The 576,716-nt window shown below is 43.6% G+C and overlaps 2 protein-coding genes, 1 non-coding gene and 1 pseudogene across 4 annotated transcripts; 2 read left to right on the top strand and 2 right to left on the bottom strand.

The window, feature by feature from the left end:
- Positions 1 to 70,735: 70,735 nt before the first annotated feature.
- Positions 70,736 to 209,938, bottom strand: BRINP2 (BMP/retinoic acid inducible neural specific 2). Its single transcript, XM_043924413.1, has 8 exons — positions 209,817 to 209,938; positions 131,870 to 132,219; positions 101,866 to 102,056; positions 100,135 to 100,343; positions 80,704 to 80,809; positions 77,742 to 77,978; positions 74,821 to 75,043; positions 70,736 to 72,768 (listed from the first exon to the last, which is right to left on the bottom strand). The coding sequence occupies exons 2-8, from the start codon at positions 132,139 to 132,141 to the stop codon at positions 71,652 to 71,654; spliced, it is 2,355 nt and encodes a 784-aa protein (XP_043780348.1). The 5' UTR covers positions 132,142 to 132,219; positions 209,817 to 209,938; the 3' UTR covers positions 70,736 to 71,651.
- A 7,463-nt stretch (positions 209,939 to 217,401) lies between these two features.
- On the top strand, positions 217,402 to 560,598 carry ASTN1 (astrotactin 1). Of its 2 annotated transcripts, none has more exons than XM_043924291.1 (23): positions 217,402 to 217,981; positions 341,115 to 341,302; positions 374,653 to 375,046; positions 377,031 to 377,177; positions 378,404 to 378,511; positions 383,169 to 383,318; positions 384,645 to 384,812; positions 394,614 to 394,698; positions 450,143 to 450,217; positions 456,505 to 456,642; positions 457,153 to 457,303; positions 465,896 to 466,062; positions 469,320 to 469,514; positions 470,858 to 470,985; positions 478,390 to 478,494; positions 481,073 to 481,261; positions 521,978 to 522,246; positions 530,212 to 530,345; positions 534,060 to 534,211; positions 535,862 to 535,997; positions 542,461 to 542,561; positions 552,324 to 552,507; positions 559,600 to 560,598. In XM_043924291.1, the coding sequence occupies exons 1-23, from the start codon at positions 217,699 to 217,701 to the stop codon at positions 559,835 to 559,837; spliced, it is 3,885 nt and encodes a 1,294-aa protein (XP_043780226.1). In that variant the 5' UTR covers positions 217,402 to 217,698; the 3' UTR covers positions 559,838 to 560,598. The 2 variants fall into 2 exon arrangements, with proteins under 2 accessions (XP_043780226.1, XP_043780224.1); XM_043924289.1 differs by having other exon boundaries at positions 217,434 to 217,981; positions 384,645 to 384,836.
- Positions 258,192 to 258,298, bottom strand: LOC122708433. Its single transcript, XR_006345205.1, has one exon. It is a non-coding gene; the product is annotated as a U6 spliceosomal RNA (small nuclear RNA).
- LOC122708022 lies at positions 266,956 to 293,708 on the top strand (annotated as a pseudogene).
- Positions 560,599 to 576,716: the final 16,118 nt, after the last annotated feature.

Below are 576,716 nucleotides of genomic sequence, written 5' to 3'. Positions count from 1 at the left end.
CATGCTCTCACACATACCAAGGTCCCTATGATAGAACCTCACCGATATTGTGCAGCTTATAATGGGCCCTTGAAGAAGGGCCCCGGGACAGTGATATCCCAGAACCAGCCATCTGTCAGCTTTTCCTTCCTTGGGCTCTCATTTGGGGGTACAGTAACTTAAGGGCAGGTCTTGGGTCACAGGTCAGTTTTCATGATGCACCTGAAGCTCCTTCTGCTCACTCTACTCTGCATGAATTCTGGTCTGTGACATTACCACGTTACCATTTCTCACCTACGGCTACCTGCCTCCTCTGAGTTCCCTGTATGCATCCCTTTTCCCGGGAGAATAACTCATGTTGTGGAGAACTCTCACACCTGTGATGCATAGGGGAGCCTCCACCACGGCCCTGGGAAGACTTCCGAGCACGACTCTGCTCTCTGATGCAGGAACAGCTCTATTCTCTTAGAGTGGAACTCTCATTTCTGGGCTATGCCCCCACCTGCCAAGAGGGCAAGGACTTTTCTGATCTGACCAAGTGACCCTGCCTGGTATTATCTAGTGAAATTTCACTTCATTGGAGACATTATCGTCCGGTCAAGGAAGAAATGAAATTACTCTGAAGTTAGAAATTGAATTAATTAAAACAATTATCACTATCATCCCTGGGAGTGAGATGGAGCTGATTGGTAAGATTGTGGTTGTTTTTTTTTTCTTCCTCTCTCTGGATGAAAGAAGAATCTTCTCTTTTCCTTTTCATTTTGAGCCTCCATAAGTAGAAAAGTAGTGGCACATTTCTGAAGAGGGCTGGAAAATGAAAAAAGAATGATAATTCATTATTCAGTAATCAACTTCTCTGGCAAAAGCGGCAGATTCTGCAGAGAACACAGGGCTGTGTGGCGGGGGGGAGGCAAACTTAGACTCTGCCCGGCTCACACCTCTGGGGCAGATGCTCTCCACAGAGACCTTATTAAGAGGAGAAAGACAGGGAACCAGCATGGGGTACCGCTCTTCACAGCCTCTCTACCTCTGTACAGCACATTAATATGCAGAGTCATTGTTTTATGGGCCAGCACTCCCTCCTCCCCAAATCCCACTCTCAGATTAAGAAGCCACTGTATAATCATATGCCTCAAGGTTCCAGAATGGATTCCTCTCCACTGGGACCTCTGAGTACGGAGAAAGGGAGAGTCTTTGTAAGAGGACACACCTATGAAGCAGCTTCTGTTCGTCAGTCTGTTCTATGCTCTCCTGCTGGGCAGGATTCCAAGATGGTCTCCAAGATCCCCATCCTCTCCCACATATTCAGGCAAGCACTGATCCAGGTGTTTGAAGGAATTGTGTTTGAAGCGTGTTGTGAAGGGATCTTACAGACATCATTAAGATCCAAAATCAATTGACTTAAAAGAGTATGCTGGGGAAATCTGACCTAATCAGAGGAACTCTTAAGAGGCACTGGGCTGTTCCTAAAGAGTTTGAAGTGTGAGAGGGATTTAACAGCAGGGAGGCTCTCCATCACTGGCTTTGAAAACGGAGGGGCCAGGGAATGAGAATTATGGGTGACCTCTAGGAGCTGTGAGGAGCCTGTGGCTGATAGTCAACAAGGACCCTGGGGTCTTAGTCAGTGCTGAGACCTCAAGAAACTGAATTCTGCCGCAACTCCGTGAGCTTAGAAAAGGCCCCTGAGCTTCAGGTGAGATCGCAGCCTGGCTGGTTCCTTGATTTTAGCCTGAGGGGCCTGTGCCGAGAGCCCACCCACACTGTGCTGGGACCTCTGACATACGGGACTGGGAGCTAATGAGTGAGCTTTTAAAACCATCAAGACCGGTTGAGATGGTTGGGTGGCATCACCGACTCGATGGACATGAGTTTGAGCAAGCTCTGGGAGTTGGTGATGGACAGGGAAGCCTGGCGTGCTGCAGTCCATGGGGTCGCAAAGAGTCGGACTCGACTGAGCAACTGAACTGAACTGAAGACTGTGGTTGTTTGCTATGAAGCCACAGTCAACTGATACAGCCCTCATGGAACCCCACAGCAGCCTGCCAGCAGAGCCAGACCGCGGACGCAGGCCACTCTCTGCAGTGTTTCTGGGTGGGCACTTGTGCCCTGCTCTCATGGGTTTGTTGTTTTTCAGTTGATAAGCCATGTCTCTTTGCAGCTTCTTGATCTGCAGCGTGCCAAGCTTTCCTGTCCTTCACCATCTTCTAGAGTTTGCTCAAACTCATGTCAATTGAGTCAGTGATGCCATCCAACCATCTCATCCTCTGTCATCGCCTTCTCCTCCCATCTTCATTCTTTCCCAGCATCAGAATCTTTTCCAGTGAGTCGGCTCTTCACGTCAGGCATCCAAAGAATTGGAGCTTCAGCTTCAGCATCTATCCTTCCACTGAATATTCAGGGTTGATTTCTTTTAGGATTGATTGGTTTGATCTCCTTGCTGTCCAAGGGACTCTCAAGAGTTTTCTCCAGCATCACTGTTCAAAAGCATCAATTCTTTGGCACTCAGCCTACTTTATGGTCCAACTCTCACATCCATATGTGACTACTGGAAAAACCGTAGCTTTGACAATGTGGACTTTTGTCAGCAAAGTGGTGTCTCTGCTTTTTAATATGCTGTCTAGGTTTGTCATAGCTTTGAAGCCCCTCAAAGTTGGGGACTATGAATGTCTCACCTAAGGGGGGATTGTGGGGTGGTTATGAACACTAAAGTCAAGCATTTTATCTGAATAGCTCATCCTATTCTATCAGCTACCTCAGGCTAATTCATCCCCTGAATTTTAGGTTTGTTATTTTTAAGATAAAGTGAATAACAACTGCCTCTCATGATCACTGTAAGGATTAAATGAAATAATCATAGGAAACTAAATGCTAGAATGAAATAAATTATAAATAGGTATATTGATTATTATATATAATATATAAAAGCAAGCAATTATTACTTGCTTTTAACTCATAAGCATGTATTAAGCAATTACTCTATGCCCAGTGAGGATCTATGCTAGGTGCTAGGGTAGGATGACAAATAACACCAAGACCTAGCCTTCAGGTATTTACAATCAATCCAGTCTCCCACCAGAGAAGGCAATGGCAACCCACTCCAGTATTCTTGCGGGGAGAATCCCAGGGACGGCGGAGCCTGGTGGGCTGCCGTCTACGGGATCGCACCGAGTCAGACACTACTAAAGCGACTTAGCAGTAGCAGAAGCAGTCTCCCACAGTGCCTGGGGTAGTGTTCTGTCCAAAGAAGGGACTCGGTGTCTTGGAGTGACTAGTACTGGGCAGTGGGCTATGGCCACACCCAGGCCTTACCTAGAGTCCTCCAGAAGGTACAACAGAAGAATCTAGGTGCTTTTATGCATGATCCCAAGCATATTTCAGAAAATCATAGAGTCACTGTGAAGATTAATTCTCCAACTTGTTTGAGAATATGAATCACCTAAAGGGCCTTATTAAAATATTGACTCCGGGCACCACCCAAGACAGAGGAAGCTCCTGAGGTGCATTTCATTAGCACTGCACACTGGTCCTATTCCAGTTCTCTCTTACTGTGTGACAGACTCCCCCAAAACATAGAGGGTCTATACAACAGTCATGTTATTACATGTACGGGTTTAGTGGGCCACGAATTTAGGCAAGACTTGACTAGCTAGATCTTCTGTTCCATGTGATGCTGACCAAGGATCCTTGGTGGTGGGCAGGTAGCAGATGAGCCAGTCTGGAGGGCCCAGGCGGCTTCACTTCATACACACAGATGTCTCCTTTCTGGGAATTTCAGGCTCCCAGAAAGGGTGTCCCAAGAAACAGAAAGAGGAACCTGCCAGTTTCTCAAGGCCTTGGTCCCAACACTGACTTAGTACATGTCCTCAGTGTCTTATTGGAGTCACAGATCCCACCCAGAGCCAACAGGCAGAGACACAGACCAATGGGAAGAATGTAAAAAAATTATGACCATATTTAATCTGCCACATAACCTAAGAAAAGTTAGGAAATAACTGTTTTGCAAGAACATTAAATAGCTAAAGCCTCCAATATGGACAGTTTCTTGGTATTCTAGAGCAGAGATCAGCAATGTGTAAAGGGCCAAATAGTAAATATATTAGGCTTTGTGAGCCACATATAGTCTCTGTCACATATTCTTTTTTGTTTTATTTTCAATTTTTTATTTTTTTTTTAATTTTTTTTATTTTTTTATTTTTTTTTTTTTGACATGAAATGTAATGAATTTATTTGAATAAATTCAAAATATAAGTTGACACTGTCAACAAGATATCAGAAGCTCACAGGATCACTTGGGAATTGGCTGTGATTAATAAGAGATTATTTAAGGAAATACTGCAGAGACCCAAATTAGGGGAAGTGTGTGGGTGGCAACGCAGATGATGTTAAGAATTAAAAGTATTCAAAATACAATAAATCACAGATAGAAAAAGGAAGCTCCTTTACAATGTTCTTTCAGTCAGACAATCTCAGCTTGTCGTAAACTCCAATGCTTGCTGATGTCTGCTGACTTTCCCTTTTAAAAAAGAAATGGCAACCTCAGGCTAATTGCTTTCAATAGGTAGAAGTATCCAGTGTTGATTTTGAACATGATTTTGGTTTTGGTTTATTTATTTATTTTCATGGTTTTCTATTTGTATGAAATGATATGAGTTTTCTACTTATGATTGAAAATATAACATTTCCCCTTAATTTTTTTTTTTTTTAATTTTTTTATTAGTTGGAGGCTAATTACTTCACAACATTTCAGTGGGTTTTGTCATACATTGATATGAATCAGCCATAGATTTACACTTATTCCCCATCCCGATCCCCCCTCCCACCTCCCTCTTCACCCGACTCCTCTGGGTCTTCCCAGTGCACCAGGCCCGAGCACTTGTCTCATGCATCCCACCTGGGCTGGTGATCTGTTTCACCATAGATAGTATACATGCTGTTCTTTTGAAACATCCCACCCTCACATTCTCCGACAGAGTTCAAAAGTCTGTTCTGTATTTCTGTGTCTCTTTTTCTGTTTTGCATATAGGGTTATCATGAAGAAACAGACAAAGGATTAATCTCAAAAATATACAAGCAACTCCTGAAGCTCAATTCCAGAAAAATAAATGACCCAATCAAAAAATGGGCCAAAGAACTAAACAGACATTTCTCCAAAGAAGACATACAGATGGCTAACAAACACATGAAAAGGTGCTCAACATCACTCATTATTAGAGAAATGCAAATCAAAACCACAATGAGGTACCATTACACGCCAGTCAGGATGGCTGCTATCCAAAAGACTACAAGCAATAAATGCTGGAGAGGGTGTGGAGAAAAGGGAACCCTCTTACACTGTTGGTGGGAATGCAAACTAGTACAGCCACTATGGAAAACAGTGTGGAGATTCCTTAAAAAACTGGAAATAGAACTGCCATATGACCCAGCAATCCCACTTTTGGGCATACACACTGAGGAAACCAGATCTGAAAGAGACACGTGCACCCCAATGTTCATTGCAGCACTGTTTATAATAGCCAGGACATGGAAGCAACCTAGATGCCCATCAGCAGATGAATGGATAAGGAAGCTGTGGTACATATACACCATGGAATATTACTCAGCTGTCAAAAAGAATTCATTTGAATCAGTCCTAATGAGATGGATGAAACTGGAGCCCATTATACAGAGTGAAGTAAGCCAGAGAGATAAAGAACATTACAGCATACTAACACATATATATGGAATTTAGAAAGATGGTAATGATAACCCTATATGCAAAACAGAAAAAGAGACACAGAAATATTTTCAATTTTTTAAAAAAAATGTTCTAACCATTTTCAGACTGTGGACTGTACCAAAACAGACTGCAGACCAGGTATGATCCATGGGCTGTAGTTTGCCAGCCCCTGTTCTAGAATAATCTTTCATGACATAGAGTCTGGCTGAACTGTGTGTTTAGTGACAACCTCTACCCATTGTATTCCATGAGTAATAGTAACTCAGAATCTTGGAGCTAGAAAGGACCATGAGAGTGACCTATGCCAATCCATCCATTCTACAGATGTGGAAACCAAGGTCCAGAGAGGTTAAGAGTTACAAGGCAGAAAAATGATGCTAATTAATGGTAGACCCACAGATATCCCTGGACCTCCTCACTTCTAATCCACTGCTCTTCCCAATGCATCAGACTGTTCTAAAAATGCTGCTTTCCTAGTCAACAGAAATATCAGGTTTCTAGGGGTAAGGGTTAGATGTAACAGTTGGTAAATATGCTTGGACCCCAGGCCCTCAGGGAGAAGGCGATGGCACCCCACTCCAGTACTCTTGCCTGGAAAATCCCATGGATGGAGGAGCCTGGTGGGCTGCAGTCCATGGGGTCGTGAAGAGTCAGACACGACTGAGCGACTTCACTTTCACTTTTCACTTGCATGCGTTGGAGAAGGAAATGGCAACCCACTCTAGTATTCTTGCCTGGAGAATCCCAGGGATGGGGGAGCCTGGTGGGCTGCCGTCTCTGCGGTTGCACAGAGTCAGACACGACTGAAGCAACTTGAACAGGCTCTCGGAGCATGTTTTCCCGTGGCTGTGGTCAAAGTTGTGAGTGTGGGGCAAGTTTGTGGCAGCACTGCTTGGCCTGTGGCTGCCTCAGTTCAGATCAGCTGCTCAGTTGTATCTGACTCTTTGTGACCCCATGGACTGCAGCATGCCAGGCATTCCTGTTCATCACCAACTCCCAGAACTTACTCAAACTTATGTCCATCAAGTCAGTGATGCCATCCAACCATATCATCCTCTGTCGTCCCCTTCTTCTCCTGCCTTCAATCTTTCCCAGCATCAGTGTCTTTTCCAATGGGTCAGTTCTTCACATCAGGTAGCCAAAATATTGGAGCTTCAGCATCAGTCCTTCCAATGAATGTTCAGGACTAATTTCCTTTAGGATAGGCTGGTTTGATCTCCTTATAGGACTCTCAAGAGTCTTCTCCAACACCACAGTTCAAAAGCATCAATTCTTCAATGCTCAGCTTTTTTTATGGTCCAACTCCCACATCCATACAAGACTACTGGGAAAACCATAGCCTTGACTAGACAGACCTTTGTCAGCAAAGTAATGTCTCTGCTTTTTAATATGCTATCTAGGTTTGTCATAGCTTTTCTTCCAGGGAGCAAACATCTTTTAATTTCATGGCTGCAATCATCATATGCAATGATTTGGGGACCCAAAAAATAAAGTCTGTCACTGTTTCCATTGTTTCCCCATCTATTTGTCATGAAGTGATGGGACCAAATGCCATGATCTTAATTTTCTGAATGTTGAGTTTTAAGCCAACTTTTTCACTCTCCTCTTTCACTTTCTTCAAGAGGCTCTTTAGTTTTTCTTCACTTTCTGCCATAAGGGTGGTATCATCTGCCTATCTGAGGTTATTGATATTTCTCCTGGCAATCTTGATTCCAGCTTGTGCTTCATCCAACCTGGCATTTCGCATGACATACTCTACATATAAGTTAAATAAGCAGGGTGGTGATATACAGCCTTGACATACTCCTTTCCCAATTTGGAACCAGTCCATTGTTCCATGTCTGGTTCTAACTGTTGCTTCTTGACCGGCATACTGATTTCTCAGGAGGCAGGTAAGGTGGTCTGGTATTCCCATCTCTTAAGAGTTTTCCACAATTTTTGTAGTCCACACAGTCAAAGGCTTTGACATAGTCAATAAAGCAGAGGTGTATTTTTTTTTTTTTTGAACTGTTGCTTTTTTTTGATCCAACAGATGTTGGCAATTTGATCTCTGGTTCTTCTGCCTTTTCTAAATCCAGCTTGAACATCTGGAAATTCACAGTTCACATACTATTGAAACCTGGTTTGGAGAATTTTGAGCATTACTTTGCTAGCATGTGAGATGAGTTCAATTGTGCAGTAGTTTGAACATTCTTTGGCATTGCCTTTCTTTGGAGTTGGAATGAAAATTAACTTTTTCCAGTCCTGTGGCCACTGCTGAGTTTTCCAAATTTGCTGGCATATTGAGTGCAGCACTTACAGAGCATCATCTTTTAGGATTTGAAATAGCTTGATTATCTCTGCCTACTGGCTGAAAAACAGCATGCAATCTAATGCTTCTACCAGGACAGATCATCACCAGCTAGGGGAGCAGAACAGGTATGGAAACAGGGTATGGAGAGCTTACTCATGGATCTGCAAGAGGCCAACTGAGATATCCATGCCTCCCACTGGAGAAAAGTAGTCAGGGTTTGAAGAATCACTTATGTCCTTCCCAGGTGGCTCAATGGTAAAGAATCCACCTGCCAGTGCAGGAGACACAGGTTCGATCCCTGAGCTAGAAAGTTCTCCTGGAGGAGGAAACGGAAACCCACTCCAGTATTCTTGCCTAGGAAATCTCATGAACAGAGGAACCTCATGGGCCCCAATCATGGGATTGCAAAAGAGTCAGACACAACTTAGAGACTAAACAACAACAAATGTCCTTAGAGGGAAGAATCATATAGGGGAGATTCTCACTTTGCTAAGTTCCTCCAGGAGCCTCTGATCTACTATTAACTGCTTGTATACACCATGCTCTTATGTCACCGTGCCTTTGTGTGTGTGGTCTCTTCTGTCTGGGATACAGCCTGCATGCCTTTTTGGAAAACAAGTAGTATCTCCTCTAAGAAGCCTTCCCTGACCTTCCTAGGAAGATTAAGGCACTTACCCTAGACTCTCATACCTTTTAAATTTTACATAAATAATATAAATAATCTGTCCCTAAGTCACTTGCTGAGCTTAACACTAATGATAGCTATTTCCGTTTCATGCCTTTTTTTGTAGATATTATCTAATTGTGTTGTACTGTAATTGTTTATTTTCATGTCAGCTTCCATATTAGACTGTAAGCTAATTGATGGCAGAGACAAGAGTTTTTGTTCATGTCAACATCTTTTCATTGCTGGCTTTGTAATCAATTGAAATGTTCCCATGAGGAATTTATTAAGTATAGTTAACCCTTGAACCACGTGACTTTGAACTGCGTGGGTTCACTTACAAGTGAATTTTTTTTTTTTGTACTAAATGCATACTACACAATCTGAGGTTGACTGAATATGTAGATGCAGAACCACAGATGCCCAGAGCAGACTGTAACTCAGATTTTCTCTGCATGGAAAATGGAGGGGTGGGGTTCCACGTTGTCCAAAAGTAAACTGCATTCTCATTTGGGTCTTAAATGTTAGAACCATTTCTTTAAAGAGGTGCTTAGGCATAATTCTGCTCCACTGGCCTTGCAGGTCTTATCTTTTAAGTTGTGATTTGGGCATACCCATATCTCCTCCTCCATGTCCTAAATATCGAGCCTCTGAACTAATCATATAATACATTCTGGTTCTTTCAAAGGAAAGCACACACGGTCAACAGTTGGCTTTTGATAGCTTGTTTCATGAAATATTTGAGGATATTTGCTTAACATATAACTCACACTGTAGAGGAATATCATTACAAACTCCTGCTGGGGTCTTCTCGGATGTATCTTGACAATCCTAGCTGCTCTTCACAGGACCATGTGCTTTGATTCAGAGTAACTATACACTGGCCAATCATTACCCCTTTCTACATATCAGTTTTGTTTCTTCCTGCCTTTTGCTCACATGATGCGAGCTTTGATTAAATCCACCTTGACCTCTTGCAATTGCAATGCAGAGTAGCAAGACACTTTTGTTTTTCCAACAGTTTGAGTAGATGACCAGTTGGTTAATACCGATATGGATTCTAGGCCCTTGGAGAGATGAGTTCTCATTCAAAAGAAGAATGCTTTGCTTGTCTGCTTGCAGGCAGAGGGGAGGTTTGGCGGTTGGTACAGCACTTCCCGGCTGCCCATCCCTACAGCTATGCTGCTGTTATTTTGCTGTTGTTAAAAATAACTAGTTGGAGGGAGAGTGTGGGCTTGCAGTGGTATCAGACTATGTAGAGAGATTTAAAATGCTGTGAACGTGTTCAGACTTTCCCCAGCTCTCAGGAACCTCCCATTGCTTATTGGCTTCTCACAGGCAAGTATCATGAACCAGATAACATAGATCACAGGGGAAGGACAGCACCAGAGTAGGGACGAAGACTTTTTGTTTACAGCATGTACTTGTCTTTAGTTCAGTGATTTTGCTTGTTTTAGATCTAGTCGAATTTCTCCCATTCCCAGAACCTGGGGGTGGAAGAGGGGATGCTCCGTGTATGACGTTAATTGACCTCGTGCCATTGCGTTTTGGCAAATGTCATGACTGTAGAAATGCTAGAGTGCTCCCAGTTGACAAATAAAGTAACAGAGACCAAGGACTGGTGATAGAGAGAAGTCTTTGTGATTTTCTACAGCAGCTGTATCTCACGTTGTGACTGTGGACATTTTAACTTCCTGACTTTGAACCTCAGTGTCCCTCTTTGCAAATTGGGGGCAATTTAGCACTTTGCTTGGCTCCTCACATATCATTTAGCTCATTATAGCCTATAGAGGTCAGGGTTGGTCTGAGGCAAAAGTGTACCCCATGCAAAGTTCACATGCATATTGCTTGGAGGTCCACTTCCAATGTCAATTCTGTGCTTCTGGATGAGAACTCAGAGACAAGACACAGTGAGCCTCTGAATGTCTCCACTTTACCTCCAGCTCTCCGGTGCAGAATGAATGTCAACTTGGATTCCAGAGATCCCCCAGCAGGGAATTGGCATGGGACATGGTTTGATACGGTTTGAGGATTGGTAAGACTGGTATGGGGAGCAGCTGCCCACATGGCGGTGCAGTAAAGAGCCCACCTGCCAATGCAGGAGAAGCAGTTTCAATCTCTGGATTGGAAAGATCCACTGGAGGAGGAAATGGCAACCCACTCCAGTACTCTTGCCTAAAAAATTCCATGGACAGAGAGCCTGCCAGGCTACAGTCCATGGGGTCGCAAGGAGTTGGACATAACTGAGCGACTAAGCACACACATGTGGGTGATAGTACCTATGCTTCGTGAGTCCCTATTCAGGGGCCCAAATGACTGACCAGGTCTCCATCCTTCTCCACCACTTCCTGAAGGGCTGGCTGTGTTGTCTGGTAGGAACATGTAGAGAAACATGGCTGATGCTCAGACAGAAGATATGTGAAGGCTTTTGCTCCCTCCCTACTCCTAAACAGGAGTAAAAGTTCCCATTCTCTGGAGGTGAGAAGAAGAAGCTTCTCTGAGAAGGGTGTCTAGAAAGGCATCTCTTCAGTGTTATTTTTCCCCTAGAAGAAATAACAGAAATCCCCACTCTTTGGAAATAGAAAAGAGAAAAGACAGAAAAGGATTCCATAGATACAGTATCTGGCATATCAGGATGACCTTGATAACTTTTGGAGGTGAAACAGGCAGAAGCTGGAGGTGGAGAAAGAAAAGAGAGAGAAGTAGAGAGGGGTGAGAGAAGAGGACAGGGCAGGGAGGGAGTTAGAGAGTCAGTAAACGTCTGCAGTAAAACACTTGAAATCAGAGTCAGCAACCGCAGCTCATGAGCCAAATCCAGCCCACCACCTGTTTTTCCACAGCCCATGAGCTACAAATCGTTTCTGCATATTTAAATAAAAAAAAAATCAACTGAGGAATAATATTTGGCGCCATGTGAAAATTATATGAAATCCAAATATCAGTGTCCATAAAAAAGTTCTCTTGGAGTGGGGCTCTACCCATTGATTATTGACTACCATCACCTTTGCGTCTCAGCGGCAGAGTTGAGCAGGTGTGACAGAGGCCATATGGCCCCCAAATCAACAAAATTTACTATCTGCCCCTTTCCTGGCGGATTTGCTATCTGCTGACCCCTGCACTAGATAGCATCTTAAACGTTGGCCTGTCGATTGAATTTAGTAGTCTCAATTTCCCACAACAAGAAGTGCTTAGCAGTTCTTTGTTATTGTGTATCTTTTCTAGAAAATTGAGGGGGCCAGTGCTGCAAAGACCCAAACAGAAAGGCCTTTCCATTCTCTCTCTGGCTCTGCCCTGCCCCTCAGCCACCTGCCTTCCTCATAGGTACATCTCACACTGCTCTTTTTGGAAGCCAGCCTGCTTCCAATGTACGCGAGATTTTTGTTTGAGCAGTCCCATGGGGACAATATCCAACTTCTTGAAATATCACAGAAAAATAAAGTTATATATGGAAATATGTGTGAAACGTGTTACAATGATTTCCATTTCTTACAAAGAAACTATAAGCGCAGCACAGCCATATTTGAATAATCGAATGTATATTAATCACAGTGTGATATGTCATGTTATTAAACTTCATCATAATAGTGACTGTCTGATAGCATATGGTATAGATCGTCTCTGGCTAATTAATCACACTTGTGGTATATGTTTTTTATTGCTGAAGTGAATACTGCTATATTTGAACAGTTGCTGTACCTCGGAAAGCACATATTAGGTATTCAAAGATGCCTGTTCTCCCCAGTGGCATTTTTCATCCTGTTAACGCTTGCAAAATGGCTGTTGGATAAGAAACGAACATTCTCCAACCTAGTACTGTCTTGATTCCCACTACTTTCCACCAACTAGATCTCTCTCTAATTAGGTTCCTGTGTAAACTAGCCACTTTTTTTTTTAATAGTTTTTTTTTTTTTTTTTTGGCAGTTCGCTTTACTTTTGACTGGCTGAATCTTCATGTATTCCCCGAGGAACTTGTTACATAATCCAAAGGCAGGTTTTTTAACTCAGGGGAATCTAGTTCAGTTGGAAGGACAGGAATATATTGAGAGAGAGAGAGAGAGAGAGGGAGCAATAAAATAGTTATAAGACTGCCTCGCATAGAAGCTTCTTCTGAGCTCCAGGAGGCGAGTGGGCAGGTGCTGAGTTGGCCGCTGAGAGGTGGAGGGAAATCAGAGCCATGGTGGAGGGTTGGGTTAGGGAAGGAAGGGAGGCAGAGCTGTTTTTCTGAACGACTGTGTATGAAAAGAAGATGGAAGCAGGTTCAAGGTCAGGGAGATGAAATGGCAAATGAATGTGTGCTGTGTGCTCAGTCGTGTTTGACTCTTTGCAACCCCATGGCCTGTAGCTCACCTGGCTCATCTGTCCATGGAATTTTCCAGACAAGAATACTGGAGTGGGCTGCCATTTCCTTTTCCGGGGGATCTTCCCAACCCAGGGATCGAATCCGTGTCCGTGTCTCTTCTGTCTCCTGCATTGGTAGGCAGTTCTTTACTGCTGCACCAGAATGTGTTTAGACGAAGGTGTGGATGGAAGAGAAGGAAGAGTCTGTGGGTCTAGATGTGATCTGAGATGGAGAGGTCCACGTGTGAATATGGTGTTTCCTGCAAGATGTGCTCCGAGAGAACCACTGTGCAAGGAGGTTAGGTGTGCCAGAGAAAGAGCTTGTCAGAGAGTGTTTAAGGCCAGGGATGGAGTTGGGTTTGTGAGCACGCATTGTGTGGGCGTTGGGAAGGAGAGAAAATAGAAGGAAAGGGGCTGTGGGGAAAGGCATTAATTGCTTCCCGCCTGTTCTGTAACCTGACCATAAGCACAGTTTCCCCATCAGGCTTTTTAATGGACCGTTGAGGTGGATGCGAGGCTCTGTGCCCTGTCAGGAGTGATGGTATTGAGGTGGACAGCCCTGGGGCTCTGCCTCCCCCCTGCAGTTCATCATGTCTGAATTAAAAAGGGAATTGTTTGGACAAGCCTGCTAAGTGAATGTTTTTCCAGCGTTAGTGGGAGAGCATAAGGAGCTCCCATTGGATAGAAACAGCATCTAACCACCTCAGGCTGTGCCGGGAGAGAAAATTTATATAACATCATTCACATAGCATCTTTTCTCTGCTTCCCTGGTTTCCTGCATCTCAGATTGGTCTAAAGCATCTGTCCAAAACTGCCCAGGGTTGAACTTACCCTGCATCCATCTCCTAAATTGTCTAAAACCATCAGTCCTGTTTAGACACTCTGATTTGGTCCTGTTCCAGCAAGATTGTGAGTGACCATGTTTTCATTTGAACATGTGTGTGTGTGTGTGTGTGTGTGTATACACATGTGTGCTGACACAACATGTGTGCACGTTCAGTTGCTCAGTCACGTCCAACTCTTTGTGACCCCCTGGACTGTAACCCACCAGGCTTCTCTCTCCAAGCAAGAATGCTGGAGTCGGTTGCCATTTCTTACTCCAGGGAATCTGCTTGACCCAGGGATTGAACCCGTGTCTCTAGCGACTTCTGCATTGGCAGGCAGATTCTTTACCACTATGCCACCTGGGAAGCCACACACACACACACACTCACACACACACACACACACACAAATGTGTAGTGCTGAAGAGAGAGGAACCCTGGTTGCAGAGACTCTCCAAAGATTCAATTCCTATAGGAAAATGTTCAAGCAAAATTATCTGCATGAGTTTTTTTTGCTTCTCTGTAAAAGCTACATTGAGCCACAGGAATCCCAGCTCCAGGGATATCTGTAGTTATTCCATCCCCAGTCTGTATTCCAGCAGAATTTACTGAGGAAGCCAAATAAAAGTAAGCAGAATTGTCCGAGGTTGTGCTATGCAGAACAAAGTCCAGTGAATAGTTTCGGGTCTGTACATTTGGAAGGGGAAGTGGAAGCCACTGGGGAAGGGTGAGACCAGCAGCTCATCTCAGGGGAGAGGTGCTGGGATTCTTGTGTGTCTTGGAGCAGGTCTCTCTGAGGCTGCCTAGCGGGTGGAGAGGGAGGTCAGGGTGGGGACTGCACACCTCAGCAGCAGAGAGGCCTGGAAGGAGAAGCTGACATGGGCCTGGAGAGAAACCTTCTCTGCCAGTAGAGAGGGTGGGGCCAAGGAGGAGAGAAATTGTTGTCGTGGCCAAAAGTGTTCCTCAGTTCTGCTTGCTCCATTAACTCTGCGGAAGGAGGGCCTCGGTCCCAGCCAGTGCAGGTGTGAACGCTCAAGTCATCAGTTGGAAAATTGGGCCCTGGAGGCGGGAGCCGCCAGCTGCTCCGTGATGGGCTCTAATGCCTTCCAAGTCGAGGCTGAGCCCAGTATCCCTACCCTGGCGCCCCTTTCCCAGCAGTGTACTTGGCCCCCCACTGCCATCCTCCTCCCTCCAACCCTTTGCAGCTTCCCATGTAATTTGCTTGTAACAAGCCTCATAAAGTTTGATCGTGCTTGCTAGGCTAGGACTGCAGACAGACCGGTGGAGTGAGCTCGTGTGTCTGGCGGTGGAGCACGAGGGTTAATGCGAGTCCCAGAGGGAGCTGCCTGCCTGGGCTTTTTCAGGAATGGAAGGCAATTTAACAAACTTCAGGCTTTCAGAGTGCCAGGAAAGTAAAACCTGACCTGCTCTTGGTGGGCTATACAGACACGTTCTTTGAATTCTTATGGTTTTTCAGCTCCTTTGACAAGTCCCCTCCTCTCTTCTCTGCGCTCATCTCCTGGGGCTTCAAATCATCATAAAGCCAAATCTTTATTGTCATCTTATTGCCTGGAACCATTGGCCCAGCCAGCGTTTCACTGTCTCTTCCATCACTCTCCATCCTCCCAACCTGTCTTAATTCCTTCTTGGTATGCTGTCATACCCTCCTCTTCCTCCTTTACCAAAATCCTCACCTCCTACTACCCACCACCCCCCCAACTCCTGTCTTCTCCCTCCTTTCCTCTCCCTCCCCCCCTCTCTCTAGCTTTTCCATATACTCTGTACTTTCCTGGACATCTGCCATAGGCTTATTGGCTTGGCATCTCAGTGGTACATGGACAGATGGACAGAGACCAGAGCAATGAAGCAGATAATTTCCCAAGGTGAACTAAAAGGCTTTACTCTTGATTCTTCCAATCCACCCAAGGCACTTCTCAATTTAGCAAACATGTGTGGTATATCATTATGAATAGCCACCACGTTAAACTCCAGGCCTTAACTCTACTGTTTACCTTGGAATCTGAATCATCACAACCTTTACTACTGATATTATCATTAAACCACCTTTTGCAAATAGTACTGTTATTAATTTGTAAGCTTATTAAATAACTCTTCCAATATTATCCATTCAAATAAGTGCATCTTTATTGGGTACCTTCTGTGCGGCAGTCATTACGCTAATCATTGGAGACATAAAGTGCTCTTCATGGGACTTACAAAAATCTTTGGAATAGTCAGGCCCCAGAATTATCATTGGCTAGTCCAAGATTCGGAGAAGGCAATGGCACCCCACTCCAGTACTCTTGCCTGGAAAATCCCATAGATGGAGGAGCATGGTAGGCTGCAGTCTATGGGGTCACAAAGAGTCAGACATGACTGAGCGACTTCACTTTCACTTTTCACTTTCATGCATTGGAGAAGGAAATGGCAACCCACTCCAGTGTTCTTGCCTAGAGAATCCCAGGGACAGCGGAGCCTGGTGGGCTGCCGTCTATGGGGTCGCACAGAGTCGGACACGACTGAAGCGACTTAGCAGCAGTCCAAGATTACAGAGCTAATGAATGTACAGCTTGGATTTTTTTCCGTTAGAGCTAGTTTTCAGTTAGAGTATGGTTTCTCAAACTTGGTTGTACAACACTGGAATCACTTGGGCAACTAAAATATACTGATGTCTGGGTTCCACTCCCAGAGATTCTGATTTCACCTCGATGGGGTATGGCCTAGGCTCAAGATTTTTAAAAGTTCCCCCAACTAGTTCTAATATGCAACAAAGAACCACCATCTACAGCACTTTGTGAACTGTACCGTCGCAAACTGTTTCTGTTTTTCTAGTGTTTGCTTACACAGGAATGAGCCCTGTTCCCTCTGTGAGGTTAGAAACTTAGGCACATACCTATGTCTCCTATATTTTCTATATGACCCATAAGGTTTAGCACAATGCTTAATGTGCCAGAAAGAGGCAGCGCTACTTGTTGGATGACTACAAGTAGTATAACAAGTTGGAGGGTGGGGTTTGGTGGCAGGAAAGATTAGCAAATAAGTTCCCACCCCCCAGCTGATGGCAGTAGACCTGAGCCATCTGACAACTCAAAAACACCTCACGGGTGTGGAGAAAAGGGAACCCTCTTACACTGTTGGTGGGAATGCAAACTAGTACAGCCACTATGGAGAACAGTGTGGAGATTTCTTAAAAAACTGGAAATAGAACTGCCATATGACCCAGCAATACCACTTCTGGGCATACACACTGAGGAAACCAGATCTGAAAGAGACACGTGCACCCCAGTGTTCATCGCAGCACTGTTTATAATAGCCAGGTCATGGAAGCAACCTAGATGCCCATCAGCAGATGAATGGATAAGGAAGCTGTGGTACATATACACCATGGAATATTACTCAGCCATTAAAAAGAATTCATTTGAATCAGTCCTAATGAGATGGATGAAACTGGAGCCCCTTATACAGAGTGAAGTAAGCCAGAAAGATAAAGAACATTACAGCATACTAACATATATATATGGAATTTAGAAAGATGGTAACAATAACCCTATATGCAAAACAGAAAAAGAGACACAGAAATACAGAACAGACTTTTGAACTCTGTGGGAGAAGGTGAGGGTGGGATGTTTCGAAAGAACAGCATGTATATTATCTATGGTGAAACAGATCACCAGCCCAGGTAGGATGCATGAGACAAGTTCTCGGGCCTGGTGCACTGGGAAGACCCAGAGGAATCGGGTGGAGAGGGAGGTGGGAGGGGGGATCGGGATGGGGAATAAGTGTAAATCTATGGCTGATTCATGTCAATGTATGACAAAACCCACTGAAATGTTGTGAAGTAATTAGCCTCCAACTAATAAAAAAAAAAAAAAAACACCACACAACAAAATGGTTCCATGTTTTATTTATTTGTTTGTTTGTTTGTTTTTGGCTGCACTGGGTCTTTATTGCTGTGTGCAGTCTTTTTCTAGTTGTGGTGCACAGGCTTCTCATTGTGGTAGGTTCTCTTATTGCGGAGCGTGGGTTCTAGGGCCCATGGGCTTCAGTAGTTGTGGTGCATGGATTTAGTTGCCCCACAGCATGTGGGATCTTCCCTGACCAGGAACTGAACTCATGTCCTCTACCTTAGCAGGTGGATTCTTAACCACTGGACTACTAGGGAAGTCCCTGGCTCTCCTTTAGAGTTCATTCCTTTACTTGCCCCCTCTCTCAATTTTCCCCACTTTTATCTCTTGCAGGATTCCCCAGGAATTCTCTTTTTCCATTTAGAATTTTCTATTTTCCAGACTGTAAACCAATGCCAAGTTGGCTTTCTAGAACATTATCCCCCTATCAAAGCTAGCACCTGGAAGCCAGGCTTTGCGTCCAGCACAAGGAGGATCCAGTCCCTCTGCTTTTCCATTCTTGCCCATGCTACGCAAGGGCCTCCATGCAGAGGAGCCATAGATGTGAGCGGATCTCAAAGCCTTCAAGGAACATGGCCAAGCTCTTCGTTCCCACACTGTCTGAGCCCGTATCAGAATACTTTTAACTCTCCTTTCTTGGTAATATGGGCTCTTTCCAGCATGCACCTCAAGACTCTTCCAATTCCTGCTCTCTACCCAGTTCCACATCCATGTTGTGAGGTATTTGTTACAGCAGTACCCCACGATCAATACCAATTTCTGTCTTAGTCTGCTGAGGCTGCTATAACAAAATACCACAGACCGGGCGGCTTATACAACAGGAATTTATTTCTCACAGTTCTGGAGGCTGGGAAATCTGAGATCGAGTTGCTATCATAGTTGGTTCTGTTTGGGGAGGGCTCCCTTGCAGATAGCTGTCTTCTTGTTGTACCTCACATGGCAGACAAAGATCGCATGTCTCTTCCTTTTCCTATAAGGGGAGTAGTCCCATCATGAGATCCTCTCATAACCTCATGTGACTCTAATGCCTCTCCCAAAGGCCTCTTCTCTGAATGCCAGTGCAATGGGGATTAGGGCTTCAACGCATGAATTTTTGAGGGGACACAAATATTTACTCTATACTCATAGGTAAGGGCTTCCCAAGTGGCTCAGTGGTAAAGAATCCACATACCAATGCAGGAGATTCAGGAGATGCAAATTCAATCCCTGGATCAGGAACATCCCCTGGAGGAGGAAATGGCAACTTACTCCAGTACTCTTGCCTAAAAAAATCCCATGGACAGGGGAGCCTGGCGGGCTACAGTCCATGGGGTCACAAAGAGTTGAATGCAAATAAGCACACATGCACACAGATAAGTTCTATACCTGTGGTTGGGTAGTGGGATTAGAATCTTTATCTCACAAGAACTCAAAGGACCATTTGTCAGCAAATCCTTACCACTCAAAACTTCTTGGTTCTAGGACAAAGTACCATAGTTCCATCTTTCAAAATGTAGAGTTGTGAGAGACAGAGGCAGGGAAGGGTCGGATTTTTGCTTTTAAGGAGTTGCTGGAAATGATTCACTCATTTATTCATTCATTTGGTGAGGGGGACAGTGAGTTGTGGAAGAGGATAAGTAAAGGACACGTTAGAGAGGAGAGCCTGTGGCATATCAGGAAAGCCCTTAGGTGTCGCACTGGAGAGTCTGGGCTTCTTGTCACACCCCTAGACTCAGGGAAGTGACCAGCCAGCCTCTGCCACAGGATCTCTTCTGCCACTAAGCATTTGGGATACAAGGGTGGCTTCAAAAACAACTTCTCAGGTGCCCAATTGATTGTCAGATGGCAATGCCACCTCCACCTATGAAGACACTCTCAGTTCAAAGCTTCAAGGACATTTCTCCCATCATGTTGAGCTTGTCTGCAATAAAAGAAAAGAGTAGGCGATCTCTGGTTGGGTATTATACTCTCTTTGAGGACTGCAGTTATATCACTAACCTATTTTAAACAAGGACTCACCCACCCCACTGCCAAAAAAAAGAAAACTTATGTTTCCAGAGGCACCTGCTGTATCTATTCTCTGTTGATGCCAGAGATTTTTAGGAATGAAGTGTTCCATATCGGTAATTTTTTAAATCCCACCTAAAACATGGTTTCATTGTTCTTCTGTCTGACAATACAGCTTCTATTTTCTCCCATAAGTCCCTTCTTAACAGAAAAAGGGCAAGAATCATTCCAGAGCTGAGGCCAGAAAAGACCTCACTGAATATATGTCTGCTTTTTAAACATCATTACAGGAACCTCTAGAAATTCCATGTGTCCTGTTTGCTGAAGAGCCTTGAGTTCTCAGTGAAGTTGAGTTTGCAGAAGCTCCAAGGGAATTTTATGTCCCTCACCACACACCCAGGGACAGGCACCACTGACTCTTTCCTCAATACGTGTGTGTGTATATATACATATGTGTGTGTGTGTGTTGCTCAGTCGTGTCCAACTCTTTGTGACCCCCATGGACTATAGCCCTCCAGGCTTCTCCATCCATGGGATTTGCCAGGCAAGACTACTGGAGTGAGTTGCCATTTCCTTCTCAAAAGGAATATATATATATATATATATATATATATATATATATGTATATATATATATAGCTTTTGGAAAAAGTAAAACACTTATTTCTGTTAATTCTGGGCAATTTTCTGTTAACTTTAACTTTTTTCCAGTCCAATTTTGCCATTCAGTCTCTGCCACAAGACAGTCACATTCAAAAGTAGAAGAAGGAACTATCGAAAGAGAAGGAAAGGATTTGTGGGTGAGAAAACTCAGACTGCTATGAAGGGTAGCAAGAACTTTACAGATTTTATCCTCATGACAACCAGGGTGGGGGGTGGGCAAGGAAAAGCATCTCCATTTCACGAATGAGGTTACAGAAACTCAGAAAATTTGAATAATTTCCCTGAGATCACAAAGGTGGAAAGTAGCAGACTGGGTTCTACAGGTGTGCACACAGGGCAGACTCCTAATTAGTATCTGTGGATTTGAAATCCCATGTATCATAGTAGCTGGGGGAAGAGATGGCTTTCTCTGATTAATTTGGGAGAGTGATTAATGAGGGATGTAAAATTTGATAAAAAGAATATGCCATCAGATTTCTAAAGTGCTTTTCTACCTTAGAAAACCTTCTTCAGCTCTTTTCTCATAGGACAGAAGGACCAAATGAAGTATGGATGTTCCAGGCAAAGAAACTGCTACTTGTCAGGATCATTTAATGAATTAGGGACAGACTAGGGGACAAACCCAGGCTCCTGGCACCTAAGTCAGAGACTTCAGCACTGCATCTGTGCTTCACAAGTTTTGTCATTCTTCAAAAGCAGTATAGATTTCCAGAGACCACCCCACACCCACTGTATCACTGTTTCTGGGACTGGGGATGCTTTGTCCTGGCACCAAGTTTGTGAACATTTGCACTATTTTCTTGTTTCTTTGGTTGCTTAGACATGTCCCTTCCATGCACTGAGATGAAACCCCTAAGCCTCCTCTGAGACACTGGTGTCTTTAATCCATACACTGACTGTTCAAGAAGGGAAACAGGAACCCGTTGTTGGCTCATTTTTCACAAACCTCACTGTTAACTCATTCTTCCTTATGTCTAGCTATAGCTTTTCTTTATTCAAGTGTTTTTTTTAATTCATTTTCTCATCATTAGGAATAGAGAACCTATGATCGCCATCTTTCTTACAATAGCAGTCCCTGTAATTGAAAGCACCTCTTTTTTCTTCAGAATCTTCTACCTCAGACTGAATTCTTGCCCTTGTAGCATCAGAGTTATGAAGTATTTTTAGACTAAGGCAATTCTGAGTTGTGGACCCTGAGGGGAACTTCATAGAGACGTCCCGAAGATATACTTTTTTTTATGTGATAAATTTTGATTAATATTATTAAAGATTCACACTGATTTCACTTAAGAAAAAAAATATACATTTCAATTTCCTTTTCTTGCCCTATATTTCATTTTTTAAAAACCTAACCTAAAGTTATAAAGCATATAAAATTGAAAACAATTTTAAAAATCATTGATCACAATGATATACTACAAAAATCACTGAAAGTGACCGACTTCTTTTACCCATCGCTCAATCCAGATTTACAGCTGCCCAATACCTGGAGGGAAGGGTGGGTCAGACAAGCTCATATTTTTTCACTTTTCTGTAACCTTTTTCCCCTCTTACAAGAAAGAAAGTGTCAAGTAAAAAGTGAGAAAACACCCGCTCTCCCTACCCCCATCCAAAATAACCCAAACTATTTATTTTACCAAACCCCTAGGAGATAATTGTAGTTTGGACTTAAAAAGAATGTTCTTGTGTATATTTCCTCATCTCATAAAAGATCACGGTAATGCCCTGGGTCGGGGCAGGACGCATCTTTGGGAGCCATGAAAAGGTTAACAGGAAGGAGCAGAGATCTCCATCCACAGTCAAGTCACCTTGACCACATGTTCCTCCTCTTATTTAGTCACTAGGTTGTGTCCAACTCTTTTATGACCCCATGGCCTGTGGCCCCTCTGGCCATGGATTCTCCAGGCAAGAATGCTAGAGTGGGTTGCCATTTCCTTCTCCAAGGGATCTTCCCTACCCAGGGATTGAACCCACGTCTCCTTCACTGGCAGGCGGATTCTTTACCACTGCACCACCTGGGAAGCCCACTCCTCTTCCAGCACTTGGATGATATTTGTGTTCACTTAGTCAGAGACCCCTCTGGTACCTCTAGGGGCTTGGGACTTTCTTGTCTCTATTGTTGTATTCTAAAAAGTTTATTAAATGTATGCATTAGCACCAGATTCAATACCCAGTCAAATTCTAAGTTCTGAATCCAGCAAAAAAATTATAATAATGTGTAGTTAACTGCTGTTTATTTCTTTTTTTCTACCTTTTCCTGCTGCATGTTAGAAAATTTTAAATATTTGGAAATAGCCAACTAAAAAAATAAACTCATTGGAGAAGGTGTTCATGTCAGCACAGTTTTCCTTCCCAGTTCTACCAACAGAAGCTCCACAGGCAGAATTATTCAGCAAAGAAGCCTGGAAGCCCCATGGAGGAGGAAGTAGTGACATTAACACATGGGATTGGCACACGGAGTAAGTGCCTGTCGGCAGGAAATATGTACAGACATGGTGCTTTATGACCTGAAGATGCCACTCTTCCCATCACCAGCCAACTTTATCTGGAAAGACCATTCTGCCTGATGTCCTAAATGTCACAGACAAAAAAAAAGCTTTTTTGTCTTGTTCCTAAAGAATCATTTCCTTACTCAAGGCTTTGGGCTGTCAATGCATAAAATCTACAAAAAAAAAAAAAAAACCTACCTGGGAAAGACATCAATGGCAACACCTTCCTCTAGCTCAGGGGATCAGAGCTGTAAAGAAAGACACGACAGACATAGCCAACCCCTTTCCATCACGGCCAAAAAACAAATGTGCCTTGCAGATGCCTTGGACAGCAATGGACATTTGGCTCGGGACTGCCTACATTTGTTTCACAGACAACCTCACACATACCCTGACAGGAGCAATCAAATAGTCTCTCTTCTGAGCATATACACACTCAACTGAGCAGATCGGATGTTCCACTATCCACCCTAGGAAACTTCAGGAAGGGAAAATGCACAAACATCCCTTCCACCCAATAAGTCTTCTTTGAGAACCATGGTTATAATGGCTTTACAGAAAGAGATGGATGATTGAAAAGCAGTTTCTTCAAATTAAGACATCACTATTCTGTTGCAGCTTAGAATGCCAATCAGATTAAGACAACACAAGCAAACTCCTTGACTCCTTAGACTATGAATTGATGAGATACTATCTGGTGTCTCCTGCTGGAGAAAATGTCTTGAATCTCCACATGCCCTTGTCATCACAGAAATATACTCAAGAGACATCCCCAAAGGTTGGCCTAATGACACACAGTTTCTGATGGCTTTCTCCCTTCCTTTTTTGGCATTCCTACTTTCCTGCCTTCCCACCTTCTGTGTTGTTGTCCAAGAATGACTCCCTCTTTAGACGTGACCTTTTGTTCCTTCCTAAGGTGATTCCCATGGGGATCTAACTTTCTGCTTGCTTTCTACCAGCCTAATTGGAATTGAGTTAACCATGGCTGGCTGTTTCATGTCTCAAGTTTTTGTGATAGTATCATTCCCAGGTGACGTTTATCCTTTAAAAACTTTTGTTGATTTTGCAATCTGAAGAAATGACAATTGTGGCTGTGACAACAGAGAGTTAGGCCCATAGTCGCCTACATGCAAATGATCAGGAGTTCTCATTTCTACAAAGACTCCTGAATTCTAAAGCTCTTTCTCCAAAAGATGATCCCTGTATGCAATTCTTCTTTTCGATCTAATCCAGCAAATATGTTGCTGGTAGTAACAGAATTGTGTTCCGGTACATCACTGACCCAGGTACTGCAGAGGAATGAAAGAGGTATGTCTTGTTTTCTTCAAGGCACCTGTTGGTGCAGATGAGATGTGACAACACATGAAACAGCCACAGAGCAGTAGGATAAAACTCAAAATCAGGCACTAAATTCTGCTGCAGAGATGACAATACCACGCAAGTTCAAAGCGGGATCAGTCAATGTGAATGGCTATTCTGGAGGGTGAGTGGGTTAGCAGTTGGCAGGCAGAAGGGGCAAGCCATTCAATGTATGGAAAATGTGCTCACTATAGTAGGGACCAGAGCTAACCCAAAGCTGATGCTCTGAGCTGTCTCTAAGCACTAAGTGAGAGGCTGCCCCTTTTGAATTGTATTTTGTACCTTCAGATGGCTCCCAAGGTGAAGGTGAGACAAGAAGCCATTTGCCCACGAGCAGGCCATCAACACAGTCTGTGCTGGTGATCTCAAAGCCTGGTCCTCCAGGCACAGCATGAGCAAATAGCTGCCCCAAATAGGAAGTGAAATATTTCCAAATGATCAAGTGCCCAAGGTCAAGTGTTCAATCCTGGGGGGGCCAGTTAGCTTTGCCTGTTTCACAACATAAGTTTGTGCTTCCTAACATCAGGTCAACTGTTCCATGTTAGTTATAAGAAGCCTAGAGGGAGAAAAAAAAACAAAGAAGCCTAGAGAAGAACATGAGTTGTGAAGAATCTGCCACCACCGTTAAAATATCCACAGTTTTACACTGGCTGTTTACCCATGTTGTTTTGGCAATCTCAAAGCTTCTTTTTATCTGTTTGTTTTTGTTTCTATAGAGCACATCATTAAAACATACTCATAATAGCAGTCTAGCATAGTGGCTGAGTGTAGGCAACCCACATTGCTGGGTTAAAATCCTAGCTCTTCTCCTTAGGGGAATGACTTTAGACAAGCTACTTGATGCAATTGTGCCTGAGCTTCTGTCAATTTGAAAAATAGGGATGATGATAATATTTTAATAAGATTATTTGGGGGAATAAGTGAGATAGTACATGTGCAAGGGTTAGAAGACTGCCCTGGTATGTTGGGCATGCAATAAATAGCAAGTCATCACTAGGATGATGGTCATTATTCATCCAGAAGGGATCTTACAGAGCGTCTAGTTAAATAATACCATTTTTACAAATAAGGAAACTCAGTGCTCCAAAGAGAAAGTGACTTTCTGAGGAGCATTAGTTAAGCAGGTACTAGTACCCTTGGCTCCTGACTTGTTAAAAATACAATGTACGTGCATGCATTCTCTCATTCATTAACAAAACACATTCACATATATTATTCCCCAAACTCTCCCTGTTACATCATGTTGTCTCTCCTAAACTGAATGATGAAACATTTTTCAGACACCCAAGTATCAGAGTTCCACAAGCTTTCCGGTTCTCAGTGAGATCCGGAAAGAGGTACTTGTGTAGTGAGATGAGGGAAGGGCGTGGAGAGGCCATGTCCCAAGAGGGCAGCAGACAAATGTTAGGCCTTTGGTGCTGTGGCAAAGTTATGTTCAATTATTAATTTGCTGCTGTGTTAATTTGGTCATTTTTATGAGCAGCAGAGAGCTTTCTTTAAGAGGGAGCTGCATGAGATATGCCGTGAGCCCAACTGTCCCAACAGGCTGTCAAGACAGTGCCTGTTTCTCTTTGATGATTAGGAGCCATGGCTACAATGACACCAGGTTTGCTGCATTTTTTTTTTCTTTATTTTAAAAAAGTATTTATTTAGCTGCCCCGGGTCTTATTGTGGCACGTGGGATCTTTAATTGCAGCTTGTGAATTCTGAGTTGAGGCTGTGGCATATAGTTCCCTGACCAGGGGTTGAACCTGGGCCCCTGCTTTTGGAGTGCAGTCTTAGCCACTGAACCACCAAGGAAGCCCTATTTCTTCTTTCTTAAAGAACTTAATCCGGCCTTCATGAAACAATATCAGCTTGTCTTTGGTCACTTGAAGTCCGCCTCTTCCTCCGCCCTGTCCCTTGCCTGAATCATCCCACCTCCACCAATGACTAACAAGCTGTGTCATAGTCATCCATTTAGGGGTGTCCTTTTGATGGAGTGTAGCTGTCTTGTACAGGCCTCAAACTCCTCGAACACTTCTATTTTTCTTCAAGCAAAAGGAGAAACTATGTTTTACCAGAACTTCTTCAAGGGAGACCATTGTGCGTTTGACGAATCACTTAGGTTGGTGAGATGAGACTTCAAATTTATGTTATATTACATAACAATAACTGGTGAAGTATTCAAATTAGGGGCAGAATTACGTGGGACATTAGAGGGAAAAAGGGATGACTCCAGGTGTGGGAATTCTGTATGAGGCCCACAGTGGAAGTATAAGAGAGTTATAACTGGTAAGAAGACTTGAGGTACTTTGCTATGGGGCAGGGGGTGACATATAAACTCTGCTTTCTGTTGTTCTTATGGTTCTTCAATAAAATCTACTCACAAACACGAACAGGATTTCTTTGGAAAAACAATGAAGAAGCTGATATTGACATACAATGTGGTAAAGAAAAGACAAAGACATTCTGCCCAGTTGATGGAAACCAGAGGGCAGGAGAGAAGTTGAATAAAAAGTGAGCTGAACTACCCACTGACAATGTAAACAGTGTAAAAGAAGAACTCTTCTTTCTACCAATAATTAGCTAATCCTTAGTAGGAATGACTGTCCTAATTTTGGAAACATTTTTCTTCTCTTTGTTCACAAGATATACATTATAGATTGAACTGTGTCGTTCCAAAGTGCGTAAGTTGAAACTTTGATCTCCAATGTGACAGAAAGTGAGGTTACCTCACTTTGGTGAGATAATGAGTTCAATGAGGTTGTAAGAGTGGGGCCCTAATCAGATAAGATTGGTGTCCTTATAAGCAGAAGAAGAGAAACCAGAGTTCTGTCTCTTTGCACACACAAAGGGAAGCCTATGAGAGGACACAATGAGAAGGCAGCTGTATATAAGCCAGAAAGAGGAGCCTCTTCCTAAAACCAGCCTTGACAGCAACTTGACCTTGGACTTCCAGCCTCCACAACTGTGAGAAAAGACACTTCTATTGGTTGAACCACTATGGCATTTTGTTATGGCAACCTGAACAGACTAATACAATGTGTTGTTCCATTTAAAGAACATGCTCTCTGTCACTGTTGGATATGAATTTATATTAATTTTTCCCACTTATTCTTAGAATACTGTTCCAGTCAGTGTCCTCTCCGCTCCTGTCATCTTAACTCTGTCTATATGCCTATTTAGCTGGTGGACAGGAATGGTTGAAAGTTCAGTAGTTCTGTAGTTCAGTAGTTCTACTGTCTCTCAGTGTTTGTATCAGGGTGCCACCAGAGGAGCATGTGTATGTAGCTGTGTATATCTATGTATGTTTGTGTGTATTAATCATATATATATATGATTAGTTACAAGATATAGGCTTATGCACTATAGGAGCTGGCTTCATAATCCTGAAGTCCACAGGGCAGGCAATCAGGAAGGAAGAGAGCAATTGTAGCTCCAGCTGCTGCTTCATGTCAATGAGGTGAGTTGGCAGATCTGCAACAATGATGTGAGTGTAGAAATCTCAGAATGTGGTGATATTTTACTGTTTACTTTCTCTACTGCCTGGAATCTTTGCTATTCAAGGAGGGCTTAGTCTTCAAAAGGCTTCCACCTAGTTCAGTCAGGCCCATCCACAATACTCTTGCTTTTCATTGGTTCAAAATCAACTGATTTGGGGATTCAATTGCATCTGAAAAACCCCTTCACTGTAGCATCTAAGATATGTTTGGTTAAATAACTGGGAGCGGATGTTTGTATGTAACAAAATGGCTACTGTCTCCCTTTGACACTCCAGTTCTCCTGAAAGAATCTCCTTTGTAGCCCACCATGGCCAGAAGCATACTAGAAAAGGAATTCTAGGGTATGTAGTTTAGTTTAGCCAACTCGATATGTTATAAAATCATCATAATGTTCAACACTTACATATGTTCTGCACGCTCATGTTTTTAATCCCACAGCAGAGGTAGGACTTGTCTATTAAGAAGAAATTCTTCCCTAAATTCCATGGACAGGACCATTAACCTTTAGAAAGACACATTCTCTTCTGTTCTTCCTTTAGTTGTCCTTCTTGGGTGTGAATCCTGTCTGGTTTCACCATGTAGGTTTTTGACTCTGCTGGAATGTCCTAGAAAGGAATGACCAATCCTCTTATCTTTGTGGTTTGCTTTGCTGTAGTCCTTCCAGGTATGAACTGGGCTTGAATAATAGCTTTTCCACTTACAAGCTGTAAAGTTGGGCCGATCCCTTACATCCCCAGGGCTCAAAGAATAATCCCCGCTTAGGGTTGCTCTGTAGCTCAAGTGACAAAATAGAGGTAAAACACTGTGCTGCCTACACACTAATCACCATCTCAAAGCTTTTTAATTTTCTTTAAGTCTTTAAGGACAACCGTAGAATAAGTTCTTTACCCAAAGCCAGAGCTCAGAATTTACATCAGCTGGTTTTCTCCTCACACCACCAAGAGTTATCTCCAGTTTCTAGTTACTTGAAGAGCTCTAGATATCAGCCCTTCATCATTTTCTCTGAAATATTGCCTACAGCACCAGCAGAGGCAGTGATAAATATAATAATGATAATTTCACAAAGCCTCAGTATGTGCTAAAGGATCCAATGACAATCTGAACAGCAGGAGAGAAAGTTTCTTCCTACCAATTAATGGGAAGCCAAGTCTAATTTGCCACCTGCACAGCACTTTTGAACCTGTCAGGGAAAAAGGAAACCAGTGAACCTTCATCTTGTCACTAGTCTTCTTGGGGACTGCTCTCTAACACAAATGAAAATAGCATTCATTAGAGTAAAAAATAGAAAGCCTGTGTCAGCTCCCTCTATTCTCTTCTTGGCTTGAAGTAAAGTCCATCCTTGTCAGTGAGGAGGTGGTTCCGAAAGCCCACTGGACCCATATGCTCATCTCCTGATGCTAGAGAATGAATATTGCCTTAAACTCCTTAGAAAAGTTTAGAGTGTTATTAGTTCTCCTATGACTTATGAGTCAAGGGATATTATAAGAAAGAGTTCCACTGTTTCAGACTTCTAAACATGAGAAAATGCTCCAGAAGCCAAGATAAATTCCAAGTAAATAAGGTAGGACTTCGGAGATAATTTTTTCTTTTGGCTCTCCTGATCATTTAGAATAATAATACAAACCTTTATACAACTTATCATTAGTATGTACTTAGTCACTCAGTCGTGTCTGACTCTTTGTGACCCCATGGACTGTAGCCTGCCAGGCTTCTTTGTCCATGGGATTTCCCAGGCAAGAATACTGGAGTGGGTTGCCATTTCCTTCTCCCAGGGATCTTCCCCAAGGATCAAACACGAGTCTCCTGTGTCTCCTGCGTTGCAGAGATTCTTTACCCACTGAGCCATTGGGGAAACCATTGTTAGTATATTTCTTGTTAAACACAAACAAAAATAAAACAAACCCACAAACCCCTTGCCAGTATTATTTGCTAATACTTCAATGTTATTACATTTCTTCGCATCTGGCACTTTGTTTACTTTGCTTACAATTAATGAAGCAGTCAGTAGTTTCTTAGGCTACCTGGACCTCATTAGGTATATCATTTAGGCCTGTTTGTGTATTGAATCAGAACATTCCATATGATCACTTGTTTAAGCCTCTGGGCTACTCGTGGTCATAAAACCATGAGGTTAAAAATACAGATTAAATCTTATTCATTTAGCAAGTCATTAATTCAGTGGATATTTAGTAAACCTACCATGTGCCTGGAACATTGCCAGGCAAAATTACTTACATCCTAGAAATTTTTCCTTACATGAAAGTAATCATATACTTATGGCAATAATATAGAAACTTTATACTATCAATTTCTAATTTATTGATGATGCATCTAATCAGAAAGAACAGGCTCTTAGGGAACATTTCTCACAAATTATGATAATCTAATTCTCATCTTATCCTCATACCTTGATTAAAATTGCCTCCTTCCTTTGTAATGAACTCTGAATCCCATTACGGTGCCATTCTTCGGAACTGGCATATTACTTTGGAATCTTTTTGCAACAGCAACCCCTCAAGGGCTGGGACTCCCAGAGATCCAGGGATGTCTTTTCATTTGCCCCCTTTATTATTGGTCTCTTCACCCTGTCTGCAGTTTAGAGCTAGATGCTCGGCTCAGGAGTAACCAGATGTCTTCTCGACCAGCTTCTCCCCTGGCTCACCCCATTCCATAGTGAAGAAGGGGTGATGTGATATAATCGACCCAAGTCAAGGAATTTATAGAGCTGTGGTCTGAGTCTACTCATCTCTTTGGGGATCTTTCTTCTGCGGTCCCCTTTTTCATAGGATGTCGGTTAGAGCATGAACTGCTCTGAGCAGGCCTGAAGCGTGTGGCTTACACCACTTCTAGTGTTAGGCACTGGGGGTTCTTGGATCTCACTCCTCAGGAATGGCACAGGGCACAGTGGTTGAGGAAAGACAGAACCCTGAGTTCTGATTGTGTCTCTAGCTCTTTATTACCAGCAACCCGACTTCTTTTAAATTAGAGGGACGAACTTCGCTTGTCTTTTAAATCTGTGTCTCATGTTCTTCCTGACACCTGTGTCTTCTCTCCCATAGGCTAGGCTGACATAGAAAGGGTGAGAAAAGCCACATAACAGAGCCTCAAGACCACTTCCTCTGAAATGACAACGACATATATATTCTCCACCCTACCCTGGGAAGTCCTTCAAGTTTCTGTCTTTCTGATCAGTACTTTATTTGCGATCAGTGACTCAGGTTGCCTCTAGCAACAGTTTTAACTTAAGCATATCATCAGGCATACCTTCTCCTTTTAAGATTTGTTTTCCGTAAGCTGGTATCTCTTACCACAGAACATTTTCCAACATGTATAAATAGGAAACAATGAATCTTAATAAATGAGAGACGAAGTATCTTTTTTTTTGTCAGATATCTTTTTTTTTGTCAGATCAAATTGCCATGATAGGGACATTTTATTGGACTCAAATATTTATTTTAGGATTATCCCTCAATTTGTGTGTATATATGTACATGTTATATATATATATATATACACACATATGTATGTGTATGTGTGCTCAGTAGCTAAGTCATGTCTGACTCTTCGCAACCTCCTCTTTGTAGCCCACCAGGCTCCTCTGTCCATGGGATTTTATATAATATTACATAAGACAATGTAGATATTGCTTTTGCCTGTCTATAATATTAGACACAGCATGGACAAAATATAAATAGACTCAGTTCACAAGCTTTAGAAGCTATTTATTATTAAAAATAAAAATTAAGGTAAAATAGGAAAAGCTAAGTGAATACATTTATCTTGCTACATGTTCTCTTCATGTGTAGAGCATGAACCCAGCCAGTAGTTTTCTTAGGCTACCTAGACATCATTAGGTATAGCATTTAGGCCCATTTGTGTATTAAATCAGAATATTCCATACTATCATCTGTTTAAGACTCTGGGCTGCCCAGGTCCAAGGAAATTCAGGATAAAAAGGATAAGAATTTTCTGAAATTCAAAAAAGTCTACTGTGACAGCAGTCTGTCCCTAGACCTCTCCTCTCAGGAAGGAGAGATGAAAGAAAACACTCCAAATTCAGAATACTCTAATTTGGAACACCACTTGCAATTGGAGATATAATTTTCAAATGCCATTTACAGCTCTGCCTTAAATAAGTCTCATATATGACCATATATATTTTATGATTCATATATATATATGATTATATATAAATATGATTCACAGGCAGAATGCTTTTAAGGCAATGAGTCACAATGGGTAAAACCTTTATAAACTTTACATCTCAAACTAGGGAAGTCTAAGAATGACTGAACTACTTAAGAGCCTTACAGGTCAAGTATAGTTGGGCTAAACTCAAACTCTCATGAGAACAAAACCTCCTATGATTGGTTTTGTCCCTTGTCTTCGTCCTGGCAGGCCCATCTAAGACAGATGGTCATAGATCTTTCTAGATCCAGAGGTGGCCCTTTAACCTCAGTTGTATCCTCTAGCTGCAGTTTTACTCATGAACTCTATAAGACATAGCATAGACTCTTCCTAGAACTGTGGTTAAAAATTCCAGAGAATCCACCTAGACTGTGGATGAGGATTATTTCTATCAAAATATAAAAAGTTTTAAAGGTATATGGATATTAATTTTTAAATGCAGAGTGCCATGAGGCCTTGAGGGAGAAATCCCAAGGAAGAAATGATCTCTAAATTGAAGGAAGAGTTGAGAAGGGAGCGTTACTGCTTCCTTTTGGACAGAGAGACAGTAACAAAAGCAAACTTGAATGTGAAAGGAGTGAAGAAACAAAAGATAGATTTGAATACAATGACATGGCAAATAATAACTGAAATGGTGCCTGGATTGTGTAGAAGCTCAATACAGTCTGCGTGAGAACTCATGTCACAGGTTGAAGAAAGGCAACAGATAAGTCAAAATGTCCCTGGTAAGAACCAGGTTCACATGCTAGTCTGGGAAGCCCCACTGCGATCAACATCCCGTTGATCAGGAGCTGACTGGTGATTTAATGAAGCGCAGAGGGAAAGAGATCTCTGGAGGAGTGTTATTTGTTGAGCTATTGACCAATATTAGGAAACAGAGCTATTCCATGATTTAATACCTAAAGGTGTAAAAAAAAAATTCTTTTATAGAAAACAGTAACTTCATTAATTGATTCAACAGATACTTACTAAGGACTTGCTATATGCAAGTAGGTGCTAGAAACAATAAAGAATAAGATAAAGCCCCTGCCCCACAGAGTTTTCATCATACAGGGCAGATTTAACACAATACATCAATAAATATGTAAGGATATATGCTATCATTAGCACCATAAGGACAACACACAGAGAGCCATGATTAAGAAAAATGAGCAGAGATAGGTTTACGAGATAGAGTGGTTTGGAAAGACCTCCCTGGGAGAACTGAAAAGTAAGGAATCAGTCACAAAAACAGTTGTGAGGAGGGAGTTCCAAACCATGAGGGCAAAGGAGACAGCAGGCACAGTGGCCCAGAGGGTGAGACAGCTTGCTATATTCTAGAAACTAGCAGCAGGCAGCCTGGTGGGAGATATGTGATACTCTTGAAGGATGAGGGAACGGTAGGCAGTTGGAGATAAAAATGGAAGCGTTATTGCTAAAAAAAAAGGCAGATTAGAGGGTATGGCCTGGCTTTCTGGGTAAGGGGCTTGCTAATACACCTCAGAATTAAAAACTTGCCTACCCAAGCCTGGTTTAAAGATACCAGCATCCCACTGGAATGTGTGTGCGTGCTAAGCCATTTCTGTCATGTCTGACTCTTTGTGACCCTATGAACGGTAACCTACCAGACTCCTCTGTTCATGGGATTCTCCAGGAATGAATACTAGAGAGGGTTGCCATGCCCTCCTCCAGGGGATCTTCCCCACCCAGGGATCAAACTCATCTCTTATGTCTCCTGCATTGGCAGGCAAGTTCTTTACCACTAGTACCACCTGGGAAGCCCTCCTGGACCTGGATCTGCAATTTATCCCACGGAGAAACAGAGGATGAGTCTTGCCATTGAGTAGGCTGCTAACCCCAAAAAAGAGGAAAAAAAGACTAGACCATATACATAGCTCAGTTCCTTCTCCCAAACCCACCAAACAAAGAGATCATTCTTCCTGAAAGCAGAGGCCAGGAGGCTTACACATTTGGTAATTTATGCATTACCAAATGAGGTCCCTTCATTTGGAAACTTGAAACCAAATAAGGTGTTTCCTCCACAACAGCTCCTTGGATTAGTACCTCACTGTGTGTTTGGTCTAGAGAAGGCAGAAAGGAAGAAATAAGATGCTGCAATGAAATGGAAAAAGACTGTGGCTTTTGATGGGTGAAATCCCTCACAATCTTCACCAATATTTTTCCTTTTGGATGGTGCCAACCAAAGGCACCCACCAGAGATCATAGCAGAGATGGATAAGGTAGAGCTCTGTTTCAGTTTTAATCCAGTTATGGCTAAACCAGATGTGCCAGGGGAAATGCTGTCCTTCAGGATTTAAGTTAAATGTCTTAGATGATTCCTATGCCTCTGGTCACCCTACTGTGGTTATATGCATGCAGTGATGTGCCTGGCCCATGTGCATTCCCTGTCCCTCCATTAGGGTGTAAACCTCATTGGCTGCTTTTATATCTGTCCATAGTGTCTCATTCCATTATAGAAATTCCATCTTTGCTGTTTGACCTACTGATTAATAAGGTTAAGAACAGAGCTGGTCCACCTTGTTGGGCTCAGGCCAATGAGAAAAGTAACCTGTTCCCTATTTCATTCAAACCCTTAATCCTCCTTCCTTAGTATTGTGGTTGCTTGAAACAACCTGCCTTGAAAGGGAAAAAAAATCCTAGTTAGAGTGAAAAGAACCCTTTATCCTTTGGGAAAGCAGGCCAGGCTCGCTCTGATTCACACACAGTGAAATCCTGCTTATCCCAGTGTTTCCTGTTGCGTCCCCCAGGATCCATTAGCAGTGAATTTCTTGGCATTTGTGGCTGGCAGAAATGAGATTACCCAGGCCCAGCAAGCTCCAGTCCACGGAGGGTTGAATTTCAGCACAGAGAAGCTCCCTGGTAACTAGTTGGAAGCAGTGCTCTCACAAAAGAAACTGTAGTAGTCCAGTCAAAATGACTCTTTAGTGTCCATTGGATACTGCCCTCAATAAGACAATTATTGTTCTTTTTTTTTTTTAATTAATTTTAACAAGATGTGCACGATTCAGAAAGCTCACATAGTTCTGTGAGGTTTAGAATAGAACCCTCACTGCCCTGCCCCAGCTCCAAATTCTTACTCCCCAGAGACAATTTTTGCTTTCAATTATTTAATCCTTCCTTTGGTAGTTACCTCAGTAATTTTAAATAACATGCTTACACTGCTAGTTTTTCAAAGGTATGCATAATCTACTGATTTTACTAGTACTAAAAATTGAAATTTAACTCTCTGATGCATACATATACATATGCACACATGTGCTCACATGCATGCGTGTGCATACACACACACACACCCCTCTTCCCTTCATTATCCTACTACAGTTATGACTTTTTTTTAATTGGCAGGTAATTACTTTACAATATTGTGCTGGTTTTTGCCATACATCACCATGAATCAGTCATAGGCTTACATTTGTCCCCTCCCTCCAGAACCACCCCCGCACCTCCCTCCTCACCTCATCCCTCCAGGTTGTCAGAATCCCAGCTTTGGGTGCCCCGCATCATATATCAAACTCCCACTGGCTGTCTATTTTACATATGGTAGTATTTATGTTTCAATACTATTCTCTCAAATCATCCCACCCTCTCCTTCTTCCCATTGAATGGATAAGGAAGTTGTAGTATATATACACAATGGAATATTACTCAGCTATAAAAAGGAATGCATTTGAGTCAGTTCTAATGGGGTGGATGAACCTAGAGCCTATTATACCGAATGAAATAAGTCAGAAATAGAAAAACAAATATTGTATGTTACTATATATATGTGTATGTGTATATATATATATGGAATCTAGAAACATGGTACCGACAGTCCTACATGCAGGGCAGCAAAGGAGACACAGACATAAAAGAACAGACTTTTGGATTCAGTGGAAGAAGGACAGTGTGGGATGATTTGAAAGAATATCATGACTTTTCATAGGATCAGTACACATTGTTTACTTACTGTGAAGTTATAAATAAGATGCTTATACTGCTGAGTCATATAGAACACTAGGATTTTTTTTTCTTATAGTTTTTTCCCTGAGGTGAGTATTTTGACTAGGTTATCCTTTCAATCAGTTATATAGGCAACTGCCTTTAATTCATCTCCCAACTAGATCCCCTCTCAAATGTTTCAAAACACATGGGGTATAATCTCTCCTTGTCACTCCTTTTTTTGGGGGGAAGCATCCTTCCTGGAGCCTGCATCCTCTCCTGCCATTAGACAGTTGCTCTCTGGACCTGCTTCCAGCTGTCCTCCTGACAGCATCTTTAACTTACAGTTGCACACAGGAATGACACTTTCCTCTGTGCTGGGGTCCCTGATTCCCTAGATCCCTTTTGTCCCCTCTTTCTCAGTTTACTCTCAAATCTACACAGTAGTTTTCCAAAAAGTGTACAAGAATTGAAGATAAATTTTAGATAACATGTATGTCTGAAAAAAATCATTATTTTATTCTAATAGATTGAGTGCAATCTATTTGAAATAGTTTTTCCTCAAGAACTTGAACTCATCTATCCATTGTCTTCTAGTTGCCTATGTGACTATCAAAAAAATCTCAGATTGTTTTTAATCCCAATTTTTAACATTTAATCTATTTTTTTTCTTTTTGAAAAGCATTTAAGATCTTATCACTTTCCCAGAAACCCTGGCATTTCGTAAGAGAGTGTCTCTATGTCCTTTTTCATTCGAGTAGGTACTTTCATTCTAGAAACTCAGGTCTTTGAGTTCTGGAAAATTTTCTCAAATTACTTCTCTAATAATTTCTTCCTCTCACTTTCTCTTTTCTTTTTTTGGAGCATTAGTTGTTTGTTTTATTTCCCCTTTTTCTTCAGATGGGGTTGCTGGGTTGATCCTATAGATTTAGGGGCAGGGAAGTGAGTTATTTTGTTTGTTCTTACATATTCCCTCCTATTGTTTCTCATTCTATATCTCTGTGTTTTGCTTTCCGGAAGATTTCCTTGACTTTATTTTTCAGTAATGAATGTTTCATTTCTGCAATTGTAGTTTTAATTCCCAGTAACTCTTCTTTGTTCTCTGAATGTTCCTTTTTATGGCCTCTTAGAGCAGCATAGTTTGCATGATGGTTGAACTCATAAACTGAACAAGCAGATTGCCCGGGTGAAAACTGCAGCTCAACTGCTTAACCAGCTGTGTTAACATTTGACAACATACACCCTCTGTGTCTCAGTTTTCTCAACTGTAAAATAGGGATAGTAACAGCATCCACTTCATGCAGGGTTAGTGTGAGGACTCAGTAAGTTACTTTGAGAGTACTTGCCCAGCATATAGTAAGTGCTCAGTACATGTCAGCTCTTATTATTATGTATGTTATCTCTTCTTTCATCTTTATGCAAATATTAATAACAGAGGCTTTTTTCCTTAAAAATTCCTTTATGCCTCCTGCTTTGTCTCTGCTTTTATTATTTGTTTGTTTTGGTCTCTCTCTTTTTTTTTTCATGAGGCTTTTACTCCAACATTTCAGGATCTTGTAACAGTGAGAAATTCACATGATGATTTGATACTCTGGCGTTTACACTTGCCTTGTGCATAGGTGGGCTTCACCGTGGGTAATCTGGACATTTCGTTGTAGAGCCCCTGAGGGGTATAGGTCTTAGGCTGCTTAATCTCTTGCCTGAGCTGTAGGGGTCTAAACCTGATAGCCAGAGTCCTTGACCCTGAGCTGGGTAAGGGCCCAGATGCTCCAGGGCACTCTGCTGGCTCTCCTACAGCCCTCTGTGTTCCACACGTTGGCTCTGCTGAGCCTCGTATTCCTTAGCTAGAAGCACCTCTTCACAGATTACCCATCTGACCACATCTGGGTTGGGGTTAGCAGTTGCCTAGTTTTGTAGAGTAAGAGAGGGGCTCTGGAACTTATCTGCTTCTTCCATAGTCATTTAACAAATGCTTGTTTTTTCTTTTAGCCCTGCCTGTACTCCCACTTCTGAAAGTATCACTGCTTGCTATTGCTGGGCTTTTCTAGGCTTCAGGGGTACAGACCTGCTTGCTTCTGAACTTTTTCATGGCAAGCTCTGTTTTTGCCCTTCTCTGACATGCTAAGTTTATTACCACTTGTTCATCTACACCCTCTAGAGCTAAAGTTTCGTGGCCTTTTTCCGCACTTTATTTTTCTTGACTCTTATGACCAAATGTCGCCTTTAAAAAAATCAACCTATTTGTGGATTTTCAGGGAGATACAGGGATATGCAAGTGTGTTTGTCTGCCACTCTTCACAGTTATACTTCTCAATGCATTTCTCATGATTCTGGGTTCTGCCTTTTTGGGCTATAAATAATGAGGGCTGCCATCCAGATAGTTAATAAATGGGTTACCTTAGCCTATGAAGCTGCTGCTGCAAGTCATTGGTGAGGGATTTGAGCTACGAGCCTTGAGAAGGAATTTTTCTGATCGGCCGACAGGGTCTCGGTGTGTGATGAGCAGTTCACACGTGTAAACTGGTTAGCAAGGCTCAGGGGAACAGTGTGTTTTCCCATGATGGTGATTCATGTCTGTGTGACCTTGGACAATTAAAACATCTGATATCAGTTCTTTCCCTTGTGAAGAAAACACACCTCTGCTTCCATGTTTTGTGTTAGGCTTAGAAATTGTAAACCGTAATTGAAACTGAAAGTGTTAGCCGTGTCCGATTCTGTGTGACCCATGGACTATAGCCTGGCAGGGTGCTCTACCCATGAAACTCTCCAAGCAAGAATACTGGAGTGGGTTGCCATGTCCTTCTCCAGGGGATCTTCCCAACCCAGAAATCAAACCCAGACCTCCTGCATTGCAGGCAGATTCTTTACCCACTGAGCCACCAGGTAAAGCTCTGTATAATTGATGCGAAACATTATATTTTCATTACTCCCCTTTCTTGGCTCCCAAACATATCAATCTGTGCACATTTATTTATTTATTTTACAACACAAACCACACTAGAGTAAAATGTCTATTTTTCTGTCCTTCTCCTATGTTAAGACTGAGTGGCTTCTGGGCAGGCATGTTGGTCATGATTTACTTAGCTTGGTATCATCAGGTTCTAGCCCTGGGCATGGTATATAATAGTTGTTCACTAAAATGTTAACTGAATACAGAGGAAACAAAGCTATCTGACACCAAGATTGAACCCATAACCTTGACCTCCTTAGTTGGAACTTCTAACCATCTACATACAGCCTTAAGAGAACCCACTTCCATGACAGAAAAGAGCCATTCTTCGCTGGCTCTGAGCAGTGGTAAGCTGCTTCACACTGCCTGACTTGAATACCTGGGGGGCAGACCTGAAAAATGATCCTCCTGCTAAGCCTGACTCCACATCCTATTACCCATCCCTTGAGCCATATGTTTAGCAACTTATATTTAATAAATACAGCAGCAGAATCCGATTAGAGTGAGCCCAGTGATAGTTAAACTCGATTGCCAGGGAAATCGAGTTAGAATCCTTAATTGTTTTTATGTATTGCAATGGGCAACTGGAATGCCTGCTCCATATGGCGCAGACTCTGTCTGCGGATTGCACAGCCCATTCCCTGTCAGATGGTCCCATTTGGGGTCAGTGACGATGGCAGGAAACAGTGTGTAGAGGCAGGTGATCCCCAGGGGGGTCCATTAGATTTCAATTGTCTTCCCTCCATCGCTGGCCCACTGCAGACCCATGGACTTTGGCACAGTTGTGCTTGCATCCTTACATTTCTAATTGGCATGTTGGTATTTATGACACTGGCTCCATCCAGGGCTTCAGAAAGGCAGAGACAATGATGGGGAGAGAACAAATGCCTCATATAAAGCTTAGTGGAGAGTGTCTCCACGTTTCCAGAGGCAGGGTGGGTTCTTTTATCTGCACCAATCCACCTGTTTCCAGCTGTCACCATTCTGAGGCGCATCCAAAAGCTGCCAAGTGCTCAGCCAGAGAGGGAGGGGTTGCCTGCTGCTCGACCTCCAGAGTGATATTTTTTCCTTCTCTCACCACCCTCCCCGCCCCTAGAATGTACTCTCCTTCCTTCTTGAGGCTGCCTGGAGAGTTTGCCCTCCTTTACCCTGGCAGGAGGAAGTGGCTTCCTCTCCCATCATTGAATGGAAATTATAGAAACTTCTTTAAAGATGTACCCCTTGGGCTGACCTGTTCAGATTTATTAATAAAGCAATTCTGTAGCTTCTGGGGGTGAAATGGCCTTCCAGGAGCCCGAGGTCACTCTTTGAAAAAAGGATTCCATTCAGATCTCAAGAAGGGATGCACAGGCCTCTCAGTGCCCCTTGCTAAGGCTTTTGTGAATGCTTTTAGAGTCTATTACTAGGAGGCTGGCTTCTGCACATTACAAATATCAATTGAGTTCACATAGCCATTCTCCCTATCATAAAGGAGCATTCATAGAATATTCAGCAGCTTGGTGGAGACAATAAGTCTGTTCCCCTCCCTGGGCCCTTTCTCTTCCTTGTCAAGAGGAATCAGCTCAGTGAAGAGCGTGGGCAGCCTAGCTTTAAGTAATTGTTCTGAAACCTGGCCCCTTGAGCCCTGCAGCCTCTTTTCTTCTGTGTCTGTCACATGTCCTTTGTGGGTCCCTTCTTCTGTAAACATTCTTCCATCTTGAAGTCATCTTGCTCTGTTCCTTGCTTTCTTTCCAAATGTTTTCCTAAGAATCCATAGCCAGGAGAACTCATATAGCGGCTGCTGGAGAGTCATGCTCAGTGACTCAGTGGCCAGGACACCAAGTCCTTCGTCCTTCACAAAAAGGCCAGACACCTTCCAGCTGGAGTGTACAAATGTCTTGAAGTCATAGCACACTCTTATTTAAAAATAAAGTTAGGCCTCCTTGCTTGAGTGGGAAAGTCTTAATGGCCTACATAAGGCAAATGGCCATAACGCAAGACGAGTGCTGCTTTATAGCCAACCATTCATGTGAAAGAGGTGTATAAAATAATGCTAATAGTCATAACAACAAGTAGATATTAGAGAAGGAAGGCTGGAAATGGGGGCTATAATAAAACACATCTTTCTCATTATTGCAATTCTGTATGTAACTCCTACAAAACCAGAGGGAGGCATTTCCTTCCTGGGCTGGGGGATGACCACACTGACCTTATGCCTTGTGTTTTGACTTGGTCCTTGATTATGCACAGATGCATGGTGGGGATGAGGGTGTCATCTGGAATTAGATGAAAGGAAGAAGTGGGTTGCATTACTTTCTGCCATGTTTATCTCTTGCACTACTACCAAAGATACCCCACCATAGTTGGACACAGTTATTATGTGAGACCCAACAACCACTGAATAAGTCTTGCTTATTGCAGAAGAGCCAACTCAGACAGACTCTTTTTTAAAAAATTCATTTTATTGAAGTATAGTTGATTTACAATGTCATGTTTCTAGTGTACAGCAAAGTGATTCAGTTATATACATATATATGTATTCTTTTTCATAGTCTTTTCATTATGTCTCTTTCTTTATTTTTAATTGAAGGGTAACTACAATATTATGTTGGTTTCCGCCATACCTCAACATGGATCAGCTGTAGGTATACATATGTCCGCTCCCTCCCATCTCCCACCCCATGCCATCCATTTTTATTTATTACAGGATACTGAATATATCAATAGCTCCCTGTGCTATAGAGTAGGACCTTTTTTTTTTTTTGAGTATAATTGCTTTACAGTGTTAGTTTCCACTGTACAACAAACTGAATCAGCCATATATATCCTTTCCCCCTTGGACCTCCCTCCCTCTCCCCTCCCACCCCACCATCTAGGTCAGCACAGAGCATCTCTTTCTTTACACGTGGGTTTTTCTCTCTAGAGCAAAGCCTAGAGGCATTTCAAGATGCTCTAGGGTATTGGGTTTATATTTGCAGCCCTATGCCATTGGTGAGAAGCTAAGCAAGACAATATCCCATCAGGGAACCCTGATGGACCCTCCCTGCAAGGTTCTTTGGCAGCATCATCATCTAGTTTTATGTTTATAGCCCTCTTGGCATTCCCCTTTTGTTGTCCCCAGCCTTCAGAAAGTCTTGTTTAAATACTCCCCCTGGTTTTAGCTGTGCTTTAGAGTTGGCAGGACAGTATCCTGGCTCATGTTTGGTCAGAAAATGAAGTAGGAGCATCTCTGTCCCCAGATGAGCAGCGGTGGCCCTGGTAATTAACAAAAGATTTCCCTTAGGCAGTGTTTTCCAAAGTGGGTTGCATATAATGTGAGTTCCGTTTAGATATTAATAAGCCTTGTAGGGAAAAAGAGCGCCATGGCTAACCAGGTTTGGGGAATGCTGGGTAAAGCATTTTAAATGAGTTGACTCCTAGCAAGACTCCTTAAAGGCTTTTTCACTAGTTTCTTGTAGCTCCTATAACTAATTGCTTACACCTGGTGACTTTCATTCTCATAGTTCTGGAGCTCAGAAGTCTAAAGTCAGTATAACTGACCTGAAATCAAGGTATTGGCAGGGCTGTGTCCTCGCTACAAGCTCTAAGCGAGAATCTTTTCCTTGCCTGTTTCAGCTCTGGTAGGTGTCCATATTTTTTGACTTATGTCCACATCATTCCAATCTTCAACAATAGCATCTTCAAATCTCCCTCTTCTCCATCTTCACAGCATCTTCTGTGTGTGTGTGTGTGTGTGTGTGTGTGTGTGTATTTAACCTCCGTTTGCTTCCCTTTTATGAGGATACATGTGATTGCATTTAGAGCCCACCTAGGATAAACTACTCCTCTCTAGATCCTTAATTTAAAATCATCTTAAATGTCAACCCACTCAAGTATTCTTGCCTGGAAAATCCCATGGACGGAGGAGCCTGGTAGGCCATAGTCAGTCCATGGGGTTGCAAAGAGTCAGACACGACTGAGCAACTTCACTTCACTTCACTGCCATATTAAGTAATATTCACAGGCACCAGGGGTTTGGAAGTGAATATATCTTTTCACAGGGTCACCATTTAACACACTAAAGCCCAGACTACATTATAAGCAGTGTGCATCTCTAGGATGAGGTAAGTGTTGTGAAGTGTTTCTTAAACCTCTATGATAAAACAACCCTCTTTTCAGGAAATTTTTGTAGGATCAGTGTTCTGAAGAACACACTTTAAGAAATTTTACCAAGGGAAGATGAATCTTGGGGAAAAATGAAGGCCAATCCGTCCTGCTGCCCTTCGCCTTGTAGATATAGGTTTTATTTTACTGAGGAAGATGGCACTTTCCTTGCCTTAGGAGATGATATTATTGCACAGATAAAATATGAAAAAAATATTGGCAATTTCACAGGGACATCTAAGCCAAACTCCACAGATGAAGTGTCTCTAGGGAATAGTTAAAATAGCATTGTATTTGGAGTTTCAAAACCTGGATTGGATTCCTGGTCCTCCTACATAAGAGCTAAATGATGCTGGGGAAGTAATTAAACTTTTCTAAGCCTTGGTTTTCTCATATATGAAATTGGGATAATAACCATAGCTGCCTCGTTGTAACATGTAACTGCTGTGTGTAAAAGCACTTTATTAAATGTGAAAATTTATATAATCTAACCAATTATTTCTATTCTCTGAGACACAAAGTTGAAAAAAAAAAAAATCCTGTCCTATTGGTTGATGATAATGATGGTGGTGGGAGTAGATTTCTCCTGGTCTTCTCTGGAGGTCAGGTTGTTTTTACTCAGCGAGAGACCATAGAAACCTGATTATACTTTCTTATCTACTGTTATATTTCCAATACTTAGCATCTAGTGTGTGCTCATGAATGAACTCTCTTGCGTGAATCACTACCCCCAGTGTCAGTTTGACACAATTGTGGAATCCTTGGTTTGGAAAAGCCCTTGAGATGTCATCCAGAACAGTAGTTCCCCGGTGCTGATCTGGGAACTGTTAATGGATGGCTGCATGAGAACCAGCTGGAAGCATATTAAATACACTTGCCAGGCACCACTCTGAGGATTCTGATTCAGTAGATCCAAGGTGGCACCCGGGAACCTGCACTTTTATTAAGTTCCCTGGGAGATGTGATACAGCTTGTCCATACACTAATCAAGCCTTCCCACTATCTTCCTATGGAACAATTCCTAAAGCATCACACTAAATAGTCTATTTCTTTTTAAAGATCCCCATGGAATTTTTGCAACTTCCTTTACTAGAGATGCTCTTTTTATCAAGTAGTCATATGAGTCAGCCACAGCTCAGCGCATCTTCATGATTCATGTATTCATTCATTTGTCCATTCATACAGACATGTATTTTGTACCTACGATGTGCCTGGCACAGTGCTAATTTATTCCACTGTATTCCTTTTCAGAAGCTCCTTAGTCAACATGAAGCCCATGATTTAAAGCCTTTGATTTCTTCTTTTTTGACTTGAATAAGTAGAGACATAAGACGACTTGTCTTTCTGCTTCACTGTTTGCTTTTCTCTTTCCAGGGATTATCTTTAATGTAAGAAGGAAGCTTTTCTTCCCTTCGGTGGTGAAATCTTGAATGCCTCGGATTCATGGATCAGACAGTTGGGAGGGGCCTCAAGAGACCCAGTCCTCAAAAAGGTAAGGGAACATCAGCCTCATTTCCCCATTCACAAATAAACTAAATAGAAGTCAGGAGCCCTAAATGATTTTCCCAGCATCAGAATCAAGAAATGTAGGGCTTAGATCTCTCCCTTTTATTTCTTAAAATAATGTTTATTCAGAACTTTTTATTCTAAAATAAAGTATGTGGAAGCAATATTCTCCCATTTAAAAAATAGTTCCTTTCATATATTCATCTAGCTGGCTTAGGGAACAGGCCTTCTTCAGGGTTCATAATTACTTATTGACACCTTCTGATATTCTCCCTGTTGGCTTATAAATAAATATCACATTCTCCCAAACTGAGCCAGCCAATGTCTATTACATGGTGGATGAGTGAAATGTTAGCTGAACTTTATTTTCCTGGGCTACAACAGGGCTTCAGATGTTTTTCAGAGAGTCTCTCTAGCCCTAGAGGATGACAGGGCTTCCCCCAGCTCTGCTCCTCCTGTCTTTACTGTGTCTCTGTTCCAAGGATGCTCTGCTCACCTGTCACCAGCAGTCACCAACGGTGATGGGGAAGCAGGTCTCCAGGCAGTTCTAGAAGCTGTCAGGGGCTCTGCTGGAATGGGGCTGCAGCAGCTGGGAGCCCTGCTGTCCCTGTTTCTCTGGGTCCTTGATGGGAACTTCACAGGGTCGAATGATGCTGCCCTCTTGTGGCAAATCATCCCCTTTGGGGAGCAAGGGAGTGGACCCATATCTCTGACCTGTGTGTCAGGGGACTGAGCTAATCAGTGAATTGATATTTCTCAGTTTAAACAAAGTCTACCACATCTCATTGTGTTCTTGTTAAAAAGAGTTTCTAGACAGAGTAGATTCTGTAACCTGCCCTCCTTTGCTTACATCCATCCAGAAGTCAACAGAGGGGTGTGTAAGCACCGAAGGCCTCGGGGCCATCAACTATGGACTCAAATCCTGGGATAGCTTATTGGAACAGGATTGTAATGGTCTTTGTAAGGGCAGCGAGAACTTTGAGATTTGCTGCATTGTCTGAGCCAAATATAATTAGATGCCTGTTGGCCCCAGGAAAAGGCAAGATACCCTACTTTGTGTGTGTGTGTGTGTGTGTGTGTGTGTGCACCTAGCTAGCATATGGAAGAGACTCTTGATTAGATGAGGGTGGCATTCCTTTTTTCTTTTTCTTTCAACCTTTCTTTTAAATTATTGATATTTGTATATACCATTAGTATCATGAATTTTCACTCCATTTTCTGGAAATCTAATCATTAAGAATCTACCTGCAATTCAGTAGCCACAGGAGATACAGGTTTGATCCCTGGGTTGGGAAGATCTCCTGGAGGAGGAAATGGCAACCCACTCCAGTATTCTTGCCTGGAAAATCCCATGAACAGAGGAGACTGGTGAGCTACAGTCCACGGGGTCACAAAGAGTTGGACATGACTGAAGCAACTTAATATGCATGCAGTCATTCAAAATAGCCCCTTCATGCTGTTAGCAGTGAAATCTAAAGTTCAGAGAATCTAAAGAAATTAACTGAATGTCAACAAATAGTGCCATTTATGAAACATATAAAATTCCCATCTTTTCTCTCTCTCTCCTACTCTCTCACTTCACCCAGTTTGTCCAAATCACTTGAAAGGGGATAAACCGTTTTGTGTACAAATATACAAAGCCTTCCTTTTCTTCCCTGACCCCAGCCCACTGTCACCTCCCACCACCTCCCTGATCCCAAGAGAGCCTAGATTAAGCAACTTTTGGCTCTATTTGTAAATCTGTGAATTTGGGACCAGCCCAGCAGCAGACTAGTCCCTTGGTGTTTGTCTCCCAGAGTGTTCACAGAGCTATTTTCATATGTCCCAAGGGAGACATCCTAGGAAGCCACCAGGGTCAGCGACCATGGCCACCCTTCTAGGATAACTGGAGTGGAAGGACATGTCTCATGGAGTCTCAGCTTTGGATTTATTCTGATACCAGGAAATAGGGGGTGGAAGGCGAAAGTATAGGGCAGAAGGAAGACAGATGAATGGTTAATGGGGGCTGAAGTGGCAGATTGAGAGAGAGCACAAACACAATAGACAGAAGGATGGATTGATGGATTGGACCCGGAGATGTAAATAGGATAGTTTATCTAAGCTGTTTAGAGTCTCTCCTTCTTATCTATCCATCTATTTATCTATCTGTCGTAAGCACAGACCAATAGGGGAACAGACAGGTAACATGAGTAGGATGGATTAGTGGCAGGCACGGGTGCCTCTTGGCATCCCAGACTTCAGGAGAGGGAAGGGGATTGGGGACCTGAAGGACAGATTCCAGACACTTCCCTGGAGGACTCCCACCCCTCCTGTACCCCGAATAAAAAGACAACTAGCACCCAGACAGAGAGGGTTACTCAGGCATCTCAGTGACCGCTCACCTCCTTCGTGCTGCAGACCTTTCCTCTAACAATCTGCAGGCGTTCTGTTCTCAGACCCGGAAAGTGGGCAGCTGTCAATCTGAGAGGGGGAGGCTGGGAGAGCAAGGCTTGGTGCTAGCATACATTTTTATCCCAAAGCCTTGCTTTAAATTCCAGTCAGGCTTCCAGTCTTGCAACAACACCAGGGGAAGGGAAGAGCAGGAAAAAAAAAAAAAAAGAGAAGGAACGCTAACTGGGCTCCGGCTGCTCCGGAAATCTGTCAGCCGTCAGGGCTGCTTAACTGACAGCCAGAGCCCTGGGATCCCAGCCCCGGGAGAGGACAGGGCTGGCTGCCAACACGTGGGCAGTGAGGCCGGGGTGTGTCCTGCGGTCTGTGGTCAGCCAGGGGAAGCAGGGGGCTCAGGGTATAAAGGGAGCTGTGTGTGGGGGAGTCAGGACCTCTGCGGACACCCTCTCTTTGCTGAAATAGGACAGGTGCCTCAGAACTAGGGAGGGTGGAAGTGAAGCAGGCAGGGGTGCAGAGGAAGCTGAGAGATTTCCAGAGCTCACTCCAGGCACACAGGGGCAGGGACCCCACCTTTGACCCCTGTCACCTCAGGACTGAGTAACAGCCTTCGGGTTAGCTGGCAGTCACTACAGGGATGAGCTGGCCTTTCCCTTTTCTCATCTACACACACCAGCTTCCAGGATCCCTCTATCTTTCTCCTCCCTTTCTTTCTGCGGGACCCAAATTCCTAGGTTTGAAATTACAGCAAGATCAGCTTTCGACAGCAGACTCTTGTGTCAATTGGGAAGACCTAGCTGGGCTCTGTTGCAGTTCCCACCACATAATGACTCTATGAACTTGATCCTAGTCCCCACTGCTTATTATGGGACCTTCATCCTAGTCCCCAGTTTATTCACTGCGACCTTGATCCCAGTCTCCACCACTGATTTTGTGACCTTGGTCTCATTCCCCACTACTGACTGTGTGACCTTCATCCTAGTTCCCACTACCTACTTATGTGTGATTTTGAGCAAATAAGCCTTATCTCTAAGAGGGAGATAATCCTTAATCCACTGAGCAAACAAAATACACATACAGAGACACTTTATAAACTATAGGAGTCTTATATAAGACATTATTCTTCCCTGATTTATCTCTGTTTTTCCCTGACAGCCTCTGGCACAAAGACTTACACAGAGTAGGCACTCAATAATAGTCAAATGAGCAAATAAATAAGTGGATGAAGGGATGTAGGAGAGAAATGTTTCTCTAAATTTGATTATGGAACATCTGAACTCACAGCAAACCTAGACTTGGAAACTCTGGAATGGGACCTGGGAATCTGTATGTCAGCTGGTTTCACGGGTAGTCAGTGTTTCAAACCTGGGAAATCTCTCCGCCAAATGGGAAAGTGGAGGATGTATAACAAGATTTTGTGATTTTGTTGTTATTGCTGTTAAAGGGCATGGAACATCATTGTTGAATCCCCAGCACACAGCACAGCGCCTGAAAAACAACAGATTGACATTCAGGACAAAATTTTATTTTATGAGTGTTACAATGTTTTGGTGGAAAGCAGGTTTCTGGAGTTTCAGTAATGATTAATGCAAAAAACTCAGCCTCTGTGTACCAGTGCTAAATTGAATTTTGGAGACAGAGTTTTGGGCAATGCAGAAAAGAATAACTATTGCTTTGCCAGGCAAAGAGGGACATAGTGGGCTTGTGCCCTCAAAATTGTGCAAGCCAACCCGAGAGGTTTTGGTGAGGAGTTTTATAGCAGTGGGTCAAGGGCAGGACAGGTTTGCTGATAAAGGTCAGGTTTGGTGCCGGGCATGAACTCCTTTATCTAGCCTCAGGTGGTCTCCAGATGAGCTTCTGTGGTTCTCAAGGATATCACACTATACCATCTCTCTGGAATGAAATGTTTCATCAAGTATTAACATCTTCTGTTTGTTGGGGGTATTAGTTCTCCAGTCAGTTCAGTTCAGTCAATGAGTCGTGTCCGACTCTTTGTGAACTCTTGGACTGCAGCACGCCAGGCTTCCCTGTCCATCACCAACTCCTGGAACCTGCTCAAACTCATGTCCATCAAGTTGGTGATGCCATACAACCATCTCATCCTCTGTCATCTGCTTCTCCTCCTGCCTTAAATCTTTCCCAGCATCAGGGTCTTTTCCAATGAGTCAGCTCTTCGCATCAGGTGGCCAAAGTATTGGAGCTTCAGCTTCAGCATCAGTCCTTCAAATGAATATTCAGGACTGATTTCCTTTAGGATTGACTGATTTGATCTCCTTGCAGTCCAAGGAACTTTCAAGTGTCTTCTCCAACACCACAGTTCAAAAGCATCAATTCTTCAGTGCTCAGCTTTCTTTGTAGTCCAACTCTCATATCCATACATGACTACTGGAAACACCATAGCTTTGACCAGAGGACCTTTGTTGGCAAAGTAATGTCTCTGCTTTTTAATATGCTGTCTAGGTTTGTCATAGCTTTTCTTCCAAGGTGCAAACGTCTTTTAATTTCATGGCTATAGTCACCATCTGCAGTGATTTTGGAGCCCAAGAAAATAAAGTTTCTCACTGTTCCCACTGTTTCCCCATCTATCTGCCATGAAGTGATGGGACCAGATGTCACAATCTTCATTTTTTGAACATTGAGTTTTAAAACAACTTTTTCACTCTCCTCTTTTACTTTCGTCAAGAGACTCTTTAGTTCCTCTTCACTTTCTGCCATAAGGGTGGTGTCATCTGCATATCTGAGGTTATTGATATTTCTCTTGGCAATCTTGATTCCAGCTTGTGTTTCATCCAGCCTGGCATTTCTCATGATGTATTCTGCATATAAGTTAAATAAGCAGGGTGGCAATATACAGCCTTGATGTACTCCTTTCCCAATTTGGAACCAGTCTGTTCTTCCATGTCCATTTCTAACTGTTGCTTCTTAACCTGCATATAGATTTCTCAGGAGGCAGGTAAGATGGTCTGGTATTCCCATCTCTTGAAGAATTTTCCACAGTTTGTTGTGATTGAAACAGTCAAAGGCTTTGATATAGTCAATAAAGCAGAAGTAGATGTTTTTCTGGAATTCTTTTGCTTTTTCTATGATCCGATGGATGCTCGCAATTTGATCTCTGGTTCCTCTGCTTTTTCTAAATCCAGCTTGAACATCTGGAAGTTCCTGGTTCACATAGTGTTGAAGCCTAGCTTGGGGAATTGTGAGCATTACTTTGCTGGCATGTGAGATGAGGGCAATTGTGCAGTAGTTTGAATATTCTTTGACATTGCCTTTCTTTGGGATTGGCATGAAAACTGACCTTTTCCAGTCCTGTGGCCACTGCTGAGTTTTCCAAATTTGCTGACATATTGAATGCAGCACTTTCACAGCATCATCTTTTAGGATTTGAAATAGCTTAGCAGGAATTCCATCACCTTCACTAGGTTTGTTCGTAGTGATGATTCCTAAGGCCCACTTGACTTCACATTCCAGGATGTCTGGCTCTAGGTAAGTGATCACACCATCATGATTATCTGGGTCATGAAGATCTTTTCTTGTGTAGTTCTTCTGTGTATTCTTGCCACCTCTTTTTAATATCTTCTGTTTCTGTTAGGTCCATACCATTTCTGTCCTTTATTGTGGTTATCTTTGCATTAAATGTTCCCTTGGTATCTCTAATTTTCTTGAAGAGATCCCTAGTCTTTCCCATTCTATTGTTTTCCTCTATTTCTTTGCACTGATCAGTGAGGAAGTCTTTCTTATCTCTCCTTGCTATTCTTTGGAACTCTGCATTCAGATGGGTATATCTTACCTTTTCTCTTTTGCCTTTTGCTTCTCTTTTCTAAGCTATTTGTAAGGCCTCCTCAGACAACCATTTTGGCTTTTTGAATTTCTTTTTCCTGGCGATAGTTTTGATCACTGCCTCCTGTATAGTGTCACAAACCCCCATCCATAGTTCTTCAGGCACTCTGTCTATCAGATCTAATCCCTTGAATCTGTTTGTCACTTCCACTGTATAATAGTAAGGGATTTGATTTAGGTCATACCTGCATGGTCTAGTGGTTTTCCCTACTTTCTTCTATGTACATCTGAGTTTGGCAATAAGGAGCTCATGATCTGAGCCACAGTCAGCTTCTGGTCTTGTTTTTGCTGACTGTATAGAACTTCTCCATCTTTGACTGCAAAGAATATGATCAATCTGATTTCTCTGAGTTCTTCAGAAAAGCTCAGATAGTGTTCTGTGTATCCCTTGAGGTGGAACTAGGACCCTGCCCCAAGGCTGCACTATTGTTTCTTGGCTACTCCTCCCTTGTCTCTGCATCGCCTCCTTTTCCTGATTAACAACTGTTTGAATCTGCCCTTTGGAACTCAGGAAAGGTCTTGGAGGCTGGAGTCTATTCCCTGCTACAAAAGATGGGAAACACAGAAAGAATTCTGTTTTCAGGATCCTGTGTCACATTGAAAGATGATTTTAAGACACTGCTACAGTGCAGCCAAAGACTTACATAGGGACGTTACTCCAAGAGGGAGAATATCCAAGATGGTGCAGGGCTGGTGAGGCTGTGGCCAGCTGGGTATCTGGAGCAACAGGGTTAAGGAGGCGCTCTTCTTAGATTTGTAGAAGAACCCTTTTAAATTTTGTGCTATAGGGGCCCTGGCTCCCTTACCCTAGGTCTGGCCCTGAGATAAGGAGAAGGGTTAGAGAAGGTTTCTGGAAGGAGTCATTAAGTCTGAAAAAATGAACAGGAAGTAGTCTTGCAGGGGTCTCTTAGGGAGAAAGTTATTTCAGGCAGAATGAAGAAGATAAACAAAGCAGGGGTGCTAGAAACATTTCGATGTGAGTGAAGAATGACCCCCCTCGTTGAGGTAGCAGAAGCATAAAATTAAAGGTGGAGGGTGAGGAGACATGAGACAGGTAAGACACAGAATATGGTGGGGTCTTGTCAGTCTTGGTAATGACCTTGGGATTTATGCCACTGGCTGTGGAAGCAGGAGAGTAACATGTTCTGTTTGTGCTTCAAACAGAACACTCTGGTCAACTTCTGTGTCATCCAATTCATAGATATTATACATCACAAATGCAAGCCATGTGTATAAACTTAAATTTGGTAGTGGCCACATTTAAAAAGGGAGAGAAAAAGGAGAAACTACTTTGAATATTTTACTTGACTTGACATATTCAAATATAATCATTATAACTATTTCAGCACGTAATCAATACTAAACATTATTAATGAGATATTTTATATGCCTTTTTTATTGTATCAAGACCTCAAAATCCAGTGTGTAATTTATGCTTATAGTACATCTCAATTCTGAAGAACCACATTTCCAGTGCTCGGTAGCTGGCTAGTGGATACAAGGCTACAATATTGAATAATGCATGTCTCAAGGATGGACTCCAGATGCTGAAAATCTGAAGCAAGCTTTTACAAGGTTTGGGGGAAGATGATAGGTTTCTAATCCAGTGTGTTGCTAATGGAAATGGAGAGAAGGTGATAGATTGTCCAGTGACTTAGCTTCTCCTAGCTTCTTCTTTTTTTTTTTTTTTTTGTGAAATCAGGATATAGCATTTACCTTCCTGGATGATGCAAAGAATCTTTAAGATGATGTATATAAAGCACCGAGCTTCCCAGGGGGCACTAGTGGTAAAGAATCTGCCTACTAATACAGAAGATTCAAGAGAGGCAGTTTCCATCCCTGGGCTGGAAAGATCCCCTGGAGGAGGAAATGGCAACCCACTCTAGTATTCTTGCCTGCAAAATTCCATGGGCAGCGGAACCTGGTGGACTACAGTCTCTGAGGCCGCAGAGAGTCAGACAGGACTGAGCAGCTGAGCACATATAAAGCACCAGCCCAGGCGGACAGGGAAAGTAGGTTCAGCCATCATTCTCCCACAACCCAAGCTGTGTGCTCTCTCAGAAATAAGAATTGACATCTGACTTGAATAAGGTGGGGTTTTAAAGCACCGGAATGGTGCAGTAACGTGCATAGACTGTGGTCCCTAAAATAAATGATGGCACAGTAACCCCACTGCACCGTCAAAGGTGTCTCCCTTGATATCACCCAAGTGCAGGGAGGTTTGTTCCTGACTGTCATGGGAACGCTGGAAGAGTACATGAAGCCAATCCAGGACAGGCAGAAAAGTGGAATTGCTGACATTCTGGGCAGCAGACACTCTAACTATCAGCAGCCAGCAGTTGGCAGCAGCTCCAGATGATTGAGAACTGAACAGCTTAATTGGAAAAGTACGAACGCTGTGGAGTGTCAGCCTGGCATGGCTAAGTGCAAGAGTGTTTCCCTGCAGTCCACTTTCTTTGCCTTAGGTTGATAAACGTGTATTTTCTTGGGGAATACCCCCAGCCAAAACCCTGTGAACGGATCTATGTTCCTTGGAATTATTAAAAAAAAAAAAAAAAAAAAACTTTCTGGGTAGATGCAAGATACAGCCTTCCAGACAGAGTTGATTATATTGAAGAAAGGGGTGGGGAGTAGGATGGAGAGAAGATAGGTCATTCCATGCTCCATGAGAACTCCATCTGCTTGCGCGGTGTCCAAAGAGTAAGACAGGGGCTACACATAAATCTCAGCTGCCTTAAGACCCTTCTCATCACAAGAAAGTCCAACTTACCTCATCTTTCCACCAGGGTAACTTTCAGATGAATCTTTGTTCATTTCCAAAGTGATTATTTTGATCAGCTGAAGTCACTGGGTAGGTGCTGAGGATTTTTAAAAGTGACGAAGTAATAAACACCTAGAGCTGCAGAGAAGTACAGCTCAGGTTTCCTTGGGTTCCCTCTGATTCACCTGAATTTGCTTATCTCTGTATTAGTCAGTGTAAGCCAACTGTTGTAACAAGCAACCCCCAAATTCCACTGGGATATAGCATAACAAATGATTGTGTCACAGTTTGATTTAGAGGAGCAGTTTCCCTGGACAACTTTCTTCCAAGGTGACCTTACATGTCATAACTCTAACCTTCAGCCCTCAGAACAATTTCCTGCCTTCTCATAGGAGAGGAAAGAAAAAAGAGAAATACATTTGTGGAGTGTCCATGGGGCAGTCATGGGAGGAGGTGCATCATCTCTGCCCAATTCCTTTGTCCACAATTCAGGCACATGGGTGCACTTAACTTGAGGAGGCTGGCAAAATATATAGACTATGTGTGAAGGAGAAATAGGAAAAGGTTTGCTAATATCTAGTCGGTCTTTGTCACTCTTTCTTTCTCTCTCTTTCTCTGATGAGAATAAAATGGACAGTTTCAGGCTCTGACTTGACCCTGGAGGTTTGAGGGTCAGAAGACTGCAGGAGAGGGGCAACTTTAATTAGAGGGCAATGCTCTATAGTTTCAAGGTGATTATTAATCAGCAAAATGTCATGGTCAAGAAGTTGAAATACCAATTTATATTTTTTTCTCTGTAGTCCAGACCTATTTTGTCAGTTTCTGAGCCAAAGAAAGGAAAGGAAATGCTGCCACCAGCATGCCGACAGAGTGGTGGGCTGATCTAGTCTTCCATCACTAACTGGCACTATGTTGTCAGCTAGGGTTCTAGGTACTTTTGCCATAGGCATCTTTGCGGCAAACATTGTCACCACATAATTAATTGGCCATAAGGCAATTTTGCTGTAGAAGATAACTGGTTGACGGGTTTTGGCTTGACAGTTTGGTTTCAACTGATGGAAATGAGTTAGTATTTCTTCCAGTTAGCAGCTTTATTGATGGCTTTATCCAGCTGTCAAGTGACAATGAATCACCCCCAAGTTCAGTTCAGTTCAGTTCAGTTGCTCAGTCATGTCCGACTCTTTGCGATCCCATGGACTACAGCACGCCAGGCCTCCCTGTCTATCACCAACTCCTGGAGTTTACTCAAACTCATGTCCATTGAGTCAGTGATGTCATTCAATCATCTCATCCTCTGTTGTCCCCTTCTCCTCCCACCTCCAGTTTTTCCCAGCATCGGGGTCTTTTCAAATGAGTCAGTTCTTCACATCAGGTGGCCAAAGTACTGGAGTTTCAGCTTCAGCATCAGTCCTTCCAATGAATATTCAGGACTGATTTCCTTTAGGATGGACTGGTTGGATCTCCTTGCAGTCCAAGGGACTCTCAAGAGTCTTCTCCAACACCACAGTTCAAACTGCTTTCTTATTTTGAAACTCACTACGTTGGAGGAGAGAGAAACCCAGGGCCCCGAAGACACAGGGTTGAATCTACATTTCCCATAGAACTTTGAAGAGTCTATGAAGTTCCCTTCATTGACAAGATGTTAAGGACAAACAACAGTTCAGAGGCTTTCACAACACAATAAAAAGCTGGTTACAAACATTCATCCTAGTATTGGAAAACTGGCACATCTTCTTAATGAAGGAAGAAATTTAAGCAAAAAAGAAAAAGTGCAATGCTGAATGAGGAGACAAATCAATGAGCAAAAAATAAATGTTTATATATATATATACATATATATATATATATACACACACACACAAAATACACAAACACATATATAAAAACTAGGAACAAAAGACTTAGAAGACAACCCACAAAATGAAATCAGTTATTTACACAATCTTGCCATGAATCTTTACCCATTTAAAATATATTCAAATACTCTGTATTTTGTAAAATGTCTTTTTAATTTTGTTACTCATTTTTAATGTTTCATTATGATCTTCTTTTATGTTTTATTATTTTATTTTTTTACAACTAAATCACTTTATGTCCAATTAGTTGTGGTGAAAATATTTGTGTCAGAAACGCTTACAGTAAAAATGCTTCTGGCAAAAATACCTGTAATGATCACACCCAGGACCCCTATTGCCAGCCAAGTATCTTTTGGATCCAGCCAAGTGGATCTTTTGTGATGGTACTATAGCAGCAGAGTATTTTCTTTTTACTTTAAAAACCTATCCTGGGGGAAAAGCAAGCACTCTGAATGTCTAGAATAAGCAACTATAGCTGCAAGGCTGTGGAGATGCCAGTCTAGTAAGATACTGTGAAATGCAGGCAGTGGTCCTGATTGGTTGATAATAGAGATGTCATTGTAACAGATGCTGTGATGTGCCACGGAGTTTCCCTCTTCAGGGTTGATGATGTATCCCCTTGCTTCTTGCAGTACTAACTACTAGCTGCTCACAGATCACACTTATGCCTCTCACTGGGAATTGCCTTGACCAAAGTTATGCCTCCTCCCATGCATAGCTCCTTCTGGGTAACCTGTGGTTAATGACTGTCTACCTAGAGATTTAAAGGCCTGGCTGTCTTACCTCAATTTGGGATAGCTCTGAAAGGCCATTCAAGCTCCAAAACTCCTCATAGAGTCTGCTTAGGTCTCAGTTGAAAAGTGAAAGTGTTAGTTGCTCAGTCCTATCTGACTCTTTGTGACCCCATGAACTGTAGCCTGCCAGGCTCCTCTGTCCATGGAATTCTCCAGCCAAGAATACTGGAGTGGGTAGCCATTCCCTTCTCCAGGGGATCCTCCCAATGCAGGGATCGAGCCCAGGTCTCCCCCACGGCAGGCAGAGTCTTTACCGTCTGAGCCATCAGGGGCACTCTCATCATGTCATCTGCTGCTTCTGCTCAAACTTTCCGTCTCCACTTGCTTATATATGTATCCCTCTAGAACTGCTCCCATTAAAGCTTCTGCATGCAGCTTCTAATCTAGAAATTCATTGTTACAAAGAGCAGTTGTAGGAAACTGACTTTCAAAATGGGTTTTGGAGATAGGTCTGTCATTGGATCTCTGGCAAGGAAAAACCCATCACTGGTAGTAGATAGAGTTGAATTTACCCCTGAGATGCTGTGGCAGTACAGTTGTTAGAATCAGGGAAATTTCTGTGCAATTGTTAAGATGATCACCACCAGTAGAATGATATGGGCTATCCATAGAAGGGAATACATGCCCTGGTGCAGTGTTTCTCATGATTGAAGGGATAAGGGAAATGTAATTATAAGGACCATGGAATTGGGTGGCTGTTGCTGAGCACCATTGATTTTTGAAAGATAAATAATGACAGGCTCAAATGATTAATCACCATTTCAAGACAAAACATGAAAGCTAGAGGGCCTTCTTAGCGGCACTTAGAGAAATTCTGGTCTCTTACAACCAGAGTACGTAGCAAGAGAATAAAAACCTAGGCTCAGGACTTGATCATTAAAGTAGAAGAGATTCAGATTGGATTGAATTCTCAGCCTCAGTAAGTCTCTGTGCCAAATACAGGGCCTAATGGGGAAGGATGCTGAGACTTGAAATGGGCTAAGTAGATACAGTAAAGACCTTGACTTGCTGGGCCTTCAGAAGTCCCCTCCTCCCCTCTGCCTTGTTAGAAGACAGTATCCCTGTCTTTGCTTGAAGATGTTGCAGAGATCTCAAATGAGACATGCACTTTATAAGGCAATGCTTGCCTGCCTCAGGATTATTCCCAGCACCCCTCTTGGCAACCAATCCAATAAGGAAGATTGAATCTCAGTAAACCAGACTAGAGATGTGCTAAGCCTGCTATAAGAAGAGAAAGGGCATATTCCAAAGGATCTGTAAGGTATGGCTAATGGGTACTTGTAGTAGCTGATACCAAATGCATGGGATTGAACCCTGGAGTCCTAGATCTAGAAGGACAGAACATAAGATTAGATAATCAAAGCTTGTCAATACAGGAACAGTCTTCTTTTTACATGATTTGACACCCTTGTAAAGACCTAAGAGATTATCGTTACATAGACTTTGGGACTCTGGGAGAAGGCGAGGGTGGGATGTTCTGAGAGAACAGCATTGAAACAAGTATACTATCAAGGGTGAAACAGATCACCAGCCCAGGTTGGATGCATGAGACAAGTGCTCAGGGCTGGTGCACTGGGAAGACCCAGAGGGATCGGGTGGAGAGGGAGGTGGGAGGGGGGATCGGGATGGGGAATACATGTAAATCCATGGCTGATTCATGTCAATGTATGGCAAAAACCACTACAATATTATAAAGTAATTAGCCTCCAACTAATAAAAATAAATGAAAAAAAAAAAAAGACTTAAGAGATGTTACCAACCTATTGCTAGAAGGACTTTCAGTTCAGTTCAGTTCAGTTCAGTCACTCAGTCATGTCCAACTCTTTGAGACCCCATGAATCGCAGCATGCCAGGCCTCCCTGTCCATCACCAACTCCCAGAGTTTACTCAAACTCATGCCCATCGAGTCAGTGATGCCATCCAGCCATCTCATCCTCTGTCGTCCCCTTATCCTCCTGCCCCCAATCTCTCCCAGCATCAGGGTCTATTCCAATGAGTCAGCTCTTCACATCAGGTGGCCAAAGTATTGGAGTTTCAGCTTTAGCATCAGTCCTTCCAGTGAACACCCAGGACTGATCTCCTCTAGGATGGACTGGTTGGATCTCCTTGCAGTCCAAGGGACTCTCAAGAGTCTTCTCCAGCATCACAGTTCAAAAGCATCAATTCTTCGGTGCTCAGTTTTCTTCACAGTCCAACTCTCACATCCATACATGACCACTGAAAAAGCCATAGCCTTGACTAGACGGACCTTTGTTGGCAAAGTAATGTCTCTGCTTTTTAATATGCTGTCTAGGTTGGTCACTAAAGAAGGACTTTAGGATCTGGAAAATTGCTAGGCACGTGTATTGTGAAGTAGAAATGCTAAAATTTCCATGGAGTATGTTGAAAGAATAGATCAAAAGTTTCAAGGAAGTTGGCACATGAGACTTCATATACTATATAAGGTTGGAAGCCCACCTGTTGAATATGTTCCATGAGAGGGCCTGAATGATACTCCAAGTGTCATACCAATAAGGAATACACTGGTGAAAGTTGTATCAGCTTAGTGATGACAGTTCTCTATAGATCAAGGCTGATGATATGAGAGACTACTGTAGAGCTGGACTTCCTAATAGCCTAACTAGACCCCCAAACAATAAAGGTTCACTCAAACCCTCTGAAGCAAGGTAGTTGCAATTATTGTAATGACGAAAGATGCCCATAGATACCACATTATGTGGCAAAATCCAAGGGCCTTTGGATTGGGCTGGAGAGGGAATTTAACTTCCAAAGAGCTATGGAAATATTAATGGGAACTTGATGTTTTCAGAAGAAAGCTAGGGGATAATTAGATAAAGGGGATATTTCTTAGTTAACATATACAAAAGGTATCTAGGATGGATGATAGGAAGGATGCAGGCAACTTCTCAAATTAAAATTCTTGTTTATTTTGTCATTTCCAAACTTTTTTTTTTTTTGGTTGTGCTGGGTCTTTGGTGCCATGTGCAGGCTTTCTCTAGTTGTGGCAAGTGGTGGCTACTCTTCATTGCTGTGCACGGGCTTCTCATTGCAGTGACTTCTCTTGTTGCAGAGCACAGGCTTTAGGTGCATGAGCTTCAGTAGATGCAGCACACAGGCTCAGTAGTTGTGGCTTGTGGGTCCTAGAGCATGTGGGTTTCAGTAGTTGTGATGTGCAGGCTCAGTAGTTGAAGCAGCTGGTGGGCTCTAGAGTGTGGGTTCAGTAGTTAAGTTATATAGGTTTAGTTACTCTGCAGGATGTGGAATCTTCCTGAGTCCAGAGATCAAGTCCATGTCCACTGCACTGGCAGGTGGATTTTTATCCACTGTACTACCAGAGAAGTCCTCAAGTTTCCAAACTGGAGTCAGTTCTCAGAACTAGAACACCAAAGGCAGAAAGAGACACTGGATCCCTGTGAAAAGGAATCATGCAATTGTGTTCAGTTGAAACCTCCTCTAGTCCTTCTCTCAGGGACCATAGCTGTTTTACTTGTTGACATGCATTTGGTAGAAGAAAATACCCAAAGTCTTCAACATGGCAAAAGAGCCTTTCTGTTAGAGTTGAATTCAGAGGTCAATTTGAGGATTCGGTATGTGCCAGAGAATAAATGAAATTCTGGAATCCTTGGTCTGGCTCACAGTGGGTCTACAGGATTTAAAGATATACCTGATGGTCATCTGCTGGTATAATTGAAATTAGCATGCTTGGCATTTGTCAGAAATCCTTGGATTTGGCATTCATTCTTTAATCCATAGAGTAAAATATATAGGGAAAAGAGAGAAGGCAGGAGGAGAAGGGGATGACACAGTACGAGATGGCTGGATAGCATCACCGACTCAATGGATATGAGTTTGAACAAGCTCCAGGAGATGGTGAAGGACAGGGAAGCCTGGCATGCTGCAGTCCATGGGGTCGCAAAGAGTCAGACACAACTGAGTGAGTGAACAACAACAATGAAATATAGTAGTAAAAACTGGATGGAAGTCTCTGCAACTTCTAGTCAAGCCAAGATAGTAAATAAAACAATGATATTGCAACCTGGGGAGAATAGTAAACATTAGTGTTATCTTAAAAGAGGTAAGGAATACAAGGGTGACGGTCTGTGACAAATCCCCATTTAATTCAATAGAATGTCCCACACAAAAAGAGAATGAATTGCAACTGAATGATGCAGATCAAGTAGTGGCTCCAATTGCAGCTGCTGCCCCAGATGTGATTTTAGTAAAGCAGATTAATATAGCCTCCAACACATACTAAGTGGCCATTGATCTGATGAGTGCATTCTTTTCTATCCCTATAGAAATAGGACCAGATACAGCTCATATTTATGTGAGATGGTCAGAAGTATACAGTTATGGTCTTGTGTCAGTTTATATTAACACATTGATTCTCTGTGTTATAATATTGCTGGTAGGGATATGAAGTGTCTGACATTCTACAGGATATCATGTTGGCCCATTATATTGACAGTGCCATGCTAATCAGACTAGATGAGCAAGAAATAGCAGGTATGTTGGAAGCCTTGGCAAATCAGATGTGTGCTGGAGGGTGGAGATTAAAACTTCAGAACCCCAGCACATTAATGAACTATTTAGGGATCCAAAAGTTTGGATCTGAAGAAAGCGAGACCATCCTCTCCAAATTAAACAACAAGATACTATATCTCCCACTACTAAGAGAGCATAAATGCTAGTAGCCTTTTCAGGTTCTAGAGGGAGCATATTCCATCCCTGGCAGGACTGCTGCCCTGTTTACTGAGTGACATTAGAATAGTGTCTCAGTCAGGAAAACTCATCAGAAGGGCCAGGCCGTGTACATTGGTCTTGACACTTGAGCCATATGACCCAGAAGACCCTATAAGACTAACAGCATCTATGGTGGGTGAAGATAGTGTGTAGAGTTTATAGAAAACCTAAATAGAAGAATCACAATATGGACCTCTAGGGTTCTGAAGAGAGTCCCTACAGCAGAGGACTGTCAGCCTTAGGAAGCAGTTTCTGGTGTGCTAATTGACTTTAGCAAGTACAGAGCTTCTCACTATGAGATCCCAAAGACACTGTGACCAGAGTATCCATCATGAGCTGGATTCAGTCAGAGCTGCCTACTCCCACAGGAGTCCACTCTAACGTGGATGCGGTACATCCAAGATTGGGAACAAGCAAAATTAAGAGAGTGCAAGTAAGCCAATTGAGTAGGTGTCCAGAGCCAAGTGGCATCCACCAGTGTTGCACTAGTCTACCTCCCATAGCTCACCTCTGTGGCCTAATGCAAGGCCTTTATGACCAGATAACAGAGAAATTAAAAGGCCAACCTTAATTTGTAGGGTGGTGGTGATAGATCATCGTGGGGGCAAATCCTCTTAGAAGAATTTTGATGTCAGGTGTAGTCAATAGGTCATCAACTTTTGGTACAAAGAGAAGTGGTCTGAGATGAAAATATAGAGAAACTCATGGATAGTCATGAATGGCATGGTTGGTTGGTCATGGTCCTAGAAGGAGAAAGATAGAAAGATCAGAGACAAAGAAGTCTAGAAAACAGGTGTGTGGATGGATCTGTAGAAGTGAACAGGAAGTGTGAAGGTTTTTGAACTATGTATTAATGCTCAGCAGAGAGCTTCTACTATGGAAGAGATACTAAACATTTAGACATATGAATTGGTCAGCTGGTCAAAGCCAATATCTGTCATTTGTCACTCTAGCGCTGGCAGAATGGCTGCATGAACTAAATAGTCATGGGAGTAAGTATGGAGGCTGTGTGTGTGGTTTCCCATGCTGATCTGGTCACTGCTGCTGTTGAATGGTTCTTGGAGGCAGCTGAGAACTTTGGAGATGGGCTAAGAGCATCGATTATTCTCACTCTTTCATCATGTTAGCTTTTGGATGCATTTGTGTAGGTGTTCTCAGTTGCTCAGTTGTGTCTGACTCTTTGTGACCTCACAGACTGAAGCCCACCAGGCTCCTCTGTCCATAGGATTCTCCAGACAAGGATACTGGTGTGGGTTGCCATTTCCTCCTCCAAGGGATCTTCCTGACCCAGGGATTGAACTTCATCTCCCATTGGCAGGCAGATTCTTTACCTCTGAGCCACCTGGGAAGCCCTTTGGATGCATTTGTTTGCTCACAAATAGTGCTAAGAGTGATATATTTTTCTATAGACCAATCTGACTCTGCAGTAAAACAATTTTCTCAGGTGCTCCCAGTAGGATCATAAAGAAAAAATTATTTTGCCTTCACAGGAGGCAACAAGAACAAGAATGCATCTTGACAGCAAAAGCAAGAATGCATTGGCTGAAGAAGAGTCATTAAAAATAAGGGGCATAGTAAGAGTACGTTTGAAGATGATATGCCTTTGTAAATAGAAAATTCTGAAGAACCCACAAAAAATTAGTTAACTTATTAGTTCAGCAAGGTTTCAGGTTGTAAGATCAATGTATGGAAATCTATTTTAGTTCTATATATGGTACAAACACTGAACAATCCAAAAACAAAATTAAGGAAGCAAACCCATTTATAATAGCATCAAAAAGGATAAAATATTTAGGAATAAATTTAGCAGAAGTGTGAGAATTTAAGACCAAAACTATAAAATATCATTAAATTAAAAATTTAAATGGAAAGACGTTCCATATTTATAGACCAGAAGATTTAATGTTGTTAAGATGGCAATACTGGGCAAATTGATTTACAGATTCACCACAATTCCTATCAAATTTCAGCTGTATTTTTTATAGAAAATGACAAGGTGAACTTCAAAAAAACCCAGAATAGTCATAATATATTGACAAAGAAAAAGTTGGAGGTCACACATTTCCTGATTTCCAAACTCAGTACAAAGTTACAGTAATGAATGCAGTGTGGTACTGGCATTAAGATAGACATAGAGATCAATCAAATAGAATTGAGATATACATATACGGTCAATAAATAAATTTTTAGCACACGTGCTAAGACAATTCCATGGGGGGAAAAGTCTTTTCAACAAATTTTGGGACAACTGGATATACACATATAAAAGTATAAAGTTGGACTCCCATCTCAAACTATATACAAACATTAACTCAAAATGGATCAGAAGTCTAAATGTAATAGCTATAAGAGTCTTAAAAGAAAACACAAGTATAAATCTATATGACCTTAGATTAGGCAGTAGAGTTTTAGTACGACACCAAAGCAACAAAAGAAAAATCAAATTGGACTTCATCAAAATTTTAAAGTGTGTGCTTCAAAGGTTTCTCTCAAGCAAGTGAAAAGAAAATCATACATATTATATGATTCCATTTATACGAAATGTTCAAAATAGGCAAATCCACTGAAACAGAAGAGAGATTAGTCGTTGTCAAGGGCTGAGGGTCAGGGAGGAATGCAGAGTCACTGCTGATAGTTACATGATTTCTTTCTTGGGTCAGGTGAATGTTCTGGAATTAGAGAGTGGTGCTTGATGCACAAATTTTTGAATAAGAGCTACTGAATTGTACACTTTAGAGAGGTGAAATTTATAGTATGTGAATTATATCTCAATAAAGCTAGCATTTTATTTTAATATTTATTTATTTGGCTGTGCCAGGTCTTAGTTGCAGCATACGGGACCTTTGATCTTCATTGCATGATGCAGGATCTTCTAGTCGTGGCATGTGAGATCTATCTAGTTCCCCAACCAGGAAACAAACCTAGGCCTCCGGCACTGGGAGCATAGAGTCTTAGCCACTGAACCACCAGGGAAGTCCCAGAACTGGTGTTTTTAAAAAAAAGAATGGAGAGCAGGAGGATGGGTCTGGAATGTGAACATCAGGCTGACTTGTCACTGTGTCAGGAATACGTGCCTAGGCTCATGGCGCTACCGCTTCTTGGTACCACTTTCCCCACCTTTCTGTCTATCCGCATATGTCTTCTACTTCTAGCGTAACTGGAGGAGACACTCTGCCTCCCTCATGTCTGTATCTAAAAATATTATGGTAGTACTATATTCTGGTTTTCCATCACGGAATTCAACTAGGAATTGCCTGCAATCCGGTACTTGCTAAAAGTGCACTTAAGATGTACTCTTTGAAAGAGACGGTCTAATGGGAATGTTAACTAGCCATTCTCTCTGATGCTTCAAGCTCTATCATTCTAATAATTTATATCATCAGAAACAAGGTACCTGAGCCATGTAACCTAGTCAGCACGGGCATTTTGGTGATAAGTGATGTTATAATATTATATTCTCTGCTTTTTTTAGAGGATTTATCTAAGAAATATCTGTTTGAATGACTTATCTATGTCTGCCACAAAACTGTCATTGAAGACCTTTCTATTATATTAGCCAGTGACCCTGATGTAAGGGCCCCAGATGATAAATTTCTCTGTTTCGAGGACAAAGTTTGTCTGTGAGTAGTATGAATATTTCTTTTACCTTTCCTTTGCTTCCCTTTCCTTTTCTTTCCTCTAAACATGGAAACTGTCTAATGCAATATGTGTTGTGAGCTTGGGCTTCCCTGATGGCTCAGCAGGTAAAGAATCCATCTGCAATGCAGAATATACAGGAGACATAGGTTCGATCCCTGGGTTAGGAAGATACCCTGGAGGAGGAAATGGCAATCCACTCCAGTATTCTTGCCTGAAAAATGTCATGGACAGAGGAGCCTGGGGGGCTATGGTCCATGGAGTTGCAAAGAGTAGGACATGACTTAGCAACTAAATGATAATGCACATCTAATGCAATTTGTGCTGTGAGCTTACTCTACCCTTTATAGAATTTACACACTTATTTGACCATCACAACATCCTATGATATACAGTTATCGCCCCTCTTTTACAGATGTGCAGACTGAGGCTAAAACAGATGAAATGACATATTCCACCCTTCACAATTGTAAATAACAGGGATGGGATTTGAACCAAAGCAGCCTGACTGCCGAAAGCGTGCTAAGTCCAGCTTCTGCTTTCACTTAGCTGTATAGCCTCTCCCACATTTCATTCTATAATTCATCTGCAAAATTTTTGAATTAAGGGAATGTACATACTAAATACATGGGTGTTTTTAACTCCCCACTTCTCCTATCTGAAAATGCTCAATAAATAACACTGATTTATGCATTCCTCCAAGTTTGAGATCCTTGGAAGAATGACCCTGCATAAATCCTGGTGGCTGTTTTTATTAATGATGCAAGGGCAGTAATCACACAGACTGGAGGAGAGGAGGACAGAATTGAAAAGCAGAAATAATTCATTTTATTTCTTAGATTAGGTGCCTGGAGGTGGCATGGCACCTTAGCAGTCTAACGTCTGGGGCCTCTGGGTGCTTGCACATTGCTGCTGCAGATTTAATCATCTCATCTGATGTATGTTTCTGTAGAGTGACAGGTACTCCCTATCCCACTTCTGAACAGATTTACTCTGATAGGCTTGGGGGGAAAAGCCTTTTACTCAGCCAGCATGATTCAGCCAGTCTGTGAGGCTGCTTACCTGTAAATACATTCACAAGCAGGCTAGCTCTCAGCCCACAGGATTTTGATTTAGTTATGTTTCCTTTCTCCTTTCTCTCTTCTTTTTTTTTTCCTTAGACTACCAGTATATATAGGTCAGGCATCTGCCTCCTAACCAGTTGAGAGATTAAAGGCTAAGGCAGCTCCAAGATTTTCATAAGCAAGGTCATCACATCATTGACCCTTTGCCTCCTTAGCCCCTGTTCTTTCTTGGAGGCTCTTTTTTTTTTTTTTTCCTTGAGTCCTGAGCATTGCACGAGGATGACAGACATCCTTTCTAAAAGAGTGCTCCTCCAAGGGTGATCTTCAGCTCAGCAGCAGCACCTGGGAGCGTCTTAGAAGCACAGAATCTGGGCGCTTACAGACCAGCTGAGTTCAAATTACAGGTGAATCATACACACATTAAAGTCGGGGAGCCTTGATTTTAGAACTCTTCACCCTCCAGGGGAGGAGGCATCTCCTCTACCAAAAAGATCTCCCAGGGCAGTGCTGTGAGTGTCTTGGAGTGCATAACAAGCTGCTGACATGGGGCTCAGGAGCTGCAAATAAGGGCAGCAGCCAGATGAAGTGTGAGCCTCCAGTGAGGCTCTGCTTCTGTCGTTGCTCTTCTCTGCCCTCTGAGAGGGGAGGTACACGTTAGGTGCTCAGTCTTTGCCTCATAACTATGTAGATCATCCGGAGACCTGGAGTATTGCTTCCATAGTTATAAGAAGGTTCATAACAGATGTCACCCATGTGTCATCCAGGAAGGGATTTGCTCCCTTCCTGTGCTCCATCAAGACTGCACGTCTCTACTAGGGAACGCACCACTGTGATTGATTTATGCATCCCCATCCCTCACTTTATATTGTGTGATCCTTCATGACCCAGATGAATATATAAGAGGAGGAGGAAAGGAAAAAAGGAGAGAGGGAGAGAAGTAATGGACTTGAGTTTTAGAGAACTGAAGGTACACAAATATCCTGGATGTTGGAGAGTATGGAATGAAAGTATGCTGAGAAGTGAGTGTTCAGAAAGAGAAAAAAAAACACAAAAACTTAGGGAGGTAGGGATGAAGCTGTTGGGTTACAGATAAGGGAGTAAACTAAGAATTAAGGTCACTTAAATATAAGTGTGGAGCCAACATGGGAATCCAGGTCTGTCTGATGGATGGCTTACGTGTCTTCTGTATCACCCTGCTTTGAATGCCGTAAAAGGATAGCCCTAGAAGTTTTCCCCAGTACCCGCAGAGCACACCCAACTCCCTCATCCACAGGGACACAAACTCCCAGAGAGGTGGAGTGACTTGTCCACAGTTACAGAATTGGCTGGTGGCAGAACCAGAAGAAAGGTATGTGTCTTCAGCCTAGTCATACCACCTGAATTTCCCCATCTTATCTTCCCAGATCTGGAGTGCAGGCCTTAGTTTTGTGTCTTGGATGGCTCCTTCGGTCCACAGTCTCTTGCTCTTCCTCTGCAAGAAGCAAGGACTCTTAGTGCACAGCAGAGTGTTGCCATGGTGATTATATAGTTTAAGGCCTTTGGAGGTTAGTGGTACCCAGATGCCTTTAACCTTTACATGGAAGAGGTTTTGCAGAAACTATCAAATTTGTAAAGATATTCAAAGTCTAATTAGTGACAGGATGCTGTAATTAAAAACCACTGAGCTGATAGAGTCATCAGGAAACTAGAAAGTTCATCCCTCCATCTCAGATGGAAACGTGTCTACCCTGTGTTTAGAGCTTCCCAGGGGAGAAACTTCAGTCTTTTCTCTTTCACTTGTTATAGCTACTGATTATTTTTGCTAGAAACAATCCCAGGGAAAGATGTAAGGATTCTTTCACCTATTTACTTATTTTGTCTGTGCTGGGTCTTCATTGCAGTGTACAGGGGTTTCTCTAGTTGCAGTGCATGGGCTTAGTAGCCCTGTGGCATGTGGGACCTTAGTTTCCTGACCAGGGATCAAACCCGCGTTCCATGCATTACAAGACAAATTCTTAACCACTGGGCCACCAGGGAAGTCCCATTCTTGCCTCTTCAGTAGTCCACTTCTGCTTTCTGGAAAATGGTCTTTGCTTCTCCACCCTCATACTTCCAAGCCCTGAACTGGGTCCTTGTCATCTCCCAAGATGCAGATGTCATTTACTGGCAGAGAGGGAGGTAGAGAAAGCAGATTCGACTGCTATTCCTAGTTCTGTTAATAGATACAACCTTGGGAAAGTTCCGTCACCTCTTCCTCATGTCAGAAATCAATAGACTGGATGACCTCTAAAAAACTTCCAGTTCCAAAAATCTAACCCTCTAGTTTGCCATTGAGCTAAACTTGACTATTTCTTCCTCAGCGTATTTTATTTTTAAACAAAATGTAATAGCAAAAAGGTCTCTTTTGTATGTAAGAGAATAAACTTACATGATGAAATTACAGATATTAGAAGTGCTATTTTGGGGCAAGACACCATGTAGGCAATGTCTTCTGGCCACTCAAGGCAGTTCTGCCCATCATGATCACGGTTTTCATATTTAGCGAAATTTAGAAAAATTTCACTATTTTCATATTTCATATCAGGAACCAGATCTGAACTATATCTGATACCCAGTATTAGAAGCAATCTTCATTTCTGTTTTTTGGCTATGGATGCATGAGTATGCATTATATTATCAGCAGAAGATGTTAAATATATAATTTAGTATTAGTGGTATTAGTCTCAAGTATTAGGCCAGATTAGCATTTGATGTATTAGTTCTTCAGGGGTTACAATTAACACTTGAATTTCCAATTGCTATATCCACTAACTGAATTGTGATTTGACTTTTAATCCCACAATGAGGTCACCAGCATTGACAACCTAGTACTGATTAATTAATGACAATTCTTTATTTGCAACTGTGTCTGAGATTAGGTAAGTCACATCCTCTGATTATTGTAGACTCTTCAGGCAAACATTTGGGGATGGCCTTTCCTTATTATGGCATTTTTCAGCCTAGCTGTCTGAGAAACATATACTGAATTCAAGCCTTTAAAAGCCTCGTAAGAAAACCTACACATCCTTTACTCTCCCTCTTCTTCCCACCTGCCTTCTAGAAGCTGAGTCTTTGGTCTGCTGCTTTGATTCAAGCTCTCTACACAAGGTACCCCATCACTGTCTCAGAACAGAGGCGTCAGGCATCCATCACAGATAACAGGTGAGTAGGTCAAATATAAAATTGTCTACTACTATAATTAGTAATGTCTTTTAGGCCTTCTATCAATATGATGCTTACTTCTTGGCTCAGATGGACATTCCTAAATACTTACCAACCTGTAATAGTACTTTTGGGCTTCCCTGGCTCAGCGGTAAAGAGTATGCCTCCCAATGCAGGAGATGCATGTTCAATCCCTGGGTCGGGAAGATCTCCTGGAGGAGGAAATAGCAATCCACTGTAGTATTCTTGCCTGGTAAATCCCATGGACAGTGGAACCTGGTGGGCTACAGTCCATGGGGTTGCATAAGAGTCAAACACAACTTAGCAACCAAACAACTAAAACAAATACTACTTTTAGATGGAGTTGATACACTCAGCTTCAAGGTTTAAACCTTGAAGCAGGCAAGATGTGGAAATTTTTGTAACTGAATGCATGTATTTTTAAAACCATGTCACACCAGAATCTTCCCAGAGCTTTCCTAAGACAAGGAGTCTGAGATAAGGAGATGTAGCATCCTTCCTAATAACCCTGTAGGTGGGCTCTTCCCTGGTCTGCTCTCCAATTCAGAGACTGAGAGCTGAAGTCTCCCCCACCCTCAGCTGGGACACTGGCTCAGGTGGGACACGAGCCCTCCTGTACTGACTCAGTTTCCACTGGGACAATGACCTTCATGCTACTGAGGATCCAACTGCTAATTTTGTGCACAACACTTCCTTGATTGCTGTCCTCCACACTCTGAACATTGCTATCCACGATGTGCCTTTCATTTGTGGGCGAAACCCTCTGCCCACCCATTTCTATGGCATGTAGACAACCAGACTCTCCTATCTGCCTTACACTTCTCAAACCCCATCCAGGAAAGCTATCAAAGCCTTACCACCAGTTGCAATCCCTTTCTCAACAAAAGCACACTGCTCTGGCACATCAACACTCCCACTGATGAAAATGACATCTGCTGGTTCCATGTTCCACAGAAGAGGAACTTGATACAAACTCCCTGAAGCAAATCAGTGATTGAAGCATTAACAGGCACCCAATACCTGCGTTTGTCCCCATATCATTCCAGCACTCCAGATTTCTACACTAAAAGCCTTTAGGGGAGTTGTAAAGAAAGAAATGCCCTAGGCTGCTTATGTCTACCAAGGATTTCAGGTCTTCTTGGATTGATGGTACAGTAATAGAATGCTGAATTCTTCTCTCTATACAACAATAAATGTAGACGGCTCTGGGCAGAGAGACATGACCATCCTTTCTGTCTCCCAGTTCATTTTGTACCAACCGAGATGTACCAGAGGTAGGGAATGAGGTACTTAGTATGTACCTGGTGACTTTTGCCTGAATAAAATGGGGGTTGTCATGCCTACGCATTGTACTTGGATCATGTGGAGAATAGACAGGGAATTGGTTCTCCAAAAGATTTGCTATGAAATGCTTCTCATACCACCTGAGGGAGGCACTAAGGGAGAATGATGAATTATTCTGTGTGGCTTATGTCAAACCTGCTTTTTAGGCTGGGGAAGTAGTCATCAGACAGAAGGGAGAAAACCAAGGCCATAGCTGCATGGTTCCTGATTTTAGCAAAGGGAGATCCCAGACCGTAAGATGCAGAGTATGGAAAATTCTCCTGATGTCCGCAGCATGGTGGGCAAAGGGGAGCTCCCCCGCCCCCAGCAGGCATCTACCCTAGACCAATGGCTGCAGTTTTCCTGAAAAGTAAGAGCTTTCATACTCTTCTCCTGACAGTGGGTGGTCTTGGTTCCAGGACCTGTGTCAGCCCTCGAACCTGGGATAAAAGGTGTGGGATGAGCCAGATAATTCTCTGGAAGAGTTCTGCCTCACTCCATCCTTTATCGAATCTCCATCGCAACCTCTCTCTGTCTCTCTCTCACACACACAGTCAAGCCAGACATGCCTTCACCTGTGTGTTCACTAATCACCCAGCCTCCTACGCAGCAATATCCTCCATCCATGGGACACCCACATGTCACACACAGAGCGCTTTTTAACAATCCAAGCAGCCCAGGAAACTATCCTTTTCTTCTTTTCGCTCTCATTTTCCCCCTAAAAAAGGTCTTTTTAAAAAAATATATGTATTAAACCAGGTCAGTTTTACCTCATAGGTTCATGTGGCTGGAGCTGATTGACAAGAAAAACAATCACAAAATAAATATTTTTGTTGTTTTTTCTTTTTTCTTAAAAAAAAAAAAAAACATTTCCCTATACATGGTCTCTAACTTGACAGAGCTGCTTTCTTGGACAAAACAGATGCTGTTGGAAGAGGCGCTCTGGCTGGACCATGAGCGGAACATGGAGGCAGCCAGGCCCTGAAACTGGGGAGGTTGAGGAAGCAGAGGAGCTAAGGGAGCAGGTGGGAACACGGCTGCCTGCCTGCCCTGAGCGGTCCTCTGGGTGTTCCCTGTTTCCCAAGGGAGCCCGCTGGAGGAGCAGTCCGTGTCTGGCGAGCTCAGTGGAGGCAGCATACAAAAAGGAAAGAACCAACGTGGGGGAATCATGAAACAGCGCCATTTTAAGAAATCTGGTTAAAAAGAATACAAAAGTGACCCCACAGAGGGGGAGGCAGTGTTCCTACCCCTCCCGTTGTTGTTCCGTCTTGCTCTCTTAAATGATAAGAATCACTTTCAAGGATTTGTGTGTTGCTGGGTTTGGCTGGTTCTCTTACTGAATCTCTCCCTTGGCTCCTCTCCTTCAGCTGCATTCATTTGAGAAAGCACCGACTTTACAGCTTCAGGGCTGCTGAGTGGTCGCCTCCTGGTGCGAGTGTGTGTGTGTGTGTGTGTGTGTGTGTGTGTGGGCACGTGCGTTGTGCACATGTGCAGTGGCTGTTTCTCTCTCTCCCGCCTGCTTCAGTCCAAGCCCCGAGGTCCCATCTGCTGGGTGCTGACGGTCTTCAGGGAGCACCTGTTGGCACTAAGGTGAGGGCTTGGATGATCTCCGCACCCTGGATTCGTGGGTCCCTTCCCTGCCCGGCGCTGGAGTGGGTCCCCCATTAGCTACAGAGTTTGCCGGTCTCATATTCCACAGGGTTTGGCAGCTTGGAGTTGAAAGCCCTCAGAGAAGACTGGATCCTGCCCACCTCATTGTTGGCCAGCTTGAGCCGATGCCGGAGCAAGCAGGAGAAGAGGTCAAGCCGGACCTTGCCAGGTGGAGAAAGCTGGTTGACCCGGTCCCTAAGCTCGATGAGCTGCAAGAGGGCAGAGTCCTGGGAACCTTGCGTGTATGGGTAGTCTAACTGGAGAATTAAGTCCCGGATGGCATCCGGGTCAAAGGGCAGGCTGTAACCAAAGACCTGCAAGGTGTTGATTTTCATGTAGCCCAAGTTCTTGGAGGGATCGGTCATCTCCAGGGGCTCGTAGTAGATTGTCTCGTTGGAGTTGTCGTCCAGGGACTTGATTCGGCTCCGTAGGTAAACGTGGACCGTCTCAAAGAAGGTCTTCCACCTGTTGCCCAAGGTGATAGTCCAGTTTTGGCACTGGGCGGCTGCATCCACGTTAGTCCTCTCCCAGTCGGGGAAGCTGCCCTCACTCACGGGCATGAACCAGCTCTCAGAGTGGCTGCCCCCGAAGGGGTTGACGTAGATGGCCATGACAGGCTCCAAGGTGCTGTTCTTGGTGAGGCAGATCTGCAGGGACAGGGCCAGCATCACGTGCACCAGCCCAGGCTTGTACTTGTTGCTCTTGAGGGTGAGCAGCATGCGCTTCCTCCAGGAGGGGTCGAACCAGCTGCCCAGACGCATGTCGTTGCTGATGAAGATGGAGTGCACCTCGATGCGGCTGTCCCGCTTCTGCAGCAGGTACTTCAGCTCCAGGTCCTGCAGGTCCGTCTCCAGCCCCAGAAAGTTCTCCAGGGACTCAGCCACCTTGGGGCGGCACAACCCCTGGGCGAGCACGTAGCCTGGGTTGCAGCTCCCACAGCGGGTGCTGTTGTCCGGGGCGCAGTGGGCACAGGCAGGCCCTTCGCCCAAGGCACAGGGGATGGGACCCTGGCAGGAAGACTGGTCGTAGGGGCAGGTGCAGCTGTGGCTCTGTTCCAGGAAGGTGCCGGGGAAGGTGCTCTCCCCACAGTAGAGGAGGGACTGGATACGGTTCCACCAGTAGGGCAAGGACCTGTGGGAGGGGAGACAGAAATGAAATGAGAGTCACAGGAAGCCACACACTGCTGCTTCCCTGAGGGTGCCAGGAGGCTGACTAATAGGGAAGTTGATGAGGCAGATAAAAGCCCCAGGTTCTCTGAATGATGGAAACCCTACTGTACCACTTTGGGATGACCAGCAAGGCCTGGAGCTGGGTGTCTGATCTTTCAGCATCAGAAAGGTCTGACATCAAATTTGCACTCATCCCTCCCAAGTACCACCTCATTCCCTCATTCAAAAGCCTACAGAAGCACTCAGCGTCTTCCATATCCAATCTAGTCTTCAGCCTCTTAACGAAGATCTTCCAACAACTGGCTCTCCAAACCTCCCAATGATGTGCCCACCTCTTTCCCTCTTCACAATGTAGATCTGTCCTTTCTAGAACTCTCCCATCAAGGACAGGACTTCTCTATGGTTGGCTCCCTCTCTTAAGATTTAGATTTCAGTTCTTATGATACCTCCTCAAAGAGGTCTTCCGTGACTCCCCTCAAAAGCACCACCCAGCCCCTCTCTGTCATATCATGCTGCTTTGATGTGATCCACAGCCACGATCAGTATCAAAATGGATTCTGTTTGTTTACCGTTGACTTGTTCAGAGACGGCTCCCCTGCAAATGCCATGAGAGCAGGGACACTGCATTCTTCACCAACACATCTTCAGAAACTAGGATTGTTCCTGGCGCCTGGTAAGCATTTCCTAACTATTTCTTGGGGGGAAAAAGAACCTTTCTCAAAAGCCCTTGCTGGTCTGTCCTTTCCACTCATGTGTCCCTTGTCTCCTGTGCCTCAGTTAGAGGTGCACCTCTGGGTTCCTGTGAGGGCAGCACCCTCTCCTGGAACGCTCTGGCTCACAAGCACCAGACCACTTTCATCTCCTCCTGGACAATCTGGTCAAGACAACCTTCTCCCAGGTGGCTTTTCTCTTGGACCTTTGATATTATTAGGACATGTCTTTGATTTATGTTTTTCCCTTATGGCTCAGCTGATAAAGAATCTGCCTGCAGTGTGGGTGACCTGGGTTCGATCCCTGGGTTGGGAAGATCCCCTAGAGAAGGAAAAGGCTACCCACTCCAGTATTCTGGCCTGGAGAATATTCTGGCCTGGAGAATTCCACGGACTGTATAGTCTATGGGGTCACAAAGAGTTGGACACAACTGAGCGACTTTCACTATCACTAACATGAATCTGGGCTTCCCAGGTGGTGCTAGTGGTAAAGAACCTGCCTGCTAATGGAAGAGACGTAAGAGATGCTGGTTTGATACCTGGGTCAGGAAGATCCCCTGAAAGAGGGCATGACAACTCACTCCAGTATTCTTGCCTGGAGAATCCCCATGGACAGAGGAGCCTGGCAGGCTACAGTCCATGGGGTCACAAGAGTCGGATATAACTGAGCGACTGAGCACACAACATGAATTTACATAGCTGCTGCATAGTAATAATTTTTAGTTTTGATGTTCCTATATATTTATTATGTCTTTCCAATTAACAAGTACCCTCACTGCTTAATCTTAGGCCATACAAGGTAGACTCAACAAAGGCTTGTTGAATGCATGTGTGAATGAGCGATGGATGCTTAAAGGCCAGTGATAACCCAGCCCTGTCTGTTCCTAAAGGCACAGGGCCTCAGCTCCCTTCGCTCTTGTGACTCAGAGTAGAGCTGCTGTTGGAAATGATCTACCGTGTGTTTCTCATCACACATAATCAGCGTGTGAGCTTTAACTCCACCCTTTACTTTCCTCAAAGACTTATTAAAATGGAAATGAGTGAGTGAGAATGAGAGTATTATTAGAGTAACATTCGAATCGACTATAATTTATATAAAAGTAAAATTAGCTTCTCTTTTTTTTTTCACTTCAGACACATCTCATAATTGAGAATGAAGCGCAAGTAGGTCAAGATAACAGGAGCCTCTGAAAGACCACATGTGGGTCAGCACGCCCAGCCCTGCCGCGTTGGGCAGGGGCCCTCCAGGGCCTCAGCCATTGTCATGGGCGGTGTGTCTCTGGCTCAGACACAGGGGTGCTCACCTCTCCTTGGGCAGACGGAAGCGGGGCTGCCGGTGACAGCGCTTGCAGAGGTTGAAGAGCCGACGGACAATGCGATGGGTCTTTTTGAACAGCACTCGCAAGCTGGCTCCCAGCTGCTGGTAGCGGTGCTGGAGGCTGGTGTCCACTGCCCAGAACTGGGAGATGGCTGTGGAGTTCAGGAATCTGTCATCTGGCAGTCGCTTCAGCAGGGCCTGGAATTCCTCTGTGGGTAAGGACACACAGGCTGAGCTGAGGGGGTGCCCTTCAGACCCTGGGTGGACAAGAGCCCCCCCTGCCCCCAAGACCCAGCTTGCCCATCCATCACTGTATGAGGCAGGAGGCTTCACACCATTCTCCCAGGACTTTTGATTTCTTTCTTTTTAAACAGCTTTATTGAGAAATGATTGACATACCATAAGATAAGGCTCCAGGATTCTTCCCCCTCCATCCTATCTCTAATATGCTTCTGAATTTCAAAACACATCTCTGTCACCACCCATGTGGCCAGTGACCTTGGGGCGCATCTCTTTTGCCATTAATACCTCCTTATAAATTATGCACAACCTTCTTGGATCACACCACAGCCCCCTTAGGGAAGGTGTGAGGCACTGGTTAAGGTGAGGGTGGGCAAGACTGGCCAATGCGGGCACAGAAGACGGAACACCCACCTCAGAAGCCTTAGAAGGCTTTCAGTTTCTGAGACCAGCCTCTTCCCCCAACATCCTTCTCTCTGACTCTAGCACATCCTTCCTGTCTTTTGAGATTCACCCCTTGACCAGATTAAGGACTTCCTGTAGCTCAAACAGTAAAGAATCTGTGTGTAGTGCAGGAGACCAGCGTTCGATCCCTGGGTCGGGAAGATCCTCTGGAGAAGGGAATGGCAAGCCATCCAGTATTCCTGCCTGGAGAATCCCATGGACAGAGGAGCCTGTCGGGCTATAGTCTGTGGGGCTGCAAAGAGTTGGGCACGACCGAGCGACTCACACACACACCTTGGCTAGATATGCATACGTTTTTGAAGTTAGTCCAGAAGCAGAGTGCTTTCTGGTTCTTAGCTCTTACAAGTCTGAGTTCTCCTCAGAGCTTCCTGGGAACAATGTGTTTTCTGAAGTCATGCTCAGATCTTTGTCCACAAATCTGCTTTTACTTAGGACCTGCAGCCATCAGGTCTCCTGTTAGGGGTCCGAATAGCCCTCCTTCACTCATTAGAAGTAATTCATAATGCTGAAAGCCCTAAGTCCTTGCCTACATACTCAAGCATCCCACTACCATCTTAACTACCTACCCATACTACCACCCTGATGCCACCACCACTGGTCCAATGCAGCCAGGGTTGCTATTCTCCTTAGCTACTGAATACCTTGTCTAAGACTTGAGCTGGCAGTGCCTGGGTCCTCCACTCATTCTGATTTCTCCAGCCCCTGGTTCTTCATCCCCCACCCAGATGACTGGAAACATCACACCTAGTAATGACATTAACAAGTAGTATGTGCATAGTTCTGCTTATAAAACACTTAAGTATACAAAACGGCACAGAGAATAACAAAATGAACTCCCACAAGTCCACCACCTAGATCTTGCCATCTTGCTATATTGAATTCAGCTTTTTTGGAAGAAATAGGCAAAGCAAATATACTTGAAGGCCCTAAACTTCCCCTCTGTCTTTATCTAGATGTAACTACTCTCTTGAATGTTTTATCATTATCATATATTTTTTAACATTTTCTATGAATACATTTATCCATGAAAATATTAAGTATTGGCTAGTATGGTTTCAAACATCAAGTAAATAGTACTAAATATGCATTATGTTAATAATTTATATTATATTATTATTATATAAGTATTACATAAATATAAATATGTATGTAACACATAGCCTTTTTCATTTGCCTTGTTTTATCCAATATTGTTTTCTGAGACATATCCACATAACTACTATTCACGTAGTAGTGAAATGTATATCATGCAGAGTTCTTCATAATTTTATCCACATTGTTCCATATGAGTCATCCATCCACTGATTACTATCATTTTCCTACATTTACAGATGAAGAAATGGAGGCACTGAGTGGCTGCATGGCTAAATCAAAGTCATACAAAGGGTCAGTAATAGAGAGTACTAGGTCTGCCCAAGATGCTACAGCAAAATACAACAGAATGGATGGCTTATAAACAACCAAAATGTATTTCCAGGGGCTGGAAGTCCAAGGTCAAGAGGCTGCGGCCAGGTTCTGGTGAAGGTCCTCTCCTGGGCTGAAAATGTCCAAATTCCTGCTGGGTCCTCACGTGGTGGAAGAGGTAAGGGATCTCTCTGGGAACCCTTTTATGTGAGAGTGCCAGTCCCATTCATGAAGAGTCTGCTCTCATGACCTAATCACCTCCCCAGGCCCTCACCTCCTAATACCATCACCTTGGGCATTAGATTTTCAACATATGAATTGGGGGCGGAGACACAAACATTCAATCCTTATCACAGAATAAGAAGTCAAAACCCAGTCCTCTGAATCTAAGTCTCAAGGTGACACTGATATCAGTTATACTTGCACTAAGCAATCACCGGCATGAACTAGTGACTCCTAGAAACATGCTATGCACCTCACTCATTCAACAAATATTCACTGTGCACCTAACGTGCAGGCACTGTGGAATCTGTGGCAAATAAGATAGATGAGGTCTAAGGCCTTGATTATATTTACCTTGGCTTATTAGGTCCTTGAAATGCATCTCTTTGGTAGGTATTAGGTCTATTTGCATATACAACAAAAGAAAACGACTGAGACTTGGGGCAGTGATATAACCTGCTGGAGGTCACAGACCAGTGACGTGGCTGAGTCAGGAACCAAGCTGAGTGTCCCGTGGAGTACCTCATGGGCTCCTCCCATTCATAGGGAGGAAATCTGGGCCAACCCACTGCTCACCTGACTCCTCGAACTGCCGGTTGTGAGTCGCCCAGGAGTCCTGGATCTGCAGCAGGCTGTCCTCCATGGCCTGGATGTCGGCGTCAGGACAGTTGCATTCTGGAAAGGTAGGGCTGCACTTGCACCAACAGTCATTCCCCTTGCAGATGAGCTCACCCTCGGAGCTGCAAGTGATGTAGCTGAGCGCAGCAGCCACGAAGCGCTCACGCAGGTACTCGGGCAGCAGCACCTGCAGGCCTAAGGAAAAGATGTATCAGGGAAAACTGCCGGGCGGGACCAGTGGGTACTCGCTTTCCCACACCCGAGTCCGCAGAGTCCCCAGCTGGAGTTCTGCTGACTTGAGCATCCTGGGTTCAAGGATGGGCACCCCAGGCCTGATCCTGCTAAGCTGGTTGGGATAGAGGGTTACTGCTACCCCTGTGACAGATGGGGTACATCAAAGCTCAGGGCTTAGTTGAACCCTCACATCAGCCAAATTGAGAACGTGCCTATCATATGAACGGGCTTCTTGGCTACATGTCAGCATTTCTAGGATAGAAATGCGATGGTGTTTCAGATAAAGGAAGAGCTAGAGTCCTCATGGGGGAAAATCATCAAGGCTTGTTGGACTTTTTGCTCTGCCTCCAAGAGCCATTCTATCTCTAACTTCTCTGAGATGAGCAGCGGGCCTCCTAGGATATTACTAAATGCTGACCCTCCTGGGCCTCCCACCTTAACCCTGAAGACCAAGGAGGCTGCCCTGCTTAGGAGGTAGGGACAGGTGTTGTGGGTATGTAGTGGCCAGGTATGACACCAAGTAATACTTCCCATATATGACTGCAGGTAACACTTGTGGTCATACCGAGGCTGTTACAGGTGAGGAAGTCCAATCCTCATGAGCACAGTGGTCTGCCCAGGGCACAGTGCTAGTAAAGCCAGCTTATGCCCTTGTCCCCTTGGGTCCTACCGCACAACTGGGACTGGCTGCCCATCTCAGGCTTTCACTCTTGAGGAGATTTGAAAGCAAGGTGGTGGTAGATGCCCCAAGTTAGATATGAATGCCTCTCAGCTCTCTTTTCTAATTAGCTTCCTCTGGTCTTGAATATAATCCACTCAGTTACTCCAAGATTCAGTTTTCCTACCCATCTGTGGTGCCTGCTTGCGGAGTCACTTCAGTCATGTCTGACTCTTTGCAATCCTATGGACTATAGCCCACCAGGCCCCTCCGTCCATAGGATTTCCCAGGCATGAATGCTGGAGAGGGTTGCCATGCCCTTCTCCCAATCCAGAGATTGAACCCATGTCTCTTGTGTCTCCTGCATTGGCAGGCGGGTTCTTTACCACTAGCACCACTGGAATGGTGGATATTGGTTTATCAGCAGCAGGATAGACTCCTAGTTGGCTTCTAGCCAGACAGAGTGGCTGTTGGAAGCCTATGAAGAGGTGAATGAATCATAGGCACACCTTGGGATGCAAGCTGGCCAGGTTCGATATCAGACCCACAGGCGGCTCCCTGAATAGGGACCCTAGGAGACACTGTGCCAGGAGAGTGAGGGACAGGAGGACTTCTGGATGGGATGGGCTCCCCTTTCATCAAATATCTGCCGGCTCTTAATCATCACACCCTTGACCTTGGCAGGAAATCAGAGAGTCCAAAGGATGTATCCCGGTGTCAGCAGACCTTAAAATAAAACTTAGAATTGCAGCTGCAGTAGATGTTTGTTGCTCTTGTTTGAGATCTACTCCTGTCCAGAACTGCTCCTACGTTTTCCTTTCTTGGTGTCCCTGCAGTGGCACTTGAGCAGCCCTCCCCATGTACCCTGTCCACATGTGCTTGCTTCCCACACTCACCCCTCTCCAAGCCCTTTCTTTTCACCTCCCCCATTAGCTCCCTCCTCCTCCCCATAACATTTCCTATTGCTATAAAATAAGTGCCCTGAGCAATGTCTGCATGAGTGATGGGCTATAAAATTAAATGGCATAAACCATTCCAAATGAACCACCAGACACTCTGAACTTCACTCATCGCTAATTTCCAGAAACAAACCCAGCCCATCCAGGGACCTAGGAAAAGAGGGATGCTAATTGCGTTGCATTGCGAGGCTTTAAAGAAAGGAGGCTTTTCCTCCTTTTTTATTATGTTTCTTGATGCCTAAAGCATTCAGGGGTTGCGTCTAACTCAGGTTGGCTGGAATTTGTCATCATAGATCCTAGGTGAGGGCTATTGATTTTATAATACCAAGACAATCATATCTTAAACAGAGTACAATTCAGTTAGGCCTTAAGAAGAATGAACATTCCCCACTGCCAAACAGCTCTGACTCCATCTACATAGCTCTGCCCCGGGGATGCTTGGGGGACACCTGGGTGCATCCCCTTATCTCCCAGCCTCCAGACCTAGTGTCATTCCTGTTCCTTTTGCTTTTCTGTTTCTGCTTGTTCTGTCCCCAGTTGAGGCTCCCATTCCTTTCAAACTCTTCTCCTGGCTTTGATCTCCCATGGAAGGATGCAGACTAGTAACAAAAGGTAGGGACCATTCTCAGGATAACCAGTAGTCCCACATTTTGTGTAGCTCTTAGTCGAGCTAGAGACGATGTCCCATGATCACTCTGCAAAGATCAGCTGTTCTGCAGAGGATTCTTTGGACAACAAGGGAGACTGCCCAGCTAGATCAAGGCACAGAAGGATGGGAGTGCTCTTGCTATAGGATAGTGACAGAGATCTGGGGCAGGACTAGGAGGCAGGAGGATTCGGGTGTCGAGTGGTTTGAGCAATGGTTGAGGTGTAAAGTAAACCATATCAGAAGTTTTCTCCAAAGAGTGACGGAAAGTTGTTAATTACAGGTCCCAGAACTAGGGGTAGTTTTTGTCTTTGGAAGGGTCTAGCCAAATGAGGCAGATGGGACCTTTTCCTTTGGGTGATCTAAACCTTTTTTTTTTTTTAACCAGCTATGGAAAGTGAAAATCATCACAGGGTACCTTACCGAGTAACTGCACCTTGTTCTCCGGACTCTGTACCAGGACAGAGCTGACTGAGTCCAGGTTGTCGTAGTTGCTGCAGCCCAGGGGGCCGGTCCGGGTCTCCGTGACCTAGAGAAGGAAGGATGGGTTTAGACAACAAGCAGAGACTTTCCTTTTGCACTTCCCTCTTCTGGTCAGCCATTCTCAGGCTCTGTGTCCTGTCCTGGCCTGGCCCAAGGAAGGTCATGGCTCTTCCTACCCTGGGAGCAGGAAGCCACTTTTCCCCTTGTTTTGAGACAGGGAATATCAGTGGTGTGGGGCTGGTGGCAGCAGCTGTCCGGAAGTGGAAGCCTTTCAGAGGACCCAGGGGGACTTTGTGTCTGAAAAAAAGAAATTCAGGGTAGGAAGAGGAAGCTGAGCCTCCACGCTGGAGTTCTCCCATCTCCTCCCCCAGAGGGAGACCGGAGGCCAGATGCCGATACTGTCAGCCCACTGGCCAGCCCAGCTGTAGCCACTTAATGTGGTGCTCACAGGCTTTAGGGATCCTGAAGATGAAATGCACTAGAGAAATATGAGTTATGAGTATTATTATTAATATTAAACATTTAAGTCCCACCTCGGCACTGAGACGTCCTTAGAGAAAATCAGCCATGGGCTTACTGCATATTTTAATAAGTACATTAAATATACATAATCTCTTATAGCTATGTAATATTCCAAAACACCACAGAGTCATTTTAAAATATTATAAAGTTGGACTATCGGTTTTTCCCTGATGTTTAAAGTATAAGATGAAAAATGGGGAGCTTTAAATGCACTGAAATAATTATGTAATAAGACTGATGGGGACCTGAGGCCCTTTCTTTTCAGGATCTCTGGAGGCTCTGCCAACAATCAATCAACCAATCAACTGGTATTTATTGGGTAGCCACTGTTCAATTCCCTGCAATTTATCAAACCTTCATAGAGTGCCTTTCTCAGAGTTCTTCAAGGAAGTCGGCTCTGATACCTCTGACCTTCTCTCCTAGCTCCAGGCACCTCTGCTCTGCAGCAAGCAGACGACTTGGAGTTTTCCATCCTTTCCTCCAAGTATTTAAAGCCTGAGTCCTCCACACATGAAAGGCTCCACAGAGGTAAGCTCATAGTTATTTTGCTCATGAGGTTGTTAACAGCAATTAACACAGTGGCTGGCACCTAATATGTACTCAATAAATTAGAGTGTGTGTAATAGGTTTTGGGCTTTGAGGGGTGGAGAGGTGGGCACAAAGATGTACAGGGTATATTGTGTGTCCTCCAGGAGGTTACAACCTGTGGGAAGACAGGTACATATCCAGCTGATTGATACACCTCCTGGTGGAGAAGAGGTAACATGTCGTAATGAGCCCCGAGGAAAGTGCAGTTCTAAGCAAGGGAAGGAGTTTCAGAGGAGAGAGCAACTGATTTGTTTCTTCAAGATGAGTAAAACATGGACAGGAAGAGAATGGAGGGGAAGTACTCTCAGAAAAAGAAGGGGCGGCATGATCTACAACATATGGGCTTGATAAGTGTGAGATGTAATGTGTCTGCCACTCTGCCAGTTATCACAGTGAATTCCAAAGTATAAGTGACATCGTTAAAGAGAACTTAGTATAGTTAGTCCTGAAAACTACACATGGAACAGAGTAAATGAGAGATGGTGTGATACTAATACAGTGAAGAGAGAGAAGGGAAAAAATGTTGTTGCTTAAAGTAGTATGAGAAGGCTTCATGGAGGAGGTGATCCATAAATTGGTCTTAAAGGATAAGAGGGAAGAGAAAGACTATAGGGCAAGCAACAGACCCTGTGCATGAGAAGCAGCAAGACCCAGCCTGGATGGAATAGGATCAAGGCTATGACAGAGGCAAGAAACCCCTCTATAGTTTCCAAGCTCATCCTCCAAGATCATCCCATTTAACCTTCACACTAACTCTGAGACAGATCGCATTACTATCATGTTTCAGGGAAAGATACAAGGTTTAGGAAGATACTGGGCCCAAAGACTCAGAGCTATTGAGTAGATGAGATAGGATTTTGACTTCGGAATCCTCAGTGTCTCCTGTGGCCCCAGTGTCTCCTCTGAGGGCATATCAAAGGGCTGCAGACAATGGAGTTAAACCCGTGTAGATGACATCACTCTAAAAAACAAGTGTCAACAGACCAGCTCATCCAAAACATTTTAGTGATCTACCCTCTCTGCAGAAGGTGAACATGGCATAAGACAAATGGTATAGACTTTATTTTTTATTGGGATATATTTGCTTCACAGTGTTAATTTCTACTGTACAGCAAAGTAAATCTGCTATACATATACACATATCCCCTCTTTTTTGGGTTTCCTTTCCCATTTAAGTCACCGCAGAGCATTGGATAGAGTTCCCTGTGCTATATAGTAGGTTCTCACGAGTTATCTATTTTATGCATTGTATCAGAAGACTTTAGATATTGTGATTACAGATGAGGAAATCAAGACCAGATAGGTTACGTGATTTCTTCAAGGTCACACAGTCAGCTGCAGGGCTATGATTCATTTGACTCATTCATTCACTCATTTATTCATTTATGAAATATTCCAGGAGAATCCAAAACTCACAGTGAGCCAGTCACTACCATAAGGAGTTTACAGACAAGTGGAAACATGTTATACTGACATAATCCCCGTGTTACACACGAGCCTGCCTCCCTCCATAGGTGGACAGTTGGTGCTGAATAATGTCTCTGTATTGAGTGAGCTTGTGACTGGCTACTGCAGTGGGAAGGAAGAACCAGGACTATTTCAAGGTAAAGCTTTCTTTATCTATATGGTGCAAAAATTCCTATAGGAGCTGTGGCCAAGGACTAGCCCAGCTATTCGGGGAAGCCTGTCTCTCTTGGAACGGAGTAGGCTGAAAGAGTGGCATGGGGGTGTGTGGTATTTGGGAGGTTTGCCTGTCCCCGCCTCCAGGTAAGCAGGCCACCACACTGTCACTGAGTTCTGCACTGGCTTTTCTGTCCACCCACTCTCGAGTTGAACACTCACCAGCATCAGGTCCATGCAGGGAGAAAGCTACATGCCTTATGCAGAAGTAGGACAACTCCTGAGAGGGTGAACAGAGCACCGCAACTTTCCGCTCTTTCATTCCACCCCTGTCCCTCCCTCTCTACCACCAATTCATCTGCCCCCTCCCGAACCCCACCACCATCTTGTTAAACATTCTGGGGCGGGCTCCCATGCAATTTTCTGACCTTTACTTGCCCATTTCCAAAGGTCAGTTCTAAAGAGAACAATCAATTAGGTGAGTCATTGAAAGGGTGTGCGTAGCTCTACTTTGTTAATTGCAGCACAGGGATGGGAAGGAGGAAGATACAGAAACTGCAGTTCCCCCCGTTCATTTCTTGTTAGAGGGAATGATTCAAGCCAGATAACCAGCAGTGAGGAAGGCTCACTCAGGTTTTACCAGATCCCAGAGTCACTGCCCTTTCTATGGCTCCTCTGCCCTGAGCCACCTCTGACCTCCCAGAGAAGCAAGGAGGTGGGAAGCAGGAGGGGAGTTGCAGACGGTCCTCTTGCAGATGGCGCCTAAGCACTGACTTGACAAGCGGGATGAGTCGAGGACCCCCAAACCTGCGGAGTGATGAAAGTCCCAGAGTCCCTGGCAGGTTGGTCCAGGAAACCCTGTGTCTCTCCCTGTAGAAGAGGCAGACAGCTTTGGTGGATTATAAAGAGGGCCGGCGGAGGTAATGGAAAGTGCAGCTCAAAGAGAGCCTCAGATAAGCTTTCAGAAAGAGAAAATAATTGTGTGCTAATTGGTCTGTTGACAGAAACCGTCCTGCCTTCAGAAAGCCCTGATGGATCTCAGGTTCATTAGCACATCCAATTTTCCATAAATGCCGGATTGTGCAAACCCTCATTCGGGTGAGCCTGCTCTCCTCCCCTTGCCCTTCACTCCCTGGCTGCTCTCATCCTACCTGGTTTGGGGGGGCGGGGGGAGCTGGCTTGCTGCACAGCTAAGCTCCAGTAAAATGGGCTTCTAATTGTGAGCGATAGGGCTGGCCAGAGAAGCACGGCTGAGAGTGTGTGGGATTCAAAGAGCTGCAAATTGAACCCCAGGCTGCTGCAGGCAGGAATCTGGACAAGTCACTTTAAGGATGCTTATGAGAACCGCTCCCTCTTGCCATCCTGAGGTCCATGCAAGTTTGTGTGGGGGCTCTTTTCAGGCAGCTCATGAGCCTCTCAGACTCCCCACCAAGCCCTTCCTCAGCCTTCAATTAAGTAGAGGGTGAGTTACAACTGGGGTTTCCCAGGTGGTGCTAGTGACAAAAAGAACCTGCCTGCTAATGCAGGAGATAGAAGAGGTACACGTTCAATTCCTGGATGGGGAAGATCCCCTGGAGGAGGACCTGGCAACCAACTCCAGTATTCTTGCCTGAAGAATCTCTAGGACACAGGAGCCTGGAAGGTTATAGTCCATAGGGTCTGCAAAGAGTTGGACACAACTATAGTGACTTAGCACGCACAAACGAGCTACAACTACAAAATATGCCCCTGCCCTTTTCTGGGCTCCTATCGCTTCCCAGGAATTACGGATAGGATGAATCTGTATTCAGCCCTTTCCAGTTTGCAAAGTGTTTTCATGTGAGCCATATCATCTGGTGTTACCCGATCGTACAGTAGAGTAAGGGGTGATATTCACAATGCTATCCACAGTGTGCATCAGCAGGGAAGACAGGAGTGTGCTCACTAATCAGAAGAGGTGTCAGCTATAGGGCCATTGTGAGGTGCAATGATCCCAACGTGCATCAGTCCTCTGGTTACTATTTGGGGAGATCCTGGGGCTCCAGGGGAGGGATAAAGGAGTTAGAGTGGTACATTGCAGACCAGGTGAAGGTGACTCACCACTCTGTATGGAAGTATTTAATATTTTAATAACCGATGTGGCCTAATCAGCTGAATCTTCGTCCTGCACAGGTGAGTCAAATAGTTGATAAATCCAAGTCATGGAGTTAAATAACTAAAGTCTCAAGGTCACAGGAATAGTAAATATCAAGATTGAAATCCAGTCCCTGGTCTTCGCACTTGAGGAAGTTCATCTCCTATTAAACCAGGTAGCCTGCCATCCCCTATCAGGAATTTTTAGTAAGTGTCTCACCACACACCCAACCCTGTGAAGAGACTTGGAACTGTACGCGTATGACAGTCCCTGCTGCCTAAGCCCCGAAGCTGTGTGTGGGGAGGTGGAGACAGGTGTGGGAGGTGGAGACAGGCGTAGAAACAGCCGCAGTCTAATGTGACACCTCCTGTAACAGAGGTACGTACTGCCCAGGGCAAACCGTGCCCCAGACGGGGGTGTTCAGTGGGGTCTCAGTCATGCGCTGGATGAACAAAAGGGGGTAGGGTGCCTCTTTCTTGCCGTTAGTGAAAAGAAGTTGCTGACAAAGGGCAGAAAGTAAGAGTGCCTCTGCTTAGAGAAACAAGAAACCGGCAGATTTACTCAAGGGTTTTTTGTGGGCAGACCCCCTCACCCCCACCTACCTCCACCCAGAATGACCGCGCTGGAAGCCAGCTCATCCCCTGTAAAGGAGCCTTCAGGAGAGGAAGCAGATGGCAGGGGCTACAGCACCAGCAGCAGAGTTTGAGCTCCAAAGGGTGTGCGACTGTGGGGGGGCGGGTGTGTGGCATGGGGTGGGGGGTGCTGTCTGGATTTGCAAGTGCTGTGTGTTAAAGCAAAGAGGTGTCTCTGGTGGGACACCATCACTATCAGGATGGACTGGCCAAGTCAATCATATGGAGGGAGTGGAGCCATGGGATGGGATGCCAACACCTCCCTTTGCTCCCTAGTCTAGGGTATGCCCTTTAGCAAGGACTGTGGGTTATAGTGAGAGGTGGAATAAGACACTAAATGCCTTGTTTTTCGTGGCTCTCTGAACTATATACCCCATGGGGAGCACCCATGGTGCTCCCAAACGGAAATAACTCCAGGTCAAGTAGCCCAGTGGAAGCTGCACAGTCATCTTCCCACCTGTCACTGCGGAATTCCAAGAATAGGCTTCTGAGGATGGTGGCCCTCTTTGGAGGAGATGGACAGCAACTCTAGTTCTAGGATGTGCATCTATAGGCGCTATAACAGACAGGATTTGAGTGCCTGCCCACCTCTCACACTGTCACCCACAGACCTTGCTAAAGAGGTGAGTCCAGGGAGCCATGGCTGAGATTACATAACCCCCACCCTTTGTGCTGGACTAAGGTGGATCCTGACCCAGGTCCTTTCTCTGGGGAATTCAGAACTATGATACTGGGCGGTGGAGGGGAAACTTACGGGGTGATTATGGAGACTTAGGAAATTCAGAGTAACTAAAGCACCTACTATGTAACAGGAACTGAGACTGGTACAATGAACGAGAGATGGGTCTTTGTCCTGCTGGCGCTCGCTAAGACAAACAGAAAGGTAACATTCAGCCAGGGCCAGCTTCAGAGTAAGACAAAGCCAAATGCAGGCCGAAGTCCCTGGCATACAGAAAGTCTAGAATAAACAGAGGAAAGAACTTGAACTAGAGAAGCAGGAAGATGAAGCAGGTAGAGATGAAAATGTAGAGATGTGTTACAACAAGAATCAGAGCATCTTGGAGTGTTACTGTCCTTTTACTATGCCCATGGGTCTACACTGGATCCAGCATCTTGTTCTTAATAGCTCTGTGGTATCCTTCACTAGCATCCTCTTAACAAACAATCCTGACATTCAAGCCACCTCTTCCTTTCAACTGAACATGCTTACATGCAGTTGCACACACACTGAGAAGAGCCTAACCTTTGTGAAAAGTGGGGTCAGTAACTCATTCACCCAACGAAGCTTGACTCATGACCCACAATGCGGCAAGCTCTGTACTCCTACTGGGAACCAAAGATGCCTAAGACCCAGTCCTTCCCATAAGGACCTCAGAATCTCAGAGGTCCTCTTGCTAACTAACACTCAATTCAAATGACAATCCCTATAAAGTAGGCATGCTTGAAATACCAGCTACCTTGGGAGTCAGGAATGGCTTCACAAAAGGGTTACCTTTTTGAGTCAAACAAAGAAGGGATAGGAAGAGCCACGCAGGTAGACAGACAATCACTGCAAGCAAAAAAGAGCAAGCCCTGGGGAAGGGAGACACAGAGAATGGTATAAATGCTAATGAAGGGTTGTGGCAGGGGAAGGGGGAAGCAAGGGTTGAGAAGAGTGTAAAAGGATTGCTTGAAGCTAAAACTAAGAAGACAACAGGCATAGTAGGTCTTCAATTGCCTTCCCATCTTGTGAAGCAGAAGAATTATTCCTTTTCAAGGTCCAGTTGCTCATGCTTTCTATATATTTTCTTGCTAGATCTTCCCAGAAATCCTTCACAGTAGAAATTATTCTAATTGTTCAACAATTTCAGAAGGAACTAACTGAGGCTCAGAGAAGTTTGGTAAGTTGTTCAAAGCCTTGCCATGAGCTGAGCTCAGGCTCTTGGGTTCTTTCCCATGCATGACACCACCTCCCTGGATGGGAGATGGTGGTTTTGAGCCATACCCCATGTATAGTCAGGAAACACGGAAGGATTTTAAGCAGTGGAATGATATGATTTGTACTCATGCAAGCAGCATAGATGATGAATCAGGGAGCAGAGCGGAGAATGTGGATGGGAAGACTAATTACGCAAGAAGATCAGGTAAGAGTTGATGACGTTCTGAATGGCCATGAGCATGGAGAGGAGGCAATGAGTGAGCTGAAGATATTACATGCAAGGGAGTGATTCTAGTGATGGATCTAGAGATCTAAGATGGGCAACAAGGCCCTGGAGGAATGATTTCGAAAGAGAAAAGTTGGTCAGGTCAAAGGTTAGAAAGGGCCATTAATGGGACCATGGAGTTATTCATCCAGGCCTACCTTTCATGAGTGGATAAGACCAATTCTTCTTCAACTTTAACACAGCCCACTAGAGGGCTGAAGAGAGAGGGGGCTTCTACATAGTTCTGTCTTCTTAGTAAAATCCACTCTGTGCTACTACAGTCCTTCTTTCATCAATTTAAGCTAAGATACCAGCCTCCAAAATGTACCCTAAGTCTGCCTGAACATCCATCTTCCTCCTCTCTCAGACTCTCACTCCAGACCTTGGACATCCCCTAACCTGACCCCTCCTCTCTACTTATGCTCCATCATGCCCTCAGAATCTCATGATCAGTCCTCAGCAAGAACATCTATAACCTCTATCTCTTCTCAAGAGTCCACCTCACCTTTTTGTTCCAAGCAGAACTTAGCAGCTTCTGAGGACGTGTCTTCCCCTGCAGTCTTCTCTAGGACCAATGGTCCTCCTTCCTCTCTAACCTTCTCTGGCCCCTCTGAAGTCAGACCCGTCAGGACTATCATTCACTACCCCTCCATGGCACGGTCTATTTTTCTCATTACTCCCTCTCCCTCACTAAGGATTTTCAGAATTTAGCTTGCTTACCACCATCTTTCTTACCACAAACAGATCTGAATCATTCCTAATGACTTCAGCATCCACGTAGGTGATCCTTTAATACCCTGGTCTCCACCTCCTCATCTTGTCCTCCAGTGAACCCCATCTTAGCCTCCCACACCTATGGTCATGCCCCAGAACCCGACCCTCTGTAACTGCAATATTAAACATCACACACTTGTACCTCCTCTAGTCTCTTCCCTGTAACAAGTCATCAAACCTACTTAGACTTCCAATCTTTTGACCTGGTCAACTTTTCACTTTCTATCATCCCCTAATGGTTTCAAATCCCTTGATCCATCACTGTAATCACTCTTTTCTTTTTTTTTTTTTTAATTTTTTTATTAGTTGGAGGCTAATTACTTCACAACATTTCAGTGGGTTTTGTCATACATTGATATGAATCAGCCATAGATTTACACTTATTCCCCATCCCGATCCCCCCTCCCACCTCCCTCTCCACCCGATTCCTCTGGGTCTTCCCAGTGCACCAGGCCCGAGCACTTGTCTCATGCATCCCACCTGGGCTGGTGATCTGTTTCACCATAGATAGTATACATGCTGTTCTTTTGAAACATCCCACCCTCACCTTCTCCCACAGAGTTCAAAAGTCTGTTCTGTATCTCTGTGTCTCTTTTTCTGTTTCGCATATATTCTGTCACCATCTTTCTAAATTCCACATATATGCGTTAGTATGCTATAATGTTCTTTATCTTTCTGGCTTACTTCACTCTGTATAAGGGGCTCCAGTTTCATCCATCTCATTAGGACTGGTTCAAATGAATTCTTTTTGACGGCTGAGTAATATTCCATGGTGTATATGTACCACAGCTTCCTTATCCATTCATCTGCTGATGGGCATCTAGGTTGCTTCCATGTCCTGGCTATTATAAACAGTGCTGCGATGAACATTGGGGTGCACGTGTCTCTTTCAGATCTGGTTTCCTCAGTGTGTATGCCCAGAAGTGGTATTGCTGGGTCATATGGCAGTTCTATTTCCAGGTTTTTAAGGAATCTCCACACTGTTTTCCATAGTGGCTGTACTAGTTTGCATTCCCACCAACAGTGTAAGAGGGTTCCCTTTTCTCCACACCCTCTCCAGCATTTATTGCTTGTAGACTTTTGGATAGCAGCCATTCTGACTGGTGTGTAATGGTACCTCATTGTGGTTTTGATTTGCATTTCTCTAATAATGAGTGATGTTGAGCACCTTTTCACGTGTTTGTTAGCCATCTGTATGTCTTCTTTGGAGAAATGTCTGTTTAGTTCTCTGGCCCATTTTTTGATTGGGTCATTTATTTTTCTGGAATTGAGCTGCAGGAGTTGCTTGTATATTTTTGAGATTAATCCTTTGTCTGTTTCTTCATTTGCTATTATTTTCTCCCAATCTGAGGGCTGTCTTTTCACCTTGCTTATAGTTTCCTTTGTTGTGCAAAAGCTTTTAAGTTTCATTAGATCCCATTTGTTTAGTTTTGCTTTTATTTCCAATACTCTGGGAGGTGGGTCATAGAGGATCTTGCTGTGATTTATGTCGGAGAGTGTTTTGCCTATGTTCTCCTCTAGGAGTTTTATAGTTTCTGGTCTTACATTTAGATCTTTAATCCATTTTGAGTTTATTTTTGTGTATGGTGTTAGAAAGTGTTCTAGTTTCATTCTTTTACAAGTGGTTGACCAGTTTTCCCAGCACCACTTGTTAAAGAGGTTGTCTTTTTTCCATTGTATATCCTTGCCTCCTTTGTCAAAGATAAGGTGTCCATAGGTTCGTGGATTTATCTCTGGGCTTTCTATTCTGTTCCATTGATCTATATTTCTGTCTTTGTGCCAGTACCACACTGTCTTGATGACTGTGGCTTTGTAGTAGAGCCTGAAGTCAGACAGGCTGATTCCTCCAGTTCCATTCTTCTTTCTCAAGATTACTTTGGCTATTCGAGGTTTTTTGTATTTCCATACAAATTGTGAAATTCTTTGGTCTAGTTCTGTGAAAAATACTGTTGGTAGCTTGATAGGGATTGCATTGAATCTATAGATTGCTTTGGGTAGAATAGCCATTTTGACAATATTGATTCTTCCAATCCATGAACACGGTATGTTTCTCCATCTGTTTGTGTCCTCTTTGATTTCTTTCATCAGTGTTTTATAGTTTTCTATGTATAGGTCTTTTGTTTCTTTAGGTAGATATACTCCTAAGTATTTTATTCTTTTTGTTGCAATGGTGAATGGTATTGTTTCCTTAATTTCTCTTTCTGTTTTTTCATTGTTAGTATATAGGAATGCAAGGGATTTCTGTGTGTTAATTTTATATCCTGCAACTTTACTATATTCATTGATTAGTTCTAGTAATTTTCTGGTAGAGTCTTTAGGGTTTTCTATGTAGAGGATCATGTCATCTGCAAACAGAGTTTCACTTCTTCTTTTCCTATCTGGATTCCTTTTACTTCTTTTTCTGCTCTGATTGCTGTGGCCAAAACTTCCAACACTATGTTGAACAGTAGTGGTGAGAGTGGGCACCCTTGTCTTGTTCCTGATTTCAGGGGAAATGCTTTCAATTTTTCACCATTGAGGGTGATGCTTGCTGTGGGTTTGTCATATATAGCTTTTATTATGTTGAGGTATGTTCCTTCTATTCCTGCTTTTTGGAGAGTTTTAATCATAAATGGGTATTGAATTTTGTCAAAGGCTTTCTCTGCATCTATTGAGAGAATCATATGGTTTTTATCTTTCAATTTGTTAATGTGGTGTATTACATTGATTGATTTGTGGATATTGAAGAATCCTTGCATTCCTGGGATAAAGCCCACTTGGTCGTGGTGTATGATTTTTTTAATATGTTGTTGGATTCTGTTTGCTAGAATTTTGTTAAGGATTTTTGCATCTATGTTCATCAGTGATATTGGCCTGTAGTTTTCTTTTTTTGTGGCATCTTTGTCTGATTTTGGAATTAGGGTGATGGTGGCCTCATAGAATGAGTTTGGAAGTTTACCTTCTTCTGCAATTTTCTGGAAGAGTTTGAGTAAGGTAGGTGTTAGCTCTTCTCTAAATTTTTGGTAGAATTCAGCTGTGAAGCCATCTGGTCCTGGGCTTTTGTTTGCTGGAAGATTTTTGATTACAGTTTCGATTTCCTTACCTGTGATGGGTCTGTTAAGATCTTCTATTTCTTCCTGGTTCAGTTTTGGAAAGTTATACTTTTCTAAGAATCTGTCCATTTCATCCAAGTTGTCCATTTTATTGGCATAGAGCTGCTGGTAGTAGTCTCTTATGATCCTTTGTATTTCAGTGTTGTCTGTTGTGATCTCTCCATTTTCATTTCTAATTTTGTTAATTTGGTTCTTCTCTCTTTGTTTCTTAATGAGTCTTGCTAATGGTTTGTCAATTTTGTTTATTTTTTCAAAAAACCAGCTTTTAGCTTTGTTGATTTTTCCTATGGTCTCTTTAGTTTCTATTGCATTTATTTCTGCCTTAATTTTTAAGATTTCTTTCCTTCTGCTAACCCTGGGGTTCTTCATTTCTTCCTTCTCTAATTGCTTTAGGTGTAGAGTTAGGTTATTTATTTGGCTTTTTTCTTGTTTCTTGATGTAAGCCTGTAATGCTATGAACCTTCCCCTTAGCACTGCTTTTACAGTGTCCCATAGGTTTTGGGTTGTTGTGTTTTCGTTTTCATTCATTTCTATACATATTTTGATTTCTTTTTTGATTTCTTCTATGATTTGTTGGTTATTCAGAAGCGTGTTATTTAGCCTCCAGGTGTTTGAATTTTTAACAATTTTTTTCCTGTAATTGAGATCTAATCTTACTGCACTGTGGTCAGAAAAGATGACTGGAATGATTTTAATTTTTTTGAATTTTCCAAGACTAGATTTATGGCCCAGGATGTGATCTATTCTGGAGAAGGTTCCGTGTGCACTTGAGAAAAAGGTGAAGTTGATTGTTTTGGGGTGAAATGTCCTATAGATATCAATTAGGTCTAGCTGGTCCATTGTGTCATTTAAAGTTTGTGTTTCCTTGTTAATTTTCTGTTTAGCTGATCTATCCATAGTTGTGAGTGGGGTATTAAAGTCTCCCAGTATTATTGTGTTACTATTAATTTCCTCTTTCATACTCGTTAGTGTTTGCCGTACATATTGCGGTGCTCCTATGTTGGGTGCATATATATTTATAATTGTTATATCTTCTTCTTGGATTGATCCTTTGATCATTATGTAGTGTCCTTCTTTGTCTCTTTTCACAGCTTTTATTTGAAAGTCTATTTTATCTGATATGAGTATTGCGACTCCTGCTTTCTTTTGGTCTCCATTTGCATGAAATATTTTTTTCCAGCCCTTCACTTTTAGTCTGTATGTGTCTCTTGTTTTGAGGTGGGTCTCTTGTAGACAGCATATATGGGGGTCTTGTTTTTGTATCCATTCAGCCAATCTTTGTCTTTTGGTTGGGGCATTCAACCCGTTTACATTTAAGGTAATTATTGATAGGTGTGGTCCCGTTGCCATTTACTTTGTTGTTTTGGGTTCACGTTTATACAACCTTTCTGCATTTCCTGTCTAGAGAAGATCCTTTAGCATTTGTTGAAGAGCTGGTTTGGTGGTGCTGAATTCTCTCAGCTTTTGCTTATCTGTAAAGCTTTTGAGTTCTCCTTCATATCTGAATGAGATCCTTGCTGGATACAGTAATCTAGGTTGTAGGTTATTCTCTTTCATTACTTTCAGGACGTCCTGCCATTCCCTTCTGGCCTGGAGGGTTTCTACTGATAGATCAGCTGTTATCCTTATGGGAATCCCTTTGTGTGTTATTTGTTGTTTTTCCCTTGCTGCTTTTAATATTTGTTCTTTGTGTTTGATCTTTGTTAGTTTGATTAATATGTGTCTTGGGGTGTTTCGCCTTGGGTTTATCCTGTTTGGGAGTCTCTGGGTTTCTTGGACTTGGGTGGCTATTTCCTTCCCCATTTTAGGGAAGTTTTCAGCTATTATCTCCTCGAGTATTTTCTCATAGCCTTTCTTTTTGTCTTCTTCTTCTGGGACTCCTATGATTTGAATGTTGGGGCGTTTCACATTGTCCCAGAGGTCCCTGAGGTTGTCCTCATTTCTTTTGATCCTTTTTTCTTTTTTCCTCTCTGCTTCATTTATTTCCACCATTTTATCTTCTACCTCACTTATCCTATCTTCTGCCTCCGTTATTCTACTCTTGGTTCCCTCCAAAGTGTTTTTGATCTCATTCATTGCATTGTTCATTTTTAATTGACTCTTTTTTATTTCTTCTAGGTCTTTATTAAACAATTCTTGTATCTTTTCAATCTTTGTCTCCAGGCTATTTATCTGTAACTCCATTTTGTTTTCAAGATTTTGGATCATTTTTATTATCATTATTCTAAATTCTTTTTCAGGTAGATTCCCTATCTCCTCCTCTTTTGTTTGACTTGGTGGGCATTTTTCATGTTCCTTTACCTGTTGGGTATTTCTTTGCCTTTTCATCTTGTTTAGATTGCTGTGTCTGGAGTGGACTTTCTGTATTCTGGAGGTCTGTGGTTCCTTTTTATTGTGGAGGATTTACCCAGTGGGTGGGGTTAGACGATTGGCTTGTCAAGGTTTCCTGGTCAGGGAAGCTTGAGTCAGTGTTCTGGTGCGTGGAACTTGATTTCTTCTCTTTGGAGAGCAATGGAGTGCCCAGTAATGGGTTTTGAGATGGGTCTATGTGTTAGGTGTGACCTTGGGCAGCCTGTATGTTGACATTCGGGGCTATGTTCCTGTGTTGCTGGAGAATTTGCGTGGTATGTCTTGCTCTAAAACTTATTGGCTCTTGGGTGGTGGTTGGTTTCAGTGTAGCTATGGAGGCTTTTGGATGGTCACTTATTACTTAAAGTTCCATGTAGTCAGGAGTTTTCTGGTGTTCTCAGGTTTTGGGCTTAAGTTTCCTGCCTCTGGATTTCAGTTTTATTCTTCCTGTAGTCTCAGGACTTCTCCAACTATACAGCACTGATAATTAAACTCCTAGGTTAATGGCGAAAAGATTCTCCCCCGTTAGGGACACCCAGAGAGGTTCACAGAGTTACATGAACAGGAGAAAAGGGAGGAGGGAGATAGAGATGAGCAGGAGGAGAAAAAGGGGGACTCAAGAGGAGAGAGACAGATCTACGCAGCTGTCTGTTCCCAGAGTGTTCTCCGTATCTCAGACACCTACAAGGATTCACAGAATTGGATTGGGAAGAGAAGGGGAAAGGAGGAAATAGAGGTGTTCTGAGGTAGAAAACAGAGATTCAAGATTGGGAGAGAATAATCTTCGGTTTAAAGATAGGGCTTCTCTTTTTTTTTTTTTTTGGTAAGGTTATAGTGTAGTGAAAATGAAAATGGAGAGTAGTAGAGGAGTACTAGAGGACTTTAAAAGAAATAAGAGAAAAAGAAAAATAGAAAATAAAAGAGAAAACACAAAGAAAAAGAAAGAAGAAAAAAGAAAAAAAAGAAAAAGAAAAAAAAGAAAAAAAAAAACAAAAAAAAAAGAAAGAAAGAAAAAAAAAAAATTTTTTTTCCCCTAATTAAAAAAATCGTAAAAATCTCTGAAAATGAAAGTTAAGGAGTAATGGGGGAGTAATAGGGAATTTTAAAGGAAAATAAAAGAGAAAAAATAAAAAAGAAAAAATATAAAAAGAAAAAAAATTTTTTTTTTTTTCCTTACTTAGAAAAAAAAAAGTAAAAATATATCTAGGAATTTCTCTGGAGCTGTTGCGGTCAGCGTGGGTTCGGCTCAGTTTCAGATAGCTCCTCATTCCAGCTTACACTTCTCGATATCTTCCGGTGAAGTCGGTGTTTTCTACAGGGATTTTAATCTGTTGCAGCAGTCCCTTCTGAAGCGGTTCCCTTTGTTTATTTGGCTTCTGTTTGCCAGTCTCTTCAGAGCCTCATTTCCGCCCTGACACAGGCGGGCGGAGGTGGACTCTTATTCAGGTAGCTAGTTCCGTTGCGCTGCTGGGAGGGGCTGGCCCTGCGGGGGCGGGGCTGACGCTGCGGGAGGGGCTGGCCCTGCGGGGGCGGGCTGGCGCTGCCGGGAGGGGCTGACGCTTCTTTCTCCGTCTGCGCTGCTCAGGCTCCCGGCTGTTCTATATGGAGCGCGCCCCGCGCTGCGCTAGGTTCCAGCCCTCGGGTGTTACACAAAAGCGCGGAAGGAAAAGCTGCGCCTGCTCTCTGTGCCTTCCCCGTCAGAGCGGTCCAGGCAGCGAGGGGCTTGATGGGCGCACTATCCCCAGGTGTGGCGCACTCACTCCCTTCCGCGGACCCAGTCTCAGTTTCCGCTGGCGCCAGTTGGGTGCGCGCACCTTCCGCCCTCTACGTCCCCAGCCCCAGTCCCCGCCCGCGCAGGTCGGGTGCCTGCGGCCCTGTGTCTCGCCGCGACCTTCCCCTCCCCCCTGCCTCCTGCCTCCGGCGGGGCTGGGCGGGTCCGCAGCCTGCGACCTCTTCTTGGGACTTTCTCCGTCCCTTTGTTCTGCGAACGGCCGGCAGTGTGTTCGGGCCGGTTAATTTTCTCTCTCTCTTTTGGTCTCCCACAGTTCAAGTTGGCACCTCACAGAAGCTCCCTCCGATTGTCCTCAGGGCACTCAGGCCCGGACCCTAGCCCAAGCAAGGCCGCCTAAGACTCCCTTCCCGGGACAGGTCTCCGCCCTTAGCTCTTTTGTCTCACTTTTTATCTTTTATATTCCTACCTCCTTTCGAAGACAATGGTCTGCTTTTCTGGGCGCCTGATGACCTCAGCTAGCGATCAGAAGTTGTTTTGTGAAGTTTGCTCTGCATTCAGTTATTCTTTTGATGAATTTGTAGGAGAGAACGTGGTCTCCCCGTCCTACTCCTCCGCCATCTTGGCTCCTCCCTCACTCTTTTCTATATACTCTCAACTCTCTTGCCTATTTTTTTCTTTCATCTTGTACACATAAACACACAAACACATATCTTGGTTTAATTCAACTCTCCATCTATCCCATGCTTGTCTGAACATGAAGGGCTGAATATAGCTGATAAAACTCACAACTCTGCTGACTGGCCTCATGTAATAATTATGACCATGGGCCTCAAATGGGCCGTCTGTGCCCCTCAACAATTGACTGCATTTATCTAGTCAATTGATAACCTTAACTCTCTGAAAAACCACTTCATACAATTCTTTTCTCAGCAATTCCTTCTTCCATTTAGCCACGGACTTTGCTTGTCTCATCAAGGAAATGGAATAAGTCAGAAGAGAATATCTGTATCCTCCCACCATCACATCTGTCATCTCACTGCATGTGTGCTGTGTGCTCTGTACTGCCTTGTGCTACAAAGGATGAAGTGTCTGTACTCCTGTGTGAGACCTGCCACACCACTCATGCCTGGAATAACCACCTCTCTCACCTCCTCAATTGCTTCTACAATCATCTCCTGTCTCTCTTGCACCATGACTTCCCCCCTCTCTACTGAGTCATTTTTATTAACTACCAATATCTTGGAATAGCTCCCATTTTAAAAACAAAAACACAAGCTCCTTTGATCCCACATCACTCTCCGGCTATCACCTATTTTTCTATTTGCCTTTATAGCAAAACCTTCCAAGGATTGTCTCCATGATTCTAATGCCCACTCCACTCTCTCTATTGAACCTTCTCTACTCAGCCTTTTATACCTTTCATGCCACTGAAACTACTCTTATCTAGGTTACTAGTTACCTCCACATTGCCAAGTTGAAGGTCACATTCACAATCTGACTGCTCCAGTTGCCTGCTCCTTCTTTTGTAAAGCCCTTTCTTCATATGGCTTTGTAATCCAAGTTTGGTTCTCTTCTTACCTTTATGCTCTGTCTTAGCTTCCTTTGTTGAATCCTCCTTGTTTGGCCCTTTGCTGAAAACTGATGTGCTTCATGATCCAAAGCCCTAGGTCCAGTTTATCAGCAGCATTCAGTCCTCAAGTGATATCACTTCATCCTTTACTATAGTTTTAAATACCAACTACACTTGTGGATATATTTGCATGCCAAACTTACATCTCCAATATCGACCTTTCTCTTGAAATCCTAGTGTGTATAGCCAATTGCCTGTTAGATATCTAATAGGAATGTCAAATCCAATATGTCTAAAACTGAACTCTTGATTTATTTCTTTCAGGTCGGCACCTCGCCCTAGTGTTATCTCAGTTAATGAAACCACTGTTTATCATGTTACTCAGGCCAAAAATCGTGTGATATAATCTTGACTCCTTTCTTCCAGTTTCTTAGTTTCTTAACCCTGGATAGGCTCTACCATCAAGTATAACCTGAACCTGGGAACTTCACACCAGCACTATTGCACCAACTTCATCCAAGTCACTGTTGGTCATCTTGGCCAGTGCAGTAATGGGTACACTGGGCTCCAGGACCCCCTTCTCTCATCAGCAATGCCCTCATGATCTGGCACCTGCAACCACTGGTGCCTCATCTGCCTCTTCACTCCTCTGATTCCACTCCAGCTACACTACTGGTGCTCCTGGATCATACCAAGCACTCTCCCACTTCAGGGCAGTTGCACGCCCTCCCTGCGCTGTCTTGAATGCAGTCACTCAAGATACCCTTGTGACTCACGCCCTCACTCACTCATATCTCCGATCTGGTCTTCCCTAAAGTACCATGTTTCCATCACCCCTCTATACTCTTCCCAGACTTTGTGTCTTTCTACCAATAATCCCACCTGACATTATCTATGTCTTTAATTATGTCTCCACCACTAGAATTTCAGCTTCATGAGGGGAGGGACCTTATATGTCATAACTCTCTTTTGGAATCTCAGTGTACCCAGAAGAGTGCCTGACACATAACAGGTGTTTGATAAGGTTGAGATTGGCATATGCACATTGCTGTATGTAAAACAGATAGCCAAAGAGGACCAACTGTACAGCCCAAGGAGCTCTACTCAATACTCTGTAATAATTTATATGGGAAAAGGATCTGAAAAAAGAATAGATATATGAATGTGTATAACTAAATCACTTCGCTGTACACCTAAAACTAACAGAACATTGTGAATCAGCTATACTCTAATATAAAATTTAAAAAATTTTAAAATACTTATTGAATAAATGAACAAAACTTCCTTGTGAGTCTTGGGTGGGATAAAAGCAGAATATAAGATTGATTCTCAACAGCCTCACTTTATATTTAGAAGTAGAATCTCCAGTGATCTCAAGTATCATCACTACTCTTCTCTTCCCTTATACAACATGAACTGCCCTAGAAGTCTTCTAGAGAACATGGGATGGATGTTATAGTTATTGAAATCATAGAAGTATTGAGGTTTTCAAACATACATGAAATCACAACACTCCTCTGCTTGTTTTCTACTGCACTTTGATCTATATTAAAAGTCTTAGCACAGCCATGTGATCCGGCTCCAGCCTACCTCTGAACGTCATCGTGTACCAGCATCTTTCTTGCTCACCTCTCTGCAGTCACAGCAGTCCTGGGTTTCACCATGGCACCACACTGGTTCCTGCCTCAGCGCCTTAGCACTTACCATTCCCCCCGCCTGAACACCCTTCCCTCAGATCTACACACAGCTGGCTTCTAGGGATTCAGACCTCAGTCTAAACCCCAAGTGCCCTCCCCCTTGACCAGTCTGGCTAATACCATCTGTGCCCCTCTTGCCTCAGGAAATCTATACCTATGACTCAGTTTTCCCCTTATATCATAACCTGGAATGACTTTGCTGATTTTTCCAAGTTTATTATCTTCATTCCCCCACTACAATGTGAGCTCTGGAAAGCAGTGGCCTCGGTTGCCTTTCACTGAGGTTCCCTCAGCTGGAGCTTGCCTTAGGGAAGAAGCCATGTGGCTGTTTGCTGCAGAAGGAAGCCCCTGCCCAGGCTTCAGGGCTGTGCCCACATCAGAAAGCTGCTTCCCACTACCCTCAGTCAGGCCTGGCTGGCGTGGAGCTGCCGAAGACCCAGGCCTCCGCCCGGTGTCTCTGCCGGGCTGCCCTCCCTCCCAGGAGCTCTCAGGCCCTTACCTTGATGGCCCCCGTGGCTATCTGGATGTGGTGCAGCCGCCGCAGGGTGCTCTCCCTGTCGATGAAGTAGGAGGCCGCCAGCTGGTGCAGGGTCTCCAGGGACACGGCGGAGCTGTTCCCACTGCCCCCGATCCCAGAGGCACTTCCTGCCGTCTCTGATTTCCGGCTCAGTTTCCGCTTGTCCACAAAAATGGTCAGGGACTCTTCTCCTACAGCAAGCAACATGGGTGTCCTGGTGAGGCCTTCAGCTTCCCGAGCCCCTGCCCATCAGAACGTGAAACCCTCCTCCAGCAGAGACTGAGCTAAGAGGGCGCCTGGGGCCCCTGCTGACAGCCTGTTCCCATCCCTACCACAACGCTCTCATCAGACTGCACCACAGGATAAGGGCACCACTGCCTGAGAGGCCAGCCTCCTCCTCCCCACTTCTGTAATCGCCCAAAGCTCATCCCCCGCCCAGCCAGCTTATCCATTTAACATCCTCTATTGATCTCTGTCTCAGGCAATCTACCTCCATGGGGAAGATAAAATTCTCTCTCTCAAGTTGTTTATAAAGAATCACCGTGGATATTTCTGCTCCCTAAGAAAGGGCAAAAGCCTTGAAGCTCAACCTCCCTTCTCCCCTTCAAACGCTCAACACCTACGACATGTCAGCAGCTGGCCTGAACCCTTGGAGTGTTCCTTTGTAGTCCATAAGACAGTGAGCTAAATGTCATAATAAATCCTCCTTTCCTCTTTCCAGGACAGAGAGAACTCTGCCTCTTTCCAGCTCTCAATTCTGCTCTGGGTCCTAGCCAGAGGTTGTACCACCCCACCTTTGCCTCCATCCAGTCCAGAATCATTGGACTCTGTTTGGCTGGTTACCGATCTCTACAGAGTGGAAGCAGAGAGATCAGGGACTTAACGAACATTTACTTCTTTGCCTATGTGTCTGGGCTTCCCTGGTGGCTCAGATGGTAAAGAGTCCGCCTGCAATGCAGGAGTGCGTGTGTGCTACGTCGCTTCAGTCATGTCCAACTCTGTGTGACCCTGTGGACAGTAGCCAGCTAGGCTCCTCTGTCCCTGGACAAGAATACTGGAGTGGGTTGCCATTTCCTCCTCCAGCGGATCTTCCTGACCCAGGGATTGAACCTGGGTCTCTTATGTCTCCTGCATTGGCAGGCTGGTTTTTTACCACTAGTGCCACCTGGGCTGCCAGCAGGAGATGCGGGTTCAATTCCTGGGTTGGGAAGATCCCCTGGAGGAGGAAATGGCTACTCATTCCAGTATTCTTGCCTGGAGAATCCCATGGACAGAGGAGCTTGGCAGGCTACAGTCCATGGAGTCACAAAGCGTTGGACACGACTGAGCACACGTACTGACTGCTGTAGCCACAGCCAATATTAGGATATGGAGAAACTTCAGGGGTAGATGGCTCAGTCAAAAGAAAACTGGGAGCGCCCCCTGCTGGCAAGTGCTTAGTAGACGTCTGTCCCCCAACCTCCTTACCCCACAACCTCCTCCCCAGGAGGATGCTTATAAGCAAAGCAATGTTCTGGCAATGAAATTGGATGTCAAGAGATTACACTGTTGACAAATGCACCAGAATGAGAACATTTCCCAGTCAAAACAATGACAGGAAGAATAAAAGATCTAGGAAAAGTATCGAAGCTGTAGTCAACAGGTGTTAGAAAGCTATTTCCAATGGCCTGGCAACCAGCGAGTGTAGGATGGTAGGATGAAGATACTGCTTACCTCCGAGGGTGGCAGAAAGTAGGAAGTGAGTGCCATACTTTTTGATCAGGTTTTCGGTGACCTGTTGCACGTTGGGTCTCCTTCCCAGGAGGCGTATGTTCCGGATAAACTCTGGGGCAAGAGGCAGTGGCAAACTAAAGAAGTCCTTCCTTTCCAGAGCCAGGTTGTTCACTTTCCAACGTGCAAACTCCCTGGAGGGAAAGACAAGGACAAGCTCAATTGTATTCTGGGACAAGAGGAATAAAATTGGGAGCAGGTGTGTTTCTCCCTTCACTAGCACCGCCTCATCTCCTCTCAGCACACATCTCTGCAGATGGAGACACCGCTGCCTGAAAGAGGCCCTCTGGCCTCTCGTTCCCAGGTGATAAGAAAGCCCTACCCCAGCTGACCTCCCAGAATATGCTTCCACTCAGCTTTCTCATTGGAGAGTGGCTTCCCTTCTCCCGAAGGCAGTCATGGTAGTAGTGTGTAGGAGGGGAAAAACAAACGATGAAAATATTGAAAGTGGTTTGCAGAAATAGGAAAATGAAAGAAAGTGCAGTCATTTGGTCATGTCCGACTCTTTGCCACCCCATGGACTGTAGCCCACCAGGCTCCTCTGTCCATGTGGTTCTCCAGGCAAAAATACTGGGATGGGTTACCATTCCCTTCTCCAGGGGATCTTCCCAACCCAGGGATCACACCTGGGTCTCCTGCACTGCAGGCAGATTCTTTACCATCTGAGCCACGAGGGAAGCAGAAATAAGACCTAGTCACAATTGCAAATCAGTGGATGAGTCACCTCACGGCCTCTGTCACCCATTTGTAAAGTCAGAAGATTGGTTGAGAACAACAGTTCTTAAACTTTTCGGTCTCAGGATACCACCACACTCTTAAAAATGAAGAGCCCCCTGTATTTATGTGGTTTATATCTAATGATAATTACCACTTTAGAAATTGAAACTGAGAAATTTAAATCCATTTTTTTCATTATAAAATAACAGAAATAAAGCCATTACAAGTAATATAAATAACATATTTGTATGACAATCACTGTATGTTCTGAAGCAAAACAGATTTAGTAAGAAGAATGGCATTTTCTTTGCCTTTTGGCAAATCTCTTGAGTTTCTGGCTTAGCAGAAGAGAGCTGCATCTTGTATTCTGTGTTCAATCTGTTGTGATAATTGTGAATATTCTTCTTTGGGACCACACTACACTCAACAAACATACTTTCTTAAAGGTTAATTACAGTGTGGACTCTGAAACTATACCAATAAACTTTTCATTCTCAGTCACATTAAAATCCAGTGTTCTATATTGCACTGTGAATGCATCTTTTTACTCTGTGATTTTGAAACATCATATACTGGTCATCCATCTGCAAAATATAGGACCATTGAGTTATTCAGATCTTCCATATTTTGACATATTTTATTATATAATATCAAAACATTTGTTAATATCGCCACAAATCTCATCTCATCAAAGAAGTCCTTAAATATTGGAAAGCTGTCAAGCTTATGATGACAAATACAAGTTTTCCAAAATTCTAATTTTCACTTGAAAGCTTACATTTTATCACTGGTAATAAATACTGTCAGTTGTTTCCCTTAAAGAAGCAGGCTTGTTTCATTCTTTTATTTATTTATTTTTGAGAAAATGTCTGTCAAACACTACAATCTGCATAACCATAGATTGTCTCTTGGTTGTTCAAGAAAAATTCAGTCATCCCATGAAAAAAATGGCTAGTTCAACTCAATCAGAAAAGTATTTTTCTCTGAGACCACCATTCAGTAACCTCAAACATGCTTTTATGTGTACTTTTCACTTTATCATACAAAATATTAAAAAGACATGAACTCATGGTCAAGATCCAATAAAAATAGATTTTACTGCTTCAGGGGCATTTGTGAAGCTAACATGCATGTATGTGTGTGTGCATTTCGGTTCAAGTATGTAATGATGAATATATGACTACCAGTGTCATTGAGTGAGACTGCCCTTATTAAATTTAAGATACCAGCAGTTTCATTCACGATAGCTTTTGCACATTTACTGCAATGTCAACATGGACATCTTGAAAGGAACTAAGGGGATATGAATTTTAAGAACCTTTATACTAGATGATGGCAAAGTTCCTTTCTAGTCCCATCTGGAATGTTAATATTCATGCTTTTATCCTCACCAAAATATTTGTATTTTAAAGGATGAAATTTAAATGAATATATCCACTAGTAAAAAGAAAAAGAAAAAAAAAAGGAGTTCTTATCCACTGCCTCCCAAATTATAGTAGAAAGGATCGGCTCCACTGCCTTAGAAAACCACAACATGAAAAGTCTTAACATTCTCACTCATCTGCTCTTTATAACAGTGCCAAACCTTGGTCTAACCTTCCCTCCAAATCTATGAAGCAAAAATGACAAGGCCACAGAAAAAAATAATTCAGAATAAATAAATAAAGAGCATGTCCATTGGAGGCTATAGAATCTTCCTATCTAATTCCAGAAACTACTAAAGAGAGGGGGAATTTTACAAACATTACCAGAGAAATAAAGGAAAAGGGATGACTAATAATTCATGGGTTCCCACAAAACCTTTTAAAATTCCCACTGTGTGGCTTTATTTATCTAAGCAGACAAGTTCATAATAGTGCATTATCATTTATTTCCTTTGTGCGGGAAATGCTAAACTTTAATTAAAGTAGGGTATTTGTGAAAAGTATTTTCTATCTCAAATCCCACTGCAGCATAATGAACAGTTGCTTGATTTCACTTCTTATTGGCTGGACAGCAAATCAAACACATAAAGGAGCTTACTAAAAAAAAAAACAAAACAAGACCCAACCATATTCTGTATACAAGGCTCACTTGAGCTTTAAAGACACATATATTGAAAGTGGGGTTTCCCTGATGGCTCAGACAGTAAAGAATCTTCCTGCAATGCAGGAGATCTGGGCTCAATCCCTGAGTGGGGAAGATCCACTGAAGAAGGAAACGGCAATCTACTCCAGTATTCTTGCCTGGAGAATCCCATGCACGGAGGAGCCTGGCAGGCTGCAGTCCATGGGGTCGCAGAGTCAGACATGACTACATACACACAGGGACTATACTGAAAGTGAAGGGATGGACAAAGATATCCCATGCAAATGGAAACTAAAAGAAAGCTGGGGTAGCTTATTTAAAACAAAACAGGTGTAAAGTCAAAGACTATAATAAGAGACAAAGAAAGTCATTACATAATGCTAAAGAGATCAATTCATCAAGAAAATATAACATTTATAAATATTTATGTACCCAACATAGGAGCATCTAAATATGGAAAGCAAATATTAACAGATCTGAAAGGAAAAATAGATAGCAATGCAATAATAGAAGACAACTTCAGTACCCCACTTTCAAAATGGAAAGATCATCCAGACAGAAATCAGCAAATAAACACACTGGATTTAAACTACATATTAGACTAGATGGACATAACAGATATTTATTTATAGAACATCCCATTCAGCAGCAGAATACATTTCTCAAACACACATGGATCATTCTCCAGGATAGAGCATATATTAGGCCACTAAACAAACCTTCATAAATTGAATAAGACTAAAATCATATCACACATCTTTTCTGACCACAATGGTATGAACCTAGAAATCAATTACCAAAAGAAAACTGGCAAATTCACCAATGCATGGAGATTAAACAGCAGGCTCCTGAACAACCAATGGATCAAAGCATATAAAAAAAAAAATCTTGAGAAAAATGAAAGTGGAAACACAAATACAAAAACCTGTGGGAAGTAGTAAGAGCAGTTCTAAGAGGAAAATTTATAGCAATAAATACCTACATTAAGAAAAAATAAAGACCTTAAATAAACAACCTAACTTTATACCACAAGGCACCAGAAAAAAAGAACAAATTAAGCCCAAAGTTAGAAGATCAGAGTGGAAATGAATGACATAGTGACTAAGAAGACAACAGAAAAGACCAATGAAACTAAAGACTGTTTTTTGAAAGGTTAAATAGACAAATTGTTAACTAAATGAAGGGGGAACAAAAAAAGGACTCAAATTAGAAATGAAAGAAGAGACATTACAAATGATACCACACAAAGGATAAGAGACTACTATGAACAATTATACACAAATTAGGCAACCTAGAGGGGATAGATAAACCTACCAAGACAGAATCATTAAGAAATAGAAAATCTTAACAGTCAAATTACTAGTAAAACCAAAAACAAAATCTCCAGTGCACAGAAGTACAGGACCAGATGGCTTCAATGGCAAACTCTACCAAACATTTAAAGAAGAATTAACCTGATCCTTCTCAAATTCTTTCAAAAAAAGAGGAGGGAAACTTTCATACTCATTTTATTAGGCCACCTTTATCCTGATACCAAAACCAGGCAATGACATTATAAGAAAAGAAAATAGCAGGCCAATATCCCCAGTAAACATAGATGCAAAAAATCCGCAACAAAATATTAGCAAACTAAATTCAATAGTACATTAAAAGGATAAAACACCTTAATCAAATGGGATTTATTCCAAAGATGCAAGGATCAATGTGGTATACTGTATTAACAAAATAAAGGATAAAAATCATATGATTATCTCAATAGATGTAGAAAAAGCATGTGGAAAAATTCAACATTCATTTATGATAAAAATTCTCAACAAAGTGGGTACAGAGGGAACAAGTGCAAGCCTGCATGCTTAGTTACTCAGTCATGTCTGACTCTTCATGACCCCACAGACTTTAGCCCACCAAACTCGTCTGTCCACAGGATTCTCCAGACAATAATACTGGAGTGGGTTGCCATTTCCTCCTCCAGGGGATCTCCCCAGCCCAGGGATAAATCCAGGTCTCCTGCTTTGCAGGTGGATTCTTTACCATCTGAGCCACCAGGAAAGCCTCAACATTAAAATGGCCATCAATGACAAGCCCACAGATGATATCACATTGAATGGTAGAAAGCTGAAAGCTTTTTCTCTAGCATCAGAAATAATACAACATTGTCCATTCTCATCACTTTTATCCAAGATAGTACTGTAAGCACTATCAAGAAATATCAGGCAAGAAATAAAAGTCACTCAAATCAGAAAGAAATAAGTAAAATTGTCTCTATTGGTAGGTGGCATAATATTATAAATAGAAAACCCTAAAGACTTTACCCAAAACTGTTAGAACTAATAAATTCAATAAAGATGGAGGATACAAAAATATACAAATACAGTTGCATTTCTATAAACTAATGGTGAAATGTCAGAAAGAGAAATTAAAGAAACAATCCTCATTTACATTTGCACTAAAAAGAATAAAATACCTAGGAATAAATTAAACAAAGGAAGTAAAATATTCAAACACTGCAAACTGTAAGTCACTGATGAAAGAAGTTAAGAAGACACAAATAAGTAGGAAAATATTCCATGTTCATGCATTGGAAAAATCAGTATTGTTAAAATGCCCATATGACCCAAAGCAACCTACAGATTCATTGCAATCCCTATGAAAATTCCAATGGCATTTTTTACTACTTTCTACCAGAGTAGAAAAAATAATCCCAAAATTAGTATGGAACCCCCAAATACTATGACCAGCCACAGCAACCCTGAGAAAGAAGAACAAAACTAGAACTATCACACTTCTTGTTTCAAATTATACTACAAAGCTATAGTAATCAAAACAGTATGATACTGACATTTAAAAATAGACACATTGGTTGAAGGTACAAAAGAGAGAGCCTAGAAATAAACCTACACATGTAAGGAGCCAAAAATATTCAGTGGAGAAAAGATAGTCTTCTTTGAGATAATGGGAATGATAATTGGAAAACTGGATAACTATATGCTAACAAATTAAACTGGACCCCTAAATTACATCATACATAAAATCAATTCAAAATGGATTACAGAATTGAACTTAAAACTTGATACTACAAAACTCTTAGAAGAAAACATAGGCAATAAACTCCTTGACATGAATCTTGGTGATGTTGTTTGTTTCTGGCACCAAACAATTGTCCCTGATTTGTTAAAGACTACACATAGATGTTATTAAATAACAAAGAATTTCTATCCTATCAATTTCTATTCTATTAAGTTGTTGTTAAGGGTGAAAACCACAAGGACTCTTCTATTTTCCACAGTTCCTTACAATGGTGAAATACCCTCACTGAAAGGTAAAACCATCTTTAAAAAGAGGTGGCTCCCACTTTAATTAAATCTAGTAAATAAAAGCTGGTGGTCACATTGCTTGCTCAGTGCACTTCATTCAGGACTGCTGACTAGTATCTCCTTCAGGAAATTTGCCCTGACTATCCCATTCAAAAGGGCACCCCCATCACTCACTCTCTGTCTCTATGCTTTATAAATCTTTTTAGCACTTATCACTAGCTGAAACAATATATATTTTTAATTCTCTTTCTCTCCTGCTAGAACATAAACTCAGTGAGGGCAAGAATGATTCTATCTTATCCAGCAGCAATAAAATAATGTTAGATGTTCCAAAACAGAACAACAGTAAATATTCAATAGATGTTGTTGATTGATTCTCTCATTTATTTTGTTTACTTAAAATAAACAATCATTTCTTATATGTCACAGCTCTCCTAATCCTCTAGTTGTTTGCAAATTATTGACAACTTGATATAAGAATTTACAGGATGAGAATACATAGAAGCAAAAAGCAATCAGTGATTGATGTGACATAAAAGTAAAGCATTCTAAATGTGTATGCTTATCAATGGGAAAATTAAATTTGATATATAAAAATATAACTTATGGGCATACTTCTGTGACTTCTTACAGATAAATCAAGGCACTGATATTTTCTTATGCTTTGGTAAACTGAGTCTGGGTCCTCTTCCATTGTTGTCAGTGGACATGGACAACTTCTGATGACTGTCCACAGTCCACACACTCAAGTCCAGTGAGTACAGAGCGCCCATTCAGACTCTGCTGTGCTTTATACTCAATGTTAATGATCACAAGCTCCAACCCTCTACACTATGTCTAACAACAATTTTTGCCATACTCATAGAGTTAAAGATCCCCAAAGAGGCAATGATCCTGAAGTTTTGTACTTTTCCTTAGTCTTAATCTTTTGTCCAACATGAGACTTGATGTATTTTATTGTATCACATATTTTATCCAAACCAAACCAAAGATCTGATTGTATCTCATGTAAGTTGAATATAGTGAAATTCAGAAAACTTGGTAAGTTGCCTGATGTCACAGGACTATCAAGAGGGAAACTGGGACTGTTAGAAGAAACATTTGGATACTATTTGCCAATCTTTTTCATGTCATTGTGTACACTAAAAATTCTCTGTATGTTTTGAACTGGGATTAATGAGTGAGGCTTTTCAGGCCTGCAGAGGCAAGCATAGGTAGTCCTGCTACCCCAGACCCCGCCCAATTGCCCAAGGGCTGAGGGCATCAATACACGGACACACCTGTCCATGATGCTTTTGTAGCAGCACCACATGCCAGCCTGCACAGAAGTGGAGACCATCTCTTCCATTCCTCTTACATCATAAGAAAACCATGAAGCAGAATTAGTTGCTCTAAAGCAATATAACCATTTGGCATTAGAACCAGAACAAAATCTAGTGTCCTAACCCTCTCTTGGTGCTATTAACAGCAACTATGATTATGATGACAATCATAACATGAGACCCAGAGAAGTTAATAACTTGCAAAAAGTCACACAGTAAGTGGCAGAGCTGAGATCAAAACCCAGGTCAATACCATACTGCTGTTTCTATAACACTGTTTTCCTTTGTGTCCTTTCAATTAAGTGTATTTTACTTTATTCTAATTTTTTTCAAGTGTTTACTATCTTTTAACAAAGATATTTTCATTGCCCAGAACACTTAACTTCCTTTTATTACCTACACTAAACAGGGATGTACTATATATCCAAAGCATCGTGCAAGGCAAAACCTTTTTTGGACAAAGGTAGTTTCAATACATGCATTTGTGGGAGGGAAAATTGAGACCCAGAAAAAAAAAATCAAGTCTATACACAGGGTACCATGCAAGGAGTCAGAGACAAAGGCCTGAATCTAGTTTCTGTGACTGCTCTGGATATCATAACACAGAATAACAAACGACTTAGAAAATGAATGATACTGTCTTAGGAAGCTTTTTATGAGCCAATAATAAAAAAAACAATGGTTAACATTTAATGAATTCTTAGCATGTGCCAGGCATTCCAAGTATCTTGCAAGTATTAACCAATATAATATTCAAAAGACCCCTATAAGTGATAAAATATAATTATCCTCATTTTACAGACAAGGAAATCAAGGCACAGATAATTTGCCCAGTAGGTAATACCCAATGTCAGGAATTAAACACAGGCTGCCTGGCCGCAAGATCCACAGTATTCACCAAGAGGTTATACCACCTCCCCTCTGAAATTCACAGGGGCAGTTGTGATTTTGTGAGTGGAAGCACATGTGTGCAGGCAGGTGTGTGTGTGTGTGTTGTGTGTGTTGTGTGTGTGTGTGTGTGTGTAAGTGGTAGGAGAATTTCACTGGAGAAAAATGCTCTCCCCAAACAAACAAAAACCTCTTCCATAAACTGGTAGGATGTTGAATCAGAAGTAAGCATCAGGCTTCTGCTGGCTGCAGGGAGGCTCAGGCTGCGAGGGCGCCCAGTGGTCCTCTCTCCTACCTCACTGAGTTCCCTGCCTGCCCTTTGGGGCCCTTCACTGAATCAAAATAATGGAGGAAACATCTGTGAATAGAGTTTGAGCCAAAGTGGTAAAAATTGTGCTTACAGAACTTATTAACCTGGTTCTTTCCAGCATCTGAAAACCTCAGAAGGCAATACTGGAAGGCAGCTTGAGCTATTCAAAGAGTAAATGTTCATTTCCAATTTTTCATTTAGTAGTGGGTTTTTTTTTCCCATAATAAAATAATCAAGGCTCTTTTTTTCCCTAGGAAAAGGATGTTTTCTATATATCAATTACATTAACACATACTACTTCAATTAAGCCATCATCTTTGTTTCAATTAAGACATCAAGTAAATTTCCATTTCAATTTAGCCATTTCTCCTAAAATCTTCTCCTACTGTGTCTGTTTCACAGTCAACAGTATGAGAAAGCAAACATTTTAAGCACTAGGGAAGCCCATATGGAAAGGACCCTTAAAGCAGCAAAGGCAGCTACACAAAGGGCAAAATCAGGGTGACCAGAGCTCTCCAGTGTGGACTCTGCCTGCAAAGGTGTTCATCCAGTACTTCCAAAAGGTGCTGGAATTAACAGAAGTTTAGGCCATTGCTATTGCATTTTAAATTAGCCTAGAGTGAATCACACATATTTATGTCAAAGGGTTTAGCACACCCATACAATAATTAATAACCAAAACAAAGTTTAGGGAAGATATGATCCAGATTGGGCTTCCAAGGTGGTATTAGGGGTAAAGAGAGTGTAAAGTTGCTCAGTCCTGTCCTACTCTTTGCAACTTCATTGACTGTAGCCCACCAGGTTCCTCTGTCCGTGGAATTTTTCAGGCAAGAATACTGGAGTGGGTTGCCATTTCCTTCTCCCAAAGTGGTAAAGAACCTGCCTGCCAGTGCAGGAGACATAAGAGACTCAGGTTCCACCCCTGGGTTGGGAAGATCCCCTGGAGGAGGTCATGGCAATCACTCCAGTATTCTTGCCTGGAGAATCCCACAGACAGAGGAGCCTGGCGGGGTATAGTCCATAGGATTGCACAGTCGGACACAACTGAAGTGACCTAGCAGAAGTGATTGTAGTTATTGTAGTTATCTTTGTCTCAAACTGCTTAACACATTGGTCCAGATTGCCAATACATGATGCTTCTGGTTGTACATGAGTTTAGGGATTTTCTGGGAGCCAAAGGGGCCCCTGACAGGAGAGCTAAACCGGCAGCTAAGTGCCAAGCCTCAGGTGATAGGAGCTTCAGCAGGGCTTGGGGAGCAGGCCAGCTATGGATTTGAAGAAAAAGGGCCTCCTATTTGAATACTAAATGGGTATAAGGTGTTCCCAGTTTGAAAACTGTAAATGAAAAGGGATGCCCCCCAGTATACTACCCAAAGCAATCTATAGATTCAATGCAATCCCTATCAAGCTACCAAGGTATTCTTCACAGAACTAGAACAAATAATTTCACAATTTGTATGGAAATACAAAAAACCTCAAATAGCCAAAGCAATCTTGAGAAAGAAGAATGGAACTGGAGGAATCAGCCTGTCTGACTTCAGGCTCTACTACAAAGCCACAGTCATCAAGACAGTATGGTACTGGCACAAAGACAGAAATATAGATCAATGGAACAGAATAGAAAGCCCAGAGATAAATCCACGTACCTATGGACACCTTATCTTCGACAAAGGCGGCAAGAATGTACAATGGAAAAAAGACAACCTCTTTAACAAGTGGTGCTGGGAAAACTGGTCAACCACTTGCAAAAGAATGAAACTAGAACACTTTCTAACACCATACACAAAAATAAACTCAAAATGGATTAAAGATCTAAATGTAAGACCAGAAACTATAAAACTCCCAGAGGAGAACATAGGCAAAACACTCTCCAACATAAATCACAGCAAGATCCTCTATGTCCCACCTCCCGGAATATTGGAAATAAAAGCAAAAATAAGCAAATGAGACCTAGTTCAATGTAAAAGCTTTTGCACAACAAAGGAAACTATAAGCAAGGTGAAAAGACAGCCCTCAGACTGGGAGAAAATAATAGCAAATGAAGAAACAGACAAAGGATTAATCTCAAAAATATACAAGCAACTCCTGCAGCTCAATTCCAGAAAAATAAATGACCCAATCAAAAAATGGGCCAAAGATCTAAACAGACATTTCTCCAAAGAAGACATACAGATGGCTAACAAACACATGAAAAGATGCTCAACATCACTCATTATTAGAGAAATGCAAATCAAAACCTCAATGAGGTACCATTACACGCCAGTCAGGATGGCTGCTATCCAAAAGTCTACAAGCAATAAATGCTGGAGAGGGTGTGGAGAAAAGGGAACCCTCTTACCTACTGTTGGTGGGAATGCAAACTAGTACAGCCACTATGGAGAACAGTGTGGAGATTTCTTTAAAAACTGGAAATAGAACTGCCATATGACCCAGCAATCCCACTCCTAGGCATACACACTGAGGAAACTAGAACTGAAAGAGACACGTGTACCCCACTGTTCATCACAGCACTGTTTATAATAGCCAGGACATGAAAGCAACCTAGATGCCCATCAGCAGATGAATGGATAAGGAAGCTGTGGTACATATACACAATGGAATATTACTCAGCCATTAAAAAGAATTCATTTGAATCAGTTCTAATGAGATGGATAAAACTGGAGCCCATTATACAGAGGAAGTAAGCCAGAAAGATAAACACCAATATAGTATGCTAATGCATATATATGGAATTTAGAAAGATGGTAATGATAATCCTATATGCAAGACAGAAAAAGAGACACAGATGTATAGAACATAGTTTTGGACTCTATGGGAGAAGGCGAGGGTGGGATGATCTGAGAGAACAGCATCGAAACATATATATTATCAAGTGTGAAACAGATCGCCAGTCCTGGTTGGATGCATGAGACAAGTGCTCAGGGCTGGTGCACTGGGATGACCCAGAGGGATGGGATGGGGAGGGACGTGGGAGGGGGGTTCAGGATGGGGAACACATGTAAATCCATGGCTGATTCATGTCAATGTATGGCAAAAACCACTACAATATTGTAAAGTAATTAGCCTCCAACTAATAAAAATAAATGAAAAAAAAAAAAGGAAAGCGATGCCCCCAGATCACAGCTACTGACGTGCCTGTCACCAACCTCTCCCTCCCCTGAAGTACTGTGGCCCTCTGTCACACACAAGGTCAACAAGAACTGCTAGCAAGAGTCCCCCACCCTGCAGAGTCCTGAACTCTTAGCCATGAAAGAGGGAAAGGGCACAGCTGGTGGCTTCCATCCAGGTGAGATTTCCAGCAGCAATGTGCTGAAGAACCACTTTCTGGGCTTGTAAACTGAGAATCTGAGAATCTCTTATAAATTGAGAATATCAATCCAGCCCCCTTGAAGAGTCATGGCCCATGAGCTTCCCTCCCTATGAAACCTTAAGGGAGAAAGTATTTTTTTAAAAATCCATAGTTTAATCAGAAAGAGTTAAAGATGTAGAAAATAAACTAATGGTTACCAGGGGTCAGTTGTTCAGTCACCCAGTAGTATTCAACTCTTTGTGGTCCCACAGACTGTAGCATGCCAGGCTCCCCTGTCCCTCGCCTTCTCCTTAAATTTGCCCAAGTTCATGTCCATTATATCAGTAATGCCATCCTGCCATCTAATCCTCTGATGCCCTCTTCTCCTTCTGCCCTCAATCTTTCCCAGCATCAGGGATTTTTCCAATTTTTCTGACTGGCTGTTCGTATCAGGTGACCAAAATACTGGAGCTTCAGCTTCAGCATCAGTCCTTCCAATGAATATTCAGGGTTAATTTCCCTTAAGATTGACTGGTTGGATCTCCTTGCAGTCCAAGGGACTCTCAGGAGTCTTCTCCAACAGCACAGTTCGAAGGCATCAGTTTTTTGGTGCTCTGCCTTCTTTACAGTAAAGCTCTCTCACAACTGTATGTGACCACTGGGAAGACCATAGCCTTACCTATTTCTACCCCCACTATACCAGGGGATAGTGGGGCTAGGAATAAATCAGAAGATTGCGATTGACATATACACACTACTATATAAAAAAAGATAACTAATGAGGACCTACTGTATAGCACAGGCAACTCTACTCAATACTCTGTAATGACCTATATTGGAAAAGAATCCAAAAAAGAATGAATATATGCATATGTGAGCTTCCCTTGTGGCTCAGCTGGTAAAGAATTCACCTGCAATTCTGGCGGGGTTCGATTCCTGGGTTGGGAAGATTCCCTGAAGAAGAGAAAGGCTACTCACTCCAGTATTCTGGCCTGGAGAATTCCATGGACTGTATAATCCCTGGGGTCACAAAGAGTTGGACACGACTGAGCAACTCTCACTGTCACTTTCATAACTGATTTAATTTGCTATACAGCAGAAACTAACACAACACTGTAAGCCAACTATACTCCAATATTTTTTTAATCCATAGTTTAAAAACAAAAACAAAACTATACCTCAATGAGGCTGAAAGTTAGTAACGAACACCGCAACCTACAATATGGGTGGTGGTACTTCGACCTCATGTTAAGAGCCAATTATTATTACCAATTTTCCACAGACATGTCTTTTCATCTCTGCGAGGAAAGCACAATTAGGCTCATTTCCAAGCCCACCAATATGGCTGCCATTTGGAAAATCACATTTCCTGTATCCTGAGAGAGTGGCTCAGCCCAGCCCCCTCTGCTGTGGCACCCCTGCCGACTTGTTCCATCCTGTCCCAGTGTCAGTGTGCCCCTGAGTGCCCAGAGCCCATTTGTTCCCCCTAAATTAGAATCCAGCCTGGTTTTACCAGGGAGGGATTCAATGCTGTTTCCATTGATCACCACCTGCTCACTCAGGCAGCAGTTCTAGGAAGAGGCTCTGGTACTACCTGAGAGGCTGGAAGAGGCCTTAAGGTCACCCATAAGTCCAGGATGCCCAACTCCAGCTCCATTTTGAGCACAATGGCAGAAACAGTAGCCTGGTGTGGTCAGCAATGTCTCCCTTTTCTAGTCCTTATCCCTCCTTATCCATTTCCAACAACTGCTTTTTGGGGGGTAACCACCTCCAACCTTTAGTATTCAAAGGGGCTGCAGTGCTAACAGGGACTGAACTATCATCCTCTAAAAGGCTGTTTTGATATGAACCATACTTGTAAGAAAAAATACATAACTGATTTTCCTTGAAAAATGAAGGAAGACACAGGACAGGTCATTAAATAAAATAGTTAAGAACTTTGGAGAGAAAAAGATGGATTGGCCTTAAGCCAAGTACAAAAATAGATTTCCTGTCATTTTTCCTGTGACTTGACATTGTCTATGGAAGCTGTCAACCAATGACTATGGGAAAATTTCTTACACACCACCCAGTTCTAGATGAATGCAAATATCTTTGTTCTCAGAGCCCACCTATCTCCTGGAGAGTTGCCTTTCTCCAACTAGCTTGATACTGGAAAATATGACATGAGTCAACACTGAGTGTTGGACAGTTGATTTTCCTAAGGATTCTAGGAAAGAAGCCTTCTCTTTCTTCATCTTTCCACCAATATACTTTGTATTTCAGGCTATTGCTCTCTTCATAGAACTCAGTCCATCAATCTAAGACATCACCGTGTTTTCTTTTTCATAGGACTCATATTCTTTGACTTAGAAAATTCACAGGAAAAAGAACAACCAAAGCCAACATATACATTGAAGAATGCCTGTTATTTACCTCAGTGACTCAGTTAAGGTGGTTTCATGCTCTTAAGGTGGATATTTTAGAGACTGAGGGATATATCATGCTTTGGCTCCTGTACAGAAGGCAGTATTTCTAAACACATCACATCATCAAGAGATTTCCATCTCAACAACAGATCACTATAATGTACTTGGCTATTAGAGTCTTTACTGCTATAATGAATAAGACATGATTAATCTGAACTATAAAAAGAAATTATAATAAAACCATACCCTCTTGTATTGGTGTACAGCTTTCCCTTAGTTTTGTAAAAAAGGAAAATTGTACACAATTTTTATACAAGTTCAACAATTTTAGAAATGCAAAGACTTCAAAAAAGAGGAAGTGGATTTAACACTACTTGACTTTTTATGAACTTTTTAGAGGTTAACAAATGAAGAGACAGAAGTTGAGACAAAGGACCAAGTCTCCGTTGATCACTGGCAGAGTTTGGTGAGAACCCACATCACTGCACAAGTGGTTTTCTACCTTTGTCTATGACCTGTGTTCAAGTTCAAAGACCACTGCCCATCTTTGTCATGTTGATACTTCCCAGGAAATTCTTTTGTCCCGTTTACCATGGCGGTGGCTGGGAGAAATCCCCAGGCAGAAAAACTCCAGTCCAGGAGCCTTTGGTTAAATAATGTCTCAGCCCCTGCAACTCTAGGAGGCACGGAAGCAGAAAGCAGGCCAGCCTGCCCTGCATGCTCCCGTGCCCCCGGTCCACCCACTGGAAGAATTCAAGAAGCCTGGCATGGAGGTAATTTAGCAGCCTGCTGTGTTCTCAAACAACGGCCCGTAAACAATGATTGGCCAATTTCATTCTAATCTTCCCAATTTTGCTCTAATTAAAATCAAGCTGTAGCTTTCAAACAGTTTAATTAAGGCTGATTGGGAGAAATGGGGAGGGGAGACTCAAGCTTAAAGGAGGAGGACGGGATCCCTGGTGAACCTCACACTGCACGGTCCGGGCTCAGGGGTGTGGAGAGGGTGCTGAGAGTGGTTATGCTTGCAGAATCAACAGGATATACAGCAGACACGTTGAAATGAAGGACCAGTGAATCTATGAGACTAGAAGGAACTGAAAAGGGAGCTAAGACCTGTGTTTTCCAAGGCACAGAAAACCCAGCTCTGCCCTGACCTCTAAACCTGCTCCCCACAGCTCATCTTCTTAACTGAGGAGAAAATAGTTTTGTTCACTACTCTTCACCTCCTGTTGTGCTCATCTTTGCTCAGCAAGCTGACAGTCCATGCCAGGCTTCTCCCCAGCAAACATCCATGGGCTTCCCATCATCTATTTAACCCCAAGAGAAATCCTCCTGACTGGCAGTTCCTTCTGTTATTTGACAAGTTTATTCCTGTTGCAATGAGAAAGCCCTTCTGGTATTTGGGTGCATTTGCTTTTTATACAGGCCACTCGTCTTTGGATTAGCTATTTTTAGTTCCTTCAATACAGCTTCCAGATCCCTAGGCTGTCTAGTCAAAGCTATGGTTTTTCCAGTAATCATGTATGGATGTGAGAGTTGGACCATAAAGAAGGTTGAGTGCTGAAGAATTGATGCTTTCAAACTGTGGTGCTGGAGAAGACTCTTGAGGGCCCCTTGGACAGCAAAGAGATAAAACCAGTCAATCCTAAAGGAAATTAACCCTGAATATTCACTGGAAAGGCTGATGCTGAAGCTCTAATACTTTGGCCACCTGATGCAAAGAGCTGACTCACTGGAAAAGAAGCTGATGCTAGGAAAGATTGAAGGCAGGAGGAGAGGGGAATGACAGAGGATGAGATGGTTGGATAGCATCACCGACTCAAAGGACATGAGTTTGAGCAAACTTTGGGATATAGTGAAGGAGAGGGAAGCCAGGTGTGCTGCAGTCCATGGGGTCATAAAGAATTGGACACAACTCAGCAACTAAACAGCAACAAAAACCCACAACATATTTCCCACTTTTCTTGTAGAATTGATGCTTCAGGTCCTGAATAGAGTTACCACATTTTCTGACGTGCGCCATGACCTACATCACTAATTTTCAAGAACTGCACAGAATACAAGAAGTTAAAGAAAATCTGTGCAGAGGAAAAGTGCTTGGTCTGAGAAACTCCAGAATGGTGAACTGATACTGATCTGTGACAAAAGTCTTGAGCACTTTGAAAGGTGACTAAGCAAGCAAGCTCTCCAGGAACCAGAAAAAAAACCTTAGGTTGACATCAATTTCTTGTTTATTATCTCTTTCCTTATTTACCAGGACCCAGAAAAGAACTCAGAGGCCCAAGGTGATGACAGAGTGATGGGATATGAGTCTTAGTCCTGAATGAGATCATGAAGGTCCAAGATGGAAAAGAGAGAATTGAGAGAAAAGAAACAAGGACAAGAAGCAAGTTTGAGAGACATAATATGAAAGAAGGGGAAAGAGAGAGAAAAGAACTTCTGGAGGGAAGTCTCAGTATGCTAGTAAGTCAAAGAAGCACAGAGAATAATAACTGTTTTCAAGCATCTGGAGACCTTTTTGTGAAGAAGAGGCATTTTCACTTATTCTAGATAAACAGGAGAAAGCAGACTCAGAACCAGCAAGTAGAATTATGGGGAAAAAAAACAACTGAGATTCCATTTTATAAAGATCTGTAGAGTGTTTGGGGCTATTGGATGGAAATTGGCTTCAGAACACACTCAGGACTGGACTTGCCTGAGCCAAGGCTGGTTGATCACTTTCCCGGGGATTTGTGAAGTGGTTGTCTGCCTTGGCTAGGAAATAAATGATTTTAAAGTTTGCTTATGGAACTCTATTCTACTGTTGGTGGGAATGTAAATTGGTACACCCACTATGTATGACAGTACGGAGGTTCCTTAAAAAAAAAACAATAGAATTACCATATGATTCAACAATCCCACCCCTGGGATAAAAAAGCCCTAATTCAAAAAGATACATGCACTCCAACATTCACAGCAGCACTAGTTACAATAGCCAAGGCATGGAAACAACGTAAGTATCCATCAACAGAGGACTGGATATGGAAGACGTGGTACATATGCACAGTGGAGTATTACTTGGCCCAGAAAAATGAACAAAATAATGCCATTTGCAGCAATGTGGATGAACCTAGAAACTATCATGCTTAGTAAAGTCAGAAGAGAAAGACAAAACCATATGACAACACTTACATGTAGACTTTAAAAAGTGATACAAATGAACTTATTTACAAAACAGAAACAGACTCATAGACATAGGCAACAAACATATGGCTACCAAAGGAGTATGACAAGGCTGTATATGTCACCCTGCTTCTTTAAATTATGCACGCAAAATCCTTCAAACTCGGCTTCAACAGTCTGTGAACTGAGAACTTCCGGATGGACAGCTGGACTTAGAAAATGGAGAGGAACCAGAGATCAAATTGCCCAAATCTGTTGGATCCTAGGAAAAGCAAAGGAATTTCATAAAAACATCTACTTCTGCTTCATTGACTACACTAGAGCCTTTGACTGTGTGGATCACAACACACTCTAGGAAATTCTTAAAGAGATGGGAATATAAGACCACCTTACCTCCTCCTGATAAACCTATATGCAGGTCAAGAAGCAACAGTTAGAACTGGACATGGAGCAACAAGCTGGGAAAATTGGGAAAGGAGTACATCAAGGCTGTATAATGTCACCCTGCTTATTTAACTTACATGCAGAGTACATCATGCAAAATGCTGGGCTGGATCAAGCTGGAATCAAGATTGCCAGGAGAAATATCAATAATCTCAGATATGCAGATGACACCACCCTAATTTCAGAAAGTGAAGAGGAACTAAAGAACCTCTTGGAGAAGGTGAAAGAGGAGAGTTTAAAAGCTGGCTTAAAACTCAAAATTCAAAAACTAAGATCATGCATCTGGTCCCATCACTACATGGTAAATAGATGGGGGAAAAATGGAAACAGTGACAGACTTTATTTTGGGGGGCTCCAAAATCACTGTGGACAGTGACTGCAGCCATGAAATTAAAACACTTGCTCCTTAGAAGAAAATCTATGACAAACCTAGACAGCATATTAACAAGCAGAGACATCACTTTGTCAACAAAAGTCTGTAAAGTCAAAGCTATGGTTACTCCAGTAGTCATGTACAGATGTCAGAGTTGGACCATAAAGAAGGCTGAGGGCCGAAGAATTGATGCTTTCGAACTGTGGTGCTGGAGAAGACTCCCGAGAGTCTCTTGAACTGCAAGGAGGTCAAACCAGTCAATCCTAAAGGAAATCAACCCTGAATATTCATTGGAATGACTGATGCTGAAGCGCCAATACTTTGCCCACCTGATGCAAAGAGCCAACTCAATGGGAAAAAACCCTCATGCTGGGAAAGATTGAAGGAAAAAGGAGAAGGAGGCAGCAGAGAATGAGATGGTTAGATAGCATCACTGACTCAATGGACATGAATTTGAGCAAACTCAGATATAGTGAAGGATAGGGGAGCCTGGCATACTGCAGTCCACGCCTTAGGGACTGAACAACGACAATGTGTGGAGTGTGTGTGTGTGTATGTGTGTGTGTGTGTATAACTGAATCACTGTGCTATACACTTGAAACTAACACAATATTGTAAATCAACTAAACTTTAATAAAAAAAAAATAAACTTTCCTTCTAATTCACATTTCTGGGCACCTTGGCTCCATTCTGCCATCCCATGTTGCCAGGCTGCCCCACATCCTCAGACACTGTTTCTGCAGCTCTGGGCTCTTACTCTAGACCAACCACTAAATCTGTGGTTCTTTGATTTAGTCTCCAGGCCTGCAGGCACCAGAATGGACATCGCCCTACTTGGTGAAAACGGAAGGCAGAAGAATGTATTATCAGCCTCTAGAGCCACATTTCCTCTATGGAGTCCCATTTGAGCATCAGTTTTCTGATGACTGAAGCTGACCTTCAAGGACTTGACAGTCTCCTTTCCTCTGCATGTGGTCTTTATCAGACTCACCCTTTAGGACATAAACCGAACACAGCTAAGCAAAGCCTGGCTCATCACACTGAAGTTTACCTCCGTTACTAACAAACCAACTATGTGACCCCCGTCTAGGGATCATTAGGTATTTACATGCCTCTGTGGGTCCAGAGAGACTCCCCAAAGAGTCTTCCTTCCTCTTCCTCCTCCGTCACTAGCATGTCCCCAGTGAGGCGCAGCCACTGCCAGCACGCACGGAAGATGAGAATTCTCCCAGGGACCATGGCTGGTAATGAAGGGCTTGGTGCAAAGCTAGTTCTGGCTACCTCATTTTAATCCCTCTAGGGCCTCCTGCCTGGCCAGTGGGACTTTGTGTTCATTCTGACGTCCACAGCTTGTTTGCTTTTTGCAAGGGGAAGGGAGAAAGAGGCACATTTCTGGGCTCAGGGGAGAGCCTGGCATGGTGGCAGAACTAGGGCACATTAAACAAGCACAGAGGGAAACACGCAGCATTGAGACGGAGCTCTGCCAGATTCCGGCATCCTCTCTAAGCCACGGTCTAGGCGGCTAATCTGCTCACCCTATTCCTACAAATTCTAAAGCTGACTCGGGAGTCCCAGCCTCTAGGTTTCTTCCACGGCTTCATCTGATTCCATGATGCGCTGTGGACACAAAGGCTAAGTGGGAATGACCCAGAGCATATACCAATCTTGTCTTTACATGAAACTCCACATTTACAAAGTGGCCCAATAAGCAGAGGTTATATCCATCATCCATGGTTTCTTCTGGCTGGATGAAAATATCCCTTGAAATATAAGACATTTCCAAGTGGATAGCATGTGTTTATGAATCAGTAGCTACTGGATCCTAAAGTCAGGGGCTAGAGATTGGCTTAGCACTGGATTTTTATAAGCCACTGCCAGGAAAAAAAAATAAGATACTGCATTTTGGAAATGGCATTAAGTGTTCCTCCAGTAGAGGATTTGATTTGCAGAAATTCGATTTACACCGCACCCTTAGAGAAATACACCACAGTGCAAAGCCAACACATACAAAATTCTCTGTGGGTGAGCTGCTCCAGGAAGGCTCATCTGTAGCTTCCTCCCACTAAGGGTTCCCCAGAGCCCAAGTACAGATGGAGCGCTCAGGTGGAAACACAGAACTACAGGGTCTTTGAGTGGGATGAGACACCTTCTAGCCCCCTGAGACCCATCTTCTCCATCCCAAAGATCTGCCAGAATGCCAGAAGGAAGAGTAGGAGGGGCAGAGAGCACAGGTAGTTATAAAAGAAGGCACCATTTCTCTTGGAGCATTAAGAATCCAGGTTCAGATTGTGTATTTGATCCAATAATAATCATACAATGGTCAGATCCTCTATTGTATTGAGTGCTAGTTCTTCCTCTTACCAGTTGCATTAACACCCTCTAAAACTCAGTGTCTTCATCTGTAAAACATGTACACCAAGAGTATCTCCCTGGTACATTTCTCATAATGATAATTTTAACATATATGAGACTCTTAATCTCAGGGTTGTGGGTTTGAGCCCCACATTGGGTGCATGCTTTAGGGCTTCCTAGGTGGCACAGTGGTAAGGAACCTGCCTGCCAATGCAGGATACACAGGTGAACCAGGTTCGATCCCAGAGTGGGAAAGATCCCCTGGAGCAGGAAATGGCAACACACTCCAGTATTCTTGCCTGGAAAATTCCATGGACAGAGCAGTCTGGTGGCCTACAGTCCACGGGTCACAAACAGCTGGACACTATTGAGCACTCACATGCACAATTACATATTATTATGCACTTAGTAAGATGCTAGGAACATTGTGAATATTCAATATATATAGTCAGTGTTTATTATTGTTATTACTATGTCACAATATAGAGAGAATACTTTCTTATAATTTATGCATTTTCCCTTTCAAAACAATCTTCCTTCTTTGCCCCCTTACTCCTCTCATCCCATGAAGAAACGAAACGGGAGGTTGGTGACAGCCTGCTGCCCTGTGGCCCACACTTTAATACTGTGTAGTCTACACCTTTCTCAGGAGGTCTGGTATTCCCATCTCCTTAAGAGTTTTCAACAATTTGTTATGATCCACACAGTCAAAGGTTTTAGCATAATCAATGAAACAGTTCAGTCACTGAGTCGTGTCTGACTCTTTGTGATACCATGGACTGCAGCACACCAGGCTTCCCTGTCCATCACCGTCTTGTGGAGCTTGCTCAAACTCATGTTCATTGAGTTGGGGATGCCATCCAACCACCTCATCCTCTGTCATCCCCTTCTCCTCCTGCCCTCACTTTCCCAGCATCAGGGTCTTTTCCAATGAGTCGGCTCTTCTCATCAGGTGTCCAAAGTACTGGAGCTTCAACTTCAGCATCAGTCCTTCCAATGAATATTCAGGATTGATATCCTTTAGGATTGACTGGTTTGATCTCCTTGCAGTCCAAGGAACTCTCAAGAGTCTTCTCCAGCACCACAGTTCAGAAGCATCAATTCTTCGGTGCTCAGCTTTCTTTATGGTACAACTCTTACACCCATACATGACTACTAAAAAACCATAGCTTTGACTAGATGGACATTTGTCAGCTATACAGCTATATATAGCTTGTTGGCTATATATAGCTTTGACTATGCGGACCTTTGAAAGAGGTAGATGTTTTTTCTGGAATTCCCTTGCTTTCTCTATGATCCAGTGAATGCTGGCAATTTGATCTCTGGTTCTGCGGATGATACCAGTCTAATGACAGAAAGTGAAAGAGGAACTAAAGAGCCTCTTGATGAGGGTAAAGGAGGAGAGTGAAAAGGCCGGCTTAAAGCTCAATATTAAAAAAAATCCAAGATCATGGCATCTGGCCCCATCACTTCATGGCAAATAGAAGGGGAAAATGTAGAAGCAGTGACAGAGTTCCTCTTCTTGGGTTTTTAAATCACTGCGGATGGTGACTGCAGTCATGAAATTAGAAGATGACTGCTTCTTGGCAGGAAATCTATGACAAACCTAGACAGTGTGTTAAAAAGCAAAGACATCACTTTGCTGACAAAGGTCTGTATAGTCAAAGCTATGGTTTTTCCAGCAGTCATGTACGGATGTGAGAACTGCACAATAAAGAAGGCAGAATGTCGAAGAACTGATGCTTTACTGTGGTGTTGGAGAAGACCTTTGAGAGTCCCTTGGACAGCAAGGAGATCAAACCAGTCAATCTTAAAGGAAAGCAACCCTGAATACTCTTTGGAAGACTGACAGTGAAGCTGAAGCTCCAATACTTTGGCCATCTGACGCTAACAGCTGACTTATTGGATAGACCCTGATGCTAGGAAAGATTGAAGTCAGGAGAAGAAAGAGATAGATGATGAGATGGTTGGATAGCATCACTGATTCAATGGACATGGACTCAGATAAACTCCAGGAGATGGTGAGGGACAGGGAAGCCTGGCATGCTGCCGTCCATGAGCTGGCAGAGTTGGACACGACTTGGTGACTAAACAGCAACAAGAACAGTCAATGCTCTGAGATCCCTGTACACAGAAAGCTTCTGTCTCTTGTACACCCACACGCTCCAGTCAGCAATCCCTTCTAGGGCTTTCTCCTGCTCAGCTGGTAGAGCTCCACCTGAGGTCACCTGCCCAGCCCATCTGCAGTATCCAATGATGCCTTCTCTGGTTGCTTCATGTAGGAATGGGCAAATCAGTCTGAAAGACCAGAAGGCTGTCTTTGAGTCAGGAGAGATTGTGAGAAGAGGAATTCACACAACTGTCTCAGACTCGGGTCCAAACCTTCATCTCCAGCCCTGCTTCATGGTGATAAATCTGTCCCACTGGCTTTGAGCACCTCACGAGCACGCTCACCTGTTTCAAATCCCAGAGGAGAAAATGGATAACTGGCATTGGGAACCAAATTCACACCCAGTGCTTTGGTCACCCGCATAGACCTCAGCCCACTTCCAACCACTTGCTCCTGTGGGTCTGCCTTCCTGGAAGGCAGAGCTCCCTGAGGCCTGGGCCGCATCTCATTCACAGCTGTGCCCCCCGCCCTGGGGGAATGGCCAGCACACAGAGATAATAAGCATGCATTGAGTGAATAAATGCCCCACCACATGCCACTCACTGTTCTAAACAACATGGACTGACATAATTTTCTTGTAGGAGATGTGAGAAGCCCTTAGGTGGGATAAATGTGACAGAAGCTGAATAGCGAGGGAAAAAAATGGAGAATCCCTGACCCAGAAAAAGCTCTTGAAGGAAAAAAAAAAAAAATGAAAATACCACGTGGCTAGCCAGCGTCCCTGTCTGTCTGCATCTGTGTCGCGACTGTTTCTAGATGAAGCCTACCTCATTCCTTTCTACATCTATGCGCCTCTAAGTAGCAATTCATTCATGAATAAAATTAATTATTTCTCAAAGCAAAAATTAATCCTCTTTTTCTCTGCCTGACTGACTCAAGATCTTTCCACTAAATCTCATCTGAAAACAAAACTGAACTGGCTTTCTCCCCCTGGCCTTCCTGGCTTTTTCCCTGCCTTTTTTGCAAGAGTGTTTTGTTTTTTTTTTTTTAACATTTTCTATTCACAGACCACCTGTGCAATCCTATTTCAATCCCACATGAATGACCCGGATATAGTCCCCCAGAAGACATGAGAAAATTTGGGGCAAGAGTCATTTTGTCCTTGGGGAACATGGGACTGATATCCTGAGAATTTATTCTGATACGGCATTCATGGACCAAATCTATCCATCACTCACTGAGAATGTGCTAAATATCTTCTTCTCCCCAGAGCCTGGGATGCTACATTCTAATGTGCTTTTCCCGTGAGTGTGCTGTCACTCAAACTGGACAGCTGAACTCCCGGAAATCAGTAGAATCCTGTTTTCTTTTTCACAGCCTGCTATGGTGCCCAGAATAATGCTTTCCACAAGGTAGATGTTCCATAAATGCTTGCAAGAGGACCAAGTGAGCAAACACACAGTGTGGGAAGCTTACTCTAAATTCAATTTTTAAAGCATGGGTGACCCTGGATTTTCAGTTGAACAGGTGGCTTTATAAGATCTCAAAGCACGGCATACCATTTTCTCGCCAGATGCATGTTCAAAGTCCATTTTTTCCCAGGTAGAAACACAAGGAATTGCCTTTGGTCCTACCTTCTCCAGATATATAATTACTTCTACTTCATTTTACTCATCGCTAATACAGGAAAATGACATGCCACTTCAGGAAAGAGGCTTTTTAAAACTGCACCCTGAAAGAAATCAATGTCTAGGAGACTCTTTTGGCATTTTGGAGGGACAAGATATGGCAGAAATAAAGCAGTGGGGCAGAACAGGTGGAGGAGGGACAGTCACATGCTTCTCTGCATTTACACTGGATGCCTGGAGCTGGCTGCTCAGTGTCTAAAGCACACCTGGTGCTCCCACACCTCTGGTTTTACCACTTCTGTGTCCACGGCACCGTTTCCCAAGCTCTCCACCCGGAGAGCTCCCACTCAGCCATCAGAGTCCAGCCAAGGCATTACTTCATTGCAGCTTTCCTCAACCTTGCTGTGCTGAGCCATCTAGCACCTTCTCCAAATGCACTGGTCTTGTGAGTTCCACCAGATCAAGAGCTGTGTCTTCCCTGTTCATGATTTATCATCAGAATCTTGTAGAAGGATAAGCACAGAGTTGGCCTTCAATAAAACAGGTTGAAGGGATATTGCTCTTCTCACGCTCTTGAATCGCCTTTGTCTGTTTATGTGTTTTCTCCTTTCTCCAAGTGGGCAGTACACCTCCTCCTTCACATAGGTCTGCTCCACTGGTCCCAGATGTTGCCATGTTAAGATGGAGAGGAGATGCTGTCCAAGGATGAGGGTCTGCAAGGCCTGATTCCAGGGCCTATATGCCCTTGTAGGGCTCGACCTCCAGACACTTCTGGAAGAAAATTCCTTGGGTGAAGTCCTTGGGCTGGGTCTACAGCCTAGATTAGATAGTCTATGTCAGATACTGGGCTGTACATTTAGCCAGCAGTGAACTCCTGAGGAAAGTAGATTCTAGACACTTCATTCTGTTCCCCTCCCACCTCCTCACCTCTATGGACCAAGAAAGAGTACCTGTGATGAGTCTCTAGGCTCATCGCTCTGCAATGCCTCTGGTTTTGCTTTGTTTTGCTCTAGTTTTTGTACTATTTCTTCCTCTTCTTCTATCTCAAGAAACTCCCTCGCCAAAATAGAAACCCAGTAAGAAGGGCAGAGATCAACTAGTTGGCTCAGGTGATGGTAGTGTTTCTGGCAGAACTCACCTCCTTCCCTGCCTGTCCCATCCACCTGAGAACCAGGGCTTCCCTTGTGGTGCCCTGCAGCTGCGTGATAACACAACCTTTCTCTACCTCTGCAGCCGTAATGAACACCTAGGAAATCACTGGGATTTACCCAGGCAGACTGAGGTTGCCATTTATTTATGTGGATTGTGATCTCTTAATTGGAAATGGTGCCTCTCCCAGGGTTCGCTGTTTATTCAAATCAGTGTTTGTTAGTCCGTGAGATGTGGTCTGGATGATAAATCAGCTCTGGTGCTCCCTGTCTGATGGCTTCCACAGCTGCTCTCTGCTTCCCCACCTCTCCATCCCCCACAAGGCACCCACAGGCTGGTTCTAGGCCCTCCAGCCTTTTCTGCTTTTAAACATCTTTTCCCCCAGCTGCTTGCATCTATTCTTATGAGTTTATGTGCCTTGGCACTAATAATCCCTAAATTCAATTTCCCATGACTACTACTCTATTTGTAGCATCTCCTGTAAATATTCTCACTGCCTCAAGTGCATCATGGAGGATGCTGCCTTACCATGAAGCCTTCTGTCCTTCCCCACCCTGGCCACTCCGCTCTCCTCTCCATCTCCCAAGCACTTAGTCTAATCAAGCTTTAATGCTATACGGTTCATGTGGGGCTCTTGCTAAAATGCATATTCTGATTTTGTAGGTTGGGACAAGGCTTCAGGTTCTGCAATTTTCACAAGCTCTCAGGTAATGCCAATGCTATTGGTCCACAGACCACGCAAGGAGCAGCATGGACAAAATATTTGGTTTTGCCTGTGTCTCACTTCCTTCTCAGGTAAGCTATTGCCAACCCTTGTTTTCCATCCTAATGAATCATAAACAGATTATCTTTCCTTATGATAACTGCTCTGGTGCCTGTGGAAAGGTTCTTTTAATGGACCTCATTCAACATACCATCTGATTCTATTCCAGTTTGTCCTACTGGATGTTTCCAGATGCACCTGCTAAAACACATTTCTGTTTCTACACTGCCTACCTTTGAATACCACTCCAACCTCTTTGTTTTAAGCTTTGTTCTACTTTGGTTCTCAAAATTTGCAAACTCTGCCCAGAATATGATAAAAATATAAAGGTCTTTTTTAAAATAAAGATATCTATTAATTTTTGATTTGTTGTCCTCTCAAAAGACTTCTAACACATCCCCAGACCCTTCTTTTCTAAAAGAGAGACAGAAATGGAGGCATTAATGACTAAGGTCAATAATTTGGAATTATACCTGGCCTTGCTTTTTTCTTCCAACCACCATATCACACCCACTGTTCTATACTATTTCTAACTTTGTCTCTTCATTTTAATTTATTCTTTCCGAGTTATAAGTGTTTCATCATAGCGGTTTGGATTTTTTCCAATCCCATGATTATCTCTCTATTAAAGCCTTAATACAAAAAGAAATTAAAAAAAAAAAACCAGACTGCTCATTACTTTGATTTGTAGCAAAGAGAGAATGGAACATTACCGCTAGAGTGTTTCAAGAAACCATATTTACATTTGCATCAGCTCAATTTAGGTGCCTGATTAGGTTGCGCATTATGAAGAAGATGCATTTACCAGTCAAAAGGAAGTGGCGTGGTCTAGAGTTATGAGCAGGAGACTTCAAGTCAGGAGCCCTGAGTGTTACTTCTGGCTATGACTGGCTAGCTCTCTGACCTTGAACAAGTCCAACTCACTGCTTTGAACCCTAAGAGTCCCCACCTGCCTCACAGGGCTGGTGTGAGAGGCAGATCACTTAAATGTTTATTGTACTGAGGGCTAAAGAGTGGTGCAAATGTGGGCATTCAGGGGTCACAAATGGAATTAGAGACAGGATCTCTGCTCTCACAGCTCTTATCACTAGCCTGTTAAGAGACAGTGTCTGAGAAGTGGGCTGATTGCTCAGATCTTGGTCTGACAGGTCTTGAGGAGCTGCTGAGAGGTCGGCTAATGGAATTTAAAAGCTGACCAAAAATTGAGTAAGATGGCCAAGCCCCATCCTGCTATTTAGAAAGTTTTCACAAGGATGTATATAGTCTCTTTTCTCCTAATGGTGCCATCCTGAGACTGTTCATGTTAGCCCTGGGACCAGGGAGCTGGCAGGGACCACTGACTCCCTTCTGTAGGATACCTCAAGGCAGGCCTGCTCGGTTGGCTTTCCCTGACTTTAGATGAAAGGTCATTCTCTGTGGTGACTCTAAAACAGGCTGGAAATAAGCTGGTTCCTTCTGGTAGTCATAAGACCAGTAAGAGTGTGCCCCAGAGAAGATTCATTCATTCTCCAGTTGAGAGAGAGAGAAGGAATTAAGGTTAATGCACTTTAAAAAAGAAAGCAAGAGGGACTTCCCTGGTGATTCCATTCCTTGGGACTCTGTGCTTGTGATGGAGTGGGCAGAGGTTTGATCCCTGGTTAGGGAAGTTCTGCATGCTGTGGGGTAGGGCTACAAATAAATTAATTAGTTAAAAAAATAGAGAAGCATGAAACACTTCTCTATTTATTAAAAAAAACAAAAAACAGGAGAACATTTTTTTCTCCTTCTAATGTAAGTTGTCAAATGCTAAGTCCTCAGCAGATGTTATCGCAAAGAGAGTACCCATGGCTCTCATCTCATTATAACTTTTTCCATTGGTTAATACTTATTGAGTGATACTCTAATAATAGGTAGTATTTATTAAGCACTATTCTAAGTGTTTTACATCAATCAACTCTTTTAATTTTCACATCAGTCCATTAGAGGTGGACACTATAATTGTCCCAATTTTACAAATAAAGAAAGTGGGGAACAAAGAAATTAAATAATTATCCCAACATTATAAAACTAGTAAGCTGCAGCTCCAGGATTAGAGTTCAGGTCATTTGGCTCCAGAATCTTCACTTTGAAGCACCTGTGCCTACATGAATACAAACCTAAATGGAGAGAGCAATAATCTCTGGGGACCCATGGTTAGACAGGCCAGAGCTATTTTAGAACAACCAGTCATCTCCTCCAAGTGAGAGAACACTCTGATTTCCAAATAAGAATGGAAAAATGAAAAGAGGAGGTAGGATTTGGAGTTTAATGTTAGAACCTGGTTGTGTAATTGTTATGATATGCTCACAAACAGCTAGAAGAGAAGGGCCTCTCTTCTGCTGTGGGAGAGAGCTTTGTGAAATTCTACACCAAGTACTCTAACCCCACTGGAAAGTCTTATTCTTCTCCCATTACAGTTCACCTCCTTTCTTATATGGAAAGCACATGCAGATACCATACGATCTCCATTTACCAGCCGTGTGCCCCTGGACAATTTCCTTAACTTCTCTGGACCTCAGTTTTCTCATCTGTATAACAGGGAGAATAATTGTTCTTCCCACAGAGGATTGTTAGAAAGATTAAGTGAGTTCATGTGCATAAGGCATGTAGATGTAAACTGCTAGATCCAGAGAGAGGGTGAAACCTTTAGCATGTTCATAAGACTAAGAATGCATACACTCAGGTTACAGAGAGCAACCTCTACCTGGCAAAAGAATAGGTGATTTTCTGATTCTGTTTCTCTTTGTGTTTTTTCATATTTCATCTCCACTCCTTTCATTCGGAACTAATCTGTAACTGAAAAGTAAATGTCTTTAATTAAAAAAAAAAAATTCTAGCAAAGCTCCTAGAGTTATCTGAAGACTACGGTTAATGTGAAGAGGAAAAGGGGTTGAACTAAGGGAGAGACTGAGCCCAGTGATGAAGGGCAAAGTTGAATCCAGGGATACACTCCAGGGAGCGCTGAGGTTCACTGAGTCACCCAAGGTGAGGGTTTCGAGGAGCCTTGTGCTTTTGAAGTGCTGCTCCAGCAGCCGGGAATTTGTGCCTAGTCAGATGGACCAGGTAGGTCACGTGTTTGACTTTCAGCTCTGATGCTCCTGAGGGACATTCAGACAGAGGGCAGGAAGACACAGCCCCTTTCCTTGCACAAGGCCAGCTGAGGCTGTGGTGTTGAGGAGGGTGAGCGCAGGCCCCTCCCTGCCTCTGTGGGGCTCCCCCCACTTCTAAGGCAGGAACTGGAGCTGCCCTGCCTTCGTTTGCAAGTCGAGGTAATTACAACTCATAAACTATCTCACCCATTAGTTAAAACCCATCCCCAGCATTTGACTCTGACCTCCCGCAGCAGCACGGGCCACATGCTGACTCCATGCCGCCTGATTTGTCCTCAATTTATAAGCAGCACAACCTATAAATAGAAACCCTTTTGCTAAGTTCCCCAGGAGGCATCAGCAGGTTTTCCAGCTTGTATGTGTTTTCTTCTTGCTTAAAAAAAAAAAAAAAAACATGGCAAGCTTGTTCCCCTTGCCTGCCACTCCTCCAGCTCTCTCCTAGTGCAATCTGCGGTCTGCCAGCTGGCTTCGCGGTTGGCACCCGTGCAGGCCCAGGCTGGCTTCGGAGGGGAGCCCCACTCACCTGTAGATCCGGTACCTGGTGGTGAAACCCTGGCGGTAGCGCTCCACGAAGTCCGTGTACTCCTGCGCGCGGTGGAAGGGGCCCCGATCGGTGAGAAGCCAGTCCAGGGGCGGCTGACCGGCCGTGGAGGCATGATGCTCGGGGACCACAGCGGCCGCCGTGGCCGAGACAGCCAGCACCCAACCGGGGAGGCCTAGTGCCAGCAGAGCTGCCCATGGGGCCGCCGCCACCGGCCGAAGCCCTCTAAGCCGAGCGCTGCACTGCCACCTCATGCTTCTCCCGGGCGGTTGGTGTCTTCATTCTCTCGCCACACTCTCCCACTTGGCGCCGCTCCTCCAGGGCTCCTGGAACTGGAAAAGGGCCACATGGAGATGTCAGTCGCACACCATGGTCTGACCCCCTGGGCCTGGGAACATCAACCCTCCCTGGGCAGGGACCCTTCTAGAAACCCTTCATCCTAGTGATACACCTTCATTCTAGGCCTTGAGCCAAGCGTCCATGTACATTTCATGTAATTCTTAAAACAATCCAATGGGCAACACCATCATGTTCATTTTGCAGATAAGAAGATAAGGTATAGTGAAATGAAGAAAGCTGCTTAAGATTATGCAGCTTTTAAGTGAAGAAACCAGAATTTTGACCTCAGGTGGTCTAACTCTTACACTGTGTTGCTTCTTTGTTTTCTATGTAAACTTGACACCATCCACATTTGTCTTCCTCTCTCAAAAATGTGAATGTTCACTGTGTTCCAGTGATAGACTCATAGACTGTGTGCTGCCTCTAAAGGCTTGATGTAAAGAAAAGAGAAATCCCACTTTTCTGATGATGAATTGTGGGCAGAATAGTGAAGTCCCATCACTGTTACAAAGCTGGATTAACTTGAGCAAATTACCACCTTTCTCTAAGTTTGGTTATCTCTTAAAGAAAATAAAGAGGCTTACTAGGGAGAACAGTATGGAGGTTCCTTATAAAACAAAAAATAGAGTTACCATATCATCCACCAATCCTACTCCTGGGCATATATCCAGAGAAAACCATAATTTGAAAAGAAACAGTCACCCCAGTATTCACAAAAGCACTATTAAGAAGAACCAAGACATGGAAGCAACCTAAATGTCCACTGACAGGTAAATGGATAAAGATGTGGTATATGTACATAGTGGAATATTACTCCATCATAAAAAAGAATGAAATCATGACATTAGCAGAAATGTGGATGGACGTGGGTATTATCATACAAAGTGAAGTAAGTCAGAGAAAGACAAATATATCACTTATATATAAAAAATAAAATATATAAAATTATATATAAAATATATAAAAAATAAACACAAATTAACTTATTTACAAAACAGAAATAGACCCACAGACATAGAAAACAAACTTATGGTTACCAAATGGGGAGGGTAGAGGGATAGATGAGGAGTTTGGGATTAACATATACACACAACTATATGTAAAGTAGATGAGCAGTAAGGACCTACTGTATATCACAGGGAACTGTACTCAATATTTTGTAACAACTTATAAGAGAAAAGAATCTGAAAAATTATATATATACATATATATACACACACACGTATATATCAAATAGCTGAGCTATTTCAAATCCTAAAAGATGATGCTATGAAAGTGCTGCACTCAATATGCCAGCAAATTTGGAAAACTCAGCAGTGGCCACAGGACTGGCCAAGGTCAGTTTTCATTCCAATCCCAAAGAAAGGCAATGCCAAAGAATGCTCAATCTACTGCACAATTGCACTCATTTCACACGCTAGCAAGGTAATGCTCATCCTTCAGATGAGGCTTCAACAGTATGTGAACCAAGAATTTCCAGATGTACCAACTGGATTTAGAAAAGGCAGAGGAATCAGAGATCAAATTGCCAACATCTGGTGGATCATAGAAAAAAGCAAAGTAATTCCAGAAAAACATCTACTTTTGCTTCATTGACTACGCTAGAGCCTTTGACTGTATGGATCACAACAAGCTGTGGAAAATTCTTAAAGAGACAGAAATACCAGACCACCTTATTGGCCTCCTGAGAAACCTGTATGTGGGCCAAGAAGCAACAGTTAGAACTGGACATGGAACAACAAACTGGTTCAAAATTGGGAAAGAAGTACATCAAGGCTGTATATTGTCACTCTGCTTATTTAACTTATATGAGAGTACATCATGCAAAATGCCAGGATGGATGAAGCTCAAGCTGGAATTAAGATTGCCGGGAGAAATATCAGTAACCTCAGAAATACAGATGACACCAACTTAATGGCAGAAAGTGAAGAGGAACCTCTTGATGAAAGTGAAAGAGGAGAGTGAGAAAGCTGGCTTAAAACTCAACATTCAAAAAACTAGGTCATGGCATCTGGCCCCCACACTTCATGGCAAATAGATGGGGAAAAAATGGAAAGTGACAGACTTTGTTTTCTTGGACTCCAAAATCACTGTGGATAGTGACTGTGGCCTTGAAATTAAAAGATGGTTGCACCTTGGAAGAAAAACTATGACAAACCTAGACAGCATGTTTAAAAGCAGAGACATCACTTTGCCGACAAAGGTCCCTATAGTCAAAGCTATGGTTTTTCCAGTAGTCATGTACAGATGTGAGAGCTGGACCATAAAGAAGGCTAAGCACTGAAGAATTGATGCTTTTGAACTGTGATACTAGAGAAGATTTTTGAGAGTCCCTTGGACAGTAAGGAGATCAAAGCAGTTAATCGTAAAGGAAATCAAACCTGAATATTCACTGAAGGACTGATGCTGAAGCTCCAAAACTTTGGCCACCTGATGGGAACAGATGACTCATTGGAAAAGACACTGCTTCTGGGAGAGATTGAGGGCATAAAGAGAAGGGGACAACAGAGGATGAGATGGTTGGATGGCACCATCAGCTCAATGGACATGAGTTTGAGCAAACCTTGGGAGATAGCAAAGGACAGGGAAGCCTGATGTGCTGCAGTCCATGGGGTCACAAAGAGTTGTGGACTCTTAGGGACATGACTGAGTGACTGATCAACAGCAAATATATATATGGCTTCCCTGGTGGTTCAGAGAGTGAAGAATCTGTCTGCAATGCAGGAGACCTGGGTTCGATCCCTGAGTCAGGAATATCCTCTGAAGAAGGGAATGACAACCTACTTCAGTATTCTTGCCTGGAAAATTCCATGGACAGAGGAGCCTGGTGGGCTACAGTCCATGGGGTCGCAAAGAGTTCGACATGACTGAGTGGCTAACACACACACATATACACACTTTATAAGTACTTGATAGATAGATAGATAGATAGATAACTGAATCCTGTGCCATACACCCAAAACTAACACAACATTGTAAATCAACCATACTTCAATTAATAAAAATGTAGGATTAAATTATATTTTTTATTAAAAAAAAGAGGAGAAGAGAAAAAGGCTTGACTAGACAATAGTCCAGCTTTTGACTTCTAGCTGTGAACATCTGATCTGTTCTTTCACAGAAGGCCATGCAGGGATAAGCTAGAGTGGGAAATCAAACTGCCTCATTGGCATCATCAGGGAGCAAATCCAGAAACACGAGGATGGCCGTCATGCTTTTTCTCCTCACTGTGTTGTATGAAAACTCTCTGAGGTCATAGCTGTCTATCCTCCTATCCTAGTTCCTGAGAGCACATAGCAGGCCTTCAGGGATGCTTCTTGAAGATATGAAAGAGTGTATTCCTGTCTGACCCTCTCTGAGTTGGAGGGAAAGTTCCAGGAAAGAAGTAAGGTTTTGGCCTTCAAAACTCCTGGGTCCCTATGACTCACCCCAGGCCTTTGCTTTCCAGTGCCTGTACTTGTCTAAGGATAACTAGTCACCTTTATAAACCTCTCGGCAAGTGCATAGGACTAACTCAGTACTGTGGGGGCTCTTGCAATCCAATTCATGTCTTCCACCTTCAAAGTCTAACACATGCTGTCAGAGTCTCGCCCATCTCCCCTCACCAGTACCACCTGTCTGTGCTAGAATGACTTCCCATCCCCAACACCTGTAATTTGTGGACTGAAGCCTTTCTCTGGCTGCCAATCTAGAGATGGGCTCCCTGGGGATGAAGCAAAGGGTGTTAATTCCCCGGCATTTCCTTTAAGGTTAGGTAAAGTGGATTTCAGCACTTTACTCACACCCACTTCCCAGGCGCCCAGATCACTCTGAAATGGCTCCAGTTCGGCACAACCACCAGACTTCCCTTGGACCAAATCAAACCCTGAAGAGGCTGCCCAGAGGCTGGGCCAAGTCTTAATCCTGGATACTCTAAGCCTAAAAGCTGGCTTGAGGCTGACAGATCCAAGCCTCAGCATTTGTACAAAAGGTTTTCAAAAGATTTGCCATGTCTGCTGATAAGGATGAAGGGACAGAAGCAAAGGTGCCTGGGCCTTCAGAGTCACTCCTCCACTCCAGATGGTAGGTATTGACCATCTACTATGTACTGGATGATTCTTAGATGTTATTCCAGTTCATTACAACAATAAGTTTCTACTCTAAACATTTCACTGCCAGTTTACATATCCCTGCAGTTGAGAGGCATTGAGCTAGGAAGCTGGAAAGGTAGACTATGAACCTAAATCTGGTTCCATGTCCAGACTTTGCCAAAGAATGCTTTGTTCTCAAAAGTACTAGAGTGGGCAGAAAGATAGACCTGTGTTTAATGAACTGGTGGAGAGAGGGGCTGAAGAAGGAATAGTGGGGCAATACCTGTCCTACCAGACCTTAAAACATATAATAAAATTCCAATAACTAGGTGATACTGACATACAAAGTGGGTGGGCACATCAATGAAACAGAACAGCTAGCTCAGAAATACACCTTATTATACATAAGAACTTAGTGTATATGCATATATATATACATATATATATATAGAAACATCACGGATTAAATGGGTAGGGGATGGATTATTTTATACATAATATTTGGAAATTAGTTCCAGATGGATTAAAAAAGTTAAATATAAAAAATAAAACCATAGAAAGAAGAAACATCTCCAAGAGTGTTTTTATAATAAGCAAGCATTACTTTTTAAACCAGGGGGTGGGGAAAGAGCTATAAACTAAAAGGAGGAATCAGCCTTGCACGTGGGGGGTTAGGCATTTATTTTTATGGGATGTAATCTGATGAGGATGCCCAAAATATTTCTCATTTAATCATCCATGCATTCATTGCATGAGAAACAGAAATTGAGGACTCCTAAGTGCCAGACACTCTGCTGAGTCCTGACAACATGAAAACAAGTACTCGTTACATTGTCTGAAACACTGCCTACCATCAGTGATTAGTTCCTCTTATAAAACACTGTTCTCTATCTAAAGGCATAGTGGTGGAGGCACATTCTGGGGGGCTGGGACTGCTTGATTCAGCAGGCCAAGGCAGCAAACACAGTACGGTGGACAAGCACTGACATGGGTAGGATACTGCAGAATGCCAGTTTCTGAAATGGTCCCCAACATTCCTGAGTCCTTCTGTTTATGTCTCATATCATCCCCTCCTGTTGAGTACAGGCAAGCCCTGTGAATATGATGAGACACTCTTCCCATGATCAGGTTACTAATCAGTTGACTTTGAGTTAATCAAAAGGAAAAGTATCTTGGGTGGGCCTGGCTTAATCAGATGAACCTCCAAAAGAAAGTGAAGTGTCTGAGAGACTGGCTCCTGCTGGCCTGGAAGAAAGCAAGCAACTATGCTATGTATGGTCTATGGGGCTTATGCTGCAAGGGATTGTGGGTAGCCTCTAGGAACTGAATACAATCCCCAGTCAATAGCCAGTAAGAATATGGGAACCACAGTGGAACCACCTCAAGAAATCCAGTTTGGCCAACAATCTCATGAGCCTGGAAGAGACCTCTGAGTCCAACAGAACTGCTGCCCTGACTGATGCTTTGATTTCAGTCTTGTGACACCCTGAGCAGAGAACCCAGTTAACCTATACCTGCACTCCTAACCCACAGAAACTATGGCACAGTGAATTCATATTGCTTTATGTCACTAAGGTTGTGGTAATTTCTAACACAGCAATTGAAAAACAATACACACATAAAAGACAATGAGGGACTTCTGTGGTGGTCCAGTGGCTAAGACTCTGCAATCCCACTGCAGGGGGCCAGGGTTCAATCCCTGGTCAGAGAACTAGATCCCACATGCCGCAACTAAGAGTTTGCATGCCACCACTGGAAAGAAAAAGAAAAAAGATCCCACATGCCACAACTAAAGATCTCCCCTGTGATAATGAAGATTCCACATACCACAACTAAGACACAGCACAGCCAAAAAAAAGACAATGATACCTCTCTCCCATTCTGCATGCCTGTGAGGGTTCTTGGTGCTTTCTGGAGAAGACTAGTGGTTATTCTCAGCATGAGAAGAAGGTAGCATGGCAATTTCTTGAGTGCAGTGATGATGATCATTTCCTCTACATCTGATCATCTCCACTGAGCCATACAACATCACCCCTCATCAGGTTAAAGACCTCTCAAGGTCAGGGCCGGGTCTTTGTTTTTATAAAAAAAACTCTAGCACTTACACAGTCTTTAAAAACACAGGATGAATCAATTCCATGCATTTCATAGAGACAGCAATTTGAGCTGGTGACAACATGTGGCCCTGGCCCAGCCACTGAGCCTCTTGGTGGCCTCTGCTATAACACGGGAGGTGGCGGCCACCCCCTCCTCTGCTAATCAAGGGTTTCTAAGGACAGGTGTGAGCATGTGTGTGAAAAGCTGTGTGCTCTTTGAAAGAATCGAGCTATATTAAGTCAACGTGTGCTTCTTGTCAGTCAGTGTTTGTAATTATGCTTTTTTCAGGGCTCACAATGTGCTGGAACCTGCCTGGTTATAGGAGTATCAGCTTTAGAATCAAATAGTTTTGATTGCCGGGCTGGGTCTGCTGAGCACAGCAAGAACGCCTGAATTCAGTGCTGACGGCGCTTCTGAAAAACCTGGCCTCAGAATCATATGGTTTCCATTTCACTGGTTTTTCTCAGGATCTGAAGACATTTTGACAAAAAAAAAAAAATCCTTTTTTAAGAAAGAAAAGTTTTAAACATGTTTAAAGATTTTCCTTTAAAAAAAGAATACCTAGAATATGGCCCTTCACCTTAAAAAAAGAAGACGACAAAATAATTGCTGCATTGACAACTGTGTAAAAATAGGGCTTCTCAAAGAGAATAGCTTTTGGCCATTTCCTGTTTATGCCCACAAATAACATTACTAGAAACTTTGTAATAGCAACCTGTCAAGCAAATTTTAAATATCTAGATTCTCATGTCTTGTGCTGGTACGGCTAATATTCAGTAAGTTAAAACAATCTGCACCTTCCTCATGATGCTTCATTGTATCCATTTTGTCCTAAAACTGGCTGTGACAGTAAAACTCCATGTTAGATGTGAGTATATCAAAGTCACAGCTAAGCCAGCTTCTTGACGAAAAAAATAGAAATTTACTTGTGAAAGCCAAATAATTTCATTTACTTAGATCCTAACTCAGGACAGCAAGGAGATCAAACCAGTCAATCCTAAAGGAAATAAAGCCTGAATGTTCATTGGAAGGACTGATGCTGAAGCTGAAGCTCCAATACTTTGGCCAACTAATGTGAAGAGCTGACTCATTGGAAAAGACCCTGATGCTGGGAAAGGTAGAAGGCAGGAGGACAATAGGATGACAGAGGATGAGATGGTTGGATGGTATCACTGACTCAATAGACAAGAGTTTGAGCAAACCCCGGGAGACAGTGAAGGACAGGGAAGCCTGTTGTGCTGCTATCCAATTGGACACAACTGAGTGACTTAAACAACTTGTACTGTGGTTACAAGATGGTGGAGTAGAAGGACGTGTGCTCACCTTCTTCTGCGAGGACTCCAAAACTGCAACAAGCTGCTGAACAACCATCAACAGGAGAATGTTGGATCCCACCAAAAAAAGATACCCCGCATCCAAAGGCAAAGGAGAAGCCCCAACAAAATGGTAGGAGGAGCAAAATTATGTTTAGAATTAAATCTCTTCCCACCAGAGACACCCAGAGGGCACAAACAAAGTCTTGTGCACAATAGGACCCAGGGATCCCACAAGAGACTGAGTCAGACCTGCCTTTGAGTGTCTGAGTGTTGCCTAAAGAGGCACAGGTAAGCAGTGACCTGCTGCGGGGACAGGGGCTCTGGCTGCAGCAGATCTGGGAGGCACTACATGTGGTGTAAGCCCTCTTGGAGGAGGTCGCCATAGTCCCATCACAGAGCCGTGGGGCAGATGACCCACAAACTGCAGAACAACTTGCTGGATCCCCAACCTAGGGATCTGGCAAAGGGGCTGAGAACCCCCAGGGAATATGACTTTGAAGGCCAGTGGGACTTGATTATAGAACTTCCACAGGACTGGGGAAACAGACTCTTGGAGGGCACAAACAAAACCTGTCCACACCAGGACCCAGGAGAAAGGAGCAGTGACCCCACAACAAACTGAGCCACACTTGCCTGTGAGTGTCTGGGAGTCTCCTGCAGAGCCGTGGGTTGACAGTGGCCTGCCACAGGGTCAGGGCCACTGATTACAACAGTCCTGGGAGCCATGGCATGCTGGCATAAGTCCCTTTGAAGGTCACCATTACCCCTACCACAGTCAGGGAGGGAATACAGCCCCACACATCAGTGGAAGGTTGCATTAATGATTTACTGAGCATGGCCCACCCATCAGAGCAAGACTCAGTTTGCCCCAAAGCCAGTACCTCCCATAAGGAAGCTTCTGTAAGCCTCTTATCCTTACACATCAGAGGCCAGAAAGAATGGAAACCACAATCACAGAAAACTAACCAAACTGATCATGTGGACCACAGCCTTGTCTAACTCAATGAAACTATGAGCCATGCTGTGTAGGGCCACCCAAGAAGGACAGGTCATGGTGGAGAGTTCTGACAAAACGTGGTCCAGTGGAGAAGGAATGGCAGACCACTTCAGCACTCTTGCCTTGAGTACCCCATGCTGCTGCTGCTGCTGCTGCTAAGTTGCTTCAGTCGTGTCCGACTCTGTGTGACCCCATAGACGGCAGCCCACCAAGCTCCCCCATCCCTGGAATTCTCCAGGCAAGAACACTGGAGTGGGTTGCCATTTCCTTCTCCAATGCATGAAAGTGAAAAGTCAGAGTGAAGTTGCTCAGTCATGTCCGACTCTTAGCGACCCCATGGATTGCAGCCTACCAGGCTCCTCCATCCATGGGATTTTTCCAGGGGAGAGTACTGGAGTGGGTTGCCATTGCCTTCTCCTGTTGAGAACCCCATGAACAGCATGAAAAGGCAAAAAAACAAAAAAAAAAAAAAAGAAAGATTAACTTCCCAGGCCAATAGGTGCCTAATACGCTACTGGAGAAGAGTAGAGAAATAGCTCCAGAAGAAATGAAGAGGCTGAGCCAAAGTGGAAACAATGCCCAGTTGTGGGTATGTCTGGTGGTGAAAGTAAAGTCCAATGCTGTAAAGAAAAATATTGCATAGGAACTTGGAATGTTAGGTTCATTAATCAAGATAAATTGGAAATGGTCAAACAGAAGATGGCAATAGTGAACATTGACATTTTAGGAAATGGTGAACTAAAATGGACCGGAATGGGCAAATTTAATTCAGATGACCATTATATCTACTACTGTGGGCAAGAAATCTTTAGAAGGAATGGAGTAGCCCTCATAGTCAACAAAGAGAGGATGAAATGCAGTATTTGGGTGCAATTTCAAAAATGACAGAATGATCTCTGTTCATTTCCAAGGCAAATTATTCAGCATCACAGTAATCCAAGTCTATGCCCCAAACACTAATGCCAAAGAAGCTGAAGTTGATGGGTTCTATGAAGATCTACAAGACCTTCTAGAACTAACACACACAAAAAAGATGCCCTTTTTTTTCTTAGGGGACTGGAATGCAAAAGTAGAAAGTCAAGAGATACCTGGAGTAATTGGCAAGTTTGGTCTTTGAGTACAAAATGAAGCAGGACACAGGTTAATAAAGTTTTTCCAAGAGAACACACTGGTCATAGAAAACACCCTCTTCCAACAACATAAGAGACAACTCTATACATGGACATCACCAGATGGTCAATACCGAAATCAGATTGATTATATTCTTTGCAGTCAAAGATGGAGAAGCTCTATATAGTCAGCAAAAACAAGACTGGGAGCTGACTGTGGCTCAGATCGTGAACTCCTTATTGCAAAATTCAGACTTAAATTAAAGAAAGTATGGAAAACCACTAGGCCATTTAGGCAGGACCTAAATCGAATCCCTTATGACTATACAGTGGAAGTGAGAAATAGATTCAAGGGATTAGACCTGATACAGTGCCAGAAAGAACTATAGGCGGAGGTTTGTAACATTGTACAGGAGGCGGTGACCAGAACTATCCCCAAGAAAAAGAAATGCAAAAAGGCAAAATGGTTGTCTGAGGAGGCCTTACAAATCGGGTGGAGAGGGAGGTGGGAGGGGGGATCGGGATGGGGAATACATGTAACTCCATGGCTGATTCATGTCAATGTATGACAAAACCCACTGCAATGTTGTGAAGTAATTAGCCTCCAACTAATAAAAATAAATGAAAACAAACAAACAAATAGCTGAGAAAAAAAGAGAAGTGAAAGGCAAAAGATATAAGGAAAGATATACCCATCAGAATGCAGAGTTCCAAACTATAGCAAGGAGAGATAAGAAAGCCTTCCTAAGTGATCAATACAAAGAGACAGAGGGAAATAATAGAATGGCAAAGTCTAGAGATCTCTTCAAGAAAATTAGAGATACTAAGGGAATATTTCATGAAAAGATGGGCCCAATAAAGGACAGAAATGGTATGAACCTAGCAGGAGCAGAACATATCAGGAAGAGGTGGCAAGAATACACAGAAGAATTGTACCAAAAAGATCTTAGTGACCCAAATAACCACGATGATGTGATCACTCACCTAGAGTCAGAGATCTTGGAGTGCAAAGTTAAATAGGCCTTAGGAAGCATCATTACAAACAAAGTCAGTGGAGGTGATGGAATTCCAGCTGACCTATTTCAAATCCTAAAAGATGGTGCTGTAAAAGTGCTACACTCAATATACCAGCAAATTTGGAAAACTCAGCAATGGCCACAGGACTGGAAAAGGTCAGTTTTCATGCCAGTCCTAAAGAAAGGCAATGCCAAAGAATGCTCAGACTACCACACAATTGCCCTCATCTCACATGCCAGCAAAGTAATGCTCAAAATTCTCCAAGCTAGGCTTCAACACTATGTGAACCGAGAATTTCCAGATGTTCAAGCTAGATTTAGAAAAGGCAGAGGAGCCAGAGATCAAATTGCCAACACGATGAGTCATAGAAAAAGCAACAGAATTCCAGAAAAACATCTACCCCCACCTTATCAACTATGCTAAAACCTTTGACTGTGTGGATCACAACAAACTGTGGACAATTGTTAAAGAGATGGGACTACCAGACCATCTTACCTGCCCCCTGAGAAATCTGTATGCAGGTCAAGAAGCAACCATTAGAACCAGACATGGAACAACAAACTGGTTCAAAATTGGGAAAGAAGTACATCAAGGCTGTATATTGTCACCCTGTTTATTTAGCTTATATTAAGAGTATAACGTGCAAAATGCCAGGCTGGATGAAGCGCAAGCTGGAATCAAAATTTCCAGGAGAAATATCAATAATCACAGATATGCAGATGACACCACCATTATATGGCAGAAAGTGAAGAGGAACTAAAGAACCTCTTGATGAAAGTGAAAGTGGAGAGTGAAAAAGCTGACTTAAAACTCAATATTCAAAAAACAAAGATCAAGGCATCCAGTCCCATTACTTCATGGCAAATAGATGGGGAAACAATGGAAACAGTGACAGACTTTATTTTCTTGGGCTCCAAACTCACTGCAGATGGTGACTGCAGTCATGAAGTTAAAAGACACTTGCTCCTTGGAAGAAAAGCTATGACTGAACTAGACAGCATATTAAAAAGCAGAGAGATTACTTTGCCAACAAAGGTCCTTCTAGTCAAAGCTATGGTTTTTCCAGTAGTCAGATATGGATGTGAGAGTTGGACGATAAAGATGGCTGAGCACTGAAGAACTGATGCTTTTGAACTGGGGTGTTGGAGAAGACTCTTGAGAGTCCCTTGGACTACAAGGAGATCAAACCAGTCAATCCTAAAGGAAATCAATCCTAAATATTCATTAAAAGGACTGATGCTGAAACTGAAGCTCCAAAACTTTCACCACCTGATGCGAAGAGCTGACTCATTAGAAAAGACCCTGATGCTGGGAAAGATTGAGGGCAGGAGGAGAAGAGGATGACAGAGGACGAGATGGTTGAATGGCACCACAGACTCAATGGACATGAGTTTGTGCAAGCTCCGGAAGATGGTGAAGGACAGGGAAGCCTGGTGTGCTGCAGTCCGTGGGGTCACAGATTCAGACATGAATGAGCAACTGAACAACAAAAACAACAACAACTGAAGACAGAGTTTTACACCGACACAAATGGAAAGGTCTTAGCCCAAAGGTACGAGTAGAATCAGGCATGACTCTTCCTTTGTATTCTAGCTCAGATATGTCCACTAAGCCATGATTTCAATGGGTTCCAGTTTTGTCAACTGAGAAAATAAGATGCAGATGAAATCCCATGACAAGTGGACAGTGTGGCCTCCAGGGAGAGCTTATAAGGATCACATCTCCACAAAGATGTCACCCAGCTGAAGACTTACGGGGACTCTCTTCTCTCCTCCTGCTGGTCTCCATCTTCATGCATGCTAGGTGTGTCTACAGAACAATTAGAATTTGGGACATTAGCTGTTCAGGTACTAAATCTTGGCAAGGGAGCTAGAGTTGACTCTTTGAACAATACTGTGCAGGGGACAGGTTACACGTTAGAGGAGTTAAGGATATGGCTAAGCCCAGGTGGTTCAGAGGTAAAGAATCTGCCTGCCAATGTAGGAGATGCAGGCTTCATCCCTGTGTCAGGAGATTCCCTGGAAAAGGAAATGGCAACCCACTCCAGGATTCTTGCCTGGAGAATCCCATGGACAGAGGAGCCTGCCTGGCTATAGTCCATGGGGTCACAAAATAGACAAGATTTAGCAACTAAACAACAACAACAAGCTATTGCTAGTTAAGGATATGGCTAAACTATTGCTATTTTATTATAAGTAACAAAATAGTTAACTTGTTAATAATTATCCCTAACACCAGCAGACATGATTTTCTATTTCTGTAGAAAATAGAGTACACAAATAGTTATTGCTTAAGAATCAAAACATAATAAAATGATGCTTAAACTTTGTTTCACAAATTTTAGGCCCCCCTTTTAACAGATGAGAACACTGAGCCTAGGAATAGATAAGCGAGTTGCACAAGATCATGTATGTTGGTGGCAGATTTGGGTCTACCTGTTCTGGGTCCTCTAGTATTTTCACTTCGTGCACCACTTAAATGATTTACAGCTATAAAAATACACAGGCTTTTCCACTTACAAGTTTGTTCCCTTGGGAGCAAGTCACTTCTCTCTGGGAGCCTCCCTTTGGTCATCCGTGAAATAATCCCTCTGGTCCTGCCCAATGCTGAAATCCCTTAATTCTAAGCAGATAAAAGGAGGACAAATATAAGGGATGAGGTTCTGAGATTTGAGTCTTCTTTGGGAGGAGGCTCTTTGTTTTAGAAAGGGAGTGAAGCATAAGAGAAGTGAGGGATAAAGCAGAGATTCTTGCCTGTTGGAGCAGTGACATTTAATAAAGTGATTAGGCAGTGACATTAAATAAGTTTTCAAGTCATTTGAGTGGTTAATTGGCCAACTCTATTGAAGAGATGTTTTCTTGAATAAATCTGAGGGCATCTGTGGTACAAACTCACAGAAAATGTTATTCTTTTCATCCACAGCATCTTGATGTAAAACCTCTTTTAAAACCTCCTGTTTTGACTAGAAAGGGAGGGGAGACCAGAAAAATGACAGAACATCCTGGACTGGAGGTTCTCAAAGGGGAGGATGGATGGGAGTGCTATCAGTTAGATTAATGACTTGCATTCTCCTCTCTTGTTGGGATGATCTGCCAGCCTCGATGGACCCTAACCATGGTGTTTTTACCCTTATAACACACTCCTGGTAGCACGTCAGAGAGCTTCAACAGTGCCCATCATTCCCCATGTGCACCCAGGGAAGATGTCACACCCCAGCGGCCACTGTCCCCTCCAGGCTCTGGATGTGACCTTCAGTGTCACCAGCCCCACCCCCAAAGTGGCATGGAACTGGCAGGGAACACTTTTTGCATTTTCCCACTGCTAAACTTAGGATAAGTGAAGCATAGGGATAGCCTCCCTGCATAGAATCACGTTAACAGTATTAAGGATGATGTGTGCAAAGGTAACTGCTAATCATGATGACTATTAGGCTGGCCAAAAAGTTCACTGGAGCTTTTCATCAGAGGTTACAGAAAAACCGAAACAAACTTTCTGGCCAGCCCAATAATTACTAAATGGCCTTGTATTCACAGGAGACCTTTAAGAGGAGAGACTGTGAGAGGTGAAGGGACTTGATGGAGACCATTCCACAAGAAAGCAGAAGTCAAACTCACATATTCGACTCTAAAACCTATCACTCAGCTCTCCTCACCTTCCCTCACCTCCGTCCATGGAATAGACAATCAGTTAATAAGCAGTTTCTATGTACAAGGACTATACTGGATGACGGTACAAGATAGACCCAATACTTGCCTTCAGGGAGCAACAAAAAATATAGAACTTGAAGATCCTGTAATGAGCTTAAAAGAATAATGATCTCTCCCCCTCCCTCTTTCTCTCACACACACATACTCACACAGAACTTTCCTGACATTAGACCTCATAGGCTCCATCCCCTCAGGGCCCCCAGTTTACAAGTTTTTGCTGTGTGATAAGCAGCCCTTCACTCACCAAAGACGGATTCATCTGTCAGTGGCAGAGGCTCCTGACTTGCCTGCCAGGTGTCCTTGGCACTTTCCTTGGGGAGACAAGGTAACTGACAGACTCACCCAGAGCCTCATGTGGTAAAGCCTGGGTCACCGTGTGCAGACCTGGGTGGCCACTCTGGCCCAGAACTTCCCTTGAGGTCACGGGGTTCTCCAGAAAAGAGAGAGAAGGCAATGCAGACCAAACAGAATCTCTAAGTGAAAAGCTGCATATTTCAAAGCCTTTGAAACCTGATCTCCATGCAGATTAACCTTCCTCAAAACCACTTCCATTACACTCCTTCCTCATGACACCCCAGTAGCTCCTTGCGGCCTGAGAACAAACCTGTCTTCCTTCCTCCCCCGGGCACCGAGCCCCCATCAGCTCCACCTCTCTTGGTTCAGCTTCCTCAACTGTTTAAAAAAAGAAAGAAAAGAACAATAATAATAGTGCCTCCTCATAGGGTTGTGGGCATTGAACGCAATAACATTTGTAAAACCCCTAAAAAGTGCCTGGTCCCTGGTGAGTGCTGTGTGTGTGTTCACTGTTGTTTCTTCCAAGGCATCAACATAGGTTTTTGAAGCCCAGAAGAGTCCAGAGTCACCACCGCATTCAATGAGCCACCACCGCATTCAATGTGGGCACATTGTTTACAGGTAAGAAGCCTGGGAAGATAGACTCTTCACTAAAAATGTGTCCTCATTAGCCCTCCGGGGTCTCTACAGGTCACTCCAGTGGCCTAACTGGTCCTCTTCCCCCAACAGTCTCTAGTTAATGACAGCAGAGGTGGACAGTCCTTTTGCCTTTATCTGTGGCCTCTGTCACTTGACCTCTGATAGTCCGACCATGGGCTTCACCATACACTCACTCCTGTCTTCCTTTTTTCTCTGTGAGTCTATATCTAGCACATCTTTGAGACTCATGTTCTCCAAAAAGCCTGTCAATACTAGCCTCTGTGTTGATTCCTTGCTTCCTTTGCCTTCCTACAGCCTTTGGTCTCTGATTAATTTCCACCTGATCAGATCATGGAACTAGAGGCAAGGAGTGAGATCCTAGAGATTACCTGGCCCCGGTGTTCTCAGCGGCCTGGAGTGTGTGTGTGGTACGTGTGCTGGAGGAAGAAGGAGTGGGATGGAGACAAGGAAGGAGGAGAAGAGAGGAATAACTGATATCTTGGGTTGGGGTGTATTTCTATATTTTATAATATTTGGAAAACCCCCAAGAAGATTTTGATGTAACTCTCCAGTACGAGCCACTGGTGGAACCCCCTTCACATTGTTTGATTAATAAGAAAATGTAGGGCCATAGAAGTTCAGTGAGTTGTAGTGCATTATTCAAGATTTGGGGGCAAAAACAGGACATGAACCTAGGTTTCTTAATGCTAAGCCTAGGGCACATTTTGTCTTTATCTTACTCATGTCAGAAGCTAATTGAAATTTTCAGAAGCTGAAATCCATGAATTCCAGAGCTACCATCATCATCATTGACAATTATATTTTGATACCAGTTATTTTGTGCCAGACATTGATCTAAAAACTTTCCATTCATTGGCTCACTTAATTCTTAAAATATTTTATGAGGTTGATGTTGCCGTTATGCCCATTTTTACAGAGGAGGAAACTCAAGAACAGAGAAGTCAGTGATGGTATCCCAAAAAAGTCCTTTGGACAGTCTAAACCACCTATTGACCTAAGATCCATAGATGTTAATCTGATAAGGGAACTGTGGTCACAGAAGTTTATCCTAAATTCCTTTTGGTCACCCTCACTTAAAAAATTTCTACGGATTGTTGACAAGCCTAAAAATCTTAGAGAACAAAAGCAACATTCACCTAAAATCCATTTCTTGGCTTGGACAAGGATGCTTAAACCTTCTGCTTTAGGGGAAGTTTTGTGGCTCCCATTCAGATGGTCTGTAAGCATGGGCCTTATAAGAAGGTAGCTATATATCCCTTGTGCTATCTTAAAAAACCATAAGGTCAGGTGTGTTTCCCCAACCTGGGCCCTGATGGACAACCTACAACTGCTAGTATCCTGCATGCCCTGAGTTACAGTGCTCTTTCCTTAGACTCCCCCCAAACCCAACTGTTGTTGATGTTCAGTTGCTAAATCCTGTCCTGTCCAACTCTTTGCAACCCCATGGACTACAACACACCAGGCTTCCCTGTCCTTCACTATCTCCTGGAATTTGCTCACACTCATGTCCACTGATCAGTGATGCCATCCAACCACCTCATCCTCTGTTGACCCCTTCTCCTCCTGCCCTCGGTCTTTGCCAATGAAAGCATCTGGGTCTTTTCCAATGAGTCAGCTCTTCTCATCAGGTGGCCAAAGTATTGGAGCTTCAGCTTTAGTCCTTTCAATGAATATTCAGGACTAATTTCCTTTAGGATCGTCTAGTATGATCTCCTTGCTGTCCAACAAACTCTCAAGAGTCTTCTCCAGCACCACAGTTCAAAAGCATCAATCCTTTAGCGCTCAGCCTTCTTTATGGTCCAACTCTCACATCTGTATATGACTACTGGAAAAACCATAGCTTTGACTAGATGGACCTTTGTCAGCAAAGCGATGTCTCTGCTTTTTAATACTCTGTTATTTCTGACTCCTGCACCCCTTGCTCTGCTCAGGAGACAGATGTCCAAGAATTACCTGTCCCTTTGCCTAATTCGGAATTGTCCCACCAGCTCTTGATATAGCCCTCTTTATATATTCTGTTACCAAGACTGCCTGAGTCATGCCACTTGGCGCCTGCCCCTGGCTATGGCCAGCCACTCTCCCTGGTCCAGCTACTGAAGCCGACTTCATCATCCCCACCACATCCCTGGCAGGCAGCTTCCTCCAGAGAGGAAGACTTTTATGTTCCTGCCTCCTTCCCTATGGTCTGGCTTCCATTGTCGAAGCCCCAGCTCACTTCCCAGAGGAGCCAGCCTCTGTCTACATAGGGGAGTTTAAGTGTTTCTCTCAGGACTGAGAAGCTGAAAGAAGTCAAGGCCAATGACATAGAAATTGGCCACCACTGTGCAGGCTGCAGCACTGAGGTGGGCTGATGAGGAACTCCATCGTGATCCACAGCCCTCACAGTGACTCTCGCTCTTGGCTTTCTGCCACACCTGTCACGGAATCTGAACTTTTAGCCCCAGCTCTGCCCTACTGGGGCCTTGGCACAGACCAGAATGTAAAGTGATAATGCCCTGAGCTCTGCCAAACAGCACAGAGCTCCGGAGATGTTACAGATGCAGCTGTGACCAGCAAACAACATTGTTTCCGGGATTGTGTTTGTAAATACATGAGTTGCCCGACAGCTTGTGGAATTAAATATAGATGCTACATCACAAACTCTAGCTAAAATAAACTATATGCTGCTCAATGAATGTCAATAAGTACACTGAGAAAGAATCATTATCCCTTTCTGTAGCAGGGTCCAAGAAACCCATCTCTAAGTGGTTTTTCAGTTGTCTTTTGATGAAGGCAAATTTTTCCTCCCTCGGGCCTTGGACTGGCACTGCAGGCAGCTGGGGGAGGGTGGCATGAAGAGACAAAGTGGATGCCATCACTAAGTCGGGTGGGTTGGGAGCAGTGTGTATGGTATGGTGGCAGGAGCCAGCTGGGAGGTTGCCAGGTAGACGAAGAAATCACTAGTCAGGTTTTTGGGGACTTATAACCAAGGGGCACCATTTATAAAAGTATGGTGTGAGGCCAGTGATGGTTTGGAAAGATTGTCTCAGGAAAACATGCTTACCCCATCACTATGAGTCTGCTCTGTAGTTCTCAAACTAAATTATTTGCCTTCTTTTGCTAGGATTACTACAGGTGGCTCATATATTACCAACATCTTGCATTAATAATGGCAGGTTATCAGAAGCGGGTATTCCCACACTAAAATCAGCATTCTGCGAGAGTTTACTGAGCACTCTCTCTCCATCTGGCTTAAGCTGACATGGCTTATTGCCATGCAATCCTTTGTGCTGATGCAAAGCTTGCTCTGCTCTACCCAGATCACCAAAACCTCCACTCTGGGAGCTGGTACAGAAGGAGGGGTGCTTTAAATCTAGGGTCTCTTCAGTATCATCCTGAGGAGTTAAGGTGTTTACTTGTGTTGATCGTGTCATGTAACTGCTGATTTTATTTGTTTGTTTGCTTGTTTATGGTGTTCCTTTGCTTCCCTGGTGGCTCAGATGGTGAAGAATCTGCCTGCAATGAAGGAGACCCAGGTTGGATCCCTGGGCGGGAAAGATCCCCTGGAGAAGGGAACGGCAACCCACTCTGGTATTCTTGCCTGGAGAATTCCATGGACAGAGGAGCCTGGTGGGCTATAGTCCATGGGGTGGCAAAGACTCGGATACAACTGAGTGACTAATACTTTCACTCCATTCTTTAACAGCAAGTTCTATCTCCACTGAAAGGAGAAGCTATAGACTTAGACTGTAGCAATTCTGGTACTGTCTGAAGATCCTTGTGCAAAAAGCTTTCAGAGACTTCAGTGGAAGAAGTAGAGCAAAGCTTTTAAAGTCTTAATTCACAATTCATTCTGGCTCACACTGCTACTGACTACCTAAACTATTTTTGACAAATTAAGCCCTTTGTAAAATGTGGTAACAAGTTTCCCACTTCCTTCCTTTTAGGAAAGTTAATAAATATCTGCACATTATTCCAACTAATATTTATTGGACAAAGAAAATTCCATTTAGCTAGAATGTAAAATGCATGTGGGGACTGTGGGAGAAAAGACTAGAAGGCAGTCCTTGGATTTCTTTGAAAGCAAGGTGAATGTGAATCTTTGTTACAATTTTCTTATGACAAGCCTTCTTAGCCAAAGTCACATTGGGAAGACTCTACGCTAAAAAGAATTTGCATATGTCCACAACTCAGGGGTAACTGAGGCTTGAATCAGCAACTTCCAAATCAAAACTGAGATAAAGTTATTTTCAGCCCAATTTTTAATTGTGCTATTGTCAGTCTAAATCTTTGGAAAACTACTGTGAGAACATAAAATCACAACTAGCTGTTGAACAACCATCAACAGGAGGATGCTGGAACCAACGGAAAAAAAAAAGCCTCTTGGCCTCCTCCATCAGAGGGCAGACAGAAAAAGCAAAAAGAACCATAGTTCCACAGCAACTAAAACAAAAACCACATTATAGAAAGTTAATCAGCATGAAAAAGCAGAAAATCATGTTCCACATGAAGGGACAAGATAAAACACCAGAAAAACACCTAAACAAAGTGGAGATAGGCATCTTTCCAGAAGAATTCGGAATAATGATAGTGAAGATGATTCAGGATCTCGGAAAAAGCATGGAGGCAAAGATTAAAAAGATGCAAGAAATGTTTACCACAGACCTAGAAGAATTAAAGAACAAACAAACAGGTGAGTAATACACGAGAAGGAATCAATAGCAGAATAACTGAGGCAGAAGAACAGATAAATGACCTGGAGGACAGAATGGTGGAAATCACTGCTGCAGAACAGATTATAGAAAAAAAGAACAAAAAGAAATGAAGACAACTTAAGAGACCTCTGGGACTCAGTCAGTTTAGTCGCTCAGTTGTGTCCAACTCTTTGCAACCCCAAGAACTGAAGCCTGCCAGACCTCCCTGTCCATCACCAACTACTGGAGTTTACCCAAACTCATGTCCATTAAGTCAGTGATGCCATCCAACCATCTCATCCTCTGTCGTCCCCTTCTCCTCCCACCTTCAATCTTTCCCAGCATCAGGGGCTTTTCAAATGAGTCAGTTCTTCACATCAGGTGGCCAAAGTATTGGAGTTTCAGCTTCAACATCAGTCCTTCCAATGAACACCCAGGACTGATCTCCTTTAGGGTGGGCTGGTTGGATCTCCTTGCAGTCCAAGGGACTCTCAAGAGTCTTCTCCAACACCACAGTTCAAAAGCATCAATTCTTTGGTACTCAGCTTTCTTTATAATCCAGCTCTCACATCCATACATGACCACTGGAAAAACCATAGCCTTGACTAGACAGGCCTTTGTTGGCAAAGTAATGTATCTGCTTTTTAATATACTGTCTAGGTTGGTCATAACTTTCAAGGAGTAAGTGTCTTTTAATTTCATGGCTGCAATCACCATCTGCTGTGATTCTGGAGCCAAAAAAAAGAAAGTCTCTCACTGTTTCCACTGTTTCTCCATCTAATTGCCATGAATCAATGGGACCGGATGCCATGATCTTTGTTTTCTAATAGTTGAGTTTTAAGCCAACTTTTTCACTCTCCTCTTTCACTTTCATTAAGAAGCTCTTTAGTTCTTCTTCGCTTTCTGCCATAATGGTGGTGTCATCTGCATATCTGAGGTTATTGATGTTTCTCCTGACAATCTTGATTCCAGCTTGTGCTTCCTCCAGCCCAGCGTTTCTCATGATGTACTCTGCATAGAAGTTAAATAAGCAGGGTGTCAATATACAGGCTTGACATACTCCTTTTCCTATTTGGAACCAACCTGCTGTTCCATGTCAAGTTCTAACTGTTGCTTCCTGACCTGCATACTGATTTCTCAAGAGGCAGGTCAGGTGGTCTGGTATTCCTATCTCTTCCAGAATTTTCCACACAGTCAAAGGCTTTGGCATAGTCAATAAAACAGAAATAGATGTTTTTCTGGAACTCTCTTGCTTTTTTGATGATCCAGCAGATGTTGGCAATTTGATCTCTGGTTCCTCTGCCTTTTTTAAAACCAGCTTGAACATCTGGAAGTTCACAGTTCACGTATTGTTGAAGCCTGGCTTGGAGAATTTTGAGCATTACTTTATTAGCATGTGAGATGAGTACAATTGTGTGGTAGTTTGAGAATTCTTTGGCATTGGCTTTCTTAGGGATTGGAATGAAAAGTAATCTTTTCCAGTCCTGTGGCCACTGCTGAGTTTTCCAAATTTGCTGGCATATTGAGTGCAGCACTTCAACAGCATCATCTTTTAGGATTTGAAATAGCTCAACTGGAATTCCATCACCTTTACTAGCTTTGTTCATAGTGATGCTTCCTAAGGCCCACTTGACTTCACATTCCAGGATGTCTGGCTCTAGGTGAGTGATCACACCATCATGATTATCTGGGCCGTGAAGATCTTTTTTGTATAGTTCTTCTGTGTATTCTTGTCATCTGTTCTTAATATCTTCTGCTTCTATTAGGTCCATACCATTTCTGTCCTTTATTGAGTCCATGTTTTCATGAAATGTTCCCTTGGTGTGTCTAATTTTCTTGAAGAGATCTCTAGTCTTTCCCATTCTATTGTCTTCCTCTATTTCTTTGCATTGATCACTGAGGAAGGCTTTCTTATCTCTCCTTGCTATTCTTTGGAACTCTGCATTCAAATGGGTATATCTTTCCTTTTCTCCTTTGCTTTTTTGCTTTTCTTCTTTTAAATGCACAACATTTGCATTATTGGGGTACCAGAAAGAGAAAAGAGAAAAGATCTGAGAAAATACTTAAAGAAATAATAGCTGAAAACTTCCCTAACATAGGAAAGAAAAGAGTCAGCCAAGTCCAGGAAACGGAGAGTCCCAGGCAGGATAAACCCAAGAAGGAACACACCAAGACACATAGTAATCTAACTGACAAAAATTAAATACAGAGCTAAAATATTAAAAGCAACAAGGGAAAATTGGCAAATAACACACAAAGGAACTCCCATCAGCCTATCAGCTGATTTCTCAACAGAAACTCTACAAGCCAGAAGGGAATAGCATGATATATTTAAAGTGATGAAAGGCAACAACCTACAACCAAGGATATTCTACCCAGCAAGTCTCCTTCAGATTTGATGGAGAAATCAAAAGCTTTCCAGACAAGCAAAGTTAAGACAATTCAGCACTACCAAACCAACTTTACAACAAATGCTTAAGGAACTTTCTAGGCAGGAAACAAGAGAAGGAAAAGATCTACCTACAGAAAATAAACCCAAAACAATTAAGAAAACAGTTATAGGATCATACATATTGATAATTACCTTAAATGTAAATGGATAAATGGATTAAATGCACCAACCAAAAGACATAGACAGACTAAGCATATGAAAATGTGTGCATGTACACACTTCCACTTGCCACATCACACTGCTTGACCCCCCAAATTGTATGTAATTATTTTATATTGTTAAGTTAATCATGGTACAACGTCTTATTTACTGAGTGCTTATTTTCTACTGGAGGCTGTGCTAAGCACTTTACTTGCAACAAGGTGGGTATTATTGGTCCCTGAGCACTTAATAGAAGGAAAATGAGATTCTAAGAGATTAAGAAACTTTCCCAACTTCCTGCCTTCCTTCTTCCTTTCCTAATTCAGTCAAAAAGTCAATAGGCCTATATGATAGGGGTGACATAATAAGGGTCTTAAATCATGTGAGATAAGTGGTTGAAAGGAGCAACAACTAGTGGAGGAAGAAAACTGGTTACATACAGGTTCATCTAGGGGCTTTCCAGGTGGCTCAGTCGTAAAGAATCTGCCTGCCAATGCAGGAGATGTGGGCACAATCTCTGGATCAGGAAGATCCCCTGGAGTAGGAAATGGCAACCCACTCCAGTATTCTTGCCTGGAAAATTTCATACACAGAGGGACCTGGCAGGCTACAGTCCATGAGGTCATAAAGAGTCAGACATGACTGACAGGCTGAGCAGGCACACAAAGGGGGTCTAGCCAATAAGTGAGTATATTGAGGATAATAATAGCTAAGTTTCTCACAGTTAAGAAAGTTATAAATATGGGAAATACAAAAGCTAGGATAAAGCCTGTGGCATGGCCTTGGGATTAGAGGTATAAATGTGTAGTTCTAAACATAGGTAGAGAAATAGAGGATTATAGAGATAAAGAGATGGAAAGATTTGGGACTTGGATTTCTTTGAAAGGAATAGATGGATAGAATAAAAGTATGTGTTTGTGTGTATACATTTTAAATGCAATACATTCTGGATAGAATTCTGGAACAGAAAATGATACTAGTGGAAAAACTGATGAAATCTAAGTAGTTTGAGTCTAGTTAATAGTACTCCACCAATTTTAATTTTGTTTTGACGTATATTCCTCAGTTACATAAGATATTAAAATTAAAGAAAGCTACATGGAACTAGAGATCAATCACAGAAAGAGAAATGAGGGAAAAAAATAATTATATGGAGACTAAACAACATGCTGGGTTTCCCAGGTGGTTCAGTGGTAAAGAATCTGCCTGCCAATGCAAGAGATGCAGGTTTGATCCCTGGGTTGGGAAGATTCCCTGGAGAAGGAAATGACAACCCACTCTAGTATTCTTGCCTGGGAAATCCCATGGACAGAGGAGCCTGGCAGTCTACAGTCTATGGGGTCATAAAGAATCACACATAACTCGGCAACTAAAAAACAATAACAACAAAACAATATACTACTAAAAAACCATGGGTAAAAGATGAGATCAAAGGAAATTTAACAAATACATTGAGGCAAATGACAATGAAAACACAACTATACAAAATCTATTGTATGCAGCTTAAGTGGTTCTTAGAGGGAACTTCATAACAATTCAGGCCTTTCTCAAAAAAAAAAAAAAAAAGAAAAAAAAAGAAAAATCTCAAATAAACAGCCTACCTACCATTTAAAATAATCAGAAAAAGAAGAAAAAATAAAACTTAAGGTCAGCAGAAGGAAGGAAATAAATAAAATAGAGATTCAAAAAACAATACGAAAAATCAATAAAACCAAAAGCTGGATCCTTGAAAGGGTAGACAAAACTGATAAATCTCTGGCCAGGCTCAACAAGAAGAAAAGAGAGAGAACCTAAATAAACAATATATGAAATGAAAAAGGAGATAAAACAACTGATATAGAAGTACAAAAGAACATAAGAGAATACTATGAACAATAATATGCCAACAAATTCAACAACCTAGAAGAAATGGGCAAGTTTCTAGAAACATAGAGTTCACCAAAACTGAATGAAGAAGAAATTTAATAATTTGAACAGACCAATCACTAGAAGTAAAATATAATCTGTAATTTTAAAATGTCCCTACAAATTTGCTGTATGCCTCAGGGAACTCAAACAGGGGCTCTGTACCAACCTATGGGGGTTGGATGGGGAGGGAGATGGGAGGGAGGTTCAAGATGGAGGGGACATATGTATACCTATGGCTGATTCATGTGGGGTTTGACAAAAAACAAAATTCTGTAAGGCAATTATCCTTCAATTTAACAAAATTAATTAATTAAAAAAAAAACTTCCCTACAAACAAAAGTCCAGGACTAGATGGCTTCACAGACAAGTTCAGTCAAATATACAAGAAGAACTTATACCAATCCTTCTTGAACTCTTCAAAAAATTGAAGGGAACACTCTCAACGATACTCTATGAAGCCACCATCACCCTGATACCAAAACCAGAAAAGATTACCACCAAAACAGGAAATCACAGGCCAATATCTCTAATGAATATAGATGCAAAAATTCTCAAGAAAATGTTAGCAAACTGACTCCAACACATGAAAAGATCATGCACCACAACCAGGTGGGATGCATCCCAAGCTCATAAGGACTGTTCAACACATGCAAAATCAATGTGATATACCACATCAACAAAACAAACAATGAAAAACGCAGGATCATCTCAATTGATTCAGAAAAAGCATTTGACAAAACTCAATATCTATTAATGATAAAAACTCTTACCAAAGTGGGTATAAAGGGAATGTATCTCAACATAATAAATGCTACTTATGACAAATTCACAGCCAATATTATATTCAACTGTGAAAAGCTGAAAACCTTCCTGCTAAAATCTGGAACAAAATAAGGATACTCTCACCTCTTCTATTCATCATAGTATTGGAAGTCTCAGCCACAACAGTCAAACATGAAAACAAAAAAATAAAAGCATCCAAATTGGAAGGAAAGAGTAAAAACTGTCAATATATGCACATGACATGGTACTATATATAGAAAACCCTAAGGACTTCACACAGAAACTACTAGAACTGATAAACAAATTCAGCAAGGGAGCGGGATACAAGATTAACAGACAGAAATCAGTTGTATTTCTTTACACTGACAATGAAACATCAGAAATGGACTGTAAAAAGCATGGCTGATTCATGTCAATGTATGACAAAACCCACTACAATACTGTAAAGTAATTAGCCTCCAACTAATAAAAATGAAAAAAAAAAAGCAATACCTTTTAAAATCACACCACCCCAAAATTAAAATATTTAAAAACAAACCTGATCAAGGAGGTGAAAAACTTATACAATGAGAACAATAAGACTTTACCAGGAAAACTGAAGATGATTCAAAGAAACAAAAAGATATCCCATGTTTTTGGATTGGAAGAATTAATATTGTTAAAATGGCCTTACTACCCAAAAGCATTCTAGGAATTTAGTGTGATTCCTATCAAATTATCCATGACATTTCTGACAAAACGACAACAGATATTCCTAAAATTTATATGGAATTATAAAACACCCAGAATTGCCAAAACAATCCTGAAGAAAAGAACAAAGCAAAAGGCATAACCCTCCCAGACTTCAGACAATACTACAAAGCTACAGTAATCAAAACAGCATGACACACAAAAACAGACATATGGGTAAGTGAAACAGAAAAGAGTCTAGAGATAAACCACATACCTATGGTCAATTAATCTTCAACAAAGGGGATAAGAATAAACAATAGAAAAAAGACAGTCTCTTCAGCAAGTAGTACTGTGAAAGTTGGACAGCCACAAGTAAATTAATGAAGTTAGAACACACTCTCATGCCATACACAAAAATAAATTCAAAATGGCTTAAAGCCTTAAACATAAAGACATGACACCATAAAACTCCTAGAAGAGATTATAGACAAAACATTCTTAGATATAAATCACACCAATGTTGTTTTAGGTCAGTCTCCCAAGGCAATAGAAATAAAAACAAAAATAAACAAATTTGACCTAATCAAACATGCAAGCTTTTGCAAAGCAATGGAAACAGTGAACAAAACAAAAAGATAACCTACAGAATGGGAGAAAATATTTGCAAATGATGCAACCTACAAGAGCTTAATTTCCAAAACATACAAATAGCTCATATAACTCAACAACAACAACAACAAAACCCAATTGAAGAATGGGTAGAAGACCTAAATAGACATTTCTCCAAAAAGGAAATATACATGGCAAATAGGCACATAAAAAGATGTTCAATATAGCTAATTATTAGAGAAATGCAAATCAAAACTACAATGAGGTACCACCTCACACAAGTTAGAATAGCCATCATTAAAAAGTCCACAAGAAAGAAATACCAGAGTGGATATGGAGAAAAGGAACCCTCCTACACTATTTATGGGAATGTATTTTGGTGCAGCCACTATGGAAAACAGTATGGACGTTCCTCAAAAAACTAAAAATGGAATTACTGTATGATCCAGCAATCTCCCTCCTGGCATACACCCAAATGAAACTGTAATTCAAAAAGACACGTGTGCCCCTATATTCATGGAAGCACTATTCACAATAGTCAAAATATGGAAACAATCTAATGCCTGTCAACAGATGAATGGATAAAAAGGATGTGGTATCTATACATAATGGAATACTACTCAGCCATAAAAAAGAATGAAATAATGCTATTTGCAGCAACATGAATGCAACTACGAATTATTAAACTAAGTGAAGGCAAAAAGAGAAAGACAAATAACATATGATATCACTTATATGTGGAATCTAAAATATACAGAAATGAACCTATGTACGGAACAGAAACAGACTCACAGACTTAGAGAACAAACTTGTTGACAGGGTCAGGGAGGGATGAGAGGGAAGTTGGGGTTAGCAGATGTAAGCTAGTATATATAGAATGGATAAACTACTGCCCTACAGTATAGCACAGAGAAATGTATTCAATATCTTGTGATAAACCACAATGAAAATAATATTGAAAAGAATGTATGTGGGTGTATATGTGTATGTGCGCGCGTGTGTGTGTATGTGCGCGCGTGTGTGTGTGTGTGTGTGTGTGTGTGTGTGTGTGTGTGTGTGTGTGTGTGTGTGTGTGTATGTGCGCGCGTGTGTGTGTGTGTGTGTGTGTGTGTGTGTGTGTGTGTGTGTGTGTGTGTATGTGCGCGCGCGTGTGTGTGTGTGTGTGTGTGTGTGTGTGTGTGTGTGTGTGTGTGTGTGTGTGTGTGTGTGTGTGTGTGTGTGTGTGTGTGTGTGTGTGTGTGTGTAGCTAAATTAGGGGCTTCCTAGGTAGCCCAACTGGTAAACAATCCACCTGCAATGCAGGAGACACTGGTTCTATTCTTGGGCTGGGAAGCTCCCCTGGAGAAGGGATAAGCTACCCACTCCAGTATTCTTGGGTTCCCCGGTGGCTCAGACAGTAAAGAATCTGCCTGCAATGTGGGAGACCTGGGTTCAATTCCTGGGTTGGGAAGACCCCCTGGAGGAAGGCATGGAGACGTACTCCAGTATTTTTGCCAGAATACCCATGGACAGAGGAGCCTGGTGGGCTACAGTCCCTGGGGTCATAGAGTCAGACACAACTGAGTGACTAAGCACAGCACACATAACTGAATCACTTTACTGTACAGCAGAAATAACACAACATTGTAAACCAACTATACTGCAATCAAAAAAATAAAATTCGAGGAAGCTAGGTAACGATACACAGGAATACTGCACTCTAACTTTTCTGCAAGTCTAAAATTACTCCAAAATAAAATGTTTATATAAAATTAGAGTGTATACATGCATATAGGTAAATGATACATATGTTTCCCAGCATGTATGTACACATACATATACACACAAAGCAATCTTTCCCAGTTCATTCCACCCAAGTACATCCTGTAGAATTCACTAGCTTCAGGATCTTGGCTTCTAAGTCCTGTCCTCCACTAAAAGGAATCAAAGATTCTTGGAGAAATGGATGATTATAGGTCTGTTGCAGTTAAGGTATAAAATGAGTCTGGAACATTTTTTTGTGTCAGAAACTTTTTGTGTGCTGGCAAATTTTTAATAATTAGATCTTTGGAGGGAAAAGTTCTGGTTGCAGATTTTGCCAGTTTCTATGAAGTAAGTAAATACGCCCAACGTGCTTGATTCTAAGCTACTAACTTGATGTTAGCTGTGCGGTTTGAGGTGTCAGTTGTGTCTGACTCTTTGCAACCCCATGGACTCTGGCCTGCCAGGTTCCTCTGTCCATGGAATTCTCCAGGCAAGAATACTGGAGTGGGTTGTTGTTTCCTTCTCCAGGAGATCTTCCTGACCCAGGGATTGAACCCGCATCTCTTATGTCTCCTGCATTGGCAGGCAGGTTCTTTAACACAAGCACCACCGATGCTAGTTAGTACTCGCAAATTTCCTGAGAAATTTAGAATGGGCTCTTACAAAGCAGTTTAAGCCAGTTCTTGCAAACCACTGGATTAAAAGTACCCAAAAAATGATGAGAGCATGTCAAAAGGACCCAGAGCTGCCTTGAAAGACTTCCCCTCATGAATCTTGGGACAATTTGACACAACAATAGTAATGGATTATATTCCTTTGAACAAAACAGGAATCCAAGAAGCCATATTATATTTACACAATACATGTGGGAAAAAGTAAATAATATTTTCTAAATGATTGTACAATTAGGCAAAAATTTAGAGTATAATTTCTAGTAAATGTAGAAAAACTGAATTTTAAAGTCATCATTTATATAGAGAGAAAAATAATTATAGAAAAATAATCATAATTTATAACTGAGAATGTGTGTGCTCACTCAGTTGTGTCCAGCTCTTTGCCACCCTTTGGACTGTAGTCTGCCAGGGTCTCTAGCATTTTTTAGGCAAAAATACTGGAGTGGGTTGCCATTTCCTCCTCCAGGGGTTCTTTCCAACCCAAGGATCAAACCTGCATCTCCTGTGTCTCTTGCATTGCAGGCAGATTCTTTACCCTCTGAACCCATCGGGGAAGCCCATAATTTAGTATATAATAAATTAATTAATAATTTATAATACAGATAGAAAAATTATGGAATTAGAAAATCATACTTTAGTAATTGTCATGGTTATAATCCACTCTGGCAAGAATACAAATCAGTATAAACTAGGAGGTAAAATTTGGTGAAGAACAGGGTATTTCATAGTCTCAAAATATCTTCTTTGAAGTGTTTATCATTTATACAGAGGAAAAATAATGTTACAGTGAACAAAACTGGCAGCCACCATCTTATTCAAGTGATCAAAGTCAACGTCACTGGAAATTGGACAAATACAAATCACGTCCACTAAATAGGATCCAATGGGATCACAACATCACTTCCATGACATTCTGACCAAAAATTCATAACTTGAATTCAACATGAGGAAATTGTCAGACAAACCTAAATTTAGGGACATCCCACAAATAGGGTTTCCCCGGTGGCTCAGCTGGTAAAGAATCTGCCTGCAATGCAGGAGACCTGGGTTCGATCCCTAGGTGGGGTAGATCCCCTGGAGAAGGGAAAGGCTACCCACTCCAGTATTCTGGCCTGGAGAATTCCATGGACTATACAGTCCATGGAGTTGCAAGATTTGGACACGACTGAGCTACTTTCACTTTACAAATAACAAGACTGTAATCTTCAAAAGTATTAAGATTATGAAGGTCTGAAAAGATCTGAGGAACTAATCATTCTGATAGAAGGGCACTGGAATGACAAGGTAACTCTATGCCATGCACAGTCTGGGTTGGATCTTCTGTTGTAAGAGACATTATTGGGTCAGCTGCAACATTCAAAAGGGGTGGATGGAGAAAAGGCATATGAGAGCCCCTTGTACTCCTGCATACCTTTCCTATAAGATTGAAATTTTTATAATGTACAATTAACAGACACTTGCTCCTTGGAAGAAATGCTATGACAAACCCAGACAGCATATTAAAAATCAGAGACATCACTTTGCTGTCAAGGTTTCATATCATCAAAGCAATGGCTTTTCTAGTAGTCACGTACAGATGTGAAAGTTAGACCATAAAGAAGGCTGAGAGCCAAAGAATTGATGCTTTCGAACTGTGGTGTTGGAGAAGACTCTGAGAGTCCCTTGGATGGCAAGGAGACCAAACCAGTCAATCCTAAAGGAAATCAACCCTGAAGATTCATTGGAAGTACTGATGCTAAAGCTGAAGCTCCAATGCTTTGGCCACCTGATGCAAAGAGCCAACTCACTGGGAAAGACCCTGGTGCTGGAAAAGATTGAGGGTAGGAGGAAAAGGGGACAAGAGGATTAGATGGTTGAATAGCATCACCAACTCAATGGACATGAGTTTGAGCAAACTCTGGGAGATAGTGAAAGACAGGGAAGCCTGGCCTGCTGCAGTCCATGAGGTTGCAAAGAGTCAGACAGACTCACCTTAGTGAGTGAACAACAACAAAGGAAAAAATGAAAAATAAAGGCATATGTTGTTACACAGTTCATGCAGCCCACACTGAACCTCCCGTTGTTTTACTTTGACACCTATGTCATCTACCAACCCATGATTCTAAAATATGTTTGTCTATTGAACTCAAGGAGAGATGTTTAACACATAGTTTAAAAAAGACCTTCACTGCTCATCGCTTAGAAGATACAACTGGGGACTTGCTACAGGTGGCTGTGTCCAGTGTCATCCAATCAAAATATAATGCAAACTACATAAAAATTTTCAATGGATTAGCAGCTATATTAAAAAGATAAAATTGATGCAGTTAATTTTAATAGTATATTTAACCTAATGAGTCCAAAATATTTTCATTGGAACATGTAATTAATATAAGAAAATCATTATCAAGACATTTTACATTATTTCACACCAAGTTTGAAATCTGGGGTGTACTTTACACCTAAAGCACATCTCAAAGTAGAGACTAATTTTTCATCATAAATACTTGATTCTGTATTTAGCTTTGAATAATCTACAACTGAGAAAAATTCACATGCACAAGTTATTTCAAGCATACTTAAATTTTTTTCTAATAATTGAAGCATGATTTTAACATTTAATTAAAATTAAATCTGAAAACAGTTTCTTATTTGCAAGAATCAATGCAGCTAGGGGCTACCATATTGGACAACACACGGCTGCATAGGGGTATATAGGTCATCTGCTCCATTATACCCCTGTGAACGCATGTTGCTTATACTATTCCCATGAAGATTTTGAGTGAAGCATGGTTTCACACAAGTGAAGGGATCAGAAGTCCTGGCTCCCAGTTATCTACCTCCAACTACTATTGAGTGAGTGAGTAAGTGAATGAAAGTTGCTCAGTCATGTCTGACTCTTTGCAACCCCATGGACTACACAGTTCATGGAACTCTCCAGGCCAAAATACTGGAGTGGGTAGCCTTTCCCTTCTCCAGGGGATCTTCCCAACCCAGGGATCAAACTTGGCTCTCCTGCATTGAAGGCAGATTCTTTAACAGCTGAGCCACAAGGGAAGCCCTTTAAATCATGGCTGCAGCTGCCTAAAAGCTAGAATATAGGTGAATAAGTATGGAAGATACATAGCAGAATGGTGCTGCAACAGAAAGTTCTTTCCAACTGAAATGTACTAGAAAAATACTAATTGTTCAGGTCATTTTTATTATTAGAAGCCAGAACCAGTGGACAGACGCCATTGCCATCACAAAGACTTTGAACAAGTCAGTGAATTTACTATTTGACTTCCCCAGAATAATAAAAAAAAAAAAAAAGGAAGCACTACCCACTTCCAACCAAGCCTAACACACCTGCACTGCAGAAAGAATTAGAAAGTATTCCCAACATGCCTTACTCTCCTGAGAGGAAAAAAATGTTGCAAGTGACTTTATATTGATAACTGTTGCCAAGTGATGCAATTATGGGTACATCTTATTGTCTTTGTTATGATTTTCTGTTTTTCCAAAGTTTCTACAAAACAATGCATGAGTTGTACAATTAGGAAAAAAAAAAGCTTTCTAATTAGAAAAATTGAGTACAAGGCATCTAGAGAACGTCTGTCTCCATTTTTCTCATCACATATCTAAGGGAGACCCAAGTCTTGGCTGTTCTGACTTGAGAGCTTCAACCACCAATTAGAACAGCTGGCCCTACAAACCTTCCATTTCCAACCATCTCAGCTCCTCACACTCGGTTGCTCCACTAATGTGAGGCGGAGCTGGGGTTTAGTGGAAACAAACAGAAACAATTCATCACCCTCATTCACAAATGTCGCTCCTTCAGCTCTTAACTGGCTCCACCACCCTTGACATTTTGCCAACTCCCCAGCCTCGTCAGGCTTGTTCAGTCCTCGGCCAGACAGCCTGTGGGGATGGCCTTGGCAGCTCCTGGAACTCGGGTTGGTGATTCAGCAGTTCAGGGCTTTCTATCTCAGTCAATCCATCCCCATGCCCTGCCCTAATGAGCTGTCCAAAGGCTGAAACTGCCCTCCTGACATCGCAGCTGGCATGGAAGGCCTGGGGAGCAATTACCCATATGCTTTCTGTGCTCACTGTCCCCTGAAGTTTCAATTAAAGATGCTCCCAGTTCCTGGGTTTTGGTTCTTTTTTTTTCATCCTGATGTAGAACCCTCCTCACCCCAATGAGACCACCCCATACTATAGTCAGACTGACCTTGTACCATACCAAGACACAGCATGCACGCCATGGTCTAAGCGAATGGCATCCTGCATTGTTGGATGGAACACAACATGTGTGGTCAGGTCTTTCCCGGTCCTATGTTTTCCCTTCGCCTTCAGAATGACAATTAAGCCTCCCTCTCCGTGACATGGCACAGTTGTGCATAAGTAGGGACCATATACAAGAAAACTCAAAGGGCAAAGGAAAAGATACATACATTTGTCTGAGCATGAAGGACATTGCTGAGTACCATCTATACACCCCAAGAGCAGAGTCCCCTGAGCTTGCCAGGGTTAAAACATCTGAAACTATGGTGCAAATATAGAACACGGTGGAGGAGGGCCCAGCGAGTCGCTCACGTAGTTTATAGATTCAGTACTTCTCTGGAGGGCAGTTAGTGGGTCATACTTGCTACCACACTGCGGAGAGGGGATGGCAAGCACATTTCTTAAAATACTCATCTTCCCACTTTAGTTTGTTCACTTTGTTTCAGAGACACAGAATTATCACTCCTTAAATTGTCGGCACACAGTTCTCGAACCTACACACAAACAGCCCTGTGCCCCAGCTCACGGACATCATTAAGTTTGACTTCTGCCAACCTGCCCCAACTTTGCAATCTCCAAACTGGAGAGACTTTTTAGTACCTGTGGCAACTACTTATTGAGTAATAACTGGGTGCCAGATGTTGTGCTCATTGCTTTACAGACACTGTCTCATTTGATGTGCAGGACAATAAATAGCATTGTGTTCTGTTATTTCCCTTTTATGGATGAAGAAATTAGGAGCTAGAGATATTAAGTAATTTCTCACGGTGTCAGCGTCTCATGGCCAGGGTGGGCTGTCTAGCACCAGAGGACAGGTTGTAACCCCTCAGCCCATCGCTCCCTCATGTCCCTTTGCCGCCACTATGAGCACTGCCTGCCCCTCCGCCTGATTTCTCTGTCCCCCTGTGCCTGTATTTCTGCCTCCCCTAGTTTTTCCTGCCTCTTCCTCCAAATCCAGCTTCCTGATCCCCTCACTTTCTGTCATCCTCCAACCACTCAGTGAAAAAAAAGTGAAAGTGTTAGTCACTCAGTCGTGCTGACTCTGTGACCCCGTGGACTAAAGCCCACTAGGATCCTCCCTCCATGGAGTTCTCCAGGCAAGAATACTGGAGTGGGTTGCCATTTCCTTCTCCAGGGGATCTTCCCAACCCAGGGATTGAAACAGGGTCTTCTGTATTACAGGCAGATTCTTTACCATCTGAGCCACCAGGACGCATTCTAATTCTCAGCCCTGAAAATCAGCTTTCTTTAGGGAGTGGCAAAAAGGAACCGACAGGAAAAACAAAACAAAAAACTAAATGATACAGGTAGAGAAAAATCCCAGGAAGATGACTACCACATTAGCAACTGATATTTGGAATTCTAATTTTAATGTGCTGCCAAAGTGAGCACTGGAATTCCAGACTTGACGAAAGGCCCTTTGTTTCAGAGAGGAACACCAGAGTCCAGGGTGTGGTTACAAGGAGTCGGCTTATGTGGCCTGTTGGGGGGGAGATCTGAGATTAGAATTAAGGCAGGCCTTTGCCACTCAGCCCAGGGACCCTTCACTGAACCCCACCCTTATGACAAGCCCATGGTTCCAACAAAACCCCAGGGACCCCATTATCCACACAGGACTTCCACATGCCTGTCCTTAGGTATTTGGATCCTAGCATAACCCTTATCTCAGCAGCCTCACTCTTCCCTGCCAAAGCCTTTTCCTGCCCTGCATTTCTCCCCTCCTTTTCTCTCAGGTGCTGAGTTTTCTCAGACTCTATCTTCTATCTACCTGCGATTTGGGTTTTTCCAGGCTGTTAGCCTCTCTAGGCTCTAGGTAACATCTTTCTTCTTCTACATGGCTGTTTTCAGCAGGATGTAAAGGCCATTAGTAAATCAATAAGGCTTTATTTAGAAAAGGGGGAGGGAAGAACCTGGAGTTTTTAATTCAGATCTAGCAACTCCTGGGGCATTATCAAGAGTATTCTAAAATTAGGCCTTTGAAAAGCATGAGGCTGCTACCGTTGGAACTTTATAGCTTCCTGCCCATAAACAGGAGCAGCTTGCTATGGGTGGGATCATTAGCTGAAAGCTCCCTCTCCCTGTGGTAGTTATGTCTTCCTCTAACTCGAACACCATATGTGTTATCTATTGCTGTGGGGCTCTTTGTTTCTTTTATTCTTGCCTCCTCTCTCTTCTCTCCACGCATCCCTTTCCTGGGCTCTGCATCTGTCCTTTTTCTTCTTTCCAGGAATTCTGCATTTCCATCTAACACTCCAAATACTTCTGTCAGTGCATCAATTCTCATTTTTCACTGTTGCCACACTGAGCATACATAAACAGATATCTTTCTGATATATTCACAAAGGTAATCCTCCAAAAGTCAGCACATGCCCTAGGACCCCTCATACTTCCTATAAACCTTTTGGGGACTCCTATCATTGTTCTGTCCTTCCTCCTGTTCCCATCCCAATCTCTCCACGCAGAAAACAAAGATACAGTCCTGTGGGCAGGTGTGCAAAGGGGAGCAGAGTAGTAATGGCATGACCACACACTTTTAGGCCAATGCCATGTCGTCTAAAACAACACATTTAAGATTTAACCATATAACACTGGAATTCTGCATTGCCTTTCGTCTAGCAAGTCTATATCGAGACAGTTAATTCAAAGATATGCAGAAAGATTCAGCTACAAAGATATTTATTGGTTGGCAATCAAAAGAGAAAAAGAGCCATTTATGTTTCCAAAGAATATTAATGATCTATTACTGTGTAGCAAATTATCAAAAAAACTTAATGGCTGAAAACAATTTTAAAAATGTACTATCTCATGCAATGTTTGTGGGTCAGGAATTTGGGTGGTTCTGGCTCTGGGTCTCTCGGGAGGCAGCAGTCATGGTATCAGCTAAGGCTACAGGCGTCTGAAGGTTTGACTGGGGACAGAGGCCCCGTGCCTATGCAGTGTCATTTTCAAGGCTGGCAGCTTGGTTGATGTGGAGGCCTCTGTTCCTTCTGATACAGACCTCTCCACACGGAGACTGAGGATCCTCACAACATGGGAGCCAGCTCTCCTCAGAGTGAGTGATCCAAAAGAGAGCAAGGCAAAAGTGGTAATGCCTTTTATGAGCTAGCCTTGCAAGCCACACCCCATCATTTCTGCCGTGTTTATTGCTCGTGGAGACCAAGCCCGATACCCTGTGGGAGGAGGTTACACAAAGAGGGGGTGGACACCAGAAATGAGAATCACTGAAGGCCATCTTGAAAGCTGGCTATCGCATATGGGGAAGACTTCAACAAGAGAAGTACCCCCCAGGGATCGTTTGTACTGTGATTTTGAGAGAACAGCGCTGCTCTGGCCCTGTTAGTTCTCAACTTTCTGTTTGCCTGCAGGGAATGTGCATTATGCCTGTTCCATCCCAGGTGGCACTAGTGGTAAAGAATCTGTCTGCCAGTGCCGGAGACACCAGAGACATAGGTTCGATCCCTGAGTCGGGAGGATTCCCTGGAGTAGGAAATGGCAACCCACTCCAGGATTTGTGCCTGGAAAATTCCATGGACAGAGGAACCTCGTGGGCTACAGTCCATGGGGTTGCAAAGAGTGGGACATGACTGAGGGACTGAGCACATCTTCCAATAAGTTAGCAAGAGCGGGTGCTGCTTCTGCGGCGTGGTGGTCAATTTGGAGAGGTTGCGATGGGAAGGCTTCTGTTGTCTATTCCTGATTTGGTTCCAGATCTAGGCCACATTCTCTATGCATTTCTTTCAGAAATAAAGCTGCTCTTTACCTGTGTCTTACTCCTAAATTAGACCCCAAGTCTCTAGTGATTTTGTGACCCCTTATATTCACAATTATGTCTTTTATTTTATACTGTCATCTTTATAATAGTGGAAAACTCAAAACAATCTAAATGTCGAACAATAAATATGCTTAAACAAATTATGGCATGTACATACAATTGAGTAAACTGTGATCATTTAACAGTGTACTCTGTAAGAATATTTAATGATATGGAAAATTGCACAGGATATATTAAGTGACAAACATAGGTTATAAGTCAGTATGCAGATTATTATTCTGTTAAAAAAATAATGTGTACCTGTTTTAAAAAGAACTCCAAAGAGATAGATATATACCAAATATAGTTATTGGTTGGTAGGTTTCAGTTAAGTTCACTCAGTTGTGTCCAACTCTTTGCAGCCCCATGGACTGCAGCACACCAGGCTTCCCTGTCCATCACCAACTCCTGGAGCTTACTCAAACTCATGTCCATTGAGTTGGTGATGCCATCCAACCATCTCATCTTCTGTTATCCCCTTCTTCTGCCTTCAGTCTTTCCCAGCATCAGGATCTTGTCAAATGAATCAGTTCTTCACATCAGGTGGCCAAAGTATTACAGCTTCAGCATCAGTCCTTCCAATGAATATTCAGGACTGATTTCCTTTAGGATTGAGTGGTTTGATCTCCTTGCAGTCCAAAGGACTCTCAAGAGTCTTCTCCTACACCACAGTTCAAAAGCATCAATTCTTCAGCACTCAGCTTTCTTTATAGTCCAACTCTCACATCCATACATGACTACTGGAAAAACCATAGCTTTGACTAGATGGACTTTTCTTGGTAAAGTAATATCTCTGCTTTTTAATAAGCTGTCTAGGTTAGTCATAGCTTTTCTTGCAAGGAGCAAGCATCTTTTAATTTCATGGTTGCAGTCACTATCTGCAGTGATTTTGGAGCCTGTAAAAATAAAGTCTGTCAGTTTTTCCACTGTTTCCCCAGCTATTTGCCATGAAGTGATGGGACCGGATGCCTGATCTTAATTTTCTGAATGCTGAGTTTTAAGCCAACTTTTTCAGGCTCCTCTTTCACTTTCATCAAGAGGCTCTTTAGCTCTTCTTTGCTTTCTGCCATAAGGGCAGTGTCATCTGCATATCTGAGGTTATTGATATTTCTCTCAGCAATCTTGATTCCAGCTTGTGCTTCATCCAGCCCAACATTTCTCATGATGTACTCTGCATATAAGTTAAATAAACAGGGTGACAATATACAGCCTTGACGTACTCCTTTCCCTATTTTAGAACCAGGCTGTTGTTCCATGTTCAGTTCTAACTGTTGCTTCTTGATCGGCATAAAGATTTCTCAGGAGGCAGGTCAGGTGGTCTGGTATTCCCACATCTTAAAGAATTCTCCACAGTTTGTTGTGATACACACAGTCAAAGGCTTTGGCATAGTCAATAAAACAGAAGTAGATATTTTTCTGGAACTGTCTTGCTTTTTCGATGATCCAGTGGATGTTGGCAATTTGATCTCTGGTTCCGCTGCCTTTTCTAAATCCAGCTTGAACATCTGGAAGATCATGGTTCACATCCTATTGAAGCCTGGCTTGGAGAATTTTGAGCATTACTTTGCTAGCATGTGAGATGAGTGCAATTGTGTGGTAGTTTAAGCATTCTTTGGGTTTGGAATGAAAACTGACTTTTTCCAGTCCTGTGGCCACTGCTAGGTTTTCCAAATGTGCTGGCATATTGAGTGCAGCACTTTCACAGCATCATCTTTTAGGATTTGAAATAGCTCAACTGGAATTTCATCACCTCCACAAGCTTTGTTCATAGTGATGCTTCCTAAGGCCCACTTGACTTTGCATTCCAGGATGTCTGGCTCTAGGTGAATGATCACACCATCGAGATTATCTGAGTTGTGAAAATCTTTTTTGTATAATCCTTCTGTGTATTCTTGCCACCTTTTCATAATGTCTTTTGCTTTTGTTAGGTGCATACTGTTTCTGTCCTTTATTGTGCCCATCTTTGCATGAAATGTTCCCTTGGTATCTCTCATTTTCTTGAAGAGAGCTCTAGTCTTTCCCATTCTATTGTTTTCCTCTATTTCTTTGCATTAATCACTGAAGAAGGCTTTCTTTTCTCTCCTTGCTATTCTTTGGAACTCAAATCTGAACATTTGTCACTCTTTTTCCTTCCAGTGATGGACACACCCTAAGGTGGCCCTCGAGGAGTCATACCCTCATGTTGCTCCCTCCCCTTGAGTACAGGGAGGATCTGTAATTTATTTCTAACCAGTAGAATGCAGCAAAGGGGAGAGGCTGTCATTCTTGTGATTACAGTATGTTATGTAAGACTCCACATTAGCAGAGAGAGGAGATTCTCCTTCAGCCTTGAAGAAGCAAACAGCCATATCGTGAACTGCTTCTGCAGGGCCATGGGGCAGGGATCTGAGGACAGCTTCCAGCTGACAGCCAGCAAGAAACTAGGGTCCTCAGACCTGCAACTGCCAGGAAATATATTCTGTCATCACACTGAAAGTGCTTGGAAGTGGATTCTTTCCTACCTGAGCTTCTAGGTGAAAATGCAGCCGGGTTAACAACACCCTGACTGTAGACTTGCGAGACCCTAAGCAGAGAATCTGGCTAAGTCATGCTCAGATTCCCAAAGTGTGCAAACTATAGAATTATTAATGTGAGTTTGTTTAAGTCACTAGATTTGTGGTAATTTGTTATGCAGCTCCTTACTCTCAACCCCCAAACATATCAATCATTCCATGGCTTCCCATCACTCTTTAGATATATGTTTAAGAAATTATTAAAATAACCTGTGAAGCTATGAATGACCTGGCCTTGCCCACATCTCCAGCTTCATATGTTCTACCCTGCTCTGTACATCCACCATGCAGACCTTCTTAAGGACCCCAGACCCATCTAATATCCTTCAACCAGGGGGCATTTGTGCCTCACATTGACTCTACCTCGAGGGCTCTGTTCTAATTCTCCTTTAGTCAATTCACTTCCTTAAGGAAGCCTTCCTTAAATCTCCCTATCAGGATCAAATTTCTGATTATAGCCACCTGCAGCATCATGTCTCTTTTGCTCATAGCACTTACCAGCTATGACTTTACACAACTGGTTGCATCATTGTTTAACCAGACCCCAGTTAGTCTGTAAGTTCCGTGAAGGCTAGTGTGACTCCTTTGGGCTCATCATTTTTCTCTAGTACTTAGCATATTAACTAATACATAATAGGCACTTAAATGTTCCCTGAATGAATGGACATAAATTGGATGTGACTTTTGTTTAGAGCACTGGCTCTAATTTCATCTCAATGCATCCTGAGTAGATCGAAGTTTACAAGACTGACCTTCATTCCAGATTCAAGCATGGGAGTTCCAGACATGCCATAGGCTTTAGGAAAAACCAACTACAACCAGACAAATAGCCAATAATTTTTACTCTTCAGGCAAACTATTTTTAATGACAACCAACTGCACATAAGGTAATGTGTTAGTTATCACGGGGGCTGCCAAGAGGTACAACGCAATGCAAAGTCTCTGACTTCCTGTAACAGGGAAGAAAACTGTTTTAGGGTCTCACAAGAAAACTGAAGACATATTCCACCTTTTCTTTTATTAAAGAAATAGTCCCTTAGATCTGATGGATGAAGCTGAAAGACTCCTGTTTATGCTGATCCTAATTAAATGAGGGCCAAGTTAGGAGAAAATAATCTGAAAGTATAGATATACCATCATAAATTTAGGCTTCCAGAACTCCTGAATATCCAAGTTCTATTCAACACCTACATTATACACTATGAGGCACAATAAATATTTTTGTAACTTATATTTATCCCATAAAATACCTACTAATTGTTAAATGCAAAGCACTAATCAACTACTTCCTTAATTTGCATTCTAATAGACAAGGGTACACTCAGCAAGCATATCAACAAATACACAACAGATTAGGTAATAACAGTTCCATGAAGAATAAAGCAGGACAAGAGGATAGGGAACACCAGTGAGGGTTGCTGTTTTATATAGAGAAAGTTTTTTATCTCTGCTGGTCTCTTGCTGTACAAAGTTTGCCCTAAAAAAGTCATGAAAGGGACTTCCCTAGTGGCGCAGTGGTTAGGACTTCATGCTTCCAATGCAGGGGGCATGGATTGGATCCCTGGTCCGGGAACTAAGATCCCACATGCCACCTGGCATGGCCAAAAAAATCACTGCAGATGGTGACTGCACCATGAAACTAAAAGATGCTTGCTCCTTGGAAGAAAAGCTATGAAAAACCTAGACAGTGTATTCAAAAGCAGAGACACCACTTTGCCAACAAAGGTCCATCTAATCAAGGCTATGGTTTTTCCAGTAGTCATGTACGGATGTGAGGGTTAGACCATAAAGAAGGCTGGGCACTGAAGAATTTATGCTTTCGAACTGTGGTACTGGAGAAGACTCTTGAGAGTCCCTTGGACTGCAAGCAGATCAAACCAGTAAAGGAAATCAACTCTGAATCATTGCACTGATGCTGAAGCTGCAATACTTTGGCCCACCTGATGCAAAGAGCCAACTCAATATAAAAGACCCTGGTGCTGGGAAAGATTGAGGGCAGGAGGAGAAGGGGGCATGAGAGGATGAGATAGTTGGATGGCATCATCAATTCAATAGACATGAGTTTGAGCAAAGTGCAGGAGATAGTGAAGGACAGGGAAGCCTGGTGTGCTGCAGTCCATGGGGTCACAAAGAGTCAGACACAACTGAGTGACTGAACAACAACAACAACAACAAATTGAGTGGTAGGGTATTTGAACAAAGATTCAAAGCAAATGAGGGCATTTGAGGATAAAAGCAGGCCAGGCCCAGGTAACAGTGAGAGCAGCAGGAGCTCTCTTTACAAGCCAGGGGACAGCAAAGAGGCCGAGTGGCTATAGCGTAGAGCAGGGGTGAGAGAGTAGGACAGCGCAAGGTCAGGGAGTTAGCAGCCAACTAGATTGCGTAAGACTCTGTAAGGACTCGAGCTGAGATCTGAGTAGGACATTCTGTTGTAGCAGTCTTGTTCCAGCTACTCTATTGAGAGTAGCTTCTAGGACGCCCTGGGTGGAGCAGAGATCTGTTGGGAGGTCAGGACAATGGACCAGGTAAAAGATGATGATAGCTGTGGATATGGTGAAAAATCCTTTCCATATCTCACATGTGGAGCCACTGGTATATACTGATGCATTGATTGGTTTGACAGAATAAGGAAAAAAAAAAAGAGGAATCTGGCCATGTTCTAGGATTCAGTGCATTAAAAAAATAAATTATCCTTAAATTTCTTTCTTACTCTGCTTTCATGCAACATCAACAAAACAATCTTGGGACATGCCTGCATCCCAAATTTCTGAATCTCAACAAAAATTTAAGAATCAGAATGCTAAGAAGCACTTTTTAACCCTGAAAATGCTGTCATTTTTGTATCTCCCTAAAGAAAAATGAGGGAAAGGGCTACAGCTGGAGTGTGATGGAGAACTGATGGGTACAAGGAAACCAGATCAGATGCTGTGAGCAATGATCTATGGGACTGAATCCTTAAAAACCCTTATTCTGGTCTGTCTGAGACATCTAGGCAAGGGGTGGTGGCCCGCCAATCTCCTCTCACCTCTGTTGACTTGCACTTTGGAGGAGCTGATGGTCAAAATGGTCAGACAGTCCTTCTCTCTCCTGGTCTCATGCTGTGCAAATTTGCCTTTTAAAAGGCAAACAAAAAAAGTGCTCCCATGCACGTGGCCAAAGTTGGAAACAGAAACCGCCACCCTGCTGTTAATGGGCCATTGATTTTCCTCACACTTCTTCCTCCTGTCTCTGAGAGAACTATCATGCTGCCAAGGCTAAAAGTTTATGACTTCAGCTGTATAATAAGAGTGAAAGATCTTTATATACACTTACTTATACCCCCCATCCCTATCTTACAATAAGAAAAATATCTAAGGGTGCTTTTTTTTTCCTTCCCTAAAATATTACCTCAGGACCAAAACTAGGATACCACCTTCGTGTGAATCTAGGTGTGGATGACGTGTGTTTGTAGATCTATGAGTGTGCATTTCTTTTAGGATAAAGAAAAGGGATATCAGATGAGAAATGACAGGGAGAAGAAAATAAAAAAAAAACCATGACTTTTCTTTTGACTCAGAAATCTTCTAACTGACCGATTTAAAGGGTGCTTCACAGGGCTCATCTGACTCTCCCAGGAGTGTGCTGACGTTGCTCTCCTTGTGAACACATGATCTTTCAAACTTCAGCTCTTAAGTGTTGCGTGAGCACATGTGACCTGGCAAGGAGGCTGGGGGGACCCCAGGGAGGACGAGTCTGCTTCCCCGGGGTCATGGACTCTTCTGGCATCCCTTCTCTGGAACTCCTTCTCGGCTCCCACGCTTTCCTCGCCAGCCCTCATCCAGGGTAGGTCCCCGCCTGTCATTCTTAGAGGACTTTTCTCCTCGGTTCCAAGGCTGTTCGACTCCCACAGTCTTCACTGTTACCCCTTCAGCCATATCGCCCCAATTTACGCCTCAGGCCGAGCATTCACACCTGAGATCTAGAACCACATGAACGTCTCTGCACACGTGATCATTATTGGGTTTGTTAAAAAATTAATTAGGGACTGCATGCTCATTGCAACAAGTATAATGCAGAGGTATAAGGAAACAGTCATTATTTCTTCTTTCCCTCTCCAGTTTCTCTAATCTGAATAAGAAATATGAACAACTCATTGTGTGCATCTTTAAGCAACTTTCTCCCATTCATATTCATATAAATCAATATGGAGATCTGTTTACATGTTACACACATTTATGTTTCTGTATACATTTCCTATAGGTATCTTAATCTCAGTTCATCTTATATTTAAACTTTAGACCCAAATTTCTATGACTTTCTGCTTGTTTTGCTTTGAACCTGGAATGATGCAGTGTTTTCCTAATGTATCAATCTACCCCTCAAATCACCATACGCCTATCCATACACTTCTCTCCTGATAGTTAGTGTCCTAAAATGCAAATCTGATCTGCTTAAACTCAGTGGTTCGTCATTGCTCCTGTGAAAAAGTGGAAACACATTTCCCTTACATACAAGGGCCTTCAGTATCTGACCTCAGTCCCTCAAGCCTTAGTTTTCATCACACATCATTCTCCATCCTGGGCCCCTCGTCCAACACCTTCTCTCTCCTCCTATTCATGTATGCTTTGGGAAATTTCAGCCTTTCTCTAGTTTTTGCTCCTTCCCATACAATGTTCCCTCTTCCTGGGTGGAAGTATGTATTAGTCAGTGTGGGCTGCTATGACAGAATATTATAAGCTGAGTGGTTTAAGCAACAGAAATTTTAAATCTAAGATCAGAGTATCAGCATGGCTGGGTTCTGTTGAGAAGCCCCTTCCTGGCTGGCAGATGCCGCCTTCTTTCTGTGTCCTCACACAGGGCAGAGAGAGAGGTTGGGGAGGGAGGGAGGGGAGAGGGGGAGGGAAGGAAGGAGAAGGGAGATTTTTGTCTCTTCTTATAAGGCCACAGTCCTATGATATTACAGCTCCACCCTATGACTTCATTTACTCTTAACTTCCTCCTAAATATGCTCTCTCCTCAAGATGTGAAGAACCGACTCATTGGAAAAGACCCTGATGCTGGGAAAGATTGAAGGTGGGAGGAGAAGGGTGCGACAGAGGATGAGATGGTTGGATGCATCACCGACTCGATGGACATGAGTTTGAGTAAGCTCCAGGAGTTGGTGATGGACAGGGAAGCCTGGCGTGCTGCAGTCCATGGGGTCACAAAGAGTCGGACACGAATGAGCGACTGAACTGAACGGAAAGATGCTCTCTCCAGATATAGTCACATTAGGGGTTAAGATCTCAATGCATGAATTTGGGGAGGACACAATTCAGTCCACAGTAGGACTGAGGATTTTGCTTCCAGCACAGAAGAGTGGGGACCCTGTGCCAGACTACCTGGCTTTGAATCTTTCTGCCATTTAGTCTCTGAGTGACTCTGAGCAGGTTACTTAATCTGTATCTTAGTTTCCCTATGGCTGCAGTTCTCCGGAATGTAAGTGCATCAGAATCAGCTGGAGGGCTTATTAAAACACAAGTTACTGAAGCACACCCAGAGAGCAGACCAGTGGATAGGTCTGGGTGGAGAGGACTGAGAGCTTGCATTTCTTTTGAGGTCCTTTGAGATGCTCTTCTGCTGCTATTGGAGGTACTTCATCTAGAAAACCACTTCCCTATAATAAAGTGGGGTGAATATTAGCACCTAACTCCTAAGTTTGTCATCGGAATGATTGTGTGTGTGAAAGTCACTCAGCCACGTCCAACTGTTTGCAACCCCATGGATTATATAGCCTGCCAGGCTCCTCTGTTCATGGAATTTTCCAGGAAAGAATATTGGAGTGGGTAGCCATTCCCTTCTCCAGGGGATATCTTCCTGACCCAGGGATTGAACCCAGGTCTCCTGCATTGCAGGCAGATTACTAAGGGAGGTGGCAGGTGGATGTGCCAGGGGATACTCAGAGGGACCCCCGGCTCTCAGGAAGGCGGCTCTGGAGCCCAGGTCTATGGCTTGAGGCCAGAAAGCCTTGAACATGGGCCTGTTTGGTCAGGATGCATATCCTCTTCCCAGGAGACCCCCCACTCCTGCAATGTTCTCCAGGTCTGTCCCTGAGAGCCAGTAAGGCTGGTCCCCCACAGAGTAGGGATCAAGTGCCCGCACACATGTGGCCTTGGAGATGTGTGCAGAACTGGCGTTCTGAGGCACCAGAGAAGCCCAAACATAAGTTGTTCAGAGCAGTAACTGGTTTTGCTAATTGCCCAATGAATGTTAGTTATCATAATTATTCTGTCTGGCAAAATTGTACATGTTTCTCATCACTCAGTTTCTGCTTCACACTTGCTGAAAAGCTTTCCTGATATTCCCTGGTAGAATGTGTAGTCTTACACCTGTGGCCTCCTGACCTCATTATAGAACTTATCACATGGAATTGTAACTATTTACAACTTACACGAAAGCCTATGTCTTCCATGGACTGAACTGCTCAAGGATGGGAATTGTGTATTATTTACCTTTGATTTCCCAGAATATGCATGACACAGAGCAGCTGCCCAATGAATATATTTTGATTGAAGAAATGGATGCAGAGTCCCGTGCATCTGTGATACTCTATGCAAGGTTCCCGGACTCAGTAAGAACAGCTATCTGGTTATCATTTAGGTTTTCCCCTCTATTCTAGCATAGGAGACCTCCTCTTTTGACAGGGGTTCTCAATTATGACAACATATTAGAAGCACCTTTTATACCATGGTACTACTTGAGCGCCTCCCCAGACCAAGCAGTGCAGAATCTCTGGGTGGAGGGCCTGGGCACTGGTAAAGCCTCAGGGTTCATCAGGTGATTCTAATGAATAGCCTGAGTTGGAAACAAACAAGCTGGGAGAATGCAATCTACTAAGATGTGCATTTCATTCATCATTATCAGCCTTCTACTCCTGACCATAAATTTCTTTCTCTTATCCCAGTATAAATTGCCAGCTTTGAGCAGTTTTGAAAAGGGGTAAATAGAGAAATTAGCATTTGCAGAGCACTTTACAGTTTTCAAAGCACTTTCATACTCTGCGTGTCATCAAAATCTTAAAATAACCCAGTGAGGAAGGTATCATTATTCTTTACAAATGCTTTGAGGCAACAGCCTGGAGAGGGGGTACCCACCAAACCCTTTTAAAAGAAGCAACAAATCAGCAAAATGCCATCTGCCAGGGTTTTGTTTTTTTTTCTTTTTTTGCACTTGGCCTGCTATTAACAATGCTACCTATTAGCCATCTTTGCTGCTCATCTAGGACTTGGATTCCAAACATTTTTCTCCACTTGGCATTGGAGACACTTCATTCCATGGCTGGCCAGTAATGTTTGCTCTGCCCCTTGGCAACCCTAAGCTGGCGTGGCTTTCTCCTAGGTGCCTTTCATGGATTAACCTCATCCCCTGCTTGCAGGTGTTGGTTTGACTTCACTCTGCCCATAGTCAGCAACTCACAATTTCCCCAATAGTATGATTAGAGAAATTTCAACTGAGAGCAGTTAAATGACTTGCTTAGACAAAGTCAGTGAGAGAAGGACCAGTATTCAAAGCCAGATCAAGTAGGAAACAAGTTAGGAGGACTCAGTGCTTTGAGGGAAGGGGTGGGCACAGAAGAGGAGAGGATGCGACCAGGAAAGAGAAGGCGTTGGACACCTGCTTTATCCTGTGCAAGTCTGCCCAGGGCCACATTTGAGTATGTAGGCATAAGATTAAGCTATAAATGAATAACAATACTAGTTTTAAATGGGTGACAGAGGTCAAAAGGTTAAAAGAAAAGATGTCAATTAGTTGTCACCCAGTGTAGTTAAGCTTCCTTCATAGCTCAGTTGGTAAAGAATCCACCTGTGATGCAGGAGACCTTGGTTCAATCCCTGGGTCAGAAAGATCCCCTGGAGAAGGAAATGGCAACATACGCCAGTATTCTTGCCTGAAGAATCCCATGGACAGAGGAGCCTGGCGGGCTACAGTCCATAGAGTCGCAAAGAGTCAGACACAACTGAGCAATTGAGCACATAGCATAATTAAGGATTCATTATTAAGCAGTAACTCTAATTCTATTAGATGCTTATTTTGATATAGTTGTTAAGTGCTTAAATAAGAAAATACTATCAGCATAGAAATAAATACAGCACAGAGATGGGGCAAATACAGAAAGAAAAAAGTCACTGTGGTACATCGGCAACACTTTTCTTCACCTAGGAATCAAGAATAGGGTAAAAATGGGGAAAGTAACAATAGATCGATCCATTGATTGGTAGATAATAAATAAAGAAGTACTACAAATGTGTAGTAAAGCTGTTTTTAAAGGTGATATTTGCAGGATACTTTGGAAGATTGTAAGTTTGGAGAATAAATGTGATAATTCTCTATTGTATTAGGGAAGTGTTTAAATATATGTAATAAAAAATAATGACAGTGTCAGACTGAGTATCCGACACTGCAGTCAAGAGCCTTGAGTGGCCTGTGAACTAAGTGGGTGGGTGATGTCAGGGCTTAAAAGAAGCAAAAAAGAAAAATATTAGAGCGCACCCGTCCTTGTAAAGGTGAGTGCTGTTTCATGATCTGTTGGAATCAGTGTTGTGTATGTGTGTGCGCTGTCAGCACCTGAAGTTCATACAGAAGAGTCAAAAAAGCATGAAAACCAATGATGTACATACATATTTAAAGATATGAAATAGTTTAAAAAATAAAATGGTAACAATAGTTTGCTAAACATGCTAGAATTTAACCATGCAAAATGAGTATTTAGCTCATCAAACAGAGAAGGCAATGACACCCCACTCCAGTACTCTTGCCTGGAAAATCCCATGGATGGAGGAGCCTGGTAGGCTGCAGTCCATGGGGTCGCGAAGAGTCAGACACGACTGATCGACTTCACTTTCACTTGTCACTTTCATGCATTGGAGAAGGAAATGGCAACCCACTCCAGTGTTCTTGCCTGGAGAATCCCAGGGACGGAGGAGCCTGGTGGGCTGCCGTCTATGGGGTCGCACAGAGTCGAACACGACTGAAGCGACTTAGCAGCAGCTCATCAAAAAAAAAAATCCCTTAAGTACACTGCTTTATGCCAGGGATGTGGCAATGACCCAAAACACTTTTGGAAGTGCTTCCAAAACCTGAAGCATATCCTTGTAAATATAATTAATGGTGGCAAATATTTGTCCTTTGAGGAAATATTTTATATTTAAATAAAAAGTCACTTAGAACCAAATATGATGAATAAAAAAGACGACAGTGAAGATGAATGGGATATGTTCAGAAAAACCCTGGGCTGTAAACTCAATAACAGTAAGAATGTCATTTCTAAATTTTATATCTTCAGGTTCTGCCATATTGCTTGACATACAATAACTGACCAAAAGATGTTTAATGAAACAGTGAACAAATGAACCAACTAATAGAAAATATTTTGGTATGGGGCCCAAAGATGATATTTTAAAAAGGATATCCAAGATGTTCTAATTAGTGGAGTTATCACCAGAGAGAGTGATGAGCCTCTCAAGGGAATCAGGCTGTTTGAGGGCAAATCAGATTGAGGAATACAGGTCCTGATGCACTGACATATGCTGTATTCACATCCAGGCATGCTCATACATACACATAACTTACCTTTTCTATCCATATGCAAATATGTACAAGACATCCCTACATGCATGGAAAGAAAGTTAAATCTTCTTAGTCATGGGTAGCTGTTCAGGAGAGAGGGAAAAATGAAGGCTTATTAAAATCAAAAGGGGATAGAAGCAGATTTGATACACTAAGTGGTTAGATGCAAGATTCTGCCTGCAAATTGAGAATGTATCTTATCCCTATTGCCTGATATCAGGCAAATGATTATTTCTCAACTTCTTTGTGATCCAGTCCTGGATCTGGTGAGGTGGAGTTGGACATGGCACAGTGTCCTTACTCTTGACATAGATTCTCAGAAACATACTAGGGGAAAGAACCCCACTATCTATCCTCCTTTAATTGTGGATGACAAAACAGAGGCAAAATAAAATCTCCTGTTTTGGAAAGAAGCAGGACTAAGTCATATGATAGAGAGATTTTTAGGGCATCAAGAAGAGTAGGAAATTTGTTTTCTACGCGTTACCATAAAAATGCTCTTGGAGAAAACAGAAAAACAAAAACAACCCTCCCATGTGTCTTCTACTGAGTAACAACGGGACATTCCTTTCTGCATGGTCCAAGCAATTAAGATACACAACTAAATATCTCACAAGCATCACTATATCCTTTACGTGTCAATCTCTGTCTAGTCCGAACACCAGCATTTCTATTGCAATAGTAGTATGGAAAAATCTAGGGTCATATTCTGGGAAGGGTGAGATCTGGGTTCTAGTTGCAGTTTTTATCCATGATTAGTTCTGTGACCTTGAACAAGCTATTCCCCTGAGCTTTTGTAGCCTCCTGAATAAAATAGGGTGATAGGAATGGATAGGAGCTGACTCTCCTTCCAGGATTGGCAGGCTAATACTTGTTAAACACAGTTTCACCATGTGATGGGAAAGACATGCATGCATAGAATAATTCATTCTATAACCGCCTCAAGAATGTCTGCTGAAAAGACCTTGCCTTTGTAGAGGGTACATGATGGACCTGGCCAGGTTCTCACTGTTATATTCTACCTGAGGGATGTTTTAGTGGCCTGGCTCAAGTTCAAGAAAGCACACATTTTCATCACCTTCCCCATGCAAAGAAAGATTGATAAAGCTTTTGTTAAATCGCCCAACAAAGAGGAAACTATGAATTTCATGCAATTATATGGTTCCTGAAGGTTCTTCTAATTGAATTACCATAGACGCCTGTTGGGCATTCCTGGCCACGTCCCCTATAATTCCATTAGTATTCTTTCTGTGGATCCTATAAATGCCATTAACATAAGGCAGATATTTGCTTTCAATAAGATAACACAGATGATTTTGTCTAATTGTCTCTCTAATCCCTCCCCCTCATAGCCTGTGTAATCACTTGCAATTGTTCAAATCCAGGCATTTGCTATTGTTGATCAAAACTGCTTTGGAAACATGACAGATATTGAGGAGGTTTGGCCCCTTTGCTTCACCCATCACATGCTCTTGTCTTCCAGGTGGGTAAAATGAACAACTTGTACTGAGATCCTCACTTTGAAACCTATGGGGAGGAAGGAAGAGGGTGGCCAGTACCTGCCCCAGTCCTCACTGCACTGCATCTGAACACATGACTGAAGAGATTATACTTCATAGACTAGGTGGGTTTCTTCTCCCTGGATTCTTCTATCCCACCTGGGCAGTGGTTGGCTATTGCTGGGAAGTTACATCCACTAGAATGGGCTCGCCATACAGGCTCTTACCATTTCATCAAATCTTTGTTATTTTGGGGCTATGCGGTCTTGGATATCCCTAAATCTAATTGGCTTTTAAGCTATTCAAGGTCTTCGCTTGCTTACCTTATAGTTTCAGTTATCTGATTGCTTGCTCATTTCTGATTATTGTCTGAGCAGGGTAAAACCTGGAGAAGGCAATGGCAACCCACTCCAGTACTCTTGCCTGGAAAACCCCACGGATGGAAGAGCCTGGTAGGCTGCAGTCCATGCGGTCTCGAAGAGTCGGACACGACTGAACGACTTCACTTTCACTTTTCACTTTCACGCATTGGAGAAGGAAATGGCAACCCACTCTAGGGTTCTTGCCTGGAGAATCCCAGGGATGGAGGAGCCTGGTGGACTGCTGTCTATGGGGTCGCACAGAGTCGGACACGACTGAAGAGACTTAGCAGCAGCAGCAACAGGGTAAAACCTGATCTCTTTTGATCCTGATCTGATATCTTCATGGCTCCAGTGAGATATTTGTAGGAAGGCTTGGGCAAAATAAGTATTTTTGTGAATTGCATTTATTCATGTCTGACCCACCACTATAAATAATCCAAAGTGGAGCATAAGGTCCAGCCACTGGTCAGTGGTAGTAATAAAAGCTGAAACTCAGTTGGACCAGGGACATGAGTGATATTCTTAATAAGAGTAGAGCTTGGATAGCCTCATTTCCTCTCCACAAAGCAACACATATGCACAGACCCAGGCATTGCAGTAAGAGAAAAGAAAATGTTAGACTGAGTTTGGGACCAGAAGGCTTTCACAGTGGGCCTCTCTAATCTCATCTCTATTTCTGCAAATCACTTCCCTCTTAGACTAATCCTTTGATAATTACCAGGCCCATCCATTCACAGCTGAAGTGGAGATGCTTCAGTATACTGAGAGGCATGGTGATATATGCAGTGGGCTGTCAGTGAAAGAAGCCAAGTCTCTTGTCTCAGCTGCAAAAGGTTTACCCTTTCCATGTTAAAGAAGGTTCAAATCAGAACACTTAACTTTGCAAGACTGGTGAGGAACCTCCATCAAAAATGAGAAGTAATGAGAAGAGATGAAGTTCGCAGGAGACCCCTATTATCTCTGCTCATAGCAGAGCAATTATTGGAATAATTGCTCTACTGTGAACATGAATCCCACACTTAAAGTTGTTTCCCCATTATTTTCATTATTCCAATTGATCGATGTCACTTCTAAAACTATTTGAAAGAAATATGGTCTTTCATTATAGTCTTCTATTTTTTAATGTAAGATTAAACCATGATATGCATTAAAGAAAATATAAGAAGCACTACTTATGTTTCAAACCATTGAAAGTATGGTTTGAATACAGTGAATAGGGCTATTCACTGTAAATTTTTTTGCTTCAAAATGTACAGCTAGAGAACTGAAAATTTTTGGTGTTTCCAGTTTGGGTTTCCTCTATACACATTAAAGGTGAAAGACATAGGAATCAAGTGAAGCAGGTGTAGAATGGGGCCACCAGGACATTAAGCCCTATGTCCCTAAGGACCGTTGTAGTTTGTCCCCATCCTCAGAGTTTTAGCCAGTTTAGCCAGTCTTAACCAATGAATCACCCAAAGGAAAAGTTCTGGACAGCAACAGTGTGCCATTAGAACACTTTCCTGATGACTGGAGCCCTGGCTGTTCTTTAAAATGTAGCCCCAGAAATGCTCTGAGTGCAAATGTTCAATTAGAACATATTTTGATAGGGCTTCTTAGTAATGAGGTCCTTGGTCAGTAAATTGGTGCGCTGTGGCTAAAAAGCCAATAGAGACATAGTTTCCTGGAGGGACAAGGCTCTCTGGATACTGACACAGCCAGAGTCCTCTGCAACATGAAAGTGTTCAATATTTCTCTCAACTCTTGAGAGAAATGCTTTGCTTATCAGTTTGGGAGGACATAATAATAAGAGCAGGGGCTTCCCAGGTGGCTCAGTAGTAAAGAATCCACCTGTCAATGCAGGAGATGCAGAAGATATAGGTTCAATCCCTGGAGGAAGACCCCTGGAGGAGGAAATGGTAACCCACTCCAGTATTCTTGCCTGGGAAATCCCATGGAGAGAGGAGCCTGGCATGCTACAGCCCATGGGGTTGCAAAGAATCAGACACAACTGAACACGGCATCACAGCACAAAAATTACAGCTAACATTTATTGGCCAGGTGACTGTGCTAAGTAAGCTATGAATGATCTCATTAACTCCTCACCATAAGCCCTATGAAGGAGACACACATACATTTTCTATATGAGGATGCTTAGATGTGTTAAGTGACTCACCCATGATCACAGGACTAGTAGAGCCCAGAACTGAAACCAAAACTGTCTGACCCTGGAGTCCATTCTCCTAACCCCGTGTGTATCTCTTCACCTGGGTCTAAGTAGACAGACTGGTACCCAGGGCTCACTTCCGATCCCGTGAAACTGCCATCATTAGTGAAAAGGGAACCATCAGATGGGTCCAGTTTGCCTATAGCTGCTTCATAGGGGATCCACATGCTTTTCTTGACTGACTCCCACCAGGGGAAGAAAGAGAGGAGAGAACAGGAGCCTGCCAACCTCGACAGATGGTGTGTAGGCTGTTTTGGAGATGAGGAGAGAGAGATTTTTGCTGGCTGACAAAGAACAAGGGAAAGAGATTGGAGGGAAGTGTGACATAAGCAGAAAGAGCTAAACTTGAAATATACATGGAAGAGAGGAAGATTGAGGGATGGGGACTGATCTAGGAGACAGATGGGTAAATAGACTTGAAAGAACATTTTTTTAAAATGCCACATAACTCCAATCTAGTGAGGAAAAGTGAGGGAGAACACACAGAAACGAGGGAAGCAAGCTTCTCTCCATAGAGTTTCTGCAGTTTCCCAGTGGAAAGATTCAAAAGACTCCCCCTACAAGGAATTAAGGATCCAAATTTACGTCCAAAGAAAAACTTGCCCTAGTCACTCTAGTTTGGAGTTAGCCTCATGGAAGAACAGAGCTGGAAACATCCTGAAGAAGCTGATTATATCAGTTCCCATCCATCGTCAACCGAGTTCCAGAAAGCAGACAATAAGGTAAAATGGAATTTCTGTTCAGCTGAACCTCATGGATATAGATCATCTATTACCAAGCTGCAAGAATCCTCCCAAATCTTGGCTGACAGACTACTGGTGGTGTGATTAGTGTCCCACATACTCGCCTATCCTTTCCCTCCCGAGCTAGCTTAAATTATTTATGCACATGACTTAACATTAAGATGATTTATTCATGAGGTCACCTTGGGAGATAGGAGATAGACAACCTGCTTTCGTGAGGGTCTCTCTGGAGAGCGGCAGCTGCACAATGTGCTACTCCATCAGGCTCTGTGAGGACAAAATATCTCAATGTAGAGGCCTCTGTTTAAAATAATGATCAATGTTGCGTAGGTCCCAAGTTGAGATGCATTTATATTGATATGGCTGCTTGGAGAGGGAAAAAAAAAGATTCCTCAGCACCAGACAGGGTAAGTCTGTGTTAAGGAGGACAGATCAGTACCTCTGACTGGGTGGATCTGCAACGAGCCAGAAGGTAATTTACCATCCTGAAGGTCATTTACCTTTGTCGGCCATGGTTCTTCTCTGGAAGAGATCAGGGACAACCAAATGAATCATTCTGCCATCTCTCTATACCATTTACTCTGGCCAGGGGCTTGGCCAGAGGTGAGGCTGGCTTGGGCCCTATTCTGGGAGGTTTTGTTGCTAAAGAACCTGATTACTGAATAGACTTTGTTGACAAATAGTCTCACCAGTCAGATAACTCTGGCAGAAAATCCTGCTGATTGCATCATAAGAAAATCTTTTCTTTTTCAGGTATCTTTTTTTCAGCTTTCTTAATAGCATCCTTTGGTCATTTGTTTGCCTTTTTGGAGTTAAATCTAACTGGAACTACTGCTTTCAGTTAAGGTCACATAATGTATAACTGCAATTCTCAATGTGCAGTAAGACTTGAAAATGTTTTGTCATAGTTAAAACTGCATTAAAGACATCAGTTGCATTTTCCCCTCCTCCTATACCCTGACCTTTTTCACTTCCCTGAGAATTCTCTTGCGCTACACATTTCCCTACAATTAACCTGTGTTTTGTCCTGAGTTAGCTTAATTGAAAACATCAAGCCAATAAAACTTAGAAAAGATGAGTGTTTTATAAAGATACAGGGGAAAGAAAAGGGTTTTATGTAAACCTATACACTTCAATTTCTGCTCTTAAAAAAAATAAGTATTCTCAGGAAGATAGGTGTGGGTTTATTTTCTACAAACAACTTACGCATAGTACTGAGTAGGCAGCTCTGAACTAGCACAGATGTAAAGTATAATGCATGCTCTAAGCAATCAAGGAGACTACCCAGGGATAAGACATGCATATCTCAGAAGCTAAGTGGTAATAAAAGAGTTAAATAGGTATCAAAGAGTTATTAGACAAAATATATTCATTTCCCATTGTGTGGAAAATTTTCCAGATATTCACAAGGCTCACTTCCTCACCTTCTTGCAGTCTTTCCTCAATGTCACCTCTTCATTGAGCCCCACCCTGACTATCCCATTTAATTTTGGAATGCTCCTTTGGTGTTCCAGTCTTCCCTACTATAGTTTTCCCATAGTGCTTTCTATCTTCTAACAACAACAACAACAAAAAAGCTCATTAATTTATTAGGATTTGGGTTCTTTTCTGTCTCTCCCACAAAAATACAAGTTCCATAAGGGGCAGGGATTTTAATTTTTGTCCACTTTGTTCACTGTTATATCTTTAGCTCCTAGAAAGGAGCTAAAGGACTTTGGAGAAACAACAAATATGTGTTATTTGTATTGCATGACCTTGAAGTTGAGTTAGATAGAATGAATGTAAAACTAAAGATTCATACACCATGATCTAGTGGGATTTATCTCAGGGATGCAAGGATTTTTCAATATCCACAAGTAAATCAGTGTGATATACCTCATTAACAAATTGATGAATAAAAACCATATGGTTATCGCAATAGATGCATAAAAAGCTTTCAATAAAATTCAACATCCATTTGTCAAAAATGGAAAGTGAGCATAGAGGGAACATACCTCAACATAATAGAAGTCCTATATGACAAACCCACATCTAACATCACACTCAGCAGTAAAAAACTGAAAGCATTTTCTCTAAGATCAGGAACAAAACAAGGATGTTCACTCTCAGCACTTTTATTCAACATAGTTTTGGGAGTCCTACCCACGGTAATCAGAGAAGAAAAAGAAATTTAAAAATCCAAGTTGGAAAAGAAGTAAAATTGTCACTGTTAGCTGATGACATGATACTATACATAGAAAAATCCTAAAGATGCTACCAGAAAGTTACTAGAGCTCATCAATGAATGCAATGAAGTACCAGGATACAAAATTAATATACAAAAAAATCTGCAGCATTTCTATATGCTAAGAACAAAAGTCCATGCACCACAACCAGAGATGCCTGGGCGCTGCAACTACTGAGCCCATGCACCACAAAGAGAGAAGCCCAAGCAACACAATGAAGATCCGACACAGCCAGAAAGAAAAAAAAATGGGACCTAATTAAATTTCAAAAGCTTTTACACAGCAAAGAAAACCATAAACAAATGAAAAGACAATCCACATAATGGGAGAAAATATTTGTAAACAATGTGACCCACAAGAGATTAATCTCCAAAATATACAAACAACTCATGCAGCTCAATATTAAAAAACAACAGTCAAAAGTGGGCAGAATTACCCTTCAATAAAAAATAAATACATTTATTTTTTTTAATGTGGGCAGAAGATCTAAATAGACATTTCTTTAAAGAAGATATACAAATGGCCAAAAAGTACATGAAAAGGTGCCTAACATCATTACTTATCAGAGAAAAGCAAATCAAATCTACGATGGTCTCACACCAGTCAGAATGGTAATCACTGAAAAGTCTACAAACCTCTCCAGTAAATGCTGGAGAGGATGTGAAGAGGGAAACCTTCTATACTATTGGTGGGAATGTAAATTGGTACAGCCACTATGGAGAATAGGATGGATGTTCCTTAAAAAACTAAAAATAGAATTACCATATGGTCCATCAATCTCAACCCTGGGCAGACATCCAGAGAAAACCATACTTCAAAAAGACACATGTACCCCAAAGTTCAAAGCAGCATTATTTACAACAGCAAAGACATGGAATCCAGCTAAATATCCATTGATGGATGAAAGGATAAAGAAAGTGTGGTACATATATATAAAGAAATATTATTCAGCCATAAAAAAAATGAAATAATGACATTTCATTATGGATGGACCTAGAGATTTCATACTAAGTGAAGTCAGAGGAAGACAAATACATGTGATATCACTTATATGTGGAATCTAAAAAAACATGATAGAAATGAGCTTATTTACAAAATAGAAACAGATTCACAGATTTTGAAAGCAAACTTATGGTTACCAAAGGGGAAATGTTGGTGGGGGAATGAATTAGGAGTTTGGGATTAACATATATACACTACTATATACAAAACAGATAAGCAACAAAGACCTACTATATAGCACAAGGAACTCTACACATATCCCATAATAACCTAAATGGGAAAAGAATCTGAAAAAGAATAGATATATGTACAGATGAATCACTTTGCTGTACATTTGAAACTAATAAAACATTGTAGATCAACTATAATTCAATATAAAATTTAAGAAATAAATAAAAAGAAAGGAAGAATGATTAGTTAACAGTACCTGCTGTAAGGAACTCAGAATGACACTGACAATGAAGATAAACACTAATAACAACAACATTGATAGTTGTTATTTATAGAGCACTTATTTTGGGCCTATCACTGTGCTAAGCTCATTATTTCATTTAATTTCCACAATAATCCTTTTAAATAGAAATTAACTCTCTTACATTGATAAGAAAACAAAGGTTCAGAAAATTTAAATCATCGGCCCCAGATAACACAGCAGGAAAGTGGTTATTGTGTTGGAGTTTCAGTGCAAGACTCTTTCACCTCAGAATCCATGACTTTTCTATTGTTTTAATTATAGAACTTTTCCAAGCATATATAAAATTAGAATCATGTTATGAAACCCTCTGTATTCACTGCTCATCTTCAACCAACAACCATAAATCCATAGCCAACCTGGTTGTCAGAGGTCATGATTTTAACCACTTACTATATTAAGAAACAAGTGAAACAGAAATTTGACTCCTTGAGCAGAGTCTACACAAAAAGCCTCCAGAAGGCCCACTTTGATTAAACTCCCCTCCTTTCCTTTCTCAACTCCTCACCAGCTCATCATCCAGGTTTCATGTGAAGCCCCAGGGGATGGACTACCCTGTCTCTTCTCTGTTCCTAACCCTATGCTCAGGATTCACGAGGCCTGATGCAAAGGAAAGTTGAGTGAGCACTCATTTGGGTGAGTATATATGCTTAGGTTGGCAAGAAGGAACTTTCCACTAAGCCTCATTACACAGGGTTCAGAGTCCAGAGGAACAAGTTCAGGAAAGCAGACCCTTGAAGTAACCAAGGACTAAGACCAGGTATCCTTTTGGGGTTCTGGTGCTGGGGGCTGATGGTGAGCCTGGATGCACCATCAGCATTTGGGGGCTAAGAGGTGGGTACACAATACTATGGCTGGAAACAGCAGACTTAGGAAGTCATAGAACTGGATATAAAAGGGGTGCTGGGAAGGCTTACTTCCTAAAGATGGTGATGTAATTTTGAGCAGCTCTTTCTAACAGGAGAGCAAGTCCACGGAGGTCCCTGCTGCTGTCTTTCTTCCCCGGACTTCTCCAAGTGGTTGAGAGGAAGAATCAGGAATTTACGTTAGACAGACATAACTTGGGTTCATACCCTGCCTCTCGCACTTATGTGACCTCAAACCAATAAAGAACTCGCCTAAATCTCAGCTTCCTGATCTAAAAGGGGGCAGCTTGTATAGTGTACATTTGTAGGGTGTCTAACATGATGCCAAACTCCAATACTTTGGCTACCTGGTGTTAAGAATTAATTCATTAGGAAAAAGCCCTGATGCTGGGAAAGATTGAAGGCAGGAGGAGAAGGGGACGACAGAGGCTGAGATGGCTGGATGGCATCACTGACTTGATGGACAGGAGTTTGAGCAAGCTCCGGGAGTTGGTGAAGAACAAGGAAGCCTAGCATGCTGCAGTCCATGGGGTCGCAAAGAGTTGGACACGACTGAGCGACTGAACTGAACATGATGCCTGGAACACGTTAATTCTCTGGGAATTGGGGTTGGAATGTTCTCCCTTTCTGTCATGTGACACTTTAGCATTCATTAATGAAGACAGTGCGGAGATCCCCAGTGAAATGTGCCTATAACTGATATTATTCATATTTTTACAAAGGAGGAAACTGAAGTAACAAAGAATCCTGATTGGATTGTAAGTCCCAGTGACCCACATCCCACTCGCATTTTGGAAGAGAGCCAAGATCTTGAACCCAATTCCCTCTCACTCCTCAATTCTTTCTCACTCTCCAGGGTCATAACTTTGACTTTCTGTTATGTCCACATTAACACCTTTGAAGGCACTGACCTGTTCTCAGTGTCTCCTACGGTACCGTGTCATCCTCAGGCTGTAACAGTTCAGGAGCAAGAAACTGAACACCTTCCCTTCCACAAGCACTTTAAGCCTGAGAGCTCAGTTGCTAAGTAATGTCCCACTCTTTGTGACCCCATGGACTGTAGGCCACCAGGCTCCTCTGTCCATGGGATTCTCCAGGCAAGAAGACTGGAGTGGGTTGCCATTTCCTCCTCCAGGGGATCTTCCAGACCCAGAGATGGAACTTGTGTCTCCTGCATTGGTAGGCAGATTCTTTACCACTGAGCCACCTGGGAATCCCCAAGCACTGTATCTATGTCTATAAATACATATACACACACAGACACACAACATATGTATAGATGTATACATACAGTGTATGTACATCTATCATATATATGTGTGCTCAGTCACTACAGCTGTGTCCAACTCTTTGCAACTCCATGGACCGTAGCCCACCAGGCTCCTCTGTCTATGGAATTCTCCAGGCAAGAATACTGGAGTGGGTTGCCATTTCCTTCTCCAATATCATATATATATATATGTGTGTGTGTGAGTGTGTGTGTATACACACACATATAATATATACATACATTGCTTATAGTAATGTAAGCATCATTAGTCTCTCTTCTCCTTTCTTTCTGTTAATATTAGAACCAAGGGCCAAGGAGGTGTTGTAACTTGCCAAAAGCCAGTGTTGGAATTGTATCATCCAGCCAGCCCACCTTGGCCCTTCAGGGGTACCTCCCATGCTCAGGAACAATGAGGCAGTTGAGAGTAGGGTAGAGACACAAGGGCCAAGCTATTGCATTCCATACCAAGGTGTCAGCAGGATGGTCAGATTTTCAACTCAGTCTGACATTCCGTAGGCACAAAATTCTACACCTAATTGCTCTCCATGAATCATCATTGTCAGGTTGTTTTGCTAAGCATATTTTGTGTTTAAGTACAGCAAAATCTTTCAGAGGTTCAGGCGGTCATTATAATAAATTCTCTGATGAACAGGGGCAATGATCACAGGCCCTCATATGTACGAGAGAATCCTCAGGGACTGAGGTAGCATGGCTCCTGAACAGGCTATGTCTGCTGGAGCTGTTGTTCGTCCCAGAAATAAATTTCCAGAGCCTCGTTACTGGAGGAGAGGCTGTCTGATAGAGTCAATAACAGGCTCTAGAGGCAGATTGCCTGGGTTCAAATCCCACTCCACCACTTTCAAACTCTGGGATCTTGAGCAAATTACTAGCCTCTCAGTATGTCAGTTTCATCCTCCATGATGGGGATAATAAAAATATCTGATTCATGGCTTGTTTTGAGAAGTAAACAAGTTAGTGCATATTAAAAGCAAAATGCAAAGTCATGCCTGGGAAATAGTAAATGCTTAACAAATAATGGCTATTATACCAAACACATCTGCAGACGATGAGATATCCCCCACGTTTAGTATTTCCCTCAACTCCACACTCAACTTTGTTCATTCTCTCCTTGAGAAATTTAATTTGTGGTAGAGCTGGGCTGCACTATCACCCTTGCCCAGCAGGTATCACTCACCCCCTTGTGGCAATGTTCTCCCTACCAAATTTGTCACAATAAGCTTTTAGCAATAAAATAAACTTAAGGTCCAGACATACTGGAAATATTTGGTTAAACAAAAATGAAACTATTTCTTTATTGCAGAACTTTTCAGAATGTCTAACATGTTACATATATTGTAAACCTATAATCGTGAAGGAGGGGATGGGCATAAGAGGGGAAGAATACTGGGTTCCCCAACTTTTCCAAGCCCAGAACCTTTTCTTCTACATGACATTCATTCACTGCTTAGGGGACATTAATGTTCTACCAAACTGAGTTGGATAACACTTCATCTGTGTGTGCTAAGTTGCTTCCGTCATGTCCAGCTCTTTGCGACCCCATGGACTGTAGCCCACTAGGCTCCTCTGTCCATGGAACTCTCCAGGCAAGAGTACCAGAGTGGCTGCCATGCCCTCCCTTGCCTCAAAGTGTAGTCTTTATATCATCTGCTTGTTAAAAATGCAGTTTTCTGAATTTCACACAAGCCCTACAGAATCAGACTCTGAAGGGCTGAAGATTCTGCATTTTAACAAGCTCCCCAGGTGCACATTAAATTTTGAGAATGACGACCTTAAAGAAAACACAGCCCTAATTTTGGAATTCTATACATCTGAAATCTTGAATACTAAATTTTCCTTAATAGGAAGAATATTCATTAACTTCCCAGAAGCCCCTATTTTAATGAAAAGTAGGTACAGTGGGATAACTAGTGAGGTTTGTCTGTTGGTTTAATTGCATAAACAGTAAAGGTTTTCCCTGTGCTCGATATTGTGCCAAGGAGCTAGAGATACAATGCCCAGACCCTGCCTTCAAGGTGTTTACCATCTATAATTATGAAGGGTACTGGGGACCCTTAGGGCCCCCCGGGTGGCATTAGTGGTAAAGAACCCACCTGCCAACTCAGCAGATGTAAGAGACAAGGGTTTGATCCCTGGGTTGGGAAGATTCCCTGGGGGAGGGCATAGCAACCTACTCTAGTATTCTTGCTTGGAGAATCCTGTGGACAGAGGAGCCTGGCGAGCTATAGTTCATAGGGTTGCGCAGAGTCGGACATGACTGAGCAACTTAGCATGCACACATGGAGACACTCTGCCTCCTGCCTGGAATCGCTGTAGGGCTTTGGCTGCAGTCACTCAGCAGTCAAGTTCACATAGGATGCAAGGGGCTCATTTTAGCAATTAAAGTAAGGAGTAAGCATGTGTGCTCAGCTGTGTCTGACTCTTTGTGACCCCACGGACTGTAGCCTGCCAGGCTCCCCGTCCATAGGATTTCCCAGACAAGAATACTGGAATGGGTTGCCATTTCCTACTCCAGGGAATCTTCCTGACCCAGGGATCGAACTCTTGCATCTCCTGCATCAGCAGGCAGATTCTTTACCACTGCACCACCTGGGAAGCCTCAATTGGGGAGAAAAAGTATTAATTTCTCTCTTAAATGGCTCAGTCACAAATGAAGATTGGGGAGGCGGGTGTCTGTTTTTGATATCCTGGGGGAAAATGCAGTAGGAAACTGAACAAAGAAAGCAAACGAAGTAAACGATGAGAGTGGGAAGTAATGGGCAAGGAAACCTAATAGGGAGATGAGTTGGGGGAAGGAAAAAAAAAACCCTGCTGACTCTGTTCGGTTTAAGGTGAGAAGTAACAGGAATAGAATGTCAAATTGCTGAGTCCTGCAGACCTAAACCAAAAGCCTTCTCTGAGCTGTTCAGCTTTTCCCCTCTACAGTCGTTAATTAAATATTGCCTAAAAATAAAGAAAAAAAATACAAAGGTGTTTTTTTTTTTTTTTTAGTTAAACAGAATGCATATCCTGAGACTATAATGGGGTGGGGTATCTGGCTGACCTACACAGGCATGAATGTGGAGCAGGTCAATAGAGGGCTTATCTCTGTTTTAAACTTTTCATAATCACTCCTAAATTCATGTGTAGTTTTTAGAGCATTTTATTTTCATATGTAGTCTCTTTGCCCTAACTAGCAATAAATGAAAATATATGGAATTTCCCTTTCAGTGTGGTTTATGCAGAACTATAAACTGGAGGATCAGATGATTCTAAAGGACATCCTATGTAGTATTTGAAATCCAAAAATCATCTACGTGTACAACAGGAGAACTGAGCAGGCAAAGCTCAGGAGTTTCCCCAAATCAGGGCAGCTCAACAATTCAGTGTCCTTTGCACTATTCTCCTCGTTTATCCAGGTGATATCTTTGTAATAAGCTGTTCACTCTCTTGCACATGAAGCTTGCTATATTGGTAGCTTCCTAAGTCTTTTCCTACTCCTGTCATCACAACAGTGTCTGTGTCCCCAGCTCAGTCATAGGTATCTCTATGATCAAATATCTGACTCCAGCACCTGAGGCCACAGTAAGTCCATTTTCCTTTTTCCCTCTGTTCTCCTATGTGGAGCAGGGCTGCCACTAAATAAGAATTTAACCGTCTAAAAGCCATGACAGAGCTATCACTGGCCCTGTGCTCTTCTGCTGTTTGCCTGAGCAAAATCCATCACGACTCTACATGCATATGGCGTGTGTCAACTGTTTTAAAATTAGCCAATTTTCCTAAGCATAAAAATGGATTTTTGTCATATCACACGAACCATATATCACAGAAACAAACCGGTTTTTGTTGTGGCTTTTTTTTCTTTCCAAAATGCATTAAGTCTTTTTAAGTCACTGCCAAATCCATTTCGCTCACTGCATTTTTGAGATACATTTAAAGAAACCAAGCAGAGGGGCAAAAAAGAAGAAGAAGAAAAAAAAACTCATCCAGTGCTGTCACCTGGAGAGAAATCTAGTTCATTATCAAGCCAACCATGCCTAAGAGGCTGGGTTGCTACACCTGCTTTTCAGTAATAAGTACTGCATATGTATGCTGCCCTGCACTGAAAGTTTGGGATAGGGCAAAAATAATTAAAATGGTAAAAAAAAAAAATGGTGATAAAGAAAAAGATCCGTCACTTATTGAGCACTCTCTGTGTACCCCGACATTAAATGCTAATTCTGCATTATTTCGTTTCATACTCAAAACTATCCTATGAGTACACAATACATCCATTTTACAGATGTGGAAACTGAGGCTTACATAGGTACCTTGGCAAGGTCACATACTTAGTAATGACAAGGCTTACCAATGACTTAAACCCAAGTTAGTAGTCCCTGAGCCTATTCTCTTGATGATTAGGTCATCTTATCTGTAAGTGAGAGCTTATTCAACTTCTGGAGAGATAATACTGAGATATCAGTAAGCATCTAGGCCAATTCTTATGCTGCAGCTTTCTCTTAACAAAGGTTATAGGGGTGTTGTCACGGGCTCAGTTGCTTTAGGTTCTTCTCAGTCAAATAAATCCCCACTTAGCTTGGCAAGAGGAAGAGAAGGAGATGAGGCATCCTATGTCCTCCCACCAGGAGCACAAGGCACTGTTTCGAAGGGCTGTGGATTAGAGCAAGCCTCTGGACAATTCTGTGCGAGGCCCTGCATGGTATTTCCAAACCTTGCTAAAGTCAAGAGTGAGGCAGCAAATGTACTGAATAGGCAGCTGTCAGTGTGGTCCCTTTTGAGGGGGCCTACAGTTCCTCTCAAAAGGGGGAAAAAAAAAACACCAAGTCTCCTACTTAGGTTAAAATCTGTGAATTTCTCTTTCAAAATGCTCAAGTGTTAATTGAGAGGGCAGCACATTAAATCGTTATTAGTCATTAATACTTCAGCACAAATTAGTTGATCAGGTTACTGAGAGGTGTGAAGGGCCCTGAGGAAAAGATATCATTTTGACGGAGGTGATGGGGAGTTGAATGGGTGGGGCAGGGAGGGAGGGAAGGAGGAAGGACCATAGTGTATCTCACTCACTCACTCACATCCACACACACACACACACACACCCTCTGCTTTCCCTTTGGAGCCTGCCGGGACTGTACTCACAGGTAAGGCTTTTAAGAAAGGTTCCAGCCACTCCTCAGCACCTTCCAGGCAAGAATCTTGCCTGCGCCTCCACGGCCAGAGGGCGTGTAACACAGCCGTCTGCCTCTAGGGGTCCCCAGTGCCCCGAGGCTTCAGGAGGATGCTGACCTTGCTCTGTTATCCCGCAGGGCTCACATCCCAAAGGGCGAAGATTGCGGAAAGGGAAAGAGGCGCGTGCTGGGAGCACCCCCCAGGACCCCCTCACCCGCCGGGAACAGTGCTCATCTACCTCCCCAGCTCCTGCCTGTCGGCGCATTTATAATATGCTAAATGGCTGAACACGGAGTGAGGGGGAGGCAGAAATTAACTGCCCCCGCACTCCGCACTGAGTGCTTAAGCATTCTTATACCTCAAGGGGATTCCAAGGACTTCCCTCTGCAGCCCCACCCGGCACTCTTCCCGGAAGCCCCATCTCAGCTATCTGACTACTCCAAAGCGGGAATCGCCGCAGGCTCAGCCCGGACTCAGCTGCTGCCCTCAGAGTGAGGGTCAGAGCAGGGTCCCCCCTGCTGCTGGGGCTGGACTCTGATGGCCAGACCCTCTCTGAGGTTGGGTCTGAGGGAGGGAAAGGACAGATAATGGACGAGGACCACAGCCTGGCTCCTGGGAGACCTGGGTGTCCTATGAAAGCAGAGTCACTGAAGGCCAGAGAGTCCAGAGATTTTTTTTGAAAATCTCACAACTGAGGAACATCGGGAAATGGAAGAAACTTTGAGAAAGGCACTATTCTTCCCCATCTACGCTTGAACAGGCTGCAGGGTTGGCAGCAAGACTCCGGTTCTCTAACCCATTATGTGTCTTGGGTTTGCATCCCAGCTCCACTAGTCACTCTAGCTGTGAGATCTTGGGTAACTGACTTAACCTCTAAGTATTCATTTTTTTCATCTTTATAGTGGGAATAGTGACATCTATTGCATGTGAAGGCTCAGTCACTCAGTCATGTTTCACTCTGTCACCCCATGAACTGCAGCCTGTCGGGCTCTTTTCCAGGCAAGAATGCTGGAGTGGGTTGCCATTTCCTCCTCCAGGGGATCTTCCAGACCCAGAGATCGAACTTGCATCTCCTGCATTGGCAGGCAGATTCTTTACCTGGGAAGCCCATCTATTGCAAGGGAAGTGGTCATAACTAAAAGATTGCATGACTAGTACATTCAGTGCCCAGCACTGTGCCTGACACACCACAGGCATTTGTTCATAGGTATTGAATTTCACACATGACTGAGAAGAAGAGGGATTCATCCTAGGCTCCCTTCACAGGTGTGTCAGCATTAATGATGATCTTATATTTTAAAATCAATTTTAGTAAATGAATCATAAGCCCAGTGTTTTAAAGGAGCTCTGTAGCACGGTGATTTTCAACGTGTTTTTAAACAGCCTTTAGGTCCCAAAGAGGTGTCTCAAGGATCACTTGCAGTTGAAGAAAGAACTGACAGGTGGGGAGGCTCCGGGCCCCCAGACCTGCTCCAGTCAAAGACATCTGCTTTTATCTGTTTCACATATTGGGGTTCTGGGTAAGGATTTATTTGATTAATCTTCTACTGCTTTTTAAAAAGGTTAAAAATGCTGGCAATATGCCTTTGTGTAATTCAGGGAAACCTTTCCTCCAAGCATAAGGACACTCACCTCTTATTTCATTTGTTTTGCAAGCCTGCTCTTTTGAAAATGGAATACACCTGTATTCAGAAGCAGAGGCACTTACATTCAGCCCACACATCTTAAGTACCCAATATGTGTAAAGCATTGCACTTAAAACTTTGCAGCACCAACCTTTTGACCTGCTCCAGAAATACCCTGAGGGTTTAACAATGCTTCCATCCCATCCTAACCGATTTAGCCTTGTCCTCAAAGCAGTTACCCCGACCTTGACCACAAACGTGCCCTTTCCCCTGCATGCTACCTAAGACAATGATCACATTGAAAGTCCAGTGTCGAAGAGCATGGGCCTTGGGATCTGATAGATCTGAGTTTAAACCTGAGCTCTGCCACTTCTAAGCTGAGTGACCTCAGGTTATTTTATGTCCCTGAACTTAAATTTCTTCAACTATAAACAGAAGATAACAACCCTTCTCAAAGTGTTGTTAGATGATTAAATGAGTGATGCCTGGCGAGCACTTCACATGGTAACTGCTGCCAGCCAGTTCTGGATGCTCTGGCATCTAATAGCAAATACTGAAGCTAGTACCTGACCCTCACTGATGGTAGCTAAATGCCATTTCTGTTCTCGAAGGAAGTCAATGTCTTGTGAGATTTAATACTTAGGGACACAAAACCAGTAGCTGTCATTTTCTCAATGCCTATTGCGTGGCAGGTACATTGCTGATGTTTTTCAAACATCGTCTTTAATCTTCATGATGTTTGTACTTCATGATATGAGGGGATATCCGCTTCATCTTACTATATGGGCAAACTGAAGCTCAGAGAGGTTGTGTAATATATCCAAGGTCACACAGCTAGTGAGTGACCAGGACTAGATCAAAGCCCAGTTTGTCCGACCCCGAAATCAGGAGCCTTTTCTCCCCACCTTGCTGACTCTCAGAACTTTTCCTGTGAGGAAAGCAGAGGGCATGGCACAGGGGCAAGAGTCTCTGGGCTTTGCCTTCCCCGATTTCAGTCTGTAAACAGGAATGATACTTCATAAGGTTATAGTAAAAAATTAAATGAGAAAATATAGGTTTCAAAAAAAGCCTAGTACAGTGTTTATCAAGCATGCTTCAGATGTATATTAAATAGGTGAGAACTTGCCCCCTCCCAGGTTTTATCTGCTCTCCAAATCACTTATTTTTTTAATCTTTTTAAAGAAAAGATTTATAGAAAAGATACATATGTATGTATGTGTATCTATGTGGAGTGTCGCATGTGAACATATATGTATATGTGTATATATGTGTATGTATATATACATATATATGAAAAATTACAGCACAGACTACCATCCAGGTCAATTGTCAGCATCTCAGAAGCACTGCCCTCTGTATACCCCTCCCTGGTCAAATTCCCATTTCTCCCTCCAGTCCAATTCACTTCTTGTCTTGTTAAAAAATAATTTTCCTTTCCCCTTTCGCTCATGCCACTGGCGCCTCTCCAGCCTTTTTGCTGTGCCTGTGCCTGCCACTTAACTAAGGTTCTGAGTGACACGTCATTCCCAGGAGAGACAGGAAATCAAGTGGTTCGGCAGAGCAGGGACACACATGTGTGTGTATGAGTGTGTGTCCACACCTCCTACCTCTGCGGAGAGCCGCCAATCAGTCATCCTATGAGATATGTCTTAACCCCAAAGACCAGAAGGACAAATGGACTGATGGGAGAGAGGTCTGCAAATATTGGGGCCATCTTCTGCTTCCTAGCACTTGCACTGTACCCCCCTCCCCCAGCCCTGGACCAAATCTGGTACCTTCAGTGGTGGTGGATGGTCATTACATTACAGCCACCAGAACTTGGTTACTGAGTCCACAATTTCTTTTCTTTAGACCCAAGATTCTATCCCACCTGGAATTTCCAGGTGGTGCTAGTGGTAAAGAACCCACCTGCCAATGCAGGAGACATAAGAGATACAGGCTCCATGCCTGGATCAGGAAGATCCCCTGGAGGAGGGCATGGCACCCCACTCCAGTATTCTTGCCTGGAGAATCCCATGAATGGAGGAGCCTGGTGGGCTACAGTCCATGGGGTCTCAAAGAGGCAGACACTAGCGCACACACATGCAACTGATAGATTCATTTCCAATTTAAATGTTCCCTTCTCAAAGACACATTCCCTGACCACCACCTCAATCACTCTCTCCTACTGTACTCTATTTTTATGCTTTTCTTCATTATCAGCACTGAAAATATCTCATTTCTGTGTCTACATATTTCTCTTTACAGATATATAGTAATAAGCAATATAGACTCAGTATCTAAACTGGGTTAGAATGTCAGCCACCTCTTACTAGCTGTGTAACTTTGGACAAATTGTTTAACCTCCCTGGGCTTCCAATTCATCATCTGTAAAATGGGAATATAAGATTTATTAAAATGAGAATGATAGAATCATGACATGAAGGCAATGAGTTAATATATGTAAATCCTTCAGTATAGGGCCTGACACATAAGTCCTACTAAAGTGTAAGAACTTCTGTGTAAGACAGATAAGGACTACACATAAAGTACCACTATTATCAGCTATGTCAATAGTAATCACTATTATGATTATCATCCCCTAGAGTGTAAGTATCTTGATGGCAGGATTTTTATCTGTTATTCACTGCAGAACTCCCAGTGCCTAAGAAGAGTACCTGGCACATACAGTACCCATGATATTCTGAATGAGTAGTTCCTGACAAATGCATCTTAGAACTCCAGCCCCAACCGTGCCTCTGAGTGCAGGAGAGGGCCATATGAACAGATCACTGTAGTGTGCTGGGTATCGTACAAAAACAGAGTTTGAGTGAGATGTTCAGGGGTGTAGAAGAGGAGGCAGTTAATTCCTCGTCTTGGGCAAGTCGTCTCTTCCATAAGGAGAGCATCCTTGTGGAGTGTTAAAGCTCAGTAACCCTCAGGAAACAGACCACAGGGCAAGGAAAAGTTCTCCACAAAAGCAACGCAGCACATCTAATAGCTTGGGATACTGAGGAAACTGCCTATAGTTCAGGTAGCTGGACTGAGAAGGGGGAAGGGAACAGAGACATGGAGGCGATGCTGGACCAGATCGCAAAGGCCCTCCTCTTTGTGATGCTAACAAACTTGGGTTTTTCTCCTGATAGCAGTGAGGAGCCACTGGAGAACCATACTAAAGGAAGGAGCATAATGGCATTTACCAGTTCGAAAGATCACTCCAGCCAAACGAGAGGCTGGGTTGGCTAGTCCTTAAAAAAAGGAGACAGGGAGACCAAGTACAGGGCGAGTCCTGGTGAGAGGGGTGAGAGCCAGATAGAGAGGGGCTGGAGGAGGGGGGAAGGGGAGGATGGCTTTGAGAGATCGGCAGGAGGTAGATCTCCTTAAGTCCGAATTGATTAAACTGATTGGGTGTGGGGGTGGATTCAGATGGGTATATCTTCCCTTTTCTCCTTTGCCTTTCACTTCTTTTCTCAGCTATTTGTAAGGCCTCCTCAAACAACCATTTTGCCTTTTTGCATTTCTTTTTCTTGGGGATGGTCTTAATCACTGCCTCCTGTACAATGTCACGAACCTCCATCCATAGTTCTTCAGACCCTCTATCAGATCTAATCCCTTGAATCTGTTTGTCACTTTCACTGTATAATCATAAGGGATTTGATGTAGGTCATACCTGAATGGTCTAGTGGTTTTCCCTTCTTTCTTCAACTTAAGTCTGAATTTGGCAATAAGGAGTTCATGATCTGAGCCACAGTCAGCTCCCAGTCTTGTTTTTGCTGATTGTATAGAGCTTCTCTATCTCTGGTGGCAAAGAATATAATCAATCTGATTTTGGTATTGACCATGTGGTGATGTCCATGTGTAATAATAGTTTTCTTTTGTGTTGTTGGAAGAGGGTGTTTGGTATGACCAGTGCGTTCTCTTGGCAAAACTCTATTAGCCTTTGCCCTGCTTCATTCTGTACTCCAAGGCCAAATTTGCCTGTTACTCCAGGTATCTCTTGACTTCCTACTTTTGCATTCCAGTCCCCTATGATGAAAATGACATCTTTCTTGTGTGTTAGTTCTAGAAGGTCTTGTAGGTCTTCATAGAACCGTTCAGTTTCAGCTTCTTCAGCATTACTGGTTGGGACATAGACTTGGATTACCGTGATATTGAATGGTTTGCTTTGAAATGAAGAGATGATTCTGTCATTTTTGAGACTGAACATACGTACTATATTTCAGACTCTTTTTTTGTTGACTATGAGGGCTATTCCATTTCTTGTAAAGGATTCTTGCCCACAGTAGTAGATATAATGGTCATAGGAATTAAATTCGCCCATTCCAGCCCATTTTAGTTCGCTGATTCCTAAAATGTCAATGTTCACTCTTGCCATCTCTGTTTGACCACTTCCAATTTGCCTTGATTCATGGACCTAACATTCCAGGTTCCTACGCAATATTGCTCTTTACAGCATCAGACTTTACTTCCACCACCAGACACAGCCACAACTGGGTGTTGTTTTCTCTTTGGCTCTGCCTCTTCATTCTTTCTGGAGTTGTTTCTGCACTCTTCTCCAGTAGCATATTGGGCACCTACCTAGCTGGGGAGTTCATCTTTCAGTGTCATATCTTTTTGCCTTTTCATACTGTTCATGGGGTTCTCAAGGCAAGAATACTGAAGTGGTTTGCCATTCCCCTTCTCCAGTGGACCATGTTTTGTCAGAACTCTTCACCATGACCCGTCCACCTTGGGTGGCCCTACATGGCATGGCTCATAGTTTCATTGAGTTAGATAAGGCTGTGGTCCACCAACTTGATGGACATGAATTTGAGCAAGTTCCGGGAGTTGGTGATAGACAGGGAAGCCTGGCATGCTTCAATTCATGGAGTTGCAAAGAGTCGGACATGACTGAGCGAACGAACTGAACTGGGGGTGAAGGGAGGAGCTGTGTGAGAGAAAGCAGAGGCCAGGACAACCTGTACTTCTTAATTTTGCCCCTGGGGGATTGGTTGTCCCATTAACCAAAGCAGGGAATTTGGAGAGAGGAATCATTGTGTGTGTGAAATGGGTACATAATGTGTTCACCTATGAACATTTTAATCTTGGCAATTGTCAAAGTGAAAGATGTTTGGTTGGAAAGAATGTTGACATTTGTCATGTGCCTGGAACTGTGTTTGGCTTCTTATATATTTCATCTCATTTAATATTTAGAACAGATTGAGAGATGGAGCATTATTATTTTTTTTATAAATGATAAAACTGAGATTCAGTTAAGATCCCTACTTTGCACAGTGAACAATGAAGAACAGTAGGTAAACCAGTTTGATTAAGCAAGATTGAATGAAGTGCATATAAAGAGAGGGACCAGAAAATAAAGTAATAAAGGTAGTTTAGGGGCAGATCATGGAAAAATTTGAATTGAGATATTAACCACCCCACAGGGATGCTGTGAAAATTGGTTGAGAGAAAGCTTAGAAAGCATTTTGTAAACTATAGAATGCTGAGCAAATATGAGGAATTCCAGTTGTGGCCAAACCTTATTGCAACAAATAATAGTAAAGAACATAGCAATGAGTGAACTTTAGTGTTCAAATCTGTACTTATTAAATAAAATTCAACAATTATGTCTTCTCCCCATTCTTCTTACTGATAGGTCCACAAAAGAATCGCTAACACATAGCAGTGACTTTTCTTTCTCCCTGCCAAACCATCAACATATTTTGTTTGAAGGAAAACTCTCCCAAGAAAAGATGATGATATGGTAGGCATGAGAAGGAAGAAGGGGATTTGAAAGTCAAACAGATCCAGCTGATCCCAACTACTGTGTCCTCACACTTTAGAGTGAGACCCTAAAGATATTTAACTTGGATATTTCTACTGTCAGGCAGAAACACACAAAATATTAGGATAAAATTCCTAGGCCTCCTACCTGCGAATTGTTTCCATGTGAACTGGGAGTGGCAAAGCTCTACAAATGCTTAAGACTGGGCTGAGTCACAGTTGATAAGGTCACCATCAAACAAGGCAACTTAAGATATCTATGCCCTCCTTGATTTTCAATTTTGGAAATACACGACACTCTCTGGGCTGCTCACCATCCTTCCATCCAAGTTCTCTCTTTTTATGTTTCTGGCCCCTCTTGTTTCAAGCCTCTGTTCTTTCTTCATATTAACTGTCACTCCTCTGCAAAACTAGACCAGCACTGCCCAAAAGTAATAGAATGTGAGCCACATAGCCACATTAGAAAGTAAAGGGAAATGGGTGAAACTAATCATAATATATCTTATTTAACCCAATACATACAGTGTAATTCTAATGTGTAATCAATATTAAAAGAAACCATGGTATTTGACACTCTTTTCCTTTAAGCCATGTCTTCAAAATTCAGTGTGAATTTTTACACTTTCGACACTCATTGCAAGTGTTCAAGAGTTACATGTGGCCAGTGGCTGCCATATGAGTCTACAGTGTGGGGCAGAGCTCAGTCCTGGGAGGTATCAGATTGCCCACCCTTCACCTAATGAAGCATTCCAGGTATATTTATGTTTCACATGAGCTTCAGTGAAAAGAATGATGGGGCATTTGGCTGTTGAGAATTCCATACTGTAATGATGTTCCTCAACTTAATTTCCATCTGCACGGCAGAGCAATAGTTTCCAGAGGCAGCAGCCTACATCCTGGCTGGTGAAATGAGACCCATCCCTTGCAGCCCCCAGGCTGAAGGACAACTGGGCCACCTCTCTTCACTTCCAAAGGAAGAGGCTTTGGCCCATTCACTAGTGACTAGTGGCCCAGTCACTAACCACATACCCATGGGCCTGGACCTCTAGCTTAGTCCCCACACATGGCAGGCGATACTTGAGAATAAAATAGAGGGCCTCTATCCCACCACCCAGCTCAGGGTCACTTAACATAGGAAACAAAGGTGATAACAAGGCCTAAGGGAGAATTTTCAAGAGAAAGTACATATCCCTCAGGACTTGTCCTCAGAGTGAACTCCTGGGGCTAAGCCATCACACACCCACCAGGTTCTTGGGGACTTTCCTTCTGACCTGAGAGCCTTGATGAAGTGACTTTAGGTAAGTCATTCCGTTCTCAGTGCCCCACTGGAATTTTGTCCATGTCAGAATGGGGCCACTCAAGCAACCAGTGACAGGTAGAGTGAATGAAGTTCTCAAACCAAGTGAAGGCTGAGGAATAGGGTTTCACCAGTTCTGTGTTTGCCTTGACCCCTTTGCTAGAAAATAAGGCCCATGACTGGAGCCAATGAGTGTGGCTGTCAGGTCGGAGCCACCTCCGGGTGCCAAGCAGTCCTTGGCCCTCCCTTGGCTGGCAGGCTGACTCCCCCCTCTGCCGTTCAGCTGGGCAATCACAGTTCCTCGTGGTACAGCTGCGGGCAATACTGCACCCACCCTCTTGCTTCTGTGGCCTCCTCCTTGGTGACTGCTACAGCATATGTTTTATTAAAAAGGAAAAGGAGGGAAGATGAGAGGTTATGTACATGGGCACGCTCAAGAATCTTAAGATGGAAAATCTCCTCCTCAATGCTAAATGCCTGAGGGCTTTGGCATTTTGCCAGCTCCAAGTAAACCCCAATAGGGATATTTGGGTGGGGAAACAGGAAATGAAGGGAAATCAAGGCTCTCTCTCAGGAGATTCTCAGTCTAAAAAAAAAAAATATGAGAAGATTTTCTCATATTCTCTTGAAATTTGCCTACTTCCCCCCCCACCAATATCTTTTCTCCAAAATTTTTGATATGCTGTTGATAAGCTCTCTGACCTTGAGCACTATTTTCCCCATAATATATGCATTAGACTTGAGGGTGGGTAGAAGGCTTAGGTAATTTTCAGTGTCTAATGAGATGTCCAACATTCCAAATCCCTCCATCTCATGTGAGGGCAGCTTCCTCTAGGCCACTCTATGCTTCAAGTAATTAACCCAGATGTATGCAGTTACCAGGATCCAAGTGGAGAAGTGCAAATCCCATGGAAACATGCAAGCCTTGAAGTTTCCAGCTTCCTCAACTGTGCTGCAGTGAGCCTCTCTGTCAGCTGGGATCTTTTTACCATCTCTCCCTCTCCAAGCAAATCCCACTCTATCCCCCAAGGCACAATTCAAAATTTCCTTCCTTGGAATACTGAGAGCTCTTGTTATCTGTACAAATCGACTGTAGATGAATTAGGTCAGCCTTGTGAATTTCTTGTATTGAACGGCTGTTTAGAATGTATGTTGTCATTTACCTTTTCCCCAGATGTAAGCCTATTTTCCTAACTAGAATGTAAGATCATTGAGGGCAAAGACAAGGTCTTACAAGACCTTGTATCCCTCATAGCTCTTAGGTCAGTGCTAGAGGCAAAGCCCTAGGTCACTGCGGCCTCCCATTCCTGCAAATTACAGAACAGCTGAGTCAAATCATGGCTACCACAATTAAACCATTCCCTAGGAGATATCTGGAGAGCCTGGGGGTGACTTAGGAGTGACGAGATCCAGACCCCATTCCATAGTTTCCCTGAATTGTTCCAGAGTAAACTAGTTCATTTTCCAAGGTCCTCTGCCCTCCTTTTTCCAAGAAGGAGGCTAAACTCATTCTAGCTCTACTTCTTAGGGTAATCAACGATAAATGAGACCATAAGGCAAGTGAAGATTAATTAGATGAACTCCCTAAAATATCTCTAGCCCTTTGGAAAAGTATGCCATTGTAAAATGTATACACAAGGTCTTATTATTTAAGAGAAAGAGTTGAATCACCAAAAATAGTCTGCACAGTGGAGAAAACAAAACACTAACCGGGAACCCTCAACACTAAGCATCCCACTCAGCAGAAAGTGCCCACACAGATGTCCCCAGTCCCTCCAGATTACTTCTTGTTTGTGAGCTGGGGAGGGATTTTGGAGCACCGTCTCAGAGGGGATGGTTTTTGTGCGAGGATCCCCAGTGGCCAGCCTGTGTCTTGGGAAAGGGGATCAGAAGGAGTTGATGACGCAGGGATGTTCTTTGCCCTCTGGTCTTGCTCAGTAAACAACCTGTTAGAAGGCCAGAAGGGAAAACCCAGAGGATGATCTTAAGGGCCTAAATGGGGGAAGACGTCCCCCATCCCTGAGTCTGGCCCAATGCTAACAGAGCAGGAACCCTCCTCACTCCCCAGCCCATCCCTCCTTTCCTCCTTTCTTATGGCCACACTGCAGCACACATCACTCCATTCTGGGAGACAAAGCCAGCCCCATTTTGGGGGAGGAGTGAGAAGCAAGAGTCTGGGATGCTACTGTCTTCTCCATAGCTGCAGAACACCTGTTAAACCCTTTGGTGCCAGCTGCCCTCCAGCCGGGAAAACCATGGTCTGATATTTGCTTCTTCCTCAAACATTTCATAGTATCCAGGCTCTCTACCAACTCAAAACATATCCCACCTTGAAGGAACAAAGCATGCATTTTTGCCCACAGTAGGCAAGTAGTCAGAAGATAAAAAGAAGGTATACACACACACACACACATATATGTGTAGCAGCAGCTGTGATAGAAAATTTCAGGATCATTGTGAAAGCAGTGCTTGGTCATGCCCCCAGTGCTGCAAAGCAACTTATTTTGGATGGAAGGGAACTCCAGAGGGTCCTGCCTTCAACAAATAACATACACATAACTGTGTGAAACCAAGAGGGAAAACACACAAACTCCAGAATCACTTTGCTGTTGTCTGATGTCATCAGACTGCCCCCCAGGGGATTTTGTAAAATACTTTAGCTTCTTGGTTAACACTGGCAATTGCACGTATTCTAGGAAGCATGGTCAGAAAGAGAATCTCTTCGCCCTGCACATGTCTGGAGAAGACTGAGGCAGAAATACTTGATTTACAATATACCTTTTATTCTCCTGATGGCTCTATGCTGACAGATCATTGTCCCTGCTGGATGAGGCTCAGATTGCCCAGCTAGAAGCCTGGCCTGTTATAATTGCTCTCCTTTTAACAAAAACATTTGCTTTTGCTCAGGGCACCTGACTCCCAGAGCAAGGAAGAGCACACACACAGTTCTTTACGGAGGGGTCTGTTCAATCACGTTACAGTGCATTAGCTTGATTATTAGTTAATATTTGGCTTAGGTCTATATACCCTGGATAAATATGTACCATGCAGAGGGACTGCTTGGTGAGCAGAAAACTCCTCTGGGCTGGAAGAGCAGCTCCCAAGTTCATGTTTCTACTAGGCAGGAACACCCCAGGCATTTGGGGCCTGGGCAGGGAGTTGCACATGCATGCTGCTTCTAGAGGCAGCCTGCTTCCTTCATACAGCTGTGAACAGGCACACACACACACACACAAACACACACACGCCATAGGCAGCATTAGATGTGTACCCAGAAAGATGGCCAGATAATCTCAGCATGCCCCTCCTTCCAGCATAGCAATTCTCTCCCCAGTGTCCCCAGCAAGCTAGCAGGTTCAACTCAATAAGTGGGGTTCCTGCTGCCACCCTAGGGAGACTATTTGCAACCCACAGGGTTCACTCTTCAATCTTTATTTTTTCCTGGCTGCATGTGCGTGGGAGAAAGAGACAGGCCTCTACAGACATGCCAGGGAGCTCTATGGACATGTGAATAGAGCTCTAGGAACGTGTGGATATCTGTGAACATGTGGATCATGTATGCCGACCTCAGCTCTTGAGGGTCCGTCCCAAACATAGGGAACCATGTACAGTCCAATCCAGCATCCACTGGGCAGGCAGAAGTCCTTGTCATCTTCTGCAATTATGCAGCCTGACAGGTTTTCTGAAGCTAATGGGAGTTGCACTAACTTTGAGGACTTAAACCAAGCAAAAGCAATATAGGTCAGGCAGAATGCCCAAGTCGAGTGACAGCCAGCAACACCAGGAGGCAATAACAGGACGGTCTCAAGCTAAACCCCAAAGTCCACTGCTCAGCTCCACAAGACAGAAACTAAGAGGCGACGGGGATCATTCCCTCTGCCTGCAACTGCCAGGCACCAGGGCAAGAGGACTGTAGGGGAGCAGAAGCATCCCCTTACCAAGAGACACACCAAAAAGAAGTAAAAAGGGGGGTGGAGAAAAACCACCAACCCCCCTGCACTGTTACCTTGAGTCCTGCAAGAGCCCTCCTTGCTCTATCAGCTGCTCCCCAAACCTCCACCGCCTGGGAGGAGACTCCTGAAAGGTTCCAGGTTTTTGTGCAACATCTCCAATGGCAGCTTTCCAAAGTTTTTACTTCATGATGTCTCGTGGCTCCTTCTCATTTGGGGGAAACGTGAATGCCTCCCCCTCAGCGTGTGAAAGGGAGCGGATGTCTCTTTTCAAATCTTCTTGCTCCCCGCTTTGCTGCTGCCGCTGCCGCCGCCGCGCCGCCGTCAGACCACTTGCCTGCTGCCTTCTTCCAGATGAGCAGCCAGGATGCCCGGCATCCACAGCATGTTTGAAGTGGGGCTCAGACGCTGGGTCGGGGCGCTCGTGGGTGGAGAGGGAAGGAAAGTACCACCCCCGACCCGGGGAGTCCTCTATCCCTGCACCGAAGAGAAAGCCAAGCTCGTGCCTTCCTCCCAACTCTATAGAGACTCACTCGCCCTGTCTCTCTCCCGGAATTGCTGCCTTGCCCATGGGTCGAGACAGTTCCTCCAGCTTCACCACTCCCTCGGCTGCCTGCAGACCTGCCCGGACGCTCGCGGCGCACGGCAGGTGCACATTCCCGGGCAGATGCTAACGGTGTCCTCCGAGCTCAGCGAAGACGCTGCTCGAGCAGCCGCGGGCAGGGCAGCTTCCGAGGCGGGCGGATTCCATCCCAGGCTGTAGCCCAGCGTGTGCCCGCTCCGACTCCGCGCTTTTCACCTAAGCAGTTTCACCTGCAGACTCACACACCAGATGAGTGTCTTAAGATAACAATGCTCCCCTGCCTGCCTCTCGCTTTCTGTCTTATGCACGTAGGTGGGCAGCCAATGAGACGCAGCGCCACACTCCCCGCGGGCGCCCATTGGCTGGAAGGCTTGACTGGGGCGGGCTCGGGGCCTCACCGGCTGTCTTCTTTGGTTAGCTGCCTGGCTGGGGTACCAACTCTGTTAACCCTCCCAGCTTTGCAGCAGAGACTTTTTTTTTTTTTTTTGGGTATGGATAAGGGAGCCTTGGATAAATTCATGACTGGGGAGTTGGATAGTCGAAGAAGGCTGAGGAACAGGAAGAAGCTTGGAAGCTAATTACATTTTCTTCTGTTCTTCTGAGTTTCCATAATCATTTGTCCCAGACCATTTTGTTTGCTTGCTTAACTAGAACTCGCAGAGGTAGGGACCCATTTGAGCCATTTTCCTTCTAATTTGAGGTTTTATTTGGTTGTTTTGTGCATTTTAGCCTCTTGGTCATGGTCCTGAATTACTTAATTAGAAATCACTCCCCAGGTGAGGTATTTATCTCAGTGTATTTTCTCCCTCTCTCACATACATGTACACACATCATAGATCAAGGAAAGAGAGGCAAAAGACAGCAAGAACTCGGTGAGCAAATAGAGAAAGAGATCTAGAGACTCTGAACAGCTACATCAAGAAACATTATGTCCCCAAACCAGGATTGTGAAGACAAACGCAAAGAAAAGAACTTCAGGTTTCTGGAGCGACATTAAGAGGAAAAAATGTCCTGCTTCCCCCAAAGTGAACTGTTTTGCCTGTGGTGTTTTCCTTCTGCCTGCCTCCATTCACTTTAGTGTGTGTCAGGAAGAGGGAATCTCCACTTGGTTTTTAAAGGAAGACTAGAGAAGTCAGAACAGGAACACCCTTGTTTCTGTGTTTCTGTGAAGCAGGTGCTGTTGCTGAGCCTATGAATTGAGAGAAGAGAGAGAAAAAGGAAGAATGAAAGAGAGAGAGAGAGAGAGATGGGGGTGGGAAGGAAAGAGTAAAGGAAAAAAATATTAACTTTGAATCACAAAATATGAAATATAGTTCTAAATGTCCTAATGAGGGTGCAAAACTGAATTAATATTTCCAGCTAACTAGCATACTGCATTGAATTTTGGCAGAGCATGGGCACGTAATAGTTGAAGAAAGAATCCAATTCAACAGAAGAGCTGGGGGTTGGAGCTGGCAAAGGGATGTGAGGGGTTCACACTAATTTGTGTGATGGGGGAAATATGGAGAGGAAAATATGAAGTCAGAAAGGGAGAGACGTGTTTCGATTTAGTTTCATTTAAAAATGGAGAGCAACATTAAGGATTATTTTCATAAAGAAGCAGAAAAAAGAAAAGCATGCAGAGGTTTAATGAATGTTGAAGTAGTATATACCAGGATTATCTAAAAAGCATCAGGAAGCAGATGTTCTGAGTGAATGGAGAAAATGAGAAATATTCTTCCCATATATACCCCTTAGCTCCACTCATCTCTTTCACCTCTACTCCCTCCTCTGCATCTTTTATAGCTTTGACCTTCCCTCTTCCGTATTGTAGGTATCTTTTTGCCTAAGCTACAAAACATGTCAGAGAGCAGTTCCCAGGATAAAACATGGAAGTGGACCAGTGAAAGTCTAAATCTGTTACTGTCCAACTGCTAAGTTATTTACTCCTGTGCTTCCTAGAGACATAGGCCCCCTGAACTTTCCCTGGTGAAAAGACACTAAATATGGAGATTCTGATAAAAGAGTAGAAAGGAGTGGGTAAAGGAAAGGAGAAGTTGAACAAATGACTACCAATCTTGAGGGAAGGAAAGTTAAAATCTCCAAAGCCTCTAAAGAAGAAGGAAAGAGGGTATAGAGTTGGGAGACAAGAAAACAACTTGTAAAAAGAAAAAAATTGCATCTGCTTTCTTCTCCTATAGGGTCCAAAGCCATGTAAAAAATAGCTTAGCAAGGTATACTAGACATTACTAGACCACAAAGAAAGCTGAGCACTGAAGAATTGATGCTTTTGAACTGTGGTGTTGGAGAAGACTCTTGAGAGTCCCTTGGGCTACAAGGATATCAAACCAGTCCATCTTAAAGGAAATCAGTCCTCAATGTTCATTGGAAGGACTGATGCTGAAGCTAAAGTTCCAATACTTTGGCCACCTGATGAGAAGAGCTGACTCATTGGAAAAGACCCTGATACTGGGAAAGATTGAAGGCAGGAGGAGAAGGGGACGATAGAGGATGAGATGGTTGGATGGCATCACTGACTCGATGGATATGAGTTTGAGCAAGCTCTAGAAGTTGGTGATGGACAAGGAGGCCTGGCATGCTGCAGTCCATGGGGTTGCAAAGAGTCAGACATGGCTGAGCAACTGAACTGAACTAGATATTACAAAGTCCACAAGTGTACAGTTTGATATATTTTTGCCTATACATGCATCCATGTGACCACTACCCACAGCATTTCCAAGAAGCTTGTCCTGACATTCTCAGTCTAAACTCCCCTCCCTGCAGAGATAACCACTATTCTGACTTCCAGCATCAAAGAGTAATGTTTCCTGGTCGTGAATTTCATAAATATTGTATCTTAAAGGATATGCTCTTTTGTGTCTGGTTTCATTCCCTTATGTCTGCAAAATTCATCCACATTGTTGCACATTATTTTTTATTTCTGTGTAGTATTCCATCACATGACTGCATGCTGTTTATTCATTCTCCTATTGATGCATATTTGAGTTGTTCCCATTTTTCTTTTACATGAGTAAACATGCAATTAATGTTCTTGTACATTCTTTTGGTGGACATATCGTTTATCCTGGGTATATGTCAAAGAGTATTAGTCACTTTATTTGCTTTTGGTTACTGCACGGGAAAAAAAACTCATGAAAAATGTTCTGAAGCCTATTTTCTTTCTGAAATAATTGAAGAGTGGCAAAGGCTATCATTCATGAGCACCAACTGTCTAAAATGTTATATCCTTTATATACACATTCTCATTTCCTTCTCACACCTATTCTAAAAAGCATGCGTTATTGTTTCTGTTTTGCTAATAAAAATGTTCTATTTTGCTAATAAAAATGTAAGACACTATGTTGGGAAATGGCCACTGACCTTCTAAGGTTGTGTGTGTGCGCGCACGTGTGCATAAGGGCTCTGTGAAGGGACCTATGGGTAAAGGGAGTGATGGAAATTCTCACTTGATGGAAAGTCTCACTTCATAGCTAAGGGCTGAGATTCGTCTGCAAATAAGAGACAATCTGGAGAATACTGAGGAGGGGTGGGCAGAATGGCATGGGAGGAGTAAAAATGAATTGCGGGCTTTAATTTGGTGGGGCTGTGTTTGCCTGTCGTGGGGGAATGGGAATGGGACAGTGTAATAAGCAAAACATCTAAGATAATAAATAGTATGAAATTTGGAAGAGTTTTTGAATTTCCAAACTAAGGTGTTTGAACTTTATCCTGTGGGAAAAGAAAAACTTTAGAATGGCATGAGGAGAGCAAGAATATCATGAAGATCAACCTGGTAGCTGTGTAGAAAAAGAGTTTAAAAGCAGGAGAATCATTCAAAAGCTATTATGAATCAGGGAGCAAGGCCATTGGAGCTGGAATGTGGAAGCTGGACCTCAGGAAGAAAGTCGGGATTGGAGATGACAGAACCTGCTATTTTAATGTGTCTTAGTCAATATAAGTATTTGTACTTATATAATCTGTGGCCTGTGGGCCGGGCAGAGATCAGTGGCCCCATTTTATTGAGGGGGACAATGAAGACAAGAATAGTCCAGGTTCAAACTGATTTGTCTCTAGGGTGATATGCATGTTTAAAGTGGTATTAAAAGCTGCACTGATGGATATGTAATAATAAACATATCTGTTATTAATATGCTAAAATAATAATGTTCCAGGCTCACCTCCAAATAAGCAAATTATCGAGTTGAGACTTGACTTCAGGTCTATTGCTTCACTACATCATGTTGCCTGTATACAAAGGTAGTTATTTAGATGTATACAAACTTCTCCCAGTCCCATTTAAAAGTAAAACATCGTACAGAAGAGAAGATCTAGTTGCTGTGAACTTCAACTTCTCCCCATCTCTAGGTGTTTACTTCCCTAAGAAAAGGCCACATGACAGTGTATGCATATTTACAGGAATCCACTGCCCTGGCAATATACTATCTCTTTTTATTTGCATAGTCCTCTTGCTCGACCCTTGCACAAATTCCAAGTCTTTCCAACTCAATTTGTTGCTGTTCAGTCACTCAGCCGTGTCCGACTCTTTGTGACCCCATGGACTGCAGCACGCCAGGCTTCCCTGCCCTTCCCTATCTATGTCCTGGAGCTTGCTCAAATTCATATCCACTGAGTCGGTAATGCTATCTAACCATCTCATTCTCTGTCGTCCTCTTCTAAATGGACATTTAATCCATGTACCCTTTTTCTTGTGACTGTGAATGAGAAAGTATGTAAAAATGTAATCATGTAAAAACTATAGATAGGCAAAGTAAAGTCAATATTGACTTATCAGAAAATCAAATGGTTCACTTGGGTTTTCTAAAATGACTCAATACACTTAAGAAAATGAGGAAGAAAGATTTCAAAACAATAATAGATTATATGCAACTCAAAAGCAAGAAGAGTATTTTTCCTAGAATCTGCCCTGCTTAGTCTAATGCACAGCATATGGTAGGTATGCAAATGTTTACTGAATGAATTACTGGGAGCCATTAAAGTCCAAAAAGTATCCATGGGTGTACCTAGATGTCCCATAACTGTGTAGTGGAAAGAGCCCTCGGCGAAATCTTGTTTGTGGTCTTCACTCCCTCACTCCTGCTTGGCAGATTGATCTTGAGTGAGAATCCCATGGACAGAGCAGCCTGGTGGGCTGCCACCCATGGGGTCGCACAGAGTTGGACAGGACTGAAGCGACTTAGCATGCATGCATGTATTGGAGAAGGAAATGGCAACCCACTCCAGGATTCTTGCCTGGAGAATCCCAGGGACAGAGGAGCCTGGTGGGCTGCAGTCTATGGGGTCGAATGAGTCGAACACGACTGAAGCGACTTAGCAGTAGCAGCAGCAGAAGCGACTAACCACATGCAAGCATGCAAACCGCTTCACTATTTCACTGTCCTCAACTTCCTTATCTGTCAAATGAGAAACTGGACTAATAGATGATCTGGTAGTTTCATGGTATTTCTCACATTCTAAGACCAAGTGTATTTTCTTGTTAACACTCTAATTTTTCAATGGGAAACCTTGAGTAACAAAGTTAATACTGGTTTTTATGCTAGAGAGAGTAGGCAAAAGAGACACCATGGGGTCTTTATCTCAGTATCTCCTATGAAGATGAGTTTTAAAAAGTCATTAGCTGATAAATGCTTTTTGCAGTAATTTGCAACGCTACATGGTAATAGTTCTCAGATATGTTAAAAAAAAAAAACTGTTATAAAGTCTTTATCTCTTTTCTTATAAGCAAGACTTTCACTCCTTAAATGTGACCTTAAATATATGACTCATTTTCTTTATTCCCATTCATCAACTAGAATAACCTTGTCAAACATACGGCAAAAGCTTTTTTGTTGTTGTTGTTTCTGTTAAAGAACATATATTCACAGATGCCAATAAATTGACACTAGGTTGAATGAGAAATTGTTCTAAAGTGGAAATCCTCTTTGAAAATGGTGGTGCATTAAATTCCCAGAGATTAGAAATTATTTATAACATAGTCTTACAGCACCTAGTATTTAAGTCAGCATTGAATAAATGTTTAAGAGCAAACTTTTTTTTTTTTAATTGAAGTATAGTTCATTTACAATGCTGTGTTAGTTTCGGCAAACTTCTAAAATGAGTTAAAGGTTATCCTGTAAGAGAAAGTTCAGTTAATCATCAGATACTGGCACATACAAAAATCACTTTTCTACCAGTTTATTGCATACTATCATCATTTTGTTGAGGCTTAAGGCATTACTGTCCAGCACTAATGGAAACAAAACTTTCAAGGGTTTTTGTTGTTAGTGGTGTTTTCATTATCTACCCTGTTCTACTCTTGACTGGGCTGGGTTTGACCTGGCCCATGACCAAGGAGATTTTTTTATTCCTTTTACAGTTGTTAAGGATGTCTAGAAACTTTGTTTTTCTCACATTTTCTTCCAGCTCTGTTCTGTTTACTGGATTCTCTATAACTAAAGGCTCAACAATTCTTTGAGCTAGCTCTATGTTTTCTATCAATTATAGCCAGCTCCAAATGATCTTTATATTGCTCACCATAGATAAGATTGGTAACAGAAATGAAAGGGAAAAGGGAGAGAGAAACTGCAAATAAAAGTTCTAATTCCCTGCTTAACTGTATGCAATACACTGACCTTATTATTTGTCATATATATGTACATACAAAATATTCCCTCTAAACATATTTCTGCACCGTTAGTGCTGAGTAATAATAACACACACGTGCATTTATTCCAGCACACGCTTATCCAATATAAAAATCCAATTTTAGTGGGTAAAAAAAGACAAGAATGGAACCACCTATATCTACAAAACAACTGGGGGAGTATTTGCATCTAGAGACCCCCATCACTTGCTCTGAGGAAGCACATTTTAAGGGGTGTGTGCGCGCGCCCTTCCCAAGCCATCAGGAAGATAATGCGGGAGGGAAGATTTTGCATAGGAAAAACGGTTGGGAAAAAAAAAAATGCTGTGCAGGTAGTTAATAGCCAAGAGCGTGCTCCTGCTGGGGGGATGCAAAGGAGAAAGGCGGCAGCACCGGCTGCCCGCTGGGGGCTGACCTGATTCCCCAGAATCTTCAGCTCCCTTCCTCTTTCCTCCGACGTCCTTCCTTCTCCTTTCTTCTCTCCCCACTTCCCCCCCACCTCCCCTCTTGCCTTCCCCAGATAAGCAGCTCCGGGAAACAAAGAGCGCGCGGGCTGTCCTTAGCCCTGCACCAGGCCAGCGGCATCTCGGTCCGGGGGACCCGGGCTTTCCCGGCTCCGCATCCCCTCCCCAACCTCCCCCGCCTCCCGCGCTCGCTCGCTCGCTCGCTCGCTCCCTCCCCGCTCGCTGCCTCCCCCACCTTCGCGGCGCTGGGAGGAAGGCGGCCGGGGCTCAAGATGGCTTTAGCCGGGCTCTGCGCCCTGCTCGCCTGCTGCTGGGGGCCGGCGGCGGTGCTGGCCACGGCCGCCGGCGACGTGGATCCTTCCAAGGAGTTGGAGTGCAAGCTCAAGAGCATCACGGTGTCGGCGCTGCCCTTCCTGCGCGAGAACGACCTGAGCATCATGCACAGCCCCTCGGCCTCCGAACCCAAGCTCCTCTTCTCCGTACGCAACGACTTCCCGGGAGAAATGGTCGTGGTGGACGACCTGGAGAACACCGAGCTGCCCTACTTCGTGCTGGGTGAGTCCCGGGGGAGGTCGAGGCGGCCCGAGGCACTGGCCCGGCGCCCCCAGCCCCCCCACTCCGGCTCGCTCTCCACACCCACTCGCCGACTGCCTCCCCTCCCCCACCCTACCTCCCTGGATCCGCCCCGTACCCAGACCGTTCTCCTCGCCGACCTGCAGGCGGGCGCTTCAGTGCACCTGACTTCTCCCCCGAATCCGACCCGGATGCTGGGCCTCCCACCTCCCCTGCGCTGCCTTGGCCCCCAAGGAACAGGTTGCCGGAGTCCCTCTGAAACCGTCCCCGGCTTTCATTCATAAGCACACGCACCGGAGCACTTCTTGGCTGCTCCCAGCTCAACTCCCAGAAGCCTTTTTCCTGCTCCCAGGCCACAAGCTCAGTTCTTGGCTTCAAGCCCCCTGGACCTCCCCCTCCCCCCCTGCAATCATCTCCTGGGGACAGTTAAAAATAGGCACCCAGTGCTCACCTAGCCAGGCCTCTGCAGAGCAGATGGGTTGATTCTCCGGAATTCTCTCAGTGAGAGCTCTTTATCTGTCACTAGGCTGCTGACCCTGGGTTCCATCCCTGGGTTGGGAAGATCCCCTGGAGGAGGACATGGCAACCCACTCCAGTACTCTTGCCTGGAGAATCCCATGGACCGAGGAGCCTGGCGGGCTACAGTCCACGGGGTCGCAAAGAGTCAGACAGGACTGAGCACACACAGGCAGCTGACACTCTCTGGCCTCCCTTCAGAACACAAGTTTCTTACACCCCTGGTGTCCAATCTGTCCTACCTCCATGCTTTCGTGTAACAGACACCTCCAAATCTCCAACTCCTTGAATAAAGAAATCATCCAGACTGTGGTCTGTTAACATTGGCATCTTTGTTCTCAAGCTCCATTAGAGAGATAGACACAGGCATTCCTGCACAAAGAATGGCTTCCCTGGTCAAGAAGCCCTCCTTCCTTTGTTTGTTTACATCTCTCCCTTGGTATCCTATTTTAATTTTCTTAGGCCACAAAACTCCTTCAGATAGTAGAACTTCTACATTACCTCTAGTCCACTCCTCTTTTTTCACTACTGAGCTGCAAAGATTCTGTAGTCCTGCATCTGCAGCTTGCAGAGTACCACAGGTGCATGTGACTTTGTTATCCAAAATTTCCTTCACTTCTCCCTGCGCAGATCCACCTCACCCTGCTGTGCAGGCCAGCCACACCATCCATTTCTTTAGTGCTGCTATAAACCACCATTCTTATTTTGCCAAGGAGAGAATTAATAGACAGCCACCAATAAATTTCTGGATCCAAGGGAAAGGAGTGAAACTGTCCAGGAAGCTGTCCCATCCATTTGACTGCCCTACCAACTAAAGTTCACTTTGTAGGGACATGGCTTCCTGATGGCTGTATGTAGGTTAGAACCACAAATGGAATGGTATTTCACATCCCTTTCATGCTCTTTCCTTATGAGACATGAAACATTAAGAAGTGGATGAGTAAACCCCCACTCTCCAGTCTCTATGGAAAAACAATTTCAAAAGCTGCCTGGTCCTTTGAAAAGTTGGTTTATAGTTCCCGGAGTACAGCTCGGTAGACCTCATTAAACCCAACCTATACTCTTGATGGTGTTTATTTTTGCATTAGAAATGTACAAATAACAATAAAAACTGGGGGCTGGCTGGGAATGCTGACATTGTAGATACGCTGTTCATTAAAATGTACAATTGCTGGGTTCTTTGGTGGATGTAAATTGTGTGTTGGAAGTCATGCTGATGTGCAAGTACACAATCTGTTCATCCAGTGTAAGAACGGGTGTAGGGAATTATGTTTCTAAAGAGCCTATTTTGGGGCTCTACATGCAGTGTTCACTGTGCATGAGAAGGGACATGTGCGGTACATGAGAAAGGAAGATTGGATGAGCAGGTATTCAACATTCCACTTCCTTTTTTGCAGAATCGCAAAGGCAGGGCCTGAAGCCATGATGTGCCTGCTTGGATCCAATGTGCACAGCCAAAGCCAACATGTTAAAGAATGGGTTTTCTGCACCTCTGTGCAAAGCTGCCCACTGCAGCATCCTGCTGGAGTTGCTATGGTAACCTCCTGCAACTTGGCATTGACACATAGGAGCAGACACACACTCTCATTTCAGGGGCAGATGCATTTGCTAAATGCATTGATTGTCCTCTGCCCTCCCAGTCACTGAGGGTATGTTCAGAGCCAGAGGTATGCTGGTACCTCCCCTTTTGGCTCTGAATTCCCAGGGGAAGTAGGAGTGAATCTCAGCTGGGGCAGTGGGCCAAAGCAGGGGACAAAAGGAGAGGAGTCCAAGTTCATGGAAGTCAAGCGTGGTTGCTTTTGAACTTCATTTTTGTAGTCCTGGATCCTGTCACTCATGGTCAATAGTAAGGTCTGTAGTGACCTTGATTTACAGAGTTTTCCCTACTCCTGTCTCTAGAACCTGGTTTGTTTAATCCATCCCCTAGAAGAATTTGAATCAGTCAGTTCTGGGAATTTACTGAGCATTTACTTGCTAAGTACTCTTAGGTGCTGTTAGGATATAGAAGTTAAAAAAAATAAAAATAAAAGGTTCCTGCCCTGAGAGCTGAGAGTAATAACACCTGATTATGTGGTTCTTAAAGGTTCTTCAAGGCTGTAGGAATTCCGAGGAAGAAGACACTTGCATGGCAAGAGTAGACTCCATGGAAGTTATGGGCTTGACTAGGGGCCTTCTGTCTCCAGGATCAAGTCCTATCACTTCGTTGAGGCATCAAGGGTCTTCGACCATAGCCTTCTCCAGCCTCTTATCTCGGCAAGCCTGCTCTGGCTCTCAGGACTCTACACATGCTCTCCCCTCTCCTCCACTTGGCAGACTTCTTCCTTCTATGCTCTGCTCACATGTCACCTTTCTATGACGCCTTCCCTACCCCCACCAAAGTAGTTTGGGTTCATTCATCCCTCTTCTGTACTCTTTGCATGGATTAAAAAAAAGCACATGCACGCACACACACACACACACACACAAACACACAAATGAACAAAATTAAAGATAGGTTAAATTTGGTTTGGCCTAGAAATGGTGAAGCCATTTGAGGTCATGGAAAGGATAAGCCAGGGATGGTGGTAGGAATGAGTGTGGGACTAGCATGCATATGGCATAGTATGGAGATTAGCCTGGTGGTCTGAGAGTACAGACGACTGTTTCTGGCTCTGAGAGTGGGATGTGGCCTGTGGCTTAAAAGCCAGGCAGGGGAGGGTTGACTTGATGTAGGAAGCAGTGACGCCTGACTTGGAGAAGCTGTCTCAGCCATCAAAACTGTTGTCAGTTTTCTTGCAGGATAACTCTGAGGGACAGTGAAGGGGGTGGCATTATCTCCTGTTTCCCTGAATTCTCTGGTGAAAGGGCCATATGTAACTTTCAGATGTGTTTTGTTTGACTACACATAGTTTTGAATTTGAATGTTCTTAGTCAAGCCACGCCATCTCTAGATTGCCATACTTCCTAGGGATATTGGTTGTACTATGGCCGCACCTCTTTTTTATGGCACCTATCCGGCACCTCTTAGGTCATCTAAACCCCTGTTTTCAGAAGTGTTGTAAACTTTCTATAATATGCAAAATAACTGCAATTCCTAATTCAAGATATTTAGATACAGAAGTCTTATTATCCTCTCAGGAGACTATAAAATTTTGCTGAACTAGCCAATTAAAATTTCATATCTTAACTAAAATCTTGCATCCCATCTTTCAAAACAGTAGACTTTCCAGCTTTGGAGGCATATCTGATTTTGAGACAACTGGTTAACCTGAAGTATGGCTTCTGTGCTGAAGTGTGGTTTTCTGTGATGTGTACAGAACACATTTATCAGTCTCATTACTGTTTGAAAGGGATGCTCCTCTGTTTCAGACCCAGCTATTGACTGTGTGTAAAACTTAGTGAAGAAAGCTGTTTCTCTTGTGCCTGGGAGTTTCGCTTTAACTGTCATGGCTTTTGATTGAAGAAGGTATGCCTGAAGATAAATCAATCAGCCTGCAGAGATGTAGTGAATTCCTGCATGCAAGGTGCTATTTAAAGCGTCTGGAGCAGGCCAGTATGGTGGTTAAAAGAACAGGCTTTGAAGACAGATCTGGTGTCAACTCGGGAGGACTTTCTGCTTCTTCCATAGTGGAGAAAAAGGAAAGGATGGAGAGGTTAAGTAACTTACTCAGGGTCACATAGCTAATAACTGATGGATCCGTAACTCGAACTCAGGTCAATATGCATTTAAGTCTTTCTCATAGTTACTATTTCATATGTCTTAAAAGTTTTAAAAATCTATTCTTTTTCATGGTTGAATAAAAGGAGCCCTGGCAATGGATAGAGTAGGAAAATATATTCAGTATGTATAACGGAGTCCTTTGTGGCTTCTATGTAAATACCTTTTGAATATCCTTGTCCATTGAGTGATTTCTCACATAAGCCTTAATGCTGAAGAGGGTGAACTTCATCAAGAAGTGTTTATCTAAGTAGGTATACTTACCTAAGCAGAATTGGGGAATTCTTGCTTCATTCATAGTTTCCAGGTCTGAGTAGTCATGTTGTACGGCATGTGATGGCATCCACAGTCATGATGAACACGGTAGGGTAGGTAGGGATTAAGAGAACATGTTCTGTGCTCTTCTGAGAAAGGCCCCACAGAAATATAAACTGGGAAGCCCAGACAGCAGGTTCCACTGTGAAATGGAGCCATCCAGAAGGCACTGTGCTTTCGGCTTCTTGACCAAGGCCATTGAAGTTTGTAGCGGGTGATCTTGTGCATAGAATTCACGTCAGAGCTCAGTGATGCTGCCTGAATAGCAGTTACTGAGCTTTTTGATTAGCTTCAAATATAACATCAGACATAGTTTTCTACTTACCTTTGAGCTTTGCCTAATAGGAAGTATCCCACTATTTTTTCACACATCCGTCCATCTTCACACTCAAGAAGAAACTTAGAAATTTGTTCCTTTTCCTTCTTTTTGGTCTCTGCTACAGTGAGCTGCCTAGGTAAACAGCAAACACATTCATATAGAGAGGCAGCCCCATCTAAAACAGGGTGACTGGTAGCAATCCTAAGGTAGGGAATTCAGCGCTCATATAACTCATGCTAGCAGAATGCACTAATTTGTGGTATTGAGAGGGTTACTATTTACTGTTTCTCTATAGAACTGTGGATTTTACATCAAAGGAATTTTGAATGCAAGAGTGATGAATTTTACAGTGCTTCAAATGCTCTTCTAGATATACTGAGCTGGTCTGAATTCAAGTTTTTGAAAGAAAAGTAAAATACAAGCTTAATTTCTTTATATATCTTTGAAGGCAAGATTGAGGTCTTCTTTTACAGAATATATATATATATATATGTATATATATATATGCATTTATATACATATATTTTATACTTTCTTTTTAAGGGATGTAATCAAAACCTAAAGTTTAGTAGTTTCTCAGATTAAGGCCAGTTTACAAGAACAGAACTTGGCACCTTTTCAGCAGGAATATGCCAAGTCTTTATTTCTTCACTTTTATACCAAGTTCAAATACATGTACACAGATAGCAGAAAAAGCTCTATTTTGAGCAAGTTAATCTCCAAGGACAAGTTAAAGCCTATGGTAAATTTTAATATACCAAAACTTTCCATCTATCATTACTGTCACTATAAATATTATAAATATAGTTAATATTTTTTAAATCATATACACTTTAAAGACTGAGAGAAAAAAACAAAGTGCCTCTGTTGATCTCCAAGTTTCCAAGGAACAAAATTTGGAAAAATTAAATTGTTCCTGATGGCAGTCTGAATTGACATGATGACTTTTGTAAAACAATTTGGTATATATTACATAGTAAAGTTAAAAATGTACATGCTTCATGACCCAGCAATTCCACTTCTAAGTTTTTATTACACAGGACTTCTTACATGTATATACAGGAACATTTGTGGTGACATTGTTGGTAGTAGCAGAACCTGGAAGCAACCCAACATCTGTTAATAGAAGCTAGAAGTATACAAAGCGTATAATCACTCAACAGTGTATTATCTAGCCACATTTACCAATAATGAGTTGCAGCTACATATACCAACATGGGGAAACCTCACAAATATATCATTAAGTGAAAATAGCAATTAGCTTAAAAATACAAATGGTACAATTTCATTTGTATAAAATTCAAAATAACAACATTTTTAAGGATACATACACATGTACAATTTGCATGAAAAGCAAGGTGTCAGAAAAACACAAAGGATGGGTGTTACTTCTGGTGAAAAGGTAGATGACATGAAGGAAGAAGGAAAGAAAAGGGGCTTCAAACATTCTGGCAGTTCTTTTGTGATTAATTTTTATTGGAATATTGTTTATTTACAATGTTGTGTTACTTTCAATTGTGCAGCAAAGTGAGTCAGGTATACATATACCTATATCCACTCATTTTATATTCTGTGCCCCTATAGGTCATTACAGAGTACTGAATAGAGTTGCCTGTGCCATACAGTAGGTTCTTATTAGTTCTCTCTTTTACGTCTAGTCGTGTGTACATGTCAGTCCTAGTCTCCCAGTTTATCCCTCCCCATCCCTTTCGCCCTTGGTAACCACAAGTTTGTTGTCTTCATCTGTGACTCAATTTCTATAATTCCTATTTGTAAATAGGTTCATTTGTACCAGTTTTTAGAGTACACATATAAGCAATATCATATATTTGTCTTTCTCTGACTCACTTCACTCAGCATGACAGTCTCTACGTCCATCACGTCGCTCTGCAAGTGGCATTCTTTCTTTCTTTTTAATGGCTGGGTGATATTCCAGTGTGTGTGTACCACACTATCTTTATCCATTCCTCTGTCAATGGACATTTAGGTTCTTCCATGTCATGGCTATTGTAAATAGTGCTACAGTGAACACTGGGGTGCATGTATCCTTTCAAAATAAGGTTTTCTCCAATATATGGCAGTTCTCAATTTTTGTTTTTTATTTTTTCCTTTTTGAAAGAAGTAAACAATTTTTATAGCAGTTTTAGATTTAGAGAAAAATTATAAAGACCATGCAGAGGTCCCATATAGCCTGCACCCAGCTCCTCCTGTTATTAACATCTTTATTAGTATGATACATTTATTACAATTAAAGAACCAATACTGACATGTCACTATTAACTGAAGTCTATACTTTATTCAGATTTCCTTAATTTTTAACCTAGTTTTTATATTTAAAAACTAAGTTTCCGTAGTTTTTATCTTCTTTCTTCCCCAAGATCCTACCTGAATCTTACATTGAATCATCACATCTCCTTAGGCATCTTTGTACTATGAGAGTTTCTCAGACTTCTTTTTGATGATTTTGGCAGTTTTGAGGAGTATTCCTCAGGTATTTTGTAGAATGTCCCTCAATTTGTTTGGATTGTCTAATGTTTGGATCTGTCTAAGCATGTTTTCTCATGCTTAGATTTGGACTTTGAGTTTGGGGGAGGAAGCTGTAAAGTGTCATTTTCATTACATCATGTCAAGGGTGCATTATGACCTGTTGACCTCAATCACCTGGCTGAATTGGTCAGTTTTCTACACTGAGAAGTTACTTTTCTTTCCCGTTTCCATGTTGTTCTCTTTGAAGGGAGTTCATTACACATAGCCCATACAAAGAGAATGGGGAAGTTATGGGTCTACCTTTTTGAAGGCCAAGAATCTATATAAATTATTTTGAATTGTTCTAGGGGAGAATTTTCCCTTATGTCTCATTAATGTATTGATTTAATCATTTATTTATATCATATGAACTCATGAATATTTATTTTATACTTTGGATTATAACCCAATACTATTTTATTGATTTTATTGCTCAAATTGTTTGAGCTTTAGCTAATGTGAGCTCTTTCAGTTGCCTTCTGTGTTCCTTTGACATAACCCCATTAATACATATAGATTTTTGTTGTTTTTGATTTTTAAGCACTTTGCTATTTCTGTCACTGCAAGCTGCTCCAAGTTCATCTTGTATATTGCTTCCCCATCCCACCACTGTCCATTCCTAGAATCAGCTATTTCTCCAATGAGCCCCAAGTTTGTTCACTGGAGACCTAGGGACTAGATATACTGATTTATACTGAGTGTTAGTTGCTTCTAGGCCCTCTCAGTTAACAGAATGAAGAAATATATGTGTTACTAAGTCATAGGGATTCCCTGGGGGCTCAGACACTAAAGAATCCCCTGGCAATACAGGAGACCTAGGTTTAATCCCTGGGTCAGGAAGATCCCCTGGAGAAGGGAGTGGCTACCCACTCCACTTATTCTTGCCTGGAGAATTCTATGGACAAAGGAGCCTGACTGGCTGCAGTCCATGGGGTTGCAAAGAGTCAGACATGACTGAGCGACTTAACACTTCCACTTTTCTTTCACTTTACTAAGTCATGTGTATACACATACCTATAAATATTTCCATATGTAGCCATCTGTATGTATATTAAGCATAACTTCATACTGATGTCTCCAGCTATAATCCATTATCTCATTATCTAATAACATCTAATATGTGCATCTAATCTGTGGATCATTCTAGCCCCCTTCCCTTGTTCATTCCACACCAACAGTGAGAAAACCTGGTTCCCACTGTCTTCCATCCGTTTATTTAATTGTTCTACTCCAGTATACGTGTACAGAAGTATCAGAATTTCACTTATATCCCCATGGGGAAAAACTTGACCAGCCAGAGTACAGCTCCCGTGTATAGTTCCTCTAGTCTTACAGATCCTACTCATTTCTTTGGTCACTTAGTTACTTAGATCAACACCTTTACCCTCCCCTACTCCTGCAGAGAAGTTGTTTCATTTATTTATGAAACGGTTCATGTTTTGCCACATTCTGCATTCCATTCTGTGATCACCCCACCTCCTAAATGATTTCTCTTAATTTGTACACAAATCTCTCTTAATTTGTTCTTTTCTCTTAATTTGTAATTTCTTTTCTCTGAACTTTTACACAAAGTTCTATGGGGCTTTAACAAATATACAGTGTCATACATCCACAATTATATTATCATACAAAATAGTTTTGTTGCCCCACGAAATCCTTCACCTTTCACATATTCAGCCCTTTCTTCATTACCCCCACACTCTGGCAAGCACTGATCTTTTAGTCTCACTTTGTTTTGCCTCTTCTAGAATGTCTTATAATTGAAATTACACAGTATGTGGCCTTTTCAGACTTGCTCCTTTTACTTAGCAATATGCATTTAAGATTCATTCATATATATATTTTTATGGCGTGTTAGTTCATTTGTTTTAGTGCTGAATAATATTACATTGTGTGGACGTGCCACTGTTTGTTTATCTGGTCACCTAGTGAAAGGCATTTTGGTTGCTTCCAGTTTTTAACAATTAAGAATAACACTGCTGTAAATATTAGCAGGTGGTTTTCTTGAATGTTGCCGAATTTTTTTATTTGTTTTGCTTTTGTAACCTCAATAGAGAGGTTTGAGCTGATTGTACTCCCTAATCCAAAATACATTTTATCGTAGATCTGTGAAAGCCCTCCTCCTACCGTGGCTCACTTGTATTTTTGGCTGTCTTTATCCCTGGCAGGCTACAGTCCATAGGGTCACAAAGAGTGGGACACGACTGAGCACACACACACAACAGATCCCTACCTCCAATTTACAGCTACTCTTTCTCACAGGCCAACATTCTAATATTTTTAATGTGTATCTTTTCTTAAATTCGTTCTTGTGAAATGTGAATAGTTTTTGTGTGGTCGTGTATTTTTAATTTAACTAAATGGTGATGTGATAGAATGACATTCTGATTCTTACTCTTTTCAGTCAACACTATATTTTAAGATCCACTCACGTTACTATGTGTGAACACAGCCCAACACTCTACTCTGTAATTGAATTTCTGCAATAATGATAATGTTCTATACCTGCCTTATTCAATATAGTAGTCCGCAGCCTATGTGTGGCTTTTTAGCATTTGAAATTTAGCTAGTGCTGCTAAGGAACCAATTTTTTCTCAAAAAATTAAGTAATTAATGTTTAAATAACCTTATGTTAGGCTAGTGACCATCATATTGAAAGTGCATATATAGAACATTTCCATCATTGCAGAAGGGCTAATTGGACAGCATAGGTCTCGCAATCCATGGTGGCCATCCACCAGATTTTACCAGTCCATTCAATAATGTATGTCCAGACTGCCTCCAGTGTCTCATCACTATAAATAATGCTGCAGTAGCCATGTTTATGCACATTTCCTTCGGAGATCATTGTGAAAATTTCTCTGGGATATACAGCAGGGGTAGCATTGCTGGCTCGTGAAGATAATGTGCACTTAATTTGACTAAGTACTGTCAGATTGTGCTCAGAATGGCTGTCCCACTGTATATTCTCATCAGTAGTATGTGAGAGTTCCTACATCCCCATTCTTCTGCCAACACTTGGCATTGTCCAGTGTTCCAATTTTTGTCAATCTACTAAGTATAAAGTGATATGTCATTGTTACTTCACCTTGCATTTTTAGCAGCACTTTAAAATCCTAAGGCACTGATCTCTTTGATTATAATATGGATTACAGAGAAATTGTTTTCTCAAGTGGATGTATGTATGTCTTCTGCTATCACCTATGTTTTTGTTTAGTTGGTTGGTTTTCCAGAAGCTTTTGAATTTTATGTAATTTAATGATTATTTATTTTTGGCTTCTACACCTTAAGTCTTAGGGGAAGTTTATCAAGTGGGCAAAGTACTGGAGTTTCAGCTTCAGCTTCAGTCCTTCCAATGAGTATTCAAGGTTGATTTTATTTAGGATTGACTGGTTTGATCTCCTTGGTGTCCAAGGGACTCTCAAGTCTTCTCCAGCACCACAGTTTGAAAGCATCAATTTTTTTTTTCCATTTATTTTTATTAGTTGGAGGCTAATTACTTTACAATATTGTAGTGGTTTTTGCCATACATTGACATGAATCAGCCATGGATTTACATGTGTTCCCCATCCCGATCCCCCCTCCCACCTTCCTCCCCACCCCATTCCTTTGGGTCTTCCCAGTGCACCAGCCCTGAGCACTTGTCTCATGCATCCAACCTGGGCTGGTGATCTGTTTCACCCTTGATAATATACATGTTTTGACACTGTTCTCTCGAAACATCACACCCTCGCCTTCTCCCAGAGTCCAAAAGTCTGTTCTGTACATCTGTGTCTCTTTCTGTTTTGCATATAGGGTTATCATTACCATCTTTCTAAATTCCATATATATGGGTTAGTATACTGTATTGGTGTTTTTCTTTCTGGCTTACTTCACTCTGTATAATGGGCTCCAGTTTCATCCATCTCATTAGAACTGATTCAAATGAATTCTTTTTAATGGCTGGGTAATAGTCCATGGTGTATATGTACCACAACTTCCTTATCCATTCATCTGCTGATGGACATCTAGGTTGCTTCCATGTCCTGGCTATTATAAACAGTGCTGCGATGAACATTGGGGTGCATGTGTCTCTGAAAGCATCAATGTTTTGGTGCTCTGCCTTTTTACGGTCGAACTCTCAAGCTGTACATGACTACTGGAAAGTCCATAGCTTTGAATATTTATATATGTGTGTGTGTATGATGTTTGTATATATGAAAGCTACTAATGTTTGTGTTAATTTTCAACCCCCATTACATGACTAAATCCCTAACCATAGTAGTGTTTCAGTTGCTTCTTCTGAATATTTTAGCTTCATAGATGTCTGATATGCAAATACTGATAATTTTATATCCTTTCCTTAAGTTTCTTTACCTCTAATTTCATTCTCTTATCTAATTACACTGGTTGTAACTCCAATATAAGGTCAAGAAAGAATGTGATAATGTGAATTCTTGTCTTTTCCTGACTTTAATGGCGATAGCACTGCAGACTTGCAATTATGATAATGGCTTTGGGATTAAGGTAAGTAAAAATTACCATATTAAGGAAGAATTAAGTGTCTTTTCCCTATTGATAATTTTTTTTAAAAAATTATATTTTCAGTATCTATAGAGATAATCATATGATTTTTCTCTTTAGATTTATTAAAAGGATACATTATATAAATAAACTTTCTAATACTGACCTATCTTTGCATTCATGAAATAATTCTTCCTTGCTAAATGATGCATTATCCCTTTAATGTGCTGGTGGGTTCTGTTTGCAAATATTTTATTATGAGTATTTGGCCACCTGATGTGAAGAACTGACTCATTGGAAAAGACCAAGATGCTGGGAAAGATTGAAGGCAGGAGGAGAAGGGGATGACAGAGGATGAGATGGTTGGATGGCATCACCAACTCAATGCACGTGAGTTTGAGTAAGCTCTGGGAATTGGTGATGGACAGGGAAGCCTGGCATGCTGCAGTCCATGGGGTCGCAAAGAATCGGACACAACTGAGCAACTGAACTGAACTGATTTTGCGTCAGTATTCCTAAGTGAGATAAACTTAGGTTTTCTTGTCTTTGTGTGTATAATCTTTTTCAGGATTGGTCATCAATTTTATGATGGGTTTCCCTAGTGGCTCAGATGGTAAAGAGTCTGCCCAAATGTGAGAGGCATGGGTTTGATCCCTAGGTTGGGGAGATCCCCTGGAGAAAGAAATGGCAACCCACTCCAGTATTCTTGCCTGGAAAATCCCATGGATGGAGGAGCCTGGTGGGATACATTCAGGTGGATCCATACTTTGGATACATACTTTGTGACCACAGGGTCACAAAGATTTGGATACAACTGAGCAACTAATAGACACATCAATTTTATATTTGATATATTTACATGTTTCATAAAAATAATTTTCAAATTTCCCTTCTTTGTTTGCTCTAGAATAATTTAAATAACATTGAAATTACCTATGGAATTTATAATCTTAGTCACTGTACCACAAAGTATGGTGAGTGTAATGAATGAATCAAGAACTGACTACTTTGTTAGTAAATAATGAACAACTAAATCAGACAGGATAATAGGGAACTCCTTCTAGAGACAGTGCTCTAAGTTGAGATTCAGAGAATGGTGGGAGTTAGTATGCTGACTGGGTATTCTGAGTTTGGAAAAGAAATTACGAGCCCTCGAAAATAGAAAGTCTGAAGTGCCAATACTTTGGCCACCTGATGTGAAGAGCCTACTCATTGGAAAAGACCCTGATGCTGGGAAAGATTGAAGGCAGGAGGAGAAGGGGGTGACAGAGGATGAGATGGTTGGATGGCATCATTGACTCAATGGACATGAGTTTCAGCAAACTCTGGGAGATGTTGAAGGACAGGGAAGCCTGGTGTGCTACAGTCCATGGGGTTGCAAGGAGTTGGACATGACTGATCGACTGAACAAAAACAAAACCAAAGTGGGTGAAAGGAAGTACAGGTCACATTTGGCACTTACATCAAAGTTGACAGTCTTTGATTGAAGGGCTATGAAGCTGGGCATGTAAACCAAAGAAGTATCCAGTGAATTCTTTTACTCTTGCCAGTTCCTAGGTAGTTTTTATAATTCTAGGCAGTGAGGGAATACTCACAGTAAATCCACTTATATAGCTCCATGAGGCACCATTCCCATTGAAATTTATGTCCACGCAGCATCACCTGGAGTTGTGCAAAGTCTATGTACCTGTAGTGGCCTTGACTGATGACTACAGATTGTCCTGTTCTCCCCTAGATATCTACTTTTCCCGTATTATGAATTCTGAGGATTAAAATGTTCTTACTTATTTTCCTCCATTATAATCTATCCTGTGCCTTGACCTTATTCTCCTTCCCATATCCCTTTTCCTTTCCTTCCCAGTGTCCTCTGGATGACTCTTTTCAGTAGCACTAATCAGGGATATAACCTAAAAGGGTGCAATGACAAACAGAGGCAGTTTTATTGAAAAGTGGATACTTTCTGGATACTTTCTCAGAATATTCCCCAAACACATGGGAGGAATGGCCATTTCCTATTTTCTTCACTGATGAAGCTGGTATATAGCCTTCTTCACTGATATATAGCCTTAGGACCACGTTTGGTCCAGAGTTTATTGTGTATAGATCTTATGTGAAATTTCTTGGAAAGTGAGTGCATGCTCAGTTGCATCTGATTCTTTACCACCTTATGGACTGTAGCTCCTCTATCCATAGGATTTTTCAGGCAAGAATACTGGAGTGGACTGCCATTTCCTACTCCAGGGGATCTTTTGGACCTGGGGATTGAACTTGCATCTCCTGAGTCTCCTGCATTGGCAGACAAATTCTTTACCACCGATTCTTTACCAGGTACCACCTGGAAGGCCCTGGAAAGTGAGTCTGTAAAATCAGATTTTAAAGGGGGTACTGTAAGTAGGGAAGGAGTTAACCTTCTGGAACAAAGAGACCTTACAAACATGACTTAAAGAAGAAAAGTTTACTGTCGGATGATGACAGTTCCAAGGTGAGTAGTTCAGTTTGAAAGGGCAGCTCCCCTCCCTGCAGTTGTTCAGAAATCCAGAATCCTTTCCTCTTGTTGCTCTTTAAATCCCCAGGTCTTTATCTTTTCTATATATGAAAGCAGGCTCACCAGCTTGGGTGTTTTGGCTCACACAAAGAAGAAGGGCATGAGTTCAGAGTGACAATTTTCTTAGTTTTTTTTTTTTTTTTTTTTTTAAGCAAATGAAGCAAAAATTGCACATATCTAACCTTTCCCCCATATCATATCATTGTTTACATGAATCAAATCTTGGGGAATGATGCTGGGAAATGTGGTCTTAGGTGGGTGGTTATGTGCTTGAGTTAAATGAGAGAGAGAAGTTAAATGAGAGAGAGAGAGACAGGGAAGAGAGAAGAAGGAGGAGGGGGGAAGAGAAGGAGGAGAAGCAGAGGTGAGGAGGGAAGGGAAGGCAAAACAAGGCAAAGATTTTTTGGGAAAAAAGCAGTCTTTGGCAAAAGGATCTCAAAAACAGTTAACTACCATCCTTCGAGACCCATACAATTCCAGTCTCCTTTCTGGAAGCACCTCCTTTTTGGAAGCACACATCTTCAGGTTCATCATCCTCTGCCCCTCCTAGCTGTCTCCACTGACCAGCTTCCTAGACTTTCACCACTGGTTTTGCCCCTCTGGTTTTGCTCTCTTTACCCAAGAACATGTCATTAACCGTGTAGACCCAGGTCAACAAACCTATTCTTAAAGGGCAAGACAGTAAATATTCTGGGTATTTCAGGCCATATAGTTTCCATTGCAACAACTCAAATATATCTTTGTAGGAGAAAAGCAGCCATAGACAATATGTAAATAAGTGGATGTGGCTGTGTTCTATGAAAACTTTATTTTTAAAAGTAAGCAAGTAACTCCTAGACCATAGTTTGTCAATGCCTGATGTGGACAGTATATCCAATATCCTATTTTATAATTCCTTGACTCCTACAACTCCAGTGACCATCAAAACTCCGACTTTATTCACCCATAACGATGGTCACAACCCCTCATCCCCAGAACTCAACTCAGAAACTGGTCCTATTCAGACCACAGTCTTCTTGTTGGCTCTTATGCTCTCCTTTTCCCTCTGACTGATCTTTCCTCTTTTGAAGTTCACCATTTCATTGACCTTTTTATTTTCTCCATGTCTATTAGCATGTTTCTGGCATCTCCTCCTCTTCCTGAAGTACCTTTTGATCAGAATCCTCAATTTCAGTGCTTCTTGTCATTGTATACCATCTACCAGTTAAATGTCCAAATGTGAATCAGTTCCCCTGAACCACATGCTTTACTTCTGCCCCCACACTGAGTGCTGAGATCTCTGTATAAATATTCCCATTTGCATGGATTTGTGGTACTATAAATATCTAGGTTCTAATCTAGTTTGGTTCTAAACATTGCTTACTTTGTATCATCCTTAATAAACTTCTTTCATTGCCCTCAGTGACTGTTTCAAACCTTTAATAAGACAGTTAAGCTCCCAATTTAATATATACATCTTTATACTTAGCATAAGACCTTGCCTCATGCTTTACCTAAAAAAATTGAGGCTATCGAACATAATCTCTGTACACCTCAGCTCTCAAATGTGTAGACCTACTTCCATATTCATTCTTAGCTTCTCATCTCCAACTTCCAGAATTTTCTGAGCAGCTGTTAAGTACCAGTCATGATATTAGGTTCTCAGGATGCAGTGAGAAATGAAAAAGACACATACTGTCCTTACAGAACCTAGAATTCTGCCTCTTCTGGGGCCTCGCTGTATTTTTCATTCATCTCTTGTAGCACTTTACTTTTTCTTTCTCTTTTTTCCTTTCCCTCCAGCCTATATATTCATGTCTCTCCTATCTTAAAAAAATCATCCATTTACTTGTGTACTCTCTTAGTGAGTACCTGATCAGTCTCTCCCTGATCCCAATGACTTTTGGCTTCTTGTCTGCTCCTTGTATTGAAGTTGCTATTGACCGCTAATGTTTAATCCAAGGAATACTCTGCTATTCTCATCTTAATGGTCCACTGTTGCATTTGCTACTGCTGATCTTCAATGAAATTGTCTCCTCCTCCTTTTCATGGATACTGTACAAGCTCCTTACAGGTAGGAAAGTGCCTTGTAAAACTTAAAGAAAGCCAGTGCAGCCTGGCCATAAAAGTAGAAAGTTTTTCTAAAATCAGCTGGTGGTAATTGCAAAAGCCTTATTATTTCCCAGTTTACAATACTGTAATGACTTCTAGAATTTGCTGGAGATGCTCAGGATTCTTAGCAAGGCATGCAAAGTACTCCATGATCTGGTTCCTCTATCACTAGCACCATCTCAAATTAACCTCATATTAATTTAGAACTTTTCCATTGCAAGTAAGAGGAAATTAAAATTGGTGTAAATGATAAGAAGGATCCATAGACGCAGGTCAGTAGAAGTGGCCACCAGGCTTACTTCTTTCAGGGCTCCAGGTGTGTGTCTGTGCAGTTCTGTGGGCTCTGTCCTCCTGGGTGAATACATCCTTAGACTGGTGGCTAGAGAGCTGCAGCAGTTCTGGGCATCACATTCATATGGAAAAGTATGGAAATATGTCTGGAGGAAGAGTCAGGGTTGCTCCTGAGAGTTCTTTTATAAGAGGGAGAAGGCTGTTGTCTCCTGACACCCCCACTACAAGCCTCTCCTTGCAATTCTTTGGCATGAGTTGACTCAGACCTGCCCAGCCCTGGACCAATCTCCTGCATCAAGACAGGAGCAGTAAACCAGTCAATGACAGGTAAGCAGGGCCCATTCCTGGAGCTGGAATCAAACTTCCAGACTGGATGGGGAGAAGGAAATTGAGGAGGACACCTCAAAGTCACCTCAACAACTCCACTTCCTTCTTTGGGAATGGTGACCTATTTTTATCTCTTTAAAATTTCCCCCTCATTCCTTTCAGTCTTCCATATACATCTGAGATACCACCTCCTCTTCTAGGGTTCTTTGCCCTTTTTCTTTTTCAAACTTTTTATTTTGGGGTATAGCTGATTAATAACACTGTCATAGTTTCAGGTGAACGGTGAAGGGACTGAGTCATATACATACATGTATCCATTCTCCCCCAAACTCCCCTCACATGCAGCCTGCCACGTAACATTGAGCAGAATTCCCTGTGCTAGGTACAATAGGTCCTTGTTGACTCTCCATTTTAAATATAGCAGTGTGTCCCTGTCCATTCCAAACTCCCTAACTGTCCCTTCCTCACATCCTTACTCCCAGCAACCATAACTTCCTTCTCTAAGTTTGTTTCTGTAAATAAGTTCATTTGTATCATTTCCTGTTAGATTCCACACTTAAGGGATGCCATACAATATTTCTCCTTCTCTGTCTGACTTACTTCACTCAGTATGATAGTCTCGAGTTCCATCCATGTTGCTGTAAATGACATTATTTCATTCTTTTAAATTCTTTGCCCTTTTCCTGTATTCTCACATGCATACCTATAATACACTATTGTCTTCCCTGTTTGCTTCTCCCATGATATGATAAGCTCCTTAAAGGCAGACAGCTTCTTATTCAGCTCAGTATCCTCGGCTTCTAGCACAGTGCTACTTTGGCATGGAATATCTCCTCTGTGAATGTGTGTTGAGCTTGGTTCTGCTGAACTTCATGGGCTAATTCCTGTGGAGCCTTCAAGTCCAGCTCAGTGGTCCTCAAAGTGTTCCACAGATCTTCCCATGGATTGATGAGGTCCTTCCCAGAGGCTTTTTGAAGTGGAAACTGCTTTCCTCATAATATAAAGATATTATTTGTCTTTTCCAGTGAGTGATGATGGTACATAAGCAGTGGTGGGAAAAACAGCAAACTCCAGATGCCTTCAGTTCAGTTCAGTTCAGTTCAGTCGCTCACAACTCTTTGCAACCCCATGAATCGCAGCACGCCAGGCCTCCCTGTCCATCACCAACTTCCGGAGTTCTCTCAAACTCATGTCCATCGAGTTGGTGATGTCATCCAGCCATCTCATCCTCTGTCAGCCCCTTCTCCTCCTGCCCCCAATCCCTCCCAGCATCAAACAGGAATCAATTCATTGACACCAAACCATGCTAGTTGTCACTGCACTTGTCACCACACCAATAGATTTTTTTTTTTTAAATCTGGTTTTGCTAGGGGTATCCTAGATGAAGCAATTTATGAAACATAACCATTGAGTACACATCCTCTTAAAATTCTAACTTGAAAATGGGAAGTATGCATGCAGCACTTATGCTCCAAGCTGAAGCATGATTGTTTTGAGTTGGAAGCTGAACTATTTCCCTTTGTCTTGTACCACATTTTTTGCCTGAAAGAACAGGAAAACTATATTTATTCAGAGTTGGGTACTTGTAATAGAAATTGTAATAGATATTTGGCTGCCATTTTCTTGAAAATGAACAAAGTGTGCTTGGAAAATGACTGACAATATTTGTAGCTAATGGTAAAGTCCAAGCTTTCAAGAGAAAAAATATTTTAAAAACACTCGTAAATGCCACAGTGAACTTGACAGCTTTCCAATACTTATAGACTTTTCTCTGGAGACCAGCACTGCTATTAATGAATGAGAGTTTTTGAAATTGTGTAATGAAATGTGCCAACAGTTGGAAGATCTGTGTAAATCCATTAGCCAATATTTTCGAAATGACCAGTGCCTAATGTTTCAAAACCATGAATGAGTAAAAACAGTAAGTTCAGATTTCAACGTGGGAATGGATTTTGCTGAAGCATGAATACAGTGTTCAATGTATGGTTTCTATTTCCAAATCGCAGTGCACCTTTAAGATAGTATATAGAGTTTTAGTAATATTTTACTGAGTTTTGGTATAGTATCAAAGACTGTCCACAATTTTTTGAAGTGGCTATGAAAGTACTCCTCCCTTTTCTAACTTTGTCTCTGTGTGGGTAAGATTTTCTTCATATACTTTAGCCAAAATAATATGCTGTGGTGTATTTAATGCAGAAGTATAGATGAGAAGCCTCTTTTATTAAGCTTGATAGTTTAAAAAGTTGCAAAAAAAAAATGTATGACAGTGTCACTCCTCTCCCTGTTCCTTTTATCACAAACAATATTTTTTTCATAAAATATATTGTTTATGTTAACATGTAGTGAGTTTCTTATCTTCAAATGAATTAATAAATACTCAAGACATTCCTCAGACTGGCTTCAAATATGGTAAACATTGACAGATTTAACCCACATAAACAAAAAGCTCTTTGTTGTTCTCATAATTTTTAAGAATGAAAAGGGTTGCTGAGACAAGATGTTTGAGAACCATTGATCTATACCTCACAAGGCACCTCAACTGGGAACTGACCCTGACATCCTAGGGAGAATTAATTACCTTTCATGTGAGCGGGACAGTGCTTGGTTTATAATTTCTGTTATATTTCTGTTACTGTCCTTCCGGTAGACTAACATATTTGTTTGTATGCCTGTTTTCTCTGGCCTGTGAGCCTAGGGCTGGTGCATGCCGATACTTTAGTGCTTGATGAATGAATGAAAGAAGTTTCCTGGTCTGCTCCTTCTACTCCGGCTGTTTGTTACTGAATTTCAAAGAGCATTCTGTGGTTCTTTTGGAGGGCAGAGCTGTACACACATTATGCATGCGTGCTCAGTCATGTCCAACTCTTCGCAATGCTATAGACTGTAGCCTACCAGGCTCCTCTGTCCATGGGATTGTCCAGGGAACAGTACTGGAGTGGGTTGCTCTCGCCCTCCCCAGACATACAGTATAACTTCTACCAATTAGAGGTGCTATCCTTGGCCCCTGTGCCCTTCAGCCATGCAGGGAGTTTCTGGAGATCAGGAAGGAAAAGTGGTCAGGGGACATATGTATACTAATGGTTGATTCGCATTGTTGTATGGCAGAAACCAACACAACATTGTACATTACCCTCCAAATAAAAATAAATTAAAAAAAAGAATCTCTGAATCATGGTGCCTGAACTGCTTTCAAAGGTGCATTTGTTTAGCCGCTTTCTTCGGAGTTTTAGATGTACAGTGAGCCTGGAAGATACACTGTTATCATTACCTACAGGTCACAGGGAAGGCTGATTGAGAGACTATGACATTTAAAGCAACTTTGGCTTATTCCCCAGGGGTCTTGAGACTAAATGCAAGGGGCCTGGTTATTGTTTTAGAGTCACATGGAAGAGTTCAAGCCACTTTAAGACACAGACTTTAAATCCGAGGTGTTTGCAACTTCATTTGCCACCAGAGAAATAGCTGAAATTTGATTTCAGGTTAAAGCAATCTAGTGAACAATCCAGCTTTCTTAATTCTTGGTCCTGGACTGCTCAATCCTGGGGATTAGATACTTGGAGACTCAGAGAGGTAGGGATTTAAGGCACTCTGAAAGATTGTAGATCAGAGCTTCGCAAACTTTTCCATGATAGGAGATCTCTAAAAATGGTGATCTGTGTCTCCTTAGAGTAAATTACATGTCTTCTCATGGCTACAGGTGATGGTTTAGGGACTGTGGCTTATACTTGACCCCACCAGTTACCCTAAGGGTTACAGCTGAACATCACAGCACATCTGTAATCCATTTGTAGCATACCAATATGATATGAAGGCTTCACAGGTGGCGCAAGTGGTAAAGAACCTGTCTGCCAGGTAAGAGGCACGGATTCTTTCCCTGGGTTGGGAAGATCCCGTGGAGGAGGGCATGGCAATCCACTCCAGTATGTTTTGCCTGGAGAATCCCATGGACAGAGGAGCCTGCTGGGCTACAGTCCATAGGATCACAAAGAGCTGGACATTATTGAAGTGACTTAGCACACACACACAATATGATATGACATAACTACTGGGAAATTCTTTTCTAATCTAAAATGTTGTTGGGGGAAGGAACCACAATCTCATACCCTGTATGGATTCCTTATGTGAAGTGAGAGATCAATAACCTTCCTAAGATCTTCCCTGGTGACTCAGACGGTAAAGAAATTTGCCTGCAACGCAGATCTGGTTTTGATCCCTAGATTGGGAAGATTCTCTGGAGAAGGGAATGGCTACTCACTCCAGTATTCTTGCCCAGAGAATTCTATGGATAGAGGAGCCTGGTGGGCTATAGAACATAGCGTTGCAAAGAGTCGGACACCACTGGGTGACTAATGCACACACACACACACCTCCAGATTGAACCAGCTGTCCCTAAACCACTGGGCTGTTATCCATTGGGTTAAACCAGCTCAGGGATAACACCAAACCTCTGGACTCTTCTCCTGCTCCTGACCTGTTTTGGTCTCAGCTTTAGGTACTGTTCATATTTCGTCCAGTAATCTAGCTTAGAGACCATGCTCCAGAATTTCTCAAGACCTCATTAACAGCAAGTTATACTCTGTGGAAACATAATAACCCATAATTTCTGCTGGGACTTTAAAAAGTTCTAGCCAAACCTAAAGGAAAAGGAACCTGACATTTTGTTTTTCTGTGGGACTTTGTTCAATGTCAGCAATGCCCAATAAATGATAACTTATTTTTGGGAAATAATGTTAGGCTTGCAGAAGAGTTGCAAAAATATTAATAATTCAGAGAATGCTCATATACCCTTCACTCAGCTTCTCCTAATTTACATGTTGCTCAAGTGTAATGAATGATAAAAATTAAGAAATTAGCATTCATTGCTATGAGGATATTTTTAGGTGGTACATGGCCTATTGTTTAAAAATAGAATATTTATGCATATATTAGAAAGTAAAACTCATTTCAAACTCATAATTTCATTGATTTCTGTAACAAAAATTCAGATTAAGCAAAAAAAATTAAAGTCAATTTTAATTTAAAACCATGAAAGTGACTAACATTTTAGGTGGTTGGTGGACATGGCAACATTAAATCAGGAAGATATTACTTGAATGAGTGACATTGGGACTCTCTGTCAAAGTAACTGCGTGACTTAGAAATTTTAAGAATTTACTTCTGTCTTCCTACTATCTTGGGAGTTACTCCTTGGATGTTGGCTTCCCAGGGCAGGCTTTATGGCTTCTGAGTGCCACTCCTGAGTGATTTGTGTTCTCCATCCAGTAAGCTGATGATGGTCAAGACTAGAATAATGTCCCTGCCCATCTCCATAGCAAAGCTGACTTCCCTAGAATCCTCACATTACAATATAGATTGATGATTATGGTGGTGATGACGGAAGTTAATGTTCTTCCTAAGACTGGACATTGACAAAAACTTGGAAATGTTCATACCAGAGGGAGATTGGAGAGGGAAATGTAAATTATCCAGTTAATGGGTTTTCCCCAATATAAATGCAAAAACTGCCTTCATCTTCAGGTCACCATCTAAATCACATAGCTGCCTGGCAGTTTTATGTTCTCCCAGGTTCTGCGCTGAGGTGATTACCAAGAACTCTGGAGCTGGGTAGCTATTTGAGGAGTTTAGACAGTCATGAGGCCATGCGGAAGGCTAGGAGGACTTGTGTTGAATCTGGAAGGGAATTTGCTGACCAGGTCTCTCTTCTGAAGTTCAGCCTTTCTTCGTCCCTCAGGAGTCAAACTCACTTTAACTAATTTGTCCTGAAGCTCAGCCTTCCCTTTGGTATGTCCTCCTTCCTTTCTCCCTGCTTTCCCAGGCATGTTCTTATTGCTAGTGAGTGAAAGTTAGTGAGACATAAGGTTTAAATAAGTCCCCCACCTTCCTTGTCTTTAGAGAAGTCAGGAATCTGTTCGATTAAATCATGACCTCCAGATATGCAAAAGTACTTTTTGTTACATGGTGTATTTTTGAATTTTTTTTTTAACCAAAAGGAAAATAGACTCAGTTTCACTGACTTTCAGATGCCCTTGCTTTTCCCCATTTTTATTTTTTATAGAAAATCTTGGACATGAAGAGTGACAGTGATGTATAATGGGATACTTGATTGGTAGCTGCCACTTGGCAGCCTTATGTTTTTTTTTCTTTCTGTTTATATTTGCCTGGCTTTCCAGACCATTCCACATCTTCCAAAGTAACCCTGACTCCTGAGGTGTTCAGGAATAACAGAAGGGTTCTGATTTCTAAACATCAAGCATATGTACTACTGGTCCTCTGTTTCTGCTAGGACTCGTATTGTTTATTAATTTTAGACAATTTTTTTTTAAAAAATTTAAAATTATTAAAAAAGTAAATTCTTTTATTTTTTTTTCCTGGGATTCACTTATCATATTACATACAACCACTGGCATTACAGGTGTCATTTAAAAAAAGACAATGGCAATTTGACAATTGTGCCACATGCTGACTACCTTGCCTAGAATTTGTAAATTTGCTGGCAATGTGTAATGATTATTTTTATTGCCTCAAACAACAATTACTACAGAATAAATATGACCAAAGGGAGCTGTCAGCAGAGCATGTCTGCATAACCATTAAAGCCGGGGTTCGTGCTATGATGAGGTGCACTGTCTCCTACGGCTGCTGTTAGTCTGGTAGACACTGATACTGCCCCCAGGACCCACGAGGGGCATCCAGTAAACTGGCTTATTTATTCACACAAACTCGGCAGGTAGAAGCCACTACACTTATGTGCACGCAGCTGGGCTCTGGTTATGCCTCCAGGTGCCATGTGTGAAATACTTACTATTGGGGGTGAGTGGACCCAATGAATGACCCTCCTCTTTTCCACCCAAGTTCAGGACCGAGAAGCAGAGATAGGAGATAGGCAGTTGACTATGAAAGTACCACCTTTCAGTTCAGTCACTTAGTTGTGTCCAACCCTTTGTGACCTCATGGGCTGCAGCACGCCAGGCTTCCCTGTCCATCACCAACTCCCGGAGCTTGCTCAAACTCATGTCCATCAAGTCGGTGATGCCACCCAACCATCTCATCCTCTGTTGTCCCCTTCTCTTCCTGCATTCAATCTTTCCCAGCATCCGGGTCTTTTCCAATGAGTCAGTACTTCGCATCAGGTGGCCAAAGTACCACCTTTATTGCTAATAAAACTATGCTGGGGGACATGGCTTAGAGATAGTCAAAAGGCTTGCCTGACATTCTTTCCAGCTAAGCTTTCATTCCGGAATGTCAGGCCTCCTGGGAAATAGAGCTGGCCTTGCTGGACAGCACAGCAGAGGCCTGCAGACATCAAACACACACACAGTGAGGCGTGGTGGGGCTGAGTCCTGCCAGCTCAGCTCTTTTCCTGTACTCAGCACTCACACAGGGCGTGCTCGGGCAGAGAGAGACCAGCAGTGCTGCCTGATGGAGACCTCTTCCACGTGGAAGGACAGATCCAGTGGAAAAGAGCATCCCCACCATCCTGGACGCTCACTGTGTACCAGGGTCTGTGCTCAACACGTCCCCTCCATGATCTCAACTATCCTATGAAGTAACTGCTACTTTACTAAGGCAGAAACTAAGGCTTCACAAGGGTAGTTTCCCCAAGGTCACACAGCTGGAAAATGTGGACACAATTCATTCTTCAGCCTTGTTGGTGGTGTTTGGTAGCTCAGTCATGTCCGACTCTGTGACCCCATGGACTGTAGCCTACCAGGCTCCTCTGTCCATGGGATTCTCCAGGCAAGAATACCGGAGTGGGTTACTATTTCCTTCTCCAGGGGATCTTCCCAACCCAGGGATCAAACCTGTGTCTCCTGCATTGGTAGACAGATTCTGTACCGCTGAGCTACCTGGGAGGCATTCTTCAGCCTACCTGACCCCAAGCCTATGCTCATAACCAAAGTAAATGAGAAGTCTCAAACATTTTACATTTAATAGGACTTCTCACCTTAGCACATCTGGACACAGAGTTGCACTGTTTCTTGGTTTCACTATCCACTCAATGGGGAAAACAATCCTGACTTTGATGAAAGAACTCATATAAGGAACAGAGAGTATAGGATGGTTGTAAATGATAGTTAGCTGGCACAGCTGTGGATTCCCATGGACCCCATGTATGGAGGAACGACACAGATTTTAGATGGGGGAGTGAAGGGTGCCCATGCTTTCTGCAAAATGTTCTGTATCTGAGAGCTGACACATGCTGGGTAAAGGAGGTTAGCCTTGCTTCCCATAAAGTGGTAAACTGGGGCATTTGGGCTTGTGAGATTCTTTCATGCACTTGTCCATAAAATACTTATAAGGTATCCACTCTGTACCTCTGATTCAATGGACATGAGTTTGAGCAAGCTCTGGGAGATGGTAAAGGACAGGGAAGCCTGGCGTGCTGCAGTCCATGAGGTCACACAGTCAAACAGGACTGAGTGACTGAACAATGTTCTGTACCAGGAAGCTTGGGGCTATGTTAGGGGGATAGGGGGATGCTTTGATTGGAGAATGGATGCTCACATGACCTAGGATTATGAGGCTCTGGGCACACCCATAAAAGGAAAGTCTGTTTAAAAGGCCAGGTGGCACAGTGGTAAGGAATCTGTCTGCCAGTGAAGAAGACACGGGTTCAATCCCTGGGTCAGGAAGATCCCCTGGAGAAGGAAATGGCAACCCACTGCAGTATTCTTGTCTTGGAAATCCCATGGACAGAGGAGCTTGGTGGGCTATAGCCCATGGGGTTGCAAAAGAGTCGGACATGACTTAGCGACTAAACAGCACCACCAATAGTATATATATGTTAATCCCAATCTCCCAATTCCTCTCACCCTCCCTTTCCCTCTTGGTATCCATATATTTGTTCTCTATGTCTGTGTCTCTGTTTCTGCTTTGCAAATAAGATCATCTATACCATTTTTTCTAGATTCCATATATATGCCTTAATATACTATATTTTTCTCTTTCTGACTTACTTCACTTTGTACAACACTCTCTAGATCCATCCACATCTCTACAAATGACCCAATTTCGTTCCTTTATATGGCTGAGTAATATTCCACTGTATATATGCAGGCTATGGTGGATTCTTGACAGACCTATTTTCAGCTAGCTTAACTCTCATTCTTCTCAAAAACACTCTCATTGCATTAGACTGATAAAACAACTTTTATCCTACTCACAACACTGATGCTAAATGTGTGGGTATTTTTCCCCACATTGACCAGTTTTTCAACTCTCCAGACACCAGCTGGGTATCCTACAATTTAATTATGACACTGATTACCTGGAGTTAGTGGATACTCCACAAGTTGAGGGCTCAACCCTATAAGATTGGCACCCACAGACGCAGTTAGAAGTCCCAGGTTTGTCACCTGTACTTCTGAACAAACAGCTATAGATTAGGGTTCCCAAAGCCCACTCCTCGGTTTCAATAATTTACTCTAATAGCTCACAGAATTCAAGGAAACACTTAAATTTGCCTATTTATTATGAAGAATAGAGGAAACAGGTGAACACCCAGAGGAAGAGGCGCACACGATGGAGTCTGAAGGGTCCCAAGCACAGGGGTGTCTGTTCCTGTGAAACTGTGGTGAACCTCTCTCCTGACACATGAGTGCTCACCATCCACGAGCTCCTCCAATGTTGTACTTTAGGGATTTTTTAAAAATATCTTTTATTTATTTATTTGGCGGAACTGGGTCTTAGTTGCAGCATGTGAACTGTTAGTTGTGGCATGTGGGATCTAGTTCCCTGACCAGGGAATGAACCCAGGGCCCTTGCATTGAGAGCCACAGTCTTACCCATTGGGCCACCACAGAAGTCCCACTTTAGGAATTCTTTAAATGGAGGCTTCACCATGTAGATATCATTGATAATTAACTCAATCTTCAGGTCCTCTCCCTTGGCCAGAAGACAAGGGGTAGGGCTGAAAGTGCCAAGCAGCGAATCATGGCCTCCTCTTTTTAGTGACCAGTCCCCACACAGGAGCCCACACAGGAGACCACCAAGAGTCACCTCATTAGAACAAAAGATGCTCCAAAACCCAGAAAATTCCAAAGGATTTAGGAGTTCTGTGTGAGACACTCCTGTTATCCTCATCACTCAAGATATCATAAGAATTTTAGGAGCTCTGGTTCAGGAATGAGTGGCAGAGACCAACACATATTTCTTATTGTGACACGGGGACCTTTAAGCATCACCACAGTGATGGAATTCATTCATTCGTTCATTTGTTCAGTTACATGTTTAAAGGTGACAGGGGAGTTATGTGTTTATTTCTCATGATTCTGCCTGACTGGGACCAACTGGGACAAAAATTGGAGCTTCCCCATTGGCTTAGCAAGTAAAGAATCCACTTGCAATGCAGGAGACATAGGAGCTGCATGTTCGATTCCTGGGTCATGAAGATCCCTGGGAGAAGGGCATGATAACCCACTCCAGTATTCTTGTCTGGGAAATCCCATGGACAAAGGAGCCTGGTGGGCTATAGTCCTAATGATCGCAAAGAGTCAACATGACTGAGTGACAAAGAATGAGCTTAAAATGGCAGTGTTTTGGAGACACTCTCACTCACTTGGCGGTTAGTGAACTTAGCTTACTTACAAGTATATTGTCTCTTTCCTAGGGACTTTCAGGTGGCTCAGTGGTATAGAATCCGCGACCAATGCAGAAAACTCGGGTTCAATCCCTGGGTTGGGAAGATCCCTTGGAGAAGCAAATGGCAACCTGCTCCAGTATTCTTGTCTGGGAAATCCCATGGACAGAGGAGCCTGGTGGGCTATCATCCATGGGGTTGCAAAGAGTCAGACTTGACTGAGCATGCATGCACACCTGTCTCCTTTCTATGCCAAATGCAAACATCTCTCAGCTATATATGGAAAACTCCCCTAAAAGGATTTATTTTTAGGTGATAAAAATACCCTGAGAAAGTAGTGAAAGTGCTTGGGATATTTAGATGGAACAGACCAAGGACTTGTGACTCATTTTGTTGGGATTCTCAATGGGACCCCTGGAAGCAAGAAAGATGAGTAGAGTTTTCCTGGCTTTGTCATTCCCTCTGGTTGTTCTCTATAGATGAAGCCACTGGATCTCTGTCCACTTTGAGAAGTCTAGTAAAACTCTACTTGTCAAATTAGAATAATAATTACTATCAGATAAATCTTAAAAACTCACTAGGTTTTTCCTTCATTTCTAATAGACTTTCTGACATTCAAGATGCTGTCAGTTCCACAATATCTCTTCTCCAGCAAGGCTGTGCTTATCACTGCATCCAAAGTGCCTTCATTGATTCAAGCTCTGAGCTTCTGTTCAGGACAGCTGCCTTAGTCCTGACTTGGTTCATATCACTTCTTTTTTTTTCTGGAATGTTCTTTTCCACTTCTCTGTTCCCTGAAATACTAAAAATTATTTAGTTATTTAAAAGTTTATTAGTTGTTCTAAAAGATCAGCCTGCATCTCTCTTTGATAAAAGCTTCCCTTAATTACACCATCTTGCATAGACATCTCTCGTCTCCAAAGTCCCACAGTCCTTGTTATCTAACGTGCATCATTTTATATGACTCTTAAGTATTTGCTCTATGTTCATTTTTCCTTCTGGCTAGATGGCAAGCCTGTATTAGGAAGTAGTATTTCCCGTGTGTCTTTTGTTGGGAGCCCGGAACAACACTCTGCTCATCAAAGATGCTCAGCAGTTACAGAATAAATGCAGGAGTCCTCATTTGCCAAGATTCACTAAATCCCGAGTGCTTTTTGTGATTCACATCGGGAGGGGTTTTTCAATGGATTGTCCTTTTTCTTTCTAACTTTTCTTCATGGTGGAGTAGAAAGAGCCTGAACTTTGGTGCCAGAGACTCCAGCAGTTATTCATTAAATGACCACAGCCAGGTTTTATTCAAAGCCCATAAACATCGGCTGCCTCGTCTGCGTTGTCCAGATAATGCTTTTCTCGTAAGAGTGCGAGAAATCACTTTTGTAAGGAAGCTGGCACAGTGTCCGGCACTGAGGCGATGCTTCATGTTGTGATCCACTTGGACGCCACCCAGGCTGCACCTTCTCCTCTGCCTTTAATCGGGTGGTTCCCAAGTACTGGTTCTGTTCAGTGATATCCTGATTAATGAAAGCTTTCTAAGGAAGCTCAGCTTGGTTCTAACAAACTCACAAAACCTCCTCTAAATCTTGGGAAGCAGAGCTGTCTGGGTTCATTAGCATGACAAAGCCACCTCGAGACACAGCTATTTGTCCCAGTCCAGTTGAAGAGGGAGCAGTGTTGGCTCAGCAAAATGACCAAGTGTTCTAAATTTATCTGGATCCACAGCCTCTTCTTTCTGTGCTTTCCCTCTTTCTTCCCCTCCTCAGCAACCAGAGATTCCTCAATGACTTTGCCTCCATCCCACCACAAAAACTGTGAAAGATCTGATGCAATTAATGCTTTTTATTGATTTATTTTGGCCATGTTGGGGCTTCACTGCTCTGAGGGCTTTTCTCTAGATGCGGCAACTAGGGGCTACTCTCTAGTTGAGGTGCACAGGCTTCTCACTGTGGTGGCTTCTCTTGTTGCAGAGCAGGGGCTCTAGGGCATGAGGGCTTCAGTAGCTGCATGCAGTACGTGGGCTTTGCAGTTGCAGCTCCTGGGCTTTCGAGCACAGGCTCAGCAGTTGTTGTGCATGGGCTTAGCTGCTCTGTGGCATGTGGGATCTTCCTGGATCAGGGATCAAACCTGAGTCTTCTGCATTGGCAGGTGGATTCTTTACCACTGAGCCACCAGGGAAGCCCCAATTAATGCTTTTTGATTAACTGATGGTACCTGAATGAGAATGGGTTTTAGCCAATGTGTTACCCCACCTAGCAGTTATATTTAAGCCTTTTTGGTTTATGGTGGTATAAGAACCTTTGTCCCATGATAAGGGTGCTCCCCTAGCAGAGAGATTTTCTGGAGCAGGAAAATTCTGAAATCCAAATCTGCCAGTTCCAAGGTTGACCTTGAACATAAACCAAAATTTAGCATTTTTAAGGTGATAGGATATGACTGTTTCAGAAGGGGCATCTCTTTTTTCTCCACGGCTCTGTTCCCTCTTCTCCCAGGGAGAGCTAACCTGGGCTGGGTTCTGGAACTTGCTCAGGTGGCTGGCAGGGACTGAAAAGAGAAGTGAGTACTGGCATGTAGGTAGGCATCTTCCAGCCTTGCTTCCCTGGTGTCTCAGATGGTAAAGTATATGCCTGTAATGCAAGAGACCCAGGTTTGATCCCTGGGCTGGGAAGATCCCCTGGAGAAGGGAATGGCAACCCACTCCAGTATTATTGCCTGGAAATCTCATGGACAGAAAAGCCTGGCGGGCTACAGTCCATGAGATCGCAGAGTCAGACACATGACTGAGCGACTAACACTTACACCTTCTTTTTAATTTCTAGCCTCTTTTCCCTGCCACTGTACCCTGGAAGGCATACAACTCACTCTCCCCTGGGTGAGGTATCTTAACCTCTCTCAACCCTATTCCTCTCATTTTCTATTGGAAGACCCACCCAGGGGTCTGCTCTGCATGCCGGGCAACAGAGATGGTTAACACCAAGCCTGCGCCTCCATAGACAAGTGTCCCCGCCCCGCCTCTAGGTAGCTGTAACTTGGACTAGTGCATTTGCCTCTCAGGATTATGTGCAGGATGATGGCATTGGAGGAGGTGAATCTAAGGCCCGTTTCAGCTGTAGATTTTATGAATCTCTATGCAGCACACTTGCCTCTGAGAACTAATACTTCAAAGTGATATTTTTATACTGTTACAGCCCTTCTTGTCTGACATCCTTGAACTCTTCTTTGTCTCTGACGTTACTTCCATCTTTGTTAATAATGTCTGTGGCTGAGAAACATCCTGTGATCAGGACCTCTGCTCTTCAATGTGAGGTATTTGCTGGAATTAGAGGTAGCCTGTTCCCCTTGGGTTCTCCTTTCTGGGTCATGGATCTCACTCGATTCTTCCTCCTGTCCTCCCCGGCCCGTTGACTTGCATGTGTTATGAATACCTCATTGTTTATTTCACCATTAATATGATTGCCCAGTGTGTGTTGTGGTTGTTTCCAGTCACATCCCCATAGACATCTTCCTTATGTTTTCTGGATAATCTTCACTAGTGTTTTCTAGTCCAGTGATTCTCCACCAGGGGTGATTGTACCCCCCTTCCCCCAAGGAACATTTGGCAATGTCTGGAGACATCCTGGCTGCCACAGCTGAACGGTGACTGCTTCAGGCATCTGGTGGATACAGGCCAGAGATGCTGCTAAACAACCTCCAACGCACAGGACAGCCCCCGCAACAAAGAATTGTCAAGTCCGAAACATCAATAGTGCTGGCATTTAGAGACTGTCACGTAACCATTTTTAATTCTGCAAGTGCAGGGGCCAAATATGTCAATTTCCACATGAATATTCTGCAGCACAGGGCTACATAACAAGAAAGAGAGGAATTATTTATTACTGTTAGACAGACTAACCCCTGGGTTGGTAAGCAGAGCCGCTCCACCTGCAGATTTAGTCATGTTACAATTGCGTGATTGCATCCAGAAAGGGAGGCTTGCCTAAAACTGCTATTTGATACCTCATATAATATTGTCTTTTCACATGTGTGAAGACTGTTCTGTTGAGATCTTTAACCGAATGCACTAAGATTAAAGACCCTCAAGCAAGCCAGCTGAGATATGTTCAAAAGAGGACATGCCACCTGAGAACAGCCACGAGGACTGCAGCAATGACTTCTGAGGCACGGGGTGCTTGCTCTGAGTAAAACAGTGCGTCAAAGCCTGGGATAGGATTTAATTCGATGACAAGTTTTAGCACAGTGTCAGGTCCTATTAATGAGCTACAGTGATACTTTTTAAAGAAGACAGGTCAGCTAGTCTGACATTTGTTTTGCTTTAAAATTCTCAAGTTAGGATGGATGATTCTCTATAAACCTGTGATAAAATATTCTAGAACAATGCTTGTAAAACTTTAATGTGCATATGAATCACCTGGGGATACTGTTAAAATGCAGGGTATCTTTAAGTACTTCCGGGGTGGGGACCGGGACACCCCATTTCGAATAAGCTATCATTATACACACTGTACTCACGGGTGTTGCTGGGCCCTGGCTGTTCCCAGAATGACAAATTTTTAGAATATTAAAGCTGGAAGTATTTTAAAGGTCACTGAATCCAAGCCTATATTTTATAAATGATGAAAGTGAGGCCTGCAGACTCTAGGGCAGTCATGGACAGAGCATGGTGACCAGATGTCTGTGTCCAGCCCAGGACGCACACCTCCCCCACTCTGGCTGCACGGCTCCATCTTTCGTAGCTGTTGGGTCTTGAATCCCCCTTTTTAGAAACAAGTGGGCTGTGGTCCCTGTGACCTGTGCTGTAGCCGGGATGCCATTTCCTCCAAGCCTCCGTCATTTGGAGGCTGATGGTCATCACTGCTCACATCCTTTGTCCTGATGCCTCCTGCCTTCTCGGCAATAAATCTGGGGGATGCAGGAAGCAGGGCTGGGTGGGCAGGAGACTGGTGATGGGCTAGCCGTTTTCATTTGGTGAGCGTACTCCTTGAGATGGGCTCTAACCTTGGCCGCAGACGCTGAGTCCCAGCACCCATCACATGCTGGCTCAGGGCCACGGCTGATGTGACGAGATGCACAGAGCTTAATGTGAACTGTCACTCCTTGCTGCTGGGACACGGGCAACATAGCCAAACCAGTCTCCTGTGGCAGTAAGCACAACTTCCTGCCCCTCCGCATGCAGCAAAGGTTCTCTTAGGACCCCAGGGGACTCTTCTATTAATACTGCACTGGGGGGCGCTGAGAGGGCGAGGAAGGAGAGAGGAGACCTGCGCCTTCCTTCACTTGAACCTCTTATACATTTGCTATAAGGTCTTCCCTGGCATGTTGTTGCTTTCCAGTCTTCTTTATCACTAACCACTATGGTTAGCTTTGAATAACCCTCTGGGAATTCCTAAGATGTTTCTCAAAACTCATTTGAAAATAATGACTCTACCTCTTCTTGTTGTTTAGTCGCTCAGTCGTATCTGACTCTTTTGTGACCCCATGGACTGTAGCCTGCCAGGCTCCTCTGTCCATGGGATTCTCCAGGCAAGGATACTGGAGTGGGTTGCCATTTCCTTCTCCAGGGGATCTTCCCAACTCAGAGATCAAACTCTTTTCTTCTGCATTGCAGGCAAGATTCTTTACCAAAGGGTGGTTATTATTGCTAAAGTTTCCTCTCCCTTCTCTATGCATTCTTGATATTTCCTCTTTGCATTCTATAGTAGCATATAGTGGAGTCGTTTTTAAAATATGAGGGGAAAAAAAAATCAATATTTTAAGCCATAAAAATCCATTGTTTTTCACAGGATTTTTCTGTGCGGATTTTTGCAGACATCAGACCATAAATCCCCTCTGTATCCCTTTTAAGTATTAGGGAGGGTAGCTCTTATTATTCCATTTTGAATAGTAGTAAGACTGACACGAAGCAATTTAGTGTTGACCTAAATTCAGTCCTTGGGTTGGTGGGGTGGGGACCCACATCAGGAACAGAACCAGGTTATCCGGTTGGAATCTAGACACCTGATGATTCTCAACTCCTGTGAGGTTGCGCCCACTAGTGAATTAGGCAGGACTCCAGGGGGTGGGAGACCAGTGTTCTCTAACAAGATCAGAACCGTAAGAGCTGATTAGACCTTTGAGATGGAGCAGCAGTGGATAATGAGTGGTGCAGAGGTCAGAGAGGTGCGACCGCTTTCCCGGGCCCACGTTTCAGAGGCAAGAAGGCACTCAGTGGAATGAAAGTGTAACTCGTTTAGTGTTGATGAAATGACAGTCTTATGTTTGCAATCCATTACTAATCTGTGGATTTCTGTGCTCCTTGGAAGCTCAAAGGGCACCTACGTACACGGAATGATGAATTTTGTAGGTGTTAGAGCAATAGATTGGAATTTGTAGATCCAGACATCGGTGCCCTCATTTCTGCCACTCTTATCTACAATCAATAAATGCTTTCAAGGCATAGTCCCTGGGTGACTCTTGTGGGCACAGCACCATCCTAGGCACATATGATTTTGTTCCCCTAGAATCTCATATGTGGTAGGTACTCAGAATAAATTTGTTGAATAAAGCAATATATGAATGAACTGCATATAAACTAAAGCAGCTGGACCTATTCCTTACCCTCATGAGCTTTCTGAAGTGTGTGCATGTGTGCGTGTTTAGTCGCTCAGTCATGTCCAACTCTCTGCAACCCCATGGCCCGTAGCCTGCCAGTTTCCTCTGTCCATGGGATTTTTCAGGCAACGATACTGGAATGGGTTACCATTTCCTACTCCAGGGGATCTTCCCATCCCAGGGATTGAACCCATGTCTGTTGCATCTCCTGCATTGGCAGGTGGATACTTTACCACTGAGCCACTTGGGAATCCCTCAGAAGTGTGTAGTCTGTAGAAAATCAGTCACATTCTTATTCTCACTTTCCCCACCTCAAAAATAAAAAAATAACTAGACCTTTACAGGGCTAACCTGTGAATGCATCCATTTGTATAAGCAGAAATGCTTTCCTATAAATTACTATTAGATGCTTAAGTGTTTACGTTAGCTGGACTCTAGGCAAGAATAATGGCTTTCACCTTTGTTCTGATGGTATTCAACGTGCAAGTTATATTCATCACAAAAGAATCTCCATTCCTGCCCTGTTGTTAAGTTCTGACCATCACTATTCTTGCTTTCCTATCACCAATTAGAGGGAAGAGAGAGGCAGTGATGAGGTGTTTGGATTACAGGGTAGTATGCTTACATAACACATGGATTTTGTATGGTGCATTTTGTTAGGTAGAGGAGAAATGTTCCAGTCTCAGAAAAAAACAGTATTTTTTGAGATTGCAGAATTTGGTGGAAAGAGAAGAGCTTGGGCTTTGTACCCAATCAGAACCTGTTTTGAATTTTGTCTGTGGGTGATTGTCATTCATTTACTTAACTTCTCTGGGATGGGGTATTCTTTGGATGGTGGGGAAGCTTAGAAACTGTAAATTGCCTAGCATGTAATTGCTGATGAATAGCTCTTCTTCTTCTGATTATTACCTAGGTCAGTTACTTAGGTATCCTTGCACGTATCTCAGTTGGATGACTAATTGATGTGTGTGATTAAAAACAAGGCCCAATAGGATAAGCACAGATGTTCATGGCTCTAGGATATTAGGGCCACCCTAAAAGCTATCTTTAAAAGCGGACTGTGTGATCAATTGGGGGAAAATCTGCCCCAGGCCAGGTGACATAGAGAGGGAGTAGCCCAACCTTGAAACTTCTCCCTCATCTATTTACCCTTTTCTCATTTTGAGTATGAATACCCATGAGCACCTGTAATCCTACTTGGAGTGTGCAGAAGCAAACACACATGACTTCAATAAGCAGCTTTGTTGGCACGTAGCAGTTACACCTGTTAAACACAGGCAGTCTGCTCAGCAAGCACTAGAACAGATACCAAGGCAGTCTACTGGGTGGTTTGTGGACAGGAATGACATCAGCCCTGTTCTTCTATCAGGGCTCTGGAGTCCAGGGAGTCAGTTCTCTCCTGGCTTACCCTTGGTCCTCGGGGGGATTCTGGACTAATACTTCCAGACTCCTATATTTAATATTTTGTTAGAATTATGACCTTAGTGAAGAACTGAACTCCTGTTGCTGGCATACCTGCACTTTCCTTCTGATGAGTGAGCTTAGGAGATGTTGGGGTCAGTAGGCGACGTAGGGAATCACAAAACCATGCGAATAAAACTATAGGGTGGGGAAAGCAAACTGTCACCATATCTCTCTGGTGACTTCATTTGCTCCCCGATCATCGCTCCTTGGTGACGATTAAATCCAAGTGGAAGATAGTAATTGGTGGCCTGAAAGACAGAGGTGAGCCTTCTTAGCAAAGGTAAGAATCACATTTCCTACTCAAAAGGGAAAGGAGTTGGATATTTTTATATATTGTTGTTTGTGTGCATTTTTTAGAAATGCAATATTTTCTCTACCTCCTTCAATTATAAAAGTAACCTATATTCACGGGCTTCTCCAGTGGCTCAGTGGTAAAAAATATGCCTGCAATGCAGGAGACTTGCAGGAGATGTGGGTTCAATCCCTGGGTCGGGAGAATCCCCTAGAATAGGAAATGGCAACCCGCTCCAGTATTCTTCCTGGACAGTTCCATGGACAAGGGAGTTTGGTGGGCTACAGTCCATGGGGTTGCAGAGGGTTGGACATGACTGAGCACCCGTGGGAAAAAAAGCAATCTATGTTCATAGTATTTGTTTTAGAATAAACAGGAAAGCATAAAAAAGAAAAAATTGCTCTTAATTCCTTTAAACAGGTAACCCTGTTGACATGTAGGTATAGTTCCTTCTTTTTTTGTTATGCCACATAGCATGTGAGATCTTAGTTTCCCAACCAGGGATCGGACTTTCAATCCCTGCATTGGAAGTGCGAGGTCTTAACCACTGGACTGCCATAGAAGTCCCCAAATCTTGGGTTTCCATTTGAAACTTTAATATAAACAAATTCCCATACTATCAAAATTTAAAAACACTAACATTATAAACTCTGAGAAGGCAGTGGAGGGGTATAGATAGTTTACCACTGAATTCTCAGTGCCTAGTAAATAAACATTTGTTGAATAAAATGAACAATAATATTCTAACCATACAGATGTTTGGGATTCTACTGAATAATAGTGACATTTCCAATTTGTTTTCTATTATACATAATGCTGCAGTGAACATCTCTGGTATAACAAACCTCTTTTGTATTTCTGATGGTTTTCTTCAGATACATTCCCAGCAGTGTAATTAAATACTCAGTCAAAAAGGATAGGAGCATTTTTAAAGTTCTTGGAAGATAATACCAAGTTGCTTTCCAGAAAGGTTGCATTAATTTACACTTCCACATGAGGTATGTGAGAGGCACATTTCACTGTACTCCAGACAGATAGCGAGTTAACAGATATCAAGGACCACACAGGCAGTTCCATCCGTCTGAGAAGATAGACAAGAACAACTTCTGGTGAATTGAGGGGAAGGTGTTTTTAAATAGAATCTTGAGAGTGAAATGTCATGTAGTTTAATTAAAAAGAAATCCAATAAGTGCAAAACGGGGTTCAGAGTAGAGAACATGTGAGGAAAACTAAAATAAGGTAGTTTTCTTCTGCGCAAGGGACCTAACCGCCAGCCCCCGCCAGCCTCAGAGGAGGCCCCTGCTGGGAGCTAACAGTGACCTTGTCGGCCCTCACCACTCGGTGTCAAACGCTTTAACATGGAGCAGGCTTCTGCCAAGCTCTCTGGCTGACACTAATCCCTGATTTAATTACCCTTGACAGCGTGTGATGGGCCTTAACGAGCTAGGGTCCCTAATGAGCTGCATCTTGAGGACTGAGAGCATTACCTGGAGGGGGTGGTCCTCACCCAGGCTAACTCTGGTGGGTGCAGAAAACCAGTTCCCAGCTCAGGCACCTCAATGCAGGTGACAAAGCACCATCTGGTGACCTGCAGGGTGATGCTTCTAAGTGAGGAGGTAACACATCACAGTTTCCAGGCCCTAAATCATTAGCCAGTAAGTACCACAGGGACAGTTTTAAGGGTGTAGGCATTACGTGGGTGCCATGCCATTTTCCCTGCCATGCAGTCGTCTTCCTGAGGACGAGGACCATATTGCTTCTGTGTCGCTCATTAAAAGTCTTCTTACTGACAAACCATAGGGCTGGGTGGGAGGGTGGGGGTGCCTGCTGGCCACTCTGGAGAGGTCTTCTGACCAGGGTTACATAAACCAATCTGTCCAACAAGATTTAGCCCTGGTCTTCTTTGGTAAGCATTGCAAGATGACTGTTTTGAAAAAGGAATTTCAATAGGAAGAAGCATTAGAAAGTGTCAAATGAATTAGAAAAAAATAGCTGAGTTTGCAAAATAAGGTTTAGCCATGAATGCGATTGTCTGTTCACAAGCTCTGTGATCTTGGGACCAGTTAGTTAACTGGTGTCCTCATCTGTGAGATGGAGCCCATAGTACTTACACAGTAAGATTCTTGTTAATATTAAAAGACAGAAGCACAATGAGGAGAAAGAAATATGTTTTTTAACACCTTCTTGGGGCACAGCAAATGGCAGGTACTTTTTTGTTGTTGTTATTTTCCTGTCTTTTTTCTTTAAGAGTGAAAACAATTTTTTTTTAAATTTTTTGGCCGTGGTGGGTCTTCGCTGCTGTACATGGGCTTTATGAATAGTTGTGCAGAGCAGGGACTACTCTTTGTTTCGACGTGAGGGCTTCTTGTTGCCGTGGCTTCCCTTGCTGCGGAGCGCAGTTGTGGTGCATGGGCTTAGTTGCTCCATGGCATGTGGGATCTTCCCAGAGCAGGGATCAAACTCATGTCCCTTGCATAGTCAGGTGGATGCTTAACCACTGGACAACCAGGGAAGCCCTGTTTTTTCCTTTACTCAGCTCTCTCCTCAGTGCACACTCTACAAAGACATCCTGACTCCCAGTCTGAGGAAGATTTGGGTTCACAGGTGCTTGCAGATCTGGCAGCAACACAGATACCCTTTCGAACAACCTGCTTCCTTGTTTGCTGGGATCCTCAGATCCTACAAAAGCTGCTGTCCAGTTTTACTTCTGTATCCGAACTTATTTCTGTGTCTTTAAACTGATTTTTAATTTGATGCTGAAACTAAGATTATCTCTTTCTTTCATACCTGGTTCCAAACATTCTGGATGTAAATTTCTCCCGTGGATCAATTTGTTCTATGAAGGAAATGATTATATATCCCTGGAAGTTATACTTTCATCCCTTACATATGCTTACTGGTATTTTTTATATTTCCTGAGAGTGAAAAAGTTGGCTTAAAGCTCAACATTCAGAAAACTAAGATCATGGCATCCGGTTCCATCACTTCATGGCAAATAGATGGGGAAACAGCGGAAACAGTGGCTGACTTTATTTTTCTGGGCTCCAAAATCACTGCAGATGGTGACTGCAGCCATGAAATTAAAAGACTCTTGCTCCTTGGAAGAAAAGCTATGACCAACCTAGGCAGCATATTAAAAAGCAGAGACGTTACTTTGTCAACAAAGGTCCGTCTAGTCAAGGCTATGGTTTTTCCAGTGGTCATGTATGGATGTGAGAGTTGGACTATAAAGAAAGCTGAGCGCCAAAGAATTGATGCTTTTGAACTGTGGTGTTGGTGAAGACTCTTGAGAGGCCCTTGGACTGCAAGGAGATCCAACCAGTCCATCCTAGAGGAGATCAATCCTGGGTGTTCATTGGAAGGACTGATGTTGAAGCTGAAACTCCAATACTTTGGCCACCTGATGCGAAGAGCTGACTCATTGGAAAAGACCCTGATGCTGGGAAAGACTGAGGGCAGGAGAAGAAGGGGACGACAGGATGAGATGGTCAGATGGCATCACTGACTCAACAGACATGGGTTTGGGTGGACTCTGGGAGTCGGTGATGGACAGGGAAGCCTGGTGTGCTGCAGCTCATGGGGTCACAAAAGAGTCGGACACGACTGAGTGACTGAACTGAACTGAACTGAAGGCTATTCATGAATTTCCTTCCCTAGTAAGATTAATCGTACCAGCTGGTGAAACGAGGCATCTTCACCTGCTGGCCTAGTTGGGCTCACTGACCCGATAAAGTAAAGTATAATGGTAGCACCATCCTTCCTTGGAGCTCATTTTGTACCTTTGACAAACAGGCTGCTGGTTCTTTCTCTGTTCTTACACCGACACTTCTTTTTTTTTTTTTAGTTATTTCCTTCCTCTGATAATTTCTTTTTTTTTTTTTTTAATTTTCTTTCTTTCTTTATTTTTTTTCAGTGGGTTTTGTCATACATTGATATGAATCACCCCTAGATTTACACATATTCCCCATCCTGATCCCCCCTCCCACCTCCCTCTCCACCCGATTCCTCTGGGTCTTCCCAGTGCACCAGGCCCGAGCACTTGTCTCATGCATCCCACCTGGGCTGATGATCTGTTTCACCATAGATAATATACATGCTGTCCTTTCGAAACATCCCACCCTCACCTTCTCCCACAGAGTTAAAAAAAAAATATGGAATGCTTCACGAATTTGCGTATCATCCTTGCGCAGGGGCCATGCTAATCTTCTCTGTATCGTTCCAATTTTAGTATATGTGCTGCCAAAGCGAGCACTGACACTTCTTTTTTGACTGTTTATCATATTCCTAATCCATGCTGATGAGAAATTACAACCCTCATATTATATTCGGAGCTGACACAAGTGACTGCTATGTCCTCAGGTCGGTGATCGATCCAGACTTTACTGGGTTGAGTTGCTAGTTCTATCCGCTTCTCCAGTTTCTCTTCAATCCATCCTAGAAAACTTTCTCTCAAGTGCCCCCCAAGGGCACTTTTGGTTCTTGTCTAATACCTAAAGAGCACAAACATACTGTTGAAATCACAGAGGAAAGAGAAGAATCAGTTTATCACAGATGTTTCTTCAAGATTTTAATTTAGGAGTTGCTTACAGGATCCTGTATTGAGCTAATATGCATACAATCAGACTTGCGTCAACTTTAAAAATAGCAGTGGTACTATGGGTTCCTCAAACTAAGAGCAATAATATTTTCAAATTTGTGGAATAATATTTTCCACAAATAATATTTTCAAATTTAAAAGTAACTTGACTTTTGAAAGCAATATATGGATTATTTGAGGGGAAAAATTTAACTCTGTCCTCATAATGTTTGACTTTTAGAATTTTGATTCAATTAAGCAAATATTAAATGTGTGTTTGCAGTTTTTGAATTCACTATGGAAAGGCCAGTCCTGGGCATAGAATTCCTATTGTGCATAATAAGAAAATTTGGGGAGAGTATACCTTACAGATTCAAGAAAGATTCTGTGGAAAGGCTTGTACAAAGATACAAGGTATCTGATGGATACCTCTTTTTTGTTTTCTTTTTATATTGTACTTTCAAATTATGACTCTTCTTCAAAAGTGCATTATTTGTTCAAATTCATCTAATGGCAAGTAATTTTGTGTATAACCTTAAATTCTCATGTAGGGTTGCGATTAAGAAATGTTGAAGGCCTCCAAACTGTTTCTGTTGTTCAATTAAACATTACATTTGTATTATTATATTTTATATTTTTTATTAGAACTTAATGATTGCTTCACCAGGGCATTGCAAGTTACTATTTGTAAAGAAATTGCATCTCTCTGGAATAAAGGTCATTTTCTGTTGGTGCGGAAGTTGACATGAAAAATTACATCTACAACAAACATTTATGTTTTGAATCATATGCGTACAGGATGTGGTTGACCTGACAAACTGTTTAAATAAATCATCAAAATGGGATGCCATCCATCCAATAGCTTTGAAAGAACTTGAGAGTGGAATTGTAAAACTGGGGGTTGAATATGTCAGATAGATGGCTCCTATATGAGCAGCCTGACTCACTGGATTGCCAGGGTAACTCTCAGGGATGCCCAGGGATATGCCGAATGGACTTCTGGGCCCTCTATTCCTTCTTACTCCTGCAAGAAAGAGGTGAAGTGCTTATAAACAGAGGGTCAGTGAATAGATACAAAGTCATATCTAGAATTGAAGGACAGTATGGTGGTTAGGATCCTGGGTTTCAGACCCAGATGCAGTGGGTCAGATGTGCTGAAGCTGTTTGGAGAAGGCACTGGGTGTGGGCAGAATGGTAGAAATTCTTCACTGTGACATGGGTGAAATATGGGCTTAGATATCAGGGAGATGATAAGTGGGTGTTTCTTAGAATAAAAAGCATTAACCGTGGGGTATTCTAGAAACTAACACTTCAAAAATTTTAATTTAACATGTTAATAGTTTTATAGAATGGAGAGACCACAGTGAAATGTTTCGTGTGCAATCGACATTATAGCCTTCCACATATAGGAGTGTCAAACCAGTAGAATTTCAGAGAGAAGCTTTAGGTGAGGGAATTGAAAGGTAACTTTTGTAAAAACTTGAAGCTTCATTCTTTGCTGCCCACATAATTATGGCCTACTTGCACTAGGTTTGTCTGACGGTTCCAACGATTGCTTACCCCTTTTAATGCCTTTGATCTTTGTTGTGTGTGTTCTTCTTTTGACATGGGGCATATGGTAGCTTTAAAATGTTATTTACCTTTTCTTGTCTGTATCTTGAATCTCCAGTCACATTGTCCTTTTCCTTGTGGTATGGTATCACTGCAACCTATCACAGAACCCGGAATCCACTAGATCCTTGGTCAACCTTTAATGGTATTCTTGATGATTACCTTAGCCCAAATTCCCAAGAAAACAGGACCTAAGAACCAAGTTCTGATGCTTTATTAACAAGGCAAGGACCTCAAAAGTAAGGAGAAGGGGGATGAGAGAGGGGAGACTGAGAAGAGATGTGAGAGGACACATTATCATAATGGCCATGGCTTCATGACACCGGCCAGAAGACAGCAGGCCACCTGACACACACATTTGGCTCTGCCAAATGGGACGTTTTTGGACATGGCTGTACCATTCCCTGGACCAGTCTGTGGAAGGGAGGAAGGAGAGATTAACTGCCTGGCTCCTTCCCATCTTCTATTTTTCACTGGTCAACGTCTCTACCAGAGGAGTTACCTTCCCTGTGCTGCTGAGTTGCATCAGTGGTCCCTGCAGTGGCCACTCAGCAAGCTAGATCTCACACCCTAAAATGTGGTGCTCCATCTGACCCAGACATCGCAAGAGATGCCAAGACTCAAGGGGTCCAGCTGGTTAGCCGGGTGGTAAGTCCCCAGCCGAGGCGGAGGTCTGTCGCTCCTAGGCAGGAACTGCCTGATTCCATGCTGACTTAGGTCAGTTCATCTGTCACAAAGATAGTTGGGGGTGGAGCAAGCAACTGAGGGTCTCAGAGGCAGGTGAGGCTAAGGGAATCAGATGAAGTTAATAAGAAGAATCTGATCGGATGATGATGATGATAAAGAACTGTGGCCAGCAAGAAATGGTGTCAAGAAAGCACCCGAAGAGATCAACAAGAATCAACAAATAGAAGAAATATTTAATGTAAGGATAGGTCCAACACTCTTCTGTTTAGAAAGGTGAAAGCCAAGAGAAATTCTAATTATGTGAATATGGATTTGTTCACAACGCCTTGCAATATCAGAAATTAGGGGCATCCCTTGAAGCTTGAAGGAGCTTAATTTGGGAGAAGTGAAAGGGGGTATTATTATGACTTAATATAGTGGGCAGTAAACACAGAGAATGTATTATCCTCAGAGGTGATGCTGTCAGAAAATACAAATTGGTTGGAGAATAATTTAGGTAAGTTTATATTTTATGGCGCCATAATTGGCTACTAGGAGGAAACTAAGAGTGTTTAGGGTACAAGACCCAACCTTTTGAGATTGAAATCACAGAAGACAGTAATGTCCTTCCTTGGTGTCATTTTCAATGACTGAATCCTGGTCTGAATGGATCACTGGTCTGAGCCGATATAAAGTGTTTTACATTATCTATTTTTATCACTAATATCCATGGTAATTTCAGGGACCTTTTCCCTTGGGGAAAGTGGAGGGTGCTTTAGCATTGTGGTCTCTAGATCTAGAAGAGCATCCTGCCTTCTGACAGGACAATGTTCACTTTAAGGATTACTCTGCCTTTGTCACACTCAGTCTTTTAGCATTTAATTCTCCTCTACAAACCAGTGGGGAATCAAATGGGCCATCAATTCACTTGATCTTTGCATAGTCATTTGAAACACAAATATAATAAAGTACATTAGTTTCCTCACACTCATTCTGAACTCTAGTTCTTTGCTTGCGTTAATCTCTATACTTGGATTGTCTCCTGTCTCTGTTTATCCAAATCCATGCACCGCAAGGCTTAGGCCAATTCCCATTTCTCCATAAAACCTTCTCTGACCACTTCGTTCCTCACAGCCTTTAGCTGCTTTAAATCATTTGACATTTATTATCGTAATCATAAATACTCAGCTTTATGCGCTCCTGAATTGGCTGCTAATCACTTTGTTTGTACATAAATCAGGTTGCTCTAACTGGATTTTAAGCCCTTTTGAGAGCAGCAGCGCGGTCACCTGGTCCTCTCAGGTTACCCCTGCATGTCGCACGATGCCAGGCACTCCGTGGATGCTTGATGAACATGTACAGGGGGTGGCAGGTTGGCAGGTGAGAAGAGCATGTGTGCGCTGCCATCCAGACAGACTCAGGACTGCGGGCAGCTCACTCTAGCTCCAGGTGAAAATGCTTCCTCATTGCTTTTGGATAATGAAGGCAGTCCTTAATTTTCACCGAGAGTAATAAAAGTTACTGCCCCCTTTTATGGTGTTAACTCCCCCCTACTCCCCCTCCTCCTCTATCAAAACATGCTGGGGAATCCTAAAGACCTTCTAATTGATAATAAAAAGAACTTATTCTCCTACCCGATTTCAGAAAGGGAATCTGCCTTCTCTACCTTTGTCCTCTTGTTCCTCTGGGCAGTGGCTTCTGTGGTCGCTGTTAGCCAGATGCTTCAGGCAAAATACATCAGATACAGAAATCCTTCATTACTATTAATAAATTCCTTCCAAGCTCAAATCTGAGATGATACTACTGAGTTTAGCCAAAGCAACATCGAGCTTCCCCTCGTACCCTCACCATATCTGTGATGGGGTCTCAAGAGCTGTCATCTTTTTAATTTTGGAGTGAATGTGGAGGGAGTGGATCCATCTGTAATAGGCAGAGGAAAGACTGGCACGGGAATGGCCTGAGCGGTTTGGCCTGGAACATGCTACTGAACGTATGTCAGCCCCACTTTTACTATTATCTTCCAGATGCTTCAAGTGAGAATGGAGTGAGATAAAAACATATAAATGCAGGGCAAGTGAGGAAAGTTTTTTTTGGCCCTGCTGGTAGGTTGAATCTCCTACCCAGGATTCTGGCTACCTGCTTTAAACTCATGTGTTCATCTGGCAGAAAAAAATGCTCAACTGTGCCCTGTGCTTCTTAGAAAGAGGACTGTGGTATACTTGGAAGAAGAGTTAAGCCCACAGTGGGAGGCAGCTCCCAAAGCCCTAAGATAATAAGATGTGTGGCTGGAAGGCTTCCTTAAAAACATCTCTATCAGAGAGAACAAAATTAAATGCCCTTAAATCAAACCTTTTACACAATGGACCTGTCTCTTCCTAGGCTAGATGAAAACAGTCTCGCAACTCTGGGGCTTAATTCCCTTACTTCCCGTCTCCTCACTGATCAGCCACTGGATTTGGTTTCCTGCCTGGGATTAGCTCACAAGTGGATCCTGAGGCCTCCCAGTGGCTTGGCTGTGCCAGCTGCTTTCTGCACCCGTGGCCAAGATGTAATCAGCTCACAGAGCCAGGGTGGGTAAGATGCAGCTTGGAATGAATAGCTGCTGTCTGCGGAGAAAGTCTGCTGTAGAGAACCCTGAACTCCCAGCACAAATGAAGAAGGAGCCCATGGGCCACCGGGTGCCACTGGGTTGGGGGAAGGGTAGGTAGGTGAAGGTCTACCTTCCCTGATCTATGATCTTCATCTTTGGGATGCTGGCTTAGGTTGTGCATTTTAGAGCCTCTGTTGCCTATTTCATCTGTAAAAAGGGAAAAAAATACTTCCTCTCCACGGTTCTGATGAGGAGTAGATGCCCCCACATATATTTAAGAACTCGAAAGGTGTTGGGCAGTTGTTGGATATTAATTATCATTAGTGGAAATGGAAGTCCAATAATGATTATTGTTTGGTTAGTTTTTCTCCTTTGTTTTAAAAGAATGCTTTGAAAATTTCGGTGCAAGTTTGTGTTGACCTTCCATATCTCCCACCGACTATGGAAGCCATATCGTGTACGGTGAAGGTTTGCTCAGGACCACTCGCAATGCTTTCTATTCAGAATATACTGGTTTCCTCGACCCCCTCTATAAACCATGCAGAAGAATGTGTTTTGTCACTTCCAGGTGGTAACTCACCCTTTGGTCAAGTCCAGCTGCATGGGGTTATGTGTGGTTTTAAACTAAGTGAGGCTGAGCCTACCGCACTGGGTGTTTCCTGGGATGCTGAGAGGTGTCCTGACCTTGAAGCTGGGGGCTCTCACTCCAGGGAGTGCTTCAGCCAGGGTCTTCCATAGAAGGAAGAAGGGGGAGGGGTCCAGATGAGGCAGCGCAGTTAAGTATTTTGATTCTCGTTGTCTATCTCAAGGGATCTTCTCTCTCAGCCTTTTCCATAATTTACTGCAAGCAGCTTGAGAAAACCTTAGATCCGGGGCCTTTCTGCCTTCAGTTCTTTGAAATAAGGAGGATAATTCCCATCACCTCTCTTGCGGGAACGCAGTGAATCTGATGAGTTAGGTAATGTCTGGACAGAACACTGGCTCCTGTGAAGTAAGGAGTGTGGGGTGGTGGCCAAATGCAAAACAAAACTTAAGGGGTGACACAGTGGTCACCTCACCAGGATGAGGGGTGTGGTCACAGCCTGCCCAACAGGCATCTGAGTGGCATGTGGGGTTGGGAGCAGGGAGGAGTGGGAGAAGGCAGAGAGAGGTGGGAGTGTCCCCACTCAACTCCATAAAAATCTTCTCTCTAGCACCCTTGACCTTGCAAGTTGAGGCCTGGCCTTGCTGCCACATTCTAGCACCCGTCAAGTACCTCGGAGCGGCCGCTGCCCCACTCTAGTGTTCTCAGATATTATGACGAATCGAGTTGACAGGAGGCAGAGACAACTCCACTCTCTGCGTTTTGCTTTGAGTGTCATCGGGCTCTGCCTCTCAAAGAGCAGGCAAGACTTGGCTCCCATCACTCTGGTTCCCGTCTCCTCCTGCTCCAAGCCTTCTGCTGTCCACATTCTCTCAGCCCCTCCGTCACACAGGGCTTACCCCCACTATCTCTTCGTATCTCTGGCAACTCATTTTAAAACCACTTTGGCTCAAAGAGACTAGGACTTGGCAGGTAACAGTAGGGTGCCCATCGATCTCTTTTTTAACCCCACAACCCCACAGTGCTCCAGGTAGCGGCGGTACTTCTCTCCCTCAGCATTGATGCCTCTGCTTGAACCAAGAAATCAAACTGCCAGCTCTGTGCTAAGTGGGTCGAGAGGTCCTCTCGTGCGCCTGCCTCTGCTTCAGCCCTGTTGACAGCATCCCTGAGCCGTTCTGGGAATGATTCCCATCCTGCCCCGGCTTCAAATTCGACACGTTTAACCTCCCTACTGGGTTACAGCTGGGTCCTCACCACGAAACCCAGACTCTTCAAAGGGATGTGCAGAACATTCGCCATAGCCTGTCTTTTCACCTGATGTCAAGGCCTCTCGGATGTGAGAGCTGATAGAGGCTTTGGAGGAGCGGGAGGAAGGGACGGAGACGGAGGCGGAAGTGCTGACTTTCACAGATCATTTCTTTTCTGCTACGAGTCCGGAAAGGCTATCTCCCTTCATTTTCACCCCAAACCTGAGAAAGTGACAGAGTGGGAGGATGAGAACCTTGAGGCCCAGAGAGGACAGTATCCTGCCAACCGTCACATGGCCAGCCTGCTGTACACCCAGGTCCTTCTGACTTCAAGGGCCCTGTTTCTCCACAAGTGTTCTTTTCCTGACTTAAAGTTCACCTGGGCTCATTCTTCCATTTCCCTGCTGAGCAAGCAGGGTGGGTATCACCTCTTCAAGGTTGCTGGCCTTTTTTAGGAGCACAGATCTCAAGCTTTTACCTGGTGTCCTTCCTATAAGCCACCCAGAACTCCCTCCACCTCTGCAGGATTATGAGGATGGCTGGTGGCCCTATCTCCGACTCATTTAATTGAAACTAGAAGCCTTTTATCCTCATAAAGCTCACAGGTGGTTTACATGGTGTGTAAAGGTCAACACCGGTGTCTTGACACTGGCCTGGCTGCTCCTTATGTGAAGATGACAGCAGCAGCAGTGATAATCATAAACTGAACCAAAGACAAACAAAACCATGATCAGAGGACAGACTGGTATTAGATCTGCTGAGCTCGGTTCAGAAGAGAGAGAAGGGTCCTTGCTAAGGATCCCTACCAGGAGGCAGGAGCCTGTGCCAAGGATCTGTCTTCACCCAGTGTAGAAGGACCAGATCGTCTGGTCAGGCGGAAGCCCTCTTCCTAATGGCTAGACATTTCTAATGGATGGGCTTCTCCCATCAAACTCCTGCAGCTAAGAGGAAAGCTAAAGGCAGACACCAACTTAAAAAAACTGAGAGGCAGAGCCTGTGTGAGGGAGATAGGAAGGGTGAAACTCATTGGAGAAGAAAGTGCTGTCTTTCTGCAATGGAGGACCCTCCTGTGTCTGGGAATCATGAATATTGCATCAAAAGCATAAGCTTATTTAAGAAAAGGAAAAAGAAACCTAGAAGCTGAGAGAATTAAATAACTCCTGGGAACTAGCCTTTGGAAGGTCTTTTCAATTTGATTGTAGAAGTATGTTTCTGTCAGGGTTTTGGCCTTGGATTTCCAGCTTTGTGTGAATTCAGATCAAGAAAACCCCTTTGAGATTCCTAAGGGGAGGAGAAAGCCCTTTGTGGAAAGACAGTGGGTTACGTGACTTCATAAGCAGTGGGGCTCTGGGCACCGACAGGCTTCTCAATGCCTGGTTTCCATATTGTCTTTATGTAAAATTTCCCAGTGTTTAACTTTCACCAGGGTAGTTGAGGATGTATTGAGTATCAATGTTGCAGCTCAGCATTTTAATACTTCAATTAAATATCAAGGAATCACACAAACATACTTCGAAGAGACTTTCCAGCACGAGACCAGAGATAGGAGCTTTAAACTGCTGCTCCCTGTTCTAGCTCTGAGGCCCTGCTGCTGCTGCTTTTGGCGTAGCAGGGAGCAAACACACATTAGCAAAACATGGCTGCTTTCTGGTACCTCAGGGAAGAGGAGGAGGAGGAGCCTGTTTCCTGGAAGACTTGGTGAGTTTTTGACCGTGGATCGTGGGACAAGGCACCTGACTTCTGAACCAGAGAAAGGGTTCTTTCAACAGTTCCCCACGGCCCGGTCTGCCCCATTGCTTTCCCTGCTATTTTAGGACTGAGGGGGGTGGCTTCTGATAGACAACAAGAAGATCGTTAGTGGACATACTTGGGGTAGTTCTTTGTGATACTGAGAATGAGACAAAATGGAAGGCGGAGCAAGAATAACCACAAAAGGCAGAAGGAAAAGTAAGAGATGCACAGAAGGCATTAAGGAGTGTCCAGAGCTAACTCCGTATTGTTTCGTGTGGGCAAGGCCATTCCAGGAGTATATGGAGTTCCAGGAGAACTGGCTCCCAGAACTCAGCTGGCTTCGGCATTCAAGTTGCTCAAGTGAGCGGAAGGTTTGGGAAAAAAGAAGGCGGGGAACTGAAATACCCTTTGCATTTCTGCAGCTTTATCTGAGTTGAGAAGGGCTCTTTAGCCAGAGCCTCCAACCAGAACCTTGTTTCCATGGCAACTCACTTGCAGCCTGCAAAGCTGTGACAACCTACTCTGGATCTAGTGTTGCCGAACCAGAAAATGGAATAGGAGAAGTTTGGTTTCCTGCATTATCAATATTAAACATATTCACAGAGAGGTATGTAGGAATCTGCGTATTCAGTAGTGAATGCCATTTGTCTTCCTTGACCTTAAGCATGAATGCACTGGGTAGGTTCTAGGATACTGGGGTGAATAAGAAATAGCCTTTGACATTGATGAGGCTACCACCCCAGGGGATCTGTGCCATTTGGCATATACGTGCTGGGCATTGCACAAGCACAGAGGAGGGTGTAGCTAACCCTCATAGGGGTTGGGAAGGTTTCCCAGTGATAATAACATTCAAGAACTGACAAAGAAGAAATGAACAGGAATTTTCCAGGTGGAGAACGTGAGAGGAAGGGAATTCCTGTGGGAAAAATATCTTTACAGCAGGAAATAAAGCAAATTATGATTTTGTTTCTTGGCATGTCTTTGAGACCCCTCCCACCCCCAAACCTGTCTCCCGTTAGGTTCTGCCCTCTCCGTGAGCTTCTGGCTGCAGCATTACTTCTTTCGGTTGATTTAAAGTCTGTGGACTGGGACTTCCCTGCTGGTCCAGTAGTTAAGAATCTGCCTGCCAGTGCAGGGACACGGGTTCAATCCCTGGTCTGGGAAGAACCCACATGCCTGGAAGCACCTAAGCCTAGGAGCCACAACTACTGAAGTCCATATGCCCAGAGCCTGAGCTCCACAACAAGAGAAGCCAGCACAGTGAGAAGCCTGTGCACCACAGCTAGAGAGCAGCCCCCTTGCTGCAACCAGAGAAAGCCCATGGTAGCAATGAACACCCAGCACGGCCAAAAATAAAGAAACAAATACATAAAAGTCTGTAGACTGACAGGATTTCCCAGTCCTTTATGGGGCTCACTTACACACTTGTTTTAAGGGGAAAATGCATTTCTAGCCTTATGTGGAAAGATAATACTAGCAAACCAGGTACCGTGAGACGCACAGAGGATAGTCAGGACTGCCTTTTAAAGACAGCTTGTAGTGAACTGTTTGAAAACCCTTTTGTTTGGGGATTAGAATACTTTCTCCCTAAGACATCCCACCATTAGTTTGACTCTGTGTAATGACTTTTTTAAAGAAAGATGTACCTGTTCTGAACCACCTAGTGGTCTTTACTTTAACTAGCTGGTTTCTTTATGCTCCTAGGGATATACTAATTTGCATACTGACACCAAGAATATCAAGACAAATTACTTCTCTCAGAGCAATGGAGAGCGAGGCTCACCTCAGTAATAGTCCATGGAGCCCCCCTAGGAGCAGCACCAGTCATCCTGTGAACACGCCATGCATATTAATTGGTGATAATTGAAAAATAACACCCGTCATCCTTAAAGAAGAAAATTGCCTCAACTGATTGCACTTTTATACAAAAACTATTTTATTACCTAGATTCACTAAATCATCAGATTGTCGTTATCACACTCAGTATTATTACTAATATATATTTGGTCTTTTATCCATTCATGTAACAGCTATGTTCAACACAATGTGATGGGGAAATAAATACGGAAAAGAACAAGTCCTATTTGGAAGAATCTTACAGTTTACTGTGTTTATGGGATGGAGGGTGGAGACATTATCAGTAAACATAATACAGAAAATGAAGTAGTTGCTGTATATGTATATATATATATTTGTGTGTATACATAAATATATATAGATAGAGAGTGAGACCTATATCTAGTACCATGCTTCACATATAACACATTCTGCAAGTGTAAAATGATTGATAGGATAAACATGCATAAAAGAAAGGATTCCCTTTGATGGGTGCCCAGGGCTTCCAGAACAGAAAGGCTTTACAGAGAAAGCAACATCTATGTAGAATCTCAAAGGATGATGGCTATTTTGTAGATATGGAGGAGAAGGGCAATCCAGGCTGAGGAAACAGCCTGGGCAAAGGCTGGGAGGGGGACTATGATGGGTGTGCCTGGGAAATGGTGAACGGTGCAGTGACGAGAGATGCAGTTTGAGACACCTGGAAATCTCGGCTTTGGAGAACCTTGAACATAATCATGCCTCAAACTTTGGATTTTATTTTTATGGTGGTGGTGGGGCAGGCAGAAACGAGTAACCAGTGAAGCTGTCTGAGGAGGGAATCCATGCTGAATGCTTATTGCTTATTCTGTGAGCCCCCACAGGACACGGGCTCCACCAGGGGAGGCTTTCTGTCACCTTTGTTCTCTCTTATATCCCGAGGGCTAACCCGGGCCTGGCACACAGCAAGTCCTCAGTAGATATCTGGTGAATGGGTTCTACCAATCACTTAAAATTCTTAAAACAAATTTAAGAATTTGTTTCTGGGCATGATGAAAAGGGAGATGGAAAGGATTTCAGGAAAGAGATTCAAGGTAGAAAGCTAAGTTCAAGTGAACACTTATGAGACTGAAGCTGAGAGTGATATGAGAAAGGACAAGAACTGTGAGTGGGAGGTCTGGGGAAAGCTCCAGAGAGCTTGGTCACTGAGTAAATGTAGGGGTGAGGGTCAAAAATGTCCTCTGTATGTTTAAAAATAACCAGCCTGCTCTTCATCAAGGCTCAGAACTGCAAGGGAGGAGATGCTTCCAGGTTGAGGGTGGGGAGTGGCTGAGAAGAGAAAGACAATAGCTTTGCTTTTGGAAAAGTTGAACCTGAGGTGCAGCTGGGAAATTCATGTGCCTACTCAAAGGGACCACTGGTTGTAGAGCTCGGTTGGGAGAGAAGGGCTGGACTGAAGGATGTGGGAGCTGTTAGGATAAAGGCAGTAACAAAAACACACAGTGCTGGGGCCCTGGGTTTCCCGGGGAGGGCATGAGGACTGATAAGGGTGGGACACAGTCTGAGGAAGGCCTGCTTCTCATGAGTAGGAAATTCAAAAGCTTGAGAACTGAGAAGGGAAGTCAGGACTAAAAGTAGGAGAACCGAGAGTCAAAGAAGTCAGGGGAGCGCTTTCTGATTGAGAATATGATCAGATAACCGAGTCTGATGGAAAACCATGAAGGGCAAACCCCCTGGATTAGATAGTCAAGAGTGACTAGTCAGGTGAGTAGAGTGGTGGAGGAAAGAAACGTTGTAGGAAGATGAAAAGGTCAGATGACGAAATGGAGGGCAGAATGCAGAGTGCTTTAAGAAATTTGGCAGTGAATGAAAGGAGAGAGGAGGGTTTGGCTTCGGAGGAAATCAAAGTTGAGAAAAGACATTTTTTTATGTAGGGAAGTAAGTTTGTGAGCTTGTGAGAGGCAAGCTTTTATGCCACAACTTAACAATAAACTCTTAGTTGTTTCTATAAGAAAAATATTTTGATTTTGAGAAAAGCAGCGTAAGATACAGCTTTCATCTACACGTAAAATACAGTAATGCATCTGAGTACAGTTCTAATGTAATAAATAATATCAAGCATGATACATAAAGATGATATTTAGTCTTACTAATAAAGTCTCAGATTTCATCTGTGGAAAGAGGGCTTCTTTCTGTAAATGGCTGTGAGGCGGAAGAGGTGCCAACATCATGGTCTGTCTGTCCCTGTTTCATCATTGCCTGGTGATGGCTGCATAGTCCCAAGTAGGAGGAAAGTCAGCTTAGACACAGTGAGAACTTGATAGTCCTACATTTGGGTTTCATGAATTCCCAGGAATTCTAGGTGTCGAGGTACTTTGGAAGGTCATTGGATCTTTCACCTTGCCCTCCAGAAGACTTCCATGAACACTGTTTCAGAATTATAATGTCCTACCCATTTAACGTGCCTGGGGCCTACTAGCAGTGGTATAGGTTATTCAGGAAAGGATCTCATGGAATTTTATGTGACTGCTTTGTTTTGGCCAGCTAGAGGGTAGAACTGGCATAGAAACAAATGGAAAAACATTTCCCCCCATGTTTTCTCATATAACCAAATAGAAGCACATTTTTAAAAATCCCTTTCCTGAAAGTTGAAGATTTTACCTTGTGTTTTCAGAGTTCTAGGAAAGAATTAGTGTTATAGAAACATTAAGTTGGCTGAAATGTGGGCAGAAAGAATTCTACACATTTCAAGGTTCTCTACTTGTTGGAATCTCACAACAACCATGATTAGATCAACTTAGATATGTGGGTATGTCACTGAGTGGAAAACCACACTGACAATACAAAAATTCTTAGTTTTTTGCTTTTTTTTTTTTTAATCATCATTCAAACACAAGACTAAAACACAACTGAACATAAGTGATGAAAGCAACATTGATGTAGGTACACTGAGAAACAGAAGTGGATAAAATATCTAAGCGATATCACAGGAACAGCTGAATAAACTATGCCTCTCTAAATTCATCTTACACAGAATTTAGCATATTCAAAACATGGAGGAAACCCAATAAGACGATCCAGGGAAAATCCTTTTCATAATATTCAATTTGGAGAAGACTCTTGAGTCCCTTGGACCACAAGGAGATCAAACCAGACAATCCTAAAGTAAATCAACCTTGAATACTGGAAGGACTGATGCTGAAGTTGAAGCTCCAATACCTTGAGCATCTGATTTGAAGAGCTGACTTATTGAAAAAGACCCTGATGCTGGGAAGGATTGAGGTCAGGAGAAGTGGGTGACAGAGGATGAGATGGTTGGATGGCATGATTGACTCAATGGACATGATTTTGAGCAAACTCTGGGAGATAGTGAAGGACAGGGAAGCCTGGCTTACTGCAGTCCCTGGGGTCGCAAATAGTCAGGCATGACTTAGAAACTGAACGAGGGAAAATCCAGGAGACACAATGCTATGTAGTACGATACAAGTTTTATAAAATTCAGCGTTGCACATATAGATATATTTGCAGAGAAAAAACCTGAGGGAACATTACACTCCAGAAATGCTAATGATAGTTATCTATGGTGATAGGATTAGGAATGATTATTATTTTGCTTTTTCTATTTTTAGGTACTTGCCAAGTATTTTTATAATTATAAAAAACTGTTTGAACCTCACAAAAGCATAATTGCACATGTGTTCCCCTATATGTGTCTTTCCATTTCATTTTCACCAGAATAGGGTCTGGATTGGGAGAGGGGGGCTAAATTTATAATCCCTGTGGTTTTATGTTTATATTCAGAGCTCAGTATGGGTCAGAACAGGCTCCTTTTAGACTCTGGACTAGAGCACATCAGCAAATCGGAACTGACTGATCACCAGATACTCCCTGTGGGTGAAATGGGGGGGTGGCATCAAGACTGGGGACATGGGGGTGTTTCTCCTGACCTGGGCAGGGAAGGGGCTGCCATGCCTGCTCCTCTCTCTTCTCTGCCCTCACTCTTATTCCTCCCTCTTCCTCTTCCTCCTCGCCCTCCTCCTAGCCCTTCTCCCCACCCCCTCCATTCCTCCGTCCTCCTCCTCTTTTCATGGGCTCTGAATCTCTGATGGGCAAGTGCTCCACTACTGCGCTTGAACCGCATGCACTGGAGGATAAAGAGCTGGCTCAGGAAAATCCGTGAGCATCACTGATAAAATGTACTAGGAACCAGAAGAAAGGCAGAAATGAGCATTTTGATTGTGGCCACCCAAATTAGGCTGTTTAAAATCCTGATTTTAAAAAAGATATAGCACAGGGAACTCTACCTAATGCACTATGGAGACCTGAATGAGTTGGAAGTCCAAAAGGGAGGAGATATGTGTATATGCATGGCTGATTCATTCTGCTGTACAGTGCGACTAAGACAATATGGTGCAGCAACTAACTGCAATAAAAATTAACTTAAAAAGAAAAAAATAAAGTTTCAGGCCAAAAGACGTGTATGTTTGTGGTAATGAAACTTTTGTGCATCTTTCTTTTTTTTTTAACTGGAGTACTGCTGCACATCTTGATTGTGGTGGTGAGTGCCTGACACTACACATGCAACCAAACTGCATAGGATACACACACACACACACGTACACACATATACACACATAAGTGTAAGTAAAATAGGAATTCTGAGTGAGATCAGTGCTTTGTTTGCATCATTGTCAGTATCCTGACTGCCATACTCTGATACTGTAAAATGTTCTGCAAAATGTTACCATTGGGGAAAGCTGAGTAAAGGACATGTGCCATCTCTACTATTTCTCCCAACAGCATGTCATGCCACAGTTATCTCAAAATAAAAAGTTCAACTAAAAAGTATGTGTGAGCCATTCATGTCATGTAAGAGTCACTGTCCACACGGCTCAAGAGTCTGATCTGATGGTAAGAACAAAGGGTTATAAACAAATAGCCATTATGGAATTATTATGCATTAGGCACAGTGCTAAACAAGCACTTTGCATTATTCTCTTTTAAGAAGTTCATCCACCTTATGATGGGTATTATTGTCCTTATGTGACATATAAGGAAACTGAACCTCAAAAAAATTAAGTAACTTGCCACACTCTCCCAGATAGCAATTGCAAAGTAATGAACCAACCCGGGTGGTCTGGCTCCAAAGCAAACATACTTAATCCCTAAACTGTACTCCTTTTGTGTTCTGTCAGGTGACACGTTTGCTTTGAATGATATTTAACTCAGACAGGGGGTGTCTTGTCACCTCCCAGCCATCATTTCTTTGCATCCATCCTTTGGGGCTGTTCCCCTAAGAGTTTATCTAAATACTTACAACACTTTTTTATATGACCAATTTTACTGTCTCCAGTATATTATATCAAATTTACCATCAATCACGTTTACTCTCTGCTATGCAGAGAGTTATGTGTTTTTAAATTGTAACTCACTCTCTTATGTTTCTTTGGGAAACTCTCCACTCCCTTTCCACCTACTGAATAATTATGGAGATTAGGTGGGGCTTGTCTACACACTCAGTTAATGCAGGGCATTAATGGATTACAGATGAATCCTGTAGCCGGAATTGGGAGAGCGTGGCAAGGTTGGGAGGGCCAGAAAAATGGTATCAGGGCAGAGATTAGCTTCTGGAACCAGGGTGGTGGTTAAGCATATGTGAGTGAGAGCAAAGAAGTGAGTTTAAAGCAGGGAAGTGCATGGGAAGTGGGGAGACAGAAAAGATAAAAAACCACACAAGTGCAGCTCCAGAACTGGCACATTCAAAGGAAACAAGATGGTAGTAGAGGAAGGTGTGGAAGAGAACAAATCCAAGGTCAAAAGGGTGACAGTGGAAAATGGCTTTCCAGCTGAAATGGTCTGGTATGCTTCCCATGAGAAACAACCAATTCCAGAACAGGGAGAGTAGACATGTCACTCAGCTCATCCTGGTTCCAAGGTGTTGTGAGACTTTAATCACTGAACCTCGAGTGTCATAATATTATATGTGTGCTGTGTGCTCTGTTGCTTCAACCATGTCCAACTCTTTGCGACCCTATGAACTGTAGCCCATCAGGCTCCTCTGACCATGGGATTCTGCAGGCAAGAAAATTGGAGTGGGTTGCCATTTCCTTCTCCAGGGGATCTTCCCAGCCCAGGGATTGAACCTGTGTCTCTTACATCCCCTGCATTGGCAGGCAGGTTCTTTACCACTAGCACCACCTGGGAAGCCCCCTAATATTATATATGATCCCTTTTAGTTCTAAAGAGAAAATGGTCTCTTTTCTGCCACTTGGAAACTAGAAACAGATTTAGGTTCTGATGGCCTGATTTGGAGCAAGTGCAGTGGTTGTGACTTATTGTCTCTGTGCAGTGGTTATGACTTATTGTCTCCTATGGCGAACTGGCTGCCCGGTGCCACTTGGAGGCTGAACTCCTTGTGATAAAGAGGCAGTTTCCAGGCCATCTCTGGGAAAAGGCTGAATGTCTGCAGAGAAGGATGGAGATAGGAAAGGGCTGCAGGCTTCACGTGGGTCGGCTGTGTCTTATGCTTGCCTGTCCCTTTTCATGAGATGCTTTGTAGAGGCTTGGGAAAGAATTGGTTGGCTAGTTAAAGTTAGCTCTACAAAGACTGCCTCAGAAAGAGAAATGAAAGAGAACCTTCACAACCAGTCACAGGGGAGAGAGGTCATAGCAGAGGGAGGAGCAGGAGATGATGTAGGAAAAAAAAAATTAATGAGAAGAGCACTGTGCATGATAACAGACTGACTTGAAAAGGGGAAACGAGAAAAGGATTCTGGGCTGCCCCGGGACTGTCTAAGCTGCATGAAATGTAGAGATAAAAGGTAATGCAGCTATCTTATTAGAATAGGGGGATGTCTGCACCTCATGCGTTTCTCCTCCACCCCCCATCCCCCGGCTACATCTCAGACCCAGGGGCATTAGGGATGTGAGATGAAGAGAAAGCAGAGCTGTCTGTTTGGGAGGGAGCAAAATCTACTCGTTGTGGCAATATTGATCAAGAGCAGTTTGAAGCCATTTCCCCCATTGGACCTCATTACCCATGTCTGCCTTTGAGTCCATGTTCCCAGGCTGATTGTTGCCAGGTGGCACCCACCCCTGCCAGACACAGGTGGATGCCCAGTGTCCTCAAGGAACTCACTCCCGGTGAGCAGGGCCTCAGCTGGCCCTCAGAGGCGGCGTGGCAGGGAGGGGCCAGCAGTTCTGGAAACAGCTGGTATGTATGTCATCAACAGAGTCCCTCTTCCTTTGATGTGAAAGATTCTCTACACAAAAGCCAGTGTGAGCTGCAAAAACATGGTAATAAGTATTTTTTTTTTTTTTTTGGCTGCTGAAATGAAGCAATTATCGCAGACTAGGTAGACACCTAAGCGACCGCAGTGGTATCCAAAGCAATCTGCTATGAAGTCTGTTTCCACTAAAATAGAGAACATTTGTGGAAGCCGCCTTGATGCCTGATTCACAGACATGGAGGAGGGTCGCTTGTCACTGGGCTTCTATAAGGGCGGGAGGGAGGGAATGGGGTGGGGCAGGGGGGAAGAAGTGAAATGCAAAGCAGAGCAGAGGACCACAGTAAACAGTCAAAAAACAACTTTATAACAAACACTTCCAAGTGGCCAGCCCCTCCACCCCTTTCTATGGATGTGGGCCTGTCACAGAGGATCCTGCTCATTGGAGAACTGCTGCAGCCTCCAGGATCTCAGGAGACACAGCGAAATTCTGCCTTACAAATGGAACTGCTCACAGCTGCTCTGGAGTCCTTGCTTTGCTGAGCAGTTGGCCAGATGCTTGCAGAACGGAAGTGACGGCCTAGGGTGATACACATGGGGAACACGTAATCTCTCAACCCCATCTTTTCTGTGTTCCCACTCTCTATCTTAGCAGCTATAGCAGAGACATTCACCATCCTCTCACTTAGAGCAGGGGGTCCCCAGCCCCCGGGACTGATGCACGGCCTGTTAGGAACTGGGCTGCACCGCAGGAGGGGAGGGAGTGAAGCTTCACCTGCCCTGCCGCTCCCCATCACTCCCAGTACTCCCAGAACCATTCCTCCAGCCCCAACTCTGTCCTTGGAAAACACTGTATTCCACGAAACCAGTAGCTGGTGCCAAAAAGGTTGGGGATTGTTGACTTAGAGCACTAACTGGATATTTTAGAAAGCACAGTTTCACTGAAGTCATCTAGCTGAAGCACGCCTGGCTTGGGAATATACTTGCAGGAGTTGCTTCGTAAATACACCCATCATGGCTGCAGACCAGCAGCGTCAGCATCCCCTGGGAGCCTCTCAGAAATGCAGGTTCTAAGGCTCCATCCCACACCTGGTGAACTAGACATGTGTTTCAGCAAGATCCCAGGTGGTTTATATGCACTCTGAAGGCTGAGAAGCACTGCCTCAACTGTCTTCAGCACGGCTTCTCCCCATGGTATTATAATGGAGCAAGCCTGGTCTTCGGACTTAGCCCTAGATCCACACCTTAGCTCCATTACTTCATGACACTGACCAAGAAATACCTGATTTCTCTGAGACACAATCTCTCCAGTATAAAGTCATAATGCCAGGGTGGTTGTGAGAATTCAGGGAACTAATTCATATCAAGTGGCTGCCAATGAGAACACGGTCTCCCCACTAACCTAGTCTTCTTGTTAAAGAACCTTTGAGTGAAATACAATACGCCCCCATTTCTAAAAGGCTAGCTTTTATAGAAACTGGTCTTTTCAAGTGTATAGGAGGGTTACACAGAATTTCACTTTGCTTGATCGATCTTCCCTCTCTCAAACTCAGCCAGGCTTTCACAGCAATCTTTTTCTAAATTATGTCTACTTCATAATTAAAGGCAAGATGCTGGCTTATTTCCTGGTCTGTTGAGCCCATACTCGAAGCAAGCGGGCATCAGGGGACCTTTCACATTTCCTTTTTTCTAAAGTGGACAGTGGTGCACCTGCTCAGGGCTTGCGTTCTGACAGTTTTGAGTCCAGATTCTCTGTTCAGTTCAGTCGCTCAGTTGTGTTCAAAACTTTGTGACCCCATGGACTGCAGCACGCCAGGCTTCCCTGTCTATCACCAGTTCCCAGAGCTTGCTCAAACTTATGTCCATAGAGTTGATGAAGCCATCCAACTATCTCATCCTCTGTTGTCCCCTTCTCCTTCTGCATTGGATCTTTCCCAGCATCCAGGTCTTTTCCAATGAGTCAGTTCTTTGCATGAGGTGGCCAAAGTATTGGAGCTTCAGCTTCAGCATCAGTCCTTCTGATGAATATTCAGGACTGATTTCCTTTAGGATGGACTGGTTGGATCTCTTTGCAGTCCAAGGGACTCTCAAAAGTCTTCTCCAAGACCATAGTTCAAAAGCATCAATTCTTTGGCACTCAGCTTTCTTTACAGTCCAACTCTCATATCCATACATGACTACTGGAAAAACTATAGCTTTGACTAGACAGAACTTGGTCGGCAAAGTAATGTCTCAGCTTTTTAATATGCTGTCTAGGTTTGTCATAGCTTTTCTTCCAAGGAGCAAGCATCTTGATTTCATGGCTGCAGTCACTATCTGCAGTGATTTTGGAGCCGAAGAGAATAAAGTCTGTCACTGTTTCCATTGTTTCCCCATCTATTTGCCTTGAAGTGGTGGGACCGGATGCCATGATTTTCATTTTGCGAATGTTGAGGTTTAAGCCAGCTTTTTCACTCTTCTCTTTCACTTTCATCAAGAGGCTCTTCAGTTCCTCTTTGCTTTCTGCCATAAGGGTGGTGTCATCTGCATATCTGAGGTTTTTAATATTTCTCCTGGTAATCTTGATTCCAGCTTGTGCTTCATCCAGCCCAGCATTTTGCATATAAGTTAAATAAGCAGGGTGACAATATACAGCCTTGACGTACTCCTTTCCCAATTTGGAACCAGTTCCATGTCTGGTTCTAACTGTTGCTTCTTGACCTGCATACAGATTTCTCAGGAGGCAGGTAAGGTGGTCTGGTAGTCCCATCTCTTGAAGAATTTTCCACAGTTTGTTGTGATCCACACAGTCAAAGGCTTTGGTGTAGTCAATAAAGCAGAAGTAGATGTTTTTCTGGAATTCTCTTTTTCTTTCTTTTCCAACGGATGTTAGCAATTTGATCTCTGGTTCCTCTGCCTTTTCTAAATCCAGCTTGAACATCTGGAAATTCTCAGTTTACGTACTGTTGAAGCCTTGCTTGGAGAATTTTGAGCATTTTTTTGCTAGCCTGTGAGATGAGTGCAATTGTGTGGTAGTTTGAATATTCTTTGGCCTTGCCTTTCTTTGGGATTGGAATGAAAACTGACCTTTTCCAGTCCCGTGACCACTGCTGAGTTTTCCAAATTTGCTGGCATATTGAACCAGATTCTAGTTCTGCGATTTACTAAAGTAGCACCTGCAGGAGTTATCTACTCTCTGTGAACTTATGTAGAACACAGAACTGAGAAGTCCTTATCTACCAGGGTCACTGTAAAGAGTAAGTCAAAATCTATATACACTGAAAGCATAGAATATTGCACCTAGTAGGTGCATATTTATTTCCTCCTGCTTTGTATCTAGAAATAATTCTAAACTTTTTGGGAGGATAATCAAAATAATGAAAACTAATATTACTCTGGAACATCACTGATAAAAGGAAGGTTTGCCTGTCAGTGACACATGTATAATTTTTGATCCTTTATTACAATTTCAGAATTGGAGTTAATAATGTTAAGTTAGACACTTCAGCCCAAAGAATATACTGATGAATCAGTCTTATGGTTTTAATAAATTAACCGTGATATGTTACCTATTTTTATACTTAGGAAATCATGCTTAGTCCTTGTTTGATCTTTATAACTTAAAGTTTTCTTTATACATTTTCTTTCCTCTGTAAGTTTAGTGATGGCCTTTGACCAAAAGAATTAAAATTCTGACCTAGTAAAATTCTTATTAATAATTTTTCATGTTACAATATATGGTTTAAATTTACCCACCAACTTTGAGTTCTCAAACCAATAGACTTCAGTGAAAAAAAATAAAATATTAGTGTGTTTTTTTGGTAGATAAATAAGGTAGAGAAAGGATGGAGAAGGAAGGGCAAGTAACAAGTGAATGATAATAAGTAGTGTAAGACGGAAATATTCAGAAGCAGAATTAAAGATGAAAGATGCCTTCAACTGAGCTTTTCAAGGAAGTGGAAAAATCAGTAAGTCTGAAAAAGCTGGCCAGGCTATCTATTTTAGTAGTTTGGAAAGATGAAAGCTCTTCCACCAAAAGCAGTAAAACTGGAGAACATCGTATAATCTTATGAAAGGAAGGACCCATGAGAGATCTTCAAGTCTGTCTTCTTTATCCTGAGTCATGCCTGCACTTAAAGTACCAGACAGATGAGAACCCATTTCTGCTTTTTAAACAATGTTAGAGGAAGATATTCTATAGCCTCTTGATTTCAGTTAGCATTCTACAATTTTGAAAGTTTTAAACAAGTTCCAGTCACAGGTTGCTTTTCCTGACATCTAACTGAGGTTTCCTGGGTGGGGAAGATCCCCTGGAGAAGGAAATGGCAACCCACTCCAGTATTCTTGCCTGGAGAATCCCATGGACAGAGGAGCCTGTTGGCTACAGTCCATGGGGTCACAAAGAGTTGGACACGACTGACACTTACCTTCTTCAACCGAGGTCTCATGTTTCTTGTTCAACAGTGATTTAAAAAAACAAAATACTTTTTTTGGCGGTGCTGGGTCTTTGCTGCTGCATTGACTTTTCTCTAGCTGCAGAGAACGGGGGCTCTCCTCTGTTGCAGTGCATGGGTTTCTCACTGTGGTGGCATCTCCTGTTGCAGAGGACAGGCTCCAGGGTGTGCAGGCTTCAGTGGCTGTGGCAGCTGGGCTCAGCAGTTGCAGTTTCTGGGCTCTAGAGCACAGGCTCAACAGCTGTGGTACACAGGCTTAGCTGCTCCGGAGCATGTGGAATCTTCCTGGATTGGGGATCGAACCCATGTCTTCTGCATTGGCAGGCAGATTCTTTACCACTGAGCCAAGATGGAAGCCCTCAACAGTGATTTTTATAGACAGTATTCTTATAAGGACTGGAGTTCAAAAATTCTATCCTAGAGCATTCTCACATCGAATGCAGTGAAGTTGTCTGTCCCCTGGGATAGTGTATGTGCATGTGTGTGTGTGTGAAACACAATTTATTTCCTTTAAAACCACTTTGAGAGTTTTATCAGGTGTGTCTCAAACATCTTCTAACAATGTGTCACAAATGTAACATCAGTGATTTCATGCACACTTTCCTAGTTATCTATATTCCTCTACTATTTCCTGAACAAATGAATTCCTTAGATTTACTACCTGTTTTCTGTGAGCTTCAAGTAAATACCTTTAAATGTAGCATACTATATTTGAAAAGTCAATATTTGTAATTTAAAGAATTTCACTTATGTCTATTCTTAATTTTAATTTTTACCAAACTGATGAGGCCTGACATCCTCTGTCTATTCTAGATGTTGTGCAGAATCAAATAGCCCCACATTTTGTTGAATTTCTTCTCATTTTTCTCTGTGCTGTTCTATCTCCTTTTCTTGCTCACCATTCTTTTGTGGTGGTGGTGATTGTTTAGTCGCTAAGTCATGTCCAGCTCTTTTTGTGACCCCATGGACTGCAGCCTGCCAGGCTCCTCTATCCATGTAATTTTCCAGGCAAGAATACTGGAGTGGGTTGCCATTTCCTACTCCAGGGGATCTTCCCAACCCAGGGATCGAACCTGGGTCTCCTGCATTGACAGGTGGATTCTTTACCACTGAGCCACCTGGGAAGCCCCCATCCTCTCTAACTCACCACCTTCAAGACTCAGTCCTGATCTTCTGCTTGTTCTCCATAGGTTATCTCATTTACTCTGTTGATTTCATTGCTACCTAAATGCCCACAACTGCTAAATCTAGTCCTCCAGTTGGGATAGTTTTCTGAACTCAAAAGCTGTATGTATAATATTTGTATACCAAATATGAGCATTTTTTTTATCTCAGAGGCACAGAATGTTAACATGCTCCAAACCAGATTTACTGTTTCTCCCTTTACCTGGCATCCCTCTCCCTTCTGTTTTTCCCAACCCAATAATTGGCATTACCCACTATTCACAATAGCCAAAAGGTGGAAAGAACCCAACTTCCCATCAGCAGATGAGTAGATAAAATGTGTTATACACATACAATGGAATATTGCTGCTGCTAAGTCACTTCAGTCGTGTCCGACTCTGTGCGACCCCATAGACAGCAGCCCACCAGGCTCCGCCATCCCTGGGATTCTCCAGGCAAGAACACTGGAGTGGGTTGCCATTGCCTTCTCCAACAATGGAATATTATTCAGCCTTAAAAAGAAGGAAATGCTGACACATGCTACAGCATGGATAACCCTTGAGGATGTTATGCTATGTGAAATAAACCAGTCACAAAGGACAGATACTGTATGATTCCACTTATTCCTAGAGTGATCAGATTCACAGACAAAGTAGAGTGATCACTGCCATGGGTTGAGAGGAAGGGGCTATGGGGAAGAGAGGCTTGCTGTCTAACTGGTACAGAGATTCAGTTTAGGAAGATGAGAATTCTGGAGATGGATGGTGGGGGTAATGATGGTACAACAATGTGAATGTACTTTAATGTCCTGTAAATGTCGACTTAAAAATAGTTAAAGATGTTAAATTTCATGCTATGTGTATCTCACTGCAAACTTTTAAAAGACAAAAAAAGTAAGGGAACATGTTAAAAGCCACCACATAAAGCAATCCCAGAACGTGAAACATGCTCTAGGACAAATGACCAGGTTTTAGTAAAAAATCAAAGGCATAAAAAAGGAGGAGGGAGGGAGGGAAGAATGATTATGGAATAAAGGAGGCCTAAGAGATAAAAATAAAGAAAGGAGTAAACAACACCACCTTCCACCTGGGGTCTTAAGCCAGGAAGCTAGAGGTTATGCCTGAATCTTCTTGCCCCATGTATCCATTTCTGTTTGCACATGTGCTTTGCTTATAGAAAGCCCCTGGGCTCAAACTTAGAAGCAAGCACCAAAAGGAATTTTGATAAGGGAGGAATTTTTATGTTTTAAAGTTGCAGGGAAGACTTCACAAAGAAGGTGAGCCTGCTAAGGGCCTTGAATGCTGGGTGACAGAGAATTATTTAAGAACCGGTTGCTGGCGATAAGATTCTAGATAGAGGGACAGAATGAGGATGCGGTAGGAATAAGCATGACACCCGAGTGGCAGTTATGGATGGGCAGCTGCAGGAAAGCCTTCTTACCTGACCAGTCTGGTCATGCTGACTCCTTGTAGAGGTGGGCCCTCTGGAGTGGTGTGGGCCAAACTCCACTCGAGGAGAGGAGCATGTGGTTTTGCAGATAGGCAAATGCATGTACATGTGTGACAGTCTGTGGTGTAAAGAAGTCAGAAAGAAATTAGATCATATCTAATTCTGGAAGCTTCTGCAAAATAGGGGTCATACTATACAAAGGAATGGGGGACTTGAACACATTGACTGTGAGAGGATAGGTCTTACAGGGAAAAGGGGGGCTTATCCAATCAATGCTGTACTTTAGGGAGAAGGGATGGAGGGGGGACACTTTCAAGAGATGACTTATCTTCAAAGGCTGTTTGTGGATGCAGGTCAGATGGGCATCTAAAGGGATGACAAGACATGACTAGGATGTACTTAGTAAAGCTTCTGGACTGAAATGCAGTGGAAACCCCATTTTGAGAAGTAGGATTTCTTAATAGATGACAGGTAAGCTTGCTACTAAACATGTTCAGAGCCTGTTTCCCGTGTTTGACATCTGTGTGATGGAATATGGCCCTTAGTTACTAATTTGTTGCTACCTCTTTCCCCTGGACCATTCTTATATTTTAAGTTCCCTCCCCTATGATTAGTTAATGTTCTCCACTCTCCTTTCTTCCTTTGAACCAACAGTTTTGTCTAAATCTAGCAATCCAAGTCCCAGCAGAAAACAAGTTACATACTCCAACTGAGTCTTACAGAATTTACTGAGGGATTATTTAACAGGTACAAAAGGGAATAGTGCAGTATGCAGGGGCTTTTAAAGTGTTGTGACCAGTCTCAGGCCTGAAGAGCAGGAGGAGGAGGGGTTACCAGAACTCCGAGATGGTGAGGGCTGTTGGGACAGAGCTGTGACTTTCACTGAGGGACGAGGGGCCCTCTGGAGAATCTCAGCCTTCTTCATCCCTCTGCTCTCACAGAGGTCAGCCTCTCTGGTCTCAGAGCAAGATGAACAGTGAAGGTGCATCAGAACAGCAAATGGAATATTCCTACTGGGTTTCCATGTAGATCTTTTTGCCATCCTCTTCTTTACTATTGCAGCTTTATTTTGAGCACAATTTAAAAGTTTTTCACTCCTGCTTAATTTTGCTTTTATATTATCATACGTTCTTACTTATTCAATGAAATTTCAAAATAGGGTCTACTTACAGCTAGGTCAGACCTGCCAGTCTTAACCTGAGCTATGAGCCCCCACCAAAACTTCTCAAGACTCAGGAATAAGCAGCTTCTAATGCTGATTCAGACTCAGGAGGTCTGGGAAGGGACCTGAGAGTCTTCGTTTCAAACATGTTCCCAAGTGATGTCCATGCAGCTGGTCCATGGACCACATTTTGAGGAGCAAGGCACTGCAGGATTTTAAAATGGTCTTTAGATAAACTACCAGCTGCCCTGAAATTAGTTAGGTGAGGCAGTGGGAGGGTCCATCTTTCTGCTGATGGCCTGCCATCTGCTACTTCATTATTTCTTGGCTTTGCCACTAGTTCCCAGGATTCAAGAGCACCATGTACTTCTCCAAGTTTCAAAATTTCTGCCTTCTGCATGGGTTTTAATGCTGCTGTTTTTCCTGGACTTGTGATGGAATGGTGACAGCAAATTACTATGATCATCTTTGGGGAATGGTGTCTTCTAAGACCTGCTGTCTGCCTCCCCACTGCTATCATTTGTTAGAATACCGTTCAGCTTGATGCTTACCTGAGCCAAATAAGCTGATGATGTTTTAGTGACTGGATCAGTGAATTGCAGGAAATAAGGAGTCTGTAATCTTAAGGTGAGCTTTCTTTTACCAGGGTAAGTTATCACAGCCTAAAATTTTAGTGTATCTTAACTTTCTTACAAAACAAGGGACCGGTTTGTCAGAGGCTGAAGCTGTGCAAAGAGTGAGGGAGGCAGAGGGAAAAGGGGAGGGACGTGTTCCTCTGAGTTTTATTTCAGACAGGAAGCTGATAGATGAAGAAGTGGAACTCCGCGAGGCGGACCTGGGGAAGTTCCCAGGTGACACTGAGAGGAGGTTCACGCCGGGATGTCGATGGATGCCACCCAGCATTGTGCCTGTGGACTGAGATAGCAACGAGACCAGTGGCGCTAAACGTGGGGAGTAAAAGTGGAGAAGAGGACTATAAAAGATGAGTCTTTGTCATCATCAATTGGGAAAAGCAGCAGCATTTAAGAAAATAGCTATTTTAACCTAAATAGTATAAAAATGCTGTTCTCTGTGTGCCTTTGGTATGGCCAGTTCTCTACATATTGATATATTCTTTCAGATCATCCTGCCAACTCTGGAGAGTAGCATAATTAAAAGCCCAGACGCTAAATTGCTTGGGTTTAAATCTGGTATGCACCGATTCCTGGAAATGTGGCATTCTGAAGCTTTTAACCTCCCTGCGCTGCACGTTCTTTACACAGTGAAATGGACATGAAAATAGTAACAAGCTCATAGGGTTGTCTGGGGGAATAAAGGACTTGATAAGTGAAAATTTCTCAGAACAATGCAGGCATAGACTAATTTCTCAATCAGCGCTAACAATAATTATTATCATCATCTCATTGAGTTTGATTTCCTGCTTAAATGTGAGTTCTTTCCATGAAGCCAGGTTGTGTTCTCCAGATTATAGTGGGATGACCCAGTTAGTTACAGTGGAGAGGGAGTCTTAACAGTGTCAAAATACCCACAGGATACGTTCCCTTTATGTTTATAGCACAATAAGCATCTATCTATAAAGGAACATGGGAAAAATGATTTGAGAGTGTGAAACATAGTGACTGTGATCCGTCAGTGATTCTGAGGGACTAAGGTGGACGAAATTCATGCTCGCAATGGTATATCAAGCTCTCAGTTTGTGGCACAGTTTTTTGCAGGAGTGAAAAGGAATTAAACCCTCTTATGGAACCATTTAGTCCTTGAATCAGGAAGGTATTTCAGGTAAGTTCTGTGAGACTCAAAAGGTAATTAATACCAAGTATCCAGTGTACCATCAAGTATTGGCTAAGTCCCATACAAGCATATTATTTAATCTTCTCTCACTCCTTCATGGTAGGTGAGTATCGTCACATAATCCCCCATCAGTGAGGAAATGATGGGCCTGGAATTCCTAAGTGACTCTGATCAAGGGCAAACGGCAAGTCAGAGAGGGAGACATAGCTTGTCTCCGTAGCCAGTGGGCCTCCATTCTGCCTATTAACTGTGAGCCAGGCTGAGCAGTCGAAGAGCAAGGCCCATTTGGGAAAACAAGAAACTCATTTCAAAAAGATCCTTGACAAAAGGTAGCAGTGATCAAGGAGGGATAAAGATAAGGCCCAGGGGAGTACTATTTCACAATTGGAAAGCAGGGGAAGACATGGCTATCGCCTCATCTAAATCTTTTCAGCCTACAGATGAAGAGGGAAGGGTCTAGACCTCAAGGTCATTTGCAGTTAGTGTCAGCATGGAGACAAGAGCCCCTTCCTGGACTATATCGTTCATTTCACTCTCTCTCCCCATAAAGTGCAATTGCTTTAGCTGGGAATGAGAGGCTGTCAGCATAAGTGTCTGTGGCATCCTTTTAATAGGAAATAGTTAAACTGGGAAAAATCATACTTTTTAATTATTGAAATCCTTTACTGATGCTGAGACATTGTTTGTTTGGTGAACATATATGGAGAATATTAATAGATATTATATATTACTAAAGCTCCCTCTTATTGACTTCTGCGTCACAACATAAACACACAGAGCCCAATAAAACATGACTTTGTCTTAATAGCATTATGAATAAATTAAGAACTTTTTTCTTCTGCAGTAACTACTAGTTCCCCCCCGCCCCCCCCACACAAAAAAATCAAACCTTTCATAGGACTGTAATTAAAAGTAAAGGAACATGCAGCAGATTTTAGCTGCATAATCTTCAGGAGATTAATATAGAACTGTCAAGACTTAGACTAACGAATATTCTCTGTTTGCTGAGGGGCTCCTTGAGAATGGCTTCCAAGGGGCCATCACCTCCAGTGGTTGCTTATGCATCTTGCCAACTACGGCTGAGGTTTGTTGTGGAGCACTTGCCAAGAATGACTACCCCACCATGCTTGTTGGAGCTGAAGGACATCACCAAAGTCAAGGAGTCGGTCTTCTTTTGCCTGCATTATACACATCTAGTACAAGCCTGGCCCACAGCAGGCCCTCTTCAAATGCTTGTCGGATGAGTTACTGCACTTCAGGCCATATGCTTTAACTCCAAAGCCAGGTACCATGGTTTAGATGTGTAACTGAGCTGGCCTAGCAATCTGCTTAGAGCTAGTTGACACTGTGAATAACTGTGATAAGATGGAGGACCCAGTTTAATGAGTAAGGGCTCCTGTGTCAGCCAGATCTATATTTTAGTAATGATGTCATTATCTTAGGCAAGTTACCTTTTCACTTTGAACTCATTTCTAGAAAAATGATAGTACCCACTTCTCAGGGGCTGGTGAGGACTGTATGATAAACATGTGTTGTTCAGTCACTAAGTCATGTCCGACTCTTTGCCACTCCATGGACTGCAGCCCACCAGGCTTCCCTGTCTTTTACCATCTCCCGGAACTTGCTCAAACTCACGTCCATTGAGTCAGTGATGTCATCCAACCATCTCATTCTCTCCTCTGTCGTCCTCTTCTCCTCCTGCCTTTTCCAGTGGTTTGGCTCTTTGCATCAGGTGGCCGAAGTATTATAGCTTCAGCTTCTGCATCAGTCCATCCAATGAATATTCAAGGCTGATTTCCTTTAGGATTGACTGGTTTGATAAACATGTAAAATGATCTAACTCAGAGCCTGGGAGTTTGTTCTTAGTATTCACTTCTGCTTGCCACCTGATGGAAGCCCTGGAGGAGAGTCACCTGAACAGAAGCCAGCTACTGTTTGATTTATCTATTGCTTTGCTGTTTCTGCAGACCCACTGCGTACTGGCTGCTCTATCTCTGTAACTCAGTGGATCCTCTTCTCTGTCCTCATGTTAGATCAGTTTTAATTCAGAGTCTCTGTGGCTGCTTTCTCTTGACCAGCCCTCCAGTGTGGTTTCATTCAACTCTCCCAGTGCGCAGTCCTTCTAACCCTGCCAGAGAGCATGCAGAGGACAAACGGCTGCCTGTGATTTTGAATGTAAGGACAGGGCTACTGTAGATCTCATTTAGCCTGGCAAATTTCACTCTAATTATTTTCTGACTTCTTCCTTCAGTCCCCCAATATATCTGTACATCATCCATTTGCTTTTGTGTCTTATGACGACATAGGGGGTCACTCTCAAACCTTCTCTTTTGGGAGGTGAGAACACATATGATCTCTGCAAGAACAACACCAACCCGCCTTGCTCAAGGCTCCCTGAACTGGTGGTCACTTAGCACTTACGTGGTGCTTCTTCCTGTAAACATTAGCTGGTCCTTTTAACATCCTTGAGGACAGGCAGGAGTTCTTATCATCCTTTTGCAGTGCGGGAAAGCTAAGGTAGGCAGAGTCAGATGTTTATTCTAGGTCATAGCAGCAGCCACGATGGTCAGGGAATAGCTTTCAGGCAAGGTCTGCTCCCAGTTGGAGTTCTGACACCTCAAAGCAATATATCCGGTTTATGGTTTCTCTAAAGTCTTTTGGGTTGGCACCACTGGTTTTTTCTTCCTCTTTGGGTCTTGGCCAGTTCTATAGTGCTAGGATTCCTTCTTGAGTCTAAAGGAAGTTAGATGCATTAACTGTGAATGTGAATGCCTAAAATTTTGAGGACTGCCTTTTGGGAGGTATTTCATAGACCACCCCTTGGATATCATCATTTCTGAAAGAATTTTGGGCTTGACTGAGAAAGTGGTCTGACCCAGTGATGACAATTGTGAAAAATTTAAACCTTCACTACTCCCAGCTATTTAAGACTTTTTTTTCTCCAGGCAAAACTCTGTTTTTTCTTGCACTTGGAATACTCCCTGGTGTTTGGATTGATCTGAAGCAGAATTAAAAAGAATCCTTAGGTTCTTTTCTCTAAGGAATCTGATTGTTGTTGTTTAGTCGCTCAGTTGTGTCTGACTCTTTGTGACCCCATGGACTGTAGCCTGCCAGGCTCTTCTGTCCATAGGATTTCCTAGGCAAGAATACTGAAGTGGGTTGCCTTATCTTTCTCCAAAGAATACAGACATTTTGCCAAAGGGCTGTTGATCTCCATAGAAACTATACTATATGAAAACAGCCTGAGGAGTCAATGGTCCCAAATTTGAATCTCTTTTCCCTTAGTAGCAATAGAACTTCCATAGGTTTCATCCTCTTTCAGAGTTTGTTTCCTTCTCTGTAAAATGAGGCCAGTATTACCTGACTTGGAAAGCTACCGTGAAGATTATTCAAATACCTAACACTGTATTGGCTCATAATAAGTACTTAAAAGTTTATTCCTTCCTCCGTTTTTTAAATCTTGACGACAGACCTCTGTGTTCCCTCAGTGGTCCTTACAGATGGAGCACAAAGGACAAATGCCCAATTAGTCCATGTCCCCAAATGATGTATGTTCCCTGAATTTATCTGATTTCTCTCTAATTAGTGGGACACATCTCAGATAACACAGACTGCCAGCAATCAACTTGAAATGACAGACATGAACTCACTCATTACCCTAATAGGTCCATTTTTAGTATATGAAAACTGAGACCCAATCCTGCCTTGGGGCAAAAAGAAGTGAGTGCCTTGGTTCCTGCATAAGAATGTGACATTTATACATTTGTGTTCCTCATTTGCAGGCTGATGACCAGTTTCATAAGCAATGATGAGGGTAAAACAGGGCAAGGGAGGGAAGGCTGCCTGTGGGTGCAGTCATTCTTTATCTTACTAATGGGACATCTCTTCTACTAATGCGTCACTCTCGCCCTATCTTGTTTCTATAGGAAAATGTTCAGAGCTTGTTCAATTTTTTTTAATGACATAGACATACACTCATATTAACTTACAAATCATAAGCATAAAGGTCAGTGCATTTAAACAAAGATAACAACCCTGTATAAGCAGGACCCTGATCAAGAAAGAAAACAGAGTGAGCACCCCCCCAAAAAAAAAATCCTCCTTGTGTCCCTTCCCATCATCACCACCCCCTCCACCAGGGAAAGCATTAACTGGATTTGTAACGCCACAGATTAACTGGATCACTTTGAAATTTCATATAACAGAATCATAGGGTTCAAACTTTTCATGTAGGTGGCTTCTTTTACTCTACAATATGTTTTTGTGAAAATTTGTGTTATTGAGTGTAGCTCTAGTTCATTCATTATCACTGCAAAACGGTACTCCATTGTGTGACTATAACACAATGTATTTATCCATCCTACTCATGATGGCCATTTGGGTAGTTTCCAGTTTGGGGCAGTTTTGAATAGGGCTGCTATGAGCATTCTTGTGAATGTTTTTTTGACTCATATACAAATGCATATTAGTTAGGTATACACTGATGACTGGAATTTCTAGATACAAAGTGCTTAGCTTTCAAAGCTACTGTCAAACAGTTCTCCAAAGCTGGGTCTTTGGTATGTAAAAGACAAGGTCATATTAGTGGTAATACTGGGAAAGGACCCCAGGACCAACCTTGCATCAGTAATCATCTTAGAAATGGAATTATCTTGCTCAAGTTATAGTTTATGTGCTACTCACAAATTGCCTTTCAATACCCAATTCTATCACAATGATTAGTTTTCCTCACCCAAGAGTAACAAGGATTTTGTCTCATCCTGAACTCTGAAAGGCAAAACATTTTTCGTGCAGGTACCAACCTTTCTCCGGATGTGAAAGCCTCAGCCCGTTCATTTTTATGGTACAATAAAAGCCCACTTTTTAAAAATTGGCCAGCAGGGGATTAGGGTATCAGTAGAAAAATTCTCTATGTATGCAGTTTCTAAGTTATCTTTATCCTGCTTGTTCTGTTCTGGAAATGTATTACTAGAAGCTGTCACTTGTCTTAAATGTTTTAATGAATGATATTTAGTTGCCTAAGGCTTTTTTTTTTTTTTTAGCAAAGTACATAGATTTTTTTTTTATATGCAGAGAGAGAGAATAATAAATGTTCTGCCTTAAACAAAAGCATCACCAAATGCCAGCTAACTGACCTCATTTCCCTGTTTCCAGCACAGTGAAATTTCATTATCGTCATCATCTGCATTAACTAATTTTTATTGTCTGTCTATAAAGCACTAAGGGGGTTATAGTAGAATGAGGTGAAATAGAACATGTGTTGAAATTGGACTTAGTACCTGAGAACAAGTCTTTCTGCCATTTACTAGTTCTGTATCTTTGGGACTATCACTTAACTTCTTCTACCTGAGCTTCCACAGTTTTAAAAAGGAAGGGTTATTTTCCAAGACAGTATGGATCTTTAAAAATCCTATGATTTGAATTTTAATCAATTTGGGTATGTTGATTGAAAGGCATATAACCTAGTTTTTTGTTGTAATATATTATTACTTTTTACTTTCATAGCTTAAGAAGATAGATGCCCATACTTTCCTGAGTTCAATGACTTTTACTTAATGGACTTTTACTCAATGGACTTTCTTAAATAAATGAGAATGCCTGTCCCAAGTGAATTAAGGACAACAGTAAGAAGAATCCTCCCACTTCCTAATGATAGTTTCCCTGAAATTGCTCTGTCTTTATTTAGTAAAGAGGGAAGTGGAGCAGAGAAGGGGAAAATTCACTGGGCAATAATATTGGCAAAACATTGAATTGTCCCATCCTCAAATATCTTCTTAGTCTTTGTTTTTAATATTAGTATTTATTTATTCAGAAAAATATTCATTAAGCACCAGCTATTTGTCAGGGACTTAAGATCTAGAAATAGGTTAATAGAAACCCACACAGTCAATGAAAGTCTGCACAGTAAACTAAAGTCTCTTGTGTCTAGGGATACAACAGATCTGATATGTTGCATGATTTTCTCTTTAAAATAGCAAAATAATGGAAGATAGCATATGTTCATTGTGGAAAATTTCAGACATGATTTTTTTTTAAACAGCCTGTACACATCATAAAATATAAGCCAGGACTTTAAAGGAAGATTATATGTTGATTTATTCTTTTCTGCCTGCCACTTTTTCCCTGGAATATAATTATATTGAAAGGCTGGTAAGAATGAGGTTTTCGGAGAAAAAAGAGAGTACATAAAAATCAGCTTTGGAGTTTCTTCAACATAATACTTTGTATTTAATTTTTAATTATAGAGGTATAAGAGATTATATCCAGTGTGTTGAGAATTGATATTGCTTAATGGAAATGTGTTTTCTTCCCTACTATTTTATGTATTATTCATAGAAAAAAAAAAGTGGTCTTTTATGAAAGGGCAGCTGGTCCTTTAACAGACAGGAACTTCTTCAGTTAGAGAAGCTGCTAACAGTGGTTTTGATTTGCTGCCCAACGTGCATTTACAGGCTCATTTAACATTAATAGAAGGTGATCTGGGTTCACTTCATGACCTCTTGGAACCTATATCACAGACTGGGTCATTTAAGAGGTTTGGGGAGAGTAGACAGCCACTTAACAACAGTTAGAAACTTTGGCTAGAAAAAGAATCTCTCTACAAATGAATACGTAGCTCTCAAGTTAGAGCTCATCAAGTCCTGGTGTCCCAGCCTTAAGTGCCTGGAGTCCTGCTTCTGAGAGCAGCTCAGCGACACGGAGGGCGTCCTCACTCCTCTGACCAGTGGGGGAAGCGCACCACCTCAGAGCTGGAGTTGCTCGGCGTGGAGGACCTCTTCTCCAACTGCACACACGCTCAAAACAGTGCTCACAATCGCAATCTTGCTGGGCCCCCGCCTGGATTGAGAACACTCACAGCAAAACCTCATTTACCTGGATGTGAAGCCCGAGAACTTTCTGGGGGGGCTGCCGGGCACTAATCAGCAGCACACCACCCACATCATCAACTTGCACCTGGCCGAGGAGTCCAGAGACCCCGAGACCAAGGATCACATCCCGTACCGCGAGCGCAAGAGGTGACGGGCACGGCTTGAGCATCAATACATACCTGGTCAGGAGCAGAGCCACCAAGACGCCCTGGAGACCCTGGGCCGCCGGTTCCTGTGATTCCTGCGCGGTAGCCGGTGTGGCCAGGGGCTCAAGGCCCACATGCTCAAAGAAAAGTTCCCAGAAGATCCCGGATACCAAGCGGGCCACGCCCATCGAGATGCTCCGCGAGAGCCTCCGGGAGGAGATGGCCTTGTGCCTGCGCCACGTGCGGCGCCTGGACTTCTTCCCAGAGCCGGACTGCGATCACCTGCGCGAGCTCTTTATCACCTCTGACCACAGCTGCCGTGGTTGGCTACGACTGGGCCGGGAGCCCCTCTGCATGCCTGTGGCATAGTCCCCACTGACCCACCCTCGCAGCCTCCAGCGCACAACGAAGCCCTGCTACCCTGCAGAAACAAGGCACTGAACTCCATCAACAGGCAGCTGAATGCCGACGACCCCACTGCCGGTTACTTCAGTGTCCCCATCACAGTCCCTGTAGAGTTGGAGGTGGCTGATGACACCAAGGTGCTGCTGTTTCTTTCAGAAGAGAAAGAGAAAATCGCTGCAGCGACACATGCGACCTTGACGCCACGGCCCCTGAATCGTCCCGCTGCAGCCGCTCAGGGTCAACTTGTCCACGGCCACGTGGCCGCAGCCGGACGCAGACTGTGGGGCCGCCGGAGCTACCCTCTTCACCCCACGTGGCGTCCTCTTTCATAGAAGACTTTGGCCGAGATTTCTACACCTGCGTCTAGTCCAGCTCTCCGAGCGCATTAACTGTTTAAAACAAGGGAAAAAAAGAAAACCCTGGCAACTGTCCTGCCCTGCGCCTCCGCCTGTCTGCTGAGTGAGTAGAGTGGCCGCCCATCCTCTTAGTTTCATAAAGTGCACCTGGTCTGCTTCCATGCAGAGGCCGTTTTCTCGGGGGGACCCTGCTAGGCGTTGCTGCCAGGGGTGAGCCTGCCCAGGGCCTCCCCAGACCAAAGGGGAAGGCGTGGCCTCATGGGTGGCGCCGGGTGCCCTCAGGCTTCTTGTGTCGGTTCTGCACTGCTGGCCGGGCAGTGGGACACAAGCGCCTTAAAACCGGCAACACCGCAGGTGCGAGTGGGGTGGGTCGCGCCCCTGGTGCGTTCCCCATAGTCTGCTGGAGGCCTGCGTGCTATACACGGAGCAACCAGAGGTGTTCCCTGCGGCGTGTGCATCTAGGTCTTGCTTTACAACGTGTCCTGAAATGGCACTTGGTTTCTCTGATGCTTTCTGGAAGCCAGAGAATTTAGGGGCTTTTTTTTTTTTTAAAAAAAAAAGGAAAATGAAACCAAAATAATGGTAATAATAATACTGTGTTAGTTGCTCAGTCGTGTCCAAGTCTTTGGGACCCCACGGACTGTAGCCTGCCAGGCTCCTCTGTCCATGATATTTTCCAGGCAAGAATACTGGAGTGGTCTGCCATTTCCTCCATGGGGTCATCTCGACCCAAGGACGGAATCTGGGTCTATAGCATTGCAAGCAGATTCTTTACTGTCTGAGCCACCGGGGAAGACACAAGTAAGAATAGCTGTAATGCAAGCATCTCTGCGGACCAGGCAGGCACTGTATTATTTATTTCATTTTTATGATAAAGTTTTGATATAGGTATCATTATTACAGCTACTTTTAGGTGAGGAAATTGAGGATTAGATTTATTAAATGGGTTGTGTAGAGACATATAGCTGATAGATGATGAGTCTGGGACTGAAGCCAGGTTCTAACCCTAAAGACTGTGTTTGAGAGAGCTGCACTTGGTTAAGGCTGAACCTGTATGGAGAAATTTGTCCATGAAATAAGGTGAAGGTATTGGGCAGTTGGGAAGAAACAATGATGTAAATTTTCTTTGAAAATACCACAGCTTTTTCCTAATGGTGGTGATGATTGGAGAAATGATAGTGATGAACAAAATGATGACAGTTTTGTCAAAGCTGGGAAAGAATGAGGAAACCATTAAGATCTCTGTATGAGTTGTTCTGGGGGCTTGCTAGTGGTTCAGCAGTGAAGGAATCTGCCTGCAATGCAGGAGGCAGGAGTCTGATCCCTCAGGAAGATCTCCTGGAGAAGGAAATGGCAACCCAGTATTCTTGCTTGGGAAATCCCATGGACAGAAGAGCCTGACAGACTACAGACAGTGGGGTCACAAGAGTCAGACATGACTTAGTGACCAAACCATCACCACCATGAGTTGTTCTAGATTGGGTTTACTTCTAGAAGTTAGCTATATTGGACTTGAGATGCACAAGCAGTCTTTAATTATCTGGGATTCATGCATCTGAATGACATTGAAGTTTGCTCTCAAAGCTGGTATTCAAAAATAGTGTGTTGTAGACGTGCAAAAATTCCTGCCATTTTCTTTTTAGGGGGTTGATTCACAAGAAGCAAAGATAGTTTAAAAAAAAAAACCACTCATTGAGTTTTGTTCTTATTTCTCAAGATTGTTTTGGTTATCAGGATCCTCATGATTCTGTGTGAATTTTAGGATATTTTTCCTATTTCTGAAAAATTTGCCATTGGAGTTTTTAATACGCATTGCATTGAATCTTTAGATCGCTTTAAATAATATGGATATTTTAACAATAGTAAGTCTTTTAACCCATGCACAGGGGATGTATTTCCATTTTGACTTCAAAACATAAAGCTGTGCTGATCAAAACAGTATGGTATTGGCATAATAGGAAACATATAGACCAATAGAACAGAATAGAGTGTAGACCCAAGTACATGTGGTCCAATGATCTTTAACAGTATTGCCAACACTACACAATGGGGAAAGAAAAGTTTATTTAATAAATGGCATTGGGAAACCTGAATATCTACCTGCTAAAGAATGAAGTTGGACCCTTGTCTTACAGCATACACAAAAATCAACTCAAAATGGATTAAATGCTTAAGTGTAAAACCTGAAACTATAAAACTCCTTGAAGAAAACAGAAAGGAAAATCTTCATAAGGTTGGTGTTGGCAATTATTTGTTGGCTATGACATCAAGAACATAGATAGCAAAAGCAAAAGTAGACAAGTGGGATTACATTAAACTAAAAAGCTTCTGTACATCAAAGAAAACAATCAACAGAGTAAAAAGGCAACCTGTGGAATGGGAAAATATTAGCAAACTGTGAGTATGATAGGAGGTTAATATCCAAAATATTAAGGAACTCCAACAATGAAATGATAAAACCAAATAACTTCATTTAAAAATGGTCTAAGGACTTGGTGGCCCTAGTGGCAAAGAACCCTCCTGCCAATGCAGGAGACATAAGAGACGTGGTTTCGAACCCTGGGTTGGGAAGATCCCCTGGAGGAGGGCATGGCAACCGACTCCAGTATTCTTGCCTGGAGAATCCCATGGATGGAGGAACCTGGTGGGCTACAGTCCATGGGGTCCCAGAAAGTTGGACATGGTTGAAGCGACTTAGCATAGCATGCAAGACTTGAATAGATGTTTCTCCAAGACACACAAATGGTCAACAGGTTTATGAAAGATGCTCAACATATGTAATCACCAGAGAAGTGCAGATCATAAGCTATCACTTCATACCTGTTGCAATGGCTGTCATTAAAAAAAAGTGAGTGTCGATAAGGCTGTGGAGAAATTTGAACCATCATAGACTGTTTGTAGGAATGTAAAATGGTTCAGCCACTATGGAAAAGGTTATGAAGATTCCTCAACACATTAAAAGTAGACCTACTATGTAAAATAATCTAGCAGTCCCACTTCTGGCTACTTATTCAAAAGAACTGAAAACAGGATCTCACAGAGATATTTGCATTTCCATGTTCATTGCCCATTAATAACAATATCCAAGATATGGGACAATCTAAAATTTCTGTTATGAATAAATGAAAATAAGCATCACACAAATAATACATATTCCTGTTACATTAGGTATTCAAAGAAGTAAAATGCATAGATACAGAAAGTAGAATGGTGGATACTGGAGACCAGAGGGAGGAAGACATGGGAAGTTGCTTTTCCATGGGTATAGAGTTTCAGGAATCCAAGATGGAAAAGTTTTAGAGCTCTGTTATACAACAGGGCTGTGTATATAGTTAACAACACTATACTGTACACTCAAAAACTTGTTAAAAAGATAGATGTCACATGAAGTGTTTTTTGCGCCCCCCCACCAAAAAAAAAGCAAACACTGAGAATGAAAATACATGTTGAGAATGTGAGAAAGATGAAAAGGTAGTGGGCTTGAGATTATGGGCATTTGAATTGGCAAAGTCCATGGCAAGGATTTAGAGAAAGAGAGGCAGTTGGATTTTACTCGGGAGACAGTCATATGCTCAGGTAGCCACTCTTTGTTTGAAATTACCCGATGTGCATTTATAATGCATTATATTCTTTTGAGAGGTAGGATGTACATTTTAGTGTCAGACCGACCTGGGTTTGAAACTTGGCTCCTCTGATTATGAACTGATAATTTTCTTAACCTCTCTCAGTCTTGCTGTTCTCATCTTTGCAGCAGAAGACAATATCTGTTTCAATTGAGAAGATTAAATGAGGCAATTTGTGTAGCGATCTCAAATGAAAATTGTGAAGATTTTTTTTTAGTAAGGAGGCGGCATAAGTACATAAAGCTGTAACGACTGAATTATGGAAGTTGCCTGAAAGTTCATGAGATTTCAGGCAAGGATATTTGTATAAGTCAGGCTCTCTTGGGAGCTGATGTCAGTATCAGTATTTGTATGCAGATCTGCATGCAAAACATAAACCCCCAAATGTAAACCCTCAATTAAATGTGGAGACCTAATAGTCCTGTATATACCCACACAGCTGAAAAGTCCACTGTCACATACAATTAAGGAAAAAATTGATCTTTAAAAATTAAAACTGTTAGTTGTTTATGTGTGGGAAAATTTGAAATGTCTCCTTTTCTTTGTTGATTTTTTTTTTTTTTTGACAAAATCTACCCACTGCCCATGGCATCACCGACTCGATGGATATGGGTTTGAGTAAACTCCGGGAGTTGGTGATGGACAGGGAGGCCTGGCGTGGTGTAATTCATGGGGTCGCAAAGAGTCGGACACGACTGAGCGACTGAACTGAACTGAACTGAACCCACTACCCAATCTTTCAGTCATTTATGTCCCCTTCAGAAATGTGGAGAGCTCTGACAGAGCAAGTATTGAGGATCGTCATTTGCTTGTTTTTCACTGTTGCTTCCTGGGCTTGCCCTTCCAAAAGGGGCAAATGTGACATCTCAGAGTATCAGCTTATCAGATGGGTTCTTAAACTTCAAAATGATATGAGTGTGGTTGTTACAGGATTTTGCAGTTCTTCTAAGTTGGTAATAATGGTTTTAAAGAAATAGGTAAGAATTTCCTTCTTAAATCAGCTAGTGATGTCCTGCCTATGCTAGGAATGGTCTAAGTCATTGTTCTTTTGGTAATTCTAACTTGATAGATGTCACATAGGGTATTCTGACACTGAGCATTAAAATAAATGTCCTTTAGACTTCAGCAAAATATTTGGCAAGGTCTTCCACACAAGCTTCCCAGACTTGATGGAAGGAGAAGGCAGAATGCTGACCCAAGAAGTAGATTCATATGTGGTTGAAATTTGATAGTGGATTCTAATCATATTTTTATTCAATCATTTTTTCAATGTCAAAGGATATTTATTCTGCGCTTTACCATGTGTCAGACACTTCTCTAAACACTGAAGATGTCCTCTTCACCAAAGTAGACAAAGCTCCTACTTTGTCTTCATGGGGCTTGTATTCTAATACCACAAGGCTCTTTCCTCTCTGTTTGTCCTACAGAGCCACAATAATAAAGACAGCATCCTACTGGCATAAGGATAGACATAGAAAAATGGAATGTAATTGAGACGACAGAGATAAACCCTTATGTTTATAGACAGTTTTTTGATAAGGGTGCTGCCCAATGGAGGGGTGGTGGAAACAGTCCTAGTACAACTGTTAAACTGCATATCCCATGCAAAAGAGTGATTTGAACCCTTACCTCACACTATGTGCTAAAGTGGATTTAATATATAAATGTAAGAGCTAAAACTCCAAAACCTTTAGAAGAAAACACAGGTTTAAGTCTTTGTGATTTTGGATTAGGCAATGCATCTTTAACTATGGCACTGAAACCACAAGAAACAAAGGGAAAAATCAGATAAATTGGACTTCAAAATTCAAAACTCTTGTGTTTCAAAGAATAAAATTAGGAAATTGGAAATACAACCCACAGGGTAAGAGTAAATATTTGCAAATCATGTATCTGATCAAGTATCCAAAATACTTTTAAAAATCATGTATCCAAAAAAGATATAAAGAACTATAGCTCAACAATAAAAAGACTAGTAATCCAACTAAAAATCGGGCTAAGATTTGAATACACATCCTCCAAAGAAAATGTACAGATGATCAATAAGCCCATAAAAAGATGCTCAACAGCACTAGTATTTAGGGAGCTACAAATAAAAACTATAAAGAAATACCACTTCATACCACTAGGATAGCTAAAATCAAACACAGTAATAAGTGTTGACGAGGATGTGGAGAAATCAGAACCTTCATATATTGCTGATGGGAATGTAGAATTGCTTAGCTTATACAGGAAATGACTTGGAATTTTTTCAAAATAGTTAAACATAGAGTTACCATATGACCCAGCCATTCCACTTTTAGATATATACCCAAGAGATTTGAAAACATCTATCAGTGAGAAAATTTACACATAAATGTTCATAGAAGCATTATTTATAATATGCAAAAATGCAAACAATCCAAGTGTACATTAATTGAAGAATGAATAAACAAAATGTGTTATATCCATACAATATACTAGTATTTGATCATACAAATGAAATATTGATAAGTGCTATAACTTGGATGCATCTTAAAAAACATTATGCTAAATGAAGGAAATCAGACACAAAAGACCATGTATGACTGCATTTATATGGGATGCCCATAAGAGGCAACTCCATAGAGACTCCATAGAAAGTAAATTTGTGGTTGCCAGAGGACGGGGGATTAGGGATGGGGACTGCTAATGGGAATAGGGTTTCTTTTTGGCATGATGAAAACTTTCTGGAATTAGATAGTAGTGCTGGTTGTATAACTTTGCAAATATATTAAAAATCACTGATAGTACAATATACAAGGGTGGATTTTATGGTATGTGAATTATATCTCAATAAAAGTACATGCTTATCATAATTACAGGTTGCTTGAAACTAGCAAGGGGAATATTTGCATTGGATGGCAAAAATGGCAAAGTCAGTACTCAGAAGAATCTTGATGATTGGAAAGATGGGATGAATCTGACAAGGTAAAATTTTGTAGGAATAAACATAGAGTCTTAAAACTGCATTCAAGAAAAACAACTAATAACAGCCCTATAAAAATAATTCCAGGCTTTACTTCACAGAGAGCTTGATGTGAGTCAACAGAATGTCACATCCTAAAAGGTTAATGTAATGTTTGCAGCATTAATAGAAGTATAGTTACTCCAATGAGAGATTAACATCATTTCTTTTGAGCTGGTCAAATGACACCCAGACTTTTGAGGTCAGTTCTGGTGGCTGTGATTCAGGAAATATCTAGTTAGTGGGTGACTCTAGGCCAAATACATATTACAGTTGGCTTTCACAAAGCCTGTTTCTCATTGAAGGCATTTTGGTAAGATGGGCCTCTTCTTTCACTACCAGCCCTAGGACTCCTTCATTACTATAAGCAGGGCCACACTCATACATTTATGTTACCCCATGCTCCTTATTAACATTTGAGTTTAGTCTTCTTTCCATCCACTCTTGAAAACAAAGGCAGGTAAGAAGAATAGTAAAGGAGTCCCAAAAGATGTTGAAAGGATGAGGAAAAATTGAATGAACTAGTTCCGTTTCATCAGAAAAAGATCTGGAAACCACTGGAGCAGACTTCAAATATTTGAAGGTCTTTCATGTAGATGTAGGAAGAGACTAATGAATACAAGGGATTGATGGATTGAGGCTTCAGAGAAGGAAATGTTTTGACTCAAAGTAGAGAGCATTTCAACTGAGCTCCCCACAGATGGGTGGTCTTTATTCAAAGGTGGAGTGTTGCTTGAGCTTTGTTGGCACAAGCCAGATGACCGTTTAAATGGAATCTATGATCAGATGGATATAAGATCTAGATGACTTTTGTAATCTCTTACAGTTTTAAGATTTCATCATGATATTAATTATCTCTCAAGCTGCCCTCCTGGTTTATGTATTAAACACACTACCAAGAGACTGCAAACATAAGACTGCCTCAGGAATCTTTGTCCTTTAGGAAGCTCACAGTCTAAAAAGAATACCAACACCGTGGAGTTCTTCTGAGAATTAAACAATTTAATGTTAGCAAAGGAAGGTCTGTGTCTAGCACATAGCATAAACTCAGCTAAATGTTAGTGATGTTTTAAATAAGGGAAGACAGAGAAACTAAATATAGTAAATGCATAGATAAATGCATATATATAGTAGATATGTGTGTGGGTATACACGTATAGATAGTAGATGGACAAAGTGCTATTGTGTAGGTTACTGACTGTAGGGAATGTCCTCCATATAGGACATTGTCATATGGTGATGGTTGGCTCTTACAGTAAAAAGGCATTGCAGAGATTATCAGTTTAACTGTGTATAGGTGATGACTTTCTAAATTGATGGGACCTTTGTCATGGGTTGTGTTGAGTGGGTTGATTGGATTGCATTGATGCTAATAGTGGTGACTGAGTGGTGTGTTTCACAGGTGTATACATTTATGCTCATATGAGCCAACTTAAACTAATACGTGGGCAACTAGTGCTTTTGGTGGTAGAAGTGAAGAGGAGGCCCTGTTTTTATTAAAGGAAATTAGAGCTTTGTTCAGCTACTGACTGTTTTCACCCTGGGAAAAGTGACTTGTTTTCAGTGACTTCTAATTTCTGTTTCAGTGTCTGATTTCAAGCCCTTTTCTAAGGGTCAGTTTTGATGAGGTTTGTCGGATTGAGGAAGGACCTCAGCTAGAGCTGGGGAAGAGTGTGATGTGCAAGTGGAGAGCAGGGCTTGAACTGGGGCTGTTCAGGGAAGAGGCCATAGGGTGAGTAAGAATAGATACAACTCATTCTTCCTGTGTCTCTGTGTGAGTTATGAGCGTGTGTGAGAGAGGGTGGTGTGGGTAGGTATGTGTATCCTGGGGGGCATCAGATAAGGTTTCTGGCATTCTAGACTCGGGAAATTGAGAAGTGCTTGTACTTGTTGATCTTATTTGCCTCAAATGTTTTCAGGGTGTAGTGTCCCTATGCTGCCTCCTTCTGTGTGTCTCTTTTTCCTTCCCATCATAGCTATGGAACAAAGATGAATACATTAACTAACTGATACAAATGGCTTTAACCGCCCTCCATAGAAGCCTTTATTATTGGAAGGGTCAAGTCTGGTCCCATTCAGAAACAGTTCAGAAACTCCATCAAGAACCACCTGGTGGCATGAGCTCCCCACTGAGCAGCAAGACTCTTGGCATCAGACTGAGTACAGCGATCTGGGAGCCTCCATGCCTCCACAGTGATGAGATTAGGCAAGGGCTCCTGGGTCACCTCCACTGCTCAGAAGGACTGGCTGTGTTGGCTATATAAACCAAGAAAAACCAACATCCTCTCTTGCTCACTGCCCATGGATCTGATGCCCATTGTCCCCTCCCATAAAGGAGAAGGGAGTGTGGTGGGGGGAGAGAGACAAGAGACATGCAATAATTTTTTGGCTAGTTCTGACTCTAGGCCAGGCCGGGCAGCTCATGTCCAATGAGTTTTCTAAACCTTAATGGAAGAATTTTGATGTTTTGACTACTGTTTTTTTGAAAAAGGAAGGAAGAGAAGGAAAAAGGCAAGAGGGAAGAAAAACTCCATGTGTGCTTGTATATATTTACAAGTTTAGAGGAGGGTGTACAAAGATGTATTTTGAACTTTACTATTAGCTACTCTCCAGAGTGGAATTGCAAGATAGAGGCATAGAAGTTTTGCTTTGAAAACTTCTCTGTTGTTTATTTTCTCAGACTGAGCAAGCTACATTTTAAAAGAGAAGTGTTTAAAATAATTTTAAAAATAAGTACTATCAACAGTGTCTTCCCGGGTGGGTCAGTGGTAAAGAATCTGCCTGCCAGTACAGGAGACAGCAGGTTCAATCCCTGGGTCAGGAAGATCCCCTGGAGAAGGAAATGGCAACCCACTACAGTCTTCTTGCCTGGGAAAGCCCATGGACAGAGGAGCCTGGTGCGCTACAGTCCATGGGGTCACAGAGTTGAACACAATTTCGTGACTAAACATCAACAGAATTTTTTTAAAAAGATGAATGTATCACCTTTTGGTTTATTGTTAACTCCAAAATACATGTATTTTCCCCTGTGAATGTCCTGCCTGCCTCCTTGATTTCTTTTCTTTTTTTTTTTTTAGTTTTCTGAATGTTGAGCTTTATTTATTCCTCCTTGATTTTTTGATGGTGACACGAGCCACGTTCAGTGAAGTATCTCTTCAGGCACATGGTGGCATAGCCATGGCAGCTTATCTATGTCTTTGGCTTATGGACCTGATTCCCAAGCTCAAGAAAACTACCTGCATTTCATCCCTTGTGAGATAGGGAGTACCAGAAAGCTTGGCTGGGCACTTAGGAGCGAATATTATTCAACTCTGGGAATGGAACTTTGTCTTGGCTTCTCAGCAGTGGCAGAAGCAGCAGGCAGGCTGGCATCTCTGTGGGTAGCAGTAGGAAGCCTTCCATTCTCTTTAGGTGCTTAAGTAGATTTCCAGTTCAATTCTGTCACATCTGAGGGGTTCAGATGTATTTTCAAAATCCAAGCCTTTAGGCTTGTACTAAACTGAAACTCTGAGGCACATGAGGTTGGTTCCTCATCACTAGGACTGGAGTTGAAGATTGAAAAAGATTAGGTGATAATAATACCTTACAGGTATACAACTTCTTTAATCTAAAACTCTTTGCAAACAGCTCAGCAAACCCCAGGACCCAGAGCCCTGCTCAGCCAGTGTTGATATTCAGCCATGCCCTAAACAAAGCCACCTCCAGGGTCAGCAGGCCACCTTCGGAGAGACCTTAACTCCCAACATCACTCGAAGAGGTGAAAATGAAGACCGCATCTCCCAGCAACAGCAGGGACACTTTTTTGAAGCAAAATGTAATTACCAGAGTAGGAACTGGCCTTGCACATGGAGATTAACACTCCCTAGCTTCCACCAGCACCTTGGGCTCTCTGAACGGCTTTGGCAAAATTTGGGGTTTTATGCTTCCATCCGAAAGCTGGCTCTGTGTGAAACACGGTTGAGGGCTGCAGACCACAGGGATATTGATTCATTGCAACGAGGGGAAAGGATTTACCAGTATTTCTTGTAAGCCTAGGCAGCTTGAGGGTGGAGGTAGGGATCAGAGGAGATTCACAGAGTCTGAAGGTGGAAGGGGAGGCTGTGGTCACCTCCAAATAATAAATGATGTCTAGGCTCTTGCTGAACTGGCAGAATTCCGCATATGGCTTGCTGAGTGCATTGCTGAGGATGGCTGACTCCTCGTGGTCAGCATCACAGGTCCTATTTCTAGTCTTGGTATCTCAAGAACATCACTGAAAGATGCTTTTCTCTTCTGGGCAGGTCTCTCATGCAACCAGCTCAGGGGTATGAAAATTGGCAATTTTTGTTTTGCTCTGGTTCAGAACCCTGATGACTTCTTGCAAGTCACTGCCCTTCCCGGTGCCTGATTCTTCACTTGTGGCACAGAGAGGTTGTACTAAATCAGGATCCTGACAAATGATGTCTCACAGAGTCCTAGGGAGTTCACTAACAGGCTTCAGCTGCTCTCAGGAGGGTGGGGAGATGGGAAAGATGGGACGCTGGGCCCATTATGCCTGCTGGGATGAGAACCACTCTGCTTTTATCTTTGTTGACATAGTAAGCATCTCAATAAAGGTTTCTTTTGAAGAAAGAGTTGTGCTGTTGAAAAAATTTTGAGAATAGTTGCTATTTTGTAGTTTTCTCCAACTATAATAGTCTGCACCCATGCAAATAGCTTTGGCAGTTTTACAAACAAAACACCCAGTGTATTCACATTTGTTGCCAGAGAAGACACCTAACAATCTGTGGTGTCAAAATAAAAGCTATTATTTTCTTTTCATTAAAAACCATTTATCAATCATAGTCAAATTAGAGGAAACACACAAAACATAATAAAGAAGAAATTTAGAATCTCCCATAACCTCACTCTCCAGAGATGAACTATAAACATTAGTTACATGTTTTGCCAACTTCCTGTTCATACAAAATTGCTTTTTAAAACCTGAGATCATCTTTTCCACAATTTTTAAAAAGTCTGAAAACATTGTGTGGCAAATCACTTACAAGGTAAGGTTAAATGTTCATTGAAACATATGATGGTTAATTGTATTTACTGTCACATCCTAGTTCATATGTCCATGCCATCATTTATCCATCCTTTTTCTATTGCTGAGCATCTAGATGGATGCCAACATCTGCAAGTTAAATTCTAAGAGGAACATGCTTGCAGTAATTCTTTTCCCACTATATATGTATTTCAGGTTTTGGCTGTTTCCCATCTTGAAATTTGTATTTATCTTTAAAACGAGTTGACATGAAAAGAAAGCTAAAGGTGGAGAAAGGGGTTGGTTGAATGATCCATGGCACAGTAGAATAGATACCACTAGAGAGACAAGAAGGAGGCAAGAAAAACACTAGGAGAAGATGTGTGGAGGAAGAGGAGGGTTTCTCTGCCCTTATGGAAGACCAGAACATCTGACAACCTCAATAATACGGAAAAGTCTTTGGGTCAGATCATAATTATTGAGTGAAAAAATATTCCATTTCTGAGGAACACAAAATTAGCCATGGAGAACCCCCCTGAGCAGTATCCTGAGGACTTTGAGTAAGAATCACCTGGAGAGTGAAACAACCTTGTTGCTGATTTTGACATTGCCATGAACTTGGGTTAAACTCTGTTATTTTATCATTTAATGAAGGAGTTCCAGTAGATCAGAACATTCCCTGAGAAAGAAGCCAGACCACCTAAAAGCCACTGAGAGAGTAAAGGGTGCCTGTAAGATATTTGCAGTGTTTGTTAAGAACCTGATAGAAACTTTGCCCCTGCTATTGAAGAAAAAGATAAAGAAAAAAGCAGGGAAACTCACATGTTCCATTCCTCTCTGCCAACCATTCTGGGAACCAGGCTTTTTATCTCTACCACCTCTCACAAAAATCCCTGGAGGCAGGGGTTTTGCAGGTGCCCTTTACTGCCTTAGCTGCATTTTACAGGCAAGGAATCTAAGGCTTATATCAGTTAAGTAGCCTGTCCAAGGTCATAGGGCTAGTAAGTGACAAAGTGGGATTCAAATTCATACTGCCCATTTTCAAAACCTGTGATCTTGCCACTGGGCCACGTAACCCCGGGTATCTATGTCTTTGAATAAAAAGAGAAAAAGAATAAATTAATTCCCCAATAAATATGTTTGGTAAACAGGAATATAAATATGATTCAAGGTTTCAAGTCAAATTTTCTTTTTAAAAAGTGAAGAAAGAGAGCTTTAGAAACACTGGACTATCTCATCTCTAAGCTCTCCTCCAACATAGACAACCAGATGCTTTTCTTTCGTATCTTTTAGGTGCCAAGGAGCATGAGAAATCCTTTAGTCACATCACCTTGTTTTATAGATGAGACACTAGACTCCAGAAAAAGGTCATTGATTTATTCAGTATCATTTGGATGATTAAAAACAGAACTGAATTAAGAATCAATGTTTTCTGTGAGCAAAGAAGGCAAGTATAAGTAACACCAAACACAGTGCCTGACATGGATTAGTACCATTCAATAAAGTTCATCCTTTATGTTTCCCCTCTGCTGTCCCACCCCTTTCCTGTGTTTATTTTTCATTCAGCCATCACTTGCTATGCCCAGGCCATGAATTCAAGAGGTTCTTGGCCCAGTTAGAAGACTCTCATGCCAGTGTTTTTTGCTCACACCCTATATCTTTGGGAAGAAACTGGATGTTAATGGGTTAAGAAGTACAAGCGAGAATGAGGAGAGTAAATGAATTCTTAGGCTCAATTTTTGAAAGATTGAGCAGTTAATGAAAGGGAGAAAATCAGAAAAGTCAGAATTAAGATCAGAAGGTTTTTTGGGTTTTTTTTTTTTTGGCAGAGACAGAGGTGAGAAGGACTTTTAGCATCGTTTTAGACCAAGGAGGAAGAAACACTGGAAAGATAGATTGAAGGTACAAGAGTCGGGAGGCTAGAGCAGAATCTTTAGAAGTAGCAAGTAAGGGAGAAGTTACGGGCCCAGGGAGAGGGGTTGAACTTTGAGAAGAAAAAGAATAAAGAATCCGTTTAGGCTTTTTTAGGAAGGGGTATGAAAAGAAAAGTGAAGGTAGGAAAAGTCTTGAAGTGAAGGGCAGGGAAGTTAACCAAGTTCTCTTCTCCCGAAGATGGACTGAGATGGGGATAACAGGTTTGAGTTATGAAAGCAGGACTTGAGCTCAGATGTTCCCACTCTGGAGATTTTTATCTGGGGGGGAGCATGTTCTCTGGCACCTCTGTGATTGGAAAGATACAGAACATATGTAAGAGCTTACATAGCAGCCTCTGCCTTTAGTGGGAGATGTGCAGGCCATCGGAGAAGGCAATGGCAAGCCACTCCAGTACTCTTGCCTGGAAAATCCCATGGACGGAGGAGCCTGGTAGGCTGCAGTCCATGGGGTCGTGAAGAGTCGGATGACTAAGCCACTTCCCTTTCACTTAACTGCATTGGAGAAGGAAATGGCAACCCACTCCAGTGTTCTTGCCTGGAGAATCCCAGGGACGGGAGCCTGGTGGGCTGCCATCTATGGGGTCGCACAGGGTCGGACACGACTGAAGTGACTTAGCAGCAGCAGTGCAGGCCATGGGATTGTGGTAGAGCTTAATTAGCTGGTTCTCTCGTCCTTGGTCCATTTGCCTTTCTTTGCTCGTGAGTGGAAACTGTGACCCCTGCAACCATTTGCTCCCTGCTGGTTTCAGAAGGATGACTGGGAGACCTTCACTCCCCCACGTGACCGGGAACGGAGGCAGCGCTGTGCTTTGCAGTCAGAGGCATGTGGTGCTTCCGAGGTAGTGGTCACGTCTCTGAAGGTATTATTAGGAGGCTCCAACCTAACTACTTCCCATCTCCGCAGAAGACAGAGCTGAAAGGAGCAGGTTTAAATGACAGCAACAGGGGGATTTTCTCAGACAAAAGAAGGAAGACATCTTAGTAAGTTAAGGTAAATATGCTGTGGAGAGGATTTGGAGGATGTAGAACACCTAGCCCTAGGAACCTCCAGGGCCTCATTTGTCTGGGTACCTGGCATGTAGAAGAGCATCCCGCAGGGGTTTGCTCCAGGTGGGGTTAAGACTCCCTTACAGTTATATGTTTCATTTATAACCTTGATAGCCTGACCCCAGGTGGTGATTGCTGAGAGTGGTCCATTTTAAGGAGACTGTGTTCCCAACAGAGGATTTGGGGAAGAGTTACATACACACACACACACACACACACACACACACACACACACACACAGGAGAAAGAACTCTTCTGTTGCTTTTGGGGAAGAGTTACACACACACACACACACACACACACACACACACAGGAGAAAGAACTCTTCTGTTGCTTTTGGGGAAGAGTTACACACACACACACACACACACACACACAGGAGAAAGAACTCTTCTGTTGCTTTTGGGGAAGAGTTACACACACACACACACACACACACACATACACACAGGAGAAAGAACTCTTCTGTTGCTTTCCTGATGTATAAATGACTGTCTCAAGAGGAAAGTATTCTATTCCAGGGGTTAGAAATCTCATGCCCCATCACAGTTTTGTACGGGGAAAGCCCAGTGGTTGTTGCATTTTTATTCATTTCTGACTACACTTGTAATTCTTAATTTCTAACAACTAAAAACAATGTTTTTATTTTTAACTTTGAAGTGAAACATTTTTCTTAATGGCACTTGACCTAATTTGGCATGGAGAAAAGAATGACGCTTCTGGACCTACCGATTTCCTACAGCAATTTTAGAAAATCTGGAGGGTCGCCATCTCCTGATACTGAGTGGTTCCAGAAAGAAGACTATAGATTATTACTAGCGTTGAATTTGAGTGTGATCGGCAATATATTTTATGCTCTGCCCAGACAGCCAAAAATACACGGCTCTGGACTCACTAATAATAAAGAAAATATACTGATCCATGGCCAGTTGTTGTCATCAGGTCACTAAACCTATTTCTCCAAGTATAAAATGAGACTATCTTGCCTCTCAGTACAAATGTAATAAAATCTAGTAATGCAACCATGAAAATAAGCACTGGCCCATAACCCCAGGGCTTAAGAAGTCAAGGCTAATGAGAAATGGGCAGTATACAAAAATTAAATTGGATTTCTGCCTCTTTATCTTGAGTTTAATAGGAATTGGGGTGTTTTTTTCCGTAGAGAACATCCTCATGTGCTTTAAGCAGGTGGGATGTGGAAAAATAGGAAATATGGTGCATTGATGAGAAGAAGAGGGGGTAAAATTATAAAAGGGGGTATGGACAATGAATATATAATGGTCCTAGTAATTCAAATCCTACTAGAACCAATATCTTTGGCCAGACTGTAGTGGCCAAGCTGCCTCCAGTGTCAGAAGAGAGAGTAGTGAAGGGAAGCCAGGAGTATTTAATACAAGGTGCTGGTGTTATTCTTCTGGTTTGTATCAAAAACACCTACCCTGAACAACTGATGAGTGGGAGGGAAATACACGCTATTGCGGCTCCTTTGAAGGGACGAGAAGGGTCACGTCCTCGCACTGAGACTGGCCCTCGTTCCCACTTGCCTTTTCTTCTGCTCCGAAGTCTCCCGCTCTGCTCTTTGTATGTGTGTCCTTATGACAGAAAGATCAAGGGGCCACTTCAGAGGAGCTTAAACTTCAAACAGCCTTTTTCCAAAAATAACAAAGGAGGAAGAAAGAGCCGTCTGTGAGCGAAAGCCTGAGCCAAATAAAAAGGCACGGAATGAGACGGTGTAGGGGTGAAAGTCACCCAAGAGAGCCCGGAAGCCCACCCCTCTCACTTAACAGGAGAGGAAATTGAGGCCCAGTGAGGCTTTTCCCTTAGAGGACAGTGTTGTCCCTGTTCTCATCATTGCCCCTGACCCTTACACACTGCACACTCGCAGGTGAGTTCATCCATTCCCAAGGCTTCACCTTACCATCACTTGTACATGACCCCAGAGGATCTATTTCCATGCACCCATCTATGGGGCATTCCTACCTGGAGGTCCAACGTGTAATTCAAACTCAGCATGTCTGAACCTTCACTCCCCGGCAAACCTGCTCCCCATTCCTTGTTTCCTCTCTGGGTGAATGGTGTAAACCTCATACTGACCTCTCAGGGTTATCCTTCCCTTCATCCCCACATCCAAGCAGTGATCCAGTCTGTTAATTCCTCCTGTTCCATTAGCCTCCTGTCTTTTTCTGCTTCTTTCCATCGGGCAAACCCTTAACCCCTCTTAGCTTGAAGACTCTGTAGTGGTTGATCTTACTGACTTTGATCTCAGACCATCTGGTTTTTACATTCCAAAAGCACCTTTCTAAAAGCCTGAATCAGGTCTTGACTTTCCATTCCCTTCTGCCTGGAGGATAAAGTTCAAACTCTTAAGCACGTCACACAGTGTACTCTGTAATGTGACCTCCAGTGATCTCATCAGCATATGATAGCCTGCCAAGTGCCATCTTGATGTTCTAGGAGGGTGCCTTGCTATTATTACACGGCTCTGTAGCATGGAGTGGGCTTTCCTATGGCTCAGATGGTAAAGAATCTGTCTACAATGCAGGAGACCCAGGTTCGATCCCTGGGTCAGGAAGATCCCCTGGAGAAGGGACTGACAACCCACTCCAGTATTCTTGCCTGGAGAATTCCATGAACAGAGGAACCTGGTGGGCTACAGTTCATGAGGTCGCAAAGAGTCGGACACAACTGAGCAACTAACACGCATAGCATGGAGTACCTTCCCTTCAACACATACACTCTGCTGAATAGCCACAATTATCTTTAAGCTTAGTGTAGGTGCCATCTTTTCTTTTAAACAATTCTGATGCCCTCTCCTTAGGAAGATGGGGCTACTCTTTCCTTATCCCCTCACTCCATCCTGGGAGCCAACTCATTAGAAAAGACCTTGATGCTGGCAAAGATTGAGGGCAGGAGGAGAAGGGGGCGACAGAGGATGATATAGTTGAGTGGCATCACCGACTCAATGGACATGAGTTTGAAAAAACTCCAGGAGATCGTGAAGGACAAGGAAGCTTGCTGTGCTGCGCTCCATGGGGTTGGAAAGAGTCAGACATGACTTGGCAACCGAACAACAACAACCATTATGTATATACGTCTCCCACGGGTCCTTTATTGCATTCTTGGTTGTCGGTGTTTCCCTGTCCATTCTGGGATGTAAACTCCTTTGAGGCAGGTTTATTCATATTTGTAACCGTTAACCTTTGGCATTGTGTGCGTGTGTGTGTGTGTCTGTGTGTGTGTGTGCGTGTGTGTCTGTGTGTGTGTGTGTCTGTGTGTGCGTGTGTGTGTGCATGTGCATGTCTGTGTGCGTGTGCATGTGTGTGTGCGCGTGCGTCTGTGTGTGTGTCTGTGTCTGTGTGTGTGTGTGCGTGTGCTCTCCGTGTGCTCAGTCACTAAATTGTGTCCACTCTTTGCGACCCTGTGGACTATAGCCTGCCAGGCTTCTCTGTCCGTGGAATTTTCCAGGCAAGAGTGCTGGAGTGGGTTGCAATTTCCTACTCCAGGTGGTATTAAGGTAGGATTCAATAAAATACTTTCCAAAGAAACAAGTGAATGCAAGTACACACAGCCCACTAGTGACTCGGTCAAGTGAGAGATCCCTGGTTTTCCTTTTTCTAGTTCCTGTTTTCCTGACGATGTATATGATAGTCTTGGTAATGAAATGGGGGCATTGACACATGAATAGAGAGATCAATGGAACCTGCTGCCCAGGGAGAAGACCCTGGCATTTAAAGTGGTACCATCAGTGTATTTTCTCTACAAAATTGAGCTTATTTTCAAGTTAAAATGTTAGAACTCACAAAACTAATTGGAAGTAAGTGAAGACGAATCTTCACTTTCTAGACTTGTTTTCTTTCTCTTGTGGCTCAATTATAGTTTAGTTGTCCAAGAAAAATACAGATGTGAAAGGTGCACACATGTGTTAAGTGCCTGCCGTACACATCACATATGGTTTCATTTAAGCCTCATGCACCCTTTGAAGTGTGTATTATTATCTGCCTTTTACAGATGAAGACACAAGCTCCGAGGTGATGCAACTTGCCTAGGATCACGTGACCAGCAAATGTCAGAGTTGGGAGTCTAACCACGTCTGTCTGATTCTAAAGTCCATTCTCTTTCCCCTTCACTACACTTCCTCCCTAGGGAGACAGAACAGAATTAGGGACATAAAATCTCAAGAAGTTTCACTAAAAGACATTCCTCTGTGACTCCAATAACAAATTGGACTGAAGAGGCAGGAGCTGTGAGTTCTAACTCTTATCCTGTTGCATGGTATGATATTGGGAAAGTCCATTAACCTCTTATTTCCCATCTCTTTATATTCACAAATACGGGACACAGAGACTTTCCTCATCAATCAATCGATTAATGAAAAAGAGTTTCTTCATAAGTGAATTTGTATCATTTGTTCCAGAAATGCATTTGATGCAATTATTAAGCATAAAAGTGACCTTATTTCTCTAAGAAACTAGTATTGGTCTAAAGGAGATAAGACAGCTGGTCTAGTGAAAATTAAGCAGTGGATAAAAAAAATTGATTCCCTTTTTATTTAATTTTATATAAAGTCTTCTTTGGGATGTGTGATGCCAATATTCTTTTACCCCTGGTGATAGGGCAGAAAATGGAGAAGAGAAGAGATGCTTAAGAGGAGAAGGGGAAGGACACAAGGAGTGTGGCTGTTGAACGTTTTACCTGCCAAATTGATTTTTTCCCTAGGTCTAATAACTCCAAGGTGGAAATTGACATTTTTGCTTGAGCATTAAACACATAACATTCACAGCATTCATTGGACCTCAACAGATACTGGCTGTTGACAGAATTTGAATTTTGACAGTGGTTTGATATAGTGCAGGGAGTCTAAAATTAAATATACCGGACAGAGCAATAGAGAGAATATTCGAAATAGAAGCATCTTAGAATATTTTAAAAAATCTTTTCAAATGTTTTTTGAGAGGCAGTATAACAGAAAGAGATTCTTTCTCTGGATTTCTTATGGGCTAATGCTCTGTGTGACCTTGGGCAAAATACTTAACTAAGTTTTTGTGATGTTTTAAATGAGGGGTGTGTGTATGCATTTATGCCCTTGAAGGATTGGGCATCTGTAAAATGAGGACAGTATCTCGAAGTTCCTTTGTAGTACATGTGTCTTTAGGTTTTATGATGGCTGGGATACCCAAGTTGGTTCCCAGGCACCTTTAGAGCATACCTGGTGATGTGGCAGCTGGAAGCAGAAGAAGGGAAATGGGGCCCAGATAATGAAAAACAGTGGGGAAATAGTGACCGGGTCTCTTCCTTAAAATTGCAATATTACTTTCAACATAGACCCTGACAAAAGAGGCTTTTTAAGTTGGAAGGGAGAATTAACCAAAACTTCTAGAGGCTTTCTAAAGGATGAAAACTCCTTGAGACATTTTTACAATAACCTCCATGATCAGGGGTATGAAGGCTGGGAGAGACCCAGCTTGGTCCAGCACTTGATCTTACAAATTGCGCCACACCCCACACTGCCATTCTTCTGGGACCTGGGAAAGACATCAGGTCGTTCACCAGGGATCTGTCATTTTTACAGTCAGAATGTTCTCTCAGTTATTCAATCCACTCTTCCCTTGTTTTATAAAAAGTCCAACCTTTATACACCTAATATGATTTAGTCCTGGTTTCATTTCCTGAATCTTTGTGTTGCTTTTTCTTCCTGGATCTCATGTTCAATGCTGCCAGTTTCTTTGTCCCTGCAGGTGCAGACAAATTAGCATAAAGAGTAAGTTGCAGAATTGGAGAACAGCAAATTTGATTTCAAAGGCCATTTCAGATTGAGGTCCATTTGGTGGCATTAGAAGCAAAACTAATAAACAAACCAGATTTTTTTTTTCCTACCCAAATTGATTTTTTTTTTCTTTTACTTGACAGTATCCCTTTCGAAGTAGAATATTTTATCAAATTCTGATTTTAGCTGTCATGTACAGTGTTTTTATTGTTTCCCTTCTCATTATTGCTGACAAAGTTACGTGGGTTGGCAAAGGAAGATCTTTTCTTTTATAATAAAGGAGAATGCATTGCCATTCTAGTATCATTAGCTGCCTGTTGCACAACCTCACAGATGCAGCATATTGTGACTTGCCATTGTGCTATCATGACTCCCATTTTGCAGATGGAAACAAAATTACAAAGAGACTTCAGGGCCATAGCTAGACTGAAAAGGCACACTTTTGAAAAAACCAGGGTTCCCCTTACTCTGTCACTGTCTATAAACATTTGTTGTAATGACTTTTCTCATAAAGAGTTACATGTATTTACCTGTTGTTCAAGAGTGGGGAGGGAGAGACTCTTCTGTAAACTGTGATAGGCCATCAGAGGAGGCCTGGGCTGAGTGCTGTGATCAAGGCCTTCAGAGGAGAGGCCAGTGTCTGGAATTCTCTGAGCATTCTCTGAGATCCTCTGAAGGGTGTATCACAGCTCAGTGGGTAAGGTTCCTTTGATCGTAAGGTACAGTGACTGATGTCACTCCATGATGGAGAGTCCTTCTTAAGAGTCACTCACATCAGCAGGAGGCAGTGACTTCGAAGGAATGACTGAACATGAGCCACGCTCCTCCCAGGCCTTGAGGCAGGTGGACCCAGATCCAGGATGGCACTCAGGGCCCCGCGAAGGCCTCTGGGGTCCTCCTGTGTTGTCCTGCTTGAATGTGCCTCTGCTCCGGCCAAGCATCGGCTCCTGTCTTCCCCCTGCCATCTTGCCTAGTGTTTCCCTCTGCGTGCAGTGTCTTACCTTGGAGCCTTGTTTACTCATGTTTTTTTTCTGTTTTTTTTCATCTCTCCAGCTTGAAGTGGCCATTATGGCCCAGACTCTCCATCTGTGCTTTTCCTATGCATCTCTCCAAGCTTGTTTCCACTGATTTAGACCTGATTCCTTCCACATTCACTATTTCCAATTGCTAAGAGTGAGAGAATCTGGCTTGCTCAAGTTCATGGGCTGAGCTAAGTCTATAGACAGGCTGTTCTCTGATTAGGTTCCCACCTTTTTTCCCCCCAAGGCCAGTATGTTTGTTTATTATTATTTTTGTATGACTTAAGGTGGTTGGTTTCATTTTCATTTGTAAGCATTACAGTAATTCCCATGCAAAAACCAAGACTGCATGTGCTTGATGTCAACTGGCCAAAATCCAACTTGTGAGACTGGACATTCAGGATCAAAATCAAAATGTTTCTTGACCTTTCCAGTAGTAGAAATCATGGTCATCCTTTGAGAGATCTGCAGGCCCCTGATCTCCCAAACACTGCGGGCTGTCCTCGGGCTCGTGCGGAAAGAGGGGCCTGAGGAAGGGGTGGGATGGGGGAGGGGCAGCTTCCGGTGGGAGGAGCCCTGGGCAGGTGCTCGGATTGGCCTGCCTAGTGACTGGTCTACTCATCTTTCTCAACCTTCCTAATACTATTCCTCACCCAGGAGGAGTTGGCAGCCTGTAAAGAAATGACTGGAAATTAATTCCTAGGAGTTAAAATATTTTCAAGGTCAGAAAAGGAGAAATCATTAAAGTGGCCATAGCTCCCAGACACCGTATTAAGAGCTTTGCATTTATGACTCCATTCCCTGCTCACAACAGCTTTCTAAAGTAGGTATCACGGCCCTCGCTGGGCTCAAACCAGTACTGAGTAGAAAGGCTGATAGTCAAACCAGGCCTGTCTGACTGCAAAATCAGGACTGCAAATCATATTTTTGTCACATCAAACTACATCTCTTCCACTAGCGTTCTCTTCATCTGAGTCAAATTAGCCATCTATGAAATAGTTTGGTTGGCACTGGAGCCCCTGTGATGGAGGAGAGGAGCTTGGGGGGGTTCAGCAGCCCGGAGCCCGTGCTCCCCAATTGTAGCGGTGGAGCTGCAGCGCCGCCCCCAGGCCCTTGCACCCCGACAGCCGTGAACACGCCTGCGAAGCCTTCTCTGACTTAGATTAACACAGATCCATCATTAATATGACAAATAGGCACACCTGCAGGCTTAATTGCTTCAATTTTCTTGAGTCACTGATAGGTTTATGGCCGGCCTCAATTCCAGTAAAACCGCAGCAATCTAGATGGGACGAAAAAGTGTCTTCCTCCAATCAATCTCTTGAACAGTCCCAGACTCCAGCCCTGATGACAGACTTTCTCTCTAGACAGGGTAATTAAAGAGGCCGAGCCGGCTACTTTTAGAAGCCCCTTCGTCTTAGTTTTATCATCTATAACACAATATTAGAAACTCTAGACGGGAAGAATCTTTCCCTCTCCCATTCCCTCCCCAAATGACTGGCCCTCCATCTTGGCAAAGACTGTATTTCCCTCTCCATTTGTCTCACTTCAGAGGTTGGTCAGCTAGACTTTCTGTTTCACTCCCTTAAGGATAATGGAGGTGGTGAAGGGTTTCCATTGCAGTTTAGGATCCCTCACCTAAGACTGAAAGGTCTGCCCAGAAAAAAAAGAAAAGCCACCTTTGTACCAGAAGCTTTTTTCCTCCAAGTCCAGATCTGGCTGTTTGTGAAAAACCAAAGATAACACAAAGTAGGATATAAATTATCCCTTAAATGATAGAAGAAACCTCTCACAAGAGGACAAAGTAATCTAGTCTATGTTTTGTACTAATGGAACAATTTAAGTAACAAAATTGAAAAAAGAAAAAAGCAAGAATTTGGAAAAGTCTGATAGGTTATCATGTAGGAAAAACACATGCTAAATAGATTTTTTTTGACCAAAAATAGATTTTTATAACCATCAGGGGATAGGATATAAGGATATAGGATAAGATATAAACAAATGATGCCAGGTACTTCCCTGGTGGTCCAGTGGTTAAGAATCAGCCTTCCAATGCAGGGAACGGAACTAAGCCCGTGCTCCGCAGTGTAGAACCAGCACCCAGCACAGTCAAAGTAAATACAAAACAGAAACAGACTAACAGACTTCGAAAATGAATTTACGGTTGGGGCAGTCCGGGGTGGGGCAGGGGGAGGGATAGTTAGGGAGTTTGGGATGAACAGGTACACACTGCTGTATTTAAAATGGATAACTAACAAGGACTACTGTACAGCACAGGGAACTCTGCTCATTGTTATATGGCAGCCTGGCTGGGAGGCGGGGTTTGAGGGAGAATGGATACATGTATATGTATGACTGAGTCCCTTCACTGTTCACCTGAAATTTTCACAGCATTGTTAATCAACTATACTCTAATACAAAATAAAGTTAAATAAAAAGAAGATTCGGAATGAAAAAAAGTCAATTATGTATATTTTTCACATCAGTTACATGTTGAAATAATAAGAGTTTGGATGTATTGATATAAATAAAACCTAGCCTTAAAATTTGAATAAATAAAGTAAAATGTTTAAACAAGAAAGAAACAAACAAACAAACAAAGGTCAGTCAGAAAAACCTTAGATTCTCTCATGATTCAGTTCAGTCGCTCAGTCGTGTCTAACTCTTTGCGACCCCATGAATTGCAGCACGCCAGGCTTCCCTGTCCATCACCAACTCCCGGAGTTTACCAAAACTCATGTCCATCGAATCAGTGATGCCATCCAGCCATCTCATCCTCTGTTATCCCCTTCTCCTCCTGCCCCCAATCCCTCCCAGCATCACAGTCTTTTCCAATGAGTCAGCTCTTCACGTGAGTTGGCCAAAGTATCGGAGTTTCAGCTTCAGCATCATTCCTTTCAATGAACACCCAGGACTGATCTCCTTTAGGATGAACTGGTTGGATCTCCTTGCTGTCCAAGGGACTCTCAAGAGTCTTCTCCAACACCACAATTCAAAAGCATCAATTTTTCGGCGCTCAGATTTCTTCACAGTCCAACTCTCACATTCATACATGACCACTGGAAAAACCATAACCTTGACTAGACGGGCCTTTGTTGGCAGAGTAATGTCTCTGCTTTTTAATATGCTGTCTAGGGTGGTCATAACTTTCCTTCCAAGGAGTAAGCGTCTTTTAATTTCATGGCTGTAATCACCATCTGCAGTGATTTTGGAGCCCCCAAAAATAAAGTCTGGCACTGTTTCCACTGTTTCCCCATCTATTTCCCATGAACTGATGGGACCAGATGCCATGATCTTAGTTTTCTGAATGCTGAGCTTTAAGCCAACTTTTTCACTCTCCTCTTTCATTTTCATCAAGAGGCTTTTTAGTTCCTCTTCACTTTCTGCCATAAGGGTGATGTCATCTGCATATCTGAGGTTATTGATATTTCTCCTGGCAATCTTGATTCCAGCTTGTGCTTTATCCAGCCCAGCATTTCTCATGATGTACTCTGAATATAAGTTAAATAAGCAGGGTGACAATATACAGCCTTGACGTACTCCTTTTCCTATTTGGAACCAGTCTGTTGTTCCTTGTCCAGTTCTAACTGTTGTTTCCTGACTTGCATATAGGTTTCTCAAGAGGCAAGTCAGGTGGTCTGGTATTCCCATCTCTTGAAGAATTTTCCATAGTTTGTTGTGATCCACACAGTCAAAGGCTTTGGTTTAGTCAATAAAGCAGAAATAGATGTTTTTCTGGAACTCTTTTGCTTTTTTGATGATCCAGAGGATGTTGGCAATTTGATCTCTGGTTCCTCTGCCTTTTCTAAATCCAACTTGAACATCTGGAAGTTCATGGTTCATGTAGTGCTGAAGCCTGGCTTGGAGAATTTTGAGCATTACTTTACTAGCATGTGAGATGAGTGCAATTGTGTGGTAGTTTGAGCATTCTTTGGCATTGCCTTTCTTTGGGATTGGAATGAAAACTGACCTCCAGTCCTATGGTCACTGCTGAGTTTTCCAAATTTGTTGGCATATTGAGTGCAGCACTTTCACAGCATCATCTTTCAGGATTTGAAATAGCTCAACTGGAATTCCATCACCTCCACTAGCTTTGTTCATAGTGATGCTTTCTAAGGCCCACTTGACTTCACATTCCAGGATGTCTGGCTCTAGGTGAATGATCACACCATCGTGATTATCTGGGTCATGAAGATATTTTTTTGTACAATTCTTCTGTGTATTCTGCCAGCTCTTCTTAATATCTTCTGCTTCTGTTAGGTCCATACCATTTCTGTCCTTTATGGAACCCATCTTTGCATGAAATGTTCCCTTTGTATCTCTACTTTTCTTGAAGAGATCTCTAGTCTTTCCCATTCTGTTGTTTTCCTCTATTTCTTTGCATTGATCGCTGAGGAAGGCTTTCTTATCTCTCCTTGCTTTTCTTTGGAACTCTGCATTCAAATGGGAATATCTTTCCTTTCCTCCTTTGCCTTTCACTTCTCTTCTTTTCTCAGCTATTTGCAAGGCCTCCTCAGACAACCACTTTGCCTTTTTGCATTTCTTTTTCTTGGGGATGGTTTTGATCACTGCCTCCTGTACAGTGTTACAAACCTCTGTCCATAGTTCTTCAGGCTCACTGTCCATCAGACTTAATCCCTTGAATCTGTTTGTCACTTCCACTTTATAATTGTAAGGGATTTGATTTAGGTCATACCTGAATGGTCTAGTGGTTTTCTCTACTTTCTTCAATTTAAGTCTGAATTTGGCAATAAGGAATTCATGATCTGAGCCACAGTCAGCTCCCTGTCTTGTTTTTGCTGACTGTATAGAGCTTCTCCATCTTTGGCTGCAAAGAACATAATCAATCTGATTTCGGTGTTGACCATCTGGTGGTGTCCATGTGTAGAGTTGTCTCTTGTGTTGTTGAAAGAGGGTGTTTGCTATGACCAGAGTGTTCTCTTGGCAAAACTCTATTAGCCTTTGCCCTGCTTCATTCCGTACTCCAAGGCCAAATTTGCCTGTTACTCCAGGTGTTTCTTGACTTCCTACTTTTGCATTCCAGTCTCCTATAATGAAAAGGGCATCTTTTTTGGGTGTTAGTTCTAAAAGGTCTTGTAGGTCTTCATAAAACTGTTCAACTTCAGCTTCCTCAGCAATACTGGTTGGGGCATAGGCTTGGATTACTGTGATATTGCATGGTTTGCCTTGGAAACGAACAGAGATCATTCTGTCGTTTTTGAGATTGCATCCAAGTACTGCATTTCGGACTCTTTTGTTGACCATGATGGCTACTCCATTTCTTCTAAGGGATTCCTGCCCACAGTAGTAGATATAATTGTCATCTGAGTTAAATTCACCCATTCCAGTCTATTTTATTTCGCTGATTCCTAGAATGTCAAAGTTCAGTCTTGCCATCTCCTGTTTGACCACTTCCAAGTTGCCTTGATTCATGGCCCTAACAATCCAGATTCCTATGCAATATTGCTCTTTACAGCATCGGACCTTGCTTCTATCACCAGTCACATCCACAGCTGGGTATTATTTTTGCTTTGGCTCCATTCCTTCATTCTTTCTGGAGTCATTTCCCCACTGATCTCCAGTAGCATACTGGGCACCTACCGACCTGGGGAGTTCCTCTTTCAGTATCCTATCATTTTGCCTTTTCATACTCTTCATGGGGTTCTCAAGGCAAGAATACTGAAGTGGTTTGCCATTCCCTTCTCCAGTGGACCACATTCTGTCAGACCTCTCCACCATGACCCGACCGTCTTGGGTGGCCCCACACGGCATGGCTTGTTTCATTGAGTTAGACACAACTGTGCTCCTGTAATCAGATTGGCTAGTTTTCTGTGATTATGGTTTTAGTGTGTCTGTCCTCTGATGCCCTCTCGCAACACCTACCGTCTTACTTGGGTTTCTCTTACCTTGGACGTGGGGTATCTCTTCATGGCTGCTCCAGCAAAGCGCAGCCGCTGCTCCTTACCTTGGATAAGGTCGCCCCTCCTGAGGTTGAACATGGAGCAGCTCCTCTCAGCCCTCCTGCCCCTGCACAGCCGCTGCTCCTTGGACGTGGGGTAGTTCCTCTCCGCCTCCGCCCCTGACCTCAGACGTGGGGTAGCTCCTCTCGGCGCCGCCCCTGACCTCGGACATGGGGTAGCTCCTCTTGGCCGCTCCTGCGCTGTCGCAGCAGGAGCCTCTCATGATTATAAAGGAGAAAATGTTAAAAGTAACGGATGGAGTGACTTTTCTTTTTTGTATTGAAGAATTTGTGAATTTCCAGCAAGCATGTGACTTTCTAACATTTTAGTTACTTAAACAAGTAATACTGAGGACAAAGAGTACCCTAACTGGGTAACAGAATAGTTAAATTACTGGTGCTGCCTGAGACATGCCCATGCATCCCAAAGAACCTCAGATATGAAGTTAGGGAAAGGGAACAAAGTAATATTTCAACCTCATCTGTCAGACCTTCCCTGTTTGTAAGGATTCTGAGCACTTACTGGGGACAAGCCATCAAAGTTGATGCTAATGGATGAGATCTGTAAACACTTCTACAGTAATTGAACCTAGCAGGCATGGAAGAGGTAAGTGCAGTGGTGGAGGGGAGAACTGGTAACAGTGGGAATCTAGAAAGGGAAGTCAAGTCTGAATGATCCTTGTTCTGTAGGAGTGTACCGTACATGTTGATCAAGGGCATCTACTTAGATTTTCAACAAGCTCTGGCATGTTCGACCTTTGAAATGTATTTTTTTAATGGTAAATTACTATCATATTTGTTGGGCATGGAGTCTCAGTTATTAAACGAGTAAATAACCAGTCTTCATGCAAGGTTTAGAGGATACTAACTTTATATACTAAGAAGTCGAGTTGATGGAGACAGGCTGCAAGAACATTAGAATCTATGTAGAGGACAGAAAAGAGCGTGGTGATTTTCATGTCATCAACTTCAAGCTAACACTCTCCCAGATACAGGCTCTAGTTAGAGTTATAAAATAAAATACTCTTTGCCATACCATTAATGACTCAGGAAATAACCTAGGGTTTATTAAAATCATCTTCTGAAAACATTGACCTGATATGCTATCCTCTCTGAAAAAAGAAGAATGAAATGGCATTATGAAGGGCTTGGGAAACACAACAGCCCTCTACACTAAAGTAGAATCACATTGATTTTTTTTTTTAATCAGGAATAAAAAAGTTATTCTTGTCACCAGTCTTTAATGATCATAATATTAATAATAACTACAACTCTTATTTCTCATATTTCAAAATATCCCCATGTGCATCCTCACTTTTATGGCCCTGTGAGGTAGGTGTTTGTATTATTCCTATTTTTTTTAAAGACTGAGAAACTGAGGCCTACAGATTTCAGAAGTATTAGGTGTAAGAACCTTGTCTCAGGTTTTCCCATATTAAAAACCTTCCTATTTACACTATGTTGCATAAATGCACTCCAGAGAATGCATTTAATGAACCCAGAGAAGTGTACAGAAAGGCAGCCATAATGGTCAGCAGGAAGTAGGTGTGGTTGTGTGAAGGCAAAATAAAAAGCCTGACACATACTGGACAGGACAGCCAAATAAGGATGAAAGAAATATGAATGAGTCTGTGGATACAAAGACTAAGGGAAGAATGTGATCTACATTTATCACATGAAGTATATGTGATCTTGTTCACCAAATACTCAACTGCCAGGACTCAAAGCTCTATTTGAAACCCAAAAAAGGGGGTGTGGTTCAGTCCATAAGTCATGTCTGACTGTTTGTGACCCCATCATGAGTGTAGGGCAAATGAAAAGAAGTTCCACTTCACCCAGAAGGTATGATTCATAGGGAACTTATTTTCCAGTGTGTGGTACAATCAGAAAATATAGATGCAGTAAAGAAAAAAGATACTGAAAATTTTGTGAATGAAAGAGACATAGTTGCTAAGGAGTTGAGATCAGCTTTTAAGGCTGATGTCAGAGTGGGTATAGGCTCCTGACAGAATTGTCTTCCAGTTCTGTGCCTTTCTGGCCACAATTTTAGAGCTGGATGAGAAACTATCAGCTCTCCCCAAGTTCTTGTCTTTGTGTCCTGACTGAAGTCTAAGCATCCACTCATTTCACTTACCATCACTTGTGTTCACATTTTAACGGCTTGTTGTGAAACATATCTGTATTCCTTTAGAGCGTGCTCTTGCAGAAACAAGCAGGAAACCCAGCACCTTTTTTTGGTTATGCAAAACTCCACTAGCATTGTTTTAGTTGCATCTTCTAATTAATGGGCTAGTGCTACTAAGTAGAGAATAGACATGTCAGTGCCACCTGTTAATTTCCTGATCTTTGGTTCTGGTAGGGTATGGAGGAGAACTAACCATAGGAGGTCACCTTGCAGTGGAAATATGTATGGAGCACAACTTAAAATTAAAAAATAAACTCTAGAAGAAATGTAATGTCCTTTAGGATATGGAAACCAAGGGCAGAAAACCAAAAGAAAGGGGGCAAGGGAGATGTATGAGCAAGTAGGATCAGAAGAAATTATTCTTATAATAAAAGCTATATGTTAGGATCTTTCATAGGGAGGAGGCCGGGAAGTTTGGTGTTTCAGAGCTCAGACTCTGGAGCTACACAGCCTGTTTGAACCTAGTCTCTTCCACTTGCTAAATGTATGATGCTAGGCAAGTTACTTTACCTTTCTGTACCTCAGCCCTCTCACCTGTAATTGTTCTCCAACTCATAATTGCTCTGAAGATGAAATGAATTAATATATTCCAAAACCCTTAGGTAGCACCTGACATACATACTTCAAAGGCATTAACTATATTGTATATTCTGTTAATAGACAATCTGGGGACTGATGCTTTTTCATGTACCCAGATAATGCTTTCCCACTCTTGACTTGATCAAGGTCAAGAAAAGAGAATATATAGACAGGTTATCAAGTCCTCTTCATGTGTCAGCCCTCCCCATTTTTAAGACCGTGTGGATAATAACAAGAACACCACCTCACTTCTCTCCTACCGCAGTGGTCAAGGGGGGCAAGAGTTGGAGTCAATTTGTTGGCCTGCATGTTGATGATCCTGCACTGGCCCTGTCTCTTATCCAGTGACAAGTGGAAAGGGTAAGGGTTCGGAAAGAGTGTGTTCCCTTCCTAGAGCCACAAGGCCAAAGTCATGACCAGTTACCTAACCTATTGTGTCTCACTTCCCTAAACCGGGGGTGATATTAATAATAGTACCTGCATTTCACCTGTCGAATAGCTTAATGAGAATGTATGTGTTTAGCCCATTACCTAGCATAGAGCTAGTGCTCAGTGTAAGTTAGCTGTTGTGAAAAATAGTAATAATTATCCATTGTCATACTTTGTCTTGTTAGCTTCAGCCTGATCATCACATCACTGAGAACTTTACGAACACTAAACTTGGCCTGTGCAAAGCATGAATGAATGTAAACTCTTGTAGCAGGGGTAGGAAAAAAGAGGAAACCATCCTTGGCTCCATGATGTGCATATGATTATCTGAACCCAGAGGTTCAAACATGCACTCACAGAGCAGTGTCTGGCACAGACAGGAGCTGGAGGGACACAGGAGGTGTGAGGGGTGGTGCTGTTGACCAATGCAAAGTGGCAGACCTGTTTTCTCAAATACACCCCTTGTGAGGAATACATGGCTCCTGCTTTTCACTGTCAGTCCCATGATGGGTATTTTTGGGGGGACTGTAGAGGAGGGAGGGCTGTAGAATTAAGGTGGAGTAGGGAGAGAGCTTGGAGAAGGGAATGGCAACCCATTCCAGTATTGTTGCCTCGGAAATCCCATGGACAGAAGAACCTAGCAGGGTATAGTCCATGGGGTCGCAAAGAGTCAGACACGACACTCACACATACACACACACACACACACACACAGGAAGAGGGCTATAATAAAGAAAGAGGAGAAAAGTGGAAAGATGTCAGCAATTGGTACTGTCAATACTTTATTCCCAGCTGAGCAGCAACATATTTTAGCAGTCAAGTGCCCTTGTATTTTCTTTAAATCATTATCTTTCATCCAGCAGAGACTAGATGGCTAGATTAATATTTCCCTGGAGAGATCTGTCAGGTTATTTAGAGGTCATCTTGACCTCTTTTGTAAGGAACATTCACACAATAGCCTGCAGAAATGGGCCCAAGATAGTGTCTAATGTCTTTAGACCAGTAGCTAGAATCCAGGAAGAAGCAGATCTGGGGGCATCTGTCACAGGGAAATCATATCAGATTGTCATGTGATTTGTATACTTGTACGAATTGGTTAATAACTCAATTTCATTCCCAGGTCTATAAGCCCAAACTCTTCAAACTCCTGACGGTATTTATTATTGATGTGTATCTTCCGTATATCTAATTCATTAAGCTGACATACAAGCACAGTGGTTCATGATTTCTCAGTAAAATCAGCATTGCTTTGGTAGACAGAACAGGTTGGTAGAAAGAGCACTGTGGGAGTCAGAAAGCTGGATTTGAGCCTTTTTGTCTCTGTCACTTTACCGCTAATCCTTGAGATCATCAGTTACCCTCTTTGGCCCTCAGTCCTAATTCTGTAAAACTCACTGCCGCAGAGGACTGATGAATGAACAGAGAAGCGGCCTTATAAGAAAGGTCTTTTTAAGTTGAAACACAGTGGTATAATAGGAATTTTCCATGTGCCGTAGAATGCTGTCCCACTCCCCTTTCTTGGGTTGAAAAACACAACAGAGACGCAGAAGACTGCTACCACTTCTCAGCTTCACTTCATAGGAACTGATGATTCAGCCCCTAGTATGGTGATTGCAGATTGAAGGAAGATAAAAAATAAAATCAGAGAATCTCAGCTATTCTGACCCCTCTTTTCTGTAGGAGAAAGCGGTTTGGAGAAAAAAGCTTAGACAGATGACTGGCCGACTGTCTAAGGCTCCCTGACTGTATGTGTGCAAGAAGGCAGTGCTCAAGGTCAGCCAGGTGAGCTCACAGGTCTGTAGGAATGGGGTAGAAAGCTCTGTCTCCCATGTATTACGTTAACCTTAAAAATGCATTCATTCCAACATACAGTGTGTATAGACAAATACTGTTTGATTGCACTTATACAAGACACCTAGAATAATCAAATTCAGGGTCAGAAAGTACATATAGATGCCCAGGGGCAGAGGAGTGTTTAAGGGGGTGAAGAGGGGGAGTGGGAAGTTAGTGTTTAATGGGGACAAGTTTCAGTTTAGGAAGGTGAAAAATTTGAGAGGTGGATGATGATGAGAGTTACACAAAAATGTGAATGTACTTAGTGCCCCTGAACTGGACAGATACACATGGTTAAAATAGTATGTTTTATCTTATGTGGCATTTATCACAATAAAAAAAAATTTAAAAAAGAAAGCTTTGTCCCCCAAGGAGAAAATAAGGATAGAAGGATCCCCTTGAGTGCAGTTCAGTTCAGTTCAGTTCAGTCACTCAGTTGTGTCCCATTCTTTGCGACCCCAAGGACTGAAGCATGCCAGGCTTCCCTGTCCATCACCAACTCCCAAAGTTTACTCAAACTCATGTCCATTGAGTTGGTGATGCCATCCAACCATCTCATCCTCTGTCGTCTCCCTCTCTTCCTGCCTTCAATCTTTCCCAGCATCAAGGTCTTTTCTAGTGAGTCAGTTCTTTGCATCAGGTGGTCAAAGTCTTGGAGTTTCAGCTTTAGCGTCAGTCCTTCCAATGAATATTCAGGATTGATCTCCTTTAGGATGGACTGGTTTGATCTTCTTGCAGTCCAAGGGCCTCTCAAGAGTCTTCTCCAACACCGCAGTTCAAAAGCATCAACTCTTCAGTGCTCAGCTCTCTTTAGAGTCTCCAGCTCTTACATCCATACATGACTACTATAAACACCATCACTTTGACTAGATGGACCTTTGTTGGTAAAGTAATATCTCTGCTTTTTAATATGCTGTCTAGGTTGGTCATAACTTTTCTTCCAAGGAGCAAGCGTCTTTTAATTTAATTGCTGCAGTCACCATTGGCAGTGATTTTGGAGCCCAAGGAAATAAAGTCTGTCACTGGTTCCATTGCTTCCCCATCTATTTTCCATGAAGTGATGGGACCAGATGCCATGATCTTAGTTTTCTGAATTTTGAGTTTTAAGCCAACTTTTTCACTCTCTTCTTTCACGTTCATCAAGAGGCTCTTTAGTTCTTCTTCGCTTTCTACCATAAGGGTGGTATCATCTGCGTATCTGAGTTTATTGATATTTCTCCTGGCAATCTTGATTCCAGCTTGTGCTTCATCCATCCCAGTGTTTCTCATGATGTACTCTGCATATAAGTTAAATAAGCAGGGTGACAATATACAGCCGTGACAGACTTCTTTCCCAATTTGGAACCAGTCTGTTGTTCCATGTCCAGTTCTAACTGTTGCTTCTTGACCTGCATACAGATTTCTCAGGAGGAAAGTAAGGTGGTCTGGTATTCCCATTTCTTGAAGAATTTTCCACAGTTTGTTGTGATCCATACAGTCAAAGGCTTTGGCATAGTCAATAAAGCAGAAATAGATGTTTTTCTGGATATCTCTTGCTTTTTCGATGAGCCAACAGATGTTGGCAGTTTGATCTCTGGTTCCTCTGCCTTTTCTAAATCCAGCTTGAGTTCATGTACTGTTGAAGCCTGGCTTGGAGAATTTTGAGCATTACTTTACTAGTGTGTGAGATGAGCAATTGTGTGGTTTTTTGGGATTGGGATGAAAACTGACCTTTTTCAGTGTGGCCACTGCTGAGTTTTCCAAATTTGCTTGTATAATGAGTGCAGCACTTTCACAGCATCATCTTTTAGAATTTGAAATAGCTCAACTGGAATTCCATCACCTCTACAAGCTTTGTTCATAGTGATGCTTTCTAAGGCCCACTTGACTTTGCATTCCAGGATGTCTGGCTCTAGGTGAGTGATCACACCATCATGATTATCTGGGTCGTGAAGATCTTTTTTGTATAGTTCTTCTGTGTATTCTTGACACCTCTTCTTAATATCTTCTGCTTCTGTTAGGTCTGTACCATTTCTGTCCCTTATTGTGCCCATCTTTGCATGAAATGTTCTCTTGGTATCTCTAATTTTCTTGAAGAGATCTCTAGTCTTTCCCATTCTATTGTTTTCCTCTGCTTCTTTGCATTGATCATGGAGGAAGGCTTTCTCATCTCTCCTTGCTTTTCTTTGGCATTCTGCATTCAAATGGGTATATCTTTCCTTTTCTCCTTTGCCTTTTGCTTCTCTTCTTTTCTCAGCTATTTTTAAGGCCTCCTCAGGCAACCATTTTGCCTTTTTGCATATCTTTTTCTTGGGGATGATCTTGATCACTGCCTCCTGTACAATGTCACGAACTTCTGTCCATAGTTCTTCAGGTACTCTGTCTAATTCAGGGAATGTCTTAGAGGCTGAATGAAGCCTAGTTCTTGTTAAAAAAAAAAAAAATGGGTGTCACTGAGGATTTTGTGTCCAGGAATCCACAGGGTCAGTTACTGAGTGTTTTGCCTTATAGCAAGTTCAGGGGATTTGACTGAGCTTGGGCCATGGATAGCTTGGGCATCCATGGGCATGGATAGCTTGACATCATCTGTGAAAGCCCCAGTGGCCAGATCTTACAGCAGACAGTGTAAGTGAGATTTCATCAGAGATATCTAAGGAATGTTCAGTTTTTTAAGGAGCATTAGAGAGATATACAAGTATGACTTGGCCAAGTTCCTCACTGGAACTGAGCTGATTCTTAATGGTCCCTGGGCTTAGGAAGACTTTCAAGCAGCTTATAACAGTTTAAGTTACCCTTGGCTTAACTCTCTAAATGATTATTCCTCAAGCTTGGAATTTCTATGAGTGATACCAACAGTGAAAACAAAAAACACAGTATTAATAATGACAATATTGATGTTGTTGGATATTCATTGTATGCCACATATTGCTAAGCACTTTACTTCTATTATCTTGGGTTGAGATGTGTAAACACCCTCCTCCAACAACACAAGAGACAATTCTACACATGGACACCACCAGATAGTCAATACTGAAATCAGACTGATTATATTCTTTGCAGCCAAAGATGGAGAAGCTCTATACAGTCAGCAAAAACAAGACAGGGAGCTGACTGTGGCTCAGATCATGAATTCCTTATTGCCAAATTCAGACTTAAATTGAAGAAAGTAGAGAAAACCACTAGACCATTCAGGTATGACCTAAATCAAATCCCTTACAATTATAAAGTGGAAGTGACAAACAGATTCAAGGGATTAAGTCTGATAGACAGTGCGCCTGAAGAACTATGGACAGAGGTTTGTAACATTGTACAGGAGGCAGTGATCAGAACCATCCCCAAGAAAAAGAAATGCAAAGAGGCAAAGTGGTTGTCTGAGGAGGCCTTGCAAATAGCTGAGAAAAGAAGAGAAGTGAAAGGCAAAAGAGAAAAGGAAAGATACATCCATCTGAATGCAGAGTTCCAAAGAATAGCAAAGAGAGATAAGAAAGCCTTCCTAAGTGATCAATGAAAAGAGATAGAGGGAAATAATAGAATAGGAAAGACTAGAGATCTCTTCAAGAAAATTAGAGATACCAAGGGAACATTTTGTGCAAAGATGGACATAATAAAGAACAGAAATGGTACAGACCTAACAAAAGCAGAAGATATTAAGAAGAGGTGGCAAGAAAACACGGAATTGTACAAAAAAGATCTTCATGACCCAGTTAGCCACAATGGTGTGATCACTCACCTGGAGCCAGACATCCTGGAATGCAAGGTCAGGTGGGCCTTGGGTAGCATCACTTTGAACAAAGCTCATGGGGTTGACAGAATTCCAGCTGAGCTATTTCAAATCCTAAAAGATAATGCTGTGAAAGTGCTGCACTCAATATACCAGCAAATTTGGAAAATTCAGCAGTGGCCACAGGACTGGAAAAGGTCAGTTTTCATTCCAGTCCCAAAGAAAGGCAATGCCAAAGAATGTTCAAACTACTGCACAATTGCACTCATTCTCCAAGCTATGCTTCAACAGAACAGATAACTTCAAAAAGATGTTCAAGCTGGGTTTAGAAAAGGCTGAGATGCCAGAGATCGAATTGCCAACATCCATTGGAAAAGAAAGAAAAAGCAAGAGAATTCCAGAAAAACATCTACTTCTGCTTCATTAACTATGCTAAAGCCTTTGACTGGTGGATCACAACAAACTGAAAAATTCTTAAAGTGATGGGAACACCAGACCACCTTATCTGCCTCCAGAGAAATTTGTATGCAGGTCAAGAACCAACAGTTAGAACCAGAGATGGAACAATAGACTGGTTGAAAATTGGGAAAGGGGTATGTCAAGGCTGTATAATGTCACACTGCTTATTTAACTTATATGCAGAGTACATCATGAGAAACACTGGGCTGGATGAAGCACAAGCTGGAATCAAGATTGCCGGGAGAAATATCAATAACTTCAGATATGTAGATGATACCACCCTTATGGCAGAAAGTGAAGAGGAACTAAAGAGCATCTTGATGAAAGTGAAAGAGGAGAGTGAAAAAGCTGGCTTGAAATTCAACATTTAAAAAACTAAGACCATGGCGTCTGGTCCCCTCACTTCATTGCAAATAGATGAGGAAACAATGGAAACAGTGACAGATTTTATCCTCTTAGGCTTCAAAATCACTGCAGATGGCAACTGCAGCCATGAAATTAAGACAGTTGCTTCTTGGAAGAAAAGCTGTGAAAAACCTAGACAGCATATTAAAAAGCAGAGACATTACTTCACTGCCAAAGTTCATCTCGTCAAAGCTGTGGTTTTTCCACTAGTCATGAATGGATGTGAGAGATGAACTATAAAGAAAGCTGACCACCAAAAAATTGATGCTTTTGAACTGTGATGTTGGAAAAGACTCTTGAGAGTCCCTTGGACTGCAAGGAGATCCAACCAGTCCATCCGAAAAGAAATCTGTCCTGAATATTCATTGGAAGGACTGATGCTGAAACTGAAACTCCAATACTTTGGCCACCTGATGTGAAGCACTGACTTGTTAGAAAAGACCCTGATGCTGGGAAAGTTGAAAGCAGGAGGAGAAGGAGACGACAGAGGATGAGATGGTTGGATGCCATCACCGACTCGATACACATGAGTTTGAGTAAGCTCTCGGAGTTGGTGATGGACAGGGAAGCCTGGCAGTCCATGGGGTCACAAAGAGTCGGACACGACTGAGCGACTGAACTGCCTGAGATGTGTAAAATGAGAGAATATGGACTGAAGTAGTGGAAGAAAACCGTAGCTTGAAGCCAAAAGACATAGGAATTTTCCCCCCTAACTTTAGTGTTTATAACTGGGTGAACTTGGTCAAGTAGGTTGACTTTTCTGGAGCTCCTTGTTTGTAAAATGGGACTATAAATACCCACATTAAAGCATCGTTAAAGATTAAATTAGCTCGTGAATGTTGAAAGGGCTTCTTTGCAGAGCCAGCTCATAATAGGTACATCATTGCTTGTTGGGTTGAATCACAGATGATAAGAACAGAAATACAAGTGTATGAAAACTAATTAGCAATGGAAATGAATCAAGACAGTTTAGGAGAAGCAGAGGGCTAGTCTCCTTATGTAAGTCATGTGCAGGTGATATTGTATCATTATCGTTCTCTTTTCCAATCCGTTTTATAAGGTGAGAGCTAGTGAGGGAACGTCACTGTTCTAGATCAGAGAGTTATAGCAAATACTAAACTCTTTGTCAATAAAAGACTGGAATACAAGAGGGAGGACTAATAGTGAACAGAGCTCTCACTGGATCTACCAGACAGTTTCCTTGCAATCACCCTGTATCCAGTGTCCTGGTTTTCCCAAAGCCATATGTCCATATTGCGTTCAATGCCACACTGCAGCCAAGTGGCCCTCAAGGACTTGCAAAGCTCAAATCAGAATTCTGATTTTGAGACTGCAGGCTTCAAAATGACTTATTCTCATTACAATGTACAAAATGATCCATAAATATGTATTTTAATACTACAGAGTTTAAATATTATTACACATCTTACTTGATGTCAGATTTTGTTAAATGTGTGCCGTTATCTCAATTTACAAAGGTCAGTCAGATGGCAGTGGAGAACAGAACTAGATATATTTAAAAATCTTTTTACCCGAACATCTGTAGCCCAGATAACCCTGCCTTTTTCAAAGAGCTTTGGGCTTTTTTTTCCCCTTTCAAATGAGACTTTAATGAGTATCATGTGGATAAACTCTTTGCAGAGGTTTGAAAAGATCCAGAGAAACACCGTTGTAGGAACAAGCAAAGCATTTTGGATGAAATCATAAGCCATTTGAATGTCTCCTCATCTCTCTGGTTGTGTCAGAACCTTTTGGCCACATTTTCCCCCCACATGAATGTTTTCATCTTCATGGCTAGGTAAATAGAATGTTCGAAGAGTTGCTCAATTGCTATTCATGCCAGCACACAGTAGCACAGAGTGACCTACTTCCAGCAGCATGCATAGAAAGCTTCGCTGCTTTCCATCAAGTCCGATTTACAAAACCACCTCCACTTTCTGCAGCTTCTGCCCCATCCACCACCAGAAACAACACACTATATGAGCCCTTATTTCTCTCTCTCATCACTCCTTCTTTCCATATCTGTTTATTTTAGTCCATTGTAAACCTCTCCAGAAAACAGAGAAGTGGATCGGTAAGCAGGTTTTAAGGAAGCTGATATTTCTGATTTTTAGAATATAGCTCTATAAAGGGCTATCGGTGAGGCTGCAGAGAGAGATCACATGGAATTTTCTTATTTAGATTACCCTTGTCCACATAAACATGGAAAGTAAAAAGTCATTGGAGACCCTTTGTTGACATCTGGATGCTAGATGATTCTTTCTTATTGGGGGGCCGCTGATTGGAGTTCCCTCTAGGTCACTATAGTTCCCTATAGGTCCCTGTCTTGAGTTTCAGTGTAACCAGTCTATAAACTGATAGGCTGGCCTAAGCCGGAAGCATCCCAAAGCCCAAGAGGAAAGTCTGATTTGGAAAAACTTCCAGAGACGTTTATCCAGTTGGCATGCATAAATTTACTCAGCCTGCACCTGATTTGGGGTGTGACTGGAGCCAGTGTCATTGAATACCACGGTTAGAGCTGGGGGGGTGGGGGGGGTTGGTCCTCAGAGACCTACTCTCATCATTTGAAGATGAGAAAAGTGGGCTCTGGGGAAATTACAGCAACCTGATTCTCCTGTGTCCCCCACCCCCACCCCAGTGCAAAGCTCTCTTTAACCTGCCATTCCATTTCTCATCACAGGATCATTAATGATTTGAGGCTGTCTTATTTTTGCCATTGAGAGCAAATGTCACCAAGCAGAGGAAATAGAAATTCAATTATCTCTCTCATGGTCAGAAGTGGAAATTTCTATTCCAAATCTCAGAAAGTCAAATAGATTCCAGTTACTTGAAAAAGGAACATCTTGTTCTTCTGTTGGGCGAGAGATTCTTAAATTTTAAGCCATTTTGCAGTGAAGCTTTTGCTCACATAGTTGTGTGTGGGGGCAGAGGAGTGAGAATGAGATAATAAGCAGCAGCTCCATGGTCGACTGTGAGTTGAATAGAAGAACCACAAAGAGAGTTCCATTCCCACTGTGTTCTGGACATCTTTACAAAAGAATTACCTGGCTATGTTATCTCTCACTTGATTGTTCACTTAGCCAGGCCTATGTAGGCACAAACTTTAGGCAGATCATTGGTGTTCCTGGCATCCGTGCTGGTGGATTTTTTTAGACCTAGTAGGGCACCTTATTGTATGTGGCTGTCTCTCTGGGATGTGGGATTGCATCACTTCAGAACTCCATACCAGATGGTTCCGGCAGCGAGAGGTGTGGAGACCCAGCCAACTCAACCCATGGGACATCGTTTCTCTGGCTGGTCTCCTGCCCTCACTTCTCCTGATTTTGTCCTTTCTCTCTGCATCCCTCTCCTCTGCCTGATTTTCATCTGTCCCTTATCTTTCTTCACAGATGGCCAGGACACTAATGTGCTGCTCTCATTATGTTTGTGGAACAAGTTGGGGTCTTTAGAGGCTGCTGTTCCAGAAGCAATAAAGACTTGGGTCACGTTTGATACCAGAGTAAAGATTTACAGGATAATTAGTGATCCTCTGCTGTTATTAACCCCTGACCTTTAGCAGGTTATTTTCTTACAGAGGTGTTGAAAGTTACTGCCACTGTTAACAGTTTTAGTCAGAAGACCATAACAAGACCATGTGGGAAACTTAGACCTACCATTAATATCTTTCAAACTCTGAAGTGGGGGGTGGGGGCGATTAAAAAAAGAATGAAAGAAAAGAGTGTCATTCTATCACAGGCCTACCTTTGGTCGCCTTAATGTTAGTTACTGATGGACAAGATCCACTTGTTATCCTTAGTTTGGGATAATTAGCTTATCACCACTAAAGTTCTGAGCTTAATCCTTGTAGCAGAGAAAAACTCAGAATGGTAGCATAGATAGCAGAGGTTGGACGGGTGGCTAGATTCTATTTTTAGAGATGTTCCCTTTCCCTTGTAATTCTTTCATAAAGAATATGAGGCTCTTCACAATACCACACTTAATAGAATTGAAAAAACAACCAAGCAAAACTAATAACCCATAGACACTCCCCCTCCAATCCCCTAATGGCAGGGAATTTCATGGTTGTGCATTTTATTTGTCTTCCAATTGATCCAGCTCTTTTCTAACTCTGCTCTGGGGAGCCCCTTCCAAAGCCATATTAGATTTGGTTTGGAGGCAAGGTTTTTAAGATTAACAGTGATTTTAAAAATCCTGATCTAAGCAAAGTCTTCTAATAGTCATGGCCATCAGGGGGTATCACCCTCAATCTTGAAAGACTGCAGGGTCAGTTCATCAGGTGCCATTAACAAGAAGCTAAGAATGGACAAGTTAACGCTTCCTTCTGGCTTGACCTCAACACCTGAGCCACCTCATTACTACTCAGCTGGATTTAGCGTGAAGCTCGGCCTTGCCAGGAGAGGAAAAGGGGACCCAGCATGCCAGGTCTGTTCTAAGCCACTCTAAGTTATTCAGTGAATTTAAGGATCTTTGAGAATTTCCCAAGTTCAAATCCACATTTGACTTTAAATTGCCAGATTCTTTGAAAGAGGACATCATGCATCTGGTCCTCGATGAAGTTGTCCTTTGGGTAGATTCTGATACTCTGATGTGATGCTTCGTCTTAGCAGATCAGTTCAGGGACTCTCAGTGTGAAGCAATGCCTAAAGAAGGACCAGGGATTTCTGCAGCGGGTTTTGGGTGTCCTAAGCTAACCCCTCAGAAAGACAGTGCTGCAAGCTGACAGCATGCAGGCTAACATTAGAACAATGACTAAGGCCGATTTAAAAGTGAGTTCATCTCACTCTCCTCCTCTCTGCCTTTGCCCATCCCAGGTTATTCTGTAGTGTGATTCTCCTTGCCCAAGATCCCATCTTCCTGGTTCTCTATTTCGTGCAGAAGCTCCAAGGTTTCTTTCTTAGAATGTACATATTTATATCAGCCTGGATGAGAACCTTTCTTACCAACCTGAGGTCCACTCCGAAGATGAACCTGACCCCTAAAGACTCCGATCGCATCATCCCTAACGTGTCCACTGTATGCTCAAGAGAAAGGGGAGAGGTAGAGTGAGGTTAGACTGGAGTGAAGATTTGACATTGCTTGGGACATTGAAATCATTGTCTTTTAAGGTGCTCACATGAAGCACACCCTTTGGATTTAGAATTGTGGAGTGGCAACTTACAAAATGATCTTAAAATTCATCAACAACTCCTCCGTATACAGAGAAGAAAACCCAAAGCCTGGTGTCTCATTTAAGGTTCCTCCTGACCGAGGTCTCTTAGTATTGTGGTCTCTGCAGAATAGAGGATCAGAGTTACAGTGAGACTGTGACCGAGTCTCATCTGTCTGCTGCTCTTTCTGTTCTTCATATCTATAATCATGACTTTATTCATCCTTCTGTTTAATAAAGCCATGGGTGACTTTGCATTAGCGCTCAACTCCTTAAACTGGCATTCACAACTTTTACAGTTGACACCAATCTGGCTTTTCAGCCCCAGTCCTCCACGACTGCTCTGCATGTCTTCACTCTGCAGCATAACCAGACCTCCCGCACTCTGCAAGCATGCATCACCTGCTGTTCTTTATACACACTGTTTTCTTCATCTCGAATTGCCTCCCAACACTTCTTCCCATTTTATCCCTTCCCAAGGGAACAGGCCTAGCCAAGTTCCACCCTCTCACCCAGCACTGCTGTTACTGTTTAGAGTACTTATTCGTGGCTCTGTCTTCAGTTTCTTACTAGACCAACACCTCCTTGAGAGTAGAAAACCTGTAGGACAATGTGCTAAATGTGGTAAATAGAGTGGACTTTCCAGGTGGCTCAGTGGTAAAGAATCCGCCTGCCAGTGGAAGAGATGTGGGTTTCATTCCTGGGTCGGGAAGATCCCCTGGAGGAGGAAATGGCAACCCACTCCAGTATTCTTGCCTGGGAAATCTCATGGGCAGAGAAACCTGGCAGGGGACAGTCCATGGGATCACAGAGGCAGACACGGCTGAGCGACTAAACAACAATAACAGAGTGTGTTCCAAGGATCTTTGTTGAATACAAGAATAAATGGCATCCTGGTTTCTGTGTATTTCAGGCATTCAGAAATTTTGGAAGTGCTAAGATACATAAGGTTTATGGAGGGGAAGCTTGGAAGGACTGAAATGCTAAAAGTGAGAGCAGTCCTATCTCTCTGGAGATCTCAGCCCCACAGTATGATAAATGGCCATGGTGGTACCTTGAGATGACAGTGCAGGCTTTTCTTGGCACTTGTTTTATTCAGTGCATCGGCAAAGATTCTTTTGGAGCCTCATCCACAGCCCTAAGGAGGCCTTGGACTAAAGTAACTATTTGATCACTTCCCATATTTGCTGCTTCAGAATCCCAGGTCAGTTTTGCATTGGTCAAACAATTTCTGAGCATTTATTGTTCTTGAGCCATTTTGCTGACATCTAGACCAATGTGATTACACTGATGTTCCAAGACTCTGATCTCAGCCCCCCTGTGATGAAATTCACAAGACATTTACTGTCCCTGTGTGGTTTTTCTTCGGTTAACCCAGGCCAGATAGAGCATAAGTAAATAAATTCCTGGTTTATCATTTTAGCTCTCCCATGCCAGATGTTGCTAGGAGAGGTGGGAAAAAGCCAAGGAGGAACCTATCATTCTGTAATTATGTTTAATCTAAAAAATGACAGGTGCCTTCACTGGCAGGTATGGTAACTTCCTTCTTTCACCCTTTGCCCTCTATGATGGTTCTGGTCTGGACAGAAACAGAATATAATTTTCCAAAGGAATTTGGCATCAACAACTCATAGATAGGTTCAGAGGGCTGGACTGGAAGCCAAGGCTGGAGATTCTGTGTTCTCAGCCCACCTCCCCATATACCCACTGCACCTGTTCCTTCCTTGTTACCATCACCCCTAGAATCTTGAAGCAGAACTCCTTCCTTCTCAAAAACAGTCTTGGCTGCCTCTGGGTGCAGGGTTTCTTCTGGGCTGATGAAAAGTTTCTAGATTAGAGTGGTGATGGTTGCACAACTTTGTGAATATGCTAAAACCCACTGAATTGTATATATTTGAGAGGGTGAATTTTATGGTTTGTGAATTATATTTCAATTGTAAAAGAACTCATGGAATACAGACTTTGTGCAAAGAATTAAAGTACCACAGCACAAAAACTCCTAAAACACCCCATGGACTTTAAACTCAATTGCTTCCTCCTTTATGCATGTTCGAAGGTCATGTCTGATGCGTGTGTTGGAGGTTGAGGGGATCTGATAGATGTTCCTTCATCTGTCTTAGTCCCTGTTCTGTGTCAGGCTGGGGTGACTTTGGTCTGGGTATTTACTTGTCTTTGCTTCCACTGTTAAAACAGAGCTAATGAGCCTGACCTCCTTGATGAGGGTCTCCTGGGAAATGAAAAGCCAGTTTGTTGAGTGCTTTAGAGGTATCAGGTGCTGGATTCCTCTTGAATAGTTACAGGAAGGGCTAAAGAGGCACCCGGCATGTGCAGAATAAATTTCAAGGTGGTTTAGAGCAAGTGCAGGCAAGAGGCTGAGTGTGTGTTGCTCTAGATGATTTACTTAGGCCATTAAGTGCTCTATTAGGAGCTGTTGCTACTTGTAATTTTTTTAATTTAAACTTTTTATTTTATATTGGAGTAGAGCTCATTAACAATGTTTTGATAGTTTCAGGTGCATCACAAAGCGACCCAGCCATACATGTACATGTATCTATCCTCCCCCAAACTCCCTCCCCATCCAGACTGCCACATAACATTGAACAGATTTCCCTGTGCTATACAGTAGGATCTTATTGGTTATCCATTTTAAATAGAGCCGTGTGTACATGCCTATCCCTGCCTGTGACTTTTATGTCTGTGGTGAGGGGGAGATAGAGTTTGGTTTCTACCGCAGCTGCAAGAAACAGACCTGGGAGGGGGAAGAGTGTCTCCCAGGAGGAATCTTCCAGTGCTTTGATGTGGAGGCTTGATGCGTGGTTAGAAAGTGTAAGTGCTGGGGAGTGGGGTTTGTGATTACAGGGCTTGTGATGAAACATGGTGTGGTAGCCACAGGTCTACCCAGGCACCCACGGAGGTGTGCCCAAGGGTTTCTGTTTACCGGGAAATCTTAAAAAACCCTTAGAGGAGAGGTGGACTTGGGAAGCCCGCGTCACTTCCTCACTTGACAAATGGAGCTGTGCCCCGGGGAAGGCGGGGCTGGGCTGCAGGGCGTGTTGCATCCTCACCCCTCTGCCCACCGCAGTGTCCTTGATGCTTGTGCCAGTCACTTCGGGTCATAGACAGCTGACCAGCCCAACAGGACACCTGAGTCCTTCAGATAATTAGGGAGAGAGGCTGAGGATGAAGGAGACTCTGAGCACCTCTGCTGCACCCTTACCCTCCTGCAGAGTTTCTCGTCTCTGGTCTGCAGGGTGGCAGGATGGACTGGTCAGCAGTCTCCTCTCTTTGGCGCCAGGGACCAGTCTCGTGAGACAGTTTTTCCATGGACGAGGTGGGGGTGCCAAGTAGGGAGGTGGGGAGGGGATGATTCAGGCGTACTGTGAGCGATGGGGAGTGATGAGGAGCGGCAGCTGGAGCTTTGCTCCCTTGCGCACCACTCACCTCCCGCAGTAGACACCGGTACTGGCCCGCGGCCCCAAGGCTGTGAACCCCTGAGCCAGAGAATCATTGCAGTGTCTTTCAGAGACAGGCCTGGGGATCATGAGTCCCTCTCACTTACCTTTCATGAGAGGACTAGCCAATATTTCTCCTCTTCCTTCTCCGTATTCTCCTATCAATGTCTGCATGTCCATTCCCCACATCTCTGTCTACTTAACAAAGTCCACCCTTCAAGGCCCAGCACCATAACATCTCCTGGCAAGACCGCTTTCCTTCCATCGTCCACGCTCTATCCAAGCAAGATTACTCTTTCCTTCTGTCTCCACAAAGCTTTTATGCATGTGGTATAACATGACACAGTCACTCACAGTGGGTTGCTTTGGAGAACTTGTCGAGGATTTCATTCAGTTTAGTCTCTGGGTGCCTAGAAGAGTGCCAGTGCATACACAGTACATATCCAATGTATGTAGGTTAAATAAATTAAAGAATAAATATATAAGTAAATAAATACAGCAGAACATCATTTGTACACTCCCACAAATAGTGAAAGATATTTATAAACTCGATAAATATTTTAAATTGCTTTCCTCTTTATGATTGTGGTACTTGATGAGAATACTCTTCTAAATGGATCTTATTAAATCTTTTTTATGTATATTGAATTTTTTGGTCAAAGGTGATAAATTTTGGGAGAAGCCATGCCTTTCAAAAAAAAATGAAAATTTTAAAGCATGCTTTGCCAAGTATGTTCAGCAGAATATTAGTTTTCAAGGATGATAGTAGTTGTTAAGGAAAAAAAAATGGTGTTAGGGCCAAATGAAGCTCAAGAATGCTGGGTTAATCACGTCCTTGCTATAGTGGGATGTCTCAAAACTTTGATACAATACTGCTTAGGAATATTAGAGGAAGGGACACATAGCAATATACTTCTGCAGCACAGCTGAGCTCCTATTGTGCAGACTGCATAACAGGTTTGCGTATATTGGTATTCATTGTTGGTGTTATTTCAGTGCCTGCATCTAGAGCTCAGAAAGCAGATGAGCACTTAAGTCTGTGATAAGGGCCCACTTCTTCATCACCCTCTCATGTACATCACCTTTGCTCTGCAAAAATGAAGAGAAAAATTAAAGGGAATTAAAACATTACCTGCCAAAAGCCAGTATCAGACATCTCCAGTGGACTAAGCAGCAAACGATGGTGGTTTTAGAAATAACCTGCCAGCTCCAGTTGCTCTGCAGTAACTTCCCAGGACACTTCTATAAGTGCCAGTTCTCTGCACAGTAATTACTAACTCTTTCCTTGGTAGATTCACTGGTGTCTAAGAGTAATTGCTAGGGAACTCACACTTTCAAATTTATAAGAGGCAAACAACCTTCTGTTTACCTCAGTGGGTCATCAGGGTATTCAAACTGTGCTGAGTAAAGGATGCTGTTGATCATAGAAATGTGGTGAAAAACTTGAATTTTTACCTTTGTATTTTTCTCAATGGGCGGGAGCCTGGGCCATTTGTTTATGGTGCAAAGATTGATGGGGGATTAATTCTGTTCTTCTTAGGGCTTCTTCCCCTCCTTGAGATTTGGAGCAGCAGTAAGCCTGATTCAACTGTAGTTACAAACCCTTTGTTGTCTTCAGCGGACACTGGCTAATCAGAGGCAGTGTCTTAAAAGAAGATAAAACCGTAGAATTGGACTGGTCCACTTGGAATTCTGACCTGTGCCTTTGGTGTCTGTGCTCTAGAGATCTCAGGGAACACGGAGGACATCCCTCTGGTGCGCTGGAGGCAGCAGTGGCTGGAGAATGGCACTTTACTTTTTCACATCCACCACCAAGATGGGGCCCCAAGCCTCCCTGGGCAAGACCCAACTGAAGAACCCCAGCATGAATCAGCAGAAGAGGAGCTGAGAATCCTGCACATCTCAGTCATGGTAAGAGCAGTGCAACCATAGCCTCTCAGGCTCTACTGCCTCGACCTTAGGAACCTGGGTACCACAGCCCTGGCGGACCCATCTCCACAATCTCATCATTGATCTTGTTCATAAGTTGATTTCTCATTTATGGGAAATGTCTCCACCTGTGGTGTAAGTAAAAATTGCAGTTATTTCCACAGCACCACTCCCTGACGGCTCTCTAGGAACATGCCCAGATAGGGAGTAACTTTTACAAATCAGAGACAACCTCAGATGGGGGCATTGGATTGTCTTAGAAAGGGATTATTCAGTTAGATCAGAATATCTAATAATCGTTTCTCCATGAATGTTTGCTGAGTGACTGGATTGCCCAATCTGCTAGCTGCTACTGAGCAAGGCGTCTTCTCCCAGCTGGGAGAAATTTAGTCCTGGCTTTCTCTCCTCTTACAGTAAAGGACATGCCAATAAATGGAGCCTTGCCTCTCCCACTAGTCTGGCTCAGAAACATCCCATCAGCATCCCTTCTGAAAATTAGAGAATTTTCTCTAACATTCTAGAAACTTATGTTTTAAAATCTCACTAGACAGACAGTAAGTGCTACAGTGGCAGGCATGGGTTTTGTTTGATATTGTTTTGTTCATTGGTATATCTTCAACACCTGGACTAGTGCATTCACATAGTTAATACTAAATAATTATTTGTGGAATAAATGAATGTGTTTCCCAGTAGAAACGAAAAATGCCTGACTCACTCAATAATTTTATTAGTAAAATCAATACATCACCTGCTCCAAGGGTAGCCTGAAAGCAAGCTGAGACTTGACTGATTATCTTTGTATGGGAGAGGATGGGCTCTTTCAAACCAAATGAGGTCTTGGTCTAAACTGTAATTAATCTATTACTCTTATGCCATCACTATGTGCTATTTAGTTTTGTATATTAGATTGGGGAAAACTGAGCACATTTTAGTTATATTAGAATTTCCATTATCTAACTGTTTGGCATGGAAGATATCCCCATAAAATCTCAGAATGCAAGTCTTCCGTTTCTCCCTCAGCCAGTGTCTCCAGGAATGACTTATTTGATAGATTACTTGTATATGTATAAGCTGCTCTTATTTGTTGAAACTATGTGGTTGAGAAAAGAGTCTTTCAATAGCAAATGGTCAACTTCAGATATGCCAGAAAGTGAGTGGGTAAGTGAGATTACTGTGCTAATTGAGGTTTACAACATAAGGGTCTGTACCTCCTTCATTAAAGGCCAGGGTTTCTTCTCTCAAGGAAGCTTGTTTTCTTCAGTGTAGCTTGTACTTTCCAGATTGTGGTAAGAACGGGCAGATCGTCAGTATCATCCCGGGCATTGACTAGGGGGACAGAGGTGGGAGCCACATTGTTTTTGTATTTATCATATGGTCTGATTGAAAAGAAAAGCACAACAGTGGACTTCCCACCAGCCATCCACATCCTCCCATCAGTGTGGGAAGTGGTCTTTGTCTTGGATAGTTTTTGTTTGGTTTCTTTTGGTCCAAGACCGTTTCAAAGAACACCACAAAAATGTTTAGGGTGAAGAGAACTGTAAAGAGATTCCCAGGAATTCATGTTGGATGTGGTTGTGTCTGAAAGAAAGACCCAAAGTATGAGCTTAGGACGGATGAGGTGTCAGAAGGTGTGTTTCGTGGGGGTCGGGGGAGTGCTGTGAGCTTCTGAGGGAAGACAGACTGAAGCTTGCCCTGGCTGCCACATCCTATCTTCACCACAGCAAGGACCCTGCCTTCTATCTACAGAATGAGATGCTCCGATAGGTTCTCTAGAGAAGTGTGAGTGTGTAGATGCATATGTGTGCACATATTTATGGGGATGGGGGGCTGATCAAGGATGCCAAATAATTTGAGGAAATAGATGGTGTCCTTAAAATGTAATAACCCTTAGGAAAAGTCCTGTATTGCTAATGCTTTTTGTTGAGTTTTCCTGGACAGAAATTAATGGACAGTGGAGAAGGAATTGGAAAGAGAACAAAAATCAACCTTAAACCTGGGACTCGAAGCTCTTTCCTTCATATGCTATTGCTTACCCATGACAGACCAACAGTGATGTTCAGCTTTCCAAATAAAATGAGAGCGATTACTCCTTCAGCTTGACTTTAGTTTATGCCATGTTATTTTCAACTAAACTGGAGCGGGCAGAGGTTATAAGGGCTTGGGCAAAGCATGAGGGTGGGCAAGTCTTGCATGTGTCTCCGACTTGCCCTCGGATGTGGATGGACCCACACCTCCATGGAAAATTCAGGAAAGCCTATGACTTCGGCAGGAGCCCAGGGCTCCACAGGCAAACCAAAGACATAAGTACTGCCTCCCATCCGTGCAGAGACGATGTGGTCAGTGGACCCTCCCGCAGCCCCTCTTCCCCTCCCACCTTCCTCCAGCCCTATTCCATCCACCCTCAGACTCTGCCTCTCCTATCCTTTACATTCTATTCTAGAAACAGTTTCAAAGTCGGAAGTTGTGTATCTGCCCTCAGCTTAGAAATCAAGCCTGAGGGTATCCTGTTTGAAGATGTCGTTCCCAGAGTCTCTGAAGGTTTCTTCTTAAGAGACTCAGGAACTGGTAGACTTGATCTGATACTCTATGCGGTATCCTTTGGAAGTAAGTAGGCAGCCATTTGAGGCTCCTTGCATGACAGCAGTATACGCGTTAGAAGGTAGCAAAGTCCTTTGACTAGTAACAGTGTTGGGCAGCGAAATGCACTTAAATGAAATCTTATTACCCAAACCCTGTTAGTTATGAAATAACAATAGCAGGGCTATTTTTCATTAACTGTAACGATCAATACTGATGAGGTTTTCAGTTGGATCCAAATAGCATAATTCAAAAAAGAGAAAAGTTAAGGTTATTATTCAAAACATGAATATACCCAACCTTTTCTCTCTTGTTAAGAAAATGTACACATAAAAGCTTTGCTGATAATCCTAAATATTTCCGATATGTGCAGATGGAATTAATGGTTTTGTGAACACCTTAAAGTTTACATTTCTTTCATTTTGTATTTACACTTTTCTCATCCTTATTGCCTCAGTGCAGGGACCACTGTTTATTTTTATATTTGCATTCACTGTTGGCTGTATTTTGTTTTACACACAAAATGTAAGTAATGAGAGAATAAGATGCCAAGAAAGACCCTTTTTTGTATCCTTTTGACACTGTATGGATGGGAATTGGTAACTTCCTTCTTACACTGTGCCCACTATAAGTATACCATCAGCAAAATCTTGAGCTTACAGAAAACCAATACCTCAGCTGAGAACTTGGCAATTTAAAACTTTGAAAAACCTTTTGCTTTTCTTACTTTTCAATCACATCCTAAAATTTTTGAATTATTTTTTCCAAGGAGGTACTATTTCTTCCTTACATAGAACAATTGGATTTCCCTCCAGAAATCTTATATTATTGCTTGGAGGGTCACACAATGTATTTTAACCTCTTGCATGATTCAAACTTGGCTGAAGAGATTTATTTCGAATTTAGCCAGATAATTGACACTTAAAACTACAAAAGTGCACAAGGATACTATTTTGCAAGCTCTTGAACAAGTGAAAACAAAATCAGCAAAGGTAAACTGATATGTGAGCTTAAACCAAAGTCAAGGAATTCTTCAGTTATTAGCAAATCATTTACTCCATTGAAGACCAGGTTTTAATACGAGTTTACATTAGATAGTCAGACTCTGTGAATTTAAATTTTCTGTTGTACTTTTGCTACATGTGATCTACATTTTTCTTCTTAAAGTATGCAAAATAATTTAATAGTGCATAATGTAATTTTAATGTATTATCTACATATTTCATGTTTGTAATTAAAGATGACAGTGTTAATAGACTTCCTATATGTATATGGGTTGGTTAAGTATATTTTTCACAGCAAGTAGCCTTTCAAAAATGCTTCAGTTTGATATATGTGTGTTTGTGTTTAAATGTATACATGCATATATATGATAATTCCCACCATTAGATGATATCTTTTATAGTTCACTCTTCTTAGGCACAGTTCACAACTGAGGGGAAAAAAATATTGGAGCATTTGTCTATTCCTCCTGAGGGTTTTGTGAGAAGAACCCGTCAATCAAGCCTGGGTGCTGCTCAGAACCACTAGCCCCTGTGTGGAGCCCACTGGCCAGTGTCAGCCAGTTCCTATGGCCTTCAACTGCTGGCTCGTTGGGGGTCCTCAGGCTTCTTGTTTCTGGGAGCACCAGGTGAGCCCAAGACACATGATTTTCCTCTGGGAGAAACAATTTAGAAAATAAGTTTCAGGAAGCTCCATTCTGGGAAGTCACACTTCAGGCTGAGTTAGCACGAAGCCCACAGAACACACATGTGGGGAGCCCTAGGGTTGTGTTTCCAGGACTGCAGACCACTTGTGCCAGAAGACACATTCTTGCTCCTACCTGAGCATCCTTACTCAAGTTCACTTCAGCTGTCTAGAGTCACATATTGCTTTGCTTGAAGCTCTCTTCATTTCCTTCCTCAAGCTCAACCATTTCTAGGGCAGAGAAGAGCAGTTGTAAGCATGGTCGTTGTTATGTGCCACCAAGACTGTCAGGCACTTATGAAGTGTATGTAGGCAAGGAAAACAGGGCAACATGCTTTTCCTTTCAGCACCTTTAATTTCAGCAAACCTGTTACCAAAAATTTGTTAGCAATCTCACTCATCAGAGTCACTTTTGCATCTTTCTTGTCAATTGACATTATTTGTTTAGTTGAAGAGAGCAGACCCTAATTTATCAGGGCTGGTCCTTCTGATCTTTAAGAACCAGATAGAGGAGTTAAGACAAAGAACAGAACTCGAGTAATAAATTGGAAGGTACAAAAAGACAGGTCCTGATTCAGTCCAAGGAGCTTATCTAGGGACTCAAGCCATCCATGATGGGGCTAGACTGACCTATTGGCCACACTGTCCCCCTGCTAAACCCATCTTTGTGTTCTTGGCCTCCCATTAGGAAAATGGTGGGCAGTTCCTAAAATAGCAAGACCCCTAAATAACACAAACACTTTGCTTTTTGTTTGTCTCAACAGTCTGATGTTCAAGAGCCTGGAGCTTCCCAGGTCCTTTTGAGGGCTATTCCAAGAGCTGTGGGAGAGTTGCCTTGCAAACCTCCCCCACCTGGCACCATGGTCTGGCTGAGCATCTCTTGCCAAGATGCAGTAGATGCAGGAACTTGTGAATCTGTTAGCCATTGCAGTTGATCAGCTATCCATCTTGCTGGCTATCCTCCCCCATTCCTGTAGAGTGGGAACTGGGGTATAGTGGAAAGAAACCCTACATTTAGTTGGAAGATGGTCTTCAGATCCTGGCTTTACCATTTCATGTAACCTGCTATCCTTTGGGGAAGCTTCATGACCTCATCTGTGACATGAATGTATTGATTAAACTTTTTAGCTTTAAAGAATGAAGATCTACTCAGATCATCTCCGTAATGAAGTTTTATTATAGAAATTCATAGGGAGGTAAGGGAGACAGGAATCTTCTGATATTTAAAAAAAAAATCTTAAAAGCAAAATTTCATGAAACCTGGGACTGGTGGGTTGAGCAGGATCCAAGTCATCTTGTGAGCCCCCAGCCTCCGCACTTTGTGTTTTGGCTTTTTGCACCTGTTTCTGTTGCTCCTGTGGCCACGAATGGGAAACTTTGAACAGTCTACACTGTAAATGTCCCCATTTTGATGCCTTTATTAAATGTTCATACTCTACATTTACTCATTAGGTCACCTCACTTTAGACCTTGCCTGACTCCCCTCAGCTTTACAAGATTCGTTTTATTCCTGGGCTGCCAGCTTCCCCACTTTCCGCCACTCTTATTCTAATTCAGGGAAACAGGTGGATGCACCTCACTAGTTACTGTAGTTCCTGTATCTTCAGAGACTTTCCTGTCAAATAGCCCATAGGTGGATGCAACCTTAACAAACCTCCTTCTGTTGGCTGTTATTATGAAGAGGTTGGCTTAGGTGACACAGAAAATGGTGGACTTCTGCTCCAGATACAGCTTGGAACCATTTCCTTTATCCGAGGCTGAGAAGCCATGAGTCTCTGATGCACTTGTTTAATATAGTAGGCAATACAGTCTAAGTTGTAGAGATGTTAGAAGGATTGGAAGATCTCACCACCACCACCACCATCATCACGATCTTATTTTGCACTTACTATGTGTTTACTACTACGTACTTTCAAAATGCATTCATCTATTTGTTATTTGTGTCACAACATCCTGAGGTAGAGTTTATTATCTCATTTTACAGATGAAGGGATTGAGGAACAGACAAGCTAAGTAACCTGCCTAAAGTGAAACAACACTAAGGTTGCAGAGCTAAGATTTGAACTGAGGCAGTTGTCAACGTCTATATACTCTTAAGAGGGGGCTCAAGTGGTAAAGAATCTGCCTGCCAATGCAGAAGTCACGGGTTTGATCCCTGGGTCAGGAGGATCCCCTGGAGGAGGAAATGGCAACCCACTCCAGTATTCTTCCCTGGGAAATCCCACGGACAGAGGAACTTGGCAGGCTGTAGTCCATGGGGTTGTAAAGAGTCAGACACAATGAGGGACTATGCACAATCATGATATACTCTTAAGAAGCACCCAGTTCATATTCTGGTCCACGGTGAATGCACCCAGTTCATATTCTGGTCCACGGTGAATGCCAAAGATGTGTTTATTACATGCCCTTTGACTGGGTTTTGTTGTTTTGTCATTTTGTCTGCTGAGACTCATTTGACATGTGTCCTCATTTTTATTCTAAAGCCAGTAGCTCTGTGAGCACTAGGACCCACAACTGAGGTGGGCTACAGGTCTGTCTTTCTGTGGCTCCACCAGGCAGCTAAGCCTGAAAGCTCAGAGTCTGTTCGGCTCTGCTGACCCCACCTGCTAACCTTGGCTTCAGCCACTCTCCCTCACAGCTGGCAGCAGGTTTATTGGCAGAGAAGGAACGAGGGAAGTTGGGGACTTCCAACTCTAAAACTGTGAAAGTCAAGTAACAGTAAACTCAGGCTTCTTCATATATATGTTCTCACACTTTTGCAGTTAATTTCTAGAAACTAAAAAAAAAAAAAAAAAAAAACCTCCAAAAAACACTTTTAAAGCATTATTGACTCATTGATTTAAAAAAAAAATCATCAACTCATTCATTCATTTAGTTATTGATCCTTTCATGTCAGGCTTCAGGTACTTTTTTTTTAATTATTAAGGAGAGAGAAAATTCATAAGGCAAGATTCTACTTTCAAGGAACATTCAATCATATCATTAACACTTAACATTTGATGATGATCTTTGGCAGAACTATGTGCCAAGTGGTTTCCCATTCCATTCCATTCCATTCTTTACACCCTCTTTATAATTCTGTTCTTCTCTTTCCTGAGGCTCAGAGAGGCCTTCAGTTACCCTCATTTCTCCAGACAGCAAGGAAAATAGCTAAGAGGCTGAATTTTCACAAGGATATTAATATCTTTTAAGGATACTAATATCTGTTAACAACTTGATGTAATATTCTGTTCAGCAGTTTAGCATAGTTTTGATATAGATGCCAACAATTTACTTTTAAATACTTAGTTTCAAAAATCCCTGAAGATCTTTTTGAAAGCAAGCGTCATGATCTCTGTGGGGTTTAACTCAATATTAAGAGTTGGTAATACTCATAGTAATGAAGCAGTCCCTTCACTCATTCTGTTCCAGACAATGTATGGGATTATCTTCAGGAACAGTAGCAATTTCCGTAGCAGGTTTGTGAAATAGATATTAATTCTCCCATTTTTTGGATATGAACACTGAGACAGAAAGTAAATTACAGACCCAAGTTCACGAAGGTAGAACCAGGTTTCAAGACAAGTATTTCTGACTTCAGACTTGACTCTGCCATTAAGACTGCAGCTTGGTATCATGAGGGTTGGCTGGCTTCTCCAGTTTTGCAGACTGTGGAACAAATGTGCTTCTTTTGGGTAGCACAGCAAAAAACTTTTACTTAATGGAGGTTAAGAGGACACATAGAGAATTGGGCAAGATGTTGTTATGGTGGAGTCTCTGAGCCACTTCAAAGAGTGAAGAACTAGATTGGTCAACAAGACCAAGCATTATAGAAACCTGAGATTGGATCTGAGCAAAAGTCATTGAGAAGCCAAGAAGCCAGAGAAGACTGTAAGTCCTGTGGTGTAGTACCGTGTAGTTCTATGTTTTAGCTCTAGTAGTTTATAGCAATGGTTTTGCTATCAGAAAGACCAAAAAATTAAATCCTCATTGCTCCACTGACTAGATTTTCTAGTGACCTTGGCAAAAATTGCTCAATCTCTCTATACTCACTTTTCTTATCTATAGAATGGGAATAATAATAGATTCTACCTCTTAGGGCTGGTATGATGACTAAATGAGATAATTCTTATTAAGCACTTCCTACATGCCTGGCCCCTGGGAGATGCCTAGTAAATATCACCTAGGTAAACTCTTGCGATGCCATGCAAGCTGGCTGTAACAATTTCTGTGTGCAGTATATTACCCAGGGGCCCTCTGCCTTGGGGAGCCAGGAAAGCAGGTGGGATCATAGCAACCTCTTAGAGGAGTCCTCAAGGAGTTTGGCCCCGGGGGGAAGACTGAGGCAATTAGGGCCATCAGAGCCACAGGAGGTGCCCGTGACAAAGCTGGGACGTGGTCATGTACATCCAGGGCATTGTTAAGTCAACTTCAGTTTTGTTGTTTACAGGGTTTCCTAGCAGCTATGCTGTAGTTTAGCATGATAATCTCAGCTCCAAACTTCCCTGGAAGAACTTCACTCATTTATTTTTTTCATCAAACCAAATGATGTCATTATGGGAATTCCTTTTCTGCCCAGGTATCCACAGGTACAAAGATTGTTATTACATTCTCAACAGCAAAAAGAAGGCATATACGTAATGGTGGGGGATATTCAGGTCAGCACTGGTGGAAAAACTCAGATTCTTATTCCTAATGCTGTTATCTTTCCTCCAGATCTTGCTGTCTTCCCTCACCTTCTGCCCCTTTCTAAAGCTTTGGGATTCTCTCACAAACCTTAAGTTTCCCCATATTTATGACCACAAACTCACACCCATGGGCCTTGGTTGGAGAAGACTAGATTTATATGTAGTAGATAGAGCCAGCTATGCCCACAGAGAGACCCCCTAGCATGGCTAGTGGCAGGAAATTAGGCCAAGCATCTGTAAAGGGCCAAATGGCAAACATGTTCAGCTTTGAAGGCCATTTAAGCTTTGTTGCAGCTATCCAACTCTTGCCTTCATAGTGCCAAAGTGGCCATACACACTGTATGAATAGTGTGTGTGGCTGTGTTCCAATAAAGCTTTATTTATAAAAACAGGCAGTGGACCACATTTGGCCTAGAGACCACAGTCTAGTGACCCTGATCTAGTACATTCTCCTCATTTTGTCTGCAGATCCCAAACAGACTAGATTCTAACAACTTGGGGTTGCAAAGAGTCCTATTCTCAGAGTGAAAGATAATGGTTTGCTAGTTTTTGTTAGACTCCCATGGATTGATTATAATTGTCACTTAAGGAAGGCATTGATAAAGATTGCTTTTGCTATAATACAGGTATGTAGTGTTTACAAATTAAGGTGAAATGCACTCACATTAGCCTTTCCTGAGTGGTATTGATGGGTTTCGTGAAGACAAGCACTGATGAAAACAAAAATGTGCTTAAAACTTGACAAAAGAAATATAAACAGGACACCAATTAGCAAACATGCTATCTTCTCTTCGCTGTGTCTCTTGCTTGGCTTCAACTTTGCCATATGTGGTAGAGTTGTATGAGAGCCCTAGACATGTTAGAGTATACCTTAAAGCAAAATACCTCATATAAATCTATATTCAGACATAGAAGTAGAATTGTGCTCTCAGACATGTCACAATCAAGTTGGTGATATGGAAGGATTTATAAGTCGGTGGAGGTTCTCTGCCTTGCTGAGAAGTCTGAGGATGGACAAAGCATTTAAAGACCTCACTTCATAAAATCAGTTGTGAGTCTTTCAAGTATCTGTTGAAGTTTATTAAAAGTCTTGCCTACATGAGAGGCTGATGTCAGTAGCCCTCCCCAATATTGCTTCAGGGTCCCCATGGTACATCCAGGGAGGTCAGGAGCCTCTTAATGCTGCCCTGCTATTTATGATTCTCCTGACACCTCTTGCTGCTGCTGACGTCCACTAATAGCGACAAAGATGAGTCAAGGAGCCTTCTAACTTCGGATGAATCAGCTGTTCTGTTTATTGATACACTGGACTGTGGCTGAAAGCAGCCAGGGCTTCAAAGAACAGTATCTGGGACCTTCTGGGCTCTGGCTTCCAATCCCAGAGTTGGCTTAGGGTGAACTTAAGATGACTTCTGCTGCTCCGACACCATGGAGGAGACAGGGGTGTGTGGGATCCCGATGGGAGCTCTGACACCAAACGTTTGTTGAAGGATTCAGCCTTTTGTTTCCTCCCTCCTTTTTGTCTGAGGAAGAAGGCAGAAGGCTTTGGGATTAAGATGCATAAGTGTTTTGGATTTATGAGTGAGTATGTCATATTTTGACCTTTATGGGCTTTAAACACAGTATTACATACAGAGTGAGGTCAGTTGCCACACAAAACAAACTCAGAAGCACCCTGCATCCCAGCAGTGATGTTAAAGCATCTCTCTTTTATTCTCTCTCTCCCTCTCTTTTTTTGTACAATTGTTAGTCTATTTTGTTATCAAATTACATAAAAGAATTTAAAAAAGTATATTGTTGTAGTTGTTTAGTCTCTAAGTCATTTCCAACTCTTTGCAACCCTGTGGACTATAGCCTGCCAGGCTCCTCTGTCTGTGGGATTTCTCAGGCAAGAATACTGGAGTGGGTTGCCATTTCCTTCTCCATGATTCTCTATTTATTCCCCAAATTTCATGGAGTGCATGCATCCAGGTCACCATCCTTAGGCTTTAGACTGGTTGTGTCAGTCTCTAGGCCCACTCACCTCAGTGCTTTGCTGATCAGAGTAAGCAGCCCCAACGTCTAAAGCCTCCAGCCTCTCCAGGGCATGGTCACCTTCCTGGACTCCACCTGGAGTTCGGATAGGGGTGTGCCCACATGTCCCAGCTGGGGCCCTGTTCAGAGCTCCCATGGCAGAGTGGTACAGGCCATGAGCCCAGCTGCACTCCATAAGAGTGGACTGGGGACTTGGTCAAGGGACTTCCCTGGGGGTCCAGTGGTTGAGACTTTGCCTTCTAATGCAGAGAGTGTGGGTTTCATCCCTGTTCAGGGAGCTAGGATCCCATATGCCTCATGGCCAAAGAGGCAAGACACAAAGCAGAAGTAATATGTCATAACAAATTCAGTAGAGACTTTAAAAATCAGTTCAATTCAGTTGCTCAGTCCTGTTCAACTTGTTGTGACCCCATGGACTGCAGCATGCCAGGCTTCCCTGTCCATCACCAACTCTTGGAGCTTGCTCAAACTCATGTCCATTGAGTCAGTGATGCCATCCAACCATCTCATCCTCTGTTGTCCCCTTCTCCTCCAGCCTTCAATCTTTCCCAGCATCAGGGTCTTTTCCAATGAGTCAGTTCTTTGCATCAGGTGGCCAAAGTATTGGAGTTTCAGTTTCAGCATCAGTCCTTCCAATGAATATTCAGGACTGATTTCCTTTAGGATGGACTGGTTGGATCTCCTTGCAGTCCAAGGACCTCTCAAGAGTCTTCTCCAATACCACAGTTCAAAAGCATCAATTCTTTGTCGCTCAGCTTTCTTTATAGTCCAGTTCTCACATCCATACATGACTACTGGAAAAAACATAGCTTTAACTAGACGTACCTTTCTTGGCAAAGTAATATCTTTGCTTTTTAATATGCTGTCTAGGTTGGTCATAGCTTTTCTTCCAAGGGGCAAGAGTCTTTTGATTTCATGGCTGCAGTCACCATCTGCAGTGATTTTGGAGCCCAAAAAAATAAAGTCTGTCATTGTTTGCATTGTTTTCCCATCTATTTGCCGTGAAGTGATGGGACCAGATGCCGTGATCTTCGTTTTTTGAATGTTGAGTTTTAAGCCAGCTTTTTCATTCTCCTCTTTCACTTTCATCAAGAAGCTCCTTGGTTCTTCTTCACTTTCTGCCATAAAGGTGGTGTCGTCTGTGTATCTGAGGTTATTGATGTTTCTCCTGGCAATCTTGATTCCATAAGCCCTCTTGGAGAGGTTGCCGTTAACCCTACCATAAAGCCACCGAGCAGACAACCTACAAACTGCAGAACAATTATACCAAATAAATTCTCGCACTGTTAAGAAAGTTCTAGGACCCACAGAAGATTTCCCTACCTGGGGATCTGACAAATGGACTGAGAACCCCCAGGGAATTTGACTTTTGAGGCCAGTGAGATTTGATTACAGAACTTTCACAGAACTGGGGAAACAGACTCTTGGAGGGCACAGACAAAACTTTGTGCACATCAGGACCCAAGAGAAAGGAGCAGTGACCCCACAAGAGACTGACCCAGTCTTGCCTGTGAATGTACAGGAGTCTCTGGCCAGAGGCATGGGTCAACAGTGGCCTGCTCCAGGGTCAGGGGTACTGAATATAACAGTGTGTGCACAAGACCTTTTGAAGGAGGTCGCCATTATCTTCATTACCCCTACCATAACTTGGTCTCAGGTCAAACAACAGAGAGTGAACACAGCCCTGCCCATCAACAGAATATTGGATTAAAGATAATACTTTGGCCACTGGATGGGAAGAACTGACTCCTTGGAAAAGACCCTGATGCTGGGAAAGATTGAAGGCAGGAGAAGAAGGGGATGACAAAGGATGAGACGGTTGGATGGCATCACCAACTCAATGGATATGAGTTTGAGTAAGCTCCGGGAGTTGGTGATGGACAGGGAAGCCTGGCGTCCTGCAATCCATGGGGTTGCAAAGAGTCAGACACGGCCGAGCAACTAAACTGACTGAACTGAACTGACTGACTGAACATGGCCCTGTCCATCAAAACAAGACCCAGTTTCTCCCACAGTCAGTCTCTCCCATCAGGAAGCTTCCATAAGCCTCTTATCCTTATCCATCAGAGGACAGACAGAATGAAAACCATAATCACAGAAAACTAATCAAATTGATCACATGGACCACTGCCTAGTCTAACTCAATAAAACTATAGCCATGTCATGTATGGTCACATAAGATGGACAGGTCATAGTGGAGAGTTCTGACAAAATGTGGTCCACTGGAGAAGGGAATGGCAAACCACTCCAGTATTCTTGCCTTGAGAACCCCATAAGCAGTATGAAAAGGCAAAAATATATGACACTGAAAGATTAACTCCCCAGGTTGGTAGGTGCCCAATATGCTACTGGAGAAGAGACTTTAAAAATAGTCCACATCTAAAACTCTTAAAAAAAAAAAAAAAAAAGGCCAAGTAGACCAGCAGCCTCATGCTGGATAAGACCACTGAATAAGAAGTCAGGAGGTGTCCATTCTAGTCCTTTTGAAAGTTTGTGAAACCTCAGGCAAGCTCTTTCACCATCCTGAACCTCAGTTTTCTTATCTGTAAATGAATGTTTTCAAAACTTTAGGCATTCAGAGTTTTTTGTTTTTTGTTTTTTTGCCAAATTTTTATACAATCTGTGTTAGTGTTTTCAGAATATTTTTATTTAAATTGACTGTCTTTTTCAGTTTGAACTTATTTTAGCTTTATCTTAGATGAAACTGCCAACAAACCCGTGGGTCTGAAGTAATAGTTCATTATTTCAAAATAGGCTAGGAAAAAAAAATACCTTTTATGAAATAAAACTGTTATACACTTGTACCAGCCATTGGCGTTCCATCAACCAGCAACACTAGATAGGCTGCAGGTACTGTGCCTTGGGAAGCCCAGCCTAGATGACCTTCAAGTTGTCTCCAGCTCATACATTCTAGGAATATGAGCGTGAAGGATGTATGGGACAGTAGCAATCCCTGGTTAAAATAGACTTCAGAGTAATAGAGAAAGAAACTTTTTTCCATGCCCTGAAGCAACTCTACTCTTCTTTTTTTCCATTTATGAGTGTGAGATGAAGATCTATGGGGTCAGAGGTGGGCTTCTGTGCCTATAGGTTGGGTTGATGGATGCACTTCTGCCCTGGGAGGGAGCTGTCACTTCCCACGGTGCTGATCCATTGAAAGGAGTTTGGTGACTGTGACCCCTTTGCTGTGGCCCACGGGGACTACTCTGCAGTCACCCTGGAGTCGCTGAACTGCTGACCCAGCGCCCCTGTGCCTAGCCCCTTCTGCTCCTCACAGTCCCCAGGGAGTCTCCCTAGATGTACCCCATCTTGGCTGGCACAAAGTGCTCCAGGATGGAGTGGTCCTCGGACCATGTGAGGGATCAGGTCATGGGAAGGGTCCCCAGAGTCCAGCTTGAGGGATTTGGTAGGGGGAAGTGTCCCACAGAGCATGAGGAATCACCTCTAGAGGATTTGGGGTGTTCTACGAAGCGGATCTTTATCCTCCTACCTAAAATGACTTTGGAGGCAGAGGGATTCCTGGCGAGCACTGCTGAGCCAGTGGTTTTGTATTTCCTTCTCACCTGACAACCTCAGTTGCCCTGTGAGCCCTGTTCTCAGGACAGCAGTTAGGGAGAAAAATCTGCTTTGGAAGGAAAAGTCCTGACAGGATAGTGGACCTCGCTTTGCCGACTGACAGTGCAGGGACATTCAGGGCACCTGCCAGTCCCCCCGTCCTAGTGGGTCCCCTGGTTCTTGGCGTGGGGACTGGGACAAGGTGATGCTGGATTTCCACCAGGAAGTCCTCTCTGGGGCACTGGACATTCAGCTGTCTTCCTCTTCCCTGCTTCCTTCTCCTACAGGCTGTTTGTGAGTTCCTTCACTTCTTTGCTCAAGCTTGGATTCCATGTGCATTTTTACATAGTTTTATCTAATGAAAAAAGTTGGAGTGGGAAGTAGGCCATGCAACTCTTTCTGTGTGATACTGTGAGCACATTCAAAGGACTGTGTCTGCATCCAGACATTGTTCACCAGCATTTGTGCTAAACGCTGCCTTACCCAGGTAACATCATTTCAGGTCACTTGGGTCGCAGGAAATGGCAACCCACTTCGGTATTCTTGCCTAGAGAATCCTGTGTACAGAGGAGCCTGATGGGCTGCTGTCCATAGGGTCTCATAGAGTTGGACATGACTAAGCGTCTTAACATGCATGCATGCATTGGAGAAGGAACTGGCAACCAACTCCAGTATTCTTGCCTGGAGAATCCCAGGGACAGAGGAACCTGGTGGGCTGCCGACTATGGGGTTGTACAGAGTCAGACACGACTGAAGTGACTTAGCAGCAGCAGCAGCAGGGTCACAAAGGAGAAAGATTGTCATTTTGCTTGCGAATCACCAACAGAAACAAAGCATTTTATTATCTGGGAACAGAAGGATCTCAATCTTCCTCTTCATTCTCCGGCCCAGGATCCCCCTTTCTGCACTATCCAGTTCAGTGTACCTGCCCCGGCCTTGCCATTGTCCCCTTGCACCTCCCCATTCCCTTCCATGTGTATGTATGCAAATCATACCTGTCTTTTATGTCCTCCTGCCGGGGTCCAGCCCCGGCGGAGTCCAGGGGTTCCCTTCGGATGAGCAGCGTCGGCGAAGAAAAGATAGCGAGTCGAGTTGAGTTGAGTGCAGAATCAAGACTACTTTATTCTTTCACATCAGTGCTTATATACCCTAAAACCAATAATCCTTAAAAGAGGTTTAAGGAGGGGGGAATGATAAGATTGTACCAGGTGCATAATCATGGGTTACATCATAAATAACTTTCTAGAACAGTCAATACCTACACATAACTTTTAAACAATTCAATGGCAGCAGCTAGTCAACTGTGAAAAGCCATCTACAAACCTTATCTTGGGAAGCTCAGCCCTGAGTGGACTAGCTCTGGTATGTAATCCTAAGGGTCAGAGGTCTCATGAATTCCCTCCTGATCACACCCTAAGGAATCTTCTCAATCTCGTAATGGACTCTATCTACTTTTGCTTATGGGATAGATAGGCCTGTTTATTGGGACCCATGTGCCCCCAGGGACTGTGTTGCTGCCTTGTAAAGGTTTCAAGGAGGGATTTTAGGTAAGAGTCAGACTAGTTTTTAGGGAACATAGAAGAATGCCAAGCATCAGAAGATGAAAGGACGAAGGCCTGGGAGTGATGGTGGGGCGGTCCCGAGAAACCCCCGGAGGTTGGGACGCCTTTGCGTGCCAGCTCCTTGAACCCAGACCTTGTCACGGGCGGGGTTTCTCTCGCTGGCTCCTGACATCTTCCCTCAAACATCGCCCCCTGGCCACCTCCCCTGATCTCTCAACCAGAGACCCGCCTTCTTCTTCATTTCCTATGGTTGGCCCACCAGGAAAAATTTCTCTGAGCGCCTCTCATGGCTGGTATCTATCTCTTTCCAGTGTGTTAGAATTTTGATGACTCTTTTCTTCTCTACTAGGCTCCTAAATGGCAGGATCTGGTCTGAGTCTGATTCATCTTTGTATTTCTTACAGCTACCAGCACAACGCTTCACACAAGATACATCCCCAGTTGGTGTTTGTGGAATGAATATTATTTGTTTGTATCGTGTGTTTTCCCCTTGGTCCTTCCATCTATCTCTATCTCCAGCCCTGGCTTCTCTCCCTCAAGCTTCTGACTTACAGATCTATCTGTATGCGGGTGTCTCACATGCATTCCGAACTGCATGAATTGGGTGAAATGTAGCATCTGCCTTCCCCACCACCCTCCCCACCTCTTGTGTTCTCTGTCTCTCTTGGGCGAGGACCACCAGCATCATCCCCTTCCCCTGCCTCCCTCCTTATTCGGTCCGGCACCAAGCTCTGCTCATTTGATTTTCTGAAAGTTTCTAGAATTCTTCTCTTCTTTGCCTCCCCACCACCACTGCTGATACAGGTCCGCTATCACCTCTCACCTGACTGCTACAGGAGTTTCCTACCTGTTCACGCTGCATTCTGACTTCATCCCCTCAAAACCCCCCTCTCACTGTTGCTGGGCTATTCCTAGTGAAATCCAGCTTTGACAGTGTCCATCAGCGAAATGCATGGGATTGTTCCTCCACTCTGGGGGGTAAATTCTGAGATGCTGCAACTCTCATGACCTGACCCTCCTCTCCCATGGCTCCTCGCTGTGTCCACTCTCTCTTCTAGCCACACTGACCAGCTCACTCATCTTTCCTGGACCTCTCTTGCTATTTAATACATTTATTCCCAGGTGGCACTAGTGGTAAAGAACCCACCTGCCAATGCAGGAGACATAAGAGACATAGGTTCAATCCCTGGTCGGGAAGATCCCCTGGAGGAGGGCATGGCAAGCTACTCCAGTATTCTTGCCTGGAGAATCCCGTGGACGGAGGAGTCTGGCGGACTACAGTCTATGGCGTCACAAAATCCAACACAACTGAAGTGACTTAGCACATGATTTCACTGTACTTTTGATGTAAAATGTCTTTCGTCGCCTCCAAACCGGGTCACTTCTAATGCTTCTTTTTAAAATTTGCCCGTGACTTCCCCTAGGAGGCGCTCCTGAGCGCCCTTCCCTCCAGGATGGGTGCCCGCCTGGGCAATCCCTGGTGCATATTTCTGCCCTGGTCCCCATCCCTACAGGAGGCTGTCTCCCCAGAATGTGATGGCCTCGCGACTGTATCCCAGCCGTGGGCCTGGCCGAAAGGGACTCTGGGGATGAAGAGACGGCCCCGTGAGGAAGGCGGAGCAAGCTGGGCTCAGAGGCCAAAGGGCCCCATGCCTGGGACGTGGCACTGCTGGGCCTTGGCCCAGGCGCTCAGCCGGAGCCCCTTGCTCTGTGCTGCGGGACCTCTGGGGGATGTTCTCCTCGGGGCTTCTCTGTGGTTGTTGGGGCTCCTTTCCCGCCTCTAAACACTGGCCTCTCTTCCTCCCCCCCGCGTAGTCATGGGAAAGGAACTCGGGCAAGGCTGACACACACAGCAAGCACTGGCCAGGTCCCAGGACCACCTCTACATGTATTTATACTAAATGTTTGCATTGACTGACACGAGGCAAGCTTGCCGTGAAAGATTCTCAGAGTGAGAACTTCAGTTGTGAGTATTACATGGCATATCATGAGGACCGAGGTGGTATCACCTGGTGTTGTACAATGAAGAGGCCTCCCCCACCAACCCCCCGGAACCTGAAGATACAACAGTCCCTGATCCAGCCTTCTGGGTAAAGCCAGGCTCCTAGGGGGAAAAAAAAACAAAAAACAACTTTTTTTTTTTCCCCTGTCCTCAGTGGCTGTGTTCACACCTCTGCAGTTTGCAGCCACAATGCCATGACCCCATCAATTGTAAAGTGTGGCAAGTGAATTTGATACTAATAATAGGTAAAGTGCTGAAATTTGTGACTGGTTCCCTCTTTTCCATTAGCGTGGAGTCAACGTTATAAATGACCTGTAATAAGGTCATTCGCACTCAACTTGCATTCTGGTGCAGCTTCTTGACTGGGAGAGGAAAAAAATGTAGTTATGGCTGGTGCTGGGAGTACATCAAACCCTCGGTGTGCCTGTGGGGTCTGTCCAGGGTGCAGCCCACATTTGTCATGGTGTGGTGGCAGAGAGAATTGGTGCAAAGTGTCGGTCCTGACAGTGTGTAGCCCTCTTGTTAAGGCAAATTTAATTTCTCCAACTGCAGAACAGAGTGAGCAAGAACTTCTCCATCTTACCTGTGGTCACTCTGCAAAACCAGAAGTACAAATGTAAACATATGTATATAATATATGTTATATATATATATATGTATAAATGTCATTGTTTCGTCACTAAATTGTGTCCGACTCTTTTGCGGCTCCATGAACTGTAGCCCGTGGGGCTCCTCTGTCCATAGAATTGTCCAGGCAAAAACACAGGAGTGAGTTGCCATTTCCTTCTCCAGGGGATCTTCCCAACCCAAGGAGTAAACCCACATCTCCTCCATTGGTAGGTGGATTCTTTACCACTTAAGCCATTTGGTAATACAAAAAAAATGCATATATTATTAAAAACAAAAAATGCATAATTATTAAAAACACAAAAACTAAAACTTTAGTTTCTAGAAAAGGAACTTTTTTTTACACTTTTCTTTTTGTAAAGCACATAGTATAGCTCTTCCTACGATTAGGTATTAAAGAGATGTTTTAAAATGTGGTAACAGATGTCTTTGCCCTCTCTGGTGATGAGGCTGTATTCATGCAGAGCTCTGTGGAGGACAGCATGAACAGTCAGAACGAAGCAAAGATCAGTTCACTTTTACTAGAAAAACATCACTGTCAGCTTCAGCAAGCCCTCTGTCATCTCCTGATGGCTTGCTAATGGTACAGAAAGATCCAAGCTAGAATGAGGCTGGGTAGGTAGAAGCCATCATGCTTTCTAAAAACACAGTTAGCATCCTCTGGGTGATGTGTCATGGACCTCCCATTTAAATATCGACGGAGTGAGGCAGCAGACACCCGACTGCAACTGACTCCTTCCTGGGAGGCTCTCCAGCCAAGGGAGCATCTGAGGGTTGGCCAAGAAGCCAGCTGAGAAAAGAGGGCTTCCAGATGGAAACCTTAATTCCAAGCTGACGGTGGAGACGTCATGCTACTTGTGCTTTATCAGCTCCCTGCAATGAATCAAGCACTGCACTGTTGATGGAGGGTCAGTTCTGGGCGGGGCCCGCTGCGAAGGCTGAGGCTGTATAGAGTTTTTAGGCCACGGTCTCTGCCTGCAAGTCTAGTCAGAGCTATGTTATGAGAAACAGCAGAATTGGGGATTGGAGATTAATTAAGAAAAGCTCTTATGTGTTTTCAACGTTGGGAGAGAATGGCATGTCTGAGGATTAGAGTAAGCAAAGTAGGTTTCAGGAAAGAGAGGAGCTTATTCTGGGACTTACTAGGGTATGCAGGACTGAGGTGGAAGAGGGTGGGAAGGGCACTTCAGAGAAGGGGAGGGCACGGAGGCTCAGAGGTGAGCATGGCAATGCTGTCACCCTGTCCGGTTCTCTTTCTGCCCCTCCCTCCCTTACAGTTGAACTGAATGCTAAGAACAGGAGAAAAAAAAAATCATTACTCTTGGGGCCTCCCCGCTGGTCCAGTGGCTAAGACTCTGCACTTCCAATGCAGGGGGACCCAGGTTCGATCCCTGGTCAGAGAACTAGATCCCACAGGACAAAACCAAGAGTTCTCATGCCTCAACTAAGACCCGGAACAGTCAAATATATATTTCAAAAAATAAATAAACCACTACTATTAAAAAAGTAGAAAAGTGAAAACTCATGATTCAAATTCAGTCGAATGCCATGATTCAAATTCAGTCATAATGATGTTGCAGCCTGGCTGGGAATGGCCTCCATGGGGTCAGGAAAACATGCCTGCTTAGGGTAGAGAATTATACATTTGCTCGATGGATGATGCCTGCCTTGTTAAGTTGTCTTGGAAGCACGAAACCCTGACTGTCTTTGTATCATGTGAGTGTCTCTGGCCAGATCGGCCTGACCTGTGGATTCACTCTGTATGATCAAGCTGCTGATCAGTAAATCATAACAATAGCAGAGTTCCACCTTTTGTCACTTTCCATGGGTGGGGTAAGACAGAGATGGGTTGAACTTCCAGCTTCCCTTTACTCTGGCCCGTCTTTGCTGGTGAGCACTGGGCCTGCACCCAAGGTCCTGGTTTGTATCACTGGTGTCTGGACAGGACCAAAGCGAGTCATGATCAACTAGCGAAGAAATCAAGCTTACGGTGTCAGGTTCCCTACTCTGCCTCATCACCCTCCACCCACCCACCCAAAGCCTGATACAAGAGAGAAATCCTGGGAAACCAGAAAAACAAAGCTGACAGCATGCAGAGAGGCTCTGGTGGGTGGGATGCCAGCGAGGGAGGAGGCTGATCAGGGCCGATGTTGTGTGTTTTTTAAATTAATGATGGGAAGGATTTAGAGACTTGTACAATGGCTTTGCCAGCAAAAACGTAATTAGCTGAAGACAATATGCTGCTGATGTTGGAACTGGTGGTTTAATGAAGCCTGCCCTAATGAGAACGTCAGTGTCTTGCTCGGAGATTACCTTCACAAACCAGCCCTCTTCTCCAGATTTTGTGCTTGATTAGTTCCAGAGAAAAATTGAATTATAATAATTTTTTTTTAACAGGGAGAAACAAGAGCCACAGCACTTGTATGGCCCAAGAAGAGACCCTTTTGACTGTCAATCTTCCCTCTCCCTCCCCTCTTGGCTGTCCGACAAAGCTTACTGGCAAGGAGTGAGGGGTTTGGGAGGAATTTTAATGTATGATACACTAGTTGTGTTTGTATGTCAGCATCACCCCTAGTCTTTGATCCCCTCACCTGTTCGTTTGCTACAGTTCTTCAGCTCTATTATGGGTATCACTTGGTGCCAAGATTGAGTTGCAACTGGAGTGTTACAAGAGATGTAACAAGACTATGGAATGTTACAAGACCATGGATGCCTATTATTCTCCTCAGTGTTGTGGGTCAAATAAGTTATGGGTTAGAAGAGCTTTATGAGCAGAAAGCCATGAATAGGAGTTTTGCTAACCTCTGTATTTGATCAGCATTAAATGAGTTGCGGATCTTCCCTGGTGGCTCAGTGGTAAAGAACCCATCTGCCAATGTAGGAGACGTGCATTCAATCCCTGGGCTGGGAAGATCCCCTGGAGAAGGAAATGGCAATGCACTCCAGTATACTTGCTTGGGACATCCCATGGACAGAGGATCCTGCCAAGCTACAGTCCATGGGGTTGCAAAGAGTCAGACACCACTTAGCAACTAAACAACAACAACCACTACAAATGATTTGCATTGGGAGTAACCATTATTGTTTGGGTCTTAATGCAAAACATGACCTGCAGGGTTTCACCTCCCTTTTCCAAATCTGTTGGCTAGTAGTCTTTTGGATGATCTGACTGATGCAGGTTCTAATTTCCCTGAAAGTGATAAAGTCCCACCTTTTCTCCCCAGTCTGTCTTCTACATGTGTTGTTATATTATGGAACATGTCTACTGTTCCTCTTAGGGCTCTGACTCCAGAACAAGGGCTTGCAGACAGTAAAGAGACCTGAGCTTGTGTGCAAGTGTGGCAGACTGTTCTCAAGGAAATAGTTGAGCATCTGTACCTGTTGACCCTGAAGGTGTTTGATTTCATTTAGAAAACATCCACCCAAGAATAGATGTCTCCGTAGGTTTTCCCTTCCACTGTCAAAATGTCAGCCCAGTAAGTATGGCCACCCTTGGCACAATTAAATTATTGCTTGAAATTATGCATTTGGTCAACCCAGTGATCACATTAACTGATCAGTTTAACTGAAGAAGATTGGGGGCATCTGGGGTAGGCAGTGAAGATAGTACTGAGTGTAGACATTTGGGAATCCTTACTGAATAACCCTAAGAGTTAGGTGTTGGAGCAAGACCCCTGGGGTTTAATGCAGAGCAGATGTAAAGTTGGGGAAATGTGGCCCAGGCTACAGTGCTGGGCCCCTTTCTATTCAACAGGGTCATAAAACAGCATCGTTAAGATCAGTGATTGAGTCTCTGTTTGGCCTCGTAATACCATGTAAACTTGGGCAAATTATTTAACCCCTCTGATCTTCTGTTTCCTCATCTAAAAATGAAAATGGTAATTTCTACTACATGTATTTATTGGTAGGATGAAATAATGAATGTAGTTCACCATTCACTGTGTTTGGCACACAGTAAATACTTCACACATGGTAGTTGTTATTACTTCCTCTCCATCGTACCGATACTATAGGAATAAGGCAGTGTGTACGTAGAATTGCAAAATAAGGCAAGCATTCAGGGGAGGAATTACACATATGTAATGGGATTGCTATAGGAAGCTGAGAACTCCTTTTATAGTGATTTGTAGCTTCTGAAATCTTTACAAAGCTAAGTATAAGCTCTGTAGGATTATCACCTCTCTGAGTACAACATGGAGCCAGTGGATGTTCTGCTATGAAAGAGAACCTTGGCAGGGCTCCTGAACACTTGACTAGACCCTCCCTGCCACACCAGACCTCGTGGCAATCATGATGATAAAGTTGGACCTCTGTGTGTGGGACAGAAATATGATCGAGGCCCACACCTATATGAAGGGCCTTCCACCTGTCCCCTCACTAGGAGGCATCTCCTGAATCCTGCAGCCTTTAATGGTCCATCTCAGTTGTTAGCTGGGGAGAAAAAAGACCTTTCAAATCTTCACTGGTTTAGAGAGTGATAGTGATGAATATGTACCCAAGTCAGGGAGATCTGGACATGTCAGCTTTTTTCATCTAAAGTCAGTGGAGCTCCCATAGGCCATTGGAATCCCCATAGGGGTCTTGCATAAGGTCTGCTCTCAGCAACTAGTTGTTAATGTTGATTTTCCTTTGCTAAGCCCCAGCTGCTGACCACAGAGCTGTTAGGTCTCTGAGACCTGCTCTTCTCGCCTTGGGCTGGGCTGCCTGATGTTTAGGGGAGACGGGAGGAAGAGGGATTTAACTACTCCATTATGGTCAGAGAGAAAGAGGGTTAAAGTCTAGTGGTCATTAGCATAGAGGTGCCAGCTGCCTCTTCTGTTACTTGTTCAATAATTCCCTTAATGTTTGACCCTAACGGAACAGATTATTGTTATTATTTTATTTTACCAAGATCACCTACTGCATAAAAACAGAGAGGAAAGGGGGAAAGGAACGTGGCCAAGAATAGGCATGGAGCATTATCCAGCTGGAGATATTTATTTATTGGCTTCATGCTCAGCTTGTGAAGTTCTGACGGGCTGGGAGCCTACCTTGCACCGCTCTGCCCATGGGTTGCTGAGGCAGCGACTGGGAGTGCTTTTGCTTCTGTGTGGCCCTTTTATCTCCCAGCCTGCCTGTCATGCACAGTGTACACATTTGTGCACGTGTATGCATGCACATACTTACATGGTGGGTCACACATGGGGCCAGACTCTCAACACAGCACTGATTGGGGGCCCATCCATAATGTTTGACTCAGCTGCAGCATCTCAGAAATTTGCTAAGTCTACATCCAGAGGGAGTGGAAGACCTCAGCTTTGCCCCAGTCACCCGGTCATTCCTCTCAGCTCTCTCACTCTGCGGTGATCTAGGCCAGTCTTTGAAATTAGGGAATCCATGAGGGGAGCCCTGGGCCTGGAAAACCCAGTCCATGGCAAGCTACTTCTGTCACCCTGCTTCATCCAGCTCCACTAGACCTCAACCTTCTCATTAAGGCAAACTGTCCCCTGTCCCCTCACTAGGAGGCATCTCCTGAATCCTGCAGCCTTTAATGGTCCATCTCAGTTGTTAGCTGGGGAGGAAAAAGACCTTTCAAATCTTCACTGGTTTAGAGAGTGATAGTGATGAATATGTACCCAAGCAGGTACATATGTACCCAGGCAGATACCCCAAGCTACTAGTGATCAGAGAGCTCCGAGCTCCTTATGAACAAATGTACTCCCTTGCTTTCACTTTGGGACAGCAAAGTCAAGGCTCAGAGGTAAGAAAAATCCCAAGAATGAAAAAAGCAACTCTATAAAAAGAACCTGAAAGAGGACAACTTGAAATAGCCCAAGCTGACTCCAGCATGCTAGCCTCCAGCCACTTTCCCTGCAGAGCTTCAGGCTCTCATTAGATGAAACTCCTGAAGCCTCATAAAGAAATTGAAGACAAAATTACCAGATTAAAGAAAAAAGACTGTGATCAAACCTAACAGAATCAAAACTTTTAAGCCTGGGAAAAGAAGAAAAAAAAGGCACTAAAGTTGAGTTTCCTCTTGAAAAGAACTTCATACTCATAGCCACCTTGGATTGGGAGAGCCCTTGGATATCAACCTGCCTGACCTGGGGAGGCGGGGGGGGCTCTTGAGCTTAGAGTTTGTCTCTTGCTTATGTATGGAAGGTTGTCTGGTCCCTTTCTTTACCTTCAAATGGCATTTTAATGAGAAATCTTGGGGGATGTCATTATGTCTTCCCTACATTTTGGATACTTGGATCTAGAAAGTTGGGGAAGGGGTTCTGAAGCATCTCATGGCAGCAGGACCCAGTGAGAGACTAGCCATACAGTGAGGGTCAGTCGCCTGTCAGTGAGATGTGCAATTCACATCAGAAGCCCCAGAGGACTATTGAAGCCTCTTAATTAATGTGGTGGCCCATGGCAACTGGCTAGTATTTCCACACGATTAAAGACTTCAGCAAACCTTCAAGGGGAGGTAAAGTTCCTAATAATTTATAAATTGAGCCCACTGCTTAATATGCTTAACATGTAGCTCTTGTCTTCCATTTGGGAAAGAGATGGGCAGAGGATATGTCTTAGTGGCTTCAGTCCTGTTCGACTCTTTGTGACCCCGTGGACTGTAGCCCGCCAGGCTCCTCTGTCCATGGGATTTTCCCAGCAAGAATACTGGAGTGGGTTGGCATTTCCTGCTCCAAGAGATCTTCCCTACCCAACAATTGAACCCATGTTTCCTGCATCTCTTCCGTTGTAGGAGGATTCTTTACCTCTGAGCCACTGGGGAAGCCCAGACAGAGGATAATGGATTTCTATTGACCAGCCACCACAGAAAAGAGAATCTGCCAGAAAAGCAAGCAAAGGGGCTTTCTATTCTAGTTTGGGGACTCCTGCCAGTAAAGGGATCCTGAAGGTCAACGTGTTACTACAATTTCAATGACATCTTCTGATTTCCAAGGCCTTATTGTGCCTTTGGGCTTATTTATCAGGGCTTCACTGGCTGGATGAAGTTGATAGCCCACCTCTGAAGGATCAGTTCTTTGATCTGTAGTTTCTGGTATTGCTGGGCAAGAAGAGCTCACAAATATTTTTTTCCACCATTAGTTTACCAGTTTGTGTGGGCCTCCCAGGTGGTGCTAGTGGTAAAGAACCCGCCTGCCAATGAAGGTTAGACATAAGAGACACAGGTTTGATCCTTGGGTTGGGAAGATCCCCTGGAGGAGGACATGGTAACCCATTCCGGTATTCTTGCCTGGAGAATCCCTTGGACAGAGGAGCCTGGTGGGCTGCAGTCCATGGGGTCACAAAAAGTTGGACACGACTGAAGTGAGTTAGCACACACACCCACTTTGACAGTTTTGAACTGTTTTCATTTTGACAGGGGTCAGTGTTATAATAAGGAAATTTCCAATTTGGAAGAGTCAGTGCATTTCTTTTAATCATCTCCTTTGATAGATGACGGCCGGGGTGGGTTCAAACAGGCTGTCGGGTGCCCAAAATTGTGCTGCTGGTTAATTCTGCTGTTTTATTGGTGACCTTCCTGCTCCTAGAAACCCAGTGTAGTTTTTCACTGGACTCAGAGAAACATAGGAGTGGATGGGACCTTGAACATCATTGATTCACCTTATCCATTCCCTACCCCTGGGACATTTTGATCTAGATTAGAAAGTGACCAGCATTGCCATATGAGCCACACAGGTTTTCTCCTCTCAGTCTGTCTTCTTTGAAAGCTAGAGACAGATAGGAATGATCACTGTCATATATGAAAGAGGGCCTTTGCCCTAGACCTTTGGGCTTTGTTTTGGGGAAAAGTAGGTGACACAGGCCACCAAACTTGTCTATTTGATTCTTATTTTTTTAACCATCATGTAATTCCTATAGGAATATAATTTGAATTCAGTGTATCCAGTTGCCTTGAGGGATAATTAATTATGTCTCCGATTCACTCTTCTGGTTACTCCTAGGGCCAAGCAAAGCTTTGAAATGTGAACTGATTGATTGGCTGCAGCCCCTTGACAGATGGTAGCTGGAAACTTAATCTCAGCTTTCCCATTTCCCTGCCAAGGGTCCACAAAACCCAGGTGACTCCCTAAACTTTGGTGAAATGTGATAAATCCAGATTCTTTATGATGGGATTTGCTGATCACAGGACACTGATTTGGGATAATGGAAGGGTTCTGCTGGCCCCTGGCGTGATACCTAGAGTATCACCTCAGTCTGAGGTGTCTTTACCTATCATAGTGTGTTATTGGAGAAGTCATGGCAGTCTATTTATAGGCCTTGTGATCTGTTTTTTGTCTTCCTTTTGTGCCTACGAATTTTCAATTACTTTTAAAAACCAAATTATAGAGATTGTTTCCTCTAACTCTAATGTAAACCCTGTGGCATCAGGACCCATACCTGTATTAGTCACTGCAGAATCCCCACAACAGGGACCATCAGAAAAATGCTGAAGTGAGTAAATACTTGTTGAATGATTGAGTGATGAGTTGAATGAGTGAGTCACATAAACAACTGACTCATATAAGCTTTGTTTGCAGGCATGGAAGTGATGTCCATATTGAAAGTTATTCAGAGTTGACCTTCACTTCCTTCCTTCCCTCCTTCTCTCCTTCCTTCCCCCCTCCCTTCTTCCACCTCTTCCTCCCACAGCTATTGAACACCTACTTCATGGAAGGCACTGTGGTTGACCGTGGAGCTTGGTGTCCTCTGCTCCCATGAAGTCTGTAATCTAGTAGATGAGAACAACAAGCAAATCAAAGATAAAAGTACCTGTGGTTAGTTATGTGAAGCACTCTGGGGGTGGTTCAGTAACACAGGGAAGAATTGGCTGAGTTATGTCACTGAACTGACTTTGAAGGACAAGTAAGGGTTAGCTTAGGGAGAGAGGAGTGACCCAGACCCAGGACAAATAAGCAGGTCAGATAATGAGACAGTCTTGTGGTTGGCCTGCATGACTGGGATGAGCATAAAAGGGAAATCTGCCTAGAATTTTCTATCTCTGAGCAGTCACCAGCAATGTTATATAAAACACTGTTACATAAATATTACAAAATCTGCAAATTGTCTGACAAACCTCATACTACTCTCTCAGCTAAGTGCCAGAATATCAGTTTCATGATGAAATAAAAGCTGATTTCATTTGTTTGATCTCTATTAGAGCTGCTAGAAATGATTTATTGATTTTTTAGAGAAAAATATATTTTTAATGCCATCTTTTGTAAGCATCTTATTAATAGATGTGGAGATCCCATTGACCCCAAACACACTTCTAGATACAAAATTGTGGCAGTTTTGAGGGGAATCAGTAGAATAATCAGAAATCTCATGAAAAGATGAATAAAGAGTACAATAATTTCATATCTTGCCATTGGTGTTATTTTTTCTTTTAATGTTCAGAGTTTGCATTTGTTACTTGTCAGTTGGGTCCAGATGTTCCTTAATGCTTTTTCTGTTTGTTTTGTTTTTAATGCCATAAAAATCGAACTTGACATATAAATGAAGTACATACTCTGAACACACTAGGGTGATGCCAAAGCTCAAAGCCAGGTATAGGTATATGAAGAACTGTGCATCTTCTGTGAAGCCTGAGGGACGACCTTGCCCACAGCGTTCATCTGTGTGTTCATGTTCACAAGTGGGCACATCTATTTGAGTGGGTTGAATGCTTGGAGGAAATTTGTTCCTCTCAACAAACTTCCTTTCTTTAAATTACAGTATAGTTGATTTACAATGTTATGTTAGTTTCAGATGTAACAAAGTGAGTGAGTTATATATTTTTTTTCAGATTTTTTTTACACTGTAGGTTATTGTAAGAAACTGAACATAGTTCCCTGTGCTACACAGTGAGACCTTGTGTATATATTTTATTTTTTAAAGATTTTTTTGATGTGGACTATTTTTCAAGTCTTTATTGAGTTTGTTACAGTATTGCTTCTGTTTTTGTTTTGGTTTTTTGGTCACTAGGCATGTGGGATCTTAATTTCCCCAACCAGGAATCAAACCCGCACACCCACTGCGTTGGGAGGTGAAGTTAACTACTGACCGCCAGGGAAGTCTGTATCTGTTTCATATATAGTAGTTTGTATCTGCTAATCCCAAGCTCCTATTTTATCACTCTCCTCTTTCCCCTTTGGTAACCATAAATTTGCCAGCAAATTGTCTTTTGTCAGACAGGAAGATTGTATAGCTCACCTTGCTTGTTTTGATTTGGTTGGTAAGCTCCTAGCCCTGCTCAGCCTGGGCTTTCTTTCTATTCATCTACCACCTGTTGGTTTCATTAGATTATTTGAAAGAAAAATCTTAGAGCATCTGTGACATTGAAACTGCTTAGAATCCCCAGTGGAAGTAGAAGGATTAATGACAACATCAGAGAACTATGGTTTATCATGAGCATGCAAAAGCAATGGAATCTGAGCACCGGCTCTCTGAGACCTCACCATAAAAGGAACATTATCAAAGTGGCTACACCCATGCTTTTTCCCAGAATAGAGGAGGTCCTGCATATACAGTTCACCTACCTTTACCCTCCTCACTGGATAGAGCAGATAAACAGTCGGGGGATTTGTGTGTAGTGATTTTACAAATTATTATTGCAAAATATTATTATTATTAAATAATATTACAAATTATTATCATATAACTTATGCATATTATTATTTTGGTAATAGTCCACAATTAGCAAGGCATAGCAAAGTGTTGTGACACCTGCCACCAATTTGGGTTATTGATGCAGAGAGGCTTTTCCACAGCTTGAGTGACTGTGAATATTTTTTCATGTGCCTGTGCTGAGTTTCACCTGATGGCTGGAGATCATTACTGGTAACTGATTATTAAAAAGCTGAGATCATCTGAAGTCAATGACTCTAAGCAGAGGGAATGTTTTGCTAAAGCAGTACTAGACATGCTAAATGAATTGGCTTAGCCAAACGAAAACTTGTGTTCTAGCTCCCTATGGCCTATTTTTTTTAAAAATTAGTATAAAATATTGCTAATTGAGGTATCTAGGCTCCTACATGGTAGAGGGGATTTTTTTAGCAATCCTTTTTTTAAAAAAAATAATTTTATTTATTTTATTTTTGCAGCAAGTAGGGGTTACTCCCTAGTTGCAGCGTGCAGGCTTCTCATGGCTGTGGCTTCTCCTGTTGAGGAGCGTGGGCTCTAGGGCACATGGGCTTCAGTAGTTCAGTACCTGGGCTCAGTAGCTGCAGCACGTGGGCGCTAGAGTGCCGGCTCAGTAGTTGCGCACAGGCTTAGTTCTCTGCGGCATGTGGGTTCCTCCCAGACCAGGGATTGAACCCATGTTTCCTGCACTGGCAGGCAGATTCTTTACCACTGAGCCGCTAGGGAAGCCCCTGAGGGGACTTCAGATGAGCCTAACAAAATAGGGCCATGAAAAGATCAGTGGAAGAGGATCTGGGTGTAGAACTAGTTCTGCACTGCCAAATTTTATAGTTTCTCTGCCTTCATCTCTTCAGAAAAGGAGGACCTGAGTCCGAAGATTTTTACTGGATCTCGCAGTTAAGAGAGAACATAGATTTCTATGTTGAAAATGCAACCAAATTGAGAGTCTAATGGTATCCTCCAGGCATGTAGTAGTGTGTGATGCACAGGCTTATTTCAGCACAGAGACTTTGAAATGTACCTGCTGTCTTTACCCTGCAGACTGACCTTGAGTTGGATGCTGAGTAGGGGCTGGTGCAAGGTCCTTTGTTTGCAGTAGTGTCTCTTTGTCAGCTAGATGTGCACTTTGAGTAGTTTCTGTTTTTCCTTCAAGAAGTTAGGGTGGATCTAGGTGGAATCACCCATACTTTCTAACCCTGTCCTCTTACAATTCATGAGATAGATGCCGGGCTGTGTACGTCTCTGGTGAGCAGAGGTCACTTAGAGTGACTGCAGCTTCATGGTTAAGAAGGTAGGCTCTGGAGTGGGAGTTGTTTTGGTTCTATTCCAGTCCTATGATTCATTTGCTCTGTGACTTTGGGCAAGTTATTCAGCCTCTGTGCTCAAGCCTTTTCAAATGTAAAATGGGGAAATTGTTGACCCTACCTTGTAAGTGTAGAGCATTGGGGGCAAATGTCTGATACCTAGTAAAAGCCCCATAATAGACCACTGAACTTGCTTTGTTCCTGCATAATATGAGGCATGAAGCTATGTCCTGGATCTTATCACAGCCCGGTTGTGAGCACCTGAAAGGAGAATCAGAGAGGAAGGGGTGCAAGGAAAGATGGTGCTTCAACCATTCCTGGGAGACTGATGTTTATGCTCCCCTTACAGCTCTTTAGGGAATAAAATTACCTCAAGCTTTTGCTAACTTAATTCAGTGTCTGACAACTTCTCTTGCTCAGGTAGTCATTCCTTCTGTGTGGCTTAATTACCTGTTGTTGCAGTTTCAGTGTGGGGTGAAGGAAAGGATAGTGGGTCTGACTCTGAGATCAAGGGTCTGCCGAAAAACCGTTGAATTGGACTCAAACACTCATGCTCAGCAGATAGGTGCAGAACTTCCTTCCCTTGAGAACACCCAGTGAGGTGCCCCAGGGGCTCTCTGCGCACGTCTGCAGGGCCGCCAGGAGGGACCAGGGTTGGTGCTTAGCCAGGACCTAGTACGTGTGGCTCTGGACTCCCACTGGGACCTGAAAGTGAAAGTTGCTCAGCCATGTCCAACTCTGCAACCCCGTGGACTATACAGTCCACGGAATTCTCCAGACCAGAATACTGGAGTGGGCAGCCTTCCCCTTCTCCAGGGGATCTTCCCAACCCAGGGATCGAACCCAGGTCTCCTGCATTTCAGGTGTATTCTTTACCAGCTGAGCCACAAGGGAAGCCCAAGAATACTGGAGTGGGTAGCCTATCCCTTCTCCAGTGGATCTTCCAGACCCAGGAATCAAACCGGGGTCTCCTGCATTGCAGGCAGATTCTTTACCAACTGAGCTATGAGGGAAGCCCACTGTAACCTGAACAGCTTCATATTCCTGCTTTCTCTGTGTTTGCTTGAGAGATCACACCAGGAGAAAGGGTTATGCAGATAAAAGAAAAATTTGAAGACCTAGAGGCCAATGCATGTCCCCCCCAAACCCACCTGACATGACCAGTCATTTGGGAGCTGATGGTTGCTTCTTGTTAGCTCCTCTGAGCTGCCTGTGTGAAAGCAACAACATCGTGTATGTGTGTGTATGCATGTGTACACATGCTCTTTTACTCACGGTAATGGTGGGGGGGAGAGGGAGGATAAATGGGAATATTTACAGGGAGAGGAACTTTATAAATCCAGGACATAATTATTATGAGACTGGAAAAGGCCCCCTCTAATACATTCGAGGGAATCATCTTGACCCAGCTTTGTGTGGGTGGGTCCCTGGGAATTAATAGAGGGTTTTTATCTCTAGCCTATATGATGGGGCGGCAGTGATTGAAGCCCAAGGTTGAGAGCAGAACCATTTGGCACATCCCCACCAAATGAAATAGGTTCAGAGGGATATTGACCAAAATAAAGGGAGTGAATACAGATTGTGCACGGGAAGATTTATGCCCACTGAGTGCTGTGCAGTGACGGGCTTGCAAGAGCTTCCCTCCAAATCCTGCCCCGGGCGCATGTCAAGGCGAGAGAGTTCAGTCTCACCAAGCACTACATCCTCGTCTCTGACAGAAAACTGAGTGGTGTTCAGGTTTTTAAGTGATGGCCTCGGAGGATGGCCTTGGAGCACCAGAAGGTTCAGAAGGGAACTCCTCTGTCCATCTGACTCCAGGAGGTGGGTCTCAGTCCCTTCTCTTGAGTGACAGCAAGGATGAAAGCATCACTCAAGACTGCGGAGTGGGAGAAAGCTGTCTCCTAAGGCAGCAGTAACCCCCAAAGTCACGTTTGAATGATGAGATTTCTCTGCACACTTGGTTGTAAGTTTCTGATGGATGTAAACTTCTCTTTGGTTAGGTCACTGGTTTTCTCCTGCTTGGACACTTGGGAGACATTTAAGGTTGGACTGACATCTTTGATGCCGTGTGGTACACTCCATTAGATACTCTGCATAGTTACCTAACATTCCATTAGGTACATTAGATACTCCATATCCATTAGATACTCCATAGTTGCCTAACATTCCTTAAACCACCCTGCGAGGGTAAGTGGTACCTTCTCCACTATACAGATAAGGAATCTGAGGTTTCAGATTTATAGGACTTGTTGACCATTGGTGGAGCCAGAGTTAGAATCTGTACGTGATTGATTTTAAGATGTGAAAGAGGAAGAAACTAGTTGCCATTCCACTGCCAAAAATTGGACTGAAACCAGCTTTACATGCAGCAGATCTGCCTTAACAAACCTTCTCCCCTATTTCAGCAGCTGAAATCACACACATAGACACATACACACAATCACAAAGACTTCTTTCTTCTTCAAATTGTTTGCTAAGCCAGAAGCAACCGTGGATCACTTGAAATGATGGGTGATTACCCCAGTTGCATTTTTCTTTCACCTTGAACACCGATCACAGCAGACTTGTCCTCGTGCAGCTGAGTGAAGCTTGCTATAAGCACTTACTGCACCTCCGTGGATGAATGAATGAATGGGTGAGTGGCAGATGGTGACAACGGGAGGGGTGGAGCCTCTTGGTGGGAGGAGCTCACCTGTCTTCCCTGTCCGTCTGCTGTCCTTCCCAGGGTGGCATGATCGCACTGCTGCTGTCTATCTTGTGCCTGGTGATGATCCTATACACTCGCCGGCGCTGGTGCAAGCGCCGCCGGGTCCCCCAGCCCCAGAAGAGTGCCAGCGCCGAGGCGGCCAACGAGATTCACTACATTCCTTCCGTGCTCATCGGTGGGCATGGGCGGGAGAGTCTGCGCAACGCCCGTGTGCAGGGCCACAACTCCAGCGGCACCCTGAGCATCCGGGAGACGCCCATCCTGGACGGCTACGAGTACGACATCACCGACCTGCGCCACCACCTGCAGCGGGAGTGCATGAACGGGGGGGAGGACTTCGCCAGCCAGGTCACCCGCACCCTCGACTCCCTGCAGGGCTGCAACGAGAAGGCGGGAATGGACCTCACGCCAGGTGGGCGACTCCGTTCTCATCTCGTGGCTTTAGGGGGCGCTAGGGAACAGCTCTTCTCTACTTTCATGGCTGGTTGTCATACGTACATATTGAGACGTGCCAGGGCCCTTTCCCAAGTGGGCACGAGGACTAAGCTTTCTCCTGCGATGATGGGAGCTGTCTTCTAATATAGAAAATCAGAACAAGGATAAATTGGATCCCTCTCCGTTTCCACTTGGCACTGAAAACAGAGATACTTTGAAAAAATTTTTTTTAATTTATTTTTTAATCGAAAGAGAATTGCTTTAGCCTGTGTTGCGTTGCTTTCTTCCATGTAACAAGGCCAATCAGCCATAATTACACATTTATCGCCTCGCTCTTGAGCCTCCCGCCCCTGCCCCCATCCCATCGCTGGAGGTAGTCACAGAGCACCAGGCTCTCCCTGTGTTATGTAACAACTTCTCACCAGCTCTGTTTTTCACATGGTAGTGTACATATGTCAACGCTACTTTCTCCATTCATCCCACTCTCTCCTTCTCCCACCGTGTCCACAAGTTTGTTCTCTGTATCTGTGTCTCCTTTACTCCCCTGCAAATAGGTTCATCAGTACCATTTTTCTAGATTCCATATATATGCGTTAATATATGATGTTTGTTTCTCTCTTTCTGACTTACTTCACTCTGGGTTCTAGGTTCATTCATCTCACTAGAACTGACCCAGATTTGTTCTTTTTTATAACTGAATAATATTCCTTTGTGCCTATGTACCACATCGTCTTTATCCATTCATCTGTTGACGGACATCTAGATTAGGAAGCAGAGGTACTTTTATATCCAACAGAAGAGTGGGTTAAAGGCTTTTTCATATGTAATGAGCAATCCTCAGGGAAATAAGAGATAGCAAGAAAGATGTATATGACATTTTTGTATGTAGTATGTTTGCACGGGCAATTTAATTTTCCATTGACATGGAGGGGACAGAGGTAACTGTTCTTCTCTATGACTCCTGAGACTTTGGCCTGGGAAAATTGTTCTGCCTTGCCTATAACTTCTGTGGTCTTTGCAAGAGATGTACTTCTTCAAAGAAAATGAAGGAATGCAAGCAAACCGTTTGACCTTAGACACTTTGTATATCTATGAAACACTGAGTATAGAAGAGTCTTGGACCTAATGTGGCTGAACAAGACCAAGGTCGATAAAATGCAGAGAGGAAAAGACTGTACTTTTCATTTATAGCCTCTCTCTCATACTTCTATAAATAACAACTATCTGTAGATAAAATCCCAAGACAATGATCCTTCAAGGAGCTGCCCAATTATCTTTGAAGAAGACATTTTTTGAAATGAATCTTGCTTATGATGTATGGACTTTCATTGGGGCTTGAAAAGAGTGAAATTGCATCATGGAGGTTTCCATCCTGCGTATCTAGAGAAGATTCCCTAAGACTAGGAATGACTTAATAAGATTTAAAGTCAGAAATTCCTGGAGAGTAGGGGGACATATCTTTAATACCTCTTACTTTTCATAGCACCTACCATAGTGCTAAGCCCACCGAGTAGACATATGATTAGAGGCTCAGGGAACAAGCAGATAGCACGAATATGTGAGAGAGCCGGCTGTCAGACAATAGGGAACGGTGCGGACTGGGATGAGAGAGAGGGGGCAAGTTCTGTCTGAATGCGCTGAAATTCAAATTTTTGTCAAACCCTGTGCTGACCAAAGGAAAGAAATCTGCAGTCTCTCTGTCACCAAACGGCCACCCATGGTGACCCTGTCAATACAGAAGTGGTTGAATTGTATTTCCTTTCTTCACGCCTTCTCTTATACCTCTGTCATCCCCTAGAAATCAAAGAGAAGTATTTCAGTGTCTTCCAGTCTCTCACTTTAAAGCTTTCCCATTTCAATTTCTATGAAACCCCATCTACCTGGTTCATGCAGATTTCCTTGCTCTCACTTTCTTTCCACTTTTTCTCTTCAAGTTTCCACCTTGACCTTTCCTTATACAGGAAGCGACAATGCCAAGCTATCGCTGATGAACAAGTATAAAGATAACATCATCGCCACCAGCCCTGTGGACTCCAACCACCAGCAGGCCACTCTGCTCTCTCACACCTCGAGTAGCCAGAGAAAGAGGATCAACAACAAAGCAAGAGGTATCCATGTCTTATATGAGGGCTTAAAGGTGGCTCCCTTAATATCAAGGGAGGCAGGGCCATTAATATCCTTGACATGCTCTCAGGCATGGCTAGAGTGACTGTGTTTGGGCAGTATTTCTCTTTTTTTCTTTTGTAATATATATTTGGCTATGTCAGGTCCCAGTTGCAGCATGCAGGATCCTCACTGTTGGCACACAGACCTGGTCTCCCCGTGGTTTGTGGGGTCCCAGCTCCCTGACCAGAGACTGAACCCCCTCTCCCCAGACCTGCCAGGTGGATGCTTAACTACTGGACCACCAGGGAAGTCTCTGAGCAGTACTTCTGCGTGCCTAGAGCGCTACTTACCAAAAATGTAAATACATCCAATTCTTTTGATCAAGTAATTTCATTGGTGAGAATTTATGCTTAGTAAATAACTGGACAAGTGCACAAAGATGTGTGTAAAAAGACTTTTCATCACAACATTGTTTAAAAGAGCGAAAAATTGGAAATAGCTTAAGTGTCCATCAGTGGGGAATTGCTTAACTACCTGTACATCTGTCTCCCATCCAGTGACTTAAGATGATACTGTAGATCTATATCTGTTAATATGGAAAGTAGCCCACCATCTATTCAATGGGGCAAAACTGAGGTTATAAAATAGAAGGTACAGCAGAATACCATTTTTAAGGGGAACTTTTAAAAAACCTTTATCTGCTTCCATATGAGAAGAAAGACAGGGTGCATTCATCAAATGTTCACAGAGTCTTTCTCCAGTTTAGAGGACATCAAGGTTGTTCCTTTGGGGTCTCTTGTCTTTTTTCTCTCTTTTTCATGTTGAATATATATTAAAACCTAGAACCAGAAAAAATATAAATATTAAAACATATCAACATGTGCCCCTTAAGACATGATTCCAGTCTCTATCCACCAGAGTCATGACGTGTAATGAAGACAGTTTCCCTTTTCCCCTTGTCCACCTGCCATCCATGCCGTCCTTCTCTGGCAGGTGGCCCTCCTCGGTAGGAGGATGGGCTGGGTGGAGGAAGGGCCCCAGGGATGGCCGTCACATAAAGATCCGCTTCTCCAACGCATCTGTGTATCAGGAAGCTCTAGTCTCCGTGGCTCCTCCTCCGAGACTGTCAGTCACCCTGCTCTCGTTTTTCCCTTGAGCTTGCCCAGTGATTTGGTGTCATGAAGACAAAACTGAAGACATTTTCTTAGCTCTTGTCTTTTTACTACAGCTGGTTCCGCCTTCCTGAACCCTGAAGGGGATTCTAGCACGGAGGCAGAAAATGATCCCCAACTGACCTTTTACACTGACCCCTCACGGAGCCGAAGGCGCAGTAGAGGTAGGAAGGCTGGAGGGGTGAAGTGGGGAGGGAGGGGCGGTGGGGAGGGGAAGGCAAGGAGCTGCAGAGGTGCTGGGTCTAGGTGGGGGCTCTGGGGACTAAAGTCAGTTTCTGCAGGAAGATTGATGTTCCCTCCTAAGGAGGAAGGAAGAGCCTAGAGTGGAAGACTTCAGAGAATCATCTCTCCCAGATAATGGCACTCTCAAACAGGTTTCCAGGTTGTTTGAAAGGCTGTTTCTTGGTCAGAAGACTCTCAATTCCTTCTGGAAGCCTCAGGAGTCATATTTTACTGTTTAGACATAGGAAATAAAGTTGATAAAGTGTGTTATGTGAAAAATAGACAATATATGTACCCGTGCTTACCCAGCCATCCTGAGATTGAGTGAGACAGACAGGGCTTACAGGGTGGGATAGTTGAGGAACCACGTGGCCTGAAAAAAACCTGTGTAATGGTTTTTGGCCTTTAATCATCCACCCAGCAGAATCACAGGAGCCCCATAATCCAAGTCCCCTCACTTTTTCTGGCGGGACCCGGCTTGGTTCGTTCATTCTCAGCATCGATAGAGTTATTCACCATGCAGCCACAGTCCACGCCTCTCCACGCCGATGTTCAGTGGCTTCAGGCGTGGCTGTTGCAGCTGTGGCTGCCACTGCCTTTGACCTTTAGGTCTCACCATCATCATCGCTGAGGGAGGTCTGTGTTCAGGCACCAATCAGCTTCACCATGTACTTGCTGTGTGATATTGGATAAGAACAACAACTTCTCTGAGCCTCCGTTTCCATGTTAAATGGGTGAGCAATCCCTCATGCACAGGGCCAAGTTATATTAAAATGTGCTCTTATGGTGACTGACAAGGCATTATGAGATCTCTACTGTGTTGCTGTTAGAACTCTCCACAGTGGAACCTCGGGGTTTCTACAACATTTCATCTTAGGTAATTTTAGACAGGGGCCCCTTGAGATATATTGGAGGGTATTTGATATCACCTTGTGTTATAGTCAGTGACCTTTCCCCCAGACAATAATCAACCAATGCCCCCCAGTAAACACCTATCTTTTGGCTCTCTCCCACCTCCACTCAAGTTCCTGACATACTGAGAAATTCTTCCCAGAGACTGAAGGAAGCTCTGTGAATTCCTTAGTTCTGGTTTCTGCAGGCTCTGCGCCTCTCAGTACAGAAGTTCTTCCCACCACTTTCCTCTAGAGATAATGGGGCTCTGGGCCACCTAATCTCTGATGTCCCCATATTCCTAAGGTGAGAACATGGACCTTTGACCCTCATTACATATTTCTATACAGCAGAGAGTTGACCTAGGCCCATCGACACTAGGCCACCGCAAAGCAGGGTGGGTTTCTGCTTTAATAAAACCCTGCTTAGGAAAATCTATAGTAATGAGTTAGAATGAGTTTCTTTGCAGCATAAAACTATTCCTTTTAAAATACCAAGCTCTCCTAGTGAATCAACTGTTTGTTGCGATTAACTAGACTGTAAGCTTCTTATGGATGGGCATGTCTAATTTATTTTTCCAAAGTGCCTAGTGAGGGATTTTGCCTGTAATAGATGCTCGCCAGTGTTTGTTGAATTGAACTGGATACATCAATCAGGCCAGCAGGAAATTTTATAACCCACACGCCATGGGTCAGGCTTTGTGTTCGGTAGTAGAAATGTGAAAACATGGCACAGTGATAAGGCTTAATTTAATAATATAAATAAAGTAAAATGAGTACTCAGAAGAGAGAACAGTTAATTCTACCTGGCAGCAAAAGGAGACAAAAAAGGAGAAAATAACTAGCCTTGGTTTGTATACAATGTATAGAATTTCTTGAAAGAGAAAAATCTAGGGGAAGGGCATTTCAGTAGAGGAAAAGAGCACATACAAAGCCTTGGAAGCACAAAAGAACATGGCATTTTTGAGCAAGGAAAAGGAGTTCCGTATGGCAGCTGTAATCCAGGATTTGAATAAACAGGCACACCAAGAGATGAGGGATGTGGGTGGGTAACAGGCTAGCTGCCAGAGGACCATGCAAACCATTTACTGGGTTTGCACTTGGTTCTGTAGGTCAAATGCATCTAAACCTTGTAGCTCAGTTGGTAAAGAATCTGCCTACAATTCAGGAGACCTGGGTTCGATTTCTGGGTTGGGGAGATCCTCTGGAGAAGGAAATGGCAATCCACTCCAGTATTCTTGCCTGGAGAATACCATGGACAGAGGAGCCTGGTAGGCTACTGTCCATGGGGTGGTAAGAGTCGGACACGACTTAGCGACTAAACCGCCACCAGCACTGTAGGTCAAAGGGAACCCCTGGAAATTGTGAAGTCCAGTAGAGATGCTGGGTGATGGGTTGATGCTGCAGAAGGACCAGAGAGACAAGAGGCTGTGTAGCAAGTGGTTGCTGTCACAGGAGAGCAGTGGCAAGTGCCTGTGAACGGTGACAGCCCTGTGTGAGAAGGGCTGTAACAGCAGGGTGCAGAGGGGCTGGAGGGAGAGCAAGGAATGAGTGAGAAACTCTTCTTGAAGGTTTCAGGGAAGTGTTTACAGGGAGATATTGTTTGAGCTGAGACCTGAAGAATAGGCTGACAAGGTGACAAAATGGCATTCTGTGGAGGAGGAAATAATATGTGCAAAGTCACAGGGACATAAACTATAATTGTCTAGTCAGAGCGCAGTGAACGGTTTACTAGAATCAAGGTTCCAGGGCAAGCCTGTGGTTTGCTTCAGAGACAAGGCTGGAAGATCAGGAGAAAGTCCGTCGCCTCGACTGAAGGACTTGGGCCTGACACTTCAGTTGGAATCATGGGAGGTTTTTAAAGAGCCAAGTCCCTGGTCTACTCAGCTTCGTGAACCATCACTCCAGGGCAGCGTGGAGGCTAGATGAGAGTAGGGGAGGGTGGGGTGTTGACCAGGGAGACTGGGTGGAAGGCTATGACCACAGTCTGTGGGTGAGATGATGGGCACAGGTAGGGAGGCAGAGGGTGGAGTAAGAGAAATTTCAGACGCAGAATGAGAAAAAGATCTCATGACACTGGTGACAGGGAGGATGTGGCTTATGAGAGAAGGAAAAGTTAGACATGATGGGGTTTTTGAACTTGGAAACCAAGGAGATGGCAGTGCCATTCATTGGGCAGTGGATGCGGGCAGGACTGGAGGGAAGGCGGAGAGCCCAGTTCTGGGTATTGGATTTGAGTGCCTGAGGGCCATTCTGGTAGTGGGTCTATCTGCTGCTCGGGCCTGGTGTGGGCTGGAGGTAGAGTGTGTAAGTGTGGGAAACAGGCTTCATGTTGAAGGATACTCACATGAATAGAATATCTCCAGATAACAAGGGACAGGGGATCCAGAGGCCACCTGCAATTCTGGAATCTCTCCTTGCCAGCTATTACCAACACATCCGCTCAGGGAACCTGCTCCCATAAAAGATGTGTGCATCCATAGACCAAATCTTTCCCTGTGTTCCTGAGAACAGTGGTTCCAAAGACCTCACTGGGCCCAGCGAGTGAATAGTGAATTGTCTGGGGGTCGTAACCTCGCTGGACCTGTGTGCTGATTCTGGCTCCCCTCCTTGGTAGCTGCCCGACTCTGGGCTGGCCCTGTGGCGTCTCTGTGCAGGATTTCTATGGGCGCTGCCTCATTAGGCTGCGTCACTGTTAAATGATGTGACCCATGGAAGACCCTGGACCCTGGTGCCTGACACATAATCACACTGCCTGAGTGCTCACTGTCACTGTAAAGCTGATCCCTTTGAGCCTTATTTCCCTCATCTGTAAAGTGGGCAGTCTCTGTTCAGACTCATAGACATCGTCAGGAAGCAAATGTTTAACATCATGTATGTAAAAACACTGAGCACATTGCCGGCCAAAATAGATGCCTTTCATTGCTATCAGTAATAAAAACTTACACAGACCATAACTCCATAGGATCCACACATTTTATTGGCAGCTTGCCTTGCTCTCTTAAGTTCCCACATCTATGAAAGGTCCCTCTTATTAATGCCCAAACAGAAAACACACCCCCAAAACCTCCCTTCTGAGCCCTGTCCCTGCCTACCTGGACATGTTTCTTATCCCTCAGCTTTCTTATCTTATCTCTAAGCCTCCGTTTATAACCGAGCCCCAAGGACTGCAGGACTGGGGAGAGCCTTCAGGTGTGACAAGAGCCAGTTCCTTGCTTTCCTCCTTCCAGGCCCTAGGACGCCTGGTTAGGGGTGGGAGGTGGTTTGAGCTCCAGGAGTGGAGGAACTGGTTTGTGAGAGCACCCTCTGTGGAAAACCATGGAAAGTGCACGGACTTCCAGCGTTGGGTGAAAGCCTTGCCACCACCCTTGAGCAAGAGGTTAGAGCCCGCCAGCTAGCCGAGTCGAGGGTGACAGCGCCCTCCTTTATGAGTTCCCTTGTGACCCTGTCTCAGGAGGTGTGCACGGGAACTCACACACATCTGACCGTTGTTGACCCTGACAACCACCTGTGGCCCAGTCCCCTCTGACTCCAGGCGATGCCACGGCATTCCCTGAAGGCGAAGGGCACTGAGCTCGTGGACTTAGACACATCTCCCACCTGGGCTGTGTGTGCACGCCCCCTCCCCTGTTTGCCAGGTCGGGCAGCAAAAGGCCCTTCACTGCCAAGATGCTTGCCACCAAATGCTTTGCTTTCGTCTTGTTTTCAGTGGGCTCTCCCCGAAGTCCTGTGAACAAGACGACCTTGACATTGATCAGCATCACCAGCTGCGTGATCGGCCTCGTGTGCTCCTCGCACGTCAGCTGCCCGCTCGTGGTCAGAATCACCCTGCACGTCCCGGAGCACCTCATCGCTGATGGTAAGCCCACCTCTGAGGATTCCGTTCCTCCTCCCCCACCCAGAGAGGAAGGCTTCAGGGTGGGCACGGAAGGTTCAGACAAGCCAGGGTGCACTGTGACCTATTACTATTAGTGAGGAAAAAAAAAATGAACCCAGATAAGAAAGACATAGGACAAAATTAGATTGTCCACTGATGAAATCAGATTGTGGTGTTGTTCAGTCGCCCAGTTGTGTCTGACTCTTTGTGACCTCATGGACTGCAGCACGCCAGGCCTCCCTGTCCCTTACCATCTCCTGGAGTTTGCCCAAGTTCATGTCCATTTCTGATGGAATCATAAAACATGTTAAAAAAAAAAAAATGAGCAGATCACTCTCTCCTCTCTGTGCCCATTTCTGTTTGCTTTTCAATAAGCACCTGTCTCAGACAGTAAAGCATCTGCCTGCAATGCAGGAGACCTGGGTTCTATCCCTGGGTCAGGAAGATACACTGGAGAAGAAAATGACAGCTCACTCCAGTAATCTTACCTGAAAAATCCTATGGACAGAGGAACCTGGTAGGCTACAGTCCAAGGGATTGCAAAGAGACACAACTGAGCGACTTCACTTCACTTGGTGGATAAATGCAGAGCTTACTGGCTATAGGTACATAGCCACCAAGATTGTCTTAGCCTTTGAATGGGGAAAAGCTAAGTGAAATGGTCGAGTGTTGAAGTATCAGTCATGTTTCCAATTGGTATGCCTGGTGAGAAATTCCTAATTGCAGTAACTTACTATGAGCCTAGCAAGCTGAAGCAATAATTTACTTTCACCCAGGGGAACCCCAATATAATGAAGGAATAATATAGGTTTGGAGAGTCCCTGAATTAGTAAAGCCCAGAGCACCTAATTGACTTGTTAATGTCTGTTCTCTCAGTTGCTGTTAAGGCTGAAAACAGGTGGGGACGGTCCGGGGGGTTAGAGAGCCTGCTATTTCATGGCAACTGAAGACAGGCAGCAGGTCCCTGTTCCTTGGATGAGTGCCAGCGCCTGTGGCTGGGTCTGATGGAGCCATGCCACAGCCGTCACAGAGCTGCTCTGTCCCTCTATCCCTTGGGTCCACCCTAGTAGAGATGGGATGGGGCGAGTCAGCAAGGGATGATATGGCAGGAGGTCCAAGAGGTGGCCGAGCGTCTTGCTCTGTGACTCACTGTGGGCCAGGATTAGTAGAGGTAATGACCTTGGGTTGGGGCTAATCTGCAGAGCATCCCTTACTCTGTCTTCTGTGATGCATGTGTATGTGTGTTGAGGGGTGGGTGGTGGATGTTGTGTGCACACACAAGCACATCTCCTCTCTCTCCCCCTGCAGGGAGCCGCTTCATCTTGCTGGAGGGGAGCCAGTTGGATGCCAGTGACTGGCTGAACCCTGCCCAAGTGGTTCTCTTCTCTCAGCAGAACTCCAGTGGGCCCTGGGCCATGGACCTCTGTGCCCGGCGGCTCCTGGACCCCTGTGAACACCAATGCGACCCCGAAACTGGTAGGCGGGAGCATCGGGCAGCGGGTAACTGTCAGAGTTCATGCCTCTTGCAACCACCCCCTGAAAATCCAGGCCACCCCTCCTGATTGACCCATTATCATTGGGAGCCAAGGCTGTGAAGATTGGCAGCATGTGGGTGGGCCCCTGAGCATGTTGGCTTGAAATGTGGGTCATCTTCTGGGAGAAGCCTTGGAAGCATCCTGACTATAGTCACAAGCCCCACAGATATCTCAGGATGACCTCCACAGCCTGTTTCCCTCCAGTCAGGGGATATCAGCTATGGGGGCTGAAATCATTATGCATGTTTATTGCAGAAAATTTGGAAAATTTAGAAAAGCGTATAGAAGAAAATGATACTCATCTATAATTCTATCTCCTGGAGAAATCATTTAAAATTTTTAATGTCCTCCCTTCTGATCTTTTACAGTGACTGATTCTTAGAGGTTTGTAAACACACTAAGTCCTGTAGAGTTTTCTTGATTTTTTTTTCACACATTCTATCACGGGAATTTTCTAGAAACACTAAATAATCCTCAATAATGTAATTTCTAATGACCATTTGGTATTCCATTGTATGTCTGTATCATAGCTCATTTAAATAGTCCTGTATTATTTGACATTTAGGGTGCATTAAATTTTTAATTTTTACAAATACTACTAAAATGAATATCTTTCCACATAAATGTAGGGCACGTTTGAAGTCATGTTCTTCAGATAAATCTTAGAAGAGAGATTACTGGGCCAAAGGGTATAGGCATCTTTCAGGCTGTTATATTATCCAGTGGGGCTGGAACTGCTCTGAGAGAGGGTTTGAATTCAGACACAGTATACATTGGGGTGTTCACAGTGCTTCTTGAACTCCAAGATACCAGGAATATGGAACCTTCATCCCAGGTTGCTTTGCACTTTCATTGTAGAAGGAGTTCATCTATGGTATTCTTTATAAAGACCTAGTTCCAGTAGATTCAGTACCACAGATAGCTCCTTCTCAGAGGCATGGTTCAGTTCAGTTCAGTTCAGTTGCTTGTGTCCAGTGCTCTGCAACCCCATGGACAGGCCTCCCTGTCCATCACCAACTCCCGGAGCTTGCTCAAACTCATATCCGTTGAGTCTGTGATGCCATCCAACATTCTCATCCCTTGTCATCCCCTTTTCCTCCTTCCTTCAATCTTTCCCAGCATCAGGGTCTTTTCCGATGGGTCAGTTCTCATCAGGTGGCCAAAGTATTGGAGTTTCAGTTTCAGCATCAGTCCCGTCATGAATATTCAGGATTGATTTCCTTTATGATTGACTGGTTTGATCTCTGAGCAGTCCAAGGGACTTTCAAGAGTCTTCTCCAACACCACAGTTCAAAAGCATCAATTCTTCACCATTGAACTTTCTTTATGGTCCCGCTCTCACATCCATATATGACTATTGGAAACACCATAACTTTCACTAGATGGACCTTCATTGGCAAAGTAATGTCTCTGCTTTTTAATATGCTGTCTAAGTTGGTCATAGCTTTTCTTTCAGGTAGCAAGCATCGTTTAATTGAATGGCTACAGTCACCATCTGGAGTGATTTTGGAGCCCAAGAAAATAGTCTGTCACTGTTTGCATTGTTTCCCCGTCTCTTTGCCATGAAAGGATGGGACCGGATGCCATGATCTTCAATTTTTGAATGTTGAGTTTTAATCCAGCCTCTTCACTCTCCTCTTTCACTTTCATCACAAGGCTCTTTAGCCCCTCTTCACTTTCTGCCTTAAGAGTGGTATCATCTGCATATCTGAGGTTATTGATATTTCTCCCAGCAATCTTGATTCCAGCTAGTGCTTCACCCAGCCTGGCATTTTGCATGATGTACTCTACATAGAAGTTAAATAAGCAGAGTGACAATATGCAACCTTTATATACTCCTTTCTCAGTTTGGAACCAGTCTGTTGTTTCATGTCTGGGTCTAACTGTTAACTTCTTGACCTGCATACAGATTTTTTAGGAGGCAGGTAAAGTGGTCTTGTATTCCCATCTCTTTAAGAATTTTCCAGTTTGTTATGATCCACACAGTCAAAGGCTTCAGCGTAGTCAATGACGCAGAAGTAGATGTTTTTCTGGAATTCCCTTTCTTTTCCAATGCATGTTGGCAATTTGATCTCTGGTTCCTCTTCCTTTTCTAAATCCAGTTTGAACATCTGGAAGTTCTTAGTTTGCATACTGTTGAAGCCTTGCTTGGAGAATTTTGAGCATTAATTTACTAGCATGTGAGATGAGTACAATTGTGTGGTAGTTTGAACATTCTTTGGCATTGCCTTTCTTTGGGATTGGAATGAAAACTGACCTTTTCTAATCTTGTGGCCACTGCTGAGTTTTCCAAATTTGCTGACATATTGAGTGCAGCACTTTCACAGCATCATCTTTCAGGATTTGAAATAGCTCAACTGGAATTCCATCACCTCCACTAGCTTTGTTCATAGTGATGCTTCCTAAGGCCCACTTAATTTTGCACTCCAGGATGTCTGGTTCTAGGTGAGTGATCACACCATCATGGTTATTCAGGTCATTAAGATATTTTTTGTATAGTTTTTCTGTGTATTCTTGTTATTTCTTCTTAATATCTTCTGCTTATATTAGGTCCATACTGTTTCTGCACTTTACTGAGCCCATTTTTGCGTGAAATGTTCCCTTGGTATCTCTAATTCTCTTGAATAGATCTCTAGTCTTTCCCATTCTATTGTTTTCCTCTATTTCTTTGCATTGATCAGTTAGGAAGGCTTTCTTATCTCTCCTTGCTATACTTTGGAACTCTGCATTCAGATGGGTATATCTTTCCTTTTCTCCTTACCAGAGGCATGGTAACATGCCTTAGAACCAGGGAAGGGGATGTACTGACATCTAAGACCCCCAAGTGAAACGCTGTTGGAGTCTAGGGCCAGCTCCTCCAGTTCTCTGTACCTCATGCACAACCCCCTCTTCTTCCTCCTCCTATACACACGCGCACACACACACACACACACACACATACACACACACATGTAAACACACACATACAGATGCATCTCAGTCAGGTGCCACTCTGTAAGGATATCAGTAGAAGTTGCTTCCAAGAGACCTAGCTCTTACTTCTGTTATAATCCATTGCTGCAGCTCTCTGGGGGAATAACAGGTAACTGCAGCATCAAAAGTTCACCTTTTTAGGTCTAAAAGTTGTTGTTATGTGGGCCCATCGCAGAGATTCTAGGCCCCCATATGGAGGAGAAAGCACAGCATTTTAAACATCTGATGTCTAAGACTGTGCTTACATGCTGCTCCTCCCACGCTGTCAGGCAAACACCAAACCAGACAGATGGGTTGTGCACCATGCCCAAAAGCCAGCGTGCTCAGGAGAGAAAAGCGGGCTTATCTCAGTGGTGGGGCTTCTCCAGGCGACTGAGTAGTCTCTGGCCCCCTCTGACCTGCATGAGGAGACCCTGGCCCATCTCACTTGTTAAAGTCATTTCTGAGAGAATTGTAGCCTCCAAAGGGTCTTGGAAGCTTCACCTGAGGTTTTAAAGAACAGGAAGCTCTTTGAATAACACGTGGAAAGAGGGATTGATGTTTTAAACTTGGTCGGTCTTAGAGATAAACCCCTCCTTACTTTAGGTCAGTGCTCAAATTCCCTAAGAAGTACATGTCTTGCCCGAAGTCCCAAGGCTACCGCAGGCAGAGCTGGTGTTCTATCCACCATGAAATCAGAACAGAAGTGGGGTCGTAAAGGTCAAAGCCAACACACTTGTCGCTGTAACACTATTCACCAGTCACCATTGCTGGACATCCCTGTTCCCCAAGTCGGAAGCTGAAGAAGCTACTTGCCCACAGTGAAACTCCCTTCACCTCTTCAGCCCCTCCTGATGTCTCATTGCTAATCCTCACTGCAGATGCCTTTGGGAAACCCCTCCCCTGACAGTGGCTTCCCAGTATTTGTGGCAATTAATGAAATTCCAACTGGAAAGCAAGGGATGGAGGTTAAAACAAGAACCCCCAACAGAACTAAGGTGCAATATCTTCATTCAGGGTAGCCGCTGGGAAATGATGGCTGCAGAGACTTCCATTTCCATCAATGCTGGGGTTGGAAACCCTCCCCCTTCCTGCCCTGCTTCTGTCTGCGCAGGGGATGATGTGGTCATCCCACACACTCATCAGCAAGAAACTTTATCGCCTCCCACACTCCATCCTAGAGCCTTTCTCCAAGGAGCTGAGTGTGGGAATTGGCGGCAAGTCAAGCCCACGTTATTTTTGCAGTCCTCCAGCTAACTCACTTGGAAATGCCATAGTGTTGGGACATGTGCTTTCCCAGCCGTGCTGAGGGCTCTGCCCATATGGATGGGTAGAACTGTGCAAGTACACGTGTATACTTTTTCACACACACAAACACACACGCAAGCACTGGTGCTCAGTCGCTGCAAAGGAGCACCCCGCCGCCCCCGCCCCAGTGCCTGAAGCTCTCCTTTGGCATCCTTCCAACACGTTCCAAACGTAAGTGTGTGTTTACTCATCACCTGCACAGAGCTTTGGAGCACCAGGTGTGGTGGGTGTTGTGGACTGTTGTTTAGTCACTCAGTTGTGTCCAACTCTTTGTGACCCCACGGACCGCAGCACACCAGGCCTCCCTGTCCTTCACTATCTCCTGGAGTTTGCTCAAACTCATGTCCATTGAGTCGGTGATGCCATCTCACCATCTCATCCTCTGTTGTCCCCTTCTCCTCCTGCCCTCAGTCTTTCTCAGCATCAGGGTCTTTTCCAATGAGTCAGCTCTTTGAATCAGGTGGACCAAGTATTAGAGCCTCAGCTTCAACATCAGTCTTTCCAATGAATATTCAGGGTTGATTTCCCTCAGGATTGACTGGTTTGATCTCCCTGTTGTCCACAGGACTCTCAAGAAAGAGTCTTCTGCAGCACCATGATTTGAAAGCATCAGTTCTTCGGTGCTCAGGTGGTGTAATGGGCCCCCAAGTATGTTCACTTCCTAATCTGAAGAACCTGTTAAAATGTTATGTTACCTGGCAAAGATGAATTCAAGTTGCAGATGAAATTAAGGTTGCGGGACATCTGATCTTAAAATAAGGGGAGTATCCTGAATTAATCAAGTAGGCCCAATGAAATCACAAGGGTGCTTAACAGTAGAAGAGGGAGGGAGAAGAGGCCAGAGTGAGTGATACAACATGAAAAGGACTCCACCAACCATTGCTGGATTTGAAGGTGGAGGAAACAGTGAATGCAGGCATCCTCTAGAAGGTCGAAAAGGCAAGGAAAATAATTCTCCCCTCAAGCCTCTAGAAAGGAACATGGCCTCATGGACACCTTGTTTTTAGCCCAGTGAGACTCACATCAGATTTCTGACCTGCAGAACTGCAAGATAGTAAATTTCTCTTGTTTTAAACCACTAAGTTTGTGGTAATTTTTTTATGGTGGCTATACAAAAATAACACACCGGGGAAGGAGAAAAAGGACAGAGGAAAAATAAGCATTGTTATGCCCTCTTTATGTCGTCCCAGCATGGTTTATGGAGGGTGGCTACACAGACCTAGAGATGGGTCAGGAATCTGCAGAAGGCCTAGAGCTAGAAGAAACTTGGGATCCATTTTCTGTTCCAGCCTCCCCTTGCCATTCTCCTGCCATGCTATTTGGGTGGGACATTCTGTACCTAAAGCTCCTAGCCTGGAAGCCCTCTGGCAACTGCATGCTGACTTTCTCTCCCAGATCCTCCCAGGTCGGTAACCCTGGGTGTGTCTCTGGTCACATGGGGCTAACAGCAAACTACTGGAATTGTGTCCTGCCTGGATCCAGCCAGGTGTTGACTTCTCCTGTACTTTCTAAGGGTTTTTGTGGCAGCTGTATCTTGGTTGATTGGTTTTCTGATGGCAACACAGACTGACTAGCTTCAGCAACTTCTGTCTCCCTCTCTGCTCCATTCCTGGCCTTTGTTCTGCCATATGGGCAGCTGTGGAGGCTTCACACACCTGCTGGATTTCACAGCCCCCATCATTTCTGGCCACAGACCTTCATTGCCCTTTTCAAGATATGTAGCTTTTATGAGTCTGCAAGGAGGATGGGCTTCCAAGCTAAATCAAGTTTTAATCACCATCCAAGATGGTCACTGAAATTCCTTCCATGCCAGATCTTTGTGCAGGCCAGTCCCATCCTGGAAGAAGTGTGTAAAACCTGGTGAGGGGCATTGACTAGTTCCCAGACTCACTCTAACCCTCCTCACCTTTCCTCGCTCTGAGCAAAGACTTTTCTCACTCTTTCTCTAGTCTTCCCTAGTTTTCAGAACCCAGTTTGGCGAGGTACCACAGCACCAATTTTGTTCCTGCCCGCTGGATTGGCCACTCACCCCAGACTCCTTTTGTGGCTCAGTTAAAGCACCTCACTTCAGGGTGTACTTTTGGCTTATTTCCCTCTGTCTGTCCTCCCAGAGTCATGTGTGGCTGTTTGATTCTGAGCCTGATGTCTGCCCAGAAGAGGAGACCAGGCAATTAGATGTTATTCCCTCCCAGATGTCTTACAAAGATTTCTCTTTTTGGATGAAGCATACCCAATTCATTTTAATAAAAGTCAGCAGCTACCTGAAGGTTGGAGATGATCAGGGCTTTTTGGCATTGATCTCTGTATTTACTTCATGAAGAACTTGTGTTGAGCCCAGTCGTGTCTGAGGACCTCTGGCTTCAAGGTCTTCCTTTAACCCTTCAATGAGATTTGTGCCTCCCTCCGTCTGTGGGATGAGTGGGAAATGACCAGAGGCACTGCATGTCACAGAAGGTACCTCGAGGTGTCTGCCTTCAGGGTGTCAAGCACAGATCAAGTGTAAGCATCTCCAGGTCCTACACGGATCATCTCTTGGGTGGGGTTCTGCTCTCTGGCAATGTGGCTGCCTTGAGTGCCTCCTGCAGGGCACGCTTCATCGCAGTTGGGCACTTCTCCGTGGCTGAGACACGTCTCTCCATTGGATTCCTATGAACACCACCACAGAGTCGGCACATCATGTGTTCCCTGCCATCTGTCGCAGCAGATGCAGAGACTGTAACACTTCGAGCTTAGGAGGGCATCCAACACCCTTGTGGGGTCTTTAAAATTCACAGCTAACAGTCAGAGCCTGTGCTTGCACGAAACCCCTCTTTAAAGTCAAGATTTAGCAGTTGGTTGCCATAGCAACTTTCCTCATCAAGTCTGAACTCCTTTCAGTGTAGATGGCCAAACTGGTTTTGAAGAGGAATACAGAAGAGGGAAGTTTGGTGAGTCCCGAAAATGGGGATGATTTAAGAGGCAAATTTTGGAAACCCTCAAACTCTAACCTGATATGTTTGAAACATCTCTCTGTTGTTCTGATTTGGGCTGCATTTAACATTATATAGAAAAAAGCTTCTGTTGTCAGTAATGTGTCCCCACATAATAATGAATGATGGAAGCCTCATAAGGGGATAATGACTATGAAGGCAATTTGAGGAAGGTAAATGTGCTCTACAAATGGTAGGTATTGCCATCATTAGGAAAATCAAGCTCTGCTTGAACTCTGGGTTGTTACTGCATTTATTTCTACACATTTCGTGGTAACTAGATATCAAGTGTGGAGGAAGGATTCCCTTTTTTGTCAGTCTGTAATTCTAGGCAAGGCATCCAGCCAAGAACTTTCTAAGAGTCAGAGTGATAGGTTTGACAACCTCTTGAGATTACTTCCTGTTTTGTAATATCATATCCATGCCTAAATGTCCACAAGGAAATTAAAAGATGATCTGCTTAAGGGAGAATCATATCTGGATACTTGACCCATTAATTGGCTTGATATTGGCATCTTGGGGAGAGGTGGTGGTATCTATAAATTTAGGGCACATGTTAATTAATTTGTTTATTATTATCCATTACACAGTATTTATATAAGGTCTGTTCAAAAAGAGGAAAAACTAGCTTGTTCCTGCCCTTGTGTAACTTGCAGTCTAGAGTCCATACTTTCTTTGGAATTGGTATGGTATGAAGCCCAGCTCCTGGTATTTTCCTTCTTGCCCTCCTCTGGTCCTTGTCCATTTTCTTTCCTTCTGTCAGCGAAACAGCCTTCACCAGAAATCTTATCATCAGCTGTGCTTTCTATGTTTGACTCCCAGCTCCCTGACCATTCCTAGTTCAGCTCAGCACCTCGGAAGTCAGGAAATTGGAGCCTGTTGTGAATCTGGCCCGCGTGGAAGCCTAAATTTGTCATCCAGGAGACAAAGCATTGATCTAACACTTCCTTTGTATCCCTCACAAGGGAAGTTACTCATTTTCACTCCACTCCTGAGCACCTTGACTAAGTAGGTGTAGGAGAGGAAGATGAGTGTTATCTGCTTGTGAGACTCTGATGGGCAGTAGCTTATAGGGCAATTTTGGCAAGAATGTCTGTGCTTAGAGTTTAACAAAAACTTCTTGCTCAGAGCCTACACAATCCCTGCCCTCATAACTGTAAGGCCCCTTCACATCATTTTTATTGTTTTTTATCTTTGAAAAGAGGAAATAGCTCTCAAAGCTATTATTCCATCTCTGTCCTTTTAGAGCATTTCTTTCCAAGGAGATAAAGAAACCTTACCCCTTGTCTCTGTAGGGTCTGGCACCTTTATAGCAATTTCCAAGTTTTAGGGAGTCACACCCTGTTCTTTCACTACCTACAAGTTAAAGAAGCAACCTGTGAAAGAGTCAGTACTGGTGCTGTAGTGAAACTGGTCTCAGCAGTTTAGGGATGCATAGCATCACCTAAGGAATTATTAATAGGAGGCAACAGTTACAATTTTCTTCAAAGTCATACTAAGTAGAACAATGATTCTTGATCTTTTGGGGGGTCTTGGATTGGCTGGTAAATCTGATGAATGTTATGGAAGGCTGCTGAGGAAAGATGCACATAAACACACTACAGTTTTGCATACGACTCCAGAGAGGCCATGGACCTCTTGGTACCCTATTGGAGTAACTAATGATAATGAAACATAGTGATACCATAAACAAACATAGGTGATCCTTCTGTTTATCAGCACAAAGATAATTAGCCTTGGACTTCCCTGGATGTCCAGTAGTTAAGACGCCACCTTCCAATGAGGGGATATGAGCTAGATCCCTGGTTGGGGAACTAAGGTCTCACATGTCTCGGGGTGTAGCCAGAAATTAAAAAAAAAAAATTGTAGCTATTTTCATTTAAAAACCTAGAGTTCTTATAAAATCATAATAGCTATCAGTGGCCTCCTCTAAATACAGCAGTTGTTCTTGGGCTAGCAACGCAGCCTGGTTGGGGAAAAAGATCTGTAGCCAGACAGACATAGGTTCAAATATTAACTCTGCCATTTAAAAGCTTTCTCCAGATTGCTTAATTTTTCTGAGCCTCAGTTTCCCTTATCAGCATAACATGGCTAGTAAGACATACTTTTCAAGTTTCTTAGAAATATTTGATGTAATAACTCACTTATGTGGTCTTGAAACATGTACTGATCATCTAATACATACCTTGCAGTATTTGGCCACTGAGAAAAGAAAGGTGAAAAAGTCCCTTGCTCAGTCCTTCTTGGATTTTGTGCTGCGAAGCCCATGTAACAGGTGCCGTGTAAATGTTAGTTTGCTTCACTGGTGAAAGTCATCACATAGTGAAAATGAACGATTGGTGCTGTGTTCCCTTGCATGGGCAGTGGAGATGGGAATGTATGGCACGATGAGATTTATGGCCTCATCCCTGCCACTGTTAAGAGTTTGATCTGACCATTACATTTTCTCCAGCACAGACATGTCAATCAATTTCTTTGTGTTTCTCTTCCTCCTTCCTCACCCTGCTTCTAAGGGGAATGCCTCTGCTACGAAGGTTACATGAAGGACCCAGTACACAAGCATCTTTGCATTCGGAATGAATGGGGAACCAACCAGGGGTAAGTGAGGGGATGGCGAGTTAGCCGGTTCCTGGGTGTTACCCCTCCCTCAGGCAGACGGGATGCGGAGCAGTTGTGTCTAGACGAACAGAGCTAAAGGATGGTTCTATTCTGAACGTCAAACGGGTGACGTGTCACCGTGCATTTCCATATTTACACCATCCCAGTGACGTCCATCTCTTCTTTCTCTCTGCTTATGAGTTCAGAGCCTACAGCTGGGATCTGGGAATCAGGCTTCCTTTTGTTACCGCTGTCAACCACAAAGATTCCACAGACAGGACTTAGCTGATGATTTTGTTGGAGACACGTGAAGACACACAGACTCTAGCACAGCTCCCCCAGAGCTCCACGGGCTTTGTGAGACTGACATGAGTAGAAGCTTGTTTTCACCAGCACTGTCAGAGAGGGTGAAAGGCAAAGACTCAGGGGATGCAGGATTGAGTTAAAGGAGTTTTGCTTGATCCCCAATTAGCATCTCTCTGTGAGAGCTTTGCTTTCCCCCGAAAACAGACAACTGGGGTAAAATATTAATAGTTACCATGTCTGTCGCTTTGTTTTTAAATCTATTTTACTTTTTAAAATTTTTCATGGTGTTAAAATATGCATAACATAAAAATGATTATTTCCCCCATTCTGAAGTGTACAATTCAGTGGCATTAAGTACATTCATACTGTTGGGCCACTCTCACCACTATCTATCTTCTGTTGCTTTTTAAATCTTTTTATACTTTGTTTGGGGTGCTGAGAACCCATTTTCTGCCTTGACTGTGTTCAGTAGGAGAGTGTGGGGACACCAGGGTCAATAAATGCTAACAAATAATAGCAGTCAGTGGGGCAGGGGAAACTGGAACTCAGGGCAAAAGCCCTCTTGGAGTGATTGCTTGGACTGAAGAGTTGAAATGTATTTGCAGCCTGACAAGGTGGAGAAAAGAAGCCACCATCCCATCCTACAGCAGCACTGAGGATTCCTAGCCCTGAGGTTGATGCTCTGCCTCCTCTGTATGTTTCTGATGAGCCCAAACCTAGAATATTGAATGTAGTTCTGGACTCTCAAAGCAATAAATATGGAGACAAATGGGTGAGAGTTTGGAGAAGAGCAATAAAAATGATTGAAGAGCCCAAGGGAGTGATTTATGATGAAGGGATAGAAGAACTCCACTCAGAGAACTTGGCCAGCTGATGACTAAGTCAAGGCATGATAGATGCCCGTAGACGTTCGATGAGGGCAAATGTGCTGGAACGGGTTGAAGTTGAGCGATAAGGACAAGAGAGAATGAAGTTAAGGAAAGGAAATCTGAGTCACAGGTCAGAAAACTTGGGGGAAGTCAGAATGCCATGAAATTTCTCTGTTAGCGAAAATGAAGGATGGCTCCGTTTCTACTGAATTGGTGATTGTATCAGGGAGGCAGCCCGCAAAATGTAGAAGGAGTTTGGAGAAGGGTAAATGCATATGAGGTGTCCTGCTGTTGAAAGATTGGTGGGGAGAGCTTGGCTCATAGATGCCAAGCGGAGTTTGAATAGCGTGCCATTCACCGTGCGTGTGTAAAGGCAGTTCACTCCTCTGCTCTCTGACCCCTGGCATATTTGCATGGATGCTGGGGCACCAGGATTTTAGCTTATGTGATGGCGGAGAATCTCAGTTGACTATGATTCTTACTGAGTAAAATATTGGGAAAGCTGATGAATAACCGACGAAGAGATCTCTTAGCCTGCATACCTGCTGCTGAAGTAAACAATGGCAAAAAATCATTTCACTTTGTGCCCTGAATGATCAGGGCTGGCTCTCTGCAGTGATTGGATTTGGGGGCTAATCACTCAAGCCTCCATGCCCCTTGCCTTGTAGACAGATCATGTGAGGATGGACCTGACTTCACTGGGTAATTGCACAAGGCTTCGTCATTCCCTCTGGCTGTGTGTAGAGACAGTCTTAGGATGTAGACAAGAGCCTCCAGGGAAATGGTGGAGGCCCCACGATGGTGTCATTTAAAATAAGACAGGCTAAAGCCCCAAGTTACAGACTGACAGGAACATTAGCCCCAGGAAACAGACAAGTAGACCTAATCTGTCATTTCCATCTCTAATTTCCATTATTCTCTGATCATCACTGTCTACGAGGTCTCATTTTGGACACTAATAAAATAATGGAGCAACTGTTAGGAGGTGGGGGAAAAGTGACTATCTGGAGAATAATAGAGCCAGGAGTGATAAGCAGCCTGAGTTTATGTGTATATAAAGAAGTGCCAGACAAAGGACTGTGTTTTCCTCCTAAAATGACAAGATAAATGAAAAGCAGAAGACACCATACATCTTGATCTAAATCAGGGGTCTGATGCCATGTTTCTTTAAATTATTCTTACAAAATTAATCGAAATTGATTTGAACGTGAAAACTGTCACTTGAATCGAAAATTACCTGACGGATTGCTAACTAATGACATGTATTGGGATATTATGGAAAAATCAATGATAGGCTTGATTTTCCTGAATATTTTATTTAATGTTCCAGGAGGTGGAGGTGAGCCACATGTATGGGAATTGATGTTTTTCACTTAGTATTCCTATATTGCATATGTTAAAATACCTGAACATTCTTTTGAAGTCAAACAACCAAATCCTAGGCCACTGAAAACTAAGATGAATTCCCTTGTGAAAAATCTAGGTTAATGTGCCAAAGGAAAAGTAGCAATGAGGCAGTCATGACTTTCAGACAAGGAAGAACATTGATCAAGGACGTTAATGCAAAAAATATAGCCAGTGGATGATTCTGTGAGACAGAGGAGTTACTTGCAACTTTATCCAGCTGCTGCATTGGGCTTCAGTTTACCTGGATCTATATGTGTTCATGTGAGTGTGGTATGTGATGTGTGTGTGTGTGTGTGTGTGTGTGTGTGTGTGTGTGTGAGTGAGCTGGTTTGTTTCTAGAAATCCCCTCACTACTCCAGGATTCCCTGGTGGCTCAGACAGTGAATAATCTGCCTGAAATGTAGGAGACCTGGGTTCAATCTCTTGTTTAGGAAGATCCTCTAGAGAAGGAAATGGCAACCCATTCCAATATTCTTGCCTGGAGAATGGACATGGGAAACTGACGGGCTATAGTTCATGGGGTCAAAAAGAGTCAGACACAGCTGAAGCGATTAACACACACTTTCTCACCATGCCATTCTGTCATTTACTCTCTCACTCATTCATGTTTTCAGTAAATATTCACTGTGTTACCCATTGTGGCCCAGGATAGGCTAGGTTGCTAATTATAAGAAGAAGATGTTGTCTCTGCTCTGGAAGAACTAATAGTCTAGATCGATAGGTGGGCACATAACAAGCAAATTGCAGTGAATTCTAAAACCAGTTAAAGGTTTCAGTTCAGTTCAGTTCAGTTCAGTCGCTCAGTCGTGTCTGATTCTTTGTGACCCCATGGACTGCAGCACGCCAGGCCTCCCTGTCCATCACCAACTCCTGGAGTTTACTCAAACTCCTGTCCATTGAGTCAGTGATGCCATCCAACCATCCTCTGTCGTCCCCTTCTCCTCCTGCCTTCAGTCTTTCCCAGCATCAGGGACTTTGCAAGTGAGTCAGCTCTTCGCATCAAGTGGCCAAAGTATTGGAGTTTCAGCTTCAACATCAGTCCTTCCAATGAATATTCAGGACTGATTTGCTTTAGGATGGACTAGTTGGCTCTCCTTACTACCCAAGGGACTCTCAAGAGTCTTCTCCAACACCACAGTTCAAAAGCATCAGTTCTTTGGTGCTCAGCTTTCTTTATAGTTCAACTCTCACATCCATACATGACTATTGGAAAAACCATAACCTTGACTAGTTGGACCTTTGTTGGCAAAGTAATGTCTCTGCTTTTTAATATGCTGTCTAAGTTAGTCATAACTTTTCTTCCAAGGAATAAGCGTCTTTTAATTTCATGACGGCAGTCACCATCTGCAGTGATTTTGGAGCCCAAGGAAATAAAGTCTGTCACTGTTTCCACTGTTTCCCCATCTATCTGCCATGAAGTGATGGGACCAGGTGCCATGATCTTAGTTTTCTGAATGCTGAGTTTTAAGCCAACTTTTTCACTCTCATCTTTCACTTTCAAGAGGCTCTTTAGTTCTTTTTCACTTTCTGCCATAAGGGTGGTGTCATCTGCATATCTGAGGTTATTGATATTTCTCCCTGCAATCTTGATTCCAGCTTGTGCTTTATCCAGCCCAGCATTTCTCATGATGTACTCTGCATATAAGTTAAATAAGCAGGGTGACAATATACAGCCTTGACGTACTCCTTTCCCTATTTGAAACTAGTCTGTTGTTCCATGTCCAGTTCTAACTGTTGCTTCCTGACCTGCATACAGATTTCTCAAGAGGCAGGTCAGGTGGTCTGGTATTCCCATCTCTTGAAGAATTTTCCACAGTTTGTTGTGATCCACACATTCAAAGGCTTTGGCATAGTCAATAAAGCAGAAATAGATGTCTTTCTGGAACTATCTTGCTTTTTCAGTGATCCAGCAGATGTTGGAAATTTGATCTCTGGTTCCTCTGCCTTTTCTAAAACCAGCTTGAACATCTGGAAGTTCATGGTTCACATTACTGTTGAAGCCTGGCTTGGAGAATTTTGAGCATTAGTTTACTAGGATGTGAGATGAGTACAATTGTGCAGTAGTTTGAACATTTTTGGCATTGACTTTCTTTGGGATTGGAATGAAAACTGACCTTTTCCAGTGTGGCCACTGCTGAGTTTTCCAAATGTGCTTGTATATTGAGTGCAGCACTTTCACAGCATCATCTTTTAGAATTTGAAATAGCTCAACTGGAATTCCATCATCTCCACTAGCTTCCTTCATAATGATGCTTTCTAAGGCCCACTTGACTTCACATTCCAGGATGTCCGGCTGTAGGTGAGTGATCATAAAGGTTTGAGCAAAGTTTAATAGGACTACAGTTTAAGGGGTTCCTTATGTGACATCCCAGAATCTGGAATATGGTTTCATGGAGATGTTAGATCTTAAACTGTTCTGTTTAACAGGTACCAAAGGTAATTCTAAACAGAAAAACAGCATATGCCAGGGCATGGAGACTCAAGAAGCATGATTTTTCCAGGAATGACAAACAAGTGACTCAGTGTAGCTCACAGGTGCAGTTCACAGAGACAGGAGAAGAGGCTGGTAAGGTAGATAATGACTAGATCTTGGGGATTTCCCTGGTGGTCCAGTGACTTAAGACTATGTGCTCCCAATGCAGGGGCCTGGGTTCGATCCCTGGTCAGGGAACTAGATCCCACATGCCATAACTAAAGATCCTGTGTGCTGCAACTGAGTCCTGGCATAGCCTAAAAAATAGACTAGATCTGAAGAGCTCTTGCTTACTAAGGCTTTGAACCTTAAAGCTCCATGTGAACACCCCTTGAATGATAAGCAGGAGATGGCTGTATATGTGGTGGATTGTTCTCTCACTGCATGTTATTTTTCTGGACCCTTCAAAATAAGTTAAGACATCCTAAAAATAAAGCAGAACAAACACACAAGAAACCTCTCAAGACTATCTAGTTTTACTTATCTGGATTCTGCAAGTAAAACATAGTCTTAAAATTATCCTGTAGATAAAAGTTTTCAAGATCACACAGTAAAGAATTTCAGAAAACTGGGGACCATATATATATATGATATGTAAATTGAGGAGGTTGCAACCATCTTGGTGACTCTGGTTTTGCCAAAAATGCCTAAGGAGAAGTGAGGCAGGTTGAGACATTCATGTGTGAATCTTGGTAATAATGTCAGTCACTGTGTTTCACCCAAGTGACAGGATCCAGGCAGGGTGGCAGGTTGTAAAATCAATGAACTTATTACACAAGAGGCTTCGATTCACTAAAAGTAAAAATAGCTTCAAAAAGATTTAAACAAAGTCATGGGTGACAGACTTCTAATGAGTTATTAAAAGAACATGGGATGTTTGAGGTTACATCCTTGGTCTCTGAGGTTGGCAACAAAATCAATCACTGCCTGCCTGACCCAGCACCCCTGGTGACTGGGTGCCCAGCAGAAGACCCAGGATCGGAGGGTCTTACCCTGACACAGGGCTTCACCACGTCTCTGTCTAACCTGTGTGGATTCACAAGTGCTCAGCCTCTGACCCCTGTGGCAGGATAGACACAGCTAGAAGCCCTTAGGGTCTCTATATGGTATTTGTCTGCTAGGACAACAAGGACAAATTGAAAATTTTCACAGACAAGAAAAGTGAAAGTGAAAGTCACTCAGTCATGTCCAACTCTTGTGACCCCCTGGATTATACAGTTCATGGAATTCTCCAGGCCAGAATACTGGAGTGGGTAGCCTTTCCCTTCTCCCGGGGATCTTCCCAACCCAGGGACTGCACCCAGGTCTCCAACGTTGCAGGCGGATTCTTTACCAGCTGAGCAACAAGGGAAGCCCAAGAATACTGGAGTGGGTAGCCTATCCCCTCTCCAGTGGATCTTTCTGACCCAGAATCGAACCAGGGTCTCCTGCATTGCAGGCGGATTCTCGAAACTAATAATGTCAATAAAGACAAGAAATGAAACCAATAGATGAGGGTGGGGGAGGCAAGAGAGATTGATTTACATGAAAATATGAGAGGAGAAAAAACAAATGTATTTAGCCATTTTGGAGATTATTAAGAAAGACTCTAATGATGTCTTTTGATAAAGAGTGGACCCAATGGCCTCTCGATGTGTTTTTCCGAACACCACCATTAGATTACATTCATGCATTTGAAGGTGTTCCCAGTAAAGAGCAGGCTGATTTCTTATTCTGGCATCTCAGATACAGAGGGTGACACCAAGGAGATTCCCCGCTGGAGAACATAGGACTAGATTTCAGTGCTGAAGGATGGTGATGGAGCGATGATTTATGAGATGGGAAGAGACCAGCTGTGGAAAATGAACAGGTGTTTCTCCAAGGTTTTAAAAGCCATTGTCAGAACTAGACCTGTGCATCAGAGCACTCCTCTCCCTGCCTGCTTAGGAGGCAACTAACATACCACGGTATCCCCTCGATGAGTGCATGCGTGTGCATGCGTGTGCACACACAGACACTCTCACACAGCCCATGCCATCTTATTAAGGCCTCTTTGTTGTCCCAGGCGCGTATTGTTCTTTCTATTTCTACAACTCCTCGCTGCTCCTCACCCTCCCAGGAGTGTCTGCTTGGGGATTCTAAATCTGTACAAGAAACAAATGTCCCACACCAAAGCATCCGGTTTCCTTTTCAAGCCAAGAAGGAGGACAGTGTTTGTCATGGTTGGTCTCAGCCCCTCTGTCTTTTTCAGAAACGTCCTTGACAGAAGGTAATTTTATTTAGGTCTGTCTGAATGATGCCATCCTAAACATTTCCCTAGAGACCACTCACAGGAAAATGACCACAGCCCAGCAGGGAGGCTGCCTTTGCCTCTGGATTCTAAGTGTTAGCAGAGACCGACCTACGCAGATTATTCAAAAGGATCCAAAATCCATTCTCCCCTCCAGACCCCCTAAAACTGAGCAGGAACATTCTCTCAGCTGTCTGACCATCAAAGAGCAAATGCAGAACTGTCGTAGGGCAGCGACTAGAATGCTGGGGGGTAGCTCTAATTCCCAGCCCGGGTCGTGGGCAGTGTTTGGCCTTCTCTGACCTGCCCGAGGTCTCGTCAGAAGTGACTCAGATGGAGTCAGACAGCCCTGTGTGACACATGACATTTCCTGACTTTCTTTTGTCCATTTCTAGCTCATCATCTGGCTTTTACGTCCCCACCCCCATGCCTGTCTGTGTCAGCGATGCCCTATTCACCTTCCTCCAGCCACCCCCACCCAGACAAGATTTGCAGGCCAGCCTGCCGCTGCTCTTTTATCTCTGGCCGCCCTCCTCCCTTCCCTCCAGCCCTGGCTTCATTGTCTGTGCCCGGCTCCTGTCACTGCCATGCCAGGCACAAATGTGATTACCCTCCCATTAGCTCTCTTTTCATTCTCCTTTTTTCTGTGTGTGTCTGTGTGTGACTCCTTCTAATTACCCTCACTTATTCCCTTCTTCCTAGCAAGGGTTTCTAGTGTTTTTATTTTGCCTTTTATTTCTCATTCTCCTTTTCTTCCCCCCTCCGTTTTTTTTTCTTGCATCTCCTCCTCTTCCTCCAGGACTCAGTAGAAATGTGACTGTCCTTTATCCCACCTATTTGAACGACAAACAGGTCATCTTAGCTCTTCGAATGAAACCTAATGTTCCTAGTTCCTTCTCTTACCAGAAGCTCTGATGTAGCCTGATTCTAGCTGAAATGTCCTTAGCAGGAGAACTGACTTCTGCTGGTTAAGCAGGTAGGAACTGAGTGGAAAGTGGATCTCCACCTACCAAGATGACCTCAGATGGGCTTAAGGGGATCAAGTCCCCCCTGTTGGCTCAGGGAACCCTGCATCTCATTCTTATGGATTTTTTCAAGTGGCAGCATGTTTAATTTGACCCATTTTCATGGCAAATGTGTAGTCAGTCGGCTGAGTACAGCCATATGCTTGTGTGTTGCAGGTAGACAACTGGCAGAAAGAGCAGCTAAGGGCTGAGACCTCGCCCGTGCGGGCCCAAGCAAAGCCTGGAGGGATGGGGCAGGGGTGGGGCAGGGTGGGGAGGGGACATCTGCCCTGATGCCTGCCTTTTTCTGATTTGCACAAAGGCACTTGAGGAACTTGTACTCCCTTGGTGGTGATTGTCAGGTGATACCCTTTGCTCCCCTCTTAGAGGCAACTTGAACCTTCTTAGTTACTCAGGATGATACAAGAGCAAAATATGCCCTAATAATTGATTCTCTGATGCCAGTTCCTAGAGCAGATACTTAATCATCTGGGGAGCTTATTTAAAATACTGACTTTCAATTGCTGCCCCATGAGATTTTAGTTTCATGGGTCTGAGCAAGGGCCCAGACTCTGTACATATGAAAAGCTCCCCCATATACTTCTGCAGTCCAGCTAGACTTTAGAGCCCTTCCTAAGCAAGGTGTGGAGTCTCCACATCTCCCCATGCCCCAGGAAGACATCCTCTTACCCGCACACCATCCCCACTGATGAAAATACTGGGCTTGTAGACTAGTGGCTTAATGCATCTTAAAGGATTCTTGCATTTTACTGATTGGGAAATAGAGGGCCAGAGAGTTGAAGAAACTTGTTCAAGGTCACATAGTCAGTGGCCAAGCTTATAGTGACAGGTGGGTACTGGAGATAAATCAGTCGAGTAAATACTGATTTCAAAGAGGTCTCAGTGTGATAAGCACGTGACATTCTGAAAGTCAGTCATCAGCTGTAGAAGAGAGGTGGGCATTCTGTGGTCCCCACCTGCTTCTCTACATCCTCCCCAAGGTACCAAGGGTGCTCAGCTTCATCCCACCCTCCCCCACGTGACGAGCATCTGCAGCCCCCCTACAGTACTGCCTACCCCCTGGAGGAGGGTGAAACCGCCACGGTGTTCTTTCTGACTAGTCCAGTCACAGCACCAAGAGACTTATTTTAAACAGCGCTGGAGGCGGGAACACTCATATTTCCTCCAACATGACCACCAGGGTGAAAAAAAAATCAACCTCAATTTACCCTCCCATCTGCTCAAGAATGGAAGATAAATTGTTTCAATTTTATAGAAATGAATGTTTTATGTCTGGCCCAGGCTTTCCAGATAGTGTCCTGAATTTATATATTCTACTGAATGCATGGATGTTTTCTACTAGGAGTGCTCCCCGGACCTCCGGCTTCTTTGGGTTTTGGTCTAAGAATACTGGGTTTGAGAGTGCTGTCATTTTCCTGGGCTTTGGAGATCTTGGCTATTTATCTTTTTTTTTTTTCTTTAAAATAAATAGAAAAAAATCCACTCGTTATCCCATGCTCAGAGAAAACCACTGTTAGCATTTTGGCATCTTCCTTCCCCATTTCTTTTGCTATGAATCAAAAGTTTTACCTCCCACTGCCCTCCCTCCAATTTTGAATGCCTTTTGTCCACTTTCATTATTTGATAATGAGCATGTATTATTTTTGTAACCACAAAATTTGGGGGAAATTTAAGAAGGAAGCTTTAAAAGTGTCATTGGGGTACATTATTTTTCTCAAAATGTTTTCTCTGGGGAAGTTATTCTTAATGTCTAACTGACAACCCTGTTTAAAACCTGGTTTTGGAGGAAGAAGTATATGCCTTAGAGTCTAGTGTTCAGGTCAGATTCCTCTAATGTACACACTGCTGTAAGTTTGTGTATAACAAAGGGCTGGATGAACACCAAGAAGTGACCCTCAAATTCAGCACAGTCTTTTTTTTTTTTTTCAGCTTTATTGAGATATAATTGACATATAACAATGTATGAGTTTAAGGTGTACAATGTATTAATTTGGTACACTTATATATTGCAAAATGATTACCTCCATAACATTAGCTAACACCTCCATCCACTCACATAATTACTGTTTCTCTTTGGTGGCCAGAATGTTGACAATCTTCTCTGTTAGCAAATTTAAGTATATAATGCAGAATTGTTGACAATAATCACTATGATGTACACTAGATTCCTGAGTTCAACTTTTTAAGATTTTACATAGAAGTGATATAATGTAGTATTTGTCTTTCTCTGACTTATTTCACTAAGCACAATACCCTCAAGGTCCATCTGTGTTGTTACAAATGGCTAGACTTCTTTCTTTCTCATGGCTGAATGATATTCTACCATGTATATATATATATATATATATATATATATATATATAAAATATCTTTTTTATCCATTCATCTGTAGATGGACAATTAGATTGTTTCCATTCTTGGCTTTTGTCAAAATTGTCAGCACAGTCTTTAATGCAGTACAGCTTCAGTGTTCCTGGAGATTTTCAGCAAGCCCTCAGATAATGCTGATTAATTACTGCCATTTATTAAGTGTGTAATGCTGGGCTGTGTGTGTGTGTGTGTTTTTAATATCATCACTAATCTTGATTAAAATCCTCCAAACTTGTTAAGAGGTAAGCAGTTAGTGGTGTTTATTCCATTTACAATTTCTGTGAAAGCAGTTTCGGTAAAAGTCATCTTAAGGTTTAGTCTTCCTAGATAAGTATTTATGAATTCTTGTTCAAACATTCACACTACAATTTTTTTCCTGAGTTTTAACTTTATATAATTTCAGAAACTGGAGAGCAAGCATTTTGTCACTGCACATCTTGGTTTTTACTTGATCTTTTTTGTTGTTCTTATAAAAGGAATGCATATAATTAGAGGAAAATCTAAAAAAAAAGAGAGAGGAAAAAACCCCACAGAACAGTAAAAAGGAAGCAATCCAAGCCACCTGAAGTGGCATCTCCTAAAGGGAACATATCCTCAACTCTTTTGTTTGTTTAGGGATAATATTTTTTTTTTAACAAAAATCACATTATATTGTCATATCTCCTGCTTTGTCTTATATATTCACATATGCATATACACACATACACATGTATATATGTATATTTAATAAGAAAGGTACCTGTTTTTATGAGGGGCTCAGTAGTGTGGTGACCAGGGTCACAGTGGTGAACAGAATTGCCTGATGCCAACATCTAGGCTCTTCTCACTAAATCCTGATACAGCTCAATGGTTGGGATAACCATTTCCTTCCCTTGTACTCTCCTTCCCACCACGTTTATTAACCTTTCCACATGGTTTTTCACACGAGAGCAGTATTGTTGTCTTGAGGAGAGAGAGCCTGGAAACCAGGCTTTTCGGCCGAGATTCGCTTTTGGAGCTAAGATCTTTGAATGGAGCGGGGTCCCCAGATTTCTGTGAAAGGAGGCTGTGAACAGCTGTTCAATGCCCTGATGCCACACTCACCCAATTAGCCCTGGAGGTGGAGGATTTCCGTGTGGCTGCCCAGACCACAGTGGTTGGCATGGGCTTCCTCCAATCCTGATGTACAGCAGGGTCTCCCTTGCTCACAACCAAATGAGAAAGATGGCTTTGTTTATGTATTTATTATTGATTGATGTACAGTTGATTTATATTATATTAGTTTCAGGTGCACAACATAGTGGTTCAATATTTTTATAGATTACACTCCATTCAGAGTTATTGTAAAACATTGGCATACATCCCTATTTGTATAGTGGTTTGTACCTCTTAATCCCCTGCTCTCATCTCACTCCTCCCTACTTTCCCCTCCCCACTGGTAACTACTAGTTCTCTGTATCCATGAGTCTGTCTCTGTCTTATTATGTTGCTTCCATATGAAAAGGATAACTATAAATGGAGTGGATGCTCACCATGGTGGGATAGGAGCATATTTCATACCGGGTGAAGCCTATCTGGAGGGAAATTAACATCGGTGCTGGACTTCCCTGGTGGTCCAGTGGTTAAGAATCCGCCTGCCGGTGCAGGGAACACAGGTTCAATCCCTGTCCCGGAAGATCCCACATGCCGTGGAGCAAATAACTAGTGAGTCCGCGGTCTAGGGCCAGTGCTCTGCAAAAAGAGAAGCCACCTCAATGAGAAGCCCAGGCACCATAACAAAGAGTAGCCCCTGCTCGCCCCAACAAGGGAAGGCCCGTGTGCAGCAAAGAGGACCCAGCACAACCAAAAATAAATAAATTTAAAAAACAAAAATGGTCAATGCCAGTGAGCCTTAGTACCTTACATGCCTGGTGTTACAGCATTTCCCACACTCTACCCTTCAGATGCAGTAGTAGTAATAGTCTTGGTACTAATACGGTAACAATAACCGCTGACACTTACATAGTTCTTGGGATGCACCTACCAGCCTTCTAAGTTCTTTTCATGTACCAACAAATTTATTTCTCATTTCAACACTTTGAGTAGAAACTCTTGCTGTCCCCCTTTTACTGGTGAATCTATTGAATATTGCAGCAATATTCAAAGTCTCATGGACAAGAAAAGAGACTCTCAGTCCCAAAGGAAAACTTTTTCTTGCCAAACCTCTCAAGGGCTACTGTCCTGAGAGTCTCAAAATGAAAGCAGGAGAGAAACTACCATTCAACCTTGAGGCTCTGGTGGCAGGGGATCCCCGTGAGTAGATGATTTGATTAAAGCGATGACAAGGAGGCAGTGTGTAGTTAAGCATCTCTTCCTGAATGATGTAGTGTCCCAGGGAAAGTGACAAGTCCCTAGAGGGACCTAGCTGGAGGCCTAAACTGGGGGCTCGTAACTTCCGGGGCCAGGCACCTGTTACTGAGGAGCTCTGTGCTCTGTGTATGTAAAATTGTCACTGTGGATTCAAGTCAAGATGGTCCAATATACCAGAGGTCATGGCATACTCTTCACCATGGACCCTCTGCAGCATTTCATTTGCCCATTTACCTGCACAGATATGGGAGACGAAAGCACCAAGGCAAGTCCTTGCTATTTGCGAAGTTTCTAGCGCCTTTGCACAGTATGTCAGAAGCGAGGTCCTCACATTTGAAGGATGGGGCCATCCATTTTCTTCAGGCTACTTGCTCTAGAAACAACATAGTCTGGGATTTTGTTCAGAGGTTTTTCTTTCCAGATATAACCTTAAATATTGTTAACCAGAGTTCGCGTAATAACCTTGGTCAAACAGTCTCCTCGTAACCAGGAGCTGTGGACACCTCACCTCCAAGAGTAGTTTGTTCACCTGCTCATGTTTTTTTCTCCGTAGGAGGCAGCAGAGCACAATGGGAAGAGCACGGAGTTGGGGTCAGACAGGCTTGAGATTCTACTAAAAGCGCTTTATTTTTGGCTAGCTTCATAACTCTTTTGAGCCTCAATTTCCTTTTCGGTAAAAAGAATGTTGCACTCAATAATGTTACATAAAATATGTAAGCACTCAATAAGTGGTGGCATTAAGTATCCCACTGATGATGTTTTGCATTGGTCATTGCCTCATTTATGTTCTTTGAACTGCCTCCAAATGATGTGATCTTAACATCAATTTGGCAAGTGGGGTTGAGAATAATCCACCTCTAGAATGTAAATTCCATGAAGGTATAAACACCGTCTCTTGTCTTCATTGCGTCGTCAGACCCTAACACACTGCTTGGCACATAGATAATACTCAATAAATATTTGTTAAATAAATAAAGACGTGTGTTCATCTTTGGGTAAGACGTACACAGACCCCTTTTCTGAACCTAATTGGATCTTTAGACTCTCTCATGAGAGTGGTGACTCGCCTCCCTACTTTCAGGAAGTAGGAGTAAGAATATCAGCTGAATCACTCACAGCTCTACACACTCAGAGCCGGGAGCCCACCTCAAGGTCATATCATCTCACCTGCCACCTGGGATAGGAATCCCTCCTACAGCCTTTCTCACAGATGGCCACCTGAATACTCTCAGTGACTGGGTTCTTGGAAAAGGCAGCTCATTTCATTGTTGTAAGGCAGATTCCTAGACAGTTCTCCTTTAGGCTGAGCCAAAATGTGTTTTCCTGTAACTTCCACCCATTTGGTCGGCTCTGTCCTTTGGAAACAATACAGAATATATTGATTTCCTTCTTCTATGCTTAGGATTGCTAGCTTATATGATGCCTTTGCGTGCATTAGAAAAATGTGCTTACCTGTTGCAGGGTGTAGGGTGGATGCCTGTGAACAAATAGGACCACCCTGTATGGGCTGGCTACATGTTAATGTTTCTTTTTTTAGTATTTATTTATTTGGCAGCGCTGGTTCTTAGTTGCAACGCACGGGATCTTCAATCGTCACTGTAGCATGTGGGATATTTTAGTTGTGCTGTACTGGATGTTTTGTTGTGGCATGTGGGATCTAGTTCCCCGGCCAGGGATCAAACCTGGGCCCCCTGCATCGGTAGCATGGAGTCTTAGCCACTAGACCACCAGAGAAGTCCCTAATGTTTCAAATAGTTGTGATAATCTCCCTCAAGTCTTCTCTTCTGAATATACATAATTCCTTCAGCTGTTCTTTAGATCGCAATTTTCCGGAATCCCTTAGAGTCCCTACCAACTGCATTCTGCATCCCCGTAGTTTTTCATTATGCCTTTCAGAATGTGTTGCCCAGGACTAATCGAACCACGCTGTAGAAAGTATCATGTCTGTTTCTTCCCCTGCATTTTCTATTAAAGAATTTCAAGCCAGGTTTGTGTTAGGCCCTTTAAGAGAAGAGCTGTGGTGTTAGCTTATATTTAGTTTATGGTCAACTAAAGATCTTTTTCACAGGGACCGCTGTCAAAAAGGGAAAGTGTATTTAAGACTGAAGTCAATTTTCTTAACCTAAATTCAGGTCTTATATAAAACTCTATTAAATTTTTGCTTGTAGCCATTGAAATCCTTTGGATCTTGACTTTGTCATCCTATGTATTAGCTATCTCTGCTATTTCATGTTATATATGAATTTAATTAACATACCTTCGGTGACTTTCTCCAGGTAACAGATGAAATTGTTAAAGAGAACACCACAAAGCCCTGCTCCCTTCAGAGACTTTCTTGCAGGTTGACCTTGACCCCCTTACTCAAAACTTGTAGGTTACATTTGTTCCATCACACAGAAATTCATCATCTTTATAATCATTCAACCTTCATATTTGCGTCTAGTCCTTATAAAAGATTTTGTCAAATGTCTGTCCCAGAATGAGTACTCAGTACATTTTCTAAGCCAGAGAGTGAGTGCCTTTCTGAAATCAGGGTAGCTGACTCCTGTGCCACCCTTTGAAATGCCGACCTGGAGGTGCCATCAGAAATGGCCATGAGCCTAGCTTAGGATTCCCCCTTATTCACGAGTCCAGTCTAGCTCTTAGACATGTTGGCATTCTTGATTTTTTTATAATGATCTATCCTCTGTCTCTGAAGAGCCCAAAGCTGCTGAAAATTTCCCTGCACGCTCTCCATGTGGCTCTTAGACATCTATTTCGCCAGACCATTCAATTTTATCTCACTCAGAATCTTGCCTCACAGGGAGTTCTAGTGATGTGACCCTCAGTGGGTTCCTACCTGACTGAGTGAAGGTAAAGATCCTCTAAGAGCTAGTATTTACTGAGAGTTTACACTGAACCTGACATGTTTCTAAGAGCTTATAATAGATCTGAATCTTACCACAACTGTTTGAAGCTACCCCCTTTTTACAGATGGGGAGACTGAGGCAGAGTGAAGTTGACTAGCTTGCCCAAAGCTTAGACCAGAGAGTGGCATAATTGGGATTCAAACCGAGGCAGTCTTTCTGGAGTCCATGCACGTAGCTCTCAGGGTGCTGCCTGACGAAGGGAAGGATTTACTCTGTGAACAAGCAGGTTTGTGGGCAGTGAATGCCCCTTCACTGTGTCTTGCCCCACCCTCCGCGCTCCGTTCTCTGAAGTGTCCCGAGTCAGGACGCAGCTGACGGCGGGCACAGTGATCAGGATTGCCTCCACCTTGCGCTCTCAGTTCTCCACTCTTGGGGATTCAGCTAATGTAGCATCTTCCCTCCACTGTCAGCCACTTTTGGGTTTCTCCCAGGTCCCAGAAGCACTTGCTCTTTGAAAGCCCACAGAGAGGTGGAGTTTAGCCCAAGGGAATGAGCTACTTTCTGCATCAATGAAGTACACATAGAGAGATACTCGGGGTGTTCCACCTGAACAAGAGGAGGGAGTCAGGGTGTCATGAGCTCCTCCCATGGGTCCAGCTCTCTTCCAGGTATTTTTTATTTATTTCCTCATTTAAATAATAATAGGAAATATTTACTGAGGGGTCTCTCCACAAAGGCATCATCTGTAGGTGCTTTGTGAGTGTTCACAGCATCCCTTCCTCACACCATGCAGATGGGAAGGTCACGGCACAGAGGGATACGGTCTCTTGCTCGGAGCACGCAGTAGGAGTGAAGGACGAGGGATGACCCCAGAAGTCTGGCTTCAAGTCTAGGCGCTTGGTGGGATGTATGTGAATGAGTTTGGCCACCACAGAGCAGGGGTCCCCAACCCCTGGGCCATGGACTGGAACTGGTCTGTGGTCTGTTAGGAACCTGGCCGCACAGCGGGAGGTGAGCAGCAAGCAAGCAAAGCTTCATGTGTATTTACAGCCACTTCACATCACTCACCTTACTGCCTGAGCTCCTCCTCCTGTCAGATCAGTGCGGGCATTAGATTCTCATAGGAGTGTGGACTCTCCTGTGAACTGTGCATGCGGGGGATCTAGGATGCATGCTGCTTATGAGAATCACCCTGAAACCATCCCCCCGTCATTGGAAAAATTGTCTCCCATGAAACCAGTCCCTGATACCCAAACATCTGGGGACATCTGCCATAGAGCCTCTCAGCCATAGGTCCCTCCCAGCTCTCAATGCTCCAGCATCTGTTTCCAGCCAAGCTGAACTGCTTGCTCTTAATCACACTGAAAAGAAAGTAAAGTCGCTTAGTCGTGTCTGACTCTTTGCAACCCCATGGACTATAGCCTACCAGGCTCCTCCATCCATGGGATTCTCCAGGCAAGAATACTGGAGTGGGTTGCCGTTTCCTTCTCCAGAGGATCTTCCCAACCCAGGGACTGAACCCGGGTCTCCAGCACTGTAGGCAGATGCCTTACCGTCTGAGCCACCAGGGAAGGGAGTAAACCCCTTATGATCACACTACTCTGTTACTTTATCTTCTGCCTTCTTTTGCTCAGGAAATCTCTTCTCCTGCAGTTCTCTCATTCCAGTGCCCCTCCTCATTCCCATTCTCCCAGGTCCAGTCCAAACTTCTGCTTATTTGTAAAGCTTTCTCTGTTCTCCAGTTGAAAGCTAACCCTTCCTCCTTTGGGCTGCCTCAGCCTTGTAACTCGCTCTTGTGGTCCTTGCCACATTGCGCCTTGTTTATACACCTAGACTTGTCTTGACTCCTTGTAGACAATAAGACTTGTAGTGCAAGGGATTAATTTTGAGTCTCATTATCAAGTACACAGTGTTTTGCATGTAGTAGGTGTTCAGTAAAAAATAATTGTTGCTTGTGAGGCGGGCATAACCACTACACTATGGAAACTGTCTTGTTGCTTATGAGATTCCAAGCATTAAGAGAAATGAACCAATAGAAAAGATATGTATGTTGGAGGCAGGAAGGGGATCATCTTAAGATGACTCACATCACCTCTCCTGAGGACTTCCTTTGTGCTGGACATCCTATTCTACCCTCACAACAGCTCTATAAGGCCCAACCCATCAAGGGCTTAAATACATTAGGAGTTGAGCCCATAGAACTTAATGGTCAAAACTATACAAGCAGGGGACTTCCATGGCAGGCCAGTGGTTAAGACTTCGTCCTTCCAATGCAGGGGGTGTGGGTTTTCCCCTTGGTCAGAGAACTAAGATCCCACATGCTGCACAGTGCAGCCAAAAAATTAAAAACAAAAAACAACTATACAAGCGGACCACCTGAATCTCACTCCAGCCTTACACTTACTGGCTTTCCCCACTTTTCTTGGGTAAATTACTTAAGTTCTCTGTGCCTCAGCTTCCTCCCCTGTGAGCCAAATGTGATAATATACAGTACCTCCTAGGGTCATTGCTGCTGTTGTTCAGTTGTCAAGTCATGACCGACTCTTTGCGACCCCATGGACTGCAGCATGCCAGGCCTCCGTGTCCTTCAGCTGTCTCCCGGAGTTTGCTCAAACTCATGTCCATTTGAGAGGTAAAGAGTAGACCTGTGGAAAGAAGAGTGTCTAGCTCATGGAGAGTTACCAGGTGGCAAGGGGATCAGACAGCCCTTCCTCCAAGAGTTGGAGGATCTCGTAGCAAGGATCATAATACCTGCCAGGGGAGTGGCTTTCAGAAGGGAGGTCCTGCTTCCATTATTGAAAATCTTCCCATTTTGACCACTGGCCAGGCTGGGTCTCTGTTTCGGTTTGAATTTCTCTTTCTCTCCGTCAACATTAAAGCAACATTAAGACACACTCCTGCTCTTCAAAAGCATTGTCTCTCCCTTCCCCACATTGTTCTTCCCCCTGGGCAGAGGAGGGTGCTGTTGGGCACACCAGCCTAAACTCGGGTCTCTTGCCTAATTACACTGCTGTCCGCTTTTGCACGCAAGCCTCTCTCGTGGTGGGATGCCCTCTTTGAAGTCACTAGTCTTCACAGCAGGAAGAGCTCATCATCAAAGACTCTGGTTGCCAGCAACCCGTGCTGCGCCCTTGCTCACCAGAGGATTGCAGATTGGGAGAGGGGAGTGCCTCCGAGTGCATTAAGACTGCTCTTCTGTCCTCTGGCCTCGAACTGAGATCCCTTTGAACTGAAGCCCAGGGAGAGGGCTGGTGATGCTATCGCGAAACCTCTCCCCATTCTTTCAGTTTTAGCAAGTTTAGCAATTACGCTTGCTAGGGCTGGGAATATGATTTGTTGGACATAGTTAAGGTTTCAGTCTATAATCTAAGGCTCTAAGGAAAGGGGGTTGGGAAGGTAGCAAGAGTGGCTCTGAGGCTCTAGACACTCAGCATGTACTTGATAACGACTATGAGGAATCTGCGGAAGTTAAAATTCTGTGTGTGTGTGTGTGTGTGTGTAAGACAGAGAGTGAGAGCACTCCTGGACTTTAGTTACAGAAACCGGGATTTGTGTCCTGGCCTTGCCTCTCACTCATCATTTACCTGTACAACCTCTTTATTTCTAACTTTCATTCTCAATCCCCTGGAAATTCAGTGATAATTGTGAAAGAAATATTGTTTAACAAGAGCCATTCACTTAGACCCAGATCTTAGATTTCTGCATGAACCCAGGCCTGAGATTTCAGCACTGAAGTCTGAGGGCCAACTAACCTGGAAGGTCTTTGGAAGATCAGTGGGTGGAGCCGCATCATGGAATTCTTACGGGGGGAGGTGTTTGAGTCCAGATCTCCAGGGCCTTGACCCAGGACCAGAGGATGCCGCTGGTGGACCCTGGCATCTCCTCTGCACCACTGTAGTATTCATCCAGAGGCCCATCTTGTACGCATGCACGCACACACACACACAGAGTCTCACCTACACACTCGGCTCTCTCAGGCCAGCACTTTATCTCTCACCTGGACCACCATGATAGGCTCCCTGGCCTCTGACTTGCCCTCCAACTCTTCCCCTTCAGTCACCAGAAAGATCTGTCCAAATGAGTTTTCACTTTACACTCCACCTAAGGCTTGCCAGCACAACCTATCGCCCTACAGAACAAATTTGCACCTTTCTAAGGATGGGGTCGCACAGAGTTGGACACGACCGAAGTGACTTAGCAGCAGTAGCAGCAAGGTGGCTTACAAGCTTTTTCTGACCTGATTCATGCCAACCCCTTCAGCCGCATTATCTCCAGTCATTCTCAGCAATTTAGATTACAAGGACATTGAGTCTGTTGTAGAGCTTGTGTGTACACCATGCTATATACCACATGCTGTCGGCAAAGTGATGTCTGTGCTTTTTAATAATCGGCTATATCCCAATACAAAATATAAAAAAAGAACAGATAGCCCCCTCTGAGATATCTATCTGTTGCTCCCTAGTCTTCACAAAGGGACCCTCTTCTGTGATCCAGTGACTCCCAGGCACTATCTCCTCCATTGTTTTCACACCATATCATGATCTGATAGCCCTAATTATCTGTTCATGTATCTGTCTCTGCCCCTACTATCCCAACTCACAAGTGCCCTAAGTTCAAGACTGTGTTTTATTCATCTTTGTAGCCTTTCAACATTTTCTGCCACATTCAGTATTAAGCACTGAATAAATGTTTGTTGAATGAATAAGTGAACGGTTGCATATGAAGTTACACATGCAAGTTCTAAGCAGACCTCTGTATGATTTTCTCAGTGCATTTCTTGGTGCTTTGGTCTCTCCAGGAACAAAAGAGAAACTGGTTTCTTTATAGTTAATGTTTGGCATAGTGTTCGTTCCTGAGTTAACTCATCTATCTACCCAGTGTCACTTAAATAGGGTACATCCATCATTTATTCGTTTGAAAAACATTTACCAGTGACCTTCCATGTCTCAGGGATTGTGTTAAGTGACGAGAAAAAAGAGATGAATAATAATAGTCAACAATGATGTAGGGCTTACTATATTGTTAGGCACTGTTCAAACCACTTAAATATTAACTCATTTAATCCTCACATGGTGATCCCAACCAGTCCATCCTAAAGGAGATCAGTCCTGGGTGTTCATTGGAAGGACTGATGTTGAAGCTGAAACTCCAATACTTTGGCCATGTGATGCAAAGAGCTGACTCATTGGAAAAGACCCTGATGCTGGGAAAGATTGAGGGCAGGAGCAGAAGGGGACAACAGAGGATGAGTTGGTTGGATGGCATCACCAACTCAATGGACATGGGTTTGGGTGGACTCCGGGAGTTGGTGATGGACAGGGAGGCCTGGTGTGCTGTGGTTCATGGGGTTGCAAAGAGCTGGACACGACTGGGTGACTGAACTGAACTGAACTGAACTGAATGCTTACAACTTTTGAAGTAGATACTGTTACTATATGCCTTTATTTTTCAGCTGAAGGAACTGAAGAATATAGGCTGTCCTAGCCTAGAAATAGAGCATAGGTGCTGAAGTTTTGTAGGAAGGCACCACCCCAGGGTGGGACTGCCCTGGTGACCCAGTGGTGAAGGATCCACTTGCCAGTGCAGGAGACACTGGGTCAATCCCTGGGTTGGGAAGATCCCCCCAAAAAACAAATGGCAACCTACTCCAGCATTCTGGCCTGGGAAATCTCATGGACAGAGTGGCCTGACAGGCTACAGTGCATGGGGCTGTAAAAGAGCCGAATGTGACTTAGCGACTAAACAACAGCAGCAGAACCCCAGGGCAGCAAGAGGGAGGGGAAAAGATAACTGAGGCAGAGTGAGAAAAAGAAACGCAATGTAGTGCACTGGCAAGCTGGCCACAGCTTTAGAAGAAGCCAGCTTTTGGACACACAGTATGTAGCATTGATAAGCTTTATGGAACTCTATAACTGAACTGGCTTCCCAGGTGGCACTAGTGGTGAAGAACCTGACTGCCAGTGCGGGAGACGTAAGAGGTGTGGGTTTGATCCTTGGATCAGAAAGATTACTTGGAGGAGAGCACACCAACCCACTCTAGTGTTCATGCCTGGAGAATCCCATGGACAGAGGAGCCTGGTAAGCTACAGTCTATAGGGTCACACAGAGTCAGACACAACTGAAGCGACTTAGCATGCACACAAATACCTCTAAACAGTCCATGGTGGCAGAGAATAGATGGGAATGGAGAAGAATTAGAAGAATTTGTCTACTGGTTCTTTCCAATCTGCTAGTCTTTATGGGTAGGGATGTTAACTTCAACATCCACAATATTAGAATGTATGGAGCCTATGCTACCACTGCCTACACACACACACACACACACACACACACACACATACACACACACACACACACGCATTGTTACCACCCAGGTGAGGCTCTGATAGGGTGCAGCCTCAAGGAAGAAAATGAGTCTCCATCAAAATTATGATGAACATTTACATTCAGCATAGAACAGTGCATAATGTGCAGGAAGCATAAATTACAAGAGATTTAAATATAGGAAACTTGGAGGCTGACTGTAAATGAGTCTGTTGAATGAATGAATGAATGAGTTGAGATGAATAAAAGAATGAGGAGGAAGCATCCTGATGAAAGACTTAGATAGTTCCAACAGAAGAAAATAGAGCCCCTGAAATAGCCCGACTGATAACCAGAGCATGAATACACAAGTGGGACGGCGGCTGTCACCGTGTCGTCAGGCTGACAGGGTCCCCACTGACCTAGGTTAGGCCTCGGTGTGCGTTGGTGAGATGGATGCAGCCAGATTTTATAGCAGGTGATGTTCTCAGAAGAGAGTGTTCCTGGGAGAGTTACTAGCTTCTTTATGTTTTTTTTTTCTTTAAAGTTTGATTTATTTAGGGGGGATGAGAAGGTTAAGGATAAATATTATCCTGCCTCTGTTTACCTCCAATTCCTGTTCCAAAAAGCCTTCCCAGAACATTCTTGTTTGTATTCTTCTCCTCCCTGCTTTAGTAGATTTAAAAGATTCTTACTTGAGGTCCCATAGGACCTGCAGATAGCCAAAAGTGAAAGTGAAAGTTACACAGTCATGTCTGACTCTTTGCGACCCCATGGACTATACAATCTATTGAATTCTCCAGGCCACGATACTGGAGTGGGTTTCCTTTCCCTTCTCCAGGGGATCTTCCCAACCCAGGGATCGAACCCAGGTCTCCCGTATTGCAGGCGGATTCCTTACCAGCTGAGCCACAAGGAAAGCCCAAGAATACTAGAGTGGGTAGCCTATCCCTTCTCCAGGGGGTCTTCCCCACCCAGGAATCAAACCAGGGTCTCCTGCATTGCAAGTGGATTCTTTACTAACTGAGCTATGAGGGAAGCCCATGCAGATAGTCAAATAAGAGCCCAATTCAGTACAGCGCTTGGTCTGGTTCCCCACTGGACTGTACAGGCAGGAGAAACTCCTTAAGGACAGAGGCTGCCCCTTTTTATCTCTTCTTGTCTGTTTTTGTGTTTGTATCACCAGGCCTTCTATTAGTCATACAGTAGATGCTCCAAAGACATTAAATCAATAATGGAATCAATGAACAGATATCTTCAGGTGGTTGATAGTTCCCCTATAGTCACTTTCTGAGAGGGGAGGCTAGAAGGAATTTTTCTTACCTGTCTGAGTGTCTCTCTACTCCTGCATCCATCCCAAAAGTAATATCCAATGAGAGGGACTGCAGCAAAGATCATCTTCGGAGTGATGCCAAGTCTCATTGGAAAGAGACGGGAGACATGAGTTTCTTTCACTATTTCATTCTAGACAGTTGAGGAAGATCCTTTCTCATCTAGCCTTTTCATTTCTGGAGCCACTAGGCCCAACTCAGTGTCCTTAATGAGTTTGGAAGTAGAATTCTTATTCTCCAAGGTGATCTTTGTAACTCTCTTTCACAATGTTCAAAGTATCCGATATAATATGTGTTTTTTCTTAAATGCAGTGTTCAACTCAGGAGTTCATGTCTCCCATTTTCTCTCAGCTCCTCTGGACCCTGTATTTAACACATGGGGAAGCAATGAATCTGAACAAGATTAACTTCAATTTAAGTCTCTAGCTCCAGTTTAGATGCTAAAGGAATGCTCCAGTTGGTAGCAGAGTAACTGCCATTTGTTGGGTCCCTGCTCTGTACTTACCATAACCTTACTTACACTTAACTCTCCTGATTCCTTGACTACACCCTTAAAGATCTGGGACACCACAGCTGTCTTACAGGGGCACTGCAAGATATTTTAAATTATCAAGGGAAATATGGGCATATCTGACAGAGACCACACAAAGTACTTTCAATTTTTTGAAAGTATTGTTTTTTTTTTCAAATGACTACTAAGTTGTTAGAATGTGAACACTTATTAAGTTGTTTGGACTAGACTACTTAGTAAATAAAGCTAGTAGAATTTCTTTAGGTGTAGGGGAGTCACGTTGAGTGCTATGGGTTGGGAAAGTTTGGGAACTTCTGTTTACTTCATACAGTAAGACTCCCAGTCAGGTTGGCGATATTTTCTCAAGTTTACCTCTGAGGACACTAAGGGTCAGAAGAATCAAGTAAATTACTACAAGGTCAAGTGGCTTACAAGTAAACAGTGGAGCAAGATTCTAAAGCCTGTGTGTGTGAAAGTCGCTCAGTCGTGTCTGACTCTCTGCAACTCAATGGACTACTTACAGTCTACCAGGCTCCTCTGTCCATGGAATTCTCCAGGCAAGAATCCTGGAGTGGGCTGCCATTCCCTTCTCTAGGGGATCTTCCTGACCCAGGGATCGAACCCGGGTCTCACGTGTTGCAGGTGGATTCTTTACCGTCTGAGCCATCACGGAAGCCCAGTGCCTCCACAAAGTTGTCTAATACAGAGTGAATAAAGATTAGCTTTCTTAGGCTGTCAGAGCTAAAACAGGCTTTGACAGGAATCTAGCTCAACTCACAGTCTGGCCCAATCACACAACGAATTAGTAATAGAATTTAATCTGGGGATCCGGTCTCCTGACTCTTACTTCTGCATTATTTCTTCTCTCTTCCCGGCTTTGGGCAACTACCTGTTATTGTTCCTTTATTACCTAAAGCACAGAGAAATAAAGGACTTTGGGGAAACAACCCTGAGATTCATGATGGCAGCAGAGGGTTTGGTTTACATGGAAATTGGAGAAGAAGGATCATGCAATGTATAACTTGGGTTAAGCAAATGTAAGTGGGGCGTGGCATCATCTATTAATGTCTAAGCAATATAAATGTCACAAGAAATGGCAGAGAAGTTATTCAGGGGAGATAACTAGGAAATGGGTGAGAAAGAGGGAGGAAAATATAGGTTAAAGATATGCTGATATTATTAACCAGTGTGGAGGAGGGGAGTGAAAGATTCTGTTGCCTGATTTATGTAAACATTGTGGAAAATGCCTGAGAAGATGATCACAGTAACCCCTGGGAATGACCTGGATAGTCTTTCCTGTTGGCAATTTCTATGCTTCTTTAGCAGCTGTAGTTTTTCTTGTGTCTTCTACTGTGTTCTTTACCCTTTCTGCATTGTCCCTTCTGGTTCATTTCCCAGCAATTCAGGTACTTCTTTCCATACTTCTTTTTTTCCCTTTTACTTCTATCTGCCCCGTCATCCGCAGAGTCTCTTTTGATGTTCTTTTTTTCCCCTCTAGTTATCCTCCCCCTGCCCATCTTCCTCCTCCTCTTTCTCTGGTCCCTGGCACATGCCAGGTTTCTGGGCCATTGCTCTTCCCCTCTCTTCTTCCCAAGGAGGAGATGAAATTTGCCCCTCTGACAAAGGGAACAAAAGCTGAAAGTCCCTGCCAAAGTTACAAGGACAGCATTTTCTCTTTTCAGGGAGTTTTAATTTTAAAAGGAAAAAAAAAATCACAGCCTCTTCTCCCTCCCCGCGCTGCGCCTTCTCCGCTTTCTGGGCTGCGAGCATCAGTTGAGGGACAGCCAGATAAAAAGCCCCTCGTTGGTTCAGATCATCTCTGCTTCTGTTCCTTACCAGCCTCAGCCCCGCTTTAGTGCATTTTTTTTTTGGAAATCCAGGCAGAAAACGTTAGTATTAGCATTTTTAATAAAGAAACTGGAGGAGAGAGAAAGGCAGCTCAAGAAAGCTGAAGGAGGGGCTGAAGCCCAAATCCACTGACAGTTAAAACTCCCTTTTTGGAGTCAGAGAGAGCTCAGGATGGGGGCAGCGGAAGGCGGACAAGAGAAGTAGTAGTTTTAGGAGAAGCATTCAGGCTGATATAATTGGAGCTCTGAGCACAAGCAGACACAGTTGGGAGGTGGGAAATTGCTGTGCTGGATTGAGTTTGGCTCAACTTGATACCGAGGCCCGGCATTGTGAAATGTTTTCTAATTTAGCCCATTTCCTCTGTCTTCCTGGAATGAGCCATTATTCCTCCATTACTGGCAAAAATCATGGTCCTGGCTAATTCCTTCTCTCCTTTTCTCTTCTTCCTCCTCCCCCTGTGCTCCGTAGGAAGGAAAAAGGAATAAACAGGAGGGAGGGGGCCACCTATATATTCTTGATTTAGAAAGAAAGTGAACCTTGGATACCCAGAGTGGCTGACATCATCTTTCCCTATTTCGTTTGTCTAGGGATAGGAATGCAAAAGTTTAGTGGAGTTGCTAGGTTTATGTTCTGTGTGTGAGGCCATTGTGCCTCTGCAGGATGAGGCTTAATTGGCTCTTTTCCCACCATTGAAAAGAGGAAAAATATCTCCTTGCAGAGGTTACTGTTCTCTAAAGAAAGTGGCAGTGATTAGATCTAATGCCTTTGACAGCTGGATAAAAAGTTGCTAAATAAGAATAAATTGAATGCCTAAACCTGGAGTCAATCAGAAGGTAACATGAATCCCAAAGATCAAAATGAACCTTCTTGTCAAAGTATTCTTCCCCCTTCACACTTAAAACTCTATGTGAGTAAAACAGTGGCAAATCTACTTTACTTCTCCAAATCCAATTCTGCAAAGGGCCAGGGCAGAGTCAAAATTGGGAGAATACCCCTTCTTATCCCTGAGTTTGAGCATATTAAGTGCTGAAGACCTCTCTTGGTGAAATGTCAACCCAGATAATTGTCCACACAGCAGACATTTAGAAGTGATGCTAATCCCATTGTTCAGAGCCTTGCAGTTTTAACAAAACAGTGACTGTCCCAGCCAATGTTCCTTATCCATGAAACCAATCATTTTAGCCTCATCTGAACAAACAAATAAATGTGCATATTTGTGTAGACACTGAGGTACATCTGGGCTCTACATCTTAATGCTGCATCTTGATTTCCTTCGTCAGATTATTCCTCTTGTCCCTGTACTCAGAGCCCTGACCTGGTACTAGGTGCCAGGCATATAAATATACATACATAGCAGTATCAACTGCAACTCTGAAAAATTTGCAAAATCTTTCAACCAGAATATCTTTGAAGAGCGCAGAGAGGCAAATGGGATTGTGTCTCTTAGGTTCCTTCAAGGAGTAAATGCTGCCTCCTAGCTTTATAGCCATGAGAAGAATTAGCGTCAGTTGGAGACTCTCAAAAAACATTGAGGTTTGGATAGAATGTAGATTTATACCCAGAGTCAAGTTATTTTGAAGGAGTCAGGAATTAATTTGGAAATTGCTTTCTCACTATACCTAGGGATGAAAGTTCATTTTCTTATATGTATTAATTTGCAAATAACCTGAAGGGATGCCTTGGCCTTCAGCTTTCCCCACACTGAAACTGTTCTGTACGAAGATTAAACATTTAAACATCTGAAAGGGAAGCTGAAACCTCCAGGAAGAGGTTCTGGCAGGGTCTTTGTTTCCCTTCTCTTACTAGCTTATTTTTTCCCCTGGATCTTCCCCCTTCTCCCACCGTCTCAAACATGATATATGTGCTTGTTTTCCAAATCTGGCTCTCTAGCTTGAATCTCTTTTCTTGGTTTCAGACCTCTATTTCCAGCTGTTTTCTGGACATTTTCTTATGGATGTCCTACAAGTATCTCAAATTCACTTGCCCAGAATTGAACACAAAACCCACCCCCACCCTGATACCTAGTTCCAACTCCCACACTTTGGGGTCTGTGTAAATAGAATCAATCACTCAGCTCCCAGATGAGAAAGTTGGGGGCCATTCTCCCCTTAAGTGTCCCCGCAGTCCTCTCTCCTCTCTCCCGTTCATACACACTTGGTTAGCCACCAGATACTCTTTGCTTTTCTCAGAAATGCTGCTCAGACCCAGCGGTTCCTCTCTATTCCCAGAGCTGTTGCCTTTCTCTGGGACAGTCCATTGCCTTCAGCTTTCCTAACGTCTTGCTCATCGCTTTCAGTGCCATTAGACTCACCTATTGAAAGGGAGAGAGAAAGAGAAGAAAGACCTAAGGAATTAGAGGATGTGCGTGGTGGGGAAGTGACTGAGCAGAGTCAAGGGAAGGAGGAGGGAAAGCTTGTGGCTTGTTCAGGAAATGGTGGGTATGGTGGGGCTGCAGGCCTGATGGGAGAGGCATAAAGGATGGGGGGAAAGAGAGGCACTGGCCGGAAGGCTTTAGATTCCCAACAAGGAGTCTGGGCTTTACCTGTAGGAAATGGGAAGCTGGTAGAGTATATTTTGAACAAGGGAGGAAGTGATGAACATGATATTTAAAGAAGACACAGGAGGCATTAGCTCAAGGACCTGCAAACTACTGCCATCAAGCCAAAGCCGGTCTGCCATTTATTTTTGTAAATAAAGTTTTGTTGGAACACAGTGGCCCTCATTTGTGTGTGTATTGTCCGTGGCTGCTTTCTCACTGCAAAGGCAGAGTTGGGTAGTTGCAGTACGGACCATTGGACCATATGGTTACAAAGCCAAAAGTATTTACTCTGGCCCGCCACGGGAAAAGTCTGATGTCTCCTGCAGTAAATCAGGGTTTCTCAACCTCAACATTATCTACATTCCTTGTCGCAGGGGGCTGTCCTGTGGGTTGCAAGATGTTTAAGAATGTCCTTGACCCTAACCTTAACCTCCACCCACTACATAAAGGTAGCACCCCAAACCTTTAGATATGACAATCAAAAAAGGAGTAAAAATCTCCCCCCATTAGATTATAGTGAAGCCAGCAGTATTGGAGACAGTTTAATGGGTAGTTACAACAGATAAGGATGATTTTAATAGTGACAGCAAACCGTTGCATTGTATGTAGCATGTGCCTGCCACTACAGATACATTGTATGTATTAATTCATTTAATCTTCTCAACAGCCCTATGAATTGGGTACTATTTTGTCATTAGTCTCATGTAAGGCGATATAGTTACTATCATTGTTTTATATACAAGGAAATGAGATGGGAGTAAAGTCACCCAGCTAATAAGTGGTAAGCCAGGTTTACCTGGCTTAACTCAGGTGGTCTGGCTCTTGAATTCACATTCTTAGCCATGAGACTAGTGAGAGACATGAAAAATAAATCTATCTTGATAGCTTAATGGGCATAGAAGTGGTTAGAAAATAGGCATTTTGAACTGCTTCTTTCCCCCACTTCTAAGCTATTTTTACTTCACTCTAACCATGAGCAGTGGGACAATCTCTTTAGGTATTGCTGCACTTTTAAGGTGTTGTCCCCCAGCTACCCTTTTCCTCCCCACCCCCTACCCCTCGCACGTAGAAATGTCCCTGAGTCAGGCATGAGATCACATGGCTTGAACTATAATGATGGTCATGGTTGCCTTTGTTTGGGTGTTAATATTCTTTATGATTCTACATTTTTATTTAATTTTTTTTATTATTAGCGTATAATTGCTTTACAATGTTGTGTTAGTTTCTGCTCTACAACAAAGTGAATCAGCTATAAGTATACATATATCCCTTCCCTCTTGAGACTCCCTCCCACCTCCCTCCATCCTACCCCTCTAGGTCATCACAGAGCACATGTTTTTAAAGTAGTGTATTCATATTCACTCTTACAAAGTGATTACAACCCCTTTCCTGTGGTTTGGCACTGTCTTTAACTTTATTTCTTGTTTGTACCTGGCAACTGTTCTGTCACCTTCTTGGTTATTCTGTCAATGGAGAATGCAAGCGTTGTGAAGACAAATGGGCAGAAGATGAGTCTGGGAAAATGAAATCAGGTGGAAGACGTTTATAAAAGGAGACAGTCCTTCTAGGGACAGAAGAGCAAGTCTGAACATCAGCTTCAGAGGCAGTGCTGGGAGCCAGCACTGGAATTTGCCATCCAATATACTCTGCCTACAGGCTCCTGAGTGTATCAGAGAGTCCAAGTGAATGTTGGGGCCATCCACTTCTGTCGTGAGAAGACAAAATGCCTGTCTCCCTCAGGCATGGTAGATCCACTTTTATTCAGAAGATGGCCTGCATGGAAAGAAAAATACTCCGTGTGTGTGTGTGTGTGTGTGTGTGTGTTGGAGAGAGAATGGCAATAAAACAGCTAGGTCTCAAGGTAAGAGCATGGGAGCCAAGTCACTCAGCTAATGGAGGACAGGGTTGAATACTGTTCCCCAGGGGGACGGCTGGGTGGATGAGTGGTCAGCCCCTGTCCAGGTAGAGGGTTTCTTGGCACCTGGGACTTTGGGCAGGGGGATGAAATGAACAGAAGAAGCTAACACTCACAAGCTGCTTCCTTGGCTTTCAGCTGGTCCTAGGGGGCTGCTGGGTGTCAACAAGCAGGGAAGGGCAATAATGAAAGCAGGATGCTGCCTTCCTGATGGCCTAAGGGTTTCTCATCCTCCCCATCCAGCCCAGACTCCTTGGTGGATCAGCTCCAGTTCTTTTATAACTGCCAGGGAGTATCAGGGGGGTGGTAACAGTCAAGAGCACGGAGCTCACAGCGGAAGGAAGAGGCTGCAGTGACCTTGAGAACTAGGAGTGGAGGGGAAAGAGGATGGAGTGTGTGGAGAGGAGCAGGAGGAAGTGGAGGTAGCCAAGGGCAGAGCGGCGCTACAGGCAGCAGGCACAGAACAGTGGGGAATGAGGACAGGATTCTGCGAGATGATGCAGAGTAGGCTCTGGGTCTTCCTCTCTGAGACATCCTGGCCCCAGGAAAAGATTTTCCATGTTGTCTAGGCCTTGTTTTATCCCTTGAAGGGGAAAGTGAGAGAGGGCCTGTTGTGTACACAGAACAGGTGATTTCTCTAGGCTGGTCAGGGGTTCAGAGCACAGAAGTTCCTTGACTTGAAGCAAAAGGTGAGAACTTACAGAAGGCGAGGGCACAAAATTTCTTTCTTACCATGGCCTGAAAGCTAGGTAGAGGGGGGGTGTGTGCGTGCCCGGAGCAGGTCATGCTAAGTCGCTTCAGTCATGTCTGACTCTGCAGCCCTATGGACTCCATGGACTGCCAGATTCCTCGGTCCATGGGATTCTCCAGGCAAGAATACTGCAGTGGATTTTCATGCCCTCCTCCAGGGGATCTTCCCAACCCAGGGGTCTAAGCCACATCTCTTACATCTCCTGCATGGGCAGACGTGTTCTTTACCACTTGTGCCACCTGCGTGCAGAGGGTCAGCTTTCCCCAGATACAGACCCCGAGGCAGGACTTGCATGTGGTGGGGAGTGCTTCTTGGGAGCAGTAACACCCAGGGAGGCAGTGAGAGGAGCCAGCTGGGCAGAGGTAGGAGGGTCACCTGCCAGGCAGTGATAGCAGAGGCCTCAGCCAGCCCCAGGGGAACTCTGGAGCTGGGACAGCCCTTTGGAGGTATCTCAAATCGAGGCAAGGGGATCGGGCCTTGACCCCACATGGACCCATCATCAGAGGCAGGCTACATTGGGCAAAGCAGCTTCCCAGAGAGGGCCTCAGCTGAGGTTCATCTGCAGCCACACCCCTAGACTGGGTCCTGAGGGGAGGTGCCCCAGAGCACCCACAACAGCAACACAATGGTGAGAATGTGGGCATCCTCGTGGGCCTCCGTCCCTGGGGAGTGAGAGCTGTTACCTGCCCTGTGTCTAAAGCAGCTTTGCACAGAGTCAGTGCAATCAGGATGTGCAGGAAAGTGTTGGGATGGCGGTGGAGGCGTGCACGAATCTTACTCTAGGGTACCCTTGTCTGGCCAATCATAGATTTCAAACTTTAGGTCTGGGCAGCTCAGTGACAATCTGGACAGTGCCCAGGTGATTGTGACCAGAGGCTGATCAGCCAGTTGGCAGGCTGGGTACAGCGCCTGGGGTTGTTAAATCTAGAGAAGGTGAGTTGAAGGGAGGATGTGGTAACAGCTGCAGCAGGAAAACTTAGACTTGTGCTGTTTTGCTCCAGAAAGGCAGACCCAAGACTAATGGGTACAGATGAGAAGGAAGCAGATTTTATTTCAATAAGAAAAATATTGACTGTGTGGCAGCATCTCAGAACAGAATGTTCTGCCCGAGGAGGCAGCGAGTGTGTCCCATCATCTGAAATCTCTGAAATTTGGGAGCTGATACTCGCGACGGTTCAATGGACACTTGGTGATGGGTTTGCAGTGAGGGATGTGGTTTCGAAAGTCCTTTGATTTTATGATCTCCTCAAGCCCGGCCCTTCCCTCGAGGCCGTAATCATCTCACCAACATTCCCAAAGTATCCGACCTCTCAGCCTTCAGAGTGATGGTGACCTCATTGCCTACCCAGCACTGGTTTTCATTTCTGGATGGTTCTCATGGAGGTAAAGTCCCCCCATTTCCTTCTCCCCAGTGCAATGCTGACCATCCCCCATCACTTAAATTGGAAGGAGAAGAAATCAAAAGCCAAGCAGTGCAGATGAGCACTCCTTTCTTCTTGTTGTCTGCACAGAACAATCGCTGAGCCTGGCCTTTGTTCCGGATGCCTGCAGCAGCAGTGTGGAGGGAGAATAAAGGCCCCTTCTTGGAGGATGCTAAAAGACCCAAGAAATCGCAAAGCTTTCACTGAATCAATGAGTAAGGAGGACAGCCTCCATTGCTGTGTCTTTCTCTGGCCTCTGACTGGGCCCTTACAATCGCCCGACTTGCAGTGGGCTTGACAGAATGGATTAGGCTCCGGCTGGAACATTCTACAGTGGCACAATCCAAGAGTGGCAGGCCCAGCAGCTGTCATTTGTTTGAGTGCATTTGAGGCCAGTGGGGTCTGCAGGAGGGACAGCCATGGGAATCCGAAATCTTTTGTGAGCCCAGAGGCCTGAGGCTGCTCAACCACTGTGCCCAAGGCCAAGGTCAGAGCAAATACTCTGCAGGTTTGAGAGAGAAAAAGAGGCCCATATGTGCATCTCAAGGGCACTGAGTTACAAAAGGTAGAGAACACATTTCGAGCTGATGAGTGAGTTGCCTTCAGCAAATCTCATCTATGAGAGAAAACAGCCCCAAACCCCAAATCAGAAAAAGTTTTGGGAGAGAACAGTAAAAAAAATAAACATCTGAATTTTAACCATGTCTATGAACATTTTCACAGGAGAGATAAAGGGCAGTGTGTACAGAATGAGTTAATGCTGCCAAAAGGATTAAGAGGAATAAAAATGGTGTTTACAAATATACCAGGGAAAAGGCACAGTTGGGAAAAACAGGTCCGTAAATAAGTAAAGGGGATTGAAATCTACTGCGAGTCTAACAAGACCGAGGCACTGAATTGCTTTTTCCTATCTATCTTTTACATGAAAAATAACAAGAAAATGCGAGGAGTTGTCATGATTTTCAGTGGGAGGCCGTAACCATGAGGCTGGAACGGGAGCCCACTGGGAAAGCCTGGGCCACTGCAGGAAATTCTTCACACGCTCCCTGTGACCCCAGATGACCCAGAGTCTCAGCCTGGCTTTCATGCTGCTCCTTGACCTGCCCCCTACAAGCCCGATCAGCCTCATCCCAGGCTTTAGCTTCTGTGGTCCGGGTGCCTCTGCCCCATTGAACCACTAGTGTTATCCAAGCAAACCAGATTCTTGGGCTCTCTCCCCTTCCTGGACAGGAAAGCCACCTCGGTCACCAGCCAGCTTCATTGTCTATGCATCACCACTGCCCTCCAACTCCCAGTGACCAACCTGGAAGGCCAAACCTCTTCTCTTTTCCAGTCTCTCTTTCCAAATCCCACCTTGGTTATCAACTCTGTGGCTTTCCCCGGCTTTCCCAAAGCTTTGCACCATTGTTTTCCAAACCTCCATTACTCACTTCTCTTACCTTACATAAATATGTGCATATACATGCTTCTTCATCTAGACTCCCTTTGACCTCTGCTAGTCTTCTAACTCTGTCTGCCCTGGTTGGTGTCTATCTTGGTGTCAGGAACAAATCAGGACTATTGTTTTCTCCCCAGGCTGAGCAGTAGAATCTTGGTGAGTCTGTTAAAACACACCAATGGCTGTGCCCCATAACAGACTCATGAAATCAGACATCTCTGGGGATTGAACCTGGGTTTGTTGTTCTTGTTTAACCGATAAGTTGTGTCTGATTCTTTTGTGACCCCTCGGGCTGTAGCCTGCCAGGTTCCTCTGTCCATGGGATTTCCCAGGCAAGAATACTGGAGTGGGTTGCCATGCTCTTCTCTAGGGGATCTTCCCAACCCGGGGATCGAACCCACGTCTCCTGCATTGCAAGCGGATTCTTTACCACTGAGCCACTGGGGAAGCCCCGGCCTTAGTATGGTTTAGAAGATCCTAGTTGATTTGATGCCCAGTGAGGGTTCACATCACTAGTACAAGGTCTCAAAGTGTGGTTCCTAGACCAGCAACATCAGCATTACCCAAGAACTTGTTAGAAATGCACATTCTCCAGCTCACCCCAGCCCTACTGAATCAGAAACTCTAAGGTGGGGCCCAGGAGTTCACACTTCAGTGAGCCCCCCAGGGTGTTCTGATGCACAATGAAGGTGGAGAACAACTGTTGTGCTAGTTGCAGGCAGATCAACAATCGCTGAAATGAGATGGCTGAAATATTCATCCTAACGTATCTGCTCTCAGTTTGATGGCCCTCATTACTTCTTATAATAGGTGCAATTGATAAATCCAAGGTTTGGGAATCTTGTTCTCTGTCTTTCTTTTATTTCTTCCCCACAGGAATCAATTAATAACCAACCTCACATACCTCACCTTACTTTTCTGGGCATGGGCCAGCCCCTGGAGAGGGAGATTTGCAGAGACTTCGCCTCCAACTTCTTTGGGGCAGATTTAGTTGTAAAAGCTCTTTTACTACAATGGCCTCTTGAGCGATATAGGTCTGAACTATGCAAGTACATTTGTATACAAGTTTTTTTAACAGTTGTTATTCATATGATGCAGTAGGGTTTCCCAGTTGGCACTAGTGGTGAAGAACATGCCTGCCAGTGCAGGAGACATAAGAGACACAGGTTCAGTCCCTGGGTTGGGAAGATCCCCTGGAGGAGGGCATGGCAACCCACCCTAGTATTCTTGTCTGGAGAATCCCATGGACAGAGGAGCCAGGCAGGCTATAGTCCATGGGGTCATACAGAGTCAGACACGACAAGCAACCTTAACACGCGTGCATAATGCAGTGCAGATATGGAGGAACCATGGATAGAGAGGGGCTGGAGGACCAACTCTAAATTACGTGCAGATTTTCAACTGTGGGGCTTGGGTGGGGAGGGTTGACATCCCTACTACCCATGTTGTTCAAGGTCAACTGTAACTGAATTCTGCACACTCAGGCCACTTCCATCTTTCTGCTGATCTGAACTTCCAGTTATCTCCTCACTTCCCACTTCTCAAGGCTCTTTATTTGACACAACAGAACAGGTTAGATCTTCACCTTGTAGCTCTCGTGACCTCATTCCTACTCAGCTTGAATGATTTAAAGTCAGTGTACCCCAAACTGAACTCTTAAACTTTTTCTTCCTTTCCATGCCCCAGCACAGAGGCTGGAGCCGCCACCACCTGGCTGCTCAAGCCAGAAATCTGAGTTTCATGCTCACTTCCTCTCTCTTCTGCACCCTCAGACCCAATCCCTCTCTGTGTCCTGTTAATTTCTCTTTTCTTAATCTCACAACGGTCCCCTCTCCTCCGACTGCTCCCCTCATTCCCGCCTTTCTCATTTCTCTTGGGGATTACTCCCTGAGCCTGCCAACCCGTCTTCTTGTCTCCACAGCATAAATTCCTTCAGCAGAAGCTCTCCATTCCCTTTCAGGATAAAACCCCAGATTCTTATGTTGGCACCCAAAGCTTCCCTACCAGCTCTGCTCTGCCCTGACCCTTGAGCTCAGCTCCAATGCCTGTCTCCTGGCTGCTGGGATCCCTGGAGCCCATCCCATCTTCATGACTAAAGGCAGGACTTGACCTCCCTGTGGACTTCATTTCCCACATCTTTGTCAAATCAATTCATATGGATACTTCAAACTGGGTTTCTTCCACCTTCTCTGCAAGTCATTCTTTGGTCCCCAGGAATAGATACTGTTCCTCTGTGGCTCCAGAACCTCCCAAATATACCTCCATTGAGTACATTTTACCCAGTGGGGTGTATGTGTTTCCCAGGATGGCCATACTGAGTGTCCCAGACTGGGTGGCTGAAAACAGCAGAAACATGTTGCCTTCTAGTTCTGGAGGCCGGAAGCCTGAAATCAAGGTGTTTGCAGGGCCATGCTCCCCCTGAAGGTTACCCCTTGCCTCTTCCAGCTTCTCCTCCCTAGCCCTGGATGTTGCTTGACTTGCAGCTACATTAATCCAGTCTCTGTCTCTCTTTCTACATGATGTTCTCTGTGTGTGTCTATGTCTTTACCTAGTCACCTTCTAAAAGCATCAGTCTTATTGCAGTAGGGACCCACTTTACTCCTGTGTGACCTCATGTTAACTATCACATCTACAAGGACCTGATTTCCAAATAAGGTAACATCTTGCACACCTGAGGATTAGGGCTTTAATATAACTTTCTATTGGGACACAGTTCTACCCATAACACAACGTATGATAATAAGCCATTGATTTATCAGGTTCTTTCATTAGATTGTGGGTCCTTTTGGAGAAGGACTAAATCTTACTTGACTTTATTTTCCCAATGATGAGTATAGTGTTTGACACATAGTAATCCTTAGTAATCGTTGGCTGACTGCATGAACAAGGAAACGCATATGTTAATTTTCCTTCTAACAGATAGCTCAGTTCATCAAGGTCTTCTAATTCTCCTCTACTTTAGGTGATTCCCAGCAAGGCCACTCTTTAATAGCATTATATTTTAAAAGCATCGCATCATTAAGTTTTTGAACTCTGAAGTTCTCCATAGCCTCCCAGCTTCTCCTTGCCCCACTCCAGCCTCCCAAAGACTCTTTGACTTCTTTTTTCAATATCCATCAAATCCATTGTCTCTTTCCTGGCTCCAGGCAGCCTAGACCCCAAGAGAAGGCATCCTTGTCCTTATATTCTGTCTCTCTTCCCTGGCCCCTTCCAGCCTTTATGAGAGCTTTCTATTTGCTTCTCTGCTGCTCCACATTTTCCTAGAGCTACAGAGCATCCTGGAGAAACCTGGTAATGGGTGTTCTTTCTGTAATTCCAACCAGGGACTCAGAGCAGTAGTAAGTCTTCTTATTCATCTCTTGTCATGGGCCAAAAACCTTTCCCTCTCCTCGAGTACTCGGTTCTGTCCCGGACTCTGGCTCTCAGGTCCTAACCTCAGGTCTGACTTAGCAAAATCAAAGCGATGCGGCACAGGCTCCCTTTCTTCCTTCTATCTACTTTCAGTCTGTCCTCATCTTTACCCTGCCTCACTCGTGTCTTTGAAATGGCTGTGTTCTTCTCAGTGCCAAAGCTAAATTCCCTGCCTTAATCTGTCATTCCAACTCTTCTTACTTTCTAGGCACCCTTGCTGTCCAATCAACTATTTCTTGCATTGTTTGTATCCAGACACCTTTTGTCCTTTATTCAAACATCAAATGATCTCTTGAGCTTATTAGTGCTCCCTTTTATTTTTCTCATTTACTTTCACTACCTAAATTTCTTAAGGAAAATATCTACGTATTTTGTCTCTGCTTTTATTGTCAGTTAATTTCTTCATGAAGACTGTTGATGCTGGTGTTATAATTATTACCTTGAAACTTGAAACTCTGCTTGGTAATTCTTTTATTTTTCTTCTCTCTAATACAGATGGACACCACACACACACACACACACACATGCTTGCTTATTTATAATCATCAAAATCATTCATTAATTTTTTTTTTTTTCTGGAGAGTTTACTGTGTGTTGGGTTCTGCTAAGAATTGAATATACCATTGGGGAGGGAGGTAGGAGGGGGTCCAGGATGGGGAACACATGTCCACCCATGGCTGATTCATGTCAATGTATGGCAAAAACCACTACAATATTGTAAAGTAATTAGCCTCCAATTAAAATAAATTAATTAATTTTTAAGAAAAAGAGTTGTAGATACCATGAGGAGTAGACTTGTAAGGCTCCTGCCCTCAAGGTAACAACAGCCTGATGAAGAAGGCACTAGAACAAACAAGAAAACAAACCCAAAACAGAGTACTTATGGGTTGTGAAAATACAGTGAGGGAAAGGAAAGGACTAACAGAGAATGACTGAAGTGAGGGGAGGAGATGGGTAACTTGAAATCTGAGGTCTCTGCGGCTGTGTTCCCGTGAAACTGAGAGATGAGAAAGCAGCGGCCCGTTGAGGATGAGGTACAAGGCTTTGTAGGACTAGCATACCCTGGATGGTCTCCTGGGGAGAGAAAAGCCTGGCCCCCTGTAGGAACCATCAGAGTCCACGACTCTGGCGTAACAAACAGGGAGAGACACTGTGGAAGAAGTTGGTGAGGTAGGGAAGGGTCAGGGGCGCGCTGAGGGGCCAGACAGGAATTTAAAGGGTGAGACAGGATCAGATTTGTATGGAAAGATCTCCCCCAGGGCTTAAGCCTCACCTTCTCAGACAGGCTCTCCTTGACCATACACACCCAAGTGCCACACTCCTTTCTTCGGAGCACTCCTGTTAACTGTGATCATTATATATTCATTAGTATAAACTCATGATGTGAAACCTCACCGTCTTCACTTCTCTTCACCTCTGTATCTCCAGAACACAGAACTTGGCCCATGCTAACTGCTGAGTACATATTTGCTGAGCAAGTGAATGAATGAATGATTCTACTTCATCAGTCTTCTGTGTTACTTTCAACAGTGTAAACTCTCTGATCCTGAGTGATCTTATCTATTAATATGAATTAGAGGTAAACGGGGATAGTAAATGATTGATCAGTCACTTGTTATTATCAATACTAGCTCTCCTCCTCCCATGGCCCCTGTTCTCACTCCCATTCTCTTTCTGTACTTCCTTCTCTTTTAAATGCCAGCCCTGCTTGTCTTGCTGCCTACTCCACATCTCGCCAGATGCTCTCGTTAAAACTCAAGTCTTTTCCCTCCCACCTCCTCATCTCTTTTTGGGAGTACAGATGTGTCCTTATCTCATTAACCCTTCCAGCCAGTGTAGCCCAACAACTCCCCTTTGTCCCTCGTAGCACCAGGGAGAATGATGTTCATGGAGGTTGTTCAAGGGCTTTGGCATCTGAGAGCACTGAGCTGGAGCCTGGACTCTGCCAAGCGTTAGCTGTGGGACTTTGCCGCATGTTATTTAACTTTCCTAAGCCTCACTTTCCACATCTATCAAATGGGAATACTATAGGCTTCCCTGGTGGTTTAGCGGTAAAGAAGCCGCATGCCAATGTTGGAGACCCGGATTCAATCTCTGGGTCGGGAAGATCCCCTGGAGAAGGAAATGGCAACCCATTCTAGTATTCTTGCCTGAGAAATCCCATGCACAGAGGAACCTGGCGGGCTACAGTCCACAGGGTCACAAGAATCAGATACAACTTAGGAACTAAACCACCAAACCTTAGTGCCTATATCTCAGAAGTTTTTACGAGAATTAAGTGAAATGATAAATATAAAGCCCTTGGCTCAATGACTGCCAGTAAATGTACAGTAAATGATGATTTTTACTTGCTTTATCATAAAAATTGACAAACCAAATGCCACGGATTGTTTACCATCATTCTTACACCATTTGACCGTGATCCCAGACAGGGACCGGCCTTTCATCTGTGTGTCTCAGCACTCCCCATTACATCTGGCTCATCCGAGGTGCAGAATCACTGCTCAAGGAATGACTCACTCTATTAATGAAGTCCTTGATGACAGAGAATGTGCATTAAATCATTTCTGTGTCCCTTGATGGTGTTTAGCAATGCAATTGGTTAATTAATATTTTTCAAGTAAATAAATAAAGGAATGAGTGAATGAGGGATTGAATTAATAGTGAAACTTGCTAAGTAACACGTTGAACGGAAGCAAATTAGGAGATATGAAAGGAATTTGGGGAAAGGGTAAAAGCGCCGTACTCATACTAAAGACAAGTCCTTGGTGGCTATTGTGATTCTCCCCTGGTTCCCTGGCTTGTTTACATTGTCAATTTCCCTTCACATAAAATCACAGAAATGGAGGAAGCTGTCTCTTCTCCTGTATATCCTCTGCCTCTCATCTGTCACTCTCTTTTCGTGTTAGTGTTGTTCACTGTCCTACCTCCTCACTGAAATTGAAGGGGTGCGTCTGTGAAGGAGGAGGGAGTCCCAGGTTTGTACCTTTCTCTTAGCGGGAGGTCACACTCCACAGCAAGTAAGTGTTGAGCTGTTTTTCTTGTGCAGAGCTGGATTTGCACAGATCCGTCACTAAGCTCCTGTCCTGTGCATTTGTGAGCAAAGATGGGTGTCCAGCAATATCTGATGCAGGCTTTGCCCATAGGCAGGAGTAAGAGATACTAACAAGCTTTCAGGAGGATTGAACTTGAGACCCTGGCTGCATTAGCCCAGAGTGAAAAATCAACTGAGCCTATAGATACAGAGTCCAGAGAAAAATAAGGAAGGAAACTTACATTTAGAAAGTGACAACTATATGTCAATCACTGTCCTGAAACTGTGTTTATTCATTTATTCTTCTACAGCCCTAGAAGTAACAGGCAGTTACTATTATCACCATTTCACAGGGAAAGAAAGTGAGGGCTGAAAAGGGTAAATATCTGGTCAGTTTCACACCGCTGGCAAGGAGCTCAAGTCCAGAACTTGGACTTGAAGGGGGATCTGACTCCAGAGCCCGCCCACAAAATCTGAGCCTTTTGGGGTAGTTTATGTGAATGACTGAAGGCCCAGATGTGTCTTTAGGAGACTGTGCTGTCAGGGGTCCTCTCCAGGTCTGCTTTCAATGTCCACAGAAGCTGCCAGGAGGTTAAGAGAGGTGGCAGAGAGCAACTGTGAGTCCTACCAGCCATCTGACCACACCTCGCTCAGCCCCCAAAGGAAATGTTGCAGTAGCTGTGGCAAGGTGTGTGAGTTTGTGAATGAGTGTGTGTGTGATGTACACAGACACTTGTATGTATGCATGCATGCATGTATGTATGGGGGTGTATATGTATCTGTGAGTGAATTTATAAACATATGAAAATCTCAATGTGCTATGCTGTGCTTAGTCGCTCAGTCATGTCTGACTTTGTGACCCCATGGGCTGTATCCCGCCAGGCCTTTCTATCCATGGTGATTCTCCAGGCAAGAATACTGGAGTGGGTTGCCATGCCCTCCTCCAGGGTATCTTCCTGACCCAGGGATTGAACCTGTGTCTTTTATGTCTCCTGCATTGTCAGGCAAGTTCTTTACTACTAGCAATACCTGGGAAGCCCATTATGTTGATAATACCTAGTAATAAACTATTAGGAGTGGGCCATCTCAAGTAGGATCTGGCAGCCTTATGGGAGGGGGTGTTTATCCTGGGAAAGCATTGTAGGATGATCCAAAATTCAAAGTGATACATCCAGACAGTGGGACAAGTGTCCCAAGCCCAGGGGTCAAACCCGGGTCTCCTGCATTGAAGGTGGATTCTTTACTATCTGAGCCACCAAGGAAGCACATAAATACTGGAGTGGGTAGCCTATTCCCTTCTCCAGGGGATCTTCCCAACTCAGGAATCGAACCAGGGTCTCCTGCAGTGCAGGTGGATTCTTTGCCGGCTGAGCTACCAGGGAAGCCACAGTTTTGTATAATAATGTTTTAATGAAAATGGCCCACTAAAATCAAAATGACAATTAAAAAAAACAAATATACATCTTATATAGTTATAATGAAATTTGGGATATCTTAATTCATCAATAAAGGGAATAGGAAGGAACTCAATATGCTTTGTCCCTCATTATTATTCAGAAATTTAAAAAATGGGTTCCAGTGAATCCTTAGTCTAGATTGTAATTTCTGTTTTTATGGCAATCATGTTGTATAGAAAACCAAACTCATTTGTGAAGATTGACAGAGAGTGTGAGTGTACATATGTTAGGTTCGCAATTCTCAACGTATTGTGTGCATTAGAACCAGCTGCCTAACTTTTAAAAAGTAGTGATGCCTGGCCAACCCTAGATAGGTGGATGGGAGCAACTAAAGTCTGAGAACCATTGTGCCCATGTGTGGTGTGAATCTGATGTACCCTAGAGTTTGAGAACCATTCTGCCAGACAGCACTTATGAGAGATGCAGGGATAAATGAGATTCAGTAGCTATAAGCAGTGCAAGGACGCCCAAAGAGGAAGACAGGTGACTTTAATACCACATGGTACATCACAGAATGTCCAATGAAAACACAGGCAATGGAGCGGGTAATTCTTGGACACTATAGATAACATTTGCGCCCCACCCCCACCCCCCACCGGCACCTAGAAGCCAGCGGTGGGCAAGCCAGGTCAAAACACAGGCAACATCCTTGTCTGTAGACCTGGCGCTAGTTTTGCACATTTTCTCAGTAGCTCTATGCCCATGATGATGAGAGGAGGAGGCAAGGCTTAGGACAAAGTGTGGGCTCTGTGATCCATTACACACACCTGTGCCCTTGCTGGCTGAGTGACCTTAGGCAACTGACTTAGCCACGCTCAACCTTTGTTTATCTTGGAAACCTGAGGATAATAACTATATAGCCATGTGGCTCCCCAGGTAGTAGTGAAAGGGGGTGCTGGTGGGTTGCAGCACTGAACATGTGCCTGCCTGGCACGCGGTCAGTGGTCAGTGAATGATGACTACTATTTCCAACTTTTTCTGACCCACTCAAGATTTTCTCCTTCTGCTTTATATAATCTTTGATCTCAAAATATACAGGGGAACTGTAAGTCTCTAGGCCAACTTTCCCCAACTGAGGACATATGGACTCAGCCTTCTAGGATGCTCCCTGAGTCTGCTGAAGCAGATGCTTATCCTTTCTCCCCATAAGGCAAGTGACAGGAATCAAGTTACAATGTCTTCTGCAAAACTGGGGCCCATGCCCATGTTTCCTCACTGCTGTAATTCTGTGACATGCTTTGTGTTGACAAAAAGGTTAAGTGTGGATTCTGTATTTATATGTACAGTATCTGTGTGTATATGGGTGTATGGGCTTCCCTGGTGGCTCAGATGGTAAAGAATTTGCCTGCAGTGCGGGAGACCTGGGTTCTATCCCTGGGTCAGAAAGATCCCCTGGAGAAGGGAAAGGCTACCCACTCCAGTATTCTTGCCTGGAGAATTCCATGGACGGAAGAGCCAGGAAGGCTACAGTCCATGGGATCACATTAGCATTCTACAGAGTGTGTTAGCATTCTACAGAGAAACAAAACCAATAGGATGTAGAATATAAAGAAGGATGTAAGGCAGTGGCTCATGTGATTATGGAGGCTGATAAGTCCCAAGGTTTGCAATCAGCAATCAGGAAACCCAGGAGACCCAATAGGGTAGTTGGATATGAGTCCAGAGGCCTGAGATATAGGAGAAGTGAATGATGTAGTCCTAGTTGGCTCAAGAACCAAGAAAAATCAGTGTTTAACTTTGAGTTCAAAGGCAGAAAAATTGGATGTCACAGTTTGAAGCCATTAGGCAGAAAGAATTCTCTTACTTTGGGGAGGGTGGGTCTTCTAATCCTATTCAGACCTTCAGTTGATTGGATGAAGCCCACCCAGATTGTGGAGGCCATCTGCTTTACTCAGTCTACCAATTCAAATGTTCGGTTTGGTTCAGTTCAGACGCTCAGTCGTATCTGACTCTTTCCGACCCCATGAACTGCAGCACACCAGGCCTCCCTGTCCATCGCCAACTCCTGGAGTCCAACCAAACCCATGTCCATCAAGTCAGTGATGCCATCCAACCATCTCATCCTCTGTCGTCCCCTTCTCCTCCTGCCCTCAATCTTTCCCAGCATCAGGGTCTTTTCAAATGAGTCAGCTCTTCACATCAGGTGGCCAAAGTATTGGAGTTTCAGCTTCAGCATCAGTCCTTCCAATGAACACCCAGGACTGATCTCCTTTAGGATGGACTGGTTGGAACTCCTTGCAGTCCAAGGGACTCTCAAGAGTTTTCTCCAACACCACAGTTCAAAAGCATCAATTCTTCAGCACTCAGCTTTCTTCACAGTCCAACTCTCACATCCATACATGACCACTGGAAAAACCACAGCCTTGACTAGATGGACCTTTGTTGGCAAAGTAATGTCTGCTTTCTAATGTGCTGTCTAGGCTGGTCATAACTTTCCTTCCAGGGAGTAAGCGTCTTTTAATTTCATGGCTGCAATCACCATCTGCAGTGATTTTGGAGCCCAGAAAAATAAAGTCAGCCACTGTTTCCCGTTTCCCCATCTATTTGCCATGAAGTGATGGGATCGGATGCCATGATCTTAGTTTTCTGAATGTTGAGCTTTAAGCCAGCTTTTTCACTCCTCTTTCACTTTCATCAAGAGGCTCTTTATTTATTTATTTATTTATTTTTTTAAATTAGTTGGAGGCTAATTACTTCACAGCATTTCAGTGGGTTTTGTCATACATTGATATGAATCAGCCATAGATTTACACGTATTCCCCATCCCGATCCCCCCTCCCACCTCCCTCTCCACCCGATTCCTCTGGGTCTTCCCAGTGCACCAGGCCCGAGCACTTGTCTCATGCATCCCACCTGGGCTGGTGATCTGTTTCACCATAGATAGTATACATGCTGTTCTTAAGATGCTCTTTAGTTCCTCTTCACTTTCTGCCATAAGGGTGGTGTCATCTGCATATCTGAGGTTATTGATATTTCTCCCAGCAATCTTGATTCCAGCTTGTGCTTCCTCCAGCCCAGCGTTTCTCATGATGTACTCTGCATATAAGTTAAATAAACAGGGTGACAATATACAGCCTTGACATACTCCTTTTCCTAATTGCAACCAGTCTGTTGTTCCATGTCCAGTTCTAACTATTGCTTCCTGACCTGCATACAGGTTTCTCAAGAGGCAGGTCAGGTGGTCTGGTATTCCCATCTCTTTCAGAATTTTCCACAGTTTATTGTTAATCAAATGTTAGTCAAATTGTTAATCAAATATGAATTGTTAATTCAAATGTTAATCCCATTCAAATATCCTCACCAAAATACACAGAATAATGTGTGACCAAATATCTAGGCACCCTGTGGCCCGGTCAAGTTGGCTCATAAAATTAACCATCATGATGTGTGTGTTTGTCTTCACTGCCACTTTTTGGGGTCAAAGTTGTATTCCTGAATTCCAAAATTTGGAGGGAAAGTCACAACATGTGTTTATTACTGTGATTTTCAAAATCATTTTATATACTTCTAAAATTTCTTGAGCAGAAAGCCTCTTCAAGTTTTAGAACCAACATTCCAAACAAGATGTGAGTAATAACAGCCTACATTTATTCAGGACTTACTATATCCAAGGTTATTATAAGTTTTTACAGATATTAGATTGCTTAATCCTGTTCAGTTGGTGAGGTGGGTACTATTATTTGTTGAGGCAGTCCAAGTGTGGGTTGGAAAAGAATTTCCAGACATAACATATTACAGAAAGGAGTGAGTTTGTTAAGAACAAAAAGCAGAGATAAAGTGGGCATTGTGAGCACAGCGGGCCAACCTCCTGACAGACCAGGAAGAGTTGACAGTTTTCATGGGTTAGTAACCAATTTTTATAGCCTCAAGACAAAGAAAATTCTTCCTGGAAGGTTGGTGTTAGGTGATTGGTCGGGGTGCTATAGGTTGTTTACTGGAGTGGGCATCTTTGCCTAATTGGAAGTCAGGAATATTGTTAATGATGATCAGGGAGGGTTTTGGCAAGATTACAAAGAGGCTCAGTCTGCTTCAGAGGTGACCTTGGTTCTGGACTCTGCTTCTGTGGCCTTGCACCTGTGGCTTTGGGGGCAGGACTCAACATTATTATCCCATGCTATAAGTAAGAAAACTGAGCCACAGAGAGGCAGGATCTGTGTCAGTTTTTCACCATTCTATCTTTAAATGAGATAACATGTTAAACATACACAAGCACATGTATCAGTTCAGTTCAGTCACTCAGTCGTGTCCGACTCTTTGTGACCTCATGGTGACCTGCATGTGACCTCATGCAGGGAGGTCTGCAGCATGCCAGACCTCCCTGCCCATCACCAACTCCCGGAGATTACTCAAACTCATGCATGCAAAACTCAAGCACACGTATGCAAAAGAGCAAATACTGCAAAAATAAAGTTGATTACAAATGAAAATCAAAGATTGTTAAGCATCTGAAATGTACACACAGCTTGGTCAGCAGTGTAAAGTTAAGTATACTCAACTCAGGATCCCCACTCTGCATCTGAAGAAACTGAGGCTCTAAGGTCATCTCACTTGCTTGAGGTCATAATAGCAGAAGGGGGTTGAACTTGTAACTTCCATCTAGGACTTCTCCCTTTGGATCTCATTGCTTGGAGTCCAAGGGTGAGTCAAGAAGGGATTGTTCTAGACAGGAGAACAAGCTGTTTCTGCCTAATTACTGGAAGGAGGGCCAAGTGCTGGGCACAGGAGCGGGTGGGTGGGTGGATGTGGTGGGGCCAGCTTTTAATCTGACTACCTCTGTTTTCTCAATTATGTAGGAAGCAGACCATTAGCTGAGGGCGAGGATGGGGGAGGAGGTGTTGGAGGTGTTGGAGGAGAAAGAAGGTATGAGATAATGATCTTGAGAGTGGGAGGGACAACAGACAAGGAAGATGTAGTTTGACCGTAGGCAGTATGCAGAGCCCACTTGAGGTCAGTGGTGTAGGATTTAAAGGGAGACCGATCAGCATGGTTGCCAGAAACATTCATTTGTGCAAACACAGAAATGGAAGCCACGGGGTCATTGAGTTTAACCAGTGTTGGAGTGTTTCAGACAAGTATGATGAAGCAATGGAGGGCAAGAGAGTTGAGGTTCCCTGAAAGGGTGATTACAATAATGGATCACAGAATTTAATTTGAGTAAAGAGGAAAGAGGGTACGTGAGGTGGGTGAGGGTCAATAAAATGGTGGTTAGATGAATGGATTTTAAGGCTCAGATGGATAGAAAATATTCTGTGGATATAGGAGGAATGAACCGGGAGGGCAGGAGAGGTTGCAGATATTGGCAATCTAGGCTATGATCATGGGAGTGAGAGTGGGGGACAGCATCATTTGTGGAGAAAAGTCAAGGCAATGAATGGTTTAAGAGTTGAAAAAAGATCATTTTAATGACTACTGAAATCACCAAAAATTATGAAGGGAGCCAGCCTCTAAATTGTGGCGAGAAGGTGGGGGTGGGGTGGTGTTGGCATGACTGGGGCAGGAGGAGCAAGTGGATAGGATCACCTGATGGCAGAAGTCAATGACCTCAACCAAGGATGTGAGGTTAGTGAGTCTCAGTGGCAGGTTTTAACCCTCCTCAGTCTGGCTCCATGATCACACTCTAGCTGCTTTGCTAGTTACTGATAAGTATGTTATTTTTCTGCATTAAAAAAAAAAACAAAAACCTCTAAATTCATTTACCTATTAATAGGTAGTAAATAATGGATAAAATCACACCAATATTTCATTTTCCCTTACATGAGATTTACATACTTAAAAATAACACAGTTTGAAAAGACAGCCTATCATCACACTTTATTTTTTTTAAATGTAATGTTAGACATGAATTTTCTATTTACCAAATGGGAATATTAAGTATAATGAACAATAATATTTGCTGAGTTTGTTCTGTGTGGCCAGCACTGTGTGAAGTCTATACACACTCACTTAACAACTCTAGGTGCTATTTTATCCTCATTTTATAGCTTTAGAAACCAAGGCTGAAAAAATTAAGACTTATCTGACAATGGACTGCCTCACTCAGTATCTGTCCAGCCTGAAACCTCATTGTCAGTGTGGTCTGGTTCATTACCAAGTACCTGCTATGTGATGGTTCTACAGTGGATAGTGAGGATATGGCAAAGATGATGATAGAGTCTTTTATATCTGATGAGGGGACCATATCAACTAAATATATAACATATTGATTATATTTATAGGTTCTATAAAGGAAAGTGTAGGGTGCATTATATAACAAGGGAACATAACCTAGTCTTGGAGGGGAAGGTCTATTTTGGGAAGTGATTTTTAGGCTAGAATTAAAGAATAGAGTAAGTTATCCAAGCAAATGAAAGAGGGAAATAATTCCAGGTAAAGAAACAACATCTGCAAAGGCCTCCAGGCTCTCGAGTGTCCTGTAGGAACACTAGACATCATTATTCCTATCATTTAGCTCCTGATAAAGCTATAGCTTTACCAGATATCCGAGAAATCAGCCATTCCAGCCCTTATTCCTCCCAGAACTGGTGCTGATGTGAAGATAGTGGCACGTAATAATCTCATTTTATCATCATGGTATATTGAGGTGTGGAATGTTTCACCCAACTGCATAGCTAGAAAACTCATTTTTACCAATTTTCTCTTCACCTTTTCTCCTGGATATCTCTCAAACTACCTTTTCCCAGAAACTTAAAAAAAAAAAAAAAAAGCCTCTGTTCTCTTTGTTTCATTGCTCGTTCCTTGCAAATGCATTTACCTAGTTAAGAACAGGAACATTTTTCTCAAAAGCCCTCACATTGCATGTGGATATGACAACCTATACCAGAACCCCAAAGTGTTGTGACTGGCTGGAGGGAAACCTTGAAACCAAGCTTCCACCGGAAATCTAGCCTAGTGTGGGCCAGAAGCAAGCTTAAAAGGATGTGCTTTCATTTAACTATGAACACATTATTTTCATTTGTAAAATGATCTCTTTAAGGATAGGTAGAAGAATATGTGAGTTCAGAAGACTCCCCTTGTTTTTAAAAGTCCATCATGAATTTCCTTTTTCCTCATTGTCTCCAGGTGAAATATTCTTTCCCTACACTGAACTGTGTCTGCACATACACACATACATCTACACATACATGTATTCTCACACTCTCTATCCCCTCACCTGTTTTATGTCTGTTTATTATCATCTAGCTATCTATCTATCATCTGTATCTCTCCCCCTCATTCATTCCCAGGTGATAAGTCTTAAGTCCTCCACAAGGAAACCCATCACCAGACAATGCTCACCAGAAACTTTCAAGTTCCCTTCCCAGGTGCCACTGTTAGGTGGAAAGCTGGGTGGTGGTTTAATCTCTAAGTCGTGTCTGACTCTTGCGACCCCATGGATTGTAGCCTGCCAGGATCCTATGTCCATAGGATTTTCCAGGCAAGAATACTAGAGTGGATTGCCATTTCCTTCTCCAGGAGACCTTCCTGACTCAAGGATCGAACCTGGGTCTCCTGCACTGCAGGCAGATTCTTTACCGACTGAGCTACCTGGGAAGCCCAGAAAGCTGGGACTAGCATTTAATCAAAAAGCAAATTTTAAAATACTCTTATCCAGACCCAGAGGGATCGAGTGGAGAGGGGGGGTGGGAGGGGGGATCGGGATGGGGAATACATGTGGATCCATGGCTGATTCATGTCAATGTGTGACAAAAGCCACTGCAATATTGTGAAGTAATTAGCCTCCAACTAATGAGGGTAAATGAAAAATAAAAATAAAAATAAAATAAAATAAAATACTCTTATCCAGAGCAGGGGTGGTCCCTTTCTGCCCTAGGAGAACGGATGTGAAGGGATCATCCCATCGGTCTGGCCATGCTGGATTCCACTCACACAGTTGAGTCTAGGCTACATGGGGGAAGGAATGCCCAAGCAACCAGTCAAGTCAAGGCCATGACCAACTTCTGGGCTAACGAGAAGGAAAAAAACTAAAGGAAAAAACCCTGCAATAGCTGATGTGTCTTGGGAAAGAGGAGCAAGAATTGAGGAGAGAAACTGAAAGCTTAGAAATTTCTAGTGCTTAATGAAGCCTCTGCATAGAGGCTAATGTTTGGTATTATGTGAGACAGGGCAGAGAAGAAAAGGCAAAGATGCGGTTGTGAATAGCTCTCAGCCTGTCCAGTTTGCACGTGTGGCCCAGTGGCTGATGTCTTCCTATGACACTGGGGCTTCTCTGTGGTGCAGATTATGTTTCTGCTGGAGGTAGTGAACCCCAGATGGCCCCTGTGCTGGCCTGAGAGGCCCCTGAATCTAGGCCACCTGTAGCTGCCCACCCAGGAGGACCATCTTCAGGGTCTTGATTTGTCAGACCGGTGATATTGACAAACAAACAAACAAGCTCTACTCTGACTTCCAATTCTGCTAATTTTCCTAAGCCAAGATGTGACTGGGTTGCCCAGTGCAAGACAGAGAGTATTGCAGGCCACATTACCTAAGCTGGAGTCAAAGACTCAGGTTTTCTTCCAACTACGGTGTTCCATCTCCTGCCCCGCATCTGGCCTGATGCTATCCTTGGGCTCCAAGGTGGGTACTCTTTTCCCAAAACTAATGTCGGCGTAGTCTGTTCTGTAATGTCACCCATTCCTGGTGGGAGGCCGAGCTCTTGCCACCACAAGCAGATGGAACCTGAGGTGGAAATGATCATTTTGTTTGACACTTCCCATCCTCCCAGCTCTAGACCTGGAAATTGAAGGAGGGTTGAAGCTGTTTAGATGCCTCTGCTTCCCTGGCCCCAGAGACTGGTCTGGGTTCCTCATTTGATCTGAGATGGATCAAGCAGTTCTTCCATGGATTATTGTTTCTGTGGATGGGCAGTGTCTTTCTGTGGCCTGAGCTTGTAAAGACATGAGTTGGAGCTATGAGAGGCCAAGTCTCCACCATGTGCATGAGCCATTTTGAAAAAAACGGTCCGATAGAGTGAGAAAGAAGAGGGACAATTTTAGGGCCTCTAGACCTGTTGCCGGGCATCCCCATGGCAGCTTCCATCTGAGCTTAGAGATGGGTATATATCTTGCGCTCACATGCAGAAAGCTTAATGCAAAGGCCTCTTCCTCTTTCAGTTGGTCTCAGGTAACTCAGCTCTGTTTTCAGCACTTTTAGGTCTAGCTCTTCATCACCTAGGGATTCCCAGGTGGCTCAGTGGTAAAGAATCTGCCTGCCAATGCAGGAGAGTCAGGAGACTTGGGTTCGATCCCTGAGTCAAGAAGGCCCCCTGGAGGAGGACATGGCAACCCACTCCAGTGTTCTTGCTGGAAGAATCCCATGGACAGAGGAGCCTGGCAGGCTATGGTCTGTGGGGTTGCAGAGTCGGACATGACTGAGCGACTGAGCACACATACTTCATCACTTCACCCTGCCTTTTCCTAGGTGGCCCTCTGTGACCCCTCCACTCACATGCATCAGGCTCCCCTCTGCTACCCTGCTACGCACCGCCGACACCCAGCCCGCCCCCCAACCCGGCGCCCAGGGTGAGTGATCTGCCGCTGCCAGGACCACTTAGCTTATCTGCTCCAGTCCCATTCCTCCTCCTTTTTACTCATTCCCTGCTATTTGTCTGGGCGGGTGTGTGTTTCTTCAGAAAGACTATAGATTCCTTTGAGAGCAAGAATCTCTTTATGCCAGCTCCCGTTGCCTAGTATCACAGTTCACACACAATAGGCCCTCCATAAATATTTGCTAAATAAATCAAATAAGAATCCCCATCTCCCTGACAGATCATCCCTGACTCATGGGAAGGAAATAAGTCAATTCTCTTTTCCTTCCTCGCTGAAGCAATTTGCAGACTCTCTGACTTCTCTTCCCCTCTCACAGCGCGCCCTTCTCCTCTCTGCATTTCAGGCCAGTGCTGTAGAGTCCCCGTGAAGTGGGGCCCGGGTGGGAGGTGGGAGCGGGGTTTGTCTCCCATACTCATCATTGGCTCCTCTCCAGACAATACAAATACATTTACAAGCTGAGGTAAAGCCTGGTGTGGTACTGTGTTTGCCTCTGAAGGGAAGACACTGCTTCCTCATTAAAAATTTGGGAATCTCCTTTTTGTAGTATTTGTATTGGATTCGGGTAACTAGTATGTTTCACTTATGTAACAGATGCTTGTATGGCACTCACTGAATGCTGGACACTGTTCGGAACACTTTAATCATAGTAACTAGTTCCACCTCATGACAGCCTTGCCAGGTTGATAAAATTATTACTCTCAGCCTCATTTCACAGATGAGGAAATGGGGACACAGAATGATTAAGGGACTTGGTCAAGGTCACATAGCAATTGATCGCTAAGCTGGAATTGCAATAGGCAGGCCAGAACCCACGTCCTACCCACTGTGTCCTGCTGCCTGTCCCTGTGACCAGGGTGGGGTCCAGATGGCGCATCTGAGTTGCCTTTCTTGACACTCAGGACTCTTGAGAGCAGGAAGTCTCTTTGCCCTGACTACCTGACAGCTTGTCAGCGTGTGCTTAATCAATGTTTCTGGGCTCACTGATTCTTTACCTACGGCTTGGGTACAGGTTTATTTATTTTATTCTGTGTAGTTAATTGTCCACACTGTAATCAATGCTAGTCTAAAATTTGGCTCCTCAAAATATATATTTTCAAACAACTGAGGAATCATGCCAAGAATTAACTCTAATTACACACTATACCCATTTTGAGTACTGGAGATGACTTGAAGGCAAAACATGTGTTGTTTAAAATTATTCAACTGATAGTAAATAAAATATGATTTTGTCCAAAGGAGAGATAAAATTGCAGGTCCCTTTCCTCTTTTTATTGCCCTCTCTAGGTATCTAGGATCAGATGGGACATTTTTTTCCTCCTAATTTTTAGTCTTTTTCTTGAATTAGTACATATTTTTTAGCTGCTCTTAAGCCACACTTACTTTTCAGCAAAAAAGAATCAGATTCAAACCCCACTCTGTGGGTTTACCTCCAATGAACAAAACAAACATGAAAACACACATGTGCTATTTATTTGATACAGGGGTTGTTAATAGTATGGTGTTTGGATACCTTTTGGAGCCAATTCTAGTTGCCTCAGGGTATTTCTAAGTTGAATTCCAGGAATAAAGCATTTATAAATAGTGAGCATAAAAAAGGAATACACTCATCCCAGCCACTCCTTTATAGAGACCCAGTGGCCTCACTTTGTAACTACCAACTTCTTCAAATAGTTAATTGGTTAGCTGGTTGGGTTAAGTTGGTGTCTCAACCCTATCAGACCCAACACCCTATTTTATGACAAATTTAACTCTTTTTTTAAAATAATCTTTAAATGAAATCATATATAATAAAATCTAAATAAATAAAAATTTAAAATAATATGAAGTGGTAAGAGTAATTAAAAGAGAAGTGATAATAAATAATTTATAGTAATGTAGCTATTTTAATGTATAAATTCTCCGCAGTATTACAATAGGAGAAATAAAGTTGACAGACATTTGCACCTAATGTAGATTCTCCACAATATAAAATGTGAAGTAATATGTAATACACAATATATATAAGAGCAATTGGATTGATATAGACATGCTGAATTGGTGATTCAAAGACCATGAGCAGCACTGCAAACAATGATGTGATTTTCCAAAATTATGAACAAATCTTGGTAAAATTTCTAAGTAATCTTGTATAATCTTCTCTTCATTTACATGGTAGTTATATACCTAGACAATTCATCTTATATTAAAACAGTACAAGCTGCTTTGTGCTTGTGGGTAAATGGAGTTAGCATCTAGGCTGAGATAATAATAAGCAGGTTTTTACCTATGTAAATGTGCAGCAAGACATTCAAAAGTTTGCAGGGCCTGGGGGAATTTTTTATCATGCAGGGCTGTCCTGAACGCTGCATTATTCTAGTCTTCTAAATGCCTTCTAAAGAATTTGCCTGCAATGCAGGAGACCCCGGGTCGATTCCTGGGTCAGGAGATCCGCTGAGTCAGGAAGATCTTGGGTCAGGAAGATCCACTGGAGAAGGGATAGGCGACCCACTCCAGTATTCTGGCCTAGAGAATTCCATGGACTGTATAGTCCACGGGGTTGCAAAGGGTCGGACGCCACTGAGCGACTTTCACACACTAAATGCCAGTAATATCCTGCAGTCATTGTGTCATTCAAGGGGAACTGCCCTAAATTTTCCCTAAATGCCCTCTATTGTTGACACCATTGACAACAACTGGGTTAATTCCTAGTGTTGGATTTAGTCCCAAATAATTATGTCGATTTATTCTTCTGACTTTCTGTAGTCCTTGAAAGCCAAAGGCATGTCTGCAGTAAAATCCTAGGTAGTTAGGTTATTGGGTTGGTATGATTGGTTATACATGGACTCTGTATATTCTGTGAGAGCACGGGCCCAGTTCACTCTGTGCATACCATACCTAGTATCCACACAAGTTTGGGCTTTATAAGTCTTGCTTGAAGGAGTAAATAATTTGGGAGTTGGACATCTGGGTTAGCAAAGAGATATATGCTATTGAAAAGAAATAGTTTTGGTAGTTTCAAGTATATGTGACCTCCAAATGCTAGGATGTGTGTGCATGCTTAGTAGCTTAGTGCTTGAACCCTTGTCTCTTAGTCTCCTGCATTTGGCAAGCGAGTTCTTTACTACACGCTCCACCTGGGGAGCCTGCTCACTAGAGAGACTGGTGAAAAGAAAGTGTTAGTCACTCAGTCATGTCTGATTCTTTGTCACTCAGTCGTGTCTGACTCTTTGCGACCCCGTGGACTATAGCCCACCAGGCTCCAATGTCCATGGGATTTCCCAGGCAAGAATACTGGGTTGCTGTTTCCTTCTCCAGGGGATTGTCCCAACCCAGGGATTGAGTCTCCCACATTGCAGGCAGATTCTTTACCATCTGAGCCATCAGGGAAGTTAGTTAAGTCTTATTCAAAAATACCATAGTTGTTTCTGGTTGAATGAGTGACATTGTAATGATTGAAACCATCTGGAACCTGTCAAAAACCCAGAACCTTCATGTCATTTTGAGGGAAAGGGAGCATGATGAGAACCCCATATGAACTGTGGCTTTGGCCTAAAAGGTTTGCTTCATCTTCACGGTGTCTATGAAGCCACTATTAACAATCCTATTTTTACAAGTGATAAAATTAGACTCAACAAGGCAAATAATCACCCAAACAGCTGACTCAACAGCAGAACAGAGTTTGAACACCAGAACTGTCTGATTCCGGAGGCTTAGTCTTTCCAAGAAATCATACTCCTCCTCTTTCTTCAGTGAGACAAAGCTAAGGATCTGTTAAATCTATATCTGAAGGGCCATAAATTCTGGCTATGACATTATTATAATTTTTCTCTCTATGGAGTTCTAGTTGTCATGTCTATTAAATTCCACTTTCCTGGTGGGATAGTGGTTTTTGCACTGATACTGTTCTTAATTGAGTTTCAGCATTCTGGGTCTTGTGAACTCACATTAGTAGGATTCTTGAGAACCCAGACTAGGTCCCCTCTGTCTTTGGGTCTCCAGAACCTTGGCATGGTTCTGGCACAGAGTGGACATTCAGGGAATGTTTGTTGATTGACTTTAATTGCGTGCTCTTTCTCCTTTCAGGCCTTGGCCTTACACAATATTTCAGCGAGGCTTTGACCTGGTTTTGGGAGAACAGCCTTCTGATAAAATATTCAGGTAAGTGGCTGTCTAAGGTTGTGCTTATGTAGGGATATGCAAGCCCCACGTCCCACTTCCCACTGAACTTTCTTTCCTAGTGGTAATTTATAAAATGGGAAACACATGTAGTCATTCTACCCTCCCAGTAAGAGGAACGCTTGCCCCCCTTCATCCAGTGACAGCGTGGAGTGTGTGGAGGATAAATGGATTCTGTTGAGGTCCTGGCTTCCTTCCTTGCCTGCTCTGTAACCCCTACTCTTGGAACCCCCAGATTCCACACTTGTTAAACAGAACTGCGTTGCATGCCAGGCTCTATTGTTGTGAAGAACACATGAGATAATGCAGGGAAAGCCCCCGGCAAGGAAACTGGCAAAGAACAAGCAATTAATGTTAGTTTTTGCCTCTCCATTTTGCATCTAATTTGCACCTTCCACATAAAGCCTTAAGTTGTTCGGAACGAACCCCTCCCACCTCTACCTCTGTCCTTTCTCAGCCATACTTCATGATTATTTTCTTTAATCTACCACCTTCCTCATTGAATTGGATGTTTCCAGTCTCTCCCAAATTTCTACTTACATACCTGGGAATGGTACATATTAGACAAGTCAGCAGGCAGAGGAAGAAGTTGGGTGCCAGCCATGAACTATGGGATTTTCATAAAGTCTAATTCACACCAGACCTTAGCTGGAACACAAGTCTATCTCCAGGCTAAGACTGTATCTTCCATTTATTCTGTCAGTCTATTTTTCACTTAATGTGCATCTGCTGAGTACCCAGTAAGTGCCAGAGATTGTGCTTGTGCTGCCCGTGTGGACATGAGTGCACTTCCCTTCATGAACAAGTCCTCTGGGAGAGGCATAAATAGTCCTGCCCAAGTGTCTGATGTCAGAGGAGGCATGGCATGTTAGAGGAATGATGAGCAAAGAGAAAACTTGCTTCCTGTTCACTGCACTCAGAGAGGATGTGTACAGAGTCTTGCCTATTCCCTGATGCCTTTCCAAACCCCTGCCCCAGCCCCCACTATCAGCCAGTCCCAGCCTCGATGCTAATCTCTCTCCTGTTTTTGCCTTCTTGAGCTGGCTCCTCTGCCTCAGCTTCTCCTGCTCCTTCTCTCTGCCTGGGATAGACCGGGCTCGGCCTCCGCTGCGCTCTCCTAAAGGGCCTTTCTAGCTGGGAGTGCAGATTTACAGAACCGCTTTCTCGCGGAGCCTTCCCTGCCCTTTTCTCTTCCGACTGTCTCTCCTGGGACAGGCTGGGTCATATTAATGGCCTTGGCCGCAGGCGGCTTTTGAGGATTTGTGCTGCAAGAGATGTCAGCTGTATTCCTTAGACTGTGACTCGAGCATTTAAACTTTCCAACAATGATTTATTATTGGGCAGACTTTTTTCTTTCCTCCCTTTTTCCTACTGCTTGTTTGTTGGGACCTTCGAAGGGTGATAAAGATAAAGCAGATGGGGAGTCTGGTGGGGTTTGATTAACATGGATGAGTTCCCGCTCCCCTAAAAGTCAGAAAAACTAGGGCCTCCATGAAATTTCTGTTAGAGGAACCTGCACAAAAATCGTGTTTCTATCCCCACAAGCACCATCTGTTCAAGTTTGTTAGGTACCAACTGGATGTGATACCTACTTAGGACAGAGGGAGTCAGTTGTGTGGTTTGACCCATGCGGTCAACTATCTCAGAAGTCGGTGGGTTAATCCATAAGTGATTAATCATTTTGATCCTTAACATCACAGTAACTAGGCTCTCAGGTGAGAACATTGGGTCATGATCTCCTTATTTCAGATACTTAGAATTTTAATCAGAACCTTCTGTGATCTGAGTAAACCAATTACCAGTGGCCACTCTGGAAAATTCTGTGATCTGGTCAGTGACTACAATTTCTTAAAGGAGCTAAATGACTATTTACTTGGTACTCTGTTCACTTATGATATAGAGTCTTGACATATAGATTGTATATATGATATAGATTCTCAGTGGGACCAGGGCATGAGTGTTTTGTAAAACCACCATGGTAATTCCAATCTGTACCTGGGATTGAGCAACACTGGCCTGAAGCTTCTCCAATCCATTGCATCAATCCACAATGACTTTCCACCTCCTAATTTGTATATATACTGACTTTAATATGTATTTGTTGATTATTTATTTCATGTTTATTTTTAATTTGTGTATTTGCTTCTCCAATGAAATGGTTGTCCTCCTGAAGGGAGGGAAGTACGCATTATGGTTTTAAGTATTTAATATCTTGCACACCATTTTGAACAAGCATGTGTGCACTCAGTCACTCAGTTGTGTCCGATTCTTTGCGACCCCATGGACTGTAGCCTGCCAGGCTGCTCAGTCCATGGAATTTTTCAGGCAAGAAAACTGGGGTGGGTTGCCATTTCCTACTCCAGGGGATCTTCCCAAGCCAGGAATAGAAACCACGTTTCTTGCATCTCCTGTATTGGCAGGTGGATTCTTTACCACTGAGCCACCTGGGAAGCCCTTTGAACATATTGGTGGTGGTTGAGTCGCTAAGTCATGTCTGACTCTTGTGACCCCATGGACTGCAGCCTACCAGGCTCCTCTGTCCATGGGATTCTCCAGTCAAAAATACTGGAGTGGGTTGCCATTTCCTTCTCCAGGGGATCATTCCTGACCTAGGAGTTGAACCCAGGTCTTCTGCAATGCAGGCAGATTCTTTATCAACTGAGCTACAAGGGAAGTCCTTTGAACAAGTAGGTTTTCAGTAAATATCTGTAGATGATCATTTCAAGTATTTCCTAATCAGATTGAGAAAAGACCTTGAAACCTAACCTTGGTAATCTGTAATCCCAAAGAATGCCTTGGGAGGGGTCCAAGCTAGACTCAAAGGGTCCAGGGGAACCCTGAACCTCCAGGATGAGTCTCCTCAGCCAACTTTCCTGGTGCTGAAGATGGTCTTTCTATGGTCGCTAGGATCACTCCATTCCACTAGACCCTCTGGTGGCAGGGGTGAGTACAGACCAAATTTCTCTCTCAAAGACCTTCCTCCCAAGTGTGTACTTGTATCCCTTGGAATAAGACCTCCTTCTGGAAGGGCCTGCTCTAGGAAAGGGTGGAGATGCCAGGCTAAGAGCGACTTTGCAGTTTTCCCACATTATGTTTCATGCCAAGCCACAGTGAGAGCACAGGCTCATTCCGTCCAGTGCTTTCTGGCAAACATTTGCTTCTGGATAGAAATTTCAAGCACCAGTTCAACAGGGCCACGTGCAGGGCTCAGTCCACAGCTGAGCCATCAACTGTGCTGGTCACCACCAGCTGTCATGCGAGAAGGCCCAACCTGGGAAAGCATTCCAGATGTTCACCCAACTTCTGTTTGGTGGCTTTTTGAAGTCCTTCCTGCCAAATCCACATGGATGAGGGACAGATGAGATTTCAGAATGCAGCTTTTCTCTGACAGTTTGTTCTATATTTGGATTTTGGAGTCACTCAGTAGATTTTGCAGATGAAAGAAAACTTCAGAATTTCATAGGCATGAGCCAACATGGGCTGGAAAGCGGCTGTGAGCAACACTTGAGAATCAGGCTATCGCCCATCTTTCCCACTTAAGGAGAGGTGACCTTGGGAGGCCGCTAAACTTTTTAAAATATTAGTCGATGCCTTGGTAGAATGGGAGCAAATGACTAATCTCAGAGGGCAGCAGTGAGGATAAATGACAGTCCTACAGAGCACCTGCTTTAGAAAGTTCTCAATAAACGTTAGTCTCTACCCACACCTGACTTTGCTTCACCTACAGGACTTCTTCACCTTGACCCTACCAGAGAGTGGAGGTTTCCTTATTAACTTGGTAGAGTGTCATGTTTCAGAAGCTGCTGTGCATTGAGGAAGATCTTTATCCTATCAAATCCATCTCAACCATTAAATGTATCCAAACCCAGCGATTAACCCATATCCTGTTTTAAATGAACAAGAATTTCCACCACCACCTCTATCTTTAAATTGGGAAATTGGGATTATATCCGCTAGCAGCCTGTTCAAACTAAAGAACATAACTAAATCTCCCGTTGATCAGTCAGTAAATGTTTATGGAGTGACCTTCCTGGGTCAGAAATTATGTTTGGCAGTGGGGAATACAAAGATGACAAAGAACTGTCCTCTGCCATCCGAGAGAGAATGCTTCTATGAACGGTGATGGACATGTGAAAAGGTGGGTATAGATCAGAATCTCGGGGTAACAAGGCGCCATGTGCAGAAGAGAGTCCCTTACTCAGCCTCAGAGTGTGAAGGCCCTGGAGAGCTTTCAGGAAGAGGTGGGGCCTTAACTGAGTCTTAAAATGAGTCTGGTAAAGGAGAGGAAAGAAAATTCAGAAACAAGGAGTATTAAGAGCAAAGGCAAAGAGATGAGAATATCAGGACAACTTTAGGAGCCATAGTCCGATTGCACTGTAGGAACAGAAAGTTTGAAGCGATTTTGATGTGAAAGAAGCCACTGGAGACTGACATCTTTGGAGATGTGGACGGAGTTCTGTGGGTCTAACGTAAAGGGTTAGTTGCTGAGCCATGTCAGGCTCTTTATGACCCCACCAGGCTCCTTTGTGCATGGAATACTCCAGGCAAGAATACTGGAGTGGGTTGCCATGCCCTCCTCCAGGGGATCTTCCAACCCAGGGACGGAACCCAGGTCTCCTGCACACACGCACACACCCACCACGTGCCCTCCCCAAGCATGTGTGTGTGTGTATAGGAGCTCTGTGTGTGTGTGTGAGTGTGTGTGAAGGAGCTGGCATGCCTTCAGCTTCACCAGGCACAATTTCACAGAGGAGTGGGGTGGTGGGTCTCTTCTGTCCCCCTAGTAGTGCGCTTCCCTCATCTGGTGCAGACAGCTCCCTGCACAGACATCACCCCACCCACTGCCTCTGGTTCACATGGGTAGGGAGAATTGAGTGCTTCCTTCAGAGCAAAAAGCATCTCTGCTATTTCAATGCTGCCTAATGCAGAGGCATGCCCCCAGAGGTCAGAGAAGTAGGGTACTGAGAGTCACGTTAGGAATCAGGGAGAAACCTCCCCAGTCCTGCCCAAAACCTACTTGCTCAGTGGTCTTGCCCCCCACCCACCCTGGGCCCCTGCTTTCTCTTCTTTCAGCTCCTCAACTACCCAGATCTGTCCTTCAGGGAGTGGATGAAAAAGCATGGAGCTTAGTTACTAAGTAACTCATGAGCCTTGGTCGGTGGGGATTCTCTGTGGCCCACGTCCTGGACAGGGCTACACATCTCATAAAAGATCTCACGTCATCAGTCTGCTTTCCTAGCATCTTGGGCAACCTGGAGCGGCAGGGGGTGGGGGTGGGGGCGGTGGTGGAGAGAGGAGCGTGTGGGTTAGGGGAGAGAAAGGAGTGGGACCTCCAGTGGTGCTCAGCGACCAGCATGCTAATGGAGCCAGTGCTGGTTCTGTTTAATTGTACGCATCCTTCCATTGTTCCACCCTCCGCATTAAGTGGGAAGGGGACGCCAGACTGCCACAGCCTCGTGATATCCCACCCACACTGGCTTTTATCCCAGGGACTATTTTTGACTGGGAACACAGAGCATTTGAATGCCTTTGAAATCAAATGAATGAATAAATAAACAAATACTCTCTCATGGATTCCTTAAGCTCTCCCGTGAAATGCTGATTGATTCCTTTATTCCTTTTAGCCCTTGTTATAGGGAAAAAAAAAAATCTTCCTTGCCTCCAGAGGGTTAGCGCCATTAGCTAGGGGTGTGGGTAGAGAGAGAGCAGAGAATACATCTAGGCTTGCCTTGTTCATCTTCTTCTCTCCCCCTGGGAGGCTCCTGGCTTCAATCGTTTCCGCTCCCATCTCACAGAAGCCAGAAAAAGGGAGTTTTCTTCTTTCCTTTCCTTGGTAGGGTTCCTCCAGGCACAGAGAGAAAGCGTCGATACCAGTGTGGGTGTGCAATTCGAGGGATGGCAATGGTGGGAGGCCGGTATGTCTTTTCAATTAAAATGCTTCCAGTTATATCTGACTTAAGATCAGGGAAGCCCAGCTTCAAATCTGAAGGAAACTGGAACTCGATGTCTTATGGTTTGAAGAAGAGACACTTTTAACATCTGGCGAGTGGATGGCACGTTGCGTTCTCCAATTGGTCTGGATGTGTGAGCAGGGGTCGGCCTCTCTGCCTCCGTCAGACTCAATGATCTCATCCATAAAATGGCAATACGCTCTCCTTTTTGGAGAGGACTACAAGGGTTGGGAAGGAAGCAGGTGGAGTTAGGGTGCCAGGGCCTTCAGTGGCGTTTATCCCCCAGCCCTAACCGGGTGGTGTTGGGTGTCCCTGCAGATTCACCTACACGCTTGGGGAGGGCATGTGGCTGCCGCTCAGCAAAAGCTTTGTGATTCCACCAGCTGAACTGGCCATCAACCCATCAGCAAAGTGTAAGACAGACATGACAGTGATGGAAGATGCAGTGGAGGTCAGGTGAGTCCATCCTCGGGGCCCTGAGGCACCCACTGGGTTTGGGAGACGAAGTGCGAAGCTACCTGAAGGTCCCGAGCGCTGGGGAAGGAATCGAGCTGAAAGGAGAAGTTGGCAGGCTGCCTTCCGGTTCCACAGATGCAGTGCCAAGATCTACTCTATCTGGGTCAATACTGCACACCCCAAGGCTCATGCACCGAGAGAGGACATAAAATGAGAGTTTGTAAGCACTTTCTACAGCCCCTCAGGACTGACAGGCAATAAAATGTTAATTTCTTTGCCTGAGTTTAGACCTCCTTCTTTGACCAGGTGTTACTGCCTTGGCTTATTTCCCAGAGATGGAGAACGTCCATAATTTGTTAGTTCAAGACTCCAAGTCTGGTTGATCTTGAATATTTGTGAGAGAGAGTGAGACATGATCTGGTTGGCCAGACAGGAACGTGGGATGTGAAGCTACCTGTTGCTCCTGGCGTCCCCTGACCTCTTCCCACCTCCTGCCGCTTCTTCCCACAGAGAGGAGCTGATGACCTCGTCCTCCTTCGACAGCCTGGAGGTCCTCTTAGACTCCTTTGGACCAGTCCGTGATTGCAGCAAGGACAACGGGGGCTGCAGTAAGAACTTCCGTTGCATCTCAGATCGCAAGCTGGATTCCACCGGCTGCGTGGTACGTCTGCTCTGTAGCGCTTGTAATTTCAGAAAGCGGGGCCACAGGATAAGACACAATGAAGATAGAGGTGGAAACAGTGTGAGTAAAGCAGAGGGTCAAGAGTACTTCCTCCCTAGCTTTAACTACTGTCTAGTCTATGTTACGAATTTTCTTTTGACAGAGCTAAGGAGCTAATTACCAGCCATTGAATCTAGAGATATTTATGCAGCACCTACTGTGTGTACTGTAACTATCCAAAGAAAATGTCATGAACTGTGTAGCATGGTTCTTTCTTTATAGTCTTGCACTCTAGTTGGTGAAAGATACCTTCAAACAATTTGAGAACCAATTAACTGCTCAGTAGTAAAATATTGACTCCAATAGGAAATAGACTGTATTTACTACAATAGGAAATTCTAGAAGAAGCCTACCTTTGTTTAGAGTCAAATTGCATTGACTGTAACAGGAAATTTTAGAAGACACCTACTTAAGTCCAAAATGATAAAAGAAGTAAGTTAGGCCAGGAATGGCAGAGAAACAATAAAAATACATCCCCTTTGAAACTATGGCAGTGAACTCTTGCTCCACCAAAGGTGGTTTCCTGCTTTATGGGTTCTAGTCCATGGAGTCTCACAGAGTCAGACACGGCTGAGCGACTTTCACTTTCACTTCGTGGACTTTAGCGAAGTGTAAACTATGTGATGCTATGACGTACAAAGACTGCTTGGGCTGGAGTGGACTAAGCTCTCCCGTGCCATGGGTGTGCATCCCGGTGGACCCGCGTAGGTGACTGGACACAGGAGCAGGTGGGCAAGCCTTTGACTGCCGGTGCCTTTAATTTGGTGTTTTTCATGCCCATCAACACTACTATCTGTTTTCAGCCTTCTCTTCTCTTAAGGATGGGATGATGCAGTCCTCGTAGAGAGGAAAGGGAATGGGGCAGAGAAGAGAGACAGGAATGCTGTACACGAAGTTGGCATGAAGGAGAGGAAGAGGTGATTCATCGAGACACGCTGTTATGCAGTGTTTCCAGGCGGAGCTGGGAGCTCCCAGCTCCAAGGAGGATAGAAGCTTCCTCTTGCTTCCCAGTCTGACAGCTGTGCTCATGTAAAGGGACCCAGAGCAGGGGCAAGCTGGGAGGATGCTGGGCCAGTCCCATCCTCCACACCCCCCACTTCCTTGTCTCTGAGCACCTGCTCTGTTCAGGGAGCTGTTCTCCATCAAAGATGGATATGTGCTTGGTCCAGAGTGGGACTCTGTCAGCCCTGAGACCAACCCCCCCAGACTTCATAGATTGGGCGGCGGTTGACAGGAGCCCGATTCTCCTGAGAAGGACGGAAAGTGAAGAAAAGAAAAAGGAAAGAGAGAGACCTGAGGGGCAGAGAGGTGGAGGACCTGGCCAGTCCGTCAGAAAGAAGAGAAGGCAGAGAGGACTACCAGGAAACAAAGAAAAGTGCTCTTTAGGTCATGTTTCCCAGAGGCAGTCAGGAGTGAGTGGATGTCCTGGGTGTTCCCCTAGCTTCCTATTCCACCTTCAGTTGTCTTAAGCAATGAGCTTCCCAACTGGCTCCCTCAGGAGACAGTTTCGCTGTCTGATGGAGTTCCCAGCTGGGACAGCTGTTGTTGTTTTATGTTGTTGTTGTTTTTTGTTTTTTATCTATTCAATCTGCACTTCCTCATCCAGATTTTAACCTTTCCTTCCTCGGTGCTCTCTCGGGTGGGTCGTTCTAAGTGCTGAAACCCTGCGTGTGCACCTGTGTACACATGTGAGTCTGAGCATGCCCACACATACACACACGTGCACATGGACCTATTCGTCCATGTGCATCTCTTCCTGCTCCTCTGCCCCTTCTCAGAGCCCCCCGGGGTTTGCCTGTCGGCTGCCTTCTGTTGGTGATCCTAGGTCCTTCCACTTGGCATACTGCCGTACTGATGTATTTTTGTACCTTTGACTCTGTGATCTGTGAGACGGAGCTCACAGGAATAGTTCCAATGAATATGCATTTGCTGTAGGGCCGCTGCATTTGCGAATCGGAGCCACTGAGCAGTCACCCAATTACACCCGAGCTTGGCATTAGCATAAGACTTTGAAGTCAGTGGTCCACGTGGCTCTTGGAGGGAGGAGGGGGCCAGGCCCATTCAAGTGACTGTTTCTCACTGGCCGTGAAGCCCAGGATCCCTGAGGCAGGAAGGCTGGAACTTGAAAGCTGACCACATCATAATCTCGTGACCCTCCTGAGAACACTGGACACTGAGCCTGATCTGACTCCACCGAGCAACAGCACCCTCCTAAAGCCTCGTCGTCTTAGCACAGCGGCCCTATGTCATCAGGAGGTGGGCTGGGGACAAGGGCATCAGCTGTGGTACCTGCAGTCTGGGGGAGAATCAGCTGCCTTCCTCCTCTCCATCCACAGCAACCCTGGCATTCAGTTCTCTGGGCGCTGAGCTGAAAGGCTTCCCCAGAAAGGCTTATGCTTATGAAAGGAGCGGAGGCACTCACAGCTCGCTGGCCCTGACAGGGACAGATGTGGGGAGAGACTATGTTCGACCACAAATTTTCCTGACTGAATTCAAGCCAGACAGGTGGGCTTGGTCCACATTCGCTGCTCAACCTTCCTTCTTTCTGGGAAGGCAGGGCACGTCTCTCTGCTATGCATGGACTCCCACAGGGTTAATTGCTACCCAGTTAATTGCCCTGTTGTTTATATAGTCTCTGGGGACAGGAAACAAATGCCCGTGAAAGGCACAGCCCTGTACCAACCTTAGTCCGCTCTGTTCCAAAACAAACCACACTCCATGGGCAGGACTGCTGGGAATGGTTCCCAGAGCAGAGGTCCACCCTCCACCACCGCAGACAATGGGTCTCACTGCTTCCCCTTGTCCTTCCTGTGCCATGGTGGGTGGGAGCAGTGGTTACCACCTGCCTAGCACAGGGCGCGGTGCCCTGTTTGGTAGAGCCCCAGGGCGTCCTGCAGAGGCCCTCTGTTAGTGGCCTATGGCTGCTATGACAGGTTACCCCAGGTTTGATGGCCTGAAACAGCAGCCGTTTTCTTATCTCGGTAGGTGAGAATCCAGTTCTGTGTCACTCGGCTAACACCGGGGTGTGAGCAGGGCTGCGTTCCTTTCTGGAGGCTCCATTCCTGGCCTTGTCCCGCTTCCAGAGGTTGCCAGCATTTGGGGACTCATGGTCCCCTTCCACCATCTTTAAATCAGCTTTATTGCATTTTCCGGACCGTTCTTCTGTAGCACATCTCTTCTGCCCTCCCTCTTCCCCTTTAAGGACTCCTGTGATTTCCTTGGGCTCCCTTGGATAATCCAGGGTCATCTCCTCATCTCAGGAGCCTTAAAAAGCCCCTTTTGTCACAGGTCCCGGGGATTATGTCACAGACATCCTTGGAGACAGCAGTGGAGACTGGGGCAGCCTTGGTGGGTAGAACACCAGTCTCCTCTCTCCCAGCTCCAACCAGAGCATCTTCCTTCTTATCAAGCCTACCTGTTGAGGTTTAATGTAAGACTTTATCTGAAAGTTTGAAAATGATTTCCAACACTATAAAACTATAAAAACACACTATAAAATGGAAAGTCTGTGCTCTAAGGCTTCTTCCGTATCTTCACACTCATCTTGACAGTGCCCCTCCCCCTCCACAAATGCCTTCTGCTTCGGGAGGTGTCTGCACATGCGGAGATGAGCAGACTGTGGCCTTGGAAGGAAGAGGTTGGCTGTCCCGCTTCTCGTGTATTGAGCACATGACCTTCCTTGCCGGAGCATTATACTCTAATGAGCTTTGAATTACCCAGCGACTCTGCCGCCCTTCTGTCCACTTGCTGTCCGCAGTGGTTTCCCATGAAATGTGTCATTTCACGTCTACTGGAGCGCAGCTATGCAGAGACCATCACAGATGACCATCTCTCTGTAGGACAGTAAGCAGAAGGGTCTGCCTCAGAGGCTTCCAGAGAAGTAAGGGCAGGATGTTGAAATATAAATTTAATTCCATCATCAAACTTTTCCCTCTTGGGAGAAGTCCTGCATGGCTTGGGCTTACATGTCCCCATCAAATAGCGAGGGAAATCATTATTTACGAGAGGAATAAGACTGCTGTGTTGTTAAAAAAGAAAAAAAAGAGCCTATTTTGAGTAGGAATTGTAGCTGTGTATCTTATGAATCATCCAGGTAAGGCAAGGCAGGCTCAGTTGCAGAAAGTGGTTCCTCTTCTCTCAGGGACCCTGAAGACACCCCGTGTCCATCAGTCATATTCATCTGCCAACAGGGCCTCCACCTCATAGTCTGGAACTGAGGTGTGTGTGTCTCAGGCTGAGTGAGATTTGACTAGACTCCCAAGTAATTAATTAATCAACCAAAAGGCATTGGTAGAAACAGAGGGGAAAGACAGAGAAGAAAAGGAGTTGAATGGGGAAAATCATTTTAATCTCATTAGCACATTGTGCTTTAGACCAGTAATAAGTCAAGAAGCCATGAGCATCTTGTGAAAGACGATTAACCTTGTATATTTTAGGGGTCACTGAAATATGAGCTCATTTATTAGACCCTCTTGATGGGGGAGGGTTGTTGCCATAATAAATGGAGTTTTCTTCCTGGGACTGCTAAATGTAACCTATGCACAAAGATGGTTTAAGATCTGACCTTGGGGCTCAATCCTGATCAAAAAGTTCTCTTTTTTTTTTAAATTAAAGAAAGCTTTTGTTTTTATTTTGACTATGAGGATCTTCGTTGTGGTGCGCAGGCTTCTCTAGCTGCAGCACAGGGGCTTTCTAACTGCGATGCACTGCATGTGGGATCTTAATTTCCTGGCCAGGGATCGAACCTGCATCCCCTGCATTGGAAGCGTGGATTCGCAACCACCGGACTACCAAGGAAGTCTGCAGGCAGTTCTCTTTTAAGGAAGAAGTGGAGGGATTGTCCACAAGCCGAGAGAAGAGAGCAGCCAGTCCTTGAAGAGGGAAAATACAAACTCCTCCTGGAGGCAGGATTTCTCTCCTGACAACTTGTCTCTGGCTTCAAAGACTTCTAGGAAAAGGCCATGATTTAGAGCCTATAGTTGCATTGTATTTACATACAGATTTTTTTTCATTTTTTAAAAATTTACTTATTTTAATTGGAGGCTAATTACTTTACAAAATACATACAAATTTTGAGAATCTCAAAATGTGATGACAACAGCACAAAAAATATTCAGGCAAAAACGGAAGCAAATTTATACCATGGGAAACTTGATTGATTAGACTCCTTGGGGATGGAGTTCTGGTTCAACAAGGGTTAAGAAGAAAACTCTATTTATGGTTTCAGCTTTTTTTTTTTTTCTGGAAATCTTTCAAAAACGTTTTACTTTGAACTGCAACCCAAGTAAGTTACAGTGCAGTAAAGATAATTGCATCTTTTTTAGTGATTGAGGATCTTGTCTTGCCTTCACGGTCATTGCTTTGAATGCTTTGCAGAGTTTTGTCCTATAAATATATGCACCCATAATACAGTGTGTGTGTGTGTGTGTGTGTGTGTGTGTGTGTGTGTGTGTGTGTGTGAAGAGAAGAGGAGAGAGAGAGAATATCAGACTGAATCTACAAATGCATAATTGATTCCAGAATGTACTCTAGGAGTTGCTTAAGACAATCAGATAAACAGCACATCTGCAGGATTTCTTTATTTTGTTGACACATTGACTTATTTTTTAGTGATCCCAACATCCAGGTTTTTTGACACTTGAGAAGCAGCATGGCCAAGTGGAAGAGACACAACTGAACTTTGGGGTCAGATAGAACTAGGTCCAAATTCTGATTCTGCCATTTTCCACCTCTGTGACTTTAAACAAGTTACCACTTAATCCTTCAGAGTCTAAGTTTGTTCTTTTATGAAATGAGGGGGGAAAAGTCTAATTGTGTAGTTGGGATTGAAGATAATTTATGTAGATTGTTCTGTGCATAGAATTGCTTAATTTCCAATAGCTGTTATTATTATTTTTAGCTTTGCTTAGGAAAAAAGAATATCCAGCTTGGACAAGGCAACTAACTCTGTCTTCTTTCCAAATCTCCTGAGAAAGTGTAAACATCAGGTGGTCCAGTTTGGCACAGCGATGGTTATCTGACACCAGGGCCTGGCAAGATGCCCATGTGCCAGGTTTGGGGCATTCAGGAACAAAGCCTACTCGGGTTTCTTTGGTGACATCTTTGTCAAACATCACACTTGATGGGGCATTCTGAAACAAAGCGGGTGGTTGAGAAGATGGGGAGTCCTGGCTGATGACCAAGACAGCTAGCTGGTACCAGGGTTGAAACACGTGAGGTGGGAATAACAGGAGCACCGGCTTTGTCTCTCTGATGGCTTTTCTCAAGCTTCATAGAAGGAAAAGAAAGAACTCGTGGCAACCGGTGCAGCCCATTTAATTCCAATCAAACGTCTATGTTTCAGTACCCACATCCATGCCTGGGCAGCCTCACAGCGGTGAAGCCAGCTCCCTTCTGGTGCCACATCTGGCCTAACAGCTGGGTGGCCAAGAAAGTGGATGAGTTGGGGGGAGCTAACAGAATGTGGGGTGCAATCCTCAGCTGCCTCGTTTGCTTGTTTACCATCATCTGAAACATCTGGGTTTGCACGGCACGAGGAAGCCCTTGGAAGCATCTTTAAATGCTGTCACCTTCCAGCACTCCAGCTGGCTTCGTGGGGAGAGAGGGGCTGGACCAGGCTGGGAGCCTGGCAGGCCCCTGGTTGGGGGTGGGGCGGCATTTGTTTGGGAAATTGCAGAATTAGTGTCAGCAAACAGTGCGCATCCTGCTGTGATCTTCAATTGGGAAGCATGGAGGGCGGGGAGGTGGGTTTACAGGGCCACACCTGCGACAGCTCCAGGCTACTAGGCCAGGATGCTTGGCAACCAGGAGCAGGAGCTAGCCAGGCAGCAGGGCAGGAGGGGCAGTGTTTAACAGGGTTCCACTGAGTTTTTAAAGGCATTTTTTTGGTTTGGTTCCAGTTTTGGAGGACTGTGTTAGCTAGCTGATAGTAGGTTAGATCTAGACAGACCTGCCCAGCTCTGCCCCATACAGACTGCTGGACCCTAGTCCAGTTATCTGTTTCCTTCCAAATTGTTGGAAAGAATCAGTTGTAATGCAGACGTACAGCCTCTATTGCATAGACAGAGGAAGCGGGTTGGCAAAAAAAAAATACCCATTGGCTTTCAGATGGAATCCAGTGAGGTGAGATGTTTATGCATTAATTGGCAATGCTAATAGTTTCCAAGTCTGTTAAATGAGAATAATATGGGCTTCCCAGGTGGTGCTAGTGGTGAAAAACCCACCTGCCAATGCAGGTAAACATGAGACACAGGTTCGATCCCTGGGTCGGGAAGATCCCCTGGAGGAGGGCATGGCCACCCACTCCAGTATTCTTGCCTGGAGAATCCCATGGACAGAGGAGCCTGGTGGGCTACAGTCCAGGGTGTTGCAAAGAGTCAGACACAACTCAAGTGACTTAGCACGCACGCACATGCATGTAACAAAGCACCAGCTACTAGTAAGTGTTCAGTTTGCGGTGACTGTTGCGTGAGAGCCTGATGGTGCTGTGAGGTGGTGATGGTGCAACCAAGTCACGGACTCCACAGCCAGCCAGCCTGGGTTTCAGATGTGGTCCTCCTGTGATCAGCCATGTGACACTAGCTTTCTGTGCCCCAGTGTCTATGATCAGCCTGCTTACCTTGTGGGATGGTGTGAGAGTTATGTAAGTAAGGTGTAGGAATGTTGGCCACTGCCTGGCTTATCATGGGTGCCTTGTGAGCCTTTCTACTGCTCACCAAGCCTCTTTGTCCTCCCTGGGACCTGACCGATTATCTCTTCCTGGATCGCCTCCTTTGCTGTCATTCTTGAGAATTTTATGGAGGACGTGGTAGTGTAGAAAAAGCTAAACGTTTTACCCTGAGTGTCCAGGGAACTGGGATAAAGCCCAGACCCAAGTGTGGCCCCTGTGGGTCCTCGAGCTCACGCCCTTGACTGTGTGTCTTCCCCAGAGCATCCTTGAGGCAGGAACATCACAAGTGCAGCCGCTGTCTCTAGGAGAGCCGTCAAACCTCCCTTCAAGGTCACAGAGAAGGTCCACTTCCTTCTTCCAGCTCGCAGCCCTGACTCAGTCTGCTTTCTCCAACACTGCCATCCATTACCAACGTTGACAAAGTGCTTTGAAACGTAAAAAATAAAGTCCTATTAATCCAAAGTCCAAACAGCAGCACTCCCTGCCCCTTGCCCAAAGGAATCCCTTCGAATGCATTTTAGTTCTGGCCCATCGCTTCCACTCTCCTGCCAGCCTAAGGCCCAGCTGGGAGGCCGGGGCACCTCGGCACTGTCTTGCCAGCATGCTCCCTTCCAGCCTGCTTGGAGGGATCAGCTTTAATGCAGATGTGTGTGATCTGTGCCCAGAGAGAAGAAGCGAGAGGTCAAAATAGGTCCCTTGCTTTTACAGGGAGTCCAGCATAGTGGGAAATTCATGCACTGCTTACCAGTGTTGACAGTTTCAAGTCTGAGTGCTAAAAATAGGCATCAGTGGCTACACTCTGGTTCCCAGAGGACCCCGCCCCTGGCTCACCTGCCTGCATGGGTGCTTTCTGATTGTGCCAGTGCCCCTCCGGACTCAGCCCCATGAAGGACAGCTCCGGCTGCTACGACCGCCACATCGGGGTGGACTGCTCTGACGGCTTCAACGGGGGCTGTGAGCAGCTGTGTCTGCAGCAGATGGCGCCCTTCCCGGATGACCCCGCCGTGTACAACATCCTCATGTTCTGTGGGTGAGTCGAGCCGTCCTCGAGGCCAACCCACCGGCCGGGATGTGGGACTTCAGAAAAGTAAATCACAGAGAACTGATTGACCTAGGCCAGCCCTTAGGGTCCAAGGAAACCGCCTTCAGGACTGGAAAAGGAGCATTTTTAAAGTCAGAGTTGGGAGGACCCTCAGGGAAAGTCTCGTGTCAGCACTGACAATGAGGGAAAGACCCCTAAATCATTGCCAGCTTACACTAGAATTTCCAAACTGTGTTTTATGGTGCAATGTTAATTGCTTTGTGACAATAGGATGCTATGGTCCAAAAGCCTGGGGAAGATTGTGTAAAGCTAATCACTTATCAAAGAAGGGAAGAGGGGGAGTGAAGGCATGGTTAAATTCTGCTGCCGAAGTCCCAGCATTTGGGGCAGCCATACTCCCTCAGACGTAGACGATCTTCAGTGTAAAAAACCGTTTCCCATGGAGCGGCTTGGTCCTGTCATTTGTTCTAAGGCCCGCCCCATGAGGGCAGGCGATGCCACACCATTTTACAGATGACAAAACTAAGTAATGCACCTGTGAGGTTGAGACCCTTGAGACTGGGGAGTTGCTAAGTGGGAAGATCAGCTCTAGAATTCAGGCCTTCTCTGGTTTTTCAAAAATTCTGCAGTTCCCTCAAAATTTAAATTTATACCACTGACTGGAATTATATTTAAAAATATTTTCATGGTATATTTATAAAGTAAGTAAAGATTTGGCCTGTTCTTCTGCAGCCGTGGTTTCCTCCCCCTCTTCCTCCAGCTCACCTCCCCCACCTCCTTCCCTGTTTCCCCTCTCCTGCCTGTCAGGGAGAGCACTGATTTTATGCCACATACCATGCCGGCCACAGGGCTGCAATGATGAAGGACATGTAGCTCTTGTCCTCAAGGATCTCACAATCCAATAGGCTTGCAATGCAAATCAGTGTTTATAGTAATAAAGCTATGCTGGATTGTTGCTAAAAGCCATTGCCTGCCTTGAATAATAATCATGAGATTATTCAGTGGACTAGTAATGTTATTTTATTGTATTTCATTTTATTTTCTTTCTTTGCAATTGAGCAATATTCCTGTTTAGTTTTTTTTGTAAAATCCCATTCCATAAATGGAAGCTTGATCTCAATTTTAATGCCTCTATAATGGTATCATTATGGTTGACCCACTTCAATTAATGAAGTAAATGTGGCCAAAGTTGCATCGCATTCATTTATTTAATAAACATGTTTGAGCACCCACTCTGTGCAGACAACCTAGTTAAATGTCACATGGAGGAGACATAGCAGGATGCGGAGTCTGTTCTCCTCCCTCTCAGAGGAGTTTACAGTGGGACACACAGACAGGGCAACAGAGGACGAGATGGTTGGATGGCACCATTGAGTCAATGGACAGGAGTTTGAGCAAACTCCAGGAGATAGTAAAGAACAGGGAAGCCTGGCATGCTGCGGTCCTTGGGGTTGCACAGAATCAGACACGACTGACCAGCTGAGCAGCAATGTGCAGCCATGAGCACAAAGAATGAAAGGGTTGGGGCAGGGGGAAAGGGCAGGTTGTTGAGATGCTCAGGGTGGACTGAGCGGGAACCTTCATTCCCTTGTGGGTCTCAAGTCAAGTCTGTTGCTTAGGCCATGCAGTAGGTCCCTAACTGGACTTTTCTTTACTGTTTCATCAGAATTTGGTACACATGTATATTTAGCACTCTCCAATCCACTATATATAGCCTGCCAAAAGAAGTCCTTGATTTGAGGTTCTTTAGGAAGACCAAATCACATGCACTTATAATTAAAGAGTTCTGCTTACACCTGTTCCCACCATATATAAATGGTAAATGGGGGATGCAACAATGTTGCATTAACATAGGCTTCATTTGTACCTCTGCTAATGAGGATAGCAACATTTAATGAGCACCTACTAGAAGCTAGGCACAACGTAAGTTCTTTACATTCTTTATCTTATGCAATCTGCTCAGTAACCCAACAAAGCAGCTACTGTTTTTCCCACTTTTACATATGTGGAGACTGAAGCTCTTGAGAGGTCAGTCAACTGATTCAAGGTCATTCAGTGTTCTTGTCTGGAGAATCCCAGGGACGGGGGAGCCTGGTGGGCTGCCGTCTATGGGGTCGCACAGAGTCGGACACGACTGAAGTGACTTAGCAGCAGCAGCAGCAGTAAAGGGCAGCATTATTCCCATGATAAAATTGCTTCTCAGCACTTAAAACTATGATTATTTGTTCCTCTCTTTAGAACAGAGGTCTTTATCTTATTGCAACATTTACTGTAGATAGCAATAAATGATGTGTTTTAATGTCATGAACATCTATAAATTCTAAATTTGGAGTGTTTCTAAGGAGAGACCCAAATTAAGTCAATATGCTTTTAAAATGACAGCCTTATCAAAATATTTCTTACTTGAAGGTACAAATTATGTTCTTCTCACTAGAACTACAAATAGAGCCCCATTAATGACTTATGGGTCATTGACCCATATTTACCAACATCAGTATTGCTCTTCCATTAGAGTAACTGCACATGCTTAATGGGGAGGACACCCAGGAGGTGTCCACACAGCATGTCCTAGTAACTATTTCGTTCAGGAAGGCTACTCTGAATGAAGGGGGAGTTAATACGGGTTGATCTTGTGTTTGTACACATTCAAACAGAACACAGCTGCAAGATGATCAATCTTTTTAATTTCTTAGTTGGCTTGTCACAGGACCGGATTAGAAGGTTATTAATTTGTTAAGTGTCATTCTTTTTGCTGCCTAATTACCCTCCAAACAAATGCAGGGTCTGACCATATAGATCGTTCTGGAGAAAGGCTCTAGAACATCTTGGATTTAAATGTGTCTACTCACATGGTAAAACAACTATACTCCAATTTAAAAAAAAAAAAAAGCTTTCCAAGGAGTGGGTGATAAATATGTTAATTCATTTATAAGCTTATCTCCTGCGTTTCTTACCCTATCTGGGAAATCATACATATAAAGAAGAGAGAACTGCAGAGTTCTGGAAAGCACTTATCTGCGAAGGAAAGGGGAGAGGTTCTGTATGATCACATACTGCAAGGATACTCCATTTCTAGACCTAAGAAACTGAGTTATAAAGGGGACAAAATCAATTTAGGATACTCATAACCTTTGGCTATCCAACACTCTTCTGAAGGCATTTTTTTCCCCCAACCTATTGGGTTGAGTTGGCTGCATGGCTTATTGATGGAATAACTTCTTATCTTGAGTTTTCCACTGTGCTAGATGCATCGAGGATTACAAGCTTGGTGTGGACGGACGCTCTTGCCAACTCATCGCGGAGACATGCCCAGAGGGAGGTGACTGTGGGGAAAGCAGAGAGCTTCCCATGAACCAGACCCTCTTTGGGGAGATGTTCTTTGGTTACAACAACCATTCCAAGGAAGTGGCGGCTGGACAGGTGCTGAGAGGAACGTTCAGGTGAACCCCGCATCCATAGAGCTGGTTATTCAGGGCTGTTGATGAATCTTGTCCCTGATGGGCTATAAAACCAGCATAAAAGCTTGTATCTTGGATCCAGGTAAATGCAACCCTAAAGGGATAGGTTGTTTTCTGCCCCCTGGTCTTTTCTAGGTTTACACTCCTTCTTCCAGAACCCAAGAACTATGAACAGTAAAGTGTTAAGTAATTTTTACCTTGTCCAGGCAGGACTACAAGATTTTCCTTGGAAGCCACCACAAAGTGCTCAGGTTCTGTCATCCCTCTGAGTCTTGGCATGTGAGTCAATCTAGAATAGGTCCCCATTGTGGTCCAAGAATCCCTGAGGGACCCTGAGATCCTTACAGGGAATATTCAAGGTCCTGCCTTTTCCAACTACAGACAGCATGAGTTTTCTTCATATACTTTGACCCAAACAATATAGTGCAATAAATTGAATGCAGAGGTGAGAATTCAGCTGTCTTCTGTAAAGTCAGACATTTAAAAAATTTGCAAAAAATGTAAAGTATTGCCACTTGTCATCATTATTCAAAACAAGTTAATATTAAATGGGTTTATTACTGTCATTTAAAATGGATCAATATTTTTTTTAATTTTCTTTCATTTTATAATATGAAATGGATAAGTCGTGTTGATAGATATACAAAAAAAAAAAAAAAAAACTACTTGGAGCATTCAGTTATTTTTAAGAGTGTAAAATGATCCAGAGAACAAAATGTCTCAAATCACTGACTTAGACTTTTTCTAGGAGATTCTCCATTTGAGCCCTGTCCTTCATCTAGCTTAGGTTGAGTGCATCTTCCTCAGAACCGATGCATTTCAGGTGATGATGATGATTGAAAGTGTTATAATATGGACCAGCAATTGATAGCAAGCTGAGTCTGGATTCTTACAAGAAAAAAAACCAATAGTCAATTTTCGAGCTAGTTCTTGGAGTCAGCCGTGTTTTCTATTACAGACAGTAGACTTTATAAAATTTCTCCTCGTATCCTGGGGCCTCGTTTGCCAGTGGCAAGCAGTGAGGTCTCATAAGGAATATTGTGGTGGCTGCATTTGCCCTGTGGAGAGGGGCTCCGGCAGTAAGAACTAGAAGGGAGGGAAGAACATTCTCTGTCTTGTAAGTAGACCTTTTCAGCAGGTTTGTTTCTCATCTTCCCCAGTCCTCACCTTATTTCTCACACTTGAATCTTACTCGAGACATGTACGCTGGGTGAGGTTCACCGTGAGGGGAGTGTTTGGTCCGCCGTGGGTGGAGATACAGCTCCCCCACTGAGGACCGGGGCTCACCTGAATACTCAGAGGTGAAAGTCTGCCTTTGTTTTCAGGCAAAACAACTTTGCTCGAGGTTTAGACCAGCAACTGCCAGACGGTCTTGTGGTGGCCACTGTCCCCTTGGAGAATCAGTGCCTGGAGGAAATCTCAGAGCCCACCCCAGACCCCGACTTCCTGACTGGTGAGTGTACCATGCACCTTACTTAACTGGCAGAAGCAAGCAGCTCCCTGTGACCTTAGGAGCTCGAGAGTCTTGACATTGCTTATCTTGGTTTCAAAGCCTGTGATTTCCTGGATACATGCTAAAAGCTTAGTCCTAAGACTGAACATCAGCACGATTATTTGTCAGTAAAACAGCCGATATTATTACATAATTGTCTGCAAAATGGCCATAATAATACCTTTCCCTGCTAGCTTTATTGGGATGCTTTGAAAACAAATGAGATAATAGATATGTAGGAGTTTAGAGTTCTCAGTAGATTAGAGGAAGTGACAGGGTCAAGAGTAGAGGTAGAAAGAAGGTGGATTGCTTCGAGGCTGAATATCTGTCATTTGGATGGCTGGGTTTCCCGGACAAGTGCCTAGAGAGCAGTGTGAGGGAAGAGAAAATGATAGAGCTTTGTTGTCAAACAATGCTGAGTCTCACTGTCAAACGAGTCCTAGCTCTGCTACATTCTAGCTGTGTGACATTAGACAGTGCAGTCTCTTGGGGTCTCACAGCCCCAACTGTAAGATGGAGATCATAGCACCTGTTCCTCAATGTTGTTTTGAGTCCAATGGCACTCCTCTCCTGGGCTCATTATGGATGAAGGTATGGGGTGCTTGGGAGAGGTGAGCATACCTGGGGATGCTTCTCCATTCTGTGCCACTGAAGACCCCAGTGAGTGCTTCCTGGACCAAAGAAGACACTTCAGAGGTTTCCAGAGACCCGTAAGAGGCAGCCAGCTGGGAACTCGGGATCACTTACTAGAAGGCTGGACATGAGCTCTTCTGTTGTCAGCTTTGGTCATTTCTCCATACTCCTCTTCCTTCTCCATTCTGTGTCTTCCTTATTCTAGACCTTTATCCCTTTTGTTACCCCCTTTCCTGAAGAATGGCTTGAACTGAGTGTAAGCCTTTTTCAGATATCATTTCTGAAACATTTGTTTAGACTGGAATGGGATTAGAAGCAGGTCCATCTGAGATGGCCTAGCACAGTGATTACTAGCTCAGCCTCTGGAGCCTGACAGCAATTCTCTGCTCTTCACTGGCTGTGCTATCTGGGACAAGTTACTTATCTTCTCTGTGCCTTAGATTTTTTTACCTGTAAAAAAGGGATGTTATAACATTGTCTTTCTGATAGGATTAGTATAAAGAATAAATATTTGTAAAGTTTTTAGAGCAGTTCCTGATGCATAGTGAGATGAATGTTTTGTAAATAAATAAATGTACCAAAGGAGAAAGAAAATATGGACACTTGAGCTCCCAAATTGTGTCTCCCTTATAGTAGAAGGAAGGAACACAAGAGAGAAAAAACAATTAGATATATTCTGGACTGGAAATAAATCTAAATAAGCCGGCTTCTAAAATATTGCATGCGTGCATGTGCACACGCACACACACACACACACTTCGGAAAAAATTAAAGTGCACCTCTGGGTGTATTACTGCAGCCTCCATTGCTAATGTTTGGCAATCTGGTTTTCTTGTTTCCATGTCATTTGCTGAGAAACACTTCCTGAGCGTGTTTAAAATGCCTTGTAAAGGAGGTGTGACGCGGCACACAGAAGTGGGACAGGGTCCACACCACCAATAAACCAACTGGCTTCCATTTAGTGAGTCAGCAGGACCGCTTGCTCACACATCAGAGCTTACACAGACGTGAGGAGCTGGACTTCACATGCCAGGCTGGAGGGCACAGAGCTGTCCTGGATGCTACCTGAACTTTGGGGGTGGGGGGAGGTGAACAGGTCTGAGAAACATCAGAAGAACATGTGTCTGACTCTCCATCTTTGGAAATAAGAAAGAGATCCAAATTTGGTTCTCATCCACAAGGGAAATATCTTTCTTCCCCATGTCTTTGGACCCCTCCTGGTTTGGCATATCTGAGGCCAAAGGAGAAGGATGTTCTGGTGGGACACTTCCTTTTTCATGGTTTGAGGCAATGGCATTCCTAAAAGTATAGAGAGAATTTTTTGTGACCTGCTAATTTTATTCCCAGCCCTTTTTTTTTTTTAAACCTGTTTTGATTAAAAAGTGATAGCAGTTAGACCAAGAGCAGGCATTTCCTTTGATGTAAGAAGGAATCAGTCTTGTTTTTTCAAAGCCTGGAATAACTAGAAGAATCAGTTAAAAGGGGGACTTCCCTGGCGATCCAGTGGCTAAGATTCCATGCTCCCAGTACAGGCAACCCAGGCTGTACCCCTAGTGAGGGAACTAGATCCCACATCCTGCAACTAATAGCTTGCATGCTGCAATTGCCAATGCAAGAGACACAGGTTTGATCTCTGGGTGGGAAAGATCCCCTGAAGTAGGAAATGGCAACCCACTCCAGTATTCTTGCCTGGAAAAGTCCACAGGCGGAGGAGCCTGGCTGGCGGGCTGCAGTACATGCGGCTGCAAAGAGTCAGACCCAGCTAACGGACAGAGCACACACACTCAACTGAAAGTAAAAGGGTTCCCTGCGTGCCACAACTAAGACTGGCCAAAGAAATAAATATTGGGGGAAAAAAGAATCAGTTAAAGAGACTGTTGACCGCATTTCTTCCATATGTATTTTCTAGTTCTGATAGCATTTTAATTATATCTTTCCTGAGAGTCATACAGTGTCATAGCATGCCTTACTATACATTATTATAGGTCTAAATCCCCATAAAACGTCAAGCTTACAAGATTTTAGAACAAAAATGATCTTCAGATTCTTCAGTATCAGCATTTTCAAGCATTTTATTTTATTTTTTTATGAAAAAACAGTGCTCCACTCATAAGTAGGTTGCCTTCAAATTCCTTTGGAAAGACTATAGCATCAACCTCTCAGCAATTTGCAACACCTGAACATGGAGGAGATTCCAAGAAGTCCTGCCCTAAAGAAATACCTTTTACTTAGTCCAGAAATTCCCTAATCTATTTAACTAGAGAATCCTTTTACACATAACAGCTGTTTGCATCTTTCAGAATTATTGGTTCAAAGAAAGTACTGGAGAGATTTCCTTTGGTGATCCAGCGGTTAAGAGTCTAGCCTGCCAGTGCAGGGGACACAGGTATGATCCCTGGTCCAGGAACTAAGATCTCACAAAACACAGGGCAACTAAGCCTGTGTGCCCCAACTACTGAGCCTACATACCCTAGAGCTTATGTTCCACAACAAAAGCCATTGCAATGAGAGGCCCATATACCACGTTGAAGGAGATCTTCCCGACCCGGGATCAAAGCCGGGTCTCCCGCATTGTAGGCAGGCACTTTACCATCTGAACCACCAGGGAAGCCCTGGTGGGCTGACTTTATAGAAGACAGCTGAATTCTCACCTCTGCACTCAATTTATTGTAATATATTGTTTGGGTCAAAGTATATGAAGAAAATCCATGCTTTCTGTAGTTGGAAAAGGCAGGACCTTGAATATTCCATGTAAGGATCTCAGGGACCTTCAGGGATTCTTGGACCACAATGGGGACCTATTCTAGACTGACTCACATGCCAAGGCTCAGCCTTGCTCTCCACAACTAGAGAAAACCTGCACACAGCGACAAAGACCCAGTGCAGCCAAAAAAAAAAAAAATGGGATGTACTGGAAAATTACTGATGTATGTGTTTTATCTTGCAGACTTCTTTCCTCCTTATCAAAACAGTTAAGAACTTGAAGCTTTACTAGCCTTTTTGGGTGTTATAATCAGGTGGAAATAAATGAAGACCAACAAAGTGAAAATAGGTGAAAGCTACTTACACACAGCGAGGGAGTCAGCCACCATCATCTGCTTCTTTGCAGAGACCAAGAGAGAGAAATAGGAAAGCTTTAAAGTGGAAAAAAAGGAGGGCTTCAGATAGGCACTGATTGGCATGTAGGCTGTTGGCAGGAAGGTGACCCAACTAACCAGGAGGGACGTATTCTTAGGTAAATGTTTAGGAGACATATTTGACTCTCTCTGGTGGAACCTAACTTGCAAGCAAGAACAAAAATTAGGGAAGCTGTCAGTTATTAATCAAGTCTTAATCAAGTCCTGGTGATTTTGGCTTGATTGTTACAGGAGTTATTGTTTGACTTGCTGAACTTTTAATAGATAGTGGTCTGACTTCCTACAAGTCTGACTAAGAGATGGTAGGCTCGCTTCTTGGGCTGGTTGCTGTAGATTATCAGAGTTCTATTTTTTACATGTGGCCTGGCCATTATCCACTTAACTTTCAGGCTCTCGGTTGAGAAAAAGAAGAGAGTGTAGAGGTGGACCAAGGAGGTAGAGGAGGCCACATTCATGGACAAATTGGGTGCCATAATCATGAAATCCTATGTGAAGATTCAGAGCTCTGAGCTTTTTTGGAATTTCTTCAAGTTCATCCAAAGGAAGCAGCCTCTTATCTTGAGCACTTTGGGGATTAAATGTCCCCTTGACATTTCAATAAAACAACAGGAGTAGACTAAATTCCTTATTTTCTTTCTTCCTCCCTCCCTTCCTTGTCTCCTTCCTTCTTTCTGTTTTCTTTCCTCCTTATCTTCCTTGCCTGCCTGCTTGCTTTCCTTCCTCTTTTCTTCTTCCTTTCCTTCCTTCTTTTCTTCCTTTCCTCCTTTCTTTCTTTCACATAGGTCTATTCAGTCATTCTTTTTTCAAGCATATGAACAGAAAAATAGTCTCCTTTCTTGAAAAAACAGATATTTTGTTTGGAAAAAAAGGCATTCACAAAAGTATCCCAAATAATAAAAGAAAAAACTAGAACTCACTGAATTGCAAGGGCACACTGAGAAAGAACCCTATGACTCAGCAAGAAAGCATATACTTTAAAATATCCCTTTCTTTTTAACTAATGGAAGTATTATCTGTAAGTGAGCACAGAACATCATTTCCCGAGCATTCACAGTTACGTAACTGTTTCCCTGAGCGTGGTGCAGGGTAAATGCACTCAGTAGAATTGCTCTTTAGCAGTGAAATAATGGAGTTGGGTTGTTTGGCTCATCCTGGCTGTCACCCCTGCTTACCCCCAACATCCAAGCTTCCTTTCTGCCTTCCTCCATCTGTTGACCTGAACTCAGGCCTGGGAATTTATAACAAAAACATCAGTTAACAAATGTCAGTTTCACACAGTTAGGGGTAATGTATCTATATGATGCTTCATATTTTCCCTGTGGGCTTTTATACCTGTAGCTTTATTTTGTCCTGATAACCTACCTATAAAGTAGCCTGGATGAATACTATTATCCCCTATTTTTCAGATACAAAAACTGAAAGAAATGAGTTGCAAAGCCCCAAGTCACACAGCTGATTGGAATTACAGAATTGAAAAGGAAACCAGGGGTCATCTCAGCCCAGCTGCTCACTTTACAGATGGAACACTGGGAACCACTAGGTCCCCTGGCCAGGTCCCGCCACCTGATTCCATGCCCTTTTCTTTTCCTGCTAGGAAACAATTCCCTTAAAGGGAATGTTTTCTGATATATTGAAAAAAATCTTTTTTTATCAGGCTTGCTATCTTTTTATTAATAGAGTTTCTGAAATAACAGCAAGCTGATGAGCTAGCATCACTAGAGAACATGCGCTTCATAGAACAGTTTTACAAAACTTGCACATTATAACTCTAAGAAAATGTACCTTGGAGGCCTGCAGTCTTATACTTGTTAAGTTAGAATTTCTTTTATATGCTTCTACAATTAACATAAAAGCTAAAAGTCAGAGTATGTAGAAGTATAACTGCCATCACAAAGCTTAATGCCCTAAAAGAAGAGCATCTGAATGGAATAATGCTGAAAACCTTTTCTGAGTTTCAAGTAACTTATCTTTGATTACCTGAGATCAAATTTAAGCAAATGATTCAGTAAGCACCTCTCCTGACCTTTTTTTCTGTTTTTCTTACCTATAATTATTCCCATATGATTCACACAGAAATGGAAATTTGGCAATTACTCAGCTAATTTGATTGGAGTTGACAAGCAGCTAATTAATCCCGCCCACTCTTCATCCAGTTTAGGTACTAAATTAGTTGATTTAACTCGAAGGAAGCATGGGTCAAAATGGCAAGATAATTCACTATGTGTGTATTATTGCCATTATATTTATGCACACACACTCACTATCTAAGTTTATCATATCTGTGACCATTATATTTGCATATGTACATATATATGCATACATTTATGCATACATTAGGCAGAGAAATGAAGCTAAAATTGACTTTCTAAAGTTATCAAGGTGATTTCTTTGTTTCCTATGGCCTAATTATTTTGTTTCTGTAGCATTTTATATTTATAGTGATGACTAGAATTCCAGTAGAATACCACTCTTTCTCCAAGGTGTTCAAGCAAGAACAGCTCATTATAGCATCACTAAGAGGCTATACAGGGTGTATTAATTGAGAATGACCTTGGATAAGTAACTTCGCTTCTCAGAGCCTCAGTTTTCCCATTTATAAAAGAGGGACCACACATAAAGTGTCTATCACACATCTGGCACATAGATGACATTCAGTATAAGGCAGTGGTCGTCAGCCTTTTTGGCACCAGTGACTGGTTTCATGGAAAACAATTTTTTTACAGACCTGGGAGGGTAGGGGGGTGGAGGGTTGTTTTCCGGATGATTCAAAAGCATTACATTTATTGTGTGCTTTATTTCACAATAAAGTTATTACTATTATTAACTTTAATTATTATTATATCAGTTTGATAGTAATTATAATAATATTATTAAACAAATTCAATAATTATAAAATTCTGAATTATGATTATGAAATTATAAAAATAATCATCATATGCTATTGTTATTATATCAGCTCCACCTCAGATCATCAGGTATTAGATCCTGGAGGCTGGGAACCCCTGGTTTAGGGCCCATTCCTGCCCCTTACTAACTTAGTTATGCTAATACAGTCGCTCCTGGTAAAGACAAAACAGTATTATCAGCTTCAGAGTAATTAAAACCTTAATACTGAACACAAATCAGTTAAATAGGACACAAAAATCAATGTTATCAGGAACGTGAGCTGAGTCAATTACTACAGCTATTAAAGACAGTAAAAACCTATGTGTTCCAGTAAACCTAGAGTTTCATATGAGTTTATTAAGGGAGTATTAGACGAGAATGGTTGAGAACCCAGGCCTGGTCTCAGGCACACCTGGACTCTATCTGGCTCTGTGTAGGTCCCTAATGCAAACACCCTAAGCTTCAGTTTCCTCATTTATAAGATGCAAACAAGAGCACCTCGCTCACAAGGATCATGTGACTATATACAAAGTGCTTAGCCAAGTGCCTGGCACCGAGTAAAGGTTTATAGCTGTTGTTACTATGATTCCAGAAAGTTTCTCCATCCAAGCATGACTTCTCACTTTTTCATAATTACACCCCGTAACCAGAAGACTTGGGAGTTATGAATCAACTGCACGCACTGAACACTCGTCTCCTCTGTCCCCAGGGATGGTGAACTTCAGTGAGGTGTCGGGATACCCCGTGCTGCAGCACTGGAAGGTCCGCTCTGTGATGTACCACATCAAGCTCAACCAAGTGACCGTCTCTCAGGGTGAGCGCAGCTGTGAGCCGTCCCTCCCACCCACCCCTGGGGTGTGGAGTTCCTTCCCAAGGGCACAAACCTTTTATCCATGTTGAAGGTGCCGTCCAAAAATGTAGCCACTCCACAAGATCTATAACCTGTTCACTCGATTCACCCTTCAGGGCAAATGGCTGGAATAGGATCATTTTCTTAGCATAGATTAAATTGCAAGTTCTATCTTGGATGATAGAAGAGATGGAAAGGGCAGTGTGGGAACCATGGAAGATAAGCACCTACTTTATCATTTTTCCTGGGGTCATACAAAAGCAGACTTTTTATAAATTGACAGAATAAAATTTTCCAAATGCAAAGAGTATACTTTAGAGGTTCTATCTGTTGAAAGAAATACGGGAAAGAGAGCAATAAAGAGGAAGTGGTGAAGAAATATAGAAAACAACCCACTCCAGTATTCTTGCCTGGGAAATCCCATGGACAGAGGAGCCTGGTGGGCTACAATAGTGACTAAACAACACAACAAAGATTTCTAAACAGTAAGTAAGCATGATAGATAGATATAGATTTATCTACCATATATGTGTGTGTATATATATAACATTCACACACATGCACATACTTATGTCTTTATATCTGTATCTAGTATGTTAAGGACTAGTGAATTCTAAACTTACGTAGGATAAATTATTCCAAAACTGAACAGTGAGGCATCTTGTGTAAGTATTCTTCAAACCTTAGTGATAAATGCCTTGAGTCAAGTTTTTCCTAACATTTGAGCCATCCCACTGTGAAGTTTGTAAAAGAGGAAATATCTAACAAATCCGCCTTCACATAGGTTTGCATCCCTATTTCACCTCAGCCCCATGGACTAGAAGAAGGTGACTCCGCTCCTTGCTCGGGGGCTATAAGACTGTTCCATACCTGAGCTTTATGCTCCAGAGTCTGGCTTCACTGTGTTGAGTGAAAGGGGGAGTAGAGCTGAATGCTTTTGTTGACACAGGATGACAAGACAGGGTGAGAGGACTCAGGGTTGGCAACAGGGAGGCTGAGCGTTAGGGCCAATGAGAGAGAGAGATGGAAGGTCAGGGATAGAGGGAAAGAGCGGTGAGATATATACTCACTAAAGGTAAATCTTGATGCAGAGAGACAGAAGAGGCATTAAGGATATAGAACATCTCCAGAGTACACGCAGGGGTTTAGATCTTTTCTATCACCAGAATTCTTGGCAAGAAGGGATTATTAGTGAAGTAAAATCTGCTAGTGCAGAAAACACCTAGAATGAGCTAAGCTACTCTACATTCTAGAAAAACATGGCAGTAGAGACCCTACCCTGAGCACATACTCAGTTGGCACTCAGCCCAGATGCTGTATGCCCACCAGGGGTTAACAGCCGGGTATCTCTACTGCCATATGCTTTTCTAAGCCACACATGGCATCATGGATGATATGGGTGTCTGCACTTGGGGTCTTAAACTTGAGCCAGGCTCTGCCTTGCCCTGACAGGACACAAGTGTGTCAAAAGTAAGGCTGTACAAAGTTGGTCAGAGAAGATACTGGGTTTGAAAATTTTGCCATAGGTTATCTTTCTGACATATATAATTCTCTTAAACAGGGAAAGCAAATCCAAGATTTGTCTGGGGAGGTGAGTGAGGCGGCCAACAGGTTCTTTCTTCCATTTGCCATTTTCTAGTCTTTATATAGGCAATGGCACCCCACTCCAGTACCCTTGCCTGGAAAATCCCATGGACGGAGGAGCCTGGTGGGCTGCAGTCCATGGGGTCGCTAAGAGTCGGACACGACTGAGCGACTTCACTTTCATTTTTCACTTTCATGCATTGGAGAAGGAAATGGCAACCCACTCCAGTGTTCTTGCTTGGAGAATCCCAGGGACGGGGGAGCCTGGTGGGCTGTCATCTATGGGGTCGCACAGAGTCGGACACGACTGAAGTGACTTAGCAGTAGCAGCAGTCTTTATATACTTTTTTTCTAAATAGATATAAGCAGTGTTTTAGTGACTTTCCTTATCATTCGTCTTCCATTGTCTTTCCATTACCAATGTCTCTGCATGAAGAACAAAATCCTGCAGACTTTTTTGGTCCCTACACACAGTTAGAATACATTTTACACCATGACCTTATACATACACACACACCCACATACACACAACAAAAGTTTCATGAAGCCATATTTCATCTTCTGATGGGAAATGTTCTCTGCTGGTATTTGTGTTTCTATTTTAAACTATGCTATTCTCCTTCATTTTTAATGCTATTATTTGAGCTCACTAAGTTGATTTAATGTCATGATTGTGATTTGAAAAAAAAATTGACTTAAGCAGGTGGGTGGTAGAGATGTGACAATGTTTTACTCAACTTGCACAAAGTTAACAACCAATTGGCTTAGAGAAATATTCTTTTAGGAACTGAAATGTCTGCTTCAGCTACCTGGAAATACTCACCTGATAGCTCCAGCCAGCTCTCCAGCATACTTTGGGCTACGTGTCACTTGCAGATTTGAGGCTGGAAGGCCTGAGAATCTGGGATACCCATATTATGAATCCTCACTCTTAATCCTGGGTGATGTTTCTCCATAGCCCTCAGCAACGCTCTCCACTCCCTGGACGGGGCTACATCTCGTGGGGATTTTGTAGCCTTGTTGGACCAGTTTGGCAACCACTACATCCAGGAAGCTATCTATGGCTTTGAGGAATCCTGCTCTATCTGGTACCCAAACAAGCAGGTGCAGCGGCGACTCTGGCTGGAGTATGAAGACATCAGCAAAGGTGAGTGACATGCTCATTGACAAGTTCTATGTTCCGTACAAGCCCTGGCCGCCTGCATGCCTCCATGGGACCAAATGCAGGGAGTCTGCAGGTGAAGGTTTAATTCGCCTCAATGCTCTTTCCCATCCTTTGAATTGGCAAGGTCTGGTTACTAAAGCTAAATATCAAAATGGAGGTATTTGGGGAAACTTTAGATACAGGATAGAGTCAAAGCTATCTGGTCACTGAACTGGTTAACACAGAGAAAGTCATCTAAAGGTCTTTACCAGCCACCATGCATCCTGCTACCACAGCACAGGCAATGTATTAGATTATTCTTATGCAGTAGGGAGGAAAGAACAGCCTTCCAGCCTCCCCGTCACTACCTGTCCCCAGCAATCCCATCCTGTGCTGGCTGGCAACCTCTTCCAGTAACTAACTGAATAGCAAATCCCTTCTCACTCCATCCTGCCCTGTATTTTGGAGCATTTTTTCCTGCTGCTCTGTGCTATGAGGAAATCTCCGTTGCCCCAGGTGTTTATATAGCTGTGGATAACAGTCTCACAAATGTCCAGTGTTTGATGGCACGTTAGTATTCAGTCCAAGTATGTATAAGGAACTGGAATTTCTCAAACCTTTTGAATTCACCTTCTGGTGGAGGAGGAGTACTGGCTGGTAAATTTGTATTCTGATTGAGCAAGACTTGGTTTAGAATTGCCATTCATGGAATTTCTTCATCTGAGCTTATCCTCACGGCATTCTGATGAGGCCAAATTATGGAGGTGTGAGTTGTTAAAGGGCAAGTGATGAAATGAGCACAATGAAAACTCAAGAAGTAGGTCAAGCTAAGATTTGATGACCAAGCTTCCCTCTGAGACTAGGGACTCTCTGCTGTCAGCAGGGCTGCAGTGGGGAAAATGTGCTCCCATGGCTTAGATGCTCTTGGTTCTCTGAGCTGCACACAGATTTCTGTTTTGTCTTGCTTAAGAGGTAGTTGAGGCACGAGAGCCTCTCCTTCCGCTGGACGCTTTCTTCCAAAAGAGGCAAGAGGCTCGTGCCTGGGCTGCAGACTTCTTCTCCCGTCCCCCACTACGTCCTGATTCCTGTAAGCTCAAAGACACAACCACAGGCTTCTTGTCTCCATTCAAATGTCAACATCTTAAAATTATTCTGATTCCAGTTTGCCAAGAAAGGAGTATAATGTAAGCACATTTTGATAAGACCTGTTCCAGCTGGCAAAACTTTCTTATGTTTCCGTGCCAGAGCCTCCTGATTGAACCAAAGGGCTAAACCCTCCCCCATTGCTGTTTGCCAGTGGTTCAAGGATTGCCAGGCTCTGGGACAGCTGGGAGATGCAAGTCTGACCTTCCTCAGAACTCCTGGTTCTGCCCCTTGCATCTCTCCTGAGCATTGTAATATCCTTACTAAGCCCAAGAGGAACATTTGTCCATAGCCTTGGCATTATGCCCTTATCCCTCTTAATCTCAAGCCATTCTTGCACACAGGAGCTAGTTTTGTCACAGTCCAACTGTTAGCTTTATTTTCCCATAAATATGATGTATATCAGCCCTTGCTTTTTGTTGATATTAAAAGATATTCAACCACTTTAGTATGTCTATTTTGATCTGTTGTAGTTGTCCACATATACCTACCCCCCAGCTGACCCCTAAATCTGACCTCTGTGTTACCTACTGTGCGTCTCTTATCCTTGGGTCTGATTCTTACACTAAAATATTTTTCTTCTCTCTAGGCACTAATTTCTTTTTATTCCAAAAGCATGAAGCCTGCTACTGATTAAGAATTATAAGTACATAAGACAAAGGAAGATTTTCTTCTGCTTTTCTGCACTCTGGGGACTGTTGTTCCAAAATGGAATTTATACACTAGTGGTGACAGGTGTTCTGAGAGGACTATACCTACCATGACATAAAAGTGACACCTTTTTAGACTCAAGTCCTTTGATTATAGGTTCTTGCCTGCTCTAACTTTTAAAACTTTCCCGTGAAAAGGGGTTTTCTGTTCTTTGCTTTTGTACCTATGATTAGGTACCTAAAATTGCTTATGGATTGAATAGGAAAGGAGGTTTGTCAGGGGTGAAATGAAATGGAAAGATCATAGGACTAAGGGTTGGTAGTCTAGAATCAGCCAGGCGACTTTGTTTACTCAATTAACTATCAGCATCTTCCCTGTAAAGCTCTCACGGTGCCTTCCAGCTCTGACACGTTATAGATCCTCGGAGTCTCCCTTCATGTGAGAGGTTTTCTCAGGTCAGGCATTTGAGTTAAAGACTTTCCTTCTCTTTCTTTAAATCACTGTGCAGCTTCTCAAAGGTGGGTTCTATGCCTTATTCAACTTTAAAATCCCAGGGTCTGGCACAGAGCTGGGCACAGGACAATCCCTCAACAAGTTGCTGCCGCTGTTAGTGGTGGGAGTGGTGGTAAAGGCCCTTCTCACATGGTGACTTCCTATGTGGCTTTTATCATGGACGCATGAAGTGGTTTAGGTATACCTGACTGATGAGAATTCACAGGTGGATATATATTTTTTTGATGTGGACCTGTTTTAAAGTCTTTATTAAATGTATCACAATGTTGCTTCTGTTTTATGTTTTGGTGACAAGGCATGTGGACTCTTAGCTCCCCGACCAGGGATTGAGCCCACATTGTAAGGTGAAGTCTCAACCACTGGACCACGAGGCATGTCCTTAGAGATGGATATTTTTGACCAGATCTTCAAAAGACAGCCTTTGTTTCAGTGGACACTTACGTGTCATACAACTACTATATGGTTTGGTCAGACCAATATTTAGGACCACTTGTCTCTAGATAGCTTCCCTTGTGGCTCAGTGGTAAAGAATCTTCCTGCAATGCAGGAGACCTAGGTTTGATCCCTGGGTCATGGAAGATCCCCTGGAGAAGGGAATGGCAACCGACTCCAGTATTCTTGCCTGGAGAATCCCATGGATGGAGGAGACTGGTGGGCTACAGTTCATAGGGTCTCGAAGAGTCAGACATGACTGAGCTACTAACACTTCCACTGTCTTCAGATAAGTCTGACTGGAACTCCAGTTAGAAAAGATACTTCCCATTTCTCGTTGTCTGAGATTAGTCTCTCTTCTTTTGTACAGAGCATATAAAGACTATCTGAATTGAAAATTTCCAACCTCAATCTCTCCACTTCTACACTTACTTCCATGTTCCTTATCATCCTTTGCCCTCATGCCTCAGTGACTGTAGTAAGTTCTTCCTTTTCAATTGAATCTCTCCATCTGTGCCCTTGCTTCCTTCCATCTCTGCTTCCTCTTAGTCTTCACTCGCTCATTGGTTTCCTCCTTTTTAATCTCTACAACCTCTTCAGCCTGAGTTTCTGAGTTTCATTTTCAAAAAAATGAAATTTTTTATAAACATGCAACTCTTTTACCACCATTTCCTTTCAACATGTGCAGTGCTAAGTCGCTTCAGTTGTGTCCAACTCTGTGCCACCCTGGACTATAGCCTGCCAGGCTCCTCTGTCCATGGGACTCTCCAGGCAGGAATACTGGAGTGGGTTGCCATGCCCTCTTCCAGGGGATCTTCCTGACCTAGGGATTGAACCTGGATCTCTTACATCTCCTGCATTGGCACTCCTGCATTACCACTAGTGCCACCACACCACAATCAAATCTCTTAAGCAAGTCTTTTGTACATCTTTTCTCTATTTCCTCAACTTCTTTTCACTCTTCAAATAATTGCTTCCAACCCTGTTACACTACAGAATTAACTCCAGAGAAGGAAATGAAGGACTTCCTAAGCAGAGTTTCTGTTTTCTATTCTATAGAAAACTAAACTAAAACTGAACTATCATTTTATCTCATCTCGGCTGAAGAATTTGTCCCTATTAGCCAAGTCTGCCTTTTTGTAAATTCTCTCCTTTGGTGTCCCTGATGGTATTCTGTTCAGATTCTTTATTAATCTTGGGCCTTTATTTCTTATTCTTTTTTCCCTCGTTCCTCTAAAGAAATCTCTTATGTTTTGGTCATTTTTCAGGATTTCATCCTTAATGTTCATCTCATCTTCACTGATACCAGGTGATTCTCTTCTGTATCTACCTCAACCCATAGCTCAAATCCTTCCTTTCACCCTGAAATTAAAAAAACTCATTTGTCTGTGAGTGTTTACCATTTCTATCTGGATATTCCATGATCATGTCTTTTCTTTGTATTCGTGAACCACATTGCTTCGTAAATCACATAGTAGATTCGTGAACCACATTGATGGGCCAAAATATAAAGTGAGGAGCCCTTCTTTATATTCTCCTCCACCCTCCACGTTCAACCATTTACAAAGTTTTGCGTTTTTTTAATCACCTAAATATTTCTTTAACAGGTGTCTTCTCCTAGCCATTTCTCAAAATTGCATCTCTTTACAGTATCAGCTGTCATAGGAAATATTGAAGTAGCATCCTCATGTGCCTCTTTTTGTTCAGTTTCATGCTTGTCTAGTCCATTCTACAATTCACCACCTGTTATCTTTTTTAAAATGCCCTTTAATGACTTGACTCTTCAGCTTGAAGCCTTTCACTAATGCCTTACAGCACGAACCTGGCTTCACTCCCTGTATTAGCTTCATGTGGCTGCTGTAACAAATTACTATGAACTTGATGGCTTAAAACATCATACATTTATTCCCGAAAGTTCTGGGACCAGATGTCCAGAATCAGTTTTGGTGGACTAAGCTCAAGGTATCAGTGAGGCCAGTTTCTGAAAGTTCTAGGGGAGAATTGCCCCCTTGCCTTTTCTTGCCCTTTCTAGCTTGTAGTGGCCACCTGTATCCCTTGGTGTGTCTCCTTTCTCCGTCTTCAAAGGGCATCACTCCAGTCCCTGAGTCACATGGTCTCTCTAACTCCTCCTGCCTTCTCTTATAAGGAGCCTTTTAATTATGTTGGACCCAACCAGATAATGCAGGATACTCTTCCCATCTCAGGACTCGTCATTTAAGCATATCTGCACAGTCTCTTTTGCCAATCACTGGTAACATTTATAGGTTCTAGAAATTAGGACCAGGGCATCTTTAGGAGCAAACATTTAGCCTCCCATCCCCTCTGCCCGCTCCAGCTATTGTGTCACTGACCGTTCCCTACCTCGAGCATTCCTCCTCTCTGATGGCGCAAGACTACTGGCATCAGTTCAAAAATGATTGCATTTGATTCCTACAGTTTTAGGCTTTGAGATTCCCTTCTTGCTTCAGAGACCACAGGTATGTGCTCTAAAGTTTCCACAACTACTTTTCTCACTCAGAAATTTTTTCCTGGGCCCCTCTCTTGCCCCCTCCCTTGAAACACTTTTCTCTAGTGTCTGTTCCTTTGTCTCATTTCTGGGTGGATCTTATGCTCTGCGTAGGCCCTTAGGATCTGCAGGTTTGTCTTCCTGGTTATGATTTCTGTTTCTTGCTTGTCTTTTAATCACCAACTTCAGCTCCATAAATTGGCATCTGCAGTTAAATGATACCCTGACCCAATGTCAGGCCCCAACTCTGGGTCCAGGGTCAAGATTCCCACTGGTTTGGAAGAGGGCATTGAGCCATTCCACACTGTTGAGCCCGCCCAACCTTGTCTTCTATCTACCTACATTATATCACCTCCTTCCTGCTCTTCAAGAGCCAGTTCTAACGTCACCACTTTCACCAAGTCTCCCGTGATGCACTAGTCAGAATTCTTTGCTTCCTGTTTTATGCTCTTAGAGTCCCTTATCTATATCCTTTAGCAGTGCTCTTCACATGTCCCTGTGTTGTCATTTCCCTGTATGACTGTCTCCCGTGATAATAGACTTGAAAGCATGTACCATATTTCCCTGACTTTTGTAATTTAAAAAGTTTATTTAAAAAATGCAAAATGTATAAAACAGAATAAAGTGAAAAACAAATCTTCTCACTCTTATTTCCCAGTAATCTAGTTCCACTCCCCAGAGGCAACCAGGAAACCATTACTACAGTTTACTATCTATCTGTCCAGAGATGCTCTGTTCCTAACCGTTTGGAAGTGAACAAAGCAAGTTGCAGAAAAGTAGATATATTAGGGTCTTGTCTGTTTCAAAAATGCTGTATATAAAAATATGTATATACCCATCTATATAAATATAATCTTTAGCCTCTCTCTCAGGGCCTTCCCTGGTGGCTCGGCAGTAAAGAATTCTTCTGCAATGTAGGAGGCACAGGAAATGTGGGTCTGATGCCTGGGTAGGGAAGACCCCTGGAAGAGTGCATGGCAACCCACTCCAGTGTTCTTGCCTGGAGAATCCAGTGGACAGAGGAGCCTGGCAGGCTACATCCCCTAGGTTGCAGAGAGTCGGACATGTTTGAAGTGAATGAGCAACACACACACATGCACAGCCTTTCTTGTACTACATATGTATGTGTGTGTGTGTGTGTGTGTACATGGTGTGTGTACAAGTTAACTGAAAAAAGGACAAAACACACATTGTACTTACAAAGAGCTGAACTCTGGATAGAAATCTGGGAGGAAGTGCAAAACATAAGATCATTTCTTGTTAATCTTTGAGTCTTCACCCCTGACACAGTGCCTGGCGTATAATTAGCATCTACTGTTGTCAAATGAGTAAATCCTTTATTTTGTTCTTACTTCAGAAGAAACCAGTAAAAAGAGGCATAGATCTGTAGATTTCAGAAAAGTGACCAAAAAGGTGGAACCTTCTTCAAAGAAGAACTTCAACGGGCTTAATTTTAATCCTCAACCTGACACATTAAGCTCAGAATATTTTCTTTCTCTCTTTCTTCTTCCTTTTTCTCTTTTGGTACTCCATTTGGGAGTGGATTTCCTTGGGTCTTTCTTCCTTTTCTTTTCCAGTGTCACTTTCATTGCTAGATCTGACCTTTGGTATAGCTCTTCCTTGCCATTGCTTTTGGGGCATATCCGTGGGGTTATCTGGGTGACAGTTGGTGATAAGCAAGCTCTTCCTGGCAACCCACTCCAGTATTCTTGCCTGGAGAATCCCAGGGATGGGGGAGCCTGGTGGGCTGCCATCTATGGGGTCACACCAAATCAGACACAACAGAATCGACTTAGCAGCAGCAACAGCAGCAAGCTCTTCCTTTCTGCTGTACCTTCTAGTCCATAATCTACTGGGGATCAGGCAATGGTCAGGGGGTGGGGGCATTGATTGGTTGGTTTCCAGCCAGTTGCTTCCTTTCCATGGGGAAAGCCAAGAAGAACATCTTCCTCTTCTTCCAAGATACAAGCTGAGAGTTTTTCCCTTAAGGGGACTCTCTAGCTCTGAGAGGTCTTAAGTTAGGTTAGAGTCAAAGAAAGAAGTAAACCACCTGAATGACATTGTATTTCTACCACACGGAATGCCACCTTTCCCACTTTTCATCAGTTAGTTTTTGGGTGGATAGAAGCCAAGAAAGACTCAGTTGGTTCATCTGCCCAAGACAGTGAACAGATTTCGGCCATAGCTGAAGCAAAAACAATAGCTGAATCAGTCATCAGCATCTGATCCAGTCTGTGAGAGTTGGTCAGCAGAGACCTAGTCTGGTGTATTTTAAGCTGGTGTGGTCCATAGGCTAAAGGGCATAACTGTGCTACATGGCACAAGACCCTGTTACATTAAAGGCAGAACATAGAAAGCCAGTGAAGAATAACTTACGTCTGTATAATACTTTATGTGTTACAACCCCAGGGTTACAAACCAGCTGCGAAGGCTCTTTTCATATACATTTACAATGACAAAGTTAGCACTCAAATGGCAAAGCGATTATAGCATATAGCTATTTTCTTTCAATGATTAATTAATTCATTCAACAAATGTTTGCTGAGGGCCTGCTACATGCAAAACCCTGTAGTGAGCAGAGAGGGGATTTAGAGGAAACAGCTGTTCTATGGCATTCCCAGGCAGACAGGCCTGATGAAGGTGCTACTGATGCTGAGCCGGGTGGTGTCATAAACAGCAGCTTCCAGGAGGATCTAAGCTTTTTGAAACATATGTGTGAGGATTTAATTTGAGTCTTCAAGTCCCCAGGCTCTGGTGCAGAGTCTGGAGTAAACTGGATCTGTAGGTTGAGGGAAGAAGTTATCAAAATAATATTACCAAACAGCCTATTACGTAGCTTTTCTCATTTAACCCTCAAACGTGTGTGCTCAGTCACTCAGTCATGTCTGAGTCTTTTGTGACCTTGTGGGTTGTAGCTCGCCAGGCTCCTCTGTCCAAGAAATTCTCCAAGCAATAATACTAGAGTGGAAAAAAAAAAATACTAGAATAGGTTGCCATTTCCTCCTCCAGGGGATCGTCCTGAACCAGGGATTGAATCCAAGTCTTCTGAGTCTCCTGCATTGGTAGGTGAATTCTTTACCCCTGTGCCACCTGGGAAGCCCTCCAGACATACACATCACTTAAGTCTTACCTTCCCTATTTATAGATAAGAAAATAAAGCCTCAGAGAGCTTAAGTAACTTGCATGTGGTCACCAAAGCAGTAAGTGACTGAGTGAGGACAAGAAAAATGCCTTCACCTACCAAGATACATTGCAAATGGCAGCACGCTATTTTGCCTGCCAATGGCACAAGAAGAGATTGAAGGTGGGAAGGTTAGTGGACAAAATGGAAGTGAGATCAAGATGGAATTGAAGCCGAGTCACTGGTCTAAAGTCACCACCGCAGGGCCAGATGTCAACCATGGTTAGACTTCATGATGGATCTACTGCCTTTCACCTTGAGTTTTCTAGATTTTTGGTTGGTTGGTGTTGATTTTTTGGGAGTGGGGGTGAGGGGTGGTGGCCCACGATCAACGATGACAACCCAGTTTCTGGCAGAGTGTTTGTTTTCCTGTGTAGCAGTGCTTCTCAAAATTTAATATGCCTGTGTATCACCTGGGATCTTCTTGAAATGGCGATTCTGATTCAGTAAGTCGAGGTGGAGCGTGAAATTCTGCATGTCTAACAAGCTCTTGGATGACACCAAATAGCAAAGCTAGATTCTCTCCTCGGAGACCAACAGGGTGTGGGTTCCTTCATCATCCTGCTTATCCTAGCTGGTGCAGGAACCTCAGCACAGGAGCCGTGGCACGGTGGGCTCTAGGGCTGTGTCCCAGTGCCATCTCTGCAGAGGACAGTCTGTCACAGAGAGGAGGACAGGCCTGAATGGTTTTCACTTTGGACCAGGACTTTTCTCCGATTAAGCCATTGATTATTAGGCTTGTGTGCAGAATTGAACAGTCTTAAGTCTTTGGGCACTGAAAGGAATTGGAAACATGCCAACAATTAGGATTAAATGTGATAAGCTTTTTTTTTTTTTTAATCACTTTGTACTATAGACAACACTATCCTCATCTTACTATCTCAAGGATTCTATTTTTTAAAAATAGTGTTTGAGTCCCCCACTTGTTTTCTTCTCAAAATAAAAAATATTAGAGTTTCATATTTTAACCTGGCTAGTATTTTAGTTGATGGGATGACAATTCTGGTGGCGATATCGAACTTCTTTCATATAATGATGGGCCTGACAATAGTGACATCTTGTCCATAATATACAAGTTAGTAGTTGATTATATAGCTTTCTGGATATAGCTGCTCAAAATATGCAAGCTTTTGCCTTCACAGCTTGATGGATTGCTTCCTGAGGATGGGCTCATTCATTCATTTATTCATTTCTTTCTATATCTGAACATTGGTCTAGGCACTTTGCATATAATGGCGAATGACACAGAAAAAATTCCTGCTTCTACAGAGCTCATATCTTAGTGAAGAGAGAAAGAAAGTGGCAAGTGACAAATAAATGACAGCAATGATTCTAGACAGTGATAGATACTATGAAGAAACTAAAATCAGAGGATGTAATAGAGGGTGACTGGACGATGGGGAAAGGGGTGCTGATTAAGATGGCAGGCACAGAGAAGGCCTCAATGATAGGGGAGTTTGAGCTGAGATCTGACTGCGGCTGCTGCTAAGTTGCTTCAGTCATGTCCGACTCTGTGCGACCCCGTAGACGGCAGCCCACCAGGCTCCCCCATCCCTGGGATTCTCCAAGCAAGAACACTGGAGTGGGTTGCCATTTCCTTCTTCAATGCATGAAAGTGAAAAGTGAAACTGAAGTCGCTCAGTTGTGTCCGACTCTTAGCAACCCCATGGACTGCAGCCCACCAGGCTCCTCCGTCCATGGGATTTTCCAGGCAAGAGTACTGGAGTGGGGTGCCACTGCCTTCTCCGTGAGATCTGGCAGACGGAGCTAATCATGCAAAGATCTAGGAACTGAACAATCCAGGCAGGGGACATAGAAAATGCAAAGAAGGCTTCATAAGTTTTTGAATTCTCATAGCTTCTAGCATCATGTAGCACATATAGAATTTACTTAGTAAATATCAGACTCATAACCACTATTACTGAGAAGAAAGAGGCCTGGATTCTCTGGTGGACTGTGAAGAGAAGAAACTCTACTTCTAGCCAAACTTGCTGTTTCCTAAATTCTGCAAGCTAGGCTGAAATCTGTTTGTTTAGCCCCCACTTCTTTTATCCACAATGTAGATCAGTTCTCAGTGGGTTGCCCATGGTGCTATTGATCCAAGAGAAATAAGCATATGGCAGCAGGTTTAAGAGTATAATTCCTATACTTACTAAGACTTAAGTTATGGTCTCCATAACAAAACTAATAGTTTATCTCTGCACCAAAAAATGGGGGGAAATTGCAAGATAAGTAATGAGGCAATGGGAAATTCTGCACCAAGGTGGAAATTTAAACTTGACATCACTTGGGCTTTCTGCATTTGGGGGGATGGATGTCTTGTGTCTTAAGTGCAATATATCTATATTATAGTCCATCCTACTCTAAGGCAGTGTCTTGAGGAAAAGAGCACTGAGGGTGGGGGTGGGGTCGGTTCGGGGGGCGGAGGGGGTGGGGAGCGGTCAGGAGACCTGGGCTATTGCGCTTAGTTAGGCCATTAGCCAGCCAGCTGACCTTGGGTAAATTACTTAACCCTCTATAAAAATCATCTTCCCGTCTGTATAATAACTAACTTGAATTAGGTAATACTTAGAGCTTCTTTTACTTTTAGTTCTCTGTGACTCTATATACATGGCAAATTATTTCTACATATTAGAAATAGAATAATAGATAATAGATAGAATAATAGAATAGATAATAGAATGCTATAATAATAGAATGCAGCATTTAATAAGGCCTGGATCAAGGTTCAATAGGCTAAGTCAACTGATACTGCAGTGGAAGGAGTTTAATTCTGTTGTTTATAGTGAGAATTTAAAGTCAGACAGATAGGCGTCAGAATTTTTATTAAGTTTACTTAATGGCTGTGAGCCTCATTTTCCCTGTCTGTAAAATAGGGCTATTGATACTTAGCTTACAATTAAGGATCGGATACAATAATTATTTATGAAACAGGGTGTCTAGCATCCTGTAACTGTTCTATGCATTTTGACTTATTATTAGCACTATTATTATTACTAGCATTATTTCAATAAAATTTTCAGTTCAGTTCACTAACTTTTGAACAAAATAGCAGCTGATCAAAATGTCAGGGAGTAAAACTGGATAAATGTGTTCTTCCTAGAAACACTGCTGTGTCTTTTAGAAGTCACAAATCACTAACTAGCCCAGTGGAACAGGAACGTCAAGCCAAACCTCCATTACAAAAATCAAGACCAGAATCACATCTTTTGGGAGCTATTTTCAGTCCCAGTTATATAGCTCTTTTGCTGAGAAAAGACCAGGAAATAAACCCCACCCATAGGAGAGGGATTTTTTTTTTTTTTTTGATGGGGGAAGGGAGGCTATAAAAATGTGGTCTCTGTGGAAAGAACCCCTGGGAAGCTTTGATAAGCAGCCGGGTGTTGTTGCTTTTTTAAGTGCAAAGGAGCTGTCAGGCGCATCTTCCGAAGGGGGAGGTCCATGCAGGCGTCCAGCTGCACCAGCCTCCCCTTTACTTTTGACTCCAAACCCGCAGTGTCTGCTTGCACCGGCCACATACGGATGCAGACTTCGGTTCCCCTTGAGCCCCAGAGGTGAGACCTTGGCTCTAGTAACAACCCAAGTTTCAGCATAAGTGGATGTTGGAGTTGAGATAGAACAGACTAATAGTTTCTATGTTTTTGTTTGGCTCCTAGTTTTTCCTATTCTCCCTTCATAATGTGCTTTAGAGGAATACTCTTGTATTCTCAGAGGCACAGGGGGGTCAACAGTTTCTGAAAGGTAGGGGTACAGCTAACGAATCTCCGAGGTCACTCCCTACTCCTACCCCATCTCTTGCAACACATAATGCCAGGCATGACATCTAGCAGGCGGTCAGTAAATGTTGGTTGAGTAAGTGAGTGAATGCCATACTTTTGTCTCCTCCTTTTCCTCTTCCAAGGGAAACAGCAGCCTGTTGTCTAAGACAGCATCGCCTCAAACACCTTTTCCTTCAGGCCCTGGCTAGTCCTCCCTCTTATCATCCCTCTCACATATCTCCAGGTTTGACTGTTTCGTGTGGGGGACGTCATGCACTTGCCCTGTCCCAGGATTTATGTCATGTCCTAGGATTTGGCACAGGAAGAACAGGCTAGTCTTTAAAACTGAGTGACCAACACAAGGTAGGACTGGAATTATATACTAGGAACTGGGGCAAATCCATGTGTGGCCCTCCAATATATGATTGTTATTTCAAGTTTCTGACTACCAGTTAATGCTATAGGAGCCAACAATAGTTTTTCTTTTACCACCTTTCCTATCATTACTTTTTTTAAAAGCAACTAGGAATGCAACACAAGACATAAAACTACATTGACTTAAACCAACAAATCAACAAACCCCTTTCATCTAAGCTTATCCATTTGGCCACTACTTATTACTAGTTTGCATCCCTCTGTCATCAGAGACTGTCTCCCTGAATCTCATGGAACTCTTCGGAAGTTGGTTCAATTACTAAAAGGTGAAAATTAAGAGGAAAAATTAAAAATACATAAGAAAAAACTAATGTCAAGGAAATCAGCAAAAAAAAAAAAAAAGGATTAGGTAAGTAATTAATTTAGAAAAAAATGAGAGTAGTTGACATCATTTTTGAATGTGGCCCCAACTGCCAGCTACACTACAAAATGAAGCTGATTAATGTCACAACAGTCAAAGGCCCCAGAATACATCATTTCTGTCTCTGTTACTGATGAGAGGAAGATAGTTTTCCAATCAGATCAACTTCCTTTAAGAAATTCCCTAGTATACTTTGACACAATTGCTGATATATTGATGCCAGCACAGTCAAGAGCACGTAGACCTTGATTAGTAGCACCGTGAGGGAAGGCTGTGAGTTCCTCTGCAAGGTAATGATGTGTATGCCTTCATTCAGAAATGTATGTCATTTGCTGTAGATCAATGCCGTGCTAGACATCATGGGTAGTAAGAGAAGGCTCCTGGCCCACTGTGGGATTCTAGATGTTGAGGCCAAGCAAACTCTTTCTTTTGCCAGCCTCATCTTACTTCTTCTCTTCGTTTGGCTAGTTAGCATCTGTGGGACAGCATGATTGAACTCTCTGAAAAGAAAGTGAAAGAAAGGGTTAGTCATTCAGTCGTGTTCGACTCCTTGCGATCCCATGGACTAGCCCGCCATTCTCCTCTGTCCATGGGATTCTCCAGGCAAGAATGCTGGAGTGCCATTTCCTCCTCCAGGGGAATCTTTCTGACTCAGGGATCAAACCCAAGTCTCCTGCATTGCAGGTGAATTCTTTACCATCTGAGCCACCAGGGAAGCCCTCTCTGGGCTTTTCTTTGACCCACAAAAGAGGCAGAGAAAGTTGTTGCAATGTCCCAAACATACTTCTCACCATGAGAGTTCATCCCATTCCTTGGAAAGTTCCTTCAGCCTGTGTGTATTTTGTCTACTGCCAAAGTACCCACATTCAAGGTGGCTGCTGCCCCCAGGAGCAATCTGTGAGACACTGAAGATGGGACGCAAAGAGACAGGTGTGGAGCGCTTTAGATGGAAGACCCATGGTAGTGCCATTTCCTGGGGAGAGGGGCTACTGGACCAGGTTGGACCATTCCCTGGTCATGTGTGATGGCCACACCACTGGCTGGCTGCTTTGTGCAGGGCTGTGTGCAGACTACCTGTGGTCTGGCATCCTCCTGCTGAGGCCAGAGAAGGGGATGGTACCTCCCTAAACAGAGTTCATGCCCCGGGGCTCCAGGAAGTGGTCACACCCATCTCCCCTTAAAGTCTAACGTGACTGGAAAGGGATAGAGAGCTTGGCAAAGACTTAACCACACAAGGCCCATCCAGTTGGTCAAGTCTGGCAGGGGATGGGATACATTCCACAGAGTTAGAATCTAATAGCACAGAAGCCCTTGGTTTAGAGCAACTGCAAAAATAAAGCAGGTTCAAAAGACTTGAAAATATTTTTCTTTTGCTGATCAACAAAATAACAAAGAAAGAAAAAGAAAGGTCGAAGCATTTCTCCAGTGCAATTTCTCAATAAATCTGCCAGTTAAAATATGTGATTTGTAGGTGAAATGGGAGTGCCTGTGACAGGGGAAAACAACCTAATCGGGTCAGCCAATAGCCTAGACTCCCCTGACATTTTCTTGTTTCCTTGGGGTTTTTCTTTAGTCAGGTTGATTCCACAGGGGCAGCTTATAAAGTCACTCTGTGTGTGCCTCTGTCGCCCGCCCTGACTGCTATGGTCCCTCTTGTCAATTTATTGCAAGTCTAGTCGATTACTGTGGTAATTGGTTCTATATATATTGATGTGTTTGGGGGCATTTGTGGCTTTATGTATTTTCACTGAGTCTGTTTTGCCTTCTTCTTAAAGAGAGCAGAGACTCTGCCCACATCTCTGCATCTCCCCATAGCTGTTACTTCAGACTCTGCTCACAGAGTGTTCACATTCAATACTGATCATGGTAATGTGGCTGTAGATAATCAAGAGATGGCAGCCCCCAAGCTTTACTGGTCAGTCGCTGCATTCTTTTACAGAGCTGGGTAGAAAGAAGTGTTATTTTTTCAGCATTTCCATTGTATCTCCCTTTGAGGGTAATCCATGTGTTAGGTCCTGTGTAGATCATGAATCTTGCATTCATTGGGCTGGTAAAGATCATTAATGATGAACAGATAAACATAAAAGCAAAATTTTTAAATAAATTTATTTATTTTTAATTGGAGAATAATTGCTCCACAATATTGTGTTAATTTCTGCCGTACATCCACATGAATCAGCCATGGGTGGGACGGGGTGGGAGGTGGGAAGGAGGTTGAAGAAGGAGGGGACATAAAAACAAATCGAAACCAATTATAGTTCAATCAGTCATTTTTTAAAAACTATTTTATCATTCAGTGAATATTGATTGAGGTTCTGCTTTGTGTAGGCATTGGGCAAACAGCACTGTAGAAGGAAGTTGATTCCTGCTCTCATGGAGAAGACGTGGATGAGACAGAATATAAACAAGTCAGTAAAGAATAAACAAAATGCTAGAAACTTTGAGCTATGAGGGTAATGTGGGTGTAGTGACAGAGGGTGGCAAGGCAGTGTCCACTTTAGAAAGGGTCATCCGGGAGGATGTGAGCGGCGTTTATGTTGAGCTTGGAGGCTGAGCTGGAGGAAAGCCATCCCAGGAAGGGGGAATGGCCAGTGCAAAGTACTGAGGTGGGGAGGCCTAGTGGGGTTACAACCTGGGGAGTGAGGAAACCTTGGCCTGGCTGGAGCTGGAAAGAATGGGGATGGCTGGGCAGAGTCATGGAGGCAAGTGCCCAAGGCATACCTGTGTGTCAGGATCCATCCTGCACTGGGTAGAGAACAGCTTTGAGGAAGGTCAGTGTGGACCCAAGGACATCAACTAAGGACCTAAAGCAGGAACCCGGGATTGGACATTGGAGAGGCAAGAACAGAGCGAGGTTTGTTTATGGCATAGAGAAACTTGAAGACAGGGTGAGTCTGGGAGAGAGAGGAGCTAGGGAAGAAGAGTCAAGATCATTTCTAGACATTTGCTTGGGCAACTGATGATGCTGGAGCACTGCTGACATGTTGAGGGGTGATGGGATGGAACAGGTTGGGGAAGGGTGGGGAGTGAAGAGCTTCATGCAGACTTGGAGTTGCCATGGAGACAGCCAGATGAGGAAGTCAAGTAGGCCATTAGCTGTGCAGGTCTGGTGCTCAGAGGAGAGGTCGGTGCTGGAGTTTCAAGTGGGAGCCTGCAGAGTTCAACCAGCATCCTGGATGATCTTACCCGGGGAGGAAGACAGAAAATCGAAGCGGGCCCCGGCCCAAACTCTGAGTTGCTTGCATGGTTAGAGGCCAGGTGAAGGTGGCAGGTGGAGGGGTAGTTCAGCAAAGGAGACCATGAGGGATCAGCAGGGAGGTAGGAGGATCCGAGGAAGGCTGAGGTGAGGAAGACAGTGGACGGCTGTCTTGTCCTGCTGACTGAGATCTGTACGTCAAACATTGTAGCCTTAGGGCAGTGCTCCCTTAGAAAATCATAAATTATTGTCATCGCAAAGGCCCTGGTGAAATATGTGCAGGAACTTCAATGATTAGTATTTTTCACATAGCTCATACCTTTCTCCCCACTATTATGCAGCGAGGAGGTAGGTTCGTGTTATGATCCTCGTCTGGCGAAGGGTCTTTGTGAGTCGTGCTCACTCACAATGGCTTCCCTTTGAATTGTGAAGCCATGAAAGGCGCTGTGCAAAGCAGAACCCTGTCCTTCAGGGCATCTCCAGAGTGAGTGCGTTGCCGCAGATCCTCGGGGCCCTGAGTGGCGGAACCATTCCCCACACCGGACGTCTGCCTGCCAACCCTGTGCTCTTGAAGGGTGCCCCTGCCCCTCCCACTGACAGTCCTGCACCCCCAGTTCCGGGGGAGGAGCAGACTCTAGTCTGTGGTCACCCAGAGAGTGGCAGAACCAGGAGTGGAGCCCAAGCTTGGTCATTCGTCATCCTTGTCTCGCAGATCTGTGAGTTACTTTCTGAATGTATTAAAAATCAGGAGGGCTTGGGATGCTTGTTCTACTGACTGGATGTGTCTCTTTGAATTTTGGATCATCCCACAGTGCTGTCCCAGGATAAACACCCCCTCCCATAAGGCTGCCAGATTCTACTTGAGATGGGCCACTCTTAACAGTAATTTTATTATTACTAGGCATGATTAGCATAATAGCAAACAAAATAAAATCTTTACTCTGCCCACTTCTTACTTTGCCATCCCAGTCCTGGGAAGAGAGTTCCTTTCCACAACTTAAGAAACAGTCACTGAATACCTACTGCCAAAAGAATACTGAAAGCCAGTTCCTATGCCAAGTGTCCAGAATACGCTGATGAGTGAGAGCCAGGCCCTGCCCTCAAGCTGTTTGTAAATTATGTGGGAGGGTGTCCAGTAAACCAGAAATTGCAACATAATGTGATAAGAACTATATGAGACTGGAGAACAGTCAGCAGGGAAGAGGGGCTCCTAGCCCAGACTGGAGCCGATTTGTGAAAACTTCCTGGAGTGTTTCTGTCCAAAAAGATGGAGGGTGGGTAGACAATGACAGGCAACCTCTAGGGGAAAGGTGTTCTAAGTGGGAAAAGGCAGGGCACGTAAACACAAGGAATGAGATGACACAGTGCCCCTGGCATGCACGGGACAGCTGGAGGCAGGGTTGGGGGTAGGGAGGGTGGTTGGTAGGGAGCTGTAAAGGGCCCACTGGCCAAGCCCTGTTCTACTTCTATCTTAAAGAGGTTTGAAGGACCTACTTCTATCTTAATGTGGTTTGGGAGTTATTAAAGAATTCCAGCAGAGAAAGGATGTGTTCCCACCATGCTTTAGAAACGTATACCTGGACAATATGGAGGATGACTGACATGCAAACTAGAGATGGGCTGACCAGTCAGGACAATTTTGGAGAAGACCAGATGGGAACTGCTGAAGGTCTGGACTAAGGGGGAAGAAATGTCGAGTGTAGGGTGGATGTGACAGTAATTTTGGAAACATCGCTAATAGGTGACTTTTTGGATGTGGGGGGTGAGAACATGGTCAGCCATGGCAAGGCCCAGCCCTGGAAATGTCCTAGGTAGGCAGAAATGGAAAACCTGGCTCTCCTGCTGTGATTTCCCCAGTATGGAACAGCAGGAGTTGAAAACTCTTTAGCCCAGACATTAAACTGAGCTGACTTGGATTGCAGAGTAGCAGAATTTTTGCTTTTCATGATAATACTGTTTGCTTACAAATGCTGACATGGTGGAGGATGCCAAAGGTAGTAAACTCACCTTTCTGGGGTGTCCATCCGAGCAGTGCCTCCCTTTTTAGGGGCTTGTGAGCTGCAGGCGTGCCTTGTGGAGATGCAGGGTGGCATGGAAAACCTACCTACTCGCCTGCATCCTTATGTCACTAGTAGCCAGTGTTTTGTCTGGAACTCCAAGTAGAAACACCTTGAACCCAGCTGAAGGCATGATGCCAACACTTCCTCCAGCCCAGCCCAGACCCCGTCATCTGGCCTGGCACAGAAAAAAACATTGAGCAGTGATCTACCTGATCTCTGATTTTCAGACACAAGTTAGTCCATCCACCACAGTAAAAAATCACTGCAGTTTTTCTGCTGCAAGCCATCTGGGCAGAGATGAGTTCAGGCCATGGGTGAAAGAAGGAGAAGGGGTAAGGCAGGCAGGATTCAGGTTTATACAACACACCAGTGCTTTCCTGCAGCAGCTGGAGGTCATGTTTCTATAAACACTCAGATTCTTACCATCCCGAGCATATGTTTCCTTGTTATCTTTTAATTGGCTTTTATTCTAAATTTAACACCAAGCAGTGTGTGATGGCTGCGACTGCGAGCACTAGAGTGGTACGTGTCAGTTCCAGGGCTGCCTGAGAATCAGGACCTTATCCGCACCCTCCCTCTCCTCCGCACATCACGCCAGCCCCCATTACGAAGCTGGAGATTGTTCCTCCTGCCCTTTTCTGCCGGTGTTGTCATGTTTATAGATGTCAGGTTCTGGGGAACAAAGGGAGAGAAGTAATCTAAAATCCGAATGATACCACCGGAAGCTGTGTGTAACGGCAGGTGAATGCCAACAGATTGGTGGCTGGCATCAGCAGTCTTGTGATGCATGAAATCCTGCATCCCAGGAAAGGACTTCAGAAATTGTCGAAAGCAGCTCAGCAAAATGCAGTGATCAGGTGTTCTCGAGAAAGCTGGGGAAGTCTGAGTCTGAAGATCTTGTGTATCTGTGATGTGGAAGGAAGCTGGATGCAGAGGGAGGAGGATTGGGGAGTTAAATCCTCCCCAATCAGTGACTGAGTGATTTTAAAACAAATCCTCATTTGCAAAGCGGGATAATGAGAATATTTCAGAGAACTGTCAGCACTAAGAGTCTTAAGGTTGGCAGAGCCCATGGTCCCTAGTTATTGTTCAGTCACTAGGTCGTGTCCGATTCTTTGTGATCCCATGGACCTGCAGCACAACAGGCTCCTCTGTCCTCCGCTGTCTCCCAGAGTTTGCTCAAATTCATGTCCAATGAGTTGGTGATGCTATTTAACCATCTCATTCTCTGCCTCCCTCTTCTGCTCCTGCCCTCAGTCTTTCCCAGCATCAGAGTCTTTTCCAGTGAGTCCACTGTTCGCATCAAGAGGCCGAAGTATTGAAGCTTCAGCTTCAACATCAGTTCCTAGTAAGTCCTCAATAATGTAACCATTAGGTGGTTTTCTAAGATGGGCTCTGTAGCACACAAGTCCTACAATATTTTCTGCACAACATGAATTTCATGTACAAGTTATTTTTGACAACACTGCCTGCTTTATTTCCTTCTCAGAGATTTGCAATACAGATGAGAATTTTAAAGGCTTTTTGAAGATTTACCAAAAACCTGCTTAACTTTCACTCAGGTTGCTCCCTCACATGAGAGATTGAATATCTTTTTGTCTGTCTGTTATTTTGAGTAATGATATTAACAGATCCTAATCAAGAGAAGTTCTATGAGAACCACTTAGAAAAATTCTGAGTTTGTAGCTTGTTGTTGTTTAGGTTCTCAGTCATGTCCGACTCTCTGCGACCCCAGGGACTGTAGCCCACCCGGCTCCTCTATCCTTGGGATTGCCCAGGCAAGAGTGCTGGAGTGGGTTTCCATTTCTTTCTCCAGGGGATCTTCCCCACCCAGGAATTGAACCCAGGTCTACTGCATTGCCAGGTGGATTCATTCCCACTGAGCCACCTGGGAAGCCTTGAGTTTATAGTTATGCTATTTCTAATAAGGTAGAAGCTTTTCTTTTAAACTCAGCTCTCCAGACCCAGCATCAAATCCTCATTTCTTCTGAAATACTCCCTTGGTTTGCCTCTCATTCTGGCTCACCCCAGTCCAATCCCCAGACCTCCAAGTTTTTATTGTTACTACAGCCCCCTGGCTAGTCATTTTTGCGTCTAGTTTCTCATTCATTCAAAGTCAGTCTACATTTCACCACCTGACTCATCTTCCTCAGCTGTTTTCATCCTGTATGCTATTTCCTGCCCTAGTTTTAGCAAAGATTGATTACTAACTGTTGCTTCAAGCCTAAACAACCTAATCTGCTTCTTCAGGAGCCCATTCAATATGGCCCTACTTTATCTATGTAACTTTAATGCTCATTATTTTTCCAGTCAACACCTCTGTGTCACAGTATTAAACTCTCTAATGGCCTCCTTGGCTCCCATTACCTCTACTTTTGACCTTTCTGCCCCCACCAGGATACTCCACATTGTCCTAACTTCCTGGTCAGCTCCTAGCATTCTTCCAACCATAGCATGGCAACCCACTCCAGTTTGTTTGCCTGGAGAACCCCCATGGACAGAGGAGCCTGGCGGGCTACAGCTCATGGGGTCACAAGAGTTGGATACAACTGAGCAACTGAACATGAAGCTTCCTGAGATTTCTCTGGCCTCACTGATAACCCCTCTTCTTCAAACTCCTGTAACAAGTACTAATCGTGGCCATGTGATAAAGGACTGATTGGATACCCTGGAGTCAGACAGACCTGGGTATAAGTTCTGCCTCTTCTAGTGAGATCTTTGTGAGCATGGGCAGAGAAATGAACCTCTCTGTTGCTCAATTTTATCATCTTTAAAAAGAGGGACAATTTCAGCACCAGCCACAAAGGTCAATATGGAGGACTGATCTCAGCATTAACCCTTACCTGGATATTTAAGAAATCCAGTCATCCTTTCACATTCTGCAAGATGTCTTGCTGCAGAGAACCATCCTTCCCACTTAGACTTAGGAGAGTCACAGATGCCCTCCTTGTTTATCAATGACAAGTCCAGACACAGACCCTCGAAATTCCCATTCTCTGTCATATAAATGATTAGCTGAACTGCTGTCATCACTGATCGATCAGAACAAAATGCTTGTTAATTGAATTTTGGTTACGCTTCTCTCCTTCCTTCAGGCTCCTGAACTTTGACCCACCTTCAGCCTGAGCCAGTATACAGCCCCTCCTGAGAATGGACTGGTCTCATACCACCTCCCTACATGTGGTTCTTTTTAGCTTTGTTTACTTTTCTCTATAAAAGAAAAACTCTTTTTTTTCCCCTGTAACTTCAAGATGTTGGCAAATCTTATCAGAGCCTGCCAATTGTAATCATCCCCCTCTATTATGACAGTCATGTCTTGCATGTCTCCCCCAGCCATGTCTTCTTCTTGTTCAATCACCCAGCCATGTCCAACAATACTTTGTTACCCCACAGACTGCAGCACTCCAGGCTTCCCTGTCCTTCACTAGCTCCTGGAGTTTGCTCAAACTCATGTCTATTGAGTCACTGAGCCATCCAACCATCTCATCCTCTGTCACCCCCTTCTCCTCCTGCCTTCAATCCTTCCCAGCATCAGGGTCCTTTCCAAAGAGTCCACTCTTTGCCTCAGGTGGCCAGTTGAAGCTTCAGCTTTAGCATCAGTCCTTCCAGTGAATGTTCAGAGTTGATTTCCTTTAGGATTGACTGGTTTGATCTCCTTGTAGTTCAAGGGACTCTCAAGAGTCTTCTCCAACACCACAGTTAAAAAGCATCAATTCTTTAACCCTCAGCCTTCTTTATGATCCAACTCTTACATCTGTACATGGGGAAAAACCACAGCCTTGACTAGGTAGACCTTTGTTGGCAAAGTGATGTCTCTGCTATTTAATACACTGTTTAGGTTTGTCATAGCTTCTCTTCCAAGGAGCAATCATATTTTAATTTCATGGCTGCAGTCACCATCTGCAGTGATTTTGGAGCCCAAGAAAATAAAGTCTGTCACTGTTTCCACTTTTCCCCCATCTATTTGCCATGAAGTGATGGGACCAGATGCCATGATCTTAGTGTTTTGAATATTGAGTTTTAAGCAAGTTTTTTCACTCTCCTCTTTCACTTTCATCAGGAGGCTCTTTAGTTCCTCTCACTTTTTACCATTTGAGTGGTATCATCTGCATATTTGAGATGGTTGATATTTCTCCTGGCAATCTTGATTCCAGCTTGTGCTTAACCCATCCCAGCATCTGCCTACAGTGCAGGAGACCTGGGCTCTATCCCTGGGTTGGGAAGATCCCCCAGAGAAGGGAGTGGCTACCCACTCCAGTTTCTTCCCTGGAGCATTCCATAGACAGAGGAACCTGGCAGGCTACAGTCAACGGATTCACAAAGAGTCGAACCAACTGAGCGACTAACACTTCTACTTTTTTTAAGTACGAAATGGCAACCTACTCTAGTATTCTTCCCTGGAAAATTCCATGGACAGAGGAGCCTGGCAGGCTACATTCTCTGAGGTCATAAAGAGTTGGACATGATCGAGCATGTACAAACACAACACATAGTCAAGCGTAGACATGTCTTGCAATAGTCTTTTTGAATAAGGCACGCCCTACTTAGTCTAGATTTGCTTTTTGCTTGACAGGATACATGTAGAGTGTTCTACAGAGTGCCACGATGTATAATAGAGAGTAGCTCTGTTATCATCCTTATGTTTTCTTATCTTGATAGTCCAGGTAGAATTGCAAATTCTTTGAGGTCAGTCTCATACTTTAGAGCTCCCCATAGTACCTAGCACAGTCCTGGGCACATAACACATCTTTAATAGCTGTCGTGCAAGTGCTCAATTGTGTCTAACTCTTTGTGATGCTATGGCCAGACTGTAGCCCACCAGGCTCCTCTGTCCATGCGATATCCCAGGCAAGAATACTGGAGTGGGTTTCTATTTCCTCCTCCAGGGGATCTTCCCAACCCAAGGATCAAACCCACATCTCCTGTGTCCATCACAGGCCTATTGTTTACTGACGAGCTACTGGGGAGGCCCCAATAGACATAGACTGACTGGCTGATGAACTTGCCAGTGTCATATGTGGAATCCAGTGTGATCCTACATTTGTGAACAACTCTACAGACAATCTAAAGGATACTTGGCCTTTGTTCAGAAAAAGAAGGTGACCAAAGAAGGATTGACACCACCTGCAGTCATCTTACCAGGTGATAAGAGACTGTGGTAACTCCTGTTTCCCTTCCATCTTCTCTAGCTCATAAAATTGCCTCAAAACAGTAGACAGTAAAGAAGCCCTGTAAGAGAAAATCATTGCTGACAATGGTGAGGAGAGAAAGAAATGAGTTAGCAACTCGGAGAGAACTGTGTCTCTAAGCTTACCATCACCTGCAGGGTCAAGCGATACCTCCTGTGTGTGGCTCTGGGTAACCATGGGGAGGAGTGGAAGTGGGGAGGTTGGCACAAATGCTAGAAGGCTGTTCTCTTTTCTTCATGTATGGGAGGATATTATATTCTGGACAGTAGAAGTTATTAAATATTATACCTGTGTCCTGCATGACTTGTGGAAAGAGAGATGGTGGTGATAACAGAGGTTTAAAATGAGTTTACTCTGAGTAAGCCATGTTAGCAAACTTCATATTTGTTGTTTAAAGTATTTTTAGATGAACTAAATGCCCCTGGCCAAAGAAAACCTGTTCATTTCACCTTTCCCATCATTTCCTTACCATTACTGGGAGACAGTATGGCCTGGTGGTTAAAAGCAAGATCTTTGAAACCTATATAACCTCAGTTCTCTAAGCTTCACTTTGGATAGCTAGAAAAATATCCTTACCCCTCACAGAGCAAGGTGTAAGGATTCAATGAGATCAAGTATATCAAAGCATTGTATTTATAGTGAGGACTCTGTAGATCAGAGGTCAACAAATATGACCTGCTCCCTGTGATTGGATGACCCACAAACTAAGAATGGTTTCTGCCTCTTTAAATGAATGGGAAATAATAATAAAAAGCAAAATAATATTTTATGACATGAACATTCTCTAAAACTTAAATTTCAGTATCCATAAATAATGTCTTATTGGAACAGAGCCATGAACATTCATTTACATATTGTCTGTGACTGCTTTCACACTCAAAGGCATAGTTGTGTAGCCTGCAAAGCCTAAAATATTTACTATCTGGCCCTTTGCAGGAAAAATTTTTTTTCCAATTCCTGCCATAAATGGTAGCTCTTGTTATTAAGGATGCTGTCATTCCTCAAGGGGCTTCCCTGGTAGCTCAAGTGGTAAAGAACCCACCTGCCAATGCAGGAAATGCATGTTCAATCCCTGGGTTGGGAAGATCCCCTGGAGAAGGAAATGGCAACTCACTTCAGTATTCTTGCCTGGGGAATCCCATGGACAGAGGAGTCAGGTTGGTTACAATCCATGGGGTCCCAAAAAAGTTGGCCACAACTGAGCAACTAAACAATAACAGCATCCCTCAAGGCCAAGCCCAACAGCCTCCTCCTCAGTGAAGCCTCTTCTGAACTAACTGTCCTGATATCATCTGGTCCTTGTTTGATCCTCTAAAAAAACAGCACTTAAATTCTGTATGTCTATCTTATCTCCTCTATAACGTAGTACATCCTTTGAATGTAGAGATTACACATAATTCATTTTGGTATATTCAGAAGGCCTGCACAGTACCTTGTAAATAGACATTCAATAACTTAGTATTTGCTCTATTGAATTGAGTTCCAGTGTGGGTCTTCTGACTTTTGCCTGATGTCAGCCAACTTTTTGATGGAAGGAAAGTCTGGGAGGCTGAAGACAGAAGCGTAAGAAGGGGCTAAAAAGATTTGTGCTCAAAAAAAATTAAGTAATGGTAACAACCTTGAAATGAGTACATAGCACTGTACACACAGAATTTCAGCACTGGTTACTTGTTGACAGTATTCATTTCCTACTATTTCTGAAAGTGCAAAATTAGATGTGCCTCGGGGACTTTGAGAAATTAAAGACGAATTTTGTTACCTACCATTTTAAAAGGGTCCTATTCTCTCAACTTTCTTGACACCCTTTAAGTTCCTGGCATTGGGAGAAAGGTTTTATTTTGTTAGTGTGTGTGTGTGTGTGTGTGTGTGTGCATGCATGCATGCATGTACATTCTTAAGGGCAGATGTTTGTTCCATTTTGTTCCTTTTTTTGTTTGGCACTAGACTAGAATAAAGACAAATATCTGAATTATCTTCCAGTAGACTTGTTACCATAGGAATGAAAATTAAATACAAGAGCCTATAGTTGCAAGCTTTAGAAACAGACAGAATTCATGACTTAATATATCTGAAGTGGCTTATCTTCTGTATTTCGCTGTGGGTTTTTGATTCCAGATTGATACAAGGGAAAGATACCCCTGGGATCTTGCTGATACCTAAGAGGGATTTGCTTTTTCTCTTTTCCATGAAAATAAAAAAGAATCTAAAAATCCTAGTGCTCTGTTAGTACTAACACCTAAGTATTGTAAATAGTTATCTAACACATAGAGTGGAGGTCCTTCAGTATTGCCATTTATAAAGCACCCACTCCATGTAAGCACCATTTGAATAGCATTGCATTTCAGGGAGAAATTTTGTAACTAGGAAGGCTGGCTTGGGAGATCAAAATTTCATCTATTTCACTAGTGTTGCATCTTTATTTGAAGTAGTTAAAGCTCAATGTGTTCAACACCTCATGTGAAGAGCCAACTGGTTGGAAAAGACACTGAGGCTGGGAAAGATTGAAGGCAAAAGGAGAAGAGGGTAACAGAGTATGCATGGTTAGATAGCATCACCGACTCAATGGACATGAGTTTGAGCAAACTCCGGGAGATAGCGAAGGACAGGAGAGCCTGGTATGCCACAGTCTATGGGCTGCAAAGAGTTGGACACGACTTAACGACTGTACAACAACAATAGTCAACAGCATCTTTTCTACCCATTTCCCCTAATACTAATTAAAGAATCACTCAACTCCCAGAGAAGTTGGTTGCAGCCTTGAGGGTCCCCTTGGGACCACAGTGATCATATCACTCTGAACAAGCTTGCTATCAACAGCAAGGATGCCTGAGCGATGAGCAGCCACATCTTTTGATCAGTGTCATGCATCAGACCTGTACGTGGAAGCACATTGTCAAAACTAATTATAAATTTAGTGGCATCTATTCCTTCCCTCTTTCCCATCCCACTGGGCTCTTAGGCACTTCGTGACTCCAGTCCTGAAGCAGTAACTCAGACATATTTGTTCTCTGCTCCCTTCTGCCAGCTCAATAATGTCAGAGGTCTGGACTAAGTCATTTTGGGATGCAGGTACTGGAGCCCTTCCTTGATCCTAGTATTATTTCCCCACAATGTGGGGGACTTCTGATTCCTTTACTGTGTGGGAACTGGCCTTATAGCCACCGTGGTGGCTTAAGTTCCTGCAGACTTGAAGCCTGCTGTGTGTGCATGCGTATTAAGTTACTTCAGTTGTGTTGGACTCTTTGCGACCCCATGGACTGCAGCCTGCCAAGATCCTCTGTCCATGGGGTTCTCTAGGCAAGACTACTGGAGTGGGTTGCCATGCTCTGCTCTACGGGATCTACCTGACCCAGGGATGGAACCCGTGTCTCTTACATCTACCTGCATTGGCAGGTAGGTTTTTTTTTTTTTTTTACCACTAGTGCCACCTGGGAAGCCCTTGAAGTCTGCTGGTTTAGTCCCTATTATTGGGTATTCTTGAGTATTCTTCTGCCATCTCTAGCCCATGAAGATTCTTGGTTGTTTGTGGGGTTTTTTGAGCATCAATTTTTAAGACATCATTATGTATTTATTGAGTACCTATTGGATGCTAAGACTGTGCTGGGCAATGGAGTTATGATGGTGAATATTGGCTGCCAGTGAAAGCTAAGATACCAGAGGCCATGCTAAGGGTTCTACATGAACTATCCCATTTAATCCCAGACAATTCTATTAGATAAATTCTGTTATAAATCCATTTTACAGATTAGGAAACTTTAGCCCAAAGAGGTTAAGTCTTAGAAGTCTCAGAGTTCTGAATCTGAACCCAAACCTAAAAGCCTCATTCATCAGATAAGGAATTCTGGGTGAATGTGGATCTTTGCCAGTTGAGGTGGGGGCCTGGGATAAGACATGCTCACAGCACCTCCCTCTGCTGCTTACTCTGAGACCAGAAGGGGCTACCGCACCTGTCTCTGGCCTCTCCCTTCATTTCCAGGACCAGGCATATGCTTTCCCATTTTGACAGGTCGTCCATCCTCAAGGGTCCCAGAGACTCTGGCCTCTTCATAGACCGTGTCCTCATACACCACTGGGTCTGGGAGTTTCTGCTGGCACTAGTTGGGTGGGCCATGGCTAGCTGGCTGGCTGGCTATTTGGGGCTGTGACTGTTGCTGCTCCCTAGCAGTCATTGCCCAGTAGTTTCTTTACTGAAAAACAAAAACTGTGTGTGTGTGTATGAGAGAGAGTGAGACATTAAAGAAGACCTTGGCTTTAACGATCGAAATTACAAGATGGCCGTCTATACTGGTTATCATAACTGCCAGGTGGGCGCTGCTACACAAGTAACACTTCCCGTTGGCAGTGCCCTAGAAGTACATTTTAACATTTGTAATTGTTCTAGTATCTATTATTATTACAAGAATTCAGGGAAGTAACTTGCACTATGATTTTACATTACTTCCCTTGGTTGGATATAACAATGAAGTTTTCCTTATGGCACTTGAATGAGATGAGGCAACAGTGGAATTTATTAATATATACGTACATCCTAACTACTATCTGAAGGAGAGTATTAGATTTGGCTTCTACAATTGCCCCTCAATTTGTCACCCCCTTGAATGGAACTGTCTGCATAGATGTTTCCTCCTTTTCACTTTCCTTGACGTCCTTTCTTTATGAGATGAACATTGTGTGTTTGAGTAGATCTATTTTTGGTCAAGAGTCTAAAAGTTTTCCGACCTTCATTATTGTACATCTAAAGTAAGACTGACCACATGGTACTTTTTGTCTAGCAAAACCCAGGATGCAAAGTGACTATAGATGTCCAGTTGGAATCTACTCCTTGTGGCAAGTCTTCCTAGGGCCAGCACGGGGTCCTGTTGGCTGGGGAGCATGCTTGGTTACTTCTGGAAAAGTTCAGGTGTAACCAAGCATGCTCCCCAGCCAATAGGACCCCGTGCTGGGGTCTGAATCAGTAGTTTTCAAATTAGGCTGCTTGTACCCTGGGGCTCTGAGTAGATGCTTGAATGACTTCATAAACAATGGAGTTGTTTATTTTTACCAAATAGTAATGATGTTAAATGCCTAAGTAGTCTTATTCCTGACTTTTATCTCTTTTACATATTCGGATTAGTTGTAGAATTTTTAAAGTGTTCTGACAATATTTATAAAATAAATTACTCTTGGTGACCTCCAACATGTTATCTGAAGACTACTGTGTTATCTGAAGTGAAGTTGCTCAGTCATGTCAGACTCTTTGCAACCCCGTGGACTGTAGCCTACCAGGCTCCTCCGTCCATGGGATTTTCTAGGCAAGAGTACTGGAGTGGGTTGCCATTTCCTTCTCCAGAGGATCTTCCTGGCCCAGGGATTGAACCCGGGTCTCCTGCATTGTAGGCAGATGCTTTACGGTCTGAACCACCAGGGAAGTGTTATCTGAAGTCAGAATCTGTTGGTGTGCCTGATACCATGCATATTCCCAGCTCCACCCCACTGATGTAAGGCAACACTGAGAAGATCAGGTCACAGAATAATAGACATTTAACATTTGGCTGTTAAAAGGAACGTGGAACTCACTTCTGAAATGCCCCTCCCCCGCTGAGAAGTCCCTGACAAGCAGCTCTCTAGCTTCCACAAGAACCCCACTGCCAGCCAGTGCTTGTCATCTCCAAGGCTGCCCATCCTGAATCAGTTATAGATTAATATAAAAATTGTCCATGAAGGAATGAAGAGGCTTCCTTTCACCTCCCCCACCCCCAAGAGTGGGTTTCAAAGCTTCCTCCTAGGTATGCCCAGAGCCTGTCTTTGCTGCCTCTAATATCCCCCCACCCCCATCATATCATTGTCTCCTTTCCTCCCCTCACCAGGCACCTGGAAGATGACCTTCTTCTTTTTTCTTATTTATCTGTGTACATTAGCACTGAGTATTGTACCTGATACATTATTGTTGCTCAGTGGTGAAGCCATTTCTGACTCTTATCAACTCCATGGACTGTAAGCATGCCAAGGCTTCTCTGTCCGTGGGATTCTCCAGCAGAAATACTGGAGTGGGTTGCCATTTCCTTCTCCAGGAGATCTTCCCCACCCAGGGATCGAACCCGAGTCTCCTGCATTGGCAGGTGGATTCCTTCCTGCTGAGCCACCACCTCACACATAGTAGCGCTCAAGGAAAATTTCTGGTTCAGTCAACTCATCTCCCTCTCATTTAATAAGAACACCCACTCTGGATCTTCATTCTACCCTCCGAGATGTACAGAATTCATGCGATCCCTCTTCCACATGACGGTGCTTCACATATTTACAGAGAGCACTGCTAAGCCTGCTTCTAAGTCTCCTTGTATCTGTTCTAACTCCCTCAGTTCCTTCAGCCATTGCCCTTAAGACGCTGTCTCCAGGTTTCCCGAAATCCTGACTGCCCGGCCTTTGTCCTAGTCTCACTTGGGTCACTCAGTCCTGGACCAACTCATCGCATGTGGCCTGACAAGACACTGTTTCTCTCCATCATCTTGGTCACCACACTGTCTTAATAAAATGTAAGATTTTATTGACGGGCTTAGCAGTCATGCTCCACTCATTGCCAGCCTCTTCATCTTGTAACCTTTGCTTTCCCATGATTTTCCACAATTTAGAAACTGTTTTGCAACCAGGCTGAGTCTCTGAGTGTGCCCCACAGACCAGTGTGGGTTGCAGCTCTGGGTGAGAGCAAGGATTATAATAAGAGTTTCATTAAGTTTGGACAGGCAGCTGCAGAGACCAGAGAGTCGGAGAAGAGAGGGCACGGGTCACTGAGAGGTGAAAAGAACCCGGTCCACTCAGCGCATTTTAAACTCAAGAGGACCAAGAGGTGAGGGACTTGTGTGGAATCCAAAATCACCACCAGGAGCCACAGTCTATTTGAGCTGGTGGCTCCAACGGGCAGGAAAGCAGCATAAATTTCAGCGAGGCAAAGCTAAGTGGTAACGGACTTTAAGTTCTGTCATATATAGTTAATTTGCAGAATAAATTGGTCAGGGCAGCAAAAGGATTTAACATCCAAATTCATTTGCAAAACAGAAGCTAGATGAGTATCAAGAGGAAAATGGAGACCGTTACAACATTCCCTCGCCGGATGGAGTAGTATTATTATTGAATAATATTTTTATTAAACATTTCTAGACCATTTGGTAGTTAAAGATATTTATAAGCGAGCCCTTGCAGCATCTCAGCTAGGCATTGAATCTCTCGCTGTGGAACCACACAAGCCCCAAGGACTCCCACCTGCATGGAACTCAGGTTAGCATCCTGGACACATGTACACACACACACACACAGTATACACAATGTACTGCTGAGTCTTTGTAATCTGGAGATAAGGCAAGAAATGGTCATGCGTCAGTTTTACCCATTTCAGAATTGTCACGGGGTGGCCCAGACTGTGCTCCTCTTGTCCAGGTTTGAAGCCAGAAATAAAAGAGGTGACGGAGGCAGGAGCTGGAGCTGATAGGACAGGAAATGGAATAATAGAGTCACAAAGACAGTGTCTTTGGGCTGATGGTTAAGGTAAAGCGAAGGGGACTCATGGGCGCCCCCTAGCTGAGAAATAATGCCGCGGGGCGGACAGAAGGAAAAAGCATCATTGAATTTCACTTTGCGGATACAGCCGGAATTTGAGAGAGGCCCCAGGGGAGCTCTCCACGTTAGCAAAGGCAGAAGCTAGTTCCGGGAGCGCCCTTTCATCTACACTCTCTCTGTTTCTATTCGTTGCCTCCCTCAACCTGTCCCAGGGCTGTTCCCCTGTGTTTTCCTGGTTCCTTCTTGGGGAGGACTAGGAAAGAGGAACGGCTCCTGCTCCGGAGTGGTCTGGGGGTGCACACTTGGCTTCTCAGCTCAGTCTCCCAGACAGGGAAACAAGACTAGGAAAATAAAATAAAACCTTAATCTCCAGGCAAGGGCACGGGAGACTCCTGGCGGCCTGCTGAGCATGCCCGATCACTCACGTGGGCTTCCTGCTAATGGAGATTTGAAAATAAGTAATCCCGCAGGTGTTCCTCATTTTCACCTCTCTCCCAGACTCGTCCTCTCTCCCCCTCCCTCCTTCCATGCTGCTCTGTCTGTAGCGAATCAGCAGGGATAATCCAGCGCAGCTCTGTGCATCCAGAAGGCTGTGACTCTGAATCTCTATGTCAGGTTTATTTTGATGTTGATAAGAAGATGAACACAGCTGAGGCTGGGCCGGGGATGCTGACGGAGCCAGAAACTACTCCCCTCTTCCTGTGGCCTGTTGCCCTGGGCGGAAGTGCAGGGGATGGATGGCCAGCTTTCAAGTGGCCAGCTAAGGAAACGTCACTGGCCACCAATCAGGGGAGGGCTGACTGTCGGAGTCACAGTGTTAATGGCTATGGATGCTCCAATGGGTTGAATTCGGTCTCCCCCCAAATCCATGCTCCTCTGGAAGCTCAGAATATGACCTTATTTGGAAATAGGGTCTTTGCTGATGTAATTCAGTTAAGTTGAGGTTATCCTAGATTTAGGGTGGGCCTGGTGTCTTTGTAAGAGGAGGGAGAGGGAGATTTGGGAAAGACGCACAGAGAAGATGACCTGGTAACACCCAAGGACGAAACTGGAATGATGCAGCTCTAAGCCCAGAAATACCAAGGATTGCCGGGAGCCACTGGAAGCTAGAAGAGGAAGGAAGCATCCTCCCCTAGAGCCTTCAGAGGGCGTGCAGCCCTGCCGACACCTTGGCTTGGGACTTTCAACCCCCAGAACTGGAGAAATAAATTTTTGTTGTTATAAGCCAATCATGTGATATCATTTATTATGGCAGCTTTAGGAAACAGAAAGGGAAAGATTTGATGTGAACAAAAAGCTTGGTGATCCACTTAGTCACATGAAAGGCATTTAGTGAATAAAGAAATGAGACTCTAACAAGCAAATATAAAACCAGAATCCTATAAACATCACAAATGTGGGTGTCAGTGCACACAGAACTGTATCGGTTTGCGATAGGGAAAACCTACAGAGTACCAGGTGCTGGCCTCTAGGGTTGCAGGGAGGAGCAGGTCCCACGCTGGAAGCGAGTAGGATGGACAGGACATAACACCAAACTCAGTCTGATTCAGGGTGGCAGGTACCCCCTCTGGACCCTGGCACAAGTTCCAGCGGAATGACTTCTATTAGGGGCAATGGGAGCAGAGTGGCATCAGTATATACATGGGGAAGGATGGAAGAGTGAGAGGAAGGGAGGGAGGGAGCAAGGAAGGAAAGAAGAAAAAGAAAGCAAAAGGGAAAGACATTTTTAGAGAGTGTGGGGACAACCACAGTCGCAGCTGGTCTCCCATGGCCCACAGACACGTGCACTGAGTAGGTATTTCTGGACAACCTCTGTGAGCCACCTCAGGCTGCCTGGCCTGGCCTTTAGGATGAATGTCAATGAGGCTTTGGGTGGCAGCCTTGAGGAACTGCAGGGCGGCAGAGAGCTTAAATGCCTTTGCTTCTTCCCATCCCCGTGTATTTGTTGAATGCTTGTCAAGGGCGGGGGATTGGGTGAGAAGCACCTTCTTGCCCACTGGGGACTAGCAACCTAGTAATTAAAATGGCTCATTTCTGTGGTCAGAGCTTTAGGGCTTCCCAGCAATTTTTGGATTCTGTTTTTGTTCCTCTTGAGATATATGGGCTGTTTAGAGATGCATCTTCAGGCATCTTTAAAGTGTTGGTTGCATCACTGGGCTGCATTCATGTTTTCCTTTTCACACTAAGTTGAAGATTAAGAAGAAGTCACTTTTTTTTTTTTTAAAGCTCTTGGAGACACTGCTAGACAAAGGTTAGTTTTGGGTTTTTATTGATCCCTTGGTAGATGCTGCTATCCTGCTCTTTCTTGGACTCAGCCTCTCATTCCAAATGGAACATCACTATGACTGACCAGAAAAGAGGCTGACGGAGGCTTTGGCCAGCTTGTCAGTTTATTAGAAAATTAAACCTGTTCCCACGTCAAAGGTGACTTAACAACTTTCGGCAAAGACGAGGCATTGCAGCTACCCCCAAACTTCAGTTTCACGTGAACCAGGAGCCTCAACCAGGAAATTATTTGTTTGATGACATTCTTATTCAGACGGGGGCGATATTCAGGAAATGTAACTTTATGTTATTGATCAGCTTTTTAAGAGCCTTTTGGGGACTAGATACCATTTTCTTTCTGTCTCCTACAGCTTCCAAATCTGCATGGTCATAATTGATGAACAAAATTAGCACCTGAAGGCGCCTTGGGGAAAGGTTTAATTCTGTTTCGTAGGCAATTCTTCATGAGGGAATTGGAAAAGTGCATTTTTAGAAAAGAAAAAATGTCAACAAGGATTGAAGGAAAACTGAGCATTTTCTGGCCAAGTACCAGTTTAAGCAAAAAAAAAAAAAAAAATCCAACTTTTCTTCAACATCCCCATTAATGGGGCTTTGCTGAGGTGCCCAGTGGGTATTTGATGACACCTGACTGCTACTCTGGATTTTACCATACCCAGACATGCTGCTCATGCTTAAAACAAAGACCATCTGCTCTTTCCAGAAGCTTTCTGAAGGAATAACAAAGAACTAGAACTGATGTGTACAGTAACTTTAGTTTTATTGTCGTTGTTGTTCTACATCACATCCCTGCATCTCATTTATTTTCTATTTAGTAGTTGGTACCTCTTCATGTAACTTTAATTTTAGAATACAAAGGATACATCCTGACAAAGGATGTTTGTTTTTTAATCGTGGATTGATTTGTAAGACAGGACAAGAGCATACATTCTCTGGAACTGGGACTGTTTCTGATAGTTGGATAGTTGTCTAGTATTTAATCCCAAAAGAAGGTTCTGCTTCCTCTGAGCTAATGGGTAGTCATGGATGATTGGCAGGAGAGGTGAATGTGTGCAGGCTGAGGTTGGACAGAGCAGAAAAAGTGAAGATGTGGTTTTCATGCTTTATCTCTGTGACCATCCTTGGGGTCTAGAATGCCTCTCTCTGTGTCTTGTTTGCTGGTGAAGTGGTCCATGTGATGAATCCCAGTACAATGCTATCGCTCAGCTCTCAGAGCTGCCCAGAACACACACAAAGCGATGTGACGTCAGTGGCCACAACTTTCTCACATTTTCAAGTCACGGAAGAACCACTGTCTCCTCTTCAGCACCACCCTTGGCTACTCCCTTTTCTAAGTGTAAATCCTTAAATCCCAAGGTGAATTACTCAATGCACGTTAGTAACCTTTGAGCTACATGTGTATGCTTTAAAGTTTGCAGAATGTATTTTTGCAATATTATTTCATATCTTTGCAACTAGATTATCTCTGGCCAATTTCTGTTTGTACATGAAAGTAACGGAACTTACTCAGAACTGATGTCTCTCTTCCTTGAAGGAAACTAGAAAATCTCAAAAGAACCTAGGAAGGTACAGGGAAAAGTGACATTAAACTCAGCCTGTCTAGTTAGTACCTGCGGAACGCAGAGAGCAGGTACTTTGTATATAAGCCATTTAAATGATTTATTAATAGACAGACATTTGTAGCATCCCATAAATATTTGTTTAATGAATTGTTGAATGCATTAGTTACGTTACCTGTTAAGCACTGTGGAATATTACAGTGGCGAAGAAGACTTAATTTCGCCCTCCAAGGAGCCTAGCATTTGATGGTGTGGCTGGCGGCAGTGCAGGTAAGTAGACAGGCACTATAAATATCCTTCATTTTAGAGAGTCCTCACTATGTCCCATATCTGCCAAGTTCTCTTCATGGATTTTATCAGTTGATCATTACCATGGCTTACAAAATCGTCTGTTATCATCTCTATTTTATGTATGAGAAGGCCCAGGTACAGAAAGCTGTCCTGTTAAGAAGCTGTCCTGAAGTTACACAGCTAACAAGTGGTAAGGTCAGAAACCAAACCCAGGCGGTCCAACTCAGACCTCACAGAGAAGTGGATGGCTTGGGGGAGCTAAAGGACATAGACTTGAGATAGATTGGGCAAGCAAGGAGGAACCCACAAAGAATCCAGGATTTCTGGCTCCAGTGACAGAGAAGCTGATGCCCTTTGCTGAAGGAAGGACCAAAGGAGGAGGAGGTTCTGGGGAAGGTGTGGAGGCGTGAGGACAGTAGCTTGGGACACGTTGAGTTTGGATGTTGAACATTCACATGGATTTTCAAGCAAGTATCTTAAGTTTCTGTTATACTTGGGGAAGCAATCATGGCTAGAGATGTAGCTTTGGCTGTTACCAGATGATAACTTTGTTCTTTTACTTGACAACTTAAAGCTTTAATAAGGGACTGAAGATATTTACAGATGCTTTGACTTTATTCTTTATGTTTGGCTTGTTTTCAAAATTTAAATTCATGGTTCATGACTTACTATGTCTACTCCTCACTGTCCAAGGTACTCTTCAAGAGTCTTCTCTAGCACCACAGTTCCAAAGGATCAATTCTTCAGTGCTCAGCCTTCTTTATGACCAAATTCTCACATCTGCACATTACTACTGGAAAAAACCATAGCTTTGGCATGGCAGGTCTAGGAGTTTACTTTAAGGCCATCCAGAGCAACTTGACCCTCTCGGTCTACAGACATAACTAAACGCCCTGAGAGGCTGATTTGAGCCTGGGTGTGTGGGCGGAAATGTGAATTCTGGTAATTTCAAGACTTCTGATGTGAACAGGAGTGGACCAGGGTGGGGCTGGTGGGGGTAGTACAGGGGCATCAGGGTGTCAGCTTCAGGGTACAGTTCTCTGTGGCTGTGCTTAATTTACCCCATGTCAAGCCTTCTTTCCTGCGGGTCCTAAGCTGTCTCCAAAAGCTGGGATCTGATGAGTTTGCATTTGATTTTTTGCTGCCTAATGAACTGCCTCTGTAGTTCTAGCTGTGATGTCATTAGCATCTCATTGCCTTGGGCACCAACTCAGGAGAGAGAGTCTTAGGCAGCCCCAGAATCCTACAGGAATTGTACCAATTTACTTCATAACAACTAATTCACCCTCATGACCTGTCAGTTTCCAGCAGCAAAGCAGACCCTGCATGAGGATGGTCAGTCACTTTTATTATCATCCTCCTATGCTCCTGAGTCTAGGTGGGTCAATATGCACAGGCCTAAGGCCACAGGCACATCCTCAAAGAGATTGTGAACACTGAGGATGCCAATAATCTCATACCACGATATTCTATTGGGGACAGTCATCCGCTGTGTGCTGTAGGATACAGATTTAGCCTAAAGCAAATGGCATTTATTTATAGCAAACTGTATTTGCAAAATGCTTTGCAGTTTGGGGTTGTTAACGACTTTCCAGGTTGGCTGTTCTGCTTGTAAGAAAGCTAAGTGTGATGAGGACCCCAAAGCCTCCTCTGAGAGCAGAGGGGTAAATTTTGCAAATTGGGGTGAGTGGGGGGGGCACATGAGTAGTTTTAGTCAGAAGGCACCTTTGTCAGTTACAGTCTTTTAAGATCTTTGTCGTTATTCAGTTACTCAGTTGTGTCTGACTCTTTGCGACCCCATGGACTGCAGCATGCCAGGCTTCCGGGTCCTTCACTATCTCCCAGAGTTTGCTCAAACTCATGTCCATTGGTTGATGATGCCATCCGACCAAGACCTTAACTGTAACTTATTTATGTCCAGAAATTGTGTGTTTGTTGAAATAGAATATTCATTCTATTAAGAGACAATAGCATGTCTTGAATCACTAGAGCATCTCTACCTTTCTACCCGGGACCTAGAAGGTAGAAGAGGGACAAAGTAGGAAAAGATTGTAACTGGAGTGGGCAGTGGACGAAGGCAGGCATTGAGCCTTGAGGAAATACAGCAGTGTCTCCTCCTTCCACTTCCAGACCTCGCCACCGCCCACTCCAGCACCCAGGATGGGGTTAAAAGCAGATGTCAAAGATCAAACTGTCCTGCCGCGTTTAGGATTCGAAACTCTTCTTCCGCTCACCACAGACATGATGGTTATTGGTGCTCTCTTTGGGCAAAGGGAGATTTATATGGGCTTTCACCACCAGACTCCATCATTTTAAGGAGTATTTCCCAATTGTATCTTTAACAGTGCATGGAAAATGCATTTCCTTTTTGAAAAATCTCTCTCATACACACATCTCTATTCTTCGCTGGAGCCTGAATAGATGGCTTTGGGGAGTTAGCTGCTCGTTGCTTCTGTGTAAATCTCGCTCCTCTCCTGACAGCTCCATCCTGCATGACGAGGGGACCAGAGGGGCAGTTCGTCTTGGCCTCCAGCAGGACCTGCTCTATATGGGGCTGAATATTTTCAGGAGAAGGAAAATAACAGTTCTGATGAAACCAAGAATTTGGTGGCCTCCCACCATCTTCCTCTGTAAACCGCTTCCTGTGCTTCTCTGTGTCCTAACCTTGCACCAATCCAGGGCTGAAGGATATCGAAGGGGATTAGTTGCATCTTGACTTTAATTGGGAAAGCCAGAAGACAGCAGCAAGAGGAACAACCCCTCAAATGTTTACAGCAATTACAAGCCTTAATGATGGAGCATTGGAGGGCAGGGAGGCTGTCACTCAGCTCCACTGTGTTTGAGGTGCAGCGCCCTCTAGTGGCCAAATTTGTCTACTAGCTGGTGCACCCTAAGTGGTGAATGGGCAGGGGTTATTTGTCATGTATTGTGGCTTCCCTCAAAGTTCATTCAGTCAAGAATCTGTCTGCAAATGCAGGAGACCCAGGTTTAATTCCTGGGTCGGGAAGATCCCCTGGAGAAGGAAATGGCAACCCACTCCAGTATTCCCTGCCTGGAGAATCCCATGGACAGAGAAGCCTGGCAGGCTACAGCCCATGGGGTCTCAAGAGTTGGACACGACTTAGCGACTGAACCACCACCATATGTCATATATATACGAATGTGTGTTCTGGGATCTAGAGGGAATTTTTGGGTATTTGGGAATTAAAGGTGAGCAAAAAGAAATTTGATGCCATATTATTTTCCGCTTGAAGTAATTTATACTTCATATGAAGGATATTGAGGGGGACTTTAATTTTCCCTCTGAATTTTATTTTCATTATCTTGTGTTTCTCACAATTGTGCCTCTCACTCTATTTTTCTCCACATAAGTTTTATGGAGTTTGTTTTACTCAACTTTTTGTTATTTGATTGAATGGAAATTGTACCATCACATTTTTTTTAAGTAGCCAGGCATTACTTTTCCATAAGTATCTCTTCTGTCCAAAACAGCCATGATGAATTTATCACACCTTTTCTTTCCTTTCACTGAAGTCATTTTAGACTTTATATCACCATCTAGTGGTCATTTCATAGAAGTGCTTTTCCAAGCCTTTTGAATTACTTTCTCAACCAGGAGGTTGAGATAACATGTGGATGGATAATGAAATGCATGTGAGGGAGGGGCATAGGGCCAGCCGGAGACCCTCAGGCTCTCCAGCAAAGCTTGCACAGTGAAATGTTTTAAATCTTATCTTGAAAAGAAGCATGATCTCTACTGATTTTTTTTTTTTTAATTCCTTTACTCTCTCAATGAATGAGGGCCTGCTTTTCTAGAAGTCACATCATGGATGCAAAGCTCTCACCCCACCCCACTTTTTGCAGCCCAGTTCACGCAGCCTGTTGAAGAAGAATGGAAGCCTGGCCAAGGGGCTGGGTGGGGACTCCTGCCAGGTCATGGCCACTTTATGAACACTCCCAGCTGTGAGGTGGACTGAATTGCGTGAGCCTGAGTATCAATCAAGATTTGCACATGGCTTGGAGTGACTTTGAGGTTAACTGCTGTGGGCTCCTGGACCTTCCATTTGAGGCCATCATTCTTGGTTTTGGTGTGTGCAGTTACTTAGTTCTCTTATAACCTAGCAAGGGCTTGAGCTCAATCTCGGATCTCTTATTAAACAAAATGTGAGTGTGAAATAAATGATATTCTATATTTATAGTCTCTGAGTGAGTCTTTGCCTTTGCACAAAGAAGGAGTCTGGTGTCAATGGAGCTGCTGGTAAAAAATGCCTTCTCCGCATAGTGATGACGCTCATGTGGGAAATGATAGTGCTGAAATACCTCTGGACTCTTCCAAATGGTCTTACATTACATCGCAAACAAGGGGAATAGCAGCGCTCCCTGAACCCTGTAAGAGGGGGCTCTGCTGAAAGCTATCACCTTCTGGAACCACTTTGTAGATCATTCCAAACAGTTCCCCCAAAGATCCAGTCCACCCAGGATGGCACCCTGAATGAGCCTGAGGAGCAGAAGGAATGCCTGTTGTATCTGCCCATGGTTTCCGAAAGCCCAGGTGTCCCCCTGAAATTTTTTCATGTTCAGGCATACAACTGTGCACAAAGGACCAGAGATCACCTAAGGAACCCAGAGTTTGTTTTGTCAGCAGATTCTACTTCCATCTTCCTTTAGACTTAATAACTTAGATGACAAGTCATGAAGGCTTGGAAAAGAAATACCAAGCAGTGCTTTCTTCGGTACAGAGCGAACACTTCTTTTCTGGCAGGCATTTCCACTGTTTGTCACCAAATATAAATCAAGAGCCTCCCCAACTACCTTTTACTCATCAGTCAAGAGCAATACGGATCCATCTCTCAGGCTCTGGAGTACAACTCTTTTTGAAAAAGTCAAGATCCCCTCCCCATCTTCCATACATCAACTGATAATGAAGCAGAGGAAGTCCTATTCTTCCCTATGACTTAAAGGCTTTAGGATTCAGATCTCACAGTATATATTAGCTGTGTCTTCTTGAGGCGCTTGGATTCACTCTCCCCGTCTGTAAAATGGGTGTGATGATAGAACTCATGCAGAGAGCTGCAGTTGAGGTTCAGGGAGGTCTTAAACAGCTCTCACTTTCATAGTTCAGACTTGATGAATCTTACTGTTAGTTATGATTAAAACCATAACGATGGTGATTTGACATGCACTAGTCATTGTGTTTTGTGTTTGAAGAATGGTTGGCTGTTTATTTATTACACAATGCTAGGGGCAGGTATTATTGATACCTTCATTTTGGGATGAAGAGAGTGATTCATAGAATAATCACTGCTATTATTGTTTATGTTATTGATGGTAGTCATAAAACCCACACAGATACTGCAGAAGCATCCCTCTGAAATGATTCGTGGAGCTCATGACACTCAGAAAGGAAGAAAAAAAAACTGTCTCACATTTGGAAAGACTATTTCCAACTCTGTAGTTTTCTGAGAGTATGGGTTCCCCAAACTGAGTGGGATGACAGCATCCCATCCTTACCCCTCACAGACGTTTTCTGACTTCTCGAGGGCCTGACTCCAGCACTCAGGGGCCACGAGGCCACACAAGTCCCTGCTGCTTCCCCTCCCTCACTGCTCCCTTTCATTCTGTGTCTGGCAGGCAACTCCCCATCCGACGAGTCAGAGGAGCGGGAAAGAGACCCCAAGGTGCTGACGTTCCCCGAGTACATCGCGAGCCTGTCAGAGTCTGGCACCAAGCGTGTGGCAGCCGGAGTCCGCACGGAGTGCCAGAGCAAGGGCCGATGCCCCTCGTCCTGCCCGCTGTGTCACGTGACATCCAGCCCTGACACCCCTGCCGAGCCAGTTCTGCTGGAGGTGACCAGAGCCGCCCCCATCTATGAGCTGGTGACCAACAACCAGACCCAGAGGGTAAGAGGCCTGGGACTGGTGGCTCAGGGTGGCATCAACAACAACAGAGGGCTCTGCAAACGGCCTGAGGACGTCACCGGGTCAGCTGAGCTCCAGGCTACGGACATGGAGAGCAGGAATTTTTTTTTTTTTAACTACTCCAGGCATCTAATTTGCTTAGATTTGCATATTTGCATGTTAAATCCAGTCAGTGCCTTCGCGTCACTCGTGGTGATGACTCAGGAGTCACTGCTCAGCATTTGTACAGGTCTGTGAGCAACAAAGGCTGGTAGGAAAGAGGGTGATGGGGCGTTATCGCAATCATAGGCACCAAAACAGTGTTCAGAAAGCCTCAGGATGGGATGGTCATGGGAGGAGGTTCAGCAATACCACCCCTTCTTGTTGGCATGGCAGGTGGACCAGCTCTCCTAACTGATCCAAACCTGGGACCAGCTGCAGCCAGACTAGAAGGAGCACCTTAGGTATACAGGTCCCCAAGGGAAAGGTCTGCCCACCTTAGCCTGGACGGGCTGCTTTCCTGGCGATCACTCTGACTCTAAAACTCCAAATCGATGTAGATCTTCCCGCCTTCTCTTACGAAGCTAGGTCATGAGGTTTCCCCCAACCACATCTGCTTTTCTTCTGCTGATCCGTCTCCCAAGGTGCTAGGAGGAAATAAATGGACCCCTAAGGATAAACTGAATAAGTACAGTAAAGGCAGGCTTACCTCACTCCCTAGCTCTCTGATCTCCTCAAGGATGTGACGAACAGGGTGAGTCAAAACACAGGCAACAGCAACGACAATGACAATGACAAAAATAAACGCAAAAGCTCAAGGTGGGGGACTTCTGAGACTCTAGACAAAGCCCACCTTGGGGACAAGGTACGGTAGAGTCGCAGCAGTGAGCTGCTTGCAGGCCTGAGACGTGTGTGTACCCAGGTGGGGTGTTAATTGCTTTCTCTTTTCTCTTTTAAGGAACACCTGGTGTGTCACAGTTGGTTTCATAGGTGATACTCAAACCAATAGGAAGGATTTTGCGTGTGTGTATGTGTTTCTCTCGCCCCTCTGCCTCCACCACAGATATTTCATTGGCTGTTTGAAAATAAGGTTTTTCACAGGAACAAAAAGATAAATTGTTCCTTTGGCCTACAAATTTCTCTTCACTCTGATAGAAGTGACTATGGGAAGAGAAGTGGGAGAAGAGAGACCACGGGAGGTGGGCTTGAAAGGATGAAGAGAAGGCGGGGCTTGTGTCACCATGGAAACCCAAAGCTGCAGTGCTTTTAATCCAATGCCCGGCCCTCCCCTAACCTGTCCTTCTGTGAGCGGCCCAGGCTGCTTCAGTTGGTACCCAGGCGCTCCTGTACGCTTGGCTGGAAACAGCAGAGTCACGGCGCTCATGCACAGAACCATCCTATGAGACGGGCGGGGCATGTGAAGCTGCAGACAGGGATGAGCTTGGTGGGAGAGTGGGGGGTGTTGGCGCCCCTGCTTCCTGTAGGGCCAACACCAGCAGAATGAGGAAGCTGGAGGAAGTTTCGTCTTTAGCAGCCCCCTTTTCTGGATCCCCTGCTAGCCAGAACTTAGCCCCTTCCTGTCTCCCTGCACTGGTCTTAGGAGGCATCTCTCAACCTCTCTCCTATCTGGCCATATTTTGAACCCTGAATTTCTAAGCACATAGAAAGGTGGCCTGAACTGGAGTTCAGTCACTGTGCCCTGTTTCTCCTCGCTCATCTTCCTTAGACGTATTCTGTCTTCACCATTCTCTCTGCTCCTGTGCTTTTCTTTCTAATTGTACTCTTTCTCCCAAAGGATGGAGATGAGGAGTGATGAAGCCAAGGACCAGGGGAGGGGAGCTGAGTCCTGGCATTCGTAACTTGGTGTGTTCCTATCCCCACCTCTTTGATGGATCTTCGAGCCAATTTTCCAACATCTTGGCCTTATTCTCTTCCTTCTGTTGGACTAAATACTCCCTAATGCCATATTTCAGTCTAGTCTGTGATTGCAGTTTAAAAACATGTAAGTCAAACCACTGTTTTTGCCTGGAAAATCCCATGGACAGAGGAGCCTGGCAGGCTGCAGTCCCTGGGATCACAAAGAGTTGGACACAACTGAGCAACTTCACTTTTTAAATCAAGCCATATAACCAACCAGCTGTCTCACATCCAACAAACTCACCATCTTCCACCCTAAGCCATACCTGCCATGCTTCCATCTCAGTGAAAGACATTATTTTCTATGAAGTTGCCCAAATTGGAGACCAAGGATGTTTCCTATACTTTTCTTGTCCCTGACATCTATTCCATCACCAAGGGCCACAGATATCTCAAATCCATCCTCTTTTTATCAAACCCCCTGTCACAGCTTAACTGTTATATTTCAGTCATGTTAAGTTGCTTCAGCTGTATCCAACTCTTTGTGACCCAATGGACGGTAGCCCACTAGGCTCCTCTGCCCGTGGGATTCTCCAGGCAAGAATGCTGGAGTGGGTTGCCATGCCCTTCTCCAGGGGATCTTCCCATCCCATTGATTGAACCCATAGCTCTTACATCTCCTGCATTAGCTGGTGGGTTCTATGCCACTAGCACCACCTGGAAAGCAGTTCAGTGGGTAATGAATCGGCCTGCAGTGCAGGAGACACAGGAAACAGGGATTCAATCCTTGGGTCAGGACAATTGCTTAGAGGAGGAAATGGCAACCCACTCCAGTATTCTTGCCTAGGAAATCCCGTGGACAGAGGGGCCTGGTGGGCTACAGTCCAAAGGGTCGCAAAGAGTTGGACACAACTGAGTGACTGAGCACACATGGATTGTATTTCAGTCATCCACTGTAATATCAGGCCACCATCTTATTACCGTCGCCTGGTAATAATAATAACTGGTTCCCTGTTAGACCAGTCAGAGTCATCTAACTAATTAGTCTAATATGCACTCCTGATCATAAAGCAGCAAAGTAATTCAGTGGCTCTGTAGAATCTATTGCCACACTCCTTAGCACATCATTAACAAGGGCAGTTCACTATCCAATTTTGTCTTCACTTACATGGTTAGGCTGCACCCACGCTACACTTTATTCTCTAAAATTTAACTCCTTGTATCTCCTTAAACACAGAATGTTTTCTCCCATGCTTCTGGTCCTTCAGATTTTCAACTCTGTCTCCCAAAAGTGCTTTCTCCCACATTACTGCCACTGGCAGACTCCTATTGTTACTTCCAAGTTCCAGCTCAAACATGACCCTCCCTTACTTTCCCAGGCCAACATGAATGGATATCCATCGTGAATGAATAGATGAACTTGAAAGTTCAGCTGCTATCCTTAGAAAAAAATAATAAAAATTGGAAATTAGATTTCTTTTTTAGAGTCAGAATTAAATCTAATGACAAACCAGGACTCCTATGCAATGCCTGGCACATTGGAGGTACAAAGAAAAATGTGATTTTCCCTTCTCTTTCTTTCCCAAATCATACCTTCTTGATTCTGAAATCACTTCAGACATTTCAGGGTGTGCTCCAAGGAGATCCAGTCCTTGATGCCTTAGCACAGAAAGAATTCAGTGAGAGGCAAAGTGATAGATAAGAAGTGACTTATTAGAACAAGGTGTTTGTGAGGTTTATAAATGGGCAGGTTAGAGGGGGCTCGGCACTGAGAACTTAGTAGGCTACAGTTTTATAATCAAAGGAAGAGTGAGGAGGGGAAAAAAAAAACACTTTTTTCCTCATTCTTGAATAGACATAACGCTTCCATCAGTTCCTTCTCTGGGTTGAGCAGGGGAGTTTTCCTATATGAGCAGGCTAGGACTGTCATGGCACTATGGAAAAATTAGTTTAGGTCTCATTACAATGAGGGCGGGCTTCCCAGGTAGTGCTAGTGGTAAAGAACCTGCCTGCCAATGCAAGAGATGTAAAATATGAGGGTTCGATCCCTGGGTCAGGAAGATCCCCTGGCAACCCTCTCCAGTATTCTTGCCTGGAGAATCCCATGGACAGAGGAGCCTGGCAAGCTACAGTCCATGGGGTCACAAAGAGTCGGACACAGCTGAAGCAACTAAACACGCATGCACGCACGATGAAGGCCTTTCACTTTGAAATGTCACTTTCCTATAAATTGTTGACTTTTGTGTGTGCAGAGAGCATGTCCTAGGAGTCATTAACTGACTGGGCTCACTGGGCAGGATGTGGGTCTCGTGCCGCCATTGTTTGATTTTGGGGGGCATGCCCCATGCTTCCGGAGCATGGTTCTGTTGCTAAGCAAGCCCACTTGGTCTTGGTTAAGCAAACCTACTTTCTTGAGTGATTAGTAAGTTACAGGGTCTCCCATACTTTTTCTTTACTACAATCCCCTAGTGGGATTAGTTATTTAGTCACCTACTTTGCCCCTTTCCTATGTCCCTCTCAATTCCTCTCTGGTACCCTCAACCTACCTTCGCAGTTAGCTCTTGCATAGAATTTAAAGAGGAGGAACTTGCAGGGAATGGTCTGAAATGGCATTCAGAATGTTTGTCATCATGTCGGTCTTTACGCCTCTGGGAGGAAAATCTGGTCATGTTGCTCCCTTGTGTGAAACATTCTGATGACTTCTTGTTTCTCTTAGAATGTGACAGCCTCCCACACAGTGTCCAAGGGCTCTCTGTAATCAACCCTATCTCCCTCCCACTTCCTGAGCATCTCTTTGGCCCTGCTCTCTCTCACAGCCAGATAAACTTTTTCTCAGTTGATGTTAGAAGTAAAGTCTCATACAGGCTAAAGTCTTCTTAATGTTGTTTTTTTTCCTACCTGGAACACTTCTCCAACTTTTGTGACTCGATTACTCTTGATCTACCCCTCCTGTCTCACCGAGGCATTCCCACACTCTTCTGTGGTACGGGCCCCCTCCTTGTGCCTCCTGCCACCATCTCACTCTTTTCTGGAGTCCTTGTCACAGTTGTGGTTATTTATGTAATTTTTGTTTATTATTTAACTGTAAGACTTAATGCAAGCAGGGGCCATATTTACCTTCGCATTGTATCCTTAATGCTTAGCACAGGAAATGGTCTTTATAGGTGCTTAATCAGTAATAGTTGATTAAAGACTCTAAAGCAGCAGCCATGAAATCCTCTTCATTCTGTTCATCTCAAAGGTTTTCTGTTTTCCTAGTTAAAAAAAAAAAAATATATATATATATGTATCTTTATGTATGTATTTATATATATGTGTGTGTGTGTGTGTGTGTGTGTGTGTGTGTATATATATATATATATATATATTAATATAGTTCAGTCCAGGAAAACATGAAGTGAGCACTTAGTATGGACCAGGCTTCATCTTGGGAGCTAGCGGATTAATCAAGACAGCTTTATGTATCCATCTAGCCTGAGGTACCAAATCCATTCTGTTGCCCATTTACTAACCTGTGACCATGAGCAAGTTCACGGTGACCTAACCTCTTGGACTCTGTAAGTGTCTTCCACTGTGAATTGTGATAATGGTTTATCATGGAGCTCAAATTAAAGTGTCACTGATCCAAACTCAGGCCTACTCAGCTGCGCATGGTAAAGCCAATCTACTGACACCAGGTCGTGGTGAAGGAAAAGGCAGCTTGTATTGTGAAGGTTGCCAATACAAGGATGGTGGCTTGTGCTCCAAAACCCTAAACTCCTAGAAGGGTTTCAGCAAAACAGTTTTAAAGGCTAGGTGAGGGAGGGGGTATGTGATGAATGCATGGTGAGCAATTCTCTGAATGGCTGATGGTGAGGGAATGGGATAGTGTCTCGGGTTAACATTATCCACGCCGTCCTTAGGTTCCAGGAAGCCTGGTCATCAAATAGGCACATCTTCCATTTGGTGGGAGGTTTACATCTGTAAAACAACTCAGGAAATGTGCATCAGATACTATTATCTAGGTACTTCAGAGAGGAGCTAGAGCAAAGGATGAGGGGGAAGGCCCTCAGGGCTCTGCTCTGTTACAAAGGTTTAGCATCTGAAAGGGCTTTGTAAACTTGAAAACTCTACACAGATAGTACTGATAATGGAGAATGACCCGGCCCCTGCTCCCTAGAGGCTCCCTTTCCACCCTTTCCAAGGTGGGTGGTGTGGGAGGGGAGTATCGGTGTGGACTTTACGTATTTTATCTAACCTGCCATGGGTGGGACATAGGCTACTGGCTTTGGGCTTGGACATGTTGGTTTTTCAGGATTATCTCTTCTTTTACTTCTTCTTTTCTGTTTTTTTTGTTTTTTCTTTCTTTAATTCTTTGGCCTAACATTTTCCAGGATAGCTGTGTCCTTTCTCTAACTTATCAATTATGTGTGGGTATGGTGAGGGTGGTGAAGAAGGAAATGGCAACCCATTCAGTATTCTTGCCTGGAGAATCCCATGGACGGAGGAGCCTGGTAGGCTGCAGTCCACAGGGTCGCAAAGAGTCGGACATGACTGAGCTACTTCACTTCACTTCACTTCACTTCATGGTGAGGGTGGAACCGAGGGAAGAGAACCACAGGGAAAGCAGATGCTGCAGAGGTTGAGTTGCCCTGAGAGAAAGCTCTGGGCTTGCCCTGTGGCCATCTCAGGCTCTCCCCAACCCTGAGCTTGGGGTTGGGATGTTGGAGGGGGGCAGGCATTGAGGGATCAGTACCCCTCAGGACCTCCCACTTCTTCACCAGGGACTTGCCTCTCTCACAAGTTCTGTTCCCTCACTGATCTAATGTTATCTTATTGTCCTTTCATTGAACAGTGAATATCTGCTGTGAAACCACTGTATGTGAAGAATTGTTCTAGCTTCTGTGGTATTTACAAGCTTCCTCATAAGACCCGACCCTGTCTTTTAAAGACAATAACAATTGTCGGTATTTATTGATGACTAACATGTACTATTTACATACGACTATTGTGTGCACCGGGCTTCCCTGTTAGCTCCGCTGGTAAAGAATCTGCCTGCAACACAAGGGACCCTGGCTCAATTCTTGGGTCAGAAAGATCCCCTGGAGAAGGGATAGGCTACCCACTCCAGTATTCTTGGGCTTCCCTGGTGGCTCAGATGGTAGAGAATCTGACTGCAATGCAGGAGACCTGGGTTCACTCCCTGGGTTGGGAAGATCCTCTGGAGAAGGCAATGGCTACGCACTCCAGTATTCTTGCCTGGAGAATTCCATGGACAGAGGACAGTCCCTGGGGTCACAAAGAGTCGGGCACAACTGAGCGACCGTCACTTCCTTCAATTCAATGTGTGCATTAGTATAGGCACTCTGCCATGCTCCTTGGCATATATTTGTTTCATTTAATTGACACAACATCCTCATAGGGAAAGTGCTGTTTTTATCCCATTTTACCATTGAGGAACCTGAATTTATGCCATTTGCCCAAGGTCACAGGGCAGGGGGTGGCAGAGCTGGAGTCCTCACCCAGAGGGACTGCTCCAGAGCCCGGGTCTCAGCCTGCATGCCACGTGATTTCTACCTTCCATGAGGAAAGAGAGGCATGATGCGTAATCACAACCCAAGGCAGAATCGCATACATACTGTGAGCGAGATGCAAGGTCTGCTGAAGGAGTAGAGAGGACATACTGGGACAGGGTGAAGAGGGCAGAGGAGGATGCCCTGAGAGGCATCTGAGAAAAGGCCGAGTGCCTATGGGCCAAGGGGAAGGCGCTGAAAGCCAGCCCCGCAGAGTGGATGGAGACGAAGTCGTGTTGCTAGGGCCAGAGTGTGGAATGCTGGTGCAGAATGGGAGGGAGAGGCAAGGTGGGATAAGACTGGCTCCCAAGGTGCCAGCCCTCAACCACAGGGATGAACCACAGGGATGCTAATGAGACAGGGACACCCTCTAGGTCCTCCGAGGTCCAGCTTTCCCAGAAACATGCCCCTGGGGTCGAAATACATGGAGAGGTGGTGCTGCAGTGGGCTGGCTGGACTTATTTAGGGCCAAGCAGAGCCCTGATAACTCCGTCTCTAGAGTCTGATGACCTGGCCCTGGCTCCCTGACGCTCATTCTTGTCTCTGCCCTCCCTTGCAGCTTTTGCTGGAGGCCACCATGAGCTCTCTCTGGTGCTCGGGAACCGGAGACGTCATCGAGGACTGGTGTCGATGTGACTCCACTGCTTTCGGAGCTGACGGACTCCCCACCTGCGCGCCTCTCCCTCAGCCCGTGTACAAGTCCCTCCTTTCTGGGCTTTCCCTTGCTGGCATGCCTTAGCATTATCCTGCAAACGTATATTAAAGATTGTTCACTATTTTCCAGGCAATGGGCTGGGTACTGGGGAACAGAAAGGAAAAGATGGTGCAGTACCTGCCTTCGGGGCACTTTCAGTCTTTCAGGGGAGGCAGTAGGGGGGATGGTTTGGTAAGAACTATTTGAGACAAGGACTTCCCTGGTGGTCCAGTAGTTAAGACTCTGTGCTTCCACTGCAGGGGGCAGGGGGCAGGGGGCAGGGGGTAGGGGTGATCCCTGGTCTGGGGAACTAAGATACCACTTTCCATGTGGTGCGCCCCCCAAAAAAGTTATATGAGACATTTAAAGACAAGGTGAAAAGGGAATGGTCAAGTGTGAATCTGAAGAATAATGAAGGCTTTATGAAGGAGATGGCACTTGAGCTTTATGAAGGAGATGGCACTTGAATTTCTCCCTGAAGGTAGAAAAAGCAGGACAACATGACTTAAAGCTAAGAGGGGAAAATGTGCTAGAAGTGGATGAAGTTAGACATGAATTATAAGGCCCAGGCCAAAAGCACACTTACTGGGTGACTGGCACCGTGTCGGGCAGTAAAGTACTATTACCACCCTTCCCCTTTAATAGACAAGGAAATGGACTCAGATGGACTGAATAGCTTTTTGTACAGTCATAGAACAGGAAGCAGAGCCATAGCTGAGAGACCGTGGTCTTAGCCATCATAGTGCAGAGAGGATACCTCTGAGAAATGACTTTGGGTCAAACCAGTAGAGTTTGGTGACTGGTTGAGTATGGAAGTGAGAAGGAAGGAAGAAGTTGAGAATGGACTTAAGACTTATGACTGGAGTGGCTGGGAAGATGAATAGGCTACAACTGAGAAAAGAAGCATCCCAGGAGAAGCAGGTTTGAGGAGGAGGTTGACTCCCTCTGGACCTGCCTTAGAGTTATAGAGGGACAGTCTTACAGATATGGTCACTGGTCAGCAGGAAAGATGATCTGAGCTCTGTAAAAAAGTACCTACTAGTAAGAAGGTTGAACTCAGCCCCAAAGAAATGAGAAACAGAACCAGAGCTAGGAGAAAGGATGCTCCAGATTGACTATCAACCAGGAAGAATGGCAGGTCAAGGACGCGTGTTAAGGGGTATCTGCATTTGAGGGTTGAAGAAAGTGCAAAGGGCTCAAAGGTCGCTGAGAATGAACATGTCTGGTTTCCATCCCTGGATTCCATCCCCTCTGAGGAAGGCTGAACAGAAGTGGCTGGACTCATGTAAAGGGCAGGAGCCCCTGTTAGTCTCCAGTGGGGCTTCAACCATGGGAGTGAGGCCCAGAAATACTGTGTCTACTAAAGAGGCCTGGTCAGATGAGCTAGAGAAGCCTGGCCCCATGAATTGTCAGGCAAAGAGAGCCCAGAGAGAGGATCAGGGCCTGGTAACTGGAGGGCTGAGGAAGTGGGAGCAAGAGGGTAGGAGGAAACGCGCACGTGAGAGGCTGGCCTGGGTGCACCCTGCCCTCTGGTCTGTTCCATGCAAGTGCGGGTGGGCGTTAGAGGGCCAGGACCTAGCCGGAAGAACACCGAGAACCAAGAGAACACAGTGGTGGAGGGTCATTACAAGTCCGATGTCTCCTTAGGTCTTTTCTATTTGGGTAATTTTAGACACACCAGCCACTGGCTTCTTGATCTTTATAGCCATAACTTGGACCTCTTAGCTCAAAGGGAATCAAGCTCATTATGAGTAAAAGCTCTTTCTTTTTGTAGAAAGGGAGACCCTAAAACATGGTGCTTCTAGACTGATTCACCAATTAAAACAGCTACCTTTGAAATACTGAAGCCACCAAATTGTTATCATCAGGTGGACACAAAATCCAGTTATTAGTGTGAGCTGATTTCATTTCTAAAGCTGCATTGACTAAATGTCACAGCAAAAAATCAAATTGGGCTAAATTTCCATAAACAGGAAAGTCTATTAAGGATTTTGCTTTCCTTGTCAACTCTAATCACTTCTCCCATCACCAGACCTTAATTTCTTGAATTTTTATCAGTAGTTGGATATAGAGATGCACCCTAGTTCTACACAAGCGTAAATCATACACAGTCCTATTTCTCGGTAGAGTCCACAGCCTTGGTCCCTATTTTCACAGATTCTGAATCCTTAGTAAGCCTTAGTTACTGAAGCTTCCTAATGCTTTTTTCCTTCAAAATAGCCCTGTGCATATGATTCTAATTAATGAATTTGTCAGTATTTGCACTGCTTTGTTTCTGCTCCATCTTTACTGTCATATGCAAACTATGCACTCCTTCCTAGTAAGCCACTGAAGAGCATGTGGTTTGTATTATTTCCCCACCAGTTGAATTCCTTGCTGTTGCTCCCACAGTCTCCCATGATTTCTTGTTAGAGTTCTTCTCACATGTGATTACAATCACATGTATAATTGTATGTTGGTCTGGCGACCACTCCATAGAAGAAGGGACTGGAGCTGGCCTGGGATCCTCAGCACCAAGCATATTCTTATAAGTAATGGGTGCTTAATAAACATTTGTTGAATTGAAATTGAACATTGCTTTGGTGTGATCCGTCCACACGACCTTGCCTGGGAATCCTTGAGACCAGTGACACATCTTTGAACTCAGCAGAGACTAGAGGGCCTTGCTTATGGGTGGTCATGAGATAGAGGAGTCAAGGTTGGGACTAAATGGCAGAGACACATGTAAGGGAAGGAGGCTGGTGTGATCAAGAACTGGGAAAACTCCCCGAAGCCAGTGGTCTAGGAAGGAACAAAGACAAGAAGCAAGTGAGAAACCTACAGCACACACATGAAGTCAGAACAAAGACAGAGAATTGGAACCTCTTGGATCATTAGAAAATCCATACCAGTGGACGTCAGTATTGAATCTCTGCCATGCACAAACAGGGATGAGGTGGCAAAGAGTGGTCAAAATGGACAACTGACATGACATGAGGAGCCAGTGAATTGGGAAAAGCGATGCAAGACTGGAATCAGGAATCAGAATCTTCATAGAAACCCAACAGCAAAGATAGAAACTGAAATCAGAACCAGAGTTTGCAGATGCAGGCCATCGCCCCAAGGAGAACTTGACACGTGTCCAGCTCTCTCTGGCCCAGTAAAGTCCCCTGTAAACATGACCTCCAAACTGAGCAGATGTCAGTCCCCATAGCAAGAGGGGAAGCCAGGGTTCCCCCAGCAGGGCAGATCCTGTAATGTTCTCGAAGCTGAGCCGACTGTTCTTCTTGAGGATTCTCCCAGGTAATACCTTCAACGGGCCTTGGTATGAGTCTTGTAGGCGCGTTTTCTAATTTTTCAAGAGCAAATCCAGAAATTATATTTTCAAGCCTATAATGTGTTACTCCAAAGGCCCTCTCCACCAACCGTGTGCGATATAACTATTTGTTAATCTTTGACTCACCTGCTTATTTATTTACCAATAAATGTTGAGTTCCCAATTTGTAATGGGCCCGTAGATGAACAAAATATAGACTTTAAGGACCTTCAAGAATCTTTACTTTTTAGTCAAGGAGACAGGCCCTCAAAGACATCATTTTAGTGGCTGGTCAAGAAAAGTTAGAAAAAAGAGAGTTTACCATGTAACAGTTGGGAAGGTGGCCAGCAGTGGTATCAGGAGACATCCCAGGTCTGGGTTGGGTCCTTGTCTCATGTTTCTTCCTGTCTGCACTCAGGCTGAGACTGTCCACGGTTCACGAGCCTAGCAGCACCCTTGTGGTCTTGGAGTGGGAACACTCAGAGCCTCCGATCGGGGTGCAGATTGTAGATTACCTCATCCGTCAAGAGAAGGTCACTGACAGGATGGACCACTCCAAAGTGGAGACAGGTGAGCATCTCCCACTGGGCAGGCTCATCTTGATCCAAGGTAGCAAAGAGAAAAGGCAAATGTCCTGCCTCCTGCCTTTGCCCCAGGTCCCCAGGATCCCCGGGTCACGTGGGAAGAGCAGGGAGAAGCAGTAGCAGTTGTCTTCCCCATTTAAGAGTTTTTGCATAGTGAGTAGCTGACAAAGTCTTGTTTTGATTTTGTTTTCCTCTTTGTTTACGAAAGAGGTGCCCGTTTCATTGCCTCTAGGCACACTTACAAAGGAACAACAATACAATATGCTAGTTATCCTAGGCCACAATTAGGAAATAATTCTGTGTTAACCACTGCCATGATTACAGGGGGAAAAAAAAAAATCCCTTTGCTATAACCCCCACTCCCCACCCCATCCAGGCAAAAGCATGTAGAAACAGATGTGCTTATTACCCTGTGTCTTGTCCTAAAGCAAGGACAAGCTTTTGCCAGGTCCTAAAGCAAGCAAGCAAAAGATCGTTTTGCTTGTCCTAAAGCAAGGACCTGCTTTTGCCAGGGCCTGCTGGAAGAGGGAAGTGTTAAAAGAGTGGAAATACCCCATGAAAAATGTTTCATGCCTCAGTATTTACTCTCTACACATAGAGAGAGGTCAACATAAATCATTCCTAAAACTGATGCATGAACATGGGCACTGGCAGGGTGGTCTCATTTGGGGCAAATAACTTCTGGTGAAACTATCATGGAGGCTTTGGAACATATGCACTGCCTTCGGGCATGGAGAGCTGGCTACTGCTTCTTCTGGTGTGCACAGGTATTGTGAAGGTCTGGCAGTGACCACTGACCAGAACAGATGTTCTCCGCCCGAGCCAAGAGCATGTCATAAAAGGGCTCGCTGGTGTGCTGGATCCATCTTGCCTTGGTTGTTTCTGAACTAACTCTGGACAAATGGCTCCAAACTGATGAGTTAGGTGTGAATCACTCAGAAAAGATCATTCCTTCTAGATCTCCTTTCCCTACTAGGAATTTCAGAAGATCAGGGACCAAGACTTCCTTGGTGGTCCAGGGGTTAAGACTCCACCTTCCAATGCCAGAGATATGAAGTTCTATCCCTGGTTGGGGAACTAAGATCCCACATGCCCCTGGGTGCAGCCAAAAATTTAAAAAATAATAAATTCAGCTCAGTTCAGTCAAACAGTCATGTCCGACTCTCTGCGGCCCATGGACTCCAGCACACCAGACCTCCCTGTCCATCACTAACTCCTGGAACCTGCTCAAACTCATGTCCATCAAGTTGGTGATGCCATCCAACCATCTCACCCTTTGTCATCCCCTTCTCCTCCTGCCTTCAATCTTTCCCAGCATCAGGGTCTTTTCCAATGAGTCAGTTCTTCACATCAGGTAGCCAAAGTATTGGAGCTTCAGCTTCAGCATCAGTCTTTCCAATGAATATTCAGGACTGATTTCCTTTAGGAATGACTGGTTTGATCTCCTTATAGTCCTGATTTCCTTTAGGAATGACTTGCAGTCCAAGGGAATCTATAAATTAATTAATTTAAAAAAAAAAGAAGATGGGGGACCAAATGATTTGCATATTAAGTTTTCATAGAGTTGATTATCCCCAGACATTGCTTGGCCACCACTGTTTCTCATGCCTTTTCTATTCCTTGCTGTTCTGGGCAGAAACGGTGCTAAGCTTCGTAGACGACATCATCTCCGGAGCGAAGGCTCCTTGTGCGATGCCCTCTCAGGTCCCAGACAAGCAGCTCACCACAATCTCTCTGATCATCCGATGCCTGGAACCCGACACCATCTACATGTGAGTGACACCCACCCACCTCGTTATTCCTTGCCTTGAACACCCCCAGACTTTTAGCTAGCTCCTTTTTACTACTTGAGCTCCTCTAGAGACTTGGAAAAATATAAGTGTTCCAAATCTTGTCTCAATCATCATTATAGTGTGTCTGTGTGTTAGTTGCTTAGTCGTATCTGACTCTTTGTGACCCCGTGGACTGTAGCCCACCATGGAGTCTTCCAGGCAAGAAAACTGGAGTGGGTTGCCATATCCTTCTTCAGGGAATCTTCCTGACCCAGCTATCGAACCTAGGTGTCCCACATGGCAGGCAGATTCTTTACCGTCTGAGCCACCAGGGAAGCCCTAGCATTATAGGGGACCTTCTAAACACTGGATGCGGAGGATCACAGAAGATAATAGAATCCCATCCTAATTTGCAACACAGAGGAGAAACATATAAACAGCTAGCTTTAACATCAGGCAGAATGAAATAAAAGCTAGACGTAAAAGAGCAAAGAACATGTCATAGAAGAGAAAAGAAAGTTGTGATTCATTCTAAGTAGAATGGAAGTTGTCTGGACTGGGTTGTGCAGATTTGCAGTAGGTCGCGCCATGTTAGAAAAGGCACACCAGGCGGAGGAAACAGCAAGGGCAGAGGTGAAAAGGTGTGATGATGAGCGGCCAGGAGACGATGGGGTGGAAACAGATGGTGAAGAAAGGGGCTAGAAGAAAGTGAACTCAGGAGAATAAAGTGAATGCTGAAAGTCAGAGGATATTATTACCTTTTTTTTTTTTTTTTCTGGAGGAAAGGAATAGAATACCAAGAGCTCTGCTTTAAAAAAAAAAAAAAGGTAGCCTCAGTCACATTGAAATAGTTTTATAGAGGTGAGAGATGTTCCTTCTTCAAAGAAAATAAAGCGAGCTCCTATCTTGTGGCACTTGGACCAGCTCTATTCTTGCTGGTAGCTCTTCCCTGTTTCCCTCTGTGCTCTGGGAACAACTGTGAAGTATTTTCGAAGCAGACATAAAAGACACCAAAAGAGGAGAGATAGTGATGGAATCTAAGTCATGATGGGAACATTGGGGGACAAAGGCAGAATTCATAGTGATGTAGTTCTGGGACCCTTTGACCCCATCAGTATGAAAAACATTTAACAGTTTACAGATGAGGTCATGAGAATAGAGTCAAGGTTTCCAGAATAAATCGTTTCTATTTCCACAGCGAAAGAGTTCAAAGAGGAAAAGCACCGGAAATGTGAGTGACATGGATTGCAAAATGAACTTCCGTGCTCAGGCTGAATATCTTCAGTACAGAAAAGAGAGATGTAACCAAGGGGTCGGGCTGATGAAAGCAAAATACATAAAGACAAGTGATATTCTGGAGGAGCTGGAAAATATAGAGGGACATAAATGGTAATAGTAGGACAAAGACAAGTCTACTCAGGATTCTCATTAGCTGGCCTGCGGTTTGGGCAGCCTTGGTTCAGTGGTAAAGGCTCCTCCTGCCAATGCAGGAGATGCAGGAGTTAAGGGTTTGATATCTGGGATGGGAAGATCCCCTGGAGGAGGGCATGGCAACCCACTCCAGTATTCTTGCCTGGAGGATCCCATGGACAGAGGAGCCTAGCGGGGTACAGTCTATGGGATTGCAAAGAGCCGGACACGGCTGAGTGACTGAGCATGCACGTCCTTCATTAGTGGAGGAACCAATACAAGGAACAAAAATTTGGAAATATGGACCACCTAACCCACTGGAAATGCCTCAAACTCAGTGCAACTGGAATTCCCATATATAATGAGGGCTCAATAATTCCTGTCACTAAGTTACAGCTGTTAATTTGGAATTCAAGGCTCCTGTGAGAGTGAGGCTGGCATGGTTGTCTGTTAGGAGTGCCAGTCCTTACCCACCCTGGGACCCTCCTCATGTTGGCCTTGGTCTGGCTTCATTTCCTGATCAAAGACCTGAGTCTGATGCCTCCTCCAACTCTGCTATCCTGGGTGAGCTTTCAGTGTCTCCCTCTTACATCTTGTAAAACACAAACCTCTGTCAAGGTTGATTGCAAAAGAAATGATGAGACTGCATGAGCCAGAGGGGAAAAGAAACAGCCAACTTCCACTAGGTGGCGCTGCAGATCACATGCAGAGAGCACGCGGGCAGGCCTGGGAGAGAGGCTCCTCTCTGCAGAACCATCAAGTGAAGCAGAGCATCAGTCCCTGGCGTAAGGAGAGGAGCCCTGCAGTAAGACCTGAGACCACACGGGGCCCCACACCTGGCTTTGTTTCTAGCCGATGAGTGATGGAGTGGGACACAACGTTTCTGCAGCTCTTTCTTTATCTATAATACAGGGGAAGGCAGCCTTCATGTACAGCACCTTCACTACATGTAGGTGTTACTGCGAACCCTCCAACCCTGTGAGATTAGGGTTATTGTTCCGCTTTTATAGTTGAGGAAATGGGAGTTCAGCAACACTAAGTGACTTCCTGTGAATCACACAGCTTGTCGCCTGGGAGTGGTGGGTGGTGAAGAACTGAATCAAGGTTTGCACTTTCTTCACTGCAACTCACTCCCAGACAGCCCAGGCTACTGGAAGGATCAAGCATGATCTTATTACTCACATTAAAGCACAGAGCTGGCTCTTCACCTGAGGTCCACAGAGGCAGAACATCCTTTCAGTATAACTGGCTCACTTTGTCATCCTGCCCACTTTATTTAATGCATTGGAAAAGCATTATCCTGAGAAAGGCCTACAGTACAAAAACAGCCAAGAATCCCTGGTTAAAAGGGAGTGTCTGGTCCAACCTCATCATTTTACACATAAGGAAACTGAGGCCAGAGGGGGAGATGACTCCTGAGCCTTGTAGCCCACCACCCCCATCGCAGTGTGCCCACAGGAAAGCCGCTGCTTTTGGAGGGTGGGGGATGAGACAGTGAACAGATAATTCAGAAAGAGGGAGTGGATTTGGAGCCATCTGCAGAAACCAGCACACCTGGAGGGGGCAAAGGTGAAAGTTGCATTTAGAGGCAGTCAGCCCTAGGCAGGAAGCCCAAGGATGCTCACTGCACATCAGATTTCAGTCCTTTAAAACATCAGCCCTGGAGCCAGAGCAGGGTTGCGTTGGTTCACACACACACACACACACACACACACACACACACACGATACACGTGTCATCACCCACGCTCTAACGACAGGCTGAGCAATCCCAGCAGGCAGGCAGCAGTGGAAAGGGACCAGCAGCTCTGGATAAGGCAGTAGACGCACTTACACATCAGCCCTCCAGATTGGGAGCAGAGCTTATCTCTTCTTCCCACTGATTCCAGCCACTTACTGTCCTACCAGTGTCCAAAAGTAGAAACGATGATGCTGACAATGAACAGAGAAGACTTGCTGAAATAACTGCACATGACATTTCCACTTGAAATGCATGAAGTGTTCTCCAAGCTTGCTTCAATGGTAAAAGTAGTCTGGCTACTCCTCAGGGTCCCTCCAGGACTGAGAGAGCCAGGACCACTGAGGACAGTCTCTTAGGCCAAGAGTCTTCTCTATTTAGAAGCATGTGGGGAAGCATTGCCTTTCCTAATACCTTGCTTTGCTATTAAAAATGATAAGGGCTTAGGACCCTAAATTGTATACTAAATGCCCAGTCAGAGTAATGAGAATTAAATGCAGCACACACAATTTCATCCCAGCCCAGAATCCAGTAGACTTAGTGAGAACTCAGAGCAGGATGAAGCACAAAGTGAAACTTAGAGGGATGGGACAAGTCGGGTGGGGTGAGGATTAACTGCATCCCAGGCATTGAGAGAAAGCATCCATCTGACAGCCCTGTGCTACCTGAGACTTAGGATGTTTCAGTCCAGGGAAACTGCTAGAAACCAAGGGTTCAAGGTCAAGTAAGGTATGCTACAAGAGGTGGCTGGAACCCACTATCAACAATCCAGGGCAAGTGACCACTAAGCCTGTAAATATTCAGGCAGACAGCATCACGTGACCCATCAGCCGGTAGCAAGATGCTAGCCCTGACCTGGAGTCCTAAGGCGATCCTCAGGACCCTGGGAGGTGGACGGGAAAAGGCGAAGCAGAGCAATCTTACAGAGGATGGGACATCAGGCAAACTGGAGCTCAGGGCGGGGGTTCAGGAAGTAGGCTCAGACACACAGCTGGGGAGGGGCCGGTGAAGGAAGAGAGCCTGGTGGTAAGAGCAGGGCGCAGGGCCAGGCTCATGCTAGCAGTCCTGTGACTGCCGGCAGCTGTGCATTGACCTCACGGAGAATAGGGCTTCCTCCTTCCTGACTCTGCTGAGAAGGGACAGCTGGAAATGGGGTCAGGGCAGAGTCTGCACATGAGGGCGAGGGGAAATGCATCCATGTGGGAGTCCCTGAAAGTGGGGTGCAGGTCTGCAGTCTGGGCTGTATACTTCTGGGCCCATCCCTGACAAACAGTCAAGACAATCTAGAGCAGAAGGGCAGAGAAGGAAGGTGAGACCTGGCCTGAGACCAGGTTGTGGGGATAAGACTGGGAAACAGAGCAGGTACCAGAAGGGCAGATCAGATGTGCCGGCTTCAGGTTTGGTGACATCTGTCACAATTCTAGAAATAGTAGCAAGAGGCTGATCCCGTGTTTGTGTGTTGCAGGGTCTAGAAGGAATGATGAAAACTTCTGGGGGCTGCCATTGCTAGGGATCCAGGCAGCCCAGAGTGCGGGCCTGGATGCGAAGGGCTCAGATCTAGGAGGGGAGGGATGGTGGGGGAGAAGGGCAGCCAGCCCCTGGGTTTGGGATCAGGGTGGCAGAGGGGTTTAATACCAGGCAAGGTGGTAGACCTGAACTAAGGAGCAAGGCGAGGAGCAGAGGGCAGTAGAATTGACAGAGTCACTTGTACACAGAAGATGGGAAGGCCAAGCACCTGGTCCTTGTTTGATTGACAGCAAAGAGGCGGGGTGATCCTGCACAGCCGGCGGGGTGGGATTCTAGCCTGAGACGGGGGAGGGCAGAGGGAGGGAAACCAGCACACCAGGACACACAGGTTCCTAACATTGACCATTTCCCAGGTTTCTCAGTGGGGAGGCAGTCATAGATGCAAGGCTGTCTTTCTCTCTGCCGAGAGAATCGTATATTTCCTGGCAGAGTCTTTAGGCAATTCCCATTTCTTTTCTGCCTCACCGGTTCAGCTGTCTGAGGCTCATTTACCTGAACAGGTACTCAGGCCCCTCTGTCTCGGGGCCTCTTTCTTCTTCTCACTTCTCTTCCTCCCTGCAGCTCTGCCCAGAGGAAAGAAGATCCAGACTGGCCAATAAATGCAACCTCCCAGGGAGACAGAGCAAAAGAGAAGAGACAAGAAAAGCAGTGTTAATGATTTGCTTTAGACTCACTAGATTAGTTGTTAGAGGCCCTGGGCACAGACACCAGGGGTGATCTTCATGGTTATATTCAACTTCTGAGTAGCAGAGCCTAGTGTTGCTTTTTCCTCTGCATCCGGCTCCATCACCCGAGGGGGAAATTTTACACTGAGCCTCTGATGGCCGGGTCTTTATCTTCTTTCTGGAGTGTGTGTGTCTGTGTCTGTGTGTGTCTGTGTCTGTGTCTGCGTGTGTGTGTTGAAGGGTGGAGGGGGCTCTTAGAACCACATCTTCTCAACGCCAAGGGTAGCATAAGGTTTCCACTTTGGCCTCCTGGTCCATGGCCGGTAGCATCTCCGTGGATCAGAACGAGTCGCATGTAGGAAATAGAGGGTTCAGTCACAGGCAAGTCAGGACCTCTTGACTCTGGCTGTTTCACTTCTGACTTTAAAGAGGAAAACTGTCCTCAGTGCTTGGCACAAAAGCCTCAACTGAGCACAAGATGGGCAGAACAGAATTGATAGTAGTGTCGTTGGGCGGCAGGTACTATGTTAGGTATTTCTGAGCTTTATTATGCCATTTCATCTTCACAGTGATCTGCAAGCAATTTTATTTTCATCCCCATTTCACAGAGAGGGAAAAGAAAGCCCAGAGGAGTTAACTTCAACTCTATTTTCAGGGAGTAGAGGTTTCAGACCCACGTCAAACCATCTGTTTCCATCTTTTTCTCAGCTCAGTAGTTGTCAGGATGTAACAGGCATCAGAGTCACCTGGAAGGCTTGTCATAGCACAGATTTTGTCCTCATGCCTAGAGTTTCTGATTCAGTAGGTCTGGCATGGGGTATGAGGATTTTCATTGCTGTCCACTTCCCTGACTATACTACTGGGGGACCCCACTTGGAGAAACACTGCCCTGTGCCTTGATGGTTGCTATCATGCAATATCCTCAAGACAGCAAATGATAGCCCAGGACCCACCAGGAAGTAGTAAAAGACTTTATACTGCATACTTTATGACCTGGGTGATGGTAGTAAGTGCATGACTAGGTGGCGAGAGCAGCCGGGGGAAACCCGTCCATCCAGGCAAGGCTTGGTTGTCAGCCAGAACCCCGTGAGTTCTCTCTGTTGATGCCCTCCTCTCCCTGCCAGGTTCACCCTGTGGGGCGTGGACAACACAGGACGACGCTCCAGGCCAAGTGATGTGATCGTGAAGACCCCTTGCCCTGTGGTGGATGATGTCAAAGCCCAAGGTAAGAGACATGGAGGCCATCAGAGTCTGCTGAGGGATGCTCTGGGGACCTCCCCTCACCTTGGGGCAAGGGGGAGCAAGGGAGTCAAAAGAGAACAGCCTGGAGTTCAGCGGGGAAGGGGGAGAATTCAAGGCTCAAGAGTGGAGCATCTCCTTTGCAGGAACTCCTCCACTTCTGCCTCTGACGTGGAAATCTGCATCGCGCCCTGGTATTCCACATGGCCTGTAAGTCAGGGAACGTAGCAGACACTGGTGAAGGCCCCAGATACCCATAGGAGTACACCAGGTGCTTGGGGACATGATGCCACGTGCTCGCTGCGTCAGAGAGACCTCTGCCCTCAGGATGCTGATCAGCTTACTTACCCTCTTCCTGTCTGTTTTTGTACATCTGAAAGTTTATTTTGAATTCCAGTAAAGGAAGACTACAGATTTAGAATGCATTGCTGTATGACTCCCTCCTACAAAAGATGTGTCAAAATCTTCATTCTGTAGTTTGGAGTTGTTATGGATCAGTTCTTTGGTAAAGAATCGTCCTTTTTCAATGCACCAGAATGAGACCTTGTCAGTTAGGAAGAGTTGGTTTTTCAGTCAACATCCATTATACAAATAGCACATTTCTGACTGTGGCTTCCCATGAAGCTTCCTGGTGTCTGGATAGCGTCTCTTGCTCTAAGGTTTATTCCATTCCCTCCACAACCAGGCTTTTACCCTCCTGGGCACCCCTTCTGCAGGGCCCTGGCACTAGTTAAAGTGATCTGATCAACTGCCAATATCTATTAGCACTTGGACTGCTGATGGAGCGATAGCATGTGCATAGTAACAGAAATGGTGACTGATGTTAGAAGTTTAGGTCGCACAGGTTTTGATAAGAGAAGTTTTCTTGCCAAGCTGGCCGGTGATACCCCTCAAATCACCTTAACTGTGGCAGGTGACGCCAGCTGCCTCAAGTTGGTTATGAGTTGACATAACCCCACAATGTTCAAGGGGTGACGCCACGGTGATGCAAAGTAGCACTGGGAAGAGAGACCTAGACCTACTTTATTTTTCTTTAAAAATATTTTAGTTATGTACTTATTTTGGCTATGCTGGGTCTCCTAGTTGAAGAAAGCGGCGGCTGCTCTCTGGCTGTGGTGCATGGGCTTCTCACTGTGGGGGCTTCTCTGGGTGTGGAGCAGACTCGAGGGCTTGCAGGCTTCCGTGGTTGCGCGCATGGGCTCAGTAGTTGCTTCTCTCCAGCTCTAAAGCTCGGGCTCAGCAGTTGTGGGCTTAGCGGCTCTGAGTCACGTGGGATCTTCCCGGACTAGGAATTGAACCTGGGTCTCCTGCATCGCAAGGTGGATTCTTCACCCCTGGATCACCAGGGAGGGCCTGTTGTTATTCAGTCACCAAGTCATGTCTGACTCTTTGCAACCCCATGGACTGCAGCATGCCAGGCCTCCCTGTCCATCACTGTCTCTCGGAGTTTGCCCAAGTTTCATGGCCATTGCATTGGTGGTGCCATCCAACCATCTCATCTTTTGTTGCCCTCTTCTTTTTATGCCTTCTAGGGAAACCCTAGATCTACTTAATTAGGATCCCTGATATTTAGCACTTTACAACTTCCGAAAAGGAAGGACTTTCATTTGCTACCTCATTAAACATGCATGGCACGCTAAAAGCATAGTTATTTTCAACACAGAAATCTGATCATTTTAATGCCTCCTCTTACAACCCTTTAACGGGTTTCCATTCTTTTTGTGATGAAGATCAAAATATGTATCAGGTATGCTGCTGCTGCTAAGTTGCTTCAGTCGTGTCTGACTCTGTGCGACCCCATAGACTGCAGCCCACCAGGCTCCTCCGTCCATGGGACCTTCCAGGCAAGAGTACTGGAGTGGGGTGCCATTGCCTTCTCCAATGTATCAGGCATATTAGGACTTAAAGGAGCCCTTGCCCACTTCTCCGGCTTCTTCTTGCCCCTGCTCCCCATCAATCTCTGTATTTTCTGAAGCCTCACTGCCTCTTTCCAAGACACCATTTCCAACACGGAGGCTCTGCCCATGTTGGGCTCTTGACCTCAAGTGTGCTCCAGCCTCACCCCTTTCACTGATCAACTCCTCAGTCTACAGTTCTCGGAGTAAGTGTCCCTGCTCCAAGGAGGGTCCAGGGCCACTGCTCGATGCCCTCACAGTACCCTGTTTCTTTCCTTCAGAACACTTACCTCAGTTTGTTATTATCATGCCTTATTCAATGCCTGTCTACCTCATTAGTCAGTGAGCTCCATGAGAGCAGAGTTCCGGTCTGTCTTTGTCACAGTTGTGTCCCTAACACTCAGAAAGCAGCATGCTGACCAACTGTTTCCAGAAAACTTAGACTGTGGAGTCGGACCACCCAGGGTCAAGTTTCTGCTCTGCCATCTAACTACTTGACCTTGAGCAGGTTATTTCACTCCATGCCTCGGCTTATTACTCTGTAAAATGGGATGGGGATTATGATACCCTAGATATTAAGTTTCTAGTGAGAGTTCAATAAGTAAATTTATGTAACTTAAAAAAAAATTTATTGGAGTAGAGTTGATTTTCAATGTCATGTTAGTTTCAGGTGTAAAGCAAAGTGAATCAGTTATACATATACACAGATCCACTCCTTAGATTCTTTTCCCATTTAGGCTATTACAGACTATTGAGTAGAGTTCCCTGTGCTATACAGTAGGTCTTTATTCATTATCTATTTTATATATACTAGTGTGTGTCTATCCCAGTCTTCCAATTTATCCTTCCTCCCTCTTATTCTGTGGTAATTCGTTTATAATGTTAAATTAGGTATTTAGAGGGTTATTATGTAAAAGACTTAAACCCTTCCTTTGTCTCTCAATACTAATGAAGAAAAGACCTCTATTAGAAAATAGTTTTCAAGCTATATATCAAAATAATTCCCCCTGTCAGGACTGTTGGTCTTCACTGAGATGTTACGGCTGAATGGAGACCTTTAAGTATAAGACCAATGTGCTTCTCTCTGGAGTGAATACTGCCTGGTTTGTAGGGTGTGGACAGAATGAGTTTGAACATCTAAGAAATCCCTCCATGGTAAAAGTATAATCTGGGGTGGAACATCCTTGGATGAGAGACTGGGGAGGACCCACGGCACCCTTACTTCATCATCTGTTGATTTCTTACTCCAAGCCAGAGCAGAAACAGGTGGTGAGAAGGTGCCCCATCTCTTTCTGTTTTGGAAACTTTGCCAATGTCCTTACTGGCAGCGGCAGGCACCCTGGACTTCCTTGCTGAGTAGGCAGTGGGCTGGTTGACATCAGTGGGTGATAAGCAGGTAGGCGAGATGCCTCATAATGCCACCTGCAGGAAGAGATGGATAGAGCAACTCTGGAATAAAGAGTGGGACTTCCCAGGTGGTGCTAGCAGTCAAGAACCCACTTGCCAAAGCAGGAGACATTAAAGACACAGGTTTGATCCCTGGGTCAGGAAGATCCCCTGGAGGAAGACATGGCAACCCACTACAGTATCTTGCCTGGAGAATCCCATGGATGGAGGACCCTGGCCGACTACAGTCCATGGGGTCAGAAAGACTTGGACACGACTGAAGTGACTTAGCACATACACGAGGTAGAGTAATCAGCCAGGGAGAGACCACTGTACTATTTCTCTGTGGGGCTTCTTTGTGTTAATTCTGGTACCCATATCAAAATATGCTTCTGATCATTTGTGCTCCCTGGCAAAGAAGACTTTCTGAAACCCTAGCAGACCAGCTGAGAGGACAAGAGGCAATTTAATTCTGAGAGAATGAAATAGTGTTCCCAGGTCCCGTTATCCTTCAGCCAGGAAGGAGTCCTGTACTAGGCAGGTGTGGAGATTAATGAATTAGACTAATTAAGGGCATCCTTGCAAATTAGTACTGGCCTAGCCATTATAAATATATATATATATATATATGCTTTACTGTCTTCAAACCCAGATGGCGATCATAAATATAACTCACTTGGGTGGAGTTTACAACTAGTAACAAATGGGAATTACCTTTTAAGTGACCCAGAGCATAACCTCAGCTCCTAATTATCTAACAGAAACCCAGACTCTTATATGATCATTTTCCTAAACTAGGAATTCTTCTATGAAGAATTTTACCACCTCATGACTGTAAAGCCTTTGACCAAATAAGTTTCTACCGGTAAAACCACCCTTCTCCTAGCAGGAAAGGCTATGGTCAGTAATAAGATAAACTTAGTCTCTTGGTTGGGGTGCAGCCTTACAGGAGTTCTTCGTGTGGCTTCACTAAGCAAAGGCTGGTTCTGATCCATCTTTCTTCCAGCATCCATCCTCCTCTCCTGATGCCAAACACAAATCCTATCCATTTCTTCATTGCTACTTCCACAGCCATTGATTCATTAATAACACACCCTGGTATTAGATGCTAAAGAAACAAAAAGAACAAGGCTCAGAATCTATTTTCAAGGATTCTGTAATCAGATTTCTGAATTTATCAAATACAACAACCTATTTCAAGCCCTTGCTAAACATCTGACTTGGGCTTTGGGTGGGGCAGCGGGGGGTGGGGGGGGTGGGGGGGGTGAGGGGGCGGGAAATCCCCTGCCTCATGGAGACTATATTTAAGCAAGGATGACAAAGCAAAAAAACCAAAAAAAAAGGGGGAGGGATAAATACTGTGTCAGATAGTGACATATGTTATGGAGACATACAAGCAGAGCAGGGGGATGGTTTAAGAGGTGCAGAGGGTAGGATTTCACCTAGGATGGGCTGGGAAGCAGGTGAAGGAGGAAGACACGCAGACATCTGGGGGAGGGGCCTTCTGCAGGTTTCAGCCAACATAGGGCTATGGAGGGAAGGAAGAGTGAGCCAAGGTCAAGGGCAAACGGAGAGTTGGTTGCCATGTAACAATGCTGGTCCCAGAGGAAGTAAAGTTTCGAGAGAATGAGTTAGTATAGAACAGTGGTGTCAAAGAGTGGTCCAGACCACCAGCAGCAGCATCACCTGGGAGCTCGTTAGAAATGCAGACACTCAGGTTCCATCCGAGACCTACTGGATCAGGAACTCCAGTGGGAACCAGAAACCTGGGCTTTCACAAGCCTTCCTGGCTGTGAATCAAGTTTAATTCTCCAGTTTGAGAATCCCTGGTATGAAGGAAGTACAGAGCAGCATAGAGAGAGAAAGGTGTGGGAGGGGACAAGCAGACTCGGAGGATGCAGGGGAAGGGACTTTGCAATTTGGACAGTGCTAAGAATGCAAAGCAGGAGACCCGAGTTTGATCCCTGGGTTGGGAAGATCCCCTGAAGAAGGGCATGGCAACCCCACTCCAGTATTCTCACCTGGAGAATCCCCAGACAGAGGAGCTTGGTTGGCTACAGTCCATGGGGTCGCAAGGAGTCGGACACGACTGAATGACTAAACACAGCACACAAGAATGACGGAGATGAAAAGCCAGTTGGGATTCATAGCCCTCAAGTTTCACATGGAATTCCACAGTTAGTTACTTCAGTGTGGGGACAGACTGGACTTTTAGGTAGTTCCGCACTAAAATAATGAAACTGATGACTTAGGACCTCCATTCAGGAGACCTTCATCACAGCAGCCAAGGAAGCCATTGCAGAAGGGATAGATGTTTCCCAGGATGCTTATGTCTTCGTAAAAAGAGCAACCACTGCTGGGGGATAAGAAAGCTCCCTCCTGCCCTTGGAGTGAGTCACTCCTTTTCATTTAAATAAGAGTATTTCCTCCTGCCCCGCTCTTGGACTCCTGTGTTTGAATTTCTGTCTCATGGCACTGGGGAAAGCATGATCAAGTAGAGAACCAGTAACAGTGATTTTTAAAAATAATATCTACTATTGTCCAGCTCTCTCTCTCCCTCACTTCCAGACACCATGGTGACCCGCCTTTTTCAGATCTGCTGCCCACCATAGCTGGGGAGCTTCTGTGCTGGTGTTTCCTCTCCCTGATCTGCTCTGCCCAGATGTCCCCAGCTCATTCTCTCCCCTTCTCCAAGCCTCAGCTTGATTGTCATCTTTCCAGTGATTCCCTCATATTTAAAATTGCAATGCCCCATCCAGCACTCCCAGTCTTCCTTCTCCTGTTTTATTTTCTAACACACTGTATTTTACTTATACATTATGTTTATTACTTCACCAAATGTGTCCTACCACCAGACTGTATCATAAAATGAGAACTTTTATCAAAGTTTCTCCATGATGTAGCCCAAGTACATAGAAAAATGTCAAGCATGTGGTAAGCACTCAGTAAAAATTTTTTCAGAATGAATTAGTCAGTAAATGTGTACGTGCTCTTTCTAGACATCATGCGAAAGAAAGACTTTACATTCATCATCACTTTTAGCCTCACAATACTCTTGGAAGATATGTGTTATTGATCCTCATGGAACAAACAAGGAAACTAAAACCCAGAGAGGTTAAGTGACTTGTCCAAGGTCACACAGCCAGTGGAGCTCAACTCCATTTGGTGTCATGGTGCCTGTTCTCAAACCATACCTTTGGGTCTGAGACCTTTAGTCCCAGCCCTGTTGATTTATTCTGCTGCCCAAGCGTTCTTAACTCCCTTCTCTCTCTCTCTTTTTTTCTTTTTGTGATGAGGCTGCATATATTGACACGTTGCCATCTCTTCACTGGCATTTTAACTATTCCTGAACACCCTGCATGTCAACAGAGGAAAGACCCATATGTATTTTGGATAGCTCAAGACTTCTGGGAAGTCTTGAAAGCTGGGTAAATGATAACCAAAAATACCTTAGAGTCTTACATTCTTTGAGTTAGTGAATTCCTCAGATGCTATGAAAGCTAATGAAATAATATCCATAAATTCCCTCAGCGAAGCTAGGAAGAACCAGAAATACTCAGTCTCTAGAAGCCTAGCATGTAGATCTTTCTGAATATAGCATCCCATTTATTGATGAAGGCTTTTAAGCACACCCTGGAGTTAGGTTACCTTGGTTTTAGGAGATTTATCATGGAACCTGGGCCTATCTCACCTGGTCTCAGACACAAATGCTGATGCTAATGGCCTTCTCTAGTTGGATATTACTGTTGTGTTAGGAGAATAGTAAATATGCCAGAAAACACCTTCTCAGTCATCACGGTTCTTCAGCAGAATGTTACCACCAGGGCCGGAGCCTGGGATGCTATGTCCCATCACCAGAAATAAGAACAGACTGACATCAGAAAAAGGGTGGGATAAGGGACCCCAGACCTCCCTGTCTGGGCCCTGATCTCATCATACATTGTTCCTCTATTGGTCTTTCTCCTCTAAGTGCACACTCCCCGCTTCCCATTGTACACAGCACAGCTCTTAGGATAGTCCCTCTGCTTCTTTCCATTTCTACTGCAGAAATGACAGACTCCCTGCATATTGACTTGACTCTCTCTCATGAAGCATCTATGGGTCAGCCAGGGAAATGTCCTCTGCCAGAAGTAGTCACTCCAGAAAACATCCCCCAAGACCCTGCCTCCTGCATGTTAAATTGGTTAAACACTACCATCCCCTGAGCGTCGATGCAAGAGAGCAATGTGAGATAGATAATATTTTCAACCCTGACTCCAGCCCACACCGGCTATGCGACCTTGGGCAGATAACCTGGCCTTTGTGACTGTCCTCATTTGTAGGACAAGAACATTCATAATCATTGTGCAGTGCTGGTGTGGGGATTAGAATTCACAGGTGTAACCTTCTTGGCGACCAATAGGCTGTTAACAAATAAATACCAGAGCTCTTTACATTCTATATAATTTTATTTATATTCTTTATATTCTGTTAATATATAATAAATACCAGAGATTTTTTATAGTCTAAATCACTGTCCACTTCATCTCTTGATCTTATTTTAACAACCTGAGAATTTTAAAGTCCTGAAAATCCAAATGAATTTCTGGACTGAAATGATTTTTATTGCAGCTAAAGATGCTGGTTACAAGGGTTTAACTGCTAATGGGTTGGTATAACCTGGTCTGGAGATACATCACCAGAAACCCTCCCCCAAAGTAGATTCAAATGACTCCTAAAGTCATGAATTTCACCCATTGAGCTAACATTTGTGAATCTATTACAGTGTCTAGCCTTATTCTGGCCACTCAGGACACTAAAGAAGTAATATCTGGCTCCTGGACAATGAGCAGAATAGAATAAAAAATGAAATCATTGCAGTGTTTGGGCAGAGGTAAAAATTTTAGTCATTCCAACCCAGAAAATTCTTACAATGATGGCTCTGTCATTACCAGCAGCCTTGAATTCTTTTGAAATTTTTACAATGAATCAGGGCCTTTTGGCCAACAGGGGATCAAGTGGGCAAAGTCTGACTCAGAAGCCCGGAGAACTTAGTTTCTCCATCCCCAGATTGAACTCTGAGTCCAAGACAAAGCATTGCTTTCCAGATCTCAGTTCCCAGCTGTTTAGGAAGGAAGTGTGAACAAATGTCCTTTCTGACAGGTCTAATGAGAAAATATTTAATGATAAAGTGCTTTGAGCTCCACAAGAAAGAGTGCCAAGGCTACAACAAATTCACTGCCACTTTGCCACATCACCAACTTCTGTCTTATCAGTGCACACCTTGGAGGCACAAATCTAAGGGGTATAAATTAAACCAAAAGATCACTCATTTGGAACTGCAGAATGCACTGGACTCAGTGTACATGTCAGCACAGATCAAGCACCACAAGCTTGCCTTCCCAGCTGTCCGGGTGGCCCTAGCAAAGGACCTGCATTCCTGTGGCCGCAGCTCGGGTTCCCTTTGGCGCTGCAGCCACGGCAGGTCTTCACGTTGCTGGAGGCGTGACCTGGCCATGCCTCACTTGGTCCCTGAGCCACACGCTGCTCCCCACTGCTCAGGGCTTCCACACTGCTTTTGCAGAATTCCATTTGTACCCAAGCTATGCAGCCTCGAGGTGCAGGGGAGTTAATGCCTCCCAGGGGCAAGTGTGAAAGATCCCGGATGGGAGCTGGGTATAAAGTCTTCTTCCTTTCTCCCTGTGGAGGGACTTGTGGGAACCGGGTAGCTTCATACATTCTCCTGCAAAATCACCATCAGTTCCTTTGAGCAATTTCTAATATTTTACTCTGCCTCCTTTCTTGCCTCATTTCTCTCTATCCTCCTTCCTGCTTCCCTGGGACTACATTTGCCAATAAAGTATCAATCTATGAGCTTTTGCCTCCGGCTCTGTATTTTTAGGAAACACGGGTGAAGACAAAGAAAATTATCACTGCAGTTGACCTTAGAGTGATTCTGTTTGAAGCCTTTCATTTTATAGAAGAGAAAACTGAAAGCTGATGGGGCAGAAATAAAGTAAATTACTCAAACCACTTTCTCCAGGCTTTAGGTTCAGTATTCTTTGAGTATCATACACACACATACACACATCATATATATCCACATACACCTTTACATGCGTATATACACATACATGCTTATATTTATAATCATTTATATATATACACATAAATAACTTCTTTATATATATGGGCTTCCTAGGTGCTAATAGTAAAGAATTCATCTGGCAATGCAGAAGACATAAGAGATGCTGGTTCAATCACTCATTCAGGAAGACTCCCCTGGAGAAGGGTATGGCAACCCACTCCAGTTTTCTTGCCTGGAGAAGCCCTGTGGACAGAGGAGCCTGGCAGGCTACAGTACATAGGGTCACAAAGAGTCAGACACAGCTGAAGCAACTTAATGTGCGCCCACGCATGCACGCATGTGCGCGCACACACACACACACACATATATCTTATTTATGTGCCTTTTCTCACCTTGTCAGAAATAGCAGACAAGATCTACAATCTCTTCAACGGCTATACCAGCGGGAAGGAGCAGCAGACCGCCTACAACACGCTCCTGGATCTGGGCTCCCCCACTCTCCATCGAGTCCTCTACCACTATAACCAGCACTATGAGAGTTTTGGAGAATTCACCTGGCGCTGTGAGGATGAACTGGGCCCCAGGTAACCAATAAACTTCATCGTCTCTTTTACAGACCTCAGCTCTTGGAAACTTTGCGCCTCTTCCACTATATTACTGCCTTCATGAATTTGTAGATATCCTGGGTGAGCTTAGGTGCCTGGAGAAGTAGGTCCTGTGCTTTTAGGCAACTCAGTTCATACAGATTAGTTATGGATAAGCTGTATTAAAGAGTCAAGTCATGAATGCATTTCCTGAACTCTGAAAAAAACCTTTGCCCTTGAGCTGTATTACCCCTTCTTTATCATGCTGATGCAGCATTCCAAAGGCTAAACTGTAGGAGCCAAAAGCTTAGTCTTTTGAAAGAAAATTAGAAATTTTATTGAAGGGGTTATCCAAAAAATTTACTGTATATGAACTTTGCATGTGTTATATGCATATACAGATTTATTTTTTAAATTAATTGATCAGTGAATTTTTATTTTTGGCTACACTGGATCTTCGTTGCTTTGTGAGGGCTTTCTCAAGTTGCAGAGAGCAGGGACTACTCTTCCTCTTCCTCACAGTGCGCGAGTTTCTCGCTGCGGCGGCTTCTTTGGTGGTGGAGCACGGGCTCTAGGCGCACAGGCTTCAGTAGCTGTAGCACAAGGACCTGGTTGCCCCGTGACATGTGGGATCTTCCTGGACCAGGGATCGAGCCTGTGCCCCCTGCACTGGCAGGCGGATTCTTAACCACTGGACCACCAGGGAAGTCCATACAGATATATTTTGAGCTAAATTCTGTGTTCTCTTGAAAGGCAGAGTAGGGATAGCCAGTGACCCACCTTGGCATCTAACTTGGCCAAAGTTAGGATAATGTAGTGTTTGTCAACTTACCATGGCCCCGAGGCTACAACTTCCTAATACTCAGCGCCTCTGCTTTTATGTTACTTAACTCAGAGATAGGTTATATATACCAAGTCAGATTGATTATATTCTTTGCAGCCAAAGATGGAGAAGCTGTATACAGTCAGCAAAACAAGACCTGAAGCTGACTGTGGCTCAGATCATTAGCTTCTTATTGCAAAATTCAGGCTTAAATTGAAGAAAATAGGGAAAACCACTAGGCCATTCAGGCATGACCTAAGTCAAATCCTTTGTGATTTTACAGTAGAGGTGACACATAGATTCAAGGATTAGATCTGGTAAACAGTGCCTGAAGTACTATAGATGGAGGTTCACAACATTGTATAGGAGGCAGTAACCAAACCCATCTCAAAGAAAAAGAAATGCAAGAAGGCAAAGTGGTGTCTGAGGAGGCCTTAGAGATAGCTGAGAAAAGAAGAGAAGGGAAAGGAGAAAGGGAAAGATATACCCACTGAATGCAGAGTTCCAGAGAATAGCAAGTGAAGATAAGAAAGCCTTCTTATATGAACAATGCAAAGAAATGGAGGAATACAATAGAAAGGGAAAAACTAGAGATCTCTTCAAGAAAATTGGAAATACCAAGGGAACATTTCATGCAAGGATGGGCACAATATAGGACAGAAACAGAAAGGACCTAACAGGAGCAAAAGAGATTAAGAAGAGTTGGCAAGAATACGCAGACTATAAAAAAAAAGGTCTTGGATAACCAAGATAGTGTGGTCACTCACCTAGAGCCCGACATCGTGGAGTGTGAAGTCAACTGGGCCTTAGGAAGCATTACTATGAACAAAGCTACTGGAGGTAATGGAATTCCAGCTAAGTTATTTAAGATCCTAAAATGTAATGCTGTTAAAGTGCTGCACTCAATATGTCAGCAAATTTGGAAACTCAACAGTGGCCACAGGACTGGTAAAGGTCAGTTTTCATTCCAATCCCAAAGAAAGGCAATGCCAAAGAATGTTCAAACTACTGCACAATTGCACTCATCTCATATGACAGGAAGGTAATGCTCAAAATTCTCCAAGTGAGGCTTCAATAGTACGTGAACTGAAAACTTCCAGATGTACAAGCTGGATTTAAAAAAGGCAGGGGGAACCAGAGATCAAATTGCCAACATCTGTTGGATCATAGAAAAAGCAAAGGAATTCCAGGAAACCATCTCTACTTCTCTTTCAATGACCATGCTAAAGCCTTTGACTGTGTGGATCACAACAAACTGGAAAATTCTTAAAGAAATGGGGATGCCAGAGCACCTTACTTGTCTCCTGTGAAACCTGTATGCAGAAGCAACAGTTAGAACCGGACATGGAACAACAAACAGGTTCCAAATTGGGAAAGGATTACGTCAAGGCTGTATATTGTCACCTTGCTTATTTAACTTCTATGCAGAGTACATCAAGTGAAATGCCAGGCTGAATGACTCACAAGCTGGAACCAAGATTTCTGGGAGAAATATCAACAACCTTAGATATATAGATGATACCACTGTAATAGCAGAAAGCAAAGAGGAACTAAAGAGCCTCTTGATGAGGGTGAAAGAGGAAAGTGAAAAGCCAGCTTAAAACTCAGCATTCAAAAAACTAAGATCATGACATCCAGTCCCATCCTTTCATGCAAATGGATGGGGATTGTGGAAACAGTGACAGATTTTATTTTCTTGGGCTCCAAAATCACTGTGGATGATATCTACAGCCATGGAATTAAAAGATGCTTGCTCCTTGAAAGGAAAACTATGACAAACCTAGTTGGCATATTGAAAAGCAGAGATACCACTTTGCTAGCAAAGGTCCATATAGTCAAAGCTATTGTTTTTCCAGTAGTCATGTATGGATGTGAGAGTTGGACCATAGTCATGTATGGATGTGAGAGTTGGACTGTGAAGAAGACACAGTGCTGAAGAATTAATGCTTTTGAATTGTGGTGCTGGAGAAGACTCTTGAGAGACCCTTGGACACCAAGGAGATCAAACCAATCAATCCTAAAGGAAATCAACCCTGGATATTCATTGAAGGGCTGATGCTGAAGCTCCACTATTTTGGCCACCTGATGCCGACTTATTGGAAAAGATCTTGATGCTGGGATTGAGGGCAGGAGAAGGGGGTGACAGAGGATGAGATGGTTGGATGGCATCACCAACTCAATGGACATTAATTTGAGCAAACTCTGGGAAATAGTGATGGACAGGGAAGCCTGGCATGCTGCAGTCCATGGGGTCACAAAGAGTCAGACAGAATTTAGCGACTGAACAAAAACAACAACGCAGATAGAGTTCTTGGAAAGAGAGGAATGGGAAGAATGTGTAGAGAGTCTCCTTTTATCTGTTCCATTCATCATGGCTGTGTATTGCTGCTCTGAGAAGAGAAGATTTCCCTGGCAATAATGGAATTTTCAGATAGACACAATGAAGAGGCTTTCGTGTAGAATGTTGGTACTTATATGTTCCCAAACTATGTAGGAGTTCATAAACAAACAAAAATAAGGCAAGGAAAGAAACGGGGGGAGAGAGGAAGGAAGAGAAAGAAAAAGAGGAGGAAATAAATGAAGAAAGTCAACATAGTAGTATCCTCTGGCACTCAGAATTCTTGCTTTCCTGCCATTGAGATGAACAAAGGTATCACCCAGAGGTCATCCCAGCCATCTGACCTCTCATCAGACTGAAGGGTGACTCGGTCTCAGGGTGCCTCTCGTGACCTGAAATTATAAACTCTCTTAAGAGACCATCATGTCGGACATCTGTCCTCCACCACCTATTCTCTTACTTTTGAAGGAAGAAGAGAATTTAGGATTATCTTCCTAAAATAAAATGATTTTATGAGTAAGATCAGGAAGAATCTTTTGGCATTCCATAAATTATTTCCTGAAATTTATGAAGGTTGATAGTCCTTGGGCAAACAGATGCCATGGTTATGGATGAGTTGCAGAGAGAACTGTATAAGGGCCTTTTAATTTGTTTTGTCTCAGTTTTGGTAAAAAGCAAACCCTGGGTTAGAAAGTAGGTACATATTAAGAAATATCTTCCAAGTTCCATACCTTACCATTCCTCCTGCCCTTATTATTACTCATCACTAGTGTCATCCCTTCTCTCCAGCTCTGTCCCCCTTTCCCTCCATGGTCCTTGCTTTCCTTTCGGTTTCCTGCTCCCTGCCTCCTTCCCTCTGACATTTATGGAGTGAGCATATATGCAGTTCTTTGTCAGGAAACGTAAATGTCACAATTTGAATAGCACTAACCTTGCATGCATCATCTTGATGAAAGGCAGTATGGATTGCTTTTAAAATTTCTCTCTTGTAACTCAGGAGTCAGAAGGAAAATTTGTTAATGAAAGTGAGCAGGGGAAAAAAAACGTGGATCTCACTGTAAAGTATAGCCTGCTGCTGACTTGACTCTCTTCTCAAAACTCTCTTCCCAGAAGATTCTCTCATGTGTAATATTGGGTTTTCAAGGCTATGGATTAGGGGGGAACTGTAGTTTCATTATCTCATGGAAAATAAAGTTTTATTTTTCAGTGTCATGGATTCGTGGGAGAACCACGGGAAGCAACAAGTCTCCTGCCTTGAGATGCGTCAACCCACTTTGGAGTTAGTTGTGAGAATGACTAGGAAAGGGTTGGTGGGTATATGTGTCCTGCAAGCAAGGAGAAAGGATTGGTTCAGTTCAATCCAGTTGCATCCAAATTCATGGAGGCCTCCAGATTGAGTAGAGTTGAACTATGTTGAGGACAGCATTGGTTGCCTTGCTCTTAAGAAAGAAGAAGGCTGAAGACTCTGAGAAAATCAAGGGCAGACCCAAATTAATTATTTTTTTTAAGCGAGTGATGATAATAGCCACAGAACTCCGTGGGCTAATTGAATCCATTTGTTTGAGAGGATGGCTAGGATGTGTTCCTTTATCCATCTCTTCAAGATGATGCAGATGCAGAGGCTGCCCTTCACTCTTCCTTCCCTCGCCCTTCATCCGCCTCCCAAGAATGTGTCAGCAGCTAATAACATGCAGCAGGACAGATTAAGAGGAAGGCCACCAAAGACCCTGTTGCTGATGGCTTTTGGAAAGGGTACTTGGCCAAATGGCAGAGGCTGATGGGCAGAGGAGAGACAATCTGAATAACATGTGACTCGGTGGGCAGAGTGTTTGTTTGATTTTCTCTGACCCACCATTGAAGTGGGAAAAAACACGACTAGCCCCCGATGACCTCACACTCCGTCGGCCCCTTGACTTTGCTGCTGCAGTTCAATACCTTGCCTCCAACGTCATCCCCCTGCCATCCCTCACTTGCCCTCCTAGGAATGCGATGAGCTCACCCCTGTGGTGCTCGGAGCCAGGACGGAAGAAGAGGCTTGAAATGAACGTGCTTCTTGTTCTTGAGAGCTCATTCTAAACTCGACGTGGGAACTTCCAGTTTCTGGAAAGAGTTGTGGACTGATTTAGAAAAAGAGATGATTCCTCCCATGTAAATACTTCGAGGGGTCCTTCTCCCTAAGCTTTCCAAAACAGATTTTACAGCTTTGCATGGGCTTGTTGGAATAAGAGACTATTCCTTCGAGGGTCTCTGGTCACCCATGGTTTTTGGAAGAAGGGAAAGAACAGAGCTAAATGAGTGGGACCGCCTTCCTTCACTTATTCCTAAGTGTTCAGAGTCAAAGCCAATGTGGGCTGAGAACTGGTTATTAGGGGGTTCTGTCTCTAACACCAGAAGTGGAGGCCAGGAAGAAGCTATATACCGATTAGCAAGATCGTGGTGACAGCCAGCTTCTCCAAGCTACATGCAGGGTCCCACACTCTATTCTTAGCCCAGTGGGATCACTCCTCTCTGGCGTGTGTGACCTTGTGGAGACCTTGCCCTCCTTTTGGTTCTGGTTCTGGTTCTGGTTCTCTTGGGGATCTGCAACAGCTCAGGTGCTGTCTCATCACCTCCTTTTCTTCCTGCTCTTTGGATGGGGGCCTCCTGACTTTGTGGGGGGAGGGGGAATTACAAAACAGCAGGAGCTCACCTGGCAATTAATTAGGTGATGTGTGCCACTGAGAGTCTGCATTTTCCCAGAGAATGACCCTGTGTCAGCATGCACTGAGGACTTTATTGCTGGCGCCCTTATCACACTGTAATTACCTTCAGGCAGTCATGATTAGTTACACTTGATATCCCCCGAGTGCAATATGTTGGCTGCTTCTACTCAGTTCAGAAATAGCCTTGAAAAGGGAAATATCCAGTCAAACATATTATGTTTGTCATTTAATGATGATAAATTACTGGCTTGAAAGTAAATTGATCTGATTTGTCTTTCGAAACTGACAACTCTATGATTTTAAGAGGGCATAAATTTCTAAAGTATTAGTCATTTTTTCTTATTTGTCCTCATTGTGTTTTGTTTCTTTGTTTCATCTCGGTGCCCTACTTTGCTCACCCAGCCTTATTAATTAATTATTTCACTCATTCATTTTTTTCCTTAGTTATGTTTTTTTATTGGAGGATAATTGCTTTACGATATCGTGTTGGCGTCTGCCATCCATCAACATGAGTCAGCCACAGGTATACATATGTCCCCTCCCTCCTGAACCCCGCGTCCCACATCCCACCCCACGCCACCCCTCTAGGGCATCATTTCACAGAGCACTGGGTCGAGTTCCCTGTGTCACACAACAAATTCCCACTTGCTCTCTATTTTCCGTATGGTAATGTATATGTTTCCGTGCTACTCTCTCCATTGGTCCCAGCCTCTCCCTCCACCCCCACTCCATGTCCATAAATGTGTTCTCTAGGTCTGTGTCTCCATTGCTGCCCTTCAAAAAGGTTCATCAGTATCACTTTCTAGATTCCATAAGCATGCGTTACTATACAAGATTTCTCTTTCTCTTTCTGACTTGCTTCACTCTGTATCATAGGCTCTAGGTTCATCCACCTCATTAGAACTGATTGGAATGCATTTTTTTTATAGCCAAGTAATATTCCGTTGTGTTTAAGTACCACAATTTCTGTACCCATTCATCTGTCGATGGACATTTAGGTTGTGTCTATGTCCTAGCTATTGTAAAAGGTGATGCTGCAAGCATTCATTCATTCTTGACGAGCTTTTATGGAAGTTTCCCCCTGCCTGCCCCCATTTCTAAGTGCTAAACATGGAACAGTAAGCAAAACAGACTGGGCTCTGCCCTCTTGAAGCTTACAATCTCACACTATTTGTCCTTCCTGCCTTCTCGTCTTTCTAACTTAAGCATCCTCTGTGCTTGCTCCATAGGAAAGCTGGCCTCATCCTTTCTCAGCTTGGAGATCTCAGCGGTTGGTGCAATGGACTCCTCCAGGAACCCAAGATAGGCTTGCGACGCAGCTCCCTCAAGTACCTGGGCTGCCGCTACAGCGAGATCAAGCCCTATGGACTTGACTGGTCAGAGCTCAGCCGGGACCTCAGGAAGACGTGTGAGGAGCAGACCCTGAGTATCCCCTACAATGATTACGGGGACAGCAAAGACATCTAGTGCCATGATGCCAGAGAGTAGCTGCCAAAAGGAAGCAGGAGAGAGGAGGGGAATGTCTGGGTTGGAGTGCGGATTTTTAATATTTTTTAATGGAACATTCAAACCTCCACAGCCAACATCTAAACTGGGGTGAAGGTGACCCTTGCTCCCTGCAGAACTTCTTTGGTATCATGTTCTCCATCTGCGTGGTCAATAAGCCTGCTAGCCAAGGTTTCGTAAATTTCTCTTTAGGGGATTACTTTGGGGCTTGTTTTGCAGTTAGTTTGTTTTATTCATTTTTTTCCAAGAGGTTCATCAGAATGCTTGAGTTCTTGCCATGCTTCTCGTGAAAGGGCCACTTGGTTGGTGCACCTGTGCTGAGCTCCTAAGTCCCGTGCAACTGGGGACAGAGATGAGGCCAGAAAGTTGTTAGAACAGCCTCAGGCCCTACTCTCAGGTGTCCTCCGGAAGCTCTCATGCTGGGAACCTAAGCTCTGCTCACAGAGAACTACAAGAAAGCTGGGAAGGTGGCTGCTCTGTGGGTCTTGTGATTTTCCCCCCAGGCCTTCCGATTGCTGTCTTTACACTTCAGAGGTGAGCTCAGCTTCCACTATGGGCTTCTGTGGGCCTCCTGGATTTTTAGGTCCTCCCCCATTTTAAGGAGATCAAAACCAGTCAATCCTAAAGGAAATCAACTCTGAATATTCGTTGGAAGGACTGATGCTGAAGCTGAAGCTCTAATAATTTGGCCAGCTGATGCAAAGAGCCAACTCATCAGAAAAGACCCTGATGGAGGGAAAGATTGAAGGCAGGAGGAGAAGGAGACAGCAGGGGATGAGATGGTTGGATGGCATCACCGACTCAATGGACATGAGTTTGAGCAGACTCTGGGAGATGGTGAAGGACAGGGAAGCCTGGTGTGCTGCAGTCCATGGAGTTGCCAAGAGTCGGACATGACAGAGCTACTGAAAAACAACAATTTTTTAAGACAGGACTGGAATTAAATCTCCTTTCAGAAGAACTCTGCCCTCTCCTCCTCTGAACAATATGATCTTTAAGAGGCAATATAATGTACCTGTGGAGCGGTCTACCTGGAAGTCTAGTTAGCAGTCCACATTCTGGAAAAAAGTACAGTTTCCTCTTTTAAAAATTCCAGCAGCTCCAGGGTGAATTTCTCCAGACCAGCAGTACACATCACACCCCTGGAATCTGTGGTGTCCACAGCCTTTATCCTACACAGATCAGTCCTGGCTGATGCCTGCTTTGGTCAGGCGGGCTCAAGACCTCCATGGCAGTGTTGTAATGAACTGAAGTTATTACCCCTCACAGAACACTTCCATCCACTCCCCCGTACCCCCTTTGCCAGATTTCCTTAATTATGTTGCTAGTTTTGCAAGTCATTTCTCTGGATGAGAATTCCACCATTTTCACCCCCCTCTAGTTGCAGGAGCGTTAGCAATGCTGTGTAGGTGAGCTCCCCTGACTGCAGGTAAAGGTCGGGTCATTGTTTCTGCCCGGTTCCCTGAGCATTAGCACTGGCATGAGGGGTGCCCAACCAGAGCGAAGCCTAGCCCCTCAGAAAGGGCTCTGCAGGGTCCTGTGGACCAGCAACAGCCTTAACTGTCCCCACACGCACACCTCAGAGGCCTGAACACACACTCTCAGCCACCCTGCCTTTGACCAGGACTCTGCACTTAGAAACACAAGGGAATGGTCAGGAAGGAGACAAGAATCTTTAAAGCCCATTGTTGAACCCTACTGATGTTTTTCTAAATGGTTAGAATAACTTGCGTGCTAAGTTGCTTCAGTTGTGTCTGACTATTTGTGATTCCATGGACTGTAGCCTGCCAGGCTCCTCTGTCCATGGGATTTTCCAGGCAAGAATACTGGAGTGGGTTGTCATGCCCTCCTCTAGGGCATCATCCCGACCCAGGGATGGAACTGGCGTCTCCTATGTCTCCTGCATTGGCAGGTGGGTCTCGCGCCACCTGGGAAGCCCGGTTAGAATGACAGAGCTCGCTTACTGAGTGCTTACTGTGTGCCAGACACTGTTCTAAGCACTTTACTGACAATGGATTCTCACAGCTACTCTTTCTTACCTGCCCGAGGTACCATGTTAATTCAGGCTATGGCCTCCAGAGACAGGATTGTCAGCCCTCACCTCCTCAGCGCTGCCTTCAGTGTTGCCCGGGCCCCGCTCTCCTTGGCCCCTGCCTCGTGGCACAGACGTGCCCGCAGCGTGGTGCAGTGGGGGAGACATGGCACCCTCCCCCTGCAGCTGGGTGCCCTTTGGGACCTCAGGGCAGGTCACAAGTCTTCCTCGCCGGTGCCTGGGAGCGAGCCTGTGACAGCTCTGCAGACAGGGGTGACCTCACGCCCCTCTCTTTCCACAGAAAGCTGGAAAGGTTTTATATCAAGCTCTGGAATGCACCTCCAGGGCAAGGGTTGGCAGAAAACCCTGAGACCCCCCCCTCAAGTGAAACGTCTCAGGGGTCAGCGTCTCACCTTGACCAGACAGAAAGGGGTACAGGCATCAGAGGGGGGACCCCAGCCAGTGGGGTGGGGCCTGGGAAGGCCTGCGTTTGCCCCTGCTGCCATGTCCCGGTCCTTTATTCAAGTCTGTGCAGAGAACACAGGGGTTCCTCCCAGCCAACGAGAGGACGTCCCGGCCGTGGCTCTCTTGGGCCGGGGCAGGGGCAGGGGAGTGGCATCAGGACCGCTGTCCCTTGTGCCTCCGTGTGTGTTACTGAAATGAAGCAGGCTCACACTCCCCTCCCTCTCCCTGTCTCCCCACAAGGTCCCTCCTTATCGTCTGCTCCCCCTGCCTGCGACCCTCCTCATCCCCTTCCTCTGCCTCTGAGAGCCTCTTCCTCCTTCAGCGTCCCCGGTGCCCTACACACACACACACACACACACACGACACAGTATGTGTACATATATACACTCTACACATTATATACATGCGTTGCACACACATTGTACACACAATACACACACTGCACACACTCTCAACAGAGAGTGTTTACAGACATACACACTGCACACACTCTCAACAGAGTGTTTACAGACACACACACTGCACACACATTGTACACACAGTACACACACACTGCACACATACACATGCACATACCACACATAACACACAGTATTTACACATGCGCCTACACACTACATACATGATAAACTCTTCACACTACATGCACAACACAGTGCACACTGCATACACATTGTACACACTCTACACATATATACACACTATCCACACACTACATACACTGTACATATGTACATACTACACACTATAGATTATTTACACACTACATTATTTACACACTACTCAAATACAAACAATAGGTACACACAGCCTCTGTGCACACACACACACTATATATATTATACACACTACACATAGGCACTCACACTATATACACACACACTACATACACACTGTACAGACAGAACACACACTACACAGAGAATACACACACCGTATATACTTTCTACAGACATATGCTATATATATATATATACCGTATACACACACTATTCACACACTACAGAAACACATCATATACACAAACTATATACACACTCTGTACACACACATGCACACTGTACACACAGCCCCTATGCCTGGGTCTCATTTACTTTCAGGTTAAGATAAGGTCGGTATGAATGGAGCAGGAGAGAGTGTGAGGTTCCCCCGAGGATTTCACTGGAGGATTTTGCCTGAGGAAGGCACCCTCAGTCACAGTCTGAAAACACTGCCCAGTGGGAGGAACCCATTCTGACTAGAAACGTAATGGATGGGGCCAGTATTAAACCTCAACTTTCCAAGCTGCCAAACAGGTCTTTAGGGAGTCACTTATACCCAGCAACACGCTGCCAGCCCCAGCTCCCATGAGACCCCCCCGGTGTTTCCTCCTGAATGGACATGGCCCACGGTAATAGCATTAGACCTTTAACTGAGTGTGCAATCGTTTTCCATGGAGCGTGGTCCATTCATTACTTTTAGTTCATCTCACTTCTTGCTATTTGAAAATGTTCTGTTAAAAAAAACTGAGTGTGGAAAAAAACCACTTTACTACTATAGAAGGAGGGGAGATATAGTATGACCAACTTCAGGTATAGCAGTATTGTTTAAAAGAGAATCATTGTATGATTATACAAATGGAATAATCAACTAAATAATAAACTAAGCTGTTAGTAAGTGTTGGATGTGTGGATGTTACCTGTGTATTTCAATAATCAGGGTAATCTGATCAGACCAACTGAGGAATTAGTAATATTAAAGCTTTAAATGTCATACTTTAGATTCTACATGTGTGCGTGCTAAGTTGCTCAGTCATGTCCAACTCTTTGGGATCCTATGGACTGCAGCCTGCCAGGCTTTTCTGTCCATGGGATTCTCCCAGCAAGAATATTGAGTGGGTTGCCATGCCCCCCTTCAGGGGATCTTTACAACTCAGGGATTGAACCTGTATCTCTAACCTCTCCTGCATTGGTGAGTGGGTTCTTTACCACTAGCGCCACCTGGGAAGCCTTTAGATTCTATATACATAGGCCTTATAGCCCATCAACCTAAGTAGGAAAAAAGTTAAAACTCCATAGCAAATTATAATCTTATTGTTAGATACTAGCAGTTTTCATCTTCTTTCTACCACAATCTCCAAATAATTAGCCAATAAAATGTATTTATTGCTCATCCGCTGTATTTCAGACACTGCTCAGTATAGGGAATACACTGCTGATTAGACAAGCTAATTCTACCTCACTGAGCGTGGCATTTATAGGAAAAGTTAGACACTGAACCCATCCTTACAAGGGTGATGAGAACTATGACAGAGGTGGACAGGACACTATGGGAGCTGTGATATTTATACATTGGGCATCTAAGAATAACATTGCAAGAGGCCCTGCCTGACACATTCTTATCTTGCATTCTGTACCGGCACTTGGGAGAGGCTGGCTGTAATGAACTGTAGCTCAAAATCCTCAATCTTTTTCGACCCCTCCCTACGACGTGACTTTATATAGATGTTCTTTGTGCTGCCAGCAACACACATGATCCTTTTAAATTCTTTAAGAGCCAGATATTAAGTGCTGGGCACTTGTCGGCCCTCTTGAAAAGTAACCGTGAGAGCTCTGGTCTGTGTGCACAAGCAGGAATTATTAAAAGAAGATGAAAACTGGCAGTTTTAAAAGACAGCCATAAATTCTTCAACACCCCTCCCATCTAGAAGGGTATTCTGCTGCCTCTCCTCTGGAATCTGAGCAGGTTTATGAATGTTTTGACCAATAGATGATGATGGACATGAAACGCTCTGACTTCCAAGTCTGAGTCATAAAAAGCCTTGAGGCTTCTGCCTTTTGCTCTGGAACTCCTGCTCTTGGAGCGGAAAATGTAGGCCACCAGGCTGGGGCCACCCTGCTGGAGAGGTCACGGGTAAGCACTCTGGGCTAGCGGAGCCCAGCCTCCCAGACATTCCAGCAAAGACCCCAGACACGTGAATGACGCTGTCTTGGCCCTTCTGCCAGCAGCACACCACCCAGTGACCTCTTATCAACATCACATGGAAGAGAAGAATCACCCACCAAGCCCCACCTGAATTCCCAGTCTGGAAAATTATGCAACGCAACAAAATGGTTATTGTTTCAAGCCACTATGGGGATCTGTCTGCTAAACTAAGGAAATCTGATGAGGGGTCAATGGTGTCTAGTCCATCCACTCAGGGATAGATCATTAAAGTAATTCCTGTCCCGGTTGTGAACTCACCGTGAATAGAAGAGGTGAGTTTACCCAGGCTGGGCTGCATATGCACAACGTCCCACTCACCAGTAGGGTGAGTCTCTGCTCTAACAGAGGAGGATGAAAAAAGAAGGGTACTGCTTCATCCCAGTACCTCAGAGAGGGTGAACCTCAGGAAAGTGAAAGTCTCTCAGTCGTGTCTGACTCTTTGTGACCCCATGGACTATACCATGGAATTCTCCAGGCCAGAATACTGGAGTGGGTAACCTTTCCCTTCTCCAGGGGATCTTCCCAACCCAGGGATCGAACCCAGGTCTCCCACATTGGAGGCAGCTTCTTTACCAGCTGAGCCACAAGGGAAGCCCCAAGAACACTGGAGTGGGTAGGCTATCCCTTCTCCAGCGGATCTTCCTGACTCAGGAATTGAACTGGGGTCTCCCGCATTGCAGGCAGATTCTTTACCAACTGAGCCATCAACTTTGGGAACTTAGTGGAAACTCTAGGAGGGGGGACAGTTCTTCTAGAGCCAGCAAAAGGAAAAAAAAAAGGAAAGGAGAAGACAATTTGGGGAAAAAAAGAATATTAGAAGGGAAGGGTTTCTTCTAATTATTTGTTATTCTGCCTCTTTGCATTTGGAACTTCCTGGACACAAGTGTGTGTCCATCCCACAGGTAAAGTGTGCCAGGCACTGTACTGAACACCTTAATGACATGCTCATCCTCAGTCTTCATGGCAGTTCTGTGAACTGGATACTCCTAGGGAAGAGGAAGCAAAACCACAGAGATTTTATGTAACTTGCCCTAGTTCTCAGCGGCATAGACATATAGGCATCTCCACCAAGGGCTGTTTGACTCTAACCGTTAAACCATCTGGCTTCCACCGTTTTTTGAGTTGGCTTCTCATTGAGTTTCCTAGAAAGGGAAAAAACTCCCATGCAGATTTTTACAAATCGCTTGCTAGTTACCTTATGTCAGATCATAAAGAGAATGTGGCTGGACCCACGCAAATCTACCATGATCAGGAAAAGAACTCAGGGTGCATAGCTTGTTTTCAAGCTGGTTTGCTTGTCTCTCTGGCTTGGTTTGGGATTTATTTGGCTTGCTTTTGTCTGTCACAGGAGGAAAACAGAGAGCCAAGAAAGACTGGGACTCCAGTTCTATCTGTTGAATGTAGCCTTGCGTTGGTCTTTAATGGTTCTTTTCCTCTGTTCTTGGTGTTCTGCATGCATCTATGGCTAACGCCTGATACTTGAGTGAACTTAGGAAACAAAAGCCTCCAGTCCTTCAGGATAACAGAGCTTGATGCATTGATGCAGAACCCCAGCCTGATTTTGATAACCTACAGGCTCCTATCCATCTCTATCGTCATTTCCATTTCATTGTTATTTCAACTGAACCAGTGAATGAGCAGCTTAGTGTCAAATGAAACCTCAGCGCTACATGGAACAGCTGACCTGACCGTTTCTCTTTGATGCAAATGAGACTCCAGAATTTGACTTGTGTCTTCACTCTTCCAAAGTGAGAGGGAAAAACCCCTCTTTGTGCCAGGACTTTTCAGGGTGTGCTGTAATTAAACTGATGGACAGGTTTTGATATCTTATTTCATCATCCAAACTGCCTTTTCTTAGAGTTTATGAATATGTCTGTTCACACAGGGCTACAAATTAGTCTAATTGATTTCTTGCTACCTGTCCCAGGAGGAAAGCCCCAGCTGTATTCTGCACTTAATAATTAAGAACAACTCTATTCAGAAGGATTCAAATGTCAGATGACTCGGAGGCCTTTGCTGTTCAGGGAGTCAGGGTTCTGGGATCGACTGGCTTAAAGATGAAACTGTCTCCTGCCGTGTCTTGGCAGTGTCGTGGCACCTGAGCCTGTGGATAAGACCAGGTGGGACACACCTTCACGGCCATTTTGCCCCAGGGAAACTGTTGAGTGTAACTTGGTAATGCAAGTATTGCTCAACAGCCTACTGCCTGTTTGTCCTGAGATCCATTCCCCAGCCTTCTGCTGCTCTGCGCTGTGTCACAGAGAGCTGGTTCTTTCAAGCTGCACTTCCCTCACACCTTTGCCAACAGGCTTTCAGCCCCCGGGGGTGGGGGAAGGCAATGGCAGGCACTTGGGGAAGATTGGAGGACAGGGAGAGGGAAGAAGCCAGGGTATTTCCTCCTCTCTCTGACTGGATGGTGTCCTTAGCATCTCCTCTGTGATTCCAGCTGCCTCTCTGGCTTCAGAACTCCTCCAGCACATTCCCGCCATGCTTTCAGCTCCCTTTAGGTGGCTCCAAGTCCTGGGTTTCAGTAACACTATCTTATCTCCTCAAGGCTGGAGTTTTCCGCTGTCGCCAATCTTTGGGGTTGGCCCATGATTTTTCACATGCCCTTTCTGTTACTCCAAAACCTTTCTAATTGGTTTCCCATTTTTTTTCTATTGAATTATCTAAAATGTGTTCTGCTTTCCTTACTGGGTCTTAACTAATAGATACTTCAAACTCAAAATTATTATGTATCATCTGGCATAGTAATTTTGTAACTCTTTAGGGGTCTGAGTGACAATCTGGAAGATGAATTCTGATGCCAAAAGTAAAGAAATTTCCATAAACTCGAAGATTGATTGCGAGGTTGGCAAATGGGTTTTCACTTGAGTGCTAAATTTGATCGAGTGTAGTGGCTGCCTGTGATTTGAGAAGGCTTCTGAGGCTGGATCTGGATCTGGCCAGAAGGAGCAGTGAGAGGTGTGATGAATGCCTAGTATGGATATGGAAATGGTGAATGATAAGATACGTGCCATGCATTTGCCTTCCCTGATTTACAGAAGAAGAATAGGGGCAGAATACCAAAAATCAGAACTCTCCAGAGAAATCATTTTTTAAAAAAATATTTATTTATTTATATTTAGCTGCATCTGGCCTTGGTTGCAGCTGTGAGCTGCTTGTTGTGGCACACGGGCTCCAGAGCAAGTGGACTCTGCTGTTTGCATCACACAGGCTTTCTAGTTGAGGTGCCTGGGTTCAGTAGTTTTGGTACAGTGGCTTAGTTGCCCCATGGTGTGGAAGCTTGTTTCCTGGACCAGGCATCGAACCCATGTCCCTTGCTTTAGCAGGGGGCTTCTTAGCCACTAGACCACACTGGAAGTCCCCCAGGAAAATCCTTTATGTATGCACTATAATATTATACATAATAATATCACATAACTTATGACATATACAGAAGTGAATGCACATTCATTAAGCACTGATAACGGAAATAGAGTGAAAACAAAAAACACATTTCTGAGATCTCTGGCCCTGTTACTGCACGGTCACTTTCACAGCATTTTATTTATATTTTCTGAACCATCGTTTTTCATTTCTGAATCTGTCTTTTAAGATAGCCTTCATGGTGTTCATTTGGGATCTTAAGTTGCATGAAACAAAGGATTCCCAAAGGCTCCGTTGGTTTCTGCCTCTTGAATAGTGTGTTAGTTAAGATCCAGTGAGGATTTCCACAGAAATAATTTAATAGAGGGAATTGGTTCAAAGATAGTAGAGGATCAAAAAAAAAAGCACAACTATTTGAAACACTGAGATAGCACAGAGGTATGAATACCTTCAGGAAGCCGCCACTCCCCTTGGACTCAGAGAACAAAGGGAAGAAAAAGAAAGAACCTTTCCTCAGGGAGAGGCCATTTGCCTGGTGATGGGGCTTCTTTGCGGGTCCTTCAAGGGCACCAGGACTACAGAGACTAGAACCAACTGCTGCTGCCACAGCGAAGAGCCGTTGGCAGGATGATGCTGACATGAACCACAAGCGAACCGGAAGGGACCACTCCTTTCTCCCTTCTTTCCTCCAGTCTCTCTCTCTCGTGGCCCCTTTTGACAAAACCTAACATGAAGCTGACCAAAAGGAACTGCAGTCTGCTAAAAGCAGCACCACAAAGCAGAGGCCAAGAGGGTGGGTTTGAGCTGGAAGACAGTAGCTTAGGAACTGACACAGCAGCCTGAAGATGAGATAATGGAAGCTTTTGGAAGCACATTAGCACAGTGCTTGGAATACATGTAGTAAATGTCCCACAACATTCGTGCTCCCTGGCTGGGCTGCCTTTACTGTTCTCACACACTGAAATGGAGCCACATGTGCCACCAATGTTATCCTTTCCCAGTTGCTTTCTCTTGATGTGGAGGACAGCATGGCAACCCACTCCAGTATTCTTGCTGGAGAATCCCATGGACAGAGGAGCCTGGCGGGCTACAGTCCAGAAGGTTGCAAAGGGCTCCGACTGAGCCACTGACACTTTCACTTTCACTTCTCTTGACCACATTACAGCGTAGCAAGAAAATATGTTTCAAGTTCATATTACGCATTCTTTTTTTTCCCCTCTGGATTTTGTTTTTGAAGTAACATTGGTTTATAACATTATTATAAGTTTCTTGTAACAGCATTATAGTTCAACTTCTGTATACACTACAACGTGCTATCTTTGAAACTGAATTCTAAGAGGTTTCACCATTTTATGGGAGATTGGTCACCAAAGATGTTGTCTTTAATAGCAAGTGAGTATGATTTCTTATGTGCTAGGTATCATCACTTTGACATGACTCTTTTGTCTAATTCTCCCAACAAGCTTGTGGACAGATATTGTTAGTATTTTAAAGATGAGGAAACTCAGAAATTTTCAGTAACTATCCCAGGGCCATAAGGCAGGTAAGTATGGGAGCCAGAGTGTATCTTTTTAAAATTTTTATTTAACAAAAATTTTTTTTACAGGACCATTTTTTAAAAAACTTTACTTGGAGTATTTAAACAACAACAACAACATTGCTTTACAATCTTGTGTTAGTTTTGGCTGTACAACAGCTATAAGAGTGCACCCTTTTTACTGCCCTCCATGCACATGTCCCACTTAGACCACTCCCCTTTCACCCTGGGACACTTGGAGCCTCTACTAGGTCCATGTGGTGCCTGGGCTTAACCAAGAGCACAGTTTGACTGAAAACGCTTATTTTGCCTGTTGTTTCGCTATGTTTTGTTTTGCTGATGAAGGGGGGAGGGGTTTCCTTAGATGCAGAGAAACTGGCAAAGGAGACCGGTGATCTTTACATGTCCATGTGTTGTTGCTTCAGCACAGCGTCAGTCCCTGCCATGGAGAGGCATGACTAGGGAGCTGGGCCTATGCATTTTCAAGGATTCTTAATGATATGAGTTTACTGGTGTGCATGGACAGGGAATTCCTCCCACGTCTGAGCTCACTGACTTTTTGATCCATAGTGACGTTAACAGCCATTCCCACCCTCCAGCCTGGTCGCATCCTCAGGCAGACCATTCCAGCTATGCAGATGTCTCTACAGTTCTAGAATAGAAGCTTTTCGACCACACCCGGGGATCTGTTATGTCTACACCATGGTAACCCCGGAACAAGAAGGTCAGTTTAATGCCCTTTGGATCTCTGGACCTTACAGTCTCACTCACGGGTATCTGACAGGGTAAGATGTTTTGATCCTCACCCTGTAGAGCTCCATGCCCCTTGGAAACTAGAAGGAATCTGAAAAGGCCCACCGTAGAGGTGTTGGTGATGGAGCTGACTGGTGTGGGGCAAAGAGAGGCAAGCATAAAGAGAGGGTGTATTGGTTGCCATAGCAATCCCAGAAAACACTCAGAGGAGAGGGTGTGGCCCGAGACTTAACGAAGTGCCACTGGGTTTGAGCAGCCGCTGGAATGTCTGAGCGGAGTCAGTCCTCCCCACAGAGCCTGGGCCCGAGCCACGACCAAAGACTGCCCTACCTCTCAGGACTCCTCAGGATGAAGACAGCCTGGAAAAGACAAGCTGGCCTCCCAGGTGTGGGTTTTCCTTTCCCCCGGCCACAGACCAGGGGCCTCCCAGAAGAAATTTGGAACTCTCCACAAAGAGCCAAAAGAGATTTGATCTACAAATTATTTTCTTTTCCCCAAAAAACTCTAAGCTGGACATTCTTTCAGGTATGAGCAGGCACTTTGAAAGTTCTTCCCTGCAAAAGTTCACTTCTGTCTGCTCTCTTTGTTGCCTGCCCTTCCCCAAGGTGGTATCCTCCCTGTGGGGATGGGCTTGGGATCCCCAAACCCTCACAGTTGGGTCAAGCAGAAGACAGATCTGTGGTGTATGTGAGTGACAGTAATGTGGGTGGCAGTGGGTTGAAGAGGCAAGTCTGCAAAGATGCTGGATCCCTGAGAGACAAGACCATAAGGACAGTGAAGGGCTGGGACTGGCATGACTTGAAAAGCTGGAATTAGGGAGCTCATGAAAGTCTGAGGTCAAGGCAGGGTCTGTGTTGGAAACCCAGTGATTCAATGTGGCTTCTGTAACCAAGAGATTCATAAGAAACCTGATTAACAATGGGGTAGTGGCCAAGTTATTTATGAGGAAGGAAGTCTGGAGCTCTCCCTAGAGCCCGTAAAAGGTGTTGCAGGAATCTGACTTTGCCTTCATCTCCAGGTCTTACCAGACTCAACCCTTCTCCAGATGCAACTCTTTGCTGTCCCATTTCCTCTTTCCTCAAGCCTTAACTAGCTTAGCAGAAACTCTGGTCTAAGCTATTGCATGAATGGAAACTGGAAGCAAGTGGTGAGATTTTTAAGTGCAACTGAAATGCTAATAGAAAGATACTGGGCACTTCAATGGAAAAGAAAGAAGGAAATCCGTTCTCTAATAAATATTTATTATTAATAAGTATTTATTAAGCTCCAGCTGTGCTATGGGAAAGAAACACATGGAGCACTTCACATGCCAAGTGTTTTCAAGGGTTACTAAGGTTACCCTATTGAGTGCTCATAATGGCCCTGCAAAGTTCATCCCCACATTATAAATGGGTCCTAAAAGACTCATTGCCCAACATCTTGAATTGCGAGTCCACACTAGGTTTTCAGTATGAAATCTACCATCTCTGAATGAGCAAGATGAATACATAAATGCCTATAATTCCTACCAATGTTCTCTTTGAGACAGTAAAGTCTTGATGCCTTCATACCTCCAGGAACTTCATTTACATCTAGAAGAAACCTTGTTATTATCCTCAAGCCAACACCCTTGCCTGGAGCTCTCTTTACTTCATGAAGGTGAATTGTCTAAGACTACAATTAGTATGAGTGGATACACATTGCTTATTTGTGAGTATACTGCCCAGGCAGAGCCCTTGGACATGCTCTGGCATCAACATGACCCTCTAAAATTGAGAATAAATGATGTTGCCTTGCTGACATAGTTTAAACAATTTTTTTCCTCCCCTTAATACTTGGAATCAGGGTCACATTCTAACTATTTAATCTGGGGCCTCAAACTGGCACATGACATGGCTTTAAATGAAATTATATTTGAAACATAGCCAGAGGTTCACAGAACACTTAATTGCATGTGAGTATGCAACCCATGTGAGTATATGGGTTGTATGTATGTGTGTGTGTGTGTTTGTGAGAGTCAGGGGTGGAATACCTATTAGAATAATTCACATCCTAGGCCAGAAAGTGCATGGAAGCCTCAAAAGCCAGCCAATCACCATCTCCACTATTCTGCTTCTTCTTGGTTTCTTCTATGTTTCTTCTATAACAGGGGTACTTTTATTGATCTTGGCTAATAATACTTACAACCACCATTTTTAGAAGTGCCTCCCTGGAAGGCAGTTTGTGCTTATCGTAGTAAACACACATTAAAATTCCTTAAGTTAGGAATTATCATTCCACTTTACAGATGGGAATGTTGAATCTTAAGTCATTAAGTAACTTGCTCAATGTCACTTAACTTCATCTCAGGTCAGGTTGTCTCTTAGATTCTCTTATCATACCTGATCAACAGTTGCTACCTCTTCCTAATCCATGCAGACAGCACATCTAAAACCAAAGCGTGCGTGTCTTAGCTGAGCACACCTCAATGGAAAATTGACTGATGAACCCTGTTTTGATACCATAGACTCACAACACACAGTATTGTATGTTACCATCACTGCTTGGACTATTGTCAAAGAACAAGTCGAAGCATACCACCTGAGTGTACACAGACCCACCTGCCCAGCTCCAGCCCCAAACACAACATCTTCTTTCCTCTTGTCTCTCACACTCATAAACATCAGGATTGGGATTCAATTCAGCAAATTCCAAGATTCTATTCATGAAGGGCACTGTGTAAGGCAATGTCAGAGATCCAAAATTGAATAAGATAATGTTTCTAGGGTTACCATGTAGAGATGTGAAGTTGTGTCTTGCCCTAGCCTGCCTGGTCCAAGGAGTGAATATGGCCAGAAATACAGTCTGGGCTACACTTTTCAAGTCATGGTTTCTGACATTGGTTTTCTTTCATTCAGATGAAGGAGTACTTTTTTTTTTTTTTTCACTTGTCAGAAATGGTATTGAATGGCTAGTAGAGCTCTGAGTTCATGTGACTTTGAAGAGTTTACATTGAATAGGAAGGAAAGATCAGAACGGAACTATCAAAACATCAGTCAATCAGATTGATTATCCTGGGAGGGGACAATAAGGTGCCATACACACAGTGTATCTCATCAGATGGGGAAGGAAGAACAACTTCATGATACTGGAGAACCTGAGATAGAACTGGGGAAAGGAGCAGGTTTGGGGCATGTGGAGATGGAGAGAGGCATCCAGGTTAGGGATTAGCACCAGCAGAAGCAGGATCTTCAGGGGCTGGGGGCACATCCTCTTTGATGGGGTGGGGATAGACGTGAGTGGAGGACCACTGGTTCAGAAGCGGCGGGAAGCCAGTGTCACAGGTTGGCTCTGCTGAGACTGGTCTGACCCTTCAGAACAGGCAGATACCATGAACTCATTTCCCTGAGTCCCGGGTAATGGGATGAGAACTGTGCTTTAGGGAGAATGATGTGGAAGCCGAGTGCCAGTGGACTGCAGGGGAAGAAGCAGGAGAAGGGACTCGGCTTGGTAATGTTACCATGGCTGTTGAGAAGTTGATGGCAGCCTGAGATGGGATGAAAGGACGGCAGCAGAAAGGAGTTGGATGGATGTGAGAGTTAGGAAAGAGATATGATGGATTATGTGCAGACACCGAGAAACTGGTGAGGAAAACAATTTCCCTCCGAGTAAAAGCCAGAGTCACTACCATGGCTAAGGGGACCTTCTGTGACCACTTCCAATCTCCCATTCCTCTCTGCCCTCACCTGCCTCCCTTGTTCTGTTCTTCTGCAGATACGCTAAGTTCTCTCCCACCTCACCCCTGGTGTTGCCTGTGCTGACTCTCCCCTAGGTATCCATGGACCACACTCTCACTTCCTGCTGTGGAGAAGCATTCATGGACCTTCCCTATAGACACGAGCACCTCCCTACCCCTGCTACTCCTTACCTCACTGCATCTTAGCTTTCTTTGTAACACTCATCACTGGCCGCACACACATACACACACACACACACACACACACACAGTGTATTGTCTGTCTCCACCAACTTCTTTCCAAATAAGGAGCTTTGTTTGTTCACTGCTGCATCCCTTGCGCTTGGCACAGAATAGTTGCTCAGTAAATATTGATATCACCCACTAGCTGGTGAAGAATCCACCTGCAGTGCCAGAGACCTGGGTTCAATCCCTAGGTTGGGAAGATACCCTGGAGAAGGGAAAGGTTACCCACTCCAGTATTCTGGCCTGGAGAATTCCATGGGCTGTACAGTCCATGGGTTCCCAAAGAGTGGGACACATTGAGTGAACAACTTTCACTTTCAAAGGCGGAACAGTCCAGATACAAAATGTGCAACCCTGAGAGAGAGAGTGAGTTTCTTAATAGTAGACTGATTCACAGTTAGGCAAGACAACCCATGGTAGAAAACATTATGTGAATAATTCAGTCTTTTGGAGACCCTTTCAAGCCTGCAAATCTACAGATCCAAGTACTCCCAGAAAGGGGGTGTTCCGTTAGAGTACAGAGGGTCAACGCATAGACCCTGGAGCCAGGGTCCAAATCTGGGCTCTGCCACTTATTAGCTGTGCCACCCCAGGCGTCTTTGTAATTCTCTGAATACTTCTCCTGTCTTGTTTTTTTAAGTGTTTTTCTGCTCCTCAGTCACTGATTTCTCAGGGTCCCTGTAGCAGGTGACCTGGCGGAGCAGAGATGTCAGGAGCAGTGTTGAGTTCATGAGTATTTCCCAGGACATTTGAAGAAGCTGCAAGAACTCTCTTCCAGATTATTCTAAAGGTTACTGATTTGCTCCCAACAAAATCATTCCTTGGAAATTGTATCCTAATACAACTTGGCTCTACTATTCGGAAAGCACTCTGAATGGCACACGTTGAGTTTGTGGTATGGGAACTTTATTGAACTTTGATAACCTTTTGAGAGATTAAAATATTGTGACTTCTATGTGTACTTTTTTTTTTTTTTAACAAAGCAGCTGTCTTCAGAAAGCAGTTCTCACAGGGAGAGGAAAAGCAAATTGATATACCATGATGTGTACGTGTGTGTGCCTGCTCAGTCGTGTCCACCTTTTGCAACCCTGTGGACTGTGGCCCATCAGGCTACTCTGTCCATAATAGGTAGTCATTAAAAGCCAACACTGTTATTTATTTATTTTCTGCATTTGGATAAGTGACTTTTAGGTGGACAAAAGCGAAGGAAGCTTGTCTGTATTAAGTTATCCTGAGAAGAATATTTGATTTAAAGAACATTAGCAAACTGTAATTGGTCTGGACTACCTTTCAGGGCTTGGGGATGTTTTTATTATACTGATTTGGAATGTTAACTAGATTTGACCTGTAGATCTTTTTAAGAATGGACTTTGCCATTGTCACAGCAGTTCTTCCTAACACTTGGTAATGTAACCTGAGGATCTAGTGGCAGAATCAAGGGAAAAACAAACAAAAATTAAAGTCATCAACACACTTGAAAATAATCATTATTCTCTAATGAGTCTTACTTTTTTCTCAACTCACATACCCAGGGCATGTGTAGGTTTTGTGGGTGTGGACATATATTATAGATATAAAGTTTTCATCACGACCCTTTTTTCTGAGCCAACCATTGGGCAAACTGAAAGGTTAGTGGTAAAGAGCCAGTGGTCTTCTTGGGATGACATGAAAAGAGATGACCCAAAGACAGCTCTAGAGGTGCCCTGGAGTTATTTGTAAGTGAAAAACCATATCACACTGCTATATTTAAAACAGATAACCAACAAAGATCTACTGTATA

Source organism: Cervus elaphus, chromosome 14 (genome assembly GCF_910594005.1).
Source record: "Cervus elaphus chromosome 14, mCerEla1.1, whole genome shotgun sequence".
NCBI lineage: Eukaryota > Metazoa > Chordata > Mammalia > Artiodactyla > Cervidae > Cervus > Cervus elaphus.
This window is presented reverse-complemented; position numbering and strand designations above follow the sequence as displayed.

What these genes read in the sequence shown, in the direction of transcription:
- BRINP2 (XM_043924413.1), bottom strand. Translation starts at nt 132,141, where the DNA reads ATGAGGTGGCAGTGCAGCGCTCGGCTTAGAGGGCTTCGGCCGGTGGCG. An exon ending in CCGGCAGTTCGAGGAGTCAG is followed by an intron (nt 75,044 to 77,741) that starts GTGAGCAGTGGG and finishes CCTTACCCACAG; the next exon opens with AGGAATTCCAGGCCCTGCTG. An exon ending in TTCCGTCTGCCCAAGGAGAG is followed by an intron (nt 72,769 to 74,820) that starts GTGAGCACCCCT and finishes CCCCTCCCACAG; the next exon opens with GTCCTTGCCCTACTGGTGGA.
- ASTN1 (XM_043924289.1), top strand. Translation starts at nt 217,699, where the DNA reads ATGGCTTTAGCCGGGCTCTGCGCCCTGCTCGCCTGCTGCTGGGGGCCG. An exon ending in GCTGCCCTACTTCGTGCTGG is followed by an intron (nt 217,982 to 341,114) that starts GTGAGTCCCGGG and finishes TCTGTGCTCTAG; the next exon opens with AGATCTCAGGGAACACGGAG. An exon ending in GAGGATGAACTGGGCCCCAG is followed by an intron (nt 552,508 to 559,599) that starts GTAACCAATAAA and finishes CTTGCTCCATAG; the next exon opens with GAAAGCTGGCCTCATCCTTT.